The sequence below is a fragment of the Temnothorax longispinosus genome, chromosome 1 (genome assembly GCF_030848805.1).
Source record: "Temnothorax longispinosus isolate EJ_2023e chromosome 1, Tlon_JGU_v1, whole genome shotgun sequence".
NCBI lineage: Eukaryota > Metazoa > Arthropoda > Insecta > Hymenoptera > Formicidae > Temnothorax > Temnothorax longispinosus.
Window position 1 is genome coordinate 6661451 of NC_092358.1, and position 514233 is coordinate 7175683.

The 514233-nt window shown below is 36.7% G+C and overlaps 28 protein-coding genes and 2 long non-coding RNA genes across 80 annotated transcripts in view; 17 read left to right on the forward strand and 13 right to left on the reverse strand.

Annotated features, from left to right (window-relative positions):
• The window catches only part of LOC139815992 (beta-catenin-like protein 1), a 4605-nt gene extending 3050 nt beyond the window's left edge, over nucleotides 1-1555 (reverse strand). For both annotated transcript variants that reach the window (XR_011732885.1, XM_071783281.1), the window contains exon 1: nucleotides 1078-1555. Coding sequence is in view for 1 of the 2 variants with exons in the window: in XM_071783281.1 (XP_071639382.1) it covers nucleotides 1078-1161 (84 nt within the window). In the remaining variant the exon portion in view is untranslated. The remainder of the gene's footprint in view (nucleotides 1-1077) is intronic.
• Nucleotides 1556-8689: 7134 nt separating this feature from the next.
• Nucleotides 8690-12038, forward strand: LOC139813087 (lysosomal aspartic protease-like). 2 transcript variants are annotated; one of them, XM_071778401.1, is made up of 8 exons: nucleotides 8690-9063; nucleotides 9575-9801; nucleotides 10317-10450; nucleotides 10595-10794; nucleotides 10918-11040; nucleotides 11122-11254; nucleotides 11441-11484; nucleotides 11563-11701. In XM_071778401.1, exons 1-7 carry the CDS (start codon nucleotides 8990-8992, stop codon nucleotides 11480-11482), a joined length of 933 nt encoding a protein of 310 aa, XP_071634502.1. In that variant the 5' UTR covers nucleotides 8690-8989; the 3' UTR covers nucleotides 11483-11484; nucleotides 11563-11701. The 2 variants fall into 2 exon arrangements, with proteins under 2 accessions (XP_071634502.1, XP_071634496.1); XM_071778395.1 differs by having other exon boundaries at nucleotides 8691-9063; nucleotides 11386-11484; nucleotides 11563-12038.
• A 3481-nt stretch (nucleotides 12039-15519) lies between these two features.
• R-l (rudimentary-like) lies at nucleotides 15520-18072 on the forward strand. 2 transcript variants are annotated; one of them, XM_071776674.1, is made up of 4 exons: nucleotides 15520-15726; nucleotides 15968-16113; nucleotides 16558-17041; nucleotides 17140-18072. In XM_071776674.1, exons 2-4 carry the CDS (start codon nucleotides 15973-15975, stop codon nucleotides 17946-17948), a joined length of 1434 nt encoding a protein of 477 aa, XP_071632775.1. In that variant the 5' UTR covers nucleotides 15520-15726; nucleotides 15968-15972; the 3' UTR covers nucleotides 17949-18072. The 2 variants fall into 2 exon arrangements, with proteins under 2 accessions (XP_071632775.1, XP_071632783.1); XM_071776682.1 differs by having other exon boundaries at nucleotides 15520-15703.
• A 1023-nt stretch (nucleotides 18073-19095) lies between these two features.
• Nucleotides 19096-66510, forward strand: Pino (protein pinocchio). Of its 2 annotated transcripts, XM_071776706.1 has the most exons (6): nucleotides 19096-19310; nucleotides 19618-19833; nucleotides 59476-59548; nucleotides 61830-61961; nucleotides 62982-63111; nucleotides 63459-66510. In XM_071776706.1, the coding sequence occupies exons 2-6, from the start codon at nucleotides 19680-19682 to the stop codon at nucleotides 63567-63569; spliced, it is 600 nt and encodes a 199-aa protein (XP_071632807.1). In that variant the 5' UTR covers nucleotides 19096-19310; nucleotides 19618-19679; the 3' UTR covers nucleotides 63570-66510. The 2 variants fall into 2 exon arrangements, with proteins under 2 accessions (XP_071632807.1, XP_071632812.1); XM_071776711.1 differs by lacking the exons at nucleotides 19096-19310; nucleotides 19618-19833 and adding an exon at nucleotides 50411-50546.
• Nucleotides 66511-66811: 301 nt separating this feature from the next.
• On the reverse strand, nucleotides 66812-77826 carry Sdha (succinate dehydrogenase, subunit A (flavoprotein)). The gene is made up of 9 exons (XM_071776664.1): nucleotides 77591-77826; nucleotides 73518-73944; nucleotides 70906-71304; nucleotides 70466-70634; nucleotides 70215-70381; nucleotides 69492-69718; nucleotides 69222-69366; nucleotides 68815-69119; nucleotides 66812-68591 (listed from the first exon to the last, which is right to left on the reverse strand). The coding sequence occupies exons 1-9, from the start codon at nucleotides 77654-77656 to the stop codon at nucleotides 68505-68507; spliced, it is 1992 nt and encodes a 663-aa protein (XP_071632765.1). The 5' UTR covers nucleotides 77657-77826; the 3' UTR covers nucleotides 66812-68504.
• Nucleotides 71313-73498, forward strand: LOC139812109 (uncharacterized). Its single transcript, XM_071776732.1, has 4 exons — nucleotides 71313-72017; nucleotides 72242-72386; nucleotides 72454-72669; nucleotides 72960-73498. The coding sequence occupies exons 1-4, from the start codon at nucleotides 71866-71868 to the stop codon at nucleotides 73080-73082; spliced, it is 636 nt and encodes a 211-aa protein (XP_071632833.1). The 5' UTR covers nucleotides 71313-71865; the 3' UTR covers nucleotides 73083-73498.
• Nucleotides 77823-84915, reverse strand: LOC139812063 (succinate dehydrogenase [ubiquinone] flavoprotein subunit, mitochondrial). Its single transcript, XM_071776695.1, has 11 exons — nucleotides 84817-84915; nucleotides 84187-84496; nucleotides 83618-83904; nucleotides 83251-83389; nucleotides 82989-83157; nucleotides 82378-82573; nucleotides 81649-81846; nucleotides 80989-81183; nucleotides 80150-80293; nucleotides 79841-79951; nucleotides 77823-79477 (listed from the first exon to the last, which is right to left on the reverse strand). Exons 2-11 carry the CDS (start codon nucleotides 84287-84289, stop codon nucleotides 79391-79393), a joined length of 1629 nt encoding a protein of 542 aa, XP_071632796.1. The 5' UTR covers nucleotides 84290-84496; nucleotides 84817-84915; the 3' UTR covers nucleotides 77823-79390.
• A 404-nt stretch (nucleotides 84916-85319) lies between these two features.
• LOC139812016 (uncharacterized) lies at nucleotides 85320-99369 on the reverse strand. 6 transcript variants are annotated; one of them, XM_071776645.1, is made up of 7 exons: nucleotides 99320-99369; nucleotides 94003-94280; nucleotides 93358-93746; nucleotides 93182-93259; nucleotides 89678-89761; nucleotides 88169-89077; nucleotides 85320-87693 (listed from the first exon to the last, which is right to left on the reverse strand). In XM_071776645.1, exons 1-7 carry the CDS (start codon nucleotides 99333-99335, stop codon nucleotides 87489-87491), a joined length of 1959 nt encoding a protein of 652 aa, XP_071632746.1. In that variant the 5' UTR covers nucleotides 99336-99369; the 3' UTR covers nucleotides 85320-87488. The 6 variants fall into 6 exon arrangements, with proteins under 6 accessions (XP_071632746.1, XP_071632719.1, XP_071632709.1 ...); XM_071776618.1 differs by lacking the exon at nucleotides 99320-99369 and adding an exon at nucleotides 97967-99313 and having other exon boundaries at nucleotides 85320-87660; XM_071776608.1 differs by lacking the exon at nucleotides 99320-99369 and adding an exon at nucleotides 97967-99311.
• Nucleotides 99370-100505: 1136 nt separating this feature from the next.
• On the forward strand, nucleotides 100506-102818 carry LOC139812071 (enoyl-CoA hydratase domain-containing protein 3, mitochondrial). The gene is made up of 6 exons (XM_071776700.1): nucleotides 100506-100669; nucleotides 100977-101042; nucleotides 101360-101533; nucleotides 101620-101807; nucleotides 101949-102109; nucleotides 102481-102818. Exons 1-6 carry the CDS (start codon nucleotides 100619-100621, stop codon nucleotides 102708-102710), a joined length of 870 nt encoding a protein of 289 aa, XP_071632801.1. The 5' UTR covers nucleotides 100506-100618; the 3' UTR covers nucleotides 102711-102818.
• A 2048-nt stretch (nucleotides 102819-104866) lies between these two features.
• LOC139812089 (uncharacterized) lies at nucleotides 104867-108655 on the forward strand. The gene is made up of 3 exons (XM_071776719.1): nucleotides 104867-105199; nucleotides 107448-107603; nucleotides 107742-108655. The coding sequence occupies exons 1-3, from the start codon at nucleotides 105019-105021 to the stop codon at nucleotides 107975-107977; spliced, it is 573 nt and encodes a 190-aa protein (XP_071632820.1). The 5' UTR covers nucleotides 104867-105018; the 3' UTR covers nucleotides 107978-108655.
• A 689-nt stretch (nucleotides 108656-109344) lies between these two features.
• Sin1 (SAPK-interacting protein 1) lies at nucleotides 109345-112578 on the forward strand. The gene is made up of 7 exons (XM_071776689.1): nucleotides 109345-109543; nucleotides 109894-110034; nucleotides 110251-110525; nucleotides 110733-110902; nucleotides 110980-111273; nucleotides 111524-111765; nucleotides 111936-112578. The coding sequence occupies exons 1-7, from the start codon at nucleotides 109471-109473 to the stop codon at nucleotides 112127-112129; spliced, it is 1389 nt and encodes a 462-aa protein (XP_071632790.1). The 5' UTR covers nucleotides 109345-109470; the 3' UTR covers nucleotides 112130-112578.
• Nucleotides 110032-113500, reverse strand: LOC139812100 (uncharacterized). The gene is made up of 2 exons (XM_071776728.1): nucleotides 113285-113500; nucleotides 110032-113029 (listed from the first exon to the last, which is right to left on the reverse strand). Exons 1-2 carry the CDS (start codon nucleotides 113397-113399, stop codon nucleotides 112587-112589), a joined length of 558 nt encoding a protein of 185 aa, XP_071632829.1. The 5' UTR covers nucleotides 113400-113500; the 3' UTR covers nucleotides 110032-112586.
• A 1283-nt stretch (nucleotides 113501-114783) lies between these two features.
• On the forward strand, nucleotides 114784-123040 carry LOC139817505 (uncharacterized). Of its 2 annotated transcripts, XM_071785770.1 has the most exons (9): nucleotides 115279-115314; nucleotides 115628-115699; nucleotides 116034-116524; nucleotides 116794-116973; nucleotides 117058-117192; nucleotides 117515-117762; nucleotides 119386-120168; nucleotides 120559-120858; nucleotides 120994-123040. In XM_071785770.1, exons 3-9 carry the CDS (start codon nucleotides 116042-116044, stop codon nucleotides 121127-121129), a joined length of 2265 nt encoding a protein of 754 aa, XP_071641871.1. In that variant the 5' UTR covers nucleotides 115279-115314; nucleotides 115628-115699; nucleotides 116034-116041; the 3' UTR covers nucleotides 121130-123040. The 2 variants fall into 2 exon arrangements, with proteins under 2 accessions (XP_071641793.1, XP_071641871.1); XM_071785692.1 differs by lacking the exon at nucleotides 115628-115699 and having other exon boundaries at nucleotides 114784-115314.
• A 2990-nt stretch (nucleotides 123041-126030) lies between these two features.
• G9a (histone-lysine N-methyltransferase G9a) lies at nucleotides 126031-135847 on the forward strand. Of its 2 annotated transcripts, none has more exons than XM_071785573.1 (13): nucleotides 126031-126992; nucleotides 127092-127819; nucleotides 127899-128488; nucleotides 128561-128611; nucleotides 129165-129259; nucleotides 129501-130143; nucleotides 130456-130788; nucleotides 130890-131118; nucleotides 131286-131492; nucleotides 131755-132011; nucleotides 132170-132420; nucleotides 132967-133142; nucleotides 134336-135847. In XM_071785573.1, the coding sequence occupies exons 1-13, from the start codon at nucleotides 126828-126830 to the stop codon at nucleotides 134502-134504; spliced, it is 3894 nt and encodes a 1297-aa protein (XP_071641674.1). In that variant the 5' UTR covers nucleotides 126031-126827; the 3' UTR covers nucleotides 134505-135847. The 2 variants fall into 2 exon arrangements, with proteins under 2 accessions (XP_071641674.1, XP_071641586.1); XM_071785485.1 differs by having other exon boundaries at nucleotides 126031-126587; nucleotides 126698-127819.
• A 1368-nt stretch (nucleotides 135848-137215) lies between these two features.
• On the forward strand, nucleotides 137216-309856 carry Cac (calcium voltage-gated channel subunit cacophony). Of its 19 annotated transcripts, none has more exons than XM_071790809.1 (34): nucleotides 137404-137744; nucleotides 192041-192298; nucleotides 249095-249218; nucleotides 249736-250130; nucleotides 254147-254250; nucleotides 255499-255654; nucleotides 255917-256137; nucleotides 258032-258135; nucleotides 259027-259142; nucleotides 259575-259634; nucleotides 260546-260647; nucleotides 263220-263432; nucleotides 263671-264098; nucleotides 264482-264789; nucleotides 265309-265488; nucleotides 265780-266343; nucleotides 266586-266931; nucleotides 267283-267447; nucleotides 276242-276352; nucleotides 278641-278724; nucleotides 281519-281659; nucleotides 281844-281909; nucleotides 282527-282618; nucleotides 285700-286181; nucleotides 286477-286581; nucleotides 286658-286761; nucleotides 288015-288071; nucleotides 292192-292406; nucleotides 292710-293064; nucleotides 295316-295446; nucleotides 295869-296047; nucleotides 296662-296694; nucleotides 298422-298965; nucleotides 299220-309856. In XM_071790809.1, the coding sequence occupies exons 2-34, from the start codon at nucleotides 192042-192044 to the stop codon at nucleotides 299260-299262; spliced, it is 6585 nt and encodes a 2194-aa protein (XP_071646910.1). In that variant the 5' UTR covers nucleotides 137404-137744; nucleotide 192041; the 3' UTR covers nucleotides 299263-309856. The 19 variants fall into 19 exon arrangements, with proteins under 19 accessions (XP_071647028.1, XP_071646910.1, XP_071646901.1 ...); XM_071790800.1 differs by lacking the exons at nucleotides 276242-276352; nucleotides 282527-282618 and adding exons at nucleotides 272763-272873; nucleotides 283874-283965 and having other exon boundaries at nucleotides 137405-137744; XM_071790831.1 differs by lacking the exons at nucleotides 276242-276352; nucleotides 282527-282618 and adding exons at nucleotides 272763-272873; nucleotides 283874-283965 and having other exon boundaries at nucleotides 137405-137744; nucleotides 281543-281659.
• A 555-nt stretch (nucleotides 309857-310411) lies between these two features.
• Nucleotides 310412-313486, forward strand: LOC139810624 (thymidylate kinase). Its single transcript, XM_071774328.1, has 3 exons — nucleotides 310412-310618; nucleotides 311118-311609; nucleotides 312332-313486. The coding sequence occupies exons 1-3, from the start codon at nucleotides 310492-310494 to the stop codon at nucleotides 312775-312777; spliced, it is 1065 nt and encodes a 354-aa protein (XP_071630429.1). The 5' UTR covers nucleotides 310412-310491; the 3' UTR covers nucleotides 312778-313486.
• A 144-nt stretch (nucleotides 313487-313630) lies between these two features.
• On the reverse strand, nucleotides 313631-319592 carry LOC139810612 (uncharacterized). Of its 2 annotated transcripts, XM_071774316.1 has the most exons (4): nucleotides 318868-319592; nucleotides 317444-318047; nucleotides 315701-316939; nucleotides 313631-315415 (listed from the first exon to the last, which is right to left on the reverse strand). In XM_071774316.1, exons 1-3 carry the CDS (start codon nucleotides 319010-319012, stop codon nucleotides 315727-315729), a joined length of 1962 nt encoding a protein of 653 aa, XP_071630417.1. In that variant the 5' UTR covers nucleotides 319013-319592; the 3' UTR covers nucleotides 313631-315415; nucleotides 315701-315726. The 2 variants fall into 2 exon arrangements, with proteins under 2 accessions (XP_071630417.1, XP_071630408.1); XM_071774307.1 differs by lacking the exon at nucleotides 318868-319592 and having other exon boundaries at nucleotides 313631-314121; nucleotides 317444-318175.
• A 2434-nt stretch (nucleotides 319593-322026) lies between these two features.
• LOC139810862 (uncharacterized) lies at nucleotides 322027-326025 on the forward strand. The gene is made up of 4 exons (XM_071774738.1): nucleotides 322027-322440; nucleotides 324473-324732; nucleotides 324959-325363; nucleotides 325540-326025. Exons 1-4 carry the CDS (start codon nucleotides 322347-322349, stop codon nucleotides 325843-325845), a joined length of 1065 nt encoding a protein of 354 aa, XP_071630839.1. The 5' UTR covers nucleotides 322027-322346; the 3' UTR covers nucleotides 325846-326025.
• A 1323-nt stretch (nucleotides 326026-327348) lies between these two features.
• On the forward strand, nucleotides 327349-333215 carry LOC139810836 (uncharacterized). Of its 2 annotated transcripts, none has more exons than XM_071774732.1 (9): nucleotides 327349-328051; nucleotides 329179-329268; nucleotides 329925-330327; nucleotides 330555-330959; nucleotides 331272-331397; nucleotides 331669-331728; nucleotides 331954-332046; nucleotides 332706-332777; nucleotides 333017-333215. In XM_071774732.1, exons 3-8 carry the CDS (start codon nucleotides 330019-330021, stop codon nucleotides 332751-332753), a joined length of 1041 nt encoding a protein of 346 aa, XP_071630833.1. In that variant the 5' UTR covers nucleotides 327349-328051; nucleotides 329179-329268; nucleotides 329925-330018; the 3' UTR covers nucleotides 332754-332777; nucleotides 333017-333215. The 2 variants fall into 2 exon arrangements, with proteins under 2 accessions (XP_071630833.1, XP_071630832.1); XM_071774731.1 differs by having other exon boundaries at nucleotides 331140-331397; nucleotides 333017-333213.
• A 226-nt stretch (nucleotides 333216-333441) lies between these two features.
• Nucleotides 333442-339867, forward strand: LOC139810821 (uncharacterized). Of its 2 annotated transcripts, none has more exons than XM_071774730.1 (8): nucleotides 333442-333808; nucleotides 334379-334623; nucleotides 334929-335355; nucleotides 335585-335989; nucleotides 336162-336419; nucleotides 336662-336721; nucleotides 336947-337039; nucleotides 339383-339867. In XM_071774730.1, exons 3-8 carry the CDS (start codon nucleotides 335029-335031, stop codon nucleotides 339431-339433), a joined length of 1194 nt encoding a protein of 397 aa, XP_071630831.1. In that variant the 5' UTR covers nucleotides 333442-333808; nucleotides 334379-334623; nucleotides 334929-335028; the 3' UTR covers nucleotides 339434-339867. The 2 variants fall into 2 exon arrangements, with proteins under 2 accessions (XP_071630831.1, XP_071630822.1); XM_071774721.1 differs by having other exon boundaries at nucleotides 333442-333705.
• A 455-nt stretch (nucleotides 339868-340322) lies between these two features.
• Nucleotides 340323-347019, forward strand: LOC139812322 (uncharacterized). 6 transcript variants are annotated; one of them, XM_071777068.1, is made up of 8 exons: nucleotides 340323-341302; nucleotides 341392-341464; nucleotides 341763-342182; nucleotides 342413-342817; nucleotides 342990-343247; nucleotides 343624-343683; nucleotides 343909-344001; nucleotides 345726-347019. In XM_071777068.1, exons 3-8 carry the CDS (start codon nucleotides 341865-341867, stop codon nucleotides 345774-345776), a joined length of 1185 nt encoding a protein of 394 aa, XP_071633169.1. In that variant the 5' UTR covers nucleotides 340323-341302; nucleotides 341392-341464; nucleotides 341763-341864; the 3' UTR covers nucleotides 345777-347019. The 6 variants fall into 6 exon arrangements, with proteins under 6 accessions (XP_071633169.1, XP_071633178.1, XP_071633186.1 ...); XM_071777077.1 differs by having other exon boundaries at nucleotides 340323-340516; nucleotides 341177-341302; nucleotides 341392-342182; XM_071777085.1 differs by having other exon boundaries at nucleotides 340323-340516.
• Nucleotides 347020-353794: 6775 nt separating this feature from the next.
• Nucleotides 353795-423016, reverse strand: LOC139821120 (uncharacterized). 3 transcript variants are annotated; one of them, XM_071791924.1, is made up of 3 exons: nucleotides 422665-423016; nucleotides 356635-358541; nucleotides 353795-356215 (listed from the first exon to the last, which is right to left on the reverse strand). In XM_071791924.1, the coding sequence occupies exons 2-3, from the start codon at nucleotides 358446-358448 to the stop codon at nucleotides 355975-355977; spliced, it is 2055 nt and encodes a 684-aa protein (XP_071648025.1). In that variant the 5' UTR covers nucleotides 358449-358541; nucleotides 422665-423016; the 3' UTR covers nucleotides 353795-355974. The 3 variants fall into 3 exon arrangements, with proteins under 3 accessions (XP_071648025.1, XP_071648015.1, XP_071648006.1); XM_071791914.1 differs by lacking the exon at nucleotides 422665-423016 and adding an exon at nucleotides 391412-391810; XM_071791905.1 differs by lacking the exon at nucleotides 422665-423016 and adding an exon at nucleotides 359791-365863.
• On the forward strand, nucleotides 415817-469824 carry Fmrfar (FMRFamide Receptor). Of its 8 annotated transcripts, none has more exons than XM_071791946.1 (7): nucleotides 415817-416125; nucleotides 416850-417734; nucleotides 454094-454384; nucleotides 454946-455410; nucleotides 458861-459129; nucleotides 459382-459571; nucleotides 465269-469824. In XM_071791946.1, exons 4-7 carry the CDS (start codon nucleotides 455102-455104, stop codon nucleotides 465896-465898), a joined length of 1398 nt encoding a protein of 465 aa, XP_071648047.1. In that variant the 5' UTR covers nucleotides 415817-416125; nucleotides 416850-417734; nucleotides 454094-454384; nucleotides 454946-455101; the 3' UTR covers nucleotides 465899-469824. The 8 variants fall into 8 exon arrangements, with proteins under 8 accessions (XP_071648047.1, XP_071648063.1, XP_071648081.1 ...); XM_071791962.1 differs by having other exon boundaries at nucleotides 417121-417734; XM_071791980.1 differs by having other exon boundaries at nucleotides 417325-417734.
• A 494-nt stretch (nucleotides 469825-470318) lies between these two features.
• On the reverse strand, nucleotides 470319-470798 carry LOC139821163 (ATP synthase membrane subunit K, mitochondrial). Its single transcript, XM_071792009.1, has 2 exons — nucleotides 470603-470798; nucleotides 470319-470493 (listed from the first exon to the last, which is right to left on the reverse strand). The coding sequence occupies exons 1-2, from the start codon at nucleotides 470675-470677 to the stop codon at nucleotides 470416-470418; spliced, it is 153 nt and encodes a 50-aa protein (XP_071648110.1). The 5' UTR covers nucleotides 470678-470798; the 3' UTR covers nucleotides 470319-470415.
• A 1201-nt stretch (nucleotides 470799-471999) lies between these two features.
• Nucleotides 472000-484576, reverse strand: LOC139821115 (uncharacterized). Its single transcript, XM_071791893.1, has 10 exons — nucleotides 483991-484576; nucleotides 479908-481100; nucleotides 479211-479410; nucleotides 478982-479120; nucleotides 478642-478863; nucleotides 478257-478358; nucleotides 473415-475479; nucleotides 473123-473318; nucleotides 472641-472815; nucleotides 472000-472389 (listed from the first exon to the last, which is right to left on the reverse strand). The coding sequence occupies exons 2-10, from the start codon at nucleotides 481087-481089 to the stop codon at nucleotides 472327-472329; spliced, it is 4344 nt and encodes a 1447-aa protein (XP_071647994.1). The 5' UTR covers nucleotides 481090-481100; nucleotides 483991-484576; the 3' UTR covers nucleotides 472000-472326.
• A 5068-nt stretch (nucleotides 484577-489644) lies between these two features.
• LOC139821170 (uncharacterized) lies at nucleotides 489645-490451 on the reverse strand. Of its 2 annotated transcripts, none has more exons than XR_011734205.1 (3): nucleotides 490284-490451; nucleotides 489929-490155; nucleotides 489645-489816 (listed from the first exon to the last, which is right to left on the reverse strand). It is a non-coding gene; the product is annotated as an uncharacterized lncRNA (long non-coding RNA). The 2 variants fall into 2 exon arrangements; XR_011734204.1 differs by having other exon boundaries at nucleotides 489929-490158.
• Nucleotides 490452-497221: 6770 nt separating this feature from the next.
• Agpat1 (1-Acylglycerol-3-phosphate O-acyltransferase 1) lies at nucleotides 497222-505674 on the forward strand. The gene is made up of 4 exons (XM_071797651.1): nucleotides 497222-497741; nucleotides 500391-500706; nucleotides 500786-500951; nucleotides 501295-505674. Exons 1-4 carry the CDS (start codon nucleotides 497557-497559, stop codon nucleotides 501444-501446), a joined length of 819 nt encoding a protein of 272 aa, XP_071653752.1. The 5' UTR covers nucleotides 497222-497556; the 3' UTR covers nucleotides 501447-505674.
• On the reverse strand, nucleotides 505659-507630 carry LOC139825136 (calcyclin-binding protein). The gene is made up of 2 exons (XM_071797652.1): nucleotides 507365-507630; nucleotides 505659-506999 (listed from the first exon to the last, which is right to left on the reverse strand). The coding sequence occupies exons 1-2, from the start codon at nucleotides 507383-507385 to the stop codon at nucleotides 506340-506342; spliced, it is 681 nt and encodes a 226-aa protein (XP_071653753.1). The 5' UTR covers nucleotides 507386-507630; the 3' UTR covers nucleotides 505659-506339.
• A 552-nt stretch (nucleotides 507631-508182) lies between these two features.
• Nucleotides 508183-512042, reverse strand: LOC139825134 (ATP-binding cassette sub-family F member 1). The gene is made up of 5 exons (XM_071797650.1): nucleotides 511502-512042; nucleotides 510621-510846; nucleotides 509799-510444; nucleotides 509493-509671; nucleotides 508183-508896 (listed from the first exon to the last, which is right to left on the reverse strand). Exons 1-5 carry the CDS (start codon nucleotides 511891-511893, stop codon nucleotides 508402-508404), a joined length of 1938 nt encoding a protein of 645 aa, XP_071653751.1. The 5' UTR covers nucleotides 511894-512042; the 3' UTR covers nucleotides 508183-508401.
• A 356-nt stretch (nucleotides 512043-512398) lies between these two features.
• On the reverse strand, nucleotides 512399-514233 carry LOC139825137 (uncharacterized). Of its 4 annotated transcripts, none has more exons than XR_011735485.1 (6): nucleotides 514134-514233; nucleotides 513917-514064; nucleotides 513343-513644; nucleotides 513145-513254; nucleotides 512907-513068; nucleotides 512399-512826 (listed from the first exon to the last, which is right to left on the reverse strand). It is a non-coding gene; the product is annotated as an uncharacterized lncRNA (long non-coding RNA). The 4 variants fall into 4 exon arrangements; XR_011735484.1 differs by having other exon boundaries at nucleotides 513343-513665; XR_011735483.1 differs by having other exon boundaries at nucleotides 513145-513251; nucleotides 513343-514064.

The window sequence follows — 514233 nt, forward strand, 5'->3', positions numbered from 1 at the left end:
TAATTCCAATACGCACCTTATAATTAAAAGATAAAAGGGTAATTATTTAGAATACGCGCTGCACCTCGAATGTCAATAAAATTATGCTCATTCGTTTTGACACGAAACGAAAGAATCTGGCAGAAAAATGCGGCGGTCTGCCCTGCGAAGTGAGATATTTAGCGAGATATTTAGCGTTTAATAAAATAAATTGACAATAAGAGCTGGATGCAGTAAGTAGGACGCATATATATTTTATTATATACATAAACAAAAGATGAGATAATATTGAAAATATTGTTTATATTATAATTAAATATATACGTGCCTTTTTCTGCGCTTCTTATTGCTAATTTTGTTAACCTTATTTGATTTTATTCAGAACCTCAATATACTTTTTTTTTGTTAAAATACGTTAAATTTCAAATAAATATCCTAACATGTAGTAATATGTTTACATGTACAGATAAGAACCACTTGTTCTGATTTCACCAAAAGTACGTTTTTGAAATATATATACCCTATATTTAGTATCTTTTTTAATTAAAATAACACATTTTATGTAAAATAATCATAAAATAGAATAAATTCAATGAATAGCCAAGTTGTAGGAAAGAACTTAAACATGGATGTTGTCGTTAATCATGATCAATTTCGATAAATACTTTGTGTCAAATTTCAAGAATAATTAGAAAACTGGTTTCTTATGTAAGTCTTAGACAATCTATAAAAGTTAAATTTAAAGAAAAACTTTTATTTATAATTTTATACCATCACATTCATATTTTGATGTATATACAAGTATATAATTTAAAAAATGTGTTTCATATTACGTATAAACAGAGTTCTATATTAAATTCTGATAATTAATAGACTTTTTACAATAATTTTTAATTACATTCAAATTACACGTGCTAGTAGAAGAAACAGATTTGATACATCATATGTGTATGAGTTTTGCTCCGTCACACAAAATACTGAATAGTTACTTTAGGAAATGTCACGAATATACTGATGTGTTTACACAAAATTTCGTGTGCTTTCTAGCATTTTAATTATGGAGCAACGAAATTGAGAAAAGAACTGTTAAGAACTTACTTGCTTCTCTTTCATTATGCGTATTTTCTTTCTCGCTGAATCTTGATCAGTTGAACTTGAGATTTTACGTTTCTCTAATGACATGGTTCGGATATTCTCAGACCAGATGAAGAAGCTATCAGACTAATGCGTGTAGAGATGTGGCAACTGATACCCCTTTGATTTCTTTCTACCAAAAATCAAGTTTTCAAGCTACGGTGAATATAACGTCAAGATGTGCAACAAACAATGCGAATTAACAAATAATCTCGACCACAGGTTACTTCTGAGATGCCAAATTTGAGCCCTGACTCACCTGTAATAAGATATGTGGAGAGGTAGCGAAAACCGGCCTCGATAGCATGCGGTAACACGTGGAGGGAATGGATCACGTGCCGCACACATGAGCGTGCCGTGTATGTACGTATATGAGCGCTGAGAGCGCGACACGTATGTACACTGCTCGCACTTGTGTACAGCACGTGAGCCATCCTCTCCACATTCCCTTCACGTGCTACGGTTTCTTACATTACTGTATAGAGAGGACATGTATACTAATAAATAAAGAAAGATCCACGTACATGTATCAGCCGATAGAAAAATAAACAAATAACGAAATATATAAGTTTATGGATTTTGTTATCTACATATATTAAGGAATAACTATGAATTTGTTTCCGTTTCAATTTAATCGTATTTTATTGAATCCAAATTAATGACAATATCGAAAACATATAATTGCGATAAGCATATTGAAGGCATAAAAATCAAGTTTAAATTTCATTAATATGAATAATAACTCGCTCGTTGAAAAGGTAGATGCTAAAGATTTTGACTTTTAACACTGTAATACGCACAGAATAATCTACAGAACAATTGGAAAATTTAATACGATATAGAACTGATAAAATCAAATATAGATAACATATAGGTTTATAAGGATTGTTATTTTCCATTTCCTTTTGTTCTAGATCAACCTGTAGACTTGAGATATTGTGTAAAATCTTATACCTACATCTAAACTCAAATCACAAATTATTCTCAATTTGTATTAATACTCATTTGTATATAAATTCTTACATATATAAAAATTAAAAGTTATATTATATTTGTGGAAAAGAAGAAAGCACGTTCACTAATTAAATAAGAAAAATATCTTTATCATGTTCTATGAATGTTATTATTATAAATCAAACATTAGCCAATGCAAAAAATCTCTTATCTGCCAGGTGGTGGCGAAAAAAATTGATGAGTGCTGATTTTTCAAGTGGTTTACTTTTCTCAATCAATACCATTATCTTATTTAAATCTTTTTGCGGTAGGCTTTGAAATTCTTTAGTGTCCGTAATTTCTTTTATGTGCAATTTAATAAAACTTATCGAATGTGTTTCCAAAAATTTGGCATTCAAACGATAACGCAAGCTGTATAAGTTTCAATAATATATAGCGTAACAAATAATGTTCACACACGTTAAGTTTAAAGTTGTTACATCATACTTATCAGCTGTTAATAATTTTTTAAAACATATGTCATAATCATATTGGCCGGTGTATTCATAGTCAGATCTTATATTTAAGATCGTCTTAAGTTTATCTTTAGATGCTGAACAACTCGTTTCATTGGCTACAGCATATCTAAAGATAAACTTAAGACGATCTTATATACAAGGATCTGACTACGAATACCGTCCATTGTCTTATTGAAGCATTTATAATATATAATAAAATCTGTTTAAAAGATTCTACCTTATTAAACGTTACTAATTCATTTGTCACATATTTTTCTATTCTCTCATGTGTAAGGCAAATATTCTTAAAGTAACTACTATTCGTGGCGCACGACAATTTTCTTGATATAACATATTGTTCCTCTCCTATTATAAATTTGATTGATTCTTCATCTTTAAACCGAAACTCATTCAAGGTCAAGTCTTCAATATGTTTGCCTTAAGGTGCTTTTTCACGTTGACGCTCGACCGGCTCGACGTTCATTTTCAGTGAGCAAAACTCTTCAGAAATAATATTTTATATTTATATATATGTCCGTAAAATATTACTACTTGAAGATATTACTTAAAAATAATTAATATTTTACGTATTTTGAAGTTTATTTTTGAGTGTACTGGGACGATCAACGATTCAGCGTTGGATGTTGAATAATTTCAACTTTATTTCTTGACGCTAGCGTCAAAGTGAAACCACATGACTCTAGAAATAATAATTTTTATTTATTTATATTACATAAATAAATTTATATATATACATATATAAATAAAAAATATTATTTTTGAAGATTTTTTCTCGTTAAAAATGAGCGTAAAGCATCAACGTGAAATGGCACCTTAAGGTAAATATTCTTAAACTACTGTTGCGGGCGCACAATTTTTTTGATACATTTTTTTCTACCATAAAATTGATTTATTTTTAAACCGAAACTCATCAAAAGTCAAGTCTTCAAAATATGTCACGTCTCCTGAAATTTCCGTTGAAGATAGTGGTGGATTCATACGTATAGTTCTATTTATCAGATTACAAAGAAATTCGAACTTGCAACGTATTACAAGCGCATCTCTATGATCTAACAACGGAAGCTCCTCTCCAAAGATTTTAATTAACAATGTGTTATTCGATATAGGATCTGAAATGGATTTTGATGATACACATTTTCTAGACGGTAGCATTATAGTAGTGGGTAGTGGTACACAAAGCGTTAAATGTATTAGCAAGTATATAAAAGGATATTGTATTAGTTGACTGACATCGTTTTGAAACTTTCATTTAAATCATATATTGATTTTCTGGAAACGGTGAAGACGTTATCGTCAGTTATCGTGTTCATAGTATTATTACAATGCCATAAAAATTGATTAATTTTCCATGTATGGTTAAGTATACTCGACTTAATCTGTGTTTCAGAATAGCTCGTGATAGATGGTGAAGATGGCAAAGATACTGTCTGCTGGTTTTCCGGGATATTCTCTGTAGAGATATTCTCAATTTCTCTTTCGTCAGAAGTCTGTGAATAATTAATTTACTTATGAATATAAGGATCAACATCGAAATGTCATAAAAGTTTCTGTGCTTTTAAATAAAATATATTAAATTTCAATCAAATATCCTAACATGTAATAATAATGTTTAAATGTATAGATGAGAGCCACTTTTAACTAAAAATACATAGAGATTTTTTAGACACTCTACATTTAATATATCTTTTTTTTAAATAAAAATAACACTTTATATTAAACAATCAGAAAAAGTTGAATAAATAGCCAAATTGTAAGAGAAAATATAAATACGGCTATTTTCGTTGATCACAATTGATTTCATAAATAAAAGTTTTGTCATAAATTTGCGTCAAATTTCACGAATTATTTGTAAACTACTTTCTTGTCTAACAATAAGTCTAAATACTTAAATCTATAATTCCCGTTAAATTTAAGAAAAAACTTTTATTTATAATCCTATGCATTTTGATGTATATTGTATAAATCTAATTTTTTAAATATTTTTTTACCTTATATATCCTAAATAGAATTCTATCTTGAATTCTGATAAAAGTAATGCATTCGTCTGAAGCAGATTTTTTGCATTAAAAACTATTAAAAACTACTTGAAGGTTGAGAGACACTTTAAATTTATTCTTTGCAGTTGCACTGCGTTACATTTTCTATTTAAAATGAAATAGATATATAATTATGCTGTAGAGAAAAAAGAAAAAAGAAAGTCAGCTATAAAAAATATTTTTTTTTTTTACTGTTAAATTTTAAATATTGTTTCTCGCGTACACTTGACGCCTTTCCTTTATTTTTTCGAAAAATAATTTTATAAAATTTATGTACGTACATATTGTACATATAAGCATGCTTTTATAGACAATATAAACAAAACATTTTATCTGTTTTATATACATATGCATCGCGCAATGTATAGATTCACGACGAAGTGCCTGCCGCGTGAGATCGCGAGAGCACTTGCGATTAATCATTTACATTCAGCGAATTAGGAGTAAGAGGGGAACAAAGGGGAAATGTTTGCTTGCAGACTTCCTGCACCATGGACCAGAATCTAGCACGTCTACAGAACCCTCACCGATTTTTGAGAGAAAATCGTTTCCTGGAAGGGGAAGACCCAAGTAAGCCTATCGCCGGTTGATTATTTAATTTCTTCAATTTCTCCCACGATACTTCCGGATCTCTAAGCTAATCGGTCGTTTTTTATATTTAACACATTATTGACTACCAAAATTCGACGTTAGATCTAAATTTAAAATACATAATACTTAAACTAGTTATTGATTACCCAAATTACTTAAAAGCCGATAGTTAAATATATATTATCTGAACACATTTCCCAATCAATTTAGAGAAAAGGCTGTTTTACTAGATCAGGACTAGACCTTTGTTGCCTATAAATAATATTGATAATATAATTTAATTATATGATATAGTACTGTTCTATAACTTTTGGTTGAGACTACGTTTCAAGTAACGCTCGAAAGTAACGGCGCGTGGTTTGTTGGGGTGATAAATTACATAAATTTACGCAAATAATATTATTAGGCAACCAAGAGCCAATTTTGACCATAAAACGGCCTTTTCTCTAAATTAATTGTATTATCATATCGGTATTATCATATGTTTGACATTTCCTAAATTCTAAACTAAATATGTCCTATAGTTTGCAAGGTAATGAGATAAAGGAAGATCCGTTTGCATTCCAGGATGTTACAGCTGGCGCGTCATACCAGCGAGCGGGCCTGGCCATCCCAAGCACCAGTCGGGCAATCCCTGTGCCAATCGGGACCATCAGGAGCGTGACGGATCAGGAAACCTGTTCGTCCCCAAGCTGGACTCACCCTCGGGGTTCTCCGACGCGTTTGAGCTAAGCGAGCGAGCGCCGCGGTCACAACAGTCAACGAAACGTCCGTGACTTCGTAATCGCGGTGTAAATAGCGTGTAAAAGCCTCCGACGCGTACGCGGGAACCCCTCGCCGTAAGGTAAAAGAGAAGAGAGGAGAGTTAAAAAAAAAGTAAATAGCGAGAGAATAAAGAGAAGAGTATAAAAGTAAGAGAAAAAAATCGCGCGAGAATTTATGTAAGCCGCGGTCCGTCGTTTCGTTAATGCGAATTGGCGCCTCACGTCCGATCGCCCAGCCACTCAAGTGATATTATAATTCCACATGCTCTCTCTCTCCTTCGTCCTACGCCCCGGCCTACGTCGACGAGAACGCGTCCGTCAGCTCGACCACCGTGCTCCGGAAACTGCCACCGGCCGTTTCCCGGCGAGATCGGTCCGACACGTCAAGATATATTAGGGCTAAAAACGATTTAGGCGAACGATCGCAAACGCGCCGCGATTGATCGTATACTTAAACAAAGTTAAGTTTAACGAGAGACAGAGAATCTATGAATCAGAGAATAAGCTGCCGTTTATTGGTTCCTCTCCGGATGGAACCGCCAAGTTTTACGCATCGCGTCGAGCTCTACGTTGTTGTCTGTTCTATAATCGTGGCGGAAAAAAAAGCAAGTGGAACGCCGGACGAGCGTTTCGACGACGATCCGTATAAACTGCCGCGTTTTATTCCACACGCTCCGTGTAATAATCCTAGTTAGTTAAATTGGCGGTGCTATACGCGCGATCCGCATCCACCTCGGATTTCTTCCCTCCACGCGACGATCTCTGTACGCGGGTATATCTGCCTCCGAAAGCACGTGAACCGCACGTACGCCCCTCTCCCTCCCCCCCGCATACAGTCTTCTAATTGTTACGAGATGAAAATACGACGCAAACGCGCGACGACTGCAATTAAACTGTAAAAGTCTAACGGTAACTGCCATCTTACTCTATTACGAAGCGACCAACGCGACCGCGAAGAAACTTAATTACGATCGATCGAGACCGCCCCGCGAATCGTTCTCCGACAATTGCACGTGTCTCTCTCTCTCCCTCTTGGCGCGAGACACCTGCACATGCATATTGAAGCGAGCAATATGCGAACCTCCGAAAATTTTCCCCTTGTCTTCTAGTCATTCTCATCGATCGAGCTTTCATCGCGCTATAATCGAAACGCTACCATCTTCCGCTTCTCCACAAAGAACGTTACCGTCTAAGTAAAGAGAAAGTATAACGCGACCAAAGTCGTTGTCAGTGTCGTTTTAACTTATCCTCGAGACTGAAAGAAGCATCGTAGATTTAGGTTTACACTCGACGTCTGTCGCAAGGCAAGCTCATATATAAGTCTCTGCGGTTCGTGCGAGAAAATTTAACGACGCCAGTGAAGAAAGAACACCGTCGGAAAGGAACGTCGAATGCGAGCGGATGCCGAGCGTAAATCTAGTTTTAGTAGACGAATTACCACGTAGCGTAAACGTAACGGCCGAACGTAATGTCTGTAAGCTGTCTATTACTACTGTACCCGTTGTACACCTCGCTCATCACAAACTGCCGCGTACATCACCCGCCATCCGAGACCCATCAGTCCCTCCTTCCCGACAGATGAAAGAAGAAGAGAGTAGGACGAGATAGAAGAAAACGTAAAGGCGATGCCAGTCTGCGTCGATTAACGATCGACGGACCCCGAAGACGATGGCGATGATGATGATGACCTGAGAAAAATTATTGAGGTACACGAAAAGAGTACTGTTTCGCGAATGTTATCGCAACCTTGATAACCACGTGTTGCCATCGTGCCGAAACGTCACCCGTTGGCTGGTTGGGTTACCGTTCACCCCGTTCACACTAGGTCGGGTGACGATGATTTTTTGGTCGGCCAGTTTAAATTCCCCCGTGCCCCCCCGTCACCCCCCAATGTGCCGCCCCTGTTATTTCAGCCCTCGAGTCCTTCGCGCGAAGTGGAGGAAAGCGAAAAAGGAGTCGCCCTGTTGATATATCGTCTATCTTTACGACACACGAAATAATTTACCACGAAATTCGTACTATTGTGTTTTAGACGACTTTAGATTGTTTATATTCGATTTACTTTGTTGAATATTATACAACACTAATTCCATATTGGAAACGTGCCAGTGTGTTTCTTATTACCCGTCCGTCCATCTCCTGTCCGCTAAAATTTATAATGGCAAATCTGTTTTGCAGAAATGCACAAGTTGATTGACGCAAGAGGTGCAATACAACTTTTATGAGACAGTGTGGAAAGAATTTTTTTTTCTTTCACAAAAAATATTGATTTTTTCTCTCGTTGTTCTCTCTCCGCGATGCTGATTGGAGCTTTTGCTATATGTTGTGCTTATTTCGTACCATTATCACGCAAATTAGATATTTTAATAGCTTAAATGTTAACAGGATTAATTTTATTCATTACGCTTGAAGTTATGATTTATTTCACTTTGCTCCTGATTAATATTCCTAATCATATTGCAATACGTTGTCAATTTTCCAGATTTTTTATTTTCACGAAAGCCGGATTTGAAAGCCTGAATTCTTAGAAATTCGAGGAATTCTTGGGAATGTAAAATATTCTTGACAATTGAGAAAATTCTTGGAAACTGACAAAATTCTTTATTTTGATAAAGTTCTTAAATTTGACAAATTCTTTATGTTGATAAAATTCTTAAATTTGATAAATTTTTTATGTTGATAAAATTCTTAAATTTTCGGCATCGCATTGGTCAATTGCCGAATTGCTTAAATATGATTGATCAATCCTTTTTCTCCATCCGAGATCTCGAAGCGATTTCTAATATCGTTCGAACACAAAGCTTTGGAATGCTTCACTTGTTTTTCTGCCCTTCTGCCCCCACCTTCTTATAAGCACAAGGACATACACGCACATTTGTATATAAGGGAACGCTCAGCAATTTGACTGCCTGTTCTTTGTCTGTACGTATCGGTTGTGGATTGACTCGCAGTTCTAACGGTCCTAAAACAATTTTGACTTGTGTAGCTTCAGTCACCAAGAAATTCAGGAAACATGTATCGGCTCTTTGTGACGATGACGGTAATCACGGTAATCAACTTCGCGTCAATCAACGCGGAGTTGATTAGGTAAGTACATGTTATATACAAACGATTCACATTTATATCGACACGATAAATTATAATACCGTACAAAGATCGCGCTTCCAACTACTTGGAATCGTCGCAGAATTCGCGATAAATAATTATCAAATCAATTTCAAATACCATAATTGTATCAAATCTGTGAGAAAAACGCATTTTGAAAGTTGGAATAAAGTGAGCAAACTAATTACAAGAGATGCTTTGAGGATTTCTTCGAAAATCTTATTTTAAGTGAGATTAACGTCGTGTGATATCCTCTTTTCATGATGACACCACAATCTCACTTAAAATACCTAATTACATTTTAATGCGTAAATATATGCAGGTAGCATTTATTTCTTAATGCCAAAATGTTGAGGCTTTAATAGCTTTTAAATAAGAATTGCTTGAAAATGATCAAATAAATTGTTTGAAATTCGTATTCATGTTGTACGATACATTCGCGTTTATACGATACGCATATAATATAACGGAATTTTTTTTATGTTGCTTCAAGAATTCCGTTATACAAGACATTCACCGATGAAAAATTTTTGACGGAAACTATGGCACGACTCCGTTCGGGTACGGCAAACGTATCTCTGATTGATTATGACAATTTACAATATTATGGTACTGTCGAGATTGGAACTCCACCGCAGACATTTAAAATACTTTTCGACACTGGTTCCTCCGATCTCTGGGTACCATCCAAAAACTGCAACGTCAGGCAACCTGCTTGCTGTGAGTATATCATAACATCGCTACCTCCCCGATATTCTATTATTTTTATATGTACATTTGAACATTTGTATTAAAAAAATTAATGTTTCAAGTATTAAAATAATCTTAATTATTTTTTTCTCGTTTAATGATTGATATCAAATAAAAAAATAAGATAAGAATAATGCTGTAGAATTGTATCTATTCCATTTACATTTCAAGTAAAGTTATAAAACCTTTAAAGCAACCGTTTCAAAGATTCGAATCAGTGGTAAGGTAAATATTATGTAGCTAAGTTCCATACTCTCTTATTTACATTATTTATCACGCTTACTTTAAAGATACAAATAATTTCTTATACAAAACAGCTCGCATGCTGAAGCAAAAAATATAAACATAAATATATTTGATGATTTAACTAAATATATTTGATGATTTAACTCCTATTAGTTATATATTTAGATTAATATAGAGAAATTTATATTTCTAGATTTTTCAATATTAACTGATTTAATTTTATTTAATTCTTTTTGCAGCGAAACATAATAAATATGATAATACACAGTCCACCACATACGTGCCAGAAAAAATTACGTTTGATGTTTCTTACTACGATGCAAAGTGGCAAGATGTCAAATTGTACGGAAACTTATCTAATGATAACGTAATCGTAAGTCATCGTCAAGAAAATGATATATTTAATTATAATCACAGTCATAATCTATGAAAATTTTCTAAAAAGCACATGTTGCTATTATTCTCCGAAAAAGAACGCTCGCAATTATACTTTATTAATAATATTAACGTTTCGTAGATTGGTGGCCTTGGGGTAACATCTCAGATATTCGGCGAAGTGTTTAATTTCTCGGAAGGTTTTTTGCCCTGGGCACAATGCGACGGCGTTCTGGGGATGGGTTATCCCGACTTATCTGAATTTGAAGTGCCTTCTGTCTTCCAAAACATGATTGATAAACATGTGGTGTCCCAACCAATTTTTAGCTTCTATCTAAATCGGTTTGTATCTTTCCGTATGCCTCACGTGTGTTTAATACTATTTTTTTAATTACATACTTTGTCTTTCCATGCAATGTAAAATGCAAATGTATAAAAAATGTAAAAAATATACAACCTATACAGAAATCTCACGGACGTGTTTGGCGGTGAACTGATATTGGGTGGCACCGATCCTTCCCATTACGAGGGCGAGTTTACATATGTTAATGTTACTAAAAAAAAATACTGGCAAATTACCATGGATAAGTATGTAGTTTTTTTTCTAAATTATACGTATGTCAACCAAGGATTATATGTAAGCTAATTGGTAATGTTATCCCACTTTAGGTTTCAAATAAAAAATTACACCTCTTGCTCGGAAGGCTGTAAAGCTATTGTCGACACGGGTTACCCTAGGATAGCTGGACCACCGCAGACTATCGAAGTTATTTACAGAGAAATCGGTGTTGTTAATGATACGGTAATTTATTATCCCTTTCTGCAATGGCAGTTTTTACAATTATCTTAAATAAATTATTGAAATAAATTAATAAATGTTTGATAAGTTACGGATTATTAATATGGATTACTAACATTGACCTTCGTTTAAAGGTGCCATGCGACGATGATTATATTTCTAAATTGCCCGATATCAATTTCGTCATAGGTGGTAAGACGTTTCGACTCATTGGTCAAGATTATATCTTGAAGGTAAAGAATATTATTATATAAAAGTTATTTAAATTGTTTTTAGAATAGAAATATCATGCCATATTTAATGTCTCATAGCTTGGCGCTGACATTGGAGGTAAATGCATTCCCGGCTTCCAAGCTGTTCCTCCGTTTGATGGTATAGAATGGGTTTTGGGCTATGTATTTATTGGTCGGTACTACACCGTATTTGACATGGAGAACGACCGAGTGGGATTCGCCACTGCAAAAAATTAAATCTTGATTGCCTTCTCATGAAGTTATCATTAAATATTAGGAAATCTAAGTGACATTACTAAACAAATAAGTCATATTATAGCTTCTTTAGAATATCGACTGACATATGGTCTGTAATTTTATTTGGACTATTATTTATATGTATATTTGGTATATTTTTAAATTAATACGTATGTGAGAATTTAGAAGAAAGATATATGCAATATTTATTCTACCAACGATATGGTACATCTTGTTCTTTCGGCAACTATCGAATTGTTAGATATTGTGAATACAACTTGTATATAAGTCTATTAAAATGAAGTATATATTTTTAACACTGAATATTGATTTCATATATCGCCCTTTCAATCTCATCTTAATGTAGTATCCTGAAAAATATTATCTCGTTTAATCTTATAAATTTTCTGCTTACATACGAGTACAAGATATCATATAACATTCTGCTTATATGTATAAGAGTTATGACATACCGCATTTGTAATCAATATTATAACTTTTTACATTTCTTATGCTTACACAAACGTATACACGCATAAATCTTTTGCTTATTAATAAACATTATCTAAAATTTTCGACACATAGATACGAAATTGTGGATACGAAAATTATCATGTCGTATGTATTCTAATTAATAAATTGTTATAATATTGCAAACTTGGCTTAGGTATCTCACTATCGTTAATATTATAAACTTATATTTTGAAATTGTTATTTTTAGAAACTTGCATATTGTATTAACTACTGCTATAGTTTTGAATAAAATATGATACACAAAGAAAGATTATCGAGTAATTTTGATACATAATGTGTAACAACGATAATATTTTATGGCAATACACGTTTGCAAAAATTTTATTGATTACAAGCCAATATGTCTCTACTCTAATATTAAAAGAAAATATCACATTATGGTACTATTCTCAATATGAAGACTACAGTGGCGCAAGTGTAATACAGATTAAATTAGTGAAAAGAGCTATTAGGCTGTACGTTCGAAGACTTCGAAGCCCAATGTTTAGAACTTTTAGAACTGTTTGTTCGCTTTACCGCCCTCCTTTTCACCTTCTTATAATAAACACAAGAATGTCCGCGCGCATCTGTACATGCGAGCAGCGACGGGAACGCTAAGTTTGATTACATTCTTTGTTTGTTGTGTGTATCGGTTGTGGACTGATTCGAAGTTATAACGCTTCTAAAACCTTCTTGATTTTTGTAGCTTTAGTCGTCGAAATATTCGGGAAATATATATCGACTCTCTGTTGCAATCGTGATAATCAACTTCGTGTTAATCGACGCGAAGTTGCCTAGGTGAGTATACATATATCGCTACCTTCCCGACATTCTATTATTTCTATATATACATTTGTATTAAAAAAAAAATTATTGTTTCAAATATTAAAATAATCTTAATTATTTTTTTCTCGTCTAATTCGATTGATATCAAGTAAAAATGTAAGATAAGAATAATGCTGTATAATTGTGTCTTTTCCATTTACATTTTAAAGTAAAGTCATAAAAACTTTAAAGCAACAGTTTCAAAGATTAAAGTCAGTGGAAAGATAAATATTATATAGCTAAGTTCCACAATGATAAACTCTCTTATTTATATGATTTATCATCACGTTTACTTTAAAGATACAAATAATTTTCGACACAAATCAGCTCACGTGTCTTAAAGCAACAAATATAAACATGAATACATTTGACGATTTAGGGATGTTCTGGATAGTTTGTCAGAATGCTACAAAGTTGATGAAAATTTAATATCATATTCTGTGTTCTCTTTCAAAGTTCGGAGCCAAATTTTAAATCGATTCACAATTTAGATAAAAAGTTATCAATTTTTGAATATCCATTTTACAAAGATTTTATAGAGAAAAGTGTGAACATAAAAAAATGCTACCAATATAATGATATTTTACACATAAGTAGATTATCAACAATATGGCAACAAAATTTAAAACAATTTACAAAAATTTTTTTTGAGAATTTTTTTTTAAAGAAAATAATAGTAACAGTTATTTACAGTCACTAAATCTACGTTTTTTACGTTCTGTTAGATTTGCCGTAACTATATTTCATATACATTTTTTTGTCTTTAGACCTTTCTGGATAATTAATATCGGTGTTTTTAATATTTCTTGCATACTTTCAGTTAGGACGGGACACTCCCAATGAAGAGAATGACACAAGAAATCCAATTGAGGGTACCTCCTCGTCTGATAAGATCTGTATAATTGTCGAGGATGTTATCACGCGTGGCAACGATATTCTAGAAGGGCCGTCAAATGTATAAAAAAGGATAACCCAAACACTATAGAAGTTTATGTGGTTGATATGGAGTAAGGTAGCAAGAAGAATCTCGAAAATCACGGGATTAAAGTGAAAAGTCTATTCGCGGGATTACACAATACATGAAGTACGTTCTCGAGGCTGGAAAGATCACGCCCGAAATAGTTATAAAAACGTTGATGATTACGTGGCAGCGAATCAGGCAGCGAATATTTCCACTTAAGATATATAAATTGTAAATAGATATTTATAATAGATATTTTATGATTAATGCCAGTATTATACATTCTAATTTTGTCATTTTAGTAACTCTATTGCTTTTATTTATATAGACGCACCAAATGACAAATTCAAGCTGCATAAGGTAAATGAGTAAAAAATTAACGACGAGTCCATCAGTCTCGAAGTTGCCATATGCTAGCGCAGCTAGAGCTATATTATATGGAATCAAAACAAATATAAATCTATATACTTGGCGGTCAATTTCTGGATCTGCGCAGTTGTTTTTCTAACAGATATTATTTACTTACACTTTATTAATATTTTAATAATTAATATGTTAATATTTTAGATATACATATATTTTGCATATTTTATTTTTATATATTTTATATACATTTTACATATATGTTTGAAATAAAATGAAAAATTCTAAAACAATACGACATTGCCTCAGCAATCTTTGTCAAGTTACATATTATAATTATGATGCGCTGATAGAATAAGAAGGATATTTAATCAGATTGATTGAAAAATTTATTTAGATTTCTGGTATATGACTTTTATTATTGTCGTGTTCAGTGGAGGCTAACTGCAGACCCAACGCAACAACTTGAAAATATTAAACGCTACATATAAAAAGTATACATATATATTTAGGATTAAAAGTTGAATTTGTATTATGAATTTAGCACTTAATTATTGTTTTAGGTACAAAGAAATATTTTATTATTTTGTTTCCAACTTTACATATTATTTTAATGCACAGTTATTTATTTTTTTTCTGTAATTATATATATATATATAGTTTATATAATCGTATATTAATATTTTTGTTCAAAAACTTTAGAAATGTTTTATTTAAAAAGTTGACTGTTTAAACATTTAATTAAATCGATTAAATTTACTTGTTTATTTTGTGTTAATATTCCAATTTTGTATTAATTTTCCAATATTAATAATTTTATTTTATTTATATAAATATATTGTAATATTTGTAATTTTATTTGGAATACTGGTTAATAAGTTTTTCTGCGGTTGCAACAAATATTGGTATTTAATAAATCAGCTGCATAGAGTATTAATAACAAACTCCTTATTACCAATAACTCGTGCTATTTATCTTATAAAAACTTTTATCTATAATATTCTTATTTTATTTCTATAAGAGTGTAATGATACCAAGTTTTTCGAATCAGATGTACCTACATATAATACACTACTGTGCTACGTTCTTGACTTCTTGCACATGCGTCGAAAAATTGCGCAACTATCATGGTGCATGGTGGGGCTGCAGCGTTCGCTTTGGAGTTTGGACCTTTCGTGCTAAAAGCGGCTTGAAAACATCGCTCCATCTTTTTTCAACGTGTAACGAGCAATAAAGATGGACTGACGCTTTCAGCACGATAAGCGCCCAAAGCGAACGGATGGGATCGCCGACGACGCACGCCGACACGTGAATCACGTGGTTCGTACAAGCAAGAAATATAGGTTAGGTTTTTAATTTAACATTCTCTCTTTCTTTTTTCCTCAAAAATCCAGCTTATTGCTCGTAACATCGTAACTTACAATGTTTGCTGTAAAATCTCCAATAAATATATCCAGATATAATTGTCACATAAAGATAATAACGAGTTTAAAGAATACAATTTGCAGCTACTTGTCTCCGCGGTGTCATCGTCAAATGTTTAACTTTGAACGAAAATGTTTTAATGCATCGCTGTAATTACAGTCGACATGGAGGTGCTCTTGAAAGAATTAGCTGTGGAACTGTACGAGATTCAGGCCGTGAAATTCGGGGAATTTAAGACGAAAATCGGTTTAAAAACTCCGGTATATTTTGACTTGCGTATAATTATCTCTTATCCGAAATTAATGGTAAGTATATTACATATGTGAGCATCTTGATATATATATATTGTAGATTTATATTAATGCAGATTGACTTTAATCTCGATTTAATTCGCTTTTTATCTTTTTCAAAATCTTAAAACTAGAAGAAGATAAAAAGTAAATTAAACCGAGATTAAAGTTAGCCTACATTGGTAGAAATAGACATCAGAAATCTTGACTAAACTCTGGTTAACTTAATTGATGATTAACTCACTAGATGATATCACTTTTTTCAAGATGGATAAATGTACTAATTTTCTGACGCATAAAAAAAATATTAAATTACAGACAACCGATTACATAATCAGACATTTTGCTGTAAGCACTTTTGCCAGTTGAATTAATTTTTAATTGAGTTAACTGAAATTTAACCGAAGTTGCTTACGATGTGCAATGTAAAGGATACTAATTCATTTTTCTTTATCGTAGGCGAAATTAGCGAGAGCTCTGTGGACACTGGTGGACGATCCTACGAAAGTGTCCAGAATTTGTGGTGTCCCGTATACCGCCCTGCCATTAACAACACTGATATCGTCGGAGGAAAATATTCCCATGTTGATGAAGAGAAAAGAGGCAAAATCGTATGGCACGAAAAAGTTAATTGAGGGTGCCTTCTCACCCGGTGAGACTTGCGTGATCATTGAGGATATTATCACGAGTGGTAGTAGCATTTTAGAAACTGTCGACGCCTTGAAGAAGGAAAATCTGAGTGTGACGGAGACTTATGTGGTAATCGATAGGGAGCAGGGTGGCAGAAAGAATCTCGAGAATCATGGGCTCAAAGTCATGAGTCTGTTTGTGACTACGCAACTCATGAAGTATCTCCTCGAGGCTGGAAAGATCACACCTGAAATGTTCAAGGATGTTGATGACTACCTGGCAACAAATCGGGCACCGAGCGTTTCTGTTCGAGGTAAATTATTTGTAATAGATATTTTATAATTTTAACATGCTGAGCACTCTACATTCAAATTTTGTTCCAATCTTAATAACTGTTGCTTTTATCTACAGGTGTGCCGGACGACAGACTGGAGCTGCCATATAGTAAACGCGCAAAATTAACAATGAATCCATTGGCCTCAAAACTGCTGGAGCTAATGGAATCGAAGCAAACTAATCTCTGTTTAGCGGCCGACCTAAAGGAAGCGGACGCGATTTTGGAATTAGCAAACGTGACGGGGCCTCATATTGCCGTGCTGAAGACTCATGTGGACATCATAGAGGATTTCAATGAAAGCTTTATTCTTCGGCTTAAGAAACTGGCGAAGCAGCACAGGTTTTTATTGATGGAAGACCGCAAGTTTGGCGATATTGGCAACACGGTATCGTTGCAGTACAGACACGGCTTGTACAAGATCGCCGAATGGGCCGACTTGATCACAGTGCATCCGGTATCGGGAGCGTCTGTCATCGACACGCTGAAGAAAAGTGTGGAGAATATCAGCGAACCCCGTGGCATTTTTCTGGTCGCCGAGATGTCGTGCGAAGGTTCGTTGACCACCGGCGATTATACGAAGAGCGCGGTCTCGATGGCGGAGAAAGCCTCCGATCTGGTAGTAGGCCTCGTGAGCCAATCCAATCTTTCGGCGCAACCCGGACTGCTCCAACTGACACCCGGTGTCAAGCTGTCCAAAAGTGGCGACGGGTTAGGTCAACAATATAACGATCCGCGATCTGTTATCAATGCCGGTGCTGATTTAGCAGTCGTTGGCAGGGGTATCACGCAGGCGCCTGACGGTTATCTGAAGGCCACTTTAGAATACAAAAGGGAACTTTGGAACGCGTACGAGGAGCGGATAAATGCATTCAATATTACATAGTAATATATTGTAATTGATATATCATTTACAAATTATTTTTCTACAATTTTATCTTCTGTTCCAGCGGGATCTGCGCAGAGATATTTTTCCAGCACTTATATTTTAATAAATATTTTAATTGTTAGATTTTCGCAGTACAGTTTTTGCATATATTCCTTTTTTCGATAAAATAAAAATATAAAACACATATGTATGTATATACATACATAACATACATAACATACATTTTATATGATTTTAAATTTTTCAAAGATAATCTAAATTATAGTAAAATAGAATGAAAAATTCTAAAACAGTACATTGCCTGAGCATTTATCTTTGCTAAATGATTATGACGCACTAATAGAATAAATATATTTAATCAGATAAAGTAAAAAGCTTCTTTATATTTTTAGTAAGACTTATTTTATCTATAGAATAACAAAGACAATAGCAGGAAACCTACGAGTTTTTGAATCGATTTAATGTTAAAAATAGGTATGTATTTATTATTAATCGAACTTTGCATAATTTGTACAAATACACAATTTATTCCACAGAAATGATGATAAGTATTATTTTTATATGAATACATATAACACATACTTGTACAAAGCAGAACTCCGTCTGTTTTTTTTTTTCTTTCTATTTTGTGACAGATAAATCTAAAGGTGTTTACAGGGTAAGGCCCTTCTTCTCGTCGTAATTTTTTTTAATTTTTTTAAATAAGTGATCACGAATTTGAAGTTAGTAACCGTCGAGCACGTAGTACAGTATACGTTCAGAAGTTATTTTATTAAACGAATCCTCTACGATACGTATCGCTTTCTCACAACCCATTCTGACGTGCTGCAATCCCTTTTTGAAAAATTCATATTTTTAAAATATAAAATGCAGTAGCTTCCCGCGCTTGCGTGTAGATAACAATATAATAACATACATTATATAAAACTGAAATATCGCGAATCTCTCAATCTCTGTTATCAAAACATGGATTTAAGAGATTTAAAGAAAAGATGGATTTGAGAATAAGCTGCTCGATCTCGTTGCGAATCGCAGATCGCCGAGAGAGGCGGCACGCGGCATCGTCCTGAAGTCAGTCGCGCGCCATTCGTCAGCGAGCGGCGATTTTTCCGTGCGATAATGCACGTCAGGTGTCAGTCGACAGCCGCTTGTCGTCGCGCGCGGATCATCGAAAAAAGGGGAAGGAGAGAGGGAGAGAGAGAGAGAGAGAGAGAAAACGAGCGTCACGACAGATCCTTGAGTCTTCCGCAAAACCTAACTGATAACGAATGTCGCGAAGGTGACGGTAACGATAAGCTGAGCCTGATGAGCATGTCGGCGTGACATATCGTTCGCACCATCGTTAACTGACGTTAACAGGTAATGAAATTATCGCTGCGCAATTTGTATAATCCCGTAATCGCGCCATGTGCCGCCAACTTCACTCCGCTCGCCGTTTTCGAAACGCGAAAGCGTGTGTCGATCGTCAAAATGATCGAACGACGGACGGCGCGCGGAATGAACGTATCCAAAATTTTGAATACTCCGAGTAATCAAAATTACGTGATATTCTACATAATCCTTTAGTAATAACGAAATTCCGCAGCGTACATTTGAATTTCTACGATTCCGCAAAAATGGTGGACGTGACATTTCACGGGCTGCGCTTCTTGTCCGCCGATTTTAGAGAGCCGAGGCGGTCGAGGCATCGTCCTTCGTCCCTCATCGGCACACCGCCACCGGCGCGGCATGACGGAGACGACGACACTGACGGAATTCGAGGAAAGCGTGTCCTTCGACGCGGACGATCCGGACTTCGCGCCGCCAACGTCGGACGCGGTGCGAAATGTCCTTCTCCGCGACGCGCGTCGCTTCGCCGACGCCAAATACGACGTTAGCAAAGGTAGGCACACCCCGACTGCCTCCTAATCGCTCTCCCCTCCCCACCTCCTCTCGTCGCCGGCGGCGTTCTTTATTTTTAGCCTATTTTTAGTCTAATTTTAGCCCTCACTTTAAACTCGACTTAATCGCTTCAATTTACGGCGGATTAATGATCGTAATGGAAGAGGGGGAGGGGACTGAACGTTAGAAATTGAGCGATATCATTACTATCGATTATTTTCATGGTATTGAGCTTCGAACGGTGGTGCTGTTTTAAAAAGAACGCCCACAGCTTATTGTGCTTTCCGTAAATAACTTATACGCCCAGAAAGCCCTCTTTCTCCTCTTCTTTTCCGTTTCTTCGTGAAACGGAGACGTGAAATAAGGCGCAAGTTTTAGAACAATATATTTTTAATTAATTAAACTAAACGTCAATTCAATTATTTATTTATCGAGTGAATCAACGACAAAAAGGCCATTATAATTAAGAAGAAAAGAACTCACGTTGTTACAAAATACAGCGTGCAATCATTTTATTGTATTTTTAGACTAGACTGTTCCAAGGTTAAGCAAAATCGATGCCGAGATTATGGGATGTCGATGGCGAGGTGTCGTTACTTCACATTGCAATATTACGATATTACATAAGACGATAGTACATTTTTGACTCGTGCGGTTATGAAATTTTGTGGAAAGTAGATAAATTAACAGGAATTTACATTCCACTTTCTAAATTTATATTCTATAAAACTCACACGAACGTCGATGATATCTCGATATCAAGAACGCGATCCTAAAAAACTCTGCCCTTTTCTACTATCCTGTCTATCCTTCCATCCTCTTGCAAGTAAATAATACAATTTTTCAATAGAAAAACCATGTTGTATTATATACCGCTTTCTAAGTCACGCTTTATTCGGTTATATCGCTACGTTTTACACTCTAAAGATCGACAAGATTGTCTATCTAATCGCTTCTAAGATATACAAGACGCGAGGTATACAATAATGGTGACGGTTTGTGACGAGAAATTGGTGACGAGATAAAGAGAAATCCGCGCGAAATCCGAGTAGGCGATCTCTAAAATAATCGGCAATTATCTCGAGGAGATTGGGTATTTCTCGTTTCGCAGCTTCTCCGCGATACTACACTGCAAATCCAGTGTGTTATTTTAACCGAAGCTCTTCTTACACATTTCTTTTGCCGTTTTAAATCACGTCATTTAACACGGTTGAACGTATTAACTTTTAATTTGATACGATTAATAACGGGTTAATTTAATTAACATGCAACAAAACATGTAAAACGAGCTTCAGTCAAATGTGTCATTTTCAGACATTTATGCGTGCAGAAGTAACACACTTGGATTTATAGTGTCCGTTTTGCTTTCACACACAATCAGAAAATTCGTGTACTTTTGTGAAAAAATATGCTGATCAAAGTTTTTGTATTAAATAATCAACATGTCCATGTGTAAATTTAACACATATCTGCTATATATGTTAACTAAACAAATATAAAATCTAAAATTATTAAAATGTTTTAAAAAAATATATTAAAGTAACAATTTGTACATATTTATTAAATGTGTTAAAATTGACAGAAAAAGAGTGCTAATTTTACTCTATAAGAGTTGTTACATTTGTAAAATATAAAAAGGACATTTCTTATGTGTTAATTTGATCATAAAAGTTATTGTACACCCAATTAATTCCAAATCACGATCAAAATTACATTTCTTTTTTATATTAACATAGTATCAGTGTTACACTTGACACAAACACATTATGTTAAATTAATACCAAAATTGAGTGAACCGTATGTTAAACATAAGTAACACAAGTTTTCCTGTGTTTTAATGTGCAGCGACGCTCGTGTTGGCGCGTGTCGGTGTGCCGTCGTACATTCGTAAAGCGGCCACGCGCCACGTCCGGATCAGCGCGGCGCGTGACCGATGCGTGCGATATCGCGACTCGACGAGCGTCGCGCGTGTTAGATTTTAAAGTGCGCAAAACGCGAAATTCTCGCGCGCGCAATTTTCGCACGGATATTCGGATACGCGGCATTCCTGATGAGTGATGAATAAACGAAGAAGAGAGAGGGACGCGCGCGCGCGCGTCGGCGCTTGATCCGTTCTTATACGCAAAGACCGACCGCTCGCACTTTCATCCGTCGATCTTTGTCCGCGGCCGTGATATGAATGAATTAACGATGACACGGCGACGGAAGTGCTACATTTGCAAAGCGAAATCTTTTACGTAACGGAATTTTCCTCGCGCACGTTCATTCGGGCCCGGTCACGATTAATCCGAGATTATATTCTTTGTAGGAAGGGAAAAAAAGTCCATCTTTTATTTAAAAGACATTTAAAACGCGTGTCTGAAAGAGATAGCACAACTCAGTGACGTGTTTGCAATAGCTTTTGATTTTTATGTGCCGTCTGGATTGTCTGGACTTTATCTCTGGATTCGAATAAAAACATGCACGAATTTTGGTGCGAGAATATGATTAAGTCGGTACATCGCTGAATATATGATTTTATCTAAGCTTCTTTATCTCTCTCTTTGATTCATATAATATAAATGTAGGGATAAAAGCATTAAGGACGTTCTCTCGTCCTTATACTAGAGAAAATCGATTTTCTTAGGATTTTCTTGAAACTGTGAATATACGTTAATTTAGGTGTGCTTTATGCGTGGTATAAATTTCAGTACCTCTTCCGGTATAAAAAATTAAGATACTGAGCCTCAAAGTTTCAACTTTTACTAATGAAAAGGTTTTCCAGGCCAAACGGTAAAAGATATGAGGTTAGCCAAGAGGACCAAAGTTTCTCCTCTCGTCGAGTTCTATAAGGAAAAAGCCAAAACTAAAAAAAATTAAATTTAAAAAATTATTTTTTAAACTAATTTGAGGCTCAGTATCTTGATTTTTTATACCGGAAGAGGTACTGAAATTTATACCACGCATAAAGCACACCTAAATTAACGTATATTCACAGTTTCAAGAAAATCCTAAGAAAATCGATTTTCTCTAGTATAAGGACGAGAGAACGTCCTTAAAGTGAATCGCGAGAGTTTTTATAAAATTAGGTAAACATTTGTGAAAAATCAAGATCGTTAATTCTGATTACAGGATCAGGTTATTTAATCTTTTAATACATTTTATATAGACACAAGATTTTTTTAAATCGTAGATTTATATTAATTTTATGTTGCTCTGCTGTTTAATCCCGTTAAAAACGCGAAGCGAGAAAGGTGGGGACGCGGAGAGAGTCGTAATATTTTTAAACGAAGACTCACATCTCGAGAATCGCGTATTCAATTTCGCGGAATCAATTCTCGCTCTGTGTTGGTTCCGCTAACAATCCGCCTACTCTTTGCATATATTTCCATGCTGCTGCGATAAACCGCGATCTTCTCTCGCGGAGGGATGAATCAGCGCGCAGACGAAAATGAGGATCTTCTCGGAAGGATCTCACGCGGAGAGAACGCGGGCGCTCTCCTTATCGTTCTTGCCCCATCCCCCCGTCGTCGTGCCCCGCGCGACTCTATTATTATATTATACTAACACGCACGGCGAAGGGCACGAAACTCGATCTACCGACAAAATTGGATCCGCGACGGCTATCGCTTTCCTTCCCGAGAACTCGACGTATGTCGGAACCGATGCCGGTGGTAGTGGTGTTAAGTATACGTCTCGCACGTGCACTAATCGTGCAAATAAAGAGTATCCTTTGTTATATGCGATAGGGGAGGAGGGAGGGTAGAGAGACGCACCTTCGTCGCCACCGAAGGGTATCATTTGGGTTCTTGGGTAGGTTCATTCGTAAATGATAAGAATTGACGAGTATTATTTTGCAAAAGGGGAGAATTTAGTGTGTAAGCACAATTAAAGCATTACATGTCTAAAATTAATTAAATGAAAAATTATATACCGCGCGTAGAGTCATATATTATTCGATTTTTTTTATTTCAAAAGAAAAAATATATACTTTATTAATCTTTATTACGTATATCGTATATGTATACTGTGTATGTGACTGTATTTCTCGAAAATAAAAATAATAAATAAAATACATGATTTTATATATAGATATATCGTATATTTTATTTGCTATTTTTATTTTTAAAAGAATACCTACATATGTATATAAAGGATATGTTTTTTCTTTCAAAATAAAATATCAAATATCCCGAAATAAAATATCAAATAATATGCGATTATACATATGTATAAGGATGTTTTTTCTTCCAAAATAAAATATCAAATAATATACGATTATACATATATTCTGTTACGCACATCAAACCAAAATTAACAAATTATATAATTCTATTTCATACACGTTACTTCTTCTTTGTGAAATATTTAACTTTAGATAAAAAGATTAAACGTAGAAATTAATTAACTAATTTTTTGTTTGATATAATTTTGCACGTACAGATTTATAATTACCGTACAGTTCTCTACCCTATCAAACGCATCGGTTTCTCATAATCGCCCGTTAGATGGCGACTAGAAGCCTTTTTCTAAATGGAGAATATTGAAGCTGGATAATCTTATGACTATAGTACTCAACCTTGTGTTCTTTTTCATGCAATATAAAAAAAAATGAAAAATATATTGATGAAAGTTAAATCGAATCTTACAAAGGCATCACATTCATATGTCATTGCATGTCTTACATATGAAATAAATGAGAAACATGTAATTAATGCGTTTAAATTTATTTCTTTACGTATTTCGTTTCTCTGCGCAGTGAATTTTTTTAGCACTTAACGGCCTCAGTTTTTTATTTGCATCGTTGCACAATCTGCTACATTGCATGCGCGGAAAAGAAAAGATGTTAAAGAATTGCTTTCGATGTAGAACATATTCTGCTAAAAAAAGCAGACAAGTTCAAACCCGAGAGATTGAATTACGCGTGCACGAGTGGTTCTCCTTACACGTGCGCACGTGGCTCGTGTACACGCGAGTTCAATAATACACGTGAACCAGCGAATTCACCGGGAATTCCTATTCCGCAGCGCTTCTGCCGCTTCTACGTTTCTGAAGTAAATCGAGCATAATGAAACGCCTGAAAGAGAACAAGGAAAAGATTCACAGATCACGAGGCGCAGTTAAAGAAATGGTTGTTTGGCCGCTCGTCCCATTTGTTTTGCTTCTTCGTCTTTCCATTTACAATATTTACATCAATAAACTCGGAGACTCGTTTCATCATCCCCGAGAGATCGAAAAGTTGTGCGTTTGTTTTTTTTTTTGCGCGTGCGAAATTTTCTGCGAAAACAGGGTCGCCGGGTTTATCGAAGACCCCCTGCGTACGTAGGCGCCACGACCTCTCAACTTTCACATTAGCGTCTGTGATAACGATAATAAATCATACCATACTACGTATATGCTGGTTATCTCAGAAATTATTATTACCGCTTTCCTCTCGATTGACCTCTACGTGAAGTTAATTCCATTTTTAGAATGTCGACAAAGTTTTGGGGTTCTTGATACGTTCCCCAGAAAACTTTTGCTACTAAAAGATAGAAATCCAAAGGTACATATGTAGTTACACGAAAATGATGAAATAACTTTTTTATTTTCGATTAAGATAAAAAAAAGTGAGTAAAACAACATATTTTGGACTTCTGTACTTTTTTACGTGTACCCTTATAGAAATTTAATACTGTAAGTGATTTTTTGGCTAGTGATTAATCATTTAAAAGCACTATTAAAAGCACTATTAACAGTGCTTTTAATAGTGCTTTTAAGTGATTAATTACTAGCCAAAAAATCACTTACAGTATTAAATTTCTATAAAGGAATAACTCTATAAAAATTGTTTACTCTCCTCTCGTTCTATCTAAAAATTCGTCTTTATTACGAAATTATTCTGAATTGGAAAAATATACGTTTAAGGGTGAATGCATTCAACAACGCGTTATCGGCCTATCCTACGAAAGACTTCGGTTTAAATTTATCTCCCAGCAGCGAACTCGTCGCTCACGCACTTTGCGATCCAAAGACCAAAGACTGCGTTCGCTTTGGGCGCTTTCGTGCTGATGAAAGCGTCAGTCCATCTTTATTGCTCATTACATGTTGAAAAAAGATGGAGTGATGCTTTCAGTACGAAAGCGTCCAAAGCGAACGCAGCAAAAGTGCAACGTCTAGACGCGTATTATTTGTGTTTTTTCGTTTTTTTTTTTTTTTTCGTGGTGACAACGGCCGATATTCAAGCGAGGATATTTCCACAATTCTACCGCGTTAATAAAATATGTTAATGCGTTAAATGAAAATGATCAACAGACGTGCTGTAATATATATTCGACATAATAATAAATTCTGAGACGATGCATAAAAAAATTTGTCTACCGAAAAAAATTAAGCCTAAATGACAGTCACTGTTTTTCCTTATTTATCAACTTTATCTCTTTTATGTGATGTAACAATGTAATTAAACGTTATTATATATTGGTAGTAATAAATTAGGAAAGAAATATATTTATTATCACGAATGTATAAAGTGACGCGGCAGTTTAAATATCGCACGAGTTATTTATGTAACCAGGCAGTAAAATATGAATATTTATCCGAATCGTCGCGGATGCACCTTCACATCGCGACATTCGACATGACCGTACTGCTATTATCGATTATAAGTAAGCGCTTATCGTCTACAATGCGCGATATCGCGAAGATTCCACTAGTCAGTTTGCCGATATATAATAATTCGATCGCGTTTCCGCCCGACGACGCGCAGTACGACGTCAATTGTAATTTTACGTGGCCTTGTATTGTGAAAACGCCACGGGCAGTGGCTAAGCTATAACTTAACGCGATAATTACATAATATCGCAAAAAATACAATAGGAGAGACCTAATTTTCAGTATTTTTACTTAATGGTAATTAAACATGTTCTTTCAAGGAATTCTCACCGCACAAGTTTTTTTTTTATAAAATATGTTCGACGAATCGAATTGAATTGTTATTTTAAAGTCGTTTTACGAATCCTCTCTTCCACGACAAATTATTGTCATTATCGATTTAATAGTGAGATAACTTTATTAATGGAGAAGTCGCATTTTTCTTTCTTATATTTTTCTCAGAAACATAAACATTTTTTGCCGCCCGTGTAATATTGCGATTTGAGAAACTCTGAATCAGAGAATAACTGGAAGCGAGCGTTCTTGGTGCATGAGCCAGAAGTATGAAACCTAATATATCTTCAAGGAACTGCCTTTGTCCGGGTATGTCAAACTCGTTATCGGCGTGATCCACTTAATGAGACGAGCGGCAATGGAGGCGTCGGTTAGGTACGTGCGGCGTAATGTCAAGTTCGCGCTTTAATGCCGTGACGGTCATCGACGCATTCTGTGTCTCCCGTCTCTATTAATACATATATATAGATACGCTACATATAACTATTTGCATTTACATATACCAAAGAAAATGAGAGTTCAAGAAAACAAGATATACAAGACGATAAAAAAATGATACGATATAAATAAGTTTTTATCGGAGCATTAAAATCTAAAAGCAAAATAAAATTTATATAAATAAGAAAAGCGAGATGATGATGGAGGAAATTTCCGCAGAAGTCAGCTTTAATGATAACTTCGACTCGATTTTAATATGACAGGATCGTCTCTCTTTTTTATTTTCCGTCTGGTTGTGCGATTCGAACGGAGTCGTGTGCGCGCGACGACGCCGAGATTGCAATGTCAATAACAATCCCCGTTCTCTTGAGTTGGCGGTAGAGATAAGTATGACGAAAACATACCGGGGCGATACTCACTGGGGGTCTGATAACCCCCATCGAGGAAGCCGCCGCTTTTTTTCATCTCATTTATCACTGACACTATATATATTGTTTTCTATATTAGGCATTAGCTTGTATGTGCGTGTACGGATATGAGGCACGACATTTACACAACGAATTATGTAACAATAATCCCGTCAGTTTACAGCAGTTTTATTTTAACCTTTGTTGTGCACACAGGGGTCAAAATAGACCCCGGCGTTTTTTCAAACGCGTTTTTCTAATACGTACAATACGTACAAATATTAAAAATTAAATTTTTTATGCATTTTTTAGTGAAAAAAGTCCATTTTTCGGTTTCTTTAGTTAACATATCATTTATAATTCTTTTATGTTGCAAGATATTAATGAAACCTATTAGACTTAATTTGGAAGCTTTGAACAATAGCCAGCAATTTTGTTTGAGTCAAAATAACGAATTGTACGTCTGTAATAAACAATTAAGTGACTCTAATAGACCCCCTGTGCACAATACGTAATTTTGAAGAGGTGTGCACAACAAAGGTCAAAAGATAACAGCGACTCCCCTGCCTTCCCCGTGATACGTTGTTGCTAATCTCACGCATCTTCAATAAAATTCAGATACATACCATTTTATGATTGTCGAGATAAATCGGCAAAATGATGCATAAAAGTCCCGCTTTCTCCGAAAAAACTCTAGCGATCTAAAATGTTAAATTATAGAAATTTATCGAAAATCGACCTAAAAAGAGGGAGAACCTCCAACGTGGGGCATCTTTCTCCGGAAATACGATATGTCGTCGTATAGAAAATGCAAATTGCTCTTCTCTCTCTCCTTTTCCGTATTTTACATGCGTCGTGCACATATCGGGCAGGAACGAGTTCTCGTAACGATCTCTCGGGACGTTTATTGATGTGGACACACTTTTATTTTTTGCTCTATTAAGTCTTTATTTAAACGCTCTAATCACGACGATGCTGCCGCGACTTTCCTTCGAAAGACGTAGTCACCTTTGCAGTATTTTTATGCATCTTTATTCATGCGACCTAATTGTTTGCCTCACTTGTTTCATCTTCCTCATTCCGGAATATTCATTCCGGGATGATCGTCACGAGCGAACCGTAATAAATTCGCCTTTATCTCGTTACGCACTTACTTAAGCAAAGCGAATAATTTCTTCGAGGTTTTCCTACATACGTAAAGTCCTACGTAAATTCAATTTATGCAGCCTCTACATAAATTGTTTCAAAGCAACGACGTAACATCGTCAGGAGACAACTCCGTCATCCATTCATCGCGGTTTGCGTGTTCAACTCTGCCTTTATAATTTTTTTTTATTCTTGTTAAGTTCCGCACCTCCTACGTAACGAAACTAATTAATGAGTTCTTTTCTTTACTCTTTTTTTCATCGTCGAAAATATACAACGACGAGTGGTTTGTGTCGTGTAACTTTTTTTTATAATTATTGATCTTAGAGAGAGAGAGAGAGCATTGAGTGAAGGATATTGGATTACGTGTTTCATTAGTTGTTGAAATGTTTATTAAGGGATCGTCCTTAAAGCTAAGCTTGTCGGCAGAGTTCAACTTCTTTATTAAGACTGATTAAGACGGCCTATTCACCGCCGGGCCCTCCTCTATATATAATGTAGAAATTACGCGAATACATATGCATGTATACGCCATATACGCACACGCGGACACACACGTACGCGCGAGAATAAGCAATTTCCTTAAACGAAGGAAGTGGGCAAGTGCCTAACCTTCTCTCCAATAGGAGTCACAACCTGAATGGCGCTTTACAAGCGGTAAAATGCATTCACGTGATTGGCATCTCGGGTATACTTGCAACTTGCAACTCGTGCGTTCCGCGTAAAAGAGTCACGGCGGTCTCGCGCTGCGCGTCTACCTGGCGCGAGACACTGATGCCGTGTCTCTTGATATGCCGTTTCCCAAGTAACTCGAATCCCACGTGTCGTTAGATATCGATTTCGTGACCAGCGGTCTACGCATCAGGATTTCAATTGGCATTTATAATGTATCTCCATCGATTTTCCAAGTTATATTAATTAATCTTTACTGAAGTTGTTACAACTTGATGCTGAAAAGACGAACGATGTATTTTGAAAGTATACATTATGTATAATATGTATATAATGTTTATAGAAAGTATATTTTTGTACGTAACGTAGCATAAAAATTCAAGAAAAGATTTTTCATTACACTTTTATCGTCGTTACGTTTTCAGTATTATTTTATATTACACGCGTATAAAATACTTTTCGTAATTTAATGCATATAAAATTTGAAGAAAGCGCGTTTAACATATTTCACAAGGTAAATTCTATAAGATTTGAAGAAAGTATATTGGAAAGCGGTAAATTCGCTCAAAATTTCACTTTAGTCTGATCTAAAGAAGGTGAACCTGGATGGTCAACCGAGGAATCTCGACGAATGTTCTTATTGCGGTTTATCCTGGTTTCGTCTGCGCGCGCGAAGCTCATCCTGACCGAAAAAGAACACCGTACACGGTAGAACGGCTATTTTTAGCAGCCGGTGTTGTATGTCCTGCATCTTTTATTAGCTAAGCAGTTTGCGTTGAAAAACATTCTTAACAGAATTGCTGATAATTCGGACTGCATACGTAAAACCACTTTGGAAAGAATTGCACGCGCGCGCACGTGTATTATGTAATCCTATATCAATAATACATCTTATCGCTGATCTCGAATAAATTCTACACGATTGACTTCGTAATGATACAAATTTGCTTGATTTTGGAATAATACGCAACGAATTACTTACTCTGCTATTTACATTTCTAATGATCTAATAAAAACAGATCTCTGTCTTTACGAAAGATTTAATGGAAACATAAATCGATTACTTACAAAGTCTTTATCTTAATCTTATTAAAGATATTTCAAACTGCAGATTTAAATGGACCGCTGCTTAACCGCTGATTAACACATAATATCTAATTTCGTCTATTTTTTTGAAAAACGGTAACAAACGGTAATTCACAATTTGTAACTTTGACATTTCTACGGACCTCGTCGTTCGTCGACCATTTTCTCAGACGCCAGATGGTCCTGAGATCTGTTTGCCTCCGATGCGAAATCACCTGACTGCCGCTGCCGGTGCAATCCGGCTCGTATACGCTTTGAGAAAAGCTGCGTTAAGAGAATAGTAGCAGTGTCATCATGTTTACCCGTTCAACTGTATTTACGGCGAAATACGCATCGTACGCTATACCATATGTCGACTATATGGCGCGCTATTAAATTAAATTTATATTTAGCCACGAATAAATCGCGTCGTGTCTAAAAATAGCCACTTCCAGGTGCGAGGTGGTCTTTAGTTTGTCCGAACAATTATTTCGCTTTACGCGCTTATTTTAAGTGCAGTCCCACCTCGAATTCCTATAAGGTGCTTATTCTTCATTACCGGATATTGTTTGAATGGAAAGATTTTTTTAAACCTATTCTCGAGTTCAAACTCAAGCGAGCAACATATTGTCATTTCTGAAGAAAATCACGTTATTTAGAAATATCGTGTACCATGCACATTTATTTTTATTTGAAAGTTACATTTATAGTTTGTCTCTTTAATACTAATTCTAAATAAAGTAAATTCAATTAAAATTTTATATGGAACTCGATAAAGTTATGTATTACGTGGAACAATAAATTTAGAGTGAGAATATATTTGAATGAATATATATACATATATTTTTTTTGAGAACTTAATGATTCTTTTGTCTTTCTTGCGTATGTCGTCGCACGCACTTGCGTGTGTATTTTAATTTTTCTGCGCAAAGAATTATATTTGACGCAATCGACATTGGAAATGCAAATATTTGCGATTTACGTCGCGAAAAAACTGTCGATCTCTCTTTACCTCTCTCAATCGGCGGTTCTGTCGTTAACAGAAAACACAGATTCCCAACATTCTACGGCTCTTATCTCAGGTGTTTGAACTCCGTTGAAATGTCAGATAAGTAATGAGCGCGTTCGAAAAAGTATATCTTTTGTTGCAAGCTCGCTATATACTGGTACGATCGCGCTCGTCATCGTCGACCTCGAATTTCGCAACGGCACACGCGCGAAACGTGACCACGAGCGCGCCGCGAAATCGTTTATCTGATAAGGTGCGAAAGGTGGCCGCGTTCTTATACGGCAGCCGATTTCCTTTCCGTTCTCTTCGCCCAATAATAACTTAATGAGCGTTGATAACTTAAAGATAACTTAAAGATACAGGGTACGTGATGTAGATGTAAAAAAAAAACCGGTTGATCGTTTTTCGATCGGTCACGCTTATTTGCATTGATAAAGAACATTTAGGCGAGAAACATTTTATGTCAGAATTTATAAAGTTCAGAATAAACGAGACAGGAAATTACATACATGTATATAATTTGTAGTTTATAGTAATATTATAAAATACGGCGCATACATATACTATATATTAAATTGTTGTACGGATATAAGTTACTTTTTTATTTTCAGTTAAATTATTATTATTTACTTATGTTTCTATATAAATATAAGTACATATGTTTCAAGATTAAACAATTATCGAATCTTATAAACGAAATTTGCGTAACTTTTTTCTAAATATAAAATATATATTTTAGAAATGAAAAAAATAGATACTATATAAAATAAGATTTGTGAAAAAAATACTTGAGACAAGGGGAATCGATTAGATATTTATACATATTTGTGTCCGTTCACGTGATCACAGTAAATGATCATGCTTTATTTTCTGTTTGGGAGAAATTTTTGGTTCGAGGAACAAGAAATGAGAAAGATTATGACATATCATCAAGAAACGAGTCACCAGACCCGACAATTCCTACGATAAAATGCCGCTGGCATATGGGTCCGAACGTGCGCGCAGCTCTGAACTTCAGCACGCGAGATAAATCACGCAGATGAGACAGAAATTTACTGCGTTTATTGGGGCAACGCACGCGCTGCAAAAGTGATTTACATACGATGAATGATGAAATTATGAAGCTGAGCGAATCAGAGTGAAGACGCGTGACCGGAATCTCTATTTCGAACGCGGCGTGTGCAGTAAAAATTACCGGAGTTTCCTGACCAATCGATAGCCGTAACACACCACGCAGGACCTATGACCTTGGTGTCTGGAAATTATCTCGTTCTGTAATATTTGTAGGAATATTACCACCACTCTCCGCTTGGATTCCTTCAGTATACTCCCATTTAATTCCGCCTCGCTGCTCTCAACTCGCGCTGATTGCAAATTGTTAACTAATTTTGACCTACGATACACGCTCGCGAATTGTGCCGTAAAGCCAGCATTGTACAAATTTATATTAAGAAAAAAATCAAATTTATATTTGGAAGAAATGTAACAGAATTTAATGCTTGATAATTTTTGCTATTACAAAAGTTTATAGAATAAAAATTCACTTAATATTAGCTGAAATTCTTTAAGGGGATAATTTAACAGAATTCTGGATATGAAAGAAAGAATAATCACTTTATGTTTAACATATAATTAAAATTAAATGTTGCCGTATATATGGAATTAAATATATTATATACAACGCTCGATCGTTAGATGTTTGTAGCGCAATAACTTTATATAGATCCATGTGCTCGCGATTGTATCACAAATTGCATAGGCTTGCACGCAAGCTCGGAGGAAAATTTATTTAATAATCGCCCAAGGTCGTATTCATTTCCGCATGTTTATATAATTTTATATAATTTCCTTTATTGTCTTTAAGCCAGTAATTGGAAATGCGACTTGAAGGCATCTAAAGAACTATCCCAGTTACTCGAATAAATCGAAGAGGCCGACGAGAAATCAGCCTGGAATGTCCTCGTGACAAAATCCGTGAGCGTGTAATGTAAAATTTTCATTGATCAGTCGTAGAAATTTTATCATCGCGATTTTTCGATTCATGGAAAAATAATGCGGTAGCGGCGGGGAACGTTCCGCATAAACTTCTCATATAACACCAAAGTATGCGAGAATAGTGCGTTCACGCATGGCTATAGGGTATAATAATCCTCGAGAATGGAATATTCAACGAAGCCCCTTAACGGAATCGCGGAAGGTTTGACGGAAAAGCGAGTGCGTCGTAATAAATATCTGGAATCGACGAGGCAAGAATGCCTCCGGGGAAAATTTCAGCGAATCGAAGGAGCGAGGTCAAGGCGCCGGATAACGCGTAGCTCCTTTTGCCTTGTTAAATAAAATATAAGGTCGCGGCACGCAATGGTACGGATCATTTATTTACTTTGCCGTTCGTGCGGTATGGCCAATTACTGAACGAACAATCTTTCCCGACCGCCGTTGCCGGTCGAATGCACGCGAATCTCAGTGAACAAAGCGGTTGCCGGAAACGAGACACTTTAGCCACTGAAGGGACCATACATCATGTGTAATTTATAATTTCCTATTCAAATCTGATTTGCTAATAAAATATGCGTTAAGGTAATTTAAGAAGAAAGCCATTTCTCTTTTTTAAAACAGAGACTTTTTTTAACTTTGATTAGATTGTAAATTAAATTTCGATACATTAGAAGGTAAATAGCACGAATTATAAATTAAATAGACAAATCAGATTTGAAAAATAAAGAGGACAATTTAATAAAAATACAGTTCTCTCTCGACAAGCACAAACGAAGTCATATGACGACCCTGACAATTCCCGAGACTTTCAAGTCGGTCGTTTAAGGTCGACCATAATGAAGCGGTACATATAATTACCATTTATGGAAAAATTATACAATCACTAAAGCGATGCGAAAAACTGCGGCGAATCACGGTTTATGCACGTTCGTGCGAGTTGACATTAAGTACGATAACGAGATTCTTCCTACCACAATATTACTGACGACATTATTTCGATTAAATTAGAAAAGCTTTAAATATACATATATATGTATGTATATGAATGTCATTATATGAATGGAATAATAAATCGAATCATGTCTAGACACGAGTAAAAATCGAAGATTTTCGCGTGTACCGATCTTGGTTTTAATTTTGCAACAGGCATTATTATTTTACTATCCTTAGCATGACATACGACATTTCGGATATTACGGGGGGATACCTTCGTTCTGGATATTACGGATTCATAAGAAAGATGCGATTAATCAATTGACTTCAAACTTCTTTGCGGAATATAATAGGTACTAAAAAAAATTTTTTTTTTTGTGTTCGAATAAGTTGAAATGGAAGAAAACAATCTTTTTGGCAAGTTAAGAAAAGAGAATATATATTACAGGTAAAATATGCTGACAAGATATACTCGCAGAATCGCATCTCGCGTTGTAATTTGCAAGCACGTACGAGAGGGGTGCATCGACACTCGGTGCGTCGTACGACTTATCGCTCGCTGCTCATTAATCCAATATGCCTTAATCGAGTTAGCCGGGAAAAGCGTTTCAAGGTCGCGATTTATTGCCTCGTACGCGGACGACGGGAATTGAGAGGCTGGCGACAGGAGCGGGCGACGCGAGATGCAAAAGGCGGATGCAAGTTCTAGAATCTATTTGCGATCGCGCGAAAATTTATCAATTACATTTACAGTAAGATAGATGTAAAACTGATGGAATTGTGAAGCTACTAATTGATATCAAAGCCTAAAATTAATGGAGTTCGCTGCGAATCCAAGGGTGTTATTTTTACACGCATATAAACGTTTAAAAATAACACATTTGACTAAAGCTCTTCTACATGTTTCTTCATTTAACTACGTCATTTAACACGTTTAATCGTATTATCATGTTATTTAGACGCATGCACGATTGTTACATGTTACGGTAAATGAAACGTTAGTTAAAGGTCGAACTTCTACTAACATAAGAAAAACAAACATCGACGACTTAAGTTGTCAATAAATAGCAATTAGCTGAAATGTTATCTGGTAAACTCGATATATTGGTGGCGATTATATGGCGCAGAAAGAAGTGCGCTGCTCCAATGAGCCAAAGATCTGAGTTCAAATCCGACCAAAAATCGTCGGTTTTTATTTGATCGCCACCTCTCGGAAGAGTTAATGGCAACTCACCGAGAGTGTATCTCTTGTCATGAGCACACCCCTCCATATTTGAGAATTGATCCTCCAGGTTGGGGATTGGACGCTAGGCTAACAACCTGTAAAAAAAATTATTGTTAAGAAAGGGAGGAGGCCTCGAATTTGATGAAGGCCGTACTTCAGGAGGCTCGATCTTGAGCTGTCGTGGCATTGAAGAAGAGAAATTCAATAAATTAAAAAAAAAGTAACTCTTTGATGATATATATTGGACTTACAGTCCAAGTCAAGCACTTATATCTCTCATCACTACTCGCAACTACAGCTTGACTTAGACTGTGAGTGCGTGATTATATACACATATATCAACAAAGTGTGGCTCATTTTTTTTTTAATTTATCGAATTTCTTTTCTTCAATGGCACTACAGCGTCTACAGCTCAAGATCGAGCCATGGCCTTCTGAAGCCTTCTTCTTCTTACTCATGTCACACGTAGCAGTGCTCAGTTGGTTATACGTGTGGAACCAGCAGGTTAACGTCTTTCTTCTGAAAGACGAAATATTCCAGCTGTGATCAGATGGACTCGAATTCTCGCGGTTACGAGTCTGGCACCTTTGCCACTAGACCACACTACCCTTCCTCTGACATAGTAATCTTCGATCGAAAGGTGATGACACCTAGCCCTGGGCAGATCTGAAAAGAGTTATGTACTAAAAGGTATAACTTCTTCAATGATGTAAAAAAATCATTACCTATTCTGACAATTACTGTGCAGAAAAGGTGATAAGTCCTATCTGAAAAGAAGAATACCATTCTGCAAAATTCGCAATAATTGTTGATGAGCGAGTGAGCGCACACTGCAAATCCAAGTGTGTTATTTTTACACGCATAAATGACACATCTGTCTGAAAATGACACATTTGACTGAAGTTCTTTTTACACATTTCTTACGTGTTAAATTACGTCATTTAATACGTTTATTCGTATTAAATTACAAGTTAATACGTTCAATCGTGTTAAATGACATGATTTAAAACGGAAAGAAATGTGTAAGAAGAGCTTCAGCTAAAATAGCACACTTGGACTTGCCAGTGTTATTCCAAATTGTTCAATTCAATTTATCAGTGCTATATATATATTATTGACGGTCTGTTAATAATATTAGGTTTTTACGGTTAATGTACTTAATATTTAATATAATTTATTTATTTGCGCGCGCGAATAAAGGGCGATTTACAGGCACGCGAAATATTTAGAACGTTTTTATTGCTTTTATTGACGCACGTACGAGTGCAACAACGATCGGAGTCCTCGCCAGAGGATATTCGAGATGTGCCGAGTACCGAGATTACATTTTGAAACGTCGGAAGCAAAACGCCAAGGATCTCACGCAAGGTTTGTATACGCGCCTCACGTGCGTTCCTCACACAGAATAACATCAGCATTCTCGGATCCTCTTCCTACTTCACGTCTCAAACTTTAAAACAGTTTCAAGCGATCAAATTATCGTTTAAATTATCTTCCGTCAACTTCTCTCAATCTGCGATCTATCAAAAAAATTCCCTTATCACAATTAAATTTATATCTCCGCGTAAATATTTATCGCAAATTCGAATGTCCGTTTCGATAAATAAAGATTCTTTATCGAAAGCGTTCATTTCGCTTCGATCGTACTGGAAAAGGGCGGGATTCAAGGATTTTATGCGGATCACGAATATCGAGGAATTGCATCGCCATTTGCGAATCTTGTTTCTCCTCCTCTTCTTCTTCTGCTCTGTGTTTTCCGGGAAGGTCGGCGGCTGGTAGTTGAACTTGGAACCTGTGCAGAGCGGCCTTGGGAGGTCGAGGACTTATTTTCGCATGGGAACGGATTAGCTTTGTGCTATTTGCTCCCGCTGCGACTTTCTTTACATTTTGTGGAAACGTTCGGCGTTTCGTATTCTCGTTCAGAAATTTTCCTCTTCTTCTAAGGCTGTGTTTCGATATTCACTGCAAATACTGAAAATCTGTGGTTTACGTTATGTACAGGCGGCGTCATTAATGCCTTCCACCTGAAGGCATAGTACATGTAACGTGCACTATAGAAATCCTCAGAACACAGCTAGGAAAGCATTAATGACGCCGTCTGTACCTACATTATAGATTTTCACTACTGGCAGTGAATTTCGTAATGCAGCCTATCTAAGAATGTATTTTGTTTTAAAAGAATGTCAGATGTTTTAATAACTCTTATGTGGTCTTATTCTGGATCACAATATTTATTTCTACACTTCTGTTTTTTTCCTATCTAACCGTATTATATCTAGTACCGTATTTTCGAGAGTTTTCGCAAAAGATTATCGTGACTGACGATACTTCATCATTGTGTCTGAAATGTTCAAACTTTCTCGATTAACTACTGTTACGAACAGCAGAAGTTCGACAAAATTCTCGACCCTCGAAACTTATTTACTGCTCCACACACAACAATATTTTTCATAAAATAAGATACATCATAACTAAAATAAAGCTTGACGTATATATTTTGGCAAAATCTTATATATGTAATATATTCGTCTCCTTCAAGGTAAGGGAAAAATATTTTTTCCAACGCGCTTGAATGATCTCATCTCGTTTTCTGCTTCATGATTTCACCGGACGACTCGTGCGGCGTCCATCTCTCGTCGAAAATACATAAAAAGAGCCGATCTCGATGGCAAATATTTTTCCCCGTGTGCAAATAATCTCGTGTTACCATCGTGCGATTCCCACACGGTCGATTTATCTTTCCGCGGAAATGATGAGAGACGAGAAATTTGTAGTGAACGGTATCGTGTACGCTTTCTTGGAAAATGTCGCGTTCGCCGGCGTTTTATTGCGTTTGTCTCTCTGAGAAATATGCATTTTACCGCAACCTTGCGTATGCATTTACGCAGATTAAACGGCGCTCGCGCGGACTTGGAACAGTTGTCATCACGCGCGCGCACGTGTGATATACATTATACATTGACGTTGTTTTCATTTATATATCGATCTTAGAAGATTAATCGTGAATTTTATCTACCCTGTCTACAGGATAAGTCCATTATCGTGTAAATCTCGGTACCTTCATTTCTCCTTAGTAATTGCAACAACGCGCGTTTCCTTCGACAGTTAACTGTGTATCTATTTTATTTCAATTAATTTAGTAACAAAGCCATGCGATCCAAGCCTAGGTCTTTTTGGCAGCCTCATATTGATTTCTGTATGCATATATACTATATATATATATACATATAAATTTTCCAAACCACTGCGCGCCAATTTATAAATTTTCGGATTTAAAACACAGTAATTGTTAGAATTAAATCGAGTTGAATTAATTCCGGGGAGGGAAGAGGTTTTTAATTCTAACAATTACTGTGTTTTAAGTCCGAAAATTTAATCGGCGCGCAGTGGTTTGGAAAATGTATATGTATATATAGAGTATATATGCATACAGAAACCAATACGAGGCTGCCAAAAAGACCTAGGCTTGGATCGCATGGCTTTGTTACTAAATTGATTGTTTATCGTTACGATCCTATTTCTCTTATTATTATTTTATTTTAGATTATTAGATTATCCATATTAATTACACACCGAAATCAACCAAGATTAAATTCAAAGATTAAATTGTAGATGTATTGTTTGTGTCATCCTTCTTGCATGTGTTTATTCGAACCAAATGTTTTGAAACTTTTAAAGATTATTTAAAAATATTATGTGTATACATTTTTCTAATATATGCAAATCTTGGATAAATTTGTGTTCCACACGCTTACTCTTTTTCTCTAATTAGTTGAAAAGATCTTGTAGAACTTTTAAGGTAGGCGTCTCGCTACGTGCTAGTCATGTGACTGTTTGTAGGTTTTCACGTTCAGAAATATATTTCAGGCAATTTTTGCTAAGGGAAAAATAATTTTATGAATTATGGTGTAAAATTTCATACGTGACAAAGTATGTTACTTTTTCCAAATTATGTGATTTTTCTCATTTGACTCCGTTTTGATCAGCTGATCATGCGAGTCGTCGAGAAAGGTTACAAGTGAGGTTACATCTCCTTTTCGATTGAATTTTGACAATTACTCAGAAAGGGTTTCAAAACGCATGATAGGGGTGTCAATCACTATCCAATTCGGCTAAGAAAGACGAGCCCCATAACCTGCAACTACAGTGATTAGCCAGCGGCGTTGCCAAGTCTTCCCAACCTCACCTCGACCAAAAAATGTCTGCTCGATTACCGCATTTTCACTAAAATAAACTAAAAAATTAGCAGCGAAATCTCCGGTAACCTATATATTTTATGGTTGCATCGGATTCTTCGAAATCTAATGTACAAAAAGCAATGTTTTTTTCTCACTTCATCTAATCGAAAAATACGAAAATATGTGATTGAAACCGTGATAGAGCCTTCTTTTCTGTATGAAGTAATGCAAAATTTGTGATTTTCGAGATCGATTTTCTAGAGTAAATAGTCGGTAAGGAGCCACAGAAAAAATCGACTGCAAAGCTGATCATATAATTTGATATAAAATCCGAAATCGAAAACTTTATCTAATACATGCCCTGACGAGACGACTACCTTAAGTTGAATTATGCAGAATTTTTTAGATAACCGAAGTTGAAATATGCAAAAATTTTAAGATAGTGGAATGAAATACGCGCGCATGTATATCGTTGACATCATTTTTTTACCGTGAGTGAATCGTTATTTATTTTTTTTACGTTTTTATTCGTTCGCGCGCGTGAGCGAGCGAACGATATGTGTATTCGCGAGGTTGTTGCCTGCATCGTAGAATGCAGACATTGCAGACGTGAGAGAGTCGCAAAAACCAACGTCCTCCTATATCTCGCTCTTCCTTCCTTTCCTCCTCCTTCCCTATTATTCTGGCTGGTTTCTATTTTGGCCTTTTATTCTGCGAATCTCACCGAGGCGCGGATCCACGAGCCTGAATGTATTTACCGGCGGCTTTGTGATTCCCGAAACGCGCGGCGCATTAAAAAACTTACGAACCCTGCACCTTGCACATGTTCGTCTGATTTACGCTCATCCGTGTTTATGCTGTTATCTCATAAAACATGGCACGAGTTTTTCCGAATGCAACGTGGCTTGATGTATTCTTAACGCTTCCAAAATAAATTTACATTTCTATATAAATTCAAAATTCAGATATTCAACTGCAATGAAAAAAATATTAACATTCTATTCTTAAATCTGATCAATAAACGAGACAAGTCTCTCGGAAAAATTGATCATTTCCACTTTTTAGAATATTTTAAATTTTGTCATCAATTTTCTCTTTTTATTTCATGGACATGATCAATTTAACCTCTGAGAGGTTCATGTATAAAAAGTATATATGTTTTAAGTGTTGACATTTTAAAAATAACACGCTTTGATCTTTGTTATCTTAAACTAAGCTCGATTCCGAAGTGTCGATCCTAAAGAAAAACAATTGCGAGTGCCTAAATATACTTGAATATTTGTAAAACGCTGAAAATAGCAGACGTATCGACTTACGTGCGCAAGTGATAATCTTGAAGCAAAAATAAAATGTCTAACGTCAATCGATTTATCTCTATTTATTTGAACCTGCACAAGAAAGAGAATCAATATACCTTTTCAGGTGCGAGGTGACGTTCAGCTCGGTATATGCGCACGAGAGACCAATTCCGTTTTTATATTCTTTCCTTTTGCGATAAAACTTATCAGCGGGGCTACGCGCGATAAAAATCTCTTATCGATGGAAACAACGGTGACCGCGTGCTTAAATATTCTAGAGCTTAATGGACCGATAACATGTATGGAAATTTTTCGTCCAACAAGCGTTTATGTTAATGTCAGGAAATCCGTTTTTCTTTTTAGCAGAATAATATATAAAAAAAAATATATATATATTATGGAAAAAGTTACACTAGCATTCGTATACCTACACGGAGAGAATTTTCTCTTAAAATTTACCCTGAAATCATGGTAGCTGTGGGACATGTACCACCAAGAATTTTATGCGAGTTATTCTGATTAATATCTACCATAATAAAAAATTCTATTACATTAAAATATAAAATATGTTTGATTAATTTTACTAAAATATATCTAGGAAATTTCCATAATTTTTCAAAATTTACCAATCTGCTTGGTAATTTTTATCACGTTGTTTGTAAAATGTCTTTTGTATATTTAAAAAATTCCTTGGTTGCCAAGTTGTCCCAAGTTTGTAGTGAATTTAAGGGTAAAATATAACAAAAAATTTTCTCCGTGTATATTCGCTATTTTTGGCGTTTTACGAATATTCTACTGTAAGTATACATATCTAAAAATCTGCAGTCATTTTCTTTTACAGCTGCGATTTTTCGTGATTAATCTCGACTTAATGCGTACATAAAATGTCAAATTAAAAAATTCTCAGATTACAGAACCAGCGATTTAGCACGGCGTTCCGTTATTTATAAATGCGCGCAATCATCAAACGCCTTCCTTTATTCTCGTTTTAACTGGCGATCATTTAAACCTGGTCCGATCGATTAACGTCACCATGAGACGATTCGCGACTTCTTGCGGCCGGCTCGAACTGGTTTCACTTAAGACTCGTGTGAGATGGAGACATTGTTCGACAGTTTGCGTACAACATCTGTGACAGTTAGTGATAAATGGGATAATTCGACAACAGTAATAAGAAAAAAAGTTGTTACCACATTTCTTGGCTTGTTTTTGAACTTCGTTCATTATCACACGATCATTCATCAATGGTATTTTATCAATATATATTGATATGAGAAAGAAAATTGTAATTTTGTATTTACTTGACGTTTCGTTTTGTTGCAACAGATATTGCACAAGTAACTCTCTTGAAAGGTTACGTTTTTATAGTTGTGATATTTTTTATTTCTGCCGTTCCACACATCGAAATATTTTTCAAAACAATATTTTTCTATCCGATAGAAGTATTTGTAAGGGCATCAATACAAGATATTGTAACTACAAAAATATAATATTTTCTTAAACAAAAAGAATTATTTGCACGATATATTTAGTTACAGAAATAAAATGTTTTATAAACATAAAGAATTATAACAATTCTTTTTTTAAACGTATATGGAGGATCTCTATTTTCATTTGAAATTGAACATTTATATTTAATATCCTTTCACTGAAAATAATCTCTTGTTTTTTGTGCTCGCATCGTGAAAAAATGAATAGCAGTTTTCTCTCCTGCACATTTAGATTTTTTCAGTTTGAGGGATTTTTTTATTATGTAATTTTTCTTTACTTATCTTATTTGCGATTATTCATTTTAAAATGATTTATTTATTATTAAATTGATTGAGACACGAAGAACAATCTTAATGAGCATTTTGATACCTTGGATCTTTTTAAGTTTATTCGGGATTAATTCGAGGCTAAAGGTTTTGTTACCTACTTACTTACGTTCTTGAAATGTGAATCCCCGAGAAATTAACGAAATTAATTTGCGAGTCAACGAACACAATCCTTGAGACACTCGTATTTCCTCGATTATCAATGTCAGTTTATCTGTTTGTTTGCTTTATTCATCAGATGTGGAATTGCTCGCAGGCCAGACGGTGATCAAAGGCCTTCCCGGCCAATCGTAAATTATCGAAATTGTTCCTGAACGACGTTCGCCGATCGAATTCTCGCATCGCGGGCGCTCTGTGCTGCATTATTTAGCTGAAGGCTGACGCCGCGGTCTTCCGCGGAAATTCATTTCATCATGCAATTCTTCAAATTTCAACCTGTTCCCGTCCTTGGATAAACGCGCGGTTAATAGCGCATTTCACGGCCGTTTTATATTGTCGATCGGTTCAATAATTTTCCCATTTGCTTCTGAAGTTACCAGGCCGTGTAGCGATAAAGGAGCACTGGGTTTGTACGAGATATACATTGCGAAATTTAAAGTTAACTTGCGAAATAAATGAAGTCATTTTATATAGTTCAATCAAGAAAGAAAAGTTGAAATAAAAAGTTGAAACTCTTATAAGAAGATTGTTGCGTATATACGAGTAAATAAATTTTGATTTAACACTTCTTTTTTTCTGTGCAGAACGTTTTATTTTTATCGTATCGTATTTATATCGAATTCGATATAAATAATCGTTCGGCGATTAACATCTAATATTGAGATTAAAAATGATAGCAGTGAAATACCGCATAAGATTTACAAAACATATCAGATGTTATTTTTTAAAATTCAATTTGATCGAAGATTCAATCTTTGATAAGTGTTTAAGATTAAATCTTCGATCAAATCGAATATATTTCTATGATAAGGAGCAGTTTAGAGATTTGTGATAGCCTCCGAAGTTCGTCACGGTGTTTATCATAATCATTATTTTGAATAAAACTTGCAAGTACGTAAATACGCGGCTCCAGATAGGGCTCGTGCGTACATTCCTATATATTGTTTTTCATGAATTGCGTTTGTGATCATTTCTCGTCGTGATAACGTAAGCTATTTGTACACACGCTCTCGTGACGTAAGAACGCATTAGGAGATGAAATCGCGGTTACATATATATGCCGATATACATTTTATGTAACTGCGTCGCTCTGTCGTATGAAACCGTATTCGCATGATCGGATCGACAATACCGTCAGTATTTCTTCTAAGAAATCGTATAAACCGTGTCTGAATTCTGCGCGATTGTTTGTAATATCATTATACATATTACTGGAAAGTTTTAAAGTCGTAAAGTAATTTTCTCGGTAATTTTTGAAGAGGAGCGTCCTCCTTTCTTTATTTTTTACGCTTCATGAAACATTTCTCGTATTAAATTTACATAAAATAATAACATTTGGTGAATCTTCTCGAAAAGAAACGAATATCTTTTATCGGGCATACAATACGATGTTTCGATGGTGAAGTTTTGATGGTTTTGCGAGTAATGCTTCAGATATAAAGACGTCCAGTGCGAGAACTTTATTTTTTTTTTCGTGGATTTACCGCGGACGTTGGATCGAATCGTGTCGGGAAGTTTGATAAAACGTGGCGTAAAACGAGTTACGAAAGCGCAGGATGAAAAATGTGTTAATCTCCGGCGTCACGAGACGTACGCCGCGCGCCGGCTCTCTCTCACGTGATCTTATCATCACATGAGGGGCGACAAAGGACAGCGTGAATAATTATTGCCCCGCGATATCGCGCGGTCGAGACGATCACGAGGAGCGGAGATAAGGAGCGTGTGGCTTTTATTACGCGCTAAATTATCACTCGTGAACTCGTTCGCCGGGAGCGCTGCCTCTTCGCGCCGTGTAGGATGATCAATTGCGACAACAATCGGAGTATTAATTGCGGGTGCATATACACCGTCCACGTGACGATTGCTATGACGATTGAGCCACCGTTAATTAACGGTGTATGTTGCTTTATGTGATTTACGACGGTAACGTGTCAAAGACACGTGGGGTATAGTACCGTAATCGCATTTTGTGAACTTCTCAGCTATACTGTTATTTTCTATATTACGTTGGTGGTAGAAGTAATCCTGGTCTATGCAATTTTATATTTTTTGAAATATTTTCTGGTTGGAACTAATAAACCAGAAACTTTTAGGAAAGAGAAAGTTGTTATAGCAATTACAACTTTTTATTGACGTTATCGAGAAATGATTGATCTCTTCATTACAAAGGGATTTGGTAAAATTTGATGCCTGTGAAAGATTTACACATAAAAATCATCTGTCAATTAAATGATTATACTATGAGAGACGTCACAGTGTTATTTGTTCAAGTGTCGTTATTGCCACACTATAAAACCGCGAATTTAGAAGTAAACGGCTAATATTTGTTTCCACTCGAATGTACAAATCACTTTCGCTATTGTAGAATTGCTATTGCGTTCTCTGATCCTATTAAAGCTTCTCGAAGCTTCTTACAGCTTTTAATCGCAACGATATAAATATGGATTCTGTAGTGTTCGATGACGTCATATATTAATGCCGTCACGACGGTGTTATTGAATCGTAAAGAATCACTGACGTCTTTAACCACCTTGCAAGGTCCTCGCATAATTGCATATCCGTGACGTCACTCCGTGAACTGACCACTGATAAGTACAATATCGATCTGGAGTTATTATTACACCATTCTTTCCACGCGATACACTCGATCGTGTATATCCTTACCTTTTAATAAAAAGTGTATTTGCGCGACGCTTTTAATGCTCGTCCTGAGAAAACTGCGCCGTCCGAGGTATCCGGTGGGCGGGGGAGGGAGGAGGGAGAAAAAACAAGACGCCGGCAGGGCGAGTCGGGAGATGCCTCGTGCATTTGCAAATAAGTGCAGAACACGCGAAGAAAGCATCTTAAATGATTGGCACGTGTCTCCACGTGTAGCTCGTTCGCGCAAGAACGTCGCACGCGGCAGCTGTGAGATACATGATACATTCGCGCGCGCGCGCACACACGCACACACACGCGCCCTCAATCACGCACGCGCGCGCGCGCTCAGACGCACGTTGAGACGGTCCTGTTTTACACGTGCGCCTGATCGGCCAATTCAGCGACCACACCTACACACTACACACCCGCGACACGTGGGTGTTGGTGCATATCGCACCACCCACTTCCACCCGGTTCTGTGTGGCGTAGTGGATCCACCCCAGTTCCACGGTCCATCACGTGAATAACGACCACGAGGAAAGCCCGAGGAGTCTTATATACGCGGGAGCGAGAACGTGTCGGCTCGAGATCGATCGACGGGATTATCAGGGGGATCGAACAATGTTGCATATCAATTCGTATATCGATCGCATATCGGCGAACGTTATTGTTGCGACAAAGTTTCATTGTCATCGCGGATCGTATTATCTCGAAGAGCGCCCCGATACGGCCCCGATTAATATTTCTTTCGTTTTAAGAGTCGAAAAAGTTCAGTTGTTAATCGAGTTTTCATAGCACTTTCCTGCGTGACTGTATCAAGAAATAAATTTTTAATCGTACATAACGTTCTGGTTCGCGACTTATCACGACTAATTCGCTTCATTAATGATGAAAGCTACGAGTTTCTATTATAGAGAGTTCATATATGGAAATTTCATTAAAAAAAGATTGCGGAGTTTGCCGCGAATTATAGATAGTTTAAAGTGAGCGTAACGACCGTATTGAAGTTGTGGATAAATATTTTACTAGAATCCACTTCCTCGATGTGACTCCCGCACGCCCTTTACACTTTGCCGCGAGTTGAAAAACCCCGGGAGTCATTGGACAAAGTGGTAGAGCACGCGCGGACTGAGAAAATTCACAGGGGAATGAATATTTTTAACGGTCGTATTATAACAGAACCGTAACCTTTTCCACGGTGAATCATTATGCGCCGGTCGAAGCCTCGTGGCTCGTGGCCTCGACGTATACGTGTGCGCCCGCGCCGTACCGTTCAATTTGTTATGTACCAGGAAAGTAAGAAAAGATGTCGCAGATCGTAGAAGGAAAATCGCTCTTTTCTCCGCATGCCGTCCCCTTTTTCTTAAACTACGCCATGGCCTTTCGGCGCCACGTGTAGTCGACAGTCGTGGCAATTCGCTCCGCGATTAGCCACTCGCAATGGATATTGCGCGGAAAAAGGCAGACCTTATCTTATCGCGTTTAGGAGGAATATTAGTGGCATTTAAGAAAACATTAGGCACCGTCTCATATCTGAAACGGGCCATGATAATTATATGTACGAGAGAGAGAGAGAGAGAGAGAGAGAGAGAGAGAGAGAGAGAGAGAGAGAAAGATCTGTTTTAATTTTAAGGACATTCTCTCGTCCTTATACTAGAGAAAATCGATTTTCTTAGGATTTTCTTGAAACTGTGAATATACGTTAATTTAAGGTGATTGGGCCATCAGAGCATGTTAAAGAAAAAAATCCGAATTAAATATATGTTATAAAAAAAACCTAAATACGCTTAAATTTGCAATTTTGAGAAGATCTGACGTCTAGTTTTTAAGATATTAAATCTCAAAGTTGGCAATTTTAAATAGGTTTTATGGGAAATTGTACCGAAAACATACATTTTTCGAGAATTTCACTCACTGTCTGTAAAGAAACAAGTTCAAAAAACTGAAAATAACATTATTTGATTCTTCTAGCACTTGTTAAGTATAAGACAAAACGACGTTGACGTGTAATAAGGCCAAAAATTCAATCAAAAGTTGATGAATCGTCGCGTTTCTTGTCGGCCTTTCGATCAGCTGTACGCGACGTGAACATGTGGCAACGCCGCGCCGTGTAGTGTTTTCTTTCCACAGCACTATTCTTTGGCAAGCAAATCTCCCGTTATCGAAATTGTTTGTTACCTTCCATTATTTTTTAACATAAACACAATACATAACCTCACTCAAACACATGGCACTGGCATGATAGCTGCCTACATCGAAGAGATGCAATGTCGCGACATTTCTCTTGTACGAATGTCAACTGAAGTCAAATCTTGAACTGTTTACATTTATCAGTAGATAAATTGATACGTAATCGAATGAAAAGTTACATTATAAAACCAGTAATTATACAAGTGTCTAGAATACATCCATAAAAATGGTTTTTCTTAAAATAAAATTTAGCCCTTATATTGACTCACATGGTACATGGCCCAATCACCTTAAGTGTGCTTTATGCGTGGTATAAATTTCAGTACCTCTTCCGGTATAAAAAATCAAGATACTGAGTCTCAAAGTTTCAACTTTTACTAATGAAAAGGTTTTCCAGGCCAAACGGTAAGAGATACGAGGTTGGCCAAGAGGACCAAAGTTGCTCCTCTCGTCGAGTTCTATAAGGAAAAAATGCCAAAACTAAAAAAAATTAAATTAAAAAATTTTTTTTTTAAACTTTGAGGCTCAGTATCTTTATTTTTTATACCGGAAGAGGTACTGAAATTTATATCACGCATAAAGCACATCTAAATTAACGTATATTCACAGTTTCAAGAAAATCCTAAGAAAATCGATTTTCTCTAGTATAAGGCCGAGAGAACGTCCTTAAAGGCGCCATAGTCGAACGAATATTATCTTGACGCATTTGAGGCGCATGCAAATTATAAAATCGTATACCATTGTCGTAAATCGTCGACGAGTACGCTCGACAAGATCCGATAAATTGTAACGAGATAGATGATCGATATTTATTTCGTGCGTCATCCAGTCCGACAACATTCCGGATCGGACTATCGACCATCCACAATCGAAATCTATGTGTCACCGCGGCGTTGTAAATAATTCAGAATTTATTATGCAGAATGTGCGTATACATCTTTCGTGCGTAACTGGTACAAGGTGTCTCTCGTAAAAAAAAAATGGTACTTCGTACAGGTGCTTTATTTAACTTCTTCGATTAATCGTGTATCGATCCTTTCTTATAACAAAAATCGTAACGGAAGTAATTAGGGGAGTTATTTAATATCAATGATTATAAATTATATTTCCGATTCTCGAAGTGTGTAGGCGACAGAAACTTGATCTTTATATGCTCGATAGCTCGACACCACGCAAGTGGAATTTAATTTCACGTTAGTTGCTGCGTTTCATAATTTTGTTACAATGGTGGCAGAAAACACAAAATTGATATTGCGATAAAGTTGCCGGAAAATGACGTTGCACGAGTCGCAAAGTCTATACGGTTTCTCATTTATCATCCCGAACGCATATACGGCGACCTTAGTACTCGCGCTATAAATATACTACTGGTTTGTTATAAATTATCTGTCCCGACACTTTCTAGACATTTTCAAAATGTCAAACTGTGTTACAAAATGTAAAAATCGTCGGTGTGGGAAATGTCGAAATGTTCCTTCCTCGTTCCATTCTTATCGCTAATGTTTAGTCGAGAGGCCTCGCGGATGATCCCAGGCGAGCTTTCCCAGGATACCTATATCCCCATCGCACAAAGGATACATCTCTGGGCATTATTTATTCTTTGAGAAAGCCGCTGGGGCGTGAGAATTGAGGCGCAAAGTCGTTCGCTTCGGTATAAGCGAATCGATAATTCGATATCCGTTCCGCGAACTTCGACGACCAACGAGCTGGAACATCAGCTCCGCGTTGGCGGGGCGATAAAAAAAATATCTCTGTTCGATAAGCTCTCCTATATAATTTGTTCCTTTTCTAAACTTTCCTCTGTTTAAAATTTCCCAATACTCATTTAATTGGATACTCTTCGGCAAATTCAACAAGTCTAAAAGAAAAGAAAAGTTTAAACTGGTTTATTACAGCATTTTAAACCAAATAAGGGATATTTTTGCATGCAGAATGTCATATACATAAATATATACTCTTTTTTATTATTTATAATACAAAAAATATTAAAAAAATTATTATTAAATCGTAATCAGGGCCGATATCACATTCTCCGATTAACGTGATCCTCCGATTAAACTCACTCTTGGTCTTTTTCTAAGGGGACAGTTAGAAAGAGATGCAAAGTGAGTTTAATCGGAGGATCACGTTAATCGGAGACTGTGATATCGGCCCTCAGTCTTCGATATCCGGAGAAAGTTGACGTCGGGCATCGGATCCGCGCGTTGAGAACCACTAGGGTGCAAGAGCGAGCGCATACTGCGCCGCGTCGCGTCGGCGGGCAGACGAAGAATTCGTGCCGCGCTTCCCCCACCCTCGGGGCGTCTCATCCCCACCACGTCTCCTCTCTCTCTCTCTCTCTCTCTCAACCTACGCCCGCGCCGCCGCGGTGATAAAAGGACCCCGCCCGACGGCGGCGTCTCAGTTTCATCTGCGAGGTTGTGAGGTGTGCGACATACCGTGCGATTTCTCTCGGACGTTTCACGTTCACGTTCCGAACGCCTCGTTGCGACTTGCGACCGTTATTAGGGACGCGCGGCCGAGAAGAGTTCGCTTCGCAATCGACGCATCCCGGACGTCCACGTCGTTCAGTGCTCCGCAGCTGGTGTGCCCGAGAGCTCAACAGCGCGAAGAGATTTTCCGAGGAATAGACGAGTGTAGGTAAGTCCGCGAGCATTCATTCAATGCGGGGGCTCCTCTTTTGGAGCGAGCGAGTGAGAGTGAGCGAGAGGGAACGACGCGCGTATCGACGCGCGGCTGGGCTCTGGCTCGCCTGCGGCCTGCCTGGGCCTGGGCGCGCGCGAGATTCCCGCATTTCCTGCGTGAGTGAGTTAGGGGCGACCCCGCCGACGCGACGCGACGCGTCGGTCCCTTCGTCCCTTTCTTCGACGCGCGCTCGAAATTGGAGCGGAGAGGATAGAGACGACGCGCCGTCGGAGTATTTCGAGTCTTTTTCCGCGAAAATTTAACGGCTGAACTCCTTTATCTCGTTTTTCTGTTTTAGATTGTAATGATTTCAAAATGCGCTGATCGCGTTGCTAAAATGAAACGTACCAACTTTGCCAACGTTCCGTTTAACTTTTGCTCTGCGCGAGGCACTCGAGAATAGGTTGAAAAAACAAACCGATCCGACGACGGTCGCACGAATCTCCGAAGGGAGAAGCCTGCGAAAACCCCCGCGAGAGCGTCACAACAAACACGCGTGTGTCGCCAGTCGCCAGGTTAGCGAACTTGGCTCTCTCCGATCCTTTTATTTTTCCCCGCGATATCGCGTTATTTTCGAGAGCGGCTTCGGCGCACGCCTTCTTCGGCTTCTTCCTCCGCGTAAGCCGGAGAAGCTGCGCAATTCCGTTTCTTCCGACGCGTCCGCGGCGACCCTCCGAGGAGACGCTTTCACCCGCGATTTCGTTCCGAGAAAGCCAAAGAGATCCGAGGGAGAGAGAGAAAGAAGGAGAAACGCTTTATGTCGCAATGTCGAGTTACGCGGTACAGAACGACGCGTGGATGGGTCGCGTTGTGAATTCGTGCACACGCGTGCCAGTTGTCGGAAAAGAGTGACCGACGAGTGACGTGACTGACTGCATCGGAGTAACAACCCGGACGGCAGCACTGTGTCCGGGTTGTGAAAATGTCGCGAAATCGGGACGCAAGACGTCTTAAAGATCTCTTAAAGACGTCTACGTCCTAATTTTGGGACAATTCCATGCGCGCTGTCTGGGAATGCGAATCGCGACGTTAACGTAGATCTCACGCCATAAATGGCGATGCAGTTTCTATCCCTCGTCGGACATCGCGAACGAAGTTTCGCTAGTTAGCTTCGTCTTCGACGTCGATAAATCAAAACGGCTAGGCCGCGGATGGGGACGAGGAAGAGAGCGTAATTGGGACCGCGGATATTCACTCTACGAGACTAGAAAGCTTCGGGTGTTGAGGCGATTGATAGATTATGAATTTATGAGGCACGCGCTTCCGCCGAGAAGCGAGATAACGTAACGAGTTGAACTTTCAATATAATAACGCGACGATCTGTCGTCGCAAGACCGTTGTACGTGTGTCTTTGCCCATGCGGGTGGGATTGTGGCACGAACGTGCCACCTGCCACTTGACAGTTTGCCAAAGCGGAGTTAAGTAATCGGCCGGGGCCGAAGGACAGCGTTATTTCGCGTCGCGTCGCGTCGTTGCGATAACGGGCGCGGGGCTTTTTTTCGCTGCGCTCCGACGCCTGCCCTCGGTCGCTCGCTCGCGAGCCGCGAAGAGAATCAATACTCTCGCGTGCGAGAGACGAGCGCGGGTCCCTCGGCGCCCAACTGGCGGCCATCGACCGGAAGATTGCACCGCGGAAGCGCGTATTGCATCGCTGGAAAATCTCGATGCTGAAAACACCCGATCGCGCCCGCTAATTAAATCCAGAGCGATCAAGCAGAAACGAATTGAACTTTTGAAACACGATGATGAAGGAATTGATGGCCAGGGCGATCACCCGAATACTTAACGTCGAGAATTTTTTAAAAGAGAAGCTTCTGATCGAATTGAAATAAAATTAGATCCTAATTAAGTTATGTAACGCGCTAATTACCGCGCCTGGCCCTTTTTGCTTGATTAATTAATGTTGTTTGAATTGAAATCAGTCGAAAGAAAACAACGTGTCTTTTGCGTAACCGTAGTTTGAGAAAGGAAATTTATTTATTTATTTGTATTTCTTTGTATTTATTGATGTATACAATAATTCAAATGAAAATTTAATTAGCAGGGCCACGGAGAAAATAGTATTCGATGAAGCGGCACCCACGGGCCCTCGATATCCCCGCGATATATGCCGCTCTCGCAAAATCATTAAACTTAACTTTAAAGTAGGTACGCCACTTTCAAAACACAAACGGCGCAGTTATCGGCGGCCGCAACGAGGTCAGTCCTTCTGCTCGTCACTATACTCTCCTCGTGTGTTGTAAGAAACGACGACGCCGACGACGGCGTACAGCAGGAGAGGGGAACCCCCGTTATGCCGCCGGCATGGCCGCGAATTCCTAAGGCCGGAATTTTAATTTCTCAATCCTGTTAACGCTTCGCGACATTCCAACGCCCCGAGAATGACTCGCCCTCGTTGCCCGCGCGACTGACTGTACTTATACAACCGCCACGGTTGCTTTCCGTCCATCGGAATGCAGCGTGCATCATCGAAGCGCCCAGCCGCTATGAAATCCCTCGGACCTCGGACCTCGGTATTACGTAAAAGAAAGAAAAAAAAAAAAGAAAGAATGACTCGGCGTCCGGCAGAGTCGATCCCGAGTACGTCGAAACGATTAAAATTGCTTAATAATCCGCTTAATAAATAATCCATCGACACCGGCAGACACGTTTTTGCTCTTCTCATGGATCGGTCGTCGCTTGTTGTTTTTTTTTTCTATTTTCGTTATTTATCTCGCTGTTATTTATTTTTTTCCTCGTTGGACTTTGTCGAGAGCCCGTCCTCGGGGAGAGCCCGTCTTTGCTGACCGGTCGCGTGCAAAACCGCAAGCCACTTTCGCGCACGGGGAGTCCGCTTCCAGCCGACCTGATTCCACCCCGGCGGCCCGACCTACGCGCATTCGTGTGTGCGTGGGTGTTATCCAGAATAGCCCGGGGTCGATCGATATCCCCGTGCAGCTCCCGCGTGCTCCTCGTGGGTTGTTGGCCTGATTTCCACCTTACGGGAGAGCGCGGCGCGGCGACGGTAGACCGGTAGACGGCTGCGCTCTCTCGCGAAGAGCCGCGCCGCTGATCATCGGTTTGTAAACATCTGGAAAGAGATCGAATGTTGACGAGAAAACGCGACTCTTGTGTGTGTCTTTTTCTTATACTTTTTCCATATTAATGTATGTCTGTACATATATATATTCCGAGATTAGCTAACCGACGAATCGGCGAAAACATCTTCGTTGAAATATACTTTGCCGATTTCACTTTTCTCTCGAGGAAGAAAACGGCGGATCGACGCGTCGCGCTCTCCTTCCCGAGATCAAGTCGGATATAAACCTCTTAACGATCCGCGAATGCGTGCCACTTGCATTTTGCCTTCACGCCCACTTCTATTCCCGTCGCGTCTAAACGGAACGAAAATACGCTCGCGTGGACCGGATAGCCGTTTCTCGGGCCGGCTGCCAACGAATGGTTCGCGCGCGCGCGACTGGTTTCGCAAACCGGAGCTCGTGTCTCGAGGGCTAATCTTAGGATTTAATTGTTCGCGAGAGGGAACGGATATTCTGCTCGCCTTTAAGGGAATCGTGTCGCGCGACACGAAGGACAGAGAAAACGATTGGGCGATCTTGATAAAAATATTGAAATATATATCCGCGTACGTGATTTTTCGTTGCCTGGACAATTAAAACGGTTACAGATTTGTTACGTAATGTTTGTACCTCTCGGGACGAGCTAATTACTTTTAACTTTTATTTGTCTTTTAACTCTAATTAGAATGACAGCGTATGTTTCTTGAGATCGCAGGTGTGTCCGCATCCTAATTACAGATACAAGTAAATTAAAGGATAATTTGTCTTCTTACCGCTCCGCGTTCTGATTAGAGCGCGATCTTAACGAAGGAGTATTGTGCCATCCCCGACGCGCATGGCCAATTAGCCGCAGTCCTTGAAGGTGACTTGCGAAACGGAAACGTCCGTAGATTAGCAGAGATTAGGTAGCCGCGCTAATTCGTTTACAAGTGTGTGTTCGTGCGTACACACATGTCGGAAAATGGGCATGTATTTTCACGGAAGTACTTTTTGCACTAATGAAATTACGATTTCTGTAATTTTCCGGCTTCGTTAACACGAATATTAACAAACGGACGCGTGACCGTATACAGATATGGAAAATTCTCATATTTACGTTATAAACGAAACTACAATTTTTCCATTCAATATTGAATATGTTTTCGATGATGAAAAATTATTTTATATATTTTTAGTAGTCGAAATATGTTTACCATCTCAGAAATTGTTTTTGCAACAAGATTATGACGTTCGAGTTTCCGACAATTAAACAATTGTTCGTTCCGCCCACCGATATTCGAGATGATTAAATCCACATCGATCGTAGAGCTCTCTGTCAAAGACCGCGCGACGGCTCTGGAGCACGCTGTATATATTATTCTCTCCTAAGAATGACATCGACCGGTTTCAAACGTTATCGCGAACCCACACACATGCCGGAGGGGCTTCTCCGACGGGTGTTATAAATAATTCCAGGCGAGAGTGGCGTCGTATAATGTCGTGGAATCGACGTTATCTGCGACGTCGTTGACGGTTATGGCGTCATTCATCTCGCGCGCGTAACACATCCTCCATCCTCCCGCCTCGGGAAATCTGCTCCATTGACTCGAGGCGTCATCATCATCGCCGCGTAGAAGATAGACGGGGTGATTTGTGTAACCGTGACGTTACATCAGACTTAACCCTATTCACTCCAACGTTTTTTCCGCCCCTTTAATCCTCCAACCATGCACTTTCGAGTCCCACGTGTTTTTTATAATGTTAATAGCTTTGAAAAATTCCCCCAAAAATTATTATATCTTTGTACCTTCGACTAAAAATCAATATAAATAACATTTGGAAATCATTTATTTAAATATTTTTTTACATTTATATGTTGACAAACACACATTACGACTCGTTTTATTTAAAAAAACATTTTTCCGGCGTGGAGGGATTATCCCACGATAATTTGTTTTTCACAAAAAAAAACGACTGTTAGAAACTCGTGGGACACGAAAGGGCATGGTTGGAGTGAATAGGGTTAAATCCGAAACGCTAACCCGAGAGGAAAAATGTCGCGAGCGAATAATGCAACAATTTCTTATAGGATTTTATTCATCCTCGATACTAAAAATCTTGGCAATTAAATCAGCGACAGTTTGAGAAGATCTCTTTCGAAAGACATCAGATCGGACAATTTATGCCTCGATTGTAGAATATCGATGCGACGGCGCAAAAACGTCGTTCCACGGAGCGCTTATTCGTTTATTGAAAGTCGGTTCGGGGGACTTTAGTCGGGGCGATCGACACTCAATCTTCTTACGAGATTAGCCACTCTCCGAGAATAGCGCGCAAATGGAAAGAATTAGACCGAGGTACATATGCATGCGTATATACGCGAATCACGAGCGGCATTAATAAAATCCGGTTATTTATAGACCGCAGCTTTGTATTTACGGCTTATATAGTTCTATTTTCGCGGTAGCGTTACCTACTAATCCCACGGTTGCGGGGATATCTCGGTTTATCCTCCGCGATATTCCTTTCATCGGATGTCTTTCAATCGCGTATTTTTTTTCCTTCCGTCTTCACACGCTCGCTTCTCCGATGTGGAAATTTGAGAAAGCAGGCAGATTCTCCCGCGTGTGTATTGCTTTTCCCTTGTCGTTCTCTTTCTCACGCCGGAATAATCCGGCAAAATCTTTTGGACGTAAGTCGAGTGTGATCCTTTTCACAAGTGATAAAATTCCACGGTACTTCCGCGGTGTGTATTTCAAAAATACTTTGCGTAAAGTGAATTTTATTTTTTGAGATAAGTCATCTTGTGTAGGAGTGTCGCGTCTCCCTGTCGCTCCAAGATTATACGCGCCTCGTCAAAGCGTAAGCCTGGTCTGGTAAAGCTCGTCTGGTTGGCACCGCGACTCGTGAGAAATTGCCGTTACCTTCGCGATTTAACTCACTGAGTCATCGTCATCGGATCTCCTTGACGTCGCTCAAATAACGCGCAATTATACGTACGACAACTTGGTTTCCGAAATTATATACCATCAAGTAGCGGAACGGGATGAAAAGCGGTTCCCAGCCTTTCCTTGGCCGGATTGCACAACGCACAGTCCACACCAATTGGTCCCTCTAAATAAATCTTCATTGAATTCCGGATGAAAATGATCAATAATTATTAAGTCTCGCATTTCTGTTGAAAATCTATCGGGGAATATATAAGCATTTTGCCAGTGATTAATGAAAAGTGCATCTTCGTATCTTCGCGAGACGCTCAAGCGAGATAGTCCGCAAATCACTCTGTTTACACGGAGCATCATTACGGTTACACGTGATCGTAATTCGTTCAACGAGGAAAACGATAACCGCTCGGCTCCAAGAGGGAAGCATGCGCCAGTACGCAAAAAAATAAATAAATGAAACAAAAAAAAAGCGAAGCGTTCCCGCTAAAAATAAATTTCTTAATCGCATATGCGGGACGTTACACGGTCTCGCCGATAAGCTCCTCAAGGCCCGCTTAGATTTTCGCGAAACAGTCCGCAATTCTGGGAACGTCGTTCCGCAAGCACGCGGAATCTGCTTTCGTCGTATCGCGTCGCGCGCGCAGAAATGCATATGCACGCGCGCACGATAAACTTTTATCGGCGCGGCTTTCGCAGTTACGGCATATTATCCTTGCCTCGGCGTTATCGAGGTGTTGTACCTAGGCTCCAGCGGGTCGCCGCTTCCGTCCACGATTATGCCATTATCGAAACGATCTCGGAACGGTCCTTGATTCGCGTTCTCTCTCGCGCGAGGCGAGGGCGGCCCGTATAGGCGTGTATCGATTTATCAACGAGGAATGCCGAGAATTCGTGCGCGACGGCGCGGGATGACTCGGGTTTTTATCGAACGATTACGCTATCGCGGCTTTAACGAGAATCCAACGCAGAAACACGCGCGGACGCAATGCGCGTTATTCGCGGGGTCCCCCGGGGGGTTAATAAATGCAAATGCAAATCGATCGCCGCGCGGCGTAGTAGTGCTAGGTGGCGACGACGCGAGATATCGATCCGGCGCCGTGCGTACTTTTTAATATGACATTCGCGACGAAACGCGAATCGACAGCGTGATATTTTTTGCAAGCGATATATCCTTGACTTTCTCCACTTGTTCGTACTCGATCGCGAGACTGTCAATTTCGTAATAATCCATGATTTTGTAACGACACTCCCGCTGATTTGCCGCACCGAATGTGCCTGCAATTTTTTTTTTCGTCGTCGATTTTTCAATTTTTTGAGTTTATACTCTGGAAAACCAGCTTATCTCGCGATGGAAAGATAAGAACCGAGAAACGTGGCGGGTCGTAAGACACTATTCAAGTTGTAAGGTACGTTTACCTTGTATCGCGCGAAATAATTATTTTTTTTTCTGGATGTGAATCGATCGCGATGTCGGTAAAACGAACAATAGGCGAATTCGAGTCGCCTATTCGCGCTTGCAGCGCTCGACGAAAATCGAAGGTGCTTCATTAATATCGCGGACGCAAACCACGTGTGTCGGCCTGTCTCGATGTGCTTTCTCGTAGAAAGTAAAAGCGTTAATTCCGTGCCAAGGTGAGATCGCGATGAAATCCGCTCTCGCGCGGTGCTGCCCTTCGCTTGTTGTCAATTGCATATATACGAGGATCTTACATACACGGCATCTAATAAATCACTAAACCTAATCACGGTAAATCTCTAATACACGGACATTACGCGACAATCTCCGCGCGGCCTCGGTTTTTAAAACCTATAAGGTACAAATCACGGAATTGTCCCGACATTCGTAATTGCGGGTTTATTGTCGCTGGATTAAATTTCAGCGATAAAACGGACACGTATATAGGAAAAATTTTCTCGTTTCTCCGTTTATTTTCGCGCGGAGAACGGACGGAAATGACTCCGCGATATTGCAATAAACTTTTGTAATAGGTAACTGTACACTCGGGAGCTCGAATTGGGCACTTCGCACGTATATGGCGAAAGTATACGGCGGAATGATAATGATTAACCTTGGCCTTCGATGTAACGCCAATTCTAATGAAATCTTTCCGGCGGTGATTTGTCGCGTAACTTTTTTTTTATACGTAACCGGGCCTGATCGTATCGTATCTCCGTGCGTCAATATTTTAAGATCTCTTATCGACGTTATCGGATTCCGGGGATTTCTTGCGAGTCATTTGTTTGCCGATGTTTCGTTTATAAAGCGACATCGAGAAATCTTGGAAACTTCCGAGAGAGTGTCTGAAGAGTCTCACTTTGTTTATCCTACATGAGCATTTAGTCTCTGTTTTACATGAAATTTATTCGTCTGTATAAATGTCGTCTATTTTTGAACGAATTAAAGTGGATTTTTTTTCACATATAAACTGAGCTTTCAATCAACATTCAGTTAATAAAATAAGACGTAAAATTGACTGAAGTATTTTATTCATATACGCGGCTCGGAAAAGATTTGCCAAAAGGTTTGGTTTGCTAAGAATGCAATCTTTTCGAAACTTTTCTTCAACTCACATCGTTACCGTTCCCAGCTTTAACAGCGATATTTTTAAAATGTTTTTATTGCAAAACAGGAATAGGAGCTTTTCGCTGCCAGTGAATAAGAAAAGGTTCGGCTTCTTCGACACGACTGGCAATTTTATTGAAATACTTACTCACCAACGTTTCGACCACAAATTGTGGTCTTTTTCAAGTATATAAATAGATTACAGCGCTCTTGCAAAACAATGGAGCACTTATTTCAATAAAATTGCCACTTGCGTCGAAGAAGCCGAACCATTTTTGTTTTTGGCTTCGTTTTCATTATATTTTAAGTATTTTTTTTCCACTTCGTGTTTCAGTACCCACTTATCAGTGCAACATGTCGGTCACTTCCGTGCAACCAGCCAGCACCGAGAGCCTCTCCCGCCACGGGTGAGTAAAATAAATCGATCTAAATCCTTTCATGGACATCGGATTGAACTGAAGCGGACAAGTCGCGACTTATAATTGCAAATATCCCGACGTTGGTCGTCTCGCACGAACGAGTTTTCCTGCTACGGATTGCGTCGATATTGGGCGGGTTTTCCCGCCGCGAGACTTACAATTAACGCGATATTAATCTGAATTTCAGATCGTCTAATGATCTGAAATGAGATATCCCGACCTTCGCGTCGATCTAACTCTTTTTCCCCGACGCGAAACGCGACCTTCGATTCCTCGGCGAGAAAAATGGAGCGCACATGCGGCGCTCCGGCGCTGAACAGACGGTTAGAGCCGGGGCTCATTATCTTGCAGAATTTATCTTATACATGAAAATGTATGGAAATACGTATGGAAATGGTTACTTAATGAGCAGCAAATGATAAACATCTCGTACCTCAGAATTGAAACCTAGAGTCATTATATAACTCAACTATTAGTTTCGTCGCGGCTAATTAGCGCTAGACGAGCGGCGCAATCTTAAATGCGCGGCGCGGGATGCAGCGGGGAAGGAGGAATGCTTCGCGATTCGCGCGTTTATGCCCATATCACACTAGCGGCTCGCGGCCGCGACTGCGATTGCGATTTCGTCTCTTGACCAATGAGAAATGTCCGAATTGCCAGCAGCTTCTTTCTCATTGGTCAAGGGACGAAATCGCAATCGCAGTCGCGGCCGCGAGCCGCTAGTCTGATTTGGGCTTTAGCCAAAGCCCAGCGATTTCATTTTCCCGTTTCCCATCGAAGCGCCCGGCGCCCGCGGCGCCATAAACTCGACTTCCTACGCATTCCTATCATTCCTATCAATTCCTATATGCATTGCGTGCACCGGAAACGCCAATCGGGGAACATTGAAGGTGATTCGATCACCGTTATACCGTCGTCAGATTGAAATCATCGCCCACTCGTTGTTGAGGATTGAAACAGAATCCGAAACAGAAAGAGATTAATTTGGAAAAACTGAATTGAACGAGAATGAACGAAGGCGTTATTAATTCGATTACTTCGTAATCTCTCGCGTTCAAACCTTCGTGCGGAATCGCAATGAATTACCGACCAATTAAGTCCCTCAATTAAATCAAATCGCGCGGCTGAAAACATCTGCAATTTGAAATACTCTTTCCGGCGGGGATAATCACTATACTCCACCAATTATCCCCTAATCATCGTTACGTCGCGACGGAAATATTGCGGCAAAAATCACGATAGTTTTCGTCTTCGGAATATATCAACGGTTACGGTGATACTTTTATTAAAAAATATTACATACGCGCGCGAGAACGGATTACTTATTATTTGAGCTATTTAATTAAAGAGTTGTGTAATTAGCACGACGCAGAGGCGCTCGCAATCCCAACGATCTTCGCCTCGCGACTTACGGTCATTCAGGAAAACCTTCGTTCTGCGGCCTTTGTTCCCCCAGTGCCTATAATACATACGATTGCATAGTCGTGTCGAGCGTACAAAAACACGAACGCGCCGGGCTCATTACGCGTGCGTTCACGTCGCCGTCACGTGAAAGAGAAGCGTGTTTTTTTCTTCCTGATTACCATACGCGCACGTTCATTCGAGCTAATCGCAGCCGCCCGGCCTCTTTCTTTCGGCCGGCAGGTTCAAGGCGGTTTGCTCTCGCGTATCCTTATCCTCGTTCCGTCGAATCACATCTTTGGCAATATCACGGAGCGTATACTTGAATTCGATGATATTTAAATTCGCAAATTTGCCGGATTGGACTCTCGCTCTCCACGGACGAAGTACAGAGTCCCCGAGAGAGAGAGAGAGAAATTCAGGTCGGCGTTATGTAATGGAAACTTTACGAAAGATTGATTATAATGTAATTAGCATTAAGAGCTTCTCTAACGAATTAAGATTTGTTAACCGATTTCTTTTAGAAGCAAAAGTGGAACATTAGCGTTTTAATTATGAAACAGGTCCTCAGACTTGATTCTCTTCACGTCGGATGTAATGGCACCTGATGAAATCGAGGCGACATAGAAAAGCTAGGAAGAAAGGAAAGGGAGAAATGTCATTAGAATTTGTTTTATGAATTTAAATAGAGTAGAGATTATTTTGTGAACTTGATAGAAGAAGCTAGGAGAGATTAGACTATAATTTTTAATAATAATAATATAATCTCAAAGAAATGGGTTCCGCGAGTTTAACGAACATTACTCATTCGCTAGCGTAAAATTGATATAGTCGCCTAATTTACATGAGTTGTCGTTTCGGTTTACAGGAGTAACATCTCGTTGTCCCGCCACAGCCTGTGCGGAAGCGTGGACGACGGTCTGCAGGGCTCGCATCCCCAGTACCAGGATACGATCCTGACGATCGAGGAGCTGCGCGCTCAGCTGAACTCCTGCTTTACGTAAGTTGATTTTTGCTCCGTTTGTTTTTTTCACATAGTCATATACGAATCGGCTATATACGCGGATCCGCGACGGACCGTGGGACTCGTGGGAGTTGATCGGCGGATTACGCAACCATCACGTTATCGAGTGACGTGTCACTGGACAATAGAATCCAGTACGATCCGGAGTCACAGCGGCGGCTCCAATTCGTCGCGTCGCGACGCGTTTAATTTCGCTAATTCGGGAGAGAAATGTCCCTCTTATTAATGGGGACGTTATTACTCTCCTTGGCTCGTCGTGGCCAGAAGTCGTCGAGGAGGCGAAATCGATTCGGCCCCTCGGAGCCGTTTGAAATTTCGACACAAATTCGCATTGTCGCGCGAATGCACAGTGTGTCGAGCGTTTGGGGGACGTTTATCGGCGCGGAATCCAAGAAACGAGGCTAGTAGGTATGCCCAGTGCTTATCTGGTGACGGTTGACGCGGTTATTCCGATAAATCGATGCCCTACATCGGGCACATACAGGCCTCGAGATATGCAACGTACGGCATTTCTGTGAAATATTCGCGTGGGCCGCGCCGTATCTCGACTAATCAAAAGCACATTCGACGTTCCAGAGAGATATTTCTTCGTCCGACAGAAAATTCTCGTTGTCCGTTGATCTGACGCATCTACCGATTAATCTATAATTTTGCGCAGTTCTCTCTCTCTCTCATCGTAATTCATCACCGGTATCATTTGAACAATATAATTTCGCTATGTATTATCCCTGTCGCGGTATCGACGAGCAAATCTCGCGTAAACCGGATGAGCTGATCGAATTGTTAAACCGCGTACGACCTTGCTTCTCTAAAAGACCGTCCTGCCGACGATATAGTTTTGCGATGCAAATCACCTTGCAGGAGTTCTCCCGCGAGCGAATATCGCATCGTTGTGCCGCGGCGTCTTCCGGCCGCGTGTCACGCCTCTCTGTTATTAGCATAATCGCGTGTGCATTCGCCCGACGATTCATTATCGTTATCTTGTTCTCTGCGCAGGTGCGGAGTATCGTGGAGCGAGGAGCACGTCTCCCTGGACTGCAGCGAGTGCGGCGGCTACTCCCTGCAACGGCCGTGCCCGCTCTGTGATGGGCGGTGCCACACCGCGTGGAAGCGCGACCTCACCATGGTAAATATCCGACCCTCGACCCTCCCTCCTCCGAGAAGAACCGATAAATTTCTCCGGTTTGTCATTAACTTCCGTTCGATTTCCTTCTCATTAAATCGTTGATTAAATTTGACACTTATCTTTATTTATTTTCTTTTTAATCTTCCCGACAGTAAACATCAAATATTTTTGTGAGTTAATTGAAAGACAAGGATTCGTATATTGTAATTTATGATTCGGCAATAATTTTGGGTTTGGCTGTATTTTTTGCTGTTAAAATCGCGTATAAGTTTTTTTCCAATTTTGAGCTGAAGATCAGAAAGCAAATAGCGACTTAATTCACGAGGTCGTCCCTGTTCTCGTTGCAGTCCCACGCGAGTGGTAAGGCGAGATGGATCGGTGAGTGTGGGCTGAGCTGCGGACCGTCCCTTGAGGAATCGCTGGTGCCCGCGTTGGAGAAGCTGCGGGCCACCTCGTGAACGGCGCTGGCCCGAGCACCGCCAACCAAGCACAAGACTTAAATCCATCACCATCCATCTAGCGTCACCCACTACCATCGTGTGCGAGACCCAAGAGAGAAAGAAGTGAGAGAGAAAGAGAAACGTGTGAATGCAGACCGTGAATGATATGCATTATGTTCCTGAGAAGGGCGGCTAACAAGGGAAAGAAGGACCTTTCGGGCCCTTCCTCGTGGGCTTCTTCCCCGAAGATACAAAGGCGTACCCAGCTGGTCCCTCGACATCGGGGACCACCGTCGTCGTTTATTCTCGTCTTTCAGGACGAAAGTACAAAGTTAAGCGATCGACGTCCGAATTCTACAAAGAATTTCTACGTTATACAGAACGATTAACTACGTTGTAGCGAACTGCTCGAACCGAGAACGGATTCCAATTTACTTTCAGGATTTTACACCTGTGCCGTGAAGTTCATTTCGATTTCTTCTCCAGCGAGATTTCTGCTCAGAAGATTGCACTAACAATTTCTATTAGGAAATAGAATTTGATCTTTTTGTGGGCGATTTCTTGCCGCTGATATGAAATTACATTTTTGCTACGAAAAAAACTTCTTTACAAAGTTGAGAAATAGATAATTTGCCAAAGAGGAATCTTTCTGTTCGAGAATATGTCGACGTATCCATGAAACAGATTTGATTGTTTTTTTTTTTTTTTAATATTTTTGGATTGCAGATTGTCTTCAGTTTAGAGCAGAAATATGTATATAATATAAGCGTAAAAAAAATGAATCGGAATATTCGGAATATATTTTGGAAATTTTTCTTTCTCAATTTATTCAGTTTGAATCACTTAAAATCTTTTTCCAGTTTGTGTATATAAAATACGAAATGTGAAACCACGCGATGAAAAATAAGAGAGTGTAATCTCAGTTTATGTGAGACGGAGCATTTTGTCTTTAGACTTGATTAGTATTATACGAATTATATTTTAGAATTACAACAGCCAATGTCTTTGTGTAAAATAACTTTGGTAGTCGTGATTCCGAAATGTTTTTATACCATTCGGTTTGGCCGTTGTGATAATTATTTATCTTGAATTATTTGCCACTTGCACACTTAGCAGAATTGAATTTTTCGATGTAACTTCCGTTTCATGCATCTGAATCGGTTAGTTTAGAAAACGGCGTAAATCCATACTTTTCCCAAATTAAAACGGTCAAGAGTTTTTACGAAAATATTTATTCTAAAGATTTTTATATTGTACGTGTAAATAATATACTAACGTCCTTATCACATTATTAGTTGTCATTTGAAGGCGATCTTTATACATATTTTATAAATAACATCCATTTTAAAACAATTTTAATTTCTAGACTCAAAGCACTTAAAAATACAACCGATTCACTTGCGAAAAATTCGATTTCTTACCGCGGATTGATTATTACGAATGTTTTCCAATTTTTTGTATCAACCAAAATTGCCATAACATTTTTCCGAAGCGCGAGATTCGCATGAGCTAATAACGTCGCACTTCGGAAAACATACACGGTAGTTCAAATATTCGGTCGTTCCTACAACGATGCGCGAGAAGCCCGACCTTCACTTTACTTTTTTACGTAACGGAAGTTACACCTCGGCCTCTCTGTCGTGCGAAGGAGCGCGAGTTTGCATTACGAGAATCATAGGATAATTATTAGGCGACAATTTAATCGATCGAGCGATCTGACGGCGAGAAGCCCGTCCGGGGCCTTTCGCACGGGAGCACGACGTATCGATTTCGTAGGTGATGTTAATCATTCGGTATCCCTCGCTTTTAATTGTCACAACTGTATCATCGGCGAAATAATTCCGAGCTTGCGACTGTATACGATAAAAATTTAGTCAAAGTTTTGCCTCTCTAGCGAGGATTTAGTGTTTAACGTGACGTGATTCAATCGTCATAGCCCTAAGAATCGATAGGCAATCGGTGTGTTACGAATTCGAGAGAAGTTATTTCCACAAATAGCAATTAGAAAGTTTATCGTTCGATGCGTTATTGTACATCTAACATCAAAATTGGTACGGCGAGAAGAGAAATGAAAAGGGTACGTAAATATATAGTTGTACCGTTTTGCATTGTAATGGAAAAATTATACGAATCTCCCCTGCGTCTATGAAAGTTTAAAAAGAGCCGGTTGTGTATAGCGTTTCTCGACAAAGATACGTCTTGCTCGCTTTAAATCGTCCGCTTTCCTGTCGAGCTTTTTTGCCAAACGGTCGGAGGCGTAGCTCGACCCTCAAGTGCGTGAGAACGTCTCGTTGAGCGCGGTTCCACAATTGTATACTCGGCACAAAGAAAATTGCGAGTGCCAAAAGCAGGGATCTCATTCTTTAAAAAACAAATATCTAAACTCTAAACGATCAAAATCAAAATTATAAAATTATTTATAATCTTTATCTTTAATGCGAATAATATTTATATTTTAAATATCTTAGCGACAGAACGCAGATTTATTGAAATATATTCATAAGTTATACATATAAAATATGATGCGCTTATATCCTATTATTATTACATTGGCGCTCGCAGAATTTTTTGTGTCAAGTCATGGTTGGAAAGCATTTACGTCGTGCCAATGACTTTTTCGGACTTTTATTGTTTTATAAGAATCCCGCCTGCCGAAGCCTTTCTTAGCGAGATGTAGGAACAAAAAGGATGTTTTCAGACGTTTACCGACTTTCCTCGGTAGCGTATACTATATATATGTATTGCGAATGCGAGTATACATGCTCATCAAAACATACATCCTCATTTATTAAATTAAACCGTAATGTGTAAAAATTGTCTGGAGTATTAGCTCTTGCGGTGAGCTTTAGTTTAATGCTTTAGAGAAAGTCCTCGGTAGTAGTTTTTATTTAACCTGCGAACTTCTTATTTATGACGAATACTGCAAAAGTATGGGTTTAATAAATACTTGCAAAAAATCCATTGTGACTTGTCAATACGAGTCCTTTATCCTTATCCTTGTATAATTTAAGATAATTCCCCGAAAGAGAAGTATGAACCGTGTGTATTTGATATCTTCTCTCTTTATTTTATATTTCTATTATTATCTTCTGCATTAGAGAGGAATATAACACCTTTCGTCTCTCTCATGGCAGTATAATCCTACTTAATTCAAAGCAGTCTCACAAGATTATTTTGTAATCCAGTATTATCTCAAACTACATTATTGTTTATGAAAAATAAATAATCCACTGCTTAATAAATGATTTAGTTTCGCTAGGTAAAAGGTGTATCAACGCTTTATTGACAATTTTCGCGATTTATGTACATTTGCCACTATGCCAAGTAACACGCTCACACGATCTTTTTTTTTACAAATCGAGACTATAACAGTATTTTGTATCTCTGTGCCGCGTATTTTACGTAAATCATGTTTTTACGAAGTACATAATATCAGTACAACGCTGGAAGACAACATAAAAGCAGTTTCAATCAATAAAATGGAAATATGTGATTATTTATAAATAATTTTTATATTTGTTATTTTATTTCCTATCGTCTTTTTTTATATTTATCTAATATTTATTACGAAACTTGAGAAAACATTAAAATAACTTTTATTTTTATAAATTATTTTAAAAATAAAATTCTCACTGAAAAAAAGAATAAATTAGTAAATAATAATATAGTAATAAATAAACGGTTGTTATAGTTCCATAATATATTCTAGAAAAAAATTAACATTAAAATACCGCTTCTGTGTTGTCTTTTAGGATATATTTAAGTATACAGCCGCAACGAAAAAAATATATACGAGAAAAAGCATATTGTCAAATAACTTTTTTAAATATTACGTGCTCGTAATCGCATTTGCATATAAATAACGCCTACATTGCAGATATTCCAATTATTCGATCACTTTTCAAACAAAAACACAAGAGCTTATACGGAGCAATAGCATTTCATTTTTTACTGTCAATTGATTCTTCACAAGAGCATCTATCGCGAAAAGGAGCACTTAAATAAATCAAACAATTCTTGTACATACATCTCCATAATGACAAAAATACGTAAAAATAAACATCAAATCGATATCGAGAATGATAATCGTATTGGAGTACAGAGGTACAGCATCAAAGTACCATTACGTGCAACAATAACTTAAAATATCAACGCTCTATTTATAAACAAAAATTACAAAAGTTTATCATAATTTCCAATAAACACTCAGAAAGTGTAAGGAGGTAAATAATTATTTTAAGAAACAGAGCTTATTAAGATCTCCTGTCAGCGGAGTTTTTAATAAGTTCTTATCAAAGGTTTGCAAAAATCTTACTACACATAAATTTGTAATTCAAGCGAAATGACGTTCGCGATCGAGTTCGTTGGTATTCGTTGATGGTCTGCTATCATTACACACGAGAGTACGTTGTACTGGGATCGGAGCGCAATAAGAACGTGTCGTAACTGGATACGTTGTACTATATTACGGGAGAGAAAACGTATTTCCTGAAAAGGTCCGTGTTTTATATGCAGACCTCCTTCTGTTACCGCGAATTGTTCTAGTTTCGACTATTACTTGTTGAACTGAGTACCGATTTCGCTGAGCGAGATCGCGCGTACTCCCTCACGTAGACGAGAGGACAATAATCTCAGCATCGGCATCCTACAAAGACCATTACTCCTGCTCGTGCGACTCACGGCGCAAGCGAGTGACAAGAATCAACTTTGGTGCACGATGAAGTTGGTGAGTGTATGTATATGTGTGAAATAAATTAATTAACAGGTTTGTTGCGCAATAGTAATTTTAGCACTAGAATCGTCACGGCGACGATTTCTTTGCGCTAAAACCTCGGTCTAAATAATGCTCAATATTAAGCTGCGATCGAGAATTGCGCTGAGACCGAAATTCGGTGGCGATTGATGAGAGTCCTAGAGCGATGGATTTTAATATTGTCCATTTATAGAATTAATCTAGTAGGAACGAATCGCTGGCGGAACTGTCGCGCATTCCTGTTGATCGAGCGTAACGTCGATCACCGGTCTAAAGTCCAGAGACACCTTAAATAAATAAAATAAGATTAGAAGTTGTGAAATAGAGAGGTTATCGAATGGAAATATTAAAACGAAAAACAGTAATAAAAACCTACTAATTAATGTGAATATCGAGCGTAAGTACAAATTGAGAAAATTAAGAAAACGGGAGAAACGTTATTTATAAACACAGTAATTTTTAGATATCAATATCTCGATCTGCTGTCTATAAATGACGAATAAAAAATACCTCTCCTGTTCTCGGATTGATCTTCGACAGCGTGTGTTTCCTCCAATGTTGATCGAAGGGTTTCGGTTGTTGATTTTCAATTGGTTTACTGTAATCGTATTCATCGATTCTCTGTTTATAATCCTCGCGAGCGTGCGCGCCACGACTCTCCTTCCTGTTCTCCGCTCCAAAGATGGTCTGCATCGCGTTGACCATGAGATTTTGCAGCTCAAGCGTCTCTACCAAATCGGAATTCCATATTAAAGATTTGTCAGCGACCTTTAGCTCGCCCAGTTTCTTGTAGAGATCGGTCATCTTCCGACAGCCTATGAAAAAAGTACATAATGTTTTCAATGCTGTTACACAACATTCATAAATTCTGCCGTGCAATTGTGTGCGAAGAAAACGTCAATGGTCTTTTTTTTCACCTTCTTTCAAGGTTTCGGCTTCTCTGAAGACCGCCGCATGCGTCTGCATGGTCTTCTGCATGGTCAGCCTCAATTCCGCGGTAGAGATGGAACCGTTAGCGTGTCTTACCCAGTCTAAATTAGCTACCGTCTCTTCGCCGGCGTTCTAAAACACACAAACAAGACACAACACATTATGTATCATTTATCTTGCAATAAAAATTAAATGTAGTTTACACACATACCTATAACATTAATAGAAAGTTTATATTTGAAATAGTAGAAACTTACAGGTTTTAGGGGTCCAATCGCCTCACCAGGCTTATTCTCTTGGGCAATAGTCTTAGCGCAAGCACGCCCGAATACGACTAAATCCAATAGAGAGTTGGCACCCAATCGATTAGCGCCGTGAACAGATGCGCAAGCTGCCTCGCCGCATGCATATAAGCCGGGTACTACTTTGTCTTGATTGTTCTCCTTGGTTAACACTTGACCTTTATAATTCGTCGGCACACCTCCTGTAAATATAATGTTATTAGGCTAATCTTTTCCGTAGAATCACGGAAATTGCTGTGAACAAAACAGTTTGTGATGAATTTTATTAAAAAATTACTCTGTGTCACGTTTGATAAATTATTCAGAATATTTTCCTACTATAAAGAAACTCAACCGTGATGACTCCGATGGCGTCATCACTAGGAATGTCAGGGCTTTCGACTGAAATCATCAGGATATTAAGTGAAAGAAAAAACTCATCGCGTGACAGCTATTTTAGAGTTCCACTTTCATTGCAAAAGCGAAATAAAATTCATTTCTTTATTGACATATTGATTGCTACGCGCGTATAATCTGCGCCAAATAATATTTCTCAACGATGCTTTAATAAAAAATATTAATTGTAACATCCGCATTCCGCAATTAAGTATACTCTTTATTATAGTCCAAGGGTCGTCATTAAAATCAATCATTAGAAATATTGATAGTCTCTCAAAATACTTTAGTATACTTACGTACCCATATTATAATGAACAGTGGGTAAGACGGGGATGGGTTCCCGGGTCACGTCGACGCCAGCGAATATCATCGCCGTTTCCGAAATTCCTGGCAACCGAGCGGCTAGCTGTTCAGGCGGCAGATGGTGTAGCTGCAGGTAAATATGATCTTTCTCTGGTCCAACGCCTCTAAGCGGAGAAAAAGAACTATATTTACCACGAATATTTCCGAACACGCGACAAAAGACGCGCCTTCATCGGCCAATGACTTACCTGCCCTCTCTAATTTCCATTGTCATGGATCTAGACACCACGTCTCGCGATGCCAGATCCTTCGCTACCGGTGCATAACGCTCCATGAACCTTTCGCCCTCGCTATTTATCAGATAACCACCTTCGCCGCGGCTGCCTTCCGTGATCAGGCATCCGGCGCCGTAGATGCCTGAAATGAATACAATGTGTTTTTGATTTGTGCAAATCAAGAAAGTACATAATATTAATTATCTAATAATTCTAATCGTACTTGAACACTGAAGATTTATTTCATTAAGTATTTAAAAGTTTCAATATTTAATTTCTCAGCAATTAAATGTTACTTGCATTATTGCCAATTTCTAAGAATCATCGAAATACCTCAAATCTATTTATAGACATATCGATGTTACAGCAATGTGTTTCTAAAACGTATTAGGTATTAGGTATTAAATATATACCTGTAGGATGAAATTGCACAAACTCCAGGTCCTGATTGGGCAGATTGGCCCTGGAGACCATGGCGGTACCGTCCCCGGTGCAAGTGTGCGCGGATGTGCAGGAGAAGTAGGCGCGCCCGTAGCCGCCGGTGGCGAGCACCGTGTTCTTGGCGTGGAAGCGATGCAGCGTCCCGTCCTCCAGGCAGAGCGCGATCACGCCGCGGCATTCGCCACCCTCCATCAGCAAGTCGAGGGCGAAATACTCGACGAAGTAATTGCAATCGTAGCTCAGCGACTGACCATAAAGTGTATGCAGCAACGAATGGCCGGTCCGGTCGGCCACGCAACAGCATCGATGAGCCTGGCCGCCCTTACCGAACTTGAGGGACTGACCGCCGAAGGCGCGTTGATAGATCTTGCCTGGTGGAAAGAACAAAAATGGTCCGTAATTAATTTTTATTATCATGATGGATGATATTCTTTGATTTTTATTAATATTATGTGATAACACTGTAGAACATTTTTAAAACTTTTGTCTTAAATCCTTAGAGATTTAAATGTAAAGTAGATAAGGTTTTGTATTAAATATATATTAAAATGTGATAAATTTTGACAAAGATAAATAATTTTAAGATTTATTTATTGTGAATCAGATGGGTTAATTATACGATATACATGATGGATGGAATTCTAAAGCTCCTCTAGGTATCCTTATTCTCTCCGTTCGAAATGAAACAGAGTCTGTGATGACTCGTTTCATTTTAAAAGTCTTATGATAAGCGACAATCTTCAACTGCATGGCAACCGAGCAATGACATTTGTTATTTCCACGATATTTCGAAAAATTCGCGTTTTACTTTCTCGGTTGCGGGGACAAATTCTTGCTTTCTACGATTACTTCTTATCCACGAGTAAGATGTATCGGTGCATACGTAAATAGTGATAGGGCAAATACACCTTTTTCGGGATTATTGGTAAATCATGGAAGACGACAATAGAAGGGAAGAAAATAATGAAGTAACGGCAGGCGTGGAAGAGGCTGGGACCGCAGGGCAACAAGAAAGAGGTTCTGATAATCAGTACCAACAGATAACAAGACCCCCCTCCTCTAGTCGTAAATGTACTCGAGACGAGTGAGTTACATAAACATAACCGATCTATAATTAAGTTAGACGTAATACATGACAGATGAACACACCTCCAGATTGCTGCCCTACATATACATATAAGTTACATCTATTTCCACACATATTTAAAAAAATATGTATCAGATTCGATCAAATTTTTAAAAAATACACACATAATTACTTTTTTATTTTCCATTTATAATAATTGTATGATGAATATATATGCACAGAATAGATTCCAGGCAACACGACAGAAAGCCATCCCGCTCGCGATCAAGATCAAGATCAAGATCAAGATCAAGCAGGCCTCCTCCGCAGAGGAGGCAATGGAGAAGTGCGAATGCCTTTCTCAATTTTATGCAAGACTTTAGGCAGGTAACGAATCGCAAAAATGGCATGGGGATAACATATGCGAGCGTTATGTAAGTGGAACAAATTACAGGAGTATAACAAGCTGAAGGCAAAGGATCTGTTTCGCCTCGGTGGACAAGCGTGGCGACAAATGTCATCCGCGGATAAGATGCCCTATGTGGAAGCGGCCAAGCAACAATCGCAGAACAATAAGAACAATAAGAACGCGCAGCAGAACAAGCCTAACAGCAGCGACTCCTCGAAGAAAGCTGATGGTCAGAAGGACCAGAAAAAGAAAGAACGAGAGGTTCGTTCGAATTAAATAAGCATTCACTAATTTCCTACAAATTTTTCGGAACAGAATTAAAATTCTTTACTGTCTCTATATATTTCCTAAAACTTTGTCATTAAATTATTATATATTCAGTTAATTGCATATCAATAATTCATAAAAAAAGGAAAGTTTAATATATATAGTATGTTTAATATTTATATGTCAAAGAAATGCAAAATTAGAGCTTGGTAGTTTTACTAATTTTATAATTTTTACAATCTATCATTACTCGTATAGATAACACACGGTTGTTTACGTTTCAGGAAAGAAAAGAAAGAAGGCGTTCAAGAAGCAGGGGGGACGATTCCGACGCGGAATCAGATTCCGCAACGTCGGGAACAGGCGCGACTATGACCAGCGACGACGTCTCGGATCTGAGTTCTTAGACGTATATTTATTAATCAAACTAACAGCAACAAGAACGTTTCGGAAATATGTACGCGAAACAATTTACTCCGATTACGTGACACTAGTCCTTGGTATCGTCTTTAAATTTGAATAAAGTCTAAGATGTCACAAAACAGGTTTAGTCTTTTTGGCCTCTTTCTCTGTTTTCTTGCAACTCTCTCCGCTTTTTAAAGTTAAATCGTCATACTTATTTGCAGATCTTTACGCTCGGACTCTATAACCGGCCCTTCTATATCGCAGACTCTGTCATAATTTTATTTCATAAAAAACCTTTTAATCTTTTTAAACTTTCAATTATTTCAATTATCTTTTTATTTTTATTACGTGAATATGTGTTATTTTTTAATATTATATATATGTAAAATATAATTAAAAAATACACTATCTGGTCCATTGTCGCCACTTTCACTCACCGTCGGTGGTGCGGCTGAAGGGCATGCCGCAGTTCTCCAGCTCGATGACGGCCTTTGGCGCTTCACGGGTCATGTAGTGAATGGCATCCTGGTCGCCCAGCCAGTCCGAGCCCTTGACGGTGTCGTACATGTGCCACTGCCAATTATCGTCCTCCATGTTGCCCAGGGCGGCGTTGATGCCACCCTGGGCGGCGACTGTGTGCGACCTCGTCGGGAACAGCTTGGTGACCACCGCGGTCTTGAAGCCCTCGGCCACGAGGCCGTAGGCCGCGCGTAGACCGGCACCGCCGGCTCCCACTACCACCGCGTCATACGTGTGATCCACCAACGGGTACTGCTTGGAGATCTCGTCGGAGATCTTGGCCGTGCGATCTGGCGTGCGGTGAAACCTGCGGTTGCCGAGGAGAAGCGGCAGTCCCAGCTTGTTCTGCGGAAAGGAAGCGAAGCGGAGATACACCAAGGGCAAAAAAGCGAATCGTACCGCAAAAGATTACAATGGAGCGTGTGCTCATTAACTGATTCACTCGCTGGATTATTTAACGTAATAGCTGGCTGTAGGTATTTCCATTGCACATTTTGTAAAATTTTGTAATACAAAATTTAAAGATGTACGTATAATAAAAAATATATATATATTCGGATGTGTAATATAAAATTCGAATTTTATTAGGGTAAATGAAAGAATTCTAAGCAACTAGACGGAATAAGAAAAAATAATACTAATAAAATATATTCGGATGTACAACGTAAAATATAAAATTCGAATTTTATTGGAATAAATCAAAGTATCTAATGTGCAACGATATACCTACCAGACTCTGTTGAATTTGTAGTGTCAAATTATACTCAATTATTTTTAACCATTCCTATATCGCCGCACTGCTCCTACTCAATATTTTAGTTCGTTTAGTTTAGTTAACTAAACCAATCAAGTTAAAATAATATTATTTTGTGTTATAATATAAATTTCGATACACATAAGTTAAAAATAACAAAATGTTATTTAACACAAGGTATTTGTTTAAATTTCATCCTTTAATATTTATTAACGGTGAACGGAAGAGAAAATAATACTAATATACCTATGTTTACAGCTTTCTGCTTTTATAGATTCAACATCACGCGGTCGTTTAGGAAGCTTCAGTTATTTCCTCTAGGATTTTTCAGCAAATTGTTAGGTAAGACGTCACGTGGACACGTTGTTATTTATAATGAGTCGCGAATCTGCGATTGCGTATACGCGAGATCGTATACGTATTCAATTCGACATGTTCTATTTATATGACCATATGGAGACAAGCATCGTCAATATAGACAAAACGTACCCTCATATTTCTTTTCAGATTATACATATTTTACATAATCAAATATAGTTGTACATACAGTATACTTACTGTATAACTAAACAATTTAATGCTATTTGCAGATACGATTTTACGCATTCCACGATCGCGCAAGTATTGCAAGAACATTGCGAAAGACTCGTGACGAAAAATATGAATATTCCTTTTATTTATTCAGGATAAAAAGTGGAAGCATTATGCAGTCAATATAAAAAGATAAGATTGATGAGAACAGCGATTAGATAGTTGTAATACTGAACGCTGATTCGCACTTTACGGAAAGCTGATATAATCTGCACATTTTTATAACGTTTTTACAAAATAATTTAACGAGCGTGTACCTATACAAATAATCGCTTTAAAGTTATGTCTGCGGATAATTAGCGGGTTAATTAGTCGCCGAGAGAGAAACATCGATTGCGCAATGAGTCTCTTTACTTCGTCGTGATCGCGTCGCAAAATAATTAAAAGCGATAAGCGCACCAACGCTCGGGGGACACTTGCAGAAAACGATAATTTTCCGTGGCTTATCGTCAACTTACGATTATTTGTATACTCAAAGATAAGGCGAAAGAAACATTTCCGTTCGATTTTGAGATCGCGCAGCGATATTAATATCGTATACGGTGATCTTTCGGAAAGAGAGATGAATGAATTAATTCAACATCGCTGTACCAAAATGCAAAGCTCTCGACCTGAAATATTCCACGTTGACGAATCTCACCTCGGAAAATATAAAAAAGAAAAATTCGACTCGGCTGATTTGCTTCAATGTCTCATTGCAGTTTCGTTCCGAGTTTAAAAAAAGTATAGCTTCGTTAAAAATTTCACTAAATCTACGTCGACGCGATCAACCGTTAAAGGCCGCGAGATATCGCGGAGGCGCGTCGATTATTAATCATTAAAGTAACGACAGTGTATTTCCAGATGTAAACTTTATTATCTTTTTAATAAAACGCTCTCGGCGCGCGCGTATCTAATTCACTGCCGGGATAAAAATCTTGATAAGAGATCTCGGCGCTGTTTGACAATCGCAAATATCTCGCGCGCGATAAAACTTCACTCTCACGTCCTAATGTGAAGCTTTTCCACAAAAGCTGCATTGAAAATCCAGAAACGAAGACGTGAAAATAAAGCCCGATCGACGCGAAATCTCGCCAGGTGTGCCTCACGTTTATTTCGTATCATTGAAAAATTGTCAAATTTAATCTCGAATTAATTAAAACTTTTACTGTATAGTCAAAGACAGTCTATAATCCGTCTTCTCTATACTGTTAAATATTAAAGAATGAAATTTAAACCGATATCTTGAGTTAAATAACATTTTGTTATTTTCAACACAAAGTAGTAAGGTAAATGTCCCAATGCCGGGACACTTGAGACCTATGTCTGGACACCTTTATCAATTTAATTTTTAAATAAGTATAACGTGAATTAAAATCAAAGATAAAAATATAATACAAGAAAAATATTTTTATCTTTGATTCTTTGATTTTAATTTGCGTTACAACTTATTTAAGAACTAAAATGATAAAATGTCGAGATATAGGTACGGGTCCGGGCATTGGTGGTACATTTACTTTATTATTTTAACTCCATTGGTTTAGTTAAATTAACGACATATCGAGCAGGAGTAGACCTATTAAGAGTAGTGAAAAAATGACTCAAATTAATTATAATTTAACACCACAAATTTAACAATATGTACAGTCGAAGAAAACAATTAATATCGACGGCAAATCGAACGACACGTCCTCCCGTCGAGACTTTACCGAAATAGCCCTTCGCCGCCCTGGCCCTTTCGAAAAACCAGTACCTCGCCGGATATCGATACCTCGTTCTCACCGCCACGGCGCCGCGCGCGCAAGCTAATCGACATCAACGCCGAAACGCCGTAAAAGCGTATCTCGACTCGGGAACTCGGAGTATGCACGCTATCGAGCCATCGAGCAGCGCGCACCGTTAGACGCGAGAGCAAGCGGAGCAGCCCCCGTTTGACCGACGCGGCCGAGCATATGGAAATAGATCGGTTCCGTTCTACCCCACGGTGGAGTCTCTCGGGTGAACGGGCGACGACGGCAGGGGTGTTCCTCTTCGGCGGCTTTTTTTCCCCCCGCCTTCGACAAGCCGAAGGGGGATGCCGCGCGTATTCGGACAACGATCGCGAGCAACGACGAGATTCCGGGCGCGTTTCCGGACGCGCGCGTATTTTATTCGGTCGGTCTCGCGCACACCTTACGTAATTTGATGCGCCGCGTCGCGCGCCTCGCGGCGTGCAGCACCTCATCATCATCCACCGGCGGGACGCGGCGAATAAAAAATTACGTAACGTGGCCCCGCGGGCCTCCGGCGTGGCCCTGACCTACGTCACGAGGGTAACCCGTAACCCCCCTGGCGCGGAGTAACGGAGTCGGCCGACGGATCATTCTTTTTCTTCCTTTAAGATGGCGCGAGGCCGCTATATAGGAACGCGAGGTTCTCTAGGCCCAGGTGTGTCCCTCTCCGCGGCGAGAGACACGTTCCAGTTCCGTCGGGGGGGATTCGAGTGTTTCGAGTTCCGGACCCGCGGGAAAGCCGGACTCTCCCCCCCCCCGCCCCATCCGCTCGCCGACAGTTTCTCTCGGCCGGCCCCGCGCGTTCCCTCGCCGCGGGGTGGAAATCTGTGCGGTAAACGGGGAACGAAGCCTCTGTTGTTCGAATTGTTTCTCGCGAGCTCCCGGAGATTCTCACCAGCGTCGCCGCACCGGGCAGGCTCCTCGGCAGCAACGACGTCGACAGCTTCAGCATCCCGCTCATCTCACACGTCGCCCCTGCTCCCGTACTTGGCTTCCCGTCCGCGATATACGGACCACCCCGACAGACAGACGGACCCGCGCGCGCTCTCGCTAACACGCGACTGAACCCTCACCCGTTTATCGGCTTCGGCTTCGATCAGCTCGGCTCGGCGGCTCGGCACCGACTGTGACGCCGAGCGTCGCCGGAATGCTGCGCGCGCACAGTGCTGCCAACGCGCCTGAAAACGTCCTTCGAACGTGCGTTCCGCGGCCGCATCGCGAATGAGAAATATATATATGTTCGAAGATATGCCAGTTAATTTTGAAAATCGAGAGTCTAGATTAGAGAACGAACAGATCTTGTGTTCTCAATCCTTTCGTTGGTTCTAAGTTCCAACTATACACGCGCAATTATAAAAATGTCACATATATATAGATGTAGAATTAACTCTGAAAATTCATATTTATATAATAAATTTGTTTGTCTCTTGACTGCATATTTTTATAAAAAAAGGGACAACGATCTAGGAAATAAATTTGCATAAATAAAATTTGCTCCTTTGAATTAACTGGAACGAAATAGAAAACCATTGGGCTCCGTTCGATCCGACGATCAATGCCGTTCTAGGCCACCCGGTATAATTCGAATGAGGGGGCGTAACGTAGCGCGTAAAACGTGGACCACTTTTACTGAGAATATAAATTGAGATGTGTACATGTGAAGACTACAATTTCTCCGGCTCTAGAAATTCGCATTCACGATATTGAACTGTATTCTTATCTCATTGTCAACAGCGTAACTTTTATCTACATATATATGTCACGTACTTACATATGCATTAATTACCGCAAAATAAACCTGTTTACATAACACAGTAATTTTCAAATAATGTGCTCGATCGATATTCCATTTTGTATATTTTATTTTATATAAAATATACTGTATACTTTATTTTATGAAATAAAAATCGTAACATTTTAGAAACATTTATAAAATTTGCAACTAGGGTACAGATCATCATATATTTCTTGGATTTGCAGGCATACATACCTAATATGGATATTTAATAGAATATTATAAAGTTAGTGAAAATTTATATATGTCGTCTGTAAAAAGTTTATTGAGAGCATTTATCAACGCAACGGTAATTATATTATCAGCGAAGGTATAGTTAACGCTTTATCTCTTACGAAACTAGGTTGCGGATGTAGTGACGTTGCTGAAACATGTTGAACCATGACCATGCTCGATGTCTCCTCCATATAAAAACAAAAGAAAAGGAGACGATTATAAAGTTTCATCAACATATTCTTGCATAATTTCTCTATCACAGCCTCAGCTCCGGCAAACAAAGTTCGAAGGAACGTTTTACTCAAATTGCTTTTAAGAAATGCGACTTTTTTGATTCGCTTTCTTCGTTACAAATTAAATTGACATGGGCATTAATTATTTTTGCCAGTAAACTACTACTGTAAATCGACGCGTGTCGCGTGCGAGGCAATTTATGCAAGGTATCCGAGATGAAGTAATATTTAAAAGTAATATATTTAAGGAAGAAATGTTTTTCGACGATTTTCTCGTTGCATATTCCTCGACTTCTGATGGTAAGGATCTACTTTATACGTATTTCGTATGCCTGGCTTCCAATATGCGGGATTAGCGAGATAACGCGACAGCCGACTTAGATTCATAATCGCATCGCGTTTCCATTACGTTTCCAATTATCCGGCTGCTGGCGATTACTCATTTCTTGGGTCAATATGCGCGAATTGCAGGGGGCACGTGCTGGGCTTCGGTTTCGTCTAGAGTAGTGTCGATAACGGGCCGATAAGAAATGTAAATCTGTAAACAGAGCGCGCCGTTAAAAATCGTACTAATCAGTAATAAATCATTGAATTAGAAATATTTCTAATAAAATGCAATGAATGCAATGAATCAAATGTGTATTTGATGCAAATCGAGAGACACATAGTCAGCTTTTTTATAAATAAATATTGCTCGTGTAATATTTATTAGTTTTTTTTTACATGAGCAGGATTTATTAGTAATATATTTCAATATCTTCTGTAATAAAGCGTAAAAACTTTTTTGTATTTACTTTAATTTGTAATCTCCGAGTGGTTCGATTTTGTTTTACCGATGATACTCCAACTTCCTCGGAGAGGAATTTAATTTAATTATTTTTTTTTTAGCATTTTAACTAACCGTTCCATCATCCTGAGCCCAAGTAAGCGTATGTTTACGCCAGTGTTCCGTGTAAGGTCGTTTCTTCTGTCCCTCGAGCGGTTTTGTATAGTCATATTCATCAACTCTGTCCTAGAAATGAAATAAGCATTCACGAGTTTCTCTCTCTCTCTCTCTCTTTCTTTCGAAGATTGTGTTTACAATTTCGAAAAATTGCAGCCGGCAGCATTACTTATTTGCATTAAATTACTTGCTTGCATCTGTACAAATTTGAGATATTCTAATTTTTTTTCCATTAATGTAATTCATCTATTTGAAACTCTACTTGACCTTATAGTCTTCCCTGGCGTGCGCGCCTCTCGACTCCTTTCGATTTTCGGCCGCGTATACGATGTGCATGCAGACGAGCATCATGTTTTGCAGCTCCAAGGCCTCGACGAGTTCGGTGTTCCAAATGAGGGACTGATCTTGCACCTAAAAAAAAAAACATTCCAAAGAGATCTACACATGTGCGTCTGGATAAAGTGGGTCTAGATAAAGCGTCTCGCATATGTGTATCATCGTCTTATGCAACGACACGTCATTACGCCGCCGACCGCGATGTATAGCGGTACAATTATTCGTGCAATCATATATAATCGGGCTATCGTTAGTTCCGGACTATAATTATGGAATGCCCGTATAAATTCGTGAATCTGGGATTTATATAGAATAAAAAAAAGTAGAGTGTATTTCGTATAGTATTATAGTCACTTATTCGAATTTAAAATAAAAAACAAAGTGTGTTTTCGTATAATACAAGCCCCTATAATATAAGCCTACTGTCTATGTAACATAGTCTTAATATATTCTCATTTATATATATTATATAGTTTCGTCATTATTCCTTGAAAGATATTGGGCAAATTGTATTTACATATGCATCTCGTTTATATGTTTTATATATAAGCTTCTAAATATATTCTTTCTAAATAATTTTATCATTAAGATAAATGAGTCGCGGTGATTAGCTTACGCATAAGCCTGGATATAGTTTCGTCATTATTCCTTGAAATATATTGGGCAAATTGTATTTACATATGCATCTCGTTTATATGTTTTAAGCTTCTAAATATATTCTTTCTAAATAATTTTATCATTAAGATAATGAGGCGCGGTGATTAGCTTACGCATAAGTCTGGCAGATCGCAGGTGTAGAGACGGGACATCTCCCTGCACGCGCGCTGCAAAATATCGCAGGTCCTTAGTACCCCGCAGTATTTCTGCATCGTATGTCTCATCTCGTCGCGCAGCTCGGCAACGGGAACGCAGCCTTTCGCATAACGGGTCGCGTCGAAGCGACAAATCGACTGCTCGCCGATGTCCTGCATCCAAATCACCATTTTTGATCACACGCATCTGTATGCTAATTCGTAACTCGTAAAAGGCGGACCTTCCTCGACCTGGACACGCAAATTCTCGTTCCACGGCTTTAATATACAGTTTTAAGCAAAGATTTATCCGTCAAAAAAAAAAAAGATAAAAAATATATAAAGAATAATAAATAAAAAATAAGGTAAAAATAAATTTATAAATATGTATTAAAAATTTATAAAGCAATTGCCAAAATATAATTGTTTAACTATAGCAAAGAGACTCTTTGCCGAATAATCTTAAAACATATTGTCGCGAAATAATCTAAAATATAATATCATATAGTTATGAGGATAGTAATTTGCGACACTGACGATATTGCGTTTTATTAAATTCGTGACCACACAAAAAGTTGCTTTTCGGAAAGATAGGGAAGAGAGGCGTGTCCGAAATGTCCCATAATTTTTTTCTCTTACTGATGACAGATCCTCGTGACGTTCGCCAGGCCTGGCGATACAGTCGATCTGGTCGGCGATTGCTTTGCCGAAGACGACAATTTCCAGGAGGCTGTTAGCACCCAGGCGATTAGCACCGTGAACGGACGCACACGCGGTCTCGCCGGCTGCCCAGAGGCCTTCGATCGGTCTGTCCTCCTCGTTTTCCCTCGTTAATACCTGACAAGGTGTCATTTATGTCGAAAATACAATTACGTCAAATAACCGCATCGTAAACGCCGGTAACCGCCAATAATCTCTAGTTGTTATCTGTGTAAACGTATTTACTTGGCCTATATATACAAATAATTGAGTACACACGTTTACTTTTGTCAATAAAACAATTCATGTCTATTTCTATAAATGTAGATTGACTATAATTTTGGTTCAACTTACTTTTTATCTTTTTCTAACTCTTAGAACTATAGAGAAAGATAAAAAGTAAAAGTCAAATCTTTTTTAAAGAGATTAAAGTTAATCTGTTTTATTAGAAATAGACATAAGTGTATTAGCGATAGTAATACGATTAACTAATATTAACACGCTTGTTTGATGAATAATGTTACATGTAATATCTAAAATAGTACAGCGATCGAAAATAAATATAAAATAACGACCGAAACGGTGGACTAGGCTGGCAATTTTTACATCGGTTAGTTAAAAGTAATTATAACAATCGTCCTACTAAGAAAATATAATTATATTTCTCACTTGGGCACGCCAATTTGTAGGCACGCCACCCATGTTATAATGCACCGTGGGAATCACGGGGATCGGTTCCTTCGTCACGTCCACGCCGGCGAACACCCAGGCGAGGTGCGAAATTCCGGGCAACCTCTCGTGTATCAGCTCGGCCGGCAGATGATGCAACTGCAAATAAATGTGATCCTTCCTCTCCCCGACGCCCCTGCGAGAAATAGCGCGAGGCAATGTCATTTTCCAGCGAAAAAACGCTTCCATATGAATCGCACGTGTTCTTACGCAACTAATTCAGCGTAATTAACAGTGTATTCCTACTTCCAGGAAGTTAAGATGACGAAGTCTATTACTTCTTGCCCGTTTGCTTAAATATTTAAGTATCTATTGGCATAGAAATTATTTAAGTCTAAATAAAAGATTTGCGACAGTAAAGTCCACAGCTACCACAAAGTTGAAGTAAATTTTCTTTCATCTATCAATCCTACTGCCTTTATACAGAATGTTCTAAGCATCTCCGCGAGTTCTCCATCCTTTCTCTCATATTTAAACACGTTAATTCGTTTGGTCTTTCAGCGGAAGGGGAAAAGAACGAGAATTATAGAATACGAAGGATCGCAGCAAACCTTCCGTCCAGTATTTCGGCGGTCACAGCTCTCGACACAACGTCGCGAGAGGCTAGATCCTTGGCCACCGGCGCGTACTTTTCCATGAAGAATTCTCCCGCGGAGTTGACGAGTTTGCCGCCTTCTCCCCGGCTGCCCTCGGTTATGAGTATACCGCTGCCGTAAATGCCTGCAGCGCGAGAAAGATCAGTCGATCAATTAAGAGGAACCGGATAAGGCGAACGGAGTCGTCGGCGGGGTGTGTAAGCCGATCTGAAAATACCGGTCGGGTGAAACTGAACGAACTCCATGTCCTGCAACGGCAATCCCGCTCGACACGCGATCGCCATGCCGTCGCCGGTGCAGGCGTGCGCCGCGGTACAGGAGAAGTAACATCTTCCAGCACCACCCGTTGCTATCACCTGCGAGATTTATATTGTTAATTAATAAATTTATTTGTATCAATACACATGGTCAAATATAATACGGTATAATTGTAGTATAATTAAGCTGCGCCGATGAACAAAAAAGTAAATTATAATTATATTGTATTAAATATACTGTGTACGTGTTAATAAATAATTGATGCGTTATCTTTTCTGTAAATAAAATAAAAAATATAACATTGATCTTGCAGCCTTTTATCTTACTGTATGATGAGCCCTGAATCGATGCAGAAGTCCAGTCTCCAATTCCCAGGCCAGAATACCTTTGCAGCATCGGCCGTGCATGAGCAAGTCCAGGGCGAAATACTCGATAAAATAATGCACGTCGTAGCGAAGACTCTGACCGTAGAGGGTGTGAAGCAGCGCGTGGCCGGTTCGGTCGGCGACGGCGCAGGTTCGCTTAGCCTGTCCGCCTTTGCCAAATTCCAACGACTGGCCGCCAAAAGCACGCTGGTAGATCCTACCGTCTTCCGTCCGACTAAATGGACAGCCTACAATTATGCATTAACATTGTTAACTCCAAATCATATATACATGTATAAGTTAATACATATTTTGTATTAAACAAAAATATTAAAAAACCACTGTACTAAATAAAAATACTAAGAAACACATAATTTATATATATTATATATAAATATTATAAATTGGTAAGATATGCATACTTTATAGATAATTAAATTCATTATTAATATTAATAATATATGCATATATTAATATGTATTGCATATAGTTTCTGAAGATAATTATATTTGTGATTTATTGGGTTTTACCGTAATTTTCGAGCTCGTAGACCACTCGAGACGCTTCCCTCGTGAGCAGATGTATAGCATCCTGATCGCCCAGCCAGTCGGATCCCTTCACTGTATCATACATGTGGTACAGCCAATTGTCTTTCTTCTCGTCGGCGATAGCAGCGTTTATGCCACCTTGGGCAGCGACGGTATGTGACCTAGTTGGGAAGAGTTTTGATACCACTGCCACACGGTATCCCTTTTTACCGAGGCCAAAGGCCGCTCTTAATCCTGCGCCTCCCGCTCCTACTATTACCACGTCATAGCAGTGGTCTATCAAAGGATAGTTCTGCAAATCAGTAGCGTGAATAATTGAGCAATTGATAACCCATTATTAAAAGGCTTTAAAAGATTGAATGCGTTAAGAAAATATTTTAATTAAAATTAAAAAAAAAAGAGATATAAGATTGATATTCGCGTTTTCAAAGATAAATATTTATATTTTAAAAGGGTACAAATAAAAATAAAGTTATTTATATGAAAATGATTTATAATCATGTTAGGAAATAAAAGAGGAGAGAGTGATGGTCTAGCTTTTCTTTTATATGGAGCATTTAATTATCCATGAGAAGATTTTAATTAAATATAATTTTAATAAAATATACTTACACTGCCGCTATCGTCCACGCCGCACTTTGCCTTTTCCGCTGGGCTAACATTTACATGAAAGCTTCGCGAATTTCTGATTGTCGCGCGAGACTGTCTCACGAATTTCTAGGAAAAAAAATTACTGTTTACTCTTCAAATTAAAAATAAGGTGCATTTTGTATTAATGTAATAAAGTCCTACAAGTATTCCACGTGTTTGTATTAGTTGACTGACCGACCGATGCAACATCTTGGCAAATATTTTCTAGGTTCGAATGCTCTTTGACAACTGTCATGACTGGTGAAGCTCTTTCAGCTTCTGCATAACTCATTTGTCAGCTAGTAAAACAAATGAGAAAAATTTAAATATATCTTTACCGCATTTACAAACTCATCATATACGTATATGATTCTTTTCGTGAACAGTTTTCTGATGCAGATTTTAGGGAATTAAGATAAAAAGGGTTATATATAAAATGTAGCATGGAAATGAAGGTCAAAGTTTCCTTTCAGAAAACTCGAGTATTCTTAAATTTGTATAAGCATCGCAGTTTATTGCACTTGCAAAAATACAGTTTGGGACGTACGTATGATTTATTCTGTTGCGTATATAATTAGTTCGAGATGCATTCTTTCAAGTTAGAAGTTGAGTCAATTTTGTCAAACGCTTATCGCAATTACTCTTTGGTATACGTTACGAACACCAGAGAGCCAACGTGTTTGACGCGAATCACTCTTGTTAGAATCATATACAGGTAATCTTTGATTAGTACAGCTTGTACAATGTTATCTAATCATTTTCTCGCACCTCGTTCACAACGAAAAAAATAGTTTCTCTCTTTCTTTCCAAAATTAAAAAAATATAGAATGTTTGACGAAATGTAATATAAAAAATGATGGAATCAATAACTTCCTTTCTGAATTTAAAATTTAAGTCTTCTATGCCAGTGGACATTCGCGAAAGTCTCTATTTTTTCTTTATTTATCTCAAGACGTAGGCATACCGATCTTATATATTTTTCGGAGCGTTCTGTATAATAACTCAGATTTTCGGTATGTATGTAATAAATAATCTTTTCTTACCGCATTAAAGAATAAATATGAGAGTAATACTTCGTAAGATTCAATTGTGCATTTCTATAATTGCACATATTTAATTTACTTATAATTATTTTCCTTTCTTTGCATTTTGCCGACACTTAATTTGCATTTCATGATTCCTCATTAATGACACGTTAATTGAGCGAGTGCTGATACTTGTATCAGTACGACTCACTTAATCACTAGCGATTTCCTAATCTTATTTTACAACCTTATTTTACAAACTTTGTTATACGACATTAGACACAAGAATCCTGTGAAGATTAGGCGAATTAAGCGAGTTGATAGAAATTTGTTTTCGTAGAATTAACCGCCTTAAAGTTCGGGAGATATTAGTTGCTTTCCATTTACACTCAAGTGATTTAAGTCACTCAGTTATGTGAGTATTTTATACTCAGGTAAGATATGTCATTTTGTATTTACCTGCTTATTTTGATGACAAAGCTATCGCACAATAATACAGGTTCATAGCCTCACTTTTAATGTGAGTCTATTAGATTCATTAAAGCACATGGTCTCGATTGTGGATAAAAACTTAGTTGAATCTCACTTGCCAGCATGCAAAAAGAACGTGCATTCAACTGAGTTATGACGTCACAAGTGAGAATTATCTGAGTTTTGATGTAAATGGAAAGCAACTATTTATCTTAATATCTAGATCACTTATTAGCGCGAAGTGTATAACTAAATTTGAATATTATAAAAAAACACAAAGAAATTCATTTCAATATATTTTTATTCTGTATAATATATTAATTCTGAATAATATATTAATTCTGAATAATATATTATATTCTGAATAATAAATTAATTCTGAATAACCCGTGTTTTTTAAATTCATGATTCGCCACTCACTGGAGTTAAAATGGATTAAACTAAATATATAACAATTTTAAAGAGCGTTACCATTCACACTTTTACGAAATATATTAACATTGATTCTTCTTAATTCTCCTATTTTCAACAGGAAATATACTTGCTTGATTCTCTTCACTTGTATAAAAAGCTTATCAAAAAGTCGCACTTGTGAATTTGTAGAAAAGAGGAGCAGTCCTCGATCGCTCGGCGACTCTCGGTGTACGCGTACATCATGTATGTGTGACAAAAAAAATCATATATATCGCTTACAAATATATCACTAGACTACTCAAATATAGCGAGCAAATCGACGCATTGTCTACAAAGCGAACTAAAGTAGATTAAAAAATTTCTTCTCCGGCGATGTAAAAACGCTATCTACTAAAATAAAATTTACTCTCGAAACTCTGAGATTTATAAAAATCGCCTGAATTTTATAGCGATTATATTATCGTGATAAGGCAGTTAATCCATCGCCTAACAATCGGAGAATATTTTCAGAGTGTATTCTCGATCTCGCAAAATGCTTTCGAAAATGCAAAAATTACAGCGTACTTTTCCCTTCGAAAAATACCAATTGTATTCTCGATCTCGAGAAAACCGCTCTCGAAATAAAAAATTAGAGCATATACTCTTTTGTCCAAAGAATATTTTTTCGGTAATATTTTCTTCTTCGGTTCGTTTTCTCCAAATATATCAAAAAATACAGTACGATTAACGCTCGGAGAACGATGTTCACAACGCGAGCCTCCTGACGCCGCACTCGCAGCAGAACTTGGCAGTTTCCGGAAATCGTTGACCGCACTCGTGACAGAACTTAGACATCTTGCACTTGGCCGCCGTTTGAATCGGCGACGTACCGTTCTCGGGTGCGTCCTCGTCGAGACGGTCGATCGTGTCGTTGGCGCTGCGTCCATGGTGTGAATATTTGCGATTTAAACTGGGGGGCACACACAAATCGAACTGAGCTTGAAGCATGCGAGAACAAGGAGAACGCAGATGTGAATGGACGATAATTATTAAGGATTACAATTGTTAGTCGTCAAAAAACATGTGACGGCATTTTTAGATTTGTATTTAGAAATCTTCATATTTTATTAAATAATAAAGGTATCACGAATTAATAAATTTAGTTTTTGTAAAAATACCAAAGTTTTTTTTGCAACAGTTGTATTACTGTAATTCTAATGTCCATTTTTATCAGTGTAGATAAATTTCAATCTCGATTTAATTTACTTTTTATCTTTTTCTAATTCTTAGAACTAGAAAAAGATAAAAAGTAAGTTAAACCGAGACTAAAGTTAATCTAGCATTGGTGGAAATGGACATAATATTTATCTTCTATTTTACCGTTAACCGATCGATCGATGAAGGCGAAGGATGTGGGTAAACAGCAACCAACTTTAAGGACCAACCTGCTGTAAGCGGAGTCGTTGCTGAGCTTGCTGTGATCCTGCGGCTTGTAGCTGTCGGGCGAGGACAGTTCCTCGTCGCTGATTAGACTGCCGTTTCGCTGTCTGTCGCCGCCGGGGCTGGACAGGTCGAAGGACTCGTTATTGAGGAAGGATCTCAGTCCAGGAAACGCATCCCCCTCGAAGGACGTCATCAACTCGTCGAACATCGAGTTCGATCGTTTGACGTCCAAGTCCGAGGAGGAGACGATCGAGTTGAGACTGAGGCTACTGCCGGACAGGGATGAGTAATTATTGTTTTTCTGATTGAGATTCTGGTCCGACGACCTTTGACCGTTGGCGATCCTGGAACCTTGAACCTTTCTCGCGTCGCTCAAGGTCTTCCTGTCGAGGCCCGAGTTGATCCTGGGCGCGGACGAGGCCCGGATCGAGCCGGATCGGTTGATTAACGGTCTCGTATTCTTCTGCGTTTCTTTGTCGAAGATTTTGCGCGGTCTATCGGCGCTGAAGATGACGCCGCGACGCTCGTCGACGCCCAGCGCCTTCGATCTGTCAATAATGATTCGTCTGCCCAATTCCCTGACGGGTTTCGGGCTCGCGGAATCTATCGCGTCTTTACCCGCAAGATCGGGCTTCAGGAAGACCTCGCGCGAGATCGAGTTGGTCTCGGTGGAGTCGCTCGAAAAGTTGGACATGAGATCGTCGAACTCAGTGGGTGGCGCTATGAGGGACGACCTCCTGTCGGAGGGAGGATATTTTACAAAGGCGGAGGAGTGCGAGAGAGGATAGAGAGTATCGCGGGTCTGTTGGACTTTGGGACTCCCCGTCGTAGACTGATCGCTCGTATCCGACAGCAGGTCGTTCATCTGCTGCTCGGCCAGCAGAAAGGGATCGTAATCCTTGCATGTGCCGCTGAAATTAGAATCTCGATTAGTAGATAGCCTTTAAGTCTAACTTTTTACATCAGGAACTTTCTTGCATAAAACAACGATACGAATATAGATGCGATATGTGTGACGACAAAGTATGTTTTGCTCTAAGTGTTCTGCTGTAGATAAGCTGTAGACGTGCGCCAATCAATTTTTCAAACAACAAACATTTACAAACGCGCATGCAAGCTCGGACGCGCGTGGTGCAATGTTATCCAATCTGCTTGCTGGACGTAAATTCTTTTTTGAAAAATTTTGAATCAATCTCTCTTTTGAGTTAGTTTGAAATAAAAAGCAAAATCTTGTAAAAATAAATAGAATTGTTGCTTTAAAATGAATTTTATTATGCAACAAAATTTAAAAAATGTGAAAAATAAAACTTTAGATATATATTTTTTTAAATAAAGGAAGATTGATTCTAAATTCCAGAAAACCAATACTATTTTCTGTCAATTCTATCCTATGTAGCGCCCTAAACTAAACTAGAATATGGATAATTAGCAATTAACATCAATAACATCCAAATAAAATATCTATTATATATCCTCCTCTTCCCATACTGGTTCCACGTCCTGGAACTTACGTTCTAGCCTTAAGTACGAGATTAAAGTCCGGCCTTCTGCGTACATAATTGCACCAGGCGGGACGTGTCGCCAGATCAATTTTCCTACAATATTGTTGATACATTAACTACCTAACAACTACCTTACCAAATATACAAAAGTATGACAAATAAGACAAATAGAAATCAAAAGAAACGATTCTACCATTTACAGTGCAAATGAGCAATGCCGTACAGATTCTCTCATCAATTGCAATTTGCACAAACTTATACTAATTTAATTATTAATATTACAACATAACTCATAATCGATTGTGCGAAGTCAGCATTGCAACATTTTATACTAATCAATTTATGTCGAAGTTATATACGCTCCACTAAATATAATATTACTGAAATAACAAAAATAAACCAAATTGCTACAGTACTAATAACATATTCTAGAGAATAATGTTAGAATGTTTGGCAATGACAATTCTACTTATAATAAATAATTCCTATTACTTTCTCTACCTTCGATTGATTAAGGGTGGATTCTGGACAGGAGGGAGGATACGAATTCTAGGATTTCTCTTAGCAAGCTTGTATTCAGCGTGATACGCGGGATAGAGACTGGTTAGTCTGCTCCGCGAGACCTTGGAGGTCCTCTCCCAGTACGATCTCTCGGCATCTTCCCTCGTCTCCGCCGCGTCGTCCTTTATATCAGGTAGATCCTTGGACACCTTGCGCCGCCTGCTCGGTCTGATTATCTCAATGGTCTCTCGTTCGTAAGCGCAATTCGCTTCGGGCCGTCTGATGCTCGCGAGCTCTACGAATTCGACCGAGGATATCAGGGAATCGGTGCTGCCGCGAAGAAGATTCATGTTTTCCCTAATTCTGTGCTTCATCTCGATCGAATTGACCGATCGCTCTCGCGCGGCTCTTTTAGTCGCGCCGGAAGCGCGTTTTGGAAAATTCACGCTCGCTTTCAGGAAAATTTCATTGCCGCGACTCCGTCGTGACTCCTCCTCTGCGTAGTCTGTCAATGTGACTGATGATCCTAAATCGTTAGCGCCTCGCGCGTTACGTTCCCCGACACGCGCAGTATTATCGCTACCATAATCAAATTCGCTGTCTATGTTCTTCTTGCGCGAAACTTCATCTGTCGTAATTTCCGTTTTAATAATTGAACGACTGAAGAGCCTCGATTCGTCGTTCGAACAGCTGTTGTCTGAATCCACGTTGAAATCTGTCTTTCTATTTTTTGTGTTATTCTCGATATTTTCAAAATTATCGGAACTGGAGTCTTTTTGACATTGTCCGTTGCCTTTAATGTGCACATGTATGTTATTCATAGATACATTTGCATAATTTGAATAATTACTAGTGGTAGTTTCCAAATTTCGTGGAAGCGAGTATACTTCAGAGTTTAATCTCATCGAATTTCTCTTAGGCTTTTTATTACGGAGATTGGTTAAACCGTCCTCAGAATTTTCCTCAACTATTTCAGTCTCTTCAGCATTTCTTCCACAATTTCTTTCTGAGCTAATACTTCGACAGGATGCAGGAAATGACATTTCTTTGATATTTCTTGTTAGATCTAACGAATTGTGACAGCTATTGCTTTGACATGCTAGCGTTTCATCTTCAAGACTCGAATTGCAATTAGCTTGATTATTGTTATTGTTTAAAGATATTATGTCATTTATGTTAGATTGATCGCATATAAAAGTTACTACGCTCCCTTTCAATTCAAGTGAATTATTGCAACATACACCACTTTCGCATTGTGGTATTTCATCCTTAAAATTTAGATAATCTTGACTCTGATCAATAAAATTCTTTTTCTTCGATGCAACTGACTGCGTTTCGTCGAACGAGGAAGATTTAATTATTTGATCAGGCTCGGATAAATTTCGCTCAGTTTCTTCGGTATTGTTTGTACTTTCAATAATTCTCATATTCATCGCTACCTCTCGATTTTCTTCATCTTCTTTATAGACACTTAGTCCATCCAATTCTGCAACATTTGCATCATACATTTTCTCAGTTTCTTTCGTATCTTCAATATTTATTTCTATTTTTTCAATGTTACATTCTGTAACTTTAATCTCTTCATAACTCGCTCTTTGCTTATTTTCCTCCTCTCTGCTATTTATATTTGGTTCCTCCGTTTTGCATGCTATCTCTTCAATTTCTTCACTACTCATTTTCCGATTATCTTCTATATTTTCATCATTTACTTTCAACTCCTCCGCTTTACAGCCCACCATAGTTTCATCATCATTTTCTTCTTTATCTTTAATAGACACTTTTAACTCTTTTATTTGTTTGATTTTAGTCTTTTCGTCGTTCGCTACAGTTTCTCTCCTCAATTTTTCTTGATCGAATTCGCAGATTTCATCTTCCTTATCTTTTACGTAAAATTCTACGCGAGGACTATGCTTAATCGGCTTCCACTTGCTGTGAAAAATCTCAATATCCTCCGAGTCTCTTATTAAGTATGTCTGATTTAGATTCTTAATACCGTCCAACCATGCGACGTCACTGTTCTTCACTTTATCAATCTCGCCGTCTATCGATTTGTCATCGGTTCGATCGCTTTCTGCAATTAATGAATCTTCTTCCATTCTATTTCTGTTTTCATTTCCTTTCTCTCGATCACACAGTCGCTCAAGATCAAGCAGCTGGAATTCCCGTGAAAATTTATGATCAACAACGAGAGCGTCAGCTTGAAGAGTATCCTTCTTACGGCTGATCTGCTTCCACGTTACTAACTGATCGTCCTTTTGCATGTCCCTGTGTATTCTGCAAGGCTGCACAGTCATTCCTAGAACTTTATCGTTCACGGCAATGTCGTTGATTCTTGGATGACCCTGACTTCTGGCGGAAACAATATTTTTTTGCATCCTGACGGGACAGGCTTCTCGATTTCTCGCATCGTCGTTTTGAATGCGTTGGGAGATCGTTTCGTTTCGGTCGAATTGCCTTCTGGACGAGGCAATTGGCGATGTGATCTCATTGGGGGAGACCGGATTGTTAATTCTAGGTCTCGCAGGAAGTACGGGAAAGTGGAGAGAACGACGGGAAGATGTTGCAGGGTGGAAGGATCGGCAGGGCGTTGATGTCAGTAGGGAGTCGTGATCTTCCTCCGGCCTGAGGAGACGGAAGCAGGATCAAGGGCATGTGCCTGATAGTCATCAGGAGAAGGTTGTCGGAGTTAAGTACAATTTTACAAAATAGATAATTTCGTGAGAAATATTTAAAAAATGTGTACTTGTGTTTTTTATCAGATATACTTCAAATGTTCTTGTTGTAAAATCAAATACGAATATTTTTATACATTTAAATTGTCTCGCTTATTTTTAATCATTTAAGCAATTAATCATAGATTGCTTCTAAGCACCCTCATCCTCTTTCCTTCTCCTCATGGGCGGCACTAATAAGTCTATTCTATGTTCTACGCTTATTTTATTTTATACAAGCCATAGAGAGTTTCGGTCTTTTTTTCAATATTTTATGTAAATAAGTTGATCGAAATCTCACCTATTCATACGATCGGCAAGGCGCGACTTCATAGGTCCGGATGAGGTAGGGGACTCCTTGAGTTGTCCAGGACGCCTTCTGTACAAGTATAAATATGTCAAAATAACTGGGCACCAGTTTAATAAATTAGGAAATTATAAATTTACCAATGAGAAAAGTTAGAAAATCTGACTTACACGACGGCAGGTTTCTGCTTGACAGGACTCTCTCGATTGAAATTAACGCTCGAGATACTCTCCTTTGGTTTAACGAGCGCCGGTGATGACACTGAGGTCTTGGCGGCCTGATTCGCCGTCGAACCCGGGCTGTACTTCTCACGATTGATGGCTCGCCGATTCTTCAGGGTTGGCGCCCTGTACCTCATGCGAGCCTCTAATCGCTCCTTCGCCAGATTGGTCGCCGGACTCACCGGCATCCGAGTAACTCTGTCTTTGCACCAAGCCACGTGACGGTCATAGGCTTTGATGCCGAACTGTCGGTTGCACGTGGGACACGTGCCCTTCTCGTTAGCGCGTGTCGGCGCGCCTGACGGAGTCAGCGAATTGCATTGTTTGTGCGAATCCATCTGCAAGAACAGATTGTGGAGATGTGGAAGTTTCATTTATAAATAAAAGATATGAAAACAAAAGATATTTTGTACAACAAATTGTACAAAATTGGAGATTAATTTCTTATTTTTAATGTAAAAATACTTTTCTCTTTCTTTTTTTTTATTTTATGTAACGCACTCGAAATTATTTAACGTAAAATTCAGTTTAAGAAAGAAAGAAATCTTCCTAAAATAATTAACACGTAAAGAAGATCGTGAAGATCGGACTCACGACTTCGCCGCGTGCCTCACGGATCGTCCGCAGGAAGTCGTCGTGGGTTTTCTTCCAGGAAGGCCTGGTCGTCCTCTCGTCCTGGTGATGACGCCGGACCTCCTGCTTCGGCAGGAATTCCGCCAGCTCGGTGCCCTGAATCCTCTGCTTAGCCGAGTCGAAGGGTTTGCGCTTCTTGGCGGCGGCGCGCTCGCATATCCTCGCGTGCTTCTCCAGCGACTCCGGCATGAAGGTCCGCGCGCAAATCGCGCACGGCAGCAAGATCGGCGGCGGCGCATCTGCGTCCATTTACACACGGTCCAACAATTAGTGGGCCCCCGCAATTCAAACCCCTCGCGTAATAATAGTAGATGTTCTATATACGTATAGATTTTCTTTTTCTCTCTCTACACGAGCAAGACCGCGAACTCCGATCCTGGCCACCCGCGGCTGCGTCCGTTCGTCGTCAAACGAGATGACTATTTTCTCCGCGATTCAAACCCGTTGTGTCTTTGAGATATACGATATGACGCGAACGCGACGCTCTTTTCTCACCGAATTAATAAATACTACACTTGCATTTTCTTTTTTTTTTTTTATGTCCCATATACGCAATACTGCGGCATCTAATACGGAGATGCCCGGCGCACGCTAATACGGAGATCCGTTCTGACTCACCCCGTGGTAATCGCTATTCGCTCTGACAAAGGCCACGAATCCGCGGATAATCGATATTTTCGCCGACAACATGTCGAGAGATCGCCAAATACGACGACAGGTATGACACGTCACGTAACGAAACGCGCGCACACGTTTAGAGACGAAATCGTGTGAGTGCGCGACACGTGCTCGTCATCGCAGAGCTCGTTTCAAGTCAATAAAATCTAACATTTAACTATTTTATTTTTTATTTCTCGAAATAAATACGTCTCTAAAAATATGCGAAGATCTCCTTTCGCTATATATTCTATACAATGATCATGTTTATTATATTACATGTTTATCTTTCCAAGCATTTCGATTTTTATTTTTTATTTCTCGAAATAAATAAATATCCGAAAATACACATTCTACAAAGATTCCCCCTTTCACTAATATGTTCTACATGTAATTTAAATTTGTTATACACGTTATATTTATTATATGCGTTCTTATATCTTTCCAGGCATTCCGTCAATAATCTCGCTTTCGTTCCCCCCGGTGAGAAAAAAAACGCGAGATCTCGGAAACACTGCGTAGCGATACAACACGCCGCGATTGGAAGTGTCGGGAGAATCTAAATTGCAAATTACACTTTCTTCGATCGGCGCAGGTATTGCGCAACGGCTGTAGCTACAGTGTTCTCTTCTTGCGAGATCACTTCGAGGGTGCCCCAGTTATTACGAGCTATGCGTTACGAGATAACGCCGCCATTCAATGAGCCATTCATTTTTAAAGACGACGCGAATCCTATATACGTTTCCTTTCCTACGGAAATTTCGACGAGACGGGCAGACCGGTTTTTGCAATATTTTTGATTTACGTCACCGTTTCAAGGAAAGCGACGAATCCATTTTTCTAGCACGTGGCATACATACGAGATCGCAAAAAGTAAATAAATTTTCCACATATGCATGTATGTATATATAAAGCTTTATTTACTTTCATTAGATTTCCTTATCTCCATATTTAATTTAAAAAAATCCTATTTTATCATTTTTTTAATAAAAAAAAAGGATATCCGCAAACTTTCTTCTATTCCTGTTAATTCACCAAAACAGCACTTTCGCACATTCGAACTAACAATAAGCAGTAAATTCAAAATAATCGACGCCTCCGCGACGCGGGGAATACAATACTTCTGCGGCACCACGGGTGATTTCAATCGCGCACTCTCTCGCGCGACTTTTATCCGGTCAGATCTCGCGTCGAGGGAGAGACTCTCGCTTTCTCGGTCCCAGGGTAACGTTAAGCGACCGATTCTCAGGTGCGCGTGTCGCGTGGACGCACCTGCGGCGCCGACTCGCGCACCGACGAGGATGCCGAGGACGACGAAGAGGCCGAGGGGATCGCCCCCGCGAGAGACTCGGCTCTCTCGCCTCTCGGGCGAGCAAGCTTCCTTTTTTAGGCGTCATCGCGAGTTGCCTCGCCGCGAGAGTCACGCGTGTCCCCTATCCGTCACAGACACACGCGAGAGTGTCCGTTCCTTCCGTCCTCGGATCTTTTCCTCTCTTTATCGTCCCTCCCCTCTTTCCCGAGCGAGAGGCGACAGTTTCGTCACCTGTTACCGAGCTTTTTCTCGGTGAATTCGAACAGATTGTTCGATCGCAAATTGAGGGCTCGAAATTTTATTGTCACCTCCAATGCCGATGCGAAACGAGACAGCCAGGTATACGGGCTTTAGCTAAATGCGCCGCGCCACGAGAATGCGGTCGTCACCGTATTTGCCTCCGCGACGCAAATTTCACGTTATTATAGAATGCCTGTATAGGATCACATTATTATTCACGACATGCATGAAGTCCTTTTACATATCTCATCTTTTATATATCTCGCCTTTTACATCGTACACTGTTAAATTCGTATAATAGTGTCAAATAATACTCAATTCTATCTAATTATTCCTATATATAGGTCGTCACTGCTCCTACTCAATGTGTCGTTAATTTAACTAAAACAATGTTAATTTGACTAAACTAATGGAGTTGAAATAACTTTTTTGACACACATGGTAATTAAAAATAACAAAATGTTATTTAACTCAAATATTGGTTTAAAAAAAAATTTCATCCTTTAATATTTAAAATACTACTATATCGCAAATTCCGTTCAAATCGATCTCTTTACGTTCCTCAATTTTTCTTCTAATTTTCTCATTCTGCCACCGAAATTTTTGCCCCCTATTTTCCCACCTGATCTCCGGCAATTTCTCACGCGCGAGGACGTAACGACAAACAGCACGACGCTATTAAATGATCTCATCGCATCGAAACCGCTTAGCGACGCCTACAAGTTGCTTTTGCTTACGTTTCGCTTCTAGAGTCGCGCACGTTGGTAAGAACTCTGACGAAGGTTTTTTTTTCTTTTCCACGTCAGAGTTATTGCCGTTCTTCTCCCGGCGTCTATCGTCTAAGGTCGCCGGGAGTCGCTAAGTCGGTGCAAATTGATCAGTATGCACGGCGGAGGCGCGTTATTACGATTCTCATAGCCGCTTTTAGACGTGCGCGAGTAGCAGGAAAATAAATATTTTCACTGACGCCGAACGTATAAAATAAAAAAGGGATTCTTCAAAGTCGAATAGCTGTTCGAGAAACGAGGCAATAATGAATAATGATGATAATCGTGCGCAGCTATTGAAGCTATTCTGTTAATTTAAAGCTTATAAAGCGCAGTTTATTTTAAAGAGAGAGAGAGATAAGAAGCGTAAGAAAACGGAGTTGTTATACCATTGTAATAGCAAATTTTAATATTTTTATTTAAAGAAAATTTTTTTGAAAGCGACTTCCAATTATATGACGATAGTAACGCGGTACTCTGCTATAAGAAGTTTACATTGCCTTTATTTGGATTTGGAAAGTGAGTTTGGATGTCAATTTGTACCTACTCGTTGCTGAACGTAAATAAGCATTTATGACATTCTAAATATGTAATGTACAACATCAGCAGCGGCAGCAGTTAATTTCGAAAATTTCGAACTACATTAGTTTTCACACACAACATTTCGACCGCCGTTACAATTTATAAATACCGAGTATTTCATTACCTAACGTTTTTTTTTTAAATCATGGCACCGTTAACACAGTTGTATTCTTATCGCAAAATACACTTCTCGAGATCAAATGTGAGGCCAGATAAGCACGGAGTACATTCTAATCCCCGACAATTCGCCGATCGTTTAGAAGACTCGAATACACTCGCGCGAACGACATCCGATAGCTCGGTAATTCGAGGAATAAATTCGATACCATGGAAGCGCGATACTGTGGAGCAAAAGACTCGGGCTCACCTTCCTCGGGAAACAGCTCGATCTGTATCTCGCGAATGGACGATAGACGATTGTTACCGCGCCCGTCGTGGAACAATACCCCGCCGTAGAACGGGGCCTCGTCGTAGAACGGGCCCCCGCCGTCCGCGAGTCTCTTCGGGACACAGCACAGCATCTGATTGCGAGCGCATCAAGACACCGACTGAGACTACCAGACCAGAGAGTCTGAGAGACCGCGCGAGGTCGAGCCGGCACTCTTGTTGTAAGAGGCCGGGCGCTCTTACAATCGTTGTAACCGCGAGTATCTTCGCGACGGAAGTTTATTTTCGGCCCCGACTCGCCGTCTCACAAAGCGAAACTCTACTCCTTCTCTCGTCTCTTTCTTCGGTACACCTTGGTCGCGCGCTGGGTAAACGGTACAAAGTGGGGACCAGAGAAGAAAAACATCCGACGGTTCCCATATTCTCTCCGATAAATGAAAAGTTAACTCTATACAACGTGTGTGTATAATTCTGATCTCCTTTTACGTAATATTAGAAATGGATGATATTGCTTTTCATCGTCAAATATTCTGTTATCAACATTCTCCATTTTTCATTATTATTATACAAAAACGTAAATTTGTACTTCTTTAGTTTGCCGACGCGAATATAAACACTTCGAAATATGGATGATAATTAATTTAAATTAAACTTTAATAATTATTTCTTTCTCTCTGTACAAAGACTCGCAATTTTCTTCGGCATATAACTCTTCTCCTACTTTACTTCTTCCTTCCATAACTACATTGGTAACCACAACAAACCGTTTACTCTAGGTACAGTAAACAACACAAGGCAACAGAGAAATTAAATTATTATAAAAATCTACAATATCCTCCGTTATAAAAAGAAAAAAGGGAAAATATTTATCCAACCTAATTCTTTTCCCTTTAAACGGCTCTCGAAATAAAGGACAAAACGTAGCGGAGTCGGAAATATCTATAAGTACGCTATTAAGGCCACAAGAGATCTAGCACGTGCATCTCTCTCCCACGCCGCGAGCACTCACAAAATCCGTATTAAAGCCGCTCCCTATTACGAAATAGAGGTCGATAGCTTCACCGCCGTCCGGTTCCCCGCGATATTTCTCGTAACTGGTGCACCGGTGACCGCGGCCGCCGGTTATCCCTATAATTAGAATGGACGGGGACCGTCCGCGCGGAGAGCGAGAGCGCGCCGAAGAACCGGAAGCGAAGCACACGACGACGGTGACGACGGTGACGGGAAAAGCCGCGGAGAAAGCGGGGAATCGGCCCAGGGATCTTTCGGCTCCGTTTGTCGCTCGTTCGTCGTAATTATGCACGCGCGACAATGCACACTCGCACGTACTTACCCTCAGCTTCAGCCATGTTCGTCGTTAAGGGAAACACTGGTCGTTATGGAAACGCCGTTCCCTCCTCGGGGCGGGGATCGCGGTGCGCCCTTCTCGAAACCCTCTCGCAATATTTTCAATTTAAACCTACTAGCGGGTAAAAGGAAATCTCCGCGCGTGAGTTCTTTTATGTAAAATTAAAAACAGACGCGTCAAAAAATTTCAGAGTTGAACCGCGAAACACAAAATTAAGAAACTAAATTAAGAATTAACGAAAGTATCCACAGAAAAGATCTAGTTCGTGAATTACATTTAATGTGAGTATTTTTTATGAAAAAAGAAACGCACAGATAACTCAAGCGGAAAGTAATTTAAAGGATATCAATTAATATTGTCCTAGTATATTTTTCATTGTGATATATATATATGTATTCTTATTTCTAGAGTCTGTGGAATTTACGGAGTATAAACTGTTTCGTTTTTAATCTTATTTGAAATTGTTTTCTGCTTCCTTTTCTTCTCTCCTCTCATTCGGACGTACGTCTGCCCCTTTGGAGCACGCTCTTTAAATACGGACTTTGACGTCTGTCATTCACCAGAGATCTGTTTACAGATCTCCCGAGAACCGCGAGAACGGGTCAGCTGATCGCCACGCATGCGTTGAACATGCGCAGGGTGCAAGATGAACATGTAGAGGGTGACTTCGATCAAACCCCGATTAATCTAATTTGCAATTAATTCAACTGGCGCAATTGCAAAACATTCAGCTTTATATAATTCGTTGTTCCTAATTAACCAAAAATTAATTATTTTATTATATACATAAATTATTTATATATTAAACAAAATGTTAAACAGATATTATTGCTTGATAAGTTAATTATCATTGAGTAATTGTAAGTTAATCTCAGAGTTGTTATTAATTAGTATTAGAAGCACGATATTAAAATAAATATTGAATTTTATTGCATTATTATTTTGTTGGTGTTGAAATTTTTTGTAGCGTTGCAAAGAAGCTTTTATCAATCTCGAGATTGAGCGAGTTTTGCTCAATTTTGCTCAAGATTTGCTATTTTTACCGTTCATTATTTTACCGATAAAACAAATTTCAATTTCGAAAGGGTTTCCTCCTTCGAAACTTCGCGGGCGACAATTATGTCATGTATTATCGCATCGCGTTACGGCGTTGTTTATTATGCCTTGGGATCAGGTCTCGCGTCAGTATAGAACGGAGTAGAGTTCGAAGTACGCGATACTATACACGTCTAACCTAAATTCCTTATCTGGAATTTCATATGTGAAATACAGTGTCGCGGCGAAATGATAGTTATCTCGAGATTCGCGATTAGAAACGGCTCCGCTGTTTCCCAGGTATTTTATGCAATTATGTGTTTAATTTACAAGAAAAACTACATAATTATATAATGTCTGTGTACGACTACATCATCGTTCGCGATTATACACGTGCACGTGTGTGCGCGCGTCATGCATCATGCATGTCGCAGAATTATTTCACACGCGCTTGCTCGACGTTGATTGGCTCGTGAGAACAAGGAAGAATCGCGGGAACATTTCAAACGGCGCGCGAAAATCCGATTTCTCGCCAGCCAGTTTCGCGCTGTTATCGATAAATTATTAATGTAAATTGTTGAACCACATTTATTGTTCAATGTTGCAGGGAAGATACATCGCAAGAACATTATCCACCGAAAAGAAATATGTAGAGACGACCGAAAGAAATGGGGTAGAGATATGATTTATTTTTACTCTTAGAATGTTATATCTAGAAGCGTTTCCTTTTATCTTATTTAACTCTGCTAACTATTATATCATCGAATTTGTAATGAAAATCTTAAAAATTGAAATTTTAATTACTATTATTTACAATTTTCGCTCGTTTATAACCTTAACAATAATTATTGTCAAATTTTGTTATCTTAAAATCCCAATTCTACCAGCAATTGCAATTACGATCCACATACACACTCTTTAATAGTTATTACAGTTATTATTCAGCTTGTGCCATCCGCGAGACTAATTAACTTGTTGGCTTTACCTTAGGTCAGAACCATTCGTTTGAGCGACTCTTCTTCGCGCAACTCCTTATCGTTGGAGATGCTGAAAACCCTGGTGAGAGAGATCAAGAGGGACGAGGACAACAAGGACCTCCGGTCGATCGTACTAACGTCTGAGCCAGGGAAGGTGTTTTCCGCTGGGCACAATCTGAAGGAACTGGTTCGTAGCGCTTGGTCTCACTTTTTTTACAAGTGCTCTTCTTCATATTGCACGGAAAAAAGGGATCATCGGCTTGCATCGTTTAGACGGCTGTGAACGCCAAGTCCCACAGAGACGTATTCGAGATCTGTTCGGAGCTGATGCGGGCCATCAGTCAGAGCCCGGTACCGGTGATTGCGGCGGTGGACGGTTTGGCAGCCGCAGCCGGCTGTCAATTGATCGCGGCCTGCGACATCGCGGTGTGCACGGAAAGAAGTTCGTTCTCCACTCCAGGGTATTCTTTGCTTATCGTCATTTAATTACCACCTTATTAGTATCTCGATCATCGTCTACTCATTTCTCTACTATTAATTACTAGTTCCGTATATTATTGAATGCCATTAATTGCTATCGTCTGTTCAATGGTTGATCGCAGGGCAAATCTCGGGATATTTTGCTCGACGCCGGGTATACCGCTGGTGCGCAATGTCCCAAGGAAGAGCGCAATGTACATGCTTTTCACAGGATTGCCGATTTCCGGCACAGAAGCTTACGAGTGCGGTCTCGTTAGCAAAGTCGTGGCGAACGACAAGCTCGGTGAGTCGCGAAAAATAATCGAAAAGTCGTTAGAAAAATATAAAAATTAAACTGAAGAATGGTAAAACTCTAATTCGAAAATATTTAGAAGTTATTTAGAAACGTTGTAAAGAGATCTCAAATAAATATTTCCCTTTCCTTTATCGGTATTTTTTAAGTTAGTGAGGAAATTATCTCCTACAATTACACATACATATATTAGTATATGTAATATGTACTAATATATATAGATATATATAATTATATATGTATATTAATAATAAAATAAAAATATTAATAAAATTAAATAATATTATTTAATAACATAATAGTATACGTTTACACAATTAATTTTGCACTTGTATAAATATTTTGTTATATTTTGATTTCAGACGAAGAAGTTCGTCGAATTACAGACGCAATCAACACAAAAAGCCGTTCAGTCGTGCATATCGGTAAAACGTTCCTGTACGAGCAAATAACTCTTGATATATCGACAGCGTATGCTCTGGGCACCGAGAAAATGGTAAACAATTTGAAAATGAGAGATGCACAGGAAGGAATACAAAGTTTTCTGGAAAAGAGAAAGCCCATTTGGTCCCATGACTATGAGAATAATTAATTATATCTATGTAATGTTTTTTTCATATGTAAAGATTTTTTTACAATTAATATTAATATGATACTTTTTACTTGTGTATAATTTCAATAATAAAACAATTAAAAAATATTTTTTATATGTAATTTATGTCCTTGATGACTTAACTTTAGGTGATACAATAAAACAAACAAATAATATCGTTATCGCCAAAAATAATAGAAGAATCGCCAAGAAAAATTGTGATCGTGTAGTCAAAACGCGGAATAAGCAAAGCTCGTGAGATAAATTCAGGGAAGGAAAATACATATATTTTTCCTTACGTTGCATTTAATAAACAAGCTAGATGCAATTACCAAACATAACAAAGTACCTATATACTTCCAATTCTGACCAAAAAGTATGTTAATTAAAAATAATATAAAATTAGTAACTTAATTATATACGAGTGTATATGGCTGAAACAACTTTTGTCAAAAAAAAAGTTTGTATCTTATAATATGTAAAAAATAAATCAATCAAGGAGATATTTACTCTTTAATAAACTTATAAATTCTTAATCGAAAGAAAATGGTTTATTTGTCATTATTGAATTCGCATTACGCAATTTATGTTTTTTCTGCAAATTCAGATTACCTTTAATTTCGGTTATTCTTTTTCTAATTATTGAAACTAGAAAAAAAAATAAGTTAAACCGAGATCAAAGTTGATCTGTCGGAAACTGATAGTTCTATAGAAGCCAAGTTCATAGATCAGATGATATGTTAAAGAAAAAAAAATATATTAATCAGTATATGTGTTTATGTTAATCCATATCATACTATTCACGGCTGCACTCGGGGAGCGCGATTAAGGCCCGGGTACGTAGAAAAACCTAAGCAGTAAGACGTAAGCAGTAAGAAATTCAACGGTTTTGATTTGCTACCACTTACGTTATGTCTTAAGTTCTTGACTGTGATTGGCTGATTTGCTTACTGCTTACGTTTTACTGCTTAAGTTTTTCTATGTGCCCGGGCCTTTAGCGTTATTTGTTTATTTTATCTTTGTTTTACATCTAATGAGCGATAGTGCTAATAACGCGCTCCTCGGATGCAGTTTATATCATACTCAGCTAGAAATGATAAAAAAAATCCCGTATAATTGAAAAATATTATCTTTAAAGTATCTTTCTATTTTGTAAACTTCTATAAAATTACTCATTTCTAAAAAGTAATTAAGTAATAAATTAAGTAATCAAAAAGAATTGTTATCAATAAGTTTCAAAATTCGTCAAATTTTCCATTTATCGAACTCTTCCTATCAATCGCAAATGAATTACAGCGGATCAATTGGAAGACTATGTATCGAATCATGCAGAAAGGTATTTATCACGCAGCTCACCCAATTATTTTATTTAAACGCTGAATTATACTAGAGCATATTCAAAATGCTTACGTGCATCATTGATGCGACTGCCCTATTTATGATAACCGACAAAGAAACTATTGGAGAAACATTTATCAAAAGAAAAAACATGCGGTGAACGTTCGTCGCAAGATTCGCGCGTGTTAAAAAGCACGAACGTCGTTTATTCCTGGTCTCGTTTTGATAAATTTGTTTGTTGCGATAACGCTTTGCCCTCCTTCGCGAGAAATCTTCGTTTGTGGTCCTCATGCTAAACCGATACGAAAGATGACGTCAAAATTTTTTCAACATCATTTCTATCTGATAAACGATTAGCAAACGATCGTTCTCTTTCTCTCCTGACCCTCCCGACTGGTATCCTGACGCGTTCATGATAAGAAACGTAAGCTGATTCTACGTTTGGTACTACGGTACTACGGTATCGAAACACGAGAATATTTCAGACGCGTGTCGTTTAAATATTATTCTTTCCTTCTACAATCATTCGGACGTATTTGCATTTTTAAGCTGTCGTATCGTGGCCGTATTCGTCTCCGTTAGACGAGTCAGACTATACGATATATACTAAGTTCTCGTTCACCGAAAGACGATAAGACCGCGGGTTCGCGGTGGTCGAGCAACGTCAGCACGAGAATCTCGAAGTATCGAAGGCCGCCGATACGCCGTTCTTATTAACCGCAAATAAAAAAACATTTCTCTTTCTCCATCCGTCTCGGCCGCGCTATCTTCCTCGATGTTTCTCCGACCGAGCTTATAAGTGACGACCGCCGTCGCGCCGGAAATCAGTAATCACTTTGGATTATTCTGCAGCGTATTCCGAAGCCGAAGAGAAGCGCACGCACGAGTCGCACGAGTCGCGAACAAATAGCGCGACGCAAAGCGAAAGTACGACAAGGACAAGGACAAGGACAAGGCTCTCCCTTGGTTGATGAATCTTACCGAGGCCACCATCGCTGGCGGCTGCCTGAGGCTCGAGGCTTCCCGGAGGAACGAAATTAGGAAGACAGGCCGGGACAGGAAGAGAGGAAGCACGCCGACAGCAAGCCTGGCGACACGAAGACAATTAACAAGAAAGCTGATAACAGAATTGCTTTTCGAGAGTTGCACTGGTCAGTTGGATTCGGCGAAAAACGTAGAAAAACATTTGCGTGCAATGAGAACGCATCAGTTTTAACAGCGCTCACGAATCCCTTTTTGTACGGGTCAGCTCATTTTACGTCCGCTGTACCTTGTTAAATTCGTAGTGTAAAATTATACTAAATTTGAATCATTTTTCACAGTTTCTACTCCTTTCGCCACTACTCCTACTTCATCTGTCGTTAATTTAACTAAATTAATGAAATAAAAATAATACTGTTTTGTGTTCAAATAATAAATTTTGGCACACATAGTAGTTAAAAATAACAAAATATTATTTAACTGAAGGTATTGGTTTATAAGTTTCTTCCTTCAATATTTAACAGTGTATCCTAACAGCAATCCTTTCCGCGGATTTACGAGAGCGAATCAATAACACAGGCACACAAAAAATAAAAAGTGTTGGCCGAGACACTACACTAGTGTATTCCCATGTATTTTGACCCGCTGAATCCGAATCCGAAGTCAGAATTGTCAGATTGGCTCTCAGTTCCGAGCAAACCTAAAAAAAAAGTGTTCGTTTCGTGGAGTTTTGAACTTTTTTTGAGGTTTGCTCGGAACTGAGAGCCAATCTGACAATTCTGACTTCGGATTCAGCGGGTCAAAATACATAGGAATATACTAGTCTGGTATACAGGTCAACCCACTTTTTTTTTGCTATGCCTGTGCACAGGCCACACACAAAAAAAAAGTGGGTTAGCCTGTATACCAGACTAGTATATTCCTATGTATTTTGACCCGCTGAATCCGAATCCGAAGTCAGAATTGTCAGTTTGGTTCTCAGTTCCGAGCAAACCTCAAAAAAAGTGTTTGTTTCGTTGAGTTTTGAGGTTTGCTCGGAACTAAGAGCCAATCTGACAATTCTGACTTCGGATTCGGATTCAGCGGGTCAAAATACATGGGAATACACTAGTGTAGTGTCTCGGCCAAGACACTTTTTATTTTTTGTGTGCCTGTGTAATTATTATCCGCATTCCAATTTTATAATTTATTTGAAACAACAGCAGAGAACATACAATTACATCATTGTTCAACATAGTCTCCTTGCTTTTCAATGCACTTGTTCCAGCGTTCCACAAGCTTGCATATACCCTTGAAAAAAAATTTTTTGATTTGTCCCTTAGCCATGTATGTCCCACTTCTTGCACGTTGGTCTGTGGTAAATCAACAACCTTTTTAGGAATTTTTATGTGGACCAAACAAATGGTAATTCGACGAAGTGAAATCTGGACTATGTAGCGTTTGAACAGTGTAGACAACAATATTTGGGCACGCATTGTCATGCAACACCAACATGTGCAAGAAGCGGTGCATACATGGCTGAGGAACCAAAACATTTTTTTCCAAGGGTATATGCAAGCTTGGGGAACGCTGGAACAAGTGGATTGAAAAGCAAGGGGACTATGTTGAAAAATGATGTAATTGTATGTTCTCTACTATTGTTCTAATAAATTATAGAAAGAAAGTGCGAATAATTATTGATTCTTCCTTGTGAAATAAAACGAGATGCACAAAACTCGAAGGACGAAAGAGAGAACGAACGAGGATCGTAAGAAACAACCAATATAAATATACGAAAAATTATTATATGTCAATTGGGCGCGATTCCGATTTATTATTCCCGTATGAAACAGAAACGTGCTTTGGCGGTAATAGTGATGGCGCAGTAGTTATCGCTACGAGCGAAGATCAAAGCTGTTAACAACACGAGAGGCATGATAGCTAAAACATTAATAGCTATGTATAGAAAGATCGTAACCCATGCACATGCATGTACACATATACATATACATGTTTGTTTTGATTCGTCACATGACTAAAGTTCGAGATAGATTCCCTGTTTATGCAGTATTTATTAATAACTACTAAATTAAGTAACTTTCTTTCTTTAGATGTGAGATATTTCTTAGTAACAAAGTATGTGCTGTAATTATTGCATACCGTACATAAACATATATATGGAGGGTAAAAGCCATAGTGGTGTAAGTCAATATTTTAAAAAATTTGACTTACACCATGGCACTATGGCTTTTACCCCTCCATATATTACAGACATAAGAATTCAAACAGTAAAATTCAAATCAATCAGTTTACCAATTATTAATAAATGTATTATAATTTTTATAAATCGGAATTTTGATTTATATAACAAGATGCGAGAATTTTGATTATTTAATCTTTTCTAATAAAATCATTTACGACAATATTTATTTTTTGTAGACTGTGGAAAAATGTCTTCCATTCCGCAGGGTGCTTTCGCAGTATGGAAAGTCCGCGATAACGACGAACGCGCTGTTTCCATGTTCGCGATGGAGAAAAAAGAAAAGGCTGAAGAGAAGAAAGAGAATATATTTAATTCGAGGCCTGCTCTAGAAGGTAATATATCTTATATAAAATATATCTTTATTCAGTTTCACTATTTTTATAAATTCAATTTTTACTTCGGATAGAAACGCTTGATTTAACTTGAATTTACCCGGCTATTTTATTTTACTCAATTCATTAAATATGCAGGTTGGGAACTGACGCCGCTTAAGTACAACAGCAAGCTGATGAACAGCATCTGGGGCTTGTACAATCGCTATTCGGTGCACAACTTTAAGAAGAACACCGATGCCGAGGAGGGGGCCCGCGGTGGGGTGGCCGCGGCGATCTGGGGTGCCATTTTGGAGAACCAGCCCCCGGCCGCCAACGCCGCCTCCGCCACCGCGGAAGCCCCCCAGATTATGAGGACCGGAAATCGCCTCTAAACGCGACGCGGCCACGTGACTTCAAATAACTACTCAGAGATGATAGTTGGGAATGAGAGCGAATTGTGCAGCTCATAATTATATAAAGTGGGATAATAAATGTATAAATACGCGTATTTTATAGAGAAAGTTACGTGTGTATAACGAAAGGCGTATTATATACTAGTGATTATACATATGCAAATTTTATGAGAGCTCTAAATGGCAATTTTGACACTTACATTTTGAATTTTCGTCTCGATGACGCTATTATCAAGTTATTTCAATATTGTTGTCTGTATAACATCTTTTTATCGCAAAGTTATCTTTATTATTCGCAATAAGACAACTCAAAATCAATCGTGCTGCTATGATACATTATTGCAACAATAGAAGAAGACTTAACCCAGAGAAGAAATATTTTTCTGTTTCGTCTAGAGATGTATTCCTTGAAATCGAATCATCTGATCAATTTATCTGGAATCGAGACATTTAAATGCCTTAAATTTATTTTTTGCAGGCAAATATTTGTATGAAAAATCGACATGTCTCTTTTTAAATAGTGTCAATAACAAAATTGTTGAAAATTGAGCTACGATTACGAAATATCGCGAAATATTCACGATATATGTAGTGACTGATAATGAATCTCATGTGATCATTTATATATTATTATAATAAAATTGATAAATGAATAAATCTCAAAGGTGTGTCACATATCAATTCATAATATTATACTGCTATGTTGCGTTTCGATATTTACTCCCAGTACTAAAAATCTATAGTGTACGTGACGTAAACTATAGGTTTTCAATACTTCGACAATGAATATCGAAACGCAGCCTATATTTAAATTAATGCATTAATTTTTATAGCTTTTTATTTTGAAATTATTCGATAACAAGTAAAATTTTTAATTTTACCATCGTCACTGTTGCTAATTTACGGCTACTTCGATCAAACATTGATTAATTTAATCGGTGATTTAACCGCGACAGAATTGTTTACAATAAATTTTTTAACTATATCGTTTTGTCATTAAGCGCAATTGAAAAAAAATTAATAAGTTCTGTCCACTTATGTTAACAAAATTATAGGTATTATTTTATAAGTTAATCGCTGATTAACTTAATTAACAGCAAAACTGTTTAAAGTAAAATGTCGAATTATATAATTTATCACCCGTAATTTAATATTTTTTTGTCAAACAATAAAAACAGTTAAATAGTTTTATCCATGTTAGCAAAATACTATACAAGTATTATTAAGTTAATCAAAGTTTTCGAAATCACCCAAAGTCACCCTCTGATATTATCTGTTGGTAATCGCGCAGCCGGCGCAGCAAACTTCACGACGCTCCGTGCGACCGGTGCGACACGATGGGCGCGGAAATCGATCTTTCGATTTGTAAAAAGGTTCGATCGGCACGAGCCATCGAGGACGCGTTTTATCGCGTATGTTTACTAATATAACGGGTGACGTCTAATCAATAAAAGGGAAAAAGGAGGAAAGAAATGGCTCTCTACGACAATCAACATTGGCTTCTGTCGCACATCAGGGACAGCTTTCTCGCGACAGACGACACAGGTTTGTACTTGTGACGAATCTAGGTTAGAAACGTCAATGGATTAAATCGCGAGGCGTTGCACCAATCTGGAAATATCCTGATAATAAGGTATTTCCGATAACACGCTTATTGCAAGATGAATTGGATTAAAATTAATCGTTTATATGTCATTGTAACTCAGTAATAAATGTGCTAAATGTGTCAATATATAGTGTTCCATGTATAGTATTATGCTCTATAATATAGACTATGTGGAGCATAATAAACATAAATAAATGAACTATAAACTATAATATAGAGTCTATATTATAGTTTATTTAGAATTGTAATTATTTTGTGCTAAATACTTCGTATTACTCTCGATTGAAAGGTATGTGCGATATGGTGATATTGGGGGAGAATATTCCTAAACAGTTGAAGAAAAATGGAACGCTGCAATGTTATCCTGGAATGGAAGAAAGTGACGATGAGGATCTGGACGAAATGGGAGAATCATATGACATACAAATGGGTATATACTTTGCTTTCTATTATTTTGCATAAGAATACTTGTGTGTCATATAAAACTCAAGTCAACATTGATTCAGTTCGAGATCGTCGGTAAAATAATTTTGATAGCATATAAACTTTCTTATAACTAGAACTAAATTAGAGCACGATTATTTCCAAATTATTTCCAATTAAATTCCTTAATTATGACGCCCTCTTGTTCGCAACATTGTTCTAGAAATGGAATTCAGTCACAGACAGAGATCTAACACTGCACAAAGACTAGAAAAAATGGACATAGAAAGGAAAAAAGCTGCCAAAGTCAAGCATGTCAAATGGGAGCACAATCCTAATCCCGTGACGCCAACAGATCAGTCAGATCTGTTTCAAAGGAAAGATTTTCGTAGGAAAACACCAGTGAAAAAAGGACAATCTCTTTTGTCGGAACAACTCGAAAAGTGTCCAAATTTACCACCAAATCCATTCAAGGAATATGCCAAATTTGATGGCAACGTATGTAATATGCCAAATTTGATGGCAACGTGATTTATCGTTTCCCTCAAATGAGCTCCAATTCCAAAAGATCTTAATAAATGAAAATAATGTATGTTACAAGATTTCTCATAGCAACAAATAGAGGTTGTGCATTATAAATTTTACAGCTTTGTGATCTTCATAAGAAACATAGATTTGCTATATATTTAAAAATTTTTTTTGCAGGCGCAGGTGAGCATCCCTGTGAGAAAATATAGGATATTCATGTGTATGCTGCCGAGAGAGGACAGGATGTATCCACTTCAGGTGGTGGTAACAGTAACAGCGCGAGTATTGGATTTCATCGGGTTGATTTGCTACAAATATGCAAGTGAACGTCCCGATCATAATTTAAAGTCTGTATCAAGTTAAGTCCCGTTGCCAGAACCCATTGCGTATGCTTTATTTACGAAGTCTCGTCGGCCGTTAACAGGGAAAACATTTCACATTATGGACTGTACATCACCGAGGATGACGGTGAGATAGATTCGGCCTTTCCTTGTTTGGACCCGTACGAAACTATCTCCAAATTCGAATTCACTACGCTGGGCCTGATCGAGATGAAGCCGAGCGATAAAGCACGCCACAACACAATCAGTTGCATTCAGGCGAAAAATGAGGAGGACCCGGAGATTAAAAGCAAGGAGCAGGAGGAAGTTGCAAACGACCTGGCTAAGATGGAGGGTCACACTACTGCGATGGAGGCGCCGTTGTATCAATCGTACAGGTAGTTCAATATTTTACATCAAACATATCGCTTTTTATAAAGTATTTCAATTGTTAGAATAGCTACATTGAAATAACAAGTGATTGGTAAATAATTTAAATGAAATTATGGAAAAGTAATGAATAATTATACTGTTAAAAATTTAAAGGGCAGTATAGTATTGAGAATCAAGTTGTAAAAACAGTAAAAGAATGGTACAAAGTAATTGTTGAGGTGTGTTGCATGAGAATATACACATCTCCAATTGCAGGGTATATATAATTAACAAGATGCGAGCAAAGACTGAAATTCATCTCGGAATATCGGGCGAGAAGATAGAGATAGATCCAGTGATAACAGGCAAAGGCGCTGCTAGGTTTTGGAATAGACAGCGAGCAGTCAGTTATCACATAGACAGCATCGCCTGGTGCGAAGTGACCGAGACTAAGGGGTCGAAAACTATATTTACGCTGGTTTATACCCCGCAATCCAGTGCTCCAGATAATTTTCTGAGTCAGTTATTTTCTTTTTACATTATTACATATTGCATGTTGATTTTATTTCTTTCGATAAAAAAAAAGATTTTAAGAAGTCATTATTTTTCGCATTTCAATTTTAAAAAGCTTTACAATGAAGATTTACGCTTCATAGACGATATTTTAATGTTACTGGTGGTGTTGTAGGCCAAAGTCATTCACTTCACCAATCAGCATCGTTCAAAAATCACGATTTTGAAGCGGATTCAGTGACGGCCGAGGAGATTGTACGGAAAATCAATCACATATTGGAGCTGCACAGCAGCCAGTCAAGAAAGGAATATCTCGCGCAGAAGGAGAGGAAAGCAGCGAGGAGGAAGAGCTTTCATCTACATAGATGACAGCTCTGTTGGTTATTCTGTACAATCTTAGATTATTTGAAGCATTGAATATTAATATATCACAGAACGTGATCGTAAGAGTCGCTCTAACATCAGAAATATCTTTATACGATCGAATCAATATCTCGAATCTCCTTGACGTGCCAGAAATGGCGGAAAATAGACGGTCTTCTCTAGAAACTAGACGTATTCCATAGATATAAAGTTTAATGTTGTGTAATACCGGTAAATTATTTTTTGAGTATTTATTACATCTCATCTCAATCTCATTGATGTGAATGCGCCACAAATACGGTCGTCACACACCAATAAGTATCGTATAATCAATCGAGTGTTGTCGTACGCAGTGTTGTCATATTTAATTAATTTAAGTGTTATTTATACTTTTACTATTGATGCTCCTACCTGCAAGTTTGTAGAATTGCAACAATAAACGATACCTAAAGCTACGTCTGCTTCATTGCTCTGAGATCTTGATAACATTTCCAGTGGCCTTGGATATATTGCTCTCCATTCTCTCCATGAATCTCCGGTTCAACCTGTGTACATGTTGACCGAGCGTAGACATCTTCAACGCAACGTCCAATAATTTCTGACTGTTTTTACAGATGTGTTCGTAATTGGGACGCGTCAAGACGAAAGTTCTCTCGGCTGCTGTCAGTACATTTATATCGAGAATCTGCCCCTGTCCCTCCGCGCTTGCTTTCTGCTTGGTTAAGTTTTTCCGTTGAGCTTTGCGACTCTTGTACTCCTGTTGCCAATCCTTTCGCTCTTGCCTGAGCTTCTCTATATATTCCTTCAGATTAAAAGTCTCGACATCGTCCTTCGCATTGCACTCTTCTTCATCTTTGTTTGGGTCTGCCGTAAGTCTGCTTCCATTAATTGTAACATCATTGACGCCTGGAAGATGTTACTTATTGTTAGTTACAGTTATTAGAGTAATTGGTCTGGGGAGCTCAGCAGATTCGTTGTATATAAGTTAACATTTTCAGAATAAAATTGTTCGTAAGAAATAACTACATTTATGAAAGCAGTGCCATTAATTGAGACAAGTATATTCTGATTTCCAATTATTATGTCTTTAAATTCGGTGACGGTGTTTCGACACAAAAGTCTCTTGCGATCGCAACACGTCACTTCGCAGGGTGAACTAACCTTCATTGTGGTCGCGCGTCACAGTACGTGTTTGGAAAACCGACGATCTCCGTTTACGGACGGTCTTCTCGGATTTAAATTCCTCGTGGAAATTCGACGCATTAGCTGTAGCCATTATCGAGCGATTTGTTGCACCGAAGTGTCATTTCTCGTCAATGCTTTTATGCTATAATCGCCGCGCATACAACATGGCGGAGCAATTTTCAAACATTTCAAACGAACGCTCGCATGGAGCATATGACGCGTTTCAACCAATCAGAAAGACTTGGAGAATCAGCTGATTTCATTCATGAATCACGTATGATGCTGATGCACATCCTAATGTAAAATACGTTACATGTGTAATCATTACATATTTTATATAATAATATGATATTTAATACATAGATATAAATATTAATAATATAATTATATAATATAATATATATATTTGTATTACTACATACTTTTTATAATAAATATAATAATATATATTTTACATCAATTTTTTACTACGTAAAATATAAAATAATTATTACATGTATTATGATAGCATAATTATAGAATATGTTATCCGTTGATGGATTATCGTTGACGATAAATCGTGTGTCCGTGTAATAGATTTTTGTTCCAAAAAATGAGCTCCGAGTCTTGTGTATATCAAATTAATCACCGAGTGAAATATTAACGTTTTATATAACAGTTATCAAATATATTTTATTTATATATTTTATTCGACATAGCGTAGATGATCGATTAGTATCACGGTTTCATCCGATAATGCATAATTTAATTTTATTTAACGGTAATGTGGTGCTTATAGTATCGAAGAAAAGGATATAAGCAAATTTATATAGAATACTATAAATGAAAATTAACGTTAAATTCTATCGTTTGTAAACATTTCTTTCGCGATCGTTCTCGCAGCGCGGTGATTTTAAAATAAAAATAAGATACTTGAAAATTATAAAACATTCTCTGTTGCTTATTCCCGAAATATTAATCGTTTTGCTTACAAAATTTTCCATAAACGAGCCTATTGCCTCGCGTTCAGATTTTTAAATTGATAGGGAGATACATATCTTTAATTATTTGAAACAAATAAAGTGAAATAAAGTGAAAGAAGAGAAAAAGAGAGAGAGGGAGAGAGGGCTATTAGATATCTAACATATAAATGTATAAAATAAGTTAATATTTATCGATACATGTTAAGATATAAATATTAAACTGATTCTCAACCAATTACAATCCAGAATCCTCGATAAGTAACGAATAGACCGCCATTGTAAAACTCTCGATGGTGATTGGTTGATCACGCTTCTCTGTGCGTGCATTGTCTTTAGCCTCTGTATGATGTTATTTATTAAAATCACGTCCATCCAATGGAACGATCGTAGAGATCGTTGGGACGATCTTAAATTAACAAAATTCAATTATAAATAATTTTAATTCTCTACGGAAAGAGGCAAAGAAATTAAGGATTTTGCCGCTGCTTGTGTTCAATCAATTGTGTGGCCCGCGTTTAGTTCGCCTACTTCCGGAGCAGTCCAGCCAGACGGCGCTGAGTACCGTCCCCCCCCCTCTGTTTTCCTGGAGGGGAGTTTGTACCCTCTCGCTGCCAAAAAGGGGCAGCGCGTGAAGAGAGTGATGCGAAAATTGTCAAATATCGGGCGCATGACGGCGGTGTGGCGAGCCCGGTGAGAGAGCCCTGGCGTTGGTGGTGTGTGGCGTACGTAAAAAAAAAAAAAAAACAAACCGGGACAAACATAAATAAAAAAAGGGAGGAGAAACCAAAACAAACACGTAGCCGCGTTAGCAGCGCCGAGGAGTCGTGGCCGTGCACGGGGGCGCGATGTCGAGCACCCTGGAGAAGAAGATCATGAATCTGGAGGAGCGGCTGCGGGCGGAGAACGAGTCGCGGGACCGGGACAGGCAGGTCGGCGCCGAGGTCGGCGGCCCGGGCATAAGCCTGCACTCCTCATCGTCGTCGTCGTCGTCGTCGGCGACCGTGGGCCCCGCGTCCAGCCCCGCGCTCCGCAGACCCCGGCAACGTAAGCAGCCCGCTCTAATGCGCGCAAAGATCCCCGCGAGTCCATCCTGGATCCTACCCTCATCCCGGATCGATGCGATCCACCCCGGCCGGCCGATGCGTTGTCGCGTTCGCGCGCGTGTACAGGTTATGTTGACCGTCGCGCCGTTGATTGATCCCCAACACTGTTGATCTCGCGATTTAAAGAGCCGCGGAAGCGATTCGGCAGGATCTCGCTTCTTCGTCCGCCTCCTTTTTATCGCCTATCATTTGCTTGCGTCGAGCGTGGTTCGCTCGCTGTTTGATTTACTCATTTTTTGTTGAACCACTTTTAGATCCGTATACCATAAACCGTTTATTATTGTAATTGAATTCTGATACTGAATCAAAAAATTCAGAGATTACTGGTAAGTGGCGCAGGATATAACATTATTATAGCTCGACGTTAAATATATAATAATATATAAGATTAATAGCTGAATTTTTAATTTAGAAACTATTCAATAATATATGAATTTATTAATTGAATCTATAAGTTTGATGTTAAATTTTTGAAGAAATAACTGAAATACCACTTTTCAACATTGATATTAAGATTACTTCTGGTTATTAAAGTTAATGTAGAGTTATTTATAATATAATGCTGAATTACAAGGAAGTTTATGTTTGATTATAAAGAAATAAATATATGATGGAAATAACAGAGTAATGTATTGAAATGTATTACACATCTCTTTACAGTTGGGGATATGGGTACCCCGACACGACCCAGAAGACAGCTAGATCTGCCAGTGTCGCAGATAACGCCGCCAAAGATGCACGACAGTGAAGTCGAGTTAAAGCTGCAGGAAATCATGAAGATGAACGGCATCCTGAACATCAATGGTCAAAGGTATCAGACAGAGATGAAAGATCTGGAGCATCTAGGCGAACTCGGTAACGGCACTTGTGGACACGTTGTCAAAATGAGGCATAAACCGAGCGGCGTGGTAATCGCTGTGAAACAGATGCGACGCTCTGGGAATGCGGAGGAGAATAAGAGGATAATTATGGATCTCGACGTTGTGCTCAAGTCGCACGACTGTCCGTACATTGTGCAGTGCCTGGGTTGTTTCATAACCGAATCCGATGTTTGGATTTGCATGGAACTGATGGCGACGTGCCTAGATAAACTATTGAAGCGTAGCAGGCAAGCGATACCGGAGGATTTTTTAGGAAAAGTTACAGTAGCAGTAAGTTTCTTTATGCTTTCGTTTATTAAGTGTTTTGTCGCAAAATTTTCAAAATTTCTATATTTAAAAGTCTTGGAAAAATTATAGTAAAAGAGAAGATATACATTTGAAAAGAAGGTAATTTTACTGTATTATTTTCAAAGTTAAGATACCATTCTGTGATTTTTTTTCCCCTAAAAATTTGAAATGCAATATTTTGGAACGTTTTTATGATAATTTTGAAACTATTGTGGAAAAACGAATTTACATTATACATTCTTTCTCTTTAGACAGTAAAAGCGTTGTCGTACCTGAAAGAGAAGCATGGTGTAATTCATAGAGACGTGAAACCTAGTAATATATTACTGGACGAGACGGGAGGGGTGAAACTCTGTGATTTCGGAATTTCTGGCAGACTGGTCGACAGCAAAGCGAAGACGAGAAGCGCGGGATGCGCGGCGTACATGGCTGTGAGTAAGATGTGTATCACAATGTAGAAGAATGTTCAAATTTCTTAAATAATGGAATAACTTATTGTTTCGTTCTTTGTGCAGCCTGAAAGGATAGATCCACCAGATCCTACTAAGCCAGATTATGATATAAGGGCGGATGTATGGAGTTTGGGCATTACTCTAGTGGAACTAGCTACGGGAGTATTTCCTTATCGAGACTGCAAGACTGATTTTGAGGTAAAATTTCCATTGGAAATTTATTTCAGTTTTTTTGTTATCTTCGTGTGGACGTAGTTGTACAGAAAGAAATTAATTTTTAGATTTTTTTTATTATAAGATGTACTAAATATGTGTAGTACTTGTGTATTGAAATAAACTGCATATTAGAAAGCAATCCTTTTGCTTTTAGCTTTGCTTTCTCAGTGTGGAACTTTATTTTTAATATAGCTGTATCTTTTGAAAAAAACTATTTTGGAGTGGCTTGATTTCTTTACATATAACCACATTTATCTACTTATATCGTTTCTATACTTCTTTTATTATTCTACTCACATTACAGGTACTGAGCAGAGTAGTACAAGACGATCCTCCGTCTCTTCCGGCGGATGCGCTCTTCTCCAAGGAGTTTAGGAGTTTCGTCAGCTGCTGCCTCACGAAGAACTACAAGCATCGGCCAAAGTACCACAAGCTCATGGAACATGCCTTTATTCGCAAGTACGAAGTTTTACAGGACGGCGAGACAAATTTCGCCCTGACAAACTCCGGCTGTCAATGGTTCGGCAAGATGATACGGCAGTTAGAACCAAGGTGGGAACCAAGGTCTGATTGCTGTTCGTTGTACGCTTTTTTTAGATTAGACGTAATATTTAGGATGTTTAATATTGTGATAGGAAAGACAGGATAATGATATATAATCATTAAAAACGCTAGCGTGATAGCGAGATCGCGAACTTTTAAACATGGCATGAGATTTCTGACTAATAAAGATACTGATCTCTGGTTTGGTTATCTATATATTTTTTTTTATCTTTTGGCAATAACCAGGTTTAATCGCGTTTTACGAGCGATTTTTATAAAGACTTCATAAAGACTTTATGCACTTAACATATTCACAATCAGTGAGTTTTGGACCGAAGCGTTTTGCGAATTGGCCTGTCGTTGGATGTTAACGATTGTACGAGGTGTCTTGGAATTATGGCGTCTTTGACTTTTAGCCAGCGGATTCTCTCTCGTTGATTGCTTGTTGACTTTTGGAACTAAAGAATGATCAATTTGAGAATTTGTCGAAAAAATTACGGCCGAAAGAAAGACGCGACATACTCCTGGAACATCCGGTATATATTTATCTCTGATACTGCTTTGAAAAAAAAAAAAAAAAAAAAAAAAAACTGACATTTATAGTTCCTTCTTTCGAATTAAAAGTTTGCGTGCGTGTTAAATTGTGTTGCAGCGTTGAGCTTGAGGGAGGCAGCGCGGCGTAGCATCCTCTTTCTCCCTTATTCCTTTCTCCTTTCCTACTTCCGCTCCTTCCCGGACAAACTGCCTAAAAATCCCCGAAAGAAAACTTTTAAAAAAGTGAAAAAAAGAAAAGATAGACTACTCCCCGCTACTCAGAGTATCCAAAAATCTGCCCAATTTTCATTTCGAGTTGTTTGGTTTGTGCACGCGCCTGTTACACACCCCACCTTTCAACCCCTACTCACGGTAAGCATTGTTTTTTTATTTATTTCAATATATTTTCGTTTCTTTCTTTTCGCCTACTTTTGTTGCGTTTAGCGTAGCGACTCGCCCACTCCGTCGCAATGCACGCATAATTTTTCCCTGTGCACATGCCATTTTTCTTTTCTTTTTTTGCAGACTGATTTTGTGAAATAAATTTTTGAATCTGCTATTGCAGATCGGGGACGAAATTGATGCAGCGAAATTAATGTAAGCGTGATAAAGAGGATTATGGATCGTGTAGATATTCTAATCATGGAAATTTTAATTGTATTGTTTATTTCCTTTCTTAATTTTGTCAACAAATTTTTTATACATCCTAGGATTTCTCGTCATTTTTATGCAAAGTTTTCGCCGTGAGCAGCTCGTTCCATGACTTACACGACAATGCGAAAGATCTTAATTTCGCAGCATAATCCTCCAGAAGTTACTGGCACGGTTTAGAGATCTAATATATCTCTCTTAAAAGAAAACTTCTTCTGTTCTCATCTGCATTTTGCATGCTATAACAATTAACGATTAACGTTCTGCTCTAACTTTCATTAACTCTTCTAGACTGAGGTTTTTTGCAGAGTCATCACGATACGATTATGGGATGATAATGGTACAGACATATATGTATATCGAGTCAGATCGCATTTTCATGTTGAAGGGAAATCACCGTATTTATAAATTTATCCTTGATAAAATTTCATTTGGATGGCAATTTAGTTCCAGATTGCCAGGAGGTCAGCAGCAGCGAGTTTCGGGTCATGTGTCTCTGAAGCAGACAGCCCATCTTCGGGCGCAATCCGAGATGCCAGCCTTCCTGAAAAGCAACGTTAACAGCATCAAAGAGTCACCGAATTCCGGCTTTCTGCCGTTCCATCAGCGTTCCAATAGCGAGAACGGCGCGAACTACGTGCCCTATAGTCCGTACGCTCTTCGTCGGAAGGAGATCGCTCGACCGTTCTCGCCGCCGATGTCCAAGGACGCGGATCAGTCGGAGCCGAACCTGCCACCGCGACCTTTCTCACCCTACCGGCAGCAGAGCATGGTCACGAGGCACGATTACAATTCTTCGAATCGCTGCTCGACAACGAACGGTCAAGGTAGACAGGAGACGACGACAACTACCACGACGACGACAACGGCGGCGAGACCGTTCTCTCCTTACAGGACTCAGGACACCAGCTTGGACAGCAATGGTCGGCCGTATTCCCCGTATCGCAGTAGCCGTTACGAGGAACACGACGGTGGCAACAAGGCGGACCGATGGCAGGGAGGCGTCTCGAGATCGCTGAGTCCCTTCACCAGAGATTATTCGCCCTGGCGACGTGAGAATGTCGATCCACCCGTCATTCAGCCGCCACCTGCCACGTACGACAACAGCGGCCGTTACTCACCGTTTCTACAGCATAGACTTGCGCAACCACCGTCGCAGCAGCCCGCGACACTCCAAACCTATCCGCAGACGCAGAACATCTACGGTAGCCCAATGATCAGCCGCAAGAGGTAATTGAAAGACTTAAATTGGTTCACCTGTATTAAAATGCATTGTTATTTAGAACTTAACACTTACCAAAGTATAATGTGTAAGCTACTTTACAATTTTTATTTCTTTTATTTGCAAAAATATTTGTTGATTAACTATATATATAAATTAAATACTCTATACTTAATCTTACATCCTTCAATCATTCTTTCATCTGTTTATTTAATTTTAGTCTAACCAATTGTATTCGTTATTATCTTTTAATGTAAAAGTTCATTTTTTTAATCACCTTTATTTAATTTATTTTATAATTTAGTACATATGCATAGGTTACCGCATTTAACAAATAATACCACATATGTTTACTTTCTGTATCACAATTCACAAAGAATTTTATCATTTTGTATCAGGTTTCCTTCGGAGCCACCGCCGCAGGGATCCCATGGCTCCTCTAGTCCACAGTTATTAATCTCCCGTTTCGCGCATCAACTGAAACAGGAGTCACCGCCGTCGTCGTTGGTGATGCCACCGCAGCAGATCGTTGGCTCGAAGGAGTCCGCGAAGAAACGCTTCGCGTCCTACGTACGCCTTAGGCTCGGTAGTGAGCGCGCTCCTTCGCCAGAACCACCGCCGAGACTGAGTCGCGGCGAGTCTCCGCTTGCCCTTAGGAGGAACTTAATCGAGCAGGCGTCTCCCTCCTTTCCACGAAGGTGTGCATCTTCCAAGGAAATAATTCCTTATATAATTATGAATTATATAGTCATCAATTATTATAATCATTGATCGTTCTTTAATGACATCAAAAGAGAATGTGTAATATGACAGATGATTTGGGTTTCTTCTAGGTACGTCTCGCCTTCTCCGCCCCAGCCGCCGCCTAGGAGATTGTCGGAAAGCAGTTCCGTGCCTGGTAGTCCGCAACACGTGCGAGCTCGTCTACGCTATACGCCTGAACCTCAGAGAAGACCTCCGCCACCATAACCCACCGCTACAATCATTAAGCCTTATTATTATTCCTTATTGGTGCCATATGTGACTACGGACACCCGGATGGCGATCACGTGCACCATGGAGTAGTGAGGTGCATCGTTATCCGATAACGGTTGCGCGCACAGAGCGAGTCACGGAACGTGTAGACGTATATACACGACGTGTTCTCGAACGTTTATAAACCAAATGAAAAACATGTAGAGAAAACGGAGAAGCGTGTTCTTAATACTCGAGCCGTCGCGAACTCGAAGTTGTACGCGAGTCGAAGACTTAGTACGGGAACGTTGATTTAGCGTGCGAAACGGCTGAAATCGCCGGAAATAATATTTCATCTTGATTTGACATTTTCACGCATTTAGATTCGCGGACACTTCGAACGCGAGAATTGCCTTAAGAGACACGAGGACTTATACTAGCGAGTGTGAATATTTCAGATCTCTGAAAGATTTCTGAGTACTTCAGGTTTCTGATCGAAGAATATTTTCGGAATTCCTTATTGATGTTAGGACATAGGGAAGAGTGAAACGTCTTTTTCGAGTTTAGAACGCTTCACACGCTAAAGTCGTAAATGTAAACTTCTGCACGGTCGAATAGCTTAGCTAAATCGCGCCGACCGCCTCGGTTTGATTGATCCTGGCGCGCGAATGCTTGGAATGAATTATTTTCTACAAGATACCGTAGGAAGGAGAGTAAATAATTGCATAGATAAATCCTCAAAAGAACGATTAAATAGTTTCGGTACAAATTCTCGCCGAGCTCTTTGCCTTGTGACTGTTCTAAGTGGAAGGAAATAATCGATTAAAACTAGAATTAATGTTGTAAAATCGAGAATGCGATCGGGACCCCAAGGCCCGCGTGCACGCGTTTTACGTACGCGAGGGGGTTGTTCGCGCGACGTTTGCACGGCTTTTCTTCGCCGCGAGATGCGAATTGATCTACCTTCGTCAATAATTCTCTTCTCGATGTGTATTTATCGATAGTACGCGATGAGAATATCGATGCTCAACTTTTTATATCGTTTGCGTATAAAAAAAAAGTACAGTGACGGAGGAATGCGGCATTAATCGCGACGCACCGCGATGTTTTTTCTAATCAGCCTGACAACACAATACATACATATTTATGTATATTATATATGTAAGTATATATATACATATATACATGTATATGTATATATATACACGCTCGTAAAAGAATGTACCTTACGAAAAAATATACTTGGCGCGAGACGCTACCGCGTCTCTCGATACATACGCAAAAGAAGTATATATGGTATCGTGAAAAAATGCGTAAACCGTTCCTATCGCTTTTCGTTTACGCTTGTTTCTGTCAATCTTGAGAACTTTGTCAAGGGAAGGAGAGACACACAATAAACGCGCAACGAAACTCGCTCTCTTCTCTCGGACGGCCTTACGGTACCTCTGCGACTCGAATTGCAGTCTCACAGTGACATCTTTTCCACGATTTACTATTAATATTAATGACTTTATTATTGAAGCAACTTAAAGTTAAATACGAGAGCGAGTCGTAAGTTTACGAGTGCGTAATCCAATATCGATAGTCCAACCGAGAGGGATATTATCGTCTACACTTTTCTTCGCGACAAGAAAAGGGGAGGAAAAATAAGAAAAACGGAAGCACAATAATGTCGCGGTAGCACGTCTCGTATAGTCCTACGGGGGGCAAATGTATATTACTCAATCAGCAGGGCGTGCACGGCGTCACTCTCACACACACACCAAACACACACAGTACACATACACACGGTTTTAGAATGTTGTAATTATTATTTTTAATTAACATTTAATCCCTAACTACGTTCAAGTCTACACTCGTAATCACCTTTGTCGTTTATTTGACAAAAGGATCTGTTGCAATGTAAATAAACTTATATTTATACGAGTTATCGCGCATCTCTTTTCCCATTTCCTTCTTCGCCACTCTATCCTCCGAATTCTCGCTTCAAAAGTATGTCGCTACTATTTTTGGGTCATGCTTTTGTCATTTTCAATTGAATTGGTGCGTTCTACTATACTCGTCGTTCGTCGTTTGGAATAACAAAAGAATTGCGCAAGTCATTCGTGCAGCCGTCTTCAGTGATTACGATGAAACGTATAATAGTATAAAAATGCAATCTCTCTGACCTTTCGGCGTTTTCATTTTTATTCAATCGATTGGAAAATATCGAGTAATATTGAAAGAAACATATACTCCGTCTTAATTTAGTTTGATAGACCACGTTACTTCGCTGCTGCGCAAATAACTAATTATAATATATGTATACCAGATAGTATAACTACATAATATGGAAGAGATAAGAATTTCATCGTGACATGGTTTAATTTTTATTCAAAGCATATCGATTAAATCTCGAAGAAAACTTGCGTCCTTTCGAGGTTAATTTTTTTTGCAGCACATGATTTATTATCGTGTACGTTTTCGTACGCGTCCTAAAATCGATATTTGCAATTGAAAAATATTAAACCTTTTTTGTGTGCATTGGAGAAAAAAATATATTTCTCCTAAATTAAATTTAACAATACATATTATTATCGTTGTTACGCTCTCTCTGATTACCGGACACACATGGATAAGAATTCACCGTGACATACTTTTAATTCTTATCAACAAAATAAATTCCTTCCTTTTTTTAAGAAGAATAAAGATGAATGCAAAAGAGTATATATTAGCGAGACAAATTCAGAAATATTTATATCCCGATTCTGCGTTGAAAATTAGGTATTCCTATAACTTTATGAAACAAATCTCTGTCTTGGTTTTATTTTTTACGAAATTATAATAAATAACAACATGACCTAGTTTAGTCTGTAAGTATTAGGTTGGCCAATAAGTCCGTGCGGTTTTTTACTTATAAATGTTACTTATAAATAACCGCACGGACTTATTGGCCAACCCAATATGATATATTACCCAGATAAAAACGTCTCTTAAACGTTTTTTAAATGTCTTTCAGCCTATCTTTTCGTTAGACGTCTTATATGTCCTCGCTTTTGGACATGTGTGCTGTCTGACGGGTATCTAATAATTATATAACATAACACGATACATATAATTTATTTATCATAATTTGTAATTATAATACTATAGTATACAGGTATATTATATATATATACCGGACTATATATATAGTCCGAGCGATTTCTGAATCAAATCTCCTGTCTGTAGGTCATTTAATCTAGCATTATTTTACGGTTCAGTATTACGCAACCTTTGACCTTTAATTTCCCGATACAAGCCCATTATTTACGGGAAAGAAGAGGTCCTGCTCGGGAGAGATGCCACATAAGATGCTTTCCATTTACATCAAAACTCAGATAATTCTCATTCTTGTGACGTCATTCTGTCTTTGTTATTCATTAATTGCCAAAAAGGATAGGACGACGTCACAAGTGAGAATTATCTTATTTTGATGTAAATGGAAAGTACCTATATATATTCTTTCCTTCCTCCTTCGGTCTACATGTCAACATTGTCTACAATATGAACGGCATTCCCACGCCGTCAGCGCCGGCGTGTTCAGTTCGGAGCGTATATTTTTATCATATCATGCCACGTAATCTCTAAGCAAGTCTTTTTTCGCTGACGGCTCATGCGCATTGAACGCTAATGGATATTTTCCAGCTTTACGCCCCGCCATGTTAAGATCGCGCTAATTTGCATTCTCTTACACGAGAGAGCCGATCGAACTTCGCGTCGGCCGTTCCACGGCCGAACTTTGTAACGTGTCACGTTACACACCGTTATGTGCATGACGACTTATCGTGCGCGGGTATATTCCTCGGAAAAAAAGTTGCGTCGCTCGACTATTAATAGATATAAACATATAACGTTGAGATTACAAAAATAAAGAGGAGAAACAAAGGTGCGAAAGCTTCGAGTCCGAGATTGACATTTTGATACGTAAATATTTCCATATACAGTCGCGGAGCTAAATAAAATTCTCTCGATCTCGAGAGAACGAAAGAGATAATTCAGGATCCTGAATCTCCCAAAAATATTACACATACACCTTTATGGCTCATTCGCCTTTCGCGAAATAAAGAAAGATTGCTAATTCACGCTCGGAATAATTCAGACGTGCGCGACAATTTTATTTACGAGTAGAAAGTTTGCTTCAACAAAAGGCAGCTAGAGGTTGTTCAACAACTCGTCGTCCATTTTTGGACCGGATCGTATATTGACTTATGACGCAAAGATAGAGAGAGGGAAGAATTCATTCCGCCCGAGTCGACTCTGCGAACGTATACGTTATACTTGACGTATACGTGTGATGGTTACCTAATACTTTAACACGCGTGAACTTTAGGCGTTTTTTGTTCAAAATTGTACGTTATACTTATGTACGCGTGTTTCCCATAAATTCTCTAAGCAGTAAGGCCGCGTGTAATACATACACACGCAGTAATGTAATAGATATCCAGACAGCACCATGCATGTCTAAAATCGGGACATAAGACGTCTCAAAAAAGTCATTAAGACATCTTTTTGATATTGTATCGTAAGACAATCTTTAAGACGGCGTCTTATGTCCCTGTATTTTTTACATATGCGTGCTGTCTGGGTATCTATTATTTGACTCAGGCTAGCTTCAGGTGGGATGGCATTTATGACGCCACGTGTATTAGATGGACTTCGTCTGACGAAATAATCTACATGGGAATCGCTAATATAAATGGTTCTCTCTTCCTCTCCCCCTCCTTCCCTTCTTCTTCATGACCATTATTCTCGAGGACCACTCCTCTCGAGTCTCGATAGATGAAGAAACCATATAAATCAAGCATGAATTAAATGTTGAAGGTTAATTTGACCTGACGCCGCGCGACAGCGGGCTGTAGGATCGTGGAGAGACAACAATCGTCGTCGTCGTCCCTGAACAATCAATATGGCTTCCAGTCAGCTCTGTGAGCGCGCCAGCCGCCAGCGTAAGTGCGGCCATCTTCCCCCCTCTCTCTCTCTCTCTCTCTCTCTTTCTCTCTTCCGTTCCTTCGCGGGAAACTTTTAGCGCGGCTGGCTCGGGCCGCTTCGCGCCGCTTCGGGATCGTCGATCCGATTAGACATTAGTTGAGCGGCCTCGGGTCGGGAATCTTCTTCAACTCGCCGCGACTGAGCCGAGAGCAGCTCGGAGTTTCGGAGTGGCTCGATCGGCTCGGAGCAGTCGGAGCAGCTCGAGGTAGTCGATGGGAGCAACAAGACACGCGTGCGTGCGGTACGCCTTTTATTCTGCGGCACGGACAGTGAGTAAAGGAGAGAGAAAGAGAGAGAGAGAGGAAGAAAGAGAGAAAGAGGGGCGGAGGGAAGTGGTGAGTGGCGTCCTGGCGTCCCGCCATCGGTGGCGAAGGAGGATCGCGTCGTCGATAAGCGTCGCCGATAAGCGCATTGGGGTGAGATTGATCGTCGCGCCGGAAAGCGGCGCGTTAGCGTCCGGCAGGTAGGTAGGACGAAGGGCGGAAGAGAACTGGAAAAGAGAAACACAGTTCTCCGCGCGAAAGACGGAAGGAATTGGAAAAAGAGAGAGAGAGAAATAAGGATAATTCGAAGGATAAGCGAGAAAGGAGCATGCACCGGTAATCGGAGAAACAGGGGCGGCAGCATGAGGTACGTCTCCGGAGATGCGCGTCGTCGCTCGTCTCAGCAGACTCGGTAGCTATAGCCGCGCGCACCACCAGGCATGGCCGACGTAGCGTCGCCGGAAGGCGACAACGGGCTCGTCGCCGCGACGCCCGAAGGGTGTCGAGCGCCACTGATGACGGAGACCGGCGGCGCCAACGGCGGGACGGGGGACATGGCCGTCGCCTCTGCCGCCGCCGCCGACAACGGAGTTGTCGACGACAAGGTCAGTATTCATGAGATCCTCGAGGGGATGACGAACGAGTTTAACAAGAATGTGAGCCCGACGAAGAATGAAATTGAAAAAATGGAATTGGAAGAGAAGGTGATGTCGCTGTTGCCGTCGAGGATCGTCGACGAGGTGTCCAAGAGGGAAAGGGAGTCCGACGAGGTCAGCGAGGAAGCTGTTGAAGGTCCAGAGGATGTAGTTTCCTTACAGACTCCGGAGGTGAATCACAGGGATGAGGAGGAGAGTTCGCCGGGCAAGCAGGAGGCTGTCAAGAAGGACAACAACATACCCAGGATCGTCTTGACGTTCAGGACCATCGACGAGAATACCGATCATGGCAAGAAGACCAAGATATCCAGTTGTTCCTCTAATCTCACTTTAGTTCCTGACGAGTTGGCCAACTGTGATCAAATTGGCGGCGTCTCGGTAAAGATAGAGACCTCCGATGAGAATTCCGACGTAGTGGAAGAGTCCCAAGCTGAGGAGTCTCAAGCAGAGGAATCCCAAGCCGAGGAGTCCCAGACAGAGGAGTCGAAAGTTAAGGAATCTCAATCAGAGAAGTCTCAAGCAGAGGAGACAAAGAAGAAGGAATCTACAAAGGTGACAGAATCGAAAGTCGTGGATGAGAATAAAATAGAAACTGCAGAAGAGAAACAAAATAGTGATGCGCAACTTCCTATCCAGAAGAAGTCTGAAATCACGGAGAATAATGCTGAAAACAGCAGCGCCAAGACAACACTCGCAGAAGGTACTGCGCAACAAGAAACTACCGCGCCAGTTACCAGGAAGAGAAGAATTGGGCGACCCAGATTACGAGCACTTAGGTTTTTTGTTTTCCTTTTACTTACAATTTTTGAATATTTAAGCGTGAGATATTTGTAAACCTGTTTCCTTCATTTTCAGTGATTCAGTACCTCGGGATGAGGAACCTCCCGGTCCCAAGCGTTCAGCTAGAAGGTTGTGTAAAGAGTCTGTAAAGACTGTACTGGAAAGCGCCATGGCACGTAAGGAGAAGTCCAATTATACGGAGGAATACAAGAAAAAGAAATACAACAAACCGGGTCGACCCAAGAAGATTGTTCCAGGGAAAGATCCGATCAAGCAGACACAAGTAAAGCCGTCCGATGTCCGTCAGGAGATGGAGACGTCGCTGACGTCTGATAATAGCACGACTGAGATGTTAGAGTCTTCGCGCGACACTTCTCTACCCGAGAACAGCATGAACGACAATGTTACGGAAGATTCGCAGTCGTTCTCATCCGACTTCGATGGAATGCCGAAGCTGTCGCCGATGACGAGGAGCTCGGAATCACATACCAAACTGGGCAATTCCATCGGCAGTCCTGGCAGCGACGACACACCTTTGGCAGATATTCAAAAGCCTTTTTTAAAACCTGCTACCCAACCCGCCATTCGACCCAAGAGGGAGAGGGGACGTCCGCGCGGAAGCACTCAAGCAGCGCGGAAGATAGCAAAAGCGGATTTGTACGAAGGTGATGCAATAAGAAATAAATCGTAATCTCTTCCGGTCACAGCTGTTGTAATCAAAATCAATTATCTTGCAGATGGTTCTCCATCCGTTGCAGAAGCTGGAAAAAATAACGATTATCCTGAAGGTAAAACTTTAGTTTTTAACTTAATGGATATTAAGGTAGTCCTTTCGCAGCACTTAGTCAAGTAACAGTCCGTCATGAGGTAATTGAAAACAAACATATTGCAACATTCCAATAATTATAATAATATAAAATATGATTTTACACGCACGATTTAATTGTATTTAATTATTTACTAATTAAAAAAATATCACAATAGTGGTGCGGTTGGACTCGATTTAGGTTGGAATCGACTCCAACCGCACTATTATTGTGATATTTTTGTTAATTAGTAAATAATTAAATACGATTAAATCGTGCGTGTAAAATCATATTTTATATTATTATAATTATTGGGATGTTGCAATATGTTTGTCATCAATTACCTCATGATGGACTGTTACTTGACTAGGTGCTGCGAAAGGACTACCTTAAAAGACAAATAAAAAATTAATTAAAATGAAAAGTTTGAAGTATTAAGACATTATTTTACATTTCTCTTCTCTCTATCCTCTGTTATAAATGTGTAAAGCAGTGTTTTATTTATTAATTATGTTTTATATCAACTTTAATACAGACATGCCAGTCAAACGAACTCGCCGGAGTATGCCGAGCCCAAGTCCCGCGGAAGGACAGGCATCAAAGCCGGAATCAACGGCGATTATGAGTGAAGTCAGTATTGTCATCTAAGCTGCTTAATCTAATATTAGTCTAGTAGATCGGGATTACAAATTCTTAAATATGAAAGATTGTATTAATATATTTATTTAAATCATTTAATTGAAACCTCGTTCGATCGGCACATGTTGATAAATATCATTACATCTCCGTATAATACTCTCCCAGTCAGTAGGAAAAAAATGTTTACAATAAACTTTGACTAGGATCCTTATTCTTTTTTCATCAATTTTAGACGTACGTGCAATCCATGCTGTGCCTATGCCAAGTGCGATCTCAGTTATACGTGACGATAACCGGTACCGGGGGACCACTCTACTGTACTGCTATCGACTCGATCGACAGCCGGGTGGTGGGCTGCTGTAACGAGGTGGACGCCAACGACGTGGCGATGCGGCGACCCAGCACACGCGTGCCTTTCATTATCCTTTGTCGTATGCACAAGGAACGACTGCTGCGCCACAATTGTTGTCCTTCCTGCGGCATGTTCTGCTCCCAAGGCAGGTTCGTGCAGTGTGCCAATGGTCACCAGTACCATCGTGAATGTGAGATCTATCCGAACAAGAAAGGCGTCTGTCCGCACTGCGGCAGTGAGACAGCAGCCTATGATGTGATGGTGACTATGAACGGCATGCGGCGGCCGGTTTTCATTCCTACGCGTAAAAAATTTTCCAAATTGCCATCTGCAAAGATGAGCTTACCTGGAAAAGGTGACAACACGAAATTGGCTGAGCGTCCGCCCAGCCCGTTGATCAAGCCTGACGTTATCAAGATACCCGAACCGTCGATTAATGCTGAGAGGCCAGAGCGTTATACCATCATGAGTCTCTACACATCCGTGAAAAACGGGGATCTTGAAAAGTTAGTGAATGTACTAGGTAAGTAGATACTTGAGAAATAGGAAAATTAAAATAAATCGATGATAACTGAGTTTGTGAAGTTGGAAATTTCCAAGCTTGGAAATTTGCATATTCCTTTATATTTCTATTTTTATCTATTTATCTTAAATCTCTCATTAAATAAATGTTTTATTCAGAAGATAGACTAAGATAAGCTAAATGGAGTTTTATTATTTACAATTCTCCGATTCAGATTCTTTGTAAATTATATTTTTAGCGAATGATGAAAATGTTATTTACTTTGATAGCTTAATTATCGTATCGCTATAATGTACGATTTATGGTTTCCAGCATGTGGTTATAATGCAAATCACACATTCCGGGATTACGCTCACCGGACCGGTCTGCACATAGCAGCAGATAAAGGACATTTGTCATGTGTACACGTTCTGGTTCAAGCTGGTGCTCAAGTAGATGTAATGGATAGGAACCAATTAACTCCGCTAATGCTAGCCGCGACTAAGGGTAATGCTGCCGTTGTGAAGTACCTAGTCAGGATAGGCGCCGATGTAACATTAAAGGGCGAGGACGGTATGACCGCCTTGCATATGGCTGCCAAGTCCGGTCACCTAGAAGTCTGCAAAATTATTCTGACTGAGTGTAAAGTGCCGAGAACATTAGTAGGTAATGTGTGTTGTGCCGAGCTCGTCTCTAAATATAAACAATCTGTTTCTTGCTTTTTTATAGATTTAATGCTTTACGTTCTCGTACGTTTTTATTTGCAGATTCTGTTGATGATGGGGGCTGGACAAGTTTAATCTGGGCGTGTGAATTTTGTCATACGGATGTCGCACGGTATTTATTGGACAAGAAGTGCGATCCGCTTATCCGTGATGCCGAGCAGAATATAGCGTTGCATTGGAGTGCCTTCAGCGGCAGTTCCGACATCACGGAAATGCTTCTCAACGAGGGATGCGATGTGAACGCTGTCAACGTCCATGGTGATACTCCGTTGTACGTTTTATGTCTCTGTTGTAGATTGTGTTCTGAAATTTTTTTTTATTTTTTTATATTACGCGAACAGAAACATCTATTGTGACCAATGACTATTCTAAATAAGCTGAAGTTTTGAGATGATTCTCTTTAATTATAAAATAATATTTGATTTCTTCTTCTTTTAGACACATAGCAGCTAGACAGGATCAATATGCAGTCAGTGTTCTACTGCTAGCACGCGGTGCTAAAATAGGAGAGGTGAATTCTGCCGGCGAAACCGCGGTGAACTGTTGCGCTTCGGATGGCGATACTATGGCTGCTTTGAGATTGAACGCAAAAGTCAACGAACTCTTTGAGCATATGTGGGAAAAGACAGTTAAGATATTGACGAAGTAAGTATATATTATCAAGTACGCACGATTATCTGTATAAGGAAATATATGAATGACATACACTGTATAATTTTACGAAAAAATTGAATTTTAATGGTTGTTGTCGAGTTAGATATATTAAGAATTTTATTACGCAATTTCTGTCGAGAATATTGTTAACTTAGTTACAAGATCAAAGATTACGTGTATAATAAACAAAAAGTAGCTTTATTTGTGTCTGATCTTTCGTTCTACAAAAATTTTATTATCTGTTTTTTTACAGTGACATTTCACGCGGAAAGGAAACAAATCCTATACAATGTGTTAATGGATATGATTCCGAGGACAAGCCGACGGATTTTCTTTACGTAACGGAGAATTGTTTCACGAGCAATATTAATGTGGACCGCACAATTACATCATTGCAGTCTTGTCGATGTGAGGATAATTGCAGTACCGAAAAGTGTTTATGCGGAAATATAAGTCTGCGATGTTGGTATGATGAGGAGGGAAAACTCGTTCCAGAATTTAATTATGCAGGTATCCCTATTTAAATATCAACATTAAAAAAACTTTATTCGTAAGAGCAAAAAGACTTTTTATAAGTCCATAAATACATTAATTGAATTAGTAGCAAAGGAATTTATTTTACGAAAATGATTTTATCAAGATCTTAACAAATAATATTTCTGTCATAGATCCACCGATGTTGTTTGAATGTAATCCGGCTTGTGACTGTAATCGTATTACGTGCAACAACCGCGTGGTTCAGCATGGGCTGACGCAACGGTTTCAATTGTTTCGCACAAAGGGCAAGGGTTGGGGCCTCCGAACTCTCCGGCATATTCCTAAAGGCACTTATGTTTGCGAATATGTCGGCGAGATAATCTCAGATTCCGAGGCTGATCATCGCGAAGATGACTCCTACTTGTTCGATTTGGACAATAGAGTAAGATACATAACTTTTACTTTGGTTTAGAAAAAAGAAAAGTAGTTTTGCTTCCAATATTCACGCATATTGTTTCCATAATTCCTCTCTTAGGAAATATTTTTTCTCTTGGATTTTGCCGTCTTTCAAAGAATGTAACACTATAATTTATTATCTAATTATCTTGGAATCTGTTTGTGTTTTTATCATGGGATGACGAGAGTTTTTTTACTCAAAATTTTTTATACGCAGAGAATCAAAATCGAGTGGTTCCTTTGACAAAGTGACAAACTATCTGACGCATTCCCATTTTTTGTGTAATCATTTTTACATAAATTTTAATTCTATATTTAGATACGTACATAATCTGAGATGTAAAAAAGTTGGTTTGGCTACTCTGTTCGGAGATTTTAGACACCTTTTTGAAAACAGAAGATTGTTGTTTCGAATCTTCTACGTTCACAATTTGTTTCTTTACAACTGTTTCTCATTGGTGTTATACAGCTTATTAAATCTATAAGTCATTATACTCTAGATTGACAAAAAAATTGTTTACTTTATGTGCAGGATGGAGAAACGTATTGTATAGACGCGAGACGTTACGGAAATATTGCTCGGTTCATTAATCATTCGTGCGCGCCGAATCTATTGCCGGTGCGAGTGTTCGTCGAACATCAGGATCTGCATTTTCCAAGGATAGCGTTTTTCGCTAATCGCGACATCGAGGCAGATGAAGAGCTCGGGTATGTTAAAAAGCGGTGAATTTGAAGTCATTGAGATGCCGAAAATCACTGAGCCTCTAAATTAACTAACAGGACACAACACATTGTTGCACTTTCCGTTAATAAATTGTTTAACGTTTTGTTTTTCGTTCGATCGACAGTATGTAGTTGTAGTTTTTTTTTCACCTTTGTTACTTCATATTTCGTCTCTTAATTCTGTGTCGTGACTCAAATATATATTGTGACATCAGAGTAATCCGATTCTGTTCACTTTTTATTAAAATGTAGACTGACAAAATGTTAAGCTAGAACTACATCTATCGTAACGCTTTGATCGTGGTCGTAAGCAATGAAGCTGTCGTAAACCGTATACCTATGCCAATATGTCTATAAACACATTTTTCTTCGCACGTCGAGAAAGCTGACAGGTTAAGTTATGTTGTAACGCTAGACAAGCGTCATAATCGTAAGAGTTCAAGCTGAATCAACTCATACGATGAGCTTACGATAGCTATTACGACGAGCGTTACGATCGCTTACGGTGAACATTACGATAGATGTAGTTCGGGCTTTACGTTCTCATCCAATAAAGATATTTGATAATAATATTTAAATAACCCTTATAATCTTTCAACAGATTATACTTCTATTCGTTCTTTCATTTGATTATTTATTTCTCTAGAGTTCTAGAGAGCTAAAACAATCATAAATTGCCTTCTCATTTTTCTTGACATAATTTTACAAGATTTCAAGATTTAATCTTTTTTTTTATTTAACGCGACTTTTAATTAGTGTATATGACTTCCCAGGTAGCATTAATGTCTAAAAGACATCATAAAGATGTCTTTAAGATGCCAGAAATCTTAAAGATGTCTTTATGATGTCTTTTAGACATTAATTGCTACCTGGGTTACTATATCTACCCAGATAACACAATGTCCAAAATCGGGACATAAAACGACTTCTAGACATCTTAAAGACGTCATATTAGAAAACGTCTTAAAGATGTTTTAATGACGTCGTTAAGTCGTTTTATGTCCCGATTTTGAACATTGTTTTATCTGGATACGTATGTAATATTAATGCACGATGGATTAAGGTGACGGTATCTTTAAGAATATTCACACAATCACAATCTGATCTGCTTTTTTTTACGTCACGTACCTTTCTGCTAACATCGCACGATAGACCAATATGGATCTGTTTGCCCTTAGCTTCGATTACGGCGAGAAATTCTGGATAATAAAGTGCAAGTCCTTCACATGTACCTGCGGTGCCGAAAACTGCCGTTACTCTGAGAAGACTATACAAGTTACGCTGGATAACTACCGGAGAAAGATACAGCAGGAGGAAATGTTGGCAGCTCAAACCTCATCGTCGTAACCCTAATACGATTTAGCTTAATTATTTAGGTGTTTACGATTTTTCGCGAACGGACACGATGATGATAACGACGGCAGCGATTGTCCCGTCGATCATGGTTCTCTGCGCCGTGAAATTGATTGCCGCAATGCCCGCGGGGTCGTAAAAGTACAAATGCAAAACGGTGGTGGAATGATAAGCGTTTGATTAGGTTCTTTCATCGATGTTTCCTTACGCTGTAATATACCAGTCGGCTTCGCAGCGGTCACGTTCGGTTATGTTATTGTTTTATGCCGAACACCGAACGCTCGTCCGTGTTGAGATAAAATGCCGGTAAAATAAATTGACAGCCGGTCTATCAAGATTGTTATCACTCATTTTTTGAGTATAAATAAATTTTAATAGTAATTTGAATAATAGTAATTTGAAAAATAACCCAGGGAACACAATGTTCCAAATCGGGCACATGACGTCATTAAGACGTCATGTGCCCGATTTGGAATATTATTAGACATCTTTAAGACGTCTTATGTCCCGATTTGAGACGTGTGTTGTCTGGGAAATGACTTGCGAGAGTGTGTATATTAAGAAAGGGACAAATATGTATATGATATGTATAATAGTCAGTTTATCAAAAAGATTTATGATAGATTTTTTGCGAAGGTTATTTTATTGGAAGTGTCTCCCATTTTCCTTGGCAGACCGGTGGTTAATACACGGAACAATTTTGTATTTTATACAATGAATCTTCGATTTGGTTTGAAAGGCTGACGGAGAATGTAATAATTGTAACACGTTTTGCAAGATATCCTTTTCACATTCTCTCCTAATTTTCTTTCAAACTCAAGGAGATTTCAACGTCATCTCGTCCATATTTTCTCTCAGGCTTGCTCGTACTTGTTTCCTACTACTTTTGCCGATCTTCTCCGCGAGAATGCAACGACTCTACGAGAAAGTGCCACGTTGATTTTTACATTTTCTCCCCTTCCTCCCTTTTTTTAACGAGATAAGGATGCGCATAATATATGACGATTTAGCTAGTTATTGCGTGTGCGAGGGTGCGAAGGTAGTGAATTGTGTGTTGAGACTATTGTTATGGTCCTGCTTGGACGGAGTATGTGATTGCAGGACAGATAAGTATGTGAAGCTACCATCGCTTTTAAGTGAATCGATGTTGGAATGATTGCAGCCGCGTGTTCGTGTGTTCCTTATTATAAAGCGTCACGCTATTTTATTCCAATTAGTCGCTCATCTCAGAGTAAAGCATTTTAACGTTGGATTCACTACAAGCGATGTAATATATAAGAATACACCTTTTTGTACAAACGATCGACTTTTTGTATAATAAAAGTTGCCCTTTTTAACACGCGAGTTCTCATTTTGTACTAACCTAATTGTTTAATTGAAATGAAAGAGAGAGGCAATTTAAAATTTTACAAAGAGATTGAATGGGATTGAATTTTTCAAATTTTTTTACATTTTTAATATTTGTTATAATTCTAATATTTGTGAAATAAACTTTTTTTATATAGTAAGTGAGAATAAATGCATCTCCATCTACCCAGACAACACAATGTCGTCTTGAAGACGTCTTATGTCTCGAGTTTGGATATTGTGTTATCAGGGTAATGTCTTCTGGTAAGGTCTAAAAGAAAGTTGAATACGATCTAAGAGATGGCGTTAAAAGTATGTTTTATTGTTCCAAAATAGCTACATGAGAAAGTTGGATTTATTTTATTGATTTTTTCTGTATCTAATACTTTTTTACAATTTTTACAATCATTAAAATATTTCGAATGTAATTTTATGTCTTTTTTCAGAACAAAGAAAAGAACGGTAGCTAGTTGGGAACGGAAAGAAACCCAGAGAAATATATTCAAAATTCAAATAATATTTAATTTGTAAAATAATGCCTCAGATTATAATGGAAGAAATTCCGTTTTTTGATTTATTTTGATTCACTTATTTTTAAAAGTCATTCTTTAAAACAAATTTTTCATTTTTGTTCTTCAAATTCTGGTAAACAGTGTAAGTTCGAACATTCGATCGACGCAATCGAATAATGAGCTTATTTGTTAATATCTATTGCATTAAATGTGTTTTGCCGTAAACATCGAGACATCCTTTTTCTATATACACTATCGTTCGAAATAAAAATTATTTCTGCTAGTAATGCTTTACAATTTAACTTCGAAATAAAATCGCTGTAAAATTACGAATTTGGAAATTTTAATTAATAATTATTATTATAAAAAATTTTACACTTTATTTCTCTGAGAACATAAATCATTAAAATAGTACAAAGAAACGGCTGAAAAATTGAGCTAACTTTAGAGTGTTAATTTCAAAGAAATATGCGCATCTCCTAAGTGGTTCTTTCACACGATTTTTCCGATTCGCATTCAAAGTCAAGAGTATACTAATGAGACATTCACTTAGCGAACCGGCGAAAGAAAATTAAAAGTATCATTATCGCGTCGGTAAAAAGAAATCCTCGTTTTTCAAACGGAATGAAATATATAGCGCCCCGCGCCGCGCGCCGACGGGCAACAGGCACACCTGCGCAGTGAAGCGGGCCGCGGGCGGCGGCGCCGGCCGCTGATTGGCCGGCGCGGGCGCGCCGGCTCGAAATTCAAGTGGGTCCCGCGGCAGTTAGTGTAGCGACCGTGGAAGCGAGCGCGCTTGAGGGCGCGACGCCGTGTAGCCCGCGTAGAATTATTCGTAGGTACCTTTTTTTCACCCGTTCGGGCGCGCGCGTCCGCGACGCCTTATTATCACAATCGAAGCGATCGTTTCGTCGTTATACACCGAGGTTCGCGTTCGCGCGCGATCGTGCTCGTGATTGTTCCGCCGCGAACGCGCTTTAGAAAGCCCTTCCTCCTCTCCCCCCCGCCCCCCTGCCGCGACTCGTTTTTACGTTTCTCCCCCGGTTCTCCGGTTTTCGCGTAAACGCGCGCGCGCGCGCGTGCTACTCATCTTCTCTCGCTCGCCGGTTAAAAGTTCTCGGTTCTCGGCCGGCGAAGGGCGCAAGGCGAAGGAAAGCGATTAAACGTGCCGAAAGAATGTGCCGATCGTCGACGACGTGTCGACGTGACGTGACGCGACGACGCGCGGTCGAGTCAGTGATTGTGCGACGGTGTTGATCACGGTGCTGGAGGCGATCGTCCACGGGTGTTTAGTATGACGATGACGACCAGCTGACGGATGTGTCTCTTCTCTATCTCCTCACGGCGGGGCTGACGATTGAGCGGACAGTGGAAGGTAAGCCGGAACATTTCTTTTTTGAGGGGAGGAGGATGAGGTACGCGAGTCGAACGTTGAACCGCGCGTCGCGATCGTGCTCCATTTTGCGATGCTCGCGGTCGCGATTCGAACGTTGAACCGCGCGTCGCGATCGTGCTCCATTTTGCGATGCTCGCGGTCGCGATTTCACGGCGTGAATTTCACGCGCCCGCTTTCTAGCGACGTTCTCGCGTTTTCACGATATACGAAGATTTTTACGGTAAAGCGAATAAATTTCTAACGGAGCGCGAATCTCAGGGCCCGATATTAGGCGCGCTCTTATTCGCAGTTTGGGCCGTGAGAGGTTTTCCAGACAGCACCGTGTCCAAAATCGGGACGTGAGACATTTTTTAAACGTCTTTAGCCTTTTTTTTTTTTCGTAAAAAGATGTCTTGTGTCTCGATTTTGGACATGGTGCTGGGTTCAAGCTTTCCGGGTTGATTGCAGACGACTTTCCGGCCGGCTCGTTGTTCTCGCGATTGATCTCTCACGACGGACGGAAGAAAGTTCCTTCGTGAAATTAAGCTGCGAAAGCTGGCACGAATCACGGGCGGATATTAATATCCCGCTGCTTCTCGGCGTTTCCTTCCTTTCCGCGTAGCTCGAGCTCAGAGAATCGTCAAGGCCCGGTTCCACAAACGTCGGTTAACTTTGAACTTTGGGTTAACTCACTCTTCGTCTCTTTCTCTAACGTCCCTCTTATCAGGGCCGGCGTTTCACCATCTTCGATTAACTGTATAACCTTCGATTAAATAACTCACTCTTATCGTTTCTTTCTAAGGGGGACAGTTAGAAAGAGATGGAGAGTGAGCTTAATCGAAGGTTACAGTTAATCGACGTTGGTGAAACTGGCCTCGGTCAACCTCACTCTTCATTTTTTTCTAACTGCCACCTTATGTCCATTTCTATCAACGCAGGTTAATTTTAATCTTCGTTTAACTTACCTGTCATCTTTTCCTAGTTCCAAGAGTTAGAAGAAGATAGAAAGTAAAGTTAAACCTAGATTAAAGTTAATCTACATTGGTAGAAATGGGCATTAGAAAGGGATGAAGAGTGAGGTTAACCGAAAGATAGTTATTCGACGGTGAAGAAATTGGCTATTAGACGTTTGTGAAACTGGACCTAAGTGTTCGAGCTCAGAAGTGTAACAATACTGTTGACGAGAATCGTGTAATTTCCCGTTTTCTTAATATACAAGGTGGGCTGAAAAATGGCAAGGAAGGAAGGATATATATTTGTACTTTTAATTTGAGATAAAAATCGTCGCGTTCTTTAAACGGACGCTTCAATCGATCCTCGATTGTTAGTTATTCGAGGATTAAAGAATTTCGATGACATATTAATAGATAGTCTGTTTTCCGATAGAAGTAATAAAGTATTTTATTAATTTCAGTGGTAGGCAAATAAACGAAATAAATCAATTTATTTTATTGACCAGTCTCCTTTTTCTCTATGCACGCATTTTTTTCCTATTTATAAATGTATTTAATGTATTAATGCTGTATAGAAACAATTTATATTAGATTCTTGATTCTGTATCTTATTTTTGATTGCAAAAATCGCGCTGTTTTTTTTCCGAAGTAGATAGATATACTCTGAGAATATCTACATTTAAGATGCAGATTATACAATAACAAGTGAGACAGGATATATGTATATGAATCTATAACAATTAATTAGAGAAGATGCCATTTTCGGTCGGATTAGCTCTTGGTAGCTTAATAATTATTTCTGTATGAATTTTGTATACCTTTTTCCAACTCGTCAGTAAACTGCGCGCCGATTATTTATCGGTCTTGAAACACAGAGATTTTTGTTGGAACAGTAAATCCACGTACTTTAAATTGATAATCGAGTTAACTTTTGATGCTAATAAGCATTCTATTTAAATCACGATAAAGAATTTATTGTGGAAAATATCATCCCAGCCAGGGTTCGAACCACCCCACAATTCCCCCTAATACAGTTAAAAGTTAAATCGATTATCGATTTAAGTATGTGGATTTACTGTTTCGACAAAAAACTGTGTTTTAAAACCAACAAATAATCGATGCGCAGTTTATTGAGTTGGAAAAATTCAAATTATACAAAATTTACACACAAATATTATTATTAGGCTATCAAGATCCATGCAGCTCGACCGAAAATGGCTTCTCTAATTAATTGCAGATTATAATTATGTATAATTAATATAGTATCAAATGTATAATTGATATAGTATCAAAATAGATTATTCGTGCAAGTTTTCTATACAAAACCGCGAAAATATTTGATATTTTTGTAGACTCACACAACTACATAGTTCAGTTAAAGCGAGGCTTTTTAAACTTATTTCTTCAATATTTTATTTTATTTTTTTTTTCGTCGAATATCGTTACATTTGTTGCTCGCGATAGACTCCGACTTTTTCTCTCGGAAAGTTGTGACCTTTCCCCTCTTTCGGCTACTCTTATCTCTCAGAATATCATCAGGTAATTACGAAGCCGTATTAGTTCGAAAGCGAAATTCTTTCGATGAGGCAATGTTGTCCGGGAACTGCTGGCTTTTGTTGACTCCGACCCGCGTACAATTTACGAGCTTCCGCGGGAGTCGAAGACTTATATCGGAGCGGAAGGAAGATTTTTGCCGAAACGCAAATAAAACTTTTTGATTTAAAAGTTATTATTTTGAAAAAAAATCAAAGCTATATAGAGAATAATCTAGCGATTTTTGAAACGATAATTGCAGTCGCAATCATCATCTTGTTTCGAACCTTTTATCTCGATGTTTTAAATTATTTTGATTACTAATTATCTTTTTATTATCTTCGCAAATACTATTTAGATATAATACACATAACGTTTGGCTGTTTTGATAATTAATCTTTTAACGAGGAGTTAGAAGTATCTTTTTTTTTTTTAAATTTTGCAAAAATTAGCTATCTTAATTAGATAGAATTAAATTTCGATCGGGAGGAAATTATATCAGACATTCTATATTTACTATATACGCGAAATGATTTCCTTTGTGATTGCACGCGTATTATTTTTTCTATTGTCTGTTTTTTATAATGCAAGTTTTATTCGAAATGAAATTCCCCGATTTTCGCTATAGATACGACGATATACTATATTTTTAATCAGAGCGATTTATTTCTCAAAAAATGACAATTATGCGAACTTTTAATTTGATGCAATTTGCAAAGAGAGATCTCTCTTTGCAAATTGCATTAAATTAAAAGTTTGCATAATTGTCATTTAAGGATTAAATGTATAAAAGAAAAAATATAGATATGAATGTAAAAAACATGTGATGCGATATAAAATAAACGCATTTGCGTTTGTTAGCTTGTATCGGTTTATAATGGTTTATAACTTCATGCTTAAATATAAAAATTATATTTTTATAATACATATAGTAAAAGCCGGTCGTTTAATTAGAAAGACTGATTTCTATTGATTCTCATATTCGCTTACTATTTACCAGCGAAGCAGACTTGATTCTTTACGTGAACTATACAATGAAAAAACTTTAGTTTTCTTACTTTTCCAAACGATGAATATTCAAGGTTTTGTAGAAAGATTAATAGTATCGATGCGTTTTTGCTTTCCCTCAGGCTGTATTCTGTACATACACACGTATCGACAGTTGTCTATTTGGTAAGCTTTTACATGATATGAAAATACCTACGCAACTTTACCAAACTTATCGATACGTGTGTACAAAATAAGAATTTAATCTGTTTGTTCTTTTTCGAACTGGTGCACTCTAGTGCAATATAAGTTAGACTGAAACAAAATATACTTGTCTCACTCTAACTTATTGTTCAGGAAGTTGTTCGAAAAAGAAGACGTATACGGCGAGTATAAATTTGTATCTTAGAGAAGAAAGAATTGTATTCATTATTATAAATTTACAGAAAACAGGGTTTAACGTTTTAAATAGAAAAATGTATTCTTTAGATATAAAATAAAAATAGCAGTTTGATTTATCGAGTTTTTAACAAAGTAATTTAACTGACATGTTTAATAACACAACTGTCAATAACGTTTTACCTGACCTGAAAAAAACTGGAGATTCTTTATCTCTAAAGTACAGAATTGTGAAACGTAGGGGAGTACAAGCACGTTTCTCTAAAAAAATATAAGTAGTGCAGTTTTTTGCGGAATTTAATTAGGAAATCGCTAATTACCCATGATCGAAGTTGCCGACTCCTTGATATTTGCGGGCGTAAATGAATTGGTTGTTGAAAGTGCAGTTTTTCACGAGAGGTTTTGCTTCCCCGCTGTCCATTTAAATATCACAGGAACTTTCCAACGACCTTTGAGAAATATTTATCTCTAAAGATCGTAATTTATAGCAACGTCTCCTTAAATCAAACTTTATGTAAAGCTTTAAGTGCCTTCGATTTTCCTTAATTAAAGCTGTGGGTAGACAGTTTTACTCTTTTTATATATTTCGTTAGTCAAGTTTTGAGTAAAATCTAATTTTAAGCTACTGGACGCTAAATATTTTATATTATATAGACTGACAATGAGAGAAGAAAATATTTAAATTAAAAAAAAAATAGGTGGCTGCTAATAGCTTATTTATTTAATATAATACACATATTTATTTAGAATTAGATATTTTTACTTAATTTAAATAAAAATATCTAATTCTAAGTAAACATGCGTTATATTAAGTAAATAAGCTATATCAGCAGCCACCTAAATAAATATTTTTTTTCTCAGTGTACTCTTTATTTACTCATCACGGTATAACAAGCGCGAGTAATGTATTTTGTTACAAGCCGGTTTGCTATATACGGTGAGTTACAATCGACAGATCTTGCTTAATTGGCCACCCGCCGCGTTCAAAATTGTTCTTTCTATCATATAATTTTCGCGACTGGCATTATCGCTCATTATTCACGACCTTATTTTGCTGCTTCTTGTTATTGGCCACACCATCGTTTCTTACTTTCTGAGCAGAGATTCTGTTCGTTTATGGGCGAATTATTATTTAGATACTATAGGAGCTTCTCTCTGCTTAGTTATCAGAATCTCTTCCACAAAACAAAGGACAGTTTGCAGAGGCAATCTTCGTAAAATCTGTTGCGTTAATGTAATGTGATGAAGGGATGCATAAAGATGCAAGTTACTTTTTAATTAAGGTTGCTTAATTAAGTATTTTTATGAGAATCTATCTTGAATTTTATCGCGTATATAGGTTTAATTGTCATTCTCGCAAAAATTGTCGAATAATTTTTCTTGAAACTTTTTCTTGAGACTTCAATTAAGTTAGAATTTTACATTTCTCTTTCTTTTCCTTTCTCTCTTTCTAACACGCTGGATAATTAATTATTTGAATATATGTTTTTGTCTATTGAGATACAAATTTAAATAAAAATTTTTTTATAAATACGTATACTTTAGTGTCTTTTTCTTTGCAATTAAATTTATTATATTATGTACAATTTTTGCGTTTAAAAAGTAGAGGATAATAGACAATATAACAGAATTGGTATAGAGATACGTGCAATATTACAAATTTATTTTAACGCGAGTATTTCGCTGTATTGTCGAAGTCATCCTCTCAATAACGGCTCTAAAATATTGAAAATTCAAATACTGACGGCAATAAAATCCAAAATACGTATTAACGTGAAAATTCGTCACCATAGTCGTGAAACGAACGCATTTGAGACCGTTATATAAAGGCATGGCATTAACTTATTCATAAATATATTTATTGTTCTTTCAGAGATGAACAAATCTTTATTGAATATTCATTGAATAGTAAGCCTCGCAAAAATTGATTACGATCGTTCTTTATATAATGAATTTGCTGATACAATAAAATTATCGTAATCCGAAAAATGTTGCTTTGCTCGTAATCAATAAATAAAAAGTAATTTTCACGTCCTTTAACTTGTAACTTTATATGTATAAATATAAATCCTTTTCTGATTTATTAATCTGATAAATAATTATCCTTATTTTATTTTTACTTGTAAAGAAAGAAAGGTTTTAAAGGAAGAAAATAAAAACGATTAAATAAAAAAAGTTGAAGAGAAAAATGTGCCCTCCATGACCTGTCGCGTGCAGATATGATCTCCTGTCGCTACACTCGTGTATTGACTGCTATTTACAAAAATAGGTCTTCCCACATCTGGCGATTATCTGTGATTACGTTCCACGATTCGTTACATGGTTTCATCGAGCTACTCGAACGTCGCGAGAGAGAATCGATCTGTTGGTTTTCAATGCGGGCCGCGCGCGCGCCATTGCTACACTCTTTGTCTGATCCGTCATTTTTCGATATGCGATTAAACAACACTGACACGCCGGTACTCGCGGAAAAAATTCGGCGATCTCTTGGATACGAGATATTTGAAAGCTCGCGCGAATGTGCAATGGGATACGCATTTGAAACGCACAAGCGCTTTCAGACATGCAATTATTACGAAAAATATTATCGTTTATCTTGGAATTATTACTTCGAAATATAAACTGATAGATGAATTAGTAATTTTGGTAAAACTATATATACACAAACGTGTATTTTAGTAGGAATGATATTTATAGACGGGTTATTTGCGAACATTCGATACGTATACAGTTTCGTCTGACAAAATTAACACGGTACGGAATATCCTCTATTTTGCTTTAAGGAACGAACGCATCCTGAATCGGTTATAACCTAAATACACGGTCTGTATATTCTCTCTGTGTAAACTGAAAAACGGTGAACAACAAAATGCCCCAGCGTTACCGTCGAGAACCAATTATAAGTATCGTGACTTTTTTTTAATACGTGTTTTTCCATTATAGAATTCGGTACTCAACGAGATAGGGCATCGTTCGCACGACGTCATCGTTATCGCGAAGTCAATGGATTTTCGTGTTTATCTCTCCGTCGTTCGCGGAAGCTTTAGAAATGTACACGCTCGTATACGCATCCAAGTCAACCGATGGTTTACGCCTGCACGCGAAAGCTGCCTGCCTTAGTGGGTTGTATTAATCACTCGAATTAGTACACGGAAATAAATAGGTACCTATTGAACCTTTTAAAATTTATTGTGGGGAACTATGACTTGCATTTGAAACTTATTCTTTATAAATCGGTATACTTTCGAAGATATTAATTTGACATTTTTGCTTTCTAAAAAATTAAAGCACGTTACTGATCAAAGGGAGAATGTTTCTGTTGTTTTTTCGATACTTTGAAAATTACCTTGGATGTAAAATTTTGGTTTTGGAAAAAGATGTTTGAGTCTGGATTTGAAAAAAATAAAAAAAAAAATTTATGTTACATTATCTTTGTATAACTCGTTTTTGTAAATTTTACACATTATTACATACAAAACTATGGTCGTTGTTTATTTTACTATGTTTTTTATGTTTTTCATCTTATGTATGAAATACAACAGGCTGAGAAATTTGAAAGTAATCTCTTCGAAAGTATCGGTCGTAGAAATAAAGCGAAAGTATAATTATCAAAATTAATAAGTAAGAAGCTTTTGTTGAAGAAAAATATCGATCTTTTTGTTCTCGCAAGTCGCCGCGGTCGGGGAACACCTTGCTCGTTCGCGTTTCTAAAGCTTTCTAGGTTTCCGGTAACGCCTTAAGAATACGGCACTAGAGCTTAGAGTTGTTTCTCTGCTGATTTGGATCTCCGTTTCCTTCGCCGGGCTAGAGTCTTCGAACATGGCGCGCGTAATTTCTCTTGATCACCTGGTAACTCTAGAAGGGTGCCGTCGCACGCAGATTTCCATTCGCAGATAGCGATCTCATCGTCGATCCGGTGTCCACCCGGATGATTGTATCTGAACTCGAAGCGAATGTGAAATCACGCGATAGTGACAATTTGTGGATACGTCCGATACAATCGGAACGGGTCATTCCCTGTGGCCTCAATAGTGAGAATTAAGAGCCTTTAAAGAAAGAAAGACTGTGATACTCTATAAATAAAAAATAGGTACCTTAAAATACCGATGCCAATTTATAAGATTATCGCGTTTAATCTTAATCTTTACGTTATGTTACAATATTAATATTTAAAAAATGCACAAATTAAATAAATTAGTTAGAATGAAGAGGTATTGATATCGAATATATGAAAATGTGGTCAACGTACAGTAATATTATTCAATATTTTACCAGATAATTAAATTATAGATATAAAATTAAATTATAAATAATTAATCATAATAATGCATTAATTTTTATGATGTGTTTTCCTCCACATTAATTTATTACTTAATTAATTTTTATAAGATATCATCTTACATCATTATTTAATATTGCACATTGTCCTTGTGATTTGGTATGCAAATCGATTGCAATGTTGTTCCGCGTTGTTGATAACGAACACAACGGAGAATCGCATTCGCGCTTGTAACATTAGATATCTTCTCTATTATGCGTGACAAGAAGTTATAGTAGTTTTGAGACACTCCGTACGTGGGATCTTATTACCTTCGTCAAAAAGCTGTAACTTGTACGGAACGTTAGTTCACGCCTTTAGTAACATAGGACGCTTTTTCGTTCTTGTCGCGTTGAAGCACCTGATTATCTTTCGCGTTCGAAAGTTGTTCAGTAGACGGATGACATCGCGACTAGAAACACATTATCTACATTTATCTACAAACGATTCGTCGAGGATATTGTAGTTGAATTAGACATTAACTTAAACACTGCAAATCCAAGTGTGTTATTTTAATTGAAGCTCTTCTTACACATTTTTTGCCGTTGTAAATCACGTCATTTAATACGATTGAACGTATTAACTTTTAATTTAATACGATTAATCGTGTTAATTTAACTCGCAAATGTAAAATAAGGTATATTAAGCTATCTAAGCTAAATTATCAGAACACAAAAAATTTTATATGAAATTAATTTGCTAATTATTTGCTATTTTTTTGCTTTTAAAAGTAATTTTTTTGCTCCAGCTATTAAAAAGTTACGAAGGGCTGGATAGCTTAATCTTAAGCTATCCAGCCCAGCCCTCGTAAATTTTTAATAGTGTGAGCAAAAAAATTATTTTTGCCAGCAAAAAATAGCAAATAATTTTGGTATTATTAACTTTTTGCTTTGACTTATATATGTTTTTTTTTTACAATGACTGGATAGCTTAATCTTAAGCTATCCAGCCCTTCAATAGCTGGAGCAAAAAAATTACTTTTAAAAGCAAAAAATAGTAAATAATTAGAAAATTAATTCCATATAAAATTTTTTGTGTTTTGATAATTTGGCTCAGATAGCTTAATATACCTTTATTTTTAGACATTTATGTGTGTAGAAATAACACACTTGCATGGATTTACAGTGAATGCGTCTGCAAATCTATCTCTCTCTCTCTCTTTTTTTGACAACTGTCATATCACGTACTATAAGTGATTAACGTGAAAGCCGCGTATTTAAAGGTGAAAATTGTGTCACGCGGTGGATATGTTGATCGCGTGAATTGTCTAATGTCTAAATACTTATTGCTTTGTGCGACGCGTTCACGGCCGAAGCTATTCGATTGACGACGTGCGCATTCTTGCGAGCCACAGGGATTAAAACACGTTCCGACTTTTACACGCTCTTTTCTGTTTCATGTCGATATTTGCGTCTTCGAATACGTGGCTGCCTCCACATGTGGCGCCTGTATACATAAATACACACATATGTATGCACCTATGCGGCGCCGCCGTGGTTTCACGAGCGGCTGACCACAAGCCACTCAGTCTTTTCCCATTTTCTCGGCCTTCCCGACCGCTTTGGATATACCTGAATAAACACAAATCGCGCGCATAAAGACGAGAATGATGTACCTGTCAAATCGAATTTGTAAAAAGTCATCTTTTTATTTTCAAAATTTCAATGTAATAAAAAAAACTAATAACCAACGGTTGGCTTTTTCTAACAAAAATATAAAATGTAGGCGTTATGTTCTTGTACAAAAGTAATAATGTTTAAAGTTATGGAATTGCTAATTTTATAATTATTTTATAAGTGATAAACATGTCAGTATGGACATTACAAAATAATCTCTCATTATCTATTATTCTTTAATTGATAATAATCGTATTTGACGAACTTGTAGATTCTTCTTCCCCTCTCTATAAATAATTAAGAGTAAATTGAAAAGTCAATTTCACATAACTATCTATATATGTTTTATTGTGCTTTGAGGTATATTGACAGGAAAAGGAAAAGAGAAAATTATACTGTTCGGCAATTTACAAGTGTTTGCTCAACAGGGAACATCGTTGTAAAGGCAGAAACGCTATATTGACGCTATATTGACGCGTACCCGGGTACGAGCCTAACATCGCGATCAATCCTTTGATGTAGGGAACTATGGTACACGTGGCTGCAAAATTAGCGAACGTGGGCAACTAGATTTGCGGACGTCTGCCATGGCTAGAAACATTAGGTTCTCTGTTTGCCACCGCCGTCAATTTATCGATCGAATCATCCTTCACGTCGATTGACATCAATATACCTGTTACTCGAACAAATAGGACATCTCGCATTAAACCGCACAAAAATGAGTTTATTTAATTATACTTATTTGTGTACGAGAGTATTTGTGGATATTCACATAAATTAATATAACTATAATATTGAGCATAGTATATAGGATAAACAGAATATATAGCACATTAATTAATTCAAAATGTATTTTGAAGAGATATATTAATTTACTTTCACAAATATCTCTTGCATGAATTGATTAAATGTAATTAATTTAAATAAGTTTTAAAGTGAGAAAATTCTCTGCGGAACAGTTGTTTCAATATAATGTAAACATAAACACAAATGGAAAGCTTTTTGCTTTGCGTAAAAATTCCCTTTTACTTTCAAATTCTACTAGCGACAAATTATCGACTCCGTCAACTTTTATAGAGGATACCCGACTGAGACAAAACTTCGCTCGAAACTTCCCCGGAGGTAATTAAGAATTTTTCTTTGCTCCTCGTTAGGAGTTGCGGGACGTAGTAGGGGCAATCTTGGGGGGGGTACAGCGTTTTGGCGTGTCTCGTACGCGAGCGAGAGGAAGGAAGGCTTAACTCTAAAGCGGGTTTCCAATTCCAAGCAATCATAATGGATTTTACCCAGGAGGTTCAACAACGTTGGCATACTAATTAGTGTCTCGGTCGCGCTATCTCGAGCAGCATGCGGCGCTCGTCTCAGAAGCATTTCGGAAGCCGCGACATAGCGAGTCTAATGATCCGGGGGAAATCGACATCGAATCGCGCGCAACAGCGTGTATACGTACATATACTGCCGCTTCATCGCGCATGAATAACGCCATTTGAGGCGCAACGAGTTTGCTTACACTGTTCATTTAATACATCGCGAATAATTCAACGCCGCCGATTGCGGATTCGTCGTTATTTGTGCCGCGTCAGTGTATATATTTACCGAAGTATATACCGCGAAACTATTTATACATCGAAATATTCAGGATGTTCTCGCGTTTGATGCAGTTTTCAGAATAAAATAAAGTCGCGATATGAAAGGATAAATAGAATGTCTAAATCTGCGTACTTTATTTCATACGAGGAATTACATTTGAATTAATTTGGTATAAATATTTTTGTTCTCTAATTTACAATAGAAACTTGACGAAATCGCTATATAAAAGAAGTCAGGTCTTACTTTTCGTTTTTGCAAGAATCAAAGAGAGGAATATTGGTTATTTAACAAATATTTAATAAAATATTTGTTGTGTTAATTATATTATTATCTTAATATGAATTATTACTTTTGTTAATTTTTAATTTTATTATTACATATATATTTCCGAGAAAGAATACCTACATCGTGTTAATGTAGAGGTAGCGTTATTTGACATCTTTATCTTAATTTCTCAAAAGGAAATAAATGGAAATAAATGGAATTTTTACTTCAACACCTCCGGATATACGTTTGCAACACGCCCCTGTTGCATCTGACCCGATCTCACGCTGTTGCTCCCTTCTGTGCAAAACGCGTGCGCGAGGCGGCTGATGGATTTGCGTTGCATCCACGAAGTAACGTCTGTTCAGGTTACTATGATATATTCCAGGCCGTCGGATGAATGAAAAAGCACCGCTTGGAAATTTTTACATCCGTCACCGTTGACCGTTATTGTCAACACTTCCTGTACGCTTCGTTCTCGCGATATATAAAGCGTATCAAAAGTTATCCGCGCTATTATCCACATCTCTCGAAATATCGATCTTTATCAAGCGAAATTTTATGGGACGCTTCTTCTGGAGATCCCCTAACGTGTAATATTACACGCCATTGTAGATTCACAAATTAAAATCCTCTTGAAGTTTTTTGAAATGCAAATCAGGGATAGGACTTTAATTTACCTTACTTAAACGCTCTTGGTCTATTATCGTTTGCAGAGAGCATTGTCATTTCCAAGACTTTTATTGTGAAAGAATCGATTTTGAACAGATCGTTTTAGAATATGTCGCGCAATACACGGGTTTAAATCCAGATTTATTCGCACCGTATTCACGTCAGCCGATGACGGCTTTGATGAAAATCGGGAATGAAATTCGAATCGGAGTGCGACATTAAAGCTTTCATTTCACATACGGCGTATGAACCGTAGGGGGAGGGAATTTGCGAGGGACAATAAAGCGCGAGGGAGTTTTCTCTACGAAGATCGGTATATGTTTAATAAAATAGCGCAAATAAAATATCTGGGAAACAAAAATATCTCGTCTCGGAGCGGCGAATGGGCTCGGATATATTGGTATTAACGTTGATTCCATTCGCGCTACCGGCGGATTGGTCCGGACTTTTGCTGAATTCCGCCATGAAACAAAACTGAAGCGGGCATCAATAGCAATTTTTACAGGTTCACGACTCTGTGAGCCATTCGTGAGAGCCCCGTGTGCCGAGGGTGTAAACGTAAATGTGATTTCACAAATTCAGGATTTAAGATGCGGCTGTAAAAGGACGTGACGTATATTTTCATCTGAAAATATAATTCTGAAAATAAATGGGAAAATAAAGCATAAAACTTTTGTTACATGTTTAATAACGTTAACGTATTATTCATTTTCATCTCTGCTTTAGTAACGAATTGGAAATGGCATTGATATCTTTGTCGTTTTGAATTGTCGCGCGATAATTGCATCACGTCGAAAGTGTCTGCAGATAATTATCAGTTATATTAATTACCATTGGACCGATAACTATATAAAGTGGCAATTGTAATCATTACGCGTGGTTATTTTGTTCTGTATTTACTTTATGCTCTGCCATGTATTCTCTCTTTCTCGGAGCGTTTCAAAATTATAAGAAAACATAGTTACCAACCCCTTTCTGTGCTCTTTCTATCGAAATATTTAAATCTCCCGTTTTTCCTTCTGCCACATTAATGGACTAACTCGTTACCTCCCACGAGTTGGTTTTTCCCGTCAGCATAATTTATTGAGATTGAATAGTTTTCTCTTGCGTAATAAGAATGCGTAATGTTGAATATTTAAGAGCAAATATTAATTTAATATTAGTTAAATATTTAGTTAAATATTAAAATATCTTTGCTTCTTCTGTTTAAGAAAACAGTTTGTTTCAAATATTATTGAATACATCAAATACTCTTAAAGAAACTTCATATACATGAAATTACTTTTAATCTTTTAATTAAGACTAACCCAAGAGATTTCAATCTTATTTCTTATACAATGACAATGAGACGAGTGAGTGTCGTGATAATATCACGTGGTAATGGGTCTTTGTTCGCGTAAGGATAATGTTTTGCGAGGGGCGTCAGGTGCTGTGCTCGCGGGAGAACCTGTGGCACACAGAAGGTCGGTCGACCGAACTGAGGGGTAAGGATAAGGACGAAGGGAGCGAACGAGCGAGCGAGCGAGCGAGGTGGCCGCCCGCTACCGCTGACGGGCTCGATGATGCAGCCTAGGCAGAAAGACAGGGAGAGAGAGCAGGGGTGGCTATATATAGCAGCGCGCCCCGGGCATCGATCGTCGGACCTGGGAGTCCGGATTCGGCACTGTTCACTCCGCTCAGCCTCGGCGCCTCAGCCCGCGAACCGTGCGAGAGTACTTCCGGTGCTCCGTACACTACGGAGCTATCACGACGTTCGATCGAAAGTATTATATTGTTGGGCAACATCGATTTTTTTTTCTCTATTTAAATTTCACATTTGTGCACGCGCGCGCACACATAAATGTGAAATATAAATATACATATCTATGTATATAATAAATATATATACGTAATTTTTTGATCCATTATATACCCGTGTCGGTGGAAAATATTATAACAAGATTACAACTTTTTAAAGAGCTCTTTTTATCTTTTATGCAAAAGCAAATAAAAAATATGAAATAAATGTAAAATTATGTATGTGTGGATTACATGCAGGCATAATACTTTTTCCAAACATATTAATTAAATAGCAGTAGAAATGAACACAAAACTAAAAATAGAAAAAATTCATACAATATTTTTGCCGGTGCTGTCGACATTAAATTACATTATTTATGTAGTATATACATTTATTTTATATATTACTCACATATTAATTATATACATTTTTCATTTAATCATATATTTACTCATCTATTTATCTATATTTATTATTTCCAAGACTATAAAAGAAGATATATTATAGCATTAAATTAAGAAAATAAATGCTGCGTATAGATTTTCTTTCATTAACTTTGTGTTGACTTTTTCTCGATGAAAATTCGATTGTTTGTTAGTGCTTTTCGATGCTAAACATATAACTTTTGCTTTAATTTGAAACGGCAGATTTCATGAGTATAGCAGTAGCACAGTCCGTGAGTAGTCAGACACCGCGCTGAACCCCGAAGCTTGTCGAGAATGATGCTCTTAACATCAAATACGGAACAATTTCATGAGCTTCATATATCGTGAAACTCTCGCGGTACACACACTGAATATTAATTAAAAACATGCCGCAGTTCTCTTACTCTACAGATTGCATCCTTCGTTTATTTATTGCATATAGCCTTCGTTGGAATTTCTCCAATATATAAGTAATGGTGCACTCTACGAAAAGTTTCCACGACAATATGAATTAATCATAGCACTTAACGGCGGTAAAGCTGTCAAAATGTATTTATCAATATAAAATTATATATAACGGGTGAGCAAAATCGAAATTCGAAAGAAATATATATACAACTTTTAGTTACCGAAGGTTATATCAGGATGATAATGAAAACGCGGCTAGGCAAGCGAATGTTAGGGAGCTTATGCAAATGTAATGAAATAAGCGGTAAGCAGGACTGAATACATCAAGCACGGTTTTATCGAGATTTTCTGTTTCCCGTGCGTGACAGAATCTACCTTCGCAGTCACGTGCCGTTTATTAAAATTCCATCTGAGTGCCTTTGTGCAGCTTTTTGAAACATCGTCAAACGCTTTATTCCATTCGAGAGAGGACTTAGAATTTTGAAAGCGAATACAAAGCCTCGTCACTCAGTATTTCGGCTGGATAGGAATTATTGAACGCGATTTTAATTTAACTCGGCATTTCTCTTTATCATCCTCTTAATATTTTGATTCTTGAGTTTTCTCTGTATAATTAAAAGAGAATATTTCATTTAGCTTTGAAATACTGAAATATTTCTTTTATCTACACTGGATGAACACTTTATTCTAAATATTTATTAGCATTTAATTAAAATGCCAATTTTTAATTTGGTTGAAATATTGAATACACTGCGAATTAAATGTATCAAAAAATTGTGTAAATTATTGATTTGCTTTCAAATATTGAATATCTTTTAATTTTATTGAAATATCAAATTGTCTGAGTTTTTATAAAAATTATTTTCCATTAGAGGAATACTGGTTTATAACTAATCTATAAATTGATTTTGATTAATATGACCAAATTTGCACATATATTTTTTTTTCCTTATTTACAACGCAGATTTTATCGTGCAGAGAAACAAAGAAACGCGAGAGAATCTCGCGGTCTTATTTCCCGGGTAGTATACAATCGGGGGATGTATTGCGGTACAGATTGCTTCCGACAATTGGGTTTTACCTCTAACTCGCGACTTGTTGCACTTGCGAGGGATATACAGTCGTATGGATGCTGCGGCGTTCATAGCTATCGATGTCGCGCATCTGTTGCATGGGCTGCAAATTAATATCGATGTTACAGAGTGCATCTCATTCCATAACCTACCGTACAATACTCTAATTTCGAAAATTAAATTACAGTGGAAAATTTTAACAAACTGTCGAGATTAAAATAATTTTTGATTTGTAAGCGATCAAAGTTAATCAATGATATCGCGCCAGAATTTGCCAGTGATTGGCACTTTAATCTCTATCCTGTTATCTATTTTTTTAAAATTCTAATTGATTTTTACCGCTCTGTTGAAGTTATAAATCGTTTAAAATGGGCTTTAAACGGTTAAATATTTCGTATTTCGCGATAACGAATTATATACAAACACATCGATAATCAGCGCTCGGCACTTTTTTGTGTAACGTATAGCGGGGCTGCTGTGGTAGTGGTAAACAAGGTCGCAGCGAACAGATAATGGCTGCATTCGAGGAGCGCGCTATTAGCGCTATTGCATCATTCTGTCTTTATCGCTCATCAGGTGTAAAACAAGGATAGAACAAGCAAATAGCGCTAATAGCGCGCTCCCCGAAGCCAGCCAATGTGAGCTGCTCCGCCTGCTCCGCATTATTATTCTCCGAGACGATCGGAAGAGTACGAAAAGCGCTAGAAACGAAACGTGATCGATCTCGGCAAACAGGAAACAGAAATTGTCCACGCAGCAAATTGACGTCTATTAACGATTAGTTATCGCAAGCGTGTCGAAACAATATATCTATTACATATAAATATTTTGCGCGATTTATTCATTTATAGAAGAAATCGAACGGGTGTCGAGAATCGTAATTTATCTCGTTTATAATAATTATATTATAATGCTTACTTCTTTAAATGTATCACCACATTACGTGTTGAATCGTTCACTGATTTAGATGAGATACGCCTATAATTTTCGGATTGAGAACGCGAAATAATACGCTGGATTGAGGATCGGAGTAACGGAAAGACGTGAGATATGGGCAACCGTATGTTAATTTGAATTTGCAAGGAATATCCAGTGTGGGTTTATTTCGTAGCGAATAAAATACTCGTATTTCATGGCGACGACGTGTTCTCGATTGTGTTTTTGGCTGCAGACGGAGTGCTGTTTTACGCGCGGTCACTGTTTTGTTTTATACTCGGCGCGAGACTCGCGCTCACTCGTGCCGCCGTGGATTATCGTATTACTTTTCGAAATGCGATCATGACAAGTACAGATGATTGGCGTGCACGCGATCGTATTTTTGCGAGTGATTGTAGCATGAGTGCGAAGGCACAAGAAAAAACGGGAGAATAATAGCCGTATTCATAGTCCTTCCTTGAGAAACGATTCCTTGTTCCTCATTTCATTAAGGTTCCTTGATCGATCAAGGAAGGTTTATGAAATGTAGAATAACTAATAAAGGACAAGGAATCTTTATTCCTCAAGGAAGGACTATGAATACGGCTATAAGAGAAAAGAAGAAGGTCTAGGAAGGCATCGGAAGCACCTAATCTAACATAACGGCAGGGCGACCATGCGGTGAGAAATTTTCTTCTTTTCTTTGTTATTTGCAAAATAAATCCGAATGATGTTTATTATTATTATTTCATGTGCACTACAATTCTTTCGGAAATTGCTATAATTTGATTATATCTATGTTTTACGGTGCAATGTTGTAGTTTACATTATGATAGTAGTTTTATATAAGGATTTTTATTCTAATCTCTAGTAAATTATTAAAATACGCTATATTCAGTATGGAATATTTTATATTATATCGACATCGATAAGTACATTGTGAGATAGTCGTAATATTATTACGAAACATCTTTGCGAGTCTTTGGAATAAGGATCAATATAAGCTTTGCCAGAACAGTTTGCCGCAATATTGCTTGTCGCGCTCATAATTGCAGTCGCGGTTATATGCCGTTTAGCCTAATTAGTAAGAACACGTCGATGCTTCAGTTCGGGGAATTGTCAGGATGCGCCAAGCTTTCAGCATATACTCGCATGCGTATATGTGTACTCCGTTCGACTCCATTAGGCTCAATGAATTTATGTTTTAGCGAGACGCACAACCGTTTCTCGCGCGCGTTGCTTTAGATTCATGGCACGTATAAAGATTTACGTACAAAATGCATGTGAAATCTTTCAAAATGCCATCACGGTCTGTTTGTTTTTCAAACGGTGTGCTTGTTTTAAGAAACTTCGGCTGTCATCCAAAAGAACAAAGCAAAATAAATCAAAATGTTCTCGACGTATACTCACAGTACGATTTACTTCACTTATTTGAGGCATTGAACTTTTATCGTAGATACTGACAATATTTGTCTTAGAAAAACGTAATAACTACATGTTTACTTACCTGAAGGAAATTACTTACAATTAAAAAAAAAAGATTCGTAAAATACAAACTACTCTATCATAATTAATTATTCATTTCTGTGATTATATATACGCTTAATACAATATACTTGATGGGAGAGAGATGGGAAAAGGGGACAATACTCCTAATTATAATTTTCTTGTTGCATATCCGCATTTGCAAGAGTTTGTCGAGTTTCCATTTTACTCTATATATTCATTGGATTATATTATATAAATACCACAAAGGTATAATTATTTCTTATAAACTATATTATGTATAACTTTTAGAGGTAAAATAAAAACTGGATTATAGAATTAACGATGTTAGAAGGAAATCCTCGATAGGCCAAGGAATTACGCGATAATCCTCGGTGCAGTTATTCAGAAAATCGTGATATCCTTATATCTTCAAGGAAGCAAGCAATCTATTGTCTAAAGGTTCTTCCCTTTCATCACAGGGAGTATCCCTCATTTCACGAAGAGAGGAAAGCGGCATTAATTACGACGCGATGCTTCCAGAAAAAATTGCTTGCTTCTCGATTTCCGAGAGCTCTCTCTCTCTCTCTCTCTCAGCTGAGGGAGAGAGCCATCTAAATTGAAATATGACCGTAATGCGTACTCGTCGATTATCTTTTCTCAGCAAATTTCTTGTGCAAATGGATCTTTTATTTGCAGAGCAAAACGTGTTGTCGTTTTCAAGCTCTTGGGATGATATTGTACAAATATCATCTCCAGGAAATATACTTTTTTTTTTATTCTTCCCTCCTTATGAAAACATATATAATATAGAAAGTTATTAAATATACAATGAAGTTATTATCTTTGAATAATTGTTATTATACAGTTATAGAATAAGTTTTCTGGAATTATTATTGCTATTAAAACCTTGTACAAAATTATCTTTAATACGGAAGAAGACTTTCGTAAATATTGTTTGATTCTAAGTTCTTACGGCATTAAAAATTACTAATTATAAAATTCATTGTTCTTTGTTAATATTATGACATCTTTTGCTTTTTACAATCTATTTTTCGGATTGAAAGTTGCATATGCGTTATCGACGTATTGATTCGGTGGAAAGACATTGTTGTGAAAATCACGAAATCGTATCTTTGAAAGGCAGATTCTTTCAAAACGCCTCGTATTATCCGCGCACATGGAATTATGTACACATGCATATGTACATATAAGGATACTGCGCGGAAGTCATGGATCGGGTTTCTGTGCTAAGAAGATTGCGGCTCTGGTGTCGGATTAATTAAATTAATTCGCGCAACTAAGGCTCTAACGAGGTCGCGGTTCTTCGTTGCCATAATACATTGCAATTACCCTGTGGGAAAATTTAACCGCACGCTCGAATTTTATTTACTACGCGCAGCTGGCATCCGCACACATACTTAACAGCAACAAGGCAGAGTGAATTATTTTAAGAAATTTAAGCTGTATTACCGGGAACCTAGCTCGAAGATAATTTCAAGTTAATGCGAAATTAATTAAAAATTGTTTTTCTCTCGTAATTTAAAAATTAGTATGAGGGGAAATAACCGGGATATTATACTTTTGCTGGTAATTTTAAAATTAATCTAATATTGCTCGCATCAATTTGGAATGTTGTTGCTAGATTGCAAATCGCCTGAAACAGTGAAACACTAGTCTTCTCTGTCTCGGATCCTCACTATTAGTAAATTATATTTCCAGACGCAGTTCTCGAGTAATTACAATTACAATTACGCTTCGGATCATTATAGGGCGCGTTTTAATAGAAGATGTCTTTGTTCGACAGAGTAGCTGAATCCTTTTGAATAACCTTAGCGATACGCCTTTGGTCCTTTGTGCGCGAAAGCGTAATACATTTCCTGCACGAAGGCACAACATATCCTGATCTTTGAAGCTATCGTGTAGCTCGGCACAGAAACATCGTCTTGCTCGGCGGCCCATCACATGCTCGATAAAGTGGCCACCGGAATTCCTGTAAACTCGAAAGCACGCGTCACGCGCGCTTTGCAAGGCCGTGAGCGATCGCGGTGATTCTCGAGAGAGATGCATCGTCGAGAGGTACCTCCGTTCTCTCCGCGATAAATTAACGGACATTAATTAATCTCGCGAGCACATGCCTCTTCCGATTTTATGATTTATGTCTCGCCGTTTCCGTTTACGCCGACAAAAAGTGAATCAGCATTAGAGCGAACCGATTTGCATTTAAATGGCGCACCGGCACACATCGATCGAGCGAGCGCGTTGGACCTAAGTGGAACATACGCCTACATAAATTCGTAGGATTAAACTCTTAGCAAAGTGTTAGCGGCGCAGTGAAGCATGTGAATATTTTACGGAGCGATGTTTTGTATTGAGGGAGAGGGGGGGGGACTTTCGCGAATTAAGTAAACTATATCAAGCTAAACGGACAACGAGATCTCATCTCTCGATTAAAAACGAATAATCCGAAAAAAATTAATTTACTATAAATTGTATTTGTTTAGTTTTATTATATAAATAGATTACGGATTAATTACTTGTTGCGTTAATACGAAATAAACTTGCTAGCTTTTCTTTATCAAGATGAAAATTCTATTTAATCTATCGTATTATTCACGAAAATTTGCAAGAGGAAGTTATTCCGATTATTCAGAAATACTCTCCCACATCGATAAAATGCCGACCCTTCCATCTTTCCTTTTTGCTTTTTTTTTCTCTCGCCAGAACAGTAGTGTAGTGTCTTAGTATGTACAGGGTAAACGCTCGCGACATTACGGACACCCTCATCACACCCTCCCGGAGAGAAAAATTCGATATACCGTTCTTTTCTCGGAGGGGTTGATTGGAACCCGAGGCTGCTCTCAAGGGTGATTTTTCGCAGTTTCTTTCCGGACGGGTAGGAGCCAAGATTGGAGGTTGAAATGACGATAGAGGCGTTACAGCGATGTTGCCTTTGAGGGTACGTTTTGCTATCGATGACGCTGTGGTGTGCGTTGCTTATCGGAGCCCCACCGGCGGCGATCAATATTTTATCAGTGTGCTTGCGGTTCGGGTACAGTCCCAATTACAATTTTATATTATAATATCAATGTCATGTCGTGAGATACCCACGTCATTATAATATAATCTCAAATTGAAACTCTTATTCTTATTGCATTTAAAAGACGGGAATGAGAGGAAATACTGAGGTTACTTTTAAAAGAACAAATTATAAGAACTTTAGAATGAGTTTTAAAATAAGATAAAATGAAATAAAGCAAATTTATATATAGTTAAACAGTTTAATTAAACATTAAATCTCATTTTTAAATACATACATATAAATAGGGAATAAAATTTTATTCTTGCTTCTTAAAAATTGATGCTCTTTTCTGAAAATGCCTGAAAAATTCTAATTTTTTTCAACCAATACAGTACTACAAAATAATATTTTGCAAAAGTACTAAAAAATATATAATTTTTAATTTAAAGAAATTTCTAAATTTTTTTTTTATAAGCAGTTGTTTGTTTGCTAGATAATACTGCTTGTTAGAAAACTTATAAAATCGGAATATTTTAATTTGATTATTGTTTGACTATCTCGCAACAGACTATCTACATAGAATTAGGTTACTATAACATTTTAAATAGATGTTGTTTTCCTAGCCATTAACCCATTAATGCACTAATGGTCGGTGATGAAAAAACATTACTTGACTGCTTTTTAGATGTACACCATATACGATAAAATTCAGAATTCAGTCAATCCACTTTACGCTGAACTCGTCATAAGAATGTCCGTTTCGATTACATACACTTGCATGATGCGAAAACGAAGTCCGTATACTTCGGAGATATTTACGTGCGGGAGCTGGTGGATAATTACTATCGATTTCCCGGGCCGCGTTGTGTGTGCAAACCTCCGCGATGACCCCGCGGTCCACCTGTTGCTAGGCGCGGACTGTTGGCTTGTTACCTTTTACGATGCTTCCTGCTGCATCGAGAATCGAGATCGATACAACCGTTGGATTTGAGATAGAGGAAATAAATTTAAAGTGCCGGGATTTTTATATATTATTAACGAGAAAGCGCGCTCGTAACAATTACGAAAGAAAATGGATGTTGTATTAAAGATAAGCTCTATTGCATTTTACAGAACTACGATTTTACAGAGCAAAGATATATACATCTCGTATAAAAAGGAAATAAGTTAAAACAGTAAATTTCTCTAGAATTATAAATATTTTATCTGACAAAATCTCCGGGATTACACACTTTTGCAAGTTTTCTTTTTTTCCATTTTTTGAAATCTTTTCTAGCTTTGGCATATTACTAGTCACATCTATATACATTATATATCTGGAGTAAAAATTTACTTTAATATATCTTTTATTCTGAATGAGAGATCAATTTTTGTAAATTTTTTGTTTGCATTTTGAGAAGAGTAAGAAAAATGAATAAGAAATAATCAGTGGACATTTTTATAGGATATTTTTACCGTCAGCAATTTGCTTGTCTGAATCACGCAAAGAATTCTTCGTTAACAATGTCGCCTTAATGAGAGCTGGCCTGAACGAATTCTTTAATATTCATAGCCACGAAACCCTGGTCATTAACGACAATGGTTTTGTCGCGACACAGATATTCTAGAATCTAGACTCCGGTCGATTGTTAACATTAATTATTTTTGCGTCTTTGCCTGTCTTTTACCAAATTATGTTATGTCAAATTATTCTTAAATTCTTTCTAACAAATTTTCATATCCATTTGCCATTCGTTATCCGCGTGTGTCTAAAATTATTTAAAATTGTTTACAACGCAAGAAAAGTAGGAAAGAAAATGAAGGAACAGTTGTTTAAGATTTATTATTCTAGTCTTACTGTGCAAACTGCAGGCTGACTCAGAAATTCCCTCTAAAAATCTTTTCTATCTTATAAAATTATGAAAATGATTGAATTGAAAAAAATTAAACAAGCTTCTATATACCTGCAGTTATTACCACGAAGTGACAGAAGTGACATACGCTGTTCTACCCATTATCTTTATAGTATATGTACCTGTCGATCTCTATCTCTGTAATGCAATCACAATTACAGAGCTCTATCGTCCTTTTTTATCGCGTATAGTCCAGCCGACGTGAAAGCCTTCCTCAATATACTTCCTATGATTTATGTAGTTACATGAATTAGCGCATCTTTCTCGATCATGCTGATATCCCGATCTCTAATTTCTGCATAATCACTGCTCGCAGAATTTGTAATCAGCTCTTTTTACCGCGCTGATATGTTGACGTTAATCGCGAGCTTCTCCTGCGATGAAAGGAGATGCGATGAGATAGGAGTTATTTAGGACTCGTGTACATACACGTAAAATGGACACTCTTACGTCACGTTTGTGTTTACCATATATAGACGAGATGTTCTGAAAGACGGCTAGACTTACGCGAGCTTTAGATATTTGCTAGATATTAACCATTTTTAGCAAATATTATGTAATTTAATTAGAATTATTTAATTAGATGTTAATTGCACATAATTATATAATTTATTTATATATATTATGTATATTGTTTATTCAATTATGTATCAATTATTCATTAAGGCAGGAAATATCGAAGATCATATTATATACGGGTATAATGTTACTGATGGTATATAATGTTACTCTTCGTTAGATAACGCATATTATATGTATTATTTTATATGTATTTATATGATGTAATTTATATAATTAAGTGTATATGCATATATTTAATTATATAAATTACAGTATAAATACGCATAGGTAAATAATATATTAGATATTTAAATAATTATGTAACAGTTATATAAGTAAATTATATAATTATATAAATATATATATTTACGTATATATTCTACGTAAATATATATTTCAAGAAGATTTTTAATAGAGCAAATAGGTCGTCATTCTCTCTTCCTTCTCTCTCTCTTTCTCTCTCTCTCTCTCTCTTTCTCTTTTTCTCTCTCTTTGTCTATCTCTCTTTTATTTGAGTTAATTATCTGTCGCCGGAAGACGTCCGCGTGCATTGTTAAATCGTGCATTGAAGTTATGGAGTTATATATCAATATCGTGTGTTGCGCGGGGTATATGGAACGCGTATGAAGCACGTACTCGAACGTCTCATCAGATACAGCGATGACGACGACTACTGTCATTACACTATATCGTAGCCGGATTGCCAATATCAGGATTGCAGTACATTACGCGTGTAAATCCGGTCTTCGACTGAGGTGGAAAGTGCGGACGCGTTTTAAATTTACGACCAGATATTGCGCGACTGCAATTGCTGTCCTGAAAATTGTCTCCGCCAACGGCAATCGAATGCCGTAGCGAAAAGTGGAAAATATTATCGGGTGCCGTATACAGGGAAATGAAGCAGTTTTTTTATCAGGCTGCCGAGGGCGTAATATTAACGGATATTGTTATTTGAACAAAGTATTACCGCATCAATAAATCTAATATGACTTAAACACACAATTAAATCATTATAATTACTCTAGTATAAATAACATAATCTTTCATACATATAAATAAATTTGAGTAAATTTTCGGGATAAATCATCAATGATTTGCCCATGCGATAATTAATTTAATTTTGGATTGTAACAAGTGTTCTAAAAGTAAAATAGCGCAATTAATTTAATTTTGCTTATCCAAAATATTAATGGATTCAAATCTGGATATAAAATAAAGTCGTCGTTTATTAAAAATTTGTAATAAATATAATTTGATGAATGAATTTTAATATATTATGAAGCATTTTTTGCTTATACATTTTTTTTTATTTTAAGACTGACCAGCAGCTTTATATACTCTTTTGACATAAACGCGCCCTTTTTTTGTTAGAACACGTGAATTGCGTTTAGATGATGGAATTTTCCCATAGGGAAAAAATGTCATCAGAGGAAAAGGCAAAGAAATGGAAATCCTTCGCCGTGAGTATCACGCAGGCCGTTTTATTTAGCCGGAGGATTTACATTTTACCAAGTTTGGGGGGTTTACATTTTTTTTACGGACGCCTTCGCGGAAAGAAGATGGCGGGTCTCCCCTGAGAGAGCACCCCGCGTTATAAAGAGGTCGAATATGTTCTATATCTGATGGTGCTGTGTAGATGCGCTCTCCGAGCAGTTCACGAATTACGATGTTTCCGATGAATATCGTGTGTTTGCAGTCGCAACAGTGCGCTCGCGTGTTGAACGCAACTCGAGTTGGCGAATAAAGTTACAGAGCACACAAGTTGCACGCCCCCGCCGCGCCGTAGAGAGACGCGGGAACTAGACCACTTCTGCGCTCCTTATCTCGCTAATCGCTAACCACCCCGTGTAACATGCTCCCGATAATACCTGGCGGCGCATTGTGCGGTTCGATATTAACGTAAGTGGAGGAGATCCGCCGTGAGATACATAAATCTGCCATTTAACGCGAGAGTTAAGCGACGAATTAATATTGCTGCAATGCTTTTGATTCTATCGATAAGGGTGAGCTTTCTTTTTCACTACGAGTATTTCAGTGTTTTATCTGCGTGCCCGATATTTCCTTTTGGAAGTATCAATTATTCATTAAGGCAGGGAGATATCGAAGATCGTATTACGAGTATAATGTTACTCTTAGCGTAAAACTTTTAAATAGAATTCGTTAGATAACGTAATAAGATAACGCAAAGTTTATCATTGAACTGCTATAAGTATTGGATGTTTGTCGGAGGTCAGAGCGTAATTTTGCTAAAATAATTGTATAGTGATTATAATAAAAGCGAAAAGAGTCTATGTCTCTTTTTCTCATTTTATTATTAACGTTAACGTCAACCGTGACGTAAGCGTTGTGAAAGTTTTACTCGGCATTTACCCATTTATCCAGGCCCTTCCTCTTCCCTCGTAATACTGAAAATAGCTTTAATTAAATCTCTTGCTCCTAATCCTCTATGTTTAAGTATTTGTGTGGGAGAATATTAATAATATACTTCTCTAAGATTCTAAGATTAAATCTTCTTTGTAATATTTTTTTCCGGAAATAACTGTATGTATTTATTCCCTGGAGGATGAGCAATTATGTACAAATGTATAATATATTATTTACATATTGATAGCAGCAAGCCTGGAAAGCTCATCATTATGTTATTTTATATATTATTTAACGTGACTTGTAAGTCACGAATTGCTATTTAATGTATATAACACGAAATATACATAATAATTAGATACTACGTTAACTATTCCTTAATCTTTAATATATGATCTATATATATAATATACATACAATGTTAAATCTTCTTAAAAGAGATTAAACAGTCCAGCACTCTCAAATTAAAATTGTATTGCAAACTATTTCGCTTAAACTTTGTAGTTTATTCACGCGTGCAGTAATTCAAGACAGCATTTTATTCTTCTCTTAATTACTTTTAATCATCAATTTTTATTATTATTATAATATAATAACTATTGTTATAATAATTTTATTATTATCTTGATAATTTCAAGAAAAGTCGAATACAAATTTTTGAATAATTCTTTGTTGGAGTCCGAGTGTCCTTAAGACGTTGTACAGTAGTAAACCGAGTAAATCGACAAATCGATCTGTCTTAATTCTAAAGGTCGAGACACGTTTAATTAGGATTCATTCACTCAAATATTTATGAGTGCGTAGTGTCTTTTTTCTTCGAGACGAGACGAGGTCCTTACGTCGCAAGGAGGATCGATTAATGCACGTGACGCGTAACGTGCAGAGGGCGGCTCGTAATTATTGTCGGCTAACGTGGGCGTTGTGCATCATTGCACGTTAATCGATGATCACACGCCGCGTTAAACGACGTCCGCTATAATTAGCAGCTCAGGTGGTCACTGATCTTTCGTGTCGGAGTTTTACGATTATCGTTTCTCGGCTTATCGCATTTAATTATTTTCGGGGGTGCATTTGAGTCGCACTGAAATTCGCGATGAGAATAAAAATATTATACTGATGAAAGGATGTATATTACAAGATGTTACAATATAATATTAATCCAGTTTGGTATCGTCATATTATCAAATCGAGTATAACTGTATGGTAATTCATGCTAGTTATACATATTTGATGATAGAATCCGTTGACTATAGATAAATCATTTCTGTTATTGAACAGATATGAAATTAATATCATAGTACATTTCATCATTTGAATAGGTTTGCTCATTGGTTTGAAGAGGTTATTAATTAAATTTTGGATCATTATACATCTATCTGATATACAATTTGTTTCGACTTCCTTTAATAGAAATTTAATTTGATTGTTAATAGTCAAAACGTTTAATATTAGCAATTAAAAAAATATTTTTATTGAGCTGTTATTCAATTTTCATTGCTTTTCTTAAGAAGAAATTAACTTTTTCTTCTATATACTTAATATGCGATCAGTACACGATCAATACACGATTTTATAGTATATCATCTATTGGTGCATTTAATTGCCAATATGTTGCAAGCACATTTAATATGCAATTTGATTATTATTGAATTTTGATCGGAATTTATAACTTCATCGATACTGTGTGTACATTTACACTATATTGTAACAAGCATAATTGAATACCTGTTTCATACTTCCGAATGTTCCATTTGCGTACTCCAACGAAATAATTTTGGCATTCGTCAATTGTTCTCTTGGTTATTATATATAATATAGAGGAACTGTATAACCTATAATATCGTCCTTATTCCTAATTTTGCATCTTATATTGAGACTGTTACGTGTTGCATTCTATCAGCGAGCAGTGGAGCTGTTGAACAACGCTGCTTTGGACGATCTTTTGTTTTATTTCGATCAGAACTGTGATATAAAAAGTAACGTAGCAGTTCATTGTTTCAACGAGGTTTCGAAATTTCGCAATAGGTGTTTTCCGTTATTAAAACAGCAAAAAAGTGTATCAAAAACGAATTTCTGTCATAAAAACATGTGATATTGTGTTAATTTCGTTCCTAAATTAGAGATATTCGTTGCTAACCAATATTGATGTGATGCTTTAATCGGTTATATTTCTTCCTTGGTGGTATTTCTACTTCCGCCCTCTATAAGGAATGTTTATTATATCGCCCATTTTTCCCAACTGGTCTGCCTCTGGAATACCTCTGACGCTCCCTCAGCTTCCTGCCCAATGAGTAACAAGATCTTTTTCCGAGAGTAAATCGGCCAGGCGGGATGCTGACCATATCATCCCACCCTATAGTCCGTGAAACCTCATGATGGGCTTTCTTAATCGTTAAAGAGGATATCTCTATACCAACCTTATGTGCCCTATTTTGAGTTGTTTCTATTTCCAGCATATATTGTGTGTCATAATTGTAATTTTAATAAAAATGTGTAAAGGTGCGATATTAGGAATACTTTTTTCGATGTCGTCAAATGCTACTTTTTTGTTTTCCTTCAGAAAAGATAGTTAAGGACGTTCTCCGGAAAATCGATTTTCTCTAGATTTTTTTGAAACTGTGAATATACGTTAAATTAGGTGTGCTTTATGCGATGGTATAAATTTCAATACCTCTTGTGGTATAATATTAAAAATCGAGATACTGAGTTTCAAAGTTTCAACTTTTCAACTTAACATATATAATTCCTATTCCGAGCTATTGTAAAAGAGACATTATAATGAATTGTGAAAACAGTTTTCTCTAAATGTTTTTGAAAAATTAGTATATGATGCTCCATAAAAATAGAAATAATATGCAATTAAGTGTCAATACCCTTGCGGTACTCGTTTTCGAGAAATACTTCACTGTAAAAAATTTGTGTAAAATTTACAACTATTATAGTGGGTAATTTGAGACCCACTATAATAGGTGTAAATTTCCACATATTCTTAATTTGTGTAATTGTAATACAAAATTACTTTTTCCTTCCGTACTGTAATTTTGTAAAATTACAACTATTATAGTGGGTCTCAAAATTACCCACTATAATAGTTGTAATTTTACAGAATTTTTTTACAGTGTTGTGTAAAGTATGCGATTTGATGAATTTTTCGCTCGGTTCAGAGTGACAGAAGAGGAGAGGAGTCAGTTACTTGGCAACGCCGCATGAGTTCTCACGCGTGAAGTTAACTTCTTATTTTTTAGATGTTTATTATATGTAATATTTTGTATATAAACATCTTTTTAAGCACGAATACAAGTTGAGCACGACTGGAGCCGGAGAACGTCCTTAAAGTAAATTTTGAACACATTCATGCCATGGAGATCATAATCTTGGAATAAAATAATACGGTTTAGTTATATTCTTATGGGAGTTTTTAGTCAAAATTTTGATTTTTAAAAATACGATATTAGGAACATATTTTCCTGTACATATATTTATCTTATATTTATTTCTTTTTTAATTAAATTTATTTTAATTTATTTTCCTTTGTTCATGATTATGTAAGAGTGTTAGCCGGCAGGATTTTACTCTGAGAAATTCGAGAAAACCACCTCTGTGATAAATGAACCAAAATATAACACAAGGAAAGTTTCACGGAACAGCTTACTGAAAACGGGGGATTATAACACTTTATTTTCTTTTACTATACTTATTGCCGATAACGTCCGAAAGAGTTAAATCTTTTCGAGTGAACGCAATTGGAAGAAGGGTACTTTGGGAGGAAAAGCACCTTTGCAATTTATCGACAAAAAAATGAGGAAAAAATATAGTTATTAAACTGCTCGAAATCGAATCGAATCTCGCTATATAAAAAATATACTCGATTAAACCTATTTAAATTGTAAAATATTAAAAGTATTAGATATATCTGTTTTTTTAAATAAAACATAAGTAAAAGTATAATATTATTTATAATAAATATAAACAATTTTTAGAAAATATATCAATTATTTAATTTCTAATAATATCTATTTTAGAAATTTATTATGATTGAACTTTTTAATTTGTGAAATTGATTGAGTTTATCGTAAATATACGTGTGTAAATTACATGTTATTATAATTTAAGTTTAAAAATTGAGTTTGTAAAAAATTAAAATATGCCTGTCAAAATTCAGTTCTCTCGCGAAAACACACAATTGCATATGTTTTTGGAATAATTAAAATTCTTCTCAAACTCACCGAATTTAAATGTTTGTTCCACATTGATGAAGAAACAATTAACAGCGACGGGTTAATTATGGGTCGACAATAACCAATATGCCGCGATGCAATTCCCGAGTGTATTTATTCCACGTATATTTTTCGTGCGGATGTTTTTATGGAAATGAAATGTTTGAGTTGGAATAGCGGAAAGGCGGGAGGGTGGAGTTTTATTTGCACTCCTGTCTATTTCTTATGCGACTTGCTTTTCACAATCCAGTCGAGCATGTAAATTCCATGTTGTGAGCGTTTAGCGCACTCGCCGCGCATCCTAGGGAAGCTGCAATCGATAGTCAATATACTTGTTGCGCTTCGAGGGTTGCCGGTTAGAAAATATGAGATGTTTACTCGTCCGCGCGTTCGTGCATTTTTATGAGAAATCTTAGTAATAATGTCGGAAGGTAAACATGTTTATACGGCAAATATTCGATGGCAAATTAAAATCTTTAGACGTGTTTATCATTTTTAAAATTTTTTCTACGAAACTCCACGCTTATCCACCCACGTAAATATATTCTACAAAAATAACATATGGATGCAAATGCGTTCTGGACATTATTATTTTATTATTATGTACAAAGTTTTATAATCATTATTAATAGTCTTTTTTTCATTATTACAACATTATTGCGTGATAGAAAGATTAGTATCTTCTTGTTGCTCTCTTCTCTTTTTTACATTTCTTTGACGGATCTTTTGAAAATTCTTCGCTTCACAGAGATTCGAAATATCACGGCAAGTGTCTCTCGTCGCGTTTTGGTGCTCATTCTGCTTTTAAGGCAGTCTTCTGTTTTTCTGCTGTCAATCTTTATAACAAGAAATTAAGACGTCGGCAACAAGAGAGAAAAAAAAAGAAAAAGAGACAGATTGAATTTTCTTGTTCCCAGCGTGTCATCTATGTTGCAAGGGAGGGTTGCAAAGGATAGTAGATAATTTTTCGAGGTTTGAGATAGAATTATTTCGGGAAAGAGTTTATTTAAAATTACAAAAACGGAGGAAACGATTAAAAGGTTGCCGCTGATTCGCGCGAATTATCGCTTTTGCAGCACGATAACCATTTTGATATTAACGAGCGCGATATTTTACGCTACTATCGCTGCGCTAAATTTACAGGCTGCAATTCAGAACAATTATTACGCGTTCATCGAACGATACTCCTCGATGCAGATCAAATTTCTCGTCTCTCGACATTTGGAATTCTGATGCGATGTTTGTAATATTATATATAAACGTTGCGAAAAGTTAGTATTTTTAACGAGCATATGAAAAAAGTAGTTATATGTATATTGTATACATATTTATACAAACATATTCAAAATGAATTTTGAAAGACGATTTTATATACTTTTATTCTTTTGTCTTTCAATTTCTTCAGGATACATATTGTGTAAAAGTTATTTCAAACGAACTACAATTAGCGTCAGATTTCAGAATTTTGTCTATAATTTTATACATATGTTTATCCTATCTCTTCAGATATTTTTCATTTTAAATTCGCTTTAGACGATCTATAATTTACATGAAATTGTAGAATAGAATTCTAATATATGCTGTATTGTGTGTAATATAAAAAAATATTGGAAGAATTAAATACCTGGTGTGTTAAATATATCATATACTTATATAGTTTATAAAATTATAAATGGAATTTTATTCTGAATTTTGATACAAATTATAGACCGATTAAAGAGAGAAAACTTAAATTTAATTATTTAGAAATTTAATATGATAATTCTCATACATATATTCTTGTACTTGAATTAAGATAACAGTATTGAATGACAGTAATTCTAAATCAGTGTAATACATCAAGTTCGTACTTTATTTCTTATATCTTTGAGCTAAAGATACAATTGGCATTTAATAATTATATGTAGCTTATGATTTTATTAATTATGCACCGTTTTGTCCCGTTGTGTATTTTCATCGATACGTATTTTTTTGTTTGCGAAAGAAATCATGTTGATGCGATGTGGAAAAAACCATGCTTTGGCTATTTTTAATAGCGAAAAAACATGAGTGTTTATGGGGGAGTATCGCACGAACTTTTGCCCGACCGTATGTCATTCTTAACAGCGCGCAGCCGGTATATTTCCGTGTCTTAAAAAATGAATGCCGTCCATTTTCCCTGAGGGTCTGAATTTATCGGCCAACTTGCCGTTACCTCGACGTCCGCAACCGTCGTCGTTATTTGCCGAATGCAATTACGCGAAAGCCGTTCGATGTTTTTCTTCCGCGAACAAACATTACGAATTGTTCGGCGGTAACAATGCTTTATTATACATTTATGCGGTAACATCGCTGAATAAATGCAGGGTACATTTGAAATAGACGGTATAGCATTTTAACAGCGTGCTCTTTGAAAACGGGAGTAGGAAAGATTCATCAATCTATACGTATAGTATAGTCTATTCCTATTAACTTTTGATTTATTCAATGCAAACAAATATTGTAAGGTTAAAACTAAAATGCCCAACTATTTTATTAAAGAAAATATTGCGCAAAAAACCTGTTGTCATAATTACCCTTATTTCTTATATTAAACTATCGGTTTTAGTATCGCGTTTACAATTTATGAGACACGATGAAATAAATGGTGCCATATACCATAGCGTGCTGTGTGGCACATCCAATGAGCCATAAAACATAACGATGATTATTATCGGTTAAATAACATATATCAATTTCATTTTAAGCGACACTGCAAAACGTCTTTCACTTTCGCAAAATAATTGCACGCGCGTACCACTTTTGATAGTACATTTTGTGTTCTTTTGGAGCATTTGATACTATAGTTTCTGTTTATTTTATTTCATCAATTTTTCCTTTTTTTTATATCGAGCAAGTGCATTATTGTTTTCGGCTCTATTTTCGTTTTTGTTTTTTGGCTCCGGTTACGTTTTCGAGAAGTCCGCAAACACCAGCGAGTGTAACGTGAGAAACAAAAGAACGGTACATATGCCTATACATATGACCATGGTCTCGATATTTCCGAATAACGTGAAATTGGCAAGTGTGCATTTATTTACGATATTTTCACCGACGACCGTTCGTACGGTATCTCGTAATTTTGAGTGCCGCGTCACACATGCAATATTTGGAGGATGGGAAACCGCATTGTTACGTGGACGTGAACGCGAGGACGTGTCCGTGTGCGCTCGCACACTTTTCCGCGTCGAAGCAACAGGGTGTCGCTAGATCTGTGACGCATTCGGAATATCTCGGAAAATGTACACCGGGTGACCAAATAATTCAATACTTGTCGGATCATCTCGCGCGCAGTATTTCAAGCGTTAAATACTTGATCCATTAATGGACTTTTCGTTGCCTTTTCATGTTTCTCACATCTTGCTCTCGTTTTTAATTGGGAGAAAATAATCCTTTTAAAAAGAAAGAGAAATTAAAATGTATGGTATGTTAATTTGATTAAAAGGGAAAATCTCAAAATTAAAATAAATATGATCAACAACAATTCGAAAATTAATATAATATATAGTTTCGCAGAGGTACGCCGGAAGATGTTTTTAAGTTAATTACAATTTATGCATGTTATTATTACGAAAGGTTAACCATTTTAAGCAGAATAAGAAATTGCGAGACTGCAGTGTTAATGAAAAAGGAAGATACATTTTGCCGGTACGCATCGCCGAGTTCAAAATTAATGTTATGAACTTAATACAATTACTTCTTAATCTTCGGGAACGGTTGCAATTTTATGTGACACATAAACTTCTTTACCTTTTGCCTCGGGATCTGAGTTATGAACGCGAATATTACGCGTTTTGTCTGAGGCTCAGAGTCTGAGCACTATGTAAAGCAAAGTCATAATGAAATCTGCCACTGGGAAAATCGTTGCATCCGCGATCGTATCCACGAGAAATATTGAATCGAGGTAAAAAAAAAAAAGAAATTCTGTTTTACAATACACATGAATGAATTTTGTGTCAAAGTTTTTTCGAATTCTCCAAAAACATTGTAACTTCAATTCCTGCGCGATTCCATTGTCGAGGAAATCGTGATTTTATCGTTGCCTCTTATCGCTGCGTTTGACAGCTATATGTCTTTTTTTGTAACATAACTAAAAATTCGTGAAATGATACATAGTATCGTCAAACAGTATCGATTAAAGTTAGAATATAATTATTATTTGTGGTTGATTTTCTGATAAATAATACCCAATTAGAAAAAAGATAGCTTTTTAGCTAAATTTTAGCTGTGCATTCAGACTTACGAATTCTTGATTAAAAAAAAACAAGAATATTTATATCTTGTTTTTTAATCTACGTGTATTTACCGATTTTGTGAAGGAAATCTTGGTATATACCTTTATCGGCGCTACAGAGCATCGCACGTTAATTAATAGCGAGAGGTTTCTCGAGATTTCGCCATTACAGCGGTGTGAGCATATATATACGTGTTTATCCGAGCTTCATGCGGGGAGAGCGGATAGTAAGAGCTCCCGGAGCTCTTGATACGTGTGTGGCCGCACGTGGAAGTGCAACAGCTCGCCGGTAAATCTTCGTAATTTCCAGAATACGCGCGTCGGTCGATCGGATACCGGGTGGCCCAGCGAAATTGAGTTTGCTCTCTCACGGCAGATACTTCATTAATCTTCCTAGCCTACTCCCCCCTTTCAAGCTTCCTTTTGTATCGCTCGGGGTTGGTGAAACGCGAGACCACATTTTCTCATCAACGGTCTCTCTCTAATGGAGCACGTGATTTTCTCAGAGCTTCTCGAACCAAGTTTTAACATTGATACACTTTTTAAGAGACAAAGCTTCCTTCTTTCGACAAAATAGTTTTCAGATTTTTTGCTTTTATAGCTTCTTTCTTTTCTTTAATTAATTTTTCGTCGCAGCCAATTTTTTACGGTAGATAAATTATTACGTATCCATCTCATTAGAACAATTTCATAATGTTAATAATTCTCTTTCTTTTGTTAATAATTCTCTTTCTCTTTTTTATTCTGTAACATTGTACCCGTAATTGGCTCACGTTACGTAGTACGGGATTAAATAATATTTATTACGAGATGAGAAAAAGTTGTTACAACTTGTAATCGTAATAAATAGGACACTTTAATTATGTCAGGATAATAAATAAAATATCGTATTTGATATTGCACAACACAATATAATTAATATTTATTTATGATAATTGGAGCAATCATTTTGATAGAATATTATTGAATTTTTTTTGTTTCAAACAGAATGGAACAGAAATATAAAACAAAATTCTTTTTCTTACTGTCTTTCTCTCTAATCCATTCTTAAGTTACGTAAAATGATATATTTCATACAATACACCCTATATAAGATTAATCGTCTACGTTGTAAGGATTTGATTCTCATCCGTTCCTGTAGTTAGAGATAAACTAATCTTCCACGTTTGCTAATTTCTAATCTGCGCAGACCTTCTAACTCTATTCAAATTCATCGCAAATACGAGAATAGACGCAAATTCAAGGACCTTGAATTGATATCTCAGCATAGGACGATTTCACTCTAAAGCGATATACATTTAAAATCTCTCTGGTATATCAAACGAAACATATATAATTACATGTTATACCTATATAATTCTTTGCAATAGTTCTGTTACAGTCATTCTCAGAGATATTATTGTACGTGAATTTCTATTTTATTCTATATTCATTACATAAAGCTTATCGAGCATTGAAGAAACAGTAAATATTAATGTATTTGGTAATACATTTAAGATATTTTACATGTATAATACATTTATTTTTAATATTCACATTGTGATTATTACACATTGTTTTTAACCAGGTTAAAAATCTGATTGTACATCGGACTTCAATCATAAAACAATTTTATATCCCTTAGTTACGCTACATACCTATTTTATGTATATACTTTTATATTTTCTTATTGGATTAGTATAAAGTTTAATGAACTCATTCTCATATAATTTTATCGAAATCGTCGCTTAACAACAGCGTGAATTTAAGTATCTCGTTGGTATTTCGAAATGATATGCAAATTTGTCGTGGTTCGACCTCAGTAGCGGCTCTCTCTCTCTCTCTCTCTCTCTCTCTCTCTCTCTCTCTCTCTCTCCCTCCTTCTCTCTCTGGTCCAAAACCAATTTGCGAAATTCTGCGACCAGCGTGTCGCATCGAAGGACCGGCCGCAATGGCGGACTTTAATCGGATTAGAATTCGCTGAACAACTAAAAGTGACATATAATTTAACTCGCGTTATTTTCTCCCGTTATCCGTGGACAACGCGAATTAATCGATTGCCGGCATAAATCGCATGGCAACATACGTACTTCTAGTCGACCATTGGATAATTACATTTTGTTTTTCGATCCGCCCGAACGTTTGTTTCGTTCAGCCGCGTGATTGTGTTACGATATCGTGTTGCTGAGATTCGGAAATGTGGGAACATAATAAACTGTATTGAATTTTATTTAATTATCATATTTTATATAAAACATTTATATTATTACACTGAGATAAAAAATTGTTAATCCCAAGAAATATTTAGTCCGATACGTTTAACTAAACATTTTAGTTAGTTAACTAAATATTAGTTGTTTCAACAATTTATTTAGTTTCTTTAATTAAGAATTAATTAATTCAACTAATGTTTAGTTAACTAACTAAAATGTTTAGTTGAACGTATCGGACTAAATATTTCTTGAGATTAACAAATTTTTTTTCTCAGTGTAGCCCTATCTATTATTAATCTTTGTTACATCGTTTTAGCCATTTGTTTCTTTATTCTGGAACATTATTGCGTAAAATAATGTTTTTATACAACTTTGTTGATAGCTGTCTCCTATATAATAATTTTTTAAATGTTATTTTATTTTGAATGTTTCTGCAATTTTTTTTGATTATATAAAAAGCCTGATGGAACGTCTTCACCATAAAAGAGTTGGCATTAGAGTTGGCACTAGATTACCATCGTACCGTTATTTACGAGCTTCCGCGTGAAACTGGGTTTATACGCGCCCCTGCTTATGTGACCATTCTACGGTTTTATTGCGGCCCTTCTTTTACTTGCGAATTTAAAACGCGTCGTATTACAGACATCATTTAAATCCTTGTTGGCTCGAGATCGACTGCGAAAGTTTTCAAAGCGGTCTTTTCTTATTGGTCTTATACGTATTGATATTGCCGCGTTATTAAGACAATACATCTCTTGTATTCATTGCCGTTCCGCATTGTAAATGGCGTAATTAACATCACTCTTGACAATTAATTAAGCAGACGTCTTATGACTACGTCACTTCATATTTTATGTATATGAGATAATTTCAATATTTTAATTTAGCAAAATTTTTCCTTCCCTTAAAAATATTCATTAATGTATATAGATGCAAAACAGAACCTTCTTTACATGGAAAACTTTACGTGGGAGGTATTTCAAGTATACGCATTCATATACGCAAATAAACGCGCAGAATCCTGGCTATTAAAATCGCGACGTATTCACTGTGATATTTCCAAGCCGGGCTGAAAGCATGGCAGCGCACGTGACTGCGCATAAATGGACTGATTTGCCATTTGGAGGCTGGCCACAATACGACCGTAACTACTGCGCGAGTCTAGTGATATTAAATCCTACTCATATCGGTTGACTACTACTTGCGCTTAATCCTTCGATTGCTATGACGTTAATTATTGTGAAATAGACGTTTGCAATTTATCTGTCGCGTTTCCACGTTTACGTAATGGTTATTATTATTATTATTATTAATTGACATATTTAAAGTTATTATCGCTTTCAAATTACGGTTTATGCGCTTATAGGCAAAATTATTAAACCTGTTAAACCTGTTAAATAATTAAATCAGTTAAACCTGGGAATTGATTCGTCTAAAAAATATTGCAGTAGGTAACTTGCTTTATGAATAAAATTGCTATAAACCTATAAATAAAAGATAACGTGAAAACTATATTGTTTGTATCTTTCACTGTTGTTTACGAGAACTTGGATACGAGATCTTATGTTATTTTATATTTTGTGTGCAGTGTTTATCGCTACGGGCGACCAAATATCCTACCCATCGAGTGATACGTAGTTCTATCTAGCAATATCTACTAGTTTTCGAGTAAACCAAGTAGGGATGCACGTGTGTGAGTTATTGCTTCTCTCTGACGCGATCAAATCACCGCGAGGATGATTCTCGCCAAATATCTCGATTAATGTTGAATAAATATAAATCCCGTTAAATAAATATTCAGTCATGCCGGAAGTGTTTCCCGTATAGCGCGTATTCCTGTGCGATCGCACGTAAACCACATCGCAAAATAATTGCACGTCGAATATTTGATATTTGACGCGTATCGCATGGATGCGGCGGCACATATGATCCGTGGGAGAATAACAGAAACGCACGGTCGGCCAACGATATTGATTTCATTTCTTTTATGAGACCGGCGGGCGCGCGACGGATTGATATCTCGTCCAAGAGAATTGGACGATCTCATGCGCGAACATTTGTTGTTTCCCGGGCAACGGTGAAACATGCGCAAGATTGACGCGCCCGCTACAAATATTCGTGAAAGGCTATTAATATTATCCGTGTCCGCGATAAGATGTCTATAGCAATCGACAGATCTGCTACGAGCGCTCGATATATTTCAAGTGTCGAGTGTCAGTTCTACTAGAACAGGCACTACATAAGTGTCCTATGAGATCCGTGTAGACACAACGCGACTGAATTAGTAATTGAGCTTGTACATACCTTTGGAATCTTGTTGACTTTATTGAATTTTGAATTTGAAAATTTAACTGTCAAAATATATCTAATGTTGGTAGAAGAATATAAAAATGTGATTTATAAAATGACGTAATAAAAATATATATTCAGATTATGGACATTCAATCACGCGCATAATTAGACATTTATTTGATTTTCGTAAATAGGAAAAATAAGTAAATTTTAATAAAAAAATGTTTAAATATCCATGTATAGATACCACTTAAGTGATTGTACACTTACTCGACAAAAGACTCTGCTTTTTAAAATGTGCGTCTATTATAAATTGCATGCAAAATGACGTTGTTCATCCGCCATTGAACTGGAAATCGATATCCGTAAAGTGCTGAATAAAGATACGGGAACGTTGACCTGAATATTACAGACATTGTTTGCTTTCATCACAGGGATGTACATACGTAGTCTTTCGGCACAATAATACCTCCTGAAAGCTTTCGACGCAAACGATAAATGCATTATTATTTGTCAAAATACGAGTAATTGGATAAGCACTGCCGCATTTGATATTTGCGAGCTGATTATTTAGCGGCGTTTCCATCTTCTTAATATCATAATGGATTTGAACTTTCCGCAATCAATCGCGATAAAAAAAAATTATAATTAACTTAATATAATTTATATTTTATTTCTCGCGATGCGAGGGAGGTGACAAGAGGGTGCTTGAATTTCATTGTCATTTTCGATATTCAGCGACTCGCTCCGGGGAGCTCGGCTAATATACGGCAAAGCTATAAGCTTTGAGACGCAAACTCGATTAAGCTTACATTCCAGGTTGGATCGCGAGAGATAGATTTGCCGGATATCAGACGACCGAGCTGCAACGGACTTATACCTAAAAAAAGAACGAGGAATTCAGTCTTGTGTGCTTGCCTTTGATATACTTCATTTCGCACAACCTAATTTTGTTTTAACTTTGTTTTTAAAACTTGTCGCAGGCATCCGGTCCTCATTCTATTTTTAAGGGAACTTGACTTGAAAATTAATCGAAAAGCCTCACGCGTAGTGAGAATTTAGCCGCGTCGAAGAATATCGATCTAGGAGAAAGCTTTTAAGAGGAAAGTCCTCGATGATCTTGCCAATTTTCTCCGGACGATCGCTCGATTAGGTATAGATTTAGACTAACTCACGGGGATAAGAGGATAGGCAGAATGTGCCTCCTCATCGAGAAACTGCGTTTAGTATCTTTTATTCTGAACGTTTAAACTTTCGAAACTCATTCGCAGAGTAATTTGACGACGCGGAATGTACGTACATTCTCGTTCGATTTAGACGCCGCCAAGGAATATGATCGGGAAATAGCTTTTCCGATTGAAATCTGCATACATCATCCGACAATAGACTGCCAATCTTCTCCGACTGACGACCGGTTGGTACGTGCTCTCAAATATTTTACCACTCTGGCTGTCCTCCAAATCATCTTGCGAGAAGATCCTTGAACCTTAAGCTGCGCTCTAAATTGGTAGTTATCCCGGTAGTCCGCGTTCTATTTGATCTAGAATTAGAGACTGTAATAATAATATCTCCTTTTAGCTGAGAAAAAGAGGAGAAAATTGCACAAATATAAATATTAAATTGGATTAAACTTCGAATCAAATAAATTAAATCAGCGAGAATGAAAATATTCGTTAATGGCATATATAAAAATTTTCAAAAAATGTAAAGATATAAGAAAAGAATAAAGTTCACAAAATCATACAAGTTAAATAGAGAATTGTATATCTTTTTAGTATTATATACATCGCATTATCACTTGTAAAATTGTCTTGCTATTAACTCTCTTTCGGCTATTTTCTGGTTTTTACGGATTATATATCACCATTTTTGAAATATTGAGAAGCCTTTTGTAATCCAAAGCTTAATCCTTGCGAGAAGTGGATAGCGCGTTTTATTAGATGTGTCTCCAAGTTTCACGGGGTATAGGAGGTCACCGCGTATTAAACGAAGGTCCTCGTCTCGCGGCTGTCACACGACACGTCAAATCGCGTCTGTCGATCGGCGAGAACAAGGAGGAAAATGAAGGACTCTCTCGTGACGCGCGCGCGTCCATGAACACGGCTGGCTTTTCAACGGTCGATATTCGGCCATTGGCGGATCTGATCGGGAAATAGCTTTTCCGGCTGATGAAGCTCGCGACACGAACAATACGCTGCTGCCAATCTCTCCCCCGTTCCGACGACGATCGACGGAGGGAAGCGCGTACGGGACGTTCGCAAAATCGGGCATCGCGATGACGACAAGGACGGCGAAACCGTCACCAAGTAACGCACAGGAGAGACACATTTGAGTCTCTGAGTATTATATAGTTACGGAAACTGTTATGTGAGGATTATGCCAAGTTTGGCATTTGTCTTTTCTACTATGACACAGTTGTCAGAGTTGCGAACGTCGCTTTGTTAGCGAATCAAAATAACATGTATTAAAATACATTCTCCAATTATTTGCTTCGTTAAATATCTCTCAGTGATTGAGACCCTCTATTTAACCCTTCCGCTTTTTGAACTTTTTGAATTTATTCAAGTTTTTTTTCTCAGTTAAAAAAAATAAACGCAAAAAGTGCAATTTTTTTCACTGAGACTTGTTTCTTCTCGCGAATAAAATCGTTGAGGAATTGGATATGTGAAAAAGGTCATACTGTGTGTGTGAGGTTCGATCATTGCACGTTTTTACTGTAGTGCGATATATCACTGGGAATTATAGCGACGCGAATTGAGATAAGATATATGTATTGTTGCAATATCATTAATTACTGCTTTGATATATATGATAGTGATCTCTATTTTATTGTCGTAACTATTTAAAATTAGTGGAGATATATTCCTGGTGTAAGGCGTACTTTACGATTTACATATTTACATATTTATAGGCGAGATTCACGAAACAATGCTTATTCATGCGCTTTTGTGCGATCGTAATTTCTACCGACGAGTGAGAAAGCAATAGAAACCGTCAAGCGCTCGTTCGTCAAATTTCTCTTGGCAGCAGTCCACTTCGGTCGATGGGATTGGCGCCGGTCGATGGGTTTATCGCATGATTATATCGCGATCTCGCGCTCAAAGTATCAACTTTGGCTATGTTCCGATATAATATCGGAACACAGTCAGTATATTTACTTTTTGGGAGTTCTTTCTTTTTAAGAATTAACACCTTAGTTAGCCTTAGTACAACAATGGGGTACAAGTTGAATTGACATCGCGCATTTTCGCGAAAAGTGTCGTATCTGAATATGAATAAAAATTTTACTTTTTGCATAACTTATAATGCCCAATGATGAATGTGACTAAAATGGGAAATAGAACCGTGGTATATACATATGGATAAGTATTGTGACTGCTAGATAAATTATACTAGCACAGACATCGTTTATACCTGCACGCATAAGAATAGCATAGGAAACATCTTTTTCAAGAGTCTTCCTTTCTCAAGAATCCTTTTTAATTTACGAGCTACGTACGCCTGAGATGTATTCTTTTTGTTATCAATCTGCCCGTTTACGATAGTAGGATAATGGCCGAGGATTCACGAATCGCGTTTCATCCAGGTCACAATAAAAGTGTCGGAGCTGCTTTGGATACAGGAAATTTCAGAGCAGAGGAACACGCGCGGTTGTGTTATAAATTATAGTCAGGCAAGGTAATACTAATGATGAGAGATTGATTTTCTTGTCGTTTCTGAAATCTGCTTAGGGACGATAACAATAAGGAAATAGCTTTCCATATTCATCAATTATTCCTTTTTATATGGCTGTCATTGTTCTCGATTTAAAGCATATCTTATAGATGACTATAATATTGTGTAAAAATTATAAAGCTCACAATATGTGGCTGATTACTGAAATTCTCAATTAAAAAAATATAAGTATTTCGAGTTTCCATAATTTATTAATTAAAGAGACAGCATATAAATAACATCGAAACAATATTTTGAGATATAAAATTTTTAATAATACACAGGTATCTCTATAAAAGGTATATTTTACGATATACAAAATACGGCGAAAATATAAGCTTTTTGGGGTTTTGCGGAATTTATATACTAATTAAATAAACGACGTGTATTAAAACAGTATATTTGGAGCGAGCAATGTATTTTTGGCGTTATAGCTCGGAAAACAATCTGGTTTATACCTTGTGGTTTTCGTTAACCAGCAATGTTCACTGGCGGCGGAATATAGGGCATGCAGTATCCCTCGAAGCGTATCGAGGGCAGCTATTATCCTTGAACAAGAAATTATAGAAATTCATTATAGCCTCCAGATAAAGCGGTTTTAACGAGCTCAATTACTCACGTTCTGTGTTGTAGATAAATCACCCACGATTTTCTTTATCCTTGGCAACTGTTATGATGTATATGGAAAAAAAGGAGCAATGCGCCACCCATGGACACGTTAATCATATGTGGCAGGCAAACATGCGACACGTTCGTCGCTAATGAACGGCACTGTCCAATTTTTCGATGCATCTATAGCTGCGCGGTGCGCAGACAAAATAAAAACGTGCGTACTGCAAAACGTAACGTTAAGCGTTAATCATACAGAGGTATGAGATACAAATGAGTTACATATACATATATATAAAACTGGAAATTAAATTTTATTTCAGATAGGTATATTAATGCATGTTTTTCCTTAATTACATAAATGTAATTAAATGAAAATGATATTAATGCATGTTTAAAACTCATACTTCTTCTGTCTTCTATCAAGATTAAGTTTTAAACTATATATTTATTTGTATTAAATGTTGTATAGGTATATATTTTTTAATATCGAATTGTGATAATTATTTATACAATATTGATGAAATTATATAATAATAATTATAAAAAAGTAAAAAATTATATATGAAATTGATTTTATATTATAGAGAAATTTATATTGTACTATAAATAGAGAAACGGTTAATTTCTCATTTTTTTTGTTAAAATGACCATATTTTATTCAACAATTAAAACAATTCAGTCGTGATTAATAAAAAAAAACAACCCTATCAATTATAATATATTAAAAAATGTGATAATATAATATTAGTATACTATTAAATTGCGGTTCTTATTTTAGAAAATTATTATATTTCTAATAATGTGGTTTTCTCAATGCACTCATCTCGTTTGCAAACATATAGACAATCGAATTTAACACGTACACCATTGAATTTGACATGTAGATGAACTCAAAAGGACGATTCTCATGACGGAAAGAGCAGCAATCAAAGTCGTATGTCGATCAAGCCCGTTTCACACAAGCATTCTTAACCCCGGCACTCGATTTCGAACAGCATTGCTCTTCAGAATGTCGAACACATCCTCTTCACGGCCGGAACAAGCGCACGTGTTTCCGAAAACACGCAGACACACTGTTAACACAAATAGGTTGAGATGTATAACGATGGATCGAGAGAGGTGAAATTCAATGTTCAGTATTAGTTCATTCCTATCGTGTGTTCTTTCTCACTGGAAATCTTCCCTGCTTCTTTCGTTGACTCGCCCTTGGCGGTAAGCCTTTTGTTAGATTTCACAACTTATCCTCGACTTCCGCCACCTGGGGAATTACTTTCGGCTTTTTGCCACAAAGAGAGAGAAAAGATTTGAAACAGAACTAACATTCGTAAGAATGAAGAAGCGAGTTCGAACCGATATTATTAATTCGAAGTATAAAGAGGATGAAATTCGATTAAATATGGTGCATTTTTCAACTTGTAATATTGTAGTGTGATTCACACTGTGTGAAGAACAAATATGATTATATTTTATATTGCACAGGGTTATAGTTTATGTAAAATGTTGCAAACTCTATATATTATTATCAAAGATAATTAGAAATAGCGACAAAATTCTTTTTTCCAATCAATCTTAAAACGCGGAAAAAAGAGGTTTATACGTATATACAAATATAGTTTCTTTCCCTTAATTCATCTCGAGAACTTATATACAAACATTTTTATGGAATTATATGAATTGCATGTATGTAAATTGACTTTCTCTTTTTATTGGTTTTCTAAAATAAAAGTTTTTTTTTATGGAATTTTATGCATAGAGATTGAGACGTACTCTTCTCTTTTTACAGATAAATTTTTTAATGAAAGGTTTTTCTCGCTTTCGCATCACGGAACTAACTTTTAAATTTATAAATTGATTCATCCATTAACTGGTGTATTTTGTGGTAGATATGCGAAAATTGGATCCCGCTAAAGCCATCTCTTTCAAGAGGACTCAATTTTTTTTTGTTTTTTTAAATTAGGAACCGATTCCCGCCGGAGGAGTTTATGAATAGTTAGAATCAACTTTATCGTTACTGTTTTGTCGTCCCGTTCTTGAGTTTGCATTTCTCTGCAATAATTGTAATTAAAGTAACTTTAATGGACGATTGCGCTAAAAGCGTTTCAATTTAAACGGCTATTTTTGTCACTCTCCTGATTTGCATGCAATCAAGCAAATTCACTAGTTTCTTCTCGCTTGTATAACTCCGTGTTACTTGCTCCCAGGATGCTGTAAAGACACTCCTGGGGATAGTGTATATAGCCTCGAGGAGATACGTGCGGTAAAAGTCGAGTCAATATATTAATAAATTAAGTCGATGTATCGTTACTGCTCCGGAAGATTCGGGAGGGATAAAATTTTTTCACGAAAAACAGCACGGAGGTGATAACTTCGTGTTGACCCTTTATTTCCCAGCGGAACATTTCCGGGATTCTATATGATTTTTCAGATTTGCGCTCGTAACCATAGAGAAAAGTCTTAAGACATTTTTATATAAGAACTTATACTTCCGGAAGAAATAAGAAATGCATTGGTTATAAATATTGCATCTTTTATATCGCAGCTCTTTTATTATATAATAAGCAAGGTTATCGAAATGCAGAAAAATGCAACTGAAGAAGATAAAATTAAGATATAAAAACACAAAAACTTAATTTTTAATTATATTATATCGATATGTTATAATTTTATATAAAACTGGTCTCTTTTATATAATCTTATACAGCATATGATCACGATAATTATACTATGCGATTGACAGTTTGCTTTGTTTGTACAATGAGATATGATAAATGATATCGGATGATAAGATTTAAAAGTTTAACGAGAGAAACGCGTATGACACGACAGAGGGGTTAATTACGCACCATTTACGGACTCGATAAATGGCCGTCGAATCGTAGGTATATACTAATCGTTTCTGGAACACGTGCGCCGATCATTTGACGATTAAATGTCGTCGACGCGTGTGCCACGGGCGGCTGGTGGGAATTCTGTAAAGCGACGTTAACGAGCGTGTGGCATGACGTTATGCTTTCATAGGACACAGTATTAACGCGTGTGTCGGCTTTCGATGTTGTCGGCCGGTCAAGATTGCGTTACACGTGTTCTGAAGATTGATCGTCTCGCTCGTCGCAGACTGACATAATTGTCGCGTATAAAACCTCGTTCCGCGCGCTCATCTTGACGACGAGATTTACAACTTCGTATAATGACGACCGCAAGCTTCGAACTTACTTTTGGGCAAGTATATAGAAACTGACGAATCTGTTTGATCGATATACATCAGACGAGTGGTAAAGTTAGTCTTCGATATAAACTTGTTGCAGTAGACAAATTTACGAGAGTGTGAAAATTTTATCAAGATACACGGTAGTGTCTCGCGCCAAGTTTTATAAAATACGAAAATTTGCATCCGTATAATATATTTCTATAAAAAGATATGATTATAATGACAAAAATTCTTTATTCAAGCAGTAAATTTTTTTGTTAAAGCTACAAGTTTTCTATCGTATTAATATAAGATAATGCATTTTCAGGCCTATCAGTAGTCAAAGTGTAATTAGAGGATATATTTTGGGTCTCCTCCTTTATACAGTTCTGAAAGTATACAAAGGGCGTCCTCAAAGGGGCGACTCACCGTGCGCTCGAAGAATTCTCTGTGATATTGTATTTTCCGTAATCAGGTTCCGGTCCATTGTCGTCGGGTGAAAGAGCAGGTTGTTCAGTTTTTAGCCATATAGTAGTCTGCGTAAAATTCCACGCGTCAAAAGCGCGCGCGGCAGGTTGCACATCAGGCTGCGGACGATTTAGATCAAAGGAGCTGCAGGTGCAATTACGTACGCAGCGCAAACGCAACAGAAAATCGCAGCGCAGCATGCTCTGTCTTTCTTACTCTCCTTCTTTCTCTCTCTCTCTATTTCTCGCAAGTTTGTTTATGAAGTGTCGGATACAGACGGTTGACGAAATGAACCAACTGATTTTGCACAGAATCCGGATGAGAGAGGAATTTTCTTCTCTTCTCTGCTGTCATTCCTCGTTCTCCATTAATAGTCAATGAGAACGAGTCACGAGAGAAAGAGAGAGAGAGAGAGAGAGAGAGGGGGGGAGAGGAAGAAGGGGAAAATTAGATCCTGCTGAGCCTAAAGTGCAGGGCTGAGAAAGGGTGGGAAAACGAGTCAACGCGCGGATTATCGTTCGCTCTCGCCCAGTAAGCTCTATAGAAATTTATCCCGCGTGTATTTACGAGATGCTGTATTTTCCATTAGCTCGAGATGGTTGTTTTCTTTAATTCAGAAAATTATTAATGACGATTTATTATACACGCTTATTGTGAAGTTTAACAATAACATAATTAAATATTTTATATTTAAATGCAGCGTTGGCACGCTCGTAATTAATGTAATTATAATTATATTATAAAAATGCAGATGATAAGGGTTAGTACAAGCTGCACATAAACTTGTTACGTGTTTTTATTATCATCTCTCAACATTATCATTTGAAGAGTAGAAACAAAACAAGTATAATTTTAATGGTTATTGTTTAAGATCTAATTTTAAATAATTTCTACTAAAGACAATACTAGTATTTTAGGACTCAAAAAATATATATATATAATATGAACGCCTTAACTTCGTTTAGTTTATATATTATGCATATTCTTTTAATTTTTAATTTTTATAATTTGTGATTTATAGATCAATTAAAGGTTATAATTGCATAAGATATATTTAGCTCATTGTAATCTCTGCATAACTGCTTTATGTCTGGTGCGTGTAATTTAGGAGTATATAATTCGTAACATTCTATCAAGATTTTGCGTAACCGTTTTATACTGCGCCGCGCCGTAGTCGGTTCCTTGTCGGAAGTTTCCACTCAAGCAGCACTTCGTGCGAGTTTCGGTTTGTGACATCGCTGTGACATTAGTTGAACTTTGAACTTTGCCATTATAGCCGGCCGACTATCGGACGCGGCGCGACTTGCTATAGCTTTAGTGATTAAAATTGGAATTATTCGGGCAACTTTAACATTCGTTTGTCAGTTTGCGAGGGTGGATTCCAGGAGAAGCGTAATGTAATTGTGACGCGATGCGTGAGCGGATAAAAAGGTCACGATGCACTGTTTCATCGAGTGCGAGCCTTGGCAATTCGTTGATTCGCATGAAATGACGAAGGCTTTTCACAAATCAAGTTACAGACGAGCAAGGAAAACTCGTATTGCATTTAATCTCACGTAAACTTTATTTCAATGGAATTCAGATTTAATTATGGTTCTATTATAGATATGTTTTAGGAAATTCGAGTATATAGAATAGACTCGCGGAACAAATGTATTTAAATTAAATCGGAAATCTATTCTCTTCGGTTTTTATTCGTTCGAATATATGCGAAGGTGGTTAAATCAATTTTTACGAAATTACGTAACGTGTTTTATCGTCTATTTAAGCACTAAGGCATCTATCTTAAAATTTCATATTCGGAAATTTATAATAACATTCTTGTTGTCGATCGCGTAACGTCACGTAATAAGATTTATCTCATAAAGTAACAAAGAAAATGTACCTTAAGAGCATTTTCGTTATACGCGTGGTACGCAAAGCCCGCTGTATTTTTTTTTAACGTACACTCAACGTTTATCGATTAGTAAGATTGTTATTAGAGAAGAAAATTCGCAATTTACCTAAAATAATTAATCTAGAATAATTAATCTAAAATAATTAATCTGAACCTTAATTATGTATGGAACTATTCGCCCTTTTAAATATATATAAAACACGGTTGAAAGTTTTCCACCTTAACAGTGATCTTATAAATTTGCTTTTCCTTTTTATTCCACGCACGACACTCTCGAAACGATTCCTTGATGCCATCGATTCACCCTCTTCTTTTTTCCGTTTCTACCCCTCGGCACAGGAAACGGCTCGGGGGTGAAACTAATTTTACGAGAAGTTGGCCGATCCCTTCGATTCTTTATTAGATTTCCTATGTCGATGTGGTAGAGAAGAATCAGCGAACGAAAAATGTTCGGAGATGATTGCAAATGTTTTGGAATCTTTTGCTAAACGAGATTATTATTACTCTCGTGCCAAAAGTGCAAATGCGAAATAACAATTATTTTTATTTAATTAGAATTATCGTAGAATTATCGCATTTGCAATCTTTTCTCGATATTCAGATGAAAATCTTACGCTTAATAATTCAAAATAATTATTGTATTAGGATATTAATAATCTGTCTAATATTATCGTAAATATGGAAATACGTGAATTTCTAAAGGTGGATAAAACTTTATATTTGCAATAAAAATATGATCTTTATTTTTAAATTGTTTCGGAATTTATCTGGATTAAGGCGCAGAGATTTTTATCAAGCGGACAAAAGTATAAGATATGAAAGAGAATTTGTATATACGCGCGAATAGAAGCATGTGTTGTTCTGCTGTCTATAATAGAAGCAGAAGGGCAAAAAGCACTTTGGAAAACGAGGGAACTATAGAGGTTCGGCAAATTCGAATTTAGATGAGATAAACGAAAAAGGCTACGGCAGGAATACTTGTGAAAAGAAGAGGTGGTCTGGACAAAGGACGTGGAGAGATGAAAAGGACAATGGATGGAATAAAAACAGGATCCTCCGCGGATGGTTCGTGCGAGAATCGACGAGAGAGATTTTCGAGCGATATTCATTTTGTTAGACTAGAAAGAGAGAACGAGAGACGCAGAGTCGTACAAAGAGAGAGTATGCACAAATATATGTGAAGGGAGAGAGATAGAGAGAAAGATGGGCAGAGAGAGACTACTGGGAGTTGAAAGGGTTAGAGGAGGGAGGAAACGAGAGAGAGCAGGGCAAAGGTTGCCGGGTAACACAGCGAGGGTGGGATAAGAGTTCCCCGGGGTGCCTAGCAACAGGTTGCTACCCTAAAATTTCGACCACCGGCTTCGGCGCGGCGTGCGGGAAGACTAGCTACTGCAACCTGCACCCATACGCGACCTACGTATTTTTCCTAAACTTGTTTATGTAAAGCGCGTCGATATACGCTCTCGTGCGCGCTTCGCCTTCGATTTCTCATTTATCCGCCATGAAAGCGGTCGTGAGGGAGGAGAACGAAAATAACGAATAATATATAAGCTTGTGTTTGCGCGATTTCAGGACTCGTCATTATTTTCTAGTTTTCTTATTGAGTTTGTATAAATAATATAGAATTATAGACAAAATGACCATAATATAATTGATATAAAATGCAGAGTAGTTTACGTAATAGTTTACGTAAATAAACTTTTAACAGATGAATAATATTAATTACAGTTTAATAGCGATAGTTTACATAAATAACTATGAAGAATAAAATAAAATTGCATGCGAGATGGATCTCTCGTGAATGGGAAATTGCAACTAGATTTAACCTTTGTTGTGCACACAGGGGTCAAATAGACCCCAGCGTTTTTTCAAACGCGTTTTCTAATACGTACAATACGTACAAATATTAAAAATTGAATTTTTTATGCATTTTTTAGTGAAAAAAGTCCATTTTTCGGCTTCTTTAGTTAACATATCATTTATAATTCTTTTATGTTGCAAGATATTAATGAAACCTATTAGACCTAATTTGGAAGCTTTGAACAATAGCCAGCAATTTTGTTTGAGTCAAAATAACGAATTGTACGTTTGTAATAAACAATTAAGTGACTGGGGTCTAATAGACCCCCTGTGCACAATACGTAATTTTGAAGAGGTGTGCACAACAAAGGTTAAATTCGCGAAAAATTGTATAAATGATACATCATCTGTCACTTTTGCATATATCAATGTATAAACCGTTTCATAAATTTTTATTGAGTTACGATGATATTATTGTCTACGCACGTTATTCTCGATGCATTGTATAATAACAAGAGAGAATGGGAGAACAACACAACAAACCTGTTCTTGACTTCATATCGACTTTTATTTCATTATGCATTTATGCAGGGAATAAGCGAATGAATGGCTGATGTGTAGACGAAGGCGATTCGGTGAAACGATGACATAAGCCTGATGGGATTAGTTCAAGAGAGAGAAAGATAGGAAGAGAGCCAGGGTAAAAACTTTCAATTGATTATTTTCCAGCACGAATGAGAATATCGCAACAGTAATGTCCATTCGCGTGAAATTTCGCGTTGCGAACGTGTTGAGATGCGTGTAGCGTGCGTGGGTGTGCATGCGCCCGTAATGGATTGTAATTCTGTTTTGTTCATTCGATAAAGCCCGGACCGGATAATAATTCGTGCGCTCAAATAACCGTGCGAGAACTGACGCGTGTTAACGCCCGCGAATTGTCGACGAATATCTCGCGTCACGATTCAATCCGCGAGGAATCGACATCGACGGAAAATTGCTTTAATCGCCGTAAACGCATTTCACATAGAGGAGAGAGTATTACGCGGACCCGCTGGCGTAAAATATAAAATATCCTCGAGACGTGGATTTTCCGATAAATCGATTTTTCTTCGGTATATAAGAATTGTTGTGGTAATCGCCGAAATCACACAACTCTCTTTATTGTCGAAATCTCTCATTTTTCGTTTAATTTGAAGCGACATTTTATTGCGATTTTAATTTGACGCATGCCTTACTAAAATATTTTGGTCTTAATCTCGATATCCATCTCGTCGCAAGATTCCGTGGCATTTCACGAAATCATAATTTCGTAGTCTAAGCGCTTTGAGCTGCACTGTTATTTGGACACGCAACGTGTAAACTGTATACCCCCAATATGCTCTTGATCCATGGATATGTACTTATTTAGTATACGTGCGCCTGCTTAGCATAATATACGCTTACAGTGGAGAAACTTTGTGAAACTCCGCCGTAATAAAGTCCTCGAATTTGATAGTTCAAGGAAACAACTATCATGTAACGCGGATGATTTACCGTACTTTCCGCAAACCGAAATGATTTTACTTTGAAATATTTACGACGCTCATCCACAACTCCGTATTTTCATTAAAGCTGATTTTATCGAGCGTCGTTTAATCTTTTATCGTTCCCTAAAGTGTCGGGTTGATATCGATATAAAATTCCGCGAACTTTATTTATCAGAATATTTATGAAGGACAAACTATAATATATATATATAAAGAGAACGTCTTTCGCATTTATTAAAATGCATGTCGAAATATTACCCGCGGGAAAGTATAGCATCTCTCCGAGGTTTTTCCTTTTGCAGACTTTTTACATTGCACCGAGGTACTAATTGCCACGGAAGTATTACGAATTCTTTGATGACTTTTCTGGTGCGTTTCTATTCATACGGCAGATATTCACGAACTTGCATTTCCGGTTCGCCGAGGGTAGTGAACTCGGCGTGTACGACGATGATTAATCGGATTTCGCAATATCTAGATATAGCGGTGGCGCTTTATTTTCCATCATTTCAGCGCGCGCGACGGACGCTTTCAGGAAATGAAGAGAAAAGGTAGAAATGGAAAGGAGAATCCACGTTCGTGACATTTGAAAAGCCACGAGGGAGCCAATAGATATACGGGACGCGGCCGCGGATAATTAATAGAATATTTTACGCACGTTGCCGAGAGATGATTCCTTTAACGTTGCTTGATGTGTAACACGAATGAATGGCGTGTAAATCCGTATCGAACTTAAGACTCGTACCGTGGCATCGATGGGTTTCATTCTTTTCTCTTCTTTATATTCGATACGACCGACTTTTTCCCATTGATCCGACGAAGATTAGTCCAGGCATCACCGATACGTTAAGGGAAAAAAAAGGCTATTAATGGCTGTGGCACGCGTGCCAGAAAATAGACGGGCGCAAGTGCTCGATCGCGTGACTGCCGGCCGCCACCGATGCGCCAAGATTAGGCCAGTCAACGTAACCTAATTAACGAAAGAACGCTCCGTTGGAGATTTCTTCCACGCCTCGTTAGTTTATACCTTCGCAAATTTTTCTTTTAACCGAGAGCGGCGACTCCGACCCGGACAGTTTATCGTTACGTGATTCATGCGTGCCATCGGATTTTAAGTGTATCATGTTGATTTATGACCGGCGACCCTAATTTTAAAACTGAATACATCAGATAAAATAATTTTTAGTCAGAAACGCTAGGCACTCTTTTCTATTTTATTTTTGCTGCGATATCGTTTCCGACAAATCACTTATATACAGAATAAACTGTAACGCGTTCTCTCTTTTTTTTTTCAAGAGGTTGAGTGTAAAAAAATAGAGATCCGAAGATACGTGTCAGCTTCACGTTTTCATTGTACGAATATTAGAATATTATAGTTACAACATTTTTATTTCAATCAGGATTGACTTATAATTCTGATACTTTTTGATTGGTTTTTTTAACAGAACTCAAGCCTGATCGAAATAAAACACCTATAACGATTAAGCGTAAAAGATAAGGAATCTCTTTTAGAGTACTTTCTTGACTATTTTATCCCGAAGAGAAATTATATAAATTATTGATATTTGATTTCCTATTTTTTAATTGTTCGAATTTATTTACAAAATTTTAAAGAAAAGCGTCAAGAACTTTAGAACTTTTTGGAAGAGTCAGTATTAAAAATTGAAAACAAACCTGTGCTAGCACTACGAGCTAGGCGTATAACATAATAATTAAGAATTATATTAACATTATATTAGTCTTCAAGTTAGTAATTACAATTTTTTACGTTTGAAATTCAAACTGCGATCGTGGGGATAAAACTTCGCGATCCTTGGGGGTTTTTATCTCGCAATTATATGAAGTAACTTCTATTTAATTAGTACATTTATACATTTTTCAGGATGTTGGGTGGCGTGGCAGGTCGGCACGTGGCTTCACGTCGGCGTGGCAGCAATCCGCTGGTGCGTGGAAGTGTGGGCCTCATCGGCTATGGTGCCACATCCGGGATCGGCGGTGCTGCTGGAAACGCAGCTGATGGCGGCGCGACGCATTTGGATACGGTGCCCCGATATGCCGCCAGGAGACGGAGGGCTGTTACCACCAGCGATCACAAGAGCTGCGCCCTTATACAGACGCGGCTCAAGCTTGGCGATATTATGTGAGTGATCATCCTTTCTCTCTATGTTTTTCTTATTTGATTCCTTAGCTACGAGCAGTTACAACCATGTAGATATCCAGCTTGGAAATCTTACGACACAAAAAGGAGAAAAATGATTTTTTTTTGGCTAAACAATTAAGATCTTTTTTATTGATGCATCGTATTTGATGGTAATTAATATAGAAACGATAAATGCGGGCGATATGATTTATTCGCAATTTAGTCTTTTTTTATTTGTCGATTATAATTATTTTGAGGAAGAATCTACATATAGTTATAGTAGATTAAAAATAGAATATTATTTATCGTCTACATAAAGTTAAATATTTTTAAAAAGGCTTTCGAGACCTTTGTTTAAATTATGATGATTGCTCATTAGAATTGTAAATTAGAATTCTGCAATAATGTATTTTTCGATATTAAGACATCTAGTTTTCCATTATTAGTCCACCATCAATAGCTTTTGTGTGAAAATAATAAATAAAATATACATAGGGCTTCAAAATTTATGTAGGTGACAATTAATGCTATTAGCAATCGCGTTTTATTATTTCCTTTTTAACCATAGAACAGTCACCTGGGGTGATTTTTACACTCCAGTGTCGAAAAAATGAAGCTCACGTCACAGTATTTTTAGTGTTTCTTTTATTTTTTAATTTTTTTTGTTTTTTTTTTACTTTTTTCAGAAAATACTGAGTAAATCTATATACACACTGTCTTTAAATACTAATAAATTACACAGAGAAAAAAATTATGTTTTATCAACATTAGATTAATTGGAAATAATCTTGTTAATTCAATAACAGTATTAATAAAACAGTACTTATTTTATTAAAAGAAATACTTATTTTATTAAAACAAAAGCGTTACGTATTGAATTAACAAGATTATTTCCAATTAGACTAATGCTGTTGATACATCATTTTTTCTCTGCGTATAGAACGATGAAAAATATGCAATATGTAATTAATAACAATGATTTTTAATTGGAATGTAAAAGTCACCTCAAGTGACCGTTTACGGAAAGAAAATGAGGTGACTGTTTCTGGGTTAAGAGGTAACACGAATATGCCAAGAAATCTTAACGATATAACTGACTCATAGGTAAAACATATCTCTTATCACTTGAAATTTATTTCTAGTTTTTATGCTATCGCTATATCCGCGGGTAAACTATTTTACCGACATTGTTTCAACCCCTTTTACCCCACGATGTTATACCGACAAGAGTCGACTATAGATAACGTTGATAAGAACAGCAACCAACATAAACTGTACTCTGATAAAACAGGACTCGTCGATAGGTACGTTTAAATCGATCTACCACCGTCGGTAATATTTCCTACCCCTGTATGTTCAACCCTTAAACAAACGTCGGCAAGTAGAACGTTCTTGCCTTGATATTGCACTACCTTAATGGGTTGCTATCTAAACGATTCACATTAATATCAACTGTTGAATTATTATTACTTACATATTATACAATAAAAAGCGACATTTGATATTTATTTGCTCCTTTTAAAAAAAAATACACGAGTTTTTCGATCTCTTTAAATTTACATCATTAATCAATTATAATAAAATTATAATAAAATTTTGAAAACTGAGCTAACTCATAATTAATTTATTATTAGATTACTATTTTCCTAAAAATAGGAAAATAGAAAAATGCAAGAAAGAAATGTTAGATGACTTGATTGGTATACCTACATGATGTAATCTTAATATATTAATTATAATGCAGTAGTACCTCGATATTACATAGATATTATCGTGATTTTATCAAGCTTTTTGCTCGCTTTTTACGAGAAAAAGACGACCGATTTATCCGCTAAATTATCCGCCAATGATAACCCGAGCCTTCGGTCGCGTCGCGGAGATGGTGCCAGACGAGGAGCCGCGTCTGACCATACCGGGTCATGCACTACTGCGGCCGAATTAAAGTCTAATGTAGCGAGGTGTCTGTACACCCCTCGCGTCGTTCGTCCGTCCGGCTCTACACACTATCGATTAGCCTTCGATTGTTCGGTCGTTACTTTCTATTTCCAGCAACGCGCGCCGTCGTCGGCCGTTCACCAGGGCGAATCTAATTACGATTTCTCTCCCTCTCTCTCTTTCTCTGTCCATTAGCGATCGTTCCTGCGACCAATCATTTTACCGTTTTCCTGATGCGTTTTCTTTTCAAAACACTTTTTAAATCAATAGATGTCTTCTATTTCCGAAACGAGTAGGGGAGAGTGGGCACCCTTGAACCACGTTTTTTCAAATCAAATTAAAAATGATTTTTAATAACTTTATTATAATATAAATGAGACTATTCGATGTTTAATATAATAAACTTTGTTTGTAAATGATTTAAGAAGTAAATTTTCAGAAATATTTTGCAAAAATAATGATATTTCGAAATGCTGCGTTTTTCACAGTGGACCAAAAGCGTGGGGTCGATTGAGCCATAGTGTAGGGTACACTGTGACATGTAATGTGAAAGGTAGGGTATTCTGTGACACGTAGAAGAGATCTAATTGAAAACTGAAAACAAAGCCTCACAGCGACTCGATTACATGTGATCTGTAACTAAAGGGTGAAAAAAAGAGAAAATAAAAGTGTGGAGATGATTATATCGATGGAAATTATTTCATTTTATAGGAAAAAGTGTAGTTCTGTAAGCGTGCATGGCACAGAGGACCCCATCAACCTGCGTCACATTGGACCCCACTGAACATTGATATTATTTATCGTAAATATTTCAGATACAAAACAATTAAACGTTTTTGTGCGCACTTTGGTATTGAACCTAGATCCCGACGAACGTCTTATGAATTTTTTTTTAACTGTAGAATCCTTAGAAATCCATACATATCAAAAAGTTATGACAAGTAAAAATTTACTTTGCAAGGCTCCAATTACATATCTGCCTTTAACTAAAGTATATATGCTTATTTCGGCATAATTTTTTGATGGAAGTTATATGTTTTGAAAACGAAAGTTTTCATACCCACCGTCACTATTTTGCAGAACGTTAATACAGAAAACTCGCACTGTCACATTGGACCCCGTGGCTCAAGGGAGCCCACTCTCCCCTACGTCGATCTTCTTATATAGACTTTCATGAATACCAAGTGATTCTTTCATTAAAAATTTAACAATTCTATCTTTCGGTAAGATTGTCTCTTTTGTTCGAAGTCTTAATTATTTACTCATATTCACGTTTAACGACATTCTTTTTCTGCCTTTCTCGTTTGTTACTCGATAGTCTAATATCTCTCGTGATATTTATTATTATTGTTTCCTAAGATGATATATCCCATTGGAAAAATTGACATACGCTCACGTAATTGCCAGAAGAATTATTATCGTATCAACCATTTGACTAGTATTCCACTTAGAACTGACTTACCGAATATTGATTCCAATTAATTAATAACGATGTTTAGGTTCAAATGTTATAGGTAATATCGTGTAAAAATACCTACCCGTCCCATTTTCAAAATTAATATTTTACGTTATTAACGTTTTGAAGTGTGGTATCTGGGCAATTTGGATAATGTCCCAATTTTGGGTGTTATCATTTTTTCGATAAAACCGAATCGGTAAAAGCACGAATCGCGACACGACCGGCGATCGTGGCGAGGGTAAGCGTTCTCTCTCTCTCTCTCTGTCTCCTTCTGTCTCTCTCCCGACTTCTCGCAAAAATAGAATCAATAAAAGGAATCGACGTTACGTGGAAGTAGGTCTGCGCGCTATCCCGCGAGTCAACTCGACAAGGTTTTCGACCTTTGCTATTAAGGGACGTACCTATCCGAGCGCCGCGCCGCCGATCCGAGCACCCTCCTTTATTTATCACGCTCGATTCCGCGTTGTCTTCGCGGTCGCCGGCGGATCGATGCCCCGAACCGACGGATTTTATTAACGAGCGCGAATCGATGCTGCTTCGAATGCTCGCGCCTGCGGCCGCGTATAGAGTGAAATTTGCCTAATCTGAGGAGAAGAAAAATATATCAGAGTGCATGCGAACATGTAGACGTTATACTCAGTTATACGTATAATATTTATTTTAATATTATCTATTATTATATAATTAATATAATTTTGCTTGATTCAAAAGAATATAAAAATTTGTGACAGTAAAATATAATTTATATATCAGATTTACTATTACAAAACAAGTAATGCCGACTGTGAAATGCATTTCTTTATTACTTGTTCCGTTTTATAGACATATAGATGTTTAGAAAGTGAAGTTGATTCAAATCTTATCTTTCGTGACTAGTTCAAAAACATCAGTATGAATTTCAATATTCTAATTTACAGAGCAGCATTGTCCCATTAGTAAGTTCAACATAAATCGTAAATTATTCAAAAGTACTTCTGTAACTTTGTTTAATATTAAATCTTATTAATAAGAACAACAAAACTGACTTTTCTTCATGTTGCAGAAAATAATTTCAATTATTTACATTTAAGAAAGAAGACTGTTTACGTAGATATGGTAATCCTTTTCCGATACTCTTTCAATTCTGAATTTTGTAAGTACCTAACGTATTTAAAAATTATAGAAAGGAGTCTCAAAAGAAAGCAATATTTTCAAGATATCATGAAAGCGGCACAAAACATTTTTTACCCTCTGTGTATATTACAAATATTTTCTTACGTTATATCTATATCTACATCAAGCATATTTTATGCTGTGTGCCGAGCCGAGTACACTTTTATTAGCGCTCGCATGGTTCGTGGGAGCGGCGGTCCAATCCTACGCATTGCCGGGGTATCCCCCCGGCCATGTTAGGCGCATGCAAGAGCCCCAGCCGATACCATCTAACCCTGATCGGTCCTAACCCTGAAACCGGATCTACTCCCGTGCGCTTTCAAACACGCTACTTTTCTCGATTTTTGCACCGCTACAGTTCGCGTAATTATGCAGTAGTATACAGGGTGACTGTGAAACAATGTTTAAGGCTTTTCCAGTTTGAAGAAGGGAGCATATGGTTGAGGGAATCTGCCGTGAAATTTCTCTTTTGAAGAAAGTTGCTTTGTAAGATTGAGGCGAAAATAAATAAAAACAATTTATACAAGTTGAAAATTTTTGCTGGCTTATATCTATCAAATTGGGACGTTACTTTCTAGTTAGTTTTGTAAGGCATTGAAGGATTCTGAAGGGTTTTTATAGATTTAGGGCAAAGTTGCTACTGGAAGTGTGTGATCTAATCTTATCCTATATATTTTTCAAAATTATATGCTGTGATAATATTTTCGCGAGGAGTGCATCAGGACTTTTTTCTTGCACAATAAGCTTATTTATATACAGTGTATCTGTCTTTGTATCTGTAATTATCGAACTTAGGCAAGGATGTTTCTTGCGGAGATTCTGTATTCGTCTCGTGCGAGCTCTCGATACCGAGGAATCGAGACAGTGAGTTCTTTAAAGATATTCGTAGCGGTTCTAACGATGAACGATTTGTGAAGTCGAACCGATCGACTCGACGACGTGCTCTCTCGCTTCCTCTTCTCTTCCTCTCTTCTATCTTCTTGCTGGCTTGTGACTTGATCCCTCCTTGTCTTGACGGTGAATCGAGTCGCGGAGTCGAGTCGACTCAGCGCGGTCGTGTGTTTCAGGCTGGCTGCCGGCTGCCGCCGCCGTGAATCAATACCCGCATTGCGCGTGCCACCTCTCTTTCTCTCTCCCTTGCCCAGCCTCTATTACCCTCTGCTCCTCTCTCTCTCTCTTTCTCGCTCTGCTTCTCCCTCGCCCTCAGTTGCTCTTCGTAACTCTCGCGCTTTTTCTCTCTCGCCGTTACCTTTCCTCTCTCTCTCTCTCTCTCGCTTACTTTCCTTTACCTTCTCCTGTTTATTTTCTCTCTCATACTTTTTTACTTTCTCTCCTTTTCCCTCATGCGCTTTTCTATTTCCTCTCCTTTTCTTTCCATTTCTCTTTCTTTTTTTCTCTCTTTTTTACTTTCTTTCTGCTGGTTTCTCCTCTTTATTCTCTATTTCTTCCTCGTTATCGTCCTATCTTTCTTTCCAATACCCGCAATCTTTTTCTATGTTCTCTTCCATATGTGGCAACCGGCAGTTTGCTCTATCTCTTTGTCTTCCTTAAGCTCCATCAATTCATTTGTTTTTATATCTCATATTGCGCCTTCTTTATTCTCTCCCAAACAAGAGGGACGAAGGGGGAGACGTGAGACAATCGAGCGGAGAAAGTGATGTATATGGGGATGAAGGATAGAAAGCTTCTAGCTTTTCAAGGATCGGACAATCCCCACGAGACACGCAGGAAAACCGCGGAAAAACACATAGGTATACGTGCGAAAAGCCACCCGCGTCGTTGGCGCCGCCAAGCTGACGTCTTTTCTCAGCGCATTTTCTTCTCGGGAATGTGGAAATACGAGATGCTTCACACTGAGTCGACTCGCACGCGAATTTGCCGATCCGGAGTCCAAGTTTCCCAGTCGCGCCCCTTAGAGCCCTCATTTCACGCACGCACGCACACACACACAGACTTATATCTTTCTTCCTTGACGATTTTAGGGCGTATGCCTAGTTTCGAAAATTTACTGTTGCAGACAGCAGTAGTAAAGGTCTTTATTAGTCAGTCATGGAATGTACATTATTTAATGGTACATTTTTATCGATGATTTCGTATTTTTAACCAAATGTTGCCGTCTGCCTAATCCTACAATTGAAAATTGTAGTATATTATAAAATTTATGTATAAATTTTAACAATGCGCGCGCGATAGAAACGCGAGATAAAGTTTATACCATCCTGTTACATTGATAATAATTAATATTTATTGCTGAATGCGGTTGTCTGATTCTAAATTACGTTTGCATACGGGCTAAGAATTTTAACCGCGATGTAGAGATATTTTATGCGCTTACCCTCATTTGTTCAAGAATCCTTTTTTTGCGCCAACCTATCGAGGCATTGCCACGCCGCGACATTGTAGCAATTTAAAAGGTTTAATCCGGCGATTAACGTCGGCGCGACGTCTCGGCGACGAGTATCGTTTTTCCTAACTTTAGTTGAGCGATAATTTTTCCTCTTTATAGCGGGAATAAAATGGTAAATTATACGGGATAAATACTGAGGTTTACCCATCGTCAAAGTCACCATCGTCGCCGTCGATCGGACGATGTCCGCGTCTCTCTTTCCCAAGGCTTTCTTGTTAACTCACGGGACAGGGGCAGGCCTGCGGAAAAATCACGTATGTGGAAATCGGCCCACGCGCCTTCCGTTTTATCGTCTGACGTCACTCATTTTTGAGTTATTCTCAGCGCAGGAGGAAGCCGATGCGCATGGGAAATAATGTGTTGCAGTCTGCTGCTTATGGTTTTTTGATCTTCTATCCGAATTAAGTTCGAAATTGGAAATTAAATATTTTCAACATCGTGTATTTGTTTCTTGAAAAAGAGATTGGAGTTTCGCGCAAGTAGAGAGATATTTTGGAAGATTTCTGACTTTGGTTTTGCGACTATTGATTGTGAACCAAGAATGGTAACATTTTAATTTTCAATAAAAGATAATAATCTTATGATTTTTTAAAATCTTTTTTTGAGAATTTTTTTTATTCGAACATTTTATTGTCGTTAACTGAGAAAATCGATTTCTCAAAGAGATAATTTTCATTTTCATTCAATAATTCAAAAGTAATCTTTTGAAATTAAAATAGAGAATGATGCTTATATTATTGAATAACGGCTAGCTATTTTTTTTAAAGAATAATTTATTCATGGAAAGACTGGACTAATGATGCAGTCGCAGTGGTTCTAATTATGCGATAAAGCGTCAAAGACAAATACATGTAACACCTGTTGTTACGCCATTAATGTAAAACGTTTGTGCACGCGTTGAAAAGGCTTGGTTACAGAATTTTCGTTTTTCTAGAAGAAAATTTAGAAAATTTTTTGTTTTACGATAAAAGATCAGAGGCTCTTGATAAATCTCTCGAGTTTTACGATTGTCTTTAATTTTAAGTTAATATCGTTATTAAGCTTAAGATTCACTTCTGCTCTTGTTTGGTTCTGAGTTTATCAGACTTCGCCGAGCTTACAATTATTATCACCCCTTCGAAATTTCTGAAAAGGTCAGAGAACGCGAAGAACTTTACATTAACTAACCTGGAAAACTTGAGGAATTTTACGATGTAAAAAAGTTGCAGGGAGGAAAAAGTTTTTTCAAATAATTAGAGATTATCGCCCGTGGCAGGACTGACTTAGCAGGGCGGTAACTACTAACGGCCCACACGTCACCATGCTGACATTTCCCTGATATTTACGAAAATTAGATTGCCATTAACCGACGGACCTTTTATTTTCCCTTCGCACGCACGCATAGTTCACGCGAACCCCTCGGCATCCCCCAAGGCGCGTCGATATATATTTTTAAAATATTAAGTTTTATGTAATATTTTAAGGCTTATATATTTTAGCATTTCTTTAAAGTAAGGACAACAATATGGTAAAACATATACAATCTTTATTTTACGCTTTATTTACGCTTTATTTACGCGAAAGAACCTTTTTTTACAAATAAAATATGGTTTTAATATTTATTTCTTTACGTTACGATTTCTTAAATAATCAGTTATCTTATATCACATGTAAAGTAATTGTTTTATTTTGAATGAAGTATTGCATTTTCTATCGTTTTTCAAAATACCTACAATCGAGACGTAACCTTTCCATGTTGTTTCTTGTATGCATAAGCAAACTCCTATCGGAACGATAAAGCGAAACTCCGGTGCGCGCGTGAAATTTACAAGACGGCAGGGACATTCTCGGCTTACACTTGATGAAAACGGAGCGGCGACATCGTCGCCCACCTGCCGGGTCAGTAAACCCCGGCGACTGCCGCCATTACTCCCTCGCGTTCTCTCAGGAATAATATTTTGTAATAAAACGCCCCCGCGTAACGGCGTGTCCGGGTGGTTCCGGGTGGTTCCGGGTGTCTCGGTCGCCTCTCTTTTATTTCGCCAACCTTCCGGATCACGATATGTCGCTCGGAAATTTAGGGGGACGACCGTCGGAAGCTGTTAACGCGGCTGCGAGGAATATATTTCGTCCTCGACTTCGTCCAAAGATTCGCGTCGCTAAATACGTCTCCCGTTAAATACGCCTCAATCAAAGGCTCTTAACAGCGCTCGATTGCCTCGCTTTAACACACTTGCTTATATCTTTCTCATTAATTTACACGTTGCGGAGATTGCACGTGAGCCGCTTATTTCGAAATACCGTCGCGTCTTGTTAAATATAACGTTAGGAAATGTTACCACATTTATTGCTATGCCCATAATTATTTCATAATTACATGTAAATTATATTTAAATATAAATTATAATTTTTCACACACATTTTTAGTTTAAGTAAATTCAATTATCTGTAAAGAGAGCGTGGATTGGATCATAAATGTCACCTTTGGATATGTGAAGGTAATAAATTAATTCTCGGGCGGCCGATCAAGAAAGAGATTGTACGACGTGGAAACCTTATTGTTCTATCCTTCTCGTAAGGAGACATAAATCCATTTGCCTTTGCTATTGTATATACCTAGCTTCACGTCGCAAGCAATAAGAAAGTCTCATCACGGTAAGTCAATGATAGCTGGAACGGCGTCATATATCTTAATTAAATTACAAAAATAACTTAAGGCTCCTGGTCCCTGAGCCGAGAACTCTGCGTTGACGGTGGCGACGTACCGTCGCAGCAGAAATCAGAACTCTCTTCTCTCACTCTCTCCAATGGAGAATTCTGTCTTGTGACATGTTGACAACCTATTTTGTTGTGCGTGCTATTTCTTTATTATTCGCTCTGTGCTTGTGCTCTAACGTTTAACGTATTCGTGAAAGTCGTAAAATTGGCCGAAAAGTAAGATTTGCATGCGGAAGGAACGTTTTCACCTCCTTTCGATAGTCGTTAAACGGCTGTTTTTCCCGTATGTTTAGGCTTCGTTTTATGGTTTTTTGTTTATTGTCGAGGGAAAAGGGTAGTTTTTGGCCAATTTCGGAAGTGTTCTGAAACGATCTATAGTGATGTTTTATTGAAATGTCTTTTTATTTGAAAATGGCATGCACAACAAAATTGGGTGTTTTCCTCGCCTCGATAGTAAGAATCCAATATGGCCGTGGTGACTACCCAGGAGCCTTAAAAGGAATTATTTCAAAAATTTATATTACGTAATATGCCTTCAAAAATATTTTTAATTTCTGTTACGCGCGCGCGTCTAACGGTGTATGTGTGTATAAGGTAAATAAAGGTGAGAATTAAATTGAGTTAAGAAAAATTTGCGTCTCAAAAAAGGCACAATAATTGGATAGGAGTAACTGGACGAAAATGAAATCTAAATAAAGCTTAAAGTATATAATGAATCAGGTGATGGCTATAGCCATATATGGAGAGGATCGTGAATTTTAATGCCCAAAGAAAAATTTGGCCCTTTTCGTTCAACTCGCTGTATCGAAGACCAACGGATGAACAGGTCTAATGAGGTTCGAATGGCTTGACTTACGAAGCTTCGTGTGTATATACGCTCGTCGTGATCCGTCGCAATTCTGACACATTATCGGCATGCCGATAAAGTCGTTATACACGACATCAGCGGATCGCGCGGAGCATTGCCCGGGTTGTTTTGCAGATCGATGGAGCAAACGTCCGGCAAACGTAAATTTCCTCGGCGATACTTCCTTCCGATTCTCCCGTGGATTTATATTCCTTCTCCCGCGGACTTTCCGCCAGGAAAGGACTGACCGCGCGCGCGGCGAACTTCGACGGACTTTATTTCCGCTCGGTATATTCTCCCTCAACGATCGCTCGGCTTATCTGGTTTTAAGGGGCCTTCTCGAATTGATATATATGAAGTCCGAGATAAGAAGTATAAGATAGTATGAGAGATGGCTTAGGCAGGTATGAGATGAATGTACAGTTTGTGGAATTCGAGTTATTGTAAGCGTGTCTGAATTTTGTCAGAATCTTGAAATGAATATCAAAGAAATCTTTGCAATACAATATACTAATATATTTTTCTAGAATTAGGAAAGAAAAGTGTCGTTTCGTTGAAGATTGCTATTAAAGAGGGTGTAATATACCAAAATAAATTCGGCTCTTTCATGTTGATAGCCCTATTGAGTTAGGACGTTTGTCTGTTTGTTGACAGACGGTGATAATAGGGTCTTCGCGATCGAAGGAAATGAAATTATTGTTATCTCTGCTAGAAAAGGCACGTGCTTTCGCATATTGCTCTGCTTTCTACGTCGTCTGCTCAGCGGGATATCTTTCTAGGGCTGGAGCTTTTCACATCAGGTTCCATTAAATCGTAATTCCTTCGCTCTTATATCTCGTAAACACGTATACAATATAATAGCGTATCCGCCTTAAATAAATTATCTGCATACTTCTAACGAAAAAGAAGACTAATGAATTTAACGCCGTTTGAAAGATCGTGCATGGAAGAGAAAATGCGTGATTAAATTTAAGTAGAAAGATGAGAAAAAATTCAGTTGCATTCTAAAATAGTTAACCGATAAAATCTCTCCGTTAGCAGAATTAACGAATTTCAATTGAACTCATTAATTAATGGTTTTTATTTTTAGTAAATTAAATAGACTGGAGAATTTTTAATTCTCAAAAATTTGATAGAAGATACAATTTTAGGCTCTAAATAAATCTGTCGTTTAATCGTAGCCGAAGGGGCGTCAAAGGTAGAGTCACTTGACAATCGATCTACCCACGATACCGAATTATCTTCGGTGCAGTCCCTCGTGGACAGCCGACTGGTTTTTAGCCATAGAAAGCCCGTGGCACGTTTATGAGGACGCGTTATGATTTCTAGGTCGATCCTCATTGGCCGATACGGACGTGACGTTATCGCGGTACCGCTCTTTGATAGACCGATCGTGTGATTCGATTAAAATTCTCCATCCCTGTGTTGTACAATATAATCGCGCGGATGCGACGTTACAGCGGGCTACCCCGGCGAATGACGAAAGCCGCAGGCCAACGACGTTGTTTTCGTCACCGTCATCGTCGCTCTGCTATATCGAGAGAAATCGATCCCCCCGGCGAGTCGAGTTTATTGGAAAAGCGTGAAGCAACGAGACCAAATTGCGCCGATACAATGAAAATTTCCTGGTAAAGCCGACGACTCGTTTCGTCCATTGTTTCAAATCAGGCACATGGGCCTAAGGATGAACGGAATCCATTCCGACGTATGTTTGCTCTCGTTCAACTTTTCGTTATTTTTAATGTAATTAATTACAAATTTTAGTCGGTATCTTACCGGAAAGCGGAGCGCACGCTTGAACAACAAGAAAGAAAGTTTCGGAAGCGAGGAGTGTGAACTTAACTAAAGTTGGGTCATAAAACTAGGAAGGAAATATAAGTGCTGCTAAAAAATTACAAAAAGAAGATAACGAGAGTCGCGCACGATTTTTAGAACGTTAAGAAAATATTTTTAGTATAATACTCAGTGTACATAATTCGATTTATAATTAATTAATTGAGAAAATTAATTAATCTCGATTGTTAATGAAATTGTTTCCATATTACGTATCTCCGCAGAAGAGTACCGTAAATAATATATATCTAAAATAATCATAATTAACGTATGTGAAATGTTAAGAGAGCCGTGTAATGCCAGCTGTAATAGCCGTTATCCGGGATTTTTGTTTGGATTCCAAACAGCGATGGTTGAAATACCATCGATGCCAATAGCGTCGTTGATGTCATTGGCATGCTTCTGAAATGACGTTACATTTGAGCTAACTAGTAGCCAGATACAGCACATACATAGCATACCTATCTGCCGTACGTTATCCCCGCGTAATACACGGTGACTTTCGACCTTTAACGTAAGTTCGACGAGGGGGATGGATGAACTCGTATATAGCAAGGATAGACATGTCCTTCTCGTTACACGCAATAGTTATTTCAATTTGCAAGATATTATCGAAATCGAGTTAGACCGGTGACAACGACAAAAATTAATATGATAACGATAAGAAACAAAGCGAACTGGAAAATATCAACTATTTATACAAAAGTAAATTTTTTTTATTTTATAGAAATAATGAAGATGATAAGAACTTTTTATTTTTCTGAATGAAAAAAGAATAATTGGTTATGATAAAAATCGAATGTTAAAATTAATAATGATTGAATTTACTTGGTAGTAAAAAATAAGAGTGAGAACTTTATCTTTCTTTAATTAATTTAGTTGACTGTGATATGCTTTAATTATGTGTATTTACTTTAGAAAGAGACTACATGACAGTATTGTCGATACGAGAGGGTTAAAAGCAGAAGCCCACTATTCTTTATGTTTTTTTCTTCAGCGAATCGCACCGATCGAAGCGGGATCAATTGTTAACTAACGAATATATCGCTTATTTATCGTGAATCACCTCTTTGTGATTTATTAAGATATCTCGAGTTATCCCATGGTGATATATCGAGTTAAATTAATTATACTTGTCTGTATATCGGCCTGCCTTGCTCCAAGTTATTTCAAATGGCAATCGCGAGCGATCATTCAACATAGGAAGCTCAGGGTATTATTAAAGAAAACTTTCGCAAAGAGAAATCTGCCATTTTGTTTCTGTTTGGACCCGTTCTTTCTCAAGAACGTCGAACGTATTCAAAAGAAACGCGGAAGAAAGCAATGCTTTCCTGAGTATAATTTTCGATAATTGATTATGTTATGATAACTTTTCATTGAATTTACAATATACACAGGCTATGTATTTTATTATTTTACCTTGTATTATGTTCTAAAAGATTAATCATGACAATTCGTTTCTTACTTACAATTGGAAAGGGAAGTTTTTCGTTTAGAAAATTCTTTTGCTTCAGACAAATTGCAACAAAGAGGTTACTGTTGCAGTAATCTTCTTGAACAAGCGTGAAACTTTTTGTTCATGTTTTTTATTTACCTTGTAACGCGAGGATTCCCTAGAAGTGCCGTCGTACTTGACGCGTGAATTAAGTGTAGCCGTTTAATAAGTTAAACATCACGTCGTGCAACCACGATGCTGCAATTCTTCCGCTTTGATTCCCGGCAGAAGGAAAATAGTTTGTTTGCATTTTCTGTTTTCGCGTTTCCTGCTTGGTTTTCCCTTCCGCCGAGATGCAACGTAGCCAGAAAACAAAGGTATTCTACAGATACAACTACGTCTCGCAGATGTATCTAGGTGTCATAAAACCGCCGGCATACATCTCTTCTTATATTTTTCTAGTAAAAGATTTGGAAAGCTTGATTTATTTTACAATTCTTTGTTTTTTACCAAAAAATTGTTACACGTTATATCTATGATTGATATGATATGTCACAATTTTGTTTTCTTTTTCCCCATTCCCCCATTCAAATTTCTTGTGTCCCATATATTCGGAAGGCGCTTGCTAAAGTCGTCATTTGATCCCTTTGTCACACTTTCGCGATCCACCTTTGAACATCAGTCTCTGAACGTTAGTTTTTTTGCTCTTCAAAGGCTTCTGGTCCCCTTAATTCTGCTTTGTGGAGTAATCTCATTACTTCGCCTTTGGCGGCGGAAGGGTTAAAGGCGTAGAGCCAAGCGAACGTATAAAAAAAATCACGCTTTTTTATCCGCGCGTGGATGTGATGTAAAATTATCCAAAGTCGTCCTACTGTGCGACAACTTATCTTCAATCTCCACGACACCGACCTACCTGTCAGCGGTTTGATTGGATGGGAATGGCTGAGGAATGAGAGTGGCGAGGGAGGATGGCAGTAGATAGTCGAGAGTTCGACGTCCCATATTTCGCCTAATCCCTGTCAATCGATCGTCTTTCAGCTTTTTGTTGTTCTTTTTAATCTTCTTTCAAACCTTCTACGATCAGGTCTCGTTTGAAAATAGTCCTGTGGGAATATTATCGCGGATGACTTTTTAGATAAAGTCATATTCCCATGTCCTACCTTCAATTAATGTAAATAAAATTATTCTGTCACGAGGTAGTTTATTTTTATTTATTATTTTGTTTAAAGCAACTCGGAACTCGGATGGTTATTAGAGTAATGGAAATCAAGAGACACGGTAGTGTCTCGCGCCAAGTACACGCGGAGCGAGACCGACCGTGATCGTCAATTACAGTAATTTTTACGCTGGAGAATATTTATTGAAATAAGTCGTTTTATTTTCGACCCAACTGGCCAATTGAAACAAGATTGCACGACGTTTCGACCGAATTCCGGTCCTTATCAAGTGCTTTAATTCAAGTTACACCGATCCGCATAACAAACTTAATTGCATCGTTGACGTGGTGTCCTGACAACGTCAAGACAAACGCAAAACTAAACAAAAGAGAAAATAATACATTTAACAATAAGAAAACTATACAAAATCATTACAATATCGCGCTAGTCAAAAACAATAAAATCAATTAACACTGTAAAAATTAGTTAAAAGCTTACAATTCTTATGCGCTCCAATGTAATGATTTTGTATAGTTTTCTTATTGTTAAATGTATTATTTTCTCTTTTGTTTAGTTTTGCGTTTGTCTTGACGTTGTCAGGACACCACGTCAACGATGCAATTAAGTTTGTTATGCGGATCGGTGTAACTTGAATTAAAGCACTTGATAAGGACCGGAATTCGGTCGAAACGTCGTGCAATCTTGTTTCAATTGGCCAGTTGGGTCGAAAATAAAACGACTTATTTTGAATTATTTGCTGGCGACGGAAATTGTTTTGTTTATTTAATATTTATTGAGTATAATATTAAACATACAGTTAATATTAAACATTGCTATAAAAAAGATGGGATAAAGGAAAAGAAAAAAGAGGAAGAGATAAGTTAGGAAGGAGCGTGAGTAGGGACAGTAATGGAAACAGCTAGAGCGGTTGTAAATAAAAATTGTATAGCGGCGGGTATGTAAAGAAGAAAGATGGTTGAGGTGTGGATGGATGCGTGTTTTAAGTAAGAATTGTAAACCAAGTCCTTTCTTGGCGTATAGCTGAAATAAAGACATACAGTTTTTGATACTTTCAGACGAAGCAAAGTATGTATATCCATATTTCACAAATGTAGTATATTTGATATATCATTACTCCTCATTTTCTATTTAAGATAACGTAAATCTGCTTAAATCTATTTTTAATCGGCGGTTTTATTGAAGAGTGCAGGTCAGTTCGCTTTAATTACGAGTGCGGTACAGTTCGTTGCGTTTATTGTCTCGTCGAGATACGATCTAAATGGGAAGAAGGATGAAAATGGGGAACGAGGAAGAGATTCAGAATGAACAATGCAGTCGCGATGAGGCGGCCCTTAACCCTTCCGCGCCTAATGGCTTAGATATCAGGTCACTCCCTTTCCACCGCAAGTCATATCCCTCTTCTTAATGAAATATGTACTTGGAACTGCGAACCGTATTTCCGAAATGTGTCATAATTGCAAAAAATCTAAATTTTAGTTAAATAGATAATAGAAAATAGTATGGATCGTATAAAAACTTTATTATCTAAAACTGCACTTATGATATGTATAAAGATAAATCTTCTTTGCTAATCTTCTTTATTATGACTTCGAGAGATTTATTAAAACATTTTATACAATTCTTACTATATACTGATAGTAATAATTGTTATTATTGATAATAATTGTCATTAATTGCATTAATTAATAGATGTGTAAGCGAATGATGGAAGATTATAGGTAACTCTGCCATGATTGATATTATATCAATAATATGAAGACGTTATTAATTACTCAGCGGATATAAGTGGGGTACTATATTAATTCCGTGCATTAATTGCCGCGTACATTATTAGTCTCTTTGTAACGTCGAGGTAATGGCGTAATAACGCGATATTCTTCGCGAACGTGGTAATTCTAAATAATCGATCGGCCGATTCCCCGTGCGCAATTCTCTCGGGAGCGCCTCTTCTTCTCTCTAGCTCGGACAGATGAGAACAAAATAGTATCAATAGACAATAAACAATGCAGTAATCGTTGAATAGCATTATCTCGCTGACGCTTAAAGCAGATGATATTTATATCTATTGATTACAGAAGTACATAAATAATGAGCTTGATGCAAATATAAAAGTGCGAAGTATTGTATTTTACGAAATCGTGTCAATAATAATACTTGGTTTTCTATTTTACGATTTATATCACGATACGAAGCTTGTGCGGCTTTTAATTTTCCGATTTATCGATTTTTCACAATTTTAGTACTTGACTTTGTTGCCTATATATAAAATATAAATATTCACAGTCGTTGATATATTATTCGATGCTGATATCGATACATTCTCTCTTCTTCGGACGTATATATCGTTACTCCTCGTGAAGTTCTCGTGAACTCAGCATTGCTCCGGTTGACAGATAGCAAAAACGAGAATTGTCTAACCTACCCCTTTTTTCCCTCCATTTCGTTCTCAATCTCCAGTTACTGCTCTGATTTTACCTTCGTATACGAAAAAGTGCAGGAACCGCGGTAATTAAGATAATTGGAGTAATAATTCCTGGCCAAGAGAGCGACGTCACGCGATACCGATGCTGATAATCATATTATATACAAGGTGCGCTAGACTTACCGCAACTCACTTTATTTGCAGATGTCTTGGAATAATAATGCAAATGCCGCTAAATAATAATGTTAAAATTCTTTATTTATTTAATAGTCCATAATAATTTAATTCTATAATAATTGATCCAAATAGTCGACAAAATTTAATTCCTTGCTCGGTTTTAAATAGATTTTATTTTAATAGATATTTTCATGCCGGATTTAATTGGAAAGATATTGATGTTAGTGGTTCGATTTTAAAAATCGGTCAAAGAATTTAACATCCCGAACTGCTCTTTTTATGTTCGAGCTGTCTTGCATTATATTTAATTGCCGCGATTTGATCTTCTACTTTGGAATAATGTTTTCTGAGGAAATAGGTCAATCTGATTTTATCAACAGTGCATTCGATCTTTTTGTTTCTTCAGCAGATTTTATCAGCGTCGCGATTTCATAAAAATATTTTCGCAAATTTCTTGCGGATCTCTCTCGTATACACGCATTTTCGCATGCACACTGTTTTGGTTTTCCTTTTAGCTAGAACATATATATATATATATATGTATATGTATCACCTTTCAGTTAAACTCTCGACATTCGAGTATGGTTTATTCGCGAACGGTATACCGGATACCAACGCACTACTCTATTTTCTGGAAAGGGCAAAAATAAAACGCGTAACGCCGCGCATGTGTAATATTTTGCTGTACGCATGACCGACGCCCTATGGATTCTCTGCGTGCACGCACACGCCGCCGCAGTCATCTCTCCTGAAATAAATTGGATTCGGTACCCTTGGGAGATAAGCGCGCCATTTCCGGTTCCATTGGAATCCACGAGGGGAGAAGTCCATCCTCGCGCCGTTCAGACTGACTTATACGGACTTTATACGGAGGTGTATTATTGAGAGAAGTTGCTACCGCATGAGAGCTTGAAATCCAGGCAAACAGCCATTAGCAATCGATACTCCCGTAAACATCGAGATACTCGGCGACAAATTAATCAATTTGCGTCGCTCAATTTATGCCTCGCGGTTTATTTATTACCGCGTCTGATAACGCGAATAACAAAAATACACGTGACAATATCGGATATCTTGATTATCGCGGTGTCTGAAGAGAATCCATAACGGTATATACAAATAATTGAAGATAATCATCATCGAGGGAAGCAGCTTTCTGAAAATTGCAGGTATCTCTGTAAAAATTTGTAGCAATAAATGTGCGGATAATTATAGGTATAGAACACCGCCGAGAAATAGTTACTGTTAATCACATGATATATATCTCTAGATATTCTCGTCAGAGATATTCGCGGTATCTGTAGATAATTCGAAGGAATTTTTGGAAACATCAGTAATGAAGATAACTTTAATTTAATCACAGTTAATCGAAGACATATTTTTAGGTGTTTATATGAATTTTATTTTCGGTAGTTAATTAGCGGTAATTAATTACGTTTAATTATAATTATTGCTTAATCCTATATTTTTTTTCTTGATTTCATCTTGTGATTTCTTTCATAATCATCTCGTCGCATATGCTATTAATAAATATCGTGTTGCTTTTCGACGATAAATGAAAGGAGCGACGCAATTGTACAAAAAGGAGATTAATATTCCGAGCATTCTCCACGAGCGCGTGGAACTTCGTTATCGATACTCTCGCGTTCAACAATATTCGCGCCGGTAGTATTCACCCTTGACGCGCGACACTATGGGGTTGATAGAAGCTGGGCGAATGATAGCTGTTCGTAAAAGAGACCAAGTGCATTTAACGACGGCGAGTTGAGGGCGAGTTATTAAAAGCTACGCTGACATCAATGGCGTGAATATAACAAGTGATCGAAGTTAATTCGTTAGTGTTAACGCGTTGGCATTAATCGCGAATTAGCTTGGCGGAAAACCCTAATTGCTGATTCGAATATTTCGTTTCTCAGGACTCTCATGTTTTTTCGACTCGGGGCGAACGTAACGACGCCGACACGCAACGTTTGCGAAACAAACTGTGTAATTAACGAGAGTACTAATTCTCGGGAATTCCGCAATCAACGACATCAATTAACATTTACGAGTTTAAAAATAAGCTGGCAATATGTTTTTGGTCTGCTAATTTTGTCTTTGACATTTGATATTTTTGATGGAAAAAAACAATTAATATTTGCTATATAATAATAAAACGTGCAATAATTTTTGGAACTTTACTACTTAATTATTTAGCGTGATTTAAAAAAATACAATTGTTGCTAGACGAATTATAATACGCAAGTATCATTCTTTTTGCAACATGCATTATTAACAGCGAATATCATGTTTTTTGAGACTTTTATCTATATTTTATTCGAGCCCGACCGAATCAACAAAACGCAATGGTACCTTTGCGTGATCCGAAATGTCACCCAGAGGAGGTTCATCCCCCACGCAAACGGCACTGTTGCATGAGGGTTTGTAGGTAATAGGAGGGTAGCCACCGACATAGAAAGAGAAAGAGCGAGACAAAGAGAAAACGCAGGGGGGCTTTCAGGCCGGGGATGCGAATGATGGGAGGGTGAAAAAGAGAGAGTATAAGCAGTGGAGGGAAAGCGATGGACGAAATCTGGGTCGTCCTGCGCCGCGTACGGTTCGAAAACTCGGTCAAGTTTTCTGCACCTGCAGGTCGAATGCCGAGGCATTCGTGACAGCCGTCATTGTCGTGATCGTTGCTTTTCGATTCTCAATTTTTGTCCCTTTTTGTCTTTTTCCGACTGTCGTTTTTGCCTTTACGTGCGTCCGGTCGGAAATCCTCCGAAAAGGGACGGTGGAAATTGTTTTACACGGGGCGAAGGGTGTTCCGCAAACTTTCAAAGGTAAAAGGATATGCTACGTCTGAGGAGAGACCGCTTGGAAATTTTTCTTGTTTTAAGAATACAACGCGGTCTGGTATATAAAAGTATGTAATGCGAATCTTTGTTACTTGGTTATGCTATCTTTTGAGCTTGAGAGGAGGACAAATATCTGAAATTTTACGTTGCATCGCAAATTAAATTGTGTACAGAATTATTAATTTGCTTCTAACAAAAGCGAGACGTGCGCGTCTTTAAGAAGAAGAAGAAGGAGCAGTAATGTTGTTTGTTAAAGACTATTATAGCCAATCGCAAGTCACATATTACATAGATAACTATCTGTAACTGAACTGCGAGTCGGAGGAAAAAGGAAGAACCTTTTGTCCCGATTCGAAGTTTCAAATCGAGTTTGTATTGAAATCTCGTTACGTCAAATCACAAGTGTATATCGCTGTGGACAATAATCCTGGATGCAATCTTGTTATAACGAAGTTATTTCATATGTTCACAAGAGTATTTTATTCTACATTTGTAATGGTTAATTGGTGGCTACATTTGTTAAAATTTTATATTAAATTTAATTTTATTTAAATATATCGAAATTATATTAAATATAATTTTGATAATATCACGGAAACGTTTTTTATATCAGGAAGATATGAGTTATATGTTATGTAATACTGGGTGATAATCGAAAATTAAATAGCTATTATTTTATAATAAGTGGACAAAGCAAGATAAATTAAACGCTCTATAGAAAAATTTCATCATTTTTATTAACACATAATGCAAATACACATTTATGAATATGTAGAAATAAAATAAAAGGAATACACATTTATGGACATGTGGAAATAAATTTTATACGGAAAGGCCGAAAATTCTGCTTTAATAGTTTCAGCAACTTTTTGATTATCCCTGAGTATATAGCGTTTATTACAAAAAAATTATTATACTTCATATAAACCCGTTATAACGAGATTCCCACCAACCAGTATTATGATGGAATTTTGTTTCTGCGATGCACGAGGTTTAGCATCGACGATTTTTTTCTATATATATTAGCGCACGTCACGTGCTCGGCAGGGTGGTAACGGCGGCGGTTAATAATATCGGATTAAAAATAGTACACGGATATTAATAAGGAGGGCTTTTCTTCACGGCACGATGGAAAAACAGATCGATGAGCGCGAATGTGCGAGTGTGGCGGCTCCTCGCTTTCTCTTTTTTTTTCAGAGATATCAATCGGACTGATAGCATCGATCGTCGTCGACTAGTTGACGTCATGTTTCGACGTGAAAGCGTGTATGTCGGTTCGGTTTCCGGTGGATTCCCATCTTTGATAGTTATAGATGTGGTGCGTGTCGAAACACACTTTCTCGGAAGAAGAATCCGGCGGATCTTTCGGGGAGATGCATGATTCAACGGATTTAAACGGATTTAAAGAGAGGAACTTGTGTAAACATCGGGCTGATCAGAAAAAAGATTATCGTTATATAAAATCTTGAAAAAAATTTTGATGGGAAAACGAGTACCGAGAGACGAGTCATAGATGATAATATATCAAGCAGTATATAGCATAAGATGTTACGCTATATTTAATGTTGCTGGGTTATTATTCCTGTTGTAGCGTGAAATGGTTGGGAGTAAAATGTTTTTCGTTACGCTATACCCCAGTAACACATCATGCATTGTTATCTCTGTTACAAACGACGTATAAATCGGAATCGACACGAATGTGTAGGACAAGAAATTGAGAAAGTACGAGAGAGTAGTGATATATGGGGGGGGGGGGTCGATCGTTATTCAATCAAAATTTAAAAACAAGTGTGGGAAGAGATAGATAGACATGAGAAATGGACTAGAATGCAGAACATCGAGAGGCGCAGTAGCAGAATAGAATGGACAGGATACAGGAATTGAGATATGGTATTTGAGGTACATATAACCCCGAAAGTAACGGAGCACTGAAATATTTAAAAGAACAGGTCAAAGAAAAAGGTATGCCAGCGAGGAGAAGGAAAATTAGAATATCGCGAAAAGCAAGGAGAGTGTAGATTGCGTGGAATTAAAGCGGAAGCCTCGGCGTGAAATTGTGTTTAAATGGCGAAATAGGAAGCAAGTAAAGATTGGATGATATAATGGCGCGAAAGAAAATTGAGAAGAAACTTTGTAGAAATGGGGCGCCCAGAAAAGATTTGAAAAAGAACGAAAAAGAAGATATTAAAATACGGAAATTAAACGATTTTAAATAAAAATAAGGATTATAAAAATATTCTGACATAATGATAATCTTCTATATTCCAAATCGTTTTTATTATTGCAGCGAACATAATCGACATTCTTGTAATACTTTTGGGAAAATTATGTTGACCAAGTCACATCATTGAAAATTGTAAATACGTTTGTATTTTTATATTTTATAATTGTCATGCAATTTGCAACACTTATTTTTGCGAAATAGAATTATATTAGGCAGTCGGAAAACTTGAATAGTCTTCGATCGAGATTGAAGCTTGACCGATCATGAAAATAAACGTCTGGCGTGCCAAACACCATCGATTCCAACATGTGGGGGCACGTTGACGTGGATCCCGTTTCCACGACGAAGTCGAGCGAAGTCGAGCGAAAGTTTAGGCTCGAGCGCAAGTATTTGTTAAAAGCTTACTCGATTTGTTGTCCGATAACTTATTCGTAACAGGAAGTAATGCTGCAATATAATTTTATCTTGAAATTAGATCCGTTTTATCTAAATAAATTGACTGTTATCAATATCTTACACGACAAATATATCAGAAATTCGTAAAAGTGCGGAATAAGTCGTCGCAAGTCTACGAGACGTTTATTTTGGTACTTAAAGTAATTGAAATCTTTCTCGCTTGAATATCGCGCTCGCTACGTTTGTACAATGGCTGAAAATTGTCGGTACATTTGTGGTTGTCGACGATCCGTTGTCGGCGGTAAATAATAGCGCGTGCGTGCGGAAAGCAGACAATAATCTCGCGTTTACTGGAACGTAAAATCTGACGAGCGTGCGCATTAGACGGGGAGAAGAGACGGCGCGCGGGTAATATTTTCCTCCAGAGGAATGCGGCCCGGCAAATCGATTTTCCGCGAATGAACCTTAAAGTACGTGGCGAGGATGCCGAATCCTCACATTGGCGGGTACCTCGTAACTCTTGGTATCAACGCGACAGTTTCGGTTTCGCTGAGAGAGGAGAGATGAGTCTCGTGAGAGAGGAGAATTACCGATGTTCTCGAAACGATTTAGCGCTTGTCGTGATCGAATAATGAAGATGAGCGAAAAATGAGAGTAAATATAGAAAGAATAAGAAGAAATTTCTATGAAATACTGTAAGAAAATAGTTTATTTATAATATCATGGTTTAATAATATTCAGAGTTTAATTATTATCTACAAGAGAGAGGAAAAGTGAATCGAGATATAGATATATAATTACGATGAAACGTAAATACTTCAGAATTTCGCTTATCTTATCTTAAGATGTCAACTTGATACAAACAACATGAAAGTAAACATTCAAGAAAATATCCAGAGAAGCGAGAGAATTAAGCTCGACTGCTTATCGTAATTAGTGTGCGAATGTTTAGGGAAATATATATTTTGATAAGAACTAGATGGGTGGAAAAGTAGGATTAAGATTGGAATATATTTCATCAAACGTGATTAGAAACTGCAATTTCTTTTATTTAAAATATTTAATTTTAATATCTTTTATTTGTTTTTTTTTATGAAAATATATATTTACATAAAAATCCGCCGTTTACTTATGATATTATCGCTATGTAGAACAGAGATTCAGAGTCAAATAATTGTAAGAGATAGCAATCGTTCCATATCTTTTGTCATTCAACATGGACAATTATTTACACAAGATTTATCTTCCTTCGCTTTCATTAGGTGATTTATCAAGAGTGACTACTGTAAAGAGTAATTTGCAAATAGTGTAAAGCTATATTCTATATTAATAGAACTATCTCCACTCCAATCGTCGCATGATCATCTCTCTTAGGAAATGCCCTGTGCAGAATTTCTCTCGCTTTCAGCGATAATCATCACGAATTTTATGAATGGTATAGTTGGCAAATATTACGATAACGGAACTGATAACAGAAAACTGATTTTCCGCTTCCCTTCGTCGCTCATCGCGAGGATAATCGTTTTCCCGGGGGAAAACGTTGTGTACAGGATATTATACCTTTTTTCTCGCTTTCGGCTGCTCGGTCGGGAGGCTATCATCGGGACTGAATCGCGTAAACTCACCCCTACGACAGAACGCAATCGGTCGCGGGATGAGACGCGGGACCATTGCAGGTGGAAGAGGAGAAGGAGGAGGGAAAGCGAGGAGCAAAGAGGAAGAAGTAGGGTGCCGAGAGAGCGCTCGGTTGTAGGGACGGTACGGGGGGGGGACTGGGACAAGAAGGGTTCGGCCGGTTAGTCGTACGTATCGCATCAGGGTGCATGCACCGAGGAGGGGTAGGCCGCGGCAGGCGGGGGTCACGGAGTGCGCTGACCTACTGTTCCACATTCGTGCGCCGCGCGCACAGCAGCCTTTCCGAACCTCGTGGGGTCGAAGAGGAGGTAGAGGAGAAAGGAGGAGGAGGAGGAGGAGGAAACCGTGGGTTGCGAGGACGGACGAGAGCGAGGGGACGGAGGACGAACCCAGAAACCCAGAACGCTGCCCCTGCACTCTCTGCCGCTACCACTGCCGCCGCTGCCGTTACCGTTGCCACCCCTGACAATCCCATCTCCCTTCCCCCTTCAGTCCTCTGCTCATCCCCTCGTCTTCGTTCGCGGGCTCCGTAGATTTAAAGCCGATTCCTTTTATACACGTCGAATCGCGCGGCCATCGCGAGCGCTTTCTCTTTCTCTTTCTCTCTCTCTCTCTCTCTCTCTCTCTCTCTCTCTCTCTCTCTCTTTCTCTCTCTCTCTCTCTCCCTCCGTATGTCTTTGTGTTTGTTATTCGGGGATAGAGGGAGGAATAAGGAGGGAGAGTTGCCTCCAAAAACAGTGGGCTGATTCATTTAGTTAGTTTTACGGGCATATAAGAACGAAATCAATCGGTGTTTTGTTACATCGTTAGGTCAGGGAATCCAATTGCTTTCTATTTTGCAAATTATGTAATAACAAGTTGCAATTTACGGAGCTGTTATGCCGTTATTTCGCCTAACAAGAGGGAGACGGGAGGGAGTTGGAGTTTGGTGATTTATATCCCGCATTTGGCGCCGAATATATAATCCTTTAATTTTCGGGGATAACGTAAATGCGTTATCGGAATAATCGGGATTAGAGAACAGTACGACCACTTGTGTTCAGGATTAAAGTTACATTCTAAATATATATATTTCAAATCCTGTATTACTAAGTTATAAACTTATCCTATGTTACAAATTTTTAAACTTTTATCGACCTTTTGTCAAAGCCGAGTTTTCCTTGAAACTCATCAAAAGATTCACGATTGAAAGGAAGTTGATCAGAGCAGTTGATCGGAGCAACCTCATGTGAACTCTCGGCTTGCATAATATCTTGATGTGTTCTAAAGTTACGAGTAACTTTTGATGGAAGATGGCAAAGTACATTCGTAACTAAAGCTCATTTACAATACGGCAACCAGAGGATATTCAGAGTCCTTGTTGTGGTCTAACATGGTTCATGAAGTAATATGACCTCAAAATCCTCTTTCAGATGCTTTAAATAAAGACGATTTTATTGTACTATTTTTAGGAAATCTTTTTTAATTTCTAAAAAGATGACTGTATCAATCATTTCAAATCGTATAATTTAGTATTTATATTTGATTAAAGTTATTAATTCTTAATGAGCACTCTCAACAGCTTTTAATAATAAATATTAGTAAAAGAGTTAATAAATAAATTCTTAATTTAGATATTTTGAATAAGATTTAATAAATTAATTCTTGGCGAACAGTTATAAACAATATACTTAGGACATGAGAACCTCTTCATCACGCGGTTCGCTTCGCGTCTAATTAATTAAGTTCTCACGCGCGAGTGAATTATGGCTAGGTGGACGATGACTTCCCGCCGACGCGCGTGGACTTCCGGTCACCTTTCTACGAGACGTCAAGAAAACGGTCATCAGATAACGAAGCGCTGCACGCCGGAATTTATCGTGACCGTTTAGCAGCGGCACGGCCCAGGCCGTTACCTCGTTTTATTCGCGGCAAGGCCAATTAACGCTCCTCGAGTATTGAGAGCGTTGAACCGCCTTTCTTTTCTGGGGCGCTCTTCTATCTCATTGAATTCCAACGAATTTCTTTGATCTTTGACGATTGCCTGATCTTTTCGGTATCCTGGAATTCTAACGCGGTCACGAATCCACGTGTACGAGACGACTATTTCTATTACCGTTGAGGTGTCGGGGCCCGAAACTCGCTGCATACGCGAGTGCAACGCGAAAAAGCTCATCCCTACCCTTGAAAAGCGAGAGGGCGCATGCACCAGTAACCCCCGGCGGTATCGGTTCGACGCACACAAACGAGAGCGAAAGCTCACGCACGTTCGCGAATTGGCACGCACACCGGTGTGCTCGCGTACGGTGACACCTGGTGGTACTCGAGCTTGCGGTCTAAGCTTCGAAAAAGCCCGCCAGTTAAACTTGCGAACGGATAAATGGAAATTAACACGATTAGTGGAGGAAGGTAGCACATGTACCACCGGCTGAGCGAAAGTATATTTTGTCTTGATAGCTATTTATCTTACTCGAATAATCGGTTAAGCAGAAGAAAACCCTCGTCAAAAGGCAGTTATCTATCCCTCTATGTAACTATGGAAAAATGTATTACAGCTCGTTTTTTTTTATTTTTCAACAAATCTCATTATTTTTCGCAGTACGCTCATTTCTTTGACTCGGCTTTTGATAATTTATGGATATGATTTTATGTCTGAAAATATAACGTATGTAATATTTACAACTCGAACATAGTCCCTGTGACATTTGAAAATAGTGAAAAATAAGATAAATTTGATTACGTTGTTTTACCTTCTCGCAACTCTCGTTTGAGAGAAACGCGAAAAAAACACATTTTTATCTTCTGATATATAAGTATAAAATAAAATCAAACCTCAGAAGATTTATAATTATATTCTATTATCACGTTTTGTGTGTTATAAACACCAAACAATATGAACAATGTCAAATGTTTACGTAAAATTATCTCTAATTCAAAGTAACGTAGTTTCTTTTGCATAATTACGAATTAAATGAATACATACAAACTGAAGAACCGCGTCAATTTATAAATCAACAATTCTAATTATTTTTATAGTTTAATTTATCTTTTTTAAGTTTAATAACGCATATATTCTCAATATTAAGATATGATATTAGTTTAAATATTATTCAAACTTCTTGAATTTGTGTTGTCGATTTCGTCATAAACGATAAACGTCAACATAACCGCTGCTGTATATTAGAAATAGTTTCTAGGTACATATAGTCGTTTCTAAAGTATTTACATGCAGTATAATATCGCTTATTCGATTAGGCATACGAAAACTTTTATCTAGCACATCTACCAACTTTATATAACAACTTTAGTTAATTAATTGTGACATTTATTAGTTCGCAATTCATTAAAATTTTTCAGCGTTACATACATTACTGAAAATTAGTTATTAAATATTCTCAGAATTTATCTCTTTTTATTTATTTTATTTGGATATGTAAATTTTATAATATAAAAATAATATTTAAAATATATAAGTGATATGTATATTATTATTTTAGCATTATTATTTTGATAATATATAATTAACATCTAATAGTGTAATTTAAAACAATTTAATACAGTTTAATACTATAAACTTATGTGAAGGCAGTAAAATATATGCCTTCCATACAAAATTCGAAAAAAAAAGTTAATAAAATCATCTTGGGTCGAAGTACACGATAAAAACTTTTGAGATATTTATCGAGATAACCCTAGGGTATCACTTTAAAGAAACCCGGTCCTGGCGTCCTCCGAATGGGGGTTAATACGTAAGCGCGACTGAGAGGGACTTGCTAGAGGAGTGCGAGTGAGCGCAAGCTCATCCAGTAGAAAGGGACATCTAATGGAAGGTCAGACGAAGAAGGAACCAGTCGTCGTGTCGCTTGTAAGAGACAAAGAGGGAAATACATCAGAGAGGGATGAACACCGATGGAAGGAGCGAGACGGCGATTCCTGGAAAGAACGAGCGAAGCTCGCTTTGCGCGACGAAGACGATTGCCGTGCCGTTAGCGTGAGAGCGAGAGATAAACTCCGTTCAACGGAGGAGACCACGTCAGTGTAACGAAAGGAGACAGTCTGGTGATAGTTAAATAGTCGCGAGGGAGATAACGATATGTAGAAGGGGGTCGAAGTTATCGGTGAGGAGGACAGAGATTGTTGGCGCGACAAGGATAAGCGAACGGGCAGAGGGTGGGCGAACGGAGACGGCGGTGGTGGAAACGCTGGAGAGGGTGAGAAGAGGGGTGAAGAGATGGCCATGAGGGCCGAGAGAAAGAGAGAGAGAGAGAGAAAGAGAGATGGAGAGAAGGAGAGTGTGTGTGTGTGTGCGAGAGCGGCGGTCGGGTGGTGGTGGAAGAGCGAGGGAGCGTAGTCGAGCGACCGTCCCGCTGTGGCCACGAGCTCCGACGCTCGGGGAACGTAGGTAGTGTGTGAACTTCCGGCCGAGTGAAGCGGACAGGGGTTGTAGTTATAGGGAAGGTGCCGTCGAAGTCGAAGAGTGATAGAACGTTTGCGTGGATCGGAGACGAAGTGGGTTTCGAACCTGCTGCTTGAAGCTGTAAACGGAGGACGATAGGACGGAGAAGCGACTGGCACGCGCGAGTGGCAGAAGAGGCGGAAGAGAAGAGAAGAGAAGGAAGAAAGAAGAAGTGGTTTGGTGGTTAGTGCTGGTACGAAAACGGGCCCCGGTTCCACTGTCGTTGTTGCCGCGTAACTTGGGTCGGGTCAGTACTCGCCCGTCGAGTGCTCGCCGAGTGCGCGCGGAGTTGACTCGCGGAGGGTGACTCTCCCTTGCCCGCGGGGGTGTACCGCGCCTCGGCAGGAAGGAGAAAACGCGCCCTCGTGAGAACGGGCTCTCGCGAGGAAAAGAAAGCGTCGGGCTCGTTAGCTCTCTCCTCAATCAATCTCGCGAACCTCGATATTCCCTCTTCCTTTCCCTCCCTTTCTCACTCACTCTTTTTTCACTTTGTCTCTCTTTCCACCTGTCTCTCGTCTCTCTGTTTTTTATCTTTCCGTTTTTGCCTTTCGTCATCGTGTTGGTGTCATCGAGACCGTGACTGCCGCCGGGGTGTTTGTTATGCGACGGTGGTACAGTGGCGGTTGACGACGACGACGACGAAGAGGAGGAAGAAGAAGACGAGGAGGAGCGCCCGCCGCCGAGGAGGACGTGGACGGGGAGGAGGCGGAGGAGGAGGAAGAGGAGGAGGAAGAGGAAGAGGAGGAGGACGAGGACGTGGCACAGGAGGCGAAGCAGCTAGCCGTTCCTCGCCGTCGTCGCGAGAGGAGCCGCCGAGAGTGTGCTGTGGTGCGTCGCAGGGAGGGAAGAGGAGGGGAGGGAGGCTCGAAAGGGAGGAAAGACGACGTCGACGACGAAGAAAAAGGAACGGAAGAAGAGAGGCGGCGGACGAGGAGGTGGAAGACGAGGAAGAAGAAAAGGAAGATAGTGGCCGCCGCCGCCGCTGCCGGTGGTCGTAGTGCACGCTCCGAGGATACCGAGAGAGTTCAGGGCTCGGGAGAGAGGATCCCCCCTCTTTTCACTCTTCTCTCTCTTTCTCTCTCTCTTTCTTTCTCTCGCTCACTCTGACTGTCCCGTCTCTCTTTCCCACTCATTCTCTCTTTTCTCCCTCTTTCTCTCTCTCTCTCTTTCTCATTCTTCCGTTCTCCTCATCTCCCCTTTTGGAGGAAGAGTGTCATTAATTGCCGTGAAACACAAGAGAAAAATAATCCGGGCGAAAAAGGAAGAGCGTACAGCGAAAAAGTAAAAGGGGTGCGAAAGGTGCTGCGTTGGTGTTATTTTCCCCTCCCCCTATTTTCCGCCCCCCCGCCTTCCTCCGCCCGCCCGCCCGCCTGCACCCCTCGGCGGTATTTCGAAGAAGGGGGGTTGGTTGTGCACGTCGATCGCCGGGGTGCCGTCGTGAGTGTGCAGTGTGCAGTTTGCCCCAATTCGTCTGTATATCTACCCTCTGTTTTTTTTTCTATTTCTGTAAAGTGGTGCCACAGCACGAAGAAGAGGGGATCGCCACCGGGGCAGAGGCTCGAACGCATGTAGGAACATGGCCGCATCCAGCCCCTGCCTCCCTCTAGAGGTGAGTCCGGTGAAACGGAGCAGGTTTCTCGTTTTCCTATAATTCGCTCGCTCGCTCCCTATTTTTGCCTCGATCCCGCGTAATGTCCTCGCGATTCTTCGCGGTTCGGCGAGCCGGCTCGAACCCTGAAATCCGACCGAACGTCCGACCGATGCCACAGCGTGAACGAGCTCATGCGTTTGCCACCCCGCTGGCCGGGATCTCTCGGCCATCGCAGTGGCCACGTTTGGGTTAAAGGCTGACCTTTAAGCTGGTTTCACACAGCACGCAGCGTCAAATGTATCGGAATGGAGTTCCGTTTTTACGCCGGTTCTATTCTACTCGCAAATCACCGTTCAACATTTATCTTTGACGATGACCTAATCACACGTGCGTGCGAAATATTTTGCTACAACAAATATTTTCCGGTTGGTAGGATGCGTAGGATGATCGATTGTAGTATCGCAATCGGACTTTATTTGACTATTTATCTTCTTCCTCAACTTTCTAGTCATGATCACGTGTCGAGAGCATGTCGATTTCACGCCGCGTTTTCTCTTTCGGTATTGATATAATCATCTATACAAAACTTATGAAACCGGCTTTATGTACTAGCGAAGTACAATCGCGCGTAGCGACCTTTGTTCGAAACAATGCGGTATGTCACACAAGGCAGTTTATTTAACAATGACGATCCGCGTGAAACTGGTTTTATATCCTGTTAATTCGCGCTCTTGGGACACACGTATCACAAATATCACAATAGTGACACAATGTTTACGGAATTTCTCGTCCTTGTTTTGAGATATTTCGTTCTAAGGATCGTGGAGCCGGTTTGGCGTGAAACCGCAGTGTCGTGATAATCGTTTCAGAGACCTCCTGCCAGTTTCCTTCAGACAACAAATTAATTGAATACAATTTTTTTCATAATTGCCAACAATTGCCATACATGATAAGAAATTGAGAAAGTTGAGTTTAAATATACATTAAACGTTTTTTATAAAAATAATGTTATAAAACTTTTTGTGAAATTAATAAATAAAGACCTATATAAAATTTGATACATGGGCAATAGACGGCTATGACACGTAAAATATTTTTTAAAATGTTCTGGCTAAATACACAAAGTGTCTTTTTTTTTTTAAATTTTAGGTTCACATATGTAACGAATTTTGGAAGGATGGTATTTAAAACTACTAGAATTATTTCTGTTTAAGTAAATTACACGAGTCTTTCTTAATATAGCGTTGTTTCCGTGGTATTAATGTTTCTTTTTGTGTTAACTGTCATATTATAGCCCAAATTTCAGTATAATTGACAATCAAACGCGTGTTTGTGCTAACGTAATCTTTTCGAAGTTTCGCATTTACATAATTAAATAATTTATTATAATATTCGTCGTTCATTTTTCCATTTTGATGCAAAAATAATAAGCTCTTCTGCTAGAACATATTATCCAATTACGCAAACGCGAAACTTCGGAAACTCGTGCCGGCTTATATTCAATTACCAATGACACCAAAATTTGAGTTTCAGTCATTATGTTGAAAAAGCGCGAAGAGAACTGCAAATTGCATTTACCGAAAGTTTACTTAGATTTTACTTAGATTACAATGCTTAAATATGGAGCATCGCTTTGGTTCTCTCTGATATAAATTTCATGCTGTACTTTTTCCTTCATCACAATTTAATTATTTGTAGCCACCCATTTTTATTATTATCCTAGATAGTTTTCTATAAGAAATTTTTTTTCAGAGTAAAATATATTTCTTTTTTAGTTTTATTTTCGCTGTTCATCTCCGTTTTGTGATTTTACTTTTAATAATGTTATTGCTATATTAACAAGGAGAAAAAATAGTGAAATTAAATTGACGATTTCTCTCTCTCTGTCTCTCTCTCTCTAAACGGGATGGCCTCATTTATTTTGCTCGTGCTATCAGCCTTTTAGCGTGTCAACTATCGTCTTGTCGTCTTGGCCAATGAAACAGAACGGAGCAGTTAAACAGTATAGAACGCTCCTCGGGGGGATTCATAAAAGGTATGAAAAGACCCTTTTGGCACGGCGCTTCTCATCGTTCCGCCTCATGTTGTTGTTCGCAAATTTCCTCCGTTTTATTCCACGCGCGCGCGCGCGCTTGGATTCGAAACCAATTAAAGGATATGTTGGAAGGAGGTGGTCTTAAGTCTCATTTCCGTATCTTTGCTCCCGTATCTAAACATTTTTCCTTGGATTTGCGAAATCAATAAAAAAATCCTCGAATCTTCGGTGAAATGACAAATATTTTAAATTTTTATAAATTCATTATGAGCTTCAATATTAATTATTGTAATATTCTTGATTGATATTCATCATGTATATTTAAAGATATTCAATTAAATTTCATTTTATTTTTAATACAACTAATTAGTTATAGAAGATGTTTTAAACGTAACATGAGATTGTGCTTATACATAATTGCATATAAAAGAATTATAAACAAAATAATCAAGTTACAGATATATTATGCAAGATATTAACGATCTTGCAAAAAAATTAGGTTTTACAGCATATAAAATCTTTGAAATTGATTATCATATTATAATATTATAATAAAAAAGAAATTTGCGCCGATTAAATATCGTTTATCGCGGTCAAATAACTAAAGTTATGATTTGTTGAACAATTTCGTAAGAGTGCTTTCGAGCATACTGGCAAGTATTTACGAGTGTCTCACTTTCTGGTTTGGTTAGCGCGGGTAACGAGGATGCTTTTGCGTGCGATCGCGAGAGTGATTCTTTTTGGCACGACTTTCACGAGAGTTCGTAGCGCGAGCAAAAGCTCATGAATCAAAAAAGAGGAACAGAGAAATATACATATATATATATAACAGAGAGAAATATGACAAGAAATAGATATAAATAGACGAAATAGCTGTTAGAGGGTAAAGAGTAATTCTTAGTAAGATTTTCAAAATCCAATTTGATTGTTTCGTACGATAACCTTGAGTAGAAAAACATAAATCGGTTTGTCAAGCGATTCGAGGCGACAATAATACTAGTCGCTGTTTGAAATTTGAAGAATGTTTACATCAACAAGACGGGACAGATCAAATCACAAATATTTCCGTGTATTCCATACATTCACTAATAAGACATTGTATTAAAGTCGATGTAGGAACGTCTTTGTTAAAGATGCTACATATGAAACTCGATTGTCAGTAGATAAAGTCGATAATGGTCAGCCATACGTCCACTAAATTACTTGTTGCGAGGAAACAATTTATTTCGCTAATTTGATCTTTATTTTTTATAATAAAAAAAGATAAGTATCTCAATATATTAAATTAACAGTAATGATTTAACAACAATTAATAATTAGGAAAATTTCTTATTTATGAAAATAAATTTACCCAATATTTTTTGATAGCTTCGTTTGATATCTTTCTTAGAAAAGCTTAAAAAAAAAAAACAACAACAAGATATTATGATATTTATGACAATTTTATGTTATAAATTACAATATAGTATATGTGAGGGGAGAGCTTTTATAGTATTATTTTGTTTAATCTTCTCAATAATTCTTGTACATGAAATTATTGAAATTATTGTACATAGTTCTTCAACGTTAAATCTTCAATCAGCATAACAGGGGATTAATTCTTCCTCATTGAGAACATATTGCAACTACAACGTAACACGCTCCACTTCGAATTATTGTTGTCCCCCTAATTCCGCGGGAATTTGTTTTACGTGCAGTATTTATCGCTTTAATTAAGGCAGTAGGCGACCGTGCACGACATGCTGAGTACTCCTCGAAATACTCCGGTTTTTGCGCTCTCGGCAGAGGTATTTACGTGTATGTTCTGACGGCATTTAATCTGTTATCATGTTCCCAGCAAACGTTGCTACCCGAATAATTCGCCCATCTCCATTTGGAGCTCTGCTCTTCGCGTGCCATTACAATTTCTTATTTCTTTTCCAATTCTTGAGGGCAACGGTATAGATATATCATTTTCGACCATCACTTCTCCATTAATAATTAATGATATTATGTGTCATCACTATTCTACTCTTGATCTACATGCAGAAAAGTCAACGAATCTTCGAATCATGTGAGCTACGAAGAACGAAATCCTACAACTTTAATCTGTTCGGCCATGATGGTGGCACACGCCACCATAATAGTATTAAAGGTTTTTAGCTTAATGAAAATAAGTAGATTAATTCTACATAGGTGTTGTGCCGCGTATATAAACACGTAAATTAAACTGTAACTTTTATCTGATCTGTCATCCTCGCTCTACCCCCCCCTCTCCCCTTAAAAACATACGGACGAGAAACTCTTTGGTTTTATTTTTTGCCTTATCTTCGCACGTCGAGTTGAAAATACACAGCCGGAAGGATTTAGGATTTTGGTTAATGAGCGGAATTTCATCTTGATTATTAACTAACCAAAACTTGGAAACAAGTCTGTTAAGATATTTTGCAGTATTACAGTAAGAGTTATTAAGTAGTATTATAGTAATAGTTATTACAGTAAAAGAGAATTCTAAATATACATATAATTATTAAATTTACTTTAATGTTTACATTTTTCTATTATTTTTATCTATTTTTATAATTTCATAATGCTGTTTATTACTTTAAAATGTTAACTTTAAAATTTTAATGTTTTTTCTCAATTTTACTGAGTTTTGGGTTATTTTATTTAAAAATGTCCTCCTTTTCATTTCAGAAACATTGTTTTCTTCATGTTTCTTCTTTTACACTTACTTTTATTAATTTATATTTTTTTTTATAATGTAGCATTAAACATGATATCTATATATAATTCCGTTAAAATGTCTAACTACGCTTAACTGAACCTTAACATTACTTCTTTAATTATTTTACACTAATTTATCAAATCTCTGATATTCTATTTCTCAAATGCCCCACTTTGTCACTACTTTACTGCGCTCACTATTTTAGAGTGTCTCATACATTAGCTTCGTTAATGACCAACTGTTATGCGTATATATATAAAATTTTAATTTCACTTTCGCCCGGTTTAATTTATTAGACGTTGACTCCGGTCCTTTTATCGTATAAACGTCGCGGTCTTATGTAACTTTCATCAACGATGGCCTAGGGATCGTGCCGGGCGACCGTTTCTTCTCTCGCGTAATCGCGTTCCCTCGTGTACCATTCCCGGTCTCCCGATTCGATCGATCGATCCCCTCGGCACGCACGTACTCCGGAATCGCTCCAGTCCGCGAAGGAAGCCAATCGCGCTCGCGAACGACGAGATTAGAAGGCAACGCGACGCGACGCGATGCGATGCGACGCGACGCGACGCGCCGCGTCGCGACGCTTACGAGCGCGACAAATCAATTTCTGGCGCAACGTCGACCGACCCGCTTTCCGCGCATTGTCGTGTCGCAATTCGATAATTTCCACGCGACAATAATACTACCGTTACGTTGAGGGAAACATGACGGTACAACAATAGCGAAACATGAAAATATGCAAATGCGCGATGCTGAGCTTTACATACAAAGCTGTTTATCTATACGTACAAGGGTACAAGGTGACAATTGAGAAGCTACTGAAACTAAATAGCTATTATTCTGTAATGAATGAACAGAGTGAGATGAATTAAACATTTTATGTTATAAAAATTGGTCAACAATTTAATTGCTTACATGATATATGTAAGGTCCAATGATATATGTTTTCGAAATGATAAAAATCTTGCATATCGAGGCACTTTTGAGAATTACTATAAATATAACATTAATAATAATTGTAACTGTTTTTCAGAGAATTCCGAATAAATTCCTTTTATATAGAAACAACTATTTGAGATCTTTTGAATACATGTCACTGAATAATACCACATATAACAGCCAAATTTTCAGCAATGTTTATTTTTACAAGTTTGTAAATGTATATTCTCTTTGCAATGTGTCGATAAATAAATATGTTAATAAAAACAACGAGTTTTCTACAGTATAATGTTTAATTAATTTTATTCTGTCAGTTTATTACAAAATAACAATTGTTTCAGCAATTTCCCAGTTGATTATGTATTCTGTATATAACCATTTTTTAAATATCTTTGTTAGAGGATTTTTGGAGGAATATTATTCAAAATCTCATGCACGATAAATTTATTATTAATAATAACGATAATGACTGTCGATGATAGTCATTAATAATAATGATGATCAACGATGATAGTTCCGGCCATAGCATGGAGTTTAATCGATTAAAGTGCAATAAAAAAGTAATAAATACAAAATTTGTAATTTATGATATACTTACAGGTATTAGAAATTGTTAAAAATGTTCCATCGCGTTGCTTATCACATTTTACGAAAGATACCCTAAAGTTTAAATATATTATTAGCTGATAACTTCTTTCACGTCCTGAGATCAAGGTAACTTTATTTATAGCATCAAGTGTCGGCGCCTAAAATATACTATTCGCTTTCGTGGTGCGTTGGTCGACGTAAATTGTGATCATTCAGGCACCCCGCTGCTTTTAGAAGTTGGCAGAAGTGGGAGTACGTAAGCGCCACGTGTGAGGAGCATAGAAGGGGTGGGTTTTCAGTTGGTAAGCCCGACTTCCCTCCCTAACAGTTAGGACGACGACCAATGCCGATTTTAAATACAGCGACATCCTAAACTACATTTTTCAATCTCCTTTTCCAACTCAAGTAAAGCTTGTATTTTTCGGAGAAAATCAGTTAAAAAAACTGAAACACTAGTTTAATAACAATAGCTTTCCGAAAAAATACTTGATGCCTAATTGACATGTAATAATTGTAGAACTTCTTAAAACTTCTCAAGAACATTCTCTAGGTACTAACATCCTGTTCTTGAAACAAGATAAGGATAGTTTTTATGAAATATCTTTTTATATAATTCTGTCTCCGTTTATTGTTAACAAAATAAATGATTTTTGACAGAGAAACTTTTCATAATTAAGTCGTGTAATGTAGAGGTTGCAAAAAGTTGCACTATATGACAGTCAGGAGAGGTAAAGTAATATCGAAATAGCTGCGCGTCAATCTGAAGTCTGTATAGCTGAAACGTTGCTTTCACTTTGGTATCCTAAAGCTGGACTGCTTGTCCCGATCATCTTTAAAGCCGGTACTGACGACGGCGACAGCGACGTCGATGGAATCGCGATGGTGGACGTCGCTCGCGACAGTGGTGGTGGAAATGGCGGTGGATAGAATGGAAGGGAGAGATACACAAGTCGCTCGATGGGGCAACGAGGGGCTAAGAGGACGAAAGGGCGGCACATGAATGAACGATCAATAGGTATATAGTTACCTGCTTGCTCCGCTGGTATACCTGTCTTCGGCTGTTTGCTAACAGGCGCTTTTGATGAACCGTATTACGTAATTTTATAATAAATGTTAATAAAAGCAAATATTTTAAAAAATCATTTATGACAATTAATTAAATTTAATTGGACAATAAATTGTTTTCTGACGCACCTTCTTTTATACGGTTATTTAAATAAATTTTCTATGAAAATAAAAGAGAGGAATTACCCCCAATAATGGCATAAAAATTAATTTGTAAATTTAATTTTCTCATGCTTGTAAAAAAGATTTTTTAGATATAAAAAAATATTTTTTTATTTGATTGAAAAATCATGATTTCTATTTTTTTTTATCTTTGAAAGGAAATGTGGCAATGTAAAAATAAATAGCTATATTAATTACGAATATAAAACAAATATCCTCGTTTATTTCAAAAGCTTTTCGGAGAATGTACAGAAACTCTTAAGGATGATACAATCGTGCGGTTAAGCGTGTCTTGGGGCGTAGCGAGGTTTTTTTGTAACTCTAACAATTGTCTACCAGTACAGCGCGATTAAAAGGATATCTGTTATTAAATCAACCGAACAGCAATTAACCAGACGCGATATACAACCGTTACTTAATCTTAACTTAAGATTATTCCTGCTAGATCTAAAGAAACATCGCGCAATTTCTGACCACTGCATCGTATGTAAAGCGTTTTCTATACATATATCACCTCTCTATAGACATGCATAGTCTGATTCATTCTAAGTTTTTACGATGCTACCACAGTCGTTGCATTCAATTTTTCTTGTATGTAAAGTCACTTCTTTCTATACTATTTTTACACAAAGTATTTCTGAATATGTGAAAAAGGGCATATTATACGTGATATGCGTGACAACGGGAGCGACATCAGAGGTATAAATTTGATTATTTTTTTATGAAGACACCGCTGTCCCGAAGTCTGCCGGCCAAGAGGGCAAAAGTTTATTTTTTAATGAATCACGCTATAAGCGCTATGCGTGCACACGCCTTAAAATCCCACGTAGATAATGAGGTTCGCGGATTCCCTCAGGGTTAGGCGACAACAGAACACTTTTATGGGCCCGTCGTGTTATCACTCACTGATCGTAACCTAGTTTTAACAGCTCGGATAATGCCATTTAATTTGGCTAACGCAATTGGTCGCGTCGTTTCCGAGTAAACACGAGCGCTATGTGGATATACGTAACATAAAAATTCCTGTAAATATGTAATTTGATTGAATAGCAGTAATGAAATTTTTATATGATAAAAACTGATATTATTAATAACGATAAAGTACTAATGGTATTCTACGCGCTCACAATTTACGTTCGCGTCATAAAAGGGCTTCAACCTTACATAACATATACATGCACACACACACACACATCTCTATTAATTACTATTATTAATAACGAGAGTTAAGAACAATCTCGCAAATTACATTCGCATGATACATACGCATGCGGATACTAATTGTAACATAAAAATTGCATTTACCTCGCGAATAAATTTTCAGCCGGGCTGCAACTTTGAATAGCGATGAGACGCAAGTAGCAGAGTGCGGTAATTACTCATTACATTAGAAGTTGAGTGCAATGACAATCGAAACGCCACGCACGTCGCACGTTTTCCTGCCTTTTCGAAGACGCCTACATTCGTCGCGTATCGTTCCGCATCGCTTCCGGTTAATGCAATTTACACTGGAAATATGACTTTTTCGTCACTTGACATTTTCCGCAGCGAATGTAGCGTAGGTGAAAGCACCGTAATCAAATACAGCGGGGTAGCGTGACTTTTCGATCTGCTCTTGTATGACTTTCGGTACTTAACGGCGTAGGTGGATGAGTGGACGGTTAAGTTACAATCTCCGCGACTAACAATAAATCTTCATGAATTATTACGTGCATCGCAGGAATTGGATGACATTTGTTTAGCAGATATGTCACAGTCGATATTTTTCTGGTCACTGCGAACTTGGGCGTCAATGACACGGGATTTAGAGAGGGTACAGATAAAAAATGTATTATTACTTATTACATCAAGACATTTAGCAGTAAATAATAATGTTACTGACATACATTAACAGTATTATATATAACTATTTAAATTACTAAAAGCTTTTAACGTTCCATTTTTGCATGTAAAATAAGGATTTATTTAAATTCATCTTTGTATAATTGTAACTGAGAAAATATTATGATGTTATTATTTACCAATGTATTGTTTTGGATTTGTTAGCTCACAATGTTTAATTTTGAATATGTTTTACATATGCGTGGGGGGTGAGATATATTTACGAAAAATGTGATAACGTTCCATTTTTGCATGTAAAATAAGGATTTATTTAAATTCATCTTTGTATAATTGTAACTGAGAAAATATTATGATGTTATTATTTACCAATGTATTGTTTTGGATTTGTTAGCTCACAATGTTTAATTTTGAATATGTTTTACATATGCGTGGGGGGCGAGAGATATTCACGAAAAATGTGAAAATGATATAAATTATGTGTCTAATAGGGTAAACTCGGGTATGATGGCCATACGGAAAAGATGGTCCATGGCTGTAATTTCTCCAATAATGGCTAAACAGTGCATTTTTGTAGTCATTCTCAAAGATAATCAATATTTACAGTAGTTTATGTGCGTACACTATTCGAAATAACAATATTGTGAATATTATATCATATTTTTACTTTCGACTGCCTGCAAAGTTTTTCATGTGTCCGCTAAAAGCTGCTATAACATTAAATAAATTATAGTTAAGCTGCCGTAATCAACGTTACGCACATAATTAAGCTATGTAAATTGTAATTTGACCTATAATTTGTATTTCTATTTTTCACTATTTATTTAAAAATACTATGGTTATCTTTTCTGCTATGGCCATCTTTTCCTTAAAAGTCAGATAAGATGGCCAATGCATACGTTGTAATACTTTGATAATATAAAATTTATGTTAAGTGTTTTCTTCTTAATTTCAATAGTTTTACGTACTTTAAGCTTCAGTGAAGGAATATACCAAACACTGTTAAAATATAACAAAAATAAATGTATGTTTATTGCATTTTAAAATACTATGGCCATCTTACCCGAGTTTACCCTAAGGGTTTCCAATAATAAAAAACGCTCCAGTCAATAATGCTTTCTACTAAATTATTCTTAAGCTCAGGATAGCTGATTCTTGTGAATAGGAAAACTTAAACTTTCCGGATGCCCGATGCCTGCTTCAGTTCTTCTAATCACTTAAGGTGTGAGTATGCGTACACGTGCGCGTGTGTGCGTGCGTGTGTGTGCATGCGTGCTCCCTCTCTGCGTATATTCTGACCCGACGTCCGAGAGGGAGAGAAATCCGAGTCCCTCATCTCGTATAATATCTTCTCTCTCCTTCGCTTTACTGCGTCTGCCGCTACCGTCGTCTCGTACCACTTGGCAAATGCTGGAGACGCGAAGTCGCCCCGACTGACCTTACTATTGACAAGGACGCCTCCCCTGATTTATTAAGCCCGGAGCGACGTAAGGAAATGAGCTGCTGGTCGCACGATAAATACCTTAATGGAGAAGAATTTACGTGGGAATAAGGACGCGAGCGCGGGCCCTTTCCTCGAGATTTCCGCCTAAAGCGGTACTTACATTGTCGTGGAACCACAGCCGAAATCACGCGTATACGTTCATGTCTCACGCTCACGTCTGATTTCGACCTGGTTCAACCATAATTGTAAAATCCGCTTAAAGAACGAAATTTTTCGCATATACGCTGTCTAAGATTAACGTTTCGATGACAATTTGCTGAATTTGAATACAATAAGGATTTCAACCCCGTTATTAAAAGCATAAATATAGAACATGTTGGATGCAGATACAGAAGGTAGCCTGTCATGGCGAGACATATACACGCGGCGCGCAGTGAAAAATAGTGCCAATCATTATAAGTAAAGCATATCAACTCGTAACGCGAGTTCGTAAACAAAAAGTGTTTTGTGTTTTAAATTAAAAAGATACATGTGTATACACGTACATAAATAAATAAACTGGGTTGCAATAAAGGTTAAATTAATACGACCTAATTGATTAAGCAGTGGAATGAAGAGTTTGATAAATAGAGCTATTTGTACAAAGAATTGTAGAATCGCTTCCAACCATGTATGTTGACGCGCGCGTTCTGTGGAAACGGAACAATTTTCCTCTTCAATTATCATCAACAACTCGAGGCGAAATGTAACCTACATCGTTTCCCGGGGAAAATGTTATAGTTCAAGGACCGCAACGCACTGAGCAACGAGCGGGATTCTGTTCGCAACGTAGTATGGGATCGACGCGCCGCGTCGCCCATGAGATTTGTCATAACGAGGTAGCGCCGCTAATTAATAGTTAACTCGGGCAGGCCGTGCGTTTTCGATGCTGCTCGCATCTCCGATTCTGGATGGACGCGCCACTCGAAGCACTCTCGGTGCTTCGAGCCAAGCGCGGTGACGGACGGCGTCAGGACTTAAGTGCGGCTTTACCAGAGCACGTGTCATCGGAGAAAGTGGTGGTTCAGCTTGAAACCGCTGGATCTATCGTTCAATTCGCTCTGACATTGTTTAAAATTATAGGAATATGAATATGACATTTAAGATAATAATACAACGAAAAATCATTAAGTTAAATATTAAGAATAATAAAAGTTTAGAATAATTTCTAAAAGAAATTCTGAAAGAATTTTCAAAATATTTTTATAAAATTTTTCTTAAAAACAATTATCAAAATATCAAAATGTTAATTATTAAATGAAAGATTAAAATATATTTTATCATTGCGTTTACTAGAACTAGATTATAGGTAACATGTGAGATTCAGAAATGTTTCCTTGAAAAGAGAGAGAGGGTTTTCTGGTCCATTTCTGCTTAGCGAAAATGCGGAAACTCCGTCACTTTAGTTTGAAACTCCTTAATCTCCAACATCGAATATCTTGCTAATTAAATCTGAAATTAAATTTCCGTTCGTGCGCGCGCGCGCGAGAGTATAAGATTACATGAATATCTTGAAAAATAAAATTTGTTACCTATTTAACGCTTGTAAAATTTAATTTACCACACTATATTAGATCTGAGTTTTAGTTAGTAAATAAATTGAACATTTTAGTTACCGGTCAAGATAGATTTCATGTTTAAAAAATGTCTTGACAGATACGGCGACGTTTTATTAATTATGTTTATATCAGGATAGAAAATAATATTTTACTGTTATTACACAAGTTATCTGGATTTTGTATATTCTTTAAATTTGTAATTCTGTGTATTCTGTTGCAAAATCATTTATTTTATTGACCATTAGTATTGAGTTAATATTTAAGATTTTATCGTTTATCATTAATTGCTTGCTTAATTAATGATTCGTGGAACAACGTGTAATAATATATGAAAGACAACAAAGAACGCATACACCGATGACATCACACTAATGATCGTATGTGTAAAACATGAGCGACGGTTATGCGAGCCGCAAAATTCCCAGAAGATCCTAGCCAAGTATTTCTTTAAATAGGTCATCCAGAGAATGCGTAGGAAATTCGATGAAAGTGAAACGCGAAAGTAAAATGTCAAATTACATTTTAGTCGAGACAAATAGAATTAAAGTTTCTAGATCAGATTAATATTAAAATAAATATTTATTTAAATTAACAAATTTTTATAAAATATATAACATCCTTTACACGCGATTAATCTTTTAATCTGCATTAACAATTAAAATAATTTTTCTTTCCTGGATGCTTTGATAGTTAATTTTTTTAATGATTTTACAATAATGTATTATTGTAAATGCATTCTTGGTCGACAGAAGTTTCATGAAAGTTTCACTTGAGACACCTGCGAAATGTCACTCTCGCAGGTAGGTAGTGTATTATAGCAACGTAATTTTTAAAATGTTTCCGGGAACTAGCTTAATCAGGTTTACTTTCGAAATGTCAGAGAAACACGTGGCTCTGGTAAACCGAGAGGAGGGGAACCACACGCTCGAGTTACAGGTTACAAGGTTTATTCAGCTCGTCGGGCAATTCACAGAACGGTGACTTCACCCTTCCATTGACTTTGACGACACCGGGTCGCGAATTCCCGGAATTACACGCCCCGTATATATGTATGTACAATATATAGTACATAATAAAATCCGCATGCCCCAATTTCAAGACTCGTTTCGAAGAAACGCGGGTGTACCGTCCCTAATCCAGTCTCTGTATCAATGAAAGCTCGCGCTCTTCTCGGAAAGGCTCTCGACTACCTTATACTCGCGTGTGCTAGCCGTTCATTGATAACTATCGTTGTGGGGTATACGCCGTTATGTGGAACGCTTGTATACGTTTTAATTGATCTTTCGATTCTGGAAACATTTCTTATTGTTGAATGAAGTAATAACACATCAATTATAATGCGTTACCTAATTGCTATAACAACATGCAGTTCTCGGTTTATGAGAATTTCTCTACCTCTTCTATATTAATTAAAATTAGTCGTTATTGTAGGGTATGAGATTCTGTATAAAAAAAAAGCATATATTTCTCGTCTTTGAAGTAGAAAATCCCAGTTTGTCATCCACGAGATACGCCCGAGATGCCGTAACGTTTAGCTGCATCTACTAGGGTGCGGGCTAGTAGTAATAGCACCAGTATTGAGTCAGACGTCTCGGATGTCGGATCTCTCGCTGCTAAACTCTTGTTCTACTTTTTTATTCTTTCTTTTGCAACTTTCTCGAGGAAAGTTGTCGGTATTCAGTGGCCGATTTATTGATCTAGCCCATCATTTCAAGACTCTCTGGCCATGCCGAACTACCGAAGGATCCTTAAATTGTTTCTTCGGCGGATTTATAGGTATTTATATATAATATATTTTTTTTTCTCTTGCGATAGTTTAGATGGTTGCAAATAAGATGATTGTTATATAATAGACGATTTTGTTTTTACTATTTCCGTCAGGGCTCTGCTAAAATCATCAAGTGTTTTATAGCGGCGCTCGTAGGCGCCAGGCGTTCACATACGTTTATAGCATACTCCCCTCCTCCTCCTCCTCTTCCTCCTCCTTCTCCTTCTTCTCTTTCTCCTTCTCCTCTTCCTCCTCCTCCTTCTCTTCCTTCTCCACCTCTTTCCTCTCCACCCATGCGCCTTCAACCCCAACGCCGGTGTTACAACTCCCTCACTTACACGCAGCTTCCTCGTATATCTTTGAGAAGGATTTGAGAACTTGCCAACGCGACACTCGGTTTATTCTGACTCGCGTCGCGACGCCGTATTTCCTTCGATTTCCTTCTCGTTGTCTTCGACTAATTTTCGCAGGGACGAACCTTGTTCCAGATGGATTCTCCGGAGCCTCTCGTTCAATGTTCTCGTTGGCCTCGTCGTTGGCGCTATTGTTGCGGACGCTACTGCATCTTGTAACTTTACGACAACCAAAATCTTTCTTTACAAGGAAACTAAAAAAACTCTTTTATAATTTTATAATAAATTGTTGTTTCTCTTTAAAAATTTTAGAAATAATAATTTATAAAACAAATATTTACAAATTTTTAAAGAAAAAGATTTTTTAACTCTATAACAGTTGTACATAAAATCGTATTTATTTTTACACAGTGAAACATTAAAACATTAAAAAACCTTATACAATTTTTTCTGTTCCGAGAAAGTGCAGATTCTTAAACTTAATAGAATTTTAAGAAATCTTTTCTGCAGAGTGTTATCACGTACATTTTTTCTATAATTTCTTATTAATTCTTTATAAAACAGAAAATTAAAAGAAGCTTTGGCAATATTATATTAGTTTGGCAATAGTAATTTGGAATCATGCGTTCCATAATCGCGTAATTGTTATTCGACATCGCGATTCGTGCATTCGCGCAGCTTCGGTCTGCGTGACTGATGTCGGGATTGTCGGGGTGGGTGAATCTTCGAATCGTCCGTTCGTGACATGGCAACCGATTAATCAGAAAAACGACCCGATTGCGACTGGCTGCGATCTCCGATCGCCGCAATTTACGATTGGGTCGATTGACGCAAATATTTGCTCGGCCGTTACTCACGAAAACACCATGTGACTCTTTCTTCTACTGCCGAACTCTCCGCGAGTTTTTTCATATTCGCTTTCGCGCGCAGCTGCAAGAAGTGCATTACTCTGCGAAATATTGAAGTCTTGATCGAAAAATACTTTGCCGAGGTTGTCGGAAAGTTCATTATTTGGTGACTGACAAAAACGGCTTATTCGATTTGAAAAGATTGAGAAAGATCTAGGAACAAAAGAAATCAAGTATAAAGTGAAATTGACAAACTATATTCAAATTTAACATTCTATTTTATTGGTTGAGTATTAATATTTAATTATGTTAGAATTGAAATTAAAATCGGTTAATTAATTTAATCCTGAGTGTTTTGTTTATCGATATATAATTTTGTTTGAATAATATATAATTTAATTAAAATATACACTTTGTGTGAACTTAGTTATTAGCAAGTAATTAACGCTTTTACCAAAAATTTACTAATCGGAATTTATTTTGATTAATTATGATGCGAGTAAGAGTTTATATATTATACGTATTACATTATTAAGGAATCGTTTTATTAATCTCAGTTTTTTTAAATAAAATAATCGTATTTTTAATATGTAAATTAATAAGATTTCATGGTATTAGTAGTAAATGCTTAATGATCATAAGGGTTTGCGAGATAATGGGATGGTACAGGATATAACAAAAAGGAGACTAACACCACTTAAAAGACTGGAGGTCATCAGAATACGAACTCGAAGGCGATAGGTAAATACCACTAATAACAAACGTTCACATGTTTTAACACATGCAAATTTATACGTACAAATTAATAATTAGTATCTAATATGACATAATAACACTGAACAAGACACTGGACAATTATCGACAAATAATCAAGGATTCGCGGTTGAGAGATAATATACGATGATTTTCTATAGGAAGCAATGAAAGGGAGATTGTTTCGCGATTAGAAGACCGGGGGTTATCTGAACGAGCCTAATACAAGCCTACGAGCCAATAAATAGCATTAATAGCATCGTCTTCACATTATAGGCTGCGTGTAAACGCATGGGGGCACGGATAAATGTGTGAAAGCGGATGGGAGAGGGATGAGAGGCCAACAGAAGAGAGGTATCCAGCTATAATAGCCGCCTACATGCTCCAGCGAAATTACCTTTCGATCTATTTGCCTCCAGAAAGCATCGGGTTACGTCAGTCGCCGCACTAGCCATTGGACGCTCGTTATTAGCGAACGTTTTTAGCTTGCGTTTACGATCAATAGATCGTTCACGAGATGACGCATCGACCGGACGCATATGTGAGAATCGATAAAAACGAAAAAAAATAATAAATAAATAAAGAGAGACTTCAGGTTAAAATCTTTTACTTTAATCTGACGTGTTTGATAATGTTTATTACAGTGTTTTTTGACGCTTGATAGTAATGAGCCCTTGCGAAAGTCGTGCATTGTTCTCCATGAATATAATCGAAAAATAGCGGAAAAATGGAAGCGGCGCACGTGGTGTGCATGCACTTAGGGCGCAAATTGCTCCACGCAGCATTTCAGTAGTAATTCAATATATTTGGCAGACAGGGCGGTATCTGCAGCTCCTTATTTCACTCACGGCGAAAATAGGTTGGCACAATTTAATTTATTTCTGTTTTGGTCTATAGCAAAATTCGTAAGCTTTCAGCCCGGCGCGGCGCGAGCAAGCTCATTCATCATAATACACGGGAAAGCGGTAACTACGTTCCCGTGTAAGCCGGCGCTTTTCAGCTTACAATTAGTGAACTCATTTGCGAGACTACGCAAACGAGTAACGCCAACTCGAGAACCGGATGTACCCTAGATTCCGGCTAGGGAAAGAAAAAGTATAAAGGACAGGTTCGCGCTCGTAGGGTGAATATACCGGCGAGATGAGATAAGACGGTATCGCGATTCGCGAGTAAGTGTCTCGCACGTGCCGCTTGCGCCTCCCACCCCCTCTCCTCTCTCTCTCTCCTTCCACGATGGATAATATATCGCTCTGTTCTCGCGCACCTACCCGTCGTGGATGTCACTCCGCTGTACTCTCGACTAAAGTCTCGTACCTGTCCCACTTACAACTTCGCAGGACGGATATCCTCGACGGGCCTTTCATGGGATTCGTTGGACGGAGAACTTTCGTTTCACGTTGTAGAAGTCGCCTGCCTCGCGGCTTGATCAACCGTCAATTACCGGCTTGTATCTCCGGCCGTTCTGCGTTCAGTGTGTTTACGTCGTCGACAAAGGAGCTCAATCCACGAAGGCCGCAAGGGATTTTTAATTGATTCAAAAATATATACGTAGGTTTCTTAGCTCAAGATAGAAATTATGAAATGGTTATCGTAATCGCGCGGTACTTTGACATCAAGCTTTTGCTTAATTTACGAGGAAAAAATATAAGTTACAAATATCAGGTATAACGATTGATTACTTTTCTCTACCGAATTAGATATAAAATCTTCCGTTTGAGTAGAAGCATTTGTGATACAGAGCCTCTCTTTTTTACATTTATCGCCCTTTCTGGATACCCTCCGGTCCATCCCGCCCAACACTCGCGAGTTGTATTAATCATTAATCATCGTCAAATCGAGCGCGGCACACCACTCGATCGTGCAGGTCATGATCGAGACGCATTCGAACCCAGAAGCATTCTGTCGACATACCACGATCCGCATGTTCAAGAATACACATGTACAGTGCCGCCTAATAAATTCGCAAATGTGACACTTTTGTAGACTAATGATTCTCGTTTAACCGCAAGCTTTCTTCAGAACTCATAACGATCGTATGTCAAAGTCTTTCAAAGATGACAGATTTACCGCGAAATAATCTTCGGCGCGAGCAACGAACCTTAATTTACATTCATTTTTTAATGGATCTTTTTCTCGAGTAAACTTTTTAATGTAGTTTAAATCTGAAATATTCAGAGGAGACGTCTGGTTCAAAATAGGAGTTAAAGAACTTAAAGGAGCAGGTAGGATCTACATGATCAAATTTCTGTCCAGGAAAAAATAATTTGCGAAAATTTGTATACGATGTAGGAGACTGCTTTCGCGTGTTTTTACCTTAGCGTAAAGTACGTTTGCTTGCACCTTCCGCTGTGAGAGCCTCTTACTTCGGTCATATTCACGGGTATACAAGGTACACTAATCAGATCGGAGCGAAGTTTATGCACGAGAGAGGTCGCATGTCCAGGCGAGGAGTTTGTATTGCAACGATCTTACAAGTCCGGAGAATGAATCCGACACAATTCACCCATTAGAGCACCAATCTCTCACCGGTCTCTCGGCCAGTCAGTGCCGGTCTTGTACTTATACGGGAGAGTAAATTGAAATGGAATATTTAACGGAAATCTTTACAGTTCAGTTCACTTGCAGTAAAGAAATAAACTTAAAATATATGTAGATTTCTTATTGTATCTCTTATTTGATGAGAAACTATTGTAAAGAATTTATTTCAAAAAATTATTATAGAAGGTATATGCAAAATAAAATTAGAAATGAAACGTTTGAGCGCCGTTTCTTTAGGAAATTAATTGGGACGATGATCACAGAGCCACTACTCTAATCTTGAATTACAACGTAGTATCATTCTTCAGAAAATCTTCTCTCTCTCTCTCTCTCTCTCTCTCTCTCTCTCTCTCTCTCTCTGTATATGTGATTCTTGCGTTATTACAGAGCTCGACGACAGGATATACGTGATTGTGACTTATTCTTGAGTAAAGCTCGAGTTATCTGCTCCCCCTTCCAGCAAACACTTTAATTGCAATTAAGATGAAATGGATCGTATAGCGATACGACCCTCGAGATTGATGTAGGCGGAAGCAGACGGTGTCTTACTTTGCGCGACGTATCGTAAAGGGTGAAAGGTTAATTTGTCCACGTTTGCAAACGTGCGCGATGGCAATGTACCTTCCTGAAGCCGCAACGCGAACGCCCACGACGCGACGCATACATACCATCGGTCACACGTGCGCCATACAAGTACAAGGTGAGGGGTGCCGGAGATAGCTACGTAGACGACAGTCATCTTCGTCGTTATCGTCGTCGTCGTCGTCGTCGTCGTTGACGTCACCGAACGAAATGGCGCTAACGTGACGTCACCGGGGACGCCCGCTTCCCTCCGCAACGTTCCCCTTGACGCCGCTCTTCGTTCCGCAATGTTCTGACGCCACCCTCCCCCGCGTGCCGGGGGATGCCCGGGTCTCGCTGCTGCGGGGTGGGGGCGGTGACGACGCCGGCTGGGCGCCGCGACGCTCGTCATGGGGTTCGTGGGGGATTTTTGGCTGTTGCCGTCGTTCGGCGAGCCGGCGACACCAGGAGCCGGTATCTCGAGTAATGATCGCCGCCAGGATTACGACGCCCTCCTTCCTAAAAACATGTGTATGGTAATTGATTCGATTGAACGAGACGGCTTTTGGTTGACGGTGGACTACTCAGCCGGAATAAATCAGATCTTCCTCGATCGACGGTTATATATCGTGCCCGCTGTACCGAATCCGGATGCAATAATTGACGGTTGCGATTCAACGCGATAATACCCTTCGTCAGCGATGGTTGTAATCGCGGTGTTTTGCGCCCAGGAATCGATTGAGCAATCTGAGTCTGTCATCCGAGTGTTTCGCGCGTTATCGAATACCGCTATTAGCGGTTGCACGATGGCATCCGATAATTCAAGATGGCTTGCACGCGGTTATGAATAGACGGCGCGCGAGATGAGAATGGTTATTTGGGAGTTGCGACGGATTTAGAAATCTGTGCGAACTCCTGAAGGTGCAATTTCTCTTAATAATGAAATAACGGCGAGTCTGCATGGCCGTATAAATAAATTGATAATAATTGAGTAACGATTTATTCGATGTATGGATATATGCAACACACACGCCTTTCAAGAACGGTGAATGTGAATTAAATGAAATAGATGGAATTGAATAGCCAGACCTTTCTATTGTCCAGAAAGAAACTCAATGTTTTATTAGAACTCGCGAATTAATTAGAGAAGAATCGCGTCGTTCTAACGCAACGTATATAATAATTACGATAACGTTTATTTTATATGAGCATTCTGTGTACTAATTTTGTGATGAAATTACCCGCATCTTAATTTAATATTGTTCATTATGGGGAAGATGTTTACTCTCCTATATGCGGAATAAGTCGAAGGGCAAGCACGTGCGCGCCAAGATATCGAGTCGATCGCTGAAGATTATGTCAAGATTATATGTTAAAACGAGAGCAGAAAGGGGTTGATATTTTCCATGTATTAATATTCCACCGATCGAATTGCCTTTCGGTCGAATGTACATACGTTCAACACAGACGTACACCCAACGCACAAAAGTGACCGAGTGGCTTCCCGGCAAAACGCACGCCGGTGAATCTGTGCGTGGCGAAAGCTAGACCTGGCGCGTGGACCGATAACACTCCGAAAGAGTTTCACGTCTCTCGCGAAAAGGGAAAATAATGGCGCGGCCTTGCGACGCGATGGAGGACGGCGGCGGCGGCGTCGCGTTGCTGCCTGCCCGTCGATCCGGAATCGAAGGTCAATTATTTTTAATGTTCCTTCGCCTCTCTTTCGTCGGTGCCCGCCGGCTGGCCACCTAATACATAAATATTGTACGCCCGACTCAAAGTTCGGCATTTTCAATCTATCATGCTTTCCCAGTTAATACCATCAGATATTCTCGAACGAAGTAAGTTACGATTTAACCGTGTCATCTTTTCCAATTGCCAAACGGGGTAGATAAATAGAATTTTAAGTATATCAATAAATAATTGCACACACGACAGTATAAGATTTTGTTGGTGAAAAATTAGAAAATAGATATCGCAGCGTCTATCTCATTAATTTATCGAATGTAAGCTTATATTTAATATTTAAGACTCCTAGAAGAAAAGAGATTGAATATTTCTACAGTTGTAATTAAATTGCAACGCAAAGAATCAAATTTCTCTTCGATCTATCATTTCAGTGCAACGTTGCCCCAGTCTTTTTATGCATATAAATTCATACTGTACCGACGTTCGCTAAAGATATTCGTCTCTTAGAAATGTGCATAATTAACGAAACGGATTACCGACGAATAATATAACAAATCGATAAGCTCTCACTCCGCGCAATCCCCGACGAGCTGGGGGTCAAGATAGAGAATTAGTATTCTTCCATAAATCCTCTCTCGGAACTCTTTGAGAATAATTTATCTTGCTCCAGGTATATTTCAGGGGAACAAATACCCTTTCTTTCATGCCAGTTGCTTAAGATACTCGACTGAGACTAACGTTTGTAGCTCGTGCTCGTTACTTCAATTAGAAAGAATCAGGATCCTTCCTCCTTATTTCCGCGAACTTCATTGCACCGAGCACTTTTTATCCGGTTAAAGTAATTTTTATTTAGTTTGCCTTTCTTACGGCGATATTCCTTCAGACTTCAGACACACAATGTTTGACTCTTAAGAACTGGCACGTCCAAACTTATCATTTCGCCAAATAAGCCCTTTTCATGTGGCTACAAATCTCGCTGTTTTTTTTTCTCTCCCTCACGGGTCACGAGATAAAAATAGCTGGAAGTTAAGCCTTACATCACCTCCCCGAAGGCTATTTTGAAATAGTTTCTGCAGAGTATGTTTAACGGTTGTTTCTACGTTAAATGTCACCATGCCGCTGTTTCATCAATCTATTTTTCAAAATTGCAGACATATTTTATGTTTTTTTATTCTATTTAGAGAACATTTGGCAAGGTTCTTAAAATAAATACATTGTTATTCATTATTACTATTATTAATTAAAATATTAAATTTAATCTTATAAGGAGACTTCGCAAAGCTGGATTCGATAACGTTTTTGCGTATAAGTGGCTCTTATCTACATCCTCTACCACGCTGCGGCTTTCTCTCCAGTCCCGAAATATTCACGACTGAATATTTATGAAGTAATGGCCAGATGAAATGGACGGGGGGGAAAAAATTCGATCGAGCTCTCCCGCTCGGCAAGTATTAATTACTATCGACGAAAAACAGGGGCGTCCGGTAACACGAACATTTGGCACGACTCGCGTCTCACCGTTATTTGCTAACCAGCAAAAAACTGCACCTCCGGCAGCGACGCGTTGCAATAACGTTGTTGCATAAATCGTGATCTACCTTCGTAGAGAGTCCTCGTCCCGCATGCGGTAATCCACATCTCGCAAGTGCCAGGACCGCCCGCGCGTCTGTTTTACACGAACAAGCATCGTCCGAGGATATTGCACATCGGAATCTAATAATTGCGATGGCGATATCAATTTCCGGTAACGTGACAGACTTGAGTTGTAATTATATCGCGCGTCTATGAGAAATATATTTTGTAAATTAATATGTGAAAATGTATAAAAGAGAGACGACTTGAATTTTACTTCGACTTAAGGATTCGCGCAATAGAATCTATTGAGAAATAAAAGATTACAAGGAAAATGTGATTTTATTTATTATTATTATGTAAGATTAAATTCTATAAGATTAGAGATCGCAAAGTAATCATAGAGGGTAATAAAGACGGTCTAATTTCTTGTATGGGCGAGAATGTATTTCGCTATTTTATTAATGATCAACTTAAACTCTCGCCTAATCGCCGAAGAATTATACCTGTTGCTGATGTAACAATCTGTATGATCGCAATTGAATTGTTCCATTACGTATATTGCTCTACTTAACGGCGTGCGTCCTTGTAAAACGGACACACAGACGAGTCGGCGGTTCATTTTCGAGAGTAGTATTGATCCCACCGTTACAGAACAAACTGGATCAATTATTTCTGTCCTGTTCTCAATAATTCAGCGATGTTAGGCCGAGGCACGGACAAGCACAGACGGCCAACAATCGCAGCCTGTTATGTCCATTTTTCGATATTTTATGCAAACTTCCTGGTATCCAATTTAGTCTTGGATATAGAAAAACAAGATACCTATAACTTTTTAATTATATCTAACGAATTAATATAATTTCTCGAGACAAAAATAAATTATTTTAGAGTAATTTGTACAATTGGCACTATATAAAACTCGTATTTGGAGATAGTATTTTTCTAATAATTCAAATGTATTCAATTCAATCTTGTTGATTGGGGATGTAAAATTGGTCAGGTGTTAAGCAACAAGTGATAAATCATGAGAATCCGATATAACAATATGTTTAACTTCTTGCGTGTTTAATCCAAAGCTATCTCTAAAAAATGAGATAATTTCCTTTCTTATTTTTAAGCTTGACGATTTCGCCGTGGCTGGCATTATGATTATTTTTTACAAGTTTTATTTTACCGGCACCGCTTTGTCGCTCGCCGGTCGGAGATGGCCGAAGAAAAGAACTGGTTCGTAAAGCTGGAAAAAAGGCACGGTGGTAGTAAGTTGATATAAAATTGGCGGGCGCTCGCTATCCGTACAATTCGATCCCCCGGATACATGAAATCGGACGATCTTGGCGCGCGAAACTTTTTCCTTCGAGTCGTTTCCCGTTCGGATAAATAGAGTGTAGTGACATGAAGTTTACGCGACAAATCGCGAAACTTTATCTGCATCTTTATGCACAGGCTATATTTCTGAGTGACATCGAGAAGAAAGCTTCCTCCGTTTTTATTAATACTCGGAGTAAATATTTCTTTAATTAAAATCTTGATTTTAATAATTCACGCTTTAAATTATGATATTTACTTAGAATTAGAAAGAAGTAAAAATTATTATATGGAAAGAAGGAACGAAGGAAAAACACGTTTAATCACTTATTATATTACATGAACTATTACAACATTTGTTAAAATGTTTGATTTTTGTTCATTCACTTTATGTGCGACACCAAATAAATCTTCTGCAAAGAGATTTATTTTTAACTCGATATTTTATGGCTGTATTTGTTAGAGAAAGAATGGAACAGATATCGGCATTTCCGAAACGATCTCAAGCATTCTTTATAGGTTTTCGGGGAACACTCCAAATTCAACTGCGATTGATCGAGAGTAGATTCCTCCCCGAGTGCAAACTCAGCATCAGGCTTTTTCTAAAACATAAGTAAATCTGTGACGTTCATTTTGAATCACCTTACTAATATAATATTAGAAAATTATCTTATAGTAGATCAAATTATCTTATAAATTGTCTTATATTAGACTTAGTTAGTTTTTTAGATTTAAGTTAACATTTTTTAGGAATTATTTAAGTTTTATCAGTATTTAATATTTTATATTTTTTAATCTTTGCTTCTTTAAATTCTATATGAAATATTATATCAGATATCTGAAAACTTTTGAACATTTAAAGTATTTTTCTGATAGAATGTCATTATAAATGAATGTATATCTATTTTAGCCAAATTAGGATCATTAATAAATTCAGCAAAATCGATTTCTCTTAACAAAATTAAAAAATTTGGATCAATCAAAGCTAACTATAATTGAAAGTATCTTATTTAAAATGTAGAACGTAAAACGTGAAATATTAAAATTGACGGTACATGAAATATTAACGAAGTTTAAATGTTAATCAGATCTGTCTTAAAATGAAGTGCTCGCCTCAAAATTAGGACACACATATTGCGATAAACGAGGAATGTTTATCGCAGATAGATAATAGGTCGGTCTCCTCACTCTCTTCGGATCGAATGCAATTTTACGAGTGCGGCAATTTTGTCATCCACGCTATTGCGTGTACCGACGTATTTGAGGCATTATACGGGAGCGAGGATGCAACGAGAGGAGATTCTTGCCATGAATTATTGCATTACCGTGTGCCTTGATTGCTACTCACTCACTTACTCACCCATCCTCTCTCTCTCTCTCTCTGTCGCGCGCGGAGAGGAGCCACCGGGGTGCATACGGGGCGCCTGATGTCGCAAAAGTCTCGACTAATGCACTTAATTGAAGCTAGAGCCGCCGCATTATGCACCTCCGTTCGCCATTAACGAGCTGTTTCATGCAATCTCACTGAGCCATCGCCCGCGATCAGGCACTCGGCTGAATAATTCTGTCGAAATTCTCTGCATACTTTGTGCATTTTTGGTGATTCATAAATACGCTGTGCATCTTGCAAAGGAAATGAAACAAAAACTTCAAGAATTTTGCTAAATACGTCGAAACTTCATTAAGAAAATGATATTTTAATAAATTACATATATATAGTATATAGTATACTGATATATATATGATAAAAGAGCTATGCTCTTGCGTTACGCTAAATGTAACCATCTAATCTCGAAATTTGTTTTATACAGACGATTAGATGATGTTTGGCTGTAAATAGGCAAAGACAGTTTTTAGTACGCAATCTATACTGTTCTTGAAGAAATGATAGAAGTCATAGTCTTCATTTCTTTAAACAGTTTACCAAGCAAAGTATTGATTTAATCATTAAAGGATTATTATATTACGTACCATTTACTGACGACTTGTTGACTTTTATATAAGTTGGGCATGCACTTATTTACATTTTAGCGAGCTTGTCAGCTTATTAAACGAACAATTAGCGGAGATTACACAAATGTAAAGAACTTACTTGTTTTGCATTTAACAATTCATTTATAGTCAGAGTTGGCTTATCAATAGATCGCGTTTTCATCAACCCCTCAAGCTAAAGCGTCATTAGATTATTCTCATCCGACTTATCCGAGGTAGAACTGCTCTGCAGGCGATTGTTTCGCTTGTAGAAATCACGGTACGGTTCACGGTATCGTTATTTGACGTATGTCACGCGAGTAATCCCGATCGAGAGAGATTGCTCCGATATGCAACCAGCCACTGACCCCTTTCATCCTGTCTGTCGTTTCCAGGTTGGCAGCAGCGCAAGAGGCGGCACAAAGGGACCCTGGATACGCGAGTCAGTATTACGGGAGAAGGTCGAGGTTGACCGGATTGAGGAGTGGTCTCGGTGACTGGACTAGCTTCGGAGGGGAGGTAAGGTGACAATTGCCGATTATCGCCTTTGTTTCCGTTATCCTCCGACACGAAATGCCGTGATCGTTCGTCTAAATCCTGCAGCCCGTGACGTGGCTTTAGTCTTCATCGGAGAATCAATCATCTAACGTCTCTGCAGTTGTGCAATTTCTCCCCCGAGCGATCTCCTCGCCGCTTATTGCTTGGGAAGTTGCTTGAAAAGCAAGCTTTATTTCGATGGCTTTGGTCGGGTCTAGAATTTGAACGCAAACTCAAAAGATATTTCAAAATCGTGGATCGTTAGAAACGTACCTACTTAACGATACCATCAGCGATAAGATTAAAGTGACTAAGAAACTGTTTTAAGTACACACTTTCAGTGTAAATTGTATTACATGTCACTTTTAAATGTATGAGTATATGGTACATTACTTTTTTAAAATTTTAATTCACTTTGTACGCGCTGTTATTAGCCTGCTATTGAAAGGCCATCGTGTTTTCGGAGTTTTGTTTGAGCAGAACACCGGCGCTTTTTCAGGTACCTGGTCTGGTGGACATGGCGCCAGGCCGGGATCAGGGTGGAGGGGCGGGTGGCGGTGGGGGAGGCGGCAAGGGCACCACATCGTTGTTCATCCTTTCGGAGGATAATTGCATACGGAAGCACACGCGCTTCATCATCGAGTGGCCGCCCTTCGAGTACGCCGTCCTGCTCACCATCATCGCCAATTGCGTGGTCCTCGCCCTCGAAGAGCACCTGCCGAACAAGGACAAGACCATACTCGCACAGAGTCTCGAGTCCACGGAGATCTACTTCCTCGGGATCTTCTGCGTCGAGGCGAGCCTCAAGATCCTCGCCCTCGGCTTCGTCCTCCACCGCGGCTCCTATCTGCGCAACATCTGGAACATCATGGACTTCTTCGTCGTGGTGACCGGGTGAGAGTCGAACGCTTATTTGTCAGTAAAGTCTCTTCCTTCGTCCACTTCCGTTTTTTCACTTTTCATTCCCGGTTTCCTCCCACGGATCTTCTATCAGCGATCTTCAAATATTTCACGTGTTTTTGGAGAAAGAAGCTTCCTGAAATTGTCAATTCTTTTTATTGATTAATTATTGAAGATCCCGTAAAATAATATTATCACGATATTCACATGAGAGAGTAAGCGACTTTTCTATTTGAACTTAGCATATCGTTGCATACTACTACATACATTTACCATTACTTACATAAATATAGGACAGATCATTAATATTGATTATTCAAGAGAGACAAACATTGTTTCACCCATTAATTAATTTGCGGTCGAAGCGAGCGACAAAATAAACCTCTTTCCCTAATTACATCCTTATGAGGAAACAAGATGTTGGAGGAATCGGTTCGACTAACATTGCTAAACGAGACGCTCTATGCCTTGCAGGCATAATTAGTAACTTGTATCTAATATAGCGGGATTTTGACGTATTCTGAAATCTACGTGATAAGGGAAAGCGATGGAAAGTATTTTATCTTTTTCTTTAAAAATTGATGTATTATTGCATTAGAAATTAGCCGCATATATGATTTTATATAACTAATTTATTAAAAACCGATATATGAGCGCTGTTTGATCAAACGTAGTTATTACCGTTATAATCTTTTGGAAAATTTTGCTACACTGGCAACGCAGTCCGGAAACTGGTTTCTCCAGCCGTAGGAATTAAGGAAAAACACGCCGATCGCCATATCCGTTGGTCAGATAGATTCTAGAGTGATCCTTGGATTAGGTCGATGACCGTGTTCGCCGAAACAAACGTGGACGTCGACCTGCGTATGCTACGTTCCTTCAGGGTCCTCAGACCGCTAAAGCTGGTTTCGAAAATTCCAAGTGAGTCAGTCAGAGTTCTGCGAAAGAAACAGCAGCGACTTAACAAACACCCAAAGAAAGAAACTCCTGCCAGTAACAAGTCGAGCTAACAAGTCGAGCAGCAAATGACCCAGCTCTCCGCTCCCCCTTTCAACCCCCCCTGTCCACATTGTGTCTCCTGGCAATCTGTGTGCGGTTCTCAATAGTTTACAAACATAGTTTTAATGTCTCTCCGACGCCGAAACTTAGCTCGATCCCTTCAGTTTCGGCCGATTCCGCTGCTTTAGTTATAACCCGGTACGACGTCTAGTTTCGGCAAGCGAGAGCAGCATTGACTTGTCTATATATATATATCTATACATTATTACATAGTTCACGTCCTTCTGGCCTCCTGCGTTAGTTTTCTACTTGCGTAATATGACGTCGTACGTTTTTACTAACCTTCGCTTAAAGGCTATGGGTGTCTTAGATCAGTTGACAAAGTTAGAGTTGATGATGGGTAAAGCTAGCTCAGTTGATCGATATTTGTTGGATAATATATAATTTGTATGTATATTTATATATACAGTTATATATATATATATATATATGAATTCTCTCTGTGTGCCTACACGTTGTGTTTCTAAGTATCTCGTCTAGATATATATTCTACATTCTTCATAGAAGGATTTGCGTGAACTAGCGATTAGATTTTATGACCAGTTTAGATCTATGCAATTTGATACATATACATTTCAAATTCAAAAAATGCACAGTTACACACAAGGACACCGTTCACATAAATAAAGATTCTTTGAGAAAAATGTGAAATTTACATATATACAATAATTAAATTTTTGTGCATAACACATAAACTATTTTGTATGATATTAAGTTTGTTTAATTAAATTTTTGCTGATAGACAGTGACATAAAGAATTATATTTTTTTAAAACGATAACAATCACAAGATAACTGTTGCATAGTTATGTTTTCTTGCAACAATATAGAAGATAGGTGAAATAACACGTTAGTTTTTCTTATATTTTCTAGACATTTTATAATGATTCTAATTCGTTCTGTATGCGTAGAAAAATAAACACGTAGAAAGCAGTCTAAACGCTGTTAGTCGCCAAGTTAAGATTGAAATTATTCTCTCTAAATGTTAGGATGTAATTTGAATCGTGTCTGTGTGAAAAGAAATCTATTTATTAATCAGTAGCTGGTATTTCGAGAGTATGCTTTCTTTTTGGAATAAAACGATAACGATTTGGTGGTCAATCGTCTCCAATTTCGTACGCCGAGGATGCGCACTCACAAACAAGTGGACTTACGAATAAGGAAAAAAAGAGAAAACACACACACGCACACAGATGTAATGACCCACAGGGTATATTTAGCGATTAGCTATTTTTAGCTGCAGTTGCGCTAAATAATAGAGCCGACTATACATTGTTAAATGGATACGTGTCCTAGAGCAGATAACGTGTTCAACAGCGAGCCCTTTATTTGTTAAAATCCGTTCCCTTAGAAATTCACGACACAGACCGAATGGTTGCTTTGCGACTCATAATTCTAGAAGATGATCGTCCTCTCCCAATTTCCATACTAGGACTAGCTCTTTTCGCTTCTACCGATGTTATCACAAGCTAGCCAGTTTTTCATTTATTGACAATTATCGTCATTAGCGTGATTCACAGTGGAGATTTTCCATTTGCTATTTATAGCACAACATGGTTCAATTGTCATTTTAATGGAGAAGAATTCGCGTTCGTGAAGTTATAATTAAAGGCATTTAGTTGTTGCAGAAATCTAGTTTTTATTTTATAATCTTCAATACTTATGCAATTCATTTTCAAAATTGAAATAAATCTCTTTCTCCGGTTCTATTTTCAGAATTAGAAAGAATTTAGCACTGAAAGTTGCTGTGAAACATTTTTAGTATTAGATTTGATTCTCATATGTTTCTTTATGTAGAATTGACAAAAGAAAAAACAAAGAAAAAGAATCATCTATAGCACTGACTGTCCTTTTTTGGGGATCATTTTAATATTCAAAATTTATAAATTTATTAAAAATTCTCTGGAGTTTATTAAAATTGGAGAATATCATGAAAAAAATAGTTTTAAACTTTCGAATTCACTGTCTAGCAGTGTGGAAAAGATCAAACAGCTTTATATAATATCTTTTCTCTGGATTGAGGCGAATCTTTTCGAAAAGCTTCTGCTATTGGCGAGAGTCAGAAATAGATAAGTGGCGGTCGATGACCGTACGGCGAACTGATATCTTCGAGAAACTAGCGCCGCGAGTTCACGTGTGATTATAGCCACTATCACTAGCTCGTTCCAGCGTTTCACATTCTCCTAGACCTAGATATACAGTATTTTACATAGTCTAGAGAGTGTACGTACGTACATAGATACGTTTACACTTATACATTGATCCTACCCCTTCGCGGTGCTCTTTTCAGTAGAACATTGCCCTATCTCATCGGATCATTTATTTTTGAACATAACAAGTTTGATAAAATAGTGGAGAATATATTCCTTCAGACATATCTCAAAAATCAATAATTCACAATATTATTTAGTTATTTTTACGATTTAAAATTAGTATTGCATATCGAGATATTTGAATAATATTTCTTTAAAAATATCATATTAAAATAAATAAAAATAAAGCCGCAGATTATATAATTTCCTTCAAATTGAGATTTATATATTAAAGAACATAGGAAACACTCGGAAAAATAGAATTAGATATTTGCTTAACAATAAACTCCCCCCTTTCTTTAAATGTCTTTCAACTCTTTAAACATGTACATTTTTTATATTAAGTATTTGACCTTTCTGTTAAATTATAAGGTCCATTTGGGATTCACGGGCAGAGATTGTCTGCTATAGATATAGCTATTTATATCCATTTTGCGCTCAAAGTTTAATTCATCAGAGTTCTTTTGATCTTCCACATACAAAAAATTCCATCCGATCGTCCCGATAGCATTATCTTCCCGGGCTAGGCTAGAGAGAACGCTAGTTAACCATCTAGTGGACGTAGTATAAGTACTTAATTATTAGTATAATAGAGTAGTAAGTAGTAAAGTATGGCGGGGTGTGTGTGTTTTTGGGGCAGGATCATTACGTCGTTGTCGCAAGGCATACACCTGGAGATGGATCTGCGCACGTTGCGTGCGATACGCGTGTTGCGACCGCTCAAACTTGTCTCCGGCATACCGAGTGAGTAGCGCACCAGAGTACAGATTGGAAAGCGATCGAATTTTTTTTGGGACTCGAGGCTGCTCGGCTCGAGGAAAACCAAAGAGGTCTCACGTTGGCGGGAGAATTGTAAACGAGATTCCGTGAGACCGTCGTAAATAGCGCGTCGAAATAGATGCTCGTATTCACACCTTGAACCTAGCGTCAAAAGTTGTTTCTAAAGTTTATTATTTAAATGAAGCTTACATTTGTTTTGAGCGTGTTAATTGCACACGATCATTAAATTATCGAGTGTACAATACAAAATTACATTATTGAGTGTACTTTTTACATTAGCGATACTAGACGAAGGTGTGAGCGCGGGCTAAGAGCACGTTTAGCGCTGTTTCAGTTTATTCATGTATTCTATTGCTATCACATGTTATGAATAATAAAAATATCAGTTCGAAAAATGTTTCAAATGTGAAATATCACTTTCGGATGATTACCACTTGGCGCTAAACGTGCGACAAAAATGCGCTCTCGTTGCTCGAGGAAATTTACTTGATAATGAATAATGGATGCTTACGACTCGAAACTTTGCCGTGTCTGGGATTTGGGTACCTCGAAGATCGAGTACGATCCGCCGTCGAGAATTACTTATTTCTTGAATAGTAGCTACATAGATTTGAGAGGGAGCGAATTAACAGATATATGAAGTCAAGTAGATCAGAGTTAGATCACATTTAATCGCAGATATATTTATCTATCGCCTGTAGAATGCTTTCTATCGAATTAGCTCGATCATTCGTTTTATGTTAGTAGTATTGCTTAAATAGCTACTACTGAGAGCTCGATGTTGTATTTAGATGCGGCGGAGGTATCCTAATCCTTATTGTCAGATGCAGGATCATTTCGAGTGGCAACAAATGCATATTTTTTAAAAATTAATTTAAAATTAATTTTGAGTTCTAAAATTTAAAATAATTTTTTTGAGAGTATTATAAAATCTAGATAATGATCTTTTTAACAATTGTAAATCATTATTATAATTACCATGAAACAGATAAAATATCCTATTTTTTGCTACAAGCTGATTTTGTGGCTTTCAACAAATATTAATCTTGTGTGTTTATTATACAAAAAATCAAAATTGCATCACGTGCAATTTCTCGAGCAATGAGCAACGACAATAATGCACGGAAGTTATATCGAGTATAGAATTCCATATCGATCTCGTAGGAACGGTGGTTGGGCCTAATTACTCCTCGGTGATTTTTTTGCGAACAGGTCTTCAGGTGGTGCTCAAGTCTATCATCAAAGCAATGGCGCCGCTTTTGCAGATCGGCTTGCTGGTACTCTTCGCCATCGTGATATTCGCCATCATCGGCCTCGAGTTTTATTCGGGAACCCTGCATAAAACATGTTACAGTGTAGAGGACATCAGTGAGTGTATTCGAAGGTTCAGCCTTCTAGAAATTTTTGGTCAAACTATACTGCTTACAATATTGCTTGCTTTATTTTATGTATCTTTTACCACACAAACGATTGAAAGAAAGATCTGCGAAAACCTTTAAGTGTATGAAAATATAATTTGTGTTTATGATTATTTAGAAAAAAAAATATATATATGTTTTAATCTTTGGGCTCCTCAGGCCCATCTTCGCGTTAATATACTTGAGATGTTTTACAATGTTGGACGTTGCAGGTATAATCGTAAAGGAGGGCGAGCAGCCGAGCCCGTGTAGCGCGGACAACAAAAATGATGCCCCGCCCGGGGCCCACGTGTGCAACGCGAACATCTCGACGTGCTTGGAACGCTGGGAGGGACCAAACTCGGGCATCACCAGCTTCGATAACATCGGATTCGCCATGCTCACTGTCTTCCAGTGTATCACTATGGAGGGCTGGACTGCCATATTGTACTGGGTAAAGCAAGAAATATGTTCTTCAGTGTTAAAAAGTTCTTTTCTCTCGTCCTCTTTCTATTTGTTACCGTACCTCTTTCTCTCTCTCTCTCTTTCTCTGTCTTTGCCTCTCTCATTTTCTCGCTCGTTCTCCCCTTTTTCTGCTAAAAATTCGCCCTCCCGTTTATCGCGCACGATTTGTTTTAACGCAGTATCGTTACACGAAAGATAACATTCTCAAATGTCTGTGTTCTATAGAATGATGTTGCCCAGTCACGCCTTTATTAACCGTTTCGCGATTTGAGTATCGTATTTTTGTATCAAACAATAATTCCTTCCCTCGTCAATTTACCCTTCTAGAAGAGAGAAAATAATTATCGTGTTATACCAAACTGTTTTAATATACGTGTACTTCCTTCCATCTGCTTCTAAATGTCTCTCTCTTTCGCAATTAATTGTTGATCAGTTTTCACTTCGATGTACTTATACATATATATGTTCGCCTCTTTTCTGTGTTCGGCGTTAGCCGAATTTGCCGGCTTTCGGGTTAAAGAATGCCTTGCGGAAACAGCTAACACTGACGTATATGTTCACCTTGCTCAGTATAACATTGTCAATTCCAGCCCTCTTTTCTCGATGTTTCAATATTCGATGTTAATCCTACCTCTTATTGTGCTTGACCCTTTCGTGACAGAATTAAATTTCTTTAGCTCTCTTAGAAATAGAATTAAGTAAAAATTTTTAGTCTTTTAGCGCTAGAATAACGAGTTAAATGCGTAATTTGTAAAGAAGAAGCGCGGAACACATTCCTCCTGCTGATCACGAAAGGGTTAATGTTCAGTCGATGGATCACGGAGGAGAGATTTTAAAATATTTTATTGTTATATTTCACTGTAAACAACAGATTATCTCAAAACCCTTCGACGTAACTCCACCGGCTGTAACACTAATCGTTATTTGTTTACCGAGATTTCGAAAAAAAAAATCTTCGATTGCCTCAATCAATTTTTGTAATAGGGTAGCCCGCGGTAAAATGTCAGTCGGAAGAAAATGCCATGTTTCGAAACTACTTAAACATTTTCTATAAAAATAAAGATATAGTATAGTTTTTAAATTGTAATTTCTACAAAACAAAGATCTAGTATATTTAAACTGTAATTTCGACATATCTTAGTCTAACACGTCGCCTGCCTAGTTTTGTATATCTTATCGTTGTATATTACAGAATTCGTATTATTATAATGATAAACTATTGTGTAATATGATTAAATAAGACTACATTTTCAAGAATACTACGTCGAACAGAGAATTTTATTTTACATTGTTATCTAGCTATATATTATTATTATTCAAAATTTTACGTTAGATGGCATTTATTTTCTATAAGCGTTTAAAAAAATTTTAGTAATGCCACGGATGAGTACAATGGTAGTCGACGTGTTAAATAACTGATAACTTATAGATTCTTCTTCGAGATAGCGAGTAGTGAGTAGAGAGATGTAGTGAGTAGTCTCAGGTCAGTCTAAAAAAAAAATGGCATGTTTCTCTCGTATTCTTTTTCCACGGGTTACCCCCAGTAATACTGAAGTTTCATGAAGCCGACGTTGTCTTGCGTAAATGTGATCGGCAGATTTCCAATCTGCGAGATATTTTTTTTTAGATCAAATCTTTTCTTCATGTCGGATAAAATTCTTTGTGAGGGGAAATGAATATTATCGAATAACGATAAATAAATTTGAGTCCTCACACTCGGACGATCACATTTATCACGTCGTGTTTGGCGCAGCGAGATTACAGTGCCAGTGCCTCTGTGTCGCATATAACGTTATTAATTAATATACCTTCGGCTGTGTAACCGGTGCATATGTGTATATGCGACGTTGCTTTCTTTATACCGATTCTGATCGAATTTGCAGACAAATGATGCTATTGGCAGCACGTACAACTGGATTTACTTTATACCGTTAATCGTCCTCGGATCATTCTTCATGCTGAACTTAGTTCTTGGTGTCTTGAGCGGGTGAGTATGTCCCTTCTGACAGCATCCCGCGGCCCTTCCGCCCAGAGACAATTTCTGGAGTGACAATCCGGCAAGATCGCGAGGTCGATTACTTCAGAATGATTTTCTTTTCTCGTCAGGGAGTTTTCTAACGAAAGAACGCGCGTCGAACGGCGGGCAGCTTATCGGAAAGCAAAGAGCAAACGCCTCTTCACCACTGCGTTCAGTTCCTACTTAAAATGGATTACTCAAGCAGGTTTTCAATTAGCAGACGTTGCCTGACATTAGTGTGCAATGAACCGTATTCTGTTAGCGTGTTTAGCACAACTGTCATGATCATAAATATAAAATAAATACAATGATTAGTCAATAATCTTAAATATTATTTATTTCTTTTATTAGAAAAATTTACTATGAGTTTCTTAATTTGTAAATTACGGTTATCGTATATAATATTGTGCTTTTTGATGAGTGTGAAAAAAATTCAGAATTGTACAATGCTGAATACGCGATGAGAATACGATGTAAATTGTATATTTAGAAATATGAATTTTTAGACATTGGCTCGTCTATTTAATTAATGCTAGATATTTCAAATATTTGATTAAATGAAAATAACGCGTATGCAAGAGAGTAATTAATAATAATAAATCCATCATAATCCCGAGTATGGCTCCCATGGCGGCGTAAGCTAGTTTTGAAAGAATCTACGGAAGAGTATCTCGCAAAGAAAAATATCATTTCTTTTTTAATACTCCCAATGGCATTCTCCTTAAACGAGTAAATATTGTTGACTTATTAAACAAGGCAGTATCGCTAGAATATTAACGGCGGAATGCCAGAAAGTCCTCCGCTAAACTTAGCTTTTATGCTCCTGAGTAAGCTGCCATGTCATCTGTATCACGCTTGTAGAGAGTTTGCGAAGGAGAGAGAGAAGGTGGAGAACCGGCAGACCTTCCTGAAGTTGCGAAGACAGCAGCAGCTTGAGCGCGAACTGAATTGTTATCTCAATTGGATCTGCAAAGCAGGTTAGATCAATCGCTGTAGAAAAAAAACATGTGAATTAAAATGGATTGAACAGGAATTTATTTTGCGAAAATCTTAATTGTAGTTTTTAAAGAAGATATGAAGCAAATAACACGGAATTTCAAAACCTATTCTAACCTGAAGAATAAAGCTAAAAACAGACGAAAAAATTAATTGTGCAATAAATGCACTCTATATTTTACTACCTGATTAAAAATTAAATTTCTCAAACATATATATATATATATATATATATATATATATATATATATATATTCTCTTATCAATCTATTTTAATTCACTTATTTTGTTAACAATGTGCTTGCAAAAGTTATAGCTCACTGCTTACGCTAGACTCTTTGCGAGTCGCTTCTTTGTAAATAAAAATATAATAATACACGAATTACTGCTAATACGTAATGTTTACTTTTCAGAGGAGGTGATACTAGCCGAAGAGAGGACCACGGAAGAGGAGAAAATGCACATATTAGAAGGTCCATATAACGCCACGTATATCGATACCATGAATATTCACTTCCATAAAGTCGAAAAGATTTGCGAAGCGAGTTGCATCTCCAAAACGTGCTCGTACATATTTATATAGAATGCACCGTGTAGTCAGAGTGCACTCCGAGTGATTCGCATTTCTTTCGACGCAGTCGAATAGATTTCAATTTTTTCCTTCGCTAAAAATGCATTGGATGCCTTATTCTTGGACAAGGCATCTCCATATTTCATGATTTTAATTAACTTTGTTAATAGCTGGTTTAACGGTATTAACGAATATCGATTTTAATATTCATTTTACTTTCGTTTCTTACATGCATCCTTTTTCTCTGGCGATACACTTGCATATGTTACATGCAAATGTTAAATAGTGGCATTTTATGGGATTAAAAGGGATCTAAAAGTTTACAATTTGTATTTATATGCGATTTTATTCAATATGAAATATGAATATAAATAATTTATAATAATAATAATAAGAGAAATAGGACTGTTACGATATATAATCAAATTAGAATCAAAGCCATACGGTCCAAGCTTAGATCTTTGACAGCCTTATATTAATTTTCGTGTATTCGGGGAGGGAAGGTTTTTACTTCCAACAATAACTGTGTTTCAAGTCCGATAAAAAATCGGCGCGCAGTTAAATAAGTTGGAAAAATATATGTATAAACAATTTAATTATATGATTCATGCTTATTTTATTAGACTCATTTTATTAGAGAACAAAATGAAAGACATCGCAATTATACTACCACATTTCGTAAATACGATTTTTTCGTGATTCTATCAATAATCTTTTTAATCGGAAATTTATACGTTTTGATTAAAAAAATAATTAGGACGTAATTTACAAAGAATGTTCACGTAACTTAATCTACCGCTTTGTTTTGCGCAGTAAGAAGAAAAGCAGCGGCAAAGAAGAAGAAGCTAAAGAATCTTGGCAAGAGCAAAAGCACCGACACGGAGGAGGAGGAGGGCGACGACGACCAGGACGATGGTGAGTTGTATTTGGTCAACTTGGTGTCCAGTTGTGCCAAGTATTCTCTTCTTGTTTACCTCTTTTACATTTCGAGTTGATGATTCTTCTTCAGAATATTCGAACGAACTTGTGAAATCGAGATCAAGTTCAAGTAGTAAGGGTTTTCATGATTTCTCAGTAGTCAGAACCTATGTTATATCAACCAACGATTTCCTCTGGAAGCGTGAAATAATTAAAAAGCAAATTCAATGAAATTTAGAGAAAATTTAATATATACAAATTTAAATTATTTTTTTATGGTTAATATTATCTTAGTAATTAGTCTTGCGAGCTATAAAATTAGCTAAGAATTCAATTTCGTGTCTGGTGAACATAAAAGCTTTGTAATATATTTTTTAGAATTCGTATGGTGCGATGGGAATCGTTGGTTCGAGATTTTGGCCCGCCTTTTCTCTCGTTCTAAAATTTTTCTCCATTTATTGGCACGTTAGCCTATTTTCACGTTCATCGACATGTTTGTTAATACCTTTTGTGGGTTTATGCCTGATTTATCTTTCGTATCGAGAGGAAAAGACAAGAACGACGCTGAAAATTATCTCCTTCTAATTTTTGCCGATGAATATTCTAAACACACGCTATCAGATGCTCCTCTTGTTTCAGTGCCTAAGAAAAAGCTCAAAGGTAACTACAACCGTGAATGCCACGACTTTTCGCAAAGAGCTACGTAAAATAAGGCTGTATTCGTAATCTTACATAATTGTTTTATTTTTTGTATTTTTATTTAAGAGATTGTTTGTTAATAATACACACACGTACATGTAATATCGTGCGTACATGATCACAAGTACATGACTTAGACTCGGGCCACCGCTTAGTAAATGAATTACTTGATGCCTATTCACGTATGCAGGATGTATTAATTATCGTGCTCTATTGCACTTAAACATGTAAGAATTAATCTGATCGCATTGAAATCGTAGTTTAATAAGTAATAACAGACCTAGATAATTTTATTGACAGCCCTAATTCTGGTTAAAGATATATTCTTTCAGCGCATATATTATTTAAAACATTTGAAGATCTGACAATTACATCGATATAAGCATTTAAAGAGCGCAATGATTAAAAATTAATTAAATATCTAAATATCTTTTATGTGAAAATATCACTATTTGATTTCAAGTGCTCATTTGTAACAGTTATATAATTTTAATAAATTAATTTTTAATGTAAAATTACACATCTTAATACATATAAAATTGTGGTTCGCTCTCTGCTCGCGCGTAAAAGGGATAATTGGCAAAGCATACTTTACACACCCAGACGAAGTATGATCGTCGCATAGCTAGATCACGTATTATATATCATATTAAAATCGCAGGCTGTGATGATTCGTGGTAGAGGATGTAATTATTGTATTCTATGTAATTATTCGGACCGATTTGCTGCTGATTTTGTGGCTGATATGTATCAATCGAGATCACGCGGATCTTGCGCGAGAGACTGATCGGAGAACTCGGAAGCTAATTCATTTTTGTTTTTAGGTATTGCTTCTATTAGCTGGTGTGGCGATACATGAATATTAGATTTTCTTTGGGACCGGAGACATTCGCACAAACATTGTTACAAATTTTCTTCCAGGCAATTGAATTAAGGAAATAATATATATACTATGTGAATCAGAATTCATCTCACGGAGGGGGGGGGGGAGGGAAGAAAGATAATTACAACGTAATAATCTTTCTTTTTTTGTGAGATGAATTTTGATTAACGATTGATATCAACGTCGTGAGATTAAGTGCCAATGTTTCCGGCGGAAATATTTCTACATTGTTTAGGTGTACCGTGTGATGGTGGAATACTGATTAATGTTTTTATTATTATACAATTATGATTTTAGCTAGTTAAAACTGACAGATCAGTAGAGTACCTAGTATTGTCAAACGAGGAATTGAATCCCTTAAGTAGTGTACAAATCCCGTCCTATAGAGTTTGATAGATAGGCTAATCTCAGCCTGTCGACACATAGTCTACACATAGTAACTAAGTAGCCGTGATACATACGCATCGTCATATCATAGTCGTAACCGCTTGGTAGAATAATTTAGTATAGAACTTTGTGTGTCTATTTTTACATCTATATTTCGTTAAACCGAGAGGTAAATAAAATGTTCTAACTCTTCCAGTCGATGTACGAAATAATTCTAGAAGTATTTGATTTATTTTCTGATCGTAATATGCGTTTTTCCCCCAAAAAAATTTCTATAAGAATGTCACTATTCCCAATGTTCAAAGATCTCAAAGAATTTTAAGTTAATATAGATCACATCATATTTTGGATCATGTAATCTGGATCCTTGAACTCACAATCGCAGAAATAGCTTAGCAAGTAGTATGAAACGTGAAGACGTAGACATAGTGTAAAAAAATTCTCAAGTCAAGCAAAAATTATTATGAACAACGTCAAAATACAAGTGTATACGATGCTATTAATGCCGTTTAATTAACAGTCGACCGGTGTCTGTAAAATGTGTTCTAAGTGTCCCTTATGCTTGTACCTTACGCTAAAGAAGTGTCTTATACTTTGTAGGGTTCTCGAGAGCCTCCTACTTCAAGTCGAAGGTGAAGAAGCAGGGCACGTGCCTACAATTTTGGCGGGCCGAGAAAAGGTTCAGGTTTTGGGTGCGCAATTCCGTCAAGTCGCAGCAGTTCTACTGGTTCGTCATCGTTCTTGTGTTCTTCAACACCGTCTGCGTGGCCGTCGAGCATTACGGTCAACCAGAATGGCTCACCAAGTTTCTCTGTGAGTCTCGCAGAATTTAAACTTAATTGTTACTCTATTTAACGGGTCACATAGCGTGTCAAAATTCGACTGCTCAAACTAGCTTACTAAAAGATACCTTGACAATCAACCCGCTGAGATCTGAAGAATGTCGTAAAAAATATAACGGAAATTTATTTTATCTAAAATAAGAATAAAATCTCTTCGAGAGCTAAAAGAGTTCCAGAATTTTTAATTTTCTTCTTTTTTTTATTTGCAGACATCGCAGAGTTTGTGTTCCTGGGCCTCTTCATGATGGAGATGTTTATAAAAGTCTACGCGCTCGGTTTTCGCACATACTTCGAATCGAGCTTCAACCGCTTCGACTGCGTAGTCATCTCGGCCTCGATCTTCGAGGTGATCTGGTCCGAGCTGAGGACCGGCTCTTTCGGCCTCTCCGTCCTACGTGCCCTTAGACTCCTGAGAATTTTTAAAGTCACCAAATATTGGAAGAGCTTGAGGAACCTCGTGATATCGCTGCTAAGCTCGATGCGCAGCATCATTTCCCTCCTCTTCCTGCTCTTCCTTTTCATCCTCATATTCGCGCTGCTCGGTATGCAGCTATTCGGCGGCCAATTCAACTTCGAGGACGGCACGCCAGCCACTAACTTCAACACCTTTCCCATCGCACTACTCACTGTCTTCCAAGTGAGTGCAACACAAATGTTATTACGATTCTAATAAATATTTAATTCGAACTTTAAATATGGAAATAATGCAAAAGATGATGAATCTTTTATTTACCATGTTGTAAATAAATTGTGCTCGAGCCTTTCACAAATATCACCTAATTTCATATTGCATTTTATACACTTTAATTGTTCTAAGTATGTGAAAATATGTAGTTGGCGTCGTTGGCGAGAAAAGTATCTGTTTCATAGTCTCGTTGGCTGTGTACTTTAGATGCAATAAAATTAAGTATCTTATTGAGAGTAAATGCCATGTATATTGTCTAGTAAATGGTAGAAAAGATTAGACGTCCTTATAGAATACTCTGACTGATGTAGTAATTGACGATGATAATGATGCAGATCCTGACTGGAGAAGACTGGAACGAAGTGATGTACAAGGGTATCGAGTCGCAGGGCATGGCCCATTCGCTCTACTTCATCGTGTTGGTGCTCTTCGGCAACTACACTCTGCTGAACGTCTTCTTGGCTATCGCCGTCGACAATCTCGCGAACGCGCAAGAGCTGAGCGCCGCCGAGGAGGAGGAGAAGGAGGAGGACAAGGAGAAGCAACTGCAGGAGCTCGAGAAGGAGATCGAGTCGCTGCAGAGACCCGGGGACGGCAGCGCGCCGAGGGTGGAAATCTGCCCTCCAAGTCCAACTCAGAATTTGTAGGTCATCCACCCCTTTTGCTATATTCGTAAAAATTTCGTCTCTTCTTGACGTTTTATCGTAGCAAATAACATATATTATTTACAATGAATTATTACTTTTTACGATTAATATGAATTGTGAAAGATGTTCTTTTTTCATGGAAGATTCTCTACTCAAAATCGGAATAATATACTTTCGCGTATTTTGTGTAGCAGAAAAAATTTTTCGACATTCCGTAGTTAAGAATAATTTAGAAGACGCGCTAATAAAATTTGCACGAAGTCGGTTTTTCTTGAACTCGAGTTTCTGTTCGTGATCTCTATGTGAGGTAGAATAGGAAATGTCACAGAAACTTGGACATAAATTTGGTGACTTTGCGCAAATCTTAATTTTGCACAAGACTATATGATTGAAACAAATTGATTATTAATTATTCGTAATAAAACAAACTGATTAGTAATTATTCGTAATTATTTAATAAAAAAATAGATAATACATAATGTAAACAAGTTAAAAAAGAATGTAAAATTAAAAAGTGTGAAAAGCAATACTGATGGAGAGACACAGAGTGGAGAACGACGTCTCGTCTTTTCCAGCAGAGACGGAAGAGTTGAAACCCAGACGTCCGAAGAGAGGAGGCAGGATGAAGACGACGACACGGGACCAAAACCAATGCTGCCATACTCCTCCATGTTTATACTGTCCCCTACGAATCCGTAAGTAATAATAATCCAATCGTTCTGTAATCCTCGCCAAGAATACGAAACATTGTACTAAATCATAATGTTATTTCAATAAATCAATAATATCAATTGACACTAGCACATAAATTAAAGAGCACAGCAGACACCTGACCTACTTTTTACTAGTACGATTATATTGTCTATTATTTATTTTGATATTTTCTAATATATCATAATATATATTATATCTATTATACATATATGTTATTCTTTTCATCTTAAGAACGATATCATCGCTGGAATAACGAGATTGTCTGTTTGCAGCATAAGAAGAGCCGCCCACTGGGTCGTGAACCTTCGGTACTTCGACTTCTTCATAATGGTGGTAATATCGTTGTCGAGTATCGCGCTAGCCGCCGAGGATCCCGTTTCGGAACACGCTTGGAGAAACGAGATCCTCAACTACTTCGATTACGCGTTCACCGGCGTCTTCACTATCGAAATGGTGCTGAAGATTATCGACCTCGGCATCATACTGCACCCGGGCTCGTACCTGCGCGAGTTCTGGAACATTATGGACGCGGTCGTAGTGATATGCGCTATGGTGTCGTTCGCCTTTTACATGACCGGCAGCTCGGCCGGCCAGAACCTCTCGACCATCAAGTCGCTGCGAGTGCTGCGAGTGCTCAGGCCGCTTAAGACAATAAAGCGCGTGCCGAAGCTCAAGGCGGTGTTCGACTGCGTGGTGAACAGTCTGAAGAATGTCATTAACATTCTCATAGTGTACATATTGTTCCAATTCATATTCGCTGTGATCGCGGTGCAGCTGTTCAACGGCAAGTTCTTTTACTGCACCGACGAGAGCAAGTATACAAAAGAGACTTGCAAGTGAGTATTATTGATGTTATTTGATTCGGCTTTTTCGCTTCTATTTGTTGAAGAAAGCATTTCGGAGAGAATACATATAAAGCTAGAATATTGGTCTCGATAAGTAGGCGACATAAATAAATTTTTAAAAGAACGAATGAAGCAGAAACTGAAAAAAGGTTTTTTGTTGCGTATTTATTCTCAAATCGTATTTTTACAAATGGTGCGAGTAGATATGGAGACTAATTTTGTTTTCGCGACAGAGGTCAATACTTCGTTTTCGAGGAGAATAGTATGCTACCGAAGCTCATGCAACGGAAATGGGAACCCCAGTCCTTTCATTACGACAACGTGATGGTGGCCATGCTGACGCTGTTCGCCGTCCAGACCGGCGAAGGCTGGCCGCAGATCCTGCAGAACTCGATGGCGGCCACGTACGAGGACAAGGGTCCCATCCAAAACTTTCGTATTGAAATGTCCATTTTCTACATCGTCTACTTCATCGTCTTTCCATTCTTCTTCGTCAACATCTTCGTGGCCTTGATTATCATCACGTTCCAGGAGCAGGGAGAAGCTGAACTGCAGGACGGTGAAATCGATAAGAATCAGGTAATGTCTCATGTCCATCTTCACTTGAATAATTAGTTTTATGTGCGCTCCATATTTTATTAGCTGTCTCTACGAAAACTTGGATAAATTAACGAGGAATTTGAAGTCACTCTATACGTCATAAAAATTAAATATATAAAATTATTATACATTAATAAATAATTATTTCTAAATATAAAAAATTTTCTTAAATCATAGATTTTTTAAAATATTTAATATATTTTGTTGTTTATATTTTAATTTTTTATTTATTTTAATTTTTATCTATGCCGCATTTTAGACAGTACATACGATTGCACGAAATTTCACTAGCAACAATAAGAGATTAATAATTCCGTGTTAATCTTTCAGAAATCATGTATAGACTTTACAATACAAGCTCGTCCGCTCGAGAGGTATATGCCGAAGGAGCGGAATAGCATAAAGTACAAAATCTGGAGGATAGTCGTATCCACGCCATTCGAATATTTTATCATGATACTCATCGTACTGAACACATTACTGCTTATGATGAAGGTAAGTGTCACGATCTCTCTCTCGCACTATAATTTCTCTAGAGAGATTCATTAATCAGATTATCGATTTTTCTCCCCGATTAGCTTCGATATAGGAAACGCGAATAAGGAAAGAAGAAAGTATTCTGAAATACGAATCTTCTTATGCGAGTGGTCAAAAATAAAACTTATACGCACTAAGATTTATAAAAATTCTTTTGAGTACTGGTGAAAGTAGCTCGAAAGGATTTTTGTAAACTTCGTGGCCAGCTTTGTTTTCGATTCCTCATATCGCGGCTCCAAATCGAAGGAGGCATAAGTGCAAATTATTATTATTTTTTCAGAATGCACGAGCAGCAGAAAGCGTTCTTTATTTTTTTTTAAATTTAAAATTAAAATAAGATATTTCCGAGTCAATCTAAAAATCCTTTTCTTTATACTTAAAGAGAAAATAATTTGAGATAGTTTTTAACTTAGGAATAAAAATTTGCTTATGCCTCAGTTCTGGTATTGCGATGTATCGCCCGTTTATCTTTGCGTCCTGCGATACTTGTCGTTCCCAGTTTCTTCAATATTCAATATCCGCGCGTTCTCTTGGCGTAAGACCCGTTAGGTCTATCGGCAACTTTAACCAATCGACAAACAGTCTCGTCTCTTGTTAGCATTAACAAAGATACGCGAGATCGTAAACGAGAATATGTCATGTCCAAGCAGAGTACGTAATACCGAATGACTGTACCATGTCTATATATCACGTTATATACGTACGAGGACATTGTTGCTCTTGCCTGCTGACCTTTTCTGATCGTTTTCTCTGTATAACTGTATCACCCTTGTATTTTATCAATACGTGTACACAGCTATGTCGAATTTTATCTCATCCCGTTCCCCGAAAACTCTTCCAGCAAAAATTCTTCCTCTCGAACGACATAATGTTTGTTTTGTTTTCGTTTCTACACCTTGTTTCCTGAATTCTAAAAATATTTTATATTTTTAATAATTGAACGACTAATGTATAGTGTTATATTTTTTAACAATAATTGATATGCAATTCACTTAATTTAAGAGAATTTATTTTGCGTTTTTTTTTTTATTAATGTCTTATAATATTTGATGAATAAGTTTTGCAAATGTAAATCAATGATACCTCAATCTTTAAAATATTAAATAATTTTTTATAAAACTTGATTATTTGTAATAAAAATGCATTAATTGCGATTATTCTATAAATATCTAAAGACCACATACTTAGTGATCGCAGTATTTGAAAATGTAAAATTAGCAACTTTTTAAAAACTTAATTTGTACATTGTGTAATTTATACATTTTAATTTTTATAATTCTCACAACATAGATTTACTTACTTTCAACACAAATTTATTTACTTACAATATAAATTTATTCTCTTGTCTCAATGTTTTGAAGATTAATAAAATAAAATTTTCTTTTTATTCGGTTATTCTGCTTTAACTTTGCCGTATATTTTCATATTATTTTTTTTCTTTATCTTAAAATTGATTTCTGTTTGATCCATCATTCCAATTGCATGATTGCCGCTGTGTCCTTGTCTTCGACGAAGCAGACTTATTCGAAGACGTGCGAAGAAGGAACACGTTTTCGAACATCAGTCTAATCCCCACACATGTACAGACACCAATACAACGTGCGTTCGACTCTTGCATTTGCCTTGCTAATACCATGTTTTAACTGGTAACGGGGGTGAAGCGTTGCACCTCAACTCGTCCCCGCTTGGTATAACTGACTTAGAAAACCAGGGTGCCGAAAGATTGCGCCTTTTCGGCGTCTATAAGCCCTGCACGTGAGAATCCACGTGTTAATTGTTCTTAGCACCCTTAACTCCTGCCCGTAAGCTGTCTGATTTTCCCTTCTTGATATCTCTCTCAGGAAATATAACAATCACAACTTTTTCACAAATAACTTAATAAATCTAATTTAATATTATAATTTAAATAACAACTTAACTTTGTTTTTTTTTATACTTAAAATCAAGTAATTGAATCTTTAGCTAAGTAAAAGCAATGCAAAGAAATTTATGGTTCACTTATGGTACTTCTTTTATAATTCGATATAACAGAAAAATAGTATATTTATTATTTTTCGATGGAAAAACTAATTAAAACTGTTTAACGATTTTTTTTATGATAATTACATAACTATTAGAGAACCGCTCAAAAATTTTCCTAATTTAATAATTAATTATTCAACTGTTTTTATATTGTTCTCCCTATGTATTGCTTATTTTATTGGATCAATAACGATGGTTGAATAGATTTGAATGTTGAATTGAGTTACAAATCAAGAGTTTATTCCCTGAATATATTTTCTGATTGTTAGTAATTACATATTGTTACTATAAATCGCGCTGCATCTTTTCCGCGAATTTTGTCTTTAATTTGATTCGCTTTCAAATTCTAGTCATTCACCGTTGTTAGATTCGACGAGAGAGAACTGACCACACGGATTCACGCACGCTTTCAGTCTTGAGCCGAGTCCTATACTCTAATCTGAGTTTCTTCATTTGGTTTCCAATTCCTCTAACTAGTACAGTTGAACGCACGAGATGAATATCTACCCTTGTTTCTCTGTCTCTCTTAAACGAGATCACAGCCTGAGCCTGAATTAGAGACATATATATACACACATACATACACATTATGTTAATTCGAATCCTTACGCAACGCCCAATTATATGATTTGTGGTCGGACTTGTTTGCCTGAGAAAAAAGAAACACAGAATGTTCAGATCACTTCCCCACGCACTGCACCTGGTCTTGAGAGCACATATCAAGTAAAACACGATGTGTTCACGTTGCTCGGCACGCTTGCACACGAGCGAGGAGACAACAATATTTTATTATTGCGCTGTAAAAGCAATCTGTGTATTTTTGACATTTTTGAAAGGAAAAATTTGTGAAATAGAAAATGATAAATAAAAGCATAAAGTAAATAAAATGTATAAAATGATAAAATCAATAAAATTATGTATTATGTATTTGTATTTTATCTGAAAATATGTTGCCCGTCAGTATCTGGTGATTGGAATAATTAACGGGAATAATTGACAATATTTTGTGACTTACAGTTTTTGTTTTATCTATAATGTATGATGTTTCACTTTGAAGTCACAAAATGAATTATTTTAATCTCTCTCAGATATATATAGTAAATAATACATTCATTTATTTATTACCATAATATAATACAATGCAAATTAATCAGCACGATACTTTGATTGTAATTGATTGTCTTCTCGTTCAACATAGCGGCGGCTGATACGATGTATGTGTATGTGTATATACATATAGGGTGTCCATCCGCACTTTTCACACACGTGCAAAACTGCGTGTCGCATGCTGGCTGCCGTCAAGACACAAATCGACCGATATTAGAAAATGAACGAAACAGCAATATTAGATATCTGCTGAATGTGTGTGTGTGTTTTACAGCGACAAGAAACACACTCTGCACGAGACGTTCGCACGTTTCATCCTCTCCTTCTTCCTCCACAAAGAAAAGGAAGATTGCAAAGAGATCTGAGCACTTCGAAAAGTGAAGTTTCATGATTCCTGACGATCCCTTCGTTAATTGAACTGCATTTTTTTCGTTCCGGAAGTCCATTCACTTTAAGTTTTTTTGTTCCATTGTTTCTTTTACATATCTTCCGATCGTTTCTCTCTTTCTCTTTTTCCTTCTTTTTGTTTGTCACAGTCTTTATCGGTTTTTCAACTAATTTCTTCAGACACCGACTCCCACTTACGGTCCACAACTCCGTGGGAAATAACGGCAGAAAGAGGATCAACGACGTTTGTTATTTAGTTATTTTTAATAATAAGCTTACATGCATTTTAACGCTTGTATTAATGTAACGATTTAACTTAGATTTTATTTTGTCTCAGATTTCTCACGAGTAAAACGTATATATTTTATATTCGTGTACGTTTAAAGTCTCTTTTTTTCATCACTGAAATTTTTACAAGATGTAACACGAAAGGAAACTATCGCGAAACTTCTTCTTGTGTGTTACGTTAAATAATTTTTTTTCTTCTTGTCGTTGCGTCCGACGGAGTCCGTCATTCAGAAAATTCCCGATATACAATCCATTGATCCAGAAGACCAGTCGATCATCAGTTTACGTCAGCACACGCCTGATATATCTCTCATAGCACCGTTAACAGATCGATTAGAGAGACATACATTGCGAAGTGCAGGTAATGGTACTGGTTATATCCACGTACACATGGTTGACATACGCATCACACTCGCCGAAAGACGAATTGATATCGCAGGAATGTAAGAGAACAAACGTTTTCATGTTTAATGTACACGCATACCGATTAGGCTCACATATAAATGGTACACATATAAATTTTTACGAGGATAGGAAAATGTCCCCCCTCTCGCCCCCCCCCCTACATTTTACGAATAGGCGTACATCACTCGTACGTTTTTACGTATATGTAATTTTGCATATATTTCTCGCACTTTATCTTACACGCTGTACGTATGTACGACTAAACTGTGTACCAATTCGTGACACCCGAAGAGCTGACACGTAACATAAACCCGCGAATCATTCTCGAGCATAACGATTTATTTGGAATTTCATTATACACTTTTTTATTCTTACCTCGAGAAGCTTTATTTACTTGATGTTATTTGACATGATTCTGGTATTTGATCATGCAATTTCTACGGCGCTATGCAAATAAAACAGCATGAAGGGGTTGATGCTTCAGCAGGTTAATTCCACGCGAAATGTTAAGATTATTTTGTTCAAAGCGTTTTTATCGTGGTAAATGTGTAAATATTAATGTGCAGTTAAAATTCTTTTCTCTTATGTATAATTACTTTCTGTATAAAATTATTCGCGTTTTTAAACACATAATTGCATATTGATTTCATTAGCGGTTTTAACCGTGATATTAAATTTATAATCAACAGGAGAAACTACCTACTAAATAAATTTTATTTAATGTATTTAATTGCACAAATTGCAATTCCGAATTGCACAGTATATTTCGTTCTGTTTTCAAGGCAATTTTTCATCCTGCTGGTGTGATCACCCCGTTTTACGGTATATATTGCGCAGCACAGAATGTTCATGTATCGGTGCACAGAATATCGTGGAAAAATGAAAAACAGAGCCGCTTCTTCCTTCCTCATCCACGGTGATCGAAGGAGGGAAGAGGGTCGTGTCGAAAGAAAGCAAAAGAGAAAAAAAAGGTCTCGTCTACGCGAGACACGCGATTTTAGGCTTGTACGTACGTACGTATGTCTGTCTGTTCGGCCGTGTGTTTGTCAGTGTATGCATTGCAGTTCCATCAGCAAACCGAAACGTACAAGAACACGCTGAAGTACATGAACATGTGCTTTACGGGGATGTTCACTGTCGAGTGCATACTGAAGATCGCAGCATTCGGCGTGAAGGTAGGCTCCACATACCGCACAACATCCCACTCTAATCGAGCTCTCAGTATATTCCGAATAAAGCGAGATTAAAATTCGAAACTCTCGCCAAGTCGAGTCGTGCGAAAGGTGGCTCTCCTCGTGACCGTTCCCCGGAATCGGAAGCCCTGAAGAAATTCACCGAATCTCTTCGCCGCCGCGCTGTCGAAATAATTGACAGTCGTATCGCGCGACATAAACGTATTGTCGAGATAATTAATAAAACATTTAAATAATTTCAACGTTGAACGCGCATTTTGAGTATACGTAACATTAATTTCTCAATAAAACAATATCAGAATGCTGTAACAATTTTAGTGAAAGGCGGAGGAAAGTTGCGAGGGAGCCACTTTTCGCGTCGCCCGGTAAGTGCCGCTTATTAGAAGGTAATTAGAAGCGGTTCTTCGCGAGTACCGATGTAGCAATACGACAATATCGGGACACTTTCGGTACTCCGGAGATATCCGTACATATACTCTCTATCTCGCGCGTGTATACCTCTACAAGTATATATAGAGTATACTATTTAGTGAACTTTCTGTGCGCAGGGCTGAACAAGCGCTAGATGCTGTCGGAGTAGTTGTAGCGTTTCCATTTCTCAATATACCTTCGTACGAATATATAGATATGTATCTCGATAGAACTAGAATGGTATTTTTTTTTCGATGGTGCCCCACTGTGCAAGGATATAGCTGCAAGATTTAGATAGAGAAATTGTATTTTTTTTTATTACTCGTACTCTTGTTCTGTCCTTGGGATTGTATTAACAGATAAACTCTACAAGTACTTTAGTATGCAAAGAAAAAATGCTCAGCTCTGTACACGTAATCGAGCTTCAGGGCAATCTGGGAAGATTTGACGTGTAAATGCATTTTAAGGCACTTGAACTCCTCTATTCTCACTTCCGAATCTGAGTCTGAATATGTTTCTTAAAGATTCGATGCTAAATACAACATTTTCATCGGTGTTTCCAAGCCGTATGTGTTTTTCTTGGGTCATATTATTCATTTAGTGAATTTTATATTTTTTTATTTACTGTGGCTATCTGAGGCCTTGACTTTCAAAAGAAAATTTTTGGTGGTCTCTTTAATATGGAGATCATAATCAGGCATAATAAATATAATTGAATCAAAGTTTTACAAAAACAAAATAAAAAGATAAATAAATTAATTGGATATAAAATGTATTTATGACACATGTATTTATACATTAAATGCTATAAGCAGAAACAATGCAAATCTTCCCAGAAGTCGTCCCCTACATTCATAATATCACACTGAACACGATGATAATGGGATTAAATTATTAATTGTAAATTTAAAATTGCATTTTTTATTTCTGTTTATTTTTTCATGATATTAACTTATTCTTCTTTTATCTCGTTATCACAATAAGCCAATTACACTGACTTTATACAAGATGCTGAAAAAATTCGCACTACGATCGGATATTTGCAAAATATCGATGTCTATCGATTGTTTGCACACATTTATACGCGCGCGCACGCGCATATACACAACCAAAACACACACACACACACACATGCACACAGATATTCGATCGTAGTATTAAATATTTTCAAATGAGTCTGCGAAAATTTAATGTTCTGTGTTATTTTTATTGCAATTACGCTTTATATCTGATGAAAGATGTGTAATAAGGCTCATAATTTACTGATAAATGCGCTCTTAGAGTTCTAATTAACATGTAGTTTACACTAACACACGAAGTACAAAATTACACTTACAGATATACAGACATTCAAAGATTCATACATCACAAACCTTCATATAGCACTCATAGATACTCAAACATGACTAATTGAGAACATAACTCTCACAATCGGGTTATTTTCAGTTTCGTTTGCCTTCTCTTGCTCTTTCTGTCTATCTATTTCTTCTTTTTATTATTCTTTTCTCTCTCTCTCTCTCTCTCTCTCTTTTTTGTATCTATATCTTTCTGTATATTTTTTTTTTCATACTCCTTTTCTCTATCTTCTGTGTATTCTGTTTTCTTGTTCGTCATTTTGATTTTTCGAAATACTTTCAAACCGAGAACGGGCGGGAAATTAATCCAAGAGGAAGTCTTGAAAGTCGAGGGAAGATGTACATAAAGAAAGCGCTGTTATTTTGACATCCCTTGCATGCCTTGCCCGCCTTGCCTGCATCCGCACGTGATCACTTGCACGAGCTGATATGTTTTTGACCCTCGCATGTGTACATCACAATTATTATGATTGCGTATTGTTGAGTTGGGAATGACTATAACGGCGATGACAGTAACGACAACGACGATAAAGATGATAATGACGATAATAATGATGATAATGATGATTATGTGATGATGATAATGATAACGATGAAAACGATGATCCATGGTGATCGCGACAAAGCTAAAGCCGAGAAGCCGCAAAAGCGCTCCTCGCTCCTATTTGACGCACGCATGTCATTGTGTTGTGGGAAAACGCATTAACTTCTGTCTCACACATGCACACACTCAGCACACACGGAGTTGAACATCGTATTCAACGTACACACACACCGATCGAGACTTACGTATCATACGTATGACGAGTGTCTCTTGAAAAATCACCCTGTGAGAGATTGGTTAGACTTGCTTGGTAACTTGGCAGGGAGAAGAGATACCTTCTTATTAAAAATAAATAAATAAAAAAATAAGAGATCAGATTTGGTTATTTTGATTAGAAATAATTTTATGAAACGGTTATATAATGGACAATTGCATTAAAGCAATCTGTAAAATAATATACATAAATGTGTGTTTGTAATATTTTTGGATGTACTTTGATATACAATATAATCTTTGTGTCTCTGTTATTTACGGTATAATAATGTAATATAATATATGATGCAAAGGCAATGCAACTTGACGATCTACAAGATAGCGGTTAAAGTTGATGGGAAAATTTATCTTTCCCTACAAAGTTTTACATTTGGGGGATTTGCAATTAAAATACGAACCTTTAATTCGGAAGTTTTAAGGAAAAGATTAAAAAAAAAAAATACAAAGATGAAAACTATAATTACGAATTATATAGAACACGGTCTTACACACCGTGATATAGAACTACAGCAATAATAAACAAACATTTCTCGGTTAATTAACGTTTATCTTGTGGACGAAAAAAAAAAATCTTTTCTTCAATTCAGTAGCAATGTTCAACTCGGACGAGAAAAATAGATGGAGGGAGCAATCGAATACAGAGACTAATTTAAAAAAAAAAGAAAGGACAAAGGGATATACGTATAGATATATATGCAGGGCGCACAAAGAAATATTAGAGTCTGGGTTGTGTTACGTTTGTGTGTTGGGTGTATCATGTTTTGTAGTATCACGAAGCGCCGCCAGTTTTATTGGACTTCTTGACCGTCGTGAACATGGTCGTCACTTTCCTTTTCCTCATTGAGTGCATCCTTAAACTCGTCGCCTTCGGATGCAAGGTATAAACAAGCCTCTTAAATCACTCTAATTCCATCTCACTCTCACTCGACTCACACTGCAAATTTTTACCACTTGTAATTCTCATCGAGACCGACATCACTCACCGGTCGTCATTGATTCTCTGTGATGTTACCGGTCGGAGGATTCTCCGTGAAGAAAGTGGGGATCCTAAAAACTGGCGAGAGGAACAGAAGGGAACACGTCGAGACATCGCGAAACTGTTTAGCGCGAAAATGAAAAGTACCTTTAAAGTACCTTTAAGTAGACTCTTAAGTAGACTTATCAAGATTTAAAGTAAACTTGTGTGTGATATACGGAAATTTCTACTAGTATTTTGAATGGGTATTAAGAGGTAGCAATTGCCAGAAAACAGGACACTTAAAAAAATTATTATATCACTGAATTTCCTTAATTCGAATGTTAGAAATCTAGGTATCAAATTTTAACATTAGTAAATATAAGGAATTAATAGAAGTATTATTCAACGGCTTAATTAAACAACAAAATTCTAAATAACTCTAATTAAGCTTCTAAAGGACAAGTAGATATTAAAATCTTGATTTGTTTGATTAATTATAAAACGATTGTTTTTAAAATTTTTATACAATAATTATTAAAAAGTAGTGCTGCAAATCAAATAGTTTAAACAAAAGCAGCGATTAATTACATTTTCACTGAGGAAAAATCGTCAGAAAATCGAAAAATGAACTATTTGATGCAAACAAGAAATTATAGAAATTGGATAATTAATTTAATATTGCGTTTTTTAACATACTGCGTAATATCCAACTGACAACTCCTATTTTCTGGCGAAAGTAGAAAAATGTTGAATATCAAGTTCGCGTGTCTCTATCTCTCTTACTCTCTCTCTCTAGTTTGCTTGCTATTACCGGCATGTTCCTGTAGATACTTTTCTAGAAGAGATCCCCTCACTTATAGTCGATCATCGATCACTAAAGCGTGTGATTTGGTTAAACGCTTTAAAATAAATTTTTGCGAGCAGATGTCTTCGTTTTCATGGATCTGAAATTCTGCAAGTCTTCATAAATTCTACAAGTATTTATACATTGTTCCATCGTAATTGTACAAAAAAAAAAATGAAAAGACTAAAACTTACAATGAAAATTATGTAGAAATATCTTTTATTAATCATTTAGTTAGTTAAATTATATTAAATTCATTATTTATTAAAATGCAAGAGCTCACATTTTGTAAAATAAACAACTGTTACTTTTGATAATTACTATTGTAGTTTGCTACATTTTAAAATAATATAAAGTTACTAATCGTCACAAAAGATTAAACGGAAATAATTTGAAACTATTTTACGACGAAGAGATCTGATCAACGATCGTTACAACATTCAGGAGCACCGTTCAGAAAGGCACACGTTACAGAATTTCAATCTAATAAGTATTACGTTCATAATAGGAGTGCTCACGAACACGGACACGCACACAACACACGTACACAGGCACTCTTACACAAAATAAATAGCGTACATTCAGAAGAAGCAGTTTGTGTTATACTTTTTTTGTATTTCGAAGTCGAACTCGTAGTTTCTTTTCTAGTGGTAGCTAAGCAAACATCTCACAGACACTCGAGCTACTCCCAAGTTCGTTCAGTAGATTACTGAACATGTTAATAATTACTTGCTTGCTATTTATATCTATTATTATGCAAATCAAGACACGACGAGGGATAAAAAGATTATAAAAGAATCAAACAGACAGCAATAGATCATTCGTCGATGAAGCATTAGTTTGCATACGTTATTTCTTTTATTCTTAAATAATTTTTTATTAGAATAAGCGACAGAAAGGTAAGAAATCTTAAATATATTAACGCAGAAATCTTAAATGTATGTAATGTGATTAAAAAAATATTCTTATGAAAAATATCACACAAAATGATTTTCTGAAAGAAATTATATTTGACTATATTTTCTATATAGATTTTTGTTCATATTCACGAAATGGAGGCATGAAATCTAATTAGAGCGATACTTCTTGAATTTATAATTTTATATGAAATTAGGTTTTAAATTGCGAATCTTTTTTCTTGGCAATTCTTTTTTATTCTTACTCTTCATGGTGTCTTGATCCTGATTCTGATTGCTCGTGTACAGAATCGTGTACCGATGATTATTTGAGTTTTGATCTGCATCTGTTGCGATGGAAAACGTGTCGGAGCTGTTTAGCGAGCTTTGGGGTAGTAGAAATAAATACTCAATCGAGACGATGAGACCACTTTGCTAATCAATTTTTTCAACTGTTCCCGCGAGCAGAACTTCTTCAAGGACGCCTGGAACACCTTCGACTTCATCACGGTGATCGGCAGCATCGTGGACGCTCTCGTGATCGAGTTCGGGGTACGTAGAGCACCGGAAAGTAGCAGAAAAGAGAGTATAAGTGTGTTAATTAGTTATTAAAACCCGTAATAGAAATCTTCCAGGTATATGCACATGTAATCGGGAATCTCTCAGGAAACCCGAGGCTAGGCTGTGATTATGATTGCTTGCTCCGATGAGAAGTTATTCCGATGAAATCGCTCCAAATGTCAGGATCTTGCATGTTGACGCAAATAAAGGTGATCATATAGTGTGGACGAGCTAGATGAGATGTTTTACGTTTTGGTACATTTGTGTATGTCAAATATAACATAATTGTATAAAATTTTTATAGAAAAAGAAACATTATTTCGATCATATTTATAACGAACGTTTAATTATCAAGATTAAAACGTAGAATTATATTTCAAGATTTGAAGAAAATAATTTTATACATTTTATCGCAGGATACAAGGGTGTTTTAATTTTGGCAAGAGAAAATTGAATATCGTTTGCCACCGCGATTGTTTCAACATGCTAGATTAATTCCCATCGAGACGAATTTGTCGGAATGCGCTTTTTGTCGGAACACGCATTTATGATAATGGCCCTTAATCGTCGCGGCAGTGTTGCTTGATGTGTACCTTTATCTTTTCGTTTAACCCTTTTGCTGCTTACTTAGATTCGCCGTGCAAAACCCGTGTGACGAGCTAGCAGGTAAATTACGACAACCGAAGTACTTTTGTATTACCTTTTAGCTTCGTGCTGCATTCATACGCTACATACATACATCACACTGTACATCGCTACATTTGCACAGTATACATTTACGCAGTTAATATATAGTTAAACAGCTGTACATACATACAGATGTACATATATACATAAACATGAACATGTTCCCGATACAAATCCTGTCCGTTCTTCGTATTAGGAACATTTCTTTCTATATCTGTGATATCTGATATTCTGTGACTTAGATTGACGAATGTCAGTTGTAGTTTGGAAGATGGAAAGGAGCAAATACCGTGTAGGGTATATTGCCGAAAGATTCCTTCCAAATCGCATAGTGATGTTATTTCGATTCCACTGATGTAGCGATTACAATCTAGCCGATAATATGTGTAGGATATGAATAATATTGATTTGCAAATCTCAGAGAAATATCCAGTAAAAAGTTTGTGTCGAAATCTGTATATTTGCTGCCTGCCGCTTGCAGAATATTTTTAATAAAGATATGTCTTAGAAGTATTACAGAATAGAATTATCGTGAAGTGAGTATTGGTCCTGATTATCAAAGTGAGCTGCTTACGAAGCTACTCATCGTTAATGTTGATTGCCAGTCGTTAGTATTTCTGCTCTTATTGTACAAAATGCCAAGAGTTGAACGATCAAAAACTCAATATTGGGGATGGAATAATCTCGCAATCTCACATATTTCTGTAATAGGACCAGTTAAGGGACGTGATCAGACTGTTCACTGGTAGCCAGCTAGAAAAGAAGGTATAAAATTACTATCTAATTTTTACGTTAACGACATAAGTTGGAGGAAAGTTATGACGTTGTAAGTACAGAATTAATATTAAATGCCGCAACTCTAAATTTAGTTTCGCTGCGTAGAAATCCAAAATAAATCTTTCTTTGTGACTCCTTTTCGATAAGCTGCAATTATGATTTCAAATATAAATATCTTTATATGTTATTATTGTTACATATAACAATATTACATATTAGTAACAATTGTCCTAAAATGGTGATGATAATCAACATAATTTTATTTCCGATTATTTGCAAAAAGACAACTGGGTTTCAGAAATAATATTTTCTTTTTCTCGAGGCCCTTCCTAAAAGTCATTTTTTAGATCAATATGTTTTTATCCCGTTTATTTATCCTGTGCATGTACTTTTCAGAATACATCAACTATTCGTATATTACACTAACAGTCTCGAACATTTTACAACACTGAATATCACAAATTCAGATAGTCGTTATACACTGTAGTTACATTACCAGACAATATTTTAAAGGCATATGGATGCGGTGTCTAATCTATTTCGATCTCGACTTATTAATCGTCTTCGTTTAGATTAAGAGTCTTCGACGCAACAATCGGACGTTCAATTGTTACAGCAAAAGGGTTAACATAATTACGAATTTATTACGCAATTGCGTTACAATAATTAAAATAGTTCAATTATTATACTAAAATATAATTCTTTATTAATGTATGTAATTAAACTTGAGAATCATTAACGCATTAATTTAGAACTAATTCATTTAAACTTTTATTAATATACAAATTAATTAATTAATTAAATTACACGAACGCATTAATTTGGAACTAATCTACTTATACTTGTATTGATATAAAAATTAAATTCGTATAAAGATAAGAATGATTTTTAATAAGGAAAAAAGAAGAAAACCACTAATTTAATCTACTGAAATATAACAGAAATACAATTAGTTGCTTGTTAAAAAAATATCCTATTTATTTCTACAATAATACTAATGATTATTTATGATTATGAGTAGTTATTAGTGACTCTATCACAATTAGTTCCACCTTTTTTTCGACGATGATTTTGCGTTCTTAAAAAAAGGTCTTCTGAAATTTCAACGAGGTTTTACTGCCGCCCTTCTTTTAACATCCAGCGAGAAAATGTCAGTTTACTCCGACAGCTTCGTTCGTGCATCGTCGAGGATAGGGAAATGCAACACGCCGAAACGATTGATATATCCTTCGACGCGTTGGTGGTATGCAATGCCGAAACGTTGCACGTACGAAGCTCCGTCCTGGCGCGCAATAAGGAGTCGGTATATTGTGGGGTTAAGTGCAATTTCCTCTGTCCCCTGCAGGAGAACTTCATCAACGTCGGCTTTCTGAGGCTCTTTCGCGCCGCCAGGCTGATCAAACTACTCAGGCAGGGGTACACGATACGAATTTTACTTTGGACCTTCGTACAATCCTTCAAAGTAAGCACGTTAAATTAAATCCTGATTTTTTTTATCGTTGACTCGCATTATTTTCAATTTAACGTGCGACAATTATTAACTCGAATCTTATTATTCAGCATTCTCAATTGTAAATTTAGCTTTATTTATCATCAGCTACGATTAATTATCGAGATAACGATAATAAAAATCTATCTTCTTTCAGGCTCTGCCTTACGTTTGTCTCCTAATAGCGATGCTGTTCTTCATCTACGCTATCATCGGTATGCAGGTATGAATCCCTCTTCCGTTGCTTCGATTTCTTTGGGAAGTCCCTACGAATTCCATTAAATGCACTTTTGGGGGCTGCAGAAGGGTGCAGGATTGAAGTAACATGATCATTTTAAGCAACTAATTGACTGACAGCAAGATCTAAAAGTTTAATGCGATAGAAAGTTATAATTAAAAAATATTACAAGATTAAATTTATTATTATACAGAAATAGATATAAGCCGAATAATAATTATCTTAATATATTCTACACGAAGGAAACAGATATGGGATATGTTTGGTTTCGCATAGAAAATATTTTTTTTGGTAGTTGATTTTATACGGAAAAAAATAGTAGCTTCTTGAATTGATTAAAAGACATACTTGGCCGATGATCTTCAAGATCAATGCCAATGTCGACAAAGTAAAGGAATTGCTACCGCTAACGTGCAACGTCATTTAGATTTCGCTAAAAGCGAGAGCCATGTAATTATCTCAGCTTTGAGTCGGGTGAGAAACGTCGAGGTAATCTCGAAATAGTTTCTGGCACGCGCAACCTTGCAGATTGGGAATTTTAAGTGACAGACAGCAGATCCCCCCGGTGGCCATTAAGTGACCCTGAAATTGTCCGTTGTCAGGTCTTTGGCAATATATCGAACAATCCGGAAACAGCGATCGATGATCACAACAACTTTCAGTCCTTCTTCGCCGGTCTTATGTTGCTTTTTCGGTGAGTCGAGCAGCTAAATTGACTGCCGGTTCGAACGGTGACGAATGAGACGACCTCTGACCAATTGTCATTTGCCTTTCGTACGAAGAAACAGCTTCTGAAATAAGCTAATGGCTTTGCCTTCTTCTAAAATTAAAAAGAATTTTTTTTTACTTGTCCGCTTAAAGTTTATCTTCGTACGTGAGAGGGAAACGATTTTGGTGCACAGCTGGTTTATCGTCGCGATCTTTCACGATGTTTCGCAGAATATGTATCGTAAGAGGGCCTTACGACGTCACGGAAGACTAGCATAAGAGATATTTACTTTCGTATCGGTCATGCATTATAAAATAAAAACTGTTACATGTGCCTTCAATGTTTAAATGTTTTATGACGCTTCAATTTCGCTTATAGCAGTTATTTGATAAAAATATAATATTATAAACGCAATTTCGATCACTGGCCGTCCTTTTCCGGCCCTCGACGAAGCACCGTTAAAGATCTCGTGCGATACTGATGAGAGATACATCGTCGACCGTAGAGCGAAAAGTCGAGGGGAATATATATAAAAGTGTGGTCGTAACTTACCTCTAGAGTAATGCTTTGTTGGCATGAGCTGTAACGCGAGAGTAAGCTGCTCGACGTGTTAATCTGTTGTGACTCATCCCAATTAGTAACAAGCCCTATAGAGAAGTCTGTTTCTTATAGTGATGCCTGCGTTAAAGTCTTGAAGTTTTGATTAAGGTGGTGCTTGAGAGAATGAATTTTATTACAAATTATATTAGTTAGTACTTTACTTGTATCGCATAATATATATATTTACATAATATATAATTTTTCATAAACTTATATTGATTATAGCTGATGTTCTGCCGTTATTAGAACTTGTTAGGAAAAAAGCTTTATAAATCAGAGTTTTCAAGGACGTAAATAATTTAACCGTATGTCTTAACGCATAAATTTAATCACAATTCTCTCGAGTACACCGTGTACTTGTTGAAAGAAAAAGTATGAGAAACTGTAGTTAGAATTGAATTCTATGATACTACATTTATATACAGAACCGCATACACAAAATACTGTGATCGAAGCGATACAAAAGATCGAAAATGGTGGTCATATCCAGCGAGAAGGAAAGCAGAGGACATTCCAATTATTTCCGTTCGATATTCCGTTATTACTTAAAGAAAAAAAAAAGCATATATATTTGGTGACGCAAATTTGTAATGCCGCTCGTGCCTTTTGGCTGCGGCCCTCTTCTTTCTGTGGGTCTCAGGTATTCGGTAACATCGCGCTGGATGCTGATACTTCTATTACCAAGCACAACAATTTCCAAAGCTTCATACAAGGTCTGATGCTGCTTTTTCGGTAAGTAACGCCCCACGCCAGAGGAATCTAGCTAACTGTTTAGCTATTGACCTTGAGCCACGCGATTGTCAGCGCGATTTTGCAAAAATGATCGAATGAGCTTTCACGCTCTGCGGCAAGCTATACCTATCACTTATCATTTTGTCACGATTTGCGAGAGCACGATGCAGAAGACGATCCAAGTTTTCTCGGATTGTGATGCGAAAGCAGATTGATCTTTGGTGACGTCCACGTAACGAGGATTTAATTAATGGAATTGCTTACGTGGCACTGGTCATGTATCGCAAGTATTGCAAAAATAGATTGCACCGACTTGTTTTGTTTAAGATGTGGAAAAATTTTCAAGATTTTAATTTCTCTTACACATTCCCACTACAATATATCCAAGAAGATTATTTAATTGTATATCAAAATTAAAAAAAAAAAAACATTCAGACATTTCATTAAAATTACATTCAAGCCAAAATATAAATACTACCTCCAGTCCAAAAGTAGTCAAGTCGTTTCTCAACTTACGCCATTCTCACGTTGAGCGTCCCAATTATCACGAGTATCGCGGAGTCTTCTAATCGTTTAATTCGTATTATTTCCGGATGTATGTTCACAGCAGGCCTTTTCGCTTCGATCCAACCACGTACTGTAAAGTTCCCAGCACTTAAGTCGAGCACAAAAGCAGAATCAGACTAAATGACACGGCATATTCAGAGCAAACAGAATAATACACAGCAGCCTCGTGTAGAATTGAGTTCGCCGTATTAAGTTCGCAGTATATCTAGTATCGCCTTTGATGTTGCGTAAACTGTCAGGGCCTTATGCATGACGCGCTTGCAAGAGGACTGGGCCCAATTGTTTGTTTCTCCTCAGTCTCGAAACAGAATATATGAAAGTACTGCTCGTTAAAAAATTATTAATAATAACCTTGAAGAAAATTTAACATGGAAAAATAGTTAATAATCGATTTTTATTTTATGTAATTAATTTTTTTATTTATTTCTATATAATTCTTATGTACAAGTAGGATGCATATAGCAATTTATTAAATTTAGGATTTTATTAAAGGACTGAGGAGATTATAGAAATTAAATTTAACGTGTGCTGCAAAAGAGACAATGTCTTAGTTCGCCAGAATATCGCATGAAATTTTGCAACTATTTTAGTTTAACTTTTTTTTGCAATTGCAATAAGGTGCTGCTTAAAAATACTAACTTGGGGTTGTTTGTAGTACAGAAGAATTTATACTTGAGAATAAATATTCACAACACAAATCCACTCACGATGAAATTGATTTATTTTCTAACTTTCTAACAAGACAAAATGAAATAAGTGTTTCTCATTGTCAGTAATAATAACTTTTATCTTAAATTTCGAAATCTTGAAACATTTCGGTAAACTTGTTTTTACGAAATTATTATTGAGTCCCTAATGGACTGGTGTATGGAATTAATTAAATCAAAATTTCAATTAAATAATTATCAAATATGGATTTGTGTACATAGCCGTATCTATTCTCAGGTACAAGTCGCCAATTTTTTGCAATAATCTTGGCGACTTCGTTGGGTATTTAACATCGGTTAAGTTAGAATTGGAAGGTCTGCATGCGGTTGAGAATATTAGCGTAATAATCGCGGCACATATATGTGTGATGCGCTAGGTCGCTAAAGTAATCACAATTCTTGTTACGAACACCGTGACACGAAAAGCGTAAAAGAAGCGCTCAAGATTTGATTTTCTCAGGTGTGCGACGGGGGAGGCCTGGCCGAGCATCATGCTGGACTGCGTAAAGGGCCGTACCTGCGACGCGAAGGCCGAGAAAGGGCCGGAAGGTTGCGGCTCCAACATCGCCTACGCCTACTTCGTGTCGTTCATCTTCTTCTGCTCGTTCCTCATGCTGAATCTCTTCGTCGCCGTCATCATGGACAACTTCGATTATCTCACACGGGACTCGTCGATCCTGGGCGCCCACCATCTCGACGAGTTCGTGCGGATCTGGGCCGAGTACGATCCGAATGCCACCGGCAAGATTCACTACACGGAGATGTACGACATGCTGAAGAATATGGACCCGCCGTTGGGGTTTGGCAACAAGTGCCCGAATCGGCTCGCGTACAAGAAGCTTATCAGGATGAATATGCCGATGGACGGTGACGGCAAGGTGAACTTCACTACAACGCTGTTTGCCCTTATTCGCGAGAATCTCAGCATAAAAATGCGATGCGGTAAGTTCATCGAAAAAGAAAGTGGCTATTGTCGTTTTGCAATAAACAGTTGTCGATAAAATAAATGCGATTTTTCTCAATTTTTGTGTCTTTTGTGTCTAAAATCAGAGTCAACGTTTTTTAAATCTTTTATTCTTAGAAAAATTTATTTGTTAAGAATTACATCATAACATAAACGTTATAAGATAATATATGTTATCAAATGTCTTATTATGCATTTATTTTTTTTTTATTTATCCTGCTATTGCAATAATTATTTATATGATATGTGAATAATTCCAACTCTTTATTTCAGCCGACGAAATGAATCAAGCCAATGAAGAACTGCGGGACACGATCAGGAGTATCTGGCCTTTACAAGCGAAAAAGATGTTAGATCTTTTGATACCTAGGAACGAAGGTAAAGTTCATTCTTCACCACCCAACGATATGCATTTTGCAACATTGATGATCGCGCGATGATTTTCTATTTTCAGAGTTGGGCAGAGACAAGGTCACCGTGGGTAAGATATACGTCTGCCTTCTGATACTCGAAAGTTGGAGGTCGACGAAGTTTGGTCAGCTAAAGTCTACCGAACAGGTGAGTCTCTCTCTTTCTCTTTGTCTTCTGTCGAACTAAATCTATATATTTTTCATAAGAACGACGGCAGATCTTAAAGATACGTTCCTAGTGTTAAGTTTCTCTCGTGTTTCTTCAATTACGATTTTCTTGTTTGACTTTCCTGTTTCCAGTAAGCAATTAAATGTAAGAGCAATATACGTAAATCAAAACGTACATAAATATGTATTAAATAAATGATTCTATCGTGTGTGCCTTCTAAACTTTTGCTGCGGGAAAATCGAAACGGAAAATCGAAATCGAGGATCTCGATTGAGAATGGAGTTCGAGCGAATGTTTGTCGTTGACTTCCTCGTGATAGGGCTGCCGTGCGCGAGTGAAACTGCGAATAGAATATTTTCCGAAAATCTCGTATAGTCTAGCTTGGATCACTCGGAGCTTGGATATTGTCACGAAAACTTTTTCGAGTACAAATGGAGATACTTCTAATAAATAAATAGATATACTTGAATTAACTTGTAGATTTATTAGAATCTGCACTAAATATTTAAATTGCAGTCTTGATATCTTACATAAAAGTTGATTTTAAATTTACTGGAAAATAAATTTAACTATGCAAAGGGATAAAATAGCAGGAAGAAAATAATGCCTTTTTACTTGTAGTCCTATTAAACTTAATGGAACAACAAGAAACAACAAACTATTTAGTCGAATTATTTTCACAATTATTTTATTTTCACAACTGTTCACTTTATTCATAATAGCTAAGTCAATGTTTGTAGAAACAGTTAGATGTGATCTTACTCGAACATTGTATCTCAATGGTGCAAGTAATTAATATAGATTATCAGCCTTTGATCTATCGATTGCTATTAATCTATTTAAAAAAAATTTATTAATACAAATCATCCATTTAAAATCGATGTTGGACTAAAAATTACGTTTATATCTATCGAAAAGTTTCTTTTAATGACAATTGATAGATCGATTGAACGACGATATTTGTACATCATAGATAGCCTGAAAATTTTGAATGGATTTTGATTAGACTTTTAGATAACAGAGAACACGATATTTATTATTTTTTTATTGGAGATCTCTAGAATGAGAAAATAATTACGAATTTTTAAGCAAACGGATTAATGATATCTAGAGTACTTAACAGTGATAGTTAATTTACCGATCGAATTATTTTTTTTAAAATATACTTGGATCGGAAAGATGTCCACACAAGTTCCAATCATCTCCTTGTGTCTTTTTTCTTTGTTTTCCAGAACGATAACGATCTTATCGATAACGATAATGCTGGGCAAAGTCCTGCAGCCCAGGCGGTAGTACTTACTTTTTCTCTTACTTATTATCTTATCTTAACACTGTTTCGTTTTTCTTTTGGCTGTACGATTTGTGTTCAAATTCTAACCACACTCGTCTGTTTTCCATTAAATACGTACTGCAAAAGTTTCCCCGATCTCTTTATCGATCTTCACTCTAATATTTTCATAAAAATATCTCATTATTATCCAAGAAAAGAAGCGAATCTTTTGCAGCATATAATTCATTTGTTTTTTTGTAAGATAACACTTTTCACAGTCCAATTTTTTCTATACTTCACTCTTCACACACATTATCCAGAGCACACACGACGGATGCAGAAGAAATGCATCGCGCATATGCAAAGTGTCTCAGCGTAACGTGATTTACGGAATAACTTTTTTCTTTCTGATTGTGAGACCAATAAATTTTTTAACGCAACATTACTTTTTTTATCTTTTTGATGTGTTTTAAGCAATAAAATATTTACGCGAAACACTTTGTGCAATATAATCTGTAAATTAATTATTTTTATTTTTGATTATATATGGTAAGATTATATACTACTGTGCCTCTGGTACCTACACCTTTTTCTATTTTACACCGCGCACAATCTTTTTTTTTTACTCGTCGTAAGTGTATACGATTACTTTCAATCTGTCTTTCGTTTGTAAAGTAGCCCTTTATTTAACACTAACATAACTACACATACACACACACACTACAGAAAAGCGTAGCGAAACAGCTGTTGTCATCATTAATAATCATATAAAATCATATGAAATTATATAAAATCAACATAATCATATAAAATCATATAAATTTTATTCTTTAATTAATTTCCAATTTCGGAATAAACCACAGTTTCGCAAAATCTCATGTAACATTATGTTATGTTACGATATATTTGAGAAACTTTTTAAGATTAGAGAAAATGAAAAGAAAGATAACAAATGTTCCGGAATTAGGATAAATATAATTTTTTTACATCTTGAATTAATGAAATTTAATCCTAAAAGGCGCAAAATATCCATAGATGATGATAGAAAATTTAATCAACGATGAAGAAGGTAGCAAAAAAAGAAAATAAATGGCTGTTTTGCGTACGATAAATTAACACGGCAATACATTTTAGTCTAGGCACTTTATCATGTTAGACACGTAATACCTAAATAGATCTTTAATCAGGCTCGTACACGAGCTAGTCTTAGATACTTAGCCTTTCTGCAGAGAGGATCTTTTCTTTTTCTAATCGCACGTTTTCTTTTATCAAGCTAGTTTAGGATAACGTCGAAGAATAGCTCTCACTTCGATCTATATATCACGAAGGGAAGACGATCTCTCCCCCCCCCCCCGTCTAACTTTCGGCGAGGTTCCGCACGTGCGAGAGGCTCCCGCAGTGATATATACGATTATGACACGTTGTCAGAGTTGTTTTAGTCGTCGTGTTGTTGCCAGACACGTGGGTGTGACACGTGGCTACATACGCACGTGTACGCGCGTGTAGATATATCGGCTCTTTGTCGACCGGCAATACCGGTATAGTTATGTGTAAGTAAATCACCTCTTAGAGCTCTATATTTTTCGAGCCTATTTAGAGCGAAAAGTAGCCCGATGAGCCAATCGATTCTCGAACGTATACATATTTATAGCCCGCCTTTTGCCTCAATCTATGACAAACGCCTCTTAGACATGTACTGTACTCTTTTCTTGCCAAGCAAGCCTTTTTTTCGATTAATTAAACGTATAGTTGGACGATAGCCGATTCTTTTAGAGCGTGACGTAGAAACTTCCTTTTCATTCTGCCGGACTGTCCGTTTTGCTCACGAGCGTTTGACGAACATCTCTCTCTCTTTTTTTTTTTTATTTAGTTTGATGCGAACTCTTTGAAGTAGTAGAAGTTGGAGTTACATTGCTCTAAGCGTTTTAACTTCGTGCTCGTCACAAGCTCAAGTAATATATAACATCCTAATAATAAAAAATTGTTAGTTATCGCGAAACTATTGGTGCAACAATGAGTATCTATAATAATTAACAGTCATTAAAAAAATCACCGGAAAGTTATAATCATCTATTTTATTATTAGGAAGTGATTGCGCTGTATTGTTTACACGCGGACATCGATTGCTTCGCTTGATCTCAACAAGAAAACAGATTCGAGGATCATCTAATATCTAAGCAAGTGAACTCACGCGCAGCGAAGATTTGGAAACTTGAAGTTTGTCGTTTTCTCTTTTCTTAGATGCTAGATAATCTCAAACGCATCTTTTTCTTACGGTGCGAAGTTAATGCGGCAGCTGATGATAACGCTCCTGCTAGCTAATGCCGAGAAGATTCTTTTTTTTCCTGGTTTCTTACGAGTTTTATACTGCAGTAGTGTAGAGAAGATCAATAGGCACTTTATATTTGACCAGTGATATTTCAACAGTAGACTCGTAGTCTTGCCCAACTTATCCGATCACTTTCTACTAGAACAGTTTTCTGCTTTCTACTAGAGCAATTTTTCGCTCCTTCAGTTACACGTCACACGTCATTTTCGACACACTCTTTCTCTATATTATACACACACACACACACACACGCACGCGTATTAACGCGCACTGACACAAAATAAATCACTTTAACACACAATCTGTGATACATAGTAAACCAAATATCTTTCACATAATAACAATTTATTCAAGTTTTTGACGAATGAGCTGTTCCGCGAGAATCTCGATAAATTGCTCCTGTAAATCGCGACTAACGGCGAGCAACCCGAGCGTGTTCGACGATGCTTACGAAAAGATATGTACCGTAAATGTTGATAAATATTTCGTAAACATTGATGATCACTTGCTCTCATGGCAAGCAATAATTTGTAGCTCGATAGATGAAAAAAAAAAAACGATTTATCCGCATCTCATTTATTTGCATTTTAAGTGTCTTTCGATAGATACAGCTCCTGTTTTTTATACGGATTCAGCAAGCACTTGACAAGTCACCGATATATGAAGGATGTTCCAAAAATGACGATATTGCTAAAGCAACAATAAAAATATTCCAATAAAAGATTTCTCGTTTTCACGAGAATTGAAGGCGGAAATAATCATAATTAAAATGTGTAATATTTTGGAACATCCCATATAGCGGCATGTTCTAGATTCCTCAAACCTTGGAATATACTTCTATCTCAGACCCGTTTTTTGCATACCAAGCAGCAGAATTTCAATTTTGTCCACGATTATTTGGCATATCTGTATAATCTTTGCGGCGTGAATTATCCGATGTTCTACCATCACGCAAACACAAGTCGTCCGTAGTTGCTCGCGGCGTTTATGATGTTTACGATTATCGCAATGTTTAAAATAAATGATACCGCGCACGAGTGTGGTAGAACATCGGGACTTTGCCCGTTTCGTGCATGCTTACTAACAATTGCATTCTTGCAGTACTATTACGTCTCTCAAAAAAAGATTAACCGCGTTTCCTTACTAACGCATTTTGTGTCCACTTGTGTAACACTTTCGTATACGAGGGAGAAAGGGGGGAAAACAAACATTTCTCATTCTTTTTCTTTTTTTTGATATACGTAACATAGTCTCGATCAACATATACAGGCTTTGCGACGCTAATACAAAATTTGTAATCCCGCTGCAATACCATTTATACGCTACTGTTTCGCAATTATTCTTGCATTTACACACGTTCTCTCGAGCGAGTATATACAGTAGTTCGAGATGTGGAAGAGTCCGCCGTAAGATATCGACACAAGTAAACGCACCATCACGGCATGCCTTTTCTCTAGCATGGCCGCCTTCTTTACTCTGAGAATTCTTTCTCACCGTTTTTTACACTGTACTTTGACTCTTGACTTTGAATGCTTCCGATCTTTATAAGCGTTTTACATTCTACCACGATTTTTCGAGAGACCCACCGACGAGAGGTAACGCTAAGAAAAAAGCCTGTATGTGCCTGTACATATCTATATATATATATATATATATAGTTTTTATTATATATATATGCGGAGGAAACTAAAAAAAAATGGAGAAATAAAAGCGCAAAAAAAAGAAAAGAAAGAAATTGTTGATCGAAAAATGAGATCCCAGTCGATCAGCTCTGATAGCCCGGTGTGCTTTCGCACGTTTCGCAATTTAGCCATCGGCCTTCTACAACTGCCTGCTGGACATGGCGGCGGTAAATCACACCGGAAATAATCACGGAGCCGGAAGTAGGGCGAACAGCCTGGAACCGGTGATGCGACCGGCCATGGACGTGAAGCAGGAACGACTCAAAGAGCACATCAGGGATGAGGAGGAAGGGGCCCTAGGCGTCCTCGCAGCCGCCGAGCACAGACGTCAGCGTAGCATCAGGTATGCAATTTCTTATTTGTTAAAAGTGAAATGCGAGATGGACGAGATAAAAGAGGTTTTCAATTATATTCTTAGAGAAACTTTTTAATAGCCCGGTTTTTTAAGAGGCAAAGTAATTTAGATATATAAATCAGAATTTATATAATTTACGGTTATTTGAACGATAACTTAATTAACGGACGCCTCGCAAATTACGAAAAAATGTTAATTTTATATTGTGTGATGCATATAGTCTATTTTTTTTGTCAGCATATATTTCTTTGTCGAGAATACACCGGAGGGTGGCGGTCGCTTTGATTTCAGAAACAAAAAGGTGAACTGGAAGATGTCTCGCCAGTACGATATACTAGGCAGCAGCGGAGAGAGTAGCCAGGGAGGGGGTGGGTCTGGGGTTGTACTCGTAGTTAATGGCGAGGATCGCGCCCCCGAGCTAGAGCCATTGCTGGCCGAGGTGTCCTCCCAGCGGGATGATCAAAACAACTACTACCACGACCATCACCATCACGACCAATACTACTACGATACCGACAATGATCAATACTATGACCATCACCAATACTACCACCACCACCATCACCATCATCATGACCACCGACCACCCTCGTACTACCAACACCAGAACACCTACGCACCTCGCTCCTCGATCCGTTACCAGAAGGTGTCGGCTCGGTCCAAGCTCAAAAGAAAAAACTTTCCTCGATTTTTCGAGATTGTCCTTCTTTTCCCCCCCTTTGACCCTACCGGAAGTAGATCGCGATAGAAAAAAAAGCCGGAAAAGACCCTGCCCGTTGTCTCGCTCAAAATGTCAGTCATAATAAGAATCGCGACCGTGTGTACGATGCGTTTAAGATGTGTTAGTTCTGTAGCAACTGCAAGATGTTTCTGAACCGGAATGCTCTCGGAGCTATTTTTCCTTGAAACTTTTGTCTTTTTTTCTGGAATTAATCTTATTTAAAGAATTAAAAGACACATTATAGTATTTTGACTATAAAACTGATAGATTTTGAATAATAATGCGTCAATTTTTATTCAAATAAATTAAGTTAAATCTATTCAATATAACAAGCCAAGTTTTTACATTAGAGATGTTTATTTAATTATTTTTGTCTCTTTTAATGGTATAAAATATTTTTATGTACACATTAAAGCATTTATTGTTAAAATAGATAAGACATTTCTCGATATTGATATTTATTCTTTTATCGCGAATGTTAACAATTTAATGATAAATTTATTGAGATACAGAAACATCCTGTAATCAAATATAGATCATGTAGACTGTTCTATTTTATCTGAAAATAATTCTAGATTAGGATCGTCTCTTATCGCGAATTTGCTCTGCTCCATTGATCTAAACTAGGATGCTCGCACTTAGTATTGTAATTAATTGTGTCACCTAAAGTATATTTTTGGAAAATGTGACCTCCTCCCAAAAAAAATTCTTGTATAAATAACATCTAGATAAACGAAGAACGCCCTTAGATAAAAAGTCCTGTTAGTATAAAATTAGATTTCAGAAAAAACAGTTAAACTCCCGCTAGACGAATTGGAACACACTTGTGTTTAAATTAGATTAGGACCGTTTTGATAAGCCAATCGATGTTCTCTATCAATCCGAATCTCAATGTTTCCGATCCTTAAAGATTAATTATTCAAGAAACATCGCGCGGATCGAGAGGTATTGCCCGTGATGTCGTGATCCTGAACGCTCAAGACCGATTCGGAAGTGCAATCGGAAGAAATTGTAGTTTGACGTCGGACGAATCGCGTGCTTTTACCACTTGCCGCGCATCGCGCGAGATTTCTTTCACTGCTCGCTGAAAGAATCGATCTTGATCTTGAGTGTGTTTTAGAGCCTCCTGTAAATAATAAATGACACCTAGAAACACACGCTCTAGCGCGAACACCACATAGAGAAATAGTCACGTCTATCACCCGGAACGTTCTTAGCGACTCTTCTCGTGTCGATGCATACATAGAACAGCTCCCACCCCCTTGTCCCTTGCTGCTTTCGGCCTTAGGATTATATCGCCGGAGCAACGAAGCAGTCAACACGATCGCGCGACTGCCTCGTTCTCCTCTCGTCTGTCACATTTTGCCTTGATTCTTTATGTCCACGTCCCGGTAAGTAAGTAAGAGAGCACAACTCTTGCGAGGGATACTCCCCGTCACGAAGGAAGACACCTCCCTTTTTCTTCCAATCAAGCGATCGGAATTTTACTGACGAGTGCATGTGCATGAGCGAGACTTTTCTAACTTGCATGCCATTTAACACACACTTATTTATGTATCTCTGTGTGTGAATTACTCTTACGCCGCCTTATCTCTTAATTTCTCCTGATTTTTTCTTTTTGCGAAGCTACATTTAACTTTGTTAGTGACAAAAGTGTAGGCTGAAAATTATAAAGAGAAGCAGATCGCACGTGTCAAATAAAAAAAATATTGTCTCGCGTTTTCTTCGTGTAACATTGATCGATATGATTGTCACTGCGACATTGCGCAATAATAAAATTGACAGTTGGTAAAATTTTACCAATGTTATTAATTTTATTAGCGGAAATTATATTTATTCAATTTTTACTTTGATTGATCTAAAATCTAAACTGCTCGTATTTTTTACAATATATGGATACACTATGTATGTGAATAATATGTAATTAATTATAGGTTTCTAATACGAATGAGCCGAATGACGAGTCAAACGTGCGTCTGCTTTTGAATTCCGGAGACAAAAGGCGTCTCGATAGTCGGTGTTACGATATAGCTTCTTGTTCGGAACGCGCGCGAACCGAACAGCGCGATATTGCTAAAGACAAAGAACCGGCAACACCCCGACTCCCCCTTCGATTCCCGATCCGATTCTGAATTACGCAGACAAACTACTAAGTCGCAAGTCTGTTCTCGTTTAGGAGCTGCAAGACGTCATACCGTCCGACTCGCGTGCCGGTAGCCTCGAGAGTCTCACGCATCCTGGTGACAGAGTCCTTCGTCCGCATCATCCCTCGGGACCTCCTAAACGTTCGCGATCGCCAAGTATAAGGTATTGGGCGTAGTGTGTAAGCAAGAGAGTCTCGAGAAAAGGAAAGAATTAATTCGCGCGCACACACGTGCGCATTGTTATTAATTAATTAATTAATATTATTAATTGATACGAAGAATTCTGAGGAAGGGCCATTTGTGGGCGACTAATTGTAATAGTAAATTTGAGAAATGAATGAAACCCGAAAGTCTAATGTAAAAGAAATTAATGAAAGATATATTTCAGTAAAATATACTACATTAAAATCGGGGAAATTAAACTTCGATATATTTCAAATCACTGAATCAGGGATGATGTTCGAAGACACCGATGTCTTCGATTTTCCAGTACTTGATTATAGACATGGCTAACGTATTAGCTGGATTACACGACGCTACGCGACGCGTTGTGATTTTCTCACTCGTTGTTGTCATAATTTGCAGAAGACACTCGCCAATAATGCCTAGATCGCCATCGCCAAGGCGACACGGCCGGTACGACCATCACGGTCATTATCATGAAGGACCAGGGTTTAGCGACACCGTTAGCAACCTCGTCGAGATACAAAGGCACACACATCATCCCCACTCGTCACAATATAATCATCGGCATAGGATACGAGGTACGACGTACCGGCGATAATTCCGACCAGCGAAAGCCATGACGGTGCAACGATAAGTCTTTTTCACGGAACCACGACAGCGAACTCTATTTCGTGTTGGTCATCCCCAACCGGTTTCTCTATTCTCGTTGTCTTTTATCAGCCTGGATTATACTACGAACACAGCATCCTTGTATTTATTCTATCACCGTAATCACCGATACCTTCATTTTCTTGGTGTTATTTCCATTATATAATTATTATTGATTATTATTGATTATTATTAATTATTATTGATTCTTATTAATTATGATTAATCTCCAACCGGCTTGGTGATATATTTAAACTTAAACTATTGTTTCAGAAAATCTATCTTCTACGAAGATAACCGCGATTGTGCATACACCGTTTTATTACACTCTTGAAAATTGTCAATCAATATAATTTTGTAGATTGCAATCTGTTTGGCGATCAGTGGAAGCAACGAAAGAGAGTTCGTGGTCACGGTTTTTTTATATATATAAAAAAAAAACATGAATGTTGCTATAATGTTGATTTTACTCGAGGCAGAAAAGCTCTGTGTGATACTCGATGTAATACGTTTCTTCATTCTGTTCTGTTATGCGCCTACACAGACTATTACGACCACTGCGACTATTACGACGATGGTAATTTCTTTCACAACTCTCCTCTTCTTCATTCCCTTGTTTCCACGATGCAATTATGATGTTACTACATAATCAATACGATCGTTTGGCTTTCACAATTTTTTCTTCGTACCTGTTTTGCGATGATACACATTTACACGTACACACAGCAGATACACACACACACACGCGCAGAAGACACCACAAACGCAATAGATTTCAAACAATCGATATGTACAACACCAACAGCATTAATGTTTAACACGTTCACATCGAAAGCGTTTCTCTTCTTGTTGCTACTCGATGCTTATTTTACATTAGAGACGCTGTTGAGATTATAAAATAGTTTAATCGATCAAGGAAATTGACTAATCGATCGTCTTAGATTATATTGGATCGTTATTGTAATCTGTCGATATGTTTTCATAGTGCGTTCAGTTCTAAAATACAATCCACACAAGTACAATTTTTATTTTATAGATTAATATAGATAATTGACGCGATAGATGTTTTGAAAGATGTAAAATGTATGTGCCGATCGTATTTTTACAGCGTATTTAATTAATTTCACATCCTAGTTTTCAAATAATTATATTGTTACGTCCTCGTGTCTCCTACAATCCGCGATATTCGATCGATATGAGGCAATCGATGTGAAGCAACAAAATCATCTCTAGAATTGATGAACGATCAAATGATAAACAAGGAGACATCGGAGAGTCTGAGCGGGTTTCGTGAGCGTTTGCGGCTCTTAATCATATCAATCCTCGCATTTCGTAAATCATTAATCTCCTAAATCAGTTTCTTTCATTCCCGCAAGTGAATTCGTGAAACGGCGCTCGGGCGTAACGATATGAATTTTAGAATTGTATGCAATTGAGGCATAATTTAGCTTGTCTGCAAGAGAATTAGAGAGTTTGAGGGTTTTGCACAATAACTGTTGAGATTATCACGATTATTGATGCACCCGTACTTTAATAATTTAGTACCGTAGAATGCGTGCGCATGCGACACGTTAGATGCCTCATAGAATTTAAACACGTTAATATCTAGAACACCGGCACCGATATGTGTTTGCACTATTGATTGCACATACTTGATTTCACAGCATTACAAACACGAAAACACTACAAGCATGTTGCACTAATCCTCCTTCGGATAATTTCAAGATAACTAGCACATATTTGGTATCTTTTCTCATTACTTTTCAAAAATCGTATTATCGACTCGTAATGATTAATTTCGCAAAATGTAGAAATCAGAAAAATTACATCAATTACTCCATTATTAAATTAAGTTTTCATTATATCACATTTAATTAACATAGTCGACATTCTGTCTTAAAAAGAAAAATAATAGTTAGCCCTACAAAGAGTTAGTCACTATTAATAGAGTTACATATAGTGTTAGAATGATATCATTAATTCGTCAATCCTGAATCCTTTTCGACAAATCGAGCTCTTCGACTTTCGCACAGAGACCGAGTGATTGAATCTAGATTAATTTTGTTCCATTGTAAGCCCTTTAATCAGACAATATCTTTACGAGCGAACAGTAATATCGAAAATTACTATCCGAAAATTGTCCGGCCCCCGTATCAGGTCCCTAAACGGCTTCTCAACAACCACACGCTTATGATTTACTTGTCGAGCAACCCTTGCGCCGTGTGTGAAAAAAGCCCCGCCGTTTAACGATTGTGCCGCGCGTACAGTGCAGACCGGAAGACTTTAACGAGCGTGTTCAATTAGGTCCATGGAGCGCCTCGACAAGTCCGGCCAGGTCGCCGAGTCCGGTTCACAGGATCGAGCGCGGTGGCCATTACGGCACGACGAGTCTGGAGCAGCGTTCGAGGAGTCCCAGCCCGATAGGCGGTCGTCCGCATCATCATCACCATCGCCATCATCCGCATCAACACAGCTATCCGGTGCTGGTCGCGAGGAGAGGCCAGGGTCGCCGGCTGCCGCCGACGCCGAATAAGCCGTCGACCCTACAGCTGAAACCGGCCAACATCAATTTCCCCAAGCTGAACGCCTCGCCTACCCACGGACCACACGTCATGGCGCCGCCGAGCGGACCGGCCCACGTGCCGGTGGGACCCGTGACCGGTCAAGTGCTGCAGCATCCGCATCCGCCGTCGCACATGCCGCCCCCCAGCATGCAGCCGAGCCATGACCCGTTGAGCTTCGAGCAGGCTGTCGCGATGGGCCGCGGTGGTCGTGCGCTACCCAGCACGGTGCCCAACGGTTACAAGCCACAGCCCAAGCCGCAGGCCAAGAGAGCGCCTAGAGAAAGGTAAAGGGTTCTTTTGCCGCCTCTTTCTCCCTCTCCCTCATTTTATCTTCTCCATTATTAAAATTAATTATCTTACAATTAGTCTTTGTTTGGCTTTTCTTGAAGTACCTCTTCTAAGTCTCTGAAATTCATTGATTTTATATTAAATTGAGAAGTGATTTACAAATTGTCTTAATCTATTTGCCAACACGTTTTCGAAAATATATAATATGTCCATTTTGTAATAACGTCTTGATTGGATGGATTTTTTTAAGCAGGTCGAGGCACTCGGACAGTGACGACGACGATTGGTGCTAGCCAAAGTGGGACCCTGGACGGTGGTCCGGTAACGTGGACGCCCCCAGGCGTCTCAGGGTTTGCGCGTGATAGTCGTCCACGTGGGACGCGCGTTGATTTTGATGTAAAGGTGAACGAAAGTGCCGCGGTCGACGAAGCTTCTGGAGGCTCTCCCTCCAGATTTTGACTGGCCAAGGAACCGGTTACACGAAGGAGTTGTTCCGGTCACGGCATTGCGGCGACCGAAAGAGATCTAAGAGAGTTGAAAACGGGAAAACGATTCCAGGCGGACGATGTTCGGAACGATCTCCGATGGCTAAACACGGCGACCGAACAGGGTCAGCAAACACACACCAGAGAAGTCGATTTCTGTGCGAGCGCACGAAAGGGGAAATCGGCGGATGCTATCATTCACATGTCAACGTCGCACGAAATCCGCGAACGAGGAGGAGTGCGACGCGCGCGGTTCTACGAATCGATCGAAGTGCAATCAAACGAGGCCAAGCTCGGCGAATCTCGAAGATCCGATCTCGAAGCCTGGAGCGCGGGTCAGAAGAATCGGGGGAAACGATCGCCTGGCGCGATTGTCCGAAGATCCGAGGGGATCGTCCCCAAGATAAATTCCATTCCATCGCTGTCGTCGAAGACGCTCTACATTGACGCGAACGACGCACGGCGAAACGAAAGAGATGGATCTCTCGAGATCGCACGAGCGACGGCTACGTCGAGAGACAAGGTGGTAGGTTGCAGTGAAACTCGTCATGAACGACAGTGATTGAATAATTGAGCGGACGTTCCGGGAGAGCTCGAACCCTCCGATATTATTCGCGAGTTAATATTTCAATCTTACCTCGGCCCGATCGAGCGGAGATCGTCTCCGAGGAAGACTTACTTTTTATACGATTTTCCGGAGGAGAGACTCATAGAACGCCCGAATTGCGCTGTGATCACCACGAAACGTTCTCTTACGTACGTGTGTGTTTATGTATGTATGTATGTTCGTATGATTATGTGCGTGCGTGCGTAAGAAAACCCCCTTCCCTCACGAAATCGTCGGAAATCGCGACTGATGTACCGTATCGTTCCACTTCCACTCGTGAAAGCGCCGATTAAGTGATGTTAATTGTTCAACGACGACGTTAATTGAAGGACAATCGAAGGGAGAGCGAGGGAGTGGAAAGATCAAATAGCAATTGGTTTCAGAGTTCAATAAGGTTCAATAAAGTTCAATAAAGTTTCTTATATCGTCAGTTTCAGTTTTAAAAACTGAAGATTTCGAAATAAAAAAAGTAATCCGAAATGATGATGTTTTATTTCGTAATCTGAAAATTTCGTGTTTTTTCGCTATAAGTAATCGTCAGACGATTCGTCGGAAAATTTGGTCGCGCGAACAGAACGGACTGGTAAGCGGGTGTTTACCGACGAATCAAGTGAGAAACCAATGAGGAAAAGGTTAATAGGATTAGAAGTTAGGTCAAAGGTCGAAACGAAAAAGAATTCTAATAATTTTGCCGGGATTCTGATTAGCTCCATTTCACCATTAACAAAATCGCGCGAAAGCGATGCCCTAATCAAATGCGAATAATCAGAAACCGCTTCGCCGAGAGAGATAGAAAGAGAGAGATACGCAAGGGCCGCCGCTATGAAATATCGATATTGTTCGCAGTCGCGGTTCTTGTCAGATCGAAACGCGAGACGATCGTAGTCATCGCAAGGATAAAATCAAGAAGCAGGAAAGGAGGAGAACGTCTTCGTTAATTCGCGCGGATGTTGCCTCGCGATTCGTGCCAATCAAGAGTGATTAGGAGAAAGTTCAGGAAATGAGGACCACGATCGAGGAACGCGCACTTGAAATACGGGATAAGAAGGGAAGAACAGTTGTCGCGAGATATCCGGTGGGGGGGGGGGAGAGACGCGTAAGAGAGAAAGAGAATAGACGCGGAGAGGTAAAAACAGTTCTTACCATACGGTTTTCAAAAGCACTCCTGTAAATTACTGCGTATAATTGAATTACAATATTTATTACTTATCACTGCTAATACCGTTATTAAATTTAACACCCGCAGAAAGAGACGAGAAACAACTACTTCACTCTACTATTACACTATTAACTACTAACTACCGCTACTACCATTACTACTATATTACGATTTACTACCGCTACTACCACTACTACTACTGTTACCATTACTACTACTATTGCTGCTGCTACTATCACTACTACTATTACTCTATTACTACAACTACTACTATTACTAAACTATTCTACTATCGTCGCTATTAACGCTGTTTACTATCATTACTGTAATACTAAGTGTGCTAATTAACGAAGTGCGCGCGATTCGTGAGAGATAAGCGAGAAACATCACTTTATGTAATTAATTTGTCTTTAAACTCGTGAATTTTCATCATGTCGTCGATCGTGCGTTTATACGACGGGCGACAGAACAAAGGAGAAAAAAAATAGAGAAAAGTCGAGAGAATTATTCGCAAAACGAAAATCTTGATAAACGAGCGCACGTATCCGAAACGAGATTTCGTAATAAAGAAAAAAAGAAGAAGAATCATTATATTATACATAAAAACACATTTAACATACTGCCAATCGTACGGGGTGTTTTAAGCGAAAACACACACACGAGAATATGTAGGTGTACATAAACGTACGTTTCTTTTTTTTTCCTGCGACACGTATAAATATTATGATATATCTGTACGTAAGTGTACATACCCGGTGAGCGAAAGAGAGGGAGAGAAAGCGAGAAAACGAAGAAACGAGTGAATGGATGTAAGATAATTGAATCGACATATTTGAGAAGCGAGGCAGCTCGGCCGGTATAATAATCAAGTCGCCACACAATGATAGATCTTTCTTCACAAAGTATTTTGCTTTTGTTTTGTTACTTTGATTTTTATTTATTTTTGTTTAATCATCAAAGATAGCTACGGTGTTTTTAAGGAAAGCTTTGGAAGAAACAGGGCCGATTTACTTCGTTTCTGAAATGATTCGATTGATTTCCGACGCGCTGCTCTGTGCTTGTTTGCGTAATTTTCGTGTATCGGCTAAGTCAAAATAAACGATAATATTGCCACTACGTAACGACATTAATTAATGTAAGTAGTTAAATCGAAAAAAATGTGTGCATGCAATGGGGAAATTCACGTGGGGAGAAAGAATGGGAGTGAAAAAAAAGAAAAAAAGTGTGACTGATTTTCCAGCGTGATCGGCATATAAAGATCCTTGGTGAATGAACGGACGTTAATCATCGAACTTGTTTGTATTATTCAGCGATTAAAAATTCAACAATATATAATAAGATCAATTTTTCCAAAGAGAAGACTACAGACTTATCCAATCGCTTTAATATATTGTCTGATATATATATACATATATATAGTAATGTAAAATAATAAAAATTAATAATAAAAAGATAATTCAAGAGAGTTGGGATAATTGATATTTTCAATGACATTAATTATATTTCCAGGTCCAGAAAAATCATATTTGAATCAGAATCAAATGCTCTCTCTTCTATGATATAAAGACGTTACTTTGGAGACGAGAGAGATAGATACAGAAAGAAAGGAAGAAGAAAAGAAAGGATCACCGAGGATCTCGTGAGCGCATTTTTATTGACGTATAATCAGAGTCGTGTATTTTCTTCCCTTAAGTGCTTTAAAAACTTGATTGTATATCGTATCGTGTATAAACGTCGCTATGAAGGTCTATAATTAGAATCAATAGGAATGAATGCGATATAGAAAGGAATACTGTCAATTCGCTAATATTGGTCCATAGGATTGTCTTCTTTAAATTATTTTTATGCTTTTCTTTTTACAAACAGAATAAGAAATAAAATCAGATTTACTTGCTTTTAATATTCGAAAAAATTAAAAGATTATTGAGGAGTATAAAGTTTACAATTTGTCTAAGAAATTTTTAGTGTAGCTGGTATTAGCGAATGTCTCAAGATAAACTGAGATTGACAATGATTCATAAAGATCCGCAACATTGTGACAAAAGGACAAAATTGAACGATTACAATGCGCGCGCGTGTGTGCGTGTATGTACGCGCGAATAAGATTAAATATTCATAAAAATGTTTTTCTGTGATAAATATATTTCGAAAAAAACGTAGCCGGTCCGACGATACGGTCGATAAGCCAATTTGCGGATCCAAAAGTACATGTTAACGCAAGAAGTGGAGAGAAAGAAAAAGAGCCGCATTTAACGCAAAAATATCGTCGAAGTTTCTTCTCTTTTTTTGAATTCTGAATATTGTGTTTGTGTTCAGCGTGAAATAAAAAATAATTATATTCAATAACAATTTAATCATTTAATTCTAATATTTGTATTCGTGCGAAAATTGAGATTAATATAAATGTAGAATCAAATTAAACATGTTTGTGTGTGTGTGTGTGAGATACAAATCGTCGAACTTTTAATTTTATTATGAATGAATAGGTAAATTTAATATTAAACATGAAGTGTAAATGCGGCTCAAAGAAAATACATGGATGAATCGATAGATATATGATTTTTAAAAGGCAGAGAGCGAAAGATAAAGAGAGTGAGAGAGAGAGAGAGAGAGAGAGAGAAAGGAACAAAAAAGAAAAAGAGGAGAATGCAGAATGTGCACGTATAATGTATGCCATTTAATGTACACGTATACAGAACGTATATATGCGTGAAAGAAATTCTTTTAATCTTCACAGACTTTCTAATGTCGTAAAAGGATGATGACCAAACTCGTAAACGAGGAATTAATCAACCGTACGTGTAATCTGATATAAATATTAACATAATTACTGTTTTTAAAAGTGCTAATTTAAAGATAAACGTGAGAATTTCAAGACGAAACCGTGATTAAATTATAATTAAATAATATAACAATAATGTAATTAATGTTAATAATGAGATACCGATTATAGTCCTAAAAGTATAACTGTAATAATAATAATGATAGTAATAATACTACGATAAGGGTAACAATAAGGATAACAATAACGACTACTCTGCGACCCGTCTAACAGCATCCAATGGCAGGCGATAACAAAAGACTCTTCTTAAATACGTACGTGGCAAGATATATGTATAATCCCGCGCGAGAGATTATTATCAAATGTCGAATATGAAAAGTGTGCGTGATTAGGGCGAAAAAAGTTAGGAGTTTAACAGAATTAAAAAAAAATATTAAAATAATAGAGTACCTATACATAGTATCCAAATTCGTCTCGACGCGACTCGACGATCTTCGAAGGTATCACGTGATCGATGAAAAAAATAAATAGATATTTATTTGATACAATAAAAGCGCTTATATAAATAATGCAAAACTAGTTTGACGTTTTTGATAATTATATTGTGTGCTACATGTTGCATACTAATTTTCATATGTTGCAATTGTATTTTAGTGGACGTTTCATAGGTTTTATATAAAAAATTAATTAATTTATTATTATGGTAAAATAATTGATTAAATCCGTTAATCGTTTATTACTATCGACGAACGAAGAAGAAAACCATATAAATAAATGGGACAGTGAACAAAATTAATTAGCATTACTAAATAATTAACAAAATAAATCCGGATTATTTCTTCCAAATATCTTTTTCAAATTATGAAAATTAAAAACAATAATTACTTTAATATTTTTTGTTTTTTTTTTAGTTCCAAGTCATAACTTCTCACATACTTCATCATATGTTTTGTAGAACTGTATATTGCACTTAAATGCGACCTCACAGCGCACGCATTCGATCGAATCGCGATCACGCGAGCCCTCGACGTGTCGTCGGGTTCTCAGTGATATTAAAACGAACTAACGTTAACGAGAAAAAATAGATAGGAATCGCGTTACGACACCGCAGAAAGTTCTCTAACGCCGAACGTCCAAACGTGCAGAGCCCGCAGGAAAGAAAGAGGGATGAACAAGCGGGACAAGCAAAACATTTTTCGAGAATTCCATTGATCGCCGCCGATAAACGACACGTGCGCGTTCCGCGTACGTAGACTATAAATATATACGTATACATAAATTATGAATAAAGTACATCGGACCGCACACACATACACAGACACACAAAACACACATACAGAGTGAGGTGCTTGCGGGGAAGCTCGGTAGAACAGGTACAAACAGAACATCCGCTTCATAACGGTGCATCATTCATCCGGTGTGAATCCATTCGGTGCACGCTGCAAACGAAACGGAAATATAGAAATTCTCTCGGCTTGCAGGGGAAACGAACACGGAACACGAAGTAACACGCGTTAGGCAGTGACAGTGAGAGAAAGAGAGATTTATCGAGTTGTTTCTCGACCGATATATAGCGTATTGTAAGAGAGGAGTATACCCAAATGAATTGCGCAATGCGCACGTATAACTTCATCACTTACTTGTATCTATAACGCAAACGTATAACCGCGATGGGATTAGGAACTTAATAAAGTGCGAGATTTTCTCGGGCGAATAACGAATAAAGACAGAAGAAACTAGAAGAGAGAAAATTATTATCGTTAAGTTTTTCTACTTTATCTATACATATATAAATATATAAATACGACATATATAGGAGACATAATATATGATGCGTCTAGTCTATAAATATATAAAACACGTAAAGGATACACGCATACATGTTGTGCATATATATATAATTGGTATAAACGAATATTGAAAGCGTATAGTGTGAGACATATTGAACGCCCTGTCGATAATAAATAATCATAATAGCAAAAAAAAGAGGCGGAGGAGAGAAAGGAGAGGCGAATGTGAAGGAGAGAAATTTTTCGTCGCTAGAATAATCTCTCGGCGTGTCGATGCCGAGGCTCCGTAGAGTTTCATACTTTTGCAAATAATCGAAAAATCTCGTCGATAACACTATACATATAAATATACATATATATTATGCCGATCTCTATACATATATATATATACATATTATAAATATATCCAAGAGGTTTAAACCCGTTGATCTGTGAATCTAATCTGCTGAATCTAATTAAGTCATCTAATTAAGTCATATGTGTAGCCGTGGTATATGAACGTGATTAGCAAATTGAAGTGCAGAAGACGGAATCGTTGTACGTCAATTTCTTCCGGTCGGAGTGCTTTCCCGTTTCTACTTTCTGGTACATGCGTGCACGCGGGTATCGCAGTATTTAAAAATTAAAGACGCGAATTGAAAGAGTAAAGTCAGAACACAATATATATTTATTAGCATCCGACATGAAAGCCATGATAAACGCCAGAGTACATAATTACATGGATAATAAAGTATTCTCTAAAATGTAAATAGAAAAATTAATTTTTACTTATTTTTACTTCATTTTATAATTTTATGTATGTTTAATTATTCTTACTTAATTAATTTTTATCTAATTGGAGATAAACTTCTATAACAATTTTATCTGTTGTATACAATTTTACCTGAATAGCCAAGTTAGTTGTAATTTTTCAATATTTTGTCTTTTGTCGACACTTGATGTGCATGTGGCGTCCGGATGCAACGTAGTTTCGTATGGTAGAGTGTACTGAATGTACATTCGAGAAACCGAAGAATCCGAAAATCAGGGTTGACGTTTCTTCGTTGCGCAAAGGTCGTAGGGAGAAAATGGAAGAAAAAAATCGTAACACACAGTAAATTATTAATTAGTAACAAGAGTTGCCTTAATATTACGCGTTCGCAAAACTATATAGAATACCCGAAACGCGCGAGGAAGATATCAGATCAGAAGGAAGATATTAGAATAATAGAGAGACTGTGGAGAGAGAAGATCGCGAAGCTCTTCGAATCTCCATATATAATTCGGACATTCGATGAAAATATGAAAAGGCAGCTGGGCATCGATTGCGATAACAAATCAGTAACGCATTTAATTTGACTAATCAATTTAGAATATAAATTGTCAGACTCAAATTAGATAATATCTAATCGATAATGTAATTTTTATTATACAGATCATATTTCTCTTTTCCCTCTTTTAACAAATGTTTCAACACAAGAGAATTTTACATATCATTTATATATATATTATTTAAATGTTTACTTCCAAACCGTTTTGACATGTCTTATGCATCTTTTGGACATACATATTGTCTGAAAATGAATTGTAATTCGGCACGCTGTGCAAATCCTTAGCTTCGTCCGTACGAAGATCATCGCGCCTTTGCGATTTCGTCGTCGCCTCACAAATTTAGAAATCAAAAAGTCCAGTGATCGAAAAAATAAAGACGAAACGGATGAAGGCAGGAAAGGAACGCAAAGAGACGGAAACCCAGAACAAGTTGACGAGTCGGGAAGCGAGCAACCGCTGGCCTGTGTTTAATTATGTTACGTATGCGTGAGTGCGTGCGTGTGTGTATCGCGTATACATATTAGATGTTGCAACGAACACATATGAGCGACTAAACGCGAAGGAAAAACGAACAAAAGGAATAAAATGAGTGTCGTATCGTCGCATCTCGCGAGAAGCTCGTCTTCGCGTCCCGCGTTTAGCGCTAAAAATGCGACTCCGAATTTTAAACAGAGTCAGAACGAAGATGATTGAAGCGAATATAACGTATATAAAATCGATTTTTGACATATACTTGTTGTGGGATGTTGAAGCAAAAATCGATTTCAACTTTCGTGTTCAGCTTTCCATATTGAGCGCTAAACGCGCGACGCTAGTGGCTTTGATAGCCGCGTGCCATTGCGAGCTTCGTGTAAAAAGATTCGGGAAAAAGTGAAAAAATTGAAAGCTTTAACTTTAAAATAAACTAATTTAAGAAAAGGGTACGCGCAGAAGAATGCGCGTCGTGATGCACGAATGCGGAAGCACGACGGCGGTGAAGAAAGATCGACGCTGCCATGCGTGCGATCGTCTGGCACGATTCCGACTGCTTCTACTTATTTCTCTATTTCTCTCTCTCTTTCTCTCTTTCCCTCCCCCCCTCTCTCTCTCTCTTTCTCTCTCTTTCTGTCCCTTTCTATCTCTCTTAATGCGGTCAGATGACTTTGCACGCTGGAGGAGCGCAGCATGTAATTCAAGCTCGTGAGAGATCGAAAATTTGCCGAGAATTTCCGAGAAATTTACAAGACGCTAAAATTCGGGCTCGAGAATTCACGAGAAAGCTCCCCTTTGTCCTTCTTCGCGAGCTCGAGAATTCAGAGCGAGTCTCGTAAACCGAAAGCCGGGTTCCTCCAGGGTAAGAATTCGCGCGAAGTGGCGATCTCGGGCGCGCTGCGCGGCGTCCCGTCGTGCTTCCCGTGATTGTGAAAAGTTTACTGTATATTACCTATACATACACGTAGACGTAAACGTACGCGAAAACGCTAAAAAAAAGAAATACTTGTTTTTTTCTGAGAATAAGAGATCGAGCGAAGAGATTGTATCTTTATATATTTAGCAATTAATAATATAATTATCGTGCGCTCGCGCGGGCGTCATGCTGAATTTAATACAAGATCCAGCCAATTGTAATTGAAAGAAAAATCTTATTTCTTCCGTCGTTTCTATCTGCAAACTGTGCAACAGTATTATTTTCTTTCGCGCCGCAGATTCTTTGATGAATTGTGAAGTTTATTTAAAGAAAACTTTACGACGTACAATGCCTGATCGTAAAGTGATTTGATGTTTAAACTTATTTACTATAATTAAAATGCGGGAGTATAATAAGTGGGCATTAGCTTACTCATATACTTTTTAGAGATCTTGAAATATATTTCTTCCTAACTTTAATTCAACAAAGTGAAAAATGAGATATATTTAACATTGAAAATTTAGAAAAGCTCGTGAAACAAACTCCCAGCGAATTTTCGAAGTTATTGCCTGTAAATTCATCAAAGCTTAACGAATTGATGTCAAATTCTAGACGTGTGAAATATTTTATCAAATATTACGTTCGAATATTTATACGATTCTTATTCGCACGGCGGAAGGAAAATATGAAATTCAAATTGTATAAAAAAATCGTAGTCTATAAAGACGCACGCGTGATGCCACGATTATATGTCTCATTTCTCTTCTTCAAGAAATTAAATACACGTTATGCACGTGAAATGTACCTCTGCCAATAATATCTATATGCGGTGTGCTGAGAGAATGAGAGAAAGAGAGTGAGGAAGAGAGGGAGAACAAAAAAGAGAGAAAGAAAAATGAGAGAAAGAGAGAGAAATATTGAGTGAGAAAAATATCTATCATAATTCTTTAAAGCCCTCGAAAATACCGATATTTGGAAAATGTGTTAGTGTATAAATGAGAAAAAAAATTAAAGAGCGTGCATGCAAGAATAAGAGAACAAGAGAAAACCTGAGAGAGAGTGAGTGAAAAAAAATAAAAACAGAGCAACAGGGAGAATATAAAGACATAAATATTATGCATCGCTACTGATGTACTATGCTGAAAACGCGCGAGAAGCGGAAAACCTATCTTATATATAAATATTATACATATATACATATATATACATATTATAGCTAGTTCAATTTGCAAACTTAGTGTGTACCGTCGCTTCGAAAATGCCCATTACTCGCCAGAATCCAAATGAAAAAACCCGACAACCGAGATTTCAAGTTCATTCTTTTTTTAAGAAGAAAAAACTAAATAAAATAATGTGTTAAAAAATATTTCGCACGCACGACTTTTATTTACTTGACCGCAATCCCAATTTTCTGCCGAAGGTAATAATAACAATTCAAAAATCGTTATAGAAAACGGTGATAGTAAATGAGAGGAATCCTTCAATTCACAAAGCTATGTGTAAACCCTCTAATAATCCTATAAAACTAATAATCCTTTAAAGATTATAATGTTAAGTAAAGATTAATTAATTTATATATATATAAATTAAATATAAATATAAACGAAATATAAATCGTGATAATATATCTTTGTTCAACGGAACAGTAAAAAATTCGCACCAAAGAGAAAGATTTTTAGTTGTACATTAAAAAATCGAATTTTTAGCTAATCGCAAGAATAAGCTTCACTTTAATTTCTTTTCGCAAGAAGATATCTTCTATTTTTTTTGGTGTTTTTATTCTGTAGATATGAAGCAGTTATCATCCGGCAAATATCTTCATCCTTTCCAGCCGCTAGATGGGTGTAGTGCACAGATGTTCGAATCACCGAGGTTGACGGTTCGGAGTTCGAAGGGGAAGTGGGGATTGTGGGGAACCAAGACCAAGACCATTCTATATATATTTGGCATCGTCAGCCGGCGTCGTGCAGCGTCGTCGCGTTCGCGATTTAATATTTGAACATGTATAAACGTGGAGCGTTGATAGTTTTGGAGGGTTGCGACCGTGCCGGTAAGTCGACCCAAGTGAAGATGCTGATGAACGCGTTGAACGATCTGAATATCCTCGCGAAGGCCCGAGCATTTCCAAGTGAGTAGACCCGGTAGACCGCGTGTCGTGAAATTAGGTTATTTTGCGCGGGAAAAGTTCCTTCTATTGGTAAATCCAAATCAATCCATCGATTAGCGAAATATATCGAAAAATAACAATTTACGAAGTACGTATATATAATCCGGGATGTTGATTGTTCGTCATTGTTATATTTGTTGTGTCATCGTCATTGTTATTGTTACATATATGTGAATATAGAGCATGTGGAGTGACGACTGGCGCACGCACAAACTCGACGGATTGTATCGCATTGTTTGAAAAAGCAGAGAATCGACAGTAAAAAGAATTGATTCTGTGACAGAATTAATTACGTCAGTCGAAGAATAAATAAATAAATTATTTATAACCCAGAAATCTTGGTCTAATAAAAATCATATTAAGCTCTAATTGTGTAATTGAAGAAACATTATTTTATTTTTCTTTATTCTTCTTCATTCTTCTTCATTCTTTTTTATTCTTTTTTATGCTTCTTTTGCAGACAGAAAGACCCCAGTTGGAACTATCCTAAATAGCTTCTTGTCCAAAGAGATAAACGTGCCACCGGAGGCGGCTCACTTGCTGTTCTCTGCCAATCGCTGGGAGTGCAAGGAGGACATGGAGAAGACGCTTCGATCCGGCGTCACTCTGATAATGGACAGATACGCAGCTTCTGGTGCTGTGTATACGGCAGCCAACACCAGCAGAAGTATCAACTGGTGTCAGCAGGCCGATATGGGTCTTCCAAAGCCGGACTGCGTGGTGTTTCTCAAAGTATCGAAGCGACAGCAGGAGCTGCGCAGCGATTGGGGAAAGGAAAGGTTTGAGCATGACGAGTTTCAACAGCGAGTCGACGCCAATTACGAGAAATTGAAAGACGATACGTGGATCGTTATAAACGCCGATCAAGATGAATCGGCGGTGCATGCCGAAATACTGCAGAAAACACTGTCTGTTATTCAAGAAGTTCAATATCGTGATATAGAATTGCTAGGTGATTGAAAATATTGACAAATCTCTGTTTCCACATGTGTCTTTACCTCAAAGAATTACTACATTAGTAATTCTATGTGGTATTTCCTATTATCTTTAATAAAATCTTAATAAAATGTTAAAAAAATCCCTTCTTAAATAAATAACTTTATTTTAATATCTGGAAATTTTTACGTAACTAGGCTTTATACATCAATGATACTGTAAATCATGTTAATTGTTATTTGATAGATATAATATTAATATATAATAACTAAGATATTACACATTATTGAAATTTTACAAAAATTGGAGAAATTTAAATATATATACATATATATATATATATTTGGACTGCTAAATAAGTTGATTTTATATCTTTGCCTTAAAGTTATTTATTTTATAGACGTTTATATATCAAATTTTGCAGTAATAAAAGTCCAAGTGCTTATTTCGATTTTTATCGTCAATAAATGACATTCAAGCATATCAGATACATTTACTTCGCGAGCCTACATATTTACACGTTTGTCATAATAATAGTAATCGACGCGAATTATCCCCTTCCGTTTCGCTTTAAGTAATATGACCTTTATCGAGAAAAGCGAACGTTAAAGAAAGAACTGGGGGTTGCAGGTGTATCTCGGTTAAGTTAGATGTTAGCGTAGAAAGACGTGGTTCTATCATAAGTTTCGACTCACTCTGTGAGCAGTATTTGTGACATTCTTTTTGATGATGATTCAGATGGAGCAAATATACAACCCTCTACTGAAGTTCCAACCTCTATTCAGGAACTATCAGATTTAAGATCAAAATTGATCCTATTAAACTTGGAAATGATCAAGAATTTAGAAGACCAACTCTCTGTTTCTTATCAGAGGAAAATTCAGAATATTTCTAAAGGACTATCACAGGATCTTGTTCTACAGATTCAGATTGAGCTAGATCAATGGAAGGAATCAATAGAGTCTGAAATCAAAACAAACTTCCAGCAGTGTCAAAAGGTAATTTCAGATTCTAATATTGTTCTAAAAAATGTAGGAGAATTGAAGGAATCAATAGAGTCTGAAATCAAGACAACCTCCCAGCCGTGTCAAAAGATAATTTCAGATTCTAATATTCTTCTAAAAGATATAAGAGAACATATGAGTGCACAATTCAATAGAATTCTTACAAAAATGGATTTGTGATCATTATCATAAGTTTCGACTCGATCTCGGCAAAATAAAATATCCTCCGGGTATTTCCGGAATCGGATCGCACACTTCATGCGCGTGTGTGCATTTGTACGTGTTCGCGAAATACATTACGTCCTCGGGGCATGATTGATGCTCCAGCACGTTAGTATTGTACCATAAATGAAACTATAGGAATTGCGATAGTACTTGGAATGTAAAAAATATGAAGAGAAATGCGTGTTACACTGTATTTGCAACAATATTAATAGTACAAGTTAGGCATAATATAAATATTTTTACACCATATGTATACAAGTTGTAATCTCTAAATCTTTTTATATTTATATATTATATACATCTTTGATATGATATAAGTTGTGTTTATTATATTTTATTCAGAAGGAGAAAGGTGAAAAAGTGCTAATTCCTTTATATAGAACAGAACAAAAGTTTAAGCTTTAAAGAGAAAGAAATCGATGATTAACATTGATTCCTTCCTCTTTAAGAATATAATCGCCCGCATTGTTACACTTGTAATTGTTATACAGGATCATTTATAAAGATTGGAACTTGATTATAGTAACAGTTAATTCATCCTGCTCCTTTCTATATCATAATCGATGATTAACATTGATTCCTTTCTCTTTAAGAATATAATCGCCCGCATTGTTACACTTGTAACTGTTATACAGGATCATTTATAAAGATTGGAATTGGATTATAGTAACAGTTAATTAATCCTGCTCCTTTCTATATCATAATCTTATTGTTAGTTATAATGCACAGACCAAAAAAAGAAAGGAAGCAATAAATAAAATTGGAGGTTTTGGAATTTTAGTGCTTGGAATTTTATGTATGCCTTCTAATTCCTATATTTACCAATTTTATCGATTTTCGAAAAATTAAATTTTTATATTTGTGAGTCCGCAAATTAAAAATTTTGAGACTTCCTGAAATCGCGATTCTTGGAATTTTATAAGATTTATAAAATCACAAAAATAATATTTTGTTGTGAATTATCTATCGTCTAAAGTGCACTTTATGCTGAGAATACTCGAGATCTACGCTCATATCCTCGAATGAGTATGGCAACGGAAATCGATTATGTTGAGTGTAACGACGGTTGCTAAGTTGCAAGATGATAAATTGCGTCTCGCCCATGTGCTGTGTGTATGATGTCTTTCGTGCAGCTAGAAGCAAGCACATTAAATGTCTTCATGCAAGCGTACTCTTGAAGAGGATATACGTGTAACTTACAAAATACGAAAATGCATACATATACTACAGTCTGATAACAACAAAAAATCCGAGTAGGCGGTGATGGATTCTACACCGTTCTCTGCATAGTGTCCTCGGCTGAAAAGGTCAGTTTTAATTAGTATATTTTAGAATGCCTTAATGTCTCTATAGAATCTTTAATAAATCTTTTCTTATCTTTTTTTAAATGAGAGTTTGGCGGAGGAAGGGCTTTCCTTAAAATTTGAATAAAATATTTATCCTAAAAATTTAACAAATAAATGAATTTATTTAGCCAATTTTTATTATATTGAGCAAATAATTATTTAATTTTAGCAATTTTAAGTTTAGCAGATTTAATAATAAATAATATTTAATAGTTTAATAATTAATTATTTAGCAGGTACTTAACACTATCTAATAATTTGCATATAATCTAAAGAATAATAATTTAATTACTTAGCAGATATTGTAAGTAATAATTCAAATTATATATCGATAGATTGAAATATAGAACAAAAGATTTTTTGTTGTTGTGTACGTATGTTTTTTGTTAATTGGCCCAATTTCTTTTGCATCAAAGCATCAAATTCCTTTTTTATACATAAACTCAAATAATTTTAAATTGAAAGTTGTCTTCCTCTTATTAGAACGCGAAGTAATCTGTTTATCGCTTTAGTCATAATTTCCCCTTCTCGGTTCTGACTGTAAATTATTGCGGCCTTCTGTGACGACAAGCTATTAATCCTTCAGCGTCGCTCATGTGCAGCGCGATGTGTGCGCTCCGAGTGTACAGGTCGTATTATTCAAGAGTTGGGGATGTCGTCCGGGGGGGGGAATCGCGTCCTTCCCCCGTTACGAATCCTTGGACGGCAGCGCAACTTCGTTTCGTACGGAAACGCGACCCGGGGAAATTGCATCCGGCGAAGAAATCCGGCGGAAGCGCACAATAGGGCCTCAAGTCTGAATTGATGTGTTTCCGGGGCGATGTAATTTTCCACGTGGGCGGAGCCGCCATTTCGCGAATTACCGGGAAAACTATTAACTTTCGCTCGAACTGTAAGTTCCATATTGCTTGCTCGATTGCGTATCGCGAGAAAACACGAGTTTACGCGCGAGGAGAATTCTCCCTGTCTCTGTATAGCGCGCGCTATGTTATACCTTATTCTACAAATAATGATTCGCAGGTAGTTTCCTTTTCTTCAAGCGTTTATTTCGTAACGACTGTGGTCCGTCATAGATCATAATTAATAAATCGTTGCCGAACGTGAGTACGTTCATCGATGAGAAATATTGCGTGAAAGATTTATAATTTAATAGCGTTATAACTTTCATGGTTTTTTAAACTGTAATTGATTGCACACGAGCCTCTGTAGATTTTTAGATTAATTCCCTCCAGATCCGTCATCTTTCTCTAAATTTAAGAAAATGGCGTTATTTTTTTGTGCTTATTTCTTTTATAGTTATATATTGGAAAAAAGATAAAAAGAAGATAGCATACAGGAAAAATAAAAATATCGATCAATAAAACCAAATCAGAACTTCATTGAAATCAATAAATTATCCTCTATCGTCTTTTTATGTATCTTCATTACACAAATTAAACTTCGAAACATGTAGGAAAGTTATAATATTACGATTATTGTTTTGTTACTTTTTTTCAAAGAATACATTTATAATTATAAGTACATTCACTCACTGTATAAGCTGCTGTGAGGATCGTCTTTAGTCCCTCCTGGGCCTTATGGTAAAGATACTCCTCTCCGTCTCGCACGAGCGCCTCGGTCTCACTGATTGCGTTACGCCATTGTCACTGTTTGCGGAAACAGTGGTTACGATCCGCGCTAAGTCAAACGGGCCGAAGACGAACGCCGTCTCGTACCGCCTCATCCAATCGGAATCGGATCTCGATCTTTTCCGCTCCGGTTCACCGTCGTTAGAAGAATTATCTCGAGATTCCTCAGCGTTGACAGAACGCCTTTTCAGCGACTTCTGCGGGAAACACCCGACATTTCCGCCCGAATCGGTCGACTCTATCTCGTCTCTCGGGCTGGCGCGGGAAACTACCCTCACGTTCGGCTCCTTTGCGTCCGAATCGACGGCGGACGTATCGTCGAACACTTGTTGCAACGCGACACTGATGTCGTTCGCGATATTGTCGACCTCCGGGCCTACGATCGATCGCACGTTGCTCAACACTCGGCTATTTTTACACTTCTCCTCATTATTGGCCGTTTTATCGAGCGTACAATCGCGTTCCGTATGCGTCCTCGATTCGTCCAGGCTCGCTCGCGTCGTCGTCGGGCGTACGTCACCGGATTTAGAGCCCCGAGCTGTACTTTCGATCGTCCGGATGTCGATGACCTTCGGAGGCCTCGCCGACGTTGGAATAATGATGATATCTTCATTTTTCCCCGACAGTGATTCATCGCTCGACTTCGCCTCTTCGCAAAGGTCTTCGTCTAATTGAGCCTCGTCATGCGATCTCTTCAGCAAGTTCTTTTCCTTCTTTCCCTTGCAATCGATGTCCTTTTCCACATAGATCTCTTTTAAATGTCCATTCCCCTGGGCGTGATCAACAATCAGGTCGCGTCTGCTCGAATCGATCGCGAAATTGGGCACATCGTCGAATCTGACGGTTTTTCTAGGCCTGAAATTATAACTGTGACTCCTGCCGGTAGATTCGCACCGTTTATGCGACGCATTAGCCGAGAGATGATCGTCGAACGTGATGAATCTTCTGAAAGACACCCCCGTCTCCAGGTCCTCCCACGCGTTGCAATGAATTCTCAGGAAACAATTGTCGGTTCGAAAGCCCGTTCGCTGAAAACTGGCGATAATGAGATCGCGCGGGACTTCCCTCCACGCTTCCATCAAGCTTCTCACTACGTTCTCGACATTCCATCGGCGTTTGTCTCCTCTGATTCCTTTCACATACCTACGACGAATATTTCCGATAATTCCTTTGCGAGGATAATTAAGTCTTTGAAGCGCGAGCTCCCGTTTATAACACAAAAGGTATTTCTACATTTTTCGAAAGCTGTCTAAACATGATGAGAGAAATTTTGAAAATTTTATATTCTATTAGTCTTATATTTGACAGATAAAGTTACTGCAGCCTGCTCTGGTTGATCTACGGTCTTTTTGCGTCTTTTGCATGAAACCCCTGAGAATCTTTACATTATTATCAAATCTTGGAGCATTAAAATTTATTAACTCCTTGAGTGCCACACCATTTTCCTCGAGTAATTTTAAAATATCAAAAACAAAAGATTCTCGAAAATTAATGAAAGTTTATATAGAGAGTTTATACAGAGAGATTTTTGATGGTGCTGATGACGAATTTCAAGTCAATTAAAAAAAAAATTGTTAACTTTTATGACAACTCTTAAACTGTTTAAATTAATAGAAACAGTTGCTCTAGATCCCCTCATGAACGTACTTGCGTCTGTAGGCCATCTTGACGAAATGGAAGACGTCTCTCTTCAAAGGCCTCAACGACGGCGGGAAATCGTCGGGGAAAAACACGTGCCTAATGTTGCTCAATTTAAAATTTCGAAAAGAACCGATGCGATTCCTGTGCACCAGCAGCAAAATCCTTCGACCGCTGCTCGACATACGACAATTCAATCGGGTCAACCATTCCCTGAGGAGACCGTCGTTTATTGAGGCGTCCTCGCTGTGACTGTACATGTGATCCTTGCCCATTATCGCGGCGGGATAAGAGCCGCAGATCAATAGCGGCAGCTTCTCGGTGCCGGAGGCGTTGCAGCACAACAGTACCGTCATCTTTTTCAAACTCGTTTCGAGTTCATCCTGCCGCGTCGGTGACACCGATAACCCGGTAGGCGAAACGTCCGAGTACATCGTCAATTCGTCCACGTGGAATAGGTCTTTGTGCTTGTATCGCGTGATAATGGATCGCATCATGTCAATCCAGAGTCGGTAGTCCTTGAAAATCGGCCCGAAGGGTTCCTCCAAGTTCAGCGAGAAGCCGTATCTCTTCAAGAAAGACGTCAGCCTGCACTTTTCGGAACATTTAAAGTCTAACCGGAAATCAAAAGTAAACGATTTAAAGGGAGAAACTTATAAATCCCAGCAAATGCCAAGTAACATGCAATTTACATGCTTATAATTCCCTACTCAACATATATTGCATTTACATTTACATTGTTGAGTATAGGAAATTATAACTAACATGCAAGTTGCATGCTTTATTAATGTCTGCTGGGATGTGATATGACGTTACAACGATGTTAACCCAAGTAGCAGAGTGATGTCAAATGACGTATTAATTCCGTCTTAATGACGTCTCTAACGTCGCATTCCCGCGTTGCTTTAAGGGCTCGAGGCACGAACGGGGTTAATCCGACGGTCCACGAAGACTGTTCACTTATTCCGTATCGCGTAACTCTGACGTCTCTCTAACGTCATTAAGACGTCTTTAGACGTCATCTTGCTACCCGGGAAATATCCCCGCAAATATCATTAATAATACAAGCATTAATAACATGCATTAATAACATAAGTTTTTTTTACAATATTTGAATGTTGCTCTATATAGGGAGCAGAGTTAATTGTGTACAGGGTCAAAAAGAAATAGAGAGAACGGATGTTATTCTTCCAGGCGGGGGAATAAGACGAAAATCCCAATCTCGGGGAAAAGGCATCGTTTTTCTCCTGAGCTAAACGGTACATTCGATACCGCTATATATCACGGTACGAGCCTATTATCCCTTCGATTGTTACGCGATACGGAATAAGTGAACAGTCTTCGTGGACCGTCGGATTAACCCCGTTCGTGCCTCGAGCCCTTAAAGCAACGCGGGAATGCGGGGGAGGGGGGGGGATTCTGAGGAAACGTGCCAGTCAGTCCGTGCTCGCCAGCCAATTCGAGGGCCTTGTCACGTAGGAGATGCCTGTCGAGGGGATCACCGGCAGCGTGTCTCTTGCAGGTCCATCTCAACAGATCGTCTTTGATCACTCTCATGACATGACGGCCGTGTCGCATTCGGTGTATGGCTTCCAGGAGTTCCAGGACATTTCGATTCGCTCGAGCGGTCCTCTATGGCCTCGCGTGCTGCCAGACTTGACGTTCCGGGAGATTTTTTTTTTGCGGATTGTGGTTGAAACGGGACAGGGTTGGGTCTATTGGGGTTAAAAGTTGTTGACGGACAGACACGTAACGGGCGATTCGCGCTTGTCCCGCGGGAAACCGCGTTGACAGATACATTAAGCTTCAGCCGCGCTCTCGTTTCGTTCTGTTCGAAATTCTTTAGAAAGGTTCTCCAGTAAATCACGCGGGAATTGAGCGTGCATGTATGTGTACTGTATACATATATGTATACACACGTCAGGCATACAAATAATTTTGGGTTACTAGAAGAGCCGGTTGTTCCAACCTGTTGGTAAGCTATAACTAATAGTTAAATCATATATATGTCTATCTTTGTCTAATGTAAAGGATAAACAAAGACATATACATTATTTAACTATTAGTTAGTTTATTAACAGGTTGGAACGACCGGCCCTTAGAGAGATAAGCATTTTTTTTAAAATAAAAATGAAAATAAAGATAATACTTTATAAGGTTCTCTGCGTCATAGTTTATGAATTTAAACTTAATTTAATATAATTTAATGTGACTTGTATAATGGTTAAAATAATTGTTATGATTTTAATTATTTTTTCTTAGAGCGAAATAATCATTACAATTTCTTAAAAAACCGTTTAATATAGTTCTCTAAAGTGAATTCAATCAGAATTATTTCACTGCATACGTACATTTTATTTTAAATAAACGAATCAGCAAGAAATAAATCTAACTCATGGCGTAATACGTAAAATTAAAATAAAATATTTTCACGGAAAAATTATATGTATTTATTCACATTTCTTCTGAAAACATTAATTAATTAATTTCTGAATTTAATGAAAAATATCCAAATGAGTACTTTATAAAAAACAGGTTTTAATGAGTTTCAGCAAAGATATAATGTTTTTGAAGCAATTATTACTTTTCACGAAAATATCTTAAAAGCAAATAATGACAGGAAAGTGGCGCAGAATGCGATTTTACGAAATGAGATTAGCGTTTATTCTTCAAACAAGTTTCCAGCTGAAAATCAAGCCATTTCATTATTTGGATTCGGTGGATTTAATCACTCGCGCCGATCGGAATAATTAATTAGTTGTCGAAACGAAGGGTGAAATAAACGGCGGTAAACAAACGATAATCTTGAGGCGTTTAAACAATAGGGGACATGAACGGTTTTCCTCCCCAATCCGCAAAATCTCGTTTAACTTGTCTTATCCAGTTAGAATAAAATTGATTAGATCAATAATTAAACTTACATGAAAAAAAATTCGCCGAGAATTTCTATTCAGTTTGCGTTCTTATACTTTTAGATAGAATCTAATTTATTCAAGAATTTATTTCTCGAAATGAATTTTACGAGATAAAAACCCAAAACGCGCTCGCAACTCACCGGCCTTTTTCCCTCTTCATTTATATTAAATTTTCGTTCAAGAGAAGTTATAACGTGGACACCGCGGACGGACGTGAATACTTTTCTCGCACTTCATTCCGAGATCACCGGAGACCGAGAGCGCTTGAATGTTCGCAACTTATCGCTCTTAAAACACGTCCCTTTCGTGACATGTGTATTCTCTTAATATGCAGACTATTTCTGGATGGTGGCATTCAGTCGTCTCGTCGCCAAGTTTTTTCGTCGTTTCCATATAATTGCATGAGAAACGGGAACAGCGACGTCGCGACGCTGAGTATTTGCCGTCAGCATTCACGGCATTGCCCTTTAAAAGCACTCCTTTTCGCTCTACTCTTCCGGTCACTGACAATTCTTCTTTTTCGTTCCAATTAAACTTCTTGCCGTGGGAGGAAAACATATAGCGACAAGATCAAAGAGAGTATATCTACTGGCACAATTCTACTTAAATTAAACTTAAGCTTAACTTAAATTAAATCACTCGCTGCTTAATGTCTTCGTAATATCGTGCCCTACTAATTATTAATTCTGTGGAGTATTCCCGTGCGACACATTAATATGCATACTGCAGTGAACAATTTGCTAAACGTTCCACCGAAATTCGTTTCTGTTGTCAAGAGGAATTATTTCGATTTGTTAACTCTTGTATTTTGTATTACATTTAATATCAATCGATTAATAATTCAATCAGATCGATAACTGACAAAGTTTAAATAATTCTATTATCCAGATAATTAGCCAATTAATATTTTATCAGTTTTTATAAACAATTATTTTTATAAATAGTTATAGAAATAACAAAGAAAAAATTGCTTGCTAAAAACGTCCAGTCTACGTACGGAATTTATTTACGTCGTTTGCATTATTTTTGGGGCTGGTATGTGGTCTCATCACTCGCCGAGTAAATATATGAAAATACGTTTCGTTCCTACCACACTGTTTCGAGCATTCGTCCACATATCGTCCGTCGACGTTAAATTACATTTCTCGGGAGCGTTGTCCGAACGGAATAGTTCTGGAGACCCTAGACTTTCTCTGTCTAATATCGCGCTATTTATTCACGTTTAATGGTGCTCGACATTCGACGTCTCTTCGCGTTCTCTCAAGTTGGAAAGTTCATGTTATAATTTGTTTATTATTTTACTTTCTGTGTTACGGTCTTGATGTTACGGTTTTTCATTATTATCTTACGTTATATCAGAATACACATATATTTTTATACATACAATTATCTTACGTTATACCAGAATACACATATATTTATACGTACAATACACATATAATTTATCAAAATTATTTTACACAAAGATATATAATCGAAAATAGGTTTTTCTTGAATTATGTATATTTCAAAAACAGTTCATCATTATTCGATTATCATTTCATGTTATATTTCTGCTATTTTAACATTATTATTGTTAAAACAATAGACATGAAATTCTTCAAAATTATTATTTATATATAGAAATCAATGACATATGTATTCATTATTCTGTTCTTGAGGGAAAATCATTCATTCACTCTCTTCGTTTTATAAAAGTTTTATGGGAATCGAAAGGAATTGGAGTACACATCCCGTGCAATAAAATCGGTATACGGCGACGCGGCATGGCCTTGAATACAAACAGGCTGTCTCTTCGTGCTGTACAATTATAACTATACGCGAGCGCTTCGACCGGTTATCTCCACCTGTTATTCTTCTCCGCTGTTCAATTATTCATTCGGAAATAATATTTAACGGTGGTATTCGCGCGCGTACATTGTGTTTGTGTGCCCGTCTCGCGGGTATGCTTACGTGAGTGACTCTAATCCTGCTTTATCGCGCGTGACGAAAGTGCCATGAAACGCCGAGTCCTCGTAGTCCTCGCGAGTCTCGCGACGTCGTCGTCCTGGACAATCGATGCGCTTCGAGCGACGCGACCTGTCGCGCAGTGTGAGTACACACGGGTCCGGCTGAAACATTCCCGAATATTTCCAATTTACGCGACGTAATGATTTATGCGGCGTGCACCGCGGTTGCGAAGGGATGAATCCCGGTAAATACATTGGGCTCTCGGCCGGAAGCTCGGCTGTCTATTTTTTTAAGACGTCGAACCTCGGCGCAAATATGTACTATTTCCGAGATTATATAAATCTTCTTATTCTTTCTATATCTCTCGGCGTGGTTATACATTTTCCGGATTTATAACATTCTCGTCGTCGGGGAAAGTTGACGTCGAACTTGCGGAAAAAGTTTCGAGCTATTACAACAGTTCTGGAATAGCTCTCGGGGCACGTTAAAATTCGATTAACTTCCGAAATAAAGAGTGAGAGGTGCTCCAGGATTTTGCGAACGTAATAGTTTATCGCGCCGGATCGACTGCGTTTTAAGAGGCGCTACGGCTTAAGAGAAGAATAAACTTGTCTTTTTTCTTTGGATTTATGCCATTTCTTCTCATAGTTCTTCATATGTTCGGTGGGAGGAAATCCACGATAAATAAAACTGTGAGGAAAAGAGTAAGAAAAACGTAGGGACTCCGTTTTCGTTACTTTTCTTCCTACAGTTTTATTTATCGTAGCTTCACATTGTCCCACGACGTTACGTTTTCTAGGACAATGCAATTGATCGATGAACGTGGTGATTTCCGAGACACCAAGCAAAAGCGCACAGACTTTTCAGGACTTCGTTGATTCAATGTTTACTAACGAAATTGAAGATGGACCCTGATTGAAAGCGACATTATCGATCTTCCTGCGATTGTAAACTTTGCTTTCGCGCCGCGTTCTTCACACTATAATCGACTTTGACAAATAATTAACTTCAACAGATCTGTATGTACAAAGGAACAACGTCACTGCAAAATTCTCACGATGAGAAGAATGGAGCATAGTATGAATAATTCACAGAAATTTTAGACTTTGTAAGATCTTTATTTTGCATGACGAAACTACGACGACTCAGTTTCTCGATAGGAATGGACAATAAATAATCGAACTCGTACTTTTATTACAACGGCGTCTTTACTTTTACTTTCGGCGCCATCATTACAATGCTATTTTCTTATTCCGTATTATACCGCGCACATACATCCACTCGCTCACGCATACCGTTCTTCATTCACGCTGAGAAGACCGTCACGTGCCGGTTATGATTCGGATTTACAGTAAGGTACTCATCTGTGTCACTGTGTGCTTGTATAATATAAAATATTGCGCTTCCCTCGTTGGCTCTCTCGCTTCTTCCGGGAACCTTCGCTTCCTTCTCCTTGATTCTCTGATAATATGCAGGGCGGACCGGGATCAAGACCCGCATGTAGTTCGGTCGCCGATCGGAGAGATTCAAAGGTGGTTGCGTCGGCCCTTCGGATGTGTCAGATGTGTGCTTAGCTCGCGGTCCCCAGAACGAAAAAAAGCAAGGCCGAGCTTCGCTCGGTCTCGTCGATCACCGCGGATCGCGGATAGATTGACATGAGCAAATTATTCGTTTTTTATTTCGGGAGAAGCATGGGGTGGTCGATTAGAGCGCGCACATTCAATTCACATTATCACACTTTACAACTTTGTGTTTTTAATGTTCATGCTTAAATAACTAATTAATATATAAAATCTAATTTCAGTTATACAAAGTTATTATTTTTTATTTTTCAATATTTACCTATTCTTTCTATTGCAATGTATTCTTATTATATTTTTTTTTCTTTAACAGAATATTATCGTATTAATTTAATAATCGAGCTATTCGAATATACCCTTAAGATGCGTCCTTGTCTTTCGTTTTTTTTTCTTTAAATATGCAAATAATTGTGATATGTGTTGATAAATATCTATACTTCGTAGACGGGTGCAAGTTTCACTTCATTGGTGAAGTACCACATCAAGAAACTCATATTTGCTAGATCTTGTTGATTCGAAGTCGTCGATCAATTTCCCTTTGGCCATGGAGTTACACGCTCTTCCTTCTGACGTGGAGACCGTGTTTGTTAAAGTGAAAAAGAAGCAGCTGAAGAAGCTACGCGGTCCAGACTCGCCTCTTTACAGAGCCACCTGGCCGATGATCTATATCGTACGAGTGTTCGGCTTCGCTCCTTACAACTTCTCGCAAGACCGCCTGGTGCCGTCGAACATCAACCTGATCTTCACGGCAATCGCCACTACTTTCTACAGTTATGTATTTTACCAGGTGTTTAGCAGATTTCTAAGTATCAAGAGAGGAAACAAGACTCTTGATGAAACAGTGAACACAAAGGTGAGAAATTAATTAAAATAAAGCAGAAGACTACTCGCGATACATATATTATTAAAAATAAATAAATCAAGAATTTATTTATTTATTTAAATCCTTTGAAGAGAAAATCTGCTTTAATGCTTTTATCTTAATTTGTATTATTCTTCCAAATCTAAGTTAAGCATCTGAATTCTAAGTTTTTAAATCAATGAAAGTTCAAAGTAATGATCAAAATTAAATCACTCAGATGTTCATAAACTACAGCGTGGTGATGTACGAGTTGGGCTTGGTGACATTCACGAGACGCAGATTCGTCAGGATTTGGAATGCGCTACAAGATTTTGACGAGGAGGTCCGACAATTGGGTTATTCTCGCAAAGAGACGCGGACCGCGGTCGTCGCGTGGATTCTCGTAATTGTGACCGCGGCCCTCTGGATTTTCATTAATCGCCTCGGAATGTACACCTTCGGAGAGAAATGGACCGAAAATATGGGATACTTGATGCCCTATATCGTTACGTCGGTGGCTATTTACAAGTTCGTGGCGATGGCTATTTTTCTAGGCCAGCGGTTTCATCACCTGAACACGATTGCGATGCAAAATCTACCGTTTACGTCAGCGAGGGGCAATGGAATGATCATTAGCCAGAAGGTTTCATTTAATCTTCTTAAGAATAACATAATTATGATATTATATAATATAAAAAATAATAACATGTGATACATAATTTTATACGTATGCATATAAAATACTAATTTTTATGTCAGAGTTAAACATTCTTTTTGGTGGTAAACAAGATTATGACAGTTTCTATTTGTTTGCAAAAGATGATTCTGAGTATGCATAACGATTTGATGATTGCCGCGGAGAACTTGGACTCGCTGTATTCGTGGTCGCTACTCTTTTGGCTGATCAATCTGAGCTTGCTTATCATCAGCATCATATATTTTATAATTCAGTACTTGCTCATGAAGCAGTGGAAGGTGCAGATGTGGTCGATGATCTCCCTCTTGTTCGCGTGGCTACTGGCGTTCCTCTTTCAGCTGTTACTACTTCATATCGCCTGTGACTTCGCCTCAGCTCAAGTAAAACTTTTCTGCCGATGCGAAGTAGAATGTTCCTTTATACTTTAGGTAGCGGTAAAAAGTGTAGAGATAACAACGCGAGAGTGCGATGAGAATTTATAATCAGTACGCGCAAACTTTGGACAATGCTACGTGAAATAACGGCTGACATGTATACGGATATTAAATAGAAATATATTTAGAATCCTTAAGCGAATTTTTAATTAGAAGATGTGAGGACATGATTTATTTCAGGCTAATCGCATGGCTCCGATTCAAGTCGAGTGGCAAGCAAAATTGATGAAGAAAAATTACGTGAGTAGATGAAGTAGATAAAGCCGTTACTACTTGGGCATACATTATCTTTTCATTTCTTCCAATAGAGATAAAATTCAATTTTTTATCCAACACATGTAATTCTCTCTCTAATTATGATTTCATTTATTTCCTTAAAGCATCTTTCGTATCTTTGTTATATTTACATATAGCAATTATTTTAATACGATTGCAATTTGCATAAAGATTTTTCTCTGAACACAGGATTTCGTCGAATTGCCGTTGCAATTTCTAAACCGAAAACTAAAGTTCTCCGCTGGCGGATGCTTTTACGTGAAGTTGCCGTTATTATGTTCGGTAAGAAACTAAAGCAATGCGAAGTATAGTGGATTACGTAGGAATTTCGATTAGGCGGATTATACCGCGAGTATTCTACTTCCTGTGCACGCGAGAACAATCACAAGTATATGTAGCGATTAATTCTGCGAATATAATAAACATGAGTAATTATATATTCGCTTTTATATTTGCAATCAGTAAACAGGTGTTAAGAATAAATGTCACTACAACAAATCCGAGTGAACGTTTTCGTTTCAAATACTATGATACGTAGTAAAGCTTAATTGGCCCCGGCCTATATAGTGTTCGAGAGGGATTCGGGATACATGTTAGTGTAAATGCGCTTCTAAATCGCTTAACCGGAACACATCCTTCGATTTCACCCCTCGGCTTCCCGTAAAGGGCTTAAAGTGAAAGAGGCTCGCGTGTACTCAAATCGGCACGTTGCCGTTTAGAATTGATACTAGTGCGAAACATTACAACTAGTAATGCAATTGTACGAGCACGTAACTTCGAGGGCATTCGACAAGCCTCAAAGCTGCCATGATAGCTTCTACTTAACGCGAAGCTTCAATTTTCTTGCAAGACTCGTCTCTGAATTGACGATACTCTTTATATTTACATCGCAAATTATACAACGTGTTCTACACGCATTTCAGGAATGTTTAACGATAATTTATAATTTGTGATGTGTATTTTAGATATTGTTATTTTTATAATCAGTATAAAATAAAGGATTAGCTTCAAGTATTGCGAAGTGACTTTATCGTATTATTAATTTACAAACAGCGTTATGGTAGTATTATAATTTGTACGATTCTGTTATATATATTCAGATATATATCGAATACCATTTTCGGATTTTTTTCGGATATTGGAAAATCATTACGTGACCGATATTGCTTTCAGATCGCTTCAATGATGGCCACGTATCTGGTTATACTACTGCAGTTTCAATGAGAGAGCGCGCTGGCAATAAAAGTGAGGGGAAATTCGCAAGATCTCCGTATTTTAATTATAAATTTCTAACGTGTGTTCTAACGCCTGTTCTGTTAAATCGATATAAAAATGTTAACCCGATGTGAAAAATATTGATTTGGAATCAACAATTTTCAAATAATACCAGATTAGATAAATATATATGATATAAATAAGATTGAAATGCATCCTTTGTGTTCATAATATCATCGACACCAACATCTATTTGTTTAATTTTACAGTGAAATAGATTCTGGTTGCGAGAATAATCGATGCCACATTTTTGTTGTCTTCGTTTTATAAAAGTTTTATGGGGATCGAAAGGAACTGGAGTACACATCCCGTACAATAAAATCGGTATACGGCGACGCGGCATGGCCTTGAATACAAACAGGCTGTCTCTTCGTGCTATGCAATTACAACTATACGCGAGCGCTTCGACCGGTTATTTCCACCTGTTATTCTTCTCCGCTGTTCAATTATTCATTCGGAAATAATATTTAATGGTAGTATTCGCGCGCGTAAATTGTGTTTGTATGCCCGTCTCGCGGGTATGTTTTACGCGAGTGACTCTAATCCTGCTTTATCGCGCGTGCCATGAAACACCGAGTCCTCGTAGTCCTCGCGACGTCGTCGTCCTGGACAATCGATGCGCTTCGAGCGACCTGACCTGTCGCGCAGTGTGAGTACACGCGGATATGGCTGAAACATTGCCGAAAATTTCCAATTTACGCGACGTAATGATTTACGCGGCGTGCACCGCGGTTGCGAAGGGATAAATCCCGGTAAATACTTTGGGCTCTCGGCCGAAAGCTCGGCTGTCTATTTTTAGGACGTTGAACTTCGGCGCAAATATGTACTATTTCCGAGATTATATAAATCTTTTTATTCCCTCTATATCTCTCGGCGTGGTTATATATTTTCCATGGATTTATAACGTTCTCGTCGTCGGGGAAAGTTGACGTCGAACTCGCGGAAAAAGTTGCGAGCTATTACGACAGTTCTGGAATAGTCCTCGGGTTACGTTAAAATTCACGCTTAACTTCCGAAATAAAGAGTGAGAGGTGCTCCAGGATTTTGCGAACGTAATAGTTTATTGCGCCCGATCGACTGCGTTTTAAGAGGCGCTACGGCTTAAGAGAAGAATATAAAGTTGTCTTCTTCCTTTGGATTTATGCTATTTCTTCTCATAGTTCTTCATATGTTCTGTGGGAAGAAATCTACGATAAATAAAACTGTGGGGAAAAGAGTAAGAAAAACGTAGAGATTCTCCGTTTTTCTTATTTTTTTTCCTACAGTTTTATTTATCGTAGCTTCACATTGTCCCACGACGTTACGTTTTCTAGGACAATGCAATTGATCGATGAACGTAGTGATTTCCGAGACACCAAGCAAAAGCGAACAGACTTTTCAGGACTTCGTTGATTCAATGTTCAGTCACGAAATTGAAGATGGACCCTGATTGGAAGCGTCATTATTGACCTTTTGCGATTGTAAACTTTGCTTTCGCGCCGCGTTCTTCACACTAATCGACTTTGACGAATAATTAACTTCAACAGATCTGTATGTACAAAGGAACAACGTCACAGTAAAATTCTCACGATGAGAAGAATGGAGCATAGTATGAATAATTCACAGAAATTTTAGACTTTGTAAGATCTTTACTTTGCCTGACGAAACTACGACGACTTAGTTTCCCGATAAGAATGGACAATAGATAATCGAACTCGTACTTCTATTACAACGACGTCTTTACTTCTACTTTCGGCGCCACATTACAATGCTATTTTCTTATTCCGTATTATACAGCGTACATACATCCACTCGCTCACGCATACCGTTCTTCATTCACGCTGAGGTGACCGTCACGTGCCGGTTATGATTCGGATTTACAGTAAGGTACTCATCTGTGTGCTTGTATAATAGAAAATATTGCGCTTCCCTCGTTGGCTCCCTCGCTTCTTCCGGGAACCTTCGCTTCCTTCTCCTTGATTCGCTGATAATATGCAGGGCGGACCGGGATCAAGATCCGTATGTAGTTCGGTCGCTGATCGGAGAGATTCAAAGATGGTTGGGTCGGCCCTTCAGATGTGTGCTTAGCTCGCGGTTCCCAGAACGAAAGAGGACGAGCGAAGCTCGGCCTCGTCGATCACCGCGGATCGCGGATCGATTGACATGCGCAGATTATTCGCTTTTTATTTCGGGAGAAGCATGGGGTGGTGGATTAGAGCAGCGCGCACATTCAATTCACATTATCACACCTTGCAACTTTATGTTTTTAATGTTGATGCTTAAACAACTAATTAATATATAAAATCTAATTTCAATTATACAAAGTTATTTTTTTTTTATTTTTCAATATTTATCTATTCTTTCTCTCTCTATTGCAATGTATTTTTATTATATATTTTTTTAACAGTATATTATCGTATTAATTTAATAATGGAGCTATTTGAATATACCCTTAAGATGCGTCCTTGTCTTTCGTTTTTTTTTTCTTTAAATGCAAATAATTGTGCTGTATATATGTGTTGATAATTATATATACTTTGTAGACGGGTGCAAGTTCATTAGAGAAGTCCCACATCAAGAAACTCATGTTTGCCAGATCTTGTTGATTCAAAGTCGTCGATCGATTTTCCTCCGGCCATGGAGTTACACGCTTTTCTTTTTGACGTGGAGACCGTGTTTGTTAAAGTGAAAAAGAAGAAGCTAGTAAAGCTACGCGGTCCAGACTCGCCTCTTTACAGAGCCATCTGGCCGATGATCTATATCGTACGAGTGTTCGGCTTCGCTCCTTACAACTTCTCGCAAGACCGCCTGGTGCCGTCGAACATCAACCTGATTTTTACGGCAACCGCCACTACTTTTTACAGCTATGTATTCTACCAGGTGTTTAGCAGATTTCTAAGTATCAAGAGAGGAAACGAGACTCTTGATGCAACAGAGAACACAAAGGTCAGTGAAAAATTAATTAAAATAAAGCAGAAGACTACTCGCGATATATATATATTATCAAAAATATATAAATCAAGAATTATTTATTTAAATCTTTTGAAGAGAAAATCTGCTTTAATGTTCTTATCTTAATTTGTATTATTCTTCCAAATTTAAGTTAAGCATCTGAATTCTAAGATTCTAAATCAATGAAAGTTTAAAGTAATGATCAAAATTAAATCGCTCAGATTATCACAAACTACAGCGTGGTAATGTACGAGTTGGGCTTGACGGCATTTACGAGACGCAGCTTCGTCAGGATTTGGAATGCGCTACAAGATTTTGACGAGGAGGTTCGACAATTGGGTTATCCTCGCAGAGAGACGCGGACAGCGGTCGTCGCGTGGATCCTCGTAATTGTGACCGCAGTCATCTGGACCTCCATTAGTCTCATCGGAATGTACGCCTTCGCAGAGAAATGGACTAATAATGTAGCATACATGATGCCCTATGTCGGTACGTCGGTGGCTATCTACAAGTTCGTGGCGATGGCTATTTTTCTAGGCCAGCGGTTTCATCACCTGAACACGATTGCGATGCAAAATCTACCGTTTACATCGACGAGGGGCAATGGAATGATCATTAGCAAGAAGGTTTCATTTAATCTTCTTAAGAATGACATAATTATGATACGTACTATATAATATAAAAAATAATAACATGTAATACAGAATTTTATACGTATGGATATAAAATACGAATTTTTATGTCAGAGTTAAACATTCTTTTTGGTGGTAAACAAGATTATGACAGTTTCTATTTGTTTGCAAAAGATGATTTTGAGTATGCATAACGATTTGATGATTGCCGCGGAGAACTTGGACTCGCTGTATTCGTGGTCGCTACTCTTTTGGCTGATCAATCTGAGCTTGCATACCATCAGCAACATGTATTTTGTAATTCAGTACTTGCTCATGAAGCAGTGGGAGGTGCAGATGTGGTCGCTGATCTCCTGCTTGTCCGCGTGGCTACTGGGGTTCCTCTTTCAGCTGTTACTACTTCATATCGTCTGTGACTTCGCCTCAGCTCAAGTAAAACTTTTCTGCCGATGCGAAGTAGAATGTTTCTTTATACTTTAGGTAGCGGTAAAAAGTATCGAGATAACAACGCGAGAGTGCGATAAGAATTTATAATCAGTACGCGCAAACTTTGGACAATGTTACGTGAAATAACGGCCGACATGTGTACGGGGATATTAAATAGAAATATATTTAAAATTTTATAGAAGAGCTTAATGTGTTTAGATATAAAAAAAATAGCGTATTTTTAATTAGAGGATGTGAGAACATGATTTTATTTCAGGCTAATCGCATGGGTCCGATTCAGGTCGAGTGGCAAGCAAAATTGATAAAGAAAAATGACGTGAGTGGATGAAGTAGATAAAGCCGTTACTACTTGGGCATATATTATCTTTTCATTTCTTCCAATAGAGATAAAATCCAATTTTTTATCCAACAAATGTAATTCTCTCTTTATTTATGATTTCATTTATTTCCTTAAAGCATCTTTCGCATCTTTGTTATATTTACATATAGCAACTATTTTAATACGACTGCAATCTGCATAAATATTTTCCTCTGAACACAGGATTTCGTCCAATTGTCGTTGCAATTTTTAAATCGAAGGCTAAAGTTCTCTGCTGGCGGATGCTTTTACGTGAAGTTGCCGTTATTATGTTCGGTAAGAAACTAAAGCAATATGCGAAGTATATTTTCATTATGTAAAAAATATATTCTTTGGGCCTTATATATATGTTAATTAATCAAGTTTGTGACCTCTATTTAAACAATGCAATAGTTGAATACCTCTTGTTGTGGATTACGTAAGAATTTCGATTAGGCGGATTATACCGCGAGTATTCTACTTCCTGTGCACGCGAGAACAATCGCAAGTATGTAGCGATTAATTCCGCGATCCATCGCTCAAATTTCAACTTAGCTAAAAGTTTGAAACTGGATGAACGACGTTACTTTCATACATATGTAGAACACGTATGTCGAAGAATTAAAAGGATTAGTAACAATAAACGCTTTGCGATGTTAAAACCTTCGTTTTTTTTTTCATCTGGATGTTACGAGTAAACGTAAATTATCGCGTCAAGATTTCAAAATTGCTGCATTATCCAGATATTGTTTTTTTTGTAATCAGTATAAAATAAAGGATTAGCTTCAAAGATTGCGAAGTGACTTTATATCGTATTATTATTAGTTTACGAATATCGTTATGATAGTATTATAATTTGTACGATTCTGTTCTATTTATTCAGATATATATCGAATACCATTCTCGGACTTTATTCGGATATTGGAAAATTATTACGTGACCAATATTGCTTTCAGATCGCTTCAATGATGGCCACGTATCTGGTTATACTACTGCAACTTTAAGGAGAGAGCGCGCTGGCAATAAAAGTGAGGGACAAATCGCAAGATTTCCATATTTTAACTATAAATTTCTAACGTGTGTTCTAACGCGTGTTCTGTTAAATCGATATAAAAATGTCAAGCCGATGTGAAAAATATTGATTTAGAATCAACAATTTTCAAATAATACCAGATTAGATAAATATATATGATATAAATAAGATTGAATTGCATTCTTCGTGCTCATAATATCATCGATACCAACATCTATTTGTTTAATTTTACAGAGAAATAAATTCTGGATGCGAGAATAATCGATGTCACATTCGACGTCTCTTCACGTTCTCTCAAGTTGGAAAAAGTTCATGTTATAATTTAATTATTATTTTACTTTCTGTGTTACGATTTTGATATTACGGTTTTATTATTATCTTACGTTATACCAGAATACGGAACATTATTATTGTTAAAACAATATAGACATGTAATTCTTTAAAATTATTATTTATATAGAAATCTATAACAGGTATTTATTATTCTATTCTTGAGAGAAAATCATTCATTCACTCTCTTCGTTTTATAAAAGTTTTATGGGAATCGAAAGAAACTGGAGTACACATCCCGTGCAATAAAATCGGTATACAGGGCGCGGCATGGCCTTAAATACAAACAGGTTGTCTCTTCGTGCTATACAATTACAACTATACGCGAGCGCTTCGACCGGTTGTCTCCACCTGTTATTCTTCTTCGCTGTTCAATTATTCATTCGGGGCCGACGTGGAAGAATATTTAACGGTGGTATTCGCGCGTGTACATACATTGTTTGTGTACGCGTCTCGCGGGTATGTTTACACGAGTGGCTCTAATCCTGCTTTATCGCGCGTGACGAAAGTGAAACGCCGAGTGCTCGTAGTCCTCGCAACGTCGTCGTTCTGGACAATCGATGCACTTCGAGCGACCCGACCGGTCGCGCAGTGTGAGTACACCCGGGTCCGGCTGAAACATTCCCGAAAATTTCCAATTTACGCGACGTAATGATTTACGCGGCGTGCATCGCGGTTGCGAAGGGATAAATCCCGGTAAATATATTGGGCTCTCGCCCGGAAGCTCGGTTGTCTATTTTTTTAGGACGTTGAATTTCGGCGCAAATATGTACTATTTCCGAGATTATATAAATCTTTTTATTCTCTCTATATCTCTCGGCGTGGTTATATATTTTCTATAGATTTATAACGTTCTCGTCGTTGGGGAAAGTTGACGTCGAACTCGCGGAAAAAGTTTGAGGTTTTACGACAGTTCCGGAATAGCCCTCGGGGCACGTTAAAATTCGTTTAACTTTCGAAATAAAGAGTGAGAGGTGCTCCAGGATTTTGCAAACGTAATAGTTTATCGCGCCCGATTGACTGCGTTTTAAGCGTTTTAAGAGGCGCTACTGCTTAAGAGAAGAATAAACTTATTGTCTTCTTCCTTTTTGGATTTATGCCATTTCTTCTCGTAGTTCTTCATATGTTGTGGGAGGAAATCTACGATAAATAAAACTGTGGGGAAAAGAGTAAAGAAAACGTAGAGATTCTCCGTTTTTCTTACTTTTTTCCCTACAGTTTTATTTATCGTTGCTTCACATTGTCCCACGACGTTACGTTTTCTAGGACAATGCAATTGATCGATGAACGTGGGTGATTTCCGGGACACCAAGCAAAAGCGCACAGATTTTTCAGGACTTTGTTGATTCAATGTTTACTCACGAAATTGAAGATGGACCCTGATTGGAAGCGACATTATCGTCCTTCCTGTGATTGTAAACTTTGCTTTCGCGCCGCGTTCTTCACACTAATCGACTTTGACAAATATAACTTCAACAGATCTGACGAAGGAACAACGTCACAGCAACATAGTATGAGTAATTTACAGAAATTTTAGACTTTATGTTTTTAATGTTCATGCTTAAACAACTAATTAATACATAAAATCTAATTTCAATTATACAAAATTATATTTTTTTATTTTTCAATATTTATGTATATTTTCTATTGCAATGTATTTTTATTATTTTTCTTCCTCAACAGTATATTATCGTATTAATTTAATAATGGAGCTATTCGAATTTACCCTTAAGATGCGTCTTTGTGTTTCGTTTTTTTTTCTTTAAATGCAAATAATTGTGCTGTATATGTGTTGATAATTATCTATACTTCGTAGACGGGTGCAAGTTCCACTTCATTAGTGAAGTCCCACATCAAGAAACTCATGTTTGCTAGATCTTGTTGATTCGAAGTTGTCGATCGATTTCCCTCCGGCCATGGAGTTACACGCTTTTCCTTTTGACGTGGAGACTGCGTTTGCTAAAGTGAAAAAGAAGCAGCTGAAGAAACTAGTGAAGCTACGCGGTCCAGACTCGCCTCTTTACAGAGCCATCTGGCCGATGATCTACGTCGTACGAGTGTTCGGTTTCGCTCCTTACAACTTCTCGCAAGACCGCCTGGTGCCGTCGAACATCAACCTGATCTTCACGGCAATCGCCACTATTTTCTACAGCTATGTATCCTACCAGGTGTTTAGCAGGTTTCTGTTTAACCAAAGTACCAAGAAAGAAACCGAGCCTATTGATAGAACAGAGGACACAAAGGTCAGTGAGAAATTAATTAAAATAAAGCAGAAGACTCGCGAAATATATATATTATCAAAAATAAATAAATCAAGAATTTATTCATTTATTGAAATTCTTTGAAGAGAAAATCTGCTTCAATGCTTTTATCTTAATTTGTATCATTCTTCCAAATTTAAGTTAAGCATCTGAATTCTAAGTTTCTAAATCAATGAAAGTTCAAAATAATGATCAAAATTAAATCGCTCAGATTATCACAAACTACATCGTGGTAATGTACGAGTTGGGCTTGACGGCATTTACGAGACGCAGCTTCGTCAGGATTTGGAATGCGCTACAAGATTTTGACGAGGAGGTCCGACAATTGGGTTATCCTCGCAAAGAAACCCGGACCGCGGTCGTCGCGTGGATCCTCGTAATTGTGACCGCGGCCCTCTGGATCGTCGTTAATCGTCTCGGAATGTACGCCTTCGGAGAGAAATGGACCGATAATTTGGGATACATGATGCCCCACATCGGTACGTCGGTGGCTATCTACAAGTTCGTGGCGATGGTTATTTTTCTAGGCCAGCGGTTTCATCACCTGAACACGATTGCGATGCAAAATCTACCGTTTACATCGGCGAGGGGCAATGGAATGATTATTAGCAAGAAGGTTTTATTTTATCTTTTTAAGAGTGACATAATTATGATACTATATAATATAAAAAATAATAACATGTGATACAGAATTTTATACGTATGCATATAAAATATTAATTTTTATGTTAGAGTTAAACATTTTGGTGGTAAACAAGATTATGACAGTTTCTATTTGTTTGCAAAAGATGATCCTGAGTATGTATAACGATTTGATGATTGCCGCGGAGAACTTGGACTCGCTGTATTCGTGGTCGCTGCTCTTTTGGCTGGCCAGTCTGAGCTTGAATATCATCAGCGACATGTTTTTTGTAATTCAGTGGTTGCTCATGAAGCAACCGGATGTGCAGATGGGGCCGGTGATCTCCTGCTTGTGCACGTGGCTACTCGCGTTCGTCTTCCAGCTGTTACTACTTCATATCGCCTGTGATTTCGCCTCAGCTCAAGTAAAACTTTTCTGCCGATGCGGTAGCGATAAAAAGTGTCGATATAACAACGCGAGAGTGCGATGAGAATTTATAATCAGTACGCGCAAACTTTGGACAATGCTACGTGAAATAACGGCCGACATGTATACGGATATTAAATAGAAATATATTTAGAATCTTATAAAAAAAATCAATGTGTTTAGATATAAATAAAGTAGCGAATTTTTAATTAGAGGATGTGAGGACATGATTTATTTTAGGCTAATCGCATGGGTTCGATTCAGGTCGAGTGGCAAGCAAAATTGATGAAGAAAAATGACGTGAGTAGATGAAGTCGATAAAGCCGTTACTATTTGGTCATACATTATCTTTTCATTTTTTCCAATAGAGATAAAATCCAATTTTTTATCCAACAAATGTAATTCTCTCTCTAATTATGATTTCATTTATTTCCTTAAAGCATCTTTCGCATCTTTGTTACATTTACATATAGCAATTATTTTAATACGACTGCAATCTGCATAAATATTTTCCTCTGAACACAGGATTTCGTCGAATTGTCGTTGCAATTTCTAAACCGAAGGCTAAAGTTCTGCGCTGGCGGATGTTTTTACGTGAAGTTGCCGTTATTACGTTCGGTAAGAAACTAAAGCAATGCGAAGTATATTTTAATAATTATGTAAAAAATATATTCTTCGGGCTTTATATACAATGTTAATTAATCAAGTTTGTGACCTCTATTTAAACAATGCAATAGTTGAATACCTCTTGTTGTGAATTACGTAGAAATTTCGATTAAGCGGATTATACCGCGAGTATTCTACTTCCTGTGCACGCGAGAACAATCGCAAGTATGTAGCGATTAATTCCGCGATTCATCGCTCAAATTTCAACTTAGCTAAAAGTTTGAAACTGAATGAACGACGTTGTATACGTACATACATATGTAGAACACGTATGTCGAAAAATAAAAGGATTAGTAACAATAAACGCTTCGCGATGTTAAGACCTTCGTTTTTCTCATCTGGATGTTACGAGTAAACGTAAATTATCGCGTCAAGATTTTAAAATTGCTGAATTACCCATCAGATGATTTCGTGGAAAATTAAAGACGTTTCTGACTACGATGTTATCACGGCAACTATACGACTTAAAGAACAACGTGCATTTTCTGTATTCTCCATGTCGCGGTTCAGTCGAGATAATTAAAGCGTCACGTTTAATTATGTGATATTTCCATGCGAAAGTGTAGATACATAGCGGCAAAGATAGCAGTCATATCAAAACGCGAGATGAAATTAAACGTTAGAATTTATATCAAAATATAAATTAAAAACGAACTTAATGTGGTTTTAAATTGAAATATCGCGCGCATACGTGTATAAAATAATAACTATACCTCGCCGCGTATATAGATATATAAATATTTTTATTAATTGCTACGTGCAATACTTGCAGAAAAGATTTTGCTTGGAATATTAATAACGTGCGTTTTAAATATAATAAACAGGAGTAATTATATATTCGCTTTTATATTTGCAATCAGTAAACAGGTGTTAAGAATAAATGTCACGACAACAAATTTGCGTGAACGTTTTTGTTTCAAATACTATGATACGTAGTAAAGCTTAAGGGGGAGCTTCATGTAACCGGTCAAAAAAAATCGAAAAAATTTTTATTGCATAAATCATTAGTATAATATCTCTAGAATATGTGTTCCCAAAGTTCCAGAGCGAAATTCGAACTTGAAACGGGCGATTTTATACCTGAGCATTACGTAAGTAAAGCGCGCGTTCCGAAAACTTGAAATTTGAAACGCGTTTTTCTTAAAACCGTGTTTTTCAAATTGGCGTGCAAGATTACTCATAAACTATTCGACCAATCGACTTACCCTTTGGCATGCATGTAGATAACTGAATACTATTGTATGTAAACCTACTTGTTTAGTTATTTTATCAAATTAAATAATTTTTATTGCATAATTAAAGCCACAATTCTTTTCGTAAAAATCATTTTTTTTCTAAGTCCTGTTATTTTTTTAATTTTGCATTTTTACTGAACAAATAGGTTTACCGACAATGGTAGCTTATGATAAAAGTAAAAAAATTTTGTATTTTTTATTCAGTGATTAATTGCAGGCGCAATGCTGCACGCCAATTGTGAAGTCCGGCGCGGCCTTTGAGAATAGGCTTTGTTGTTACTTATAAATAAAGAATTTTGCAATAAAAAAATATTTTTTTACATCTACAAATATTACTAAAACCATTACCCAAGTTTTAAAAAGTTTCATTTTAATGTCTTCCTAAAAAAAAATTCCAGAAAATTGCCTTGTTTTCAGCGTTTTACATGAGGCTCCCCTCTTAATTGGCTCTGGCCTAGTATTCGAGAGGGATTTGGAATACATGTTAGTGTAAATGCGCTCCTAAATCGCGTAATTGGAACACATCCTTTGATTTCACCCTTCGGTTTCCCGGAAACTTAATGAGGCTCGTGTGTACTCAAATCGGCACATTGCCTTTTAGAATTGATACTTGTGCGAAACTTTACAGCTAGTAATGCAATTATACGAGCACGTAACTTCGAGGGCATCCGACAAGTCTCAAAGCTGCCATGATAGCTTCTACACTTAACGCGAAGCTTCAATTTTCTTGCAAGATTCGTCTCTGAATTGACGATACTCTTTATATTTACATCGCAAATTATACAGCGTGTTCTACACGCATTTCAGGAATGTTTAATGATAATAATTTACAATTTGTGTTGTGTATTTTAGATATTGTTATTTTTATAATCAGTATAAAATAAAGGATTAGCTTCAAGTATTGCAAAGTGACTTTATCGTATTATTAATTTACGAATAGCGTTATGATAGTATTATAATTTGTATGATTCTATTATATTTATTCAGATATATATCGAATATCATTCTCGAACCTTATTCGGATATTGGAAAATCATTACGTGACCGATATTGCTTCCAGATCGCTTCAATGATGACCACGTATCTGATTATACTACTGCAACTTCAATGAGAGAGAGCGCTGGCAATAAAAGTGAGGGAAAAATCGCAAGATCTCCGTATTTTAACTATAAATATCTAACGTGTGTTCTAACGCGTGTACTGTTCAATCGATATGAAAATGTCAAGCCGATGTGAAAAATATTGATTCAGAATCAACAATTTTCAAATAATACCAGATTAGATAAATATATATGATATAAATAAGATTGAATTGCATTTTTCGTGTTCATAATATCATCGACACCAACATCTATTTGTTTAATTTTACAGTGAAATAGATTCTGGATGCGAGAATAATTGATGTCACATTCGACGTCTCTTCACGTTCTCTCAAGTTGGAAAGTTCATGTTACAATTTAATTATTATTTTACTCTCTGTGTTACGATTTTGATGTCACGGTTTCATTATTATCTCACGTTATACCAGAATACACATATATTTATACGTACAATACACATATAATTTATCAAAATTATTTTACACAAAGATATATAATCGAAAATAGGTTTTTCTTGAATTATGTATATTTCAAAAACAGTTCATCATTATTCGATTATCATTTCATGTTATATTTCTGCTATTTTAACATTATTATTGTTAAAACAATAGACATGAAATTCTTCAAAATTATTATTTATATAGAAATCAATAACAAGTATTCATTATTCTGTTCTTGAGAGAAAATTATTCATTCACTCTCTTCGTTTTATAAAAGTTTTATGGGAATCAAAGGGAACTGGAGTACACATCCCGTGCAATAAAATCGGTATACGGCGACGCGGCATGGCCTTGAATACAAATACAGGCTGTTTCTTCGTGCTATACAATACAACTATACGCGAACGCTTCGACCGGTTGTCTCCACCTGTTATTCTTCTCCGCTGTTCAATTATTCATTCAGGGCCGACGTGGAATAATATTTAACGGTGGTATTCTCGCGCGTATACATTGTTTGTGTGCGCGTCTCGCGAATATGTTTACGCGAGTGACTCTAATTCTGCTTTATCGCGCGTGACGAAAATGTCATGAAACGCCGAGTCCTTGTAGTCCTCGCGACGTCGTCGTCCTGGACAATCGGACCTATCGCGCAGTGTGAGTACACGCGGGTCCGGCTGAAACATTCCCGAAAATTTCCAATTTACGCGACGTAATAATTAACGCGGGCGTGCACCGCGGTTGTGAAGGAATAAATCGCAGTGAATATTATACATTGAACTTTCGGTCGGATGCTCGGCTGTCTATTTTTAGGACGTTGAATTTTGGTGTAAATATGTACTATTTTCGAGATTATATAAATCTTTTATTCCTTATATCTCTCGGCGTGGTTATATATTTTTCGGATTTATAACGTTCTCATCGTCGGGGAAAGTTAACGTCGAACTCGTCGAAATAGTTTCGAGCTTTTACGACAGTTCTGTAATAGCCCTCGGGCCACATTAAAATTCGCTTAACTTCCGAAATAAAGAGTGAGAGGTGCTCCAGGATTTTGCGAACGTAATAGTTTATCGCGCTTGATCGACTGCGTTTTAAGAGGCGCTACGGCTTAAGAGAAGAATAAATTAGTCTTGGATAAATGGATTTATGCCATTTCTTCTCGTAGTTCTTCATATGTTCTGTGGGAGAAAATCTACGATAAATAAAACTGTGGGGAAAAGAATAAGAAAAACGTAGAGATTCTCCGTTTTTTTTACTTTTTTCCTATAGTTTTATTTATCGTATCTTCACATTGTCCCACGACATTACGTTTTCTAGGACAATGCAATTGATCGATGATAGTGGTGATTTCCGGGACACCAGGCAAAAGCGCACAGACTTTTCAGGACTTTGTTGTGATTCAATGTTCACTCACGAAATTGAAGATGGACCCTGATTGGAAGCGTGATTATCGACCTTTTGCGATTGTAAACTTTGCTTTCGCGCCGCGTTCTTCACACTAATCGACTTTGACGAATAATTAATTTCAACAGATCTGTATGTACGAAGGAACAACGTCACAGTAAAATTCTCACGATGAACGGAGAAGAACGGAGCATAGTCTGAGTAATTCACAGAAATTTTACACTTTATGTTTTTAATGTTCATGCTTAAACAACTAATTAATATATAAAATCTAATTTCAATTATACAAAGTTATATATTTTATTTTTCAATATTTACCTATTCTTTCTATTGCAATGTATTTTTATCATATTTTTTTTCTTCAACAGTATATTACCGTATTAATTTAATAATCGAGCTATTCGAATATACCCTTAAGATGCGTCCTTGTCTTTCGTTTTTTTTTTTTAATGCAAATAATTGTGCTGTATACATGTTGATAATTATCTATACTTCGTAGACGGGTGCAAGTTCCACTTCATTAGTGAAGTCCCGCACATCAAGAAACTCATGTTTGCTAGATCTTGTTGATTCGAAGTTGTCGATCGATTTCCCTCCGGCCATGGAGTTACACGCTCTTCCTTTTGACGTGGAGACCGTGTTTGCTAAAGTGAAAAAGAAGCAGCTGAAAAAGCTGGTGAAGCTACGCGGTCCAGACTCGCCTCTTTACAGAGCCACCTGGCCGATGATCTGTATCGTACGAGTGTTCGGCTTGGCTCCTTACAACTTCTCGCAAGACCGCCTGGTGCCATCGAACATCAACCTGATCTTCACGGCAATCGCCACTATTTTCTACAGCTATGCATTGTACCAGGTGTTTAACAGGTTTCTAAGTGTCAAGAGAGAAACCGAGACTCTTGATGGAACAGAGAGTACAAAGGTCAGTGAGAAATTAATTAAAATAAAGCAGAAGACTACTCGCAATATATATATATAATAAAAAATAAATAAATCAAGAATTATTTATTTAAATCCTTTGAAGAGAAAATCTGCTTTAATGCTTTTATCTTAATTTGTATTATTCTTCCAAATTTAAGTTAAGCATCTGAATTCTAATTTTCTAAATCAATGAAAGTTCAAAATAATGATCAAAATTAAATCGCTCATCAGATATTCATAAACTACAGCGTGGTAATGTACGAGTTGGGGTTGGCGACATTCACGAGACGCATCTTCGTCAGGATTTGGAATGCGTTACAAGATTTTGACGAGGAGGTCCGACAATTGGGTTATCCTCGCAAAGAGACGCGGACCGCGGTCATCGCGTGGATTCTCGTAATTGTGAGCGCAGCCATCTGGATCTTCATTAATCGCATCGGAATGTACGCCTTCGGAGAGAAATGGACCGACAATATGGAATACATGATGCCCTATATCGGTACGTCGGTGGCTATCTACAAGTTCGTGGCGATGGCTATTTTTCTAGGCCAGCGGTTTCATCACCTTAACACGATTGCGATGAAAAATCTACCGTTTACATCGGCGAGGGGCAATGGAATGATCATTAGCAAGAAGGTTTTATTTAATCTTCTTAAGAATGACATATATAATTATGATTAATATAAAAGTAATAACACGTAATACAAAATTTTATACGTATGCATATAAAATACGAATTTTTATGTCATCAGAGTTAAACATTTTGGTGGTAAACAAGATTATGACAGTTTCTATTTGTTTGCAAAAGATGATCCTGAGTATGCATAACGATTTGATGATTGCCGCGGAGAACTTGGACTCGCTGTATTCGTGGTCGCTGCTCTTTTGGCTGGCCAATTTGAGCTTGCATACCATCAGCAATATGTATTTTGTAATTCAGTGGTTACTCATGAAGCAGTGGAATGTGCAGATGTGGCCGCTGGTCTCCTGCTTGTGCACGTGGCTACTGGAGTTCGTCTTCCAGCTGTTACTAATTCATATCGCCTGTGACTTCGCCTCAGCTCAAGTAAAACTTTTCTGCCGATGCTAAGTCGAATGTTCCTTTATACTTTAGGTAGCGATAAAAAGTGTTGAGATAACAACGCAAGAGTGCGATGAGTATTTCCCATACAGCACAGATTGTTGCAGAAAGCTTCCAGAAAGATTCCAAATCATTTGAAACTTGAAACCTTTCTGGAAGCTTTCTACAACAATCTGTGCTGTATGGGTTATAATCAGTACGTGCAAACTTTGGACAATGTTACGTCAAATAACGGCCGACATGTGTACGGATATTAAATAGAAATATATTTAGAATCTTATTAAAAAAATTAATGTGTTTAGATATAAATAAAGTAGCGTATTTTTAATTAGAGGATGCATGAGAACATGATTTATTTCAGGCTAATCGCATGGGTCCGATTCAGGTAGAGTGGCAAGTAAAATTGATGAAGAAAAATGACGTGAGTAGATGAAGTAGATAAAGCCGTTACTACTTGAGCATACATTATCTTTTTATTTCTTCCAATAGAGATAAAATCTAATTTTTTATCCAACAAATGTAATTCTCTCTGTATTTATGATTTCATTTATTTCCTTAAAGCATCTTTCGTATCTTTGTTATATTTACATATAGCAATTATTTTAATACGACTGCAATCTGCATAAAGATTTTTCTCTGAACACAGAATTTCGTCGAATTGTCGTTGCAATTTCTGAACCGAAGGCTACAGTTCTCCGCTGGCGGATGCTTTTACGTGAAGTTGCCGTTATTATGTTCGGTAAGAAACTAAAGCAATGCGAAGTATATTTCAATTATGTAAGAAATATATTTTTCGGGCTTTATATATATGTTAATTAATCAAGTTTGTGACCTATATTTAAACAATGTAATAGTTGAATACCTTTTGTTATGGATTACGTAGGAATTTCGATTAGGCGGATTATATATACCGCGAGTATTCTACTTCCTGTGCACGCGAGAACAATCGCAAGTATGTAGCGTTTAATTCCGCGATCCATCGCTCAAATTTCAACTTAGCTAAAAGTTTGAAACTGGATGAACGACGTTACGTGCATACATATGTAGAACACGTATGTCGAAGAATAAAAAGATTAGTAACCATAAACGCTTCGTGATGTTAAGACCTACGTTTTTCTCATCTGGATATTACGAGTAAACGTAAATTATCGCGTCAAGGTTTCAAAATTGCTGAATTATCCAGGTGATTTCGTGGAAAATTAAACACGTTTCTCACTACGATGTTATCACGGCAACTATACGACTTAAAGAAGAACGTGCATTTTTCGTATTCTCCATGTCGCGTTGGCGGTTCAATCGAGATAATTAAAGCGTCACGTTTATGTGATATTTCCATGCAAAAATGTAGATTCATAGCTGCAAAGATAGCAGTCATAACGAAACGCGAGATGAAAATATACGTTAGAATTTATATCGAAATATAAATAAAAAATAAACATAATGTGGTTTTAAATTGAAATATTGCGCGCATACGCGTATAAAATAATAACTGTACCTCGCCGCGTATATAAATATATAAATATTTTTATTAATTGCTGCGTGCAATACTTGCAGAAAAGATTTCGCTTGAAATATTAACGACGTGCGTTTTAAATATGATAACCACGAGTAATTATATATTCGCTTTTATATTTGCAATCAGTAAACAGTGTTAAGAACAAATATCACGACAACAAATCCGAGTGAATGTTTGAAATACTATGATAGGTACATAATAAAGCTTAATTGGCCCCGGCCTAGTATTCGAGAGGGATTCAGGATACATGTTAGTGTAAATGCGCTCCTAAATCGCGTAACCGGAACACATCCTTCGATTTCACCCTTCGGTTTCCCGTAAACTGAATGAGGCTCGTGTATGTACTCGAATCGGCACGTTTGCCGTTCAGAATTGATACTTGTGCGAAACTTTACAGCCAGTAATGCAATTGCACGAGCACTTAACTTCGAGGGCATCCGACAAGCCTCAAAGCTGCCATGATAGCTTCTACTTAACGCGAAGCTTCGATTTTCTTGCAAGAAATGGTCTCTGAATTGACGATACTCTTTATATTTACATCGCAAATTATACAGCGTGTTTTAGACGCATTTCAGGAATATTTAATGATAATTTACAATTTGCGTTGTGTATTTTAGACATTGTTATTTTTATAATTAGTATAAAATAAAGGATTAGCTTCAAGTATTGCGAAATGACTTTATATTGTATCATTAATTTACGAATACCCAGATAGCACAGCTGATCTTTATGAATTCAAAAAGATCTGAATCTGATCTTTATGAATTCAAAAAGATCTGAATCTGATTTTTATGAATTCATAAAGATCAACTGTGCTATCTGGGTAGCGTTATGATAGTATTATAATTTGTACGATTTTGTTATATTTATTCAGATATATATCGAATACCATTCTCGGACTTTATTCGGATATTGGAAAATCATTACGTGACCGATATTGCTTTCAGATCGCTTCAATGATGGCCACGTATCTGGTTATACTACTGCAACTTCAATGAGAGAGCGCGCTGGCAATAAAAGTGAGAGAAAAATCGCAAGATCTCCGTATTTCAACTATAAATTTCTAACGTGTGTTCCAACGCGTGTTCTGTTAAATCGATATAAAAATGTTAACCCGATGTGAAAAGTGTTGATTTGTAATCAACAATTTTCAAATAATACCAGATTAGATAAATATATATGATATAAATAAGATTGAATTGCATTCTTCGTGTTTATAATATCATCGACACCAACGTCTATTTGTTTAATTTTATACAATGAAATAGATTCTGGATGCGAGAATAATCGATGTCACATTTTTTCCGCGCATGATTAGAAACTGAAAATTTCTCTACGATATAATATGTTTATCTATTATGTCAAATTAAAAAATTGACGTTGGGGTAAGACTTGTCAAATTTCTTCGTTTTCGATGAATCCTCAGAAGCTCGTTTTTTCCGTTCAACTACATCCGCTTTAAGCTACTTTCGCTTTACTCAGTAGTAGCACGATTGTACGCTGCGACGGTGAGGCTGCGCGCAACAGCATTTGCATGCGAATTATTCCCGTCACTGATTACAGCAGCTTCTTTAGGATTTAATACTCAAAAGACTCTGTATTTCCCGTTCAAAGAAAATTTTGAAAATAGCTTCAACAAGATAACGCAGAATTGTAATTGAATAGCCGGATCTAAAAGGATTTATTGATTAAATTATATACGACCTGAAAAGATTTTCATTCCATTTTGATGACATAAGGATATACGATTTTACATGCGAGTAACATAAATAATTTTTAGAAAAGAGTACAAATTAATAATGCGTAAATAATTTTTAAATAAATTGCTTTTAAGGCCGACAATCTCAATATCAACTTTCATAAATTCTCAATCGCGTTATATACACAAAGCTTTACTATCGGTTACTTTCATTGCATGTTGCGCCGTCATGCTCCAAGCTGACGCGAAGAAAATTAACAATTTCATAAATTGCAAAGTGCTGTTACGAAGAATTGACTTGCGAGGACTTCGCCTCGAGCAAATTATTAATCTCGCGCACGCAATTTATGGTCGATTTGTTCATCGATCGGGAAAATTGTTTATATAACTATTATGTAATACGGTTATCCGAGGTTTCAATACGTATAGAATGCCACGAAATGATCTCTCCTGAATTATAAATAGAAATGAGAAGTAAGAGAAATGTGTGGAATGAAAAATATAATAAAAATATAATTATATATTATTTAATAATAATTAATACTGTTTTATATTATTTACGTATTACATTTTTAAATTTCACGTATAAATTTTGTTACTTTATTTCGTAAATTTTCTCTTCAAACGAAAAGTATTGAACTTTGTTTTATGTTTTATACCAAAGTACAATTATCATAATCATAGTCGTTCATGCGATTAATGAAGTTTTCACAAAATGCAAAGTTTAGCCATGCCGTAAAAACACAGTATCTGCATTCTACAAAACTTCTTTGCAGTAATCGAGGATCGTTCATAACGCTTGAAGAATTTCCAGAGTAGTTCAGCACACTAAAATTTCTGCAAATTAGAGTGCCACGAAGAAAATGTTAGAAATATATCCCGATAGTTTTCTGGTTCATAGATATATCTTCATAATGATTCTTTTCGTAAATTCGAATAAAGATTGAAGATTAATCTTAAAATTTACCTATTTTTTCAAAACTAATTAAATAATATAAATTTAGTGAGTATTGATCATTCTCTTTTACAAGAAATTGTTCAATAAAAATCATACATACTTATATTCGTTCTTTTATATATTTTCCGTATATTTTATTTTATTAAATTTACTCAATTAAAATGTAAAATCTCTCCTTAGTTATTTAAAAACTGGATCGTTTATCTCTACTTATTTGTTAAAAAAAAAAAAATAATTTAAGAATACTAATAGTAATATACTTGAATGTATCGCTATTAAATATTTCATTATTATGGCTAATGAAAGCGTCAAGTCACTCATTCCTGTATATCTCTCTTGTATAACAACGGGCAAAATCCATTGTAAAATTCGTCTTTGTATAGCAAATCGACGATCGTATACGATCTATGTGAACTATAGGTCATAGAGATAGCTTTGTATTACGATCGCAACGGACCGTCATTTATAAAGTCGACAAACTGGATTCTATCGCCAAAGCATTTTGGTGTCGTTGATATCGACACATTTTATTAGTTTACCGTCAAAAGCAACACGAAAAGAACCAATTTCGCTACTGTCGCACGTGAGGACTTTCGAACAACCGTCGATCGACTTGCGTTGTTTACGAGCGGCAAGGGTCTGGACATTGACAAATAGCGGGCGGATAGCTCAGTCGTTAAAAGCGAGGAAGGAGAAAACTGAAGTATATATCGATCATTTCCCAGATTTCAACAATATTCACCTTTCTCTTCCACATTGTTGCTTCATTTATAAATAATGAGTAACTCTCCTCTTTCTTTTCTTTCCAACTCATCGAATAATTCTTGCTCGAATAAACACACTTATCTTCTTCTTTGTGCAAAGAGATGTTAGCTTGCAAGAGGAAGAGATGGAGAAAATGAGAAATGTTGAAATATTAAAATCGAGGAAAAATATATAAAGCCCCGACAATCTCACGTGTCTGACATATTTTCCTTCATATATTTCATGTCTCTCAGTGCAACGCTCTTGAAAAATTTGATAAGTTTACATCAAAGCATGAAGTAGAGTGGGAATTCGACATACAATGGCGAAGAGAACATTTAAATTTTTATATAGAAAGAAATTCGAAAGAAACTCCATCGTAAAATCTTTTCTTCTATTTTGACGGAATAATTTTGGAATCTAAATTTTAATTAAATATTCTACAGGCCGTGAGACAAAGTCAGGAAAATAAAATTACATTTAATTCTCTCTCTCTCTCTCTCTCTCTCTCTCTCTCTCTCTCTCTCTCTCTCTCTCTTCGGTAGCAGAGTATAATGATTTCATATTGTGTTAAATTAGAAGTGATAAAGTTGCCAAAGGACGTGACGCGAAAATAAATTACTCTACTTCTGTTAGGAAAGGTTTTGTTGATGAGAAAAGCTAATTCTCTAGAGTATCAAAAACACCGAAGAGAACGAGGCGAGCTGCTTCAAACAATATTCTCGTCGTCTAAATTCTAGCTTTGATGCAAATTTTACTAGATTACGTCAAAAGCCGCAGAATTACGTAGAAGTACGCTTGCACCGCTGCAAAGGAAAGTAAAACGATCCCGAATTATTTTATAATATCAGGAAATGTCGAGATTCGACATGATCAAAGAGATTATCCTTCGTTAGATCAAAAGTGCTCGATTAGATTTTTTAAAGCTGTATTAGAGAATTCCCTTTCCTTTTCAAAGTATATTCTCTTATCTTGAGAAAGTGCACCACGAGTAAAGTGCAACGTCTTAAAACATCATATTCTTTCTCGCTAAAATGATTAATTATTTTTGAATAATGTTTTTTTAAATAATCAAGAATTTTATCAATTATTTCAATTACATGAGCCACGACGAAAATGTTATTTCAAAAGTATTGTTGAGATAAAGAAACATTCTCACACGCAAACAAAGTATTCTAGTGTTCTTCGCAATATCCTTCGACATGGCGAAAGATATTATCTTAGAATAACATGATAGCTCGGTAAAAATGGCGGAATGCAAACAAAGTGTTTTGCTTACGGTTTAGATGCAATCTCTTTCTAACCCCGGCGTTCCGTGTCAATTTGAAGTCATTGAATTTGCATAGTATTACTTCATCTTGCTTGCGGCGGGATAATCAGAGGCTCCAACGTAAATGATACGGAAATTTTAAAGGAAAATGTCCACACGTGGCTGTAATAAAAAAAAAAAGAATCTATTTACTCTAATAATTTTATATTTATAACAGATATTAAATATTAAATTTATAAAACTACGAGATACTATAATACAGCGATCTAATCATATCGAATATTATATTAGATGCTTTCGCAAATTTTTCTTAAATTTTTAAATTAAAACAAAATTTATTTATGCTTCTGTTTTATCAAACAATCTTAGAATACGTAATATTAAAAACTAATTATTTTATCTCGAAGATTAGAATAAATGCCTACAAATGTTGTATATTAATTACTGCAATTGCTAGAGTGAATAATTTTCTTTATGTATATATAGAAATTATGTAGAAAAAATAAATATATCTCTAAAAAATAAATATTTTTATTTTATTTTAAATAGAATTAATCATAAATTAATGCTTTATTATCATCTACTTACTATCATCTTAGGTAGCATTTGCTTATTAGAAAGCAAAAGCTGTAACATTTTCCTTTTCTTTGAGTTAAACGCAATATTTAACGCGATCTTTTTCTTCTTCGCCAATACATTATACTGCAGAAACAATGCGTTATATTTTACATGCACATGACTCCCTCGAATATAACCTGGATTATTATTGTTCTCGAGTACGCCATTACTTCAACAACGGTTGGGAGAGTTTTTGACGTTATTGACAATGCCTCAATTTTCTCTTTGTGGAAACATTCAGCATGAAAGAGAGATAAAAAAAGATATGAGGAACAATGGTGAAATGCAGGTACCGTAACCGTAATATTAAAGACTTTATATCATTTTTAAAAGAGAAAAAAAGAAAGAAAGACATGTTTTCTTCCTCTTGTAAAAGTGCATTTTTGCGCACAAGGAGGCGAGTTTCTACATACAACTGTGCAAAGAAGGGACTATAATAATTCATGTCCTCGGGGGATTACGTTTCTCACAGAGTACCTGAAAACTCTCCAAGTAGCTTTTCATATTATCCCCATTATTCTGAGAACGTTTGGACATATATAATAATCGTATTTTTAATGCTTTTTCTCATATTATTTCTTAGCCACAGGTTTAGCGTTAACAATGAACTCTCCGGCGGGTTCTCGGGAAAACGCGACGCTCCGTTTATATGAACATTATGAAGTGCGAACAACGGCCGCTGTTAAGGAAAAAAGGAAGAAAATGAGAAAATCGTCGTCATCGGCAGTCGGCAATGTTACCACGATGGCGATGCATCTATTTTCCACGCCATCGTTCCGGAAAATTGCTCCTTTCGCCAGCTTCCGCCGACGTTATTCTCTTTCAAGCAGATGCACGCGATCTCCTTCCTCTGCACGCAACGGGTTCAAACTGATCGCTCGATAGAATAGGAAAGAAATCATTATATTAAGTAGTAGTGGAGGTTTCTCAGTTTCGCGATATCTATATCGAAGGGAATGAAAATCCTACCTTGTAAAAAATTAATTAAGTTAAAAATTTTTATTTAAAAATCAATTTTTGGAGTAAGATGAATTATGTGTAAAGTTGTTATTACGTAAAGTTTCGATTGTGGATACTTTTGAAATATTTTATTTTAATTTTTAATGTTTATTAAATTATTTTTCATATATAATAATTTACTTAAATATTTTCTATTGGTACATATATTTTATAAGATTATCTTAAATTTTTAATAAAATATAAACTTTTGCTAAAGGAAAATTTGAAGAAGCAGATCGAGAAAGATTTTTTTGTCTTACGTTAGTGTGATTATATTCAATTGATTAAAATGTGATACAAGATAGAAGTGTCCGCGATTTTACCACTGTTGTGATTTTACCAGTTGTGCCACTGGCCTCGTCGTATTAATTGCATTGGTTTAAGGGGGTTTACGGGGGTTTACAGAGAGGTACAGAGTTTGATGTTAATTCGGTTAAACGAGTTTGTTAATTCGCTTCCTCGATAATGGGAATTGTCGCCTCCAGGATCTGAATAGCATAAACGGTGGAATCCTAAATCCTAGGGAGATTTACAGCTCGGTGGACCGTAAATCTGCTTTGACCTTTTCTCTGAATGGTTAAATAATAGGACTTTTCCTGTCGTAAAAATTTAAATACGGCTTATCGAAGGTAGATATTCGTAATTCATACAACACGATTTTCCTGTTAGATATACTTTATTTCCGAATAGGATCGGTATAATATTAATCATCTGTATTCTCGGTGCAGGACGTAAAAATAGTGCGCTACTATTTCTTTCGAATTCGTTGAATATTGATGCTCTTTACTATTAAAATGTCGCGGAAGTATTCAAGGAAACAGAAATATTGTTTTTCCTTTTTCTTTGCGATGAAAAAATTGACTGAAGAGAAAAATTGGTTGAAGAATCCATAGAAGAGAACGTCCCCGGGGATCACCTTTTGTACATACGTACACGTGTGGGCGAGTTTCAATGGATGTACTTACGTCATTGCCCATTTTTAAACGTGGGCGGAAAACTGCAAACGCCACTACCTACGTCATCGAGCGATCGTACGTGATATCCTGGCTCGATGTTCCGAGTGAGTCCGGCAAACATTCAAAGGAACGAATATTTAAAGCTTGAAATTTTTTAGTTTAAAAATTTTAATTTTTAACCGTAAGAGGGACGTTGTGACAATATCAATTAATATTTTTTAACAATGTTGGCATTTCTCTCGCTTTATATTCCTCGCTAAATAACGTTCTAGATTTCTGCGAGACAGTATAGAAACGTATCGTGCTGCAATATTTTTAAAATTTAATTAATTTTTTGAAAAGAAATGATCCTGCCCATTATATTTATTTTATAATCCGCGATCGAATCTTATATTTATCCCACAGATTAAAGTGGATACATCGAAATAGAGGAAAAATAGAAATGTAAGAATTCTATAGCTAAATCCTGATTTTGGAGATCAAAAATATAAAAAACAACTTTCTATTAATCCTTTCCAATCGTCAGTTTTTTTACGATCGATAGTTCTGCGATAGTTATAGTATGTATACGTACGTGCATGCAGCGAAAGATTTAACGAATACGATACACGAGAATCAAACTGAACGTAGAGGACAAAGAACGGAGCCGATAAACTCGGTACAGTTTTGAGGATTAATTGAATTTCACGAGACGAGGTAGATAGACAATAATGACATTCCCGAGTTTATCGCTTGTCATAATTGATACCACTCAAAAGCAGCTGTCAGTTTACAGTGTTTACACTATCAACATGTTATCGACAATCATAATGTCGCAGGAATAATTATGAAGTTCCAGTGGATGTTCCTCGATAAAGAACGTAAATGATATGATACTGTCGAACTAATCTCAGATGGACTAAACAATTCTTTTAACAATTGCTTTCTAAAAAATATTGTTCTTATGACACCATTTAATAATTGTGATTAATTACTAGTAAGATTGACAATATTAAAAGACATTGCTTTTTGATTTTTTAAGATTAAGTTATGATAAAATAAATGTGACTCTAAAATAAAAGATGCTGCGTTTTAACAATCTCGCGGAATAAACGTATTTGTCGTCGTCGAAGGATTACAAGAGTGACTGGCGTAAAAGCTCCATGACGGAACTCAAATGGGCAGTCGCTCTTCGGAACGAATAGCTCCCGGGAAAATTTTACGTGATTCTGTAAAGTGACAATAACGTCTCTCGGTACGTCGTTACGTACAGTTTCCACTACATTAGAGAGTGCCTCCAGCAAAACAAACATGTACAAACATATCCCATCTTTACGTGTTTGTCATCGTCCCGCCAGATGATTATTGTCGGGAGCGCTATACATAGCGCTATATATGCAAATTTTATGCAAATCGACTATTAGGCACACTACAAATAAATTTCGTCGTTGCTCGCCTATCACTAAAATGGCTATTTTACCGGTGTTATTGTGCTGACGCGACGATGTGTTCTTCATGCATATTATTAATCTTAAATTCGTAAACATCTCTGATGAACGTCTAACTATTATGGAAGGAACTGGGGAATTTGAAGCTTTACATCAATGATTTTTGTCGAATTAAGACACTTCTCCAAGGATGTATCGGCAGTGCCTTGAAATAAAATTCATACAATTTCGACAAGTAATTCGACAAAATAAATCCAATCTTAAAGAAATAATTTATACCTGGCACTAATTAATTGTAGTAATAATAAAGAAAATAATTGAAGAATTTACTTATCGAAAAAAATATTTAAAGTTCTAAATATTTGAATAAAATATTTTGCATGTATTAATTCTTCGAGTACAATATGTACAATCAATTGATGTATACAATATCATATCAAAATGTCACTTATCCCTTAACAATAGTAAATAATACATAAGTTTCTGCTTTAAGAGCTGCAAAATCGCTATCGTACAACTAATAATTCGTTCACTGCTACTCGAGATCTTCTTCAACATTTCCGAAAGAAATATAAGAGACTCGAGAAGTGTATTTTTGTCAGTAAGAATAAAGATTACATGATATCGCTCTTCGCACGGCCTTATCTTTGAAAGAATCTTCGTCGTGTCATTTCGTGAGAAACGAACGAGATCTTCACGATATCGTGAACCTGTCGTGTATTGGAACCTACCGATTTCGACGAGAGAAACGGACAAGTAAATGGAACTGCTCGCACATGTCAAATATCTTTTACCTTTCGCAACACGAGAAAGATTAATTGAATACAATATTAAAAAGCTGAAAAAGAGATATTAAAAATGTGCGATGGTAATTCGCAAAATTTACGAAGAACGAGCAAGATGTTGTTATATTAGTTTTTTCCAGTAGAAAAATTTGCGAAAGATAAAAATACGTCATCGCTCAACTTCTCTTTGATGGAAATCTCTCCGAATATTCATGCTGACGTTTTTTCAAAAAAAGACAAACGAGACGCGTACAAATCGAATTTTTAACTTTTCGGATCACATTTTTAGTTGCGGCACATTCTTTTAACCGTGCAAGAATAATCTCGCATCGAAATCGGTAGATAGTATAAAAATACAAAACTACAAAAGATAATTATCGCAAAATTCAACTTTGTTGAGCATCGTCGTAGACATGCAAATAGATTTTAATAACTAAATAAATATATAAACACAAGAGTTTATCAAACTATCAGTCAAAAATTCTTAAATCGGAATTCGCTTGAGCATAACAATTGTACAACGGTATACTTCGAGATTTGCACAGTGTCAATTAATATCAATACATCGAATACAAATCGAATTTTTAACTTTTCGGATTACATTTTTAGTTGCGGCACATTCTTTTAACCGTGTAAGAATAATCTCGCATCGAAATCGGTAGTATAAAACTAATAGGTTGGCCAATAAGTCCGTGCGATTTTTTACTTATAAATTTATAAGTAAAAAAACCGCACGGACTTATTGGCCAACCTAATATAAAACTACACAAGATAATTATTGCAAGATTCAACATTGTTGAGCATCGTCGTGAACATGCAAATAGATTTTAATAAATAGATAAATATATAAACACAAGAGTTTATCAAACTATCAGTCAAAAATTCTTAAATCGGAATTCGCTTGAGCATAACAATTGTACAACGGTATACTTCGAGATTTGCACAGTGTCAATTAATATCAATACATCGGATACAAATCGAATTTTTAACTTTTCGGATTACATTTTTAGTTGCGGCACATTCTTTTAACCGTGTAAGAATAATCTCGCATCGAAATCGGTAGTATAAAACTAATAGGTTGGCCAATAAGTCCGTGCGGTTTTTTACTTATAAATTTATAAGTAAAAAAACCGCACGGACTTATTGGCCAACCTAATATAAAACTACACAAGATAATTATTGCAAGATTCAACATTGTTGAGCATCGTCGTGAACATGCAAATAGATTTTAATAAATAGATAAATATATAAACAAGAGTTTATCAAATTATCAGTCAAAAATTCTTAAATCAAAATTCGCTTGAGCATAACAATTGTACAACGGTATACTTCGAGATTTGCACAGTGTCAATTAATATCAATACATCGGGATGAATTGACGCGGTAAACCCGTCGCTTCGTTGCTAATGATCTGTCGACAATTTCGGCGCTTACGCAGCGAATACTGCGAACCAAGCTTAAATCGAAGTGACTCTCGTTGACCTGACGGTAACCAATGGCATTGAATCGAACCTAAATCTAAGTAAAGTGACGTGCGCACAATTTAAGCCATAAATAATTGTCAAACGGTCGTAAACTAATTTTCGAACATCAACATTCGATTGTGAGAAGCTTGATCGTAATTTAAACAGATTACTATCCAGCGTGACGTATTTCAGCGAAGTTTGATTAAATCGCAATCTGGAAAATTCCACCCAGCCGAAAGTTTCTCCCGAGGGGAAGAATCGCCGGTGCTCTCTTCTAGGCATCGAAACTCCTCTCGATCGCCCGTGATTTCTCCCGCGACATGGAGAATCTAAAGTTCCTTGGACTCACGGTGGCGTAACGGTGCGTGCTGGGCTCTTTCGGCACGTGTGGCTTATTGCGCCTGATGGTAGATAAGAAATCCGTGCTGAAGTTGCACAACGTATGAACGTTATTGACCGGTGTCTGCTGAGGAACGAGCCCATCGAGCGCCGACGTCGACTTGCACGAACGTGACCTGAATGTATCCATATATACATTGCATATTTATCTACTTTTAATCGATTAATTGTTTCAAAAGCATTGCACATTATTGAGCTATTTGTAAAGTATTATTTTATTATTTATCATCTTTAAATGTAACAGAAAATGAAGAAAATCAAAATAAAGTTTCGTCTTTCTCTAATATTATTGCCAATCTATTATTATATCTTAAAATATATATTGTGTATCATGTTATCATATATTAATATATATCACTGGTCTTTTATGTATAATATTGTTATATCAACTCGACAGTTCGTGTAAAGCTACATGGTCTGTATCTCGCTGCGCATACACTTGGCGCGAGACACTACCTTGATATTATTACGTTCATATTTTTACGTTACTACACGGTGTTATTACTAATAACAGTATTATTATCATTATAATTACCTCAGTATATCGCAGTTGTTATTTGGAGATAAAGCCAAACATCCAGACATCTTGGAGTACGAGATACTCAATTTAGCTTGAGACACAGGCGACGCCGACGTACCTGACGGTTCCAATTCACGCGTATCAGATTCAGGTTCCTTGGCGTTGCATCTCATTTCCCTCTCCTCTATCAACTCCTCCGTTGTTTGATCCAACTTTGTCTCCGTGACAAAGGGGTGTTTGGGAATCCCGTTTCGGGTCAGATAAGGATGCTTGGGAAGCGATGGGTGTCCACCGGAGGCTTTCAACTTGGAAGAATTCTTGAGCATCGGGCTCTTCAACGAAGATTCGACATTCCCGTGGTTTTCTTTGTAGGCGGTGGTTGCGCCGCGCAAAGGTACCCAGTGGGTCGTCGAATCGGCAGGCTCAGAATCGCTCGTGAACTCTTCGCGGGGCACTTCAGTCAAGACCATGCGAGAGCTCTTCGATCGGGTCTTGTCGCTGACGCAAGCGTTTTTCGCGCGGCCGAAGGTTCCAAAGGTCGGCGGCGTCAACGGCCTCTCGTTAGGATCGGAGCACCAGGATTTCTGCGAGGAAGAGGACGAAGAGGACGGAAACCGATCGATAAATCCCGAGTCGGAGGTACGCTCACTCGGCTGCTTCTCTTCGGCCGATTTTTTCCACACGTAGCTCAATAGTTTAGCGTTGAATGCCGACTTTAGTAATTTCTTCAGCGGTTTCTTTCGAGACAGCTTCTCGCCCAGAGCTGATATCCACGTCACGCGGGTGTCGTTGTCGAGCTTGATCGGCCGATCTTCATTCGGCGAAACCGGCGTTTCGCCGATCGCTCGCAGTGACTTTCGGTTGGACGACGGACTTGGAATCAATTCAGGATCTCGAAGATTATCTCGAGCCTCTGGAATATCTTTGGAAGATGTAACGGTTACGTCTTGGAAGGATGAGTCCAGCAGCAGACTACCGTCATCATTATTTATGCTTAACATGTTATTGTGCGACGACCCCACGGAGGACTTCAACGATGACAACGATGATGAAGTTGAGGAGAGTTCGAGTTCGTCTTCGAAGCCGTATAAATCGGCTTGTAAGTTTCTGTAGCTATTATTGGTGCTTGAATCGTAAGAGCTTGTTAAAATATCTTTAAGAGGATCCTCGCAGTCCAAGTCTTTGTCTTCAAAATTCTCCAAAGGACTTGAGCAAATCATTAATTTGCTTTTCTTCGTTTTACATTCTAACTTTTTATCCCTCTTCTTCGGGTTCCGTGTCTCAATCCTCCTCGAAGGACTGGATTGTACGTTCATCGACAGTTCGCTCATGCAGCTGTACATATTGATCTTAGGAGGGGATCTCGGCCATGTCTCTGAAACTGTTTTTACGTCGCTCTCCGAATGATACCGATTAAGAATAACAAAATCATCTTCGACCGCGCGTGCCTCGAATGAAGTCAAAAAGATCTTTGATTTTTTCTTAAAGTCGTCTCGACATTGCGCGCTGGGCGCGTCGTATATCGCGGGACTCGAGCCGTTTTTCTCTACGTTCTTCCCATTCTTGACGACGTCAAGAGCGTTAGAGAAACTAGATCTTTCGTCAGTTCGTTCCCGTTGAATGTTGTCGTTAGACGCTCTTACGCTTGACTCGTAAGCTTCGACAATCTTCTTGACGAAGTTGCCGTCGCTCGAAGTCGACAACTTCGATGCGGTATCCCGGCAGCTGGCCGACGTCGAGAAGCCCGTTTCAAACTCCCGGATCAAGATCTCCATGTTCGGCATATTCTTCGGTATGTCCGGCAGCACGCGAACTCCGTTGACGGGCATGTCGACGGCGATTAAAAGTCCACTAAAGCTCGCTTTTGAGACAGAACAGTCCGCGTATCCAGTTCAATTTGCGTTTCCTCGATCGGTGCGGAACTACGAAGACAGATGCAAGAATTTTGTATAAATTTTGATTAATCAGAATTTACTAGCAAGAATATTTATAATGCCAAATTTAACAAGCAAAATTAATAAATATATATAAATTTATTTTTGTTACATTATACCAAAAGACAATAAAAATTATTATTTAACATTTTCTGTTTCTTCAAATAAAATTTTTCTTGTAATATTGTGGTACTAGATATATTTATTTACATGAGCTACGGTCAACTTGACGCTACAAATACTTTGAAGCGTTCTTCTTCTTCTTCTTTCTTCGTTGAAAGAAAGGAGAAGAGGAATGCTTCGAAGCATTTGTAGCGTCAAGTTGACCGCACCCATAATCAACAATTAAAATCTATTTTGCGTATAAATTTCAAGAGATAAATAAATGTCTAATAATGTTCTAAAAAAAGCTTAATTAAAGTAAGATAAATTTACTTAGTTCAATAAAATTTAATTCGTTTTTAGTAATATTATAATTCTAATGGAACAGATAATTCCAAATTTCTATAACGCCTTTTTTATAATTATTAATTACAATATACTAACTCACTTAAACTTTTTGCTATAATTTGTTATTATTTTATAAATAACGACAAATACTTTATAAATATATCAGATTATAATCGTAAGTAAAATAAATAAAATATATATATGTCTCATATATATATATAGAATAGAGTTTTTAGGACATTAAATTAGGTAATATAGTATTAAAAATAAATAGTTCATAATAAAAATAAAAAGATTATAAGTAAGTAAATCTATAAAAACATATAATTAGATAATATAATTAGTATTATTAAAAATTCATAAAGAACAGAAAGGAGGAGAATTTATATTCTTTGATATATTTCTTATAAATTTCTTTATAAAAACTTTTATCCCTATTATGTACTTCTTCCACATTAATTTTGTAAAATTCATTGTAAGCGTGGTATTAGCAACTTTTTAACTGAATGTTTGGCATTTTTGAGATATCTCCCAAAAATTTTAAAATTAGATTTAAATGTGTTATAAAAGTCACTGAAATTTTACAATAGCCATCAAGTCAGCAAAACCTGTGCGCTATTAATTATTTTACATCTCATATATGTATGTATAGAATATATGTATATATAAAACAATTTATACAAATCTCTACACTGCAAAACTGTATAAACTTTTCCAATTCCCCTAACATTTTCTCTCTCAATATTCAAAACTTCAAATATCCTAAAGTTTACACCGCGAAACTCACCTCCTTCACCAGAATCAATGTTTCACGCAAGGAGGAAATCAGAGCGAGGACTCAGATCACGTCTTTCCAGAGCGTTGATCCACCATCAGAGAATTAATGATCCAGCAAAAATGATCTTCCCACAATTACTGTACAATTTGTTGTGTAGCTATCGAATAATTCACTGCAGGACATAGAAGCGGATCATCGGGAGAATCACTCAAAACGAGACGGATTCGCTATACCGAATCGATCAAACGACTAATGACTAATCCATTGTATAAAACCGCAATTAATTCCGCAATAAATCTAATTAATTGGCTGCCGATATTATTGGTTACCGCAATACAAGAATTGACCAAAAATTCGAGATCTCTACAAGTCTGGCGAACGCGCCATCTGATGCGACGAAAATTTAGAGACAAATATCTGTCAGTTAGAGTTAAACGTCTTCGCACAATTGTGTCAAACAGGAATACAACTGTTCCTTTTTGATGATCGATAGCTTATTTTCATGTACTTTTGTGAAACTACTAAATATCGATAAATCTTTGAATTTAAATAATATTCGATCTAGCTCTAACTAACGTTAATTCTTCTCTTCCTTGCTTTTGACATTCTTATTTCTCCTTCCATTCAAATAAACTTTAACAGAATTTTAACTTCAGAGATGAGTAAGATTCCTGACGATATCTGATTGGCAAGCTAATGACAAAACTATCCCTTATCTATTAACATTTTTTTCGGCGCAATACAAAATTCAATTCGCAGAGGTTTGCAACATCTAAATCTAATGTTTAATAGATATAATAGATATAATGGTTATAATATATATAATAGATTTAATAGTGCAATCGTATTCAGGGGCACTCGGTCAAGTGGTGTAACTGAATTCGATCTACGAAAAAGAACTCCCTAAGCCAAGCTGTAAACGACGACGGCGCGGCTGCGTGGCGCAGGGAGAGCCGTGTCGCGGATGGTGCCTCCCGGACGCCGGGTTCTTCGAAAGCACAAACCTCTAGCATTCGCGATTCTGCCCGGGTTTGTACTTATATCGCGCAACTATGATATCCGTGGAATTAAAATAAAACTAAATGTTAAATCCGTGTAATTAAAATAAAACTAAATGTTAAATCCGTGGAATTAAAATAAAACTAAATGTTAACAATAATTTAAATAAAGTCCTCCAAAGCGTGGTTGAGCGAACGATTGGAGGAGTTTATAGCTGCAGAATCGGATCTAACCAGAGACCCGAGTCTGTTATAGCGGCGTCGCCGGACGCTATAATAAAAAGCAGCTGCAGAGGGAGAGACATGCTGAAAAACCGTGCCTCTGCAGTTGCCTAAGATTCTGAAGACAAGGGGGAGGTGTGATGCGGTCAGCACGCAGAAGCGTGTGTCAGGTCGGATTATAGTACTCTCAATCCATCGCAAGATAGTTGCTTAGGCAAGAGACCTAAGGTTACTGACCAAGGGTTGTATGCCCAAGCGACTAATGACCGGTTTCATCATCTCCGATTAGTTTAATCGGCCGATTATTCCATTGAAACTGACTATAAATCGCATTTGTCGTTAAGCAGATTGACCAATCATGGTTGGCACTTAATCGGTCGATTATATTAATCGGAAATGATGAAACTGGTTAAAAAATTATAATCACGAACAAACAAATTGTTTGTCACGATCATTTGTTTTCCGCAACAAACGAGTGTTAGAAACTCGTGGGGACCGAAAGGGCGGGTTGGAGGAAATATAGGGATATATAATCTCGCTATAATTATAAATATATATAATATTATAATGCATTTTAGCATATGCTAAAAAAGAAAGGATTATTTTCTCCATATTTTTTATCTTCTTTTAGAGAGACAATGACGACTTTAAATTGCGAAAGTTGTAGTCAATATCCCTACATCGGCAGAGTATCCGTAGAAGAGAGTAATGTTGACTTTGTCTATCAATTTGTGAAAAAAAAATTTGTCCAGAGAAAAGAGCCCCTAACATATACTGCACCTAACATAATTGGGCCACCAAATGATAGGGGAAAAAATTTTCATTTAAAATGCTTTTTTGGAGAAAAAGATGTATGTGTATTTCCTGGTATTATCTGCTATCGTCTTGTACAAAGTCCTAAGAGAGCTACTCTGAAAAGAAATTAGGTGCCGGTAGGGTGGATGTGATTAAGAAATAGGTCAGGGGACACATTCTCGGACTTCCCGAAGGTGCGCCTCTCCCTCACAGGCATTTAAGAAGGGATTACGCAGGCATTATTTTTAATTACGCCAACGAACAATCGATGGACTGGCTAAAAAACCTATTAACCGAAATTAAAATTGAGAACGCTCCTTTGCGTGCACTGCCGATGAGCTTCTTAAACGTCATCGGGTAATAATAATTTATATGGAGGAGCCGGATTTGTGTCAACCGAGGAGATCTATTCTAAAATTAGTGTCTTGTCCTGTAAGACTATTGGGAAGTAATCTCATTAATTTCTGAAATTAAATCATTTTTTTAAAATGTATGTGTGTGTATTTGTGTGTACGCGAATGGAGAGGAAAGAAAAACAAATTTAGTTAGCAAAGCTCCTCGAAAGACAAAACACGGGAAGCGAAAGTAGGGATGCTAAGAGCGCCCACTTTGCTGCCCTGATCTTTGCGGCCCTCTCCCTGAAAGCCCTGAAGACCTATGGCTTCAAGATCTTCTGCGGACGGTCGAGCAACTGTAAAAAAATAAATAAGTCTATTAGAAAACATCGAAGAATATATTGTAGTAGTAGTAGTAGAGTAGAGTAGAGTAGTAAGTGTAGTACTAGGAATGTTTGAAGGATAGCGAAGGAAAGGCTATCCAAGGGAGGGGTGATGCGATGACAGTTGGAGTCCATCCACTTCGTCAGTTGACAACCGCTATTTTATGGTATCCGCCGTGTAAACGTAGTAAATTATAACTGGAATATGAGCTCTACTCTAGAAAAAATCGAGACGAGCGAGAGGAAGAATTGCGGCCAACCCGTCCTTTTAGGACAGATAAACAACCGATACAAAGTCGATAAAAAATGAGTTTCTCTTCACATTGTCTTCACGCTTTGTCTCAGTTGTTTATCAGCTGTTTGTCAACTGATCGAGCGGGGACTTCTCTCAGAGACTACGTTGAAGGAGAAAGAATTTTTGTTGCCCGTCTGAAACGATATTGTATGCGTGTGCCGTTACTGCTGTATAGTTACTGCTGTATTAAGACAATATGCGTAGGCGTATTTAACGCTAGAACTCACACGCCATTTTTTTTACCTTTTAACTCAAACAATTGTTTGGTAAACGTTCACATGTGTCCCTTAGACCTTTTCCAAAATGTTTCACCTTACCTCATGATAATAATCGATGTCATATTCAGTATAACACGGTCTGTCACACCGGAGAGAATATAAAATGTCATATTTGTTGTTTCCTGAATGTGTGGAAACATTTTAAAATATTAAATAGTGATCAAGTAAAGTGCGAGCTTTGCACAACTATTAAAATTATTCCGTACGACTTTGTAAAGGCGAAAAATCACTTGGTTGAACTGCACGAAACTATTATAAAAAAAGATGTGAAAAAGTGGCAGAAAAAGACTTGCGAAATTTACCGGCATTTCAGAAGAGAAAAATGGTTTTTTGGACGCTGTAGTTTGTGCGAGCGTCCAATTAAAGATGTCACTAAAGCAAATATAGAAGCCCACTTGATGTGGAAGCACAAACAACAATTAGATAAAATAAGAAGAGACGTTAAGGTTGAATGGTCTGACATTTTGACATTAACGACAAAGATGCTTTTATAAGATGCAAATTGCAAAATTGCAAAACTGAACAAACAATTAGATGGTATGAAACTGACCTCATGAAACAACACGTAGATCAAGAACACAGGTAATTCACATACACAAGTAATTATAATCTTGTAATTTTAATTACAAGTAGTTGTATAGTAGTTTTACTATTTTTAAATCTTTGTTTTAATACGTGCAGATCATTTAACATAAGCATGGTCCAACATGAACCAGGGCCGTCCAGCAGCAGTGGAGTCAATATCGATCCCACGTTTTTTTTAAATCGTAAAACTGGCCCTACAAAGATAAAGTCTGTATAATCTTCTGTATATATCTTTATATCACACGTGCATGGAAAGTGGCCCATTACGTGCGTGTCACGCGCGTAATAGGCCACTTTCCACGCACTTATAGTATAAAATAGTGTGTGTAACACTAAGCTGGAGAACAAAAAATCGAAACCCTTTAAAACACATAAACGGGAAGGCTGCATAATGTCACCCAGGTTATTCAACGTCTACGGCGAATATATAATGAGACGCGCCCTGGAAGGAAACAACGGAGGAATAATAATCAACGGCAAAAACTTGAATAATCTCCGATACGCTGATGACACCACCTTAATAGCGAAAAACGAAGAGGAACTGACCAAAATGCTGGAATTAGTTACCAAGAAAAGCAATGAAGTAGGTCTACATATCAACCTGGAGAAGACCAAACTCATGGTGATTGACAGGGGCAACACGATACAACGGAACAATGTACGCCCAGACATGGAAACGGTCAATGAGTTCATCTACTTGGGATCCTTAATTTCCAATATAGGAGGAAGCGAAGCAGAGATAAGAAGGCGTATAGCAATGTCGCGAACAGCCATAACGAAATTCAGGAGAATATGGGTAGACAAACAAATAACAATAAAAACAAAGATAGCCCTAGTGAGATCCCTGGTGTTCTCTATATTCTCATACGGAGCGGAGACATGGACCATCAAGGCGGCGGACAGGCACCGCATAGATGCATTTGAAATGTGGTGCTGGAGACGGATGCTGGGCATCCCTTGGACGGCAAGAAGAACGAACGTGTCAATTCTTAATGAGCTGAACATCACCGACCGACTGTCCACTATTTGCCGCAGACGAGTTCTCCAATACTTTGGTCACATCACACGTAGAAACCAGGACAATCTTGAAAAACTGATTGTACAGGGGAAAGTTGAGGGGAAGAGACCAAGAGGCCGTTCTCCATCGCGCTGGCTGGATCAAATAAAGAATATCACAGGCCAACCACTACAAAAGAATCTCCGAGAAGCGGAAGACCGCCATTGTTGGAAGACGGTGGTTCGCCATTCCCGATAAAAACAGTACGTGGATCCACGTTATTGCTACGACGAAATTACGTGATTCGACATGGATGTGACGTTCCTGTTTTACTGGGGTTGTACATGACCATAATGTCACGACTCTTCAGACATGAAGATACGACGAGAAAGAAAAAAACCTCTTGATAATAATCGATGTCATATTCAGTATAACACGGTCTGTCACACCGGAAAGAACATAAAATGTCATATTTGTTGTTTCCTGAATGTGTTCCGGTGTGGAAACATTTTAAAATATTAAATAGTAATCAAGTAAAGTGCGAGCTTTGCACAAATATTAAAATTATTCCGTACGACTTTGTAAAGGCGAAAAATCACTTGGTTAAACTGCACGAAACTATTATAAAAAAAAATGTGAAAAAGTGGCAGAAAAACACTTGCGAAATTTACCGGCATTTCAGAAAAGAAAAATAGTTTTTTGGACGCTGTAGTTTGTGCGAGCGTCTAATTAAAGATGCCACTAGAGCAAATGTAGAAGAACACTTGATGTGGAAGCACAAATAACAATTAGATAAAATAAGAAGAGACGTTAAGGTTGAATGGTCTCAACATTTTGACATTAACGACAAAGATGCTTTTGTAAAATGCAAATTGCAAAATTGCAAAACTGAACAAACAATTAGATGGTATGAAACTGACCTCATGAAAGAACACGTAGATCAAGAACACAGGTAATTCACATACATAAGTAATTATAATCTTGTAATTTTAATTACAAGTAGTTGTATAGTAGTTTTACTATTTTTTAATCTTTGTTTTAATACGTGCAGATCATTTAACATGGGCATGGTCCAACATGAACCAGGACCGTCCAGCAGCAGTGGAGTCAATATCGATCCCACGCTTTTTTTAAATCGTAAAACCGGGCCTACAAAGATAAAGTCTGTATAATCTTCTGTATATATCTTTATATCACACGTGCATGGAAAGTGGCCCATTACGCGCGTGTCACGCGTGTAATAGGCCACTTTCCACGCACTTGTAATATAAAATAGTGTGTGTAACACGTGCGGGTTGAAAATTGAACTCGCCTTCGGCTCGTGCGTCCACCCGCACCCGTGAATTTTCAACTTACCGCACTTGTTAAGTGAAGTAAGACATCCACTCTTTTTTTTTATAATGATTAATAGCCTGTCTACCACCGGAAATACAGGCATATCATGTGCTATTAAAACAGATCCACGTTATATATTTTATAATTAATCATTGAATTATTAAATCAACATTTTTAACATTAACGTACTGCGTCCAAGAGTTTTACATAATTTGGTGTAATTTTGTTTTTCGGAAGGTTCTCCATCATTATAACCGTGTAATACCTTCCTTTTCTGCTCTTGCCGTTCTACCACTCCTATGTACATAATTCTGTAAAATAATTATTAAAGGAGAGAATGTGAGAAAGGAAAAAAGAATGAATGAAGGAGTGAATGATAAGAAGTAATTGTAAACCAAGTCCCGGTTTTAGGCTGAATGACCGAACTGAATAAAGTATTATTAAGAACTAAACACACATCGAGAACATGCCTTTATACGACAGAATTATGTAATATCGAAATATGAAGCAAAATGCAATCATTGCAACAGGAAAACCACATTTAAAAATTATTATTATTCACAAAATAGTAAAAAAAAAAGGTCATTTCCTTTTTTTGCGGCGATAGTTTTTTCGTGGTGGTTACTGAGGACAACAAGGTATATACGTGGGGAAATGAATAATCATGGTCAACTAGGTAATTCTGAACGTACGGAAGAATTCATAGAGAAGCCACAAGAAATTAAATTCACAGACGTTAAAATAGGTAATTTGTTTATTTTCAAAGTGCATTTCTAAAGATGTGATGACTTATAAAAGGGGGGTTTTTTCGATTTCCCTCGGCGTATTATTATTATCAGTTCGAATTTTGTCACCTGCAAGATTTCTCTCGATTTCATCATATTTATGGGAAATGAACATATACAGAAAAGGCAAACAAAATCATAGCCCACTCGCCGATCGGCGCGTAATCATTAATATTCGTTTTTTTTTCTCTTTTTATCCGGAGAATAATTCCGTTATGTTACTACGAAAAAAAGAAATTTTGTGAAGTCTACAGGACGCGAAATACTGCCTTTACCTCAAAATCCAATATCTCTTGGATATTTGTCAATATGTTAAATAACTAATTGGAGCGTCGACAGGGAACGATTATTCAGCTAATCAGAAGCATCTGTTTTTCTATGAAGCGTATAACCTCGTTTTGCCCATCAATTCGCTTGGTTCTAATCTGTTGCAGCGGTGATTATGCAATGCAATGTATTTATTTCCGTCGAAGCGACTGATTATAAGCCTTCATAACGGCAATCAGTTGCATGTATTTCCGCTACCTTTCATGGATATAATAACATAATGGAACAGAAAACATACGAGATTGAGAATTTCAAAATACACAAAAGATGAAAAATAGCAATCAATCATATTGATATAAATATATGACGAAACTGACGTTTAATATCGTAGTATTACATTAATTCATTCGACGTTTCGACACTAGTTTTGTGTCCTTATCAAGAGTTTACTGTTATAAAGCCCTTACTCTTACCCTTGTAATTATATTAAAATATAATTATATATAATTATATATAAATATATAATTATAATATAAAATATAATTATGTATTAAAATAATATAAAATAATATAAAAAGACGAGTGGTTGGTGAAATTGGCCCTAAATATGATGGATATATATAAAGCGGCTTCAACAGCCACCTTTACTTTTGTTAAAGATAAGTATTTTTAATTATCATTTTAAAACTTCGTATTACTTCTATATTATATATATTAGCTGCATTCCGATATTCACTGTCAGTACTGCAAATCTATATTTTACGTCACGTATACTATAGATTTTCAGTACTGAAAGTTGTTAACAGTGAATATCGGAATGCAGTCATTATATATAATTTTTAATTGTTGATAGATGCCTTATTACTGATTTTCAAGGACCTTGAACCAAAGGACCAAGTATATTTCTTGGCCATCTTTCTAATCTTGGCCATCATCATTAAATTTGGTTCTTTTTACTTTTTTAAACGGTAACATTATTTATATACATAAATTACAGATATCCACGGTTACCAATATTTACTTCTCGTAACGATAATGACATGACCAACAAAGAACCTTTTTGCAACGTGGTTCCAAAACTCCCAAGCTCCCCAAGCTTGACGACCAATTTCAAATTTAATGTCTCCTCCGAAAAATGGTTGCCCTCTAAGTCGGGCTCTATAACGCTATTAAACCGAGATCTTCATATCGTAATATGCTTCTAATTACCCTATTTAAAATTTTTCTCGGATCAGGTCGCGTTTCGTGGAAGCAAGCAATCACGAGAACGTTCCGGAGTCCGGTTTAGTTCCCGTGATGACATTGAACCGTCTGGACATCACATTCTCAGAAAAGATTTCTAGATACAATACTATTAGGATCGAAATAGGGCCAATCATACTTAGTATTGAAAGAAGAATATTTTAATCTTAAATAGAAAAATTCTTAAATCTAAAATAATTCTGAGAAAATTAGAGGGATAGCATCAAGATTATTTTATTCTAGATTTAAGACTTAAGACAGAGGTTTTACCTTCGACCTAAATTCCACTAAAAAAGAAGAGGCAGATTTTTTTAACAGGTGTGGGCAAGATGCAATTCAAAATTACTTATCCGTGCGACGGTGTAAGTATTTTGTGCTTTGCAATAATTTGTGCATTAATAAATGCATATGTGTAACAATTTATTTTTTTAATTTAATTTAATTTAATTTAATTTAATTTTTTAGTATATATAAAGGTTGGAGACTGAGGTGGCGCGTCAGCCACCCGACATCGGATGCACGTTGGAAACGTGGGGGCAATTGCTGAAATCCAGCTGAGTCGTGAGTTAAGACTCGTGTTCCTGCCCGTAAGTGCAAAACGTTCCTTTATTTTTCGAAAATATATCGTTTTTCATACAAAAATCGCGAGTGAAGCGAGATGATGCAATCGGGACGTTACCCATTGTAATGCTGTACTTTGAGTACAAATATATATTCTTGTTATTTGTTTTCATAAGAGCAATTGCAAGTTAATTACCCTCATTAATCCAAATCCCAGCAAAAGCTTTCCGGATCCGAAATACTAATGCGCGACTTCGTGAAGGGCGTGGTCGATAACAACGCATTATCGCAACGGAAGTACAGAGAGGCTGAGGATCGAGAGGAAGTATTATATGGCAACCGGAAGTCAACCGGGTCTGGATGTGGCCGCGATGGGTATGGCGCTTTTCAAGCATCGAGGTGCAGATGGAAAATTTAGCGTTCTTCATAATCGAAATCGAATGTAAAACTTTAAGCTAGCGAGCATTCTATAAAAAAGTAATGAAACTGTCCACCCATTTACCCTGATATTAGTAGTCTTATATGTGAAAATTCGTATCGAGGCAAGTTTGAACCTTTGAACAATACAAACTGATACAAGAAATGTGGAAAACAATATCGAGGCGAGTTTGATTCTAATTACTTGTATTGCAGCTAGTGATAGCAGTATTATTGACCCAAAACTCCCAAGCTCGCCAAGCTTGACGACCAATTTCAAATTTAATGTCTCCTCCGAAAAATGGTTGCCCTCTAAGTCGGGCTCTATAACGCTATTAAACCGAGATCTTCACACCGTAATATGCTTCTAATTACCCTATTTAAAATTTTTCTCGAATCAGGTCGCGTTTCGTGGAAGCAAGCAATCACGAAAACGTTCCGGAGTCCGGTTTAGTTCCCGTGGTGACATTGAACCGTCTGGACATCAAGACAGAGATTTTACCTCCGACCTAGAGTCCACTAAAAAAGAAGAGGCAGATTTTTTTAACAGGTGTGGGCAAGATGTAACTCAAAATTACTTATCCGTGCGACGGTGTAAGTATTTTGTGCTGTGCAATAATTTGTGCATTAATAAATGCATATGTGTAACAATTTATTTTTTTAATTTAATTTAATTTAATTTAATTTAATTTTTTAGATATAAAGGTTGGAGAGATGAGGTGGCGCGTCAGCCACCCGACATCGGATGCACGTTGGAGACATGGGGCAATTGCTGAAATCCAGCTGAGTCGTGAGTTAAGACTCGTGTTCCTGCCCAAAGAACAAAATATTCCTTTATTTTTGGAAATATATCGTTTTTCATACAAAAATCGCGAGTGAAGCGAGATGATGCAATCGGGGCGTTACCCATTGTAATTCTGTACTTCGAGTACAAATATATATTCTTGTTATTTGTTTTCATAAGAGCAATTGCAAGTTAATTACCCTCATTAATCCAAATCCCAGCAAAAGCTTTCCGGATCCGAAATACTAATGCGCGACTTCGTGAAGGGCGTGGTCGATAACAACGCATTATCGCAACGGAAGTACAGAGAGGCTGAGGATCGAGAGGAAGTATTATATGGCAACCGGAAGTCAACCGGGTCTGGATGTGGCCGCGATGGGTATGGCGCTTTTCAAGCATCGAGGTGCAGATGGAAAATTTAGCGTTCTTCATAATCGAAATCGAATGTAAAACTTTAAGCTAGCGAGCATTCTATAAAAAAGTAATGAAACTGTCCACCCATTTACCCTGATATTAGTAGTCTTATATGTGAAAATTCGTATCGAGGCAAGTTTGAACCTTTGAACAATACAAACTGATACAAGAAATGTGGAAAACAATATCGAGGCGGGTTTGATTCTAATTACTTGTATTAATATTGCAGCTAGTGATAGCAGTATTATTGACCCAAAACTCCCAAGCTCCCCAAGCTTGACGACCAATTTCAAATTTAATGTCTCCTCCGAAAAATGGTTGCCCTCTAAGTCGGGCTCTATAACGCTATTAAGGTGGTTCATGCACAGTACTTGCAAGTCAAATAGGCAACTATTTTTATTAGTGATAAATAAGTATGATTTTTGTCCGTAAAAATCAGCATATAATTAGATTTATTATTTATAACATCTTTAATGTTATACGACCTCTACGTAATTAAAATATTGAGACAAAAGTCACATCTTTTACTAGAGTTGTGAGCCGTGTGAATATATGTACAACAGCAGCGCGGCAACGAATAAATGATGCATGTTAAAATTATTTGGACATTTTATAACTTCATTGTATTGAAACTTGTATTTATTCAGTATTGCAGATCTTGATGCAACCTAATTTTAATTCTTTTCAGAAATGACAAATATTTTTATTTCACCCTTTGCTTTATTCGGCGTCCAGAACATGGTAAACGAATTTTTTGAGATATGCGCTGTACTCATCAGCTGACACATGCGACGTTGCCAAGCTGCCGCTAATGCCGCTCGAGTCCAGCCGTCAGTTCCGTATTGTCGATTTAGTCAATCAAAATTACGTTTTATTAATATATGGTACGGTCAATGAACTCGGGCTTTCATCTAGTATCTTGCAAAATGTTTATTGTATCGTTTCGTCAGTTTTTTGGTTCGTTTATCTAGTTTTGAAGTATTGCAATTTTTGCAGCATAAGCGCTTTAACCTCGTTTTTCGGATAAGGGGTCCCTCCACCGCGTTAAATTGGCAAAGTTTACGGACATATATCTCCAGAACCAATCGGTTAAAAATTCCGAAATTTTACAGACACACTCGAGGAACGTTAATCTTTCATTTCATATTAAATTTTCCGGGCTAAGTACATATGACCTAAATGCATGAACCACCTTAAACCGAGATCTTCACACCGTAATATGCTTCTAATTACCCTATTTAAAATTTTTCTCGAATCAGGTCGCGTTTCGTGGAAGCAAGCAATCACGAAAACGTTCCGGTGTCCGGTTTAGTTCCCGTGGTGACATTGAACCGTCTGGACATCAAGACAGAGATTTTACCTCCGACCTAGAGTCCACTAAAAAAGAAGAGGCAGATTTTTTTAACAGGTGTGGGCAAGATGTAACTCAAAATTACTTATCCGTGCGACGGTGTAAGTATTTTGTGCTGTGCAATAATTTGTGCATTAATAAATGCATATGTGTAACAATTTATTTTTTTAATTTAATTTAATTTAATTTTTTAGTATATAAAGGTTGGAGACTGAGGTGGCGCGTCAGCCACCCGACATCGGATGCACGTTGGAGACATGGGGGCAATTGCTGAAATCCAGCTGAGTCGTGAGTTAAGACTCGTGTTCCTGCCCCAAAGAACAAAATATTCCTTTATTTTTGGAAATATATCGTTTTTCATACAAAAATCGCGAGTGAAGCGAGATGATGCAATCGGGGCGTTACCCATTGTAATTCTGTACTTCGAGTACAAATATATATTCTTGTTATTTGTTTTCATAAGAGCAATTGCAAGTTAATTACCCTCATTAATCCAAATCCCAGCAAAAGCTTTCCGGATCCGAAATACTAATGCGCGACTTCGTGAAGGGCGTGGTCGATAACAACGCATTATCGCAACGGAAGTACAGAGAGGCTGAGGATCGACAGGAAGTATTATATGGCAACCGGAAGTCAACCGGGCCTCGATGTGTCCGCGATGGGTACGGCGCTTTTTAAGCATCGAAGTGCAAATGGAAAATTTAGCGTTCTTCATAATCGAAATCGAATGTAAAACTTTAAGCTAGCGAGCATTCTATAAAAGAGTAATGAAACTGTCCACCCATTTACCCTGATATTAGTAGTCTTATATGTGAAAATTCGTATCGAGGCAAGTTTGAACCTTTGAACAATACAAACTGATACAAGAAATGTAGAAAACAATATCGAGGCGGGTTTGATTCTAATTACTTGTATTAATATTGCAGCTAGTGATAGCAGTATTATTAACCCAAAACTCCCAAGCTCCCCAAGCTTGACGACCAATTTCAAATTTAATGTCTCCTCCGAAAAATGGTTGCCCTCTAAGTCGGGCTCTATAACGCTATTAAACCGAGATCTTCACACCGTAATATGCTTCTAATTACCCTATTTAAAATTTTTCTCGAATCAGGTCGCGTTTCGTGGAAGCAAGCAATCACGAAAACGTTCCGGAGTCCGGTTTAGTTCCCGTGGTGACATTGAACCGTCTGGACATCAAGACAGAGGTTTTACCTCCGACCTAGAGTCCACTAAAAAAGAAGAGGCAGATTTTTTTAACAGGTGTGGGCAAGATGTAACTCAAAATTACTTATCCGTGCGACGGTGTAAGTATTTTGTGCTGTGCAATAATTTGTGCATTAATAAATGCATATGTGTAACAATTTATTTTTTTAATTTAATTTAATTTAATTTTTTAATATATAAAGGTTGGAGACTGAGGAAAATCGCGAGTGAAGCGAGATGATGCAATCGGCGCGTCAGCCACCCGACATCGGACGCACGTTGGAGACGTGGGGGCAATTGCTGAAATCCAGCTGAGTCGTGAGTTAAGACTCGTGTTCCTGCCCGTAAGTGCAAAACGTTCCTTTAATTTTCAGAAATATATCGTTTTTCATACAAAAATCGCGAGTGAAGCGAGATGATGCAATCGGGGCGTTACCCATTGTAATTCTGTACTTCGAGTACAAATATATATTCTTGTTATTTGTTTCCATAAGAGCAATTGCAAGTTAATTACCCTCATTAATCCAAATCCGAGCAAAAGCTTTCCGGATCCGAAATACTAATGCGCGACTTCGTGAAGGGCGTGGTCGATAACAACGCATTATCGCAACGGAAGTACAGAGAGGCTGAGGATCGAGAGGAAGTATTATATGGCAACCGGAAGTCAACCGGGCCTGGATGTGGCCGCGATGGGTACGGCGCTTTTTAAGCATCGAGGTGCAGATGGAAAATTTAGCGTTCTTCATAATCGAAATCGAATGTAAAACTTTAAGCTAGCGAGCATTCTATAAAAAAGTAATGAAACTGTCCACCCATTTACCCTGATATTATTAGTCTTATATGTGAAAATTCGTATCGAGGCAAGTTTGAACCTTTGAACAATACAAACTGATACAAGAAATGTAGAAAACAATATCGAGGCGGGTTTGATTCTAATTACTTGTATTAATATTGCAGCTAGTGATAGCAGTATTATTAACCCAAAACTCCCAAGCTCCCCAAGCTTGACGACCAATTTCAAATTTAATGTCTCCTCCGAAAAATGGTTGCCCTCTAAGTCGGGCTCTATAACGCTATTAAACCGAGATCTTCATACCGTAATATGCTTCTAATTACCCTATTTAAAATTTTTCTCGAATCAGGTCGCGTTTCGTGGAAGCAAGCAATCACGAGAACGTTCCGGAGTCCGGGTTAGTTCCCGTGGTGACATTGAACCGTCTGGACATCAAGACAGAGGTTTTACCTCCGACCTAGAGTCCACTAAAAAAGAAGAGGCAGATTTTTTTAACAGGTGTGGGCAAGATGTAACTCAAAATTACTTATCCGTGCGACGGTGTAAGTATTTTGTGTTGTGCAATAATTTGTGCATTAATAAATGCATATGTGTAACAATTTATTTTTTTAATTTAATTTAATTTAATTTAATTTAATTTTTTAGTATATAAAGGTTGGAGACTGAGGTGGCGCGTCAGCCACCCGACATCGGATGCACGTTGGAGACATGGGGGCAATTGCTGAAATCCAGCTGAGTCGTGAGTTAAGACTCGTGTTCCTGCCCCAAAGAACAAAATATCCTTTATTTTTTGGAAATATATCGTTTTTCATACAAAAATCGCGAGTGAAGCGAGATGATGCAATCGGGGCGTTACCCATTGTAATTCTGTACTTCGAGTACAAATATATATTCTTGTTATTTGTTTTCATAAGAGCAATTGCAAGTTAATTACCCTCATTAATCCAAATCCCAGCAAAAGCTTTCCGGATCCGAAATACTAATGCGCGACTTCGTGAAGGGCGTGGTCGATAACAACGCATTATCGCAACGGAAGTACAGAGAGGCTGAGGATCGAGAGGAAGTATTATATGGCAACCGGAAGTCAACCGGGCCTGGATGTGGCCGCGATGGGTACGGCGCTTTTTAAGCATCGAGGTGCAGATGGAAAATTTAGCGTTCTTCATAATCGAAATCGAATGTAAAACTTTAAGCTAGCGAGCATTCTATAAAAGAGTAATGAAACTGTCCACCCATTTACCCTGATATTAGTAGTCTCACATGTGAAAATTCGTATCGAGGCAAGTTTAAACCTTTGAACAATACAAACTGATACAAGAAATGTGGAAAACAATATCGAGGCGGGTTTGATTCTAATTACTTGTATTAATATTGCAGCTAGTGATAGCAGTATTATTGACCCAAAACTCCCAAGCTCCCCAAGCTTGACGACCAATTTCAAATTTAATGTCTCCTCCGAAAGATGGTTGTCCTCTAGGTCGAGCTCTATAACGCTATTAAACCGAGATCTTCATACCGTAATATGCTTCTAATTACGATATAAAACTTGGTAAAATTTTCATTCGAATATCCTCCAGATATTAAAGATCTATTAAAGGAATGCACCCTTTGGACCAACGGCTTAACGTCTCTTTCCGAAAGACGGAGCCCAGTTTTCTCCGCACAAGAGCCTATCTTGCACGGAGAGGCGCAGCTATCGGAAAAAACATTTCCATGCTTCATGGCTCTAGTGGACTCGAACCTGGTTCTTCAGATTACGAGTCTGGCGCTCTATCACTAGACCACACTGCCGCCCAAATCCAGCCTAGCCCCGCGAGTGCGGGGCCCCGGCGGTCTATTTAGAAATTTTCTCGGATTTCGACCTTGAAGCTTCGCCCAAATCCTCGCCCAAATGCCCCCAACCAGAAAGGACTGCAACTGCACTAAACAACAGAGCGACAAACAGAAGACGTCCACTAACAACACCTTCCTGGATGACCCTACTACTAGAAAGAACTGCAAGATAGGACAGAGCGAACAGAAGACATCTGCGAGACAACGCATTAACGGACAAAAGTCTCTCGAACATCCGCAACATAAAAGGTCTAAAACATTTGGACCTTAGAATGACGTTTAGAACAGCTAAACCTGTTTGTAAAATACTGGAAAAAACTCGACGAATGCGTGTATATGGGTACTAATCCAACGTGAGTTATATAACTTTACAACAAAATACGATAAAATACCGTCATATACTTTAGAAGTAATATGAAAATTTATGAGATAAAGTGCAAAATATTACAAAAGTTGCGAATATTATTATTAATATAACAAAAGGTGCATATATTTGATCGACTAATAAAATTGGCAAAAATATTCATAACTTTACACGACGTTTCAACCCAGGTTATTGATATAAATGTAGTCTCATACAGTTCCTTTTATTTGATATTTGATAATTTGTAAGTTCATTTTATTTCTGCGATATTAAGTATAGAAAAATATTTTAATTTAATTTAATTTAATTTAATTTAATTTAATTTTTTAGTATATAAAGATTGGAGACATTTTTTCGATCTCTATAAATTGAGCTCTGTCTCAGGTCAGAGCACAGAAGGTACAAACGTCTGTATGAAAGCCATGGCCAATAATTTCATTGAAATTGTTTTTTCCGGTGTATTTCTATTAGGAATTCTTTTCTTTATAGGAACACCCTAGCGGCGGTTAGCGCAAGAAAAGAGAAATGACTATGGGCTTTTGAAAGGCCGTATCGCACTTGTATTTGTTCTTTTGTTAGTATTATTCATCCGTTTAATCGAGATATCCAACATTTTGTACGAATCATATCGCACTTGTATTTGTTTTTACAGCGGATTGTTCTGGATTCTGCTGGTTAGCACAGCGTGGATCCACGCGTGTTCCCCTATCAAAATTGACTGCATGGAAAAATCTGCGAGCACGACTAATTTACATTATATGTGTGATTTTAGTGTTAATGTCGTTTTTTTGTTTTTGTTTTTGCCTGCTTAAATGTTTTCGTGATCCAGCTCGAATCCGCCTCCACCATACCTGGTTTCCTTGTTCATTTAATATATTAATAAAATATTTACTATACAGTATTATAATACCATATATGTGTTCAATAGTTAATATAAGTTCTCAGCTTTCTTAAGATCTCAGTTTTAATAGTAAGTGGGTGCGGACACTTAAGCCCCCCCACATCACATATATATCAATCACATCATATATAACTTAAAAAGTCTGAGTCCTTTAATCCCAGACAATTTTAAGGTTTATTTTATAGTTCTCAAACTTGTAAATAAAAGTAAACATTTTTCGTTGCAGCTAGTGGTAGCAGTATTATTGACCCAAAACTCCCAAGCTCCCCAAGCTTGCCGACCAACTTCAGCAATACGATAATTCTTTAGCAAGATCTTTATAATTTTACTAATAAAAGAAATCATGTTACACTTTTTTCTAGTTACATGACAATTCGGAATTTACTTTACACTCATTTGATGATGTATCGTATGTATGTTTAAGGGTCCATATACCTCAGTAGGTCTAAAAAAATAGGTGATTTTTGTGAATTTTTTGTGGAGAAAGTGAACAAAATAAATCACTCAATATTTTTGGATTATATTTATGATACTTTTAAGTAGTTATACAAATTTTTTCAGCCCATTTAAATAATTTGGCGAAGCGAGATACTGGGCAACGCGCGGAATAGGTTGCTCCATGGCGGAAGTCCTCCAGGTTGTAAAATGTGTCTGAAACATCGAATCAATCGATTTTCCTGTTCAGTACAAGTGTCCCTATAGAGTAGACTAAAAAAAATTATTTTGAATAAAAATTCATAAAATAGCGGCAGTTCAAAAAGAAAAATTAATTTTCACTATAAATTTTCGATACTTTTTTGCTTATAAAAAATTAAATATTGCATATATCGATATGATTGTAGTCTGCTCTATAGGGACACTTGTACTAAACAGGAAAATCGATTGATTCGATGTTTCAGAAACATTTTACGACCTGGAGGACTTCTGCCATAGAGCAACATATTCCGCGCACAGGTCGCCGTTGCCCAGTATCCCGCTTCGCCAAATAAGCTGAAAAAATTTTTATAACTACTTAAAAGTATCATAAATATAATCCAAAAATATTTAATGATTTATTTTGTTTACTTTCTCCACAAAAAATTCACAAAAATCACCTTTTTTTTGGACCTACTGAGGGATATGGACCCTTAAGTTTGTTTCGTAGTAATTTTCCGAAGATTGTATCACCCAAACCAAACGAGTCTGTTAAGCGCGAAATTTTTAATGAGCAAATCGTCCGATTGCAATCTTCCTCTGCGATTTCCAGCGAAACCGGGCTAATCATTCACCAAAAACTATGTATTGATTTAGTGGACAAATGGATGAAATCGAAAGCTTGAAAAAAACACAAAACTTTTATTGCTTTGCTGTAACCTAATAATTTTGCATAGTTCTTTCCTACGAAAAAATTAGCATGTTTTGTTATATTAATTAAGTCTACCATTTATCATAGAATTATTTGATATATGATAAAAATATTGTTTTTACTAGTCTAAGCAGCCCAATCAGACCCTTTGGCTCTATTAGAAGTTTTATGATGTGACAAGGAGGCTGTCAAATTCAAATTCACTGAACTTGTGAACTTGTTCCAGCGGACATGTACACGAGAGAGAATGCTGCTACTGCTTTTGAAATACTTCTTGGTAAGTGTTACTACATTCGCAAAAAAAAAGAGTAAATTTTACCTTACTTTTTCTTTTTCTATCAACCTAATATTATACGATTCGTGTGAAGTTAGCTTCCTAACATTTAAAAAATAATCATTTGCACATGTATGCACACTTCGAATTTTTGTTTGCACACTCTAATTCAAACGGTATTAACAAAAGAATTTGCAATTAAAAATTAACCCTAGACAGACTCACTTATTTAAAAAAATTGCTTTTTTGTTTCTATTTTTAATTACAACACATTTTAATCCAGACTTATGGCAAACTTTTTGAGAAGTCCAGAACTATCGAATTTGCCCAATTTATTGTCAGATGAGATATCTGGTGAAATAATAAGTAGAGAAAAACTTAATAGATAATTATTTGTTTTACTTATATCATAAAATATAATAACGTCTTATGATAAATATTGACCTTTTTGCTCAAGAATAATTTGCAACTGTGATATTATAAAAAATTACTTTTTAATTTCCATTTTTAATCGCATCACAATTTCGATGCAGATACATATACATATATATGTATAGATCAACTATAACATTTCAAAGCCAAAGACCCACCTGACTTATCTGTTACTTGAATGACCTCAGCAAACAAGAAAAGAAACGTTAACGAATCTGGCAATAAAAAAAAAAGGTTGCGGACGCAATTATTAGTAAAGAAAAGATTCTTAAGATGATCCTCGCTCTGTCGAAAACGGATGAAAAATTAGATCAAAAAGTAGTTTACGAATGTATCGTTCTCACAATAACAAAATATAAAAAATGGTGCAAATTAGAAATTTGCACTTGGCTTCCTCATAGAGGAAGTGATGTCTTAAGATGCTAATACAGCCCTCTTATTGGCTCTGATTGGCAACACATTGGCATCTTTGTATCCAATATACAAAAAATACCAAAAAATACCAAACCATTATCAAATCGTTTGGGCGCAAGATTTTGATGGACGGTGGTTTCAGTTATGGACCGCTAAACCGCGCCGGCGTCAGATTGTACCTTCGATATCGCGAATATTTTCACCACCGTTACAGTCTTTCGACTTTAGAAATAAGATAATCAGATTAAAATTTATGAACAGCTTATGGAATTACAGCACACAGCTAGATGCCGTCCAATTAATTGAAACAAAAAAAAAAGATTATTCCAAATAATCAACAGAGTTTAATTGATCTATTAGACAACAACTGCGAACGTTCTTATCATCAGGACATTATGTACAACTTAACATCTGATTATAAAATTACTAAAAATTGTATACAACCGTATGTATGTCATGCCCACAATACATGGTTGACGACGTAAATGTGTTAAATGATCCGAGGTGCCGGCTCTACGGAAATCACGCTCCGAAAAGTATATATATATATATATATATATATATATATATATATATATATATACATATACATTACTATAAAATTTTCTTGTTAAATTTTAGACAGTATTTGACCAATGAGGAGCAGCAGATCAACAAAGTCGAGCCACAACCCAGCAACGCTTCAGACACAACCATCCTTAGAACGAAGCGTTGGATAACCTCAATAATCCATCAAAAGCGTTGGATAACTCCGATAAAGTACTACAAACTTATGAAAATATCGAAAAAGTCGAGCCGCAACCCAGCACCGCCTAAGACACAACCATCCTTAGCACAACTCCAGAAGCGTTGGATAACTCCGATGAAGTAAAACAAACTCACGAAGATATCGCCGATATCGGTAATTTAAATACTTAAGAAAATCGTGACGACTTATATTGTATTTTGATATTCCTATATTTTGACATAATCCATATGTATGACGCAGCTATAGGGACATCAAAACCGATTCAGAATCTGCCGAAGCAATATACGAATTTACATGTCCTCAGTGTAGCAAACATTATAAGCACCAAAGCAGTTTAAAAAGGCACATAGATTCAGAGCATATACAGATAAAAAACAGTATCAGTGCCCACAGTGCCCTAAGAGGGTGCAATAATATATAAAAAATGTAAGTGTGAATAATGTTATACAAAGCCTTTAGTAGTGAAATCTTACTTTGTATCCAATATATCAAAAATATCAAAAAACACCAAACCATTATCAAAAATAAAATTGATAAAAATTGTACACAACCGTATGTAGTCATGCCCACAATACATGGTTGACGAAGTAAATGTGTCAAGTGATCCGAGGTGCCGGCTCTACGGAAATCACGCTCCGAAATCGCGATACTTCTTCCTTTTCTTCTTCCCGTCGAGAACAAAACGAAAATGTCAAAAGATAATGCACAAGCATCAGAGGATTCTAAAAAGGTGCCTTTTCACGTAGACGCTCGATCGGCTCATTTTAATCTGCCGAGGAGAGAATTGCTAAGTTGGAGAAAATGAATGCGACTTTAATAAGATCAAATATGAAATATATAAAATATTTCAAAGAAGTACAAATACAATTAAAGAAAATACATATGAGTGCATTGCAATATCAATCTGTTCGACGGTGGAAACATTCACGCGTCTGAATGGGAGTTAACCCTAAAATGCGCACAATTCTTAATCAATTCTACACTGTTGAAAAAATTTGTGTTAAATATAACATAAATCGCATGTCCAAAACGGTCCACTCAAATTTTTGTGTTAATTTAACATAATATGGATGTGTTAAATGGTAACACCGATACTGAAATATTTCAACAGAAAAGAAATGTAATTCTGATCGTAATTTGAGGTTAATTATGTGTACAATTAACATAAGTTTTATGTTGAAGTTAAAATTGTAAGATAAAATCAACACTCTTTTTCTGTAAATTTTTATTCCCACTTCTGTTATAGAGTAAAATCAACATTCTTTTTCTAAATTTTAACACATTTAATAAATACGTTCAAATTGTGTTACTTTAACATATTCTTTAAATTATTTTAATAATTTAACTTTTGAATTTGTTAAGCTCAATTAACATAGCAGGCATATGTTAAATTTACACATGTATGTGTTGATTATTTTACACAAAAATTTTAACAAGGACCTTTTTTAACAAACCTACACAAATTTTCCAACAGTCAGTGTAATGAAGATAATATAGGAAATTCACTATCCACACCGAGATTAGAGAGAAATTGAACTGTCAGTACTCTACGCCATAGTCTTAACATTGTTCAATCTATGCGATGCATATTATGAAAAAGAAGGAGAATTAATACCCGAGTTGGAAGAATTGATCGAGTTTGTTAAATTTTATTTTTTCAAGGCTAATCTTAGTGACTACTTCGAGCAAAATTTTTAGAAGAAAACAAGGAGGCGACGGCGGCGGACGGAGTCATGGGACCACAAACGGATCACGCAGCAGCGGAAATACAAATACACGAATTTACATGTGTAGCAAACATTATAAGCACCAAAGCAGTTTAAGAAGGCACATAGATTCAGAGCATACAGATAAAAAACGGTATCAGTGCCCATAGTGCCCTAAGAGGGTGCAATACTATATAAAAAATGTAAGTGTGAATAATGTTATACAAAGCCTTTAATAGTGAAATCTTACTTTGTATCCAATATACCAAAAATATCAAAAAATACCAAACCATTATCAAAAGCTTGGGCGCAAGATTTTGATGGACGGTGGTTTCAGTTATGGACCGCTAAACCGCGCCGGCGTCAGATTGTACCTTCAATATCGCGAATATTTTTACCACCGTTACAGTCTTTCGACTTTGGAACCAAGATAATCAGATTAAAATTTAAGAACAGCTTATGGAATTACAGCACACAGCTAGATGCCGTCCAATTAATTGGAACAAAAAGAAGATTATTCCAAATAATCAACAAAGTTTGATTGATCTATTAGACAACAACTGCGAACGTTCTTGTCATCAAGCTTACTTCAAGCAACTAAATGTGTAGCAGCCGTAATCCCAAAGATGCTTGAAAAAATATTGTTCTGCTACATGTTGAATGTTTATTATTATCTAACACGGAGGACTATTAATGTTATCGTGTTTCTAGTATCGTGTACACAAGGCTTTAGTGCGTGAGTGCAAGCCAACGCGCGCTAGTTCTGGCTCGAAATAACAGTACTGTGTGGACCTATACTTGGTGGACTTACGATATATTACTCTACGCGGAGTAAATTATGGTAAGTTACTACAAAATCCCGTCTACGCAAAGGAAAATCCTGTTTACGCGAAGGAATTATCGTAAGTTACTACAAAAGTAACGCTCGCGTAAACGTAGTACTAGACACAGGAACAGTGTGAAATAGTGTGTGCTCACCACGTGTTCCAAGTTTCAACATTTCTTTTCTTTCGTGATTTTTTTTTCTATCGATCTAAAGTACCGTTTCTCGAAATGCGATCGGCGCCATAGCGTCGATGTGCGAACTAACGTTACCTTATCCTCGTTTCTTCATAAGACTCCGCTTTACTCGCTTACACCCGTTCTATCTATAGCTATATGTATATTTATATTTTGCCTGCTATTTTCGACAATAAATATATTACTTTTCAAAACCTGTACTTAATTAAGCTTATTAGTATTGAATATGAAAGGAAAAATCTATTTAACTAAAAAATAAAATTAAATAATTTTTACTTTTTATTATAGCATATAAAATATCTTTATGATGGCATTGAGAAAATATACTAAAATTATTTGATATAATATTATTAAATTAATAAAAAAATTTATATTCTATATATTTGTACTCTAATTATTTTGGATGTAATTTCAATTTTCGACATTAAACATTACTCTTCAAAACCTGCGCTTAATTCAATTTTATATTAAATGTTAAAGGAAGAATGTATTTAACTAAATAGTAAAATTAAATTATTTTTATTTTTATAACCGCATATGGAATATCTTTATATGATGGCATAAAAAATATATCAAAATTATTTAATACATTATTAAATTAATAACTCGAGAATGTATACTCTATATATGTTTGTATTTTGCTGGTGACTCCAATTTTCGATATTCAACATTATTCTTCAAGACTCTCCTTACTAATTGTCAGTTTGTTAAATGTTCGTTAAATGAAAAGTCTATTTAATTCCAAATAAGATAAAATAATTTCGATTTTCATAATAGCACATATAAAATATATCATATATATTTTTATATGACGGCATAAAGAAAATATATTAAAACTGTTTAGTTTATAATATTACGCTATTCGAAAATTTACATATATTTCTATATATTTATATCCTGCGTGTAATTCCAATATTTGACATTAAACCTTTGGTCTGCAAGATGTGTTCTTTAATTATTAATTATTATAAACCTCATATTTAATCTCAGTTAACGGAGGAGTTTATTTAAAAATCAAACTAAAATAATTTCTATTTTTATGATAGTATATAGAATGTATCTTTATGACATATAAAAAGAATATATATATAAACACAATTATTAGAAATATTTTATTAATATTTCCCCTCTGTAATAGATGACTTTCTTTTATTTTATGCCTTGGTTAAGAGGTGATTGTCCATTTGACAAGCGAACGGAACGTTCGAACGACCTGCAAACGTTCTTGTCATCAGAACATTATGTACAACTTAACATCTGATTATAAAATTAATAAAAATTGTATACAACCGTATGTAGTCATGCCCACAATACACGGTTGACGAAGTAAATGTGTTAAATGATCCGAGGTGCCGGCTCTACGGAAATCACGCTCCGAAATCGTGATACTTCTTCTTTTTCAAATTATTTTCTTCTTGTCAGCGGTTGGAAGAAATCAGCAAAAAAAATCGAAATCGGTGGGAACAAATCCAACGATGGGAGATGGGAGTAACTACTGGATTTGATCCCACTATATACTATACATGCGTATACATATATAGATATTATATACATATATATTATATATTATATAGATATAAATAACACTTTATATTTAGGGTGCAATAATATATAAAAAATGTAAGTGTGAATAATGTTATACAAAGCCTTTAGTAGTGAAATCTTACTTTGTATCCAATATACCAATAATAACAAAAACTACCAAACCATTATCAAAAATAAAATTAATAAAAATTGTATACAACCGTATGTAGTCATGCCCACAATACATCGTTGACGAAGTAAATGTGTCAAGTGATCCGACGTCGTCTTCTTCAGAATAAAACGCTCCTCTCAAGAATTTCCTTGTACAGGTCGCTCCTTCACGTGATCGCATGTCAGGCTTTCGGCTACTTTGAGATACGCGCGGATAGAAAACAGATTTCTCGCGATCTCTCGCTATGCTGCGAAGAGAGATATCTCACACTGTTTTCTCGACGTCGAAATAAAGCATCTAATAACAAATAGCGGATCCAAACGTTAATCGGATAAAGTCTGTCGAATAGTAGACAATAAAACCGTAAAAGCTAAATCTTAGAAGATAAAAATTACAAAGAATAAGAGACTACTCGATCGTCACGAAACTTGAGCGATGCTAACACATTCGCGTCCTTTCAGGACGAGCTCTAGACCGAAACTGTACGAAATAGGCAGCTGCGCGTAATAAATAAGCTTCGATTGTACACATACACATATACACACATACACACACACACTTGTTATTACTTTCTTCAGGAATGTGTCGAATACTCGAGAACGGTACTTGTATACATACACATTTCTTACATAGCTACGTGAGTTTGTGGTCTCTCAAGGACTCTAGGATGTCGAATATTTCAAATATTCGGAATATTCCGAAATGGTACTTGCTTACATACATTTATACGTGTTTCTTAGACTTCTTATGTGACACACCGTTTCTAATGTTGATCTCCTTAACAGAAAACAAAGTTTAAATCTTCAAAGTTTCCCTAGAGAATTTTCTTTATGAAATTTCCGTCTTTCCCTGATTATTTCAGATAATTATAATTATACATAACAGATATTATTTCTGCTAAAGTTTATTAATATCGATTAAAAGATAGGTTTTTCATTTTCTACTTACGTTCTTCAAGATAATTTAATTCTTAAATGTTAAGCATAAAGTTCTATATTGATTATTTATAATTATGTATCCTATTAGTTTATTAAAGATTGATATAACGTATAATCAAATCGATGCAATTTACGCACTATCAATCGCGTTGTACTGTCAAAGCCTCTTTTAATTGTTAATTTCTTGTTAATTTCTATATCGATTATTTGTTACAAAAAAAAATCTCTGTTCTTCACTTTAACAACATTTAAAAATTACGATGACTCATATAAAATTCCAATAGTTCATTAAAATTCTCCAATTTCTTTTAATAAAGAGACAATTCTCTTAAGATTTCTTGAACTTTCCAGAGAACTGATAGTACTTTCTTTCTCAAGTGAAGATTTGCCCTTTGCAAATTTCCTGCCATGAAATTTCCCTTGGCGCGTTTCTTTTACTTACGAAAGAATACTCTCGGCTCAATAAATATACCATTTGCTTTGCACGATCGAATTGATTCATATGTTTATTACGTGATGTATAATCATCATTTCCCTTTTTATTTTACTTACTATCTTTATTTCCTTAAAAAGTTATTTACTCAATATTGTGGAACTTATCCACAATAGAAAGTAGATTCAATATGTTAAGTGACCGATGACCCGAGAATCGTCGCCTTCCTGTTTCAGAGATCGTAGCCAAAGGCTCCCTTCATCCAGGTCAGACAGCCCGGAGCCAAGATTACCGCAAAGCTTTTGCTTTTATTGCTAATCCCAAATGGATTAGAAGGAGATTCAGAATACGGAAAAATATCAAATCTTTTTGGGGGAAATTGTTAATTACAAGGAAACAAAAAATGCTGAAAGAGTGACACGAATTTGTTTGCACGCAGTTTTCCACCCACGAATTGTTATTCCGCATATCGCAAAATATGAGTTTTTAAACGCTGCATGTAAATACAGTAATCTCTCCCCTTCGCTTTCCCGAGAGGACGGAAGGTATTTTTTGTACCTTTTATATTTTAAATATTTTACATTTTTGACGCCAAAGTTTATTTCTTCTTAATTTGCGCGAAACATGTAAAAAAGACGAGATTTATATACAAAATGTTTCAATCTCGGAAAAGAACCGTTGTGTTATTATATATTTGCTTATAGATAGATAGACTCTTTCTCTCGTGTTATTTTCCTCTCTACATGAAAGAGCTGCAATATGTCGAGGAATTTGAAAGACCATATACAGAATTTTGAAATGTGCGTTAGATAGAAGATAGAAGTAATATTTCCATCGTACAACGGTCCGAGTTTTCCAGGATTCACTACTAACATTAGAGCGACTGCAGTTCGCATGGATGATAGCATGAAAAGAACATTGCGCGAAATAATACAAAACTTCGGTACAACGTCGCCGTCAAGTTCTGCAGCGGAATCTACGGAATAAATCTTGGTGAAATATGCAAAACGAGGTGTACCCCGCCCCTGACGTTTGCAGTGTAAAAATAACGCGCGATAATTACGCAAAGATACACTGTTTGCTCTCTTTTACAGTTAGCGGGACCATATAAACCGCAAAGTTTTACGTCACACCGCGCACCGAATATAAAGAAACTTCGGACGGTTAATCTTTATGACAGTTGCAAAATATGGCTCTAGCTACAAACAGATCCGTCATTTATAAACTTCCATTTGCGCTAAGAATATAAGATACAAGTAATATGCTTAAAAGTTCATATATTACATGTATGTATCATTGTGTTTAATATTCATGTGTCAACACGTTATCTAACTGCTTAGCAAGTTTCGTATGTTTTATCGTGTACGCCACAGTAGAACTTTCATTATTATAAGCACATATAATAATAATGAAATATAGTATAATATATAGTTAAATAATAAGATTATATCCTCATAAACAACACATTAAATAACTTTTTAGTTTATATTATCATCTAGCTATTTATCATTCTTATGTTAAAAGACACTTATTTTTTTACAAACGTCTCTTTTTTTAATTTTGATAGCGATTACCGGTCAGGTACTGATCACGAATGATTTCTATCGCGGTCAAGTGTTTTTCCACAGAACCAGGATAGTGCTGGAAAATTATTATTCTACGGAGATTGAAGCATCAACGTAATATTTTTCTTTTAGTAATCATCCGATTCGTGCAATGCGATTCTGCGCGAATTTTAAATCTATATTGATTACTAATCGCCATCAAGGCGCAAGAGACAATAAATTCTACAACTCCATGTAATTGGTTTTCATGAAAGATTTATGTACTCCTGCAGTTAATGGAACGTAGAACGCGTAGCGAAAGCAACCTTTTGTAACGATAAAATGCGGTCGTTCAAAACGGAGGTCGCGGACAGCCGAAAGAATGAATCGCAGCATAACAATGCTCGTTCGAAGTATGTGGTCCGTGTGATCGAAAACACGGGATTCTCTTTCTTTTCTATTTTTCTGCCTTTTTTTGTTTTGCGCAAATGTCAATGCACACAGAAGATTAATTACTTTTCGGTGTAGCAGATGATCCACCTTTTGTCCGATTCCCGCTTTCACGGTGAAGGAGACTTCATTATGACGCATCGTCGACTTATATACGTTAGTACAACAAAATCATTAAAACAACCTGATGGGAAAAATTCATTTGAAAGTTTTCTGAAGAATTTGCAATTTTAAAGGAGTTGTAATAACCCATTATGGGTGCGGAATAGGACGCTCTTTGACATTTGCAATTACAATGCATTATCTGTAAATTTCAAAAGAAAATTGTTATGCTCTAAAAGAGATTATTTAATGCCGTCAGTAAAATAACATTTCTTTTCTGTATCAATAAATTAAGATTAATAAATAAAAGAAATTAGGATTAAACTAAAAATAGGATTAAAGTAAAATAGGAACAGGAGAAAATCTTACTAAATTTTGATTACTTAAAGAGAAATCTTATTACACTCTATAACTTTATAGGTATATATAAGTAATAAAAGTTTTGTAAGATTTTCTTTTTTTGTAAGATTGCCTCGTGCCTAAAATTTCATCCGTATTTTTTTGTCACCGTTGAGACGAGGCATTCCGGTAAACCCAATCGGACGTTCACCCGGATTATTGGACGGTTCACGGATAATTGGAGAGTTAATCGAGATCTCGGATAAAATTGCTTCGGAGAATCTCTCGCGATCTCCCAAAGGTCAACAATGAGAGAGAAACAGGACTCTTAAGCAATGTGTTTCACGTTGGTCGAGCTAATTCGAACTCGTGGCAGCCGCGAATGAAAATTGCCGTACCATGAAATCCGTGGGAAAGAATTGCATTTGAAAACACGATCTAAAAAACTTAAAAAATTGAGCTTAATTATTTTTGTTTAATCAACTGTCAGAAAAAATTGTATGCTAAAAAACGAATTCATATCGTAAATCTGTTCTTAGAGAATTAAAGTATCTTATTAGTAACTTGTACAATGTTGCTAAAAATATTGTAGCTCAGAATTCTATAGAATAAAGTTCTAAATGTTCTCTCGTTACCATTTTAACATTCAATACACAGAGCGAGTTTCTTTACAGAAATTGTCATAGGTACACAGCTTGTCTTACTTCTCAATTTCTCGCGTCAGCTGCATGCAAATGCAGTTTAAAGTGCTAATGGCTTAAACTACTAACTCGGCGGCAGAAATTTGTTATGGCGTAATGCCTGCAATTATACTTTTCAATCCTCGAATACTACATAGCACGTTTATCATAAAAGATAATTAATAATGAATATCAATAGATTTAAATTACTTTTTTATGTATAATCTGTGTAATATTGCAAATGCAATATTATTTTGAATATCGAATCCCACGTAATTTATATTTAAGCGTAATTTAATAATTTTCGCAGATTCTCTTTCTACGAAGATTCTAGACGCGGTACTCGTTTAAAGTACTAGCTGTTTTTAATAGTCAATACACGGAAAGTTACTGAAAAATCATTATAGATACACGCAGTCTTCCTTTTCCATTTCCCACGGCACACCAAGTGCATACAAATGCATTCTAAAGCACTATAACAGTGTTACGAAGTCAATGGTAGGTGCTTTCTACACCGAGATGACATCCGGGCACGTTCGTTGAATATATAATGGACTAAAAACGCCCCGAAGAAATCGCGGAAATTTATTGCAATGGCAACGACAGGTAACGGTCATCATACGCTAGTTATTTTATTACTTCCAGGTTGGAAGTAACAGAAATGAGTAAGTGGGAAATCTATAAATCCCATTCCTACCATCTTACAGGCGGTGTAAACGTCCGCGCGGTTATTTATGATCACCACGCATTGCGAATTTTATATTTTCACGCTATAGTTAGAACGCCCAATTCATACATTGCGCGATGGTGGAAAAATAATTAACTTGCAATGATAAAATGTTACACCACTTAACCTGAGAGAGTCTTGATTCGTATTTATTGACAAAGTTTTGAGCTAACATTTCACCGATCGAGCTAATTGTTCTTCGTTCGGGAGATCTCCCAGACTTCGCGATTAATTGGATCGGCCAAAAATTCAATGAAAAATTAGGAATTAGAAAAAAGATACCAACAAAAAAGATACTAAAAATTAATAGAAGTAAAATAAAAAAAAATAGAGATTTGGATAATTTTGAAGATGCAATTTTAAACGTCGAAAATCAACAAAAGTTGAAAGTTTTTACAACAAACAAACAAAATTTACTTAATTTATATAGCATATATTTATAATATAAGCCATTTGAAAATATGATAAAAGTATATGGCTTCTGTGGCATGCAAAGCAATGCAATAATATATAAAAAATGTAAGTGTGAATAATGTTATACAAAGCCTTTTAATAGTGAAATCTTACTTTGTATCCAATATACGTTTCAGTGTGTATTGGAAATCTTGACCGAGTCGCGTGAGTTCGTCAATTTAAAACCGAGGAAACGCGTACATTTTACACGACGGGATATTGGCGAGGATAATATAGCAATTGGATTCACCGATCGAGCTAATTGTTCTTCGTTCGGGAGATCTCCCAGGCTTCGCGATTAATTGGATCGGACAAAATTGGTACAAAAATATGCTTATTTAAGAAAAGAAAAAGTACGTTAACAATAAGTTATATCAATTTAGAGGAAACACTAATTCGATCAAGACAAAATTTTGTAGTCTAATAATATTTGCGTAAAATTCTTCGCCTTAGCAAATGTACGCAATTATTATTGAGCTATACCAAAGTCCAGTCCTGACCGAATTGGCGTTTCCTTTAAATCTAAATTGATTGTAATATTATAACGGCCGTGTTTCACTTATTATTATTGTTATATTGTTTCTGTTTTTGATATTATAATTATTTACGAATTCACTGGTGTCTCGTTTCAGGACTTTCAACTGCCTCCTGACCAAAAGGTAAATATATTAAGCATAGCATTACTGAACAGTTTAAGTAAATTGCTTCGGCATTGATTAAAAAGTATAATTACGAAAAATATTGTTCTCCCTTATACTCGCTTATTATAAAACTCTCGCAGTTATATTCAAGTAAATACATTCGGAGATTATGACGGAAATAAAAGTAGATAAAGCCGTTTACGGACCGTTCAAATAATCGTCTTGTAAATAGAAACTGATTCTTTTTTCTGAGCCCAGCGATCGTAACGCGGTCACATAACGCGGGTTACTTGACGTAATTACATGCTCTTTTCCACATGTTCTGCATTAATTTATCAGATTGTATGTTTCACAATCTCGGGGATAAAATCGCCGGGCGAGAATCTTATTTACGACGAAGAGCTTGAAGCCATAGGTCTTTCTTCAGGGCTTTCAGGGAGAGGGCCGCAAAGATCAGGGCAACAAAGCGGGCGCTCTTAGCATCCACTTTCGCTTCCCCTTACGACAACCCACTCCCTGACTCGAAACTGGGCCATTTGTTTATTCCTACCTGATGGGTGGTTGACGAAGTAAATGTGTCAAGTGATCCGACGTCGCCTTCTTCAGAATAAAACGCTCCTCTCAAAATTTCTCGTACAGGTCGCTCCTTCACGCGATCGCGTGTCAGGCTTTCGGCTACTTTGGAGATACGCGCGGTTAGAAAACAGATTTCTCGCGATCTCTCGCTATGCTGCGAAGAGAGATACCTCACACTGTTTTCTCGACGTCAAAATAAAGCATCTAATAGCAAATAGCGGATTCAAACGTTAATCGGATAAAGTCTGTCGAATAGTGGACAATAAAACCGTAAAAGCTAAATCTTAGAAGATAAAAATTACAAAGAATAAGAGACTAATCGATCGTCACGAAATTTGAGCGATGCTAACACATTCACGTCTTTTCAGGTCGAGCTCTAGACCGAAACTGTACGAAATAGGCAGCTGCGCGTAATAAGCTTCGATTGTACACATACACATATACACACATACACACACACTTGTTATTACTTTCTTCAGGAATGTGTCGAATACTCGAGAATGGTACTTGTATACATATACATTTCTTACATAGCTACGTGAGTTTGTGATCTCTCAAGGACTCTATAGGATGTCGAATATTTCAAATATTCGCAATATTCCAAAATAGTACTTGCCTACATATATTTATACGTGTTTCTTAGACTTCTTATGTGACATACCGTTTCTAATGTTGATCTCCTTAACAGAAGACAAAGTTTAAATCTTCAAAGTTTCCCTAGAGAATTTTATTTATGAAATTTCCGTTTTTCCCTGATTATTTCAGATAATTATAATTATATACATGGCAGATATTATTTCTGCTAAAGTTTATTAATATCGAGTAAAAGATAGGTTTTTCATTTTCTATTTACGTTCTTCAAGACAATTTAATTCTTAAATGTTAAGCATAAAGTTCTATATTGATTATCTATAATTATGTATCCTATTAGTTATTAAAGATTGATATAACGTATGATCAAATCGATGCAATTTACGCACTATCAATCGCGTTTTATTGTCAAAGCTTTTAATTGTTAATTTCTTGTGCCTCTAATTGTTAATTGCAAATTTTATATTTTCACGCTAGTTAGAACGCTCAATTCATACATTGCGCGATGGTGGAAAAATAATTAACTTGCAATGATAAAATGTTACACCACCTGAGAGAGTCTTGATTCGTATTTATTGAGAAAGTTTTTAGCTAAGATTTCAATTAAAAAATTTTAAGACTAATATATTAATATTTTCAATGTCAAATCAGATAGAAATTGCAAATAAAATTGCGATAAAAATTGTGAGAATTAATAATACCTCTCACAAAAGTCTGATTCGGAAAATGCTAACTCCAACCAAAAGTTTAACGTATAAAAATGAATCATGTGTTATCTGGCTTAAAAAGTTATTCTCTACAATTTTCAAAACTGTGGAAAAATAGTTGAGATGCATCAATTTTAACTTTTATTTTAAAAATGTCGAAACAATGCAATTTTATGTAGTTTCGTCGAAGGAAAAAGTTCCTTTCCTGCACCGCGGTTATTTTTTTACCGAGCTCGTGGCTACAAATTGACGGACATTCCGGCGCCAGCATGTAAAATTAGCAAACGTCGCGAATCGCACTCGCGATTTATTTTTTCGTCGCATACATGGTCGACTGTCGCTGAATTTATTCTCGCTTATATTGGCCGCCACCCAGATCTCAGTCCATTCTCCCGTTGCAGTCGCGCTTGTTAAAAAATGCGACGTGAAAAAAAATGTACCGTAAATTGGAGTCATTTTGTGACCGCGTTATTCCAATAATGATGCCCGAAAGGATAAATCCGGATCCAGAGCGTGATATAGCCCCGTGTTAAATGGAAAGCAAAAGCGACTGATGACATTGTTATCATTATACTGCAGCTGATTTCGGTGCATTCGCTAAAAGTTGACGGTGGCGTTCTTTTTAACTTCTCGATGTATAAATCTTCATAAATTTTACCGTCTATTCTACTTTCATGTGCATCAGAAATCAGTCTTTGAAATCCTAGGATTATAAAACCAATTCTCTTCGTAAAAGTCCCTTTAAAATTTTATCGTACCTAATAATACCTTGCAAATAGTCACGATAGCGTTTTATACTTTTTCCTCTATAACGTAGTTTGTTTGTTCGCTGTTAAAAAAAAATTATTCCTTTATTCATTTAATAAATATTTAAATAATAGATATTTAAATAATAGAATTAATATTTAAATAATCGATTTATCTATAATATACTTGGGGTATTTTCTATTTCATTTCACTTATTCTTCATGTCATTATATATATATATATATATATATATATATATATATATATATATATATATAAATTATGCTTATTTTTTAATTATTATTTTAAAAAAGTATTATTCTTTTTATTAAGTAACTCTATTTTAATTTAATTCCTATTCTATTTTTAAAGTTTTATAATCAGTGTCCTCCCACATATCCTCCAGCATTTTACGTTAAAGTATTTGTCTATACTTTCGCGTGCAACGCGCGCATAATAAGCCAGTTTTATGATAAATGCTGAAAACGGCTAGTGAATATACTTCCCAGAGGAAATCGCTCACGACGCTTCTTTTTTCTTCATCCCGGGAAAGTTTTCTGCGGGACACGTATAATAAACGCAATCGAGAAACTAATTTCTCGAAAATTGTGAAGCGTCTCGGCGAAACTTTGCACAACTGAAATATAAAGGTGGCAAAAGTTAGCGACATTGTTGTAGATACGGAAGCAGCGCATGCAATGGCGCTAAAATGACGCTATTCGACAAATAAAATCTGTAATTTTAATTTTACAAATTACTGTCGGAATCAATTTGCGAACTCATTAACGGAAAAACGACACAATATTTAAAATGACAGACGATATCGTAAATATTTCATACAAGTATGGTGACGAACTGAATTACTGCGATATTAAAGTGGGTTCTATTACTGTTTTTATTAAAAAAAAGTTTAATTAGTATTTGATGTTTGCTACTGTTACACGAATCTTGATGAGTTTAGAGTCTCAGTCCGTCTCATGGTGATATATGTATATAACAATTGTTACAATCCGCACAAATTTTGTTGTTACGTTTACTATGTAAAACACAATATTGATTCCATGCATGGTAATTCGGATTGTATACACGGTGTACCGATTATGTAACGTGATTAGTTGCACGATGCTTCGCCGAGACAACTAAATGTAATTATGCTACGACGGAAGTGCTTTACTTGCTTAAAACTCAATTGGAGAGATGAGAAATGCATTACATCCAATATACTGTCGCGAAGATAATCCATCTCGTGAGCGATTTGTCATTGAAGTTGCTGATAAAAGCTGACATCCAGTAGGAGGGCGTTATATTCGATGATTGACGCCAGACGCGATTTTATAGAGTAATATCGTATGCATAAAAGGAACTTTTACGCCTTTTAAACTGAAAACGTGCAAAATATTCTAAAATTAATATCTTACGAATGGAGTAATTTTGACAATTTGTGTAAATTAAAGATGCATTAAATATCCGAAAACAGTAAAAAAGTCAGATTAAAAATTACGTTAATTTTCAGATGGATTTCAATAAGAAAGGAGCTAATTATTATTTCAATTTTTAATTATTTTAAAAATATAAATATTTTTAGTTATAGATATATACACACACATGCACATTACACACAATAATTATGAATTCGTTGTTATAAATTAATTAAAAATCGTCACACTTTAACGTACGTTAAAAAATTGCAGAATAGTCCCACAAAACTTTTTAATTAGCCGACATTCTATTTAGAAAAAAATAATACAATTTAATAAAAAAATCTAAATTAGGAATTAGAATAATTGCCGGTAATTCCGAGACATCTTGTCGAAAAGCTGTTTATGCAGTTAAGGGGATATTTCATTACGAAATACATTGTGTTATGCAATAGCTACGTAGACATTGCATTGTCAACTTCCAAACTGAGACTGCTCATCAAGCAACTAAACTTTGTTTGGATTCAACATGCGGAGAATTTACCCGAGAAAAGCGGAATTTCATAAACGATGCGTATCACGAATCTCTCGACAACATAGAATTCTATATCATCGTCAAATCGTGTCAGAAAATTAACTGTCTTATTTCACACGTACATTGATTTTAAAAACATGTAATTTCAGAAAACATAATATCTAAAAAAATATAATATAAAAGAAATTTGATATTATTATGCTGCAGAAAAAAATCTTAAGGTATTTTAAAGTTTAATGTATTTTTCATATTAATTTGTCATATTTTTGAATAGTTTAACAAATTGTATTGAGATTGACATAATTAACTTTGGATGTTTCTATTTCTAAATTAACTTCTACCGGTCCAGTGTTTCGAGAACACGCAAATGATGCATATTATTGGCAGTCAGTTTGTAAACAAATTATAACATTGGGCTGATTATCATATCGAAGTTATTCGTCGCGCAACGCCGACTAATCCTTAGTCGTCGAGTGAATTAAAAAATATATTAAATCGTACATGCGCACACGGCAGACTTTAATCTAATCGGAGTGAGCTCGAGGTGAACGCATTCAACTTGGTCAATTTAACAGTTTCGTGCTATAGTTATTCCAAACACCCTGTCTGCCTCGATGTTACTTACGTGTGGTGAGAAAGTTAGTACAACGCGACGTTCGACCACAATTCCACTTCAATGTGATTCGAATATAGTGTACAAGTACATATATACTCAATCTATTAGCATTACTCAATCTACTGTCATTATAAACTCCACTTCGTCAATTTGCTCGATTTCTCTTAGACAAACCAAAATTACACCGCATTCCGCAAGATTCAACAAGAAATAAGCAAAGTAAAATAGAGCAAGATTTCTGTCGCTTTGAGATAATAATTTTGTGAGCAAACAATCTCATCCGCGCAATTTTTTTAAATTAGAGAGTGCAAGCAAGTGTAAATATATACCTATATATATTTTTTTTAACTAAAATAAGGACGTAAATATCAATAATCATATAACTATGTTGACTTCAATGCGAACAAATCCGAGTGGCTGTACATTAAGCCTTAAATAATATTTAACACTATTATTTCTTTCCATAATCATTTGTTGTGTGCATGTAACGTCTTAAAATTATTTAAATTTCCATAAGCTACTAGTGAAAAGAGATATCTTCTTTAATAAAAAAAGGTTTGGCTACTTTATTAATAAAATTATTAAAGTTCTGATTTTATTAATAAGATTTAAAAAATATATATATATTTAATAAAAAAGTATAAGTATGTACCATACTTTTAACAATCTATTCCTCCACTTAGATACAAGTTATAAGTATTCTGCATTTAGTATTAAGTTAAATATAAATAAAGTTTAAAAGAATGATAATAAAAAAGATGCACTTTTTAAAGTACGAGTTTTTGCACTATTCGATGAAGAATGTTCTTAACCAGAGGATACACGCTTTTGGATTGCTCTGTATGTTACTTTATCCGCCCCGCAATGCGACCAGCATCGTAGTAAACAAACATAAATTGATTGTGAAGTTCCACCGGCGCGACGACGGTCTCCCGGTCGCGTTCCCTATTTTGCACGGGCTTGAAACGCGCTTACACAGGCACAGTGGTCTCACTTTAATTGCATCTACCAAGTCCGGCTTTAAACAGATCTATTCTACTGACAGCAGAAAGTTACACACGCCGACTGGCGTGTTAGATGGCGTGTTAGAACTGGTAGATGACATTTTTCATTTGCTATGCACACGCGCTATTCTGATGCTATTCACGGCAAATATTATAAAAGAAAACGTTAATAAAACAGCTGTTTCACGTGTAATTTTATCTCGCATATTTATAAGTTCCACATAAAATTTTAATAATTTTGTCATTAATGTATCTTTGCGCGTAAAACGCTACGCTTATTGTATGCAATCATGTGCATTATTCTGCATATATAAATTAGTATTTTTCCATTTCGCGTGCATAAAATTTATATTTGTGCGTTTGCAATTTTACATCCGTGATGTTAAATTCGTATTTGATGTATTTTGTATTCAGAGATTTCCCTAAAGATTCTCGAGCTGTTAGTGAGAAAATACTTCAACTAGTATTTACAGGAATGTGCTGACAACTTGTGCGATTCAGTGAATTAATTTCTGCTCCAAGATTTAATTAGTGCAACGCTGTAGCAACGTAGTACTACGCGATTATGTTGCATACCTGTTTATAAAGTTTACAACAGATATGAGGGAATTAATTTAATCAACTAATGAAATTAACAACTAGAGCGATCAAAATCGCATCGATTACAAAACTCACTTGACTAGCAATCAGGTTTAATTAATGTAATATCGAAACTTCGAATATTAATTGTCGCGACGAATTACAATTTAAGTTAATTAATAACCAGCCAACTACTCGTGCTTATCAATGAAATCTATAGAGGTAATTCTAAATATTTTAATCAGATAACTCACAGTCTCCCAATTGTGTTTACTACATCTAGATTATCTAGGCCAAGTAATTACTGGAATGCAATTTCTCCTCCCAATTGCCATTTACAATCAAATCAAGGAATATATCTTTGAATTTTTCTGCAAATGATAATCCCAAATTAATATTAATTGCTTTGTCGATCGATACAACTTGGCGTAAATTTTATGAAAACTCTGTAAGTTTGAGCCTAAGGATGGTAGGATTACAAAAGAGATTTAAATGCAATACATTGTATCTTTGCAATACATTTAACGTTTTGATTTATAATTTTCCGTTTAACAATGTTTTTGGACGGAAATGTCGATTTATATTTATATATAAACAAGACTATTCACTCGGTGAAAACAAACGTTTCTATACGGTCTCTTTATATACAACGTGTTTATTCTGTGGAAAACGTTACGCGAGATAAATAATGCGAATCAGCAAGGGATCGAGTTAACACCAGAAAGATCACTATATCTTCGCAAAGGTATTTCAACTTCCCCTCGTACAATCAAATCGATTACGCCCTACTACCGATAGCCTGATGATCGAGAGGGAAAGAATTTGTGATAAAACTCGTGCGGGCATGCTAATCGATTGCTTGCTTGCTCGCCGAATGACACACTCGATTTAACCCTGATCGGTTTCTGATAATACTCTCAATTTATTCGGAACACTCGTCGCATGTTACGCGGAGCCTGTTTCGTTTTTCGATCAAACTCCAGGGTGATCGACGTTATTAGAGAATTTTTCGTGTAGATAGAAAGAAAATAAGCCTTGTAGAAAGCTTAATTTTTCAATATACAAATATGTGATTAATACTTTCAACAAATTTCTAGGATTTTACGCCGCCAATATCTATTAATATTGTTATATTTACTTGCAACATTTTAATTAATAATAACAAATATTTAACTTGTAACAACCTTTTTTGCTCAACCCTTCTGACGTTTTGACTTTCTCATTTTGTGATAATAAATATTGTTATTATCAGTATTTATTATAAATTGTCAGCGTACAGCTACAAATCACTCATTAAAAATTACCGTAATTACAATACCTTTTCAAAAGCTATATCTGGAATGTTATTATGGTAGAACATTTTTATTACTCGCTCTGAACTATGTCTTTTATAAACTTGCTGTTTTCATCAAAATTTAATGAAAGGTTTTCGTGTTCAAGTAAACAGAACTGTAGAACACAAATAATTTACGTGCATAATTAATGGCCGTGAACTTGCAGAAAGGTAGTTAATCTTTTTTACCCTCCCGGGTGTGGCAGAATCCAAGCGTTCCTCGACTCGCTCGTTAGTATACCTAATTATACATTAAGTATAAATTTTAGTCATTATATCTTCAAGTATAAAGCAATTGAATAAATATCTTATTTAGACATCGTTCTAGATAAAGAAATTGAAAGGTACGTATACTAACAATGATCTGTGTCTCTTTATTGATTAAAGAGAAATTATCAACTCTACATTAACAAACATTATAGTGCCTGAACAGGTAAAATCAGAGTTGAAAGAAAACTTTAGACAAAACAAATACGAGAACGCCTTTTAAAATATAAAAATTGTCTATAAACGATTCACACAAGTCCTGATAAAATACTATTTATAATCTTATTAGCTATATGTATCTCTTTTACATATATTACATAAACCTATTTTAATATATGCACAGTTTAATATATGCATAGTTTAATATATGCATAGAAAATTCTTCATTTTTTCAGCCGGTACTATTATTTTGCACATTTATCTATATACATACGTTTTGATTCTTTGCGTATAGTGTTTTATGTTACAGGTACAAGAACTGAGGAATAGTATTCTGTTTGGAATTCTATTGTGAATAGAATCGTTTAAAATGAACTTAAGTTAACAAAAAGTCCGAAGAAATTTCTGGACGAGAGCATAATTAGAGAACCCACGCCAGAGACATAACTCAGCCGAGTTCGTAAGTGGGTCCGTAACGAGCATTTCCTGATGCTCATATTTAACTAAGTTATTGCCGGGAAAGTGGTTGGGCGAAAGGAGCGAGGGGATAAAAGCGACTCCGCGCATTGATCAAGTATTTAATGAGAGCTGATGAACTCACGGCCATCAAATAACTTGTCGTCAACGAAAGCCGGTGATATTAAAACCGCATCGGATCACCACGAGAACGGTTTTAGTGTTATAGAATGTAACAGAATGTTACAGAGTGTAACAGAATGTGTTACAAAATGTGCGAAACTATTTACGAGCAAGTCGTGAAATCGAGTATTGATTTCGCTTCGTTATACGTTCCACGAGTCGATAGTAATCTATCGTACGCAGTATCGCATTATCGTGTTACCTCATCGTCGCCCGAAGGCTCCGAGAGGGAAAGGGCAAAGGACTCGCGGGACTGGAGAAAGTTCTCGTTATCATATATCGGTGAAGCTGTGATTGATATGCCGTGCATGGGCGAGAATGCATGGCACCTCGGAGACGCATCTGTCGCGGCGGTCAATTTCAATACTGTACTCTATTCCTCGATTATTTTCGTCAGATTATCTTATAAAGACCCGATTCATCGAGTTCTTATGCGAGAACACGTAAATACGTTTTCCGATTTGAAACCTGAAACAGGACTCGACAGAGGATAAATGATAAAATGTCGAATCTTTCTTTCTCTTATCAATGCGATATGTAAAATAAGATATTGATTTAGCAGATGTGCTATTTATAGTTTGTACCTTGGAAATAAACCGCGTTTATTAAACAAAAAAAATACAATACAAAATAGAAAAGTATGTATTGTAATGTATGTATGGCACTGATATATTATAATAAAAGCTCATATAGATAATGAGAGGGAATATCTATAATTATCAATAAAACGATATTAATATATTTTTATATACAATTGTTATTTAAATAAAAAAAAAATATTCCAATTTAATTAAAGGATGAGTAATAAGAACAAGACTTGGACTTTTACTACTACGAAGTAACTTAGAAAGATATTGCCGAAAAAAGGTGTTGCTGAAACGTCCCATTTTAGCAATGTTTGTAACAATATATCTTTTTGAATTTTAACAATTTTGTTGCGCGTTATTGGCCGGTAACTTTTATTTTAACTTAGAAAGATATTAATTAAAACAATCACAATTGCAATAATCTTGAAAAAACAATTAAATGCGTTTCAAAAGCTGAATTATCATTCTCCTTTACTATTACACTAAAGGCCTTGGCATCAAAAAATAAGTTACATACTCTGGTTACGATAAATGTAATTGATACCACTTTGCCGAGAACGCAATAGTGCTATTAAGCTAGCTTTTATCCCTCCTCTCACTATTGTTCACTTTCTTGATATGGATGAAAGCCAGGGTCGGCTTTAAAACTTTCTATCGACCCAAGCAAACAAATTTCTGATATACCCTTTATCATAACCCTAACCGATACCCTAACCTTTCTATCTAAATTTGTTTTTTCATGTTTATTAATGTTTACATTCTGCGTCAATTTCCTGTTGAATCTTCAGCTTTTAGATAAAGCGGTTAAAAAATAAAAATTCGTATTAAAATAAAAACATTTTTTCAACGATCTAAGGATCTAATTCCGTTACGGATAAATTAATTTTTTTCGTGAAAAGTACTTGATATATTTCTTTAAAAAATATAATATTTTTATTACTAAAGTATTTAAAATATATTTCACACGAGAATAGAAATAGAATGTACGTATACAAAGATATTCTGCAGTTTCTTTTTTTCAAGCCATTTTCACTTTGTTAAAGCCAGCCCTGTACAAAAGCGACACGACGGTTGTTTCGATTTCACGTGGATGCATCCTATATAGACGTTCCGTCTGCGTAACTGCAGATGGCACGACATTGATGACCCTCATCTGAATAAAATATGGCTTAATATCTCTTCATTCTCATCCCCGGCAAAAAGGATAGACGCGGAAGACGCGTACAAAAAATTTCATCTCGATGCCTAACATCCATCACACACATTCTCCCTTCGAAAATAAATCAAATAGAAAAAAAACGTCATCTTGGACATCAGATATTTTTACAATTACTGTGAGAAATGTTTTTCTAATATATTGTCTCTACATACGTGTACAACTTACAATTAGTCATCCATATTGAATTAACTCGTAAATAAATACTATAAATTTATGCAAACGTTTAACAAATTTAAAGGTGTTATGAAATATTTTATATGGAATATTCATGTGTAATTACATATACGTATTGAATTAACTCGTACTCTAAATTTATGCAAACGTTTAACAAATTTAAAGATATTATGAATTATCTTGTGTGAGATATCCGTATATAATTACATATACGTATAATAATAACAACGTATAATCTATCGATAGGACATACGTATGAAGGTATAAAATTGTTTGCATATATATATTTTACATATGCCTGTTGATTTACATGTTTTACATGCAAAATGTAAATTCGTAATTTAAATGTATACAAAGCCACTGTGAAAGCTTTGCATTTTTATATCTTCGAGGACAAAATGAGACACCACGTTCTTCCTGTACAATAAACAGTTCCTTTTGACACACTTGCGCTTTTGTGTGATTATAAAGGAGAAAAAAATTCATTCGCGACCCTTCTTAGATGAAGAAAATTCTTGTGGAGCAGAGGCTGAACATAGAGGTTGAACTTTGAAACGTGGGTATTCAGAGCCTCTGTCACATCTTGTAAAAAAAGCTAGAAAAGTTTTATCTGTTCAAAATGAGGAAGTACAATGCATGTAAAAATATTTAAACAGATATAAAATGTCTCATGCGTTTCGCATAAAACTGTTATAGATTTTCTTTGTGAGTTAGTGAGAAAGGAGTCATTAAATTTTTTTAGAGATGTTAATTTAAGATAATTTAATATCTTATTGAACATTAGTGCTGGTTTACAACCTTTAAGAGTATTTAAGCTTTAAGCCGTAAGAAATTGACCAATTAGTCGAGTATTTTCCTCACATTCCACTGTGATTGGTTTTCAATTTCTTACAGCTCAGGACTTAAAGCACTTATTGTAGACCAGGACTTAAGTAATAACCGTAAAATAGAGAAAAACAAAGTGTGAAATAAAATAATGTAGTTTTTAACGTCAAATTTCTTAGCAGTTAAATTTCTTAATAATTTGATATTTTTCTTTATATTGATAAAAGCAATATAAATAATATAATTTTCTCTAATTCTTATACTATTATATTTTATTGCCATTATAATCCACTAAATAAGAATAACGGTGCTTAAAAAGACCTTATATTTATAATGTTTCCTTCGCAGAAGATGGAATGGCAGTAGACGTAAGACATACGACACGTATGGAAATCGTGCGGATGAAGAATGCCGTTCTCACTCTAGAAAAATGTGAATGAGCCGAGTGGAAAAATGCGAAGTTTCGCGGAGGAGAAAACATCGGGATACGATCGGTATTCCGACGAGGAACACGTTGCGAGTATACCTGCCGCGAAAGAAACATCAATCGCATAAAATCTCTCACATAATTTTTTACTGAACCTGGTAAAGGAATTGGAAGCGTGAAGGAGATGGAAGCGCTTGTTCTCTTAAGCATATTACAAATTCAGGTCAAAGATCTAAAAAGTCAACGACGTATATTATAGATACACCATTGTGTGCGCTCTTATAAATATATTTATAAGAGCGCACACAATGGTGTATCTATAATTTAACAAATAATGTAAAATTTTCAATGTAAAAGTTATTAATATTTCGATATGTAGCAATAAAGTTGATTTCTTTCAATCCACATTTCGCATTTTTATAATTCAGAACCACATTTGCTAAACCTCAATTTTCCCTGTATTCGATGTGAAATATTAAAAATAGTGAATTTAGATGTTTAAACCGTTTATAGCATTTAACCAGTCGCATAAATAGACCTTATCAATAAATTCGGCGGGATTATAAACACTCGCGGGATTATAAACATCGTTCGCATTTTATAGTTTATCCATGTGCACCGCGGGTTAAAACCCCTTACGATCGGAATAGAGAAAAAGGTCGGTTGCTGGTACTACTTATAGATTTCGCCGTTGGCACCCGAATGTCTGGCTTCTGGCTCCACTTTGGCTGGTTGAATCGATGATTCACGAAGACACAGCTTGCTGTATAAAGTGTGATTCTACGTGCGCGCAATCATGTACACATGATGTTCCAGAATCAGTAGATAATAAATAAAAAACTTTTCATAAATTATTTCATAACAGTCCATGTGCATCTATTAAAATTATTGAACTGCTCAATTAATGAAACTTATTTATCCTCCGTGATAATTCAATATAGAATTTAATCATAAATTTAATCATGGTAAATATATGTTTGTAAAGGCATCTTAGTTTCTTACAATTCAATTTAATCAAGAGGCTTCAACAATAACGAAACTTTCAGACATTTAATTATCAAAATGCTTAACGTTAAAGGTTGAAAAACCATAACTAATAATTGACTAATAATAAAGTATATTAATGACGATAACAATATTGTATAAGATTTTCGCAAAATTGATTTTAATTGTGTTCTCAAATCAACGGTGATTAGACGCCCTATGTATTGCCCCAATGAACAGTGATTGTCAAAGTTTAGAAAAACATTTGCGATTTATTGCATGCGAAAATTGCATGCAACTTCGGCAGCTTCGGCCGCCATTCTTGAGTAGTTTCCGTTGTCGCGGATATACAAAAGTTAAACTTTCGCGTAAATAATGTACCGCGGTCGCTGAAATATTGCGTCATGTTCAATCATGCATATACAGACTATAGACCTTTAAAAAATTACATTGCTTATCAGCCAAAACTTCCGAATAGACGACTCCTTTTCGAGCAAACTTTTCAATTTATACTTAAACGATGCTATCGTCTTAGCATTTAATAGTAAATTTAACTTTAACTTAGTACATTTAAAAATCGTTATCTCTTTTCAATTAGTTTTGTGCAAACTTAAATTTTAGGCTTTAAATATCCTCGAGATATTTGATATGATAAAAATGAAAAAGTTGCGTCAAATAGTAACTGTTATCAAATTTCAACAAAAATAAAAAATTTGTTTTTTTAAAAACACCCTAGTAGAGCGATTCTATTGATTTCTCCCGTTCTAGTCTACGGAGAACGCAAATTTATTTCCTCGAATTTCCTCGAACGTATATCTTGCCAAATTCATCGAAACTAAGCAAAGAAGAAAAAAGATCGAGATTCTTTTTCGTCGAAAACTCGACGAAAAATTTTTACACGTTGCAATTGACAGTTTTTCATCGTTCACTATCGATTCAAGTTTTTAGCTACGTGTATACATTCCGGAGCTGCCTTAAATTACAAAGTTTGTCATCTGGCGAAGCTTGAAAGCCTTGCCGCATGATGGACGAGTATCAGACTCTTCCCTCTGTCACGGTGCTCCAATATTATCCTAGGGGAAATAAGTGTCACCGTATGCAGGACATGTTGAAAGCCTCTTAACTTTCTCAATAACATATATACATATATACATATATACTGTGACTGGCGCTTTTATGACTTACGACACAATCACTTTTCATGCGGATGCAACTATAGATTGTCTTAATAGCAAAACTTTTTCTACTAAAGTGTACCAGCTATCAGCATTCTTCAGCAGCGGCTAATTATTTTAAGCCACGAAAAAATCTTATTGTTAGCTAATTTTAAATTTAAGCAATAATTCGACAATAATCGGATAAATAATAATTTCGAGCATTTACACGGACAATAATACACTATTTTACCATTCTACTGCTGAGACAAGAACAATATAAAAATATTTAAAAACTGAGCAAAAATAGAGAATTTTATTAGTCAATAAAAATATATGACATATATATTACGTCAATTGCATATGTGTCGTGAAAAAGTTGACGAGTTAACGAGATCTATAAAAAAACTTGATTAAAAAATTATAAAAGATAAATTAAAAATGACTTAAGTATCTATATCAGAAAATTAATTGTATCAGCATTTGCTTGCATCTTTATATAAAGAGACCGGTTTCACGCGTATCGCATAATATCTTTTACGGCAAGCTATGTGAAACAAGTCTTATCTATTGTCAGTGCTTTTGGAAAGGCGTAGTAAGTAGCCAATTCACCAATGTCTTGTCCTACTTGTAGAACATACACGAAACCCCATGTTACACAATTCATGAAATTTAATATCTTGGCGTCTCCTGGCTATATATACATATATTCATCACGGTACACGTCATTTGGGAAAAGCAATTATTTATCTTGTGCCCTGAAATCCATCGCTGTCGCGTTGACAGTCCTAAATTAAGAGATGAAAGGTAAGAGAGATACAACTGATGCAAGAATTTTTTTAAAGATTTGGATACAGAGTATTACACAAGTAAGAATTTTCTTGAGATAAGAAATACAAATAAAGTAAATTGCTGTAAAATTAATAAAATTATAAGATTGATAAGATACGTTAAAAGTATTTATTGATCAAGAACAGAAAAACAATCTTAAAAATGTTGTTGATCCTTATATATTTATTACTTTAATAAATATCTAAATTTGTTTTAAGGCTAACATTGAAAAACGAATCTTTTTATTATATGCTATATTTTGTCAAAAATATTTCAATATTTTAACCTTATTTTAACTGAATTATACTTCAATATATAAAGGGTTTCATGAATTTTTGGGTAAATTTCCGTTTGAGATGAGCAATCAGTTTCCCCTGCAAACTTTAATTTAACCGCCCAGAAACGTTGAAGCATCGTGTACATATTGCAGAGATAACAGTCAAATAACCAAAGGTCGAGATAAATATTGCCAGTAGCGTTTTACAGACGAGTCGTATAAAAAAAAATACGTAAACACAAGCGACGTGATCGTATTGGAAGGATGTCGTTCGAAAAAGGTCCACAAAGGTAGCAACGTGGTTAAACCTTGAAAATTTGGCATTCTAGCAAGTAATTGAAATGAGTGATCGTTGATTTGCGCGCCGCCATCGAAAGAAATGTAATTAACGCGTTCGCGAGTGTTTTAACAAGCTTCACTTCACCGCAGATTGCCTTTGGCTTCATTATTGAAACGCCGACATCACGCACGAGTGACGCAAATTGCCCAAAGTTCGATGCCATTATCGGCAGATTGATTTTTACACGACGCTAATATCTGAAGTAAAATTTACTATCTATAATACATAGTCTTCATCTTTAGAATCTCTCGTTAAATATGGATTTAAGAATAAATTGAAGATTTAGAAATGAGTTTTTCAATTGAGCAATGTTCAATAAAAAAAATGCAAAGAAATACGGTTGCAAGCAATTGATAAAATTGTATAAATTAGGAGTCCGTTTAACGAATAAGGAAATATTTTTCTAAATGAGATCACAGCGCTTCGTGATTGTTTCTTGTCTTACTACCGTCGCCGCGTTGATTTAAGGGGCGAGCTACTCAGACGTCGTTAAAGTAATGCTCTGCATCCGCCTACGGTGACGAACGGTTCATCCTTCATCTTCTCGTTTATTGTACGAATAGCGCGATCACGATCGCCAGAATCGTCTGGCCGCATATTTATAGTCGATTCTCGACGAAAAACTGCTGCATTCTGTAAAAACAAACGAGATTTACGGATCCCGAGAATCGCGGGCACCAATTTGATTTAGTCATTTAAGAACCGGATATGAGAGAAAGAAACTTTAATTTTGACAACCCCCTGGAGAAATTCCTGGAACGTCTCATTAAAAAGATTGAACTCGTGGCTCACTGCGAAAAAATTATTCGCCAGGTCTCTTGTACTATAGTCGCGTCTTAGATATGCGCCTCATAAAATTGATTAATCGACGAATCTAAGCGAACGATATCTATGCAAACGTTCTATCGTGCTGCAGTCATGCCCATATATTGACACGTGCAATATATATGTATATAGTGATGTGCAGAAGTTGGAATCGACCGACGGAGAAGGTTATATATGTCGAAAAGATCTAACTACTGTTTATATTCCGTAGATAGCTTGTTTTAGCGGACAATTCTTTAAAATAAATGACTTACACAAGAGCTACATAGAGCATAAAATTATTTGTTTATTCGTATTAAATTATTTCTGCATGCACTAATTATTATTATTATTATTATTAGTTTTATGATATTTAAAAAATCGAAGTTAAAGCTTTCAACGCGGAGTATAATTCAAGAATGGTATTAATTAATTTTTTTATTTAGCACAATTATTAAAATGTGCAAGTATTAAATAGATATTAGATAAAAATGATTGATATATTAAAGATAGAAAGAGTTGAATCAGATCTTACTAAATATAAATAAATATAAAAACATCAAGTTTTTTTATATCATCCATGAGCACGTGAGAATCGTGGAAACATACGGATAAAATCGCTTATCTTTCCATATTGCGGAATAATCCTCTTGAAGTTACTCCGCGCAGCGTAAATCTAACTTGTATATGGTATTTCGTTCTGTACGAGAGAAAATACAATTCTCCGAGCTTCTCCGAGAAATTCGATTGAACCGACGATGCGAATGGCGTCACGCGATTTCGAGCTAGAAAATCTTCCCCCAAACATTCGCGAACGGAAGAGACGAACATAATACCTCTTCGGTGAAAGACACTCAGCTTCCTTTGTGCATATATATATATACATACGCGTCTTGTCTAACATTTTTGATTGAACATTTTAAAGTCAATTCCTACGTTCTTCGCATTGATCGTAATTTTTAACTCAGAATATATATAGATATCGAGATAGATATCTTTTATTTAGAACGAGAACAACAGACTGCAGAATCGCGCGACAGATTCAATGAGTTAAAAATTCGATCATGCATTATTCATATTATAAAAATTCAATTAAGATTAAATTGGACGGTCCTCTTAATTTCATATCTGCATTTACATTCTGTTCGATATTCCCATATATTTCTTATCTATTATAAAATACACAATATAGTGGCAACATCTTTCACGAACCAAGTGATTTGTGCACTGTAGTTGACAGAATGTTTTGATCATTCAGAAATTCGGCTATCCACTGAACTCCTGGCAATCCGTTATATCAAACGGCGAGTTTTCATCCGTATTGTGATTACATGAACTGGACCGGCGCGGGCGCGGCGGTGACCGGTGGAGACCGCGTTGAATTATAGCTATCGCTTATTCTTCCGTTGCGATGTTTGGTGCGCGAATACCGAGAGATATCACGGTTATATTTCTTCTCTTTCACGCGCTCGGAGACAAATTTCTTGCGTTTTTGAATTTCGGCCAAATAATTGACGACTTGTTGATTAATTGCAGTTTTAAAGATTTTCAGATCGTACATTTTTTGAAATTTCCAAATTTCTTGATAGTTATCGATTAAACTGTTGTAATGAAAAATAGAACGTTGTAATAATGAAAGTAGACTAATATAGTTGCATCCGTCTCTGCACAATATTACCATATATTTGACTTTTAATTTTTTATATCCAATACATATGGAGGCAAAAAATACAAATTATTTGTTATTTATTTGTTTAAATTATATTATTTCTTTATTATTTTTTATATTTTATATTTTTTTTATATATTTTACCCCAATTTTATTTTCTTTGCACAGTGCAAAAAATTCAGAGTAAAAAAATAAAGTATCGAAGTTACTATACTACATATTGCAGTTTTTCTCACGCTGGAGGCTAAAAATCAGAATTTCAATTAACAAACGACGTTTTCTTCACATTTGAATTAGATATGTCCAAATATGAATATCTAAATATATAGGTCATGATATTACACACGGAAAAAAGGGTTAATTTAACCTGTACATGCGCAGCTTTGCATATATGTAAAGCGACTTTTCAATGCTCCGTGTACTCTTCCATATGAAGTTTGAATTGAAAAGCGCTTTGCACATCTGTAAAGGGCTTTCTCTGCATGAACTTCATCGATTGTCTGCTATAGGTGTCGCAACAAAAAAAATTAGTAAACAATTTTTTAATTACTTTTTTTAAATTAATAAAGAAGAATTTTTTTAAGATTTCTTAAGTAGTCATTATTTATTTAAAAACTCAGAATGCTACGAAAAATTGCGCATTTCAGAGTTAATCCAATACCAACAATAAGTAATTCACCTGAATAGTGAACACGATCGATAGTGGTAATAAAAGAACTAATAATAACTTTAAAAAATGTACCGATACTCAAAATTTGTTTAATTTATATAATGATCGAACAACTGTATCTCACATATACATGTATTTCGAGTTATCAACGAAAATAACAACGTGTGTTGCAACCTAATAGTTCTCCGTCGTTAACCCATTTACATCCACAATCATTCTCATAAAATAGCTGCACGCCCTACAAGTGTGTCGCCTACCAAGCAACGCTGATGATTACTAATAGCACTTCAAATACGATTACAAGGGCATAAAATTACATCGTGTTATGATTTATTAGTTAGGTTGTAAAACATCGTACTGTTTGTAAAGATATGAAGATGTGTTTCGCGAGGGAATCTTTCTTCGCTTTCGTAACTTGACCCTCTTGAAGGCAGAGAATCCAAACCTAAACGATACACGACTCGCCTAGAGACCTCTTTATAATTTGCCGAAAAATTTTCGAGATTTTTGTGGCGTCCCTCGTAAATGGGAATTCAATGTTGATATAGCGAAAGGAAAAAGGTCACGGTTGGGAAATTCGACCTGTCCGTTATCGACCCATATATCAGTCCCTCCTTTAATCTTTAGGTACTTCCACGATGTAAGATGTAAGATACCTTTCCTTTGTTTCTCACTGTCATAAATTTCTATAAAATAATTTTTTTCTTCCCTTCTATAACTATATAAAAATAAAAAAGAGTATTTTCAGAAGCGTACATTCCCAGTAAACACCGATCAGTTATATTATACATCTACGTTATAATTTCTCACTCAAATGCAATATATGGTAATTATGTTATATTGCATTTACCTTTGTTGCTGATGCTCAGTGTTTACTGGGTTGTTGGTAATATAATTAATAATGTAAAAGTGTTTTTGTATTCTTAAAAATTTTAAATTGTTGTGAAATAATTAAATACTATATGACTGTCAATGCCAATTTGAAAAATTTGGCAATGTTAAAGGTATCTAAAAAGTAAGGCGAATTTTCAGAATATCTTTCGACGGTCGTAGCGAATAAATCATCTGAAGAAAATCACGCTGCTGGCGCACGTGCAACGTGCAACTTTCTTGCACGATTTATATTCAGCAGCCAACAAACGTCGTGCCCGCGAGTACTTTTAATAACTTTTGGCGCACAAATCGCAACCGCAACCGCAATTGCAGCTGTGTTGTATCACATTGATTATGTATACAGATGCATTACAATGAGTAACTTGGAGGATGATTTGATTAATCATGTATTCTGATAGGCGAATATAATGCGTGAGACTTCATCGATTAAAGCGATATAGTACGGAATCAATTACGTGAAACGTTATTTTGTATAACAATCGGACAAATCGAAAACCGGAAAAGATAACGAGAATTGCGAGAATAGCGCGGATTGGAGTCGATTATATCTCCACATTGCAATTAATCGATTGCTACAACTAATCATACGCGCAATTTCCGTACTACACTGTGTAATATTTGCTATATAGCTATATAACTATGCATCCTAGAATTGCTCGATAAAATGTAATAAGCGGTTAAAGCACAAAGTACAAGATATATTCTAAAAAATTGTAAGCAAAATTAACTGTCTTGCAATGTTTGCAAACCGAAATTTATAGCAAATTTTTATTCTACGCCTGTAATGCACATGAGTTATTAAATAAACTTTATAATTTTTATAATTATTTTCTTATTATCTTCATATTATTATATTTTACTTATTTAATTTACTTATCAATATTTATGTCTTTTGTTATTTGCTATAGCACAATAAAAGCATCGTGCATTTCAATTTATATGATCGTTAATTAATTTAGCTTTGTTGCCTCTGGCAATACCTTTAAACTAGCTTATACATCGGACGTTTCAACTGGGACAATCACTAAATGCGAGCTTGTGTAATTTTGCCTTATTGTGCGTTATCTGAGTCCTGAGGGCTAGAAAACTATAATACATCGGTTGTTGCTGATCAGTGACACAACGCAATTAATCTAGTCTCGTGAATAATACAACAATACCATTCTCACGCGGGATTCATCGGTAATCGCTTCCCTATGGACGTTTACTCGAAACATAATTAATGTTACTGCGGTATGATAAATAACAATGCAACCGTTCTCTCGAGCTCGTTCTTTTGAAAAGAAAATTGCACGATGGGTTATAATAAAAGCATTGCAACTGAAACTTTATTCATTAAGCTTAACAGAGAAAACGTAAAAGAAAAGAGCATAGTTCTATATTTAAAGAATATATTTAATGTAACCCGAGAAAAAAATAAGTATAATATAGTCAGATGTAAAAATACATTATTAGATATGAAAAGATCTAAATAACATGTAATTTTATATAATTATATATAATCAGATCCAAAATTTCGAATCTGATTATAATCATATAAAATTACATGTTACTTGTTAGATCTTTTCATATCTTATTTATACAATTAGTAATTATGCATTTATACATTTGATCATATTATACCCATTTTTTTCTCGGGAAGAGCAGTTCTATATTTATGAAGAATATATTAAAATTAAAATTAAAACAATTTTATTGTCTTGTTATTCATTTTAGATATTTAATTATATTAACAATCCTGAAGTTTGAATCAAAAAGAATAATGCATTTCTCTAATCAAGAGATAAAAACATTTTTTCTGTAAGCCACATTTTTAAATAAAAATTTTATTTCTATTTTTAAATCTCGAGCAAATTCCAATAACTTCAAAGCTCTCTTATGCATCCGTCCTTTCACTTCGTTATCTATGTATTACTACGTACTTTCTCGCCCCTATTCAAATAGTGTCGATTATACTTTTACAAAGATAGATCCTACGATCAAGAAATTGCGTTTCCTATTGAATCGTATATCGATACTATACTAATCTATAACCATGAGTGACAGCGTTACATCGCTATCTACTCTTCGCTGAGTACGTAGTTCTGTTACTGAAATCGATATTACGGCCAGGCTAATTTCGAGTACGAAAAGTCCGATAAAAGCGATGATAATCGACGATAATCGACGGTTTAAACTTGTATATCACATACGCCACTTTCGAATACAGGTATATATATACATATATCATACGTATTCGTGTGCTTTCTACTCTTACGTCTTTCTCACTCTTATTGTTGTGGTGTCGTAAAACAATTCGCGATAAATACTGGAACAGGTCTCGTAATTCGACGACCAATGCTTTATCGTGTACAATCCATGCTGTGGTTTATCGCGATCACTCAAAGGATATGCCACGATAAATCACAGCCGGAATTAACCATAGAGATCGTGACGGCTCTCCCGGCCCAATGTTCGGACTTTATTTTGATTTACGCCACGGATAAATCCGCGGTTAGTGGCATCGTGTAAAGATAATCGTTGCCTCGTGCCCTCGGAAAGATTGTCTATCATATTGATGGGCACGAAAAAGGCGAAGGGAAAAGAGATATCTATTTATTATTCTGGGTCAAATCCCGTCAGAATAAGTATAAGCATACGTGTTCAGAGAGAGATCTAAATCACTACTTTATCAGTTTGGGTTAAATAACGTACATGAGTAAAACACGTGTAAAACCACCCTCTATAATAATTTCCGTAAAATTCTAGAAACGAGCTATGTTTATAGAGCAATTTTATTTTTAGCCCAAGTAATTAGTAAAAATAAAATATTAAAATATTAAAAAGTGTATTATTTCATTTATTATTTTGCATAATTTTTTACTTGTTTTTAAATAAGAAAAATATTTGAGTTAACGGATGAATATTCTTGCAAGTTGAAATCTGAAGAGAAAGAAAAAAAATCAAAATTAGGAGGATAACCTATATAGATTAGGGAAAGAGGTATCGTTTCAATACGTCTTCACGCCTGACATATAAATAAGGAACGAGAAAACAGGAAAAAGGGCGACGAAATTGGATGAATCATAAAAGGGATATGTTGAAACGGGACATATCTTGGAGCTCATATAATAAACTCCAACAAGTGGAAATACGCGTGCGAACAAAAATACGAGGACAGAAACGCCAAAAAAATATCGGAGAGGAAAATACAGGAGCGCATGATATCAAAAAAGGAGATGCGAGCAAACAAAAACTCGAGTAGGAAATAGTATCGCTTTAGTGCAAAGGTCAAAGGGCGTTTAAAAAATGACGATAGAAACATTTTTTTTAATATCAGATGTTTGTGAATGAACGAGGTTACAAAATTTCTATTTGCTGAATTTTTTTCATAATCGAATATTTTGAACTTCATATAATTTGTACTTTGCAAGCCTTTTAAGATTATAAAAATTAAAATTATTATTAAAAAATTAATTTTTCTCATTTTTACAAATATATGTACGAATTTACATTTGAGTTATAACTTCCTAATTAATCTAAATAAACACCATTATAAAATATCGCAGATGCGTAGTTCGGTGATATCGACGATTAATATTAATAGTATGCGATACGCATACTATTAAACGCTAAAAGTAGCGTTTAATATATGGATTTTAAAATATAGATTGTGCAATCGTTTGCATAATCAAAAATTGCGCGATCCAGTTCCTGAATAAATGTTCCTGTAAAATATGTTTATTTTACAAGAAATTCAAAGAGCTGGACTCATGGATAAACAAATTTTTCCGTAACAAACATTCGACATAAAATAAGGCGAAAAAACCAGCAAGAGAATTAAATCCACGCGATATATCAATAGTTAAAGGTCAGGTTCATGGATCGTCGATCAAATCAGATTCAAGCATGAAGAATATATATCCGACAGACTCCTATAGCGTTGTTCTATGGAGATTTAGCAATTTTCTTGATTCAAATATCTCTCGGAATCTGATATTTTCGCTCTTCCTCATTCAAGAAAATTAAAATTGAAATAGAATAGTGAAAATAAGTTTAAAAAAAAACAAGAAAGGTAATTGAATATCTTTTCTATATTGGATATCGTTCAGCAATCCTTTTCCTATACACGTCGGCTAAATGTGAAGTAGTAGGGAAATCTAAAAGACACAAAGAGAGAGAGAGAGAGAGAGAGAGAGAGAGAGAGAGAGAGCGCAGATTTAGACGAGAAAAATAGAAATAATAACAGGTGCGAAACGTAGTAAGAAACTTTTAAGTCAGAGGCAACACTCGTTACCACCTCGGAGATTATCAAGGGTAACAGGTCCCTCCGCAGATCGAATTTAATTAAAATGTAATCTCGTCGAAATGTAATCTCTGAATCAAAATCCCATCGGATTCGTACCGCCCTTCTTGCTCGTCTCATTTGATTCTTGCGCGCAAAGAATTGAAATGATATCATAAGTATCTCGGATTCAGGCGCATGTATGTATATACGACAGAGAATATATCTTCTATTTACGTTCTTTAAGTTTAAACTATAGCGTATTACGACGCTCGGTTTTGAGAGCACCTATAATGCCGCGTATGAATGGCGCAGGGAACGAGCCAGACAAACGGGCCGGCGAACGAACGCGCGGACGTATATACAGACGTGAGAAAGAAAGAAATGTGCACGCGTGTATGATGGGAGAACGGAGATGGCTTCCGAAAGTCAAGTCGGAGCTAACAATAAGTCGCGTGATCCTCCGAAAGGGTGAAAGAGGCGCGGAGGAATAACGCCGAAGCCGAAGATCGACAGAGAAAGAACCGGGAGAGGAGAGGACCGGCACACAACACGGGGGCGAGAGTGCGCAGGCGGTACTCACTGCCAGGGTCACTCTCGTCGCACTCGCGACCATTCGCGTAGCGGTGCGACGCGCGGCGACGCTACGCGCCGCGACGCTTGCCGATCCTCTTCTCCTGGCTAGACGCACTTCAGTGCGCCGCGAGAGCGCTCCGAAACCGCTTGTTGATCTTACCGCCTTCCGTCAGAGCGAGCAACGCCGCGCCGCCGATCGTGGTAAAAAGCTTCGGAGGAAAGTGTTGAGAGTATAGCGGCCAAAAGTAAACGTCACGGAGTAGAACGTGTCGTGGAATAGAAGAATTAAATATTTAATAATTTGCGAGAAATAGTGCGTCGTTGAGATTCTTTGGCTTTAAAATCACCAGTGTTCGTCATGCCAACTAAGAAATGGTCACCGATGAACTTATCAATGAGTGTGTAATCGACGATAAATAATGAATAATAGTAAACAATGAATAATGAGAAATAAACACGAATTATTGAAAAAAAGACTGTTAATTTTTAGCAATAGGATTATTAATAAACAGTTACGGATAAAATTATTAATAAATAATTAAACCAGAATGCTCGCAAAAAAATAAGTAATGGTCGTATTTAAGATTGTTAACAGACTTAATGTGATTAACCAGTACCATGGCCAACATTTTCTGGATAGTTAATTACTAGTGGTCACCAGCAAAATTAATATTGATTCGAAACTGTTAATGATTGGTAATCATACTCGAGCTTATGCATGTGCGCTTACCGAATTAGCAGTAAATGGAAATCAATTTCAATCAAATTCAATTAAGCTTATACCATGAGTAATTGTTATGTGAGTATTAGGATTTATTGATAGAATAAATAAAATCTGACGTGAAGAATAAGTGCTATTGATAAAATCTTGAAAATTTCATTAGACTTTACTAGAGACGATACAAACCCCATGCGGACTTTGATAATAACCATCATAATCGTTAATGGATAAAGAATACCGCGAAACAGTGGCATCAACTAACGTGAATCGACATCTGGTATATGTTCAGCAGTAAAGCTATTTTCTCTTTCTTTCGACGAAGAAATGATAAATTAATGGATAACTATACTACAAAAATATTCCGGGGGATCGAAAAATAATCAATCGAAAACTTTTTCAAGAGAAAAACCTGAGATTGATCTGAGCTGATTAAGGAAGCTTCACAAATATTATCCTTCGGAGACAACGGGCTTCTTTTCTTTCCTTTTGAGGAAGATAAGGTGACTCATTCAGGAAGAAACAAGTGTATTAATGAATGGTGTCTTAGAAACATCCCAGGTATACAAAAGACGATCAACCGAGAGCTTTTTAAGAATTAAAACTAATCTTACTTGAGACTCCAAGAATCCTCAGATTATTACAGACTCTTCCTTTTATTTCTCATTAAGATAGATTATGCGATACAACAATGAAGATACAAGTTAATTAAAAAGTTCTCTTCTGAGGAAATACAAGGATTTACTTAAAACAAGAGAAACTTTGTGAACTTTTTTGTGAATCAATTGATTGGTCTTAAGACCCACACAGTTCATTAGCTCTTCGATTCAAAATGAATCAGAATTGTAAATCTGCGAATTAATTCAATATAAATTCTAGAAGTGTGTGACTCACTAAAAGCGCGAGGAGGAACTCACGAGCGAGATTAAGTGATACAAATCGGTGATTGGCGTGTTTGTGGACAATACCGTGAGCGCTAAGAGACCACCTTCGAGGAAGGCGGAGTGACTCACTCATCGATGAGCAAGGATCAGCGATATCTTCGAGCGCGAAATTTGCGAGACGTTCCTCAAATTTTCGAGCGAAGTGTATCAGCAGAAGCGAGTTCCGCGATTCTCCCTGCTCTTGATAGACAAAGTTATGATTAAGTCCGATGTCGTGGAAGTGACGCGAAGTATACTTGATTCTATATGCCCACGCGAACAGACGCGGCTCACGGTGATGAGAATGTCAGGTGACGCAATGATAAAGTTCGAGTGTCGCATGATCGACGAGGAGACTAACGACAGGTGATTATGCAGGTGAAACCCCAATCGAGATTTCGCGAGAGATCGCGTAGCGTCCGCCACGGACGTGACACTAGTCTATTAATAGTTTCGCGTATACAAAATTTCACGACATTCTATGCGAACAGCACAGCAATTTTGTGGATGAATAGCATGCGACGCTGTTACATGCCATCGTAAATTTTTCGCGAGCAATATTTCGACATAATCGTGATAATCTCTGAGAGAATGGACGAGATTTTATTTTTCATCGTATAAAAATTTCACGATTAGACACTTTATTTCTCGGTGCAAAATTAGATTTTTCAGCGCGATCTTGTTGCAAATATTAAAAATAGATCAAAAGTTATTCACAAAAATTATTACAAAGCTAAAATTTTGTACGTTTGTACTATATATGAATATCAGTCAATAAAATGGAATTTTTACTGTCAATTGTGGTAATTTAAATATATTATTAACAGATGCAAGAAAGTTGATTAACATACAAACATCAGATAAATAATTAAGACATAGATATATATTTTAGATATTAATTTTTAAATCAGTTTACACAACGAAAGTTTATATCTAACTTTATTCTTTTTGTGGATAATTTAGTTCATTAAACTCATTTTTTATTGAAAATAAGTGTACTTTCTCCTATGATGTGACAATAATATCTAGTTAAAAATTTTATTTTAGATGGAAACTTTAGAACACATTATGCATCATCGCTCATAAGCCGAAGTATTCCCTTCATTGCGTAGCGCATTAGTTCATTGAGACGCAAAATGGCTTCTTTTCATCCGGGTGCTCTCTACAATAAAGCATTGTGACTTTCATGTATTATGATGGTATTTCAAATCTTATCATGGCTATATGTATACCTATATATTTTACATTTTATAATCCATTATATAATGTAACTTATGAAGAAAATATCCCAATGAATTTGATGAAAAATCAGAATTTATACTCCCCGAAAAAAGCAGCTCATCTCAGATATCTATTTCTGTCACGTCTTTTTCGACATTTGAGTAACGAGGCTGCTCGACCATTAGCTTCACCCTCGAATTAACGCTTATTGTTAGCCTCCTGACATATATCGAAAAAATCTTATTTTCGCAATATTACATGACGTCGAAATAATCACGAAAGAAATCACGAAAAATTATTTTATGAAAATTATATAGTTTCGCAACTCTATTTAAAAAAGAAATTCTTCTGGCGTTACATAAATATAAAGCAAAATTACATTGACTCAATATACTCAACTTATCGATAACAAAAAAATTATTACGTTAAGACACTAAAACGAATTTTATATTATAAATAAACTGATATTAGGAGTTAACTAAGTTCCCGGCGAAATTTTTCACAAAAATATTTTCCATTTGCATCTACCACTTTTTGCCATGAAAGAATGTCTCGTCTTTTGATGCGATGAATTGTCTCATTTTTTAGCATCTGCTTCATTTGTAAAAAATAAAGTATGTATCGGAGAGGCTGTGCTGCATCGACCGGAACAAGTGATAATCAGACGACGCGATATCTGGAGAGCATAATGCTGCGTGGGAAAGTACATACTTCCTATTCGAGATTATACAGCGTTTGTTTGACCTTATGAGCAACACGAGGGCTCGCATTATCATGGAATAAATTGTCTTTGCGTCGTTTCGAGGCATACGCCGGCCGTTTTTCTTGAAGCGAAACGTCACGTGCATCAATTATACTGTTTGAACGAGGCACATCAAGAAAAACGACCGGTAAAACGACGCACAGACAATTTACTCCATGATAACGCGAGGCCCCACGTTGCTTATAAGGTCAAACACACGCTGTATAATAATTTTATTTAAAGAAATGCGTAGATACTTTGATGTATTTTTCTCGTGATCTCATATCCTATATATTCGCGCATTACAACATAATAAAGCGAGCTATTGAAACTAAATACAGCGAAAATCATTACAATAATACAAAACGAGAAAAGTGATACAAATAAAATACAACGTTTCCTTCAAATCAATTTTTCCGTAAAAATACGCGATCGCACACACACGAAAATCTACGACCTTTGACAAGACTTATTGCGATCTCAAATTGCACGACGTAATGAGAAAGCATTCAGGAAATAAACGTCGCCAGCAAGATTGAATTATGAGCGGGGAAAGCGGTAAAAGCGAACAAGTGGAGTGACAAATTACGATTACGATAAAGAGAATCGCAATTTTTATACATGAGCTTTATAACTTCCGCATAATAAGGCAAATCGGAGGAAAAAGACAGAGGATATACGACGGGAATTGCACATATGTATAACGAAACATCATAAATGACATACTCTTGAATTTATGATCAAAGAACCAACCACAATCACCAAAAGGGAATTATATGTTCTATATCTCAAATGTAAGTCGCTTAACATCATGACCCCGATCATGACTCGAGATAAATGTGATTTTAAATTTAATTTCTTCATCTGCAACACTTGCTTGATTTCAATTTTTAACGATAATATTGTAAAAATGAAAAGTTTTATTCAAGAAATATACTGCTAAATAAGAATAGGGTAAACTCGGGTAAGATGGCCATACAGGAAAGATGACCATGTTCATTCGATGTTTCATGGCGAGCTAGATTGAAAAAACATAGGTTATTGGCCATCTTTCCTGTATGGCCATCTTACCCGAGTTTATCCTAGATAGTCGATTAGTCTATACGATCAAAGATGATTGATTTTAATAAAACTATAATAAATTTAATAAAAATTGTGATTATAAAAAAGTATTCTGAATTATAATATTCGTCAAATTGTTAAATGTGTAACTGGCATCTCCTTAACAAAGTTCTTAATTTTCGAGAATAAAAATAAACTATTATTTTCCATTAAATAAAATTAACTTCATAATAGAACAGATTCTGTTGACAAACTTTTCTTTATTGTTGATTTTACATTTTTAAAATAAAAGCTTAATTCCTGATCTATTGATATTTTGTCAGCAGTTGTTTCAGTCCTTATGTCTAACACATCCAGTGGAAAAGTTAAACAACGAGAATTTAAAGCATTGCAGTCATGAATAATGATGCGTCAACAGTACAACCGACCTTTAAAGGCAGTAATGAAGATCTCTAAGGATTCATAGCTTTTAATGTCTATATCTACACGTGCAGGCCCTTTTAGATTATTAACCCTCAGAGAGAAAGAGAGAGAGAGAGAGAGAGAGAGAGAGAGAGAGAGACCAGTTATAAATAGCCAGCTGTGTGTGTAATACAAATAAGACCAGAGCATTTATGCAACCGATATTTATGATCGGATCGATAGCCTTAAGTACATCGAGAGCTTTAATTAATTAACGATCTGATTTATGGTTTAATCCTAGTTAAATCGAAATTACATCTATGGAAGATATACTGTAACATCTGCAATATCTATAATATCTGAAATATCTGTATCTAAAATTTTATTAAGGAAAATTTATTTCGGACTGACCTTGTATGAAGCTCTCGTCTAATTATGCATTTGAAATTTATCGAAGGATTTGAAAATCTAATATTTAACTTTGCGCGACTATCTCTAGAAGTTCTGTAAAATAAATTTGACTCCAATTTTAAGAGAAAATTCGAAAATTCTATTATATACCATGAGTAAAAGTTTTACACGCTGCCCAAGAAAATTATTGTGTCTCATATCCGTTTATTATTAAATCCTTTTCTGGCTTTAATATCTTTTCTATATTTAATATATTACCTAATAAAATTCTCGTTAAAAATCAACTCAGAAATTTATCAGAAAAATTATTCTTACATTTCAGTGTAGCAAAAATAAACTGTTATAATCATTTTTTTGTACATAAATAATTTATAAATATATTATCTCTGTTACACTAATGAAAAAAGGATATTTTATGAAATTAATTTACAAACTTCGATGTGATAATACGGAAGAGGACGCTTCATATAAAACCGGTTGCTACCGCCATGGTCATTGCGCGCGTATCATTTCTCCAAAATTGCATTAGCAAACTAAACGAAAGCAGGATCAGTTTGAAACTTCGTAATGGCTAATTAAAGAATACGTGATCGTCACGCTTTCGTTAAACTGCTGTAATTGCATCAGCAATGACGAAATAACTGGTGTAAAACTGAAGTGAACAGGCTTTAATAAGTTATCGAGCGAAAATTTAACTTCATCGATACAACTTTCGTTCTGTGATAGGATTAACGTAATAACAGATGCACGTAAATGGCAAATGGCAGCGGGAGCTCGAAAATATCGTGACTATATTTTATTCTTTTCATTATTTATTATTCCGATTACGCAATACGAGAAATAAAAGAAATTAAATTATTTAAATCACCAGGGGTTTCTAGAATTAAAAATTTTCTTTGACTGATTATTACCGATTATTATTAATTATTCTCTGATCGCATTAAATTTCCATGACAGACATTTTTCGCTAAATTTAAAATTAAAATTGCTTAAACGGGATTTTCCAGCGATCATCTGTTGCTTAATTTTTTATTTAAAATATCTTCTAACAAAATATAGAGAATTTGTATGTTATAACAAAAGAATGTTCAGTTAACTGTGTCTTTTCGTGTAATACAAAATCTGACGTAAATATGAGGAGTTATATTTCTCAATTGTTAAGAACAAAATTAATCCACGGCGAATCAGTCGATTATTGCGACTGAACGGTCGCGAATTGACCTTTGGCCGGAAAATTGACACGAAGGCGGGTCGTGTTCTGCGAAGTAATTCGATCGCGCGTTTCCCATCAGGATTGAATTTTTAACCTCGCCTTGCACACATCAATCATCCCGCTAGATTCGCGAAATTATTTTCGCGACGTTTCTTCTTGCATCCGCGATCTAAAGCGGACGGAATGGAAGAATCAATCGCGCGGCTAATGTACGTATAGGTATAGTACAAATCGAATTCACTCACAAGTGAAGTCGTCGAGGCACCCTCGCCGCTGCAGCGCCGCTGTTGCAACCTGCACCGCCATTGTACGCCCCGCCGTTGCACCCCCGCCGAACTGTTCCATTGTTCCGGAACACTCGCTCACGCTGCTGACGCATCGATCGGAAAAGCGCGCAGTTAATTACAATCGTATGCTAATTAGCATTACAATCACGGCATTCGCGACGTGATTTCGACGAGCGGGCAACGCGCGCGGGACGGAAATCGATCGCTCGCCGTTTTTTTTTCTCTGGCACACGTACGCACAAACGGAGAAACAGTCCGCGCGGGCTGGCTGCGGCAGTCGCTAACGATCTCGACGTTTCGCTTCGCGGCACTCCCGACGTTCATTACACGCGCGGCGATGCGATCGGAACGAGCGAGCAACACGACGACGCGAAGCCTCGACGGCGGCGACGGAAGAATTCCCCGATGCGGCTTGCGGCCAGTGCGAAAAAATCGCGTCATCACGCGCGGCCAACTTCGCGCCGTGGCGACTCGCCGCAGCCGAGTCGAATCGATGGATCGATCGCCGCGTATCGATTCGAGAATCTATCTCACACACATCCTGTCCGCACACTTGGGCCGCGTTCAGAAATTCAACCTGGGTAACTCTTAAGCCCATTGCACAATGCCAGGCAACAGGCAATAGGAACAGGAAGTGACCAAAAAATATCGTTAATTACAACCTAAAAAATTCGAATGCTGCGATTAGTTGGCAACAGGCAATACAGAATTTCCAACGTGACGGAAACTGTGTCTATTGCCTGTGTCACTGTTTATTCTGCATTTATACATGATTTCTGATTTCTATTCCTTGTTCCTATATTGCCCGTTCCCTGGCATTGTGCAAGGGGCTTTAAAAGCCACTTTGACTAAATTCCGATTAACTAAATCGTTGATTAGTCCACTGGAAATGACCAATCGCATTTGTCAATCTTTTTAAGGAGCAAATGCGATTGGTCATTTCCAATGGACTAATCAACGATTAAATTAATCGGAGTTTGGTCCAAGTGGCCCTTATAAGACCGGTATTCATATAGTCGGATCTTATATTTAAAACCGTCAATCTTAAAATGTCATAAACTAATCACAGAACGTATTAGCATCTTAAGACATTACTTAAGACGGTCTCGAAATAAGATCCGACTATAAATACCGGCCTAAGCTACAGTTTACGAATTACGTCACGTACACTATAGCGTTAGTAAGGCCCGGGCACATATAGAACAACTTAAGCAATAAGGAAATCAACAGTTTGAATTCGCTACTGCTTACGTTATGCCTTGAGTTCTTGACTGTGATTGGCTGATTTGCTTATACCGCTTAAGTTCTTATACCGCTCAAGTTTTTCTATGTGCACGGGCCTTTACCTAGGTGTGCCTAGGCGTAATTCCTGAACGCACTCCTCTGCTGCGTATTCGCCCGCGATCGCGATGAAAAAAAACGCGACGTGGTTCACCGAACGCGGTTAATATACGCACTGCGTGGTTCGGGGACGCGACGCGCCGTGACGTCACGACCGTGACCGTGCCAGTCAAAACAATAAAGGACGTACGTACGCGCGTCGTTGAATAAGCTTCGTAAACAAACCCACCCGTCATCCGCCCGCGCGCGCGAGAAAGCCCGGAAGATCTCGACTTGTTTACGTAACAATCTAATCTCGATTCTGCCCCGTCCCGATCGCCCCCGATAATCCCGATGAGGATCAGTCGTCCTCGGCGTCGCGATACACTCGGCGCCAGTGTCGCGCCGCTTACTTCGCGTCACTCGCGCGCGTTTCTTTCTTTTCTCCGTAAATCCGTCGGGTAAGAGTATTCTCGTTCTCACTAATTAGTTCTCATTAATTGGCACGCCGCGCGATCGTATTTAGCGATGCTTAATTTTTTTCGCGTTTTTCTCGTGGGTGAAACGAACAATGGCACGGGACGCGCAGCGTCAGGAAGCAGCGAGGCAGCGGTGGCGGGTGAGTAAATTCGATCACCACATTTACGGCGATCTAATTGCTATTCATTTAACTTTGCTCGGTGACGGTGCAAAGTATTGTCTCGTTAAAATAATCGCGCACTGGCGAATAAATTTATTTTGTTATCGCTCTGCCACGTGCGGCTGCTTTTATTTGCCTTCGCGGCTAGCTGAACGATGAAATGATCAAAAGTTGCGGCGTATCGAGGCACAAAAATTGTTACTTTATCGAGTGCGTTATAGATCGAGTGCGTGAAACAGCGAAAACACACGCATACGCGCATTAAACGTGATAAAGTTCATTTAACCGTTGATACGCAATGAGATTTTTGTGCGCAAGTTTAGGTGCAAATTGTAAAGTGCAAATCCGAGAAAGTAATACCTTTTCAATCTCGTTTGCGTGATTCAATACGTACCTATATAGGCACTAAATTTCGAAACACAATAAATCCGTTTTCGACGCGCCGTTTCGAAAACGGAAAAATAAAGCCTGTGGCGCGCGTCGCGCCTCGTTTTTTTCCGATTCGTACGATACAATATACATGAAATGAGATATTTCACGAATAACAAATCGATCTCTCGATAAAATCATTTTACGCCGATCGTTCCCCGGAGCGGCAATCCATGATTGTAAATCCCACCTGTTATAAGACACAAGGGAGACCTTTTTTCTTGCCCCTCTCGCTCTCTCTTTCGCATCTGAAAACCACTTTGTTCAGTTCTCTTTGTAACATCTCAAAGATAAAGGAGACGCGTAAACTGGAGCAAACCTCTTGATCCGATTTTTGCGGTTAGTAACCATCCACGAGAACTCTTAAAAGATTGTTGAACTACACAAAAGATTGTTAGTCGCGAGCTCTTTTTGAGGAACTTGAGTCCTCGCTCGAAATCACCCGGCGATCTAACCTTTATCACGATTTTCTAACTAGCACGATCGTTGTAAGGAAGAATAGTAAGTTCCATGACAAACTGCATTGAGTCGCAATCCCGAGGAGCTCTATTTGACTCTCATTGTCTGTCTGTAAAATTTACGTGGCGCACGTATGTTTCTCAGATCCTTCGTAAAACAGAATAAAGAGCAGGAATCAATTTCTAATTATAGTTATAAAATTGTGGCTTTCTTTCTCAATAACTTCCAATATGGAAATATTAATTAAAATACAATTTCTATACGGACATTAAAGCTGATAAAAGATATATAACAGTTACTACGTTTACGCGAGCGTAACGTTACTTCTGTAGTAACTTACGATAATTCACTCGTTTACGCGGAGTAAATTATCGTAAGTTACTACAAAATCCCGTTTACGCGAAGGAATTATCTTAAATTACTACCAGAGGTAACGCTCGCGTAAACGTAGTAAGTGGCCGGTTTGATCAGTCTCAAAATAGAAAACATGTCTCACGGAATTGAATCAGAATTGACTATTTCATCAGACTTGGGTGATAGAGACGGTACAGTGTTTTCCTTGATCACTCGCGGCGAACGAGAGCTGCTTTCGAAATGTTGTTCAATCGGGAAAAACTTTCAATTGCACCATTTCGCGGCTTTCGAAGAGCTTTCACCGCAATCGCGCTGGAAGTTATTCATTGCGCGTTTACGTAATTTCGTCAAATTGTTCAGTGAATATCTTTAGCGCATGTTTCAAATAGTCGGAAGGAACACATCCTTGCGAGTCTAGAACCGCAATTCGCTACCGGAAAATTGAAGTAGCGTTTACATGTAACGTAATTTAACTAATTCTAGCCGATTCAATTAAATATGAAAGTGAAGAGAAGGAAAGAAAGATTTCACGAAATTGTCGCAATTTCGTAAAAGCGCTGATCCAGTAAATTAGCAATTATTTAAGCAAAAATAATAAAAAGAAATTCTGAAGTACTTTACAATAAGAATATAGTGATAATAAAACTTAGAGTAAACAAAAAAAATCTAAAGGATTAATAGTACAAATTTAATAAATCATGTAGATTTTGTGTACAAGTTCTAAAAAATTGTACTTTTGTAATTCGAATTAATCTCCACAAATAAGCTAACATTAAACGTTTAGTGCTCGTTCTAGTTTTATCAATGTAATTTAATAGTCAACTAATTGAGTAATATTATGAATATTTCGAAAATATAATTTACTCCTACATACTCCTACATCATTTCAAGTATATCGAAACCTGTGAAGGATTGCCAATTGCCACAAAGCACTCGAAATTATTGCAATAATTTATGTTCATGTTCATAATCTATATTAATCCTTTCCTATTTCCACGTCGAGTCCATCTACATGCAAATTACGAGAAATAAATTGCTGCGACAGTTTTGAATTAGTTTTTGGAATCCTGAAATTAAACTCTCTTAATTTGTAATTTTTTTGAAGTAAAATACACTTCCGTTTATTAACAGAGATAACGTATGGAATCACAATTCTAAAGTTAACACGAGACGATTTATTTATTCGAATAAAATCGATTTGTATCCCGCTCGGAGACGAGTCGGCAAACATTGCCGTGTATAATCCCAGTTTATCGCTAGTAATTTTTCGTGTGTGTTGCATTTATTTTTATATATGATGAGTGTATATTCTCACAACGTAAATAATTTGAATTCCGTCGCTATCGGGCAATATATCTTGATAACGTAAATAAATTTTTTATGTCGCATCGTCATCCTGACAATTTTATCCGTAATAAATGACACGAAAGGTAATTATTTTCATTATATTATTTATACGACAGAAAGGATCGATGGGAGAACAATCGCGGCATTATCCTTTATCCGCGTTTTATCTTCGCTGACAATGCAATAACGATTCCGTCAAATGCTTTTAGATGTGTCATTGTCAATTTTATCGCTAATTTATATACTCACAATCAGATACATTTGATAGTATTTTATTATTAACACACGAAACTTGTTACTGTATTAAATATAAAAAAAAATGCAAAGATCTTCGAAAAAGATAAACGAACCCTTAACGTCCTTCTTCGTCTCTTTATTGAGATTTATCGAAGAATCTTATGTTATCTTCTCTGACCTTGTTGAGTTCGTCGGCCAAAATAACCAATTGTGTATATGGCACTCCGTAATGTGATCTCCGCGATGTCATTTCTGGGATTTCGCGATAACCGATTCGATACAACAATATCGCTGTAACGATGTATTCATTCTCTCGGCAACTGATAAAGTTGATCGAATTGTGCGGAATTAATTGTGTGCTCCCGATTCTGTCAATCAATGTGACACAAGAGATCTGATATACGCAATAATAATGTTTGTCAGCGAACAAGTGTGTTCGATTGTAATATGTCTATTTCTATATTGATATGTTTGAATTAATATTTTTGAAACTAACAAAAAGTTACACCAGATGCGAAAAAGTCATGGATAAATGCATAAATACATCACGTACACGAAAGACATCACTGATGCACATTTTTGCAAACGTATATTTCATGTGGTTCAATTATCTTGAATTTTAAACAACAGATTTATATTCCAGAAAAATAACAATGTCGAATAAAATATTGTTTTTTACTCTGACAGATTTCAAAGTTATAAATTCAGAAATTGTTGTGAGTTCAATAGCGGACTATAAATAAACAACGAAGTTTTGTTATCTAATTATAATTGCAGGTAAACTTCGCTCCAACAGCACCTTTTTCAAAGCTTGATCTGTCGAACCGATCTGTTTAACGTTGAAAATAAACATAATATAATTTATGTTCAACGATCGTACTTGAATTATCTCGAAATTGAACCACAGAGATATTTACGTGTTCCACAAAGCTATCATATACTCACTTTCCGAAATTATCCGAGAGAAGTTAATATATACACATATTTCCATAAATCCTGTGTGTATCGATTTCCATAATTCATCTCGCAGTCTCTTTGACTTGCGATAAAACGAGCTTTTGCCAGAAACCATGATAATTATAATGAAATAGTGCCGACGAAGCGCCCCACGGTACGCGCGTAGTACCTGCGTACGTTAATGCAAACGCATTGTAGTGCGCGCTGCTAAATTCCGATTATCTCGATCGTACACCGCATTACGGAATAACCAACATCGAACGCGTAAGGTAAATTCGCCGGTTACTCAACATCCGTACGCGAACATACATGCCAATAAAGGAAGCATCTCTTGACGTGAAACAGGATAATCCTGTTGCAACGGCTCTTGTTAAAAGTGTCGGCGTATATTATGTTTCATGATTATACTCATCGTGCTTCTCTCCCAGGAATGAATTTTGGCGAAAATTTAAACTCTCTTTCTCTCGTAAAAATGCAAATACGCGGATTAAAATAAATTCCTGTGAAAAATAGCAACTTCTATTGAATGTAGCTGTGCCTTCTCCAAATTCGTTTTGTTGCTCGTCGTGTGCAAATTAAAAATAATTTTAATCCTAATTTTCACCCTTTTTAATTAATGCTATGCTTATAATGCTTGTGCAACGCACACAAACATCGAATCACTTTTCATTTACCAAAAAGAAACCAAATGTATTTTTGTATACTAATGGAATTTATAAATATACATATATGTGTCAGAATGTAAACAACAGAACAGTTTGAACGGATATACGTTTATCGTTTATTAAAATTGTAATAGAGTTTATTAAATTCCGTTTTGATCCAAAACATTATACAGAACAGTTCATATGGGGGCACTATACTGGTATCGATGAAATTTTTATAGCCATACGAAGTGTTTTCGCGTTTTCTTTTAATAATCGCGTTTCCCGCTCGTGTGGTACAATTTCTAAACAACATTTAATATGCAATCTGTAAACAGCATTTGATATAGATACGACGAATTTGTAACGACACATATGAAATTTATTACAATTACAAAAAATAAAAGAAACTGCTTTTTCTTCTTAATATTATTTTTGAAAATGCATCGTATATCACGCTTTTGCATTTTTCATCATTTTTACCTTAAGTCTTCGTCTACATGCATATTGGAAGAAAGCACATGAACGCTTATATTAAACCTTCTAGCTGCTCATTAATCATAGAGACGCGATATCGTTCCCCGTTTCCCATTAAGCAATACTTACAATACCGCTATATATATCATTGTTTTTCCCTACCAAACTATTGCGTAAATAGTTGCGATACGCTATCAGCCAAATGACCATTGTACAAAAAGGCTACTGCTGATAGGGTACAAAAATAGATCTGAACGCTGTATAGAATACAGAATGTCCGAAATAGGTTACCCCTATATACGATAAAAACAGTGAATGTAGCTTTGCCGACTGTGCCATTTACGACAATAGCTTTTTTTTTTAAGATTTACGGTATGTAGACAGGATGCCCTAGAAAACGCGCGTGTCTTCTACAGAAGATTCTGTGTAAGATCGTATCAAGGTCCTCTTCAACATATTTGTAAGATCCATTAGTAAAGATTACTTTGGTATATGTAGCGCGATCTTATTAGATATCTTAAAAAGTAACGATAAGAAACATATGCAAATATCTCTCTCGGATTTTTATGAGTTTGAGATATATTGCAGTATAAGTAAAAAATAGAAGATACAAATTTCTTTATTTATTATGTGCTCTTACGCACGTTAAGAATGGAACATTTCTTTGATAAAAATCGACTTTCTAAGAGAATGGCAAAAAGAGATATGAAAAAATGTTTTAAACATAGGTTTTATAGCGTCAGATCCACTAAAAGTTTTTTTTAAAGGTGTTAACTGTGTGCAGAAGGGTGTAAACTGCATATATTAGATTTGCAAAAAGGTGCTCGGTACGCAAAATTTTATATTCTATTCTATTTTATATTCTGCGTCTGGAATCTCGATCTCATGGTCACCATGTGCACGCAAATCAGGAGAAAGCTCTCATAGTTGGAAGCTCGTCGATGTCGCATCCAGCTTCTCTGCTACTATTCATAATGATATACGAGCAATTTAAAAAATAGCTGTTTTAAAAAAAAGAAATAGTACGGAGAGAGTAAATCATTTGTCACCGACGCTGACAAATGATTTCCGTCAAACTTCTGAATTTATATGGAGAAAAGAGTGCGCGAATTTACGATTATAGCGGCGGAAACGGCGATTTAAACGCGAAAAATACCGTAATATTTTATTTTACAGTAAAACGGAGCTTCTAGCTTCGATCGATTTATTTTTTTTTTTCGCCTGTTTTGTAGGGTCCATTGAGCACATCCGATTTTCCATTTTTAGAAAAGCGACAACAGATAAAAAGTATCAGGCACCAACAAAGGTGTATATGAGAGCTTGCGATGTATATACGTGGTCTATAACTGACGGATTGTTATCTGGTGGTTTTCCGCAGAATTTTTCCGCAAAAATTCGTAGTTTTGAGTTAACACGAAATGTATTGTATTATAAATGTACTTGTTTGACTAGAAATTTTATTTTTTCTTTAATTGAAAGAGTATTGTGTTAATGCCAAAAATAGAATGTAAACATATGTTCTAAATATAGTGCGCTTAAAAATACATTTATCGGAATATTAAGATAAATAAAATTGAGAAATGTTTTACATATTCGCAATGCTAATAACCACAAGTTTCAGAGTCTTGAGACATTCGTGCATATTGTTCTGAGACACTTATGTTAGAAGTTCCGAATCAAAAGGATAACTGTCGTTAGGATTATATTAGGGTGAGGTTTAAGATAACGATGGGTTTGGGGATTGTCGAAGGAAAGCAAATGCAAATGAACGCTGCGTGCATAATTTAATGGGGCATACAACGAGTACCAGGGAATCGTACGGGAAAATCTCTTTCCGCGAGAAACTTTTCAACGATGGAAGAAATACGAAGGAGAATGCGGTGCTTTTTTTCTTAAAGTTTGTTTAGCAGTTTAGTTCTTTATCACGTTTATGGGATTTAAAGGGCACTCTATCTTAAATTACAGCTATTTTTGCACAACTCAAAAAATGCTTATGTAAATAAACATTTTATATGATGATATAATGGTCTTTTCAATTTAAATTTTCCTAAATTGTCATTATTTAACAGATTCTTAGATTGTCATAAATCAGTTTTTAAATTCAACTTTTAAATAATTTTTGCTTGTACCTTCTTGGAATCTTGGAATTGATTTTCGTACTTAAAGTGTGTATCAAATTATGCTGATTAACGGAAAGAATTAATAATGTTTCGAATATATCAGAAAATTATAAACATATATTGCAATACTTGATTGTGCGGATGTAATTTGTATAACATGCAATACGGTTGCTTATGCCGGAAATTGAACAACTTCGAAATGGTCCATTTTTGGTAAAAAAAAAAAATGCCTATTTTCATCTACATTTCAGGGAGAATTCAATAAAAGCACATTTCCCAAGGCAATATAAAACACTGTAACAAGTATACCGTATACAGTTCGATTATACCTACCATTCAATTACTCGTTCTATGCGGAAAGGTTATTCTACCATTTTTAACTACTTCCGTGAAATTTGCTATTGTGATATAATATAATTATTTTCCATTGATTGATGTACACAATCATTTTATGACTTTTGAATTAATTCTAAAATTACGCCCTATATCTCTCGCTATCTGAATATTGAAATCATTTACGAGAACGCGCGTAAACGCTCGATTGCAACCATGTAAAAATTTCGCGCGATGTGTATTCATAATTCGGCGAGGCGAACGCAACGATTCGCCGGAAAAAATCATTGTGCGTCAGAGACACGATCTAAAAATAATGCAAATGCATTTTCCACACCTATATACGTGTCTCCCAACTCTCTGAACTTTTACGACGGAGAGAATGGCTGCTTCCTTGCTCGTATAGGGGAAAATGGGGTGCAATCAGCCGTCTTATCATTTATATTGTGAGAACAATTTCACACACTATTGCTTCGAGAATGGTACTTAAGAATTGTTATCTTTCGAGTACGAAAAGACGCTCTCCGTTATAAAACAAAAACGTGGATAACAAAAAAATCACGGATAATAACCATGACAGAAAGCACAATATGTCGGCGACGGATAAAGTCCGGCTGAAACCGGATTGTTCCGTTTCTCTCGACAATGTTCCTGCAAAAAATATTTCCGTAAAAAGAGTTAATCTCCAAATGCATTGCTTTTATCTCGGCAATGAGATAGACGTGGAGTTTTGCAGCCAGAAGCATGTCAGATTATACTCCGCTTTTTTCGCGAGAAAATAAACTTCCGGAAAGATATAGATGAATCTCCCTCACGCGTGTACGAATTTGGGCAAAGAAATGAATTGTAGTTCCCAGGTGGCTATATGCAAATGAAGCAAATGAAAAAAGTCGCGTGGTCAACAGGAACACCTGATGACTCAGAACTGTGAATTTCTAGTTCTGTTATAGATTTTATAGTGTGGCATTTGTGCCATCCAGATTTTATGACGAGGCGATACCAATCGTAAATGATTAATAAAATCGAATCACATTATATCGATACATTATATACCTACATTATACATATTTTGTTCTGTTATAAGATTGAAAAATTGCATACTATACATATATTTAAGTTGATATATAAATTACTATATTGTGTAATTTAAATTAGATAATAATGTCACAATTTTGTCCAGTTATAAAATAAAACTTGATATATTGCGAATTGAATTAAATTTTCAATGAAGCAATGGTGTTTATTAAATTACGCCAGATAAATCGGATTACTGAATCAGGCTAAATTTGCGTTATTACATGAAATAGCGGTTTACAGAGATTCTCGCTTATACCAATAACTATATGTATAATACTCGTATTCTAGTTTCAAGGTTTCGCTCTGCATTTGCGAGGAATGTGTGGATTTACGTTAAAATTTCTAAATCTGATCTTAACACGCAGAAAGATACATGCGTGTTCGTAAATAAAAAAAAACGATTATGTGGAAAATCATAAAGAAAAAACCAATAAATAAATAAAAAAGCAAGTGTGTTTGTAAATTAAAATAAAGATATCACAAGCTTTAGGAAAAAAAATTTTTTTTAAAAGGTTGTATTTTAATAGAGTTTTAAATCTGGATTTATATTTTTAATTCTGTAATAATAAATTTTAATAAAAAGAATTAAGATTAATATAATGCTATCTTATTATAGAGATAACTCGATGCAACGGTGCAATAAATGACATTAAGAAAACGGAAAGTCCTTTTAAATTATTACAATAGCGTGCTCAAGATAGTTTAATTCCAGCCCCACTTTTCCCATTTCCAGATGTAAAAAATCGTGCTTCTTTAAATATGCTTAAGTAGAATTAAATGGAAGATTAAGACGATTTAAAAGTACGTCGCCGCGCAAATATATTGCGAAAAATCGGTGATTTAACTGGAAGGAGCAAAATTCTTAGAAGATTATTTAGCGTTAAGATAACAGAGGATTAAAAAAAACTGACTTTTTTATTTGTGTAAATTAAAACATATTTCAAACGAGTTTTGAAGATAAAGATATTGAGGTAAAAAATGATAGCGCTATAAGATTAAAACTATGTCTTCAATATGCTAAAAAAAAGATATAGTCCAACGTTGTAAACTTTAATACTTTGAATATTTAGCAGCTTTAGTTTGGAAAAAATATATATATTATCTTACGGGAGACATCGCACAGAGGGAATTCGTAAATTTTGACTATAAAAGAGCCCTTGTTTTACCAACGCACAATTTCAGAAACTTGTTAAAAGCACCGTGCTTCCCACCGTAACGCTTGAAATTTTCCTAGTTATAAACACGCATCGTTAAGCTGTGACGAAAAATTTCCTCCACTCGCGCATCAACGTTTAATGATGCAGAAGAAAAGAATTGTTTCCCCACCTTCAATATCAATGCACTGGAAAAAACCTACGCAACAATTATTCCAGGCGTCTAAACAACGGACGTTTTCATTCTGGCCTTGTATTTTAAAAATAGCACAGAATAGAGAAAGCTTAAAAAGCAATTTATTGAGAGATAAATTAAATTCAAAGTAGAATTATGGCATATTATGCATTTATTACTATAGGTGCAGTAAAATAGTATTTAAGATAACTTTGCACATAAAAGAAAGACAGTGTTACAAAGCGATTCTTTCAGAATTTAATCGTTTTTATTCATCTTAAAATAGATAGAATAAAATAGCCAACGTTTTTCTCTTTCGTATAACAGTTTGAGAAGTACGAGGGATATGAATATTTGTATATTATTATATATATGTATTAAATAAATCAATTACTGTGTATGTGTTAAAAGAAGTTAAAAATAATTAATACATTAACTATGTTAGGTCTTTTATATTAATTATTCTAGAACTAATAATAACTTCCAAGTGTGTCAAATAAGAAAGCCAAAGTAATCGCGTAATTCCGAATTGAGAATATCAGCATTTCATTCGGATTTATGCAGTCCTGATTGCAGCGAACTGCCGTGGTCGGTGCTCGTAAATTTCGAGATGAATATGCTACCGGTTGTAAACCGGACTACACTTGTATACTATCTCGCGTTTATACAACACACCCCCGACACGCTCCTCCAGTCGTTCTCTATGAATGGCCCTCGCGATGTTAACGGTCTGATCCCCGTGTATGTCATACCGAAGTACGGTTTGCCCCGCGGTTTCTCGTAACCAACCAGTTAAAAGCCTTTCCTACGATCTACCCGCGCGATATTCTAACGAGATAACGATCGAATCGTATTTCTGCCGGCTGAAAAATACCTTTGTTCGCTCGTCGCGCACAGAAATGTTATTTTCTAGAGGTGAATTTTCGTATGAATTGTAGATTGAGATAGCGAACGTAGGACGTTTACACATCTCATTGTGTATCATATATATATTTGAAATGGTATACGTATCAAAATCCGATTGAACTCGGTTAAATCGAGGTGCGATTTCAATCTATTTTATAATAATAGGCGACACGGTACTTGAATTGTACGGAATTTCGAATAGCATGGCACGGTAAAAAATTGTGACAACCTTTTTAAAAGTTTTTTTTTAATGATCACTTGAAACAAAGTGCCCAATTTTATATGGATCCGAAGTCCTCGAATTGCACGGTTCTTAATTGAATTCAATTAAACACGAAACGTGATCTCCAAATTGAGTATGAATCCTATAATGGTAAGTCTCGAATAACATGGAACCAATTAATCGTACTCGAGGGTTACCTGTATAATGCCATTTTATTGTTCAGATACATATTCATATTCAGAATTTACTATTTTTTTGTAATAAAAAATAAGAAACAAGTGAGAAATCCTAATGTAATCATGGCACTAATATTTTTATGCTTTATTACCAACGAATAAACTTTATAACACGAGATAATTCAGTAAGGCTCGCGTGCATTTGTTTCCTCTCATTCCTTGTGCCCTTATACTGCTCTTATCGCGAAGCGTAAAGGGCGATATTGTTCGTAGAGAAGTCTGACGCGCGACGTGTACCCATCAGGCAGTGTCGGCAGAGATAAGTAGAACTATGTCTTCTGTTGATTAAACGAAGAATAAGACCGCTTGGCGTACAATGGTGGAGAAGCGCTGATAAAATGCGCTTTCTCGCTTGATTAAATACCGAAATAGCGGTGCCGCGCAGCCGAAAACACAAACGCGCATCCGCGTCTGGCCGCGTAAGTTAGTCATTGTCGCATCAGGCAAAATTGCGGCCGTTAATCTGATCATTCCAGACTTTTACTTAGCATCGTTGTACCTCAAGAATCTATAAAGATAATAGTAATTAGTAATAGTATTTAGAACGAAAAGGATAATTAATTTTTACCTCAAGAGAAACCAGAAAATGCTAACTACATATATAATCGAACACAATGAACATATTTATTAAGCTACTACAAAATAATTATTTTAAAAAATCATAAAAATTATATTTTTAATTATTTTTTTTAATGTTACAAAATTTGGATTTTAAATATTTAAAACCAAAACAGAAAACTACAAACAGAGAGGAAATCTTTTTTTGATATAATAATCTCTTAAATGAAAATTAAAAGTAACATTTCTTGGGTAATAACAATATTAATAATTAATACTAATTAATATATCAATATTAACTAGTTGTTATAAAATACTATTATTCTAACTAAAAAATTATTTTACATAAATATAAAAAATTATTATTAATATAAATAATTTTATATTTGATCTTACTTAAATAATGGTGGTATGAAAGAATTAAAAGGTAAAAAGAGATATAAAAAGGAATAAAAGGTTCAAACAGATTTTACAAATGTAAAATCGCTCTTCGTTTTTTTCTCTGCACGTTTCCATTTGTGTTTAATCCGATTTGCGTATATAAAACGCGCACGAGATAAAGAAATATTATCTATCATAATTCGTGCATTTCTTCGCCGGAGATTTCACTCGTCTTTACGGCAATGCAGACAGATTGCTGCTATATATAATGTTACGACTTTTCAAATGCGAATTCTACATTGTGAGTGCTCGTCATCTGGAAAATGTGGTCATCAAATACAGACGCGGGAGCAATCCCTCGGAGTAAATTCCATTCCTAAGTTAGATGAGACTATAAATATGAGAGCAAAAAGCATATAAACAGATAACAAGAAGAGATTATTTTTTACTCGCTTCGAATAATCTTCACTTTAACAAACAGTTTCTATTTGAAATTTAAGAATTGTTGAAAGTTAGTAAGAAATTTTTATTTTGCTTGTAAAATTCTGCTGAACCAAAGTCTCCTTGAATCTGAGATCAGTATATCTATAGTCATCTATTTGCGTCCGTGATTTCAAAACTGTGTATCTGAAAATTGTAAGCAAACCAAGTTTGCAGGCGAATTCTCCCTAAGTTAACTTCATGTTTCGTTTATAGCTCAGAGGGAAATAACGTGCAAAATGCTGCGCGAAAGATAACGAGGATCCTGATTGATCATGAATTTTTAATTTCCACTGCCAATGTTTGCGGATACTTCAGGATACTCGCCTGTTTGCAAACATCGCGGATATTGGAATCATATATACATTATAACCATGCAAACCAGCTATTATAATAGTTTCTCACTCGTTTCAGCATTTTTCTGATGATTAACGAATAACGGTCGTAGCGCCGCTGTTGGCGCAATGCTGTCGATCGGGAAATCATTCGAATTCTTCTGAAATTGAATTATTCGAACGCGCGGCATTCTTATGCAAGAGAGAGATAACTAAATTAATTATCAGTACCGTCGATGGTTGATTTCAATGACATATTTCAATCTCACTAATTGTAAGTATTTTAATGAAAATAATATACCTATACATTTATGCAGATATTGTATCCGTTGAGAATTTTCCTTGATAGAAAAAAATGCGTTAAAAAGTTCGAATTGTTCATCGACTCCGAAATGACAAATCGATCACGCTGAAACCCAGAGATACCTCAGAGATTCCCGATGTATCTCTGAATCTCAATTCGGAATACTATCCGCAGCTATAGATAAAGCCAATTCAGAGAGATTCCTTAATGGTGATATGCGGATAACTCAATCTGTATGCCATTCGGTATATTGGTCTCAGAACCTGCAGGTAACAGATTCGCCCTAATAGAAGTGAAAATCATACTGTTCTATCAGCTGTGACGTTACAACCTCGAGCCCGACATTAAAACTAGAGTTCTTACGATGTTGAATGAAAAAAAAAACATTCTTCATGATGGCGGAGAGTGACCTATAATTGAAGTTACGAGCGAGAAAGTCGAAGACTCCTATATGTAATGTTTATCGAACGGACGTGAAGTTGAAGAACAGTGATGGAGCAGACTTATGATTCATTCAGTATTCATTCCATGCATAGAATTATATACTTAAAGTTGGACTTTCAAATTATGTCGAGAGAGTGCCTAACCTTTCTTCCTAGTTAAACATTGTAGAAAAAACTTAAAAGTAAAAGTTTCAGGAAAGTTATTTTACAATGTAATATAGCACAGACAAAGTACATACAAAGTACACAGATACAAAGACCATATTGGTCTAGGTAAAGAAAATTTAAGATATAATACGAAACTTTTTTTATGCAATACTGTGGATGATACTCATAAATTGATGTTGACTGTTTCAGTGCAGTTACATCTTTAAAATTAATTGAATCAGAAAACATTATATACAACTTATTAGTTAACATATTATTTAACTTATATGATTTTATGAATGGTTATGTGTAAAGTATTATGAAAAAAGTGGCAATCTTTTTTAGTTCAATTTGATTTGTACGATAAATATAAAAATAAGTCCCAAAAAGAATCTATTAAAATGTTTCAAGGAAAAATCGCGATTTTCAAGTTATACAATTCAAGATAAGATTTTAAATTACATTATCGACAAAATGACACGATATTGCTTTGATAATTTATGAAAGAAATAACCAAAGTGAAAGAAACGAATATGATATTGCTTTTTGAAAGTAATATCAAAATCGTGATATGGCGATCCTTTTGATGTGGAAAACTGCAAAGTCACATGCGGTAGAATGGCGCGATCGTAACTTCACTTAAGTTCCAAAGTGCAAAACGATAAATTATACGGACGCGTCGTCGAAAACTTAAATTACTACCTCCAATCTGCCGGTGAAAATCTCGGGGATTCCTAACTGCGAGGACGAATGGTATAGAAGTGGCAGTTCCACGTCGGCTCGGAACTTAGTTACACCGAGATCGCCATTATTTCGAATAACATTCGAGGAAAGGATCCATTTGGATTCAGCATCACAAGGAAAATAATGTCCGTTGCAAACCCACGTACCGAAACAAGAGACTCATGTAAATGCGGAAGCCGTAACAAATCAGATTTGCGAAGCAGAAAAAAGTACATTTTCCAGATGGAAGAAGAATTTAATCGAAATCCTAAGGAAGTTACTTTTTTTTCTAAAAAAAAAAAAACTTTTATGGTGCAGTGAAAAATAATATAAAATTAATATATATTGTTTTTAAAATAATTAAGTAATGTCTTTTATATTGACAAAGAGCTACATATATCAACAGTACTTTGAAATAACGTAGATATCATTTATGAAATCACTTATGCTACAGTGAAAAGAGAAATTATCCTACTTTTTTAATTATTTTTTTTTAAATTGTCATTTTTTTCTTTATTGACGTTTTAATTCAAAGTATCTGGTTAGCTGGCTCGATTACCAAGGTTGGTTCTTAAGTTTTAACAAACGTCTCGAAAGACCCCATCACCAATGTCAATACATTCTCGAAGAAAATCCCCGACGAGAATCCTTAATTTTCCCGATGAATGCTGATGAACGTAAAGAAAAGCTCCGTGATATGTATCCCTTAACGTTTCGTCTGCAAGAAATTCATCTTGTCGCTTTCGCCAACAGGATAAGATAGATAAACAGACTAAAGGAGAAACGTAAAGCGTAAGAAAAGACCTTGGAAATGAAAGACGAAGTAAACATTACCATCTTTACCCCTCTTTATCGCTCGAACGATTCTTCGCCATCGTAAAATTGTATCTGGTGTGGTAATCTCGATCTCGCGCGACGATGAACAACATGGATGGACCATATCTCCTCTATGGCCATCTCACTCGAGTTTACTCTATATGTATATACATATAAAGTAAATAAAACTGTAAATATTAGATATAAAAAACACAGTTATATTTTGATATATGGCTAACATTACCACACTTATAACGTAGCTTACTTTCAACCGCATTATTGCAACTATAAAGTTTATTTTTTTCATAATTTAATTATGTATATGTATAGAGAATATAGAGATACATATATAGAGCTTACTTTAATATAACTTATAATGTAATTTACTTTTTAAACCGTATAACTATCGCTGCTAACTCAAAATTTCATTTCTTTACATAATTTAATAAAAATAATGTGTATATCCTTATATTTCTGGTTGCAAGTTAATACAATAAGCACAAATATTAAAACGCAAAAAAGATATTATAGCTGTTCTTTCTTTGGTTTTTTACATGAAATATGACGTTTTAAACAGGATGGTGCAAAATAACATATTGCTCACCATTGCCTGCCGTATAAACAAATAAATAAAAACAGTACTTTTATCCTGAAAATGTAATAAAATTTAGACAGAAACAATATAATAATTATAAATCTGTAGAAGCTCGAAAATATAATTAAAATGGAACAAAGAATTAACGTTTTTTTATAGGAACAGATTTTCTCATCAAATTGAACAAAGTTTTATGTATTTTTATGTGAAATAATGATACAAAAATTGTACTGAAACCATTAAAGAAATCTTTATTTTATTAGCTAATACTTGAAGATATTTTTTTAAATCTATACTATACCTTTGAAAAATAGCCAATCTATAAACGGAATCTCTTATAAGGATGATCTTTATTTCACGGCTTTGGCGGATATATATCTTTTCAATACTCTCGGATATATAGACTGGCTGTTCCACTGTTATCGTGACTATCAAAAAAGTTGAAAAGAATAAAAAAATGCCGTTTGTTTCTACATATGTGATAGTAGTAATTCTCAACTTATAATCAGATGAAACTTAAGATACTTTTTAAGATAAATATTTCAAACGTTTAAATGTTAAATAGGCACGAATAAATTTGTTTTGTTATTTAATTTAGAATTACAAATTAAATTTTTTCTGCTTAATAACTTATTAAAATTTCTCATATCTGGGAAAATTTGAACTTTAAAAGTTAATGAAGGCACTACATTTTTAATATAAAATTGGTCGCGGATAAATACATAATTCCACGAAAAATTTTGATAAATTTTTTGCAACACTTTACAAGTCATTATCATATCATTTCGAAAAGGAAATCATCCATTTATTAAAAACATGTATATAACTACTTTCCGCGTCCTTGTTGTTATAACAGAAGTTTACATTATCCGCAAATCGCGTCCTTCCCGCTTACAAATTGTATTGGCAAACTGGCCTCAATGGTCGCGTTAAAGAGAGCACGCAATTTTAATTCGTCGTAAAAATACCATTATCTAAATTACGTGTCTGTAACGTGTAATGGCGACACAGGCGGACAAGGAGAGGAAAAGGAATGGAGTAATTCCGGAACAGACTCCCATAATTTTTAGAATGGCCTCAATAAGATACATTAAACGTTGCAATTTTTTTTATGAAAACGTAGACACCAGCGATTAAGGTAAAAAACCCAATTTCTGTAATATTTTGGCGATATTGAAAAGCCATGTACTCGGAAACGAGATACCCTAGCTGGCATCTCTTAAATAAAGATAGATCATTTTTATCTCCGTGTCGTTGATTGAGTTATACAAGCCAGATTCCTCGTGACAGTTTGCACCTGCGAGAATCATTAATCGTTAATTCAATGGATATAGGGGAGGCACATTATAATACAAATCCTTCGAACGACATACGCGCTATATAATCGCCGATTGATTTCACATCATGCATATCAATTTCAATTCCGTATTCCTTGTCACGAATTGTGCCGCGAATCCACCGACTAGCTACGAGAATTTTCTGAAGACAAGTATAAGTATGCTAAATTGTATATTATCCGGTATGAGAGCTTTGGAAAGTTTGGAATTTGTGATATCTATAAAAGAATAAAATAAAAAATAGGTTCTTAATGTGATTATATAATAGCCAAATCGTACCAAGTGTTCTAAAAATGGAAAAATCAGATTTATCAAGTTTGAAAATATTGGAATTTTTTAATCGTGTGACGTAAAATTGTGTAATTATACAAGTCAAAATGTTAAGGATGTTCTATAGGTACCATCCCAACCAAAAGTATGCAGGAAATATTAAAAACTCTAAATTCTCCAGAAATCCAAAGACAAAAAAATGTATATAAATAGTTACGGAACATCTAATAAAATGTAAAAGACATAGATTTAGTGACTGTAAATAACTGTTACTACTATTTAAAAAAAAATTTTGTTTCAAAAAAAAAATTGTAAATTGTTTCAAATTTTGTTGCTATATTTTTGTTTGTTGATGATTTGCTTGTGTGTAAAATATTATTATATTGGTAACATTTTTTAATGTTTACACTTTTCTCTGTAAAACCCTTTTGTAAAAAAAAACGGATATTCAAGAATTGATAACTTTCTAAATTGTGAAATTAGCCTTTCTAAAATTGAAATTTAGCCTCGAACTTTGAAAGAAAATACACAATATGACAATAAATTTTCGTCAACTTCGTTACATTTTAACCAACTCTTTTTGAGAAATCATGACTCAAACACATGCGAAAGAAATACTTTATTCTGATCAAAACAGATCCTTGCGGGAGATTTATCGCATTCGTAAAATTGCTTCGTAGAATTTTTATGATGTAAACGCAGCGGTCAACAGCCTTTCAACGATGATTTAAAACTTTATAGAAGTTTCAAAGCATTGTCTATAAATTAAAGAGATTTAATTTATCTCCAATTAATTCTTTGGTTGTTATTTAGATCGACATCTCGGTCATTTTATTTAGTCCTTCACTTAATTACTCGGATTGGCTAATTCAAATTAATCTTGTCAAGTTGTTAAAAAAGTAGGTTAAATTACGCGCAGATCCCTTCAATTGTTGAGCCATCAAATGCGCCATTCTGATCGCAGGCACGACGCTAATGTTATACGAAATAAACGGCGGTCGTTTCGCTGACTGACGTCACGCGGGTCCGTTCTATAGAGCTGTATGTGGCTCCGGTAATCTTTCGTACTATAATTCCATTATTTCTCAAGAGTGCGGGGTGAAAATAGCTATCCAGCGTGTGGCTCTTATTTAGGGAAGACAGGACGGGGGGAAAATCTGCGAGAAAAAAAATGAGGCTTGTCGTGAGATGCCATCACTTGGAGCAAACATACCGTCTCTCTGCTCCATCTGCTCCATGTTCACGATAATGAATTCTCTGCCTCACTTTACTAAACTAATAAGAAGAAATCCATTTTTCCTGTGAGAGTTTTCGATTCTCAAGATAAAAAGACCCGAGAAAAAAATAGGTATAATATGGTCGGATGTAAAAGTACATTATTAGATATGAAAAGATCTAATTGTAAATAACATGTAATTTTATATGATTAATATAATATAATATAATGTATAATCATATAAAATTACATGTCATTTAGATCTTTTCATATCTAATAATATATTCTTACATCCGACCATATTACACCAATTTTTTTCTCGGGGAATTATATATAAATATATAGATTTTACGAAGTTTGTCTATATCTCGTTTGTTTTTAACGTAATCTTATTATAATCCGTGTAATATTAAAATATAACATAAATCCGATATAATATAATACATATTCATTATACATTTTTACATATTTTTTTCTGTTAAAATAAAAAATTGGCACGAACAATGCCACAAACAGTTTTCAAATTGCATGGAATAGAAAGTGGAATGCGTACTTTCATCTTTGTTAGGAGAATTGCGAGACATTCTCCGTGTTTGCTCCGTATGACCTATATCTCTCTTATACGATTTATTAAGAAATAGCTTTCTTCCGCGGCGCCGAGACACTTGATTTTCCACTCGGCAAACACTCGGCCTCGGCACCACGCGAACCTCATCTACTTAAAAAGAGATTATATCGCGGACAAACACTTTGTAGGTACCCTCGCGCCGCTAACGGGATAGAAATCAAAAAAGAGCCTTAATCTCTTCTTCACCCATTAATTTCGCGCCAGCGCAACCGCACGCACGGTAGGGAGTAAATCGAGTCATTAGACGACTATTTAATTTCTCTTCTCCATATTTAATATCCCCATGTTCCAATTTCGTCGCTTAATCCTCGTATCAAACTCTAGAAATCTAATTTTGCATTCGTCGAGTGATCTATCTCTTTCTCTCTCTCTCTCTTCCGACAAAAGTTTACAACTAAAATTGACATTAATCAAGATTAGACCGACTTTGTTTCTCTATTTCTCGCATGGTCTATTCTACGCGTGACATGACTGCCGACTGCGCGGAGAAAAACTTATTTAAATTAAAAATTACGATTCAGTTCTCTAAATTAAGATTTCTTTTCCGAAAAGTAGAATTCCTTCGCGCCTATATATACGCTTATACCGGCGATGTTTTCGCCGCGTTGGAAGCGTTCTTGAAACTCTTCAATTGAAATGCCAGTCAAGGTATTGGATAAAGGTTCCCTCGGTGTTTTAAGTAAATACAAGAGCAAATAATACACTGTTCTTTTTCTTCCTGTTTTGTACCAATCCCGGCTCGCTTAATTCAAACTTAATTTGCTACAACCAAACTTGCCGCTTTCTTCAAGAAAGAAACGGCGCAATGCGAATTACGAACTTTCGAGAGAGTGTGTGTGTGTGTGTGTGTCCATTCGCGAAGCGTCAAAGGCTTCGCGCAGTCTCGCGGAGTTCGCGGCAGATTCTCGACGAACAGCATTCTCGGCGGACAGTGTTTGGCGGGTTAAAATTAGCCGAGGAGTTCCTATAGTTGACTCAGAGCTCCGCGACAGAGAGAGAGAGGCTACTCGTATTTTTAGAGGGTTGGCAGTAACGAAAGCGACAGCTGACCATTTTACCGAGCCGACGATAGGCCCTTTCCACTTGACGCTTAGAGCGAATTATCATCACACACACACACAATCTCTACGCTCCTATCTATATACAGTCTCCAAATGAACATCGTGGAACTACTGGGTTCCTTAATTGAAGTTTTTATACTGTTAAATTACACTTATACTTATTAATTAAGAATACAACTGCTAAGAATTAGTAAATAAAAAAATACAATACATGCTTCCTATAATCTTTTTTTTCAAAGAAATTGGATTTGATTATTACGAAAATACGTTCTTTAGAACTCAGCATTGTATTTAACATCAAATAATTAATGCATATCTATCGAATAATTTGGATAAAGATTGACAAGGAAAAACAGGTTTTGCTATAAAAAATTATTGTTAATTTTTATTGTAATATCTACAAAAACTGCTTAATTTAAAAAAATGACAAGATTGTAAAACAGTCGTCGTTCGAAGCTTCAATCTGAATCGGTCGAGCTGAAGTTTTAACGGATAAATGGAATTTTCCTGTACATTTATTTTCCTGCCGGAACGGCAAGTTAGCACAAGCCACGAAAGTTGTCCAAATATTGCTGGCACCTCTTGTGAACATAATAATATTGAATTATCGGACCACAGTTACGCTCGAACGAAAGCTTTCAATAGTTGGCGCCAATATTCTAGTTCAATAGTTCGAAACATCGATCCCGAAGAGTGAACGCGCACGCTGCTGATACAAAGTACCCTTTCCGTATAAAAGGAATTTCCCATTGCACGGCGATAATAATATTACTAGAGGAATTCCATGCGTTTCTCTCTACGTGCACTAAATTCGATAATTTTTCACAAAAATTGCAACCTGGAATCTCTTGAAATTCAAAATCTTGATGTACTTTTTTACGAAGATAATGTCTATATTTTGTAAAAATAAAATACTTTTTGTAGATTTTAACGTGAAACTTTTAATAACTTTTTTTATATATAGTAAAAGTTGTGGTTTTCTTCGTCAATCTTTATACAAAAACTAGATACATAAATTCGAAAATAACAGCTTATATTCTTTCCAAATTATTTAAATACTTATTTTTATTAAAAAATATATTTAAATCGTAATGATATATTATGTATTTATAAATTCTTTTATATTTCTATAACATAAATGTATAGTTACAAATTGTTTATAATTTATACGTTGGTTGCAATCCATTAGTTGATTGTGCGAAATATCAGGTCCAAAGCTAGAAATTCTAGAAACAGATTTTATCAAACTATCCATCCATGATCCACGTGTATCACAAAGTTCCTAACGAATTCGTTTAATTAGCCTCAGTATGAATAGAGTGATCAGAACGTATTAATAAAAGCAGCCCTCACAGGGACAGCCCTCACTAGGACTGTCGCAATCTTAGATTCGCTTGTGGCCGACCTGCCAATTTCGCAACAGATGCGGCTCTTGTAAAAGCAGTGATGATCAGTTTGGAATACGGTATAGCCACGATAATTTCTACGTGAATTTACGAGGCTACGTTGACACATTTGTTCGGGTATTAAAGCGTTTAACACTTATTAAAACGAGCACCAGACGCTCTCGACGAGACGCCTCCGCGAAATGTCTGCATGGCGACTGATGGAAATTCGTATCTCGTCTGCGCTTTGTTCATGACGCGTTCTAATATCATTGAAGATTGTATCACTCTTCAATTAAAGATATTCGAGCTCTTCTGTATTAATCGGGTGATGTAAAAAACAGGTATTTTTTACATTTGCGGCAACAGAATAATAATTTTAACAGGAAAGAATGGTTTCTCACTAGAGAAGTGAATCCGAAAAAAGGTACCTGGAGAGGTAATGACGCGTGGATTCTTTTGAAAAATGATCATCCTACTATCACACCAAAATAGGTCATTCGCGAGAGTGACGAGGCGCGATAAGTATAGAATGCGAAAATAATTCCGCTGTTTTTATGACTGCGATTGAGATGTCTGGTTTATACTGTGGTTTATACAGCAGTTGTAACAGACGGTGAAATGTGATTTCACCGTCAACAGCTTGGTATCGCGAGAAATGTGTTTTGTCATAAGAACATTCATCCATCATCCCTTAACCGATTATATGCAGCAGAAAATGGTAAAAATAACAAAAGAATGGAAAATATATTATAATTTTTGTCTCCTTTGGAAACTGTGCTTCATAAAAATAGAAAAGGATGCATGTTACTGAGAATACATTAAATATAAAAACCTATACGCAAATCGATAACGGTTGTATTTAAAGCATATTCTTTCGGAAGGTAGTTACATAGACTGACGCGTAGAGGAGAAATAAAGCAGTGAAGAGATAAAAAAAGGGAATTAAAACGATCTCGCGGGAAAAGATTGCTTGGTCAGCAAATTATATCGCGTATAATTAGCGTCCGGCTGGGTTGCCTCTCGCGCGACTAATCGAGGATTAACGACCGTGCAAATGGTTAGAGTGTATCTGCGTGGATACGTTCATCCTATTACTCTTACAGTAAATTTTTTCCACATTATTTCGCATCGCGGTAGCAGAAATCATGTGAAAAATAGGTAATAACGTTTTATTGATTTGTTATGTGAAAGTTACGAGCAGTTCTTTTCCCTGTTTGTTATATTTCCACGTCATTGTTCAAAACTGCTATTCTTTAGACTTTAGAGGATCTCCCTGCTCGTCCCAAATAACGAGGCGCAGAAATACGATCCCATTTCAGGGACGATATCGTAGCCTCGACAGCAAGATTGATGCCGTTCGGGTGCAGGCTCACAACAAACGGAGTCACGTAATTATGCAAATACGCGAAGCAGAACAGGATTCAGACTAGGAGAGCCTTGCGCTTTCTTCCGTAATGTCCGCAGTGGAAACGATGCTGGTACCAGCTGCTCCGTTCACGCTTCAACGTTATTATACCTACAACTGACACTAATCCCATCTCATTTCCTGACCGCTCCACTTTGCGGGGGCAACGAAACTAAGCGTAACACTGCCGCGACCCATTTGGTAAATAAAAGTTTCAGCGATCCTGTACGTGCCAATCTTTAAGACTCCGACGTTCCGTTGACTTAACACTTTAAACAAGATAACGTATAACATCGCATTTGTAGAGGAGCATCGCGATCGATTTAATTAAGCCTCTCAATTAAATTGAATTGAAACTTTTCAATATTTACGATACTTTCCGCAGCTTTTCGAAAATACATTTCTCTCGATTTTAAAACCAGCTGCTCAATTTCAAGAATATCCAAGAGGGACTTAGCTTTGAAAGATTTAAATATAGTTTCTTTATTTTCCTGACAAGTAGCTGTTGAAATATACTCATTGGCGATAATGTGAATAATTCGAATTCCAATATAAAGCGAAAAGAATTCTTTGCTCATTCGAAGATTAATATTCCATAACTTACACAGGTCGGGAATTATTAATGTCTCGACAGCGAAACAACGGCGATTTTTTTTTTAGCTTCTGGTAACTGCAATTAATACATGCGTTACCGCAGTGTGATTTTCGCGTATTCTATATATATCTAGACTATCGTTTCGTACATCGATATAAATACTATTCTTCGGTCCTCTGCGCGGTCGAACTCTCTGCGAGAGCTGACTATGCCGTCTTCGCTGCAACACCTACGGCAATGTCACGTACGTGTACACAGCGCCCGGAATAAACTCGCGAAAAAAGATTTATCGACGCGTGTCTGACGAAGGTACAAGCGGAGCTTTTGTTCGTGAACAATCCGCTTAGCCCCCGGTGATTCCGTATTTCTTGTTAACGCTAACGCGGCGGATATAGACGCAATAAATAAAAGGGAAGGTAGGAACGATTAAAAAATGAGGCGAAGCTTTTTTTTAAAGCCGATTACTTTTCTCTAATAAAAGGAGAGCTAAAATGAAAAATTAAATTAACGACTGTTCTTACACTCTTTGACGTTTCGAGGAGATCTGTAGTTTTAATTGAAATAAAAAAGACGAGAAATAGTCCATTACGTTGCATGATAAAAATAAAAGAAAGAATATATCGTCGGTCATTGTTCTCCGAGACATATTTTCTCGTCCGAAAAATTCGCGATCGCCAGCCGCGAACGTAGAGCTCGTGCTTAACGAAGCGAAAGGGGGAAGAGAAGGATATGCTACTGCAATAATAAAGCTTCGAATTAATTTGCGACGTAGCCGAAACAAAAATGCATCTCTTGCTAGCCGCAAATTGCGGTCGGATATATTTCGCGTTAACTTGTGCTTCCCGTAAATCAGCCTCTGAATGCATTCCAGGCACGCTATCGCGTATCTTAGCTCTTATTCTCACAGCTTTATCTGTCTATAAGGGAAATTAATTTCAAAACAAATATTTTAATGCTTTCGTAATATATATAATTACGACAGTAATATTTTCAGAACTGACAAAATTGAGAGGAAATTAATTAACGAAATTGCTCCGCGCGACACGCGGGGTATTTGCATAATAAAGTTAACAATTTCTTTCTCTCTAGGGGGTGTAAATTTTATTATCCTTTCCAGAGATAAGTTTCGTTCTAGAAGAAAATTTTGTTATCGTTTATGCAATTGACTTCCGTTTTGCAATGCGACTTCACTCTTGGTCGGATAATTTTATTTCGGAATAAGGGATGAAGGGGCAAATTTGCAGAGGGAGAGCACTTTAACTTCTTAAAAATACTCGAGATACGGAACTGTATAAAAATGCTGGAATAAAGCTATATCAAATTTTCCGATTTCGAGAGAAAGGGGTGTAATCTAAAAGTTTTATCATACAGAAATATCATTTCGGTTTTTGCTACACATATAAATCATCGTTCCAATACTATCACGTAAAGTACGTTTCGTTCGAGAAAGAGTGGCTTCACAAAAAGGCAAAATGCTATTTCCGACAATAACGCAATACAGTTCAAGGAAAACAAGATAAAAAAATTCGAGGGTAAAAATGTGACCTAAGCAGTTACTTGAACGGGCTCGCCACAATGGAAGAAGAGCCCGGTCTGAATACAGCTTCTATATGGAGCGAAGAAATATTGTGTTTTTTTGCTTCCCGGTTTCTCGGTCGAGGAGAAGGGATGTGTAACATATTTTGCATAAGAAATAAGGCATGACACGCGCGTGCCATTAGACTGAAGGGACAAATTTCGGAGATCAGGGTGATCCCGAACGTTATTCTCTCCTCGCGTGTGTGCATGCACGCAAAATATGAGAAATATATCCGATATACTTCAACATAACAAATCTATAAATAATAAAACATTTAATTTTCACGAACGTAAGAAGAATATTGTACGCAACACAACTATGAAATAACGATACCGTGTATTTGTTTAATAGCCACGATATATTTAATAGAGCCGCTCCTTTTTCTGTAAATTGAGTGTAAATCAACATTCGCACGTACGTTGCGAATTCAGGCACGCTAATTGCACGCGCGGTGCAACGGACACTCGATTACTGCGAATTAATTGTAGCATGCGCGTATCCCGCATGTCCCGTGTGCGAAGTGCGAATACGTACCGTCGGACGTTTCTGTTCGGACGCGCGCAAATATCGCTATTACGCAACATTATCAAAGAGGTGGCCAGCCATCTCGGCGTTCCTAGACGTCGACACGTGCCAAGACCGAAAAGCAGAGAAGATATTCGTCCGATTCCCCACCCCTCCCCTCCCCGATGTACGAGAAACACCGACTCGCAAAACTTTTTCGCGTTCACGTATGTACGGGGAAGAAGCGTTTAAAAATAAATTGATCGACGGGCATTTCGTCGACCACCCGGCGGGAATAGATCAGCCGGAGCAAATTGGTTTTTGTCTTTAAGTCATTTAAGTGACACGCGCGCGAATAGCGGCGGCACAGAGTAATTTACAATTGAGTATTTATTTGGACCCCCACGGTGAATCCCGGAGTCGGCGTGATCTGAACGTCGAAGAGGCGAGAAACATCCGTGTAGTATAGGGAATATCTACAAGATTGATCTCCGCGCTTCCAATTTGTTCCAAATGTCAAAAGACATTTAAGGGATTTTCCAGAGTAAGCGGATTGTGTAACGATTGCACACGTGTCAGATTTTCATCTATTTTTATGAGGAAAAAATCCTTTTCTCGTGGAACTAATATATTATAACTAATATATAAAAAATCAAAGTTTCGTATGAAAATTTTCTTACAATTAGATTAATTTAAAAATTATAAAAAATCCCTCATATATTATGTAAGATAATATGAAAAATATTGCCTTAAATAAATATTGAACACTAGAAATAAATCAGAAATACACATGCTTGTAAGCTGCTTCGTGCTATTTATATGCTATTAATGGTGCATTTGTATAGATATTTGTTAATATATACTTATACAATATGTACATATTAATTATTTACTCAGGTTAGAGATTGAATCAACATTTCACCTGCACCTCGTAATAAATTTTACTACCGCGTTTAATAGTTTTTACTGTTTTTTTTCTATAATTAAATATTTTGCATTTAATAAAATTATTATTATTATTATTATTACTAATTAAATAAGAAAACAAGATTTTAAACAAAATTTACAGAAATTTTAAACAGAACCGAACAGAAATTAAATAAGAAATAACAATATCGATATACTATTAAAGGAGAAGCCTTTACTAGCGCTTAAACTAGATGCAGGGATTGCAAAGATGATTACAGCCGTTAACCTGCATGCGATGCAAACGGCGGCGGACATTGTTGCAAATTGAAACGGAGATGATCGGAAACGCGGAAAACCGTAACCGCGCGCACGATTGGTGATGCGGAAATCGGAGATAGGTATACCACAATTGCCGATATGCAGAGCAGATGCGTCGCGCACACATGTCGTAGGAGATCGCTTCGAACGGACGTGAACGTCGTCGTCGATGAAATCAGCAGCCGTGCTGCCGTGCAGAACCATACCAATCGGTATTGTGCGCAAGATGCGCCCTTTGTGTCCTTATATTATACGCATACGTGTGTGCCTGCGATGCACATATGCAAACGTAAATGTACGCGTCACAAACCACGTAATCGTACCCTTATCGAATCCGTCACGATCGTCGTAAATAAGATTCTCGCCCGGCGATTTTATCCCAGAGATTATGAAATGTACAATCTGATAAATTAATGCAGAACATGTAGAAAAGAGCATGTAATTACGTCACTAACCCGCGTTATGTGACCGCGTTACGATCGCTGGGCTCAGAAAAAAGAATCGGTTTCTATTTACACGACGATTATTTGAACGATCCGCCCGTAAACGGCTTTATCTACTTTTATTTCCGTCATAATCTCCGAATGTATTTACTAGAATATAACTGCGAGTTTTATAATAAGCGAGTATAAGGCAGAAAAATATTTTTTGTAATTATATACTTTAATCGACGCCGAAGTAATTTACTTAAACTGTTCACTAATGCCATGTTTAATATATTTACCTTTTGGTCAGGAGGCAGTTTTGAAAGTCCTGAAACGAGACACCAGTGAATTCGTAAATAATTATAACATCAAAAGCAGAAACAATATAACAATAATAATAAGTGAAACACGGCCGCTATGATATTACAATCAATTTAGATTTAAAGGAAACGCCAATTCGGTCAGGACTGGACTTTGGTATAGCTCAATAATATTTGCGTACATTCGCTAAGGCGAAGAATTTTACGCATATATTATTAGGCTACCAAAATCTAGTCTTGATCGAATTAGTGTTTCCTCTAAATTGATATAACTTATTGTTAGCTTACGTCTTCTTCTCTTAAATAAGCATATTTTTGTACCGATTTTGACTGATCTAATTAATCGCGAAGTCTGGGAGATCTCCCGAACGAAGAACAATTAGCTCGATCGGCGAATCCAATTGCTATTATCCTCGCCAATATCCCGTCGTGTAAAATATACGTTTTCTCGGTTTTAAATTGACGAACTCACGCGACTTACTCGGTCGAGATTTCCAATACACGCTGAAACGTGAGAAAGCTTCGACGTTATACTGTGCCGACTTCCTATAACATGTCCTATTTACATAACTGGATAAACACGACCATGTCTGTTTGCAAACAAGTCTGTACCTACCCGAAAGCTCGGATGTACCTACCTACGAAACGCTGCGGTAAACGATTAATAATAATGTAACTACGCAGTATGTCTATTATTCTGCTCGGTAACAACGATGAATTCACACTCGTTGAAATGAAACTTTAAGTTGCAACGATTAATGAAGAACGCTCGAAATGATAAGAAGAGAATAAGGAACTTGGAACTCCTCGACATGTAAAATAGAATAATATTGAAAATCGATAAATCTCATGGTTACTTACATTACCATAATCCTTGCTCATGATTCCACGATATTAGGTACATATACAGTATCGGTCAAAAATATTGCATCGCTTATGGAAAGGAAAGTCGTTACTTTAATAAAGAAAGACGTAGGGGAACGGGGGGTAGCCCCGGACATTATTAAAATTCAACTATACCGCGTGTCTATTGTCATTGTTTGAACATTCTGCATATGTCGAGATACGCCAGAAGGGCATATTAGAATGTTTAAACAATGGCCACAGGGCACGAGGTATAATGCTTGAATTTCAATAATGTCCGGGGCTACACACTGTTCGGGGCTACCCCCCGTTCCTCTACATAAATGTTGGAAAATTTTATTTTAGTACCGTTATTTTATGCTTTGATTTTGTTGTTTCATATTATCGTTGACGATAATGAGAAACAACGCAATTAAATCATCGTTTCTTTCTCAAAGTATCCCTATCAAAGCATAAAATAACAGTACTAAAATAAAATTTTATATTTTTTATTGTTATATAAGTTCATTATAATTCTTCATTAAAGTAACGACTTCCCTTCCCATAAGCGATGCAATTATACTTTTGACCGGTGCTGTATTTCTTAGTTATTCTAGCGGCGATTTAATTTAAATCTTTAAATATCTATCTCATTTAACTCGTAGAAAACGCATTTAAACTGCTTTTTTAAAAATCTAACAATATTTTCTCCCTTTCAGTTCGCGGATTACCGCCTTTCAAGTTACTGCGACGGAGGATTCGGATGGCAAAGCGGTTCGCAGTTCGTCGTAAAACAGCGATACATCGTAAAAGCCTCTACGCGAAACTCTCTATACGGAGACGACAAAGCTGATCCGATTCTCTTCACGAAACACGATCGAGGATAATATACAGAGCAAGGTAAATCGGGCAGAGGAACGACGAGGAATGTTATGGTACCCGGGCTCGCTTAAAACTCTTCCGAAAAGCAACGCGAGCTCGAGCCGTCAAGTCGATATTTGATGACAAAGGTAAAAGCTAATAGTTCTTTCTTTTTCTTTTTGATAAATTTTTGTGATCTTACGTCTTTTCATAAAAGAAACTTTAGCGATCTTAAGCTTTTAGACTCTCTCGAATCGCTTGACTGATGAGACGAACGAAACATTTTCCCCGACTTTTTTCTAACAAAAATGCAATCAATCGGAAAGAACGTTAACGGATATACATAAGTGACGAAGCTCTTACATGTACACGGAAACAGAATTACGTCTTGAATCTTAAAAGTCAAGTAATGTACGCGAGACGAATGATATAGTATGTTAGCGTAACGTTGAATCGTACCCGTTTCCTTCTTTTAATCTCAAAAATCCTATAATGTTAAAAGTCTAAAACATATATTTGCTTTTAACTCTACAAATCGTAAATATCGTATTTATCGAATAATTTTTAATCCATTAGTTTATTAATATTTTTAATAATGGCACCTATTAAATATAAAAATGACAGAAACGACAATATTTAAGGATCACATTAGCTTGCGCCAACACGGTAAAGAATAATATAATCAAACCAAAAATTACATGAATGATTAGCAGTTGAACTCGAAGAGTGCGAAGATTCGACCAGAATTGAAGATAAGCAAAAGAAAAGGATAGGCAGAAGGAACAAGGAGCTCGCGAAGGTGAAGATGGTAACGTGAAGAGGCGGGATCAAAGGGGCAGTACAAAGTGATAGAAAATTGTTGAACGATGGAAATAAGCTCGATGACGACGACGGTCGCTCACGATTATTACGATGTTGGTGTATTCACGCAAAACTTCAGCAACACCAATAACAGCGGTAACGACGAGCAGCAGTTCGAATGTATGCTGCCGGTCAATACCAACGGCCTGGCCGTCTTCGTTATTTATGGCATATTCGCCAACCTGATCGGCCTCTTTGGGATTTTTGGCAACGCGATCTCGATGATCATCCTGTCGCGGCCGCAGATGAAGTCGTCCATCAATTATCTACTGATTGGACTGGCCAGATGTGACACGGTACTGATCATCATTGCGGTAAGTGCGTCTCTCTTATACTTATACATCATGCACTTTCTACACCAAAGAAATAAATACATTTAAATTTTAGGGAAAGAAAAATTATGTAAAAGCGTAAAAAGCGCACTTTTTAAAAGTCAGGAAATATAATCTTCAAAGAACTAGAATGATTAATGTACGCGAAAAATTGTACTTTGCTTATGGCATGCTTTATTTCTTAGCACTTGAAAAAAATTAGAAATTACGTAAAGGAAAACATGCTGATACCTCGTTTAACTTCGTGAACATTTTTATGAATTCACATTAACGTCGAAATTAAATTTTATTTTATACGGTAGAATTATCGTGCGGGATCGTAAAATGCTGCGGAATATTGCACGTTTAATGTAAAAGAAACGGTCAAAGTTAACAGCTACTTTAGTGGGCTGGTCGAGTTACTTTTTGCCCTTATTATGAAGAAATAACATGAAAGAGTTTTTTATTGTACCAAAATTAAAATTTTCGCTTTAAAGGCTTTTAAAGGACATTTTATTAAACAGAACAACGGATTTTATCAAATTAATTTATATCATTTATATATCGGATATTATTAATTTACATATTAGCCTAAAAATTTTTGAATTATATTTATCTAAAATGTATTGCTCATATTTTTTAAAGAGATAACGAACCAAATTAAAATACCTTTCATTCGTGATGTAATATCAGAATAGGGTTACTTATATATTACGGTCAACGATACGATGAATATTTCATGTATGCCTCCGCACGATTTATTTATAAAATTCAATTAAGCATAATATATATGCAAATATTTCCCACCCTTCGTATATTTTATGAGATTTATTTGTAAAACTTAAAGACGTCTCCTCAAAAAACGTAACTTTTCTCTTCACGATTCCAATTGATGCAACGTGTGACGAATCGCGACCCGCAGAACGGAAAATCAATGTTTAATTGGCACACATGACCAGAAAACGATTTTCAATAGGATCGTGGAACGCCTCGTAATTGCCATCGAATGACCCAGCGTTTACCGTCGTCGCGTCTGGCCGCTGCCAATCAATCATGCGCACCAGATAAAATTTAAGAAAAAAAGAACATGCATTATTCGCATCGTTGCATCATTCGCATCTCTACCCATCGAGTCGCATTTCGAAGGGCTTATCGCGACGCCTTGTTACCGTTATCTTTTATTAACAATAGCTCTCGAAACAACCGAGCTCGCTCATGTCGAAAGTGATACGAGTTAACGTTTCAGGCACTACATGTTTAATCCTCTATGCCGAATATACGGGATATTTCAGAGAATCATCCTGCAAACGCGCGATGACAAAATGCAGAAAAGCGCCGTTTATCAAATCTATTTCAAAGCTAATATATTAGTTAATAACATATTAGTAGTTTTGAAATATGAAATGGTCTTTCATGAAGCTTTGCAGATATATTGCAAAACTTTATTCTTTATTTAATTTTAGACAGATCTTGGTTTAATGGAGTTTTAATTCGAGAGTCGCTTTTTATATTTAATGTTAAATATAAAAAAATTTGGAATTTGATGAAAATAGTAGTATAAATTTCTTTAAACTTAAAATATCAAGCCAGAAAATATAATAAGACTTCTGAGTAAATTAATCTAATATAGAGATTAAGAAAGCGCAATGTTCAGCTTTATATTGGCAGCAAAATTGATTTGTTTATTATTAAATCTCATTGTTAAGAAATTTAATCTCGTAAATTCAATTATTGTTTTGCACACGACAAAGAGTATACTCTTTTATTATTCTAAATATTCTTTGTATTATACCAGTTTCTTTCGCTAATTAAAAATGCGAAATTCTCGCGTATTTGCCTTCGTTATACTGAATTTGACAATTAATTAATTTTCGCCGTGCAAAACGAAGTAATTAAGGATCCGAAAAGATTAATGACGTTTGATAACAAGTGTTAAATATCGAAATTCAATTTTCATAAAACATACCCACCACAGGTCATAATACCTTCGTCGTAGAAATCAGCTGCAGACCTCTCGTTTTAATTTTGCCTTTAATCCCGTGTTTTTCACAGTCGTAAATTTCCGACATAGCCGAGCTTTTCATTAAAATAAATTCTCTTTAATACAGCCCAGTAGCACGTACCGGTTTATCTCATATAATTTCAGCTATTTCTCTCTAAACATGTAATTTATATCTTTATCTCCACTCTCACATTTTTACATACGTTTATATGATTCCAAATTTTTTATATAAATAAAAAAGGAACATAAAGAAGGAAACTTGTTGATGAGAAACGTTGAAGAAATATTGGTAGCACATTTTGTAATTTGCATTATGAAATTTAAATATTTTAATTTTAAAATTTTCTTCCAGAAAAATTGCGTATATTCAGTCTCCAGTCAGTAAAAATAAACTGAATAAATTATGGTGTATTTAATTATGATCAAATTCATATGTATTTAAAAAAGTTATATGAAATATGCATTAAATTTTGAAAAAAAATTTATAAGACAAAGTAAACCAAATTCGTGGAAAAGGTTTATTTTTTTAATATTTTACGTTGAGATTGAAAATAATTTCTATTAAAAATTCTAGTTTCGCGCAGTAATAGAAGATATAACAAAAAGAGCAGATGTCACGTATCAAGTCTTATTCTTCTTTATATAGGGTAATTTCACATATCATCCCCCTAACACAATCCTTGTCAATATAAATTCGCGCTGCAAAGAAAAAGAATTACTGTCATCAAAAATGCATGGCCTGCCAGGATGTCGTAAAATAATATGGATCACATGTCGAGCTTATGTAAATAAGTCACCACGTGTTACCGCGGTTTCACATTTTCGCGGATAAAGTCAAGACTGACGCTGTGACGGTAAACAGGATCTTCCGGTATAAAAGAGATGAGCCAGGGGGAGTGGAATGTTCGTACGCAAGATCCTGTCAACCCTCTCGAGGCCACATTACACAAACCAACCTGGTTATTAATTAATTATTCGAAGCAAACTCCCTTGACTTCGCACTCTCCCTTACTAACGAACTATTTAGATATTCATCAATCAAATGCCGCGAGCGTAAACCGCTACACGTCTATAAATAATTGCAATTTATAATAAATAATAGTTAGAAAAATTGCACATTTTTTTATGGAAACGTGTTCTAAAAATAATATTTGCAAAAAGTAAAATAATTAAAACAAAATATTCTTTGACAAAATATATTGATAAGATTTTTTTATTAAACTGTAGAGATATGTTTAATACCTCACAAATTAAGACACCAATAAACAACGAAAAAATTTACTTTGTACTTAATTATAAGAGCAAATTTATTTTATTAATTTATATTTTATTGTTTATTAAAAATTGCAAAAGCCGAATGTGAACGAATGCCCATGACAGAAAAGAAAATTAAGTATATTACATAAGAAGCCCCTTTATCCTTATCGTATCTATAAATTATGCATTTATAGGTATTAATCTATGGATTACCGGCAATCTACACGTACACGGGCGCGCTATTCGACTATAAGTTCATCGTCTATCCGAAGACCATCAAGTACCTGTATCCGCTGTCTTGCATAGCGCAATTTGTGACGGTGTATCTGACGTTAACGGTGACTTTAGAAAGATACATCGCGGTCTGTCATCCGCTAAAAGCCAGATCCTTCTGCACTTACGGACGGGCACAAGTGGCGGTGCTGGTCATAGTCACCGTCGCCGTTATTTACAATCTACCTAAGTGAGTAATCGATCTAACATTAATCGTGCCTTCTCTCAATCTATAGTCGTTAGATAAGATAAGAATATAAGATTAGTATATAATAGAAAAAGAAAAAGCTTTAATTAAAATAATTGTGGTTAATCTTTGATCTGTTCGTGTTGTTCGAAACGATATAAAATATTCGTAGCGAGAAGTAAGATGAAAGAAGTATTTGAAAGACTGGAATTATTGTGCAAATTAATAGAGAAATTAATTTTTGAATTTACTTAGATTCTGGGAAATCGAAGTGTTCAACGAGAGGCACTGGAAGTATAATGTCACGGTGTACTGCGTTAAACCAACCGAATTGAGGAGCAACGAGCATTATGTCACCCTGTACATCAATTGGATGTACTTCTTCGTGTACTACATGTTCCCGTTCATCACATTGGTAATTTTCAATACGGCCATTTATCGACGGGTGAGTAGTATGAGTAGAGCTCAGCATCGTCATAAATCCCGATTATTTCGCTAAAATAATGTTGCACGGTGATGGATTTTTATGGAAAAATAATACACCTCGCGAAAAAATTTTTACTTCGCACGCGTGTATCGTGCATTTTATTTTTAATTTAATTTACTTCGGGTATATAAATTATACAGAGCTGATAAAACAATTGCAAAATTGTAATAATAAACTGATAAGAGAAATTAAAGAAACAGCCTACTATTTTATTGTGCAAGAATGTCGTCTGTGATCGTCAAATTTCGAAATTGGAAACATAGCAAAAAACGTTGACAGCCCAAAATGAAACACGAGCCGGATTAAACGTGAAGTATCGAGCAGCTTGTCGGCGAGCTTCCCCGATAGAACTAACATTTCCCAGATTTTACCTCCGTTTTATTAAAACTTCTTTTTAGAATTCGCCAATAAGTCATGACAAAGGAGCAGGAAAAGAGGGCGATCGGGCCGATACCGCAATAAGTTCGCGCTACCTTTATATGACATAAAAGTACAAATAATAAGCCGGGGCGACGAAACCAATATAGTGTATTCAGAGTGTATATGTCTCTTTGATATACGTGCACATGCTTAGAATTCGTGGGCACGTACAGGAGCAGCGAAATTCACGGACGGCTGCCCTCGCACGTGCCACTTATTGCAGCTCCAGACATAAGCAATATCATCCTCCTTCTCCTCTTTCTTAATTCTTCGACGGAATATATACGTGAAACATTTGCATCAGCCGGAAGTTAACATGCGTTAAATATTTGCGAAACAATTTTTGCAAACCAATTTCATAAATAATAAATAACAACGCAGTATTATAAAATCGGTAAAAGCTAAAATAATAGGGAAAACAATCAAATTCAAGGGAAACGCCGTTAATCCGTCTGGATCTTGATTGCTAATATTATTTGAATGAATTTTACGTAGATACATTCTTCGCCTTGGCAAACCACATGCCGTTACTTTCGGACATAATGCAGTCTCGAATCTTGAGTGCTGTTCTAGTTTTGGTCAACACTGCGTTATGTTCAAAAGTAACGACGCGTGGTTTGCCAAGGCGAAAAATTGTACGTAAAATTCACTTGTCAGATAATATTATTAGACAATCAAGTCCTGGCCGATTAACGGCGTTTCCCTTTAATTTCATTGTGTCTCACGTACGGTCGTATTTTCTTTTACTTATTATCTGAAATAATAGTTTCAATATCAAAACTAGAATAATAATTTCAAGTCTCAATATATCTTGCTTTCCTCTAATGAATTGGATTAAAAAGTAAACATAGAAAAATATAAATTAATATAACATAAATAATTTTATGTAAATTAATAAAGATTACTTTTGCAGCTTTAAAAATTTCTATAAGATAAATGTTTTTTTTTGTGAGAGATACCTTTCCTCTGTACGATTTAATTGGCGAGAAAAATGGGAAGAATATAAATTGGGACGATAAAACTCGATATATAGATTGATATAAGGACTATCTTCGCGATTTTAAATGATTTCTCCAAGATAAGAACTTTATACGTTTTTCCGAGTACGTGATATGCATTTTCAAACAACATCGGGGGGCGCATAATATCCTTTGCGATAAGATTTAGCCGCAGGGTCGAATTGAATCCGCACAACCCTCGGGGTGTCCGAAATTACAAAGCGCCGGTTGTCGAAGGACCAACTATTTCCCTCAGCTTTCTCTTATCGCGAAACTTTACCGTCTATATAAACTTCGCTCTTAATTCCGGGATCAGGATTAGATTTTCACCGACATATTCTGCGGGACAACTTCCCTAGACTTTACGCGGACGAAAAGCGCGTTTCCGATGAGAAATGCTCATGCGGCAAATGAAGGAAGCCATTTAATCCCGTCTTGAAATTCTTACTTTCTGGCGAAGTTTTGCAGTCTCTCTCTTGACGTTTCTCTTCCTGTCGACAAACCGCGACTAAATGACGAGAAAACGCGAGCGGAATAAAGAGCGAATGCCTTCGCCTTTGTCGATCAAAGTAAAAGGCACGACAAATATATGAATGCTCTCGATAAGTAAATAAAAAAATAGCGCTAAAACTTATTTATTTTAGAAATCTGGTTCAATGAGCTTTTGAAAAATATATAAATCGTCGTTTAAATCGTGCCCTCTTATATTCCTTCGACAATAAAGGAAACAAAGTTTCAAAGTAATTTTCTGTGAGATCAAGATAGCCCGTGGTAGTCATCCGTTCCGCGAGCGACGGGGTGACAGGCGTGACTCAACGCCCCGACGAGGAACAAGAGCTGAGACAAACGTTCGCGCCAACTAAGGACATTCGCCCCGCTTTATTTACAAGACCCAACATATTCGCAAGGAGATACGATTCGCATTGCGCGTTTTCGTCTCGGCATACATGTATACGCTCGTGCTCGTGGATACTAATTTCATTAATAACTTGACGCGGGCACACTCGCGCGAAGAGAGCGGTACCGGGCGGTACCGAGTGAACCGGATACGGTAATCCGAGGCAATTCGGCGACACGCGACGCGCATAATAATCCGCCGGAACGACGTAAAGTCTTAACGATAATAATTAGCGCTGCCATTTCAGCGTCGTAATTGTTTTAGCAGGCAACCACGCAACTCGCTCTCGCAAACCGCAAAATCAGAAGAATGCAAAAGACGAGCCGATATAAATAGACAGGAATTCGTGGCGCGAAATTGCAAAATTCTTCGGAATTTTGAAGACTGATTTATAATTTTTGAATTTTGTTCTTACTATTTCGTGCATCTTTCTTTTTCTATTATATATATTGTGTATCTTATTAAACAATCAAGTTAATTAATAAATAGATATATTTATTTATTTACTTTAGTTTTTCCGACGGGGTTAATTAATCAGATTATTTAATAAAAATCGAAACTTGTTATAATGAACATGTATTTTAAACATTGATTATATACAAGTCTAATTCTCTCTCTCAAAATTAGTTTTGTCTATTTAGTCTATATGACTATTACATAAATCATTATTGATTTTGGCAAATTATTTCTGATGCCCGACATAATGCAATTGTTATGCTTTCATGCACAGCTTTCCGCTTAGTTTAAACCATGTTTGATATATTGGGATACATTGTGAAAATGATTAATATATCGGGACCGTTCTATAAACTGCATATTTCATCACCTTATAAATCACATGTCATAAATAATGCATCCAATCATTTCGCGCATATGTCAGTCGTTATATGTACAAACACGGTGCTCTGTTGAAATTACACCCGTAATGTAATTGTCGTGTTTTTATCTTGCAACTTCTCAATCTGCTTTGGTGCAACTATTTCGGATGAGCCACGCCGTTGTATCCCTGTCTTTCGGAAGATCCCGAAAGATCCAGAACCGAAATCCCGAGATTAATCATTCTCGCGCACGAGAATCCCAGGCGTTCGTCTTTTAACGTTTCGCCCCGTTTGGCGTCGGTAGTAAAATATATCAGCCCGTTTGGCATTCAGCGCTTTCTCACCGCGTTTCCCGAGCACGGCGTGGGCGAATTTGGAAGCCGTGGAACAAGTATCGGGAACAGCAAGGCGGGATGCGAACGTGAAATATACGCGACGGGCGCAAAGCTCGCGAATTTTGCGGGAATTGAACGTCCTTGTTGATGTCCCCCCTTTGCCTCTCTCTACGACCGATCAAATGTTATCGCATGAGGATCCTGGTGTAGAATAACACTCCAGTGATGAGAGACACGGGCAATCACAAGTATATTGACGGTTCTTACAGAGAGAGAGAGAGAGAGAGAGAGAGAGAGAGAGAAGAGAGAGCTCATGTCGAATTCTCATGTCAAAGCTGTGAAGTAGGTTCTAAGATTTCTCTCTAAACAAAACAATATAGCAACATTTTGTATGGAGAGAATGATCTAAGAATCAAAGAAAGAAAGAATTTAGAATTCAAAATTATTAATCCCTCCCTCTCCTCCCTCTATATATCGATATGAATATAATTGATACACGAATATAATTAGGCTAATGAACATTATCGTCAAACATTTGTGTATTTCGAAAACGATCTTGATATTGTTGTCACAAAGAAATCGTTAAATTAATCGAAGTCTGTGATTAAAATTTAACACAAGGGAAATTGAGCATTCTACATAAAAAAAATACTATTAACGTCTCTTAACTTGAAGTCAGATAATTGTAGCCTATAATATTCTCAAAATATCTTCTGACTTATTGATGTCTAATATCAGAATTTTGTAACTATAGATGCCTATTTGCTAAATTAATTTAGGATCTAACAAATATCTTTGAAATATCGCGATGATTTTCACATTGTAAATTTCACGTCGTCTTTTCGGGACTGAATCGAAGGACAAAACACCTGATTTTTCACAAGTTCCGTCGCGGAATATTTTTCTCTGTTGAAAGAACGATCGTAAATTCGAAAAAAAGCAGGTCAGGCACGGTTAAAGGTACGTCACGCCGGGGACCACTGTGAACACAATGTGTTTCACATAACTTCGCGTCAAAACAATATGTGATTCGCCGCAAAGTGAACAGTAGCTACAATATGTCCAGAGTGCTATTATCATTTTTTATATTGCGCCACGAAGGACGAAGGCGCTGTTAGAACTACGTAATTTCAGTACGTCAGGCCTTTCACAAACTCTTTGTTTTATTTCCAAAAGTACGTGTTTACGCAGAAGATTAATATATTTAAAAGATGATTTTATATCAGTAGAATCTGGTAAAAAACAATCTAAAAGTTGCGATTATACTTTATAAGAATTTCCGAAATTTTGGAAAAAGTTTTCGTAAAGTTTATAATACTCAATTAATTTGTTAATAATAAATTGAAATTTCTATTCAATTTATATGTAATGATAAATGATCTCCATACAAAATGTTGCTATATTGTTTTGTTTAGAGAGAAATCTAAGAAGCTACTTCACAGCTCTGACATGAGAAATATGATGATGAAATATATTTATTTAGTATCCACTTTTCCAACGGTCTCTTGTGTTTGCGCGGGAAATTGCGCTCCTTGTTTCATCGTGTACCCCGAGAAAACAAGAACCCGCTCATTAACCCTTCATCAGCCCTGTAATTAGTCGCGTTTTCTTCAAAGGCGCCGCGCCGGTCGATCTTCTTTTTTCCACGCTGTCCCAGAGTCGGCATGACCTTCTACTTGTCACCGTGTATTACACCGTTGAACGACAATCGAGAATTTAACGTCGGAGAAATGTCTACCCGAACCTCTGGAAGAACTTATAATACGGCAATTCCGTATTATTAGTCTCGCGAGACGAGTAAATATACCGTCGTAATTCTCGTTAAAAGAACGCCATTGGCGCTTATTAAATACGTCTTTCTTCGTGGAGCGAAGAACTTAAGTTTTTCATATCAAAGGCGATAAAATATTTATTATTGAAGCAAATAAATGTAGAAAGCTGTTTTTTTATAGCGGTAATGAACATTGTGTCGCGTGATAAGATATTAAATTTCTCGATAAGAATAAACTCAAATTAACTAATTTAATTTAATTGCTTACTTTATAAGTGAAAATTTATTAATCAGTTTACGTCATACTTCGTGAAAACTCAAGATAAAAAAAATTAATGAAAGATCTTTTTATAATATTTGTCATTCCCCGCAACTTTATAACGATGTTGGTTTACCTCTCATAATATATCTTTAGGCGTACGTCGGTTTTCAGGTGAGAAAGGCGAACAGAGACCTACAGCAGCTGTCACGTCACCAACGTCGCGAGATCGGCTTAGCGACGATGTTGATGTGCGTGGTGATCGTGTTCCTGATCTGCAACATCCTGCCGATGATCACGAACGCGCACGAGACGTTCGTCGGGGATCCGCCGGAGTTGATGGTGCAGATCGGCAATCTGCTGGTGACCATCAACAGCAGCATCAACTTCATTATCTACGTCATCTTCGGCCGGAAGTTCAAGAGGATATTCCTCAAGCTCTTTTGCTCGTCCAGGCTGTTCGTGCCCGGTCGGGACAGTCCGGAGTTCCAGACGTACGACGAATCGATCGTCACCAATACGACGAACATCGAGCTGAGAAACTCAGTCAGGCACGGCCATCTCAATCGCGCCAACACCGTCAGCTGGAACAACAACATCCACGGAACAACGATATCCAACGGCGGCACCAGGCAGCAGAGCCTGAAGAGCGGCAGACCAGTCAGCCCCGGCTCCTGCGTTTATTATCCGGGCAAGAATCTGACGCGAAGTCCTAGTCAGATGTCGAGAACGTCGAACAGTCGGAACAATTGGAACAGAAGGGAGAACGGCGATTCCACCCTGTAATGGACAACCGTTCCTCGCGCTTATTATGCAATTAAAAGTCTGCTAAGTGTTTTAATCAAACGTCAAAAACTGATTTTAGAAGCAGTGGAAAAAAAAGTAAAATGACAATTTCAATGCCAATGGACGACAAATGCTAGTCCTTTGATATGTTATCTTGCGAGAAATCAACGGTGTATCTTAATTGCTGGCCGAGATCTTTGGTTGATCAGAACTGATGGAACAAAAGAATGATTAGCTTCATGTTCTATAATATGTACATATTATAGCTTGCTGCGTTTTCTGGTCTGTGAATTTGATGAGTGATCCAATTAAAAGAATGTCAAAAAGGACCAAAGCGATGTAAAAGATAATCAGTATTATTATCTAATGTTTTTGGATTATTTAAAATATCATCCAGTCGAAATTGAAGCAAAAAGACATTCGGAAGAAGCAAGACGGACAATAGCTAGACTATTTTATGTCGTAATAGATAATAATCAATGGAATTATTCTTTATCTTCATTATTCAATCAAGAATCCTGCTGAATTCTATAGCAGGGTATTACGACAATCCGCAAAAGAAAAGATAGAATAAGAATGAAGATAGAAGAAGAATGATCAATGATGCGAATCGATATTAACGCTTTCGTATACGTTCCCGCGGTATACGTTTCCACGGTTAGCAGTTCCAACGTCCAGGACATCAGAATGGATGGAGAGGTGTAAAGATAAGATGGGGCGATTCAGCGCTGCAGTGGACAATCGATATTATTGTACCCTTGGGAAGAGCTCGGACCAATCCTTACGCTCGAACGTGGTAATCCTGCGGGATGGCACGGCTTCGATATAAAGGAAAAGAATCGTTAAGAATAACAGTTATCGCATTTCCTATCGCGGAAGAGCTCAGAAAGACCTAAGTCTGCTTGCAACGATGATCTTTCAAGCGATCCGAAAGTTCAATCTTGCTTCAGGGCGATCTAGTCGAATGTTAAAGAAAGAAACTGATGCTAAATCCTATAGCGCCGCCGTTTTGAATACTTTAAGTTAAGCAGCCGCTTGAATACGCTAGTCACTCGTGCTTAGTGCTTCTGTCATCCTCGAACATGAGTTTTCTTATTGTATGTCAAAGACGCATATAGCGACATTGACTTGATAGATTAATATAAGCGTAAATTGATAGATTAAGCAAAAAGATTTTCCTTTTTCGTGATAAAAGACGTTAGGTATACCAAACGAAATATCCTATCAAAATTGAAGCGAACTCGCGATAGAAGTAATAATAATCAAAAATAAAAATACGTATCACAGTTCTAAATTTTACCAAAATAATATATTGTATAAGGGAAATTTGCAAATTTTTCTTTTCAGAACTCTCGGATTTTATTTATCACAAATTCTTAATTTTTAGTATTAAATATCTTGACAATTAAAAGATTGTACTAAATGTCTAATAAATTTTAAAAAATGTTGCTGTTATATATATATATAAATAAATATATGTAAACATATTTATTAGAATAAGGATAAAAGCCTCTCGCAAGAGGGCAGGAATCTCTATCAAATTATATTATAATTCCACAATAATCTTAAATCTTATTTTGCTTTAATTCTTGAAACAAAGAAAAGCAAAATGAAATTTTATGAACAACTTATATGGCTATGTTTCAAATGAAATGTAATACAAACAGATTATTTATACTTTTGATAAGAATTTAAAACAGAAACATCAGACACATATTTTCTTGAAGCTCACATATTTTCTATCCTCTCCGAGCTACGCAACAAAATTTGCTTGGAGAAAAGATACAAAAATTTAATCAACATTAATAAAGAGCGAGATTTCAGGGTTTTTTTCATAACGTAATATCTTAATTTAGTCAAATTTTTTAATTTTCAGTCTTGAAATACTCTTAAATCGTTTCTCGCCATAATCCCAATTTCATTTAATTTAATTCTTCGCTATCTAGTGCTTAAAAGCATGTCCTTTTTCTAAGCATCCTTTATATATTACGCAAAAACTTATAAAACTTAGATGAACGTGATAAAAAAAATCTTGTAAGCGAGATAAGCCAGCAAAAGGTTTCAAGACCGGAAGTCAAACTTCATTGGAGAAGTGTTACGCTCCTACAGTGTAACCTTGAAAAAAAAATTTTGAAAGTGATCCGCTAACTCGGACCGAGAACGTTTCGCGAACTTTGAGCATGTCAGTCACGTACTAAAGCTCTCCGGGGAAAATAAATCGAATTTCAAAGTCAGAAGTACAGAACCCAATAGTGCGACATTCCCACGGGGAGAACTTTTGTCCTGGCTGCGGAGAATCCTGTATCTTGCATTCTCGAACTATTGCTCTTTGAAACTTGAATACTGATCAACCTCAACCGACCGTCAAACAGTGACGAAGAAAGATGTTCCCATTATTGAAATCCCAAGACAAAAAAAATACTGCTTCTAAATGCCACTTTGAAGAAGACTCAATTTAATTTAAAAAATATTTAAAAGCTTTCATAATTTGTCAGATATTTCTCAAGCATAGTTTGAAATTTAGGGTGATTTAGACGGCTATATACTTTATCAAAAATGAGAATGATTCGATAAAATAATAAAAGATAAGATCAATTTCCTATATTTTTCTTACAGTAAACTCACGATATTTTTTAAAATTTATTTTTACAAGACGAAACAACGACATATATACTGTACATATTTCCTTTCATTCGTGTGTATAGATTTAAAATAAAAAAAAAATAAAAAAAATAAAAACAATATTCAAATAGGATAAAAAAAATGAATACGCTGAAAAAAAACGTCAGAACTATAGCTTAACCAAAGAAAACTGTACTCCTAGTTGAATACTCAAAATATAAGTGTTAGCCTTCTAAATTTCACGAATATAATATTCGCACTGAAAAAATAACGTTCATCATATAAGCGCGAGCAAATATAGATGTATTTTAAAAATAGAGAATCGTTAAAAACTAGACATTAATTTAAGGATTGTAAATATATTTCTATCTACGAACTTATCAAATAATATCTATGTTAACTTTAAATACTTCTCTTTTCCCCTGCTGCAAAAAATTATTTATTTACAGCTTGTACGATACTCTTTACTCGATAAGAGAATACCGATAAATTAGTGGCACTGTCCAATTCGTAATTTAGTTTACGGGTAACTGTACAAAATAAGATACTGTAAGATTAAATTAAAATTAAATTTAAATCTTAACAATTTCCGAACATATTCTTGCTAAAGGGAGAAGGGAAGAAATTAGATTTAAAAAGAAAAACAGAGGGAAACAAAACGCTCTCATAACGCTCATAACTATACGATAAATAAAGAGATTTGCCATTCTAGTCACGAAATTTCTATCAAATCCATTACAAATATGTATACTCATAATATATATGATCTGTATATACGCTACACAAATCCATCTTGCTGTTTATCATATCCTATAGCTGTCTCGACATTCTTGTAAATATGACATAGGAATCATCAAATAGTGAATGGCTGGGAAAAACTGCACGGATTTGTGTATGTTTAATTAGATAAGGATATTAATGTAAAATTTATTCCAAAATTTTTTTAATTATTAAACGCCCTTTTATGTTTTTCCCTTTATGTCTAATGATACATGAAATAAATGAAAATCGAAATATTTATAGCACTTAATGAAAACTGAGACATATGTATGAATTCTAGATATAATTTTCTTTTATAAAAAAAAAATTGTGATCCTTGTATTGTATATGTAGGCTTTTATTCCATTGCCAAAGCATATTGTAAACATTTGTTTTCACGTAGCTCTCTATCTAGTCCTCTATCCTCTTTATAATCTAACGCAGCTAGAAACACATTTTGCCACTCGTGTAAACGATGTCCTCTTTACCACTCAAATGTGCTTTCAATCAATTTTATTGTACATAAAATAAATTCGCACAATCGATGCACGAGTTACAATTATTCAATCCCTCGTAACAAGATGTTAATCCATATTCCATACAGGACCAACATTCCAACAAGGAGAAAGATTACAAAGTATCTATCTGCTTAGAATTCCACCAATATAGTTATATCTGTATATATCTCTTAAAACATTGAACAAGGCGTGATGAATCAAAGAAAATTAAATCACAGCTTTCAAAATATTAACTGAACAGGAACGGAGTAAACATATGATGAAATATAAGTATACGATAGAGATTAAATGTACCCTGTTTCCTGTTTATCTCTCTCTTCTGTCAGCATTCTGTTTTATCTAATATTCACCTTCTATTATTATATTCTATTCTATTTCAGTAAAATAAGCAACAAATATGAAACCACTTTCCTGATCAAAGGCGACTGTTGAATGTCATACATTATGTTCTTAGCAAACGGTTATCCGTGGTCATTAGACAATTACGGACTAACTGGAACGAGCACCAAGAATGAGATAGATTTACAAAAGGATCTTTCGACTACATTTATTTGAAGAATATTATGACACGGCATACGTATCGTTATTACATAATGCGACTGCGGTCCCGTCCACGAGCTACGTCTTTTTGCTCTTCGACCTTATATAGAAGTACAAGACGATCAATCCTATACCAGCGTACGTCGCCTTTGTCACCTGCAAAATAAATCGGGCGCTCGAAAATCCATTCGTAGGCAAATGAAGAAACTCGTCGCGAGCCTCGTACAATAGTCGACGGACAATTTTAAGGTTAGGTCACACTTACGTTCGCCCGACCGTACATGGTTTGGCTGTTGAAGTGTTTCGCCAAACCCGTGAGCTTCTCTTCGCCCTCGGCCATTTTTTCACGGTGGAAAATTCGATTCCAAACGCAAAAATTCTGACAGAAAGATCGCGGAACGTCGTCGTGCCGCGAACTCGCTCCGCTTCGATCGTAATCGTCCGCTGGACGCCATGTTGCGAGATATATCGAGACATCGAGAGCGGATCAGCGGATCGCGAGATATCTATATCTTGAACTTCCTGTCTTTGAAAAATTTCTCGCCGAGATAATCTTTTATTTATAAATATTGCTTGCAAAAAACTCAACAATCTCCAAATTTCTGGGATTTTGTTCAGCAATATTTCTAACTTTCTCGAGATTTCTCGTCAATTTGCCTCCATGAGGTAAATATGAAATTATGATTTAATGTAATTTATCATCTTATAATTTATAATAAATTATCTTATAATATCTGATAATTATTTGTTTATACTATGATATTATTTATCTTATAATATTTACAATGGTCATTTGTATTGTATCTTGTGATATTTATAATAATCATTTATATTGTCATTACACTTATGATTAAAATTTACCTTATACTATTTACAGTATTTACGATAATTATATATTTATCTCTGACATTTAATATAAAGTTTAAATATTACTATAAAAAATATAGAAATCATATTGTGCAAAACGCGCAGCAACAATTATTTCCTTAAATTATAAGAAAACAGCTTAATGTAAATCTTCGTACATTCAAATATTTTTTTCATTTCCAGAAAAAAGGCACTTGATAAGAACTTTTTTAATGTTCAGGATATTTCCCAGGCAGCATCGTATCCAAGATCGAGACATAAGACGTTTTAAAAATATCTTAAAGACGTCTTGTGTCCCGATTTTGGACATGCATGCTGTCTGGGTTGACACAGATGGGTATAATAATCATCGCAAATCTTTTTTTTTTTTTCAACGATATATTTAGCTTTTCTTTACCAAATATATTGTAGCAGTTCTTACGCTCATTATGTATCTTGTCATCATATAAAAAATTACAAAAACAACTCTTATTATTACTTAAGGCATACTTAATCAGGTAACAACGACTGATCTAATTGTAGGATTATATATACTTAATCGCCTAAAATAATAGTAAAATAAATGAAAATATAAATCAACTAGGTAGAGACGACCAAGAGCAAGAATACTCGTTCTGATGTAGTGAGATTAAACTGTCCTTACACTGAACTTTTCTCTTTCCTCTAAGAGCCAATTACTGAAGAAAGAAAAGTATGGCAAGATATAAAAGAAAAGCAATTTTACTCACGACATCTAAAACCGGACAGCATCTTTGCTCACTACTGATATGTTAAGTATTGTTTTATACCTCATCACGATTATATATAAATTCCAAATCAACATAGTCAGTATTACAATTTAAAATATAAAGAATGCAGAGTAGCTTTAAGACACAACATAAATATCATTTGTCCTCGTTATATATAAACGTCAAAAAGAAATCAAACTAAAACATTCTTATACACTGTTATAAGTACGGCAATTATAGTAATTTCTTATCAAAGGAAATATTGATAAATGTCACATTATTTGCAACAAAACCATACATCACATTAAACATCAGTCAAAGGAAGTTAATAATAAATCACGAGATTCATTTGCTCGCTAGAGCAAAGCTTTATAAATCTATATATGTCAAATATTCATATATAATTTGAACATAGTAGAATACGTCGTCTCAAGTCGCGATAAGTGACAATCAACATCTAGAAAAAAAAAAAAAAAACTACATTAATCAAATGTTCCATATTTTCGTGGAGACTGGAGAATACTTGGACAAATAATATTCGTACAAATAATATTATTCATCTTGATAACGATAAAAAAAATCTTCCGAATTTTTTATTCACGAGAATATTATATTACATATAAATCGTCGTTTGTGCATTCACGACTTCATCAAAATCTATTTCAAGAAAGATTCACTTTTAAGACGTCACATTAAGACAGCACTCACCCACAAAGTAGATAGAATGGAACCGTCCAGAAACTCGTTTTTTTTAAAAGCATTCCCTATTTCTTCACGCGAGACTATTTTCAGTCTGTGCAATAATGCCAACGCGGATTGCAACGAAATTAAACTAATGGAGACAATCCGTTTTTCAGAATCACGGGGAACATTTAGGGAATACCTAGAATGGCAAAAGTATATTCTCACATGAATATTTGTAAATATTGTAATTGTAAATGTTATGCGAGATGACGCACGGCTCCGTCTAAGAGCGATCGACTCGTAATCAGGAAGGTTTCCAGTCCAATCCCGACTGTTATCCCATATGTGCCTCAGTTTTATAAGTTTTATATTGATTGTGTTCAAAGTGAAGTGATGAGTGAAGGAGTAGGAAGAATATAAGAGAAATATAACTCGTTCAAGAAATCCAAATTATTTCAATAAAATTAAAAATGGCAATTGTAAATATAAAAATATTGCAAATTTACCTGTCCAATTGTGAAAATTGTACTGGATATTCAGATCTCTGGATTTCTTTGAAAATAACTTTTATATTCATCGCTTCTAATGTGGCCAATAAACGAGATTGCAACTTGAGATTCGTAAAGGCCTCTACAAACTCGCATGTCAGTATCCAACCATCCTGTTCGATGTTAAATATAAACGTCACACCTTTAACTGAGTCTATGAAGAAATTACTAATAATTAGTTCCGTACATAATGTCAGAAGACAAACGGGTTCAATCTAAATCAGCTAAATATTTAAGTGTAGTGTCGTACCAATTTTCTGGAATACAAAAGAGTCGATGTCACGAGTTCTCTGCTGAACGGATCCATGTTCGATGTTGCAGGACTTCGCATAACTATCTATTGGCCTCTCTTTGTCGTGGCTGTCTTTAAATTTAAAAATATTGCTCGAATCGGTCGCTTCAGTCATCTCTCGAGGTGCGAACCTTCTGCCGTTATCGCAGTTCCAGTCTTGACGGAAGAAAGTAGTCGGTGTGCCAAACGCAGGGTTCTCATTGTGATTCGATACAGGAACGCTATTTTGGAACTTTAAATTGGCCCAATATTCTGGAACCTCGGTTTGAGTCCAAGATTGCGACGACACAGGTTGTCGCAAATTGTTCACGTTACTGTTTTGCTGGTAATAAGTCGGTTCACCTTTTATTATCGGCTGTGAGCCCTGCGTGTAATATGCCGGTGGTCGAGTGACATAGTTCTCGTCAACTTGCGGGTTATCTCTCGTTATCTGATTTGTCACTTTGTGCTGCTGCGTGTACGAAGCAGCAATATCGTTCGCAGCCTGCGATGTCGGTTTCTTATCTTGTCTTAATTCGCGAGATTGAGCGTTCTGAATGTTATCGGAATTATTACTGCATGTGTTTTGCCTTGCATCTGCGTTTACTTGCTGCTTCTGCGTATTATACATTACCGGGCCGGATTCATAGACCATTTTCGGAGTGTAATTTTCACTGACATGAGCATTCAGAATGTTATCGAGATTATTGCTGCATGTATTTTGCCTTGCGTTTGCGTCCGCTTGCTTCTTCTGCGTATTATACATTACCGGACCGGCTTCGTAGACGATTCTCGGAGTGTAGTTTTCACCGACATGTCCCGCAGGCGTAAAGCATGTGCTCCCCGCGTGAATATTCACAGTTTCCGTTTTTGGAGCGTGGCTGTTCTGTGGATTTTTTGCCGAGAAATACGATGTGATATCAGCATCGTAGTTATAAAACGTACGCTCATTCTGCGTCTCCGGTACCTGCATCCTGTTAGTCATATAAAACTTGAAGGGATTTGTATCTTTGAGCATATTGGCGAACTGAGTATTTACGGTCTCCAGAAATTCCGAGGAATTACTGCTAGCACTCGTTGGGATCGCTGGAGATACTGGCGTAACAGGAACGTTTTCGTCATTCTGATTGGTGTTTGGAATGAAGGTACTAACTGGTGGTATGTGATTAATGAATGTTGGAGGTGCAGGACTACCAGTTGGAGGAGGCATTTGCGGAGAAGGCATTTGCATATGCGGATTGAGCTCGTCCGATTGATTCCAGTTGGTTTTAAAAGTAAAACCGTCTGAGCTGTAACTCGAAAACGCGGCGTTACTCTGTGGTCTGTCATCGCCGTTCGCGCCAAACGGATTTGACATCGAGATAGTATTTGCATTGAAGTCCTTCGTGAAAGTTTCACTATTTAAATTATACGACGCCTTCGGCGCGGAACCAGCATCGTTCAATGTCGTCCCGCTCGCAGGATTGGGCGTTGACGGAGTTTTCGTGCCAGTGGAACAATCACTTTTTTGTTCTAATAAAACATTCTCCATAATCGTCAAAATTTTGTGCAACTGAATCAGATCCTTGAATGCGATTGAAGGTTTTAGCAGCTCATAGAGGATATCAGTCACGCTACTCTGCAGCTTCTTGCTCTCATTCCAGAGTGACATGTATATCTGTTTGGCATTATCATAAATAAGTTCGTCAGTCAGGAACGGATTCGTCGTCGCCTCCGCGTTGTTAAAGACCGACGCCTTAGCGTTCATCGTATTCGCGAAGGAATAACCGTTCTGGAAGTTTGTCGATGATAAGTTAGGCGGAACGCGTTGTTCACCGAGAGGCGGAAAACCTGGTGGCGGTCTCACTGGCTGTTGCTGATGATGACTGTCATAATGTAGCGTTGATTTCGGGGAAACCAAAGGTACCTCGAACGTCTCCTCTGTCGATGTTGCTTTGCAGCAGTTGTCGGGCATCAGGTTCTCCTCCGCGAAGCAATATGTTGGTAATTGGTTCAAATTGTTTCGCACATACTTCATTATGCTAGCCATGTCGACGGCATCAGCCTGAGTGACGAAAGCAAAAGGGAAAAGATCAGATAAAGTGATACGTCTGATAAAGTCGTAATAAAATTTTTGATTTTAGAAAATAAAAGTGAATGTACGGATATCAATCAATCTCTGAATATCTGAAGAAGCTCAAAGTATAACAACCGATTAAATTAGGCAACTATAAGTGATAATTCGGGAAAAATTATCACTTTATGAGATCATATTGTTTTTATACTGACTAGTATAATAATTCCACACACGCATACTTTTTACAGACTCCAAATTCTTTATTACAATGTAATAGAATGACAGCCACGACGACATCATACAAGATTCAAATTTTTCCCAAAATTAAACTAAACTGATATCCTAATATATATTATATATTACATAATCGCAAAATAGTTACAGAGATAAATATATATAACTTCTGATAACATGTATATTATTAATAATTGTATAATTATTGGTAACATCCGGTTATAAGTGATCACATATACATATATATTTATACATATATTTTGTGTGATTATAATTATATTATAATATAATATTTCACACGCATTTTTTAAGTAAAAAAAAAAAAAAAAAGATAATAAGAAAACTGATCGTATAATTTATGATGATATTCGCTCCCGTGGCATAAATTTTCAAATTTATTGTTCTAGATTTCAGTTAATTGCGTTGCTTATATTATGTGCGCGATGTAAAAAGGAAATTGAGTCTTCAATAGATCCTGCACAAACATCCCATACGTTGTCATCGGATTCTACATCGCAGTCATTGACGACCGGAGCAAATGCTATTTCGGTCACGTTCGCGTCATCATTCATCGATTTGCACGTTTCGGATACGAAATCTGATTTAATCGATTCATTACCCCTCTTACTTTCGTCACTTTTATCGTCATTGATACTTTCTCGACTAGAAGTCAGATCGTCAGAATCCAATTCAGTGTTATTATTCTGTATATTTTTCACGATCTTTAACATCTGTTGCATTAGTTTCGGAACGTCCAACGCCGTCTGATCCGCCGCATGCAATTGATATTTTGAATCATCAATGTTACAGGATACAGGAATAGAATCAGACCGATTCAACTGATGCTGTTTCGTGTCATCAACATTTGAAGCACGTGAATCAATTTCCAAGGACTGATTCAACTGACGCTGCTTTATGTCATCAACGTTAGAAGAAGCAAGAGAATCTGTTTCTATGGATGAAAAAGTTGTTACTGTGGAATCATTATGTGATTCATCCAATGTTAACCTTTTAGGCAACTCCTCGGACATTGACTTCTTAACCAAGCTGTGTATCTTGATGCGATTATTTATATCCATACAGTTCGATGCCTTAGATTGTTCGTCGTTTGATGATATAATGATGCTATCGTTGGATGTATTGGCACTGTAAGACGACGATCGAATTTGCTCGCTGCTAGAAGATTCACTTGAGTCAACGAAATTGGAGTTTGTCCACTTGCGACTTAATTTGTCCAGTAGCCTCTTGTATCCAGGAATGCATGCTTTATTATTTGTATTGGACTCAAGGGAATTGTTTGTATTGCGTCCAGACATTTCTTTGTTCATATTATCTTTATTAGATATATTAGAAAAAACTGACTCCGGATCTGTATTGGAATTTCCGTCCTGTATTTTCAGATTGGCCTTTGTTTCGCATACTTTGCCATTTCTGTCTACTTCTCGATTAATTTCCCTCGAAGAAGTTACGTCATTGAATTCAACGATATTTGTACTGGATTTCGATGTATCTTCAGATTCAACACTATCATACAATGTCTTCATCGTCATGGGTTTAAACCTTACTGTGACAATTTGGTTGGATGTTTTCTTGTCTCTCATCATTTTTATAAAATCGGTCATATCGTCAAATCGCTGAGAAATATTATCCTCAGGCAGAGAAATATTATCCTCAGGCAGAGAAATATTATCCTCAGGCAGAAAAATTTCCTCTTCCATACGGGTCATGTTTAAAAAATATTGTTCGCCAGGTGTCTCATTTCTCTGATTATGCGAGCCTGATTTATCTTCTACGTCGCTCTTATGTTCTTTACTTGACATATCCAAATTATCAGGTACTGTATCAGTTGTTTTATTCTCCTCTCTTATTACCGACCAATCAAAGGGCTCCATCAAACCATGTCCACCATACAAACTCCTAAATGTTCCAAAATCTTTCGTATCATTATTTTCATCATCGGAATCTCTCATACTGAAGTCCATATAACCGGGAGAGTTATATATTTCACCGTTATTCTGCAATTTTACTTTCCTACTTGAATCGATTTGTCTTGCATTATCTTCCTCTGTGTTTGTCCCGGACGTGGAAGTGCTCGGTTCAGAATCGGATTTCCGATTATGACTCGACGTTTTCAATTTTTCCAACAATGGAACTTTCGTAGGTGTCCTCGACTGCCCAGTTTGCGGATCATTTCTCGACTGCGATCTAGTATCCAAAGCCTCAGTATCCGGAGACTTAGCAGACGAAGATTTGTCATGCAAAGATTTAGCATCCAGCAATTTACGGCATACGCTTTGCAGGAACCCTTTTTTGCTGTTCGGGACGTTATGCAAGGACTTGACAGTATTGTTTTCGATATCTTCGCTTTTTACATCGGATAATCTATGCGTTCTCTCATCACGCGATATCAAATTATTTCTACGTCGCGATTTATTTACATTGTCTGCGCTTCCCGCATTAAATGTCTTAATAGACTTAGAAGATTTGATATTATCGGATGTCATATAATGTATTATGTCAAACATACGCACCGTGTTACCCACTTGCGCTAGTCTCTCATTCACTAACCAATCGTTTATACGCACATCCTCTTCTTCGCTTGTATCGGTCAAAATGACCATCATGGAATTGTGCTGTAAAAACAATCAGATAAATAATTTTATAACAATTTTGTAATTTTATAATATTAAGTTGCACAATGTTAGAGATTAAAAAATAAGATGTAAGTAATTTTCTATTGTTCTTTTAATATCGAAAATTAAAATAAAAAAATAAAGATAATTCAAACAAAAATAATTATAAAAATATTAATAACAAAAACAAAGATATTAATAAAATTATAAAATATATAATTCAGATTTAAGAATTAAAACATTTTGATGTTTTAACTTTCAGAAATAGAAAAAATAATCTTACCTCAGGATCAATAGTAACTATGGTGGCAGCTAGAAGAGTATCCTCAATCTTTTCGCTGAATTTTTCAGCTACGCTCCTTTTCCAGCGATCACCCACACTTGGTTTAATCTTATATAAGCCGCAAGGTATTGCTTGAGCCGGTAAATAGGCAAACTTTTTATGCAAATAATATACATCCTCGGATGTATATGTCTTCATAGTACCATAATCATAAAAGAATACCTGTTTTGAAAAATAATTATTGCATATCAAAATATAATTTCTAAAAATTAATAACATTATTTGTCGGAAACTTAGTTATTTATTGCTTTAGTGCAGTTTATACCACACTTATACTAACCGTTACTCGAAAATCTGGTTTTACACTCCTAATGATCGCTCGGTGCCACCTATTGGCGTAAATGCACGCACAATTCAGGTCCTTTTTCAAGGCAATTTTGGCAATGATATATGTACTTTTGTTATGCTCGTAGAAGTCCCTAAAAGCAATATAATTCCGATAACTCAGATTTTACTATCAACATTAATAAAAAAATTTACAAAGATTGGTTAACTGCACATGTACTTACGATAGTTCATCCATCATTTTATCAAAATGTCTTTGATTTTCTCGAAGATGTATCCAAAAAAAGTTTGGATGAAACACTTCTATAACATATACCCCCAAGTATTTTCTGTTGCGTTTTAATTCAACCACCGATATTTTGTCAACTTTATCGTCATAATTCATCACGTCATTAGGAGCGAAGATCCTGGCAATGGTAGGAGACTGTAAAATTACATAATTATTATAATAATTAAATTATCATGTTGCATTACAAATATTAAATATCCTTCCAGCATTACAATAATCAACAAGAAATAATTAATTATTTAATTTAATTAACATTATATATAAAGAAGACACGTGAAAAGAAAATATTGATTTATTGTTATATGCTTTAAAGAATTATATAAAAAAAACATTTTGAAAAAATACTATAGATGTATTTTTATATGTTAAAAAAATTGCTACTCATGAATTTGTCCTCGTACTTAAGTATACCATTAAAATTTCTATTATTTGAAATAAAAATTGGACACCAAAGGTTAACGCTTAGCTTGTACTTTCTACTAGATCTTTAACAGTAATATTCGTGAGAATACATTAACAATTTTAGCATTATTAATTATTATAGTTAACAATTTACTGCATAATCCACAAGAATATACTTTGCTGGCAAATTCTAAATTATAAAATACCACTAAACAAATACTGTTACGTACAACATCTGATGGAAACGGTGGATTATCCTCGTAATTACGCAAAGTTTGCGCTATATCAATAGGCTCTGGAACCACTGGCCTCTTGTCCGCGCTATAAAGCATGAAATCATCCATCTTGTCAACCTGCGTCATGTAGAAGATTTGCGGCAGGTAAGACGCGAATTCGCGCACACTGTCAAAGCCCAACTGGACGTAATTCAGGCACACCTTGTACTCGCGTAAGTATAAGTTGGGCAGATCGGGACACCAAATGCCGTCCGGATGTTTCCGCATCAGTTCCTTCAGTCGCGACTTTATTCTATCACTTATCAGTTGGGACATATCAACGTCGGCAGTCCTCATTTCCGTGTTGCCGTTACCATTCATCATGGCAAAGGCTTCCCTATCACTTATTTCCCCGTTCGTTTCTGCACGTCTCTGACAGTTACTGGCAGAATCAGCTGGCAGAAAATCGTCATCACTAAAATACTCTATACCATTCTCGTAATCCTCTTGTCCGGCAGGACATACAGTTGGTGTCGGAGGCGATTCCGAGTCGATCAGTGATTTGCTCGGCAACTGTGGCTCTTCCATCGGAAGCTGCTGCTGGGCCGCGTTATGCGAATCGTTACTCAAGATCGGAAAAATCATGTTGCCATCCAGGCGCAACTGATGCGACAGCAATTGTAATTGCCCCCGTAATTGCTGTGCAGAAATACTGACGTATGGCACTGACCGCTGTACGATCGTCACAGCGTCCTGCAGACTCACACCGTTTGGATTGTCTTTGATATGTTGCAGAAGCTGACATAACATGTCAGGCGCGATGTGAAATTCCTGCACTGGCCTCGCGTAATGATGTGGACGCCGATTAAATGGCGGACGAAAACGGGGTTGGATGTATCTGGCTCTCGGGGGCTCTCTCATCCTCTGACGTGACACCAATGAGCTGACGTGCTTACTTTTCTCCGACGGAATCCCGCGTACGTAGTGACCGCCGTTGTACTGCTCGACAATGAAATGTTCCGGGAAACTTTGGAGAAATTCCACTAAATTGGAATAACCGAATAGACGATACGGTATACGGGTGTTCTCTGCATTATAATAGTCTCTCTCTAGAACCGGTATAGCTGTGGCGCCTTTCCGGGAGACCAATAACGCCAAGATAAGCTGGCGGATCTCGTCACGTTTCTCGTTGCTCATCCTTGAAATCTCTGTTTGGATTTATAAAAAAAATTCTTATTATCATCTCCTATCGTGAAATCAAAACGCTCATAAAATAAAATAAAATGTTATATTTAATAAAATTTTAGAGAAAGTATGTTGATAAAGGGAGCGTCTCATTTGACCATGTTGCGATTGGTCCACCCACTCACAACCCCCCGGTGCAAAGAGTTTGTCCACTGGAGCAGCCAATCAGATATCTTTATTTTAAATCAGTCAATTGGCGACGTGGTCAATTGAATCCCACTTGTTGGTAAATCATGCGAAAGGGTAAAAAATCGATATAATTTTTTATAGCGCGTTATTCTACAGGGGTACGTTCAGGAATTACGCCTAGGCGCACTTAGGTAACTCTAATGCTATAGTGTAGCGTAATGTGAACTATAGCTTAGAGTTTACCCAGGTCGAATTTCTGAACGCAGCCCAAAATTACATAATAGCAAACTTTTATAATCTGGGGCCCTATTCTCGAATCGTTTTCATGACACTCGCATGCGAAATTCAATGCTTTTCAAATAGAAAGTCGCATACGAAAATCATTAGGGCAGGCTCGAGAATACGGTCCCTGCCTATATATTGCAGCGAAAACAATCGTTTTAGTTTTGTGAAACCACTTGTGAAACCACTTGTGAGGCACATGTGTCGAATGATCGAAGGCATAAGGCAAGGTTCGTAAGGGTCGAGACACACTTGAAAAACTTAAGCGGTAAGCGAATCAGCCAATCACTTACGAGCTTAAAGGCATAACCAGGCATAACCTAATCGCTTTCTTTTTCTCTTTTATATCTCTTTCTCTTTCTGTTCTCTTGCTTTTGATAAAACTGGCGGACCAATCGAAACTAGCTGTCTTATGGTCAGTCTCTTATTACGGGGCCTCTGAGGCTGCGTTCGTTTTAAACGCTTTCGTGTTGAAAGCATCACTCAATTCTTTTTCAACACACTGAGAAAAAAAATTTGTTAATCCCAAAAAATGTTTAGTCCGATACGAGCAACTAAACATTTTAGTTAGTTTAACATTAGTTGAATTAATTAATTCTTGATTAAAAAATTTTAAAGGTTGACATAAATGCACTATACCTTCTTTAGTGCAACTTAATAATTGTTGAAACAACTAATATTTAGTTAACTAACATGTTTAGTTGCTCGTATTGGACTAAATATTTTTTGGGATTAACAAATGTTTTTTTTTAGTGCATGTAATGAGCAATAAAGATAAGACGCTTTCAGCACGAAAGCGCCCAAAGCGAGCGGAGCCTAGGCCTAACGTAAACCGTAGTTTACCGTAGCTAATCTAAACTGTCGTTTCTCTTCCTGCTAACGTTTCACCGCTCGAGTTTTTCTATGTGCCAAAGCCCTAATCTGATCTTGTGTATGTATGTGTGTATGTATGTACAGTCGCCGCCAATGATTCCTTTCCTGGGATAAGGGGGGAACATAAGAATACCTCGGAAAGGAATCATTGGCGGCGACTGTACATAAAATCGTCTTAAGTCTAATGTTACATGATCTCAGATTTAAGCTGACCTCGCACGATCTATAGTTCGTGTCAGAATTCCATTCTATAACTTCATATACCATGTACCAAGTAAAAAAAAAATTAAGGAATCAGTGTACACACATACCGGCATAAAATATATTAAAATACACGCGCGCATGAAAATTATATTAAAAAATACAACGTACGTGAGAAAATTCTCATTAAAAAAATATTGTAAATAGAAATGCGTTAGATTTTTATCCTGCCACGTGTTCAATTTTTCTTACACGTCTGAAACTTGAGCTTCAAATTTGACTCAAAAATCCATCTTACATAAAAAATGTTTTATCGGTAAACCCTATTATTAATGTCATTTCAAAAATATTAATCTCTAGTTAACCCTATTCATTCCAACCAGCCCTTTCGTGTCCCAACGAGTTTCTAATCCTCGCATCATAACTCACGAACGAATTGACGAAATTTAATGTTCCAAAGCGCAAATTAAAGCTAAAAGTAGTAGCTTTAATTTGCGCTTTGGAACATTAAATTTCGTCAATTCGTTCGTGAGTTATGATGCGAGGATTAAAAAGGGCGGAAAACACGTTGGAGTGAATAGGGTTTTCTATCGATAAAATTACTTTTTTTACGAAAAAAAAAGTATTAGAATGGAATTACAATAAAATTTAGTAAAATTTAAAGCCCGTATAATTTCAGAATATAAATAATTGATTTGTACTTAAAGACCTTTGCCAATAGGCCTGTTCGTTTTAGCCGAATTTCTTGCGCAGTTTATCTTTTCTCTTTTTCTCTCTAACGTGTTGGAAAAAAAAAAAAAAAAAAAAGAAGAAAGATGAACCGTGCGAGAAGTTCGGCTAAGACGAGCATACCTATAGATAATGCAAAATCAACAGTCAAAAAAAAGTAGAAGCAGAAATAATCTAACCTCAAAAAAGCAGGAGATCGAGGATGCGTTAGAATTTCGTTGAGTCGGAAAAATTTACAAAAAGCCAAAGAAAGATGGTCTTCTCGAAGGCACGAGAAAACGTGCAGGCGGAACGAGAAAAAAAAAATGGGATATACGTTCGCGGCTTTTCCGCGCAAACGCAAAGGCTTACATAGAAAGCTGACGCAACCGGCAACATCCAAAACACGGATGCAATTTCCGTTAAAATATCGTTTCGCAGATTCTACCGATTTACAACAAATCTATCCGAAACTCGAGGTTCACGCGTGGGTCGGACGCACGCTGCTGGGAAATAGGTTAGGGCGGTAGCTGAGACGGAAAGATTCCAAGATTTCTTTAAGTACATTAAGTACACAACTTACAATACAAAGAAACGCGAGCACGAGCGAAGAGAAAAGATATTAATGTTATCTGCGAAGTTTTATCCGTTTAGTCTTACCTGGCAACGTATCTCCATGAAAATGTACAAATTTCACGTGCCGAAGCTTCGCCCTGCCGCGGATGCCGCCGTTGCCGGTGGTTGCCGGTTGCGCAATCACCGTATATCCTCGGATCTCGGATCGGATATCGGATTGCTCGGATCCTTCCTTCCACCTTCTTTTTGCTCCTACCACTTACCAGTCCTACTTCCTACTTCAAGAACAGTATATGGCGCTCTGACGATGTTTCTTCAGCAGACCTCTATGGCGTATGGCGTATTCTTCTTGAAGGACGAAAGGAGAAACGAGACTGCACTCAGCACTACGCAACGTCGAGAGAGGGAGGGGAAATTAGACAAAAATGTGCTTAAAAACTTACAACCATGTTTTAAGCGGATTGTAGATAAGACAGAGATTTCTAGCTTACTTTTATCTGGCGATCGGCGAATAGCAAAAGTAGAGATTATTCAAAACTTTCGAATACGTGAAGCAGGGCTAGCAACATCGGCCTATCTCCTCGAGTCCTCACCTCACCGCGGCTTGCCGGCGCATTTCTAAGCGTTTTTTACTGGGAAAACGGGTGCAACACTGGTGCACCAATAAGTGCAATTTTTAAGGCCTGTTCGTTTTATGTCCATTTCTAATTTTAAGAATTAGAAAACGATAATATTGATGATGACATGCATATAAAAAGTAAACCGAGATTAAAGTTAATCCATGTTGGCAGAAATAGACATTAGCTTGTTGTACAGTTCATCTTTCTTCTTTTTCTCTCGAACGTGAAAAGAAATAAAAGAGGAAAGAACTGCGCAGGAAGTTCAGCTAAAACGAACAGGCCTTTATATTGTTCCAATGTAAAAATCAGTTTACATTTTTTTTTTAGTGTGTTCAATGTTCTATTGACAAAAATTTGTCAAATTTTGAAATAATATTAAAAAATTTCCATCAGGCTCGAGAACTTTTCCCCTCAATATATGTATAATAGGTGTCTATAGTTTCCTCGACATGCCATATATTTCAGTGCTTTATACTATATTAATTAATCAATAGTCATTATATTTAGACAGAAAACATTCATCTTGGGCATGCTCTGATAAGCGTACAAATTATATATTATACTTAGATATAAGAAACGATTAAAAAGCTGTTATTCACAGATTTAAGATAAGAACAATACTAATAGAAATAGTGATAAGATTTATTGTTTTATTTCGTGGTTGTATATAAGATATATTTACCGCCCCGCTATTTCAATTCTAATAATAATGGCTGTTAACAATAACAATGATCACAAAAATTTACAAAAAAAAAATAACATTTTACAATATTGAATTTTCGTGTTTTATCTTTTAATTTTATTCCCGGAGTAATATATTATTTTCATAAAAAGTAGCTAAATTAAAATAAAGAGATATACAAACTTTAATTTACAAAATTAGTGAGATTAGATTTATTTCTTCTAGTTACTAAATTATTGATTTACCAATTTATCTTAATATATATGATACGATTAATTTAAAATAAAAATATAAAAGAGTTTATATTTAAAAAGTTGATTTTTTTAAATTCCTGCTTCTTATAAAAATTAAATAAAAATTAAATAATTATATATATAAGAATATGTGTATATAAGAATATAAAGGATAGAAGGAACGTAAATAATTATAAGATCGTTATCTTTCGGATCTAATTTAGATTAAAAATATGAAACTATTCCTGTTTATTTTTTTTTAATTAGCTTTCATGGCGAGACTAAATTTTTGTCAGTCTCTTTAATTTCGCAGACGTCTTTGAGATGTCTTATTCTTTTACTCTCCATTCGCATCAACGTGAAAATTATTTGCGTAATATGAGCGTAGACGCTATTAACAAATGCACGTGCTTAAAATAATGTCAATGACCTAGATTATCTTCAGGCACTCGTGTTATTATCGTTTTAAAGTACTATATTTATATATCAGGTATGTATTTGTACATTAATGTATTCCTACGTGAATTCTATTTTCGAATCTTTCACAGCGTATTCATTCTAATTGCCTAAATTATTGGTAGAAGAGTTTGCTCAATATAAACATTTGATTTTTATTTTATGTAGCCTAAATTTTTTTTTAAATCAACAACTTGTGAGCTTATGGACTTGCAGGCTTGATGGCAGCTATCAGATATGTCGTTTTAATCAATAATTATACGTCGAATTTGGGAACAGGCCCGTTGGCTCCTTTCGATAACTGGTAATATCTATGACAAACAACAAGATTGTTATAACAAGTGTTCTTATCTGATAGGCATGTCCGTCGATTGCTTCTCCTCTTTAAAGACTTATTGTGAAATGAAAATGTCAATACAATTATGTCATATGCATTCAATCCAGGCAATAAAAAGATCAAGGAACATGTCTGAGAATGTATGAAAGATCAGAACATTTTTTAAATATCTTGTATAATGTCATGTCACTTATATGTTCTTCTTCCATATAAAATTAGGCTTAGAAACGATTTTTAAGTTATTATTTCTTAGATTACTGCCGTTACGGGATAGTTCTCGTCTTTTGCGTTTCTCTTAAGCTTTACAACTTATACGAGATAGAGATTGCACTTGAGCCTTGAGTGTTCACTTCACGTCCTCAACACTCGTGTCTGTAACGTTTAATCGGAGAAAAAAAAACGTCTACCGTCAAGATATATTTCTCGCCTACATGATATCATTGTCATCGTCTTTGATATTACAGTCTCAGATCAAATTGCATTTGCCGAAAGGCCTAAATGAAATAGTACCTATAATGTCTCCCAATTAAAAATAATTATATAAATTATTATAATGAGATAAATATACGTGAGTATAAAAATCGACAAAATATTTTTCTGATAAATATAAATAATTATTACTTATGTAAGATGCATATATTAGATTTATTTGTTTATATATTTATTATATAGTTTATATTTTAGTAATTTTCACAATATTTACAATGTTCAGTGTCAGACACCAATTCGAAATTTCAGTTAAGCCAGTTTACCATAACAAATCAAGGATAAAGATATAAAAGAATTGTTAAAGAATAAAGATATAAAAAATAAGTTTTTCTCCAAAATTAGTAAAGCTAAACGGAACAAAATAAAAATAAGGTTAAAGTTATAAGAAACCGAATAAAATGGAGAAGTTACAAAATTAGATTATTTTAAACCCTCATTTTGGCTTTGTAGATTTTACTATTACAATTCTAACAAAATAAACGAAGTACAATCATAAACGGAAAGAGTATAAAATTTCCAAATCTTTTTTACGTTATTAATGCTCGAATTATTTTCAAAATATTTGATCGAACAGTCATATAGCCAAACATTACGGCCAGATATAACACGTCTGTTTATCACCACACCGCTAGATACGCTTCTTATAAATAATTTAAATTTTAAATGTAAAATTAATTACTGCAGAGATAAAAAAATGTGAGATCTATTTTCGTGTCATCTTTTTTACACCTGTCAATAAGAAGCTTCATGATCGTTTTATGTATAAAAAAATCTGTGATCACGATTGATCATTGCGGATACATTCTCTTATCCTCAGGCGTGACACCAACGAGCTGACGTGCCTACTTCTCTCCGACGGAATCCCGCGTACGTAGTGACCGCCGTTGTACTGCTCGACAATGAAATGTTCCGGGAAACTTTGGAGAAATTCCACTAAATTGTAATATCCAAATTGACGATATGGTATACGGGTGTTCTCCGCATCATAATAGTTTCTCTCTAGAAGCGGTACAGCTGTGGCGCCATTTCGGGAGAGCAATAACGCCTGGATAAGCTTGCGGATCTCGTCAAGATTCTGGTTGTTCATCTTTGAAATATCTGTTTGGATTTATAAAAAAAAAAACTCTTATTATCATCTCCTATCGTGAAATCAGAACGCTTATAAAATAAAATAAATGTTATATTTAATAAAATTTTAGAGAAAGTATGTTGGCAAAGGGAGCGTCTCATTTGACCACGTTGCGATTGGTCACAGCCACCCACTCACAACCCCCTGGTGCAAAGAGTTTGTCCACTGGACCAGCCAATCAGATATCTTTATTTAAAGCCCATTCTACAATAGCCGTAAAAGTATGCGTTAAGACGTAAGCAGTAAGCTATTGATTAATGGGATTTTTACAATCCAAGAATGATCGACTGTAGTTGGTCAATTTTTACTGCTTACGTCTTAATTCATACTTTTACGGCTATTGTAGAATGGGCTTTAAATCAGTCAATTGGCGACGTGGTCAATTGAATCCCACTTGTTGGTAAATTATCAATCATACGAAAGGGTAAAAAATCGATATAATTTTTTAGCGCGTTATTCTACAGGTGTACGTTCAGGAATTACGCTTAGGCGCACCTAGGTAACTCTAATGCTACACTGTAGCGTGATGTAAACTATAGCTTACAGTTAAGGTCTTGGCACATAGAAAAACTTAAGCAGTAAAACTCAAGCAGTAAGCAAATCAGCCAATCACAGTCAAGAACTTAAGGCACAGCCCTAAGCGGTAGCGAATCCATATTGTTGATTTTTTAAGCGGGGCGCACACACTTCTGCATAACGCATAATGCGTAAGTATAAGAAAATTGATTGGTCCATACACATGTGCATAAGAAAATAGACCAATCAATTTTCTTATGCTTACGCATTATGCGTTATGCAGAAGTGTGTGCTCCCCGCTTTACTGCTTAAGTTTTTTCTATGTGCCAAGGCCCTAATCTCATCTTGTGTATGTATGTATGTACATAAAATCGTCTTAAGTCTAGTGTTACATGATCACAATTTTAAACTGACCTCGCACGATCTATAGTTCGTGTCAGAATTCCATTCTATAACTTCATATACCATGTACCAAGTAAAAAAATTGGAATCAGTGTACACACATACAGGCATAAAATATATCTATTAAAATACACGCGCGCATGAAAATTATATTAAAAAATACAACGTACGTGAAAAAATTGTCATAAAAAAAATATTGTAAATAGAAATGCGTTAGATTTTTATCCTGCCACGTGTTCAATTTTTCTTACACGTCTGAAATTTGTGAGCTTCAAATTTGACTCAAAAATCCATCTTACATAAAAAATGTTTTATCGGTAGACCCTATTATTAATGTCATTTCAAAAATATTAATCTCTAGAGTTAATTCTATCAATAAAATTACTTTTTTTTACAAAAAAAAATCATTAGAATGGAACTAAAATAGAACTTAGCAAAATTTAAAGCCCGTATAATTTCAGAATATAAATCATTTATTTGTACTTAAAGACCTTTACCAATAGGCCTGTTCGTTTTAGCTGAGCTTCTTGCGCAGTTTATCTTTTCTCTTTTTCTCTCTAACGTGTTGAAGAAAAGAAAAGAAAAAAAAGAAAGAAAGATGAACCATGCGAGAAGTTCAGCTAAAACGAGCATACCTATAGATAATGCGAAATTAACAGTCAAAAAAAAGTAGAAGCAAAAATAATCTAACCTCAAAAAAGCAGGAGATCGAGAATGCGTTAGAATTTCATTGAGTTGGAAAAATTTACAAAAGCCAAAGGAAGATGTTCTTCTCGAAGGCACGAAAAAACGTGTAGGCGGAATGAAACGCTAAGCTTAAGAAAAAAAAAGGGATATACGTTCGCGGCTTTTCCACGCAAACGCACAGGCTTACGTAGAAAGCTGAAGCAACCGGCAACATGCAAAACACGGATGCAACTACTGCAACTTCCATTAAGATATCGTTTCGCAGGTTTTAGCGATTTGCGACAAATGTATCCAAGGCTCGAGGTTCACGTTCACGCGTGGGTCGGACGCACGCTGTTGGAAGTAGGTTAGGGTGGTAGCTGAAACGGAAAGATTCCAAAATTTCTTTAAGTACGGAAAAAAGAAACGCGAGCACGAGCGAAGAGAAAAGATATTAATGTTGTCTGCGAAGTTTTATCCGTTTAGTCTTACCTGGCAACGTATCTCTTTATGAAAATAAACAATTTCGAGTGCCGCGTCGTCGCCCTGCCGCGGTTGCCGGTCGCGCAATCACAATCACCGTATATCCTCGGATCTCGGAATTTTCGGATCGGATCCTTCCTTCCACCTTCTTTTTGCTTCTACCAGTCCTAAGTACTTCAAGAACGGTATATGGCGCTCTGATGATGTAAAACTTCAGCAGACCTCTATGGCGTATTCTTCTTGAAGGAGAAACGAGACGCCAACGAGTCCCCACGCAACGTCGAGAGAGGGAGGGAAAATTAGACAAAAATGTGCTTAACTTACAACCATGTTTTAAGCGGATTGATAAGACAGAGATTTCTACCTTCCTTTATCTGGCGATCGGCGAATAGCAAAAGTAGAGATTATTCAAAACTTTTGAATACGTGAAGCAGGGCTATAGCAATATCGACCTATCTCCTCGAGTCCTCACTCCTCACCGCAGCTTGCCGACGCGTTTTCTACTGAAAACTGGTGCAACACTGGTGCACAATGACACATGAGTGCAGTTTTAAGGCTTCGTTTTAAGGTCCTGTTCGAATAGGCTGAGTTTTGAGCGCGTATCGCGTCATCCAATCAAAACATCCCTTTCGATTCCGTCACAAGAATTTAATGAAAATTAGACTTGTGACGACGCGAATCATATCAGATGATCGATGATGCATATAAAAAGTAAACCGAGATTAAAGTTAATCCATATTGGTAGAAATAAACATTAGCTTGTTGTACAGTTCATCTTTCTTCTTTTTCTCTCCAACGCGAAAAGAAATAAAAGAGGAAAAAACCTGTGCAGGAAGTTCAGCTAAAACGAACAGGCCTTTATATTGTTCCAATGTAAAAATCAGTTTACATTTTTTTTTTCAGTGTGTTCAATGTTCTATTGATAAAAATTTGTCAAATTTTGAAATAATATTAAAAAAGTTGAATAATAAATTTTTTCAGATAAAAATTACGAAAGTGAAGAAATTCCCTATATAAGCTACAATTTCATTTGTCGAAATCTAGTTAATCTGTTCACTTTTGTTAAGTTTTAAGCCAATCGATTTAAGCCAATCAACTTGCAGCTCTTACAGAAAAGTAGCAGTTCATTGTTGAATTTAATTTAATTTTAATTTAAATTAAAGTGCAGAATTTTTGGGATTAAAAATGAGTTTCGAAACTTGGACACAGTTCTTGCATCGTGGACACCGGGCTTTAGCCTTGTGTCCACGATACTAGAAGTCGATCCGAGTTTTGATTTAAAGCCTTTGTGTCCACGATGCTAGAACTGCGTCCGAGTTTCGGTTTAAGCCAATCAACTTGCAGCTCTTACAGAAAAGCAGCAGTTTCATTGGCTTAAACCGAAACTCGGACTGATTTCTAGTATCGTGTACACAAGGCTTAAGGGCCAATCCAGACAAATTTGCGCGCATAGCTGCATATTATAACCACCCCAGGAGCGCCAATGCGCGTACATACAAGTGCATTGGTTTCAAAATCATATATTATTGTGTGTTCAAAATGCGCGCATTCAAATGTGTAATTAATGCAAATTGAGCATTTAATTTATAAATGACAGATTTTCATAAAATATTTAAATGAGTATAAGCTTCTGACTCATTATGAAACATTTTATTTAAATTTTTAAATTTTATATAAATTGAATTTTAAATAAATGACATTTATCATGTCAAAAATAAAGATATTCTCTAAATAAGAATTAATGTTCTTAAAAGTCATTTGGAAGTCAAGATGACGTCAAAGATGACGTCAAAAATAATCATTTTTAGAAAGTCAAGATGATATAATATATCATTCGATATGTTTTTAATGAACCATAATTTGACTTTTTTATGACTGTATTTTGACCTTTCGATGACTTTTGTCGAGAAAACACGAATCGTTCGTACTTGCAAAATAATTAAAACCTCGCAGGTATAAACATTTTACGAATTTGTGAAAATATTTCATTTTTTGAAGCATTGATTTTCCATTCAGAAGATACAGAATAAAGCTCAAAAATACAAATCTTACTAAATATTATATATGTATATATATACCTACGATATATTTAAAATCTTGTGAATAAAAAATCAGAATGCTTTAAAACATTCACATAATTCATAAAAAATAATATCTGAGGTTTTGTAAACATGGGCAATGCTTAAAAGCTGGGCACGAAGAAAAATTCTAATATAGTACAGAGTTCACTAGTTGTCCGATTAATTGGGCTCCTCTCCATCAATGATGAGCGTAGGTGCACTTTTTGGTATGCGCTTCCATAATTATATGCATTAAATGCGCATATAATGGGGGACAAATACCCGTATTTAATGCAAAGTTTAATGTACATTCAAAGCGCATATTACGCGCATTGGCGATCCAATCACATTTTATGCGCGTCCATAACAGCAAATAGCAATGCGATTGGATAATTTTCTTTATGCATATAGATCTTAATTTTCACCGTCTGAAAAATTTCATTATTGTTTCGTTTAAGTTTTTCTGAAAAAATGTTCCAATTCGTATAAAAAAATCTGAAAAATTCTGAGAAATTCTTGAAATTTTTATAGAAATTTTGATTATAATAATATAAAAAATTCTGAGACATTTTTCCACCAAGCTCGAAAACTTTTCCCCTCAATATATATAGTAGGTGTCTAGTTCCCTCGACATGCATACATTTCAGTGCTTTATACTATTAATCAATAGTCATTATATTTAGACAAAAAACATTCATCTTGGGCATGCTCTGATAAGCTTACAAATTATATATAATACTTATATTATATATTATACTTAGATATAAGAAACGATTAAAAGCTGTTATTCACAGATTTAAGATAAGAACAATACTAGAAATAGTGATAAGATTTATTGTTATATTTCGTGGTTGTATATAAGATATATTTACCCCGCTATCTATTTCAATTCTAATAATGATGGCTGTTAACAATAACAATGATCACAAGAATTTACAAAAAAAAATAATATTTTACAATATTGAATTTTTGTGTTTTATATTTTAATTTTATTCCGGGAGTAATATATTATTTTCATAAAAAGTAGCTAAATTAAAATAAAGAGATATACAAACTTTAATATTTAATATTTTCAAAATTAGTGAGATTAGATTTACTTCTTCTAGTTTCTAAATTATTGATTTACCAATTCATCTTAATATATATAATACGCTATTAATTTAAAATAAAAATATAAAAGAGATTATATTTAAAAAGTTGATTTTTTCCATTTTTTTTTTAATTCCTGCTTCTTATAAAAATTAAATAAAAATTAAATAATTATGTAGGAAGAATATGTGTAAATAAGAATATAAAGGATATAATAGAAGGAACATAAATAATTATAAGATCATTATCTTTCAGATCTAATTTAGATTAAAAATATGAAACTATTCCTGTTTATTTTTTTTTAATTAGCTTTCATGGCGAGACAATAAATTTTTGTCAGTCTCTTTAATTTCGCAGACGTCTTTGAGATGTCTTATTCTTTTACCCTCCATTCGTATCAACGTGAAAATTATTTGCGTAATATGAGCGTAGACGCTATTAACAAATGCACGTGCTTAAAATAATGTCAATGACCTGGATTATCTTCAGGCACTCGTATTATTATCGTTTTAAAGCACTTGGACAACATGAAGAATAAAGCAACGGTGAAGAACCAATCTCTTTTCGGGCCGTCACAAATAAAACTTTCAATGTCAATATATATTTTTCTTTTTTATAGGCAATTTGCTCGTAAACTTTCAATATTTTAAAACCAACATTAAGGGAGATATAAAGAGACACGCCACATAGAGCATGCAAGGTTTCATCGCAGACATCCTGAAGTTTATTAGGCTTCTTTTGTATCGATTTTGCAGGCTCGATGCATCATATATATATTTATGTGTCAGGTAAATTTGTAGTAAAGTACTCCTACGTGAATTCTAATTTCGAATCTTACACAGCGTATTCATTCTATCATATAATTGCCTAAGTTATTGGTTTAAAAGAGTTTGCTCGGTATAAACATTTGATTTTTATTTTATGTAGCTTAAATTTTTGTTTTAAATCAACTACTTGTGAGCTTATGGACTTGTAGGCTTGATGGCAGCTATCAGATATGTCGTTTTAATCAATAATTATATGTCGAATTTGGGAACAGGCCCGTTGGCCCCTTTCGGTAAGATCTATATGACAATTAACAACAAGATTGTTATAACAAGTGTTCTTATCTGATGGGCATGTCCGTCGACTGCTTCTCCTCTTTAAAGACTTATTGTGAAGTGAAAATGTCAATACAATTATGTACGTCATATACATTCAATATTCAATCCAGGCAATCAAAAGATCAAGGAACATGTCTGAGAATGTATGAAAGATCAGAACATTTTTTAAATATTTTGTATAATGTCATTCAATCCAGGCAATCAAAAGATCAAGGATCATGTCTGAGAATGTATGAAAGATCAGAACATTTTTTAAATATTTTGTATAATGTCATGTCACTTAAATGTTCTTCTTCCATATAAAATTAGGCTTAGAAACGATTTTTAAGTTATTATTTCTTAGATTATTACTGCCGTTGCGAAATAGCTCTCGTCTTTTGCGTGTCTTTTAAGCTTTATAACTTATATGAGATAGAGATTGCACTTGAGCCTTGAGTGTTCACTTCACGTCCTCAACACTCGTGTCTGTAACGTTTAATCGGAAAAAAAAAACGGTCTACCGTCAAGATATATTTCTCGCCTACATGATATCATTGTCATCGTCTTTGATATTACAGTCTCAGATCGAATTGCATTTGCCGAAAGGCCTAAATGAAATAGTACCTATAATGTCTCCCCAATTAAAAATAATTATATAAATTATTATAATGAGAGAAATATATACGTGAGTATAAAAATCGATAAAATATTTTTCTAAATAAATATTTTTCTGATAAATATAAATAATTATTACTTATATAAGATGCATATATTAGATTTTTTGTTTATATATTTATTATAATGTTTATATTTTGGTAATTTTCACAATATTTACAATGTTCAGTGTCAAGCACCAATTCGAAATTAAGCGAGTTTACAATAACAAATCAAGGATAAAGATATAAAAAAATTGTTAAAGAATAAAGATTTAAGAAATAAGTTGTTTTTCTCCGAAATTAGTGAAGCTAAACGGAACAAAACAAAAATAAGATTTAAAGTTAATAAAAAACCGAATAAAATGGAGAAGTTACAAAATTAGATTATTTTGAACCCTTATTTTGGCTTTGTAGATTTTACTATTAAAATTCTAATAAAATAAACGAAATACAATCCTAAACGAAAAGAGTATAATATTTCCAAATCTTTCTTACGTTATCAATGCTCGAATTATTTTCGAAATATTTGATCGAACAGTCATATATCAAACATTACGGCCAGATATAACACGTCTGTTTATTACCACATCGCTAGATATACGCTTCTTTTAAATAATTTAAATTTTAAATGTAAAATTAATTACTGGAGATAAAAAAATGTGAGATCTATTTTTGTCATCTTTTTTACACCTGTCAACAAGAAACTTCGTGATCGTTTTATGTAATCTGTGATCACGATTGATCATTGCGGATACGTACGCATATACATACATACGTGCGGATACGTACGCATCTGAAAAATATTTGAACAAAGAAAAATCGATATTCCCCTTTTCCGTCTTATCTGCATGATGGTTAAGTGCGATCGGAATGTCGCTTTTCCAATTAATATTTGTGGGTGTGAAGTATAGCTAAGGTGCAATTAAGAATTATATAATTACTTAATTAATTAAATATTGATAATTGATTAATATATATATTAAATTATGCATCCACTCTTAAGAAAAGGCATGTTACTTGAGTGAATAACTGCATCAAGATAATCAAAATCTGTATATATAATAACAGGCTCTGTCACTTATGAGTTGTTAAAACACGGCTGACATATAATATGGGGCCTGTTTATCGTTACATCGCCAGATACGCTTCTTTTGAATAATTTAAAACGTAAAATAAATTACTGCAGAGATAAAAAAAATGTGAGATCTGTTTTCGTGTCCTTTTTACACCTGTCAATAAGAAACCTGTCATGATCGTTTTATGTACAAAAAAAATCTGTGATCACGATTGATCATTGCGGATACGTACGCATCTGAAAAATATTTGAACAAAGAAAAATCAATATTGCTCCCTTCCGTCTTATCTGATGATTGTGCGATCGGAATGTCGTTTTTCCAATCAATATTTGTGGGTGTAAAGTTTAGCTAAGGTGCTAAATTATGCATCCACTCTTAAGAAAAGACATGTTACTTGAGGGAATAACTACAGTTATTCACTCAAGTAACATATGCCTTTTCTTAAGAGTGGATACATAATTTAATATATTAATCAATTATCAATATTTAATTAATTAAGTAATTATATCATTCTTGAGTGAATAACTGCAAACGTATATTTCTTTAGCGTTTATATGCAAATAATGTAACTGCCAGTTCCATTTTTGTACAGAAGAAGCGAGGATAAAAGTAATATCTTTGTTTTGCAACAAAACAGGCAACGATTTCAGTGTACATTTATGACATTCGTGTAATATTAACGTTAATAAGTTTAGGGAGAATAAATATAGCGCGCACTTTGTAGCGTCTATATGCAAAATAGATACAGGTAAAAAGAGAATATACATATATATAAACTTTGACCTCAGCTCTTGCTGAATGCAACAATAATTTGTGCTGCATGCTATTGTGCTGCAGGTGATGTCATCATTTGCATAACATTAACAATTAAGTTTCAAAAGTAATTAAGAGGACGGAGAGTAGTTAAGAACATTAAATTATAATATCATCTCTTTTATAAATATTGATTTTGCGAAAACGTCCTTCGCGTTATTCTCTCTAAACTTCCTTAATTACTTTACTCCAATTCTTAGACCTAGAAAAAGATAAAAAGCAAGTTAAATCGAGATCAGAGTTAATCCGCATTGATAAAAATAAATATTAGAGAAGCACGATTTAAACGTTCAATTGCGCTTTAAACAGGCATTGTTTATCGCGTTCGACGATACCAATGTACAGAAACAATATTTAATATTCATTAGTGAAATACGTTTGCTCCAATGTGTCATGCCGCTCAACAACGAAAAAAATTGGCGACCCCGCTTGCCGCGCGAGGCCGGGGATCGCGGCTAGTAGGGGTAGAATAGAACACGCCGAGGGGGTCTCTCTCTCCCCCTTGGCAAACGGCGCGGCCCGTATATTTAACGTTCGCCGCGCGGACGGCTGAGACGGCAGTGCTCCGCTTGCGCAGCAGCGTGTTACGTCGCGGCAGAGCTCCCGTCCGAAGGGACACCCGTCGTCGGAAGCCCCCCCCGGGACAAAGCCTCTCTCTCCATCTATCTCTCCGGGGCGAGGAAGCGGCGAGCGAGCTCTCCCGTCTGCGGTCGTCGATAATAAAAAGGTCGCGTGAGCGAGGTAATCGTCGCGGCGGGCCGCCGAAAGTAAAGGAAGTGGAGGAATAAAAACACAGGGGAAGGAGAGCGGAAGGAGTTCGCGTGCACATCAGGGAATTCGTCGTCCTCGCGGCCGCCGAAGATGCCTCCGTCGTGCTTCGAGGTGATCCTCGTCGGCTTCATCCTCGTGCTGCCGTTCCTGTACGAGACCAGCCGCACCTTCCGCTACTACTTCAAGTTCCTCATCTACTACGGCATCGTGATGGTGAACGCGGTCCTCCTCATGCCCGTCATCTCGCTGCGGCCCGGCAACGTCAAGAATTTCCTGTTAGTAGTCTACCATCAGTGTCTACCCGACGATCGATCGATATTGTTATGTTGCCGTCATACCGCGCGCGCGGCCCACTCGTCTCTCTTTCTCTTTCTGTCTCTTTCTCTCTCGCGCGCCCCGTTCTCCAAAGCTCCGATTAATTTCTCGCCCCGTAAGTATTTACGGCAGTCACCACCTTCTCGCGCCTCTTTTTGTTTTTTTCCAGAGCTTGACAGGACAGGCGTCGCGGCGGAGACCGCCGGGACGGCCAGGGGAATTTATTGACCGGCGCTCGCTGCTTGTTCAGTGGGTGGCGGTGATGATAATGGTGGTGGTGGTGGTGATGGTGGTGCCGGCGCGGTGTTTGTGGTTGTTGCTGGCGAGTACCGCAGCGATGAGCGGCGACAATTCCTGGAGACGGGGAGCAGGGGGGAAGGATTTAAACTTGTTGTGCTGTCTCGTACGGAGCTGTGTGTCGCGTATGGGAGAAAATAAGCCGCTTCCCATAACAATGGCAGCACTCCGCCACAAATAAAATGACAAATGTCCGACGAGCGATGATACTCGTAGTCATCGCCACGTAGGGACAGCCGTGGCGAAAAGTCGCCCAAGCGCGTGAGAGTAATTACATTGAGGGATGGCGGGGAGATCACTTCTCGGATCAGCGACACTCCCGACAGTAACGACTCTGCTATATTTAGCTTGTTGACATTGAATATTTTTGCTAACTGTCAGTACGCTCGGAAATATCCGAACATTTGGGTAATTGTACCACTTTGTACTGTCCAAATATCAACATTGAACCTATTAGAATTTACATATGTGTATACAAATTAGCAAAATAGAAACTGATTGTTAATTAAAGGGAGTAATTATAGTGAAAAGAGAATAGGGACGATTTTTAAAACCACGCAATGTTTCACTTGACATTAAAATTTTTTAAAACACTAGATGTAAGTTTAAATATTTTAAATCAATTAATTGTATTAAAATTTGTATAATACACGCTAACAGCATTAATATTTATTAATTAGGCGGAGTAACTTAGGAGGGGAAAGAGTAAATTTTGAAATATTTCGATATAATTGCTTTCCATTTACACTCAAGTGATCTGAGTCACTCACGGTTATGTGAGTATTTTTATACTCAGGTAAGATAAGTCATTTTTTGTACTTACCTGCTTATTTTGGTGACAAAGCTATCGCGTAACAATACAGATTCGTAGCCCCACTTTTAATGTGAGTCTATTAGATTCATTAAAACACACGGTCTTGATTGTGGATAAAAACTCAGTTGAATCTCACTTGCCAGCATGCAAAAAGAACGTGCATTCAAATGAGTTACGACGTCACAAGTGAGGATTATCTGAGTTTTAATGTATAAATGGAAAGCAACTATTGACACTTATAAATCTCTTTAAAGCGCCAATTATTGTAAATTTGAATTTTTTTTAAGTATGATCCCTTAACAGAATTGTGTCGATAGCTCTATTTCTAGTTAGTTTAATGTCGGTTTTGTTAAAATTATTTCTTTTTAAAATCTTCCGTGTAAGTATATTTCATCAAATTGTTTTGTATTTTCCATGTCTATGTAAAATGAAAAAAAAGGCAGAAAAATGGCATTTATTTTTCAAAACGCGTAAATCACCGAACGAATCCTGATGCATTTTTTATGTGAGTTCCTTGAATCATAGGTGCATATACCGATCGACGATCTTGGTAGAGAATAAATACATAGTATTTTTGCATATAAAATTCTAAAGAGTTTTTCTAGCCTTTTAACACTTAAAGAATTCTAAAGAGCTCAATATACGTACGGTATAAGTGAGGTTCTCGATAAGTATTTTATCGCCTTGACTCATATCTTTGAAATTAAGTGAGTGAGAGAGAGAGAGAGAGACATGCCGCAGCATTGGACATCCATAGTTCATACTTAAAAAGTTAACCACTTAAAGGATTATTTTTTTTTCTCAAAACTTTGATCAGAAATGTGATCTCTCTCGTGTTGACTTATTCATATATTAACTTATTTTAATTGCATATTATGGCTGCGTTCGCTTTGAGCGCTTTCGTGCTGAAAGCGTCAGTCTATCTTTATTACTCATTACATGTTGAAAAAAGATAGAGTGATGCTTTTAGCACGAAAGCGTCCAAAACAAACGCAGCCTATGAATTATATATTCTTAAGTAGGATTCTTTAGAATGCTGATGTAACTCTTTTGTAAAAATACATTTGCGTTCCAAAAAATGCAAAAAAAAAATAAAATTATGATAGTTTGCACACTTTATGCACGATTATATTATGATTTTCTACGCGATTTTTAATAATATACGAAATCGTGTTTAGACGAGCGAAAAATAAAATAAACATTTATCTTATCTCATAACACACGCGTAAGATAAAATCGAAATATCTGAAGAACAAACTAAGCACTTTTTATCTTCAGACAGTTAATTTGTTATAAAATTGTATATTAATTATACTTTTATCACAATTAATATACAATTAAAAGCTATAGCATCTGTAAATGTGCTTGAACTTGACGAAAATTAGGAAGATTCTCCTGTTTATTTTCTTGTCCGCGTTCAAATTATTAAAAAAATGCCCGATTGTTGCTTCATTAAGTTGTATTTATGCTAAAAGATGTTTTCTTTTTCTTCTTGCAGGCTGGCATCGTCGTTATGCCATCACATAAGTGCTCTGCTAGGTCTGCGATGGGAGCTGCGAGGAAGGGAGCACTTGGAGAAGAACAGGGCATGTATAATCGTGGCGAACCACCAGAGCTCGCTAGACATCTTGGGGATGTTCGATCTCTGGCCGGTGATGGACAAGTGCACCGTCGTTGCCAAGAAGGAAATCTTCTATGCATGGCCGGTCGGCCTGGCCGCGTGGTTGTGCGGCCTGATTTTCATCGACAGAATGAACTCCGAAAAAGCGCGATCCGCCCTCAACACCGCCACGAAGGAGATCACGGAGAAGAAGGTAGAAGAAGGTCGCGCGTGAATTGTGTTTGGCCACCATTCGCTTTCTATTATACGCTTTTCATCACGACGCTTTGTAGATCAAGCTGTGGATATTCCCCGAGGGCACCAGGCACAACACCGGTGAGATACATCCGTTTAAGAAGGGTGCCTTCCACGTCGCGATCAGGTCGCAGTTACCCATACTACCAGTTGTATTCTCCTCTTATTATTTCTTATCCGCGGAAGAGAAAAGATTTGACTCCGGTAAGTAATTGTGAGGCTATAAAAAATACAGAAGCTCGAAAAATATTTAAAAAATGAAAAAGAAATTCTTATAGAAACTTTAAATCTTGAAGAATTAAATTTTAAAGGTATAGGTCGGTAATAACTTTGTTAATTTTAAGAATTTTCAATTTTCAAAGACCTTATTTGCATTTTAGTAAATTATAAATCGTATGAAAAAATTAATTATTAAAATTTAGCAATGACTTACAATAGAATAACAGAATTGCCCCTCTATAGAAAGAGACCTGTGAAAATAATTTCTTTAATTACTTGAAAATTGCACGAGATTATCAGAAGTAGTTTAAAATCGACTTAATTAAAGGACACATCCTCGTGACGACATTGCCGCCCATCTCAACCGAGGGACTCAGTACGGACAACGTGGAAGAATTAATAGAAAAAACGCGAAGCGCCATGAGTGAGGTGTTTCACGCGACGAGTCGCGAGATTCAACAGTCCCTTTCTGTCCGGTAAGACGTACATCGAATGATCATTATTGGACTATAACGAGAACGAGCTCGTCTTACATAAGCGAGCGAGTAAGTTTACTTCTTTACAAGAGTATTAGCGAATAAGCCTCCACGCGGGAACCAAAGACTAAGCGTCCGATTGTTAACGTTCTCTTATTGTATATTATTGATAATATGATATAATATCTTAATTTATATTTTAATATGTCTCCAAAACTCAGAGAAAGTGGATAGCGATTTTATACGATACACCCGTATCTACATTCTTCTTTTTTCTTAATTTTTTTATTCATTGCATAAATCGCGCGAGAACGTAGACGGTTCTTCACTATTCGTAATTAAGTAATCGAGTAATTTTTATTGTTGATGTACAATACATCATTTGCGATACACGAAAGTTTGGACGAATTGATTACTGCGTAGAACGAACGTTTTAGTTCAGAGATATGCGTTTTAAAGCGAAAGGGAAAAAAATGCGTATGATAAAATAAGTATACAATCGGAAGAGTTATATGCGTCGCTGAAAAATTATAAACCTTGTTTCTTAATTAATTAGACGTAATTTGAAGAAACCGCATACATGAAGTATATGGTACATACTCTTTATCGTGAACGCGAAGAGAGCGAAAAAGAAAAGGAAAAACTTTCGAATGTATATCATGATTTTTCATAGAGTTACGGGTTGTAAATATGATTCGTTAATTAGAATGCATTTTTGCATAAATTGTGAAAACATTACTAACGTTTATACTTAACTTTGTACTAAATTCCATTAGATATATTTTGCTATGTATAAGATACGCTTGTATGTACATTCCCACTCGTCTGTTTTATGCTTCCACTCGTTTCCGTATGATTATCTGTAAAGGGATTAAGATACATATGATCATAGGAGAAATGCACTTTAATTTTAAATGTCTAAAAGAGAGAAAAAATTTCGACGTTCTTTCAGAGTGATTTTCTGAATGTATATTTTCTCGTGAAATTTAACTTCGGTTGTTGATTGACTGGTCATTGTAAATCGAGATAATTGTTCATAATCGAGATGATAAGAGAAATAATATTTTAATCGGAAGATAATGTATTAAATTTGAAGCACATTGTGCTGCAGTGTATCATATGTTTCACGATTAGTTATAATTGCGATATCGCGATAAAATAGTCGTGATCGACGCGTCCTAGGTAGCAGAGTGACGTCAAATCACGTATTAATTCCGTCTTAATGACGTCCTCTAACGTCATTAAGACGTCTTTAGACGTCATCTTGCTAACTGGGGTGGTAATCTTTTCGACATTAAATTTTAATCCTTAGACATTCCTCGAATGATCTACTGCACGTTTAAATAGTACTCGTAATATGGACGAAATGCGATATCCTATAATTAAGGTAATATCTTCTTTTACTTTATTTTCCAAATTGTGTTCAGTTTAGCGTAGTTTACGTGATGCTTTTCTGTTAATAACCTGTCGCGGCAGTTTAATGCAACTAGCACCACAATGATAGCTGACAATTAAAAATCTAGTTGACAAAAAAAAAGTATTACGCAAACTACGCTGATATTTTTCTTCCAAGAGTCATTGCTAGGATTCAGAATATATATGCTACCACAAATATATTCACTGGGCACGTGTCTCGGTTTCCGATATTATAAAGAAAAAAACGAATGAGTTTGTTGCAGAATCATAAACGCTTGCTCACAGCCGCAAATTCTAGCTATCGCGTACTAACGTACTTTATAACGTTATAACTAACGTACTAACGATCGTTCTAACTAACGTTCAACCATTCAATCGTTTGCGCGACTTCCGCATCTGTGGTACCGTTTACGTTCTGCATCAAATATAAATTTTCTTGTAAGCTGCAACGGTCATACGATACTTAGCACAATCTGAACAATGCTATAATCGTTTTTGTTTAGCTGTTAAAGCGAGAGTAGTGCACTTTCGCATTGACTTTCAACAGCTTCCTGTAATTTTTAAATGGGTATATTCAAGTAAACTTCTGCTTAAGTGTCCCAGATAGCAAAACGAGTGTGCAAAAATATGCAAACCTATTGTTGAAAACAATTTATATGTATTGTTGCCACAAACATTGCGTAAACATGAAAAAAAAAACTTTAATATGACATACAAATTACAAACGTTTTGGTCTTACTTTTAGATCTCTTCAGTGTCATACATAATAATTAAAGTTAAGATCGAGTTGCGTAAAACACATAAGATAGAGTGTCGATGTGTTCTTTAAACCAATGGTCAAGGTGTAAATTTGGTTAACAAGATCGACTAATGGCATATCGCGAAATCGACTGCTACCAAAGTACCAAAGTCAACCTCGCATTAATAGTGTCTGAATTCGATATGAGTCGATGTTTTCTGTCTAATCCTCGCTTTAACACTGGCGTCTCGCTCTTATTTGCCTTATTATTAATTTGATATCTTGATATTATCGATTGTATAGCTTAAGAGCGATTTTCTTGTTTCTATTAAATAAACTGTTGTTTGAAACAAATTCAATATTGACGCTGAGCATTTGCGGGCGCAGCTTTACATGCTATTTGCGCAAACACTCGTCACGAGTTTACGCACATATTTCGTAAATATGACAGGTGTTTTGCTATCTGGGATATATTATACAAATACAGATATTTTAAGATTTCAATTACCTCGATCAGTCGAATGTTCTACAACGCATTCAAAAAGTCACACACACGAGCGACCTATGTACAAAAATCGATCAAATTTCAAAATTTATGTTACGATGACAGTGTTATGTCCATATTATATGTATGTTAATCTATTCGGAAAATTATTAATCTTGTTTATAAATTCTTTTTATAAAATTCTTTGAATTTCCGCGCTACGCGATTCACATTAACGTGATCGTACACGATCCTAACCGGCTGGTTATTTTTAAATGCGTAACATGAATTGAGTTGTGTTACTTTAAGAATGTGAACGACTCATTTAACGAAATATGTATCCTTTTAAGAATCGTTTTTAGATTAAGACTTCGCGTACACTCTTCTCGTTGCGGCTGTTATATGTTACTATATTATTATATGAGATATTCGTCATGAGAGATGATTAAGCTGCAGGAATATTTTTATATCATGACCAAAATGAATCGAGATATGTGGCCATTGCGAAATATATATATAATCTTGTTTATCGGATACTTCTTAGTCAAAAAGACGTCTCGGACGTCAATTTCGATAACAACGTATCAATACATGAAAGCATCGCGACATCGACATCCGATAAAGAAACGTAATTTATGAAGAATGCTATTTGGAATTTCGAGATCTCGTGTTAATCGATCATATAGTTGCAATTAAGTAAACGGAACACTTTCGAACGAATCGGTCGCGTTAGAGTGTTATCTTCCTGATTGATTAAAAAAACGCACAATTTTCAATCGTACGCTGTTAACGCTGCGTTTAACATACGATTTCTAGTATAATCGAATAATGTTTCGTGCATAAATAAAAATAGACAATTTGGAGTGAAGTTTTTGCAACTTAGAAACTAAAAAAAAATCTTTCTTTTTCGAATCTTCAAGTAATGTGTCGACGTCTATCCTTCTTCTCGAGAATAGCATAAGTTTCATTATCGATTTATCAGCATGTACCACTTAATTATGTAAATGCGATTAATTGCAGATACGTATGGAACATCTGTGATTCATTGTAAATTACTTAAAAACATCTTAACGATGCTACTACATTTAACCAGAACGTCGTCCATCAAAGATTTATCGTCTCAGTGCCAATTTGCAAAAAAAAAAACACGATAGTTTCATAGGCAACGCATCATTCCATTCTTACCTTAGTAGACGCGGAACTGTAGATTTGAGGTTTTTTTTAACTGCAAATGTCTCGATCGTTTTATGAGAGAACGTTATGTAAAACTAGCGTAGCTTATTACTTATATTCCAAAGAGTTTTGTACTTGGGCTGTGCATTTGTCATGATGTAATATTAATATAAATCAATTGACCATGGTATTCGATTGAACACTTAATGAACGTTAAACGACATCGCAAACAGGATTCAACGAACTGTTGCATCTAGGTCATACAAGTCCTTTATTTATCTGCGAAGCGCGATCCACAGTTGATCGAGCTTATCAAGAATGTTTTGTATATTATATCGATAACAATCACGATGTAAATTAAAGAATGGTTTGCGAAGTTCAAGAGCAGATAATAAAGATATCTGTTTTTAGTTAATTGAAGCACGTTGTTTTATTGATTTCTCCAATGACACACAATAGATGTATAATAATTAATAATCCGTCGAAAATGCAAATGCATGTATTTAGCAATTATTAGCGCAATATGCACATATTTTTTCCCATACAATAGTTCAATATCAGTGCTGTGACAATGGTGTAACTTTTCTTAAACAACAAAATGATATTTATTTACACTCATCCGCAATCATAAGCATGGCACAAAAAATTAAACATTTCATAATTAAATCAAATTAAAATATAATTCTTTAAAAACATTAATAAATATGAAACTTTGACCGATAAGTGGATTTTCACAACTAAATATGCCATCTTCGGTCAGGCTGGTATTATAATTTAAAAATGATATATTCATAAATCGTGTAAATGCTTACAAAATTTAGATATTTAAATTTTTATGTTATTTTCTTTAACTATGCAATTAGATCTTAAACAATTTTCTTTAAACACTTTAAAATTAAAAACTAATACCTAGTTACACCAATGTCGTTTATTTACTCTTTTTACAACAAAGAAAAGATAAACCGTATGATTTTCTATACTCTCATTATCTGAGCGTTCCTCTAAAATTTATATTACACTTTCCTAATGTATAAAAAAAGTTATACATAAAACATATCGAGATCATAGCTAGATCGGTACCAAAATTACAAGTCCAAAGCCGCGCCGTTTCTCTGTTTCTCCTGGTTCTCGGTCCACGCCTTCGCTATCGTTTTCTTCATTTCATCGTCGCCATCCTGATACATCTTCTTCATGAGATTCATCAGGCTGGCGCTGGGATCGTTATCCTCACCCAGCTCGGGCATGGACGGCGACTTTGCATCCTTGATTCTCTTCTCCACCAACGTGACGTGCGACCAATCTCGGGCAATCTTTTTCGCGAGCAACACGACGACCATATCGGTCTTCACTTTAAAGGTACTCTTCTCGGTGTCAATCTCCGCGCACAGATTATTGATCGGCAAGTGATAATTTTTGTTGTCCAGACCGAATACGCGCAGATCCAGAGATCTCTCTGTAAAGTCACAGACAATGGCTTCCTTGGGCAGCTGGTGAACGTTGTTGAGCGTTATGTAGATCTTCATTGTCGTGCTCGTCTGGTCCCACCCATAGTTGTTCAATTTTACCTCGTAGCACTTTTGGGCAGCATTGAGTGAAGGCGCTGTCACCTTGACAGACGTATCTTTCTGTTCCAACTTTGTCATTGCCATCTGCAGTTTCCTTATTTCCAGCATCAATATATCTTTGTTTCGTTGTCTATTAGCCTTCTCGAGTAAGCTGTTGAGCTCCTCAATATCTAATCTCATCTGTGGGGAAAAAAATTACACAGTTTGATAAAATACTTTATCCAGCAAAGAAATGTGATTAATTAATTATATTAATTTGCAAGAACCTTCAAAAAGTCTTTCTTCTCATACTTAAAAATTTCAACTCATATATTAGTAAATTTTTTAAAACATTTTTTTCATGCATATATTATGGATATAAATTATTCCGAAGAATTTCTCAATTGTGTCGGAAAGTGAATAATTGTGCATCATAGCATTATCGTAATACGTCAAAATTAGGTTATAATTATTTCTTCTTCTAAAAATGAGCATAAATAGGATTTTATATGCATAAAGTGTAAAAAAAGTATAACTGAAAATTGACAATAACGATAAATATTCACCTCGTCGGCCTTTGTTGCCATTGTTGATTTTAGAGCGTCACTGAATTGTGCAACAAATGTCACAAATTTTTACACGACAGCGGGATGCAACGGATGTAACCGGTGCAGGTGTCCAGACTCGAGAGACTTTTCAACGCAGGCAGGATGTAAGTAAGAGCCCGTAGAACGAACCTATTCGAATCTTCCAGAGCCTTCCCTAGTTACAAAGAGATATACACATTCGGGCGATTCGGCGACAAGTGCTTGGTTCCGTAGCTGCACTATGCCCTAAGTTTTGCACTCGATATGAGATAGCTATATGTTTAAGCGTTTGAGCTCAGTCACAATGAGAAAAATAAGGAATAAGATAAAGGAATAAGGAATAAGGCATGTTGCATCTCACTTTAATGTACGTGTACTAAAGTGAGATGCGACATTCCTTTATTCCTTATTCCTTATTTTTCTCATTGTGACTGAGCCTTTTAGAGAGAAAAGAAGAGGAGTACAGGAAGTGCAGTCGAGGAACCGCTCTTTTATCATGACTTTGGGCACGTGCTATATACATATATATTTTAGCAAGAGCATTATTTATTATATCATATCCTGTTATTTGTAGCTGTATTGTTACTTTTGGTACATACTTTAAAATATATACATAATTAGACGTTAGAGACAAAAAGAGATAAAAAATTCAGTTACAAAGAATAAAAACTGATTATTGGAGGAAATTTTACAAAAAGCAGTTTTGCAGAAATTTTGCAAAAAGCAGCAACAATCAGGCAGCCTTACATCTTGATGAAATTAAAAAAGAATTTTAATAAATTACATTGACACAAAAGTAATCTTGGATTAATTTTTTTTTAAATTGACTCAAACCCCATGTTGGTAACAATTTATTTTTTACACTCGGTTGCACGGTATTTATAATACAAAATTTGGATCCGGCGCTCTTAGGAGGAACGGGCATCCATACGAAGGCTTCGATCGCAATCCAATGATCGCTCTTACATACATTATTACAGGCCACCAAGATGTCAATTACGCTAATTGGTCGACGATTATTGTTCAACGGCAGCATTTGCAGCTATGCTGGGATTGTTGATGACCTCTCCCAGGCTCTCGAGCAGTTCTTTTCTGTAGTCGTCGAAATCGCCGTCGATAGCGTTAATCTGTTGGTTCTCGATCACGTAGAGACAACATTCCGTATCTCGAATCAGCCGTTCGTCGTGCGAAACGATGATAACACCACCTTTATACTCGTTTATGGCGTCCGCCAGGGCGTCGATGGACTCTATGTCGAGATTGTTGGTCGGCTCGTCCAGGATCAGCACGTCCGGCGCGTTTAGACAGAGCTCGGCCAACGCAACGCGCGCCTTTTGACCGCCTGACAAGTCCTTCATCTTGATGGTATGCGCGTGAGAGCTGAGGCCAAAAGTGCCCAGTTGCTTACGCGCCTTTTCATATGGAAGATCGAATAGTCGCATTAGATATTCCGCCGGGGTCTCTTCGGCAGTTAAGTGCTCGCCAGAATGCTGGTCAAACCTTCCTATCCTCTGTAAGACATAAATTAATTTAGAATAACAGATTATATGCGATATAGTTATTAAAAAAAGTTAAAAATAAAGACAATTATACTTTCATTTCATCCGACTAAAATTGGCAAATAATCATTGTGACAATTTGACCATTGGTGTACGTTAAACGTCTTGACGATTAAGGGACCAAAACCAATGGTCGAATTGTCACGATGATTTTATTTGTCAATTGTAGTCGGATGAAATAAAAGTCTAATTGTTTATTATATTGTTGGCGATTTACAAATGTACTTTAGGTTTAAAAATAAAGATTTAAAAAATGAGATGCTAGAGTGGTAGAGCAGTTATCTATTAAACGAAAGATCCATTCTCGATCTTATTATTCCGTATATGATACAGGAGAGGTTTTGGTTGGACAAAATATTACATAAATATAAATATTTCTATGTATAAATAATACTGCGATTTTACAAATCGAAGATCGTCAAATGAGAAAATATTAATGATTGAAAATATTAAGAAAATATTTTAATTATTTTGTAGATTAAACAATCGTGTTTGAAGAATAAAGAAAGCATGATTTAGTCGTTTAACACATGCTATCTTGCACTTACCAGTCGATGATTCTTTGAGACTTCTCCCTTCTGAGGCGTTATGTCACTCATTAGTAATTTCAGGAAGGTAGATTTACCGACGCCATTGGGGCCCAGTATTGCTATTCGGGAACTCAAGTCTATACCGAAATCCGCGTCAATGAACAACGGTTTCTGTCCTTCGTAACCGAATGTTACATCTACAAGAAATTAAATATACAACTTATATACTTTTGTTACATTACTTCGTATTGATGTTTTCTTCTCAAGTTACTACAAAATGCAATTTGATGAATAATTAAGCAAATAGAAGAGCTAGCTACATACTTTGAAGACCAAGAATCGGAGGTTGCAACGGCGGTGGATCTGGAAAAGTGAATTTCACTATGTATTCCCTTGGCTTTTGTAACAGTTCCGTGGGTCCGGTATCCTCTTCCTGTTTCTGCATCTTCGTCCGATTCTTTTCTTGCTTCCTCGTGAGCGCCTCTTTTTGTCTCTTCTCAGCTTGCTTCTTACTCTGCCCGGACGCTTTGAGATCCTTCAAGCGTTTTTCCTGCTTCTCATAAGCCTTTATCATTTCCTTTCTCTTTTGCTCGTACATCTTTTTAAACATGCTATAGTTTCCCTTGTAATAGAACAACTTTTGCTGATCCAAATGTATTACGTCCGTGCACACATTGTCCAAGAAACTCTGGTCATGCGATACAACTAGCAGAGTCTTTTTCCAGGCTTGTAAGTAGTTGTCCAGCCAGATTACCGCGTTCAAATCTAAATGATTTGTAGGTTCGTCTAACAGCAACAACGTGGGCTCCAAGAAGAGTGCTCTCGCCAGCGAAACACGCATTCGCCAACCACCAGAGAAGTTCTTCGTCGCGCGATTTTGCATCGCACGATTGAATCCCAAACCGGCGAGAATCCGCCTGGCTCGCGGCTCCGCCGAATCCGCTCCGATGACCTTCAATTCATCGTACACCTGAAAATAACGTACAAATCGTATTAGTGCAATTTTTCAACAGTCACAATTTCTTCGAAAAGAAAATAAAGTTCAAAACGTAGAAAGGGAAATTGACGAATAATAAAATTACAGATAATCTTTTCCTACAACTTATCAATTACTTTACAGAGAAAAAGTTCGAAGTTCATGATTACCTCTTGCAATCTGTTCTGCACAGTGGTATCCCCTTGCTCTGTCAACTCCTCCAACTTCTTGCATTCCGCTTGAAGCTCCGTGCACTTTACATCAGCTTTGAGCACTACTTCTACAGCCGGAGTATCATCCGCTATAACTTCTTGTTCACAATATAGAACGTCTATCGTAGGTGGAATATTAAAGGCTCTGTTGGCTATATGGCGAAGCAGGGTAGTTTTGCCGTGACTGCGATAAAAAAAGAATATAAAAAATGATATACTGTTCGTAAGAAACGTTGCTTCTTTTACAAAATATGTAATTTCTGTAATATATTATATATAATATGCAAATTTATTAATATTATGATAATCCATAAAATATTTGACCTAAGGTTTACATACTATAATTTTTATGCATGTAAATTATAATACACTGAATTTTTCAGACTCAGTTGAATACTTTGATACACAACTCTGGTAAAAATGCATAATTTTCAGCAAATTTGTTAGAGAATAAAATGTCAAGGTACAATTGCAAGCTTAAAATCTGCTTAAATTGCAAATATTTGAATAAGTAAGAAATTCTCAAGTTTTATAAAGTATATAAAGATGATAAAGATTACACACTACATTTCTATACATGTAAATAATGCACTGAATTTTTCAGATTCAGGTGAACATTTTTATACTAACTCTGGTAAAAACGCATACCTTTCGGCAAATTTGTTAGCGAATCGAACATCAAGGTACGATAACAAAATCAAAGTCTGTTTAAATTGTAAATAATTGAATAAGGAGGAATTGTCAAGTTTTGTAAGATGTAATTGCCACTTGTAACACTTGTTTTATAGTAACAACCGAGATCTCTGAAGCCTGTTGGATGCAGCAAAGCAAGAGCCTACCCATTCGGTCCCACAAGGCCGTACCGCCTGCCCTGCGCTATGAGCAAGCTGGCGTTGGTGAAGAGCTCCTTGCCCTTGGCCGCTATGCTGAAGTTCTCCACCTTGATATCAACCGCGTTGTCCAGCTGCTGATTACCGCGCTGCTGTGTCTGGCTCTGCGAAATAGTGAAATTGGACTCGAGCTCGCTGTGACCCTGCCCGCCCGCCCTCGTCATCATCTCCACCGTCCGCTCGTACTCCTGCTGCTTCTTCAGCTTCTTCTTCTCCTTGTGCGTGAGCTTCTTGCTCGGCGTCTCCTCGCCGAGCTCCACGTCCGCGAGCTTCGTCGCGACATCGTCGGCCGCACCATTCTCAATCGCGTCGCCGTTCCTGCTTCTGGCCTTGCTCGACATCGCTCACGGCCTCACGCGCGACCGTCCGTCTCCAGAGTCCAGTCTCCAGCTGGTCCAGCACGACGTCGCACGCCTTAACCTAACCTAACCTCACTTTTTCCGCGTGCGCAGCACGTCCAGCGAGGCGAGAGGCAAGGAAAGGCGGCTCTAGCAGTCGCCCAATGGTAATTGCTCTATCCGGCACGTGACGTCATCGCACATGGAAACGCAGTGACTTTCAGTACTGCCAATTTCACTTCTTTCGCCGGCAGCGGCGGCAGCAGCCAGCTAGGGTTATCTTCGCAGGAGACCCAGCCAAACTCAGATGCACTTAAAGTGCACGTATATATGAAAAATGTATAATATTATATATGTATGTATATATGTATGTGTGTGTGTATATATATATATATATATATATATATATATATATATATATAAAACTAACGCCGCTGTCCACGAAAATACACAATATGTATATCTATAAAATCTTAATATATCTTGTGAATATATTAAAATGGATATATTAAAGCAAAATATTTTTATTTTTCTGGAATTAAATTTATAAAATATTTGACACTAGCAATATTACACGTATATAATTCTACTTATATTAAAATTATGTTTTATACATGTGCGCACACAAATTGTCCGTTTTCTAGCAGTGGAACACAATTATTTTTATAGTAGTAGATATTTTAATAATATTGATGGACTCGCAGAATTGCTTTTCTGCAAAATTATATCCTTTCTACAAAAACATATGTAAACTGGATTTGTTTCTTTAACGTATTTATCTTTACTTTTGACAAGCACAATTAAATTTCAATTTACAATTAAATTTCAATTTACAATTAAATAACATATAAATTCTCAAGAAACGCAACGCTGTAATCGCAACAACGTTTCGTCTTTTCCCAAAATTTCCATCATTTCAGCAACAGGTGGTCCGACCTATGAAACATTGATATTATACAATTACACATATTGATATTTTTTCCCACAATAAAAGTAAATTCGGGTGCTATATTTACCTTTACGCCGCTCATAATGCTTCTCAGAGTTTTCATCAAAGCAGCAGCGAATGGAACTCCGTTCTTCTTGGCAAAATTTTCTTCAGATACGGCCCATCCAATCAGTCTTGTAATTACTAGCATCTATTTCAACTAATTCCGCGTTCAATAGTTTAATCGCGTCTGAAATAATAACATGTATAATGACTGCTTTGACAAATGGGACTCGATACCTTTTTTGTGCGAAGAGAGATAATACCTGAACATTCAGCTTGTTTAACATTTGGCATAGAAGATGGAACAAATTCATGAAAATGCTAAATCTTCTTTGACGAGATCATTGAGTGTCGATATTCTGTTCTGTGCCTACTTTAATGTAGTTAATATGTGATTATCATCCAATTGCAAATTTCCATCATTTTTCATAAAATAGAGATGATACAAGTTTTATACTTACACCTCAAATACGGCATCAAGTTTTGAAAAATTTGAAAAAATATAAATGGAGGGCTCATTTTGGACGTATATGAGAATGTATCTTTCTCTTTTCTCTTGTAGAATCGACCCTTCATCTGGTACTTCGTCTCCGAGGAGGCGAATTCATTGAACCCACGCTGCGTATACTTGCGCAAAAATACAACCGTGACAAAATGATCTGTCGCAAGTGTTACGCTCGTCTTCATCCACGAGCGACTAATTGCCGTAAGAAGAAGTGTGGCCACACGAATAATATCCGACCAAAGAAGAAGCTGAAGTAGACTAAATATCCAATTCTATTTTCTATGTTACGGAAATGGAGATGTATATTTCTTATATATGGCATCAAAATAAATTACAACTGGTAAACTGATCTTTCGCAACTTCATTCTTCTTGAATGTTTAATAAAATAAAACTTTTCTACGAAATTCTTAGATATAGAACAAGCATGTAATTGCATATAATGAGCATTTAAATAAATCTAAGTTATTAACAATTGCATATACAAAATTGACACTAAGCTAACATAACATTAACAATATTTAGTATTTACAATATGATATGTACAATAAGTTCCATTTATAAAACGTGAAATTAACTTTGTCTTATCCAGAGCATGCTGGTTTCATGAGCAGTTTATACTGACTAGCGTAAGCCTCATATAAATTCATATCGTTTGGATTTGGTATCATGTCACCTACCTGTAAAAATATTCATGAATATATACAAAGTTATACAATATTTTAATTATATGCAACACATTTACATACTATGGCTCTTTTCACATATTGCTTGTATATGCTTATGGTTGCGTCTTTAACACTAGGTAGCGTAATTACAGGAGCTGTAGGTTCATGAAATGCTTGTTGA

Excerpts from the sequence above, each read along its gene's own strand:
- LOC139813087 (XM_071778395.1), top strand. The coding sequence starts at position 8,990 with ATGTATCGGCTCTTTGTGACGATGACGGTAATCACGGTAATCAACTTC. Across the intron at positions 9,802-10,316 it reads CGTCAGGCAACCTGCTTGCT|CGAAACATAATAAATATGAT; the intron begins GTGAGTATATCA and ends TTCTTTTTGCAG. Across the intron at positions 10,451-10,594 it reads TATCTAATGATAACGTAATC|ATTGGTGGCCTTGGGGTAAC; the intron begins GTAAGTCATCGT and ends AACGTTTCGTAG.
- R-l (XM_071776674.1), top strand. The coding sequence starts at position 15,973 with ATGGAGGTGCTCTTGAAAGAATTAGCTGTGGAACTGTACGAGATTCAG. Across the intron at positions 16,114-16,557 it reads TCTCTTATCCGAAATTAATG|GCGAAATTAGCGAGAGCTCT; the intron begins GTAAGTATATTA and ends TCTTTATCGTAG. Across the intron at positions 17,042-17,139 it reads ACCGAGCGTTTCTGTTCGAG|GTGTGCCGGACGACAGACTG; the intron begins GTAAATTATTTG and ends TTTTATCTACAG.
- Pino (XM_071776706.1), top strand. The coding sequence starts at position 19,680 with ATGACGGAGACGACGACACTGACGGAATTCGAGGAAAGCGTGTCCTTC. Across the intron at positions 59,549-61,829 it reads GAGAGCCTCTCCCGCCACGG|GAGTAACATCTCGTTGTCCC; the intron begins GTGAGTAAAATA and ends TTCGGTTTACAG. Across the intron at positions 61,962-62,981 it reads CAGCTGAACTCCTGCTTTAC|GTGCGGAGTATCGTGGAGCG; the intron begins GTAAGTTGATTT and ends TTCTCTGCGCAG.
- LOC139812109 (XM_071776732.1), top strand. The coding sequence starts at position 71,866 with ATGGAAGACGACAATAGAAGGGAAGAAAATAATGAAGTAACGGCAGGC. Across the intron at positions 72,018-72,241 it reads CGTAAATGTACTCGAGACGA|AATAGATTCCAGGCAACACG; the intron begins GTGAGTTACATA and ends ATATATGCACAG. Across the intron at positions 72,670-72,959 it reads AGAAAAAGAAAGAACGAGAG|GAAAGAAAAGAAAGAAGGCG; the intron begins GTTCGTTCGAAT and ends TTTACGTTTCAG.
- Sdha (XM_071776664.1), bottom strand. The coding sequence starts at position 77,656 with ATGAGCGGGATGCTGAAGCTGTCGACGTCGTTGCTGCCGAGGAGCCTG. Across the intron at positions 70,635-70,905 it reads TGTGCAATTTCATCCTACAG|GCATCTACGGCGCCGGATGC; the intron begins GTATATATTTAA and ends TATTCATTTCAG. Across the intron at positions 68,592-68,814 it reads TCAATCCGAGAACAGGAGAG|GTGTCTCTGGACTTTAGACC; the intron begins GTATTTTTTATT and ends TATTTATTTAAG.
- LOC139812063 (XM_071776695.1), bottom strand. The coding sequence starts at position 84,289 with ATGTATGATACAGTGAAGGGATCCGACTGGCTGGGCGATCAGGATGCT. Across the intron at positions 83,905-84,186 it reads CTACGAGCTCGAAAATTACG|GCTGTCCATTTAGTCGGACG; the intron begins GTAAAACCCAAT and ends GCATAATTGTAG. Across the intron at positions 81,847-82,377 it reads CTACAAATTGGCGTGCCCAA|GTATTAACGAGGGAAAACGA; the intron begins GTGAGAAATATA and ends ACACCTTGTCAG.
- LOC139812016 (XM_071776608.1), bottom strand. The coding sequence starts at position 98,120 with ATGCTGTGCTGTGTCCCGAAGAGACTCGCGGACGGCGGGGGCCCGTTC. Across the intron at positions 93,747-94,002 it reads GTGAGGCACGCGGCGAAGTC|ATGGATTCGCACAAACAATG; the intron begins GTGAGTCCGATC and ends CTGTTCTTGCAG. Across the intron at positions 89,078-89,677 it reads CTCGTACTTAAGGCTAGAAC|CGGCACATGCAAGGATTACG; the intron begins GTAAGTTCCAGG and ends TTCTAATTTCAG.
- LOC139812071 (XM_071776700.1), top strand. The coding sequence starts at position 100,619 with ATGATAGTTATCTCGAGATTCGCGATTAGAAACGGCTCCGCTGTTTCC. Across the intron at positions 101,043-101,359 it reads AGACGACCGAAAGAAATGGG|GTCAGAACCATTCGTTTGAG; the intron begins GTAGAGATATGA and ends GCTTTACCTTAG. Across the intron at positions 101,534-101,619 it reads GGCACAATCTGAAGGAACTG|ACGGCTGTGAACGCCAAGTC; the intron begins GTTCGTAGCGCT and ends TGCATCGTTTAG.
- LOC139812089 (XM_071776719.1), top strand. The coding sequence starts at position 105,019 with ATGAATCTTACCGAGGCCACCATCGCTGGCGGCTGCCTGAGGCTCGAG. Across the intron at positions 105,200-107,447 it reads GCTTTTCGAGAGTTGCACTG|ACTGTGGAAAAATGTCTTCC; the intron begins GTCAGTTGGATT and ends TATTTTTTGTAG. Across the intron at positions 107,604-107,741 it reads TTCGAGGCCTGCTCTAGAAG|GTTGGGAACTGACGCCGCTT; the intron begins GTAATATATCTT and ends TTAAATATGCAG.
- Sin1 (XM_071776689.1), top strand. The coding sequence starts at position 109,471 with ATGGCTCTCTACGACAATCAACATTGGCTTCTGTCGCACATCAGGGAC. Across the intron at positions 109,544-109,893 it reads TCTCGCGACAGACGACACAG|GTATGTGCGATATGGTGATA; the intron begins GTTTGTACTTGT and ends CTCGATTGAAAG. Across the intron at positions 111,766-111,935 it reads TGCTCCAGATAATTTTCTGA|GCCAAAGTCATTCACTTCAC; the intron begins GTCAGTTATTTT and ends GTGGTGTTGTAG.
- LOC139812100 (XM_071776728.1), bottom strand. The coding sequence starts at position 113,399 with ATGGCTACAGCTAATGCGTCGAATTTCCACGAGGAATTTAAATCCGAG. Across the intron at positions 113,030-113,284 it reads GACGCGCGACCACAATGAAG|GCGTCAATGATGTTACAATT; the intron begins GTTAGTTCACCC and ends AACATCTTCCAG.
- LOC139817505 (XM_071785692.1), top strand. The coding sequence starts at position 115,116 with ATGTCGAGCACCCTGGAGAAGAAGATCATGAATCTGGAGGAGCGGCTG. Across the intron at positions 115,315-116,033 it reads GCTCCGCAGACCCCGGCAAC|TTGGGGATATGGGTACCCCG; the intron begins GTAAGCAGCCCG and ends ATCTCTTTACAG. Across the intron at positions 116,525-116,793 it reads TAGGAAAAGTTACAGTAGCA|ACAGTAAAAGCGTTGTCGTA; the intron begins GTAAGTTTCTTT and ends CTTTCTCTTTAG.
- G9a (XM_071785485.1), top strand. The coding sequence starts at position 126,828 with ATGGCCGACGTAGCGTCGCCGGAAGGCGACAACGGGCTCGTCGCCGCG. Across the intron at positions 128,489-128,560 it reads AAAAGCGGATTTGTACGAAG|ATGGTTCTCCATCCGTTGCA; the intron begins GTGATGCAATAA and ends ATTATCTTGCAG. Across the intron at positions 131,119-131,285 it reads GTCCATGGTGATACTCCGTT|ACACATAGCAGCTAGACAGG; the intron begins GTACGTTTTATG and ends TTCTTCTTTTAG.
- Cac (XM_071790809.1), top strand. The coding sequence starts at position 192,042 with ATGTTGGGTGGCGTGGCAGGTCGGCACGTGGCTTCACGTCGGCGTGGC. Across the intron at positions 266,344-266,585 it reads TATACAAAAGAGACTTGCAA|AGGTCAATACTTCGTTTTCG; the intron begins GTGAGTATTATT and ends TTTTCGCGACAG. Across the intron at positions 278,725-281,518 it reads CTCTCGTGATCGAGTTCGGG|TGCAATTTCCTCTGTCCCCT; the intron begins GTACGTAGAGCA and ends TGTGGGGTTAAG.
- LOC139810624 (XM_071774328.1), top strand. The coding sequence starts at position 310,492 with ATGTATAAACGTGGAGCGTTGATAGTTTTGGAGGGTTGCGACCGTGCC. Across the intron at positions 310,619-311,117 it reads GAAGGCCCGAGCATTTCCAA|ACAGAAAGACCCCAGTTGGA; the intron begins GTGAGTAGACCC and ends CTTCTTTTGCAG. Across the intron at positions 311,610-312,331 it reads TCGTGATATAGAATTGCTAG|ATGGAGCAAATATACAACCC; the intron begins GTGATTGAAAAT and ends ATGATGATTCAG.
- LOC139810612 (XM_071774316.1), bottom strand. The coding sequence starts at position 319,012 with ATGCGACACGGCCGTCATGTCATGAGAGTGATCAAAGACGATCTGTTG. Across the intron at positions 318,048-318,867 it reads TGGCGAGCACGGACTGACTG|ACTTTAAATGTTCCGAAAAG; the intron begins GCACGTTTCCTC and ends ATTTCCGGTTAG. Across the intron at positions 316,940-317,443 it reads AAGATGGCCTACAGACGCAA|GTATGTGAAAGGAATCAGAG; the intron begins GTACGTTCATGA and ends TATTCGTCGTAG.
- LOC139810862 (XM_071774738.1), top strand. The coding sequence starts at position 322,347 with ATGAAACGCCGAGTCCTCGTAGTCCTCGCGAGTCTCGCGACGTCGTCG. Across the intron at positions 324,733-324,958 it reads ATGAAACAGTGAACACAAAG|ATGTTCATAAACTACAGCGT; the intron begins GTGAGAAATTAA and ends TAAATCACTCAG. Across the intron at positions 325,364-325,539 it reads GAATGATCATTAGCCAGAAG|ATGATTCTGAGTATGCATAA; the intron begins GTTTCATTTAAT and ends TGTTTGCAAAAG.
- LOC139810836 (XM_071774731.1), top strand. The coding sequence starts at position 330,019 with ATGGAGTTACACGCTTTTCTTTTTGACGTGGAGACCGTGTTTGTTAAA. Across the intron at positions 330,328-330,554 it reads ATGCAACAGAGAACACAAAG|ATTATCACAAACTACAGCGT; the intron begins GTCAGTGAAAAA and ends TAAATCGCTCAG. Across the intron at positions 330,960-331,139 it reads GAATGATCATTAGCAAGAAG|ATGATTTTGAGTATGCATAA; the intron begins GTTTCATTTAAT and ends TGTTTGCAAAAG.
- LOC139810821 (XM_071774730.1), top strand. The coding sequence starts at position 335,029 with ATGGAGTTACACGCTTTTCCTTTTGACGTGGAGACTGCGTTTGCTAAA. Across the intron at positions 335,356-335,584 it reads ATAGAACAGAGGACACAAAG|ATTATCACAAACTACATCGT; the intron begins GTCAGTGAGAAA and ends TAAATCGCTCAG. Across the intron at positions 336,420-336,661 it reads GTGATTTCGCCTCAGCTCAA|GCTAATCGCATGGGTTCGAT; the intron begins GTAAAACTTTTC and ends GATTTATTTTAG.
- LOC139812322 (XM_071777068.1), top strand. The coding sequence starts at position 341,865 with ATGGAGTTACACGCTCTTCCTTTTGACGTGGAGACCGTGTTTGCTAAA. Across the intron at positions 342,818-342,989 it reads GAATGATCATTAGCAAGAAG|ATGATCCTGAGTATGCATAA; the intron begins GTTTTATTTAAT and ends TGTTTGCAAAAG. Across the intron at positions 343,684-343,908 it reads AATTGATGAAGAAAAATGAC|AATTTCGTCGAATTGTCGTT; the intron begins GTGAGTAGATGA and ends CTCTGAACACAG.
- LOC139821120 (XM_071791924.1), bottom strand. The coding sequence starts at position 358,448 with ATGCCCGTCAACGGAGTTCGCGTGCTGCCGGACATACCGAAGAATATG. Across the intron at positions 356,216-356,634 it reads AACAACTGCGATATACTGAG|GTCACGTTCGTGCAAGTCGA; the intron begins GTAATTATAATG and ends GGATACATTCAG.
- Fmrfar (XM_071791954.1), top strand. The coding sequence starts at position 455,102 with ATGGAAATAAGCTCGATGACGACGACGGTCGCTCACGATTATTACGAT. Across the intron at positions 459,130-459,381 it reads GTTATTTACAATCTACCTAA|ATTCTGGGAAATCGAAGTGT; the intron begins GTGAGTAATCGA and ends GAATTTACTTAG. Across the intron at positions 459,572-465,268 it reads ATACGGCCATTTATCGACGG|GCGTACGTCGGTTTTCAGGT; the intron begins GTGAGTAGTATG and ends ATATATCTTTAG.
- LOC139821163 (XM_071792009.1), bottom strand. The coding sequence starts at position 470,677 with ATGGCCGAGGGCGAAGAGAAGCTCACGGGTTTGGCGAAACACTTCAAC. Across the intron at positions 470,494-470,602 it reads CCATGTACGGTCGGGCGAAC|GTGACAAAGGCGACGTACGC; the intron begins GTAAGTGTGACC and ends TTTATTTTGCAG.
- LOC139821115 (XM_071791893.1), bottom strand. The coding sequence starts at position 481,089 with ATGAGCAACGAGAAACGTGACGAGATCCGCCAGCTTATCTTGGCGTTA. Across the intron at positions 479,121-479,210 it reads AAAATGATGGATGAACTATC|GGACTTCTACGAGCATAACA; the intron begins GTAAGTACATGT and ends TATTGCTTTTAG. Across the intron at positions 472,390-472,640 it reads CCATTCTATCTACTTTGTGG|ATGTTGATTGTCACTTATCG; the intron begins GTGAGTGCTGTC and ends TTTTTTTTCTAG.
- Agpat1 (XM_071797651.1), top strand. The coding sequence starts at position 497,557 with ATGCCTCCGTCGTGCTTCGAGGTGATCCTCGTCGGCTTCATCCTCGTG. Across the intron at positions 497,742-500,390 it reads GGCAACGTCAAGAATTTCCT|GCTGGCATCGTCGTTATGCC; the intron begins GTTAGTAGTCTA and ends TTCTTCTTGCAG. Across the intron at positions 500,707-500,785 it reads AGGAGATCACGGAGAAGAAG|ATCAAGCTGTGGATATTCCC; the intron begins GTAGAAGAAGGT and ends GACGCTTTGTAG.
- LOC139825136 (XM_071797652.1), bottom strand. The coding sequence starts at position 507,385 with ATGGCAACAAAGGCCGACGAG. Across the intron at positions 507,000-507,364 it reads TGGCAACAAAGGCCGACGAG|ATGAGATTAGATATTGAGGA; the intron begins GTGAATATTTAT and ends TTTTCCCCACAG.
- LOC139825134 (XM_071797650.1), bottom strand. The coding sequence starts at position 511,893 with ATGTCGAGCAAGGCCAGAAGCAGGAACGGCGACGCGATTGAGAATGGT. Across the intron at positions 510,847-511,501 it reads GGCCTTGTGGGACCGAATGG|TCACGGCAAAACTACCCTGC; the intron begins GTAGGCTCTTGC and ends TTTTTATCGCAG. Across the intron at positions 510,445-510,620 it reads TGCAGAACAGATTGCAAGAG|GTGTACGATGAATTGAAGGT; the intron begins GTAATCATGAAC and ends CGTTATTTTCAG.